The following is a 576,716-nucleotide window of genomic DNA, read 5'->3' as shown; positions in this document are numbered from 1 at the left end:
TTCGTAAGAATCCCCTGTTATGAGCCAGTCGTCGAGGTAAGGGTATACCGGGATGGAAAACCTGCGCAGGTGGGCCGCTGCCACTGCCAGTACTTTCGTGAATACCCCTGGTGCAGATGCTATCCCGAAGGGTAGTACTCTGAACTGGTAGTGTTTGTTCTCTATCTTGAACCAGAGGTATTTTCTGTGCGCTGGCAACATTAAAATATGAAAGTATGCATCTTTCATGTCTAGTGTCGTCATGGAATCCCCTTGTGATAACAGTGGGATTACTTCCTGCAAGGTCACCATACGAAACTTTTGGGGTTTGACAAACTTGTTCGCTGGGCGCAGATCTAATACAGGGCGCATGGTTAAGTCCTTTTTGGGTACAAGGAAGTACACTGAATAAATACCTTCTGTTACCTGAGATAGGGCGACAGCCTCTATAGCTTCTTTTTTCAGTAGCTCTTCTACTTCTTGAAGAAGAATGGTGAGGTGTTCCGGTGTCATGCGTCGGTTCCGTGGGGGTCTGTACTTCGGGGAACCGTTGAATTCGATGCAGTATCCGTGGGCTATGGTGGATAATACCCAGCGGTCTGACGATATTCCCTCCCATGCTGAAAGGAACGATGTTAGCCGGCCCCCGACCGGTGATGCATGGGAGGGGACCCGAATCTTCGGGTCATTTGTTGTTATTGGGCGTGGAACCTTTGGGGCTGGAGCCGCGACCTCTTCCTCTGCCACGGCGTTGGCCTCTTTGACTGAACTGGGTGTTGTTACCCTGGTTAGAGGGCCAGTTGGTAGCAGAGTAAAATTGCTGTTGGTTTTGCTGCTGGCGTTGGCCACGAAAGGAGCGTCTATTGCCATAGCGCGTCTGTTAGGGGGCCTAGAAATTTGGTGAAGAGTCTGGATGGTATCTGTCATGATCTCTGCTTCCAAAAGGTCAGGGTTTTCCCAACTCCCTTGGAAGCAGATCCATAACCCAGGTTCCGAGTGCCAACCAGTCCCAATTGGGACCTTTTGGACCCAGTCCTGGCGCCAGTGGCACCAGGCTCATAAATATGCCCAGTCCCAGCGCTGGAAGCGCCGGGCTCATAATGCTTGGGTGGACTTACCTGCAGCAGACCATGCTGCTTACTTGCCTGCCAGTTGAGCCTCTGATCCTCTTCTGTTTGGAACTACTTTTCCTGTTGGGTGGGGCTGGAGCCACTCCCTAGATTCAGAACACTGGAACTCTTCTGGAAGGCAGGAACTCTTTTCTTACCAGGAACTCTTTTCTTACTTAGGCGTGGCTGTGGAAGGAGACACCTAAGCACTACAGGAGGCTATTTAAACCACACCCGGTGGATGAATCTTGCTTTGCGTTATTCTGCATCCTCTGCAGCAGAACGCTCATCGTGTCTTCTGCATCTGATCCTGGGCCTAAGGAAAAAGGCTTACCATCCTGAATCCAGTCTTCAGCAACACCTATAAAGACAATAAAGAACAGGTTAGCATTACGGTCTTCAGTGACAGCGCTCCTTTTACCTGATCCATCGGCTGTCATCAACGCCTCGCACTGCATTCCGGCATCTGAAAGACAAAAGCTTACCAATTCTGCGCACGCTCCGGAGGCCTTCGGCGCTGCATCCCACATCTGAAAGATAAAACAAGGTGCGTTTAAAGACTTTGGGGAACTTAAATACTCACGAGCCATTACTCCTTTCACATCTAACCCAGTGGGTATTCCGGCACCCTGCAGCCACTCCGAACTTATACCTGCAAAGGAAAAAGACAGTTAGAGCGCGCCGTGAAGCAGGCAGCAAGCGCTTACTTACGTGCTTCAAGGCGCTTCTATTCATCACACGGGCTCCATCTTCGCCATCGCCGGAACCCTGCAAAAAAAGATACAACATTACTAAAGACTTTTAAAGACATTTGAATTACTCGAAACTTACCGTGCGTGAAGAAAACGACGGACAGCAGTCCTCTGAAGTCAAGAGGCCTGCTTCCCTTATCCAGTGAGGAAACTGGTTTCAGCACCCTGCTCCGAAGCAGATGGAGAGCACGGCGTTCACTTACCTAAGGTGAGCGCGTTAACCTTTGGGATCCTACAGGAGAAGAGAAAGGGAAGAAGAGAGAGACATTCAATAACCCAGTTCATTAATCCCATATTTTCTATCTGCAGACACCTTACCCTTCAAGTCAGACATACAGTGCACAGGGGTCCAGCCCAAAGAGCCAGCCGTGTGTTACACATCACCTTAGAAGATACGGTATACGCCCAGTCAAGACCGGCGCCTCTACGGGAATCAGGTGAGCGTTACAGAACGCAAAGCCTACCACAAAACTCCTGTCCAGGCGCTATGGAAACCTCGGATACCGACCAGCTAGCCCAGTTGCTTGGGGAACTAAGGGCAGAAGTGCATGCAGCCCGTCAGGAAACCAACGCTCTAAAAAGGGAACTGATTATTTCCAAGGAGCGAACAGATGATCTCGCTAGGCAATTGCTACAGTCACAAGCCGGACAGACCCTGCTACCCGCATCAGGGGCAAATCTTCCTTCAACATCCTCTATGAATCCAGTGCAGATCAACCTACCTGGGAATGTACCTCTGGCTCCGCCCGAACGATTTTCTGGTGACCCAAAGAGGTTTGCGGTATTTATCAATCAGTGCCGGTTGCACTTCTTATGCCGGCCAGCAGCCTTTCCAACTGATCAAGCTAAAGTAGCTTTTGTACTTTCGTACCTTAGTGGCAATGCGGCAGACTGGTCGATCCCTCTAGTTAATCAAGATGATCCGGTTCTCCATGATTTTCAAGCCTTTCAGCTTAGTATGGAAAAACTGTTCGCAAGACATGCACAGGGGCAGGCCTTGGACAATGAGCTTCTTTCGTTGCGACAGGGTAATCAAGACCTTTTGGCTTATATTGCATCTTTCAATAGACTAATAGTGGAAACTCAATGGCCTGAGGACAAAAGGATTACGCTGTTTTATAGAGGTCTACGTGGAGAGCTCAAAGAATTTTTAGCCCAAGTAGTGAATCCCCCACAAGACTGTTCGGATTATATAGACTTGGTCGTTCAAATAGATCACAGACTGCAGAACAGGAAGGCCGATCGTTCCAAGTTTGATGCTCGAGTATTTTCCAAACCGCCAACTCCTTCCAAAGGAGTAGACTCCGGGGAACCCATGCAAATAGGGGGTCTGAAAGGTCCTCTAACACAAAGGGAGCGGGAAAGGAGAAAACAGTTGCAATTATGCCTATATTGCGGAAACTCAGGGCACTTTCTTCGAGACTGTCCGGTGAAACCTGCCAAGAAGGCAGTAGGAGCTGCGGTTACCACAGTTACAAACTCTGAGCAGGGAAACGACCTCGCCCGACAAGAATAGAGGTCCTCTTGCCGAGCGTGAAAACCAGTTCCGTGACCTCGCATTTCGTGATACCTATGGTCCTCATTAGCCCTGATAATCCGGATCGATTACATGCAATTGAAGCTTACGTCGACAGCGGTGCCATCGGCAATTATGTGGATCATGAAATGGTTTTGAGGATGAATCTAACTCTTTGTCCCAAGGCTGTAAAGGACGTCATTACTACGGTGGATGGTACGGAGATAGCCTCCGGGCCAGTAACGCATACCACTCAAGAGGTGACGCTAGTAAGTCAAGATGGACACCATGAGAAGATCGTGTTCGATGTGATCAAGGCCCCTCAGTTCCAGATTATTCTAGGAATACCTTGGTTAGAGAAACACAATCCTCTGATCGATTGGCGAGCAAGAACGGTCCAGTTTCCAGAATGTGTCTCTACTTGTCACCCTCCACCTGGTGTTGCACTGGCAGCAATTTCTTCAGAGACTCCCCAGTTACCTCCCGAATACCTAGAATACCAAGATGTTTTCCGGAAGGAGCAGGCTAACTCTCTACCTCCTCATAGGTCTTATGACTGCCAGATAGACCTGATACCTGGATCTACTCCTCCTTGTAGTAGAATTTATGCCCTCACCGAGCCTGAGAACCTTCACCTTCGACAATACCTGGATCAATACCTGGCAAATGGGTTTATTCGTCCTTCCAAGTCCCCTGCCTCTTCAGCTTTGTTCTTCGTTCCAAAAAAGGAAGGAGACCTTAGAACTTGTATCGATTATCGCTCCCTGAACCAGATCACCGTTAAGAATAGATATCCGTTACCTTTGATCCCTGAACTCCTGGACCAAGTCAGAAAAGCATGCATATATACAAAGCTGGATCTTAGAGGAGCTTACCACTTGGTACGAGTAAAAGAGGGCGATGAATGGAAGACGGCCTTCCGCACCAAGTATGGGCTATTTGAATATCAGGTCATGCCCTTCGGACTTTGCAATGCCCCGGCCGCCTTTCAATATTTTATGAACGATGTCCTCAGAGAGCTCATAGATGTGTGTGTTGTTGTTTACATCGACGACATTCTCGTTTATTCTTCATCGGAATCTGAACATCGGAAACACGTGAAAATGGTCCTCGAAAGATTGCGTCAACACAAACTTTTCGCTAAGTTGGAAAAATATGTTTTCAACGTGACTGAAGTTGAATTCTTGGGATTCATATTATCACCTGGCGGAGTGCGTATGGATTCAAAGAAGGTCGATGCAGTTCTCAAATGGCCATCACCATCCTCCGTAAAAGGTGTGCAAAGCATGTTAGGCTTCGCTAACTTTTACCGCAGGTTTATCCCCGAGTTCTCTCGAATAGTCCAGCCCATCATTGCCTTGTTAAAGAAAAACAAACGTTTTGAATGGTCTACCGAGGCGGAACAAGCTTTCCAGGATTTGAAGACTAAATTTATCTCTGCACCAATCTTAAAACACCCTCGCCCTGAACTCCCCTACATCGTGGAAACTGATGCTTCAAGCCTTGCCATGGGGGCAGTTCTATCACAAAAGGACCCGGTAACCAATCAGTTGCATCCCGTGGCATTTTGGTCCCGCAAATTCTCGCCTCCTGAAGTCAATTACACGATTACTGACAAGGAACTTCTGGCTATCAAGTCTGCCTTTAAGGCTTGGCGGCATTATCTGCTGGGGGCCCGCCACACCGTTACTGTGATTACGGATCACCGAAACCTGCAATATTTGAAAACTGCAAAAGCCCAATCCTCTAGACAACTCCGTTGGGCATTATTCTTTGCCGAGTTTGACTTCATAATTACCTATCGACCTGGTACAAAGAACGGTAAAGCCGATGCCCTTTCTCGGATGGGAGTGGAAGAACACTTGATCAACCCTAAACCTGTACCAATCATTCCCGAACAAAGAATTCTGGGTGTAATCGACACAGAATCCATAGAGGAAGTTAAGGATAAAGCCAGGCAACTTGTAACTCCAGCAGACATACAGAATTGGCATCTGCAGGGAAAGGACTTTGCAGTAAAGGACAACTTATTGTATTTCCAAGAACGATTATACCTACCCAGCACAGATTTACAGAAAAAAGTAATCTCTTGTTATCACGACTCATTAATGGAAGGTCATCCCGGTATAGCCAAGACCTCAGAAAAGATCAAGCGCTACTTCTGGTGGCCGTCTTGGAAAAAAGATATCAGAGACTTTATAATGTCCTGTGGAGTATGCGCCCAAAACAAGAGTCAAAAGGAAAGACCAGCAGGCCTCTTACGCCCTATTGACATCCCACCTCGCCCTTGGCACACGCTTTCTATGGACTTCATCACCGATCTACCTCCATGCTCCGGATACAATACGATTCTAGTAATCGTGGACTTATTCTCCAAGATGGCGCATTTCATTCCGCTCAAAGGCTTGCCAACAGCAGCAACTCTGGCCCGAGAATTTCTCGAAAACATCGTCCGACTGCACGGTTTTCCTTCGGTTCTAATTTCGGATCGAGGTAGTCAATTTATTTCTCATTTTTGGCGAAGTTGCTGTCGGTCGGCTCAAATTGATGTAAGACTATCGACCAGTCACCACCCTCAGACCGACGGACAAACCGAGAGGACCAATCAAACTCTGGAACAGTATTTACGCTGCATGCTGCAACAAACTGAAAAAACTTGGAAAGATATCCTTTGGATAGCCGAGTATGCCTACAATAACTCTGTCCATTCGGGAACTGGGAAAACCCCGTTTTTTCTTTTGTACGGCAGTCACCCTCGAACCTCGGAGTTGGATCCCCTCCAAGATCTTGAAACACCAGCAGTAGACTACCTGCATTCTACAATCACCCAAGCCTTTAAGGAAGCTGTTTCTCACCTTCAAAGGGCTAAAGAACAATACAAGAAAGGAGCAGATCAACATCGGAAGGAAGCCCCTCACTATCAAGTAGGGGATCAAGTCTGGTTATCCACCAAATATCTATCTCTAAAAGGGCCACGCACATTCAACCCAAGATACCTTGGTCCCTATTCCATCACTACCATAGTAAACCCAGTAGCGGTCAAGTTGGACTTGCCCCCGCACATGAAGATACATCCGGTCTTCCACGTCTCTCTATTAAAACCCGTGCAACCTCAAACCCGACTAACCAAATCTCCAAAACCTATCCTAGTTGATGGAGAACTCGAGTTTGAAGTCAAAAGCATTCTGGACTCCAAGATCTCCAAATCTAAACTATTCTACCTAATTGACTGGAAAGGCTACGGCCCCCAAGAGAGATCCTGGGAACCTGCTGAATATGTCCACGCTCCTCGCCTAATCAAAAGATTTCACCGAACATTTCCTGACAAGCCAAAACCCCCGGAGAAGCCCGGTTTGGGAGGGGCCTTGAGGGGGGGTACTGTCATGATCTCTGCTTCCAAAAGGTCAGGGTTTTCCCAACTCCCTTGGAAGCAGATCCATAACCCAGGTTCCGAGTGCCAACCAGTCCCAATTGGGACCTTTTGGACCCAGTCCTGGCGCCAGTGGCACCAGGCTCATAAATATGCCCAGTCCCAGCGCTGGAAGCGCCGGGCTCATAATGCTTGGGTGGACTTACCTGCAGCAGACCATGCTGCTTACTTGCCTGCCAGTTGAGCCTCTGATCCTCTTCTGTTTGGAACTACTTTTCCTGTTGGGTGGGGCTGGAGCCACTCCCTAGATTCAGAACACTGGAACTCTTCTGGAAGGCAGGAACTCTTTTCTTACCAGGAACTCTTTTCTTACTTAGGCGTGGCTGTGGAAGGAGACACCTAAGCACTACAGGAGGCTATTTAAACCACACCCGGTGGATGAATCTTGCTTTGCGTTATTCTGCATCCTCTGCAGCAGAACGCTCATCGTGTCTTCTGCATCTGATCCTGGGCCTAAGGAAAAAGGCTTACCATCCTGAATCCAGTCTTCAGCAACACCTATAAAGACAATAAAGAAAAGGTTAGCATTACGGTCTTCAGTGACAGCGCTCCTTTTACCTGATCCATCGGCTGTCATCAACGCCTCGCACTGCATTCCGGCATCTGAAAGACAAAAGCTTACCAATTCTGCGCACGCTCCGGAGGCCTTCGGCGCTGCATCCCACATCTGAAAGATAAAACAAGGTGCGTTTAAAGACTTTGGGGAACTTAAATACTCACGAGCCATTACTCCTTTCACATCTAACCCAGTGGGTATTCCGGCACCCTGCAGCCACTCCGAACTTATACCTGCAAAGGAAAAAGACAGTTAGAGCGCGCCGTGAAGCAGGCAGCAAGCGCTTACTTACGTGCTTCAAGGCGCTTCTATTCATCACACGGGCTCCATCTTCGCCATCGCTGGAACCCTGCAAAAAAAGATACAACATTACTAAAGACTTTTAAAGACATTTGAATTACTCGAAACTTACCGTGCGTGAAGAAAACGACGGACAGCAGTCCTCTGAAGTCAAGAGGCCTGCTTCCCTTATCCAGTGAGGAAACTGGTTTCAGCACCCTGCTCCGAAGCAGATGTAGAGCACGGCGTTCACTTACCTAAGGTGAGCGCGTTAACCTTTGGGATCCTACAGGAAAAGAGAAAGGGAAGAAGAGAGAGACATTCAATAACCCAGTTCATTAATCTCATATTTTCTATCTGCAGACACCTTACCCTTCAAGTCAGACATACAGTGCACAGGGGTCCAGCCCAAAGAGCCAGCCGTGTGTTACACATCACCTTAGAAGATACGGTATACGCCCAGTCAAGACCGGCGCCTCTACGGGAATCAGGTGAGCGTTACAGTATCAAACTCTTTCTTCGCATGTTCTAGGGCCTCATCAACTGCTTTCCCAAACAGATGTGTTTGTTCTATGGGCTTATTTATCAGGGAAGCCTGGGTTTCCGACTTAAATCCCGAATTGCGCAGCCAGACATGGCGTTTGAGAAGTATTCCCTGAACCAGGGAACGGCCAGCCGTCTCTGCGGCATCTAAGGAGTTCTTTACGATGCCCTGGTTTACAAGAGTTCCCTCTGAGATGGTAGCTAACAGGCGTGAACGCAGGGGTTCTGGGGCGTCCTCCGCTTCGCTGCGCAGCTTGCCCCACTGTGCATCTGCCTAGCTAGCTAGTAGGGAATTGTTATTTGCAATCCTAGTTGAAAAGGCACGTCGTGATTCTCTTCCCAAGTGCATAGAGCTTTTTGCCCTCTTTGTCAGGTGGTGCCTCACTAGTGGATAGTGGTACCCCTGCTCTTTTCCTTGTATTAGTAACGACGAGGGAGTCCGGAATAGAATGGCCTCTGATGTACAAAGGGTCAGAGGACGAAGGGCTGAAGAGCTTTTCTATCCGAGGGTTGACCCCTCTGACTAAGGCAGGATTGGAAAGGGAAGGAGTAATTCTTCTCTTTATAGAAGCCAGGAGCGGAATAGACTGACTAACAGGGGCTTTTTCTTTAATAACTTTCTCTACAAAGTCTATGTCAGGAAGAGTCTCCCCTGTGTCTATTTCAAAATGCGCTGCTGCCTTGCGCAATAGTGCATTAAGTGAAGGTTGGTCATCTATGGGAGAGGTGTTTCCAATATGTGTCTCCTTGGGAGGAGAAGGGTGAAAGACATCAGGGTCTGAGTGCACTGATGGGGATTGCCAAGGCTGCCCTGATGGGGATTGCCAGGGCTGCGAGGTAGCTGTATCTTCTTCGAAAGCTCCTGCACTAGTGTAAGGATCTTCTTCAAACCCCTCTTCCTCATGTTCTTCCTCTCCACCCAAACACTCCTCATCTTCCTGGAGGTATTGCTCCTCTTCAGTGAGGTCATATACGTCTGTAGAAGGGGGAAACAGCCTAGGAATCTTGACCCTAGGGTCATCCTGGGGCCATTCTCTTGGTCTTTTGGGTGTGGGTGGGTTTTGGTTTCCCAAAAACCTTTCCATTTTCTCCATACAAGAATGGAGTCTTTCAAGGGTCTCATGGGGGACCCCTGAATAGTCTAGAGGGGGGAAATCAGTGTTTTCACCTTCAAAACGCTTAGAACGCTCCCACAACGTCGAAGTAAGGTTTCCGTCGCCCTCTGAAAAGCCCTCCGGTAGTTCTGAAGTGCCCTTAGATGAAGGGGGCAGTTCCTGGCTACTCTTGTGCTTTTTCGGCGTTTCCATAGCTTTTTGTGCGGTATTCGACGTTTGTTTGGTCGTCCGCTTACGTTTGTCTTCGGAAACAATTCTCGCCAGGCTCTCGACAACGAGGTTGTCAGTAGAGGACTCTGGTGTCGACGTTGCCTGCGTTACGCGTTGTTCCTCGACGGCCGCTCTATGGAGCGTTACGTTGGGTGATTTTGGGGTAGCGCCTGTGTTTGATGAAAGCCCAATCACTGGTCGCGACTGCGTTTGCGGGTGGGGCTTGAGACCCTTACGGTCTGAGGTAGACGCCGGAGTGCCCTGCGTCCCCTTCGGCGCTGATGGATCCTTCGTCTTCGACGAAGAAGAGCCGTGGGTTGTGTGCTTAGGCCTATGGGGTCTGTGTGCGTCCTTGTCGCCGGGGTGTTCATCCCCATAAGCAGGGCGTGAGCCGAGCCCGTCGGGGCCGGGGACGGACGTCGAGGAGCGCTCCTTCTGGGGGTTAATGACTTCTGTAACGGACGTCGAGTTATCACCCTCATAGTCACTTTCTGTAACAGCGGCGGCGGGTGAGGAAACTGACTTCGACATAGCGTAGTCCGCCCACCTCTTAACTTTGCGTTCTTTAAGAGTTCTTGGTTTCAAGAGCTTACAGGCCGCGCAGCTGTCCTCCTTATGATCGAGGGGCAAGCAACGATTACAGAGCGTGTGTTTGTCCTTCCAAGTGTATTTGCCCCTACAGCGTGGGCAAAACTTAAAAGGTGTCCTCTCCATAGCTGAGGCAATAATAACTGGTGATAACAACCCCAAGGGAAAGATAGGGGAGAAAGAAAGACATTCTCAAAGAGAAGATAAAAGTTCGAACCCCCACTCTCCCTACTGTATGTTGGCTGGCGAGGCCAGGCCACGTGTTCGGCAGCGCCGAAGGATCTCCTCCGTCTCTTCCCCTCCGTCGAAAACTTGCTCGGCGGAGAAAAGCTTCACAGCTAACGTCGAGGGGAGGGATCTTTAACAATATAATAAGTATAATTAAGGACCGAGGTCTGTAGTAAGTATTTGCAATATCTCTCTAGGAGCTCCGCGTAAGGCGACCAGAAGCTGGGCGGAAAAAAACAATCTGAGGGACCTCGACGCGTGAGGGATTATGGGTACAACGCACGTCACTATAGGGATAGTGTTACAGACACGCCTTGTCGACGTCCCCTTTTCGACTACGAAAAACAAAATGCAATACTCCGCAGCGACCACTGGATGTCGGACCTATGCACAGCATGTGATTCTAAGCAGATTAACAAACATCAGAAACTATTTTTTTATAAGGATAGTCCTTAAAGTTAAACTTTCGTTCTTACCAAAAGTAGTCTCGGACTTCCATTTGTCACGAAAAATAGTACTAACAACTTTTTATCCTCCTCCTCTTCTGGGCAAGGAAGAGGAGAGATTACATAGATTAGATCCCAAAATGGCTCTTAGTTTTTACATCTCAAGGATGGCTAAATTGAGACAGGATGACCAACTATTTGTGGGTTATACTAGTCATAAATTAGGATTATCTGTAACAAAACAGACCATTTCCCGCTGGATCATATTAGCCATAGGTGAATGCTGCAGATTAGCGGGAAAAGAACCACCAGATGGGCTTTGTGCCCATTCTACAAGGGGAATGGCTACTTCTGCGGCTCTAAAGAGGGGAGTACCGGCAGCGGATATTTTTGCAGCTGCAACCTGGAAAACAATGCATACCTTTGTTAAACATTGTTGTTTGGATACTGCCTCCTCTAATGAGGGTTTATTTGCCAAGGCAGTTCTGCATTCTGTCCACGAAAACTGAAATTAGTACTCCCGCCTCCAAAATTGCTACTGCTATGGGAGCCTATCACAAGATGAGGAATACGTGGGAGGACACAATCCATTTGAAGAACAAGTTACTTACCAACTGTAACGTTCTTTCGACTGGATGTTCCTCCCACCTATTCCTCATCGACCCTCCCATCCTACCCCACAGTAGAGTTTACGTTTTCTTACACTTTCCTCTCACGAAGAATGTATCGGTCATGGGGCACGCCTGGGTGTTCCTCCTATATGTTTCATCAAAAAAACAGAACTGAAGCAACGGGCGCGGCTCGAGCTTTTTATACCATTGGTGACGTCGACAGAGTACGGAGTCTGTCGAGGGACAATCAACGTCACAACCTCGAGCACAGCGCCCTCTGCCGAGAACATTTTTTTCCGAAGCAGCGAAGCTGGAGATAACAAATTATCACAAGATGAGGAATACGTGGGAGGAACATCCAGTCGAAAGAACGTTACAGTTGGTAAGTAACTTTTCTTCTGTGCGATGAATTACATTACAAATTTTAGAGTCTACACCTTTAACAAACATCTCAACACCAAGGTCAAACGAGCAGTTCAAATACCAAAGCCTGCAGCAACCATCCCCACAACATCGCTCACCACAGATATAGATACTGTAAGTGACACAGAATTAGAAGAAGGCTCACCTTCATCAAGAGATGAACAACCTGCAGATATAATACCTTCGTCTGAAACATCTACTGTGACACATGTGAAATCATCTTTTTTAGAAGAATTTATACAACAGAAACAAATGAGAAACTACTCCAGACTCTATATACACAAAGGAAATACTACAACAACACATCAAAGTCTAAAAGGGGCAGTAGGGTCAAAGGATCAAAAACCAAGCACATCAGGAGTACACACCATATCAAAGAATCCACTACCTCAACACAAGACCTGGTAATCAACCTCACCAACATAGACCTTTCGCCTTGTCACACCTTACAATGGCATTAAATAAAGGACTCCAATTTTGTCCAACCAATCGATATGACTATTTCTCCACCACTGTTGATCTATTTTAATTCTGCCGAAAACTCAAACTTAAAAAATTCTTTGTACAAGCAGATGTACTGAAACATCCAACTGCCCATAGTATACCATCAGCCCTATTAGTGAACATGTTGAACAGACAGTAAACCTACTAAACATACCCGATCCCGATGACTAATATACCTTGGAATCTTTTGTGTCAGAACAAGAAATAAATATTGGACTCTCAGCTACAACATCTCTCAAACCAAAATTTCAACCAACACTTGCACCGGACAATGTGATAGACACTGTTTCAAAGTCACCCAGAAGGATCTAAGACAAACCTATTTACAAGGCACAAAACACAAGATTCGCCGCAATCTAACACTGCCTCAAACTAAAGCACTAAAGGAACTACAGGAGAACCCTGACATTATAGTCAGGATTGTTGATAAAGGAGGCATCATCATATTACTAGAAACTGAGCACTATACAAAGATGGCAATGAAACACCTTGAGGATGAAAAATGCTATGAAAAACTAACCATTAACCCACTCCCACAACTTCAAGAAGATTGGAAACTAATAAGCCAAAATTGACGAGACCAGGATCTACTTACAGACGAAGAATACCTATACATGAGTACACCGTTCCCAATCATCTCCACAGTGTATTTCGTGCCAAAAATTCATAAAACATTCACAAACCTACTCTGAACCCGGCCCATCATCAATAGCATTGGATCTTCCACAGAACACATATCAGAATACATTGACCAACATTTACAACCACTAGCAGCTTCACTATCATCCTACATCAGAGACACTAAACACATCATCCGACGGTTTGAAACTATACACTGGGAATCTAACTACTATCTTGTCACAATGGATGTTTCGGCACTATATACAAGCATTCTCCACAACAAAGGTTTACATACTACAGACTATTTTCTGAAGACCAGCTCCATTTCCTATTATGAACAGAGCAACATGATCTTGGAGATGTTACATTTTACTTTGAATAACAATATATTTGTTTTCAATAAACAACTGTACAAACAGACCCAAGGTACCGCCATGGGTGCCAAGTTCGCCCCATCGTATGCTAACTTATACATGGAGCATTACGAACTTGAGCACGCATTGCGGCACCCATCATTCACCACTCACAACAATGTTATTATTTGGGCACGGTACATCGATGATACCATCATGATTTGGAACAGCAGCAAACCACTACTCAACTACTTTACCTATCTAAATGATAACACCTACAACTTGAAATTAACCATTCAATGCAGCCAAACATCTATCAACTTTCTAGATATCAACCTCTTCATCCAAGAAAATATGATCCATACCACCTTATACATCAAGCCCACTGCAGTAACCAGTATTCTTCATGCGACTAGCAATCATCCTACACACATCATCAACAATATTCAATTTGTAGAAATGCAAAGAATGAAACGCAACTGTACCACACAAGAGGATTTTGAGAAACACATATCTCAAACGATGAACAATTTAAAAAAACGAGGATACAGTCAGCCCACATAAACACGTTATCATAAAACACACAGCAGAACCAGAGAACAACTCTTACAAGATAAAAGACCCCAAAAAGCAAGTGTAAATCAACAGATAATATGGTTCATCACCATGTATAGTACAAACAATGGCATCATCAAAAAAATCCCATCGAAAAATGGTGACATTTTTAAAGTGGACCAGGATTTACATCAAATTCTGGATGACCATCCAACCATCACCTTCCGTAAAACTAAAAGCCTCAGAGATACTGAGTCTGTCACATTTTCAACACAAAAAACCAGAACCAACCCCACCAGAATCAATGTGGCTGAAATAACCACTACAAAGAAACTACACATGTGGCCAATGCCAGGTATGTAAATATTCAGATAATGCCAAGAAAACAATCTGGATGCCTAATGGAACAAAGAAAGACATAAAGCAACTAATCAACTGCAATAGCACTCATGTAATTTATGGGATCAAATGTGCATGCAATTTAATCTACATTGGCAGCACAATTAGACAACTAAAAAAGAGGATTGGAGAACACATCAGAGCCATCATCAAATCTTGACACAAGATCACTATTAGCAGTCTACTTCCAAACAAACCACAAATCAAAAACATCTCAATGAACTCAGATTGTTTGGACTTGAAAAAATATACCCACCACCCAGAGGTGTAAATATGCAACAAAATCTATGAAAACGGGAGGCAAAGTGGATTTGTACTATAGAAACATGCCACTCTTGCCTAAATTTTGATCAAGAACTATTTCATTTTCTATAACAGAGCTCTTTACTTACGTTACTATATTTTTTTCTGACTGTATATCTCAATCTCTCTTAACCATCAAATTGCATCAAATGTTAACTACCTACAATGTATGTTGTTCTCTATATTGATTAAAGTTCAGCTTCTTATCTGATCATTGTATTATGCTCAACATCAAATGTTATATGCAGGCTAACTTGAACCAAGACACACCATTGGTTTTGGGGCCAACACACTTCATTAGATACATAAATCTGAAGAGTCAAACTTCACACCGCAAGCACAAATATGTTAACAAAAATAATAATATATATATACTGTTTCAAAATGGCACTCACCGCGCACACGATGACATTGCGCAGGTGCGCACAATGACGTCATCGCGCTACATAAATAACAGCCATTTTTAAGCCTAGAGCAATGGCAACCGCACCATTCGGGAATGCTTGCAGGGCTACACCTTGAATACCTACAGGTAAGCACGTTAATGGGGTATATTGTGAGCTACTGGTAGCTCGCCTGAGGCTTCCCAGTAGCTCTTTGATCAAACCCCAAAATGAGCACTGTGTGTTTATTGGGGTGTCTGAAGTCCCCTGGACTTTTTCCCCTGCCACCTCCCACTCCTCTTCCTGTAAAGTAAACCATCAAAAGCTGTGTGCACAGTAAGAGGAGGGGCTGTAACTGGGCTTGAAGGGCTTGGGTAGCGTCCCAACATGGGGTTAACTATCAATAACAAAAGTAAATGGGAAATGTGTGATGTGGCCATTGTCACCAAGAGGTGCAAATGATGGCGGGTTAGAAAGGGCCTGGGTGCATAAATCTGCATGCTGTGTAAAATGGGCTGTGTTCATACAGTATTCCTTTTATATATGAAGAGCAAATTAACTGCCCAAAAACATCTTGGTCGAAATTCGAATACTCATAGATATCACCACCCTAGTAGCTCGCGCCTATTGGCCATTAACTACAAGTAGCTCTTGCCAACGAAAAGGTTGGAGACCCCTGATCTATATAATGAAACCAGGCTACTCTTTGACTAAGGTATATTCATTATGAAGCAAACTTTACTATTATTTTGACACCATTATATGGTTAATTGCAGGACAAACAAATAAATGTACCTATACATCAACAGGATCTATAACTCTGCAACAAACACCATTCTCTGTGGTCTAAGCAAGCTAAATGTGTAAGTACATTTCTAATCAATTTGATAATTACTTTCTCTACTGTTATAAGCAGTGTGGCCCCACACGGTAGTTTTGTCTTGGTTTATAGGTTCATCACTAATGGTTTGAACAAAGGAATTAATATACAAACAAATGAACAATGAACTTTTGCATAATGTGATAAAGAGATAGAGGGACACTGCATTATTTCTTTCACTGCACCTCCTGAAGAACAGCCTGAAAGCAAGGCGGGGAAACACGTGTCGAGGTCCAGACACTTAGACTATTGGAACTTCAAAAGGTTCAACAGTGAATACAACTGAACTTTATTTTTTCTTGTTTTCTTTTTGACTCAACCACTTATTTCTAACTATTAAAGGTTCAAATTGAGCTTACAACTATATGCATTAGGGTCCTTTTATGGTAAAAGCGCAACTCAGGACTTGTAAATCCCCTTCAGTCATTCAAAGTCCTGACCAGTCTCAAGACAAGGTCCCAGTTAGCAGTTTACCTTTAAGTTCATACACATCTTAACTGGAAAGCGCCAGTGCTGTTCAGGACTGGTTTTCTTTTTTGATTCATAATGGCCCATAGACTGCATAATGTGTATCTCTGGTCTGGCACTAAAGTTTAAATAGTTATTAAAGTGACCGAAATCTGAGTGATTGGGTGAGTGTCACTGACTCACCAGCAGAGTATAATGTCTCAAGGTGCTCTTTTCCCCGCATATAATGTCCTGGGCTCACTCTTCTAATGGACTCTTTTACTCTTATCAGAGCACAGGAAACCCAAGGTTTTGGGTCCTTGAGAATTGGCTTTAGTGTTCCAGATTGCAGCATGTTATTTGCAGGCTCAGATTACAGGGGCTCAGATGTCTCTTTTGTGCTTTCCTGACACATCGGGATCTGATTCTGTATCTCAGAAATCACTGTGTTATTCTTGACTCTTATCTCCCAACAGTTCACAGGTTCAAAGTACTCTTGCTGGTTTCACATATTCCTAGGGATATGACTCGATGTCTCATAATGATGTGTCTTACTCTTGTGCTCTCTCACTGGATTCAGAGTGCTATGGCTCAAGGCTACTTTTTTATTGCTTTCTTCTGGTTGTTGGTCTCTTTCTCCAGGCATGCAAAATTCCTTTGCTTCTGTGGTACCGTTTACTCTCTTTCACTCTTGACGTCCCCTTGCCTCTGATTCTCCTGTGTGGACCACTCATTGGTGTCCAGTTGGCCAGCTCCTCTTGACATACAGGCACTTGCGCAGAGATGGGCTTTCTTGCTCTGCCAATTGTGGGTGCATTTCACCTACTTTGGCGGTCCTGGGCTTGTGAATGCTTTTACCTCCACTCTCGGGAACACCTGTTTTAGTCTTGCCTTTAAGCTCAGACTCACCCACTCCTGCTTTGGGCTCTGAAGCTCCTGCTGCAGTTGAAGCAGCCTCTGATCCTTCACTGCCAAGTGGTGTCTCTTCCAGCTTCTCAGCTGCTCACGGAGGACAGGGGTTCGCCATGGCTCCCATTCATAGTTCTATGTCCCGTCCCCTTTCCTCCATATTTGTGGCAATTCTGTCCTTTGTAGTACATATTTATCAATTTTCCACACTTAACATAACATAATCCTAAATGGTCACAGAAAAGACAGAAAGAAAAAAAAATAAAAGAAAAACTTTGCAATCCATGTCCATTAATCAGTATTATGAAACTACATAACTATTTTAAATTCGTAAATCATCAGTATTTAAGAACTCATTTATACAACTGCACTCCAATGACTCATCAGAGGACCGATCACTTGTATTTTGCTAATAGTCTGTCCAGATAGTCTACAGTGGCACATGTCAACATTTTGTTGTGACCAGCTAAAAATAACGGCCACCAATCGACCATGTTGTTGTTAATGGGGGCAAACTTTCCCAAGGCAGCGGTTCGTTCAGAGTTTAAGGCTAAACAGCTCGCCACTAGATGTTTCAGTGTTTCCACATAATTTCCACAAAATCGGCATACATTGTTAGTGTATCTTTTCATGTTTTTGCCAAAGTATCCAATTCGTCGGCAACAAGTCCAGCCATAGGCAAAGGAACTGATCACAATGGTATCTCGACAGAAACTGTTGCAAATATTTTGGTAGTAAATTTACCGGGTGAATGTCACTGGTTGATGTGATGACAGATTTTAGGTTTAAATGTCCATCTAATGTCGTGCTCCAATCGTTCTGAGTTACCTTTTTTTTACTGCACAGGGATTTGTGTGTAGTAATTCCACAGAGGCTCCTACGTGTGCTAACATTTTCAAGATTTTTGACACCCACTCTTTTAGAATCCCGTTCTATGGAGTAGTCAGGCTTTCTTTTAGAATTGTATATGGAGCGACTTGATCATTTTCGGACATCTTCCGGTATAAGGCAAAGGATTTCCATAATACTGTCGCATTGAGGAATTCTAGGCTCAGCTCGTATCTTAACGCCAGACTCGAGACATTCGAGGGAAGGCACAACACCTTCTTCCAAAATGTACCTTCAAGCAGGTTCCAAATCTTTCAGTCGATGTTAAGGCCAGCTTTGCTGCCCAAAGTGACCGTTGGTACGACCTTCTGACGATAAAATTGGATCACTGGCAAGAGTGTAAATTTGCCATATTCACGGTGCAGTTTAGAACCTTGTAGAGCAAGAGTTTTTATTTTTTCTTTCAAGTCATTGATCAAATCCCATTCTCTTATTGATTTATTAAATAAGATCCCCAGATATCGGATGGTTTCAGTTCTTAGAACTTGCTTTTTAGCAACAACCCAGTTGAAGTTCTTCCCTCGTGACCCTTGCTTGGTCACAAAACCAATCATTTTGGACTTCTCAGCGTTAATTTCAATACTGTTGTCTTTCACGTAAGAGTCCATACTGGATAAAAGTCGTTGCAGGCCGATTTGTGTAGAATCCAAAAGCACAATGTCGTCTGCGTATGTTACCCAGCTAACAGGATAATTGTTAACTTTCGGAGGGAAAGTTTACATAGTGCGTCAGGTAAATCTGCGATATAAAGCTTGAAGATTAAGGCAGCCAAGGGGCATCCTTGCTTGAGGCCTCGTTCTATTATGATCTTTTCTGAGGGTTCACCCTCAGTGTTCAGGTGGACTTTCATAGAGGCGTTGGTGTGCAATTGAATTAACATCTGAAGCAAGTCAGGAGGGCATTTCCATTTTTGTAGTTTGGCCCACAAAATTGATCAGTTGACCCAATCAACGGCCTGATGGAGATCCACAAACGCCAAAAACAAAGGTCTTTTGCTTTTCAGGGCTACCAATTTCAGCAAATTCAACAGTGTGAGGTTAAGTTCTACACACACACCGCTCGTAAACCCTGTTTGCCGATTATCAAAGTTGTGTGCGTCACTAGCCCATTTCGATAACCTTTTCTGTACTAGCGACGCAAAAATCTTCCCAATCACATCTAGGAGGGCAATCGGACGGTAGTTGGCCGGGTCTGCACGGTCACCCTTCTTATAGATTGGTACAACTACTGCCGATTGCCATGAAGTGGGGATGTCTCTTGATCTTGCTCTGTTTGAAAACAGGTGTTCAATGAACGATGCCCATTCGGTTTTGTGTTTTTTTAAAGTCAGGTTCGTCCACCCGTCAGGGCCGAGGGCCCCTGAATTTTTCAGTTTCATTATACAATCCTCGATTTCTGCACAGTTGTGTCGCAAAACCCAAGGAACAGTGGAATTTAGGTATTGCAATGAGTCGTGAGTTGAGTTTGTTTTAAATACCATTGAGAAATGATCTATCGAAACTTTCTCGCTGACCCCAATTATCGTGTTGGCTGTTTGTGATCTGGAACCCGCATTTATTATCGCCCATGTTTCACGGCTTTTGCGGGTGCAAAGTAAGCGGAGTAAATTCTCAGCTTGCTCCTGTTCTCGTCCATTTTTAAACATTAACAACCAATTTCTGTATTTTTGTTGCAGCTTCCTCTTTTCTTTTGCAAATTTAGCGTTTGGACATGATTTTCTCAACAATTTAATGTTGCTCTCAAGCTTTTTCTTTTTGTCATTTATTGCTTTGATATATATAGATATTTATGTACATACTTGTCGGCTTTAAGCCCACTTGTCAGTTGTTTATATTGAACCAAAAGCGGCGTGTATTCAACATTCTCCTCATTGATCATGGGATCTTCCGTAAGATCTTAGTAAGTCTTGCGATCTCCGCCGGTCTAATTCTTATGTTATTAAGACCTGAGTTTATCAAAAAGTGACTTAGCGTAGCGTTCGGCTCTCTGAGGTACATTTGTGGTCCAGTGCATGTTAGCAGCGTTATGATCGCTGTGTTGCATTTTAAGAATTTCCAGTCTCTGAATCTTAGCAATCAGATCGCGAAAGACCCAAATGTAATCCAGGGTTTTGTATGAACTATTTCTATGCCAGGTTGGATGAGCAGGTATGTCACCATGTGTCTGACTATTTAGCATGAAACAGTTCCTACTAGCTAATTCTTTGGACCATTTTCTGCCGCTACTTGCTATTGATTTGTGGTCTAGATCTTGAATAATACCACTTGAGTCAACCCATGAGTTGTTGTGATCACCACATACCATGATGGAAAGGTTTGAGTGAGATATTATGAATTCATCAATTAATAGAGTCACCGAGGAAATAAAGGCCTTTGAGGATATTTTCGCCGGATTCCAATATACGTTCACTAACAATAGGAATGTTCCTGACTTTGGAGTCTCCTTTGTTATGTCAATTGTAGTGCCTTGAACAAACGCATTTGGATGATGGGAGTTTATGATGGACCCTCCTGGAATATCTATGATCAAGGTTATGAGTCCAGAGAAGGGACGACCAGTTACATTTTTCAGAGCTGGTGGGAATGTTATCAAAAATCCCTTGCAGATTAGAATGTCTCTCATCCAGGTTTCTTGAAGGCAGATTATGGTATGTTCATTTTTCTTTAACTCAGTCTCTTGAAATAGATGGATAAATCCTCTAGTGTTCCATGTTATCAAGGATCCTTCCTTTTTTTGATCTTCGTAAGAGAGCTAATTACGGATCATTTGGTTTTGTCTGTTTCTTTCCATGGAATAATGACTTTTACTGTCCAAAAAGGATCTCCTTGATTTCTCTTCTATATTAGATCTCCCGAAGTGCTCTTTTAAGACTTGTCTACATGATTCATTGGCTCTATGAGGACTTGATTGCTGCGATTTCTCTCTCAGCGAGGTCGCATGGGTCTTAGACTCAGAGCCTTTGTAGTCAAACAAGTCATAGCCAAATGTTAATAGCTCTTGCATTGCATTTCTTAGGGTGTTTGCCATTAATTGAGAATGCACATGTATAGCAACTCAGTCAGATTGTTGCTCCGATAGATTTAACGATATTGATGTCATTAGACTGGATGGTTCTGAGACTTGGGACACAGCTTAACAATTTCATAATATTTCGCCGATTCAAATTTATTTCCTCATTGTCATGTATTATACACTCTAGTTGTAATTTCTTCCTGTTGCCTAAAAAATAATTTTTCTGACTTACCATCACTGCATTCCCGAAGCCAGACTTTTTTGCCTGTGAAGTGGTATACCGCGGGTTCAAATTTTGCATGGTTATTTTATTTCGCTTTAAGCTTGATTTTTGTACGATTTTAATTGCCACCAGAGTCAGCCTCAAGTTTTCGTTTTGCAATTCTTGTCAGCCAGCTTTAGAGCACTTCTTGATTGCATCAAAAAATATTGTCCTTTTTTGATTTTTAAACGGACCAGCGTATGTGGATTTAGCCTCGCCTTCCTGAGCCCTGCCCAGCGCATCGCCCTTCAGTCATTTTACCCGGGATCGGGCGCAATTAGCATCGTAGTTTTTTTTGTCTTCCCTGCTTTTGTCCTTCAAATTTGTCTTCCTGTGGTCATATTCTTTTCCTCTGCCTATGCCGGAGCATAACGATTTTGGGCATCATAATGCAGCGGACGAACCTCACATCTTTTGCCTTGAGTGTCTGGGCCCAGACCATTGTTAGGATGCTTGCATCTACTGTGACTCTCACTCAGTCCAGACACTCGAAAGAAGGCTTGTCAGGTGGGAAAGGGTCTTCCACAGCTTTCCTCCGCTACACCTACGAAATTTCTTTGAAGAAAAGAGAAGTACCTTTCTTTTCAGGGCACCACGTTTTGGGTGACTCTTTCCCGGGATCATCCAGTTCTGGGAGGAGGCATACGGGCTCCAGCGTCACCAGCGTTCCCCCTGAGGTAGCCAAAGTAGGGTCTTAACTAGATGCCGGACTTTCCTCCAAGGTTCCTCCTCTGGGGGCTAAAAGTACAGGGGTCTCTCCCGAGGTTCCCCCTCAGGGGGCTAAATGTACCAGGGTCTCTCCCGAGTTTCCCCCTCTAGGGGCTAAAAGTACAGTGGTCTCTCCCGAGGTTATGCCTCTGGGACCGAAAAGTACTGGGATCGCTCCCGAGGTTCCCCCTCTGGCAACTAAAAGTACCAGGGTCTCGCCCGAGGTTCCCCTGAAAGGGACTAAAAGAAGCACCAGCAAAGCTGAGGATCTCTGTTCCAGGGCTAATAAGACCGGATTAAGTTCTGAGGTTCTCCTTACAGCGGCTAAACATACTACTGCGAGTGCATAGCGGACAAGCGTCCAATGTCCTTAATTACCTGCTCTGCCGAGGATCGCTCAAGGAGGGCTAAAAGAAACACTTGTGTATAGGCGCGTTACAAATGCCATATCATATAATATATCAATTCAAAGCTCTTAAAATAGCCAAATCCACGATGGCCTGTGACAGACCTGAAGAGGTGTGGACCAAAAATGACTACCCCCCTCCTTTTGATTGACAGATGAACATGTTATTTAGGGCTCTTGTTACCCCTGTCAAATATTGCAAGTATGAGAAAGCTTAGAGGCACGCATACCCAGGACACCCTAGTAGATTCCTACTGCTATTAGTTTAGGTGACATTAGTTGATCTTATATAGGCCACAAAGCACAGAGAGAAGACATTCCTGAGGAAGAACAGACAGTATGTTTATGGGTCGAAACATGTGTTGGCTAACCATTAAAACACAAGTGGATTAACAGCTCAAGAGACTTGGATGATTTTGCTCAAATGTGTTAACTAAAGGATACTTAACTTATTCGGGTGTAGCGCTTTGATTAGATAACACTAGATATGCTGTGTTTAGATATGTCCCACATTCAATAGAGACTAGAAAAACATATAATAACTAATGTATCAGCAAAATGTAATGCTGAAAAACATGCAGAATAAGGTCATGACATTGCAGACAGATTTTGTCAGAATGTCATGTATAAATAGAATTAAATAGGAAGAAAAAACCACAATCCCAGCAGAATGTTGCAAGAGTTTTTTTTATAAATGGACTTGGCAGCAAGGTCAGAAATACATAAGGACAAAGTTACCAATGGAAAAACAACAGCAGACCTTGGGCCTCCTTATAAGGCTGGCGCTCCTGGAATGAAAGGGGCCGGTTCGGGACCGGCCCCCTTCATTACGGGAGCACTGATTACAAGCTTCCATTCGCGGGACCCGGATCAGATGCCTGGTAAAACCAGACGTCTTTTCCGGGTCCCGCGAGGGGAAGAGGGAGGTAACAACGGGACACCCATAATGTGGCTGTTGTTACCTCCCTCCCCATTCCCATTGAGCCCTATGGGGCTAGTAGCTAGTAGCTCCATGGCTGCCGCCAAACTCGTAATTAGGCCCCTTATGTCCTCGGCAGAGTCTTGCTTCAGCCTGCATCATCCCAACGCTGCTTCTAACTAGCTCTTAATTGATTGCAACACGAGTTCCATGATTCATTTGAAATGGAGAAAAACAAGCTTTTTCTAAACAGCAGAGGAGGAGGTAATTGGGAGTGAGTAATAGTGAGGTATTCCAGGTAGCATTTGTGTCCAATGAGAAAGGGCAACACATTTCACTCATAGAAGCCTGACTTATTATTGTTTGTATTGTATTGTTTATTTATCTATAGAGCGCACCGGGCCGTTCGGCAACTGGGCGCTAGTGAGAAGGCTTAGGTTACAGTTACATAAATATCTTACAATTTCTTATGTTACAGTTACATGTTACTGTTACATGATTAACTTATCTAACATGTCTTAAATTACGGTTATCTTATATTTCTTATATTACAGTTGCAGACATATTGTCATGCACAACAGATCAGCTACACGACTACGCACCACCCTGCTTAATACCCCGACACACACTGCTTGACTCCCCGGGTCACAGTCCACCTCCCAAGCTATCCCTTCACCTGTGGTGTGGGGGGAGTCGTCATCGCCGGTGGTTTTGGGCCGTGCGCAGGGGCCGGCCCAGTTTGTTGCCTCGTTTCCATTGGCAACTCCCATGGAGACTACGGTCGGGCTGGAGCACCCGATCGCGGTTACTTCCTGGTTCAGCGTCGGCTTCACGATCACGTGCCCAGGGTTCCGCTCACGTGATTGGGAGCCGGCGCACGTAAAAGCCGGGACGTTCGAATCGCTCACCGCTTCACAGCTGTCTCACGACTCTGTTCGGCGTTTCAGGATTCACGTTGTTTTGCTGCATCGGATCAGGACTCAGGCTTACGAACCACGGATTGGCTTCCTTACTCCACGGACACTGTCACTCAGAACTCTGCACGGATATTGGTACTTTGGACTCTTTTTGCTAACACTCAATGGAATTCTTACGGATTTCCCCTTTCTGGCTCTTGACTTTTTGGACCCCTCGACCATTGACTCTACGTGATCAGTCCAAGCTCCCTTCGGCTACACCGGAAGGTTCTACAGGTTTCAGCCGGTACCGCCCATCTGGTACACGGCTGCCCGGATCTTTGACGCTCCCTCGCACCAGAACCCCAGGCACTATAGCACCATCCTGCTATACTTAGGTAAGAGAGTTTGCACACTTCTTCATATCAAAGTACTGTGTTTGCCTGTGCTAACCCTAACTTCCTTTTAACGGCCTCTGGGGTCCTCAGCGTCATCAGATCCGGCGAACCATCAAACCTCCTGTGGCCTCAAAGCTCGCACAGGGAGTTGCTCTACTTTCTCCCTGTGGGTGATTTGTGGACAGAGGCCCATTACTCTCCACTACGCGGCAAGTCTCGACAGACTGTGAAGCCGTTGCATTGTGATGAGTATGGAGCCTGCAGCTGAGGACAACGTGGCTGCCTTGGTACAGGCACTCACAGTGCTAAGGGCGGATATGGGTGCCACCACTGCTGCGATACACCAGAGGCTAGACTTGATCCAAAGCACACAACACCCTCTGCCCGCTGATGTTTAGTTCGGGGAGGCCGCTGCCACTGCACAACCCTCAGCGGTCCAGCCTATTGTCCCCCCTATTGTTCCCCAACCTCCTATTGCCTCTACAGCATCAAAGTTGCCAGTACTCATGCCCACGCCCTTTCCCTTGGCCGCCCCAGAGAGGTTCCACGGAGACCCTAGAAAGTTCTGCACCTTTATAAATCAATGCAAATTACACTTCCTCTGTAGACCTCAGGCTTTTCCCGACGCCACCACAAAAGCGGCGTTCACTTTGTCTCATCTGGCCGACACCGCCGCAGCGTGGGCCAATCCTTTGTTGGAAAACGACAACCCTGTCCTATATGACTTTGAGCTGCTGATCACAGAAATGTCTCGTGTATTCGACACACGTCACAAGGCCCAATCCCGGGACCTTGAGCTGTTAGACCTGACTCAAGGAAAGGGATCCCTCATAGAATACATTGCTCGATTTAATCAGCTAGCTGCTGAGACGTCCTGGCCTGAACCCAAAAGGGCAGTTGTCTTCTATAGAGGGCTCAACAATACCATGAAAGACGCTATGGCTGTAGTCCCTTCCATACCCACAACCCACACCGATTTAGTGGACCTCGCGTTACAGATCGACGCAAGGTGTTCCGAACGCCAGTTCGAAACAGGAGTCCTCAATACCACTTTGCCCTCCTCTTCCTCTGATACAGGCGTTGAGCCCATGCAAATAGGAGGCGTTCGAAGTCCCATCACACAACTAGAGAGGGACCGCAGAAGAAACGACACGCTTGTTTCTATTGTGGCCTGAATGGCCATTTTGTAAAGTCATGTCCCAGACGCCCTAAGCTCAAGAATCCAGGTTTTCGGAATGCTCGACCCTAGACCCGGGGGCCGGCTCGAGCAGTCCTTCCATTCCCCCGGACAGGTACCCCACCTTTGGCAGGATTAGGCCAGTGCTGGTACAGGCCATGTTAAAACCAACACTCAACATTGTTCATGCTGTCTCGATTTACATAGACTCAGGCACCACAGGCAACTACATTGACATAAAACTGGCCGGGTCCTTAAATCTACCCCTGATTACCAAGCAACATCCGGAGCCGGTACAGGCGGTGGATGGCACAGCACTAATTTCAGGCCCTATCCGGCAACAGACTGCCCCGGTCACCCTAACTATACAGAACATGCATCAGGAAGTTATCTCTTTTGACCTGATTACCATGCCACAATTCGGGATCATACTGGGTCTCCCATGGTTGCATCAACATAACCCTTTGATTGACTGGAAGTCTGGGCAGGTTCATTTCGAATCAGAAACGTGTCAGAACTATTGTCTCACCGCACCTGACGACACTGAGTCACCCACACGAGCCCTAGGGGCCGTAGCGCAACTCACACTGCACGAGGACATTCCTATGTCCCTGGAGCCTCACATGGTGGGGGCCCTTGCTACTGGTTTCCCTATGGAATACAGGGATTTTCATGAGGTCTTTGATAAGGGTTCCTCAGAGGTGCTCCCGCCACATCGTTCCTACGATTGCCCCATTGATCTGCTCCCTGACTCCGTGATTCCCTCAGGCCGCATCTACTCCTTTTCTCCCTCGGAAGAACAAGCATTAAAGGAATACATTCAAGTAGCTCTGAAGATAGGCCACATACGTCCCTCCACCTCACCGGCGGCCAGCCCTATTTTCTTTGTCCCCAAAAAGGAGGGCAATCTGCGCCCTTGTGTGGACTACCGCCGACTAAATTCCATCACCATCAAGAACCGATATCCGATTCCCCTGATTACCCCATTGCTGGACAGGTTGAGTCACACTACCGTTTTCACAAAACTCGATCTCCGTGGGGCCTATAACCTGGTCAGAATCCGCTCCGGAGACGAGTGGAAGACAGCCTTCTGTACTCGCTACGGATTGTTTGAATACGTGGTCATGCCCTTCGGACGTTGTAACGCCCCTGCTACCTTCCAACGTTTCATGAATGAGGTCTTTCACGACTTATTGGATGTTTGTGTAGCAGTATACCTTGATGATATCTTGATATATTCACAGAGCATGAAGGATCACGTATCACACGTCCGTGAGGTACTGTCACGTCTCCGTCAGCACTCCCTCTACGCCAAGCCCGAAAAATGTCAGTTCCACACTGAAAGCGTGGAATTCCTGGGATTCCATATTACCACTGGGGTTTGGCAATGAACCAGTCCAAGGTCCGTGCGGTTTTGGACTGGCCAAAGCCCAGTAACATCAAGTCCTTACAATCATTCCTTGGGTTCTCGAACTTCTACCGGCGCTTCATCCAGGATTTCTCATCTCTGGTAGCCCCCCTTACTGCCCTAACCAGCCCCAAGTTGCCTTTTGTCTGGTTGGGGGAACACCAAGCGGCTTTTGATGCCCTGAAGTCGGCGTTTACTATGGCTCCTGTCCTGAAACATCCTGACCCGGAACTCCCGTTCATTGTGGAGGCTGATGCCTCCTCCTTCGCCCTTGGTGCAGTTTTGTCCCAACGCTGCCCTTGCTCGGGTCAGCTACATCCGGTGGCGTTCCATTCCCGGAAGTTTTCTGCTACTGAGTCACACTACACTGTCACGGAGAAGGAGCTGTTGGCCATCAAGGATGCCTTCCAGGTCTGGCGGCATCACCTATTGGGGGCAAGGCACGCTGTCACGGTGTTCACGGACCACCGTAACCTCCAGGACTTGGCCTCACTAAAGTGTGTCAACAGTGGGCAAGTGCGGTGGCATTTATTATTCGCGGCCTTTGACTTCCAGATCAAACATCGATCCGGTCTGTCCCATGGGAAAGCGGACGCCTTGTCTCGCTCTCTGGGTGGGGTATCCTTGCCTATTTTCCCTGAAAATCTATTAGACCAACATGTCATTTGTCTTTGCACCCCTCCTCTGCCTTTGTTGGATTCCATTCGCAATTGGGTTTCACTACATCCTGATCAGGTTACTGAGTGGAACCCGGTGTTTCATGATGGGCTACCATATATCCAGAACAGATTGTGGTTACCGACAACCGACGCTCGCAATCTCGCTCTGGAATGGTCCCACGATAGCGCCATCAATGGTCATCCCGGACAAAAACGCACGTTGGACCTCCTCAGGCATTGGTGCTGGTGGCCCTCCATGAAACACGATGTAGAGGGATATGTTAACACTTGTGCGATATGCGCCCAGTGTAAGCACCGCAGAGGGCGTCCGGTGGGGCTCCTGCTTCCTTTGCCTATACCTCCCAGGCCCTGGCACACGGTATCCATGGATTTCGTAACAGACCTACCCCGAACCAAGGGATTCAACACCATTTGGGTGGTGGTCGACTCCTTTTCCAAAATGGCTCGTTTCATTCCCTGTTCTGGCATCCCTTCAGCCCTGGCTTTGGCCGATCTTTTCTTTAGGTCGATCTTTTGCCTCTTTGGGCTACCCACAGTTATCGTCTCAGATAGGGGACCCCAGTTCACTTCTCGGTTCTGGCGGGCACTCACAGTTCTCCTGGGTATCGATTCCCGTTTTTCTTCTGCATACCATCCGGAGACGGACGGCTAGACTGAGAGGGTGAACCAAGCTATGGAGCAGTATTTGCGTTGCCTTGTTTTGCAACACCAGCGATCCTGGCTGGGTGTGCTACACCTCGCAGAGTTTTCTTACAACAACGCCATGCATTCCTCCACTGGCTCTTCTCCCTTTTATGTTTTGTATGGTCAACACCCTCGCACCTTGCCTGTCCCAGACCTCGCCCCTTCTGATAATCCTGCTGCTGTTGCCTGTGCTCGTGACTTGTTGACTGTTCAGGCCCAAACCCTTACTCACCTTCGGGAGGCCCAGGAGTCTAGGAAGGCTGCAGCGGACCGGAGGAGGGCTGCGGCACCTTCCTATGTTGTGGGGGACAGGGTTTGGCTCTCTTCTCGGCATCTCAGGCTTCCTGGTTGTCGCAAGTTACTTCCCCGATTTGTGGGCCCCTATAGGATTTCTGCTGTGATCAACCCTGTGGCCTATCGCCTCTCAGTCCCTACCTCCTGGCGCATACACCCTGTATTCCACACATCCTTGTTGAAACCATGTCCTGCCCCTACCCGTCTCCGGTCTACGCCTGGCCCCGTTTCGGTGGGTGGCTCAGTGGAGTACGAGGTCTCGGGTATACTGGGATCTCGTGTGGTTCGGGGTGGTCTCCATATCTTGTGGACTGGGCAGGTATTGGCCCTGAGGAGCGGTGTTGGGTCCCCGCGATTGATGTCCATGCCCCGAGGCTTGTTTCACGTTTTCACCGGGATCACCCTACCTGCCCATGTGGTCGTGGGCCATTGAGGGGGGGCTCTGTCATGCACAACAGATCAGCTACACGACTACGCACCACCCTGCTTAAAACCCCGACACACACTGCTAGACTCCCCGGGTCACAGTCCACCTCCCAAGCTATCCCTTCACCTGTGGTGTGGGGGAGTCGTCATCGCCGGTGGTTTCGGGCCGTGCGCAGGGGCCGGCCCATTTTGTTGCCTCGTTTCCATTGGCATCTCCCATGGAGACTACGGTCGGGCTGGAGCACCCGATCGCGGTTACTTCCTGGTTCCGCGTCGGCTTCACGATCACATGCTCAGGGTTCTGCTCACGTGATTGGGAGCCGGCGCAAGTAAAAGCCGGGAAGTTCGAATCGCTCACCGCTTCACAGCTGTCTCACGACTCTGTTCGGCGTTTCAGGATTCATGCTGTTTTGCTGCATCGGATCAGGACTCAGGCTTACGAACCACGGATTGGCTTTCTTACTCCACGGACACTGTCACTTGGAACTCTGCACGGATATTGGTACTTTGGACTCTTTTTGCTAACGCTCGACGGATTGCTTTCGGATTTCCCCTTTCTGGCTCTTGACTTCTTGGACCCCTCGAACATTGACTCTACGTGATCAGTCCAAGCTCCGTTCGGCTACACCGGAAGGGCTACAGGTTTCAGCCCTGTACCACCCATCTGGTACACAGCTGCCCCGATCTTTGACGCTTCCTCGCACCAGAACCCCAGGCACTATAGCACCATCCTGCTATACTTAGGTAAAAGAGTTTGCACACTTCTTCATATCAAAGTACTGTGTTTGCCTGTGCTAACCCTAACTTCCTTTTAACAGCCTCTGGGGTCCTCGGCGTGATCAGATCCGGCGAACCATCAAACCACCTGTGGCCTCAAAGCTCCCACAGGGAGTTGCTCTACTTTCTCCCTGTGGGTGATTTGTGGACAGAGGCCCATTACTCTCCACTACGCGGCAGGTCTCGACACATATCTTACAAATTACATACAGGGTGTTTAGTATATATATATACAGTTAAGGTGAGAAAGATAGGAGGGGTCGTTCGTAGGAGAAGTGTCAACGGTCATTAGTTTGTAGTCAGAGTTTGACATTCGTTTTGAACAAGTGAAAGGAAGGAATGGCGCTAAGTGGGTCCGGAATGTAATTCCACAAATTTGCTGCCAATACTTGGAAGCTAGAACCTCCTGTTCTTTTCAGATTGAAATTAGGGACTCTGATGCTGTTGGCTTGTGCTTTCCTAATGGGACGTTCAGATGTGTGCCTAGTAAATTTCTCAGTGAGGTATGCTGGTGCTTTGTTATTAAGACAGTTGTGTGTAATGTTAAGGGTTTTGAATTTGATACGGTCATTGATGGACAGCCAGTTCACAGTTCTTCTGTGGTCCGAGATATGTTGATCTTTGGGGATGCCTAGTGCTGTTCTGAGGGCATTGTTTTGCAAGGTTTGGAGTTTGTGGGTGTTGTGTTTGCTAGTACTTAAGTAGAGTATGTTACAATAATCTAATTTAGATAGGATAATGGCTCATGCTATGGTAATGCAATTGTCCGTAGATAGAAATGGCTTGCAGGCATGAATTAACTTGCAGGTGTAACCAGTTGCTGAGGCTGTGGCATTCACCTGCTTGTTAAGGTTAAGCGTTGAATCTAGGTAGAAGCCTAGCGTTTTGACTTCCTTGGCTACATTAATTCTAATGCCGTTAATGTCAAATGATTTATACAGATGGGAGAGTTTGTTCAGTTTGCTAGTGGAACCAATGATTAAGATCTCAGTTTTGTCGTCGTTGAGACATAAGCCGTGTGTGGCCATCCAGGTTTGGATGATTTGGTAGATTTTGTTTACGATGATGGTGTCTTTGTCGTAGTCTCCTTGGATTGAGATGGGGATCTGGTTGTCGTCAGCATAGTTGGTATACAAGACACCCAGTTTATCCAGGATATCGAAGAGGGGTTTTGTAAAAATATTATACAAAGTAGGGGAGACGCATGAGCCCTGGGGAACCCCGCAGGTGATGGGGACTGGGTCAGCAGCAGAGATAGATGAGAAGACTCTTATAGTTCTGTTGTCCAGGAAAGAGTTTATCCATGCTGTGGCCTTAGCGGAAAAGTTGGCAGCCGATTTGAGGTGGTTGCAAAGTACTTTATGATCTACCAAGTCGAATGCGGCTGATAGATCTAAGAGTAGGAGAATAGATGTGGTTCCTTTGTCTTTTCGCTCATCTAGTTGATTTTTAAGATCAAGGAGGGCTGTCTCGGTTCCATGTCTCGGTCTAAATCCAGATTGTCTGGTGCCTAGTAGGTTATTGATCTCCAGATAAGATTGTATCTGGAGATAGGCAGCTTTATCTAAGATTTTGAGGAGAAAAGGGACTGTCATTATAGGTCTGCAATTCGTTGGGGTATTGGGGTCGAGGTTAGTTTTTTTTAGAAGGGGTAGTATCCATGCATTTTTGAGGTTGGTAGGCACAGTGCAGGATTTAAAAGAGGAATTGATAAAAGAGGTAATGAAGGGGGCTAGTTCTTAGCAGCTTCTTTGCTAATGGGGGCTGGACAGGTGTCGCCCAGACAGCGATAGGGTTTGAGAGATGTGACGTTGTTTTTTGCTTCAGCAATGGAGATAGCTCTAAAATTGAATTTGTTGTGAGGTTTAATTTGGTTGACGGATAGTTCCTGTAGGATGGCTTCTTGGGTAGAGAGCGCTATATTATGGAGTGAGGATTTTTTGGCAGATATTTTGTTTTGTAGCCGGGTGATTTTATTGCATAAGGCGTTTTGGATGTTGGTACACCAAATTTTATCTTTGGTGCAGGAGTCAATAGGTGTGATGGGTGATTCTAATTCTCTTAGGATGGTGAAGATTTCCCTGGTGTTGGAGTTCGCTTTCTTAATTCTATCATTGAAGGTCTCTTTTTTAGCCTGTATGATTTGTTTCTTGTAATTGTTGGTCAGGATGGTGAGGAGATTTTTATTATGAAGGTTTTTTTTTTTCCAGTGGGCTTCTGCTTGTCGTTCTTTTCTACGCAAGGATTTTAGGTTTGGGGTAAACCAGGTGTTTAGATGGGCAAGAGGTTTGGATTTACTTAGTTTTAGTGGGGCAATGACATCTATAGCTTTGTTGATAGTATTGTTGTACAAGTCGACCAATTCATTCGGGTTAGTGGTAGGATTGGTGTGGTTGATGATAGGTTGAATCAGAGGGAGGAGATTAGTTATTGTTATTTTTTTTTGCAGCGTGTTAGGGTTGGAGGTGCCAAAGGTTTAACTATTTTTAGTTGGGGTAGGTCAGAGATGGTCAGCAGGATCAGATGGGGATCAGTCCAGACGCCTGGTTCAATAGCCGTTATGGTGGCAGTACAATTAATGTCTGTCACCCAATCCAGAATACGACCTTTGACATGTGTGGAATGATTATTCCGGATGGTAAGGCCTGCTTCTAGTATTTGTTTGTTAGGATTGTGGCATTAAAGTCTTTAGGGTAATTATATCCTAAATTGAAATCCCTGAGTAGGATAATTTGTGTCCCTGGTTTAGTATTGGTATTAAGAAGGGCAGTTATGTCTGCTTCAAAGGAATTTAGAGGGCCAGGAGGTCTTTATATCAGGTGCACCGTAATAGTACGTGATGCAGAGATACCTAGTTTGAGGGAGAGTAGTTCTGCTGAGGGCATATGCATATGCAGTCGAATGATCTACTTCTTTGATGGTGAGGTGAACTCTACAGATGAAGGCTATGCCACCTCCTTTAGAGGTTTCTCTATCGTTTCTGAAAATGGTGAAGTTAGGGGGAATGGGGAGCATTAGGGCTGGGCCAGCTGCTTTGTGCAGCCATGTTTCTGTCACTGCTAGGAAGTCGAGCCTTTTGCTAGTAATGAGGTCTGCAATTTCAAAGGCGTGGGCTATTAAGGATCTGGCGTTCATGAGGTCTTCCTTAAGGTGATGTGATCCTTTTGAGGTAGCACTAATGTGATCAGTGTTAGGCATAGTTTCAGGTGATTTGGTGCAAGGTTTCTGGCTGTAACTAGGTTTCCTTTTGGAAGAGTTGTGCAGTACATGTGTGTGTTCTGTCTTGGAAAAGCCTAGAACAGGGTGAGTTCGTAGTGGCTTAGGTGTTCTGGATCCTAGTCTGAGGTTACAGAGGGTGATGGGGCAAGTCTGACTTAGATAGGTTAAGGAGGTAGGCTCTGGTAACCGTAGGGACCAGGGTTGGGTATATGGCTTATCTACCTGATCCCCAGCTATTGGGAATCTATCGTGGGTGACTTCCATAGTAGATAGGGCAGTGAGTGTAGTGAAGATAATTAAGAGGCGGGTGGACAGGTTGGGTATGGGTGATGTCATATCAAGGTTTATATAGGATGGAACCTATGAGTGGAAAGCATGGATTCCGGGACGTGGACTAATTTGAGAGGGTAGCACACAATATGGCCAGACTGGTATAGTATGGCACACCAATCAGTATATGACCAACATAAGGTGAGCATAGGGCCAGGCTAGAGCATTGAAGCACATCAGTTAACGTGGGGCTAGGCTATAGGGCATAGGCTGGAGCAATGAAACAATTCAATTAGCATAGGGCCAGGCTAAAGCAGTGAAACACATCAATTAGCATAGGGCCAGGTTAGAGCAATGAAACACATCGATTAGTATAGGGCTGTTAGGGCGAACTATCTGTTTAGGCTGAATTTCCTAACCTAGTGAGTCCCCCAGCAGCTTTGCTGGATTTCTGGAGTTTGTTTTTTTCTCCTGCCAAGAGTGAGACTTTTTTTCTCCCACTCTTGGACATGATTTGTGGTGTTCCTTTGACTTTTAATGTGTTTTATGGGCTATGGGGTCCTTTACTCCATAGGGTCTCATGTGTTTTTACTATGTGTGTTACACAGCACCCTCAGTGCAGTGACACAGGGGTGTCATAGTGACACCCCACCATAGACTCCATACCCTGGGACTGACTACTGTCTCCCAGGGCATGTAAAGTCACCATTGGCTTTACTAGTCCCAAATTATGAACAGAAACCAGTACAAACCATCATATTGTGGACGTACTGGACGAGGCAATTCGATTGCCCCGGGGTCTGTTAGTCGAGGGGGCACGTCTCCGTGCCCCCTGATCGAGTTTTGGCTGGTGGCAGTGGATACTACTTTTTATATTCGACCGCGAATATATCTCTATGGGATTTTCCCATTGTTCAAAGCTACCAACTTTAATTATTTAATTCTTATAGCCTCGAACATATCGCCGGTTTATTTATTTAATATTAATTCGCCGGTTGGTATTTTTTGCCAGAACTCGATTCTAAAATAGCGTTTCTGTTCTCTTCTGTGACTCCAACCCAAGTCGAGCCCTTTGTTCCACTTTTTGGCTGGCTTCTCCACAGAAGCCTCCAAAAGTGGTGCCACTCTGTCTGGGTACCACAGGGGGTGTGGGAGGGGGTTTAGGCACCCTGGACTGAGTTACCTTGGTAACTCAAGTCGCACTCTTGAGCATTCCGGCCGGCTCACCACTTAGCATGTTTGATTGACAGCTAGGCTGAGTGAATGGGGGTGTGCTGCATAAAAGCAGGTCTTTTGGGACTGGAACTTCAGAAGTCGCCAAATGGACCTGAGAATCCGACAAGGGAGAAGTTAAGCTGACCTGCTACGACGACACCACCGGTGGAGCCCTGCGGAACCGACTCACCACTTCCCGACGACAGAGAAGATCTCCCGGCTGGAGAGTCTTCTTCCCCTGACTGGTGGGCACAACCAGTTTACCTTCTTTTTCTCGCATCCCAGGACGTCTTGTGGTCGAATTGCCCGTGCCAAGCACCCCGGCAACCGGATAGCCACTTACCACTGGACCGCAAATAAAAGGACTGCTCCTTTTAACTGAGATCTCCGCGGCTGGTTTCTTCCCTGGCAGTGCAACAGACTCCTGTCTTCCTCCCCGACGAGATCCTCTCTTCCCCTGGACGAAGCACCGACCTGCATCCGCTGCCAGAAATAACTGCCCCCGCTGGAGCATTCTCACCACTTTAAGGTACTGTGTCCGCCAGGCCTCCCTTTCTAAAGATTGCTACAAGGTAATAATAATCCCTTAACCTTCTGGACTGGGCTGGCCGCCTTGACCATCTAACTGGTCCCTTTCTTTTGGTCCAACTCTTTCTGAACTGATTTCGAGACTTTTGGGCACTTTGAACCGTGTGACCTTGGACACATTTCGACCGGAGCCTCTTAAAGTGGGTCCGGCCTAGTTAACTTTGACTTTACGGTTTTAACCTGCCTTCTTCTCCTACTGTGTTCTTCTGAAAGTCTTGGGATCTGCTTCTATCTTTGCTCTGCCTTTCTCCCCCTTGTAAACCGATTGATTAGAGTGCCATCTTCGTTAAGCGCTCACCGCTGTCTGAAAATAAGTGTTGCTTTACTTAAGACTTGTCTAACTAATCGTTGAAGGGAGTGTATATCTTTTAGTGACCGTGTTTTTGAACTGCTTAATATTAGTGCCTGTGTGTTTTATTAGATGTGGTTTTAAATAAATACTTATATCTATTTTACACCAAGCTCTGGTCAGTGTTTGCTTGTTCTACTGTGTTCTTTTGACCTATTGTGAATACTCTGTATGCTGCCTAACTCTTCTTGAGGGAAGTCTGACTGCTCAGCCACAGCTACCAAGTGAATCTGTGTGGCACAGACTGCTACCAAGTAGGTTTACTGCCAAACACCTGTAGTCTTAAATCTTTTGCAGTGGTCCCAGAGGGAACTGCACAGGTTTCTGCCTAACAAGGGCCAGGCTATAACAATGAAACACATCAATTGGCAAGGGGATAGGCTAGAGTGCATAGGCTAGAGCAATGAAACACATCAATTAGCATAGGGCCAGACTAGAGCAGTGAAACACATCAATTAGCATAGGGCCAGGCTAGAGCAGTGAAACACATCAATTAGCATGGGGCCAGGCTAGAGGGCAAAGGCTGGAGCAACAAAACACTTCAATTGGCGTAGGGCCAGGCTAGAGCAGTGAAACACATCAATTAGCATAGGGCCAGGCTGGAGCAATGAAACACATCAATTAGCATAGGGCCAGGCTATAGCAATGAAACACATCAATTAGCATAGGGCCAGGCTAGAGCCATGAAACACATCAATTAGCATAGGGCCAGGCTAGAGCCATGAAACACATCAGTTAGCATAGGGCCAGGCTAGAGCAGTGAAACGCTTCAATTAGCATGGGGCTAGGCTAGAGGGCATAGGCTGGAGCAATGAAACACATCAATTGGCGTAGGGCCAGGCTAGAGCGGTGGGGCCCAGTCAACATGGGGGCACTTTTGGGCAGTAACGGGTTACGCTTGGTGCACAGTAACAATTGTAGTCGTAAGGAAATGGGAATGATGGCTACAGAGATTTACTGAGAAGCCAGATAGTTCAATAGCAGTAGGCTTCAATAGCAATAGGGCAACAACAGTTCAGAATAGGCTGGTTCAATAGCAGTGGGGCAACAACAGTTCAAAATAGGCTGGTTCAATAATGGTGGTGTAACACGAGTTCAAGTAGGCTAGTTCAATTGCAGTTAGACAGTGGTACAGATCATAGGTAGGCTGCTTGCACATTTGCAGGTAGAATCAGACCAGTATGCTAGTCACGCTATAGCGAGGATACAGTTAAAGAGGAGTCTGATTTTGCACCAGTGGGGTGATTGCACAATGGTGGTGGCCTGGTATCAGTGATAAAAGTGGTAGTGGGCACAGAGTACTGGATTGGAGGGGTGGACTGGAGGTAAAAGGTTTAGAGCGACTGGTGGTTTATAGGTATACACGTCGCACTGTAGGGCAAGGGTAATGTGTTCAAGCAGAGTCAGGTGGCGTTGCAGCGGATGGGAGCGGTTCAGTTGAGATGAAGACACATGCGAGTGGGACGCTCTTCTGTGCAGCCGTTTAGTGGGTAGTGTTTATATAAAGCCTGGATGCCAATATTATAATGTAGTACTGTTGTACTTATATCTATGCTCCAAACTGGCTCCGGACAGGCACACGACAGGCGCCTTTGTGCACCGCCTTCGTGCGATGAGCCGGCCACGCCTCCCAGCATTCTGGATTGGTGCAGAAGAGGAAGCAGGAACCAATCTGGTGTCGGGGCCGGGATGTGGGCACAGATTAGGTGCGGAGGGCCTTAGGCAGCTGTAGGGGTGGCAATCTTTGAGTATGTGGATCCTCGTGGTCCTCAATGGCGGCAGGTGCCTGTGTTAGAGTAATCGGGAAAAGTCAGCCTATTCTAAGGCTGTTGTAGTAGGCTGATGGATTGCATGAAAATAATGGCGAGCGCTGCTAGAATAAGAAGCTTAGCATCGCGTAATTTCTGAGGTGCTCTAGTTTCGCCTTGGAAAGTGCCCAGGCCCTATGGGCTTACCGGGAGGCACTGCGCTCCTCCGGCTGGAGCGGGTACTCCTCTGGCAGTATTGGGAAGGTCTCCAGCTCATCTGGGGCTTGTGATGTTGTGGCTGGGCACACAACAGGCGCATTTGTGCATTGCCTTCGTGCGATGAGCCGGCTATGCCTCCCGGCTTTCTGGATTGGTGCAGAAGAGGAAGCAGGCACCAGTCTGGTGTCGGGGCGGGATGCGGGCACAGATTAGGTGCGGAGGGCCTTAGGCAGCTGTAGGGGCGGCCATCTTTGAGTATGTGGATCCTCATGGTCCTCAATGGGTGCGTTTGTTAGAGTAATCAGGAAAAATCAGCCTATTCTAAGGCTGTTGTAGTACGCAGATTGGTTGCATGAAAATAATGGCGAGCGCTGCTGGAATAAGAAGGTTAGCATCATGTAATTTCTTAGGTGCTCTAGTTTCGCCTTGGAAAGTGCCCAGGCCCTATGGGCTTACCTAGAGGCACTGCGCTCCTCCGGCTGGAGTGGATACTGCTCCGACAGTATTGGGAAGGTCTCCAGCTCATCTGGGGCTTGTGATATTATATTGTAAGACTCATATCTGAACAGAATCGGAGTGTCAGTATTGGTTTTCTATAAAAATATGCTGGCGATGGAAACACATTGAGTCTTTCCTTGCTAACTGAAACATCTTGTTGCAGGAGAAAAGCTCCCCCGACAGCCGTGGGGAAGGACAAATAAAAGTTTCTGTTTCTGGAACTGTGTATTTTTTTTTCAAAGGATGGCTAGCTGCATTGGGTTATGTCTGAGAAGTGACCCCAATACAGATCTGTGATGCATGTCACCACAGAGTGTCTCAAAATGGCCCCTTAACCAGTGTCGAAGGTGTCAGCCATTTTGTTGGCCCCTTTGGGGTCGGCCATTTTGTCAAAGCCCTCAGCGGTGTCAGGTATGGATGCCAGGCCCAAATCTTTGCTGTCTGCGTCCTTGGGCATTGAGGGGGGAATCCTTTCAATCCACCATTGTAATGGAATTTGAGAATGCCCCTTCCACCATCGTTATAGCATCCTCCGACATCGGCTGTGATGCGCTATGTGGACCCATGAATGGGGAAACTCTCTTGGTAACTGGTCTCAACAGACTCGTGGAGGCACAGTCAGCTTTTTATCCGGTCCCTGCTCCACAGCCGAGACTGTCTTCAGAGGCGGTGTTTTTCAGTCGTTTCCAAAACCTGATACACTCTGACCCTATAAAGGCATACTTTAAGAACCGCATATGGGATTTTTCCCCCAGACCACCAGAGCCTCCTGCACCAAGGAAGGTGCCTCCTATTCTACCTCAGGTCAGTGGAAATGCCTCCTTCCCCCACCCTCCTCCAACGGAGTGGCCTTCGGTGCCAATGGAGCCTGAGCCAGTGCTCACCGTTCCACACTCTGCACCGCTTGTTGATGATTCCGCCAAAAGGGAGGCACTGAATGTTCACAAAGACGAAGAGGATCCGCCAGGAGGATAGCTCAGGGGCAACACGCTCACCTTGGAAGCAAGACGACACAGAGCAACACAGGTTCGATCCCCATCTCTGCGCTTGGAACCCTCTGGGTATTAAGTACGTTATAAATAACCAAATACAATTACAATTAGGGCATTTCATGACAGGGTGCTGGATCTTGTGACGTTATTGGACATCCCAACTCCTGATCCACTGGTGCTGCTGGCGGGATTTCTAGCAGGGACATTGAAGACTCAGTGGGGTTTGGCATTTTTTGTTCAAAGGGACATTTTGGCAGAGGCCTGCAGGGTGTGGGAAAAACCACTTAAGGGCCGTCACATAAACAAAAGGATTGAAGAGGGATGGATGAATCCTGCCCCTGCTCCCCCTCCCATAAGATACATTGCACGGAAGAAGAACTGGACATACCGCCATCGCCCATGCTATTTCAGACTGATCCCTAGTGCTCCTATGATAGACAAGTAGGTTGAGAGGTACCCACTCAGCCAACCCTACAGCCCAGGAGCAGTGCAAACACTGCTCCAGAGTGGATGAGGAGCCTCAGGGTGCAACTAAGGAGACTTCAATTGACAGTATCAATTAAATCACCAAGAAGCCACGTTTGACGTTGCTAGAGACACCACGACATAGCAGCGTTAAACAGGAAGCACACGTGCCATCCGCACATCGGGACACAAAACATGCACCCGAATACATGAAGAACACATGCGGAACAGTTCTATAAGTTAGAAGACAGATACAAACACATTGGCCCTCATTACGACCTCCGCGGTAGCCATGCCGCTATTGGCGGCATGGCTGCCGCCGAAATCGCGTACAGGTCCAGGTCCTCAGAATGAGGAATTACCGGGCCATTCCGAGTTCAGAAGGCCCAGTAATTCCTCCCTCCAAGGACCCGGACCCGGTCCTTCCCCATTCCCATTTCAGCCCTCATAGGGCTGAATGGGAATGGGAGAGGGAGCAAACAACGGGCCATTACGAGTTGGCCTGTTGTTTGCTCCCTCTTCCCCTCGTGGGACCCAGTAAGCACGCCTGATTTGACCAGGCGTTACTTCCTGGGTCCCGCGAGGGGACCTCGTAATGAGGCGGTACGGGGTAAACGGCGCCGGCACCTTTTGCGGCGCCGTTAAACCCGTACCGCCAGGGTCGTAATGAGGCCCATACTGTCTTTAATTTATCATTTTGTCATTAGCTTAAGCACAGCAACGCAGAAACCACAAGAAGCAAGAGATCCTGAGCAAAGCTTGCAGATGCTTACATGCAAATAACCTTATGGAGCTGCAGGAGCACCTCTGGGACCTGACAGAACCATGTATAACTAGCTGTCCGGTCATTTGGTCGACAGACAATTGGTCGAATTTTTTATTTTTTATTTTAATATATATTTTTCAGGTTTTCGTTTAGAAAAAAAGGGTCTTTAACCAAAAAAAACACAAAATACAAAAAAAAAAAATCAACCATGTGTCTTTCGACCAAATTGCGTCGACCATTTGTCCTGTCGACCTTTTTTTTCGACCAAATGACCTGTAACCGTATAACTAACCTATGGAGACTATAGAATAACACAAACACGTAGAAGCCATTCCATGGCTTAGGAAAATCACAGTAGGCCACAAGCACCTCAGTAAGAGCTAAAATAAGCTGAGTTAAGATTGAACAGGAGAGCAACCATGTGGGAGAGGGCCATCTACCAAGGCCACCAGATACAAGTGACATTCCATTTCCTGGACTACAGTAACATCAGCTGCAGTAAATGCGAATAATTCTCCATAAACTAGAGTAATTCAGAGCTCCAGAAGGCCAAAACACGGTCTCCCAGCACGTGGCTCGGCAAACTTGGATTTTGAATCGAAAGTGGCGCTGGGAAAGAGGTGCAATCTCACGCCGATAGACAGAAGCTTGCAGCAAAGTCATTACAGCAAGAGACAAGTGTTGCATGATGTGAACGGGCACTCTCATAGACTAGGGTGGCACAAACACGTTGCAATGCGCACACCAAGTTGTACATATTAACGTGAAAAGGTACACCTCGAGCTAAGAATCATTTCAGAACTCAGGCCTGGGGACGTCAGCTTTAGCCAACGTCAGTTCAGTATCATAGTGGTGGGTAGCAACGGGCGAACACCAATGGCAAGACCCTTACACTGCAACATTGTTTAGTGATAGCAATATTGGGAAAGGCCAGGCCTGACACCTGACATTGGAGAGCCAGTAAACTAACATGTATAGGGTCCACTATATGGGGACTATCACGCAACACCCAATCCCAGATGGCGATAGGTTTTCTGGAGAGGAGCCCAGGTTGTGACGTCATTGTGAAACAATGCAGCAACAAAACTGGACTGCCAGCCAGGAATCGTTGAGATGTCCCAGAATTTTCTTTGATCCTTGTACTGATCCCTGTTGGATTTGGCTGTAATAAACCGCAGTTTGAACTTGCTGTCTGGTTGAGTCTACATTCCTTTTGTGAGGGAAGTTGTTGGGCCTTCGGTGAGTTCGCAAACTCCTAGTAGCCCTCAAACCTACCTGGGAGTTTGTCACAACAAGTTGATAGTGCAGCGGATGGTTCACTGCGCCAGCCCAACACTAAGCCGACACCTTCAGTGAGACACAGAATGTAAGTATTGATCAAGACTGATAGCAATATTGGGTTTGAGGGAAGGTGTTGAATATGGGAAGTACTGTGTAGTATTACCAAGCATTGTCTGAGTATCGTATAGTATTTTAGTAGGGACTGGAGCGGAGGTAGAAGTACCCATTTCTATGTTTAGGTCACATTCAGTCCTTGAGGGCTTGGATGATGACAGTTTATAAATAAAATATTCCTTTGGGTTGGGCATTTTAGCTCTGGTCCTAGATGATGGTATTCCTGTGAGGGTTAGCAAGGGAGCTAGTTTAGATTGCGGAAGGTGAATTGACTAGTTAAGTCTCCTGGAGAGAGCCGTTTCACACGTTTGGCGAAGCAACGGGTGCAGTTTGATCACAAAAGAATATTAGTATACTATGCCTGTAGAGCAGGAAGACAGCTGTGGGTATTTTGTGTGGGGTTGGGAATAACGGGCTATTTGCGGTGTACGCAATATGCAATTTACCTATATTGGGCCTCATTACGACCCTGGCGCACCCGTAATGAAGGGTGCCGTTACGGGTCCTGCACCGTTCATTACGGGATGCCTTATTACGAGGTCCAAGGACGTGCCTGTTAGTAGCTCCATCCCCATTGAGCCCTATGGGGGCTCAAATGGGAATGGGGATTGGTTTTGTGAATGAGGAATTACCGGGTCCTCCAAGGTTGGAATGACCCGGTAATTCCTCATTCACAGAACCCAGAGCTGGAACCCCGTATGGAGGCAACCATACCCTTATTAAGGGCACGGCTGCCTCCATACTCGTAATGAGGCCCATTGGCCCTCATTACGAGTCGGGCGGTATGGGGTTAACAGCACCGGTAAAGGTGCCGGTGCCGTCAACCCCGTACCGCCCGATTACGAGTTCCCCTCGCGGGACCTGTTCTGCACGTCTGGTTTTACCAGACGTGCAGAGCGGGTCCCGCGAGGGAGCAAACAACGGGCCATCTCGTAATGGCCCGTTGTTTGCTCCCTCTCCCATTCCCATTCAGCCCTATGGGGGCTGAAATGGGAATGGGGAAGGACCGTGTCCGGGTCCTTGGAGGGAGGAATTACCGGGCCTTCCGAACTCGGAATGGCCAGGTAAGTCCTCATTCCGAGGACCCGGACACGGACGCTATTTCGGCGGCAGCCATGCCGCCAATAGCGGCATGGCTACCGCCGAACTCGTAATGAGGCCCATTGTGTTGATAGCTTGGTGATGTCACCCTTAGTTTTGCATATAGGACACACCGGGTCATTACGAGTTTGGTGGTAGCCATGGTGCTAATAGCCCCATGGCTGTCTCCAAACCTGGCTCCACAACCGGGTTCCTTCAATGAGGAAAACCGGATCATTCCAACATTGGAGGACCCAGTAATTCCTCCTTGAAGGAACCATTCCCCATTCCCATTTGAGCCCCCATAGGGCTCAATGGGAATGGGGAGGGAGGTAATAACGGACACATTACAAATGGCCCGTTATTACCTCCCTCTTCCCCTCGCGGGACCCGGAAAAGATGTCTGGTTTTACCAGACGTCTGGTCCGGGTCCCGCAAAGGGAACCTTGTAATTAGCGCTCACGTAATGAAGGGTGCCGGTCCTGTAATGGCACCCTTCATTACGTGAGCGCCGGGGTCGTAATGAGGCCCCTAGTGTTGGGAACTTGGGATTGGCAAATGAGGTAAACCAGTAGTGGTGCGCAGAAGGCGAATGTGTAGGATTGTGGTGGTGTGCCTGAGGAGGCAGCAATTGTGGAGCAAGGTGCACAGCCAGAGAGGCTCGTAGAAATTGGAACATATTGACCCTCATTAGGAGGTTGGAGGTAACCATGCCGCTTTTAGCGGCATGTTGCCTTCTTACCGCATACCGGGCCCGGGTTCCTCAAATGAGGACTTACCGGGTCATCCCAACCTTGGCGGTCCCGGTAATTCCTCATCCGAGGAACCCGGACCCGGTCCATCCCCATTCCCATTCGAGCCCCCATAGGGCTCAATGGGAATGGGGATGGAGTTAACAACGGGACCGTTGTTAGCTCCCTGGTCTCCTCGCGGGACCCGGTATGGACGCCTGGTTTTACCAGACGCCCATTGCGGATCCCGCGAGGAGACCTCGTGATAGGGCGGAGTGGGTTTACCGGCACCATTACTGGTGCCGGTAAACCATTTCCGCCAACCTTGTAATGAGGGCCATTATCATTGCATTGTGACTTTTTATCCCTGAACAGCGGTTTATTGAAAGCCTCGACTTGAGGTCAGGTCAAGGAGGCAGTGTATCAAGGCAACAGTGGGGGGGTTACCACCTTCAGCATTTGTGTAAGTATCTTCCAGCCGATAAAGAGATGATCTGCAAGTATAGTATAGAATGGTCCAAAAGTACCAAAGGTACATTAACTAAACCATGGCTAACCCTTGTGGTAGTTTCTCCAAAGACGTGCAGCAATCGCTATTGACACACATACAGGGTGCTTACAAGGGTAAGAAATTGACCAAACACATGGCTATATTCGAGCTATGGCGCTTGTTTCATGAGGGAGAGGGTGAAACGGGCGAGGCATCAATGGATGCTAAGCCAGCAAGAGGTGAAAGAGGAAGGGGTTAATCCCTCCGCAGCTCCCCCTGCCCCTCCAAGCGTAGTATCTGACGACACAGATGATGAACAGGGGATGTACCCAATGAGGGAACTAAGGGTAGCAGATGGATATTCAAATCTGACATACACACCACCACCATACACTAAAGAGGACAAGCCAAAGGGCATGGGACAGCCAATTAGTGATGCAGGGGTGAACAGCATAGCACAGCAGCACACAAAAGGGTAGATTGAGGGCGTAAGCAAAGACGGATGGATAGCAACACAGCTATTCCTACAAATTCAAGGAAAGACAACTGGGGAGGCAGAAGGGGCAACCGCAGCAATAGAAAGTCTGAAAAGGGACTGTGACACATCTGACTGGGCAGAGCTAATGGAAGAGGAGGAAAGAAGGGAAAAGTACAGGGAAGTGAGGTTAGAACGTATGGACAGAGAGAGGAGAAGATAGGAAAAACTGGAATGGGAAGACAGGGAGCGAAGGAGGGAGGAGGAAATAGTACATTTGGAAAGGGAGCATTAAGAAAGAATAGAGAGGGATCTGAAGGAAAGGAAGAGAGTGGAAAAGGAAACGAGGGAGAAAAAGGAGAGAGAGCTAGAGAAGGAAGAGAGGAGGTGGGAGATAGCAGAACAAGAAAAACGCAAGTTAGGAGAGAGGGAACAGAGGACATTGCAGTTGGATAGACTGGCGAGAGAGCGAGCAATAAGAGCGTTATTAGAAGCAGTGGACTGGGAGAGAAAGACGAGTAGAACCAGATAGTACACATTCACGAGGCAAGAGCAAGGCAGAGGAGCAGGCCTAGGGGCCTTTGCAGGAGGAAACAAATATGATCTAGTAGACATTGATCTCAGTATGAAACCTAACACAGACTTGACATGGAGGAGATTAAGTTTTGCAATTGACTTTTGTAGCAACATGGACACAGGATCTGAGAATGACGACAGACACAGTGGAGATGAGAGGGGGGAGCAAAGCAGACCGCAATCCACTGGGACAGACCAGTGGACATAGAGGGAGTGTAGGTCCTACGGACAAGGGGAAGGAGGGGCCGATGCAGAAGAGCAAGCACAGCAAGTAAACGACAGGTACACCACACATAACACATATGTCAACAGACTTAGGGATCTCTCAGGACGTAGGAGGGAGGAGACAGCGCCGCATGTTCAAGGGGACGATTGTCTAGAGCTTATGATGAAAGGAAACGAGACCCAAACCAGAACCAGCAGAGATATGCTTAAACATTGAGGACGAGAGAGGTCCTCAATAAATTAGAAAGTATCGAAGGACACCGGAAGAGAGGGCAGCATATTCACAGATGATTTTGTTAGAGAGAGGAGGGACGAGACCTCAGTATGTGCCTGACATAAAGGGGCTATTAGTTTCAATACTGGGTGACGCAGCTGATGACATATGGAAGAGGGCGGGGTTCCCAGGGGTGATGACGTGGAACACACGCATGATGGGCCGCCATTTGCAAATTGCAGAGCAGCAGTATGTCAGGCATTGCGAACACAATACCCAGACATGTCAGACATCAGGGCGATTACGTCACGCAAGATGAGGGAAGACGAAGATGCTGTTCAGTACATTCACGAGATTCAGGAGTTTGGCAACTCGGAACGCGAGAGCCTTGGGACACAATGATAGCTATATTCTATCATATTTTAGTGCAGGGATTACCAGAGCCAGTACAAAAGAGTTTGAAAAAATTAGTGGGGATGGAAGCGAAAGGATGGCCAGAAATGCAGCTCACAATAGTACCCATTGTAGATTATGGCAGGAGAAGGTTAATCAAAAAGTGAAAGGGAGAAAGGCAGATGTGGCCAAGCTAGTCCAGAAGAAGCTATCCAAGTATGCAATGGAAGGGGTGGGGCGGCCCACAGCGGGGACTCCGAGACAGGGGAGGGTTTACAAATGGGCGTGGCTTCAGGCCACAGGCACCTCACAATCAAGGGGCATTTCCAGGGGTATTTTGGGATATGGGCAGCAAATGCAACAGAGCACAGAGGACTTTTGGGGAGGTTTCCAAGGACAGGGGAAGGAACCACCACAGTGCTGGATCTGCAGGCAGCTAGGACACATTTCAAGAGCTTGCCGATTTAGACGGGCACAACAGAATTTGGGGGATCAGGGGCAGCAGAATTATCAAGGGGGCAGGAAGATTATTACACTCAGGGACAACAGAACAACGGACAGATGCAAGGCACATACCAGCAGATGCCACGAGCGGAAATTCAAGCACCAGCACCATAATAGATAGAGATTCAGGTATCACAAATGGCAGCACCACTACCACAGTATTTGCAAGCACCACATATCAGGGGTAACACACAGCAGCTGGCACAAATACAGGATGACAACACACCTGTAAACATGGACACAGTGGCAACAGGTTTTTAGACATCTGGGAGGGGTTACCATGGTGGGGAACAACCCCTTTACATGGAATGGGTTATCAATGTTTCCTCAATAGGACAGCCCACCGTTGAACTTGATGTGTCCCATCCAGTCAATCACACCCAACCCTGCTGAGGAAACTTGCATAGGGGTAGTGCTAGGTGACAAAACTATTTCCTTTCTTGTTGACACTTGACTAGGTCATGCATTAGGGAAGAGACATTTGCGTTGTCCGGCGATGCCATGAACACTCAAGGATTGTCTGGGCCTCGAGAAGTGGTTCCTTTTACTGATAACATCTTACTATCTGTAGGAAATCATGACTTATCACGACCTTTACTTTACTCTCGACAAACACCTGTAAACATAATGGGACATGACATCATGAGCAGACTAAACATGGCCATTTCATTCACAGACAAGGGCATAGTGTTCTCAACACCAGGCATACACATGTTGAATGTAAAACAGATTGTGGAGGCATATTGTAGACACACAATACAGAGAGGGGTGCCAGTGGACCCCGAGATGTTTCAAAATGGGACAAACATCGCCATTGCATGGATGCCAAGCATTGCAAGAAAGGTATGGTGAGTACCAAACAAGTATCTGTTCAGGCCAGAGACACCATTGGGAACAATAGTATCCATAGATATAGAGGCAGTGTTGGCAAGAGAGGAGTGTATTTCGGTTGGGTGTTATTGTATGTAAATATGTGCTCTGTAAAGCGCTTTGGATTAAGGCGCTATATAAATAACACATCAGTACCAGTATCAGTGCATGCAACAGATGACTCTGGGATGGCATGGAAAGCAATTATTGCAGTTGCAGAAGGGTGCAGGCTAACAACAGTGACAGATGATGAACATTTTGGAGAAGAAAGACTGGAATTGGAGATGATGTTTAAAATGAGTGTGACATTTTGGTTACTTTTTATTTTTAATAAAATTGTATGGTTTGATAAACAAACCTCTCATCTTTCCTTTGCGTCATATCATAGTTCTATATGTGCTTTAAATGAAACTAAGTGAATGTTTCCGGAAAAGAAAGTTATTATTCTGCAGACATGCAGACGAGTTTCAGTTCTTTCCTTACTTCCTTTTCTTTCAAGTTTCGGAGGTTTCCATGATGTTGTTCCAGAATTTCACAATTGTTTAAATCATTTTTTTAATATAATTTCCCAAGAGGAGTTGTGCCCACCTGTCTGCAGGGGACAGCTGTGTTTGGTATTTGAGAAACATTTCTCTGTATTGATTTCTTTTTTCAGTCAATGCCGAGCATACCATGAAGATATGATGCAGGTTTTCTATTGTGTCCTTGTGATTACAGAAGCGGCAGAATCTTTGATCGGGCGGTATCATTTTTCTTGCTGACAGGATTTCACGTGTCGACAGAATGTTTAGCCGTAGTCTCATGAAGGTTTCAAGTATATCCAGAGATGGGAATAATTTTAGATAAGTCAGTAGCTTGTTCAGGGCTCTCTTGTCACATCAGCAGGGGAGATCAATTTGATATTGGGCTTTTATATAATTTGTAGCGATCCAATCGTTAAACACATTTTTCTTTTTTGCTTTTTGCGGGCGGTTCAATAGCGTGTCCATCGATATGTCCGCTGCTTCTCTTTTGGCGTCTACACATTTTTTCCATATAGCCAGTGGTTGTTCACTGCTATTGCTGTTTCTGAACCGGTGGATGTCAAGTGCTGGAACATTTAGCTCGCTAATTACTTTATGGTAAAGATCAAGTTTTTTCCATGTTATAGTTGAGGCCAGAGATTGAAGGGCGAGTTCAAAACAGATGTGTGGCATCGGGAACAAAGGTGGTAGGGCTAAAGCTTTTCTCCAAAAAATGCCCTCTAGTTGTTGCCAAATCGTGTCTTCCATATTGATCATAGTCTCGCTGCCATAGGTACAACTTTCTGTCTATAGAAACTTATCAGCGGAGTCAGTGAAAATGTTCTGAATTTTTGGTTACAGATTGATTACAGAGAGGCGCCACAGAGAATGGCGATGGCGCTGGATGCGCCACCCACATTCTGGGAGGAGGACATGGCCAAGGTGCCCGACAGCTCATGGACCACAAGTCCTTATGACGTGGAGTGCATAAAGAGCATAGGGGAGTAAAGATCAAATTGAAACAAGAAGCAATCTTGCCAAGAGTAAAACAGCATCCCCCTAACCAAGGAGGCAGATTAGGGCATTTATGAGACAATCAACGCCCTCATTGAGAGAAGCATTCTGATACCATCAGAATCTCCATGCAATACGTCAGGGTTCATGGTGTTTCATTCAGGACTTAAGACCTCTTAACCACATTGTAGAAGCAGAGAATCCAGTAGCAGAAAATCCAGCGACAATTTTGTGTGGCCTTCCAGCGGAAGCCACCTGTTTCACTGTAATTAATTTAAAGAATGCATTCTTTTCTTTGCCACTACACCCAGGCTCACAAGATCTAACCAGCTTTATGTACCGAAACCAGAAGTGGAAACATACTTGTTTGCCACAGGGGTACTGCGAGTCACCATCTATCTTTAACAGAGTGATCCAGATGGAACTAGGCAACATAGAGACACAAAGCACAGTTTTACAGTATGTTGATGACATTTTAAATTGCAGTAAGACAGAAGACGAGTGCAGAAGGGACTCTGTGCACATGCTGACAGTGTTAGCTGACAAAGGGTACAAGGTAGACAAAGCCAAACTACAGTACTGTCAGAAAGAAGGAAGTGCTTTACATTGGACACATGATATCTAAGGACAGCTGGCCCATTGCCCCAAAGAGAGCAGAGACAATAACCCCACCCCACCGCGGCCCAAAACAGTGAGGGAAATGCAGCAGTTCTTGGGGTTGTGCAATTATTGCAGAGCATGGGTTTTGGACTACAGCACATACACAAGGCCACTATTGAATGCATTAAGAAGCCCAGGGGGGAACAAAGACACTGATATGGACCACAGAGATGACTGACGCTTTTGAGGAACTGAAACAAGCAATAAGCACATCTCCAGTGTTAGGGACCCCAGACAACAAATAGGACCTATTCCTGTTTTCACACACTGACGATGTAGTGATGAAAGTAGTACTGACTCAGAAAACAAGCATGGGCCATAAGCCAATTGCTTACTTCAGTGAACAGCTCAACCCAGTGATGAGAGGACATTAACCGTGCGTACAGTCATTGGCAGCTGCAGCCTTTGCAGTGGAAAGGTCATCAGCAATTACAATGGGGTGCACCATCACTCTTTATGTGGAGCACGCCATTTTTGTGATACTGCATAAGCCAAAGAGCACACTGACCACACAAAGAGCATCAGGGTAGTAAGTGATACTATCATATGTAGGACTGAAGATAGTAAAATGCAAGACAGTAAATCCAGCATTATTCTTGGCAGACGTTCTCCAACCAGGAGATTATGCACATGACTGCAGAAAGAACAGAGAGATGTTTAGTGAGACACGTAAGGTGGAGGAAGACGTACTTGAGGGGGGAGATGTGCTGTACATTGATGGTTCATAAACTATTCATCAAACTGACGGGATCAGAAGGACTGGAACAGTAAGGACGGGACAAGTGAGGTGGTTGTGAGCACACGATTATCATCCCATTACTCAGCACAAGCAGCAGAACTATTGGCTCTCATATTAGCACTAGAACACAGCGTAGAAAAGCATATGACAATTTACTCTGACATCGCTTATGTCGCATCAACAGAACATTCAGCACCAGCACAATGGCTGAGGAGGGGCTTCAGGAGCGCAGATGAGGCCCCAGAGCAGCATGCACTCTTGTTAGGCAAATTGATTGAAGTAATTGCATAGCCAAAGGAGGTGGCACTGGTAAAATGCCAGGCCCACACAAAGGGGAAGATCCTATCTCAAAATGGAACAAAGCAGCAGGCTATGGGGCAAAGAGCACAGCGTATTTTGGAAAATTGTGGGAATTGGAAGAGAGACCAAAGGCCCAAGGAGGGGTGAGGAACATGGTGATGAGAGAAGTGTGCAATGCACTACCAAAAACACAGATTATGGAATTGCAGGTAGCTGCACCACAGGAGGAGAAGCAGCTATGGGTAAAGAGAGGATGCTCAAAGTCTCCAACAGACACCCTATGGTGACAGAACAACACAGGGAAAGTGGTTGTGCCACTAGCATTATTGAAAACAGCATTAGCACAATTGCATTATTAAACACACACAGGGAAGGAGGTCATTTCTACACGCATTGGAGAAAAGTGTTTTTACCCAAATTTGAATGAACATGTAGCTGATTTTGTTAGCAACTGCTTGACCTGCCTACAATTTACAGCAGGCCATACGTTGAGGGTTGTGAGAGGAGCATACCAAGACCTGTAGGCACATTTCAAATGGATTGTGTCCTCCCAAGTATTCCTCATCTTTGACACTTGTTGTCAATCTTCAGCTGCTTCGGAAAAAAGATTCAGCAGAGGGTGCTGTGCGTCGATGGTGTCGAGTCGATGCCCTCCAAGGCCTCAATCAGGGATGATGTCATCAAAGGTATATATAGCATGCGCAGCACCCGTTGGCCTCAGTTCCGTTTTTCTGCAACAGCGATAGCTTTAAGGAAATTTGTCATGCCTCACATCTTGTGACGTCTTCGTTAAAATCATCAACTACTATGTCTTCATCATCGACACTGACGACTCCGAAGTCTGGTTTTAAAAATTGTCAGTATTGCGCACTGTATCTGATTGTGGTGGCCTCAGAGCAGACTATGACACCTCCGACTGCTCGTAGTGCCAGTCCATGACTGGAAAGGACTTGAGGGAATGGAAGGGGAAGCTGAAGGTAGGCAAAACCCCTAAGAAATCCCCTACCCAATCTGTGAAACCTTCGACTGATGAGTCGAGAGCCGACTCTCCTTGGAGGGAGAAGGCCAAGGGGTCCAGGTCAACAAGTGGCTCACACCACTCTTCTATGTCCTCGAAGAAGTCGAAGAGAAGGCACCATAGGTCGACTTCGTCATCAGACACTTCCCCCAAAAAGTTGGAGGCCTGACCAAGAAATCCAATCCGGCTGAGTGGGAAGCCTTCAGGGCTGAGATGATTGAGATTTTTGACAAACAAAAACCTAGCCATGCTCCTAGCGAGCCTTCGAAAGAAGCCGGAAAGGAAAGGTCTTGTCTGGAATCTTGCACGCAATCAAGCCCGGGAAGAAGTCCTGATCCACATTGTGAGCCTTCTAGACATTGATCCAATTTTTTATCTTAGGATCATTTGAGACATAAAGATAAGTCAAGGTCGTCGACTCCATCGACACCTTTGACGCCAGCGGCACCTTCGACTCCCGCCAAACCCTCGACGCTGACGTTGACATCAACGCTGAAGACTTCGATGCCAGCTGCGCCACATTTACCAGCTGTGCCGTCGATGCTGAGAGCCCCTCCTAAATCAATGGCGCCGATAAAGAAAACCTCGACGACCACTATGGCATCGGAGCCAATTATGCTAAAAATAACAATTTCAGACAAAACCTATGCTCCACTGCGTAAGAAATACCTTTTTAAGTCACTTTCTCAAATGTTTGAAGAAGAGGAGCGGTCTAATGAGGAAGCCCCATTTGGCCTACAATATGGTACGCCCAATGTACCAGAAAGTTTCATTTCGGAAGTCCAGGATGAACGACCTTTATGAAAATGTGCAAACTGTAAGTCGGGTACATACCTCACCTGAACATGAGTTTGGGAAACCTGAGGCTGGGGAGCATGCAGATGTATCCTACAGGCAGCTCAAGTCAAAGGTGGTGAATTACATGGGATGGAGTAGGCCTCTATTACCATATGAGCAGGACGACCTTACTGATATACTTGACAAAGGTCCACACTCTGATCCCATTTTACCCTTCAATATAGCCTTGCAGAAAAAGGTGGCAAAGGTAGTCAGGAACTGGGAGACTCCGGAGACCAATCCGGCAGTTGACAAAAACTTAACTAAAAAGTACCACGCTTCCGGTAGTGACCCTGACTGCTTGTCAAAACACCCTACTCCGGAGACCCTGGTGGTGCAGGCATCTACTGCACATCAAAACAAGCGGCGTACCACCCCTCCTGATAGGGACGACAAACTCGTAGATGGATGGGCAAAGAAGGTATCCGCTGCAAGGAGCATGGCATTAAAATCTGTCAACTTCACTTGTGCCCTAGCAAAGTTTACGTTCACTCTATGGGACTGCATTTCCATGGCAGCAGAGCACATTCCCGAAGGGGATGAAACAGATGGCTTCTTAGCTATTATTAGAGATGGCAAAGAGGCTATGTGTGCGTCTCTTCAATCAGATTTGGATTCTGCGGATAGTGTCAGCAGAACCATGGCTACCAGCACCGTTATGGCCGGATTTGCGGGTTTTGCACCTGATGTGGAATCGAGACTTCTCATCATGCCTTTTGACGGGTCTCACCTTTTTGGCAACAAGGCTGACTTGAGAAGTTGCAGACCTCAAAGGCGGCAGCCAAATCTTTAGGCAACCTCAGCCTTTTCGTCCTAGTGGGAATCCTTAGAGGGGTAGATCTTTTTGCTTCTACTCCTCAGTTGGAAGGCTGAGAGGAATGGCCAGTCAAAGGGGCAAGAAAAGATGTCCTCATGGTGTACAAGGTAGAGGTGCAAAGCCAGCTCAAGCAGCAGCCTCCTTACCATCGGCCACTGCATCAGCTGCCTCAAAACCACTCTGGGGTCTTGAGTCACAGTTCTCCAGTGGGGGCAGACTGTCTCAGCATCTAGAAGAATGGTGAGACATTACTTTGGATGCTTGGGCTCTGGAAACAGTAGACACGGTTACTGCCTTCCTTTCATAAGGAGACCTCAGAACAATCCAACGGGGAACCACACTTTGAGGATTCTGGATCCGCTCCTTGTGCAGTAAATTTTAACCCTGCTAGAAAATGGTGCTATAGAACCAGTGCCTGTAGCGGAGAGAAGCAAGGGATGGTACTCCCCTTATTTTTTGATACCCAAGAAGTACTGAGGTCTGAGACCCATCTTGGAATTACGATACTTGAACAAGTTCCTCAGGAAGGACAACTTCAAGATGGTCACGCTGTCTTAGATCCTTCAGGTCCTCATACTCCAGGATTGGTTGGTGCCATTTGCCCTTCAGGATGCTTATGTTCATGTGGCAATCCATCTCAAGCACAGAAAATACCTGAGGTTCGCAGTTGGCGGTTCTCATTATCAATATAGAGTTCTTCCATTCGGGTTGACCTCCGCCCCAATGGTTTTCACCAAACTGATGGTGGTGGTGGTAGCAAGTCTCAGGAGAGGGGGGATTTACGTCTACCCCTACCTGGACAATTGGCTGATCAGGGTGTGTCCTCCCGAACAAGCCCGGGATTATCTCAACGTCACCTGCCACTCTCTTCACAGACTGGGCTGCTCCCTCAATTACAGTGACACCTTCTCAAAAGCTCCAGGACATCGGAGCTGTACTAGATACATCCTTGGGAAAGAGCTTGCCACCCGAGGTGAGGGCTCAAAACATTCTGCAGATGGTCACCAAATTTCAAAGTGCCCAGTGTCTCCAAGCCTTCGATTTTATGAGGTTGCTTGGCCTCAAGGCATCCTGCATTTTTCTGGTCCCAGAGGGCCGTCAGAGAATGAGGTCCCTTCAATGAGCTCCCAGCTCTCAGGAAAGATGTCGTACCTACTGCAGATTCCAACCAGGGTCTCACAGGATCTTCTGTGGTGGGCCTGCAAGGAAACTATTCTGAAGGGAGACCCCATTCGCAATCATGGCCAGAGATAACAGTAGTGACGGACGCCCCACTCACGGGGTGGGGACCCCATGCCAATGATCTGACAGTCAGAGGTTGCTGGTCTCCATCTGAGTCCAAACTACATATCAATCTTTTGGAACTGAGGGCAATCAGACTAGCGCTGAAGTCCTTCCTGCCCTCTGTGCGGGGAACAAATGTCCTGATATTGACGGACAACACAGTGGCCATGAACTACCTCAACAAGAGAGGAGGTGTAGGGTCACTACCACTGTACAGAAAGGCAATGCAGCTATGGTACTGGGCATTTCAAGAAGGAATCTATCAGCAGTTCACCCAGCCGGAGATGAGAACACGACGGCGGACGCTCTGAGCAGGCAGAGCACAGTCTCCCACGAGTAGGAACTAGCTCAGGAAGTCCTTCAAGAGATCTTCACCCTTTGGGGAACCCCTCAAGTAGATCTGTTTGTGCGAATGGTATTGCTCCAGGGAATTTCCCCCCAGAGGAGCTCTAGGAGACGCGTTCATAGTGGACAGGGAGTTTCCACTCAGTCCCCGTCATTCCTCATGTTATCAGGAGGTTGAGAAGGTTCGGACAACACATGAACCTAATTGCCCCGGATTGGGCCAGGAGGACGTTGACCCGGACCTTCTGGACATGTTCATCTGTCCTCAGATGCGTCTTTCACAGAGAAAGGACCTTCTCTCGTGAGAGGAGGGTCAGGTTTTCCATCCAGAGGTCAAGACACTCAACCTTCACGCTTGGTTTCTGAAAGTTTGAGATATAAGGATTGAGGCCTCCCGGATGACGTAATGGAGGTTTGCTTTCGGCCAGAAGGCCAGAAACAAAGTTTTTGTACTGTGCCGTTGGAATACATTCTGCAACTGGTGCAAGGAAATGAATGCAGATTCTTTTCTATGTAAAACACCAGATATTTTATCCAGATGTTTTATCCTTTCTTCTATCTTTAGCTAACCTAGGGCTCCAGATTTGTGCCATCAAAGGCTTCTTGGCAGCGCTGTCCATCCTTAAGTGCTCGTCAGAGGAATGGTCTTATTTCAAAATTCCACTGGTGACAACATTTGTAAAGGGGCTCACTAATGTGTTCCTCCATCTCCTTTTGAGGTTCAAGTCTGGGACCTTAATCTGGTTCAAAGATGTCTAATAATTGCACCCTTTGAACCTCACTCATGTCCTTTAAGTTTGTTAACCTTTAAAACCTTTCTATTGGTAGATCTTACTTTAGCCTGTAGATTGAGCGAGTTGCAGGCAATTTTGTTCAAGCCACCCTTTACTATCTTCCACAAGGATAGGATTGTTTTAAGGGTCAAACCTTCATTTTTGCCCAAAATCATTTCGGATTTTCATATAGGTCAGTTATTATTCTACCTTCTTTCTATCCTCCACCTCATCCTGGCAAGGAGGAGGAAAGACTGCATAAGTTAGACCCCCGGAGAGCTTTAAACATTTATATATCACAAATGTCTAAGATTACGTATTGATGGCCAACTTTTCATTGGCTATACAGGACGTAAGCTGGGTCAGGCTGTTACTAAACAGACATTAACCAGGTGAATAATTCTGGCAATCTCAGAATGTTACAGACTAGCAGGAAACAAGCCTCCTGAAGGTTTAAGGGCCATTTCCACCAGGGGCATGGCTACCTCTACAGCCCTTCAAAAGGGTGTTCCAATTAAGAACATTTGTGAAGCAACAACATGGTCTTCCTTCCACAAATTCACTAAGCATTATTGCCTAGAATCTTCCCTGGGTCAAATTGGTGCTTTTGGCAAGGAAGTCCTGCACTCCATCCATGAAAATACATGATTCAAATTCTACTCCCTCCTCCAAACTAAATACTGCTGTGGGAGTCTGTCAAAGATGAGGAATACGTGGGAGGACACAATCCATTCCAAGCATACGTTAAGTAACCCTGGTAATGTTGTAAAGGGGGTTTCTGTACTCCTGCCCTCTATATTGCAGAGTAGAAGCACAGAGCAGCCCAGCCAAGATTCTCTATGCGATAGCTATTGTCAAGGAATCAAGGCTTAAGCTCTCAGGAGGTGATGCAGGCTGGTTATTAAGTACAGTGTAGTCCTGAGCCCCCACAAAGGAATGTCCACACACTATGTTAGGTTATAACAAAGTTCTTTATATAAATAAGGGTCGATACATATATATACACAATCAATTACACACTTTGCACACTGGCAATTCTACTATGGTAAATATATACAGTGTCTATGTGGTACCAATCTTATCTATCGGCTCCTTTAAAATGCACCAACTGCTGACAGTTGAAAGGACATACGAATCAAATAGTAAAGTGAATGAACAATAGGCGACGGGAGGAAGACCAGCTAAGTTAAGCAATGGCAGAATACTGGTCTCGTTACCTGGACACAGTTCTGTGTGAAGATCCCCCACCTGGGCAACCTGTCAATAAAGCGCATCAACAAGCCCAGTCCATATATGTTTAAAATAGTTTTGGTTCCTTCTAAAAAGGTTCTACTACCTCAATGAACCTGGTTTAGCAGGGGTCTTCGATGAGTCGTCGATAGGCCCTTCTTGAGTGAACTCCCTTTAAGGGAGGAGACACGGGTCACCGAGATTTCTTCGAAGAAAGGTGAATACTGTAGTCGCGGGAGCAGCTTCGACCTTCGCGGTGCTCGTCAACGATCGGTGGCGGACGTCCTGTGAAGATGAGGCGTGCGGTGCACCTCGATGGCAAGAGTCTGTTGCCGCAAAGCATATTAATGAAGAAAGTAAGCCGAGCAAGGGCGTCTGGTCGTCGTTGCTGGCGTCGATGATTGGGACTCAACCACTCAACTCGAGCCAGGCTCAGGCAGAAAACCATTCAGAAGGGCATTCATGCAGACAGGCAGCCAATCAGGCTCACAGTGCATTCAGGCCATTAACTTCCACCCAGACACCCATAACAAGGAATGTGGCTTGGGGCTAGCACCCAGACTTTCAGCACACCACAATGCATTCATGTCAGTTTCGGGCAGGGCTGTCTCATTCTTTGTGCCACACACACAGATACCAGACACCCATTACATGAAATTTATATTGGGCACATATTCCATTCACCCAGGTTTCACCCCAAGGGTGTACCCACAACATACAGTCACTGGGAAGGCTCCAGCCAGTCTGACCTGTGATAAAGCGGCCAAAACACAGTTCCTATTACACCACTGGGAATCAATAAACACACAATGATAATAATGTTCTTTATTGTCTCTGTCATGACCACTTACGCTGCTAGATCCTTGCAGCTTGATGAGATGATAAAGTTGCCCGCCTGATAATCACAAAGAAATACATATATGGACCATATATGTACCATATATGGAGTTTCCACCCAACAGCGAGTCAGGGGAAGGGACAGAGTCAGGGCTTCCCAGGACTTTTGGAAAGCAAGGTAACAGGCAGTAGAAAGCAAGAGGCCATAGGGGCCATCTTGTTTCCTATCAGGAATCAACTGATTCCAATGGCAGTGCCTGGGAATCCAGAAATGGAGGATACTCGGAGCACCTGTCAAATTCAGCATGGAGCTGCCACCAGCCCAGCCCAAAAACATACACTAGGGATACAGGGTACTGCCCCCCACCCCTGGGTGCCATAAGGGTACCCCGAGGGTCTGTTCACCACAACCAAAAGGATGAAGATCTGTACTGCAAGGAGTCCCATATGGACTCCTGTGCAGCAAACAATACAGAACACACATGATAAGGGAGTACAGGACAAGGACATGGAGGCCCTGTCCCTCCAATGCATTTCCAGCATCATAAACGTTCTTTCAACTGGATGTTCCTCACACATATTCCTCATCGGCCTCCCATCCTACCCCTCAGTAGAATTTTCTGTGCTATTACAGCTTCCGTTTCATCAAGACTGAGTACGTCCACTGTTTGCGGGTATCTCTGCTGTTAAAGGGGAAATAACAGAAATGAGGCCAATAGGCGCTGTTCATGCTATATATGCCTTCAATACCATCATCCTGGATGGAGGCCTTCGAGGGACATCGACTCAACGCCATCAACGGACAGTGCCCTTTGCCAAAAATAAATTCCAAAGCAGCTGAAGCTGGACAACAAGTATCAAAGATGAGGAATATGTGGGAGGAACATCTAGTCGAAATAATGTTACCAGTGGTCAGTAACTTGTTCTTCTACACCTCCACATTGACTATGTGGACATGATCCAGGTTTGTCAAGGATACCGCTACAATATAGTGGTTGTCTGCCCATTCTGAAGGTGGACAGAGGCTGTGCCCTGTTCACATGCTGATGCCCTCAGGGCAGCACATTTATGGTCAGGGAAGTTTTCCCAAGATGGGGAATGTGTGAGGTCCTGTGGTCTGACAATGGCCCTCACTTGGGCAATGAACTGTTCAGCTCATCACAAACCTGCTAGGCATCAAACACAAATTCGCCTGTGCATACCACCCAAGCAAATGGGGTGTGTGTGAACGCATGAATGGAGTCATGAAGGAGTGGATTGCCAAAACTCAGCAAAGCACCAAGAAAAACGGGCTTCACTAATTGCCTTTGATACTATATGAATTGCGCAATAAGCGACGTTCCGACCACCATTTAACACCCCATGAGGTAGTGACAGGATGGCGCATGCATCTTCCCCTGCCTCCTCCGACAAGAGCATTGAAGGATTGTGAGAATAGTGCAGACGTGTTAGTTCCAGAAACGTATGCATATATCACTTCCCTGGTTTCTAGCGCTTCCTTTACCTCTCGCCAGATACAGCGGATCCGGGGCAGAAATAAAGACAACGAAGAGACAGACCTTGATGACTGAGAAGCAAACAATGGACCAAAACACTCAGTAAAGGTGGGGGACGTTGTCATCCTCAAAACCTTTTTGTGGCATGGGAACCTGCCAAGATTTTCCGGCCCTTAAGTGGTTGAGGCCATAACAGACAGAGCAGTGTGGCTTACTGGGAAAATGGTCTGCAATTATGTTCAAGACATCAAGTCCTACAAAGCAGTGGTCTCACCTGGCAACAAAGCTACAGTAATCAACAGGGCCTTGATGAACTACAAATGCATGCAGATCTCACTGAGCTAAGGAGAGAAGGCCATCCTATGGTCTGACGATCTCAAGCAGATGAAGTAGCAACTGAAATACCTGTGCACATTGACAACTGAAACACTGTCTGCTTGTTATTTTTCCTTCCGCATATGCAGGTCCATGCAAATGATGTCAGAATTGTATAGAGGGTTGTCCTGATGTTACCTCCCACTGATCACCCAGAAGCCTTAGTTTGCACACTATATAAGAAGAACAAGGAGGTTGAGAGCCCGATCACCTGCAGTATATTTCCTTGTATTTGTAGAATATTTGGCCCAAGCATACCCACAACTTGAACACAGTGCATACCTCATTCTGCCCACATTAAGAGATCCCTCAGTAAGAAAGGTTTGGGATGAGGTCCTTGCTTTTGCCATAAGTAAATACTTAGTTTGCAGAGCTTAAGAGTACTGCCAAGTACTAACAAACTGACGCCTTTCTTTGTGATTATCAGGCGGGCAACTTTATCATCTCATCAAGCTGCAAGGATCTAGCAGCGTAAGTGGTCATGACAGAGACAATAAAGAACATTATTATCATTGTGTGTTTATTGATTCCCAGTGGTGTAATAGGAACTGTGTTTTGGCCGCTTTATACGGCTGAGTGCTACCGTTGTACCCTCTACTAAAATTCCCCTGACCCAGGCAGGTGGAACTACCATGTCAGGTGGAAGAGAAGACACTGCTGATAAGGTAAGGATAGGTAAGTGCAGTGTTAACACAGACATGAAGGGAGTTAACATGTATCTCACAGACACAGCACAGATATCCAATAACATGAGGTACAAACACATGACCAAAGTAGGTAAGGAAACCCCCAGGGAGAGCTGTTATGTCTGCTCTTTAATACCCTACGCAATGGGTGCTTCTAGAACATTCATCGCAACTGAAATACCCAAAGCAAGAGCACAGTGCCTGATGTATCTCACGATGGTACAGATGTGAGGAAGATTTCAAGGGAAGACAGCAAAACTGAGATGGATATCCAAAGTGACCTTCCCATATGAAGATAATTACATAAAGGCATAAGACATGAACAATTATTGGCAGCTAGATGAAGGATTGCAGTACAGTACTCACAGACCTGAGAAGGGAAAGACAAAGACTCACACTGAAGGAGTTGCCATGTCCTTAGACAAGAGTAAAGGAGACAGAAGGAGAACCTGGAAACAGCACAGATATTGATTTATGGACAAGTGTACACTAATTATGGATAGGAAGATGGAGTGGTGGGAATTAAGGCACTGAACCTAGCAGAGCCAGCAGTGAACAAGGTGCAAGAAGAAAATGACAAGTGCCTGAAGCAATGGAACAGAAGCGCAAAGTTGCTGACCTGGGTGGATTATGAAGCTGGACCGATGCCAATAATTCCCCTGAAGACATCAGCTAGGTGCTACTAGAACAATGGTGATGTGGAAGTTGGTGAAAATGTAGGATGCAAGACAATTGAAAATATTGCAGCAATGAGAGCAGGAATGGCAGTGCTGATGGATCACTAGTGGGCATGTGGATCAAAAGCGTTTGAGAAACTGCTGCTTGAGTGGGGAGGGGTATGCTCCCTGGTACACATCAACATGCCTTCATTGGTGGTACCCAAGAAGGATGTGAAGCTCGATGAGTTCCCGACGATGGACAAGAACAGACATAGGAAGAGGTCGATCGAGGTAGCACTGCCTGCCCAGATAGAGAAGACAGAGTAGTAAAGAGGATTAAGCAGAATAAAGAGAGGGGGGAATTACTTTTCAGAGGCATCAGAAGCGGCACTGGATGAGGTCCCAGTAGAAACCAGGCTATTTAGCAGATCATTAATAACAGGAATGCAGGCTTACACAAATGCCAAATGGTTACATATTACTCATTGGGAGTTGATGTTAATGATTAACTCTACAGTGAATGGGTTCAACGCCATAAAAGAAGAGCTCAAGCAATAAGGTTGGTGGTGCTCCAGAATAGTTATGTTCTGGATCTCCTCACAGCGATGGAAGGAGGAATTTGCACAAAGATACAGAGTTCATGTTGCACATTCATACCAGCTAACGATGAAGACAATGGAACTCTCTCAGATACAGTTGCACAGTTGGCACAGATGCGGGGAAAATGGAGTATGAAGCACGAGGAACAGGGAAGGACCAAAGCTGTCTAGCGTATATCTGGTCATGGATGCCATCATGGCTGGCAGACAGATTGAGGGTAATAGCCGGAGCGATCGTGCTGGGAGCAGCATCACTATGTGGGGTGAAGGTATGATTGGAAGGTGCAAGAAAACAGCAGAAGAAGTCATTGAATGCAGATACTGATGAATGTACACATAGAATAACTAAGATATGGCAGCCCTGGGCAAAAGGCTGGACATATTGATATTTGGTTGACAAGTCGACCAGAGGGGGGACTGAAGAGGGATGGACGAATACTGCCCCTGCTCCCATAAAATACATGGCCCGGAAGAAGTACCGGAAATACCGCAATGGCCCCTACTATTTCGGACTGATCCCTAGTGCTCCTATGATAGACAAGTACGTCAAGAGGTACCCGCTCAGCCAACCCTACAGCCCAGGAGCAGTGCAAATGTTACCCAGAGTGGACGAGCAGCCTCTGGGTGCAACTAAGGGGACTTCAATTGACAGTATTGATTAAATTACCAAGAAACCACATTTGCCGTCACTCGAAACACCACAACATAGCAGTGCTAGACAGGACGCACATGTGCCATCCACACATCGGAACACAAAACACGCACTCAAATACATGAAGAACATATGCAGAACAGTTCCATAAGTTAGAGGACAGATATACATACTGTCCTTGCTTTATTATTTTGTCATTAGCTTAACCCCACCAACGCAGAAATCTCAAGAAGCAAGAGATCCTGACCAAAGCTCGCAGATGCTTACATGCAAATAACTTTATGGAGCTGCAGGAGCACCTATGGGACCTGACAGAACCATGTATAACTAACCTATGGAGACTATAGAATATCACAAGCACATAGAAGCCATTCCATGGCTTAGGAAAATCACAGTAGGCCACAAGCGCCTCAGTAAGAGCTGAGCTAAGCTGAATTCAGATTGAACAGGAGAGCAACCATGTGGGAGAGGGCCAGCTGCCAAGACCACCAGATGCAAGTGACATGTCATTCTCTGAACGACAGTAACACCAGCTGCAGTAAATGCGAATAATTCCTCATAAATCAGAGTAATTCAGAGCTCCAGAAATGCAAAATACGGTCTCACACCACCTGACTTGGCAGGCTTGGATGATGAATCGAAACTGGTGCTTGGAAAGAGGAGCAATCTCACGCCGACAGACAGAAGCTTACAACAAAGTCATTACAGCAAGAGACAAGTGTTGCATGATGTGAACAGGCACTCTCGTAGACTATTGAAAAGGTACACCTCAAGCTGAAATTTTGGATCCCAGGCCTGGGGACGTCAGCTCTAGCCAACCACAGTTCAGTATCCAAGGAGTGGGTAGCAACGGACGAGCACCAATGGCAACACCCTCACACTGCAACATAGTTTAGTGATGGCAATATTGGGATGCGCCAGGCCTGACACCTGACATAGGAGAGCCAGTAAACTAACATGTATAGGGTCCACTATAGGGGGATTATCACTCAACACCCAATCGCAGATGGCAATAGGTTTTCTGGCGAGGAGCCCAGGTTGTGATGTCATTGTGACACAATGCAGTAACAAAACTGGCCTGCGAGCCAGGAATCGTTGAGATGTCCCAGAATTTTCTTCAATCCTTGTACTGGTCCCTGTTGGTTTTGGCTGTAATAAACCAGAGTTTGAACTTGCTGTCTGGCTGGGTCTACGTTCCTTTTGGGGGAAGGTGTTGGGCCTTCCGTGAGTTTACAAACTCCTAGTAGCCTTCGAACCTCATTGGGAGTTTGTCCCAACATGATAGATGTTCGGTACAAACTGCAGGCATGTGAAGAAATTCCCCTGGCTACATGCCCTTTCCGTCTTCGAATGTCATTGCTGCAGCATCCCTCCAGTGCAAGTATTCATCATCCTCCTCTCTGACTCCCAGGTGTTGTCTAAGGAGGATAAGGTTTTGGAAGGGTTAGGGAAGAAACTCTTTGCTAAGGCGGCACTTCAGCTTCATCATGCAAATACGGCAGTGGCACTTGCTGCAGCTAATCTAAAATTATGGAGAGAGCTTTTGGAATTCAAGCAGTTCATTCCCCATGACAGACATGAAGATTTAAAGAATGGCTTGTCCAACGCCAGAGTCTTGGCTCAGGATCTGATAGATGCCTCCGCGCACCATGTAGATACTTCCGCGCATGGCCTTGTGATCAGCGTTGATATCACCTGCCAGGCATGGCTACGCACAACCAAGTTCTCAAAGGAAGTCCAGGAGAAGGTTCTAGATCTCTTTCACAGTTCCACGGATGTTGATTTGGCAAAAATCTAAGCTATCACTTTAACGACCAAACCGCTGTCAGTCCTATCTAAACCTTCAGCTGCAAAGTCTTCTTACTCCAAAAGTCTGATTTCTGCTCCAGATCCTTTTCAGGGGATCCAGGACTGCAAAACTCGTCAGCCAGACCGTTCACTGAGCGGACCTCAGCAAAAACAGCAGAGGTAGGCAGGCTGTTTTTTCTCCCAATCTTACGCTTCCAATGCTGTATCCAGTTCCTTCTCATCTGATAAAAATACCAAAGGATGGTTTGGAATGGTCCAATGCAACTCCGGTGGAGGGACACATCTCCTTTCACCTGGAGACTTAGCGGACCATGAAGAAACACCTGTGAGTTCTGTTAGTTGCCCTTTTGGGTTTTACCTTCCCCTTCCGGTAATTCTTTCATCCCGTCCTCCTCTACATCAGACAGGGTCGCCCTCTCTCCATGCCGAGGTTCAGAAGCTCCTGGACATGAGGGCGATAGAACTAGTTATTCCGGTGGAATAGGGCGTGGGTTTCTATTCCCGCATCTTTACAGTGCAGTAGTCCAACTAGGCTGGCCTGCGCACTATTTGGAACCTGTTCAGTTTTAGTCTTCACATTACCCAAGGAGGATTCAAAATGATCAGGCCCATGCAAATACGCTCCTCCCTTTTAGGGACGATTGGCTCTGCATGGTAGATATTCAAGATGGTTACCTGCATGTAGCAATATGGCCCCAAAACCACAAATACCTCTGATTTTTGGTAAGGGGCGAGCCTGTTCAATACTGAGTCCTCCCCTTTGGGTTGAGCTCAACGCAGAGAGTGTTTACAAAGATGATGGCTGTGATAGCAGCGTTCCTCAGGATTCAAGGGGTCCATGTCTATCCATATTTGGACGACTAGCTTCTCAGGAGTCACTGTCTGTGTACAGCATCGGTACACATGCAGTTACTACTCCAGCTGCTGTTCAAGCTGGGACTGTCAGTGAACTGTAGAAAATCATCAATGATGGTCTCGCAGGATCTGATTTTCTTGAGTTTTTGATGGAACACATTCAGTGCCAAAAATGTTCAGACCCGTGACAGGATGAGGCATTTAATGCATACATGCTCCCTTTTCCTCAATTCCACCCACAGGTTGGTGTGGTGGTTTGAGAGGCTTCTAGGACTAATGGCCTCCTGCATCTTAGTCCTCCCTCTGGCGAGGTTGAAAATGAGACACACATAATTAATACTCAGACAAAGCTGGTCCCAGGCAAGGGATCCACACTCTCAATTAATTTCAGTGTCTCTGGAAATTACAGCCAACCTCCGCTGGAGGTCGGACTTTACCAATGTTTCATTGAGGATGCCATTCTTGGATCTGTCTCTTAAGGTTACGTTAAAAGATTCTTCCCTGCTCAGCTGGGGCGCAATGTTGGGCCACTTGTATGTTTTCGACCTATGGTCTGCCCTAGGACAGGGATCACTATATCAACTACTTCGAGCTTCTGGCCTTCTTTCTTGCCTTCAATGCTGTTCAGCCTAGTTTCTCCAACAAGGTTGTTTGGTTTCGAATGGACAACTCCGTAGCGATGTTCTACGTGAACAAGCAGGGTGGGACCAAGGGCCTCATCATGAGTAGGATGGTATCCCGGCAGTAAATCTGCTGCAATACCGCTAAATGCTATTTCCGTTACTGCGCCGGAGCCCGAGTTGTGGTGATGCCGTTATTCCCCATTTCTTGAGAGTCCATAGGACTCTATGGGGGTTTTTGGCGCTATTACCTCTAGCAGTAATAGCACTGGTGGTCATAGCGCCGAAAGCAGCTGAAAACAGGCAGAAGAGCTGGAGGTAAATCTCCAGCTTTCCGCCCAAACCCAGGATCGAATGGAGCGGAAATGCAGCAGTAATAGCACTACCACTGCCTTTTTACCACTCCACCCAACCCCTGATGAGGCCCCAAATCTCTGCTTCTAGTAGACCTAGCCATTCAGATTTGGGAATGGGCAGTGCAGAATTTTTCTGCAGGCGGTTCATATCCAGGGGCAAGAGAACATAATGGCCAACTCTCCTAGTTGCCAGTTTGTAGCAAACCACGAGTTGGAATTAAACATTCTGTCCCAGATCCTTTCTGAGTGGGGGAACTTCAAGCTCAGTAGGAGCAACTGGTTGCATTTCTGTCACTGATGTCTAGATGAACAGGTTGATCCTTGTCAGACCTCAATGGATTGCATTATTTCTTTCATATCTGACCTTGCATCCACAGGCAGTCATATATGTTCATGTAGAACATATTTGTCTGCTATCAGTGTTCGTGACTCATGTTCGTTCACCCTCACTTCAGTGGCCTTCTGTACTGGTTTCCTCCTGTCAAGCTGCCTCAAGCTAAGTGGGACCTCAATGTGGTGCTCAAAGTGCTTTGTCATAAACCTTTTGAACCCATGGCGACAGTGGAGTTGAAACTGCTCACCTGGAAGGTGGCCTTTCTGGTTGCCATTGCTTCCATAAGGACAACGTAGTGCTCTGCATAGACTCTTCTTTTCTACCAAAGATTGCTTCAGACTTTCATATTGATCAGTCTTTTTCTTTACCAGTGTTTTTTCCAGATATGGCATCAGACGCTAAATGGGTCCTTCACAAACTTGTGTCAGGGGGAAATTCTCCCGGGGTCGGCAGAGCCGTCCGCGGACCTCCGGGCAGGGAGGCCCCAACTCCTCCTGTGTATCCCAAAAATGAGTATGAGGCACACGCAAGAAGCAAGGTGGTTTTGCTGTTTATTGAACAAACGGCAGGGATGGGTCAAGGAACGTACGCGTCCGTCCTGACACTCTCACTTCACCATGGGCTTGCAGGCCCTTTTTACCTTAGTATGACGCGCTACTTGCGTCACCTGGGAAAGTTAGCAAAAAACCTATCGCCACTCTGGATTGGCTCTTCGAGTGGTAGGGTTAGTATAGCATACGTATAGAGAGATTTGTTAGTGGTCGAGGGTTAGTCAGGTGGTATACTTGGGTTGTCCCTTCAAATTGATACATGAAAATTGTTATATGAAGGCCCCTGAGGATTGGTCAATGTTAGTGGCGTCAGTGATAAGAGCCCCATGTTCTGATTGGTCCACACACGAGCCCCCCAGTCTGGGACCATCGCTGTTCCCCTCGCGGTGCACCTGTCATTTGCAACAATGTTTCACTATTGATATGTGTAGACAATGTAAGATTTATTCATATGCTGGAAGGCCGGTTACTCCCACCGCTGCAGATGTCCTTTGAGACGCTTACTTGTATCTGCCTGAGCCTTTGAAGCGGGGAATCCAGGCGTCTCTCTCCTCCCGGGCCTGGCACTCTGTCAGGTTCGGCTTGGTCACGTGAGGTGGGACCGTGGTTGAGGCATAATTCTGCACAATTAATATTGCATTTTCCACTGTGCGCCTCGCTTAATTGCAGGGGTGACCTTGGTGTCGACTTGTGGCATGCGAGTTAGCAACATCGTCCCCTTGACTGTCTGCTTCCGTCGGGCTCATTCTGCGGGCTCAGCAACTGTACTCTTGCTCATTCAATGTTCATGGAAAACTCTTGCTTGAGGCTTACTCGGGCCTGGTGTATAAGTGGAGCCGTTTGGTACACAGGCGCTTTAGGTCATGGTGCCATATTGCTTTGTCCCCAGTATCGTGTCTTCATTAGACTTTTCGTTGTTGCACATGGGTTTAGGAGAAGCGTAAGCAAGCTTTTAGATGAGTTCATTGTGCGTCTTGTGTTTCTGCATTTTGAGAAGCCTAAGTGAAAAATAATAAAGGTGCGTGTCTGTGGGTGTGTCCGTCACCTACGTCATAGCACTGAATATGTTCTTCGTGCGGATTGGTGTGGGAGTGTCCAGTGTGTATGTTGCACGGGTATTCTGTCCGTTGGCTGAGTCGTCATGGCATCTCTAACGATGTGGTGAGTTAGTGCTGGATGATTCAGTCGAGTCCCTCCATGCCGCAGGCGTCGGCGAGGGTATGGCAGGCTGGCGGGCACACAGGTGGGCACATCCGTATGTTCTTGTACCAGGGTACTTGGTCATCTGGTATATGGGCAAACTCCTCTCGTGGTGGGTGTCTGGGCCGTGATCCTCTAGGCCAAGGGTGGGAGATGATTGTTGGGAGCCGTTTCTTCCATTCTCCCACTTCAGTCCCCCATCTGGTCGACTTGTCGACCACAAACATATCCTTTTCTCTATCTCCTCTTACTCTCCATATTTTTGTTATTCCTCCCAAATGTCCATAGTGGTTAACATGGTCTTCAAATGACCAATACATATATACGCAAGTTCCTCCAGGTGTGCAGTATACCCACTTCCCTACGTAGCTCCTTGGGTTTCTTGGGTTTTCAACCTTCACAGATGGTGGGTCCAGATGGTTGGTGATGATCTGGTTGCGCAACTTTTCTCTCTCCTTTATTATTATGCCTGTGTGTGGGCCATCATCTGCTGGCATCAAGGGGTGCATACCAACCATTTCGATCATTTCGTCAGTGGTGCGTGCCTTTCGGGCCTTCCAAAATCTTGTCAAGATCAGTGCAGCTCCAGCCAGGATAATGCACCCAACTATAATCTTCAGTCCGTCTGACAGCCAGGATGGCATCCATGACCATAATATTGAAAACCAGCTCTCATCCTTATTTGCACCTTTACTTTCATCCATCATTTTGGAGTGCATCTGGGCCAATTGTGATACTGCTTCCGTTAGTGTGCCATTGTCAGCGTCGTTAGCAGGAATGAATGTGCAGCATGATCGTCCTATCTTTGCGCAAACTCCTCCTTCCATTGCTGTGAGGAGGTCCAGTACATATCTATTCTGTAGTGCTACTGTCATGATCTCTGCTTCCAAAAGGTCAGGGTTTTCCCAACTCCCTTGGAAGCAGATCCATAACCCAGGTTCCGAGTGCCAACCAGTCCCAATTGGGACCTTTTGGACCCAGTCCTGGCGCCAGTGGCACCAGGCTCATAAATATGCCCAGTCCCAGCGCTGGAAGCGCCGGGCTCATAATGCTTGGGTGGACTCACCTGCAGCAGACCATGCTGCTTACTTGCCTGCCAGTTGAGCCTCTGATCCTCTTCTGTTTGGAACTACTTTTCCTGTTGGGTGGGGCTGGAGCCACTCCCTAGATTCAGAACACTGGAACTCTTCTGGAAGGCAGGAACTCTTTTCTTACCAGGAACTCTTTTCTTACTTAGGCGTGGCTGTGTAAGGAGGGACCTAAGCACTACAGGAGGCTATTTAAACCACACCCGGTGGATGAATCTTGCTTTGCGTTATTCTGCATCCTCTGCAGCAGAACGCTCATCGTGTCTTCTGCATCTGATCCTGGGCCTAAGGGAAAAGGCTTACCATCCTGAATCCAGTCTTCAGCAACACCTATAAAGACAAGAAAGAACAGGTTAGCATTCCGGCATCTGAAAGGCAAAGGCTTACCATCCTGAATCCAGTCTTCAGCAACACCTATAAAGACAAGAAAGAACAGGTTAGCATTCCGGCATCCGAAAGGCAAAGGCTTACCTACCCTTCGTGCGCTCCGGAGGTCTTCACACTGCATTCCGGCATCTGAAAGACAAAACAAGGTGCGTTTAAAGACATTGGGGAACTTTAATACTCAGGTGCCATTACTCCTTTCCACATCTAACCCAGTGGGTATCCCGGCACCCTGCAGCCGCTCCGAACTTGTACCTGCAAAATAAAAAGACAGTTAGAGCGCATCGTGAAGCTGGCAACAAGCGCTTACTCACGTGCTTCCAGGCGCTTCTATTCATCACACGGGCTCCATCTTCAACTCACTTCAGCCCGTCATCCGCCATCGCCGGAACCCTGCAAAACAAGAGACATCATTATTAAAGACTTTAAAGACATTTGAGTTACTCGAAACTTACAGTTCGTGCAGTAAACGACGGACAGCAGTCTTCTGAAGTCAAGAGGCCTGCGCTACCTATCCAGTGAAGAAACTGGTTACAGCACCCTGCCCCGAGGCAGATGGAGAGCTCGGCATTCACTTACCTAAGGTGAGAGCGTTAACCTGTGGGGGTCTACAGGAGAGGAGAAGAGGAAAGAGATAGGGACACCCCAATAACCCCAGTTCATTAACCCCGTATTTTCTATCTGCAGACATCTTACTCTGCACGTCAGGCATACAGGGCACAGAGGTCCAGCCCAAAGAGCCAACCGGGTGCTGCACATCACCTTTGAAGATACGGTAGTTGCCCAGTCAAGACCGGCGCCTCTGCGAGAATCAGGTGAGCGTTACAGCTACCATCCTTACTGCTCGCAGCTCTTCCTTTATTGCGTTGAATCCATTTACTGTAGAATTAATCGTCATCATTAGTTCCCACCTGGTTATCTGGAGCCATTTTGCATTTGCGTAAGCCTGTAGTCCCGGATGTATTATTGAGGAGAAGAACATTGCTGCTCTGCTGAATAGTCTGTGTTCTGGAGGGATTGAAGAGAGTGCTGTTTCCGATCGTCCCCATAGATAATTTCCTGTCAGGGGTTCTCCTTGTCTCTTTTTCCTGTTCAGGACAGTATTGTTGCTGCTGTCTTTATTTTCTGGCTCCTTTTGAGTGTGTGCAGATCTTTTCTTCCTCTTGTTTCCTTCATCCATCTTGGGAAAACTTGCCACATTCACATGTTTTTGGGGCACCACTAGTGATGGTACATTGACGTGTACCATTGAGCATATACCATTCCACAGAGGGGGCAGTGTGTGGTATGCCTTGTTTCCGCAGGCCCAGTAATGGTCCATTATCACTGCTGTTCCTGCTCCCCCCTCAGGTAACTCCGTCACACTTGCACAGTTGGTGTTGTATCCCACATCCACTTCTCCTTTATGCTGGTAGCATACCTTAGGTGCAGTCAGTGGCAGTATTGTTATTGGGTCTTCATCCTCCTCTAACCACGTTAGCATGGGTACATATTTGACCCAAGTCGTCCAACATCTTTCGTTGTGTTCAGCAATGCTCTTAGTATCTTCTCTCGTTATCATATTGCTGCCAGCCACACCTGTGTCCCATTTGTCACCCAGGTACACCTTCCCTGTTATTATTATCAGCGGCCTTTCCCAACATCCTTGTTTACCAGGGACTTCAGTAGCATACCAATCACATGGCAGGCACTGTAGTGTTACTTTCTTTGTTTCTCCTTTTTCAGGGCCGCTGGTTATATATCTGAACGCTTCAGTATACAAACTGGCCTTGTGGTAACTCAAATAAACCTTGAGGAAGTTGTTTTCGTACGGGTATGTGTCTCGTGTTTTCCATACCAGGTGCACCGTGTTCCCTTGGAACCTCCCTTTCGTTTGGAACAGTGCCATGTATATTATACATCGTGCTGTTTTCTCATCAATTTCTGTGGCAACGAAAGTTCGGGAAGCGCTCATGGCGTATGGGATCAATGAGCAGACGTAGCAGCTGTCTTCTGTTGTCTGTTTACCTATTTGGGTCATGTGCTGGTACCACATGTTGTTCGAGACGTGTGCTGAATCTTGTATGTAGTTGTCAATACCTTTACGGTCTGAGTATGTGCTGCGTTTAACTCTATCTCCTTTGTGTGAGATTTTGCTGGTACCACCTGACGTAACACCTGTTGCAGCCGGGGGTGGGGGCATGTTAGATTTGGGAACAGCCAAAATATTGATAGCACAGCTGTTCTGCCATACAGAGGCAGCCAAGAACCCGGTGATTATCAATATCCCTATCATTTTTATTACAGATGCTAATCTCACCGGCATTTTGCTCTTACCTTGCTGCAGTCCGGCAGCTAATTCTTGCGATGTTAAAGTTGCCCGCCTGAAAATTCTCAATATGCTCGTTATTAGTGTTAGTTGTTGTTTTCAAGCCCTCCCTATCAGATAGTCGTTCAATGCCCAGGCGAAGAGCTGTTCCCACGCCAATCTAAGTGATCTATCTCTTAGGACAGGCAAGTAAGGGTGGAGGTGGGGCATTGATTGTTCTATGGCCAAGAGGAATGCCGTGTAGTAGACACGTACCCTCCTTCTTTTTAGGTACTTTGGCCTTTTTATGTGATAGACAAATTGGTGTGATAATTCTTCAGGGTAGTTATCGTCTGAGGGTAGCATCTACTCCTGGGCAGTGAGCCTTGTTAGTTATTTATATTCTTGACAGTACAATAATACACGGTACCTGCATGTGCGAGAGAAAAAGAAGAGAACATTCAAGTGTATACATGTGTATATGTGCAAGACAATGTCCTTCAAATGTCCTTCAGTTGGGTTATTCAGGCAGGGGGGTTTAGGGCTCAACTGGCGGGGGTTACTTTACTCTTTGATCGTGTGACCATGGGGTGGGCTGTGTGGGTATTGTCCTTCTCTATGCCGGTAGTTGTCTCTGGGGGATCACGGGGGTGGTGGTGGGGGTCGTTAGCTGTGGAAGAAGTCTCTTCCTCCGTGGGAGACGCTGTTGCTGTTTTTCCAACGGCCCTATCGGTGACGCTAGGGTGGGTCTGGAGTTTGCAGATCTTTATGTCGTGTAGATGATTCCAGGCGCGTTTGTCCTGTAGCTTTACTGCTCTTGTTGATACTTCCTCTACCAGGTGGGGGCCAGTGAAACGTGGGCTGTTCCACTTTCTACAATCATATACCTATTTCCTTGACATACGTTGATCATATCAACATAGTCAATATGGATGTGTAGGAAGGGTCCCTCTGGCCGGGGTATAGTACCTTTTATCACCTTCAGAGTGTGACCAGCCGTGAACTGTTGGCATGTGAGACAATTGCTTATGAAGTTTGTCACATGGGAGTTTAACTCGGGGCAGAACCAGTCTTCCCTAATTCGTGCTGCAATGACTTCCTTGCCTCTGTGAGCTGGGTGGTGTAATTGGCTCAGGGCGGTGTTCAATAGTGCCAATGGCATTACCATCTTCCCAGTGTTACCCTGGCGCCATAATGCGTCAGTTGGTGACATTGTACATCCTCTTTTTACCCATATCTCTTTTTCTGCCATTGGTGCCGCTGCTTGTAATTCCATTATCTGTGTGGCTGGGAGATGGGTGTACCTTTCTCTTATCAACATCTCTTTAGCTATCCCCCTCCCTCTCCCTCTCTCTGACTCTGGGGGTTCCAAATCTCACCAAAATATGCAGCATATTTTGCATGTGCGTCTGCTGCTGCATTTCCTTTTGAGACATGATCTTCTCCATTAGTATGTGCGGTGCATTTGACCAAAGCTAACTCTTGGGGGTCATTTATTACTTCAAGTAGTTCAGCCAACAGGAGAGCATGTTGCACTGGAGTGCCGTCAGCTCCCCTGAACCCTCTTCTTCTCCATTTGGACAAACCTGAGTGAACTGTAGATGTGACATATGCACTGTCAGAATAAATGGTCACTCGTTTATTAAAGCTTTCCTTCAACGCCAAGATCAGTGCAACCAATTCGGCTGCTTGAGCGGAGTAATGAATTGTACACATTTCATCGCCACACACACCGGTACTTCCGTCATTTTCACCACTGCTGCCCCAGTTCTCCTTATCCCATCACTTTTGTCAATTGTTGATGACCCATCAATAAATAAGAGCTCACCTTCCTCTAGTGCGTTCTCTTCAACCTTTCTAGTACATGAGTACATATCAGTAGTCTGCGTACAGTCGTGTGCATAGTCACCCTCCTCAATTACTTCTGCTATGAACCTTGCAGGGTTAACCGTGCTGCATCTAACAATGGATAGTTCTGGTCTGGATAAGATGATCTCATAGCCTGACGCCCTTTGCGTGGTTAGTGTCAATTTAGGCTTGTTTAATATTGCAAACAGTGCATGTTCCACAAACAGAGTGGTTGGGCATCCCATTGTGATTGCTGATGCTTTTTCCACTGCAAAGGCAGCTGCAGCGAGACCTTGTTCGCAGGGGAAATGTCCTAACATCACAGGATCTAGGTGGGCGCTGTAAAATGCTACTGGTTTGTAGCCCATACTTGTTTTTTGAGCCAGCACTGCTTTCATTACGGCTGAGTCGCAATGTGAAAATATGAAAAATTGTCGTTCATAGTCTGGGGTGGCTAGTACCGGGGCAGTTGATATTGCTTCCTTCAGTTCATTAAAAGCCTCTCACATTTCCATTGTCCACCCCAACTTTTTCTCCCCTCTGTTAGCCTCTTTTAATCTCTCAAGTAGGGGTCCTATGTACGAGCCGTAGTCAAATACCCATGCTCTACACTAGTTGCATAGTCCCAGGAACTGTCGTAGTTCCCTTACTGTTTGTGGCAGGGGTATTTTTGAAATGGCTTGTGCCCTTTGTGGTGCAATCTTTCTTCCGTGTTGGGATATGAGCTGACCAATATAAAGTACCTGTTCCTGACAGTACTGTAATTTTTACTTGTCTACCTTGTAACCTTTCTCTGCCAGTATCGTCAGCATTTTCACTGAGTCTTCTCTGCATCTTCTCTCACTGGTGCTGCAAATTATTATGTCATCAACATATTGTAACACTGTACTTTCCACTTCAATGTTACCCAAGTCCATCTGTATTACTCTGTTGAATATTGAGGGTGACTCGCAGTAACCTTGTGGCATTCTGGTGTGTTTCCACTTTGTGTTTCTGTAAGTGAAGCTTGTCAGATCTTGTGAATCTGGGTGTAGGGGTATTGAGAAAAAGGCATTTTTGAGATCTATCACTGTGAATCGTGATGCTTCTGCTGGAATGCCGCACAAGATTGTGGCCGGGTTCGCTGCTATTGGGTATTCTGCTTCCACTATGTTGTTCAAGGGCCTGAGGTCCTGTATGAAGCGCCAAGACCCCCCCTTTAGCCTTGCGCACTGGGTATACAGCAGTGTTGCATGGTGATTCTGATGGGACCAATATGCCATTGTTTATGAGGGCCGTTATTGTTTCATATATGCCCTCATCTGCCTCTTTTGATAGTGGGTATTGTTTCACTCTGGGTAGTATTGCACCCTTTTTCAATTTTATCCTCACTCCCCCAATGCTTTTTATGCATCCCACGTCATAGGGACTGGTGGTCCATAATGATGTAGGTACCTTTGCCATATCCTCCTCAAAAAATTGAACTGGGGTGGACGTGGGTGCCTCAAGTGCCATTGCCATTTTCTGTGCCACTTGTTTGTAAGTTACTCTTAGCCAAATTTCCACACTCATCATAAACACCATTTCACCTTCTTCCTTTCCTTCTGAGAAGAGCTCCTCATCTGACACCTGGGTGAGCCTACATCCTTCTGCTAGTGCTATCACTGCCCTCCAAGCCCTTCCTTCACTGTCTTGGGCATGTACTGCGATGTAATCAGCAGTTGCCATTATGCTCTCTATGTCCACCGGGATCACCTTTCCTTCTGGTTCATTCGTTGGCGTTTCAGGTCTAAACAAGTATGCTGCTGGCCTCCTCCAAACCTTTCCTTCAATCCCTGGCATCCATGCAAATGCCATGTCTGTCCCGTACTGGAACAGTTCACCATCCACTGGCTCAGCCCTAGCCACTGTCTGTCCACAGTATGCTTGCATGATTTGTCATGCAGTGAGCATGTTAATTCCTGGGGTGGAGCATATTATGCCGTCCTCCGTAAAGGAGATCGTCATATTCAATCTGCTCATGATGTCTCTCCCCAGTATATTCACTGGTGAGGCCCTAGAGTACAAGAGTGGAACTGACATGTCATAATCCCCTATAGATAAGGGAATGTTATCAGTAAAGGGAACCAATCCCCTGGCCCCAGAGAATCCTTGTGTGTTCATGGCTTCACCTGACATCTTAAATTTACCTTGCCTTATGCAGGACCGGGTCGCCCCAGTGTCAACAAGGAATGATAATTTTTTGTCACCTATCGTCACCTCTATGCATGGTTCCTCCGCACTGTTAGGTGTTACTGACAGGATGGGACACACCAAGGCCGTCTGTGGGCTGTCCTATTGGGGGTATAAAGATTGACCACTTCCAGTGTAAGGGTTGTGTCCCAAGACCGTCACCCTACCCAGTTGTGTTTGCTGTAGCTGTGTATTGGTAGAAGATATGATGTTGTCTTGGATTTGTGCGGGTTGTTGTACCTGCTGTGTTTGGGGCTGTTGTGTTAACGCCACCTGTGGTTGCGGTGGCGAATATGCCTGTGGCTGTGGCTGTTGTGGCAGTTGATATACCTGTGGCTGTGGTTGAGTTACTAGGTGTTGTTGTTCATTTCCCATTTGCAAAGGCTGCTGTTGTTGGATGCCCTGCTGCTCCTGTGTGTGCCCTTGTTGCCCCTGTTCATTCCAGGATGGTGTTCCTGGTCTTACTCTACATGTGCGTGACATGTGCCCTACTAATCCACAGATCCAGCACACTGGTGGTTCCCTGCTCTGCCATGGAAAATTACCTGTGTTGTCCTGATATACTGGTTGCCCGGTGGGGTAGTAGTGTCTAAGTCCTCCCACCTGCTGTTGTGTGTTGTATCCGTATCCTCTACCTCTCATCATTCCTCCCCGCCCCCTGTTGTAATTATAATACCCAGCTCCTGGTGTTGTGGACCCACCTCCCATGTTGGTTGTGTATGGTGGGAGTGGTGGCTGCTGTTGTGTTATAGTCTGTGATGATTGAATTTGAGAGGGATCCTGTGCAGCCACTACTTGTGTGGGGCTTTGAGTCATTGTTGCAGGTGTGGTTATTAATGCACCTTCCATCGTATATTTATTAAGTTTTTTCTGCACTAATTTGGCCTCTTCCGTTTTTCTATCCTCTTCCTTTTGTCTCATCTTTTCTTGCCATGTTCTACAATGGTGTACTATTGTGAGTTGTATTTCTGGCCATGCTTTTGCTTCCATCCCCACTACCTTCTTCAGTTGTTTCTGAACTACGTCTGGGAGCCCTTGCACTAGTATATGATAAAATATTGCTGGTGTCTTGTCCCACGGCTCTCTAGTTTCCATGCGCCATTTCTCTTGAATTTCCTGGATATAATCAACAGGATCTTCGTTGTCACGCATCTTGCGCGAGGTAATTGCCCCTATGTCTGATGTGTCTGGGTACTGTACCCTTAGTGCCTGCCATAATGCATGTCTACAGTTCGCGAATGGTGCCCCATCGTGTGACGTGTTTGTTATTGTTACCCCAGGGAAGCCCGCTCTCTTCCAGATCTCATCCGCTGCATCCCCTAATATTGATATTAGAAGGCCCTTGACATCCCCCACTGCCAACTTTTGTCCTGCGGTGTGCTTCTCCATTTCATATATCTATTTACCCGCACCTCCACTTAGTGATGGGAGCCTGCACTTTATATTTTCCTTGTCTGCATGCTTCCAGGGGATGTATTGTGGTCTAACCCCTCCCCTCTCCAGAAGGTACATATTTGACCCAAGTCGTCCAACATCTTTCGTTGTGTTCAGCAATGCTCTTAGTATCTTCTCTCGTTATCATATTGCTGCCAGCCACACCTGTGTCCCATTTGTCACCCAGGTACACCTTCCCTGTTATTATTATCAGCGGCCTTTCCCAACATCCTTGTTTACCAGGGACTTCAGTAGCATACCAATCACATGGCAGGCACTGTAGTGTTACTTTCTTTGTTTCTCCTTTTTCAGGGCCGCTGGTTATATATCTGAACGCTTCAGTATACAAACTGGCCTTGTGGTAACTCAAATAAACCTTGAGGAAGTTGTTTTCGTACGGGTATGTGTCTCGTGTTTTCCATACCAGGTGCACCGTGTTCCCTTGGAACCTCCCTTTCGTTTGGAACAGTGCCATGTATATTATACATCGTGCTGTTTTCTCATCAATTTCTGTGGCAACGAAAGTTCGGGAAGCGCTCATGGCGTATGGGATCAATGAGCAGACGTAGCAGCTGTCTTCTGTTGTCTGTTTACCTATTTGGGTCATGTGCTGGTACCACATGTTGTTCGAGACGTGTGCTGAATCTTGTATGTAGTTGTCAATACCTTTACGGTCTGAGTATGTGCTGCGTTTAACTCTATCTCCTTTGTGTGAGATTTTGCTGGTACCACCTGACGTAACACCTGTTGCAGCCGGGGGTGGGGGCATGTTAGATTTGGGAACAGCCAAAATATTGATAGCACAGCTGTTCTGCCATACAGAGGCAGCCAAGAACCCGGTGATTATCAATATCCCTATCATTTTTATTACAGATGCTAATCTCACCGGCATTTTGCTCTTACCTTGCTGCAGTCCGGCAGCTAATTCTTGCGATGTTAAAGTTGCCCGCCTGAAAATTCTCAATATGCTCGTTATTAGTGTTAGTTGTTGTTTTCAAGCCCTCCCTATCAGATAGTCGTTCAATGCCCAGGCGAAGAGCTGTTCCCACGCCAATCTAAGTGATCTATCTCTTAGGACAGGCAAGTAAGGGTGGAGGTGGGGCATTGATTGTTCTATGGCCAAGAGGAATGCCGTGTAGTAGACACGTACCCTCCTTCTTTTTAGGTACTTTGGCCTTTTTATGTGATAGACAAATTGGTGTGATAATTCTTCAGGGTAGTTATCGTCTGAGGGTAGCATCTACTCCTGGGCAGTGAGCCTTGTTAGTTATTTATATTCTTGACAGTACAATAATACACGGTACCTGCATGTGCGAGAGAAAAAGAAGAGAACATTCAAGTGTATACATGTGTATATGTGCAAGACAATGTCCTTCAAATGTCCTTCAGTTGGGTTATTCAGGCAGGGGGGTTTAGGGCTCAACTGGCGGGGGTTACTTTACTCTTTGATCGTGTGACCATGGGGTGGGCTGTGTGGGTATTGTCCTTCTCTATGCCGGTAGTTGTCTCTGGGGGATCACGGGGGTGGTGGTGGGGGTCGTTAGCTGTGGAAGAAGTCTCTTCCTCCGTGGGAGACGCTGTTGCTGTTTTTCCAACGGCCCTATCGGTGACGCTAGGGTGGGTCTGGAGTTTGCAGATCTTTATGTCGTGTAGATGATTCCAGGCGCGTTTGTCCTGTAGCTTTACTGCTCTTGTTGATACTTCCTCTACCAGGTGGGGGCCAGTGAAACGTGGGCTGTTCCACTTTCTACAATCATATACCTATTTCCTTGACATACGTTGATCATATCAACATAGTCAATATGGATGTGTAGGAAGGGTCCCTCTGGCCGGGGTATAGTACCTTTTATCACCTTCAGAGTGTGACCAGCCGTGAACTGTTGGCATGTGAGACAATTGCTTATGAAGTTTGTCACATGGGAGTTTAACTCGGGGCAGAACCAGTCTTCCCTAATTCGTGCTGCAATGACTTCCTTGCCTCTGTGAGCTGGGTGGTGTAATTGGCTCAGGGCGGTGTTCAATAGTGCCAATGGCATTATCATCTTCCCAGTGTTACCCTGGCGCCATAATGCGTCAGTTGGTGACATTGTACATCCTCTTTTTACCCATATCTCTTTTTCTGCCATTGGTGCCGCTGCTTGTAATTCCATTATCTGTGTGGCTGGGAGATGGGTGTACCTTTCTCTTATCAACATCTCTTTAGCTATCCCCCTCCCTCTCCCTCTCTCTGACTCTGGGGGTTCCAAATCTCACCAAAATATGCAGCATATTTTGCATGTGCGTCTGCTGCTGCATTTCCTTTTGAGACATGATCTTCTCCATTAGTATGTGCGGTGCATTTGACCAAAGCTAACTCTTGGGGGTCATTTATTACTTCAAGTAGTTCAGCCAACAGGAGAGCATGTTGCACTGGAGTGCCGTCAGCTCCCCTGAACCCTCTTCTTCTCCATTTGGACAAACCTGAGTGAACTGTAGATGTGACATATGCACTGTCAGAATAAATGGTCACTCGTTTATTAAAGCTTTCCTTCAACGCCAAGATCAGTGCAACCAATTCGGCTGCTTGAGCGGAGTAATGAATTGTACACATTTCATCGCCACACACACCGGTACTTCCGTCATTTTCACCACTGCTGCCCCAGTTCTCCTTATCCCATCACTTTTGTCAATTGTTGATGACCCATCAATAAATAAGAGCTCACCTTCCTCTAGTGCGTTCTCTTCAACCTTTCTAGTACATGAGTACATATCAGTAGTCTGCGTACAGTCGTGTGCATAGTCACCCTCCTCAATTACTTCTGCTATGAACCTTGCAGGGTTAACCGTGCTGCATCTAACAATGGATAGTTCTGGTCTGGATAAGATGATCTCATAGCCTGACGCCCTTTGCGTGGTTAGTGTCAATTTAGGCTTGTTTAATATTGCAAACAGTGCATGTTCCACAAACAGAGTGGTTGGGCATCCCATTGTGATTGCTGATGCTTTTTCCACTGCAAAGGCAGCTGCAGCGAGACCTTGTTCGCAGGGGAAATGTCCTAACATCACAGGATCTAGGTGGGCGCTGTAAAATGCTACTGGTTTGTAGCCCATACTTGTTTTTTGAGCCAGCACTGCTTTCATTACGGCTGAGTCGCAATGTGAAAATATGAAAAATTGTCGTTCATAGTCTGGGGTGGCTAGTACCGGGGCAGTTGATATTGCTTCCTTCAGTTCATTAAAAGCCTCTCACATTTCCATTGTCCACCCCAACTTTTTCTCCCCTCTGTTAGCCTCTTTTAATCTCTCAAGTAGGGGTCCTATGTACGAGCCGTAGTCAAATACCCATGCTCTACACTAGTTGCATAGTCCCAGGAACTGTCGTAGTTCCCTTACTGTTTGTGGCAGGGGTATTTTTGAAATGGCTTGTGCCCTTTGTGGTGCAATCTTTCTTCCGTGTTGGGATATGAGCTGACCAATATAAAGTACCTGTTCCTGACAGTACTGTAATTTTTACTTGTCTACCTTGTAACCTTTCTCTGCCAGTATCGTCAGCATTTTCACTGAGTCTTCTCTGCATCTTCTCTCACTGGTGCTGCAAATTATTATGTCATCAACATATTGTAACACTGTACTTTCCACTTCAATGTTACCCAAGTCCATCTGTATTACTCTGTTGAATATTGAGGGTGACTCGCAGTAACCTTGTGGCATTCTGGTGTGTTTCCACTTTGTGTTTCTGTAAGTGAAGCTTGTCAGATCTTGTGAATCTGGGTGTAGGGGTATTGAGAAAAAGGCATTTTTGAGATCTATCACTGTGAATCGTGATGCTTCTGCTGGAATGCCGCCAAGATTGTGGCCGGGTTCGCTGCTATTGGGTATTCTGCTTCCACTATGTTGTTCAAGGGCCTGAGGTCCTGTATGAAGCGCCAAGACCCCCCCTTTAGCCTTGCGCACTGGGTATACAGCAGTGTTGCATGGTGATTCTGATGGGAACAATATGCCATTGTTTATGAGGGCCGTTATTGTTTCATATATGCCCTCATCTGCCTCTTTTGATAGTGGGTATTGTTTCACTCTGGGTAGTATTGCACCCTTTTTCAATTTTATCCTCACTCCCCCAATGCTTTTTATGCATCCCACGTCATAGGGACTGGTGGTCCATAATGATGTAGGTACCTTTGCCATATCCTCCTCAAAAAATTGAACTGGGGTGGACGTGGGTGCCTCAAGTGCCATTGCCATTTTCTGTGCCACTTGTTTGTAAGTTACTCTTAGCCAAATTTCCACACTCATCATAAACACCATTTCACCTTCTTCCTTTCCTTCTGAGAAGAGCTCCTCATCTGACACCTGGGTGAGCCTACATCCTTCTGCTAGTGCTATCACTGCCCTCCAAGCCCTTCCTTCACTGTCTTGGGCATGTACTGCGATGTAATCAGCAGTTGCCATTATGCTCTCTATGTCCACCGGGATCACCTTTCCTTCTGGTTCATTCGTTGGCGTTTCAGGTCTAAACAAGTATGCTGCTGGCCTCCTCCAAACCTTTCCTTCAATCCCTGGCATCCATGCAAATGCCATGTCTGTCCCGTACTGGAACAGTTCACCATCCACTGGCTCAGCCCTAGCCACTGTCTGTCCACAGTATGCTTGCATGATTTGTCATGCAGTGAGCATGTTAATTCCTGGGGTGGAGCATATTATGCCGTCCTCCGTAAAGGAGATCGTCATATTCAATCTGCTCATGATGTCTCTCCCCAGTATATTCACTGGTGAGGCCCTAGAGTACAAGAGTGGAACTGACATGTCATAATCCCCTATAGATAAGGGAATGTTATCAGTAAAGGGAACCAATCCCCTGGCCCCAGAGAATCCTTGTGTGTTCATGGCTTCACCTGACATCTTAAATTTACCTTGCCTTATGCAGGACCGGGTCGCCCCAGTGTCAACAAGAAATGATAATTTTTTGTCACCTATCGTCACCTCTATGCATGGTTCCTCCGCACTGTTAGGTGTTACTGACAGGATGGGACACACCAAGGCCGTCTGTGGGCTGTCCTATTGGGGGTATAAAGATTGACCACTTCCAGTGTAAGGGTTGTGTCCCAAGACCGTCACCCTACCCAGTTGTGTTTGCTGTAGCTGTGTATTGGTAGAAGATATGATGTTGTCTTGGATTTGTGCGGGTTGTTGTACCTGCTGTGTTTGGGGCTGTTGTGTTAACGCCACCTGTGGTTGCGGTGGCGAATATGCCTGTGGCTGTTGTGGCAGTTGATATACCTGTGGCTGTGGTTGAGTTACTAGGTGTTGTTGTTCATTTCCCATTTGCAAAGGCTGCTGTTGTTGGATGCCCTGCTGCTCCTGTGTGTGCCCTTGTTGCCCCTGTTCATTCCAGGATGGTGTTCCTGGTCTTACTCTACATGTGCGTGACATGTGCCCTACTAATCCACAGATCCAGCACACTGGTGGTTCCCTGCTCTGCCATGGAAAATTACCTGTGTTGTCCTGATATACTGGTTGCCCGGTGGGGTAGTAGTTTCTAAGTCCTCCCACCTGCTGTTGTGTGTTGTATCCGTATCCTCTACCTCTCATCATTCCTCCCCGCCCCCTGTTGTAATTATAATACCCAGCTCCTGGTGTTGTGGACCCACCTCCCATGTTGGTTGTGTATGGTGGGAGTGGTGGCTGCTGTTGTGTTATAGTCTGTGATGATTGAATTTGAGAGGGATCCTGTGCAGCCACTACTTGTGTGGGGCTTTGAGTCATTGTTGCAGGTGTGGTTATTAATGCACCTTCCATCGTATATTTATTAAGTTTTTTCTGCACTAATTTGGCCTCTTCCGTTTTTCTATCCTCTTCCTTTTGTCTCATCTTTTCTTGCCATGTTCTACAATGGTGTACTATTGTGAGTTGTATTTCTGGCGATGCTTTTGCTTCCATCCCCACTACCTTCTTCAGTTGTTTCTGAACTACGTCTGGGAGCCCTTGCACTAGTATATGATAAAATATTGCTGGTGTCTTGTCCCACGGCTCTCTAGTTTCCATGCGCCATTTCTCTTGAATTTCCTGGATATAATCAACAGGATCTTCGTTGTCACGCATCTTGCGCGAGGTAATTGCCCCTATGTCTGATGTGTCTGGGTACTGTACCCTTAGTGCCTGCCATAATGCATGTCTACAGTTCGCGAATGGTGCCCCATCGTGTGACGTGTTTGTTATTGTTACCCCAGGGAAGCCCGCTCTCTTCCAGATCTCATCCGCTGCATCCCCTAATATTGATATTAGAAGGCCCTTGACATCCCCCACTGCCAACTTTTGTCCTGCGGTGTGCTTCTCCATTTCATATATCTATTTACCCGCACCTCCACTTAGTGATGGGAGCCTGCACTTTATATTTTCCTTGTCTGCATGCTTCCAGGGGATGTATTGTGGTCTAACCCCTCCCCTCTCCAGAAGTGGCATTAAGTTGTGTCCTTGTTGGCCCTTTGGGTCCCACACAATCGAATCCGTACACCCCTCCTCTTCCTCTCTCTCGTCTACATCGTCAATTGGCTCCATATGGCATGTAGCTTGTTCACCTCCCTCTCGTCCTTTTCTTATATCTTTCCCTCTATCTAATATGGGCGTGTGTAGTTGTTCTCTCTGCCTACGCCCAGGGAGGTCCCTAAGCTTCCCTGCATAGGGGGTCAGGTCACGTGGGAAGGGCGCTAGGTTAGATGGGGCTGCCGCACGTAATGAGCGCGGGGTAGTGGAGCATGTTGGGCGGGAGGGTGACGATGTTACTGCACGTGTCTGTTTTACTACTAACCCTTGCTCATCCTCCTCACTTCCCTCCACTTCTTCCTTTCTCCTGCATACCCAAGGTGATTCTCTGTTTGTCCTAGTGATGTATAGTTTATCTAAACTTTCCCTTCCACTATCTCCCCCTTCCCTCTCAATCCCTTCTTCTTCCTCACTACAAAAGCCCTCCATTAATGGCAACCCCCACTCTGTCCTTTTCCCCTTTATTGTTACTGTTTGTAAGTCAATTAGGTCTATTCCTTAATTGCTTTCTTTGCCAGCTGTTGCCCTTTGTTGTGATGTTGTTGCTACTTCTGTGTCTCTGTATATGTACTTACTTAATTCACTCCCCCTCTCCTTTCTTCTCTCTCTCCTTCACATTTTATCACTGTTCCTCTATCAATTTCTGCTCTTTCCTTTATATATTCCTCCAATGATTTAATATTCATCTTTTCCATTATTCTTTCTTCTTCTTTCTTTCTTTCCCATCTCGCCCTTTCCTTCTCTAATATGCCCTCTATCATCCTTCTTTCTTCGTATTTCCTTGTCGTTTCTGATAGTAATTTTCTTCTACATGTTTCCAATTTCTCTTCTTCCTCTTCTTCTTCCCTCTTCTTGTCACGTAGTGCTGCTCTAGATACCCTTTCTGCTGCTGCCTTCACCCTTTCTGCTTCTCTCCTTTTCTCCTCATTCCGTTCCCTTATTTTGTCCAGCTCATCCTTGCTTTCCTTCTTTTTTTGTGCTCTCTCTCTTTCCTCCCTATCGAGCTGCTTGATCAGTATATTCTGCTCATCTCTTAGTTCTGCTAGTCGTTCCTCCAACATCTCTTCCTTCCGCCTTAACAGCTTTTCCCCCTTTATTTTCCCCTCTTCCCCTGTCCCGTTGCTCCTTCTGGTGTCATCCTCCTCCGTTTTCCTCACTACCTCCTCCTCTTCTTCCGTTAATGAACCTCGTAATTTCAATAATACCTGCGCAGCTACCCACTCATCCTGTCCTATTCCAGCGATCCGTTCCTCACCTGCTCCTCCTGCCGGTATTTTCGTGCAGGCTGATCCCGTCGTGCTACTCTGTTCCCTTCCTGTGTAGTTACCTGCGGCTGTATACGGTGGCGGGCTGTATGGCGGGTTCGAGTACCCCTCAGCCGCCCTCAATTGAACCATGTCTCGTAGTTCTGTTAGAGGATATAATCCCCCTCCCTCCGTTTTCACCACCTTTGCTAGGGGTATATCTTCTGTCTGTTCCGTTTTTATTTCCTTTCCACTTATGTTGTTACTCTTCTCTCCTCCCTCTCCTCCATTCTCCGTGTTCTGTGTGCTTTCACTCTCCTTTTCCCCATTCACTCCCTCCTCCTTAATCTTCTCTTCCTCCGTTGTGCCACCCATAACAAACATTCCGTTTGGTCCTGGTCGGGACCCTTGGAACATTCTCCATAAATTAAACACCTCCACATGGTGTGTCAACTTCTTCCCCTTGTACGTGTTGTGCAGATGGGTCAATAGTGAATGTTGGATATACGGATCGAAACTACCGTTAGGTGGCCATGGTGTCGTCATTTTGTTGTCCGTCCCCTGTGTCCATTCAATGCTATACTTGATCAGATTCTCCCTGTGGGGCGATAATGTTTTACATATGTGTTGTAATGGGGTAGTGAGAGTGTTCCCCCACCCCCCCGATCCTGTCCCGTATGACATGGTAGTTCTCTTATTCGTGGTCCCTCCCCTATTTGGTAGTCGTTACCTTACTGGCAGTTTATAATGTACAGCCTCTTACCTGGCCCCGTAAATTTTTGGGGACTTGTGATAATCCGACAATGTAAAATATAGCATTCACGTTTATATGTTCTTTTCTTTCTTTCCCACCTTTACGGCCCCCTGCGGCCGAGGCGCACGTAGCCCCCTGCGGCTGCGTGCCCCTTATTACGTTCCTATACTGCCGCCCCACTCGCGCCTCCTCCCTCCTTTATACTTGCTGTGGCCGGCGTTCTCCGTGCGCAGCCACGCCCCTTTTTCCGCCTTCCCCCCTGGCCAATTCAGTACCGTTTACCTCCGTTTCCACTCCCCTCCACTTTCAAAAAATAAATGTGCCTTCTATTCGAGATATCCTATGAAAAGCCCTACTGGTGACGTCACCGATTTTTTCAAACTACTGGCAAATTCTTCAAAAGTTCAAAATATATATTTGCAATCCACCCCCGTTAACCCCACAGCTGTCTTCCTGTCACGACTGGAACAAGGTAATCAACAATATAATCGGAGTGCGCATGCTGCGTCACCTCGCGTGTGATACGCCCCTCGACAGGAGGGCTTAACCAGCCAATTATCTTCTGTATTGGGCAACCAGCTGGCTACCGCCTACAGGAAAACGTCATCTACCTATCGAGTTTCTTGCTCGATCAATAGGGATCCTCATCTACTCATTGATCAATAATCACCAAATCGTAGGAAACCGCGCACGCACACACACCCTTACACGTGGTCGCGACCTATGCCAATCAGTGTCTCCGAGCGGCTGCACGTGATGTTTTCGTGCTCCGCCCCCTTCTCTCCCGTAATGTAGCGGACTGCTCTCGCACTTGTCCGGCTACCATTCATCCATTGCCAACACTAATTTGTTAAACCTTCGCCGCGCACCTGTGTAACACCTCCCGCTTCCCGCATTCAATTCCTCCCCCCTCCCTCACAATTTCACATTGCTTGTTGTGCGTGGCATACTCACCAAGTGCTCTTGATGCGGGGCCGCTCGACTGCGTGCACCCCTCCAAGCGGCTCGCCACCTCCCCTCGTCTGGACCACGTCTGGACACTCGCCAACCGCGGGCGGGATACTTCTCAACCGGCTCCCGAGGGCCAATATCCGGATTGCGCTGTCCGGTCTTCTCGCAGTTCCGCAATGGTCCTGTAGTCCTCAAAAGGGGGCAGCGGCAGAGGGGGCCGCGCCGCCGGGCCTCCTCGCAACGGGGGCACTCGGAAAAATAAAAATAAAAGCAGACCTCAAACAGATCTCAGCAGTGCCTCCAACTTGTCGGGGGGAAATTCTCCCGGGGTCGGCAGAGCCGTCCGCGGACCTCCGGGCAGGGAGGCCCCAACTCCTCCCGTGTATCCCAAAAATGAGTATGAGGCACACGCAAGAAGCAAGGTGGTTCTGCTGTTTATTGAACAAACGGCAGGGATGGGTCAAGGAACGTACGCGTCCGTCCTGACACTCTCACTTCACCATGGGCTCGCAGGCCCTTTTTACCTTAGTATGACGCGCTACTTGCGTCACCTGGGAAAGTTAGCAAAAAACCTATCGCCACTCTGGATTGGCTCTTCGAGTGGTAGGGTTAGTATAGCATACGTATAGAGAGCTTTGTTAGTGGTCGAGGGTTAGTCAGGTGGTATACTTGGGTTGTCCCTTCAAATTGATACATGAAAAGTGTTACATGAAGGCCCCTGAGGATTGGTCAATGTTAGTGGCGTCAGTGATAAGAGCCCCATGTTCTGATTGGTACACACACGAGCCCCCCAGTCTGGGACCATCGCTGTTCCCAGCTCGCGGTGCACCTGTCATTTGCAACAATGTTTCACTATTGATATGTGTAGACAATGTAAGATTTATTCATATGCTGGAAGGCCGGTTACTCCCACCGCTGCAGATGTCCTTTGAGACGCTTACTTGTATCTGCCTGAGCCTTCAAAGCGGGGAATCCAGGCGTCTCTCTCCTCCCGGGCCTGGCACTCTGTCAGGTTCGGCTTGGTCACGTGAGGTGGGACCGTGGTTGAGGCATAATTCTGCACAATTAATATTGCATTTTCCACTGTGCGCCTCGCTTAATTGCAGGGGTGACCTTGGTGTCGACTTGTGGCATGCGAGTTAGCAACATCGTGCCCTTGACTGTCTGCTTCCGTCGGGCTCATTCTGCGGGCTCAGCAACTGTACTCTTGTTCATTCAATGTTCATGGAAAACTCTTGCTTGAGGCCTACTCGGGCCTGGTGTATAAGTGGAGCCGTTTGGTACACAGGCGCTTTAGGTCATGGTGCCATATTGCTTTGTCCCCAGTATCGTGTCTTCATTAGACTTTTCGTTGTTGCACATGGGTTTAGGAGAAGCGTAAGCAAGCTTTTAGATGAGTTCATTGTGCGTCTTGCGTTTCTGCATTTTGAGAAGCCTAAGTGAAAAATAATAAAGATGCGCGTCTGTGGGTGTGTCCGTCACCTACGTCATGGAACTGAATATGTTCTTCGTGCAGATTGGTGTGGGAGTGTCCAGTGTGTATGTTGCACGGGTATTCTGTCCGTTGGCTGAGTCGTCATGGCCTCTCTAACGATGTGGTGAGTTAGTGCTGGATGATTCAGTCGAGTCCCTCCATGCCGCAGGCGTCGGCGAGGGTATGGCAGGCTGGCGGGCACACGGGTGGGCACATCCGTATGTTCTTGTACCAGGGTACTTGGCCATCTGGTATATGGGCAAACTCCTCTCGTGGTGGGTGTCTGGGCCGTGATCCTCTAGGCCAAGGGTGGGAGATGATTGTTGGGAGCCGTTTCTTCCATTCTCCCACTTCACTTGATGTTAGGAAGGCTCTCAACTTCTATCTGGAAAGAACTAAAGATTTCTGAACCGCATCCGTTTGTAACTTTCGGAAATCTGAAAGTTACACAAGCCTCTAAGCCTCCATTTGCCGCTGTATAACCTCCTGCATTTTGGACTCTTACACAATTCAGGGGACAGCAGTTCCCCGAGGGAACCCAAACACACCTGGTGCAGTGCAAAACTGCTGCAATAGCTTTTCAAAACACGTTCCTTGGGAAACCATTGCTTAGGCAGCCACTTTCATCTCTCCCTCACTGTTCTGTAAACAATGTTGCCTCGGCCTTCGTTCACAAACGGATGCTCAGTTCGGTCAGGCTGTTCTTAGAAACCTCTTTAAGTAAGGGAGTTTTTCCATCCACACAGTTTTATACATTAGTGCTTGTGAATCCCCCACAAGTATGAAAGAAAGGGGGCGGGATGTAGGCGTAAAACAAAGTTACTCACTGTAGTGACTCACATACTCCTAATCCATAGACTCCTTTCCTCCATACTCCTGCCTGCCATCCCCTCTAAAATGTTCCCTCATATTGCTAACATGTCTACTGACCTCGGCGGCAGAAAAGGACAGAAGCACAATGCGCTGGGTTGGGCTCAGGAAGGCGGGGCTAAAGCCACATGCGATGGCCCACGTAAATATTAAAAAAAGACAATATGTTTTGATGCTATAAAATGTATTATGGCCCGACCCGAAGGACAGAATACCCACGAGTATGGAGAAAAGGGGACTTTGGAGGAGGGGTACGTTAGTCACTACGGTGAGTAGCTTTATTTTTCCAGTTCTGCAGGATTCCATCGCTCTTGCTCTCACTTTTTTTTTTTACAAACTTTTTTTATTAGAAATGAGCCAATGATACAAATCCACAACATACATTGTCACTCATGCAGGTCCTTGTTTCAGATACCAACTTTGTTGCACATGTGCTCATCATTTTAACTTTTATATAACTCCCTCCCAACCCTCCCCCCATTTAACATATCAACACATGGGTGAGATAGAACACATTCTGCTGGTAAACCTCTGTTCTTATCAAGCTGATCCCACCCGTCCCGAACCACATTTGCTGTCAAAGAATAGAGACCTTACGAAGTACATTTGGCTTGAAAAACACCTTCTCCCTGTGTACCATGCACTCGTGAAAGGTTGCTCTCACTTTTATTCTCTCTCTCTCTCGCTCTCTCTCCCTCTCTCGCCTCTAAATGTACGCTCAGCATATGCCTCTGACTGTATCAGTTGCTCCTTGTGCAACAAGTACATGCTGGGCTCTGGAAGCCGACCCTATTAGATTTTACACTAGGTTGACTTCTCTCTTGCACTTCGTTTCTAGCTTCTGCTGCCCATCATCGCCACCTTGTCACAAGCTCATTCCTATGACTCTCTTAGGTGTGCCTCTTGACGTTTTATGGACTACCATATTCACTTCCTCACTCCTGATCTTCCACCGTTCCTCCAATGTAAAGTCTTCCTACTACCTAACACTATCCATCTATTCCTTGTATACACTTCTCTCTATTTCCTCCTCCTTCAAATCCTCTAATTCTCCTATTCACTTCCTTCTACCACCTTCTTTTTCTTCTGGATGCTTGTTCCCTCCTCCACCTCTTTCAACAACTCCTCTACCAACTCCTTAGCTCTTTCCTCTATATCCTTGCATTTTCTACCCACTTCTTCCCACAGCTAGTTCCAGCTCTCTGGCTATTTCTGCTCTCCACCCTCTGGCTCTTTCTTCCACCCACACCCCTTGCACATTTTCTTCCCAGCCCCACCGGGTCCAATTCCCACGGCCCGCTGCGTCCAATTCCCACGGGCCGCTGCCTCACTCTCCTCCCATCCCTCTGCGCTCTTCTTTCCTTAGCCCCCAGGGTCCTCCTTTCCCCAGCTCCAGGGTCTGGGCCTCATTCCAAGTGAGGTGGTAATTCTTTTGGAATCCTGTTATTCTGTTGCCTATTATTTGATTGTGCTGTTGCATGCGTGGCATCTCATGGTTGCATTTTAAATGTATGATGCATTCATATATTTTTTTTTTTAAATAATGGAGCAGCTGAAAAGGTTCCAACTGGTTGCAGTGAGTGTTCATACTGACAGCTGGGAGTCAGGCTAGAAGGTTGTGGTGTGCTAAAAAAAACAGTATATCGAAATGCATGCATGCGCCTTTTTAGGTAGAAGTACGACACGTATTGCACATGCATCACATATCATGTACAAACACTGTAGGTTAATGACATTTTATTTTGGTGTGTTGTCCTTAAAGGTCAGACTCTCTGCGATGCTTGTGGTCTTGTGCAGAAGGGATGTGACCTAGCAGTTCGGACTGAACTGCCCCTTTTGGGGTGGGACCAAGCCTGATTTGCATATAGTCTTTCCCCTTTTGTAATGGCTTGGCAGGGGAAGAACGATGGGCTGGAGGGTTGCCCAGAGCAATGTCAGAGGTTAGGATTAATTCTACACCTAGATACTGCCAGGAATGGCCCACCACTGCCAGTGAAGAGAGGGCTCAGGTGGATTACTGGCTCGACTCCCCCAAATTCAAGGATTAGCGATATTAGTTTCCAAGGGCTATAATGGCATGTAAAATGTGTGCTTGCCCAATATTTCATAGAAGAATATGAACAAAGATGCCTGACATTTCTACGTCCCTTTTCTATTTCTATGGCAACCATCGGGAAGGAAGCGCGGATAGAGATGGGCAAGAACGAACAAGTCAGATGGGGTAGGGTTTTGGGATTCCGTGCAGGTGGGGCGGGAGAGGGGGTGAGGGTTGAAGTAGGGGGAAGACAGATGGTGGCAGGAACGAAGGGAGACGATGAACCTGGGCTCTGAACAATAAGTGGAAGACGCCCATGGGAGACTTAAGGCGTCTGACAGAAGGTAATTTATAGATTCCGTCTTCCCTCCCCTCCCCTCCCCCGTTTGCTAGTATACATTTTCCTTTCCATAGAATATAAGAGTTATTATTGGAAGCACATCCAGGCATGGTGAGGCTGGGAAAGCGGGCGACAGTACGCCCGTACTCACTCCTGTAAGCATGACTGCACCTGAGCTCCATATATCCTAATGAGAAAGGGGACCACACATGCATGCCATGCTTCAGTGTTCTACCCTTAAATGTTGAATGATAACAAACTTCACTGCTCTGCCACACATCGATTACGCGTTCCCTTCAGCTCTACCGTAAATCCCATGCATTGCATGCATTCCACCCATCACTGTTTTACCCCAGTAAACAAATGCATTCAACCAATCTGGTATACTCTGCATGCAGTCCACCCGCCACCACTGTTCACAGTATTCATTGCATGCAGTCCACCTGCCCCCACTGTTCACAGTATTCACTGCATTCAGTCCACCCGCCACCACTGTTCACTGTATTCACTGCATGCAGTCCACCCGCCACCACTGTTCACAGTATTCATTGCATGCAGTCCACCTGGCCCCATTGTTCACCGTATCCATAGCATGCAGTCCACCTGGCCCCACTGTTCACAGTATTCACTGCATGCAGTCCACCCGCCACCACTGTTCACAGTATTCATTGCATGCAGTCCACCTGGCCCCATTGTTCACCGTATCCATAGCATGCAGTCCACCTGGCCCCACTGTTCACAGTATTCATTGCATGCAGTCCACCTTCTTCCACTGTTCACCATATTCATTACATGCATGCCATCCCACACTGATGCATGCAGCATTAAGCTGATGCATTACACTGCTGTGCCCCATATGCATTCTGTGTGTCCCGTCCTTTCCAGCTGCACTGTAGTTTAATAGCATGCATTCCTTCTATCACTCCCTGTGCACCACATTTAATACATGCATTCCACAATTCACAGTGGTGCACCATATCCATTGCCTGCATTCCAAACCTCAGGACACTGCACAACTTTCATTCTGTCTGCAGTGTGCCCCCCCATCCATTGCTTTAATGTCACTTATCACTGATTGATTGTCTTTTCCGTTGCATGCATAACATCTAGCGGTCCTGCACACATCGAGTCATGGTGATGCTCGGAAAGTGGCAGACGGTATGCCTGTACTCACTCCTGTAAGCACGACTGCACCTGAGCCCCATATATCCTAAGGAGAAAGGGGACCACACATGCATGCCATGCTTCAGTGTTCTACCCTTATTTGTTGAATGATGACAAACTTCACTGCTGTGCCCCACGTCGATTACATGTTCCATTGAGCTCTACCGTAAATCCCATGCATTGCATGCATTCCACCCATCACTGTTTTACCCCAGTAAACAAATGCATTCAACCAATCTGGTATACTCTGCATGTAGTCCACCAGCCCCCACTGTTCACAGTATTCATTGCATGCAGTCCACCTGCCCGCGATGTTCACTGTATTCACTGCATACAGTCCACCTGTCGCCACTGTTCACAGTATTCATTGCATGCAGTCACCCTGCCCCCACTGTTCAACGTATTCACTGCATGCAGTCCACCTGCCCCCACTGTTCACAGTATTCACTGCATGCAGTCCACCTGCCCCCACTGTTCACAGTATTCATTGCACGCAGTCCACCTGCCCCCACTGTTCACAGTATTCATTGCATGCAGTCCACCTGGCCCCCGCTGTTCACCGTATTCATTGCATGCAGTCCACCTGCACCCACTGTTCACAGTATTCATTGCATCATTGCATGCAGTCCACCTGCGCCCACTGTTCACAGTATTCATTGCACGCAGTCCACCTGCCCCCACTGTTCACAGTATTCATTGCATGCAGTCCACCTGGCCCCCACTGTTCACCGTATTCATTGCATGCAGTCCACCTGCACCCGCTGTCGAAAGTATTCATTGCATGCAGTCCACCTGCCCCCACTGTTCACAGTATTCATTGCATGCAGTTCATCTTCTCCCACTGTTCACCATATTCATTGCATGCATGCCATCCCACACTGATGAATGCAGCATTAATCTGATGCATTACACTGCTGTGGCCCATATGCATTCTGTGTGTCCCGTCCTTTCCATCTGCACTGTAGTTTCATAGTATGCATTCCTTCTATCACTCCTGTGCACCACATTTAATACATGCATTCCATACTTCACAGTGGAGCACCATATCCATCGCCTGCATTCCACACCTCAGGGCACTGCTGCACAACTTTCATTCTGTCTGCCCTGTGCCCCCCATCCATTGATTTAATGTCACTTATCACTGAGTGACTGTCTATTTGTTGCATGCATAACAATTAGCGCTCCTACACACATGCATTTAATACATTCCATGCTTCATTGCTATGCACCACTCACATCAAATATAATCAATTACTTTAATAATGCGTATTACTCTACTAATACATACAATATCTCCATTAACAAACCGTGTTGAATGCTGTGTTCCATGTGATTTGGCTCTCGTTGATGGACAGCTGCTCTTCTGCAGGCCCGAGTGGATTAAAGTGTCCAACAGGAACTGCTCTTTGGGTCAACTCTCCAGAATACTCCCAGTTAAGAATGTCGAACCCGGTCATGGAGTCGCCGTTCGCGTCAAAGTACACCTCCTCACCAGCAGTGTTTGTGAAATGGATCTTCTTCAGATAATAAAGAAGCTAGGAAAGGGATGACAGTATGGTTCATTAACAAAAGGGAGACATGTCAGAGCCCTAAATATAAACACATGCCAGAGCCCCAAATATAAACACATGCCAGAGCCCTAAATATAAACCCATGCCAGAGCCCTAAACATAAACACATGCCAGAGCCCTAAGTATAAACCCATGCCAGAGCCCTAAATATAAACCCATGCCAGAGCCCTAAATATAAACCCATGCCAGAGCCCTTAAATATAAACCCATGCCAGAGCCCTTAAATATAAACCCATGCCAGAGCCTTAAATATAAACACAAGCCAGAGCCCTAAATATAAACCCATGCCAGAGCCCTAAACATAAACACATGCCAGAGCCCTAAACATAAACACATGCCAGAGCCCTAAATATAAACTCATGCCAGAGCTCTAAATATAAACACATGCCAGAGCCCTAAACATAAACACATGCCAGAGCCCTAAATATAAACCCATGCCAGAGCCCTAAATATAAACACATGCCAAGCCCTAAATATAAACCCATGCCAGAGCTCTAAATATAAACACATGCCAGCGCCCTAAATATAAACCCACGCCAGAGCCCTAAACATAAACACATGCCAGAGCCCCTAAATATAAACCCATGCTGGAGCCCTAAATATAAACACATGCCAGAGCCCTAAATATAAACTCATGCCAGAGCTCTAAATATAAACACATGCCCGAGCCCTAAATATAAACCCACGCCAGAGCCCTAAACATAAACACATGCCAGAGCCCTAAATATAAACCCATGCCAGAGCTCTAAATATAAACACATGCCAGAGCCCTATATATAAACACATGCCAGGGCCCTAAATATAAACCCATGCCAGAGCCCTAAATATAAACACACGCCAGAGCCCTAAACATAAACACATGCCAGAGCCCTAAATATAAACTCATGCCAGAGCTCTAAATATAAACACATGCCAGAGCCCTAAATATAAACCCACGCCAGAGCCCTAAATATAAACCCATGCCAGAGCCCTAAATATAAACATGCCAGAGCCCTAAATATAAACACATGCCAGAGCCCTAAAAATAAACACATGCCAGAGCCCTAAATATAAACCCATGCCAGAGCCCTACATATAAACACACGCCAAAGCTCTAAATATAAACACATGCCAGAGCCCTAACCATAAACACATGCCAGAGCCCTAAATATAAACTCATGCCAGAGCTCTAAATATAAACACATGCCAGAGCCCTAAACATAAACACATGCCAGAGCACTAAATATAAACTCAGGCCAGAGCCCTTCATGCCAGAGCCCTAAATATAAACATATGCCAGAGCCCTAAATATAAACACATGCCAGAGCCCTAAATATAAACACAATCCAGAGCACTAAATATAAACCCATGCCAGAGCCCTAAATATAAACTCATGCCAGAGCCTCCTTCATGCCAGAGCCCTACATATAAACACATGCCAGAGCCCTAAATATAAACCCATGCCAGAGCCCCAATATAAACTCATGCCAGAGCCCTTCATGCCAGAGCCCTAAATATAAACACATGCCAGAGACCTAAATATAAACACATGACAGAGCCCTAAATATAAACACATGCCAGAGCCCTAAATATAAACTCATGCCAGAGCCCTAAATATAAACACATGCCAGAGCCCTAAATATAAACCCATGCCAGAGCCCTAAATATAAACTCATGCCGGAGCCCTTCATGCCAGAGCCCTAAATATAAACACATGCCAGAGCCCTAAATATAAACCCATGCCAGGGCCCCAAATATAAACTCATGCCAGAGCCCTAAATATAAGCACATGCCAGAGCCCTAAATATAAACACATGCAAATATAAACACATGCCAGAGCCCTAAATATAAACTCATGCCAGAGCCCTAAATATAAACACATGCCAGAGCCCTAAATATAAACACATGCCAGAGCCCTAAATATAACCCCATGCCAGAGTCCTAAATATAAACACATGCCAGAGCCCTAAATATAAACTCATGCCAGAGCCCTAAATATAAACCCAGGCCAGAGCCCTAAATATAAACACATGCCAGAGCACTAAATATAAACACAAGCCAGAGCCCTAAATATAAACCCATGCCAGAGCCCTAAACATAAACACATGCCAGAGCCCTAAATATAAACTCATGCCAGAGCCCTAAATATAAACCCATGCCAGAGCCCTAAATATAATCACATGCCAGAGCCCTAAATATAAACTCATGCCAGAGCCCTAAATATAAACACATGCCAGAGCCCTAAATATAAACCCATGCCAGAGCCCTAAACATAAACACATGCCAGTGCCCTAAATATAAACACATGGAAAGCGGAAGAGATAGTGGGCCACACCCGTTCAGCGCTAAGGGCAAAAAGGGGCGGTAACAGAATTACTGCCACTTTTACTGTTTTGCCAACTTAAAGGGAACTGAAAATGGGGGGGAATTCAACAGTACTCATTTTGCCAGAGGAATTAGCTCAGGAGAATTATCTACTGTATAAATGGAGACCTCCAAAGAGCAGCAGACCCTTATTCTGGGTAAGGAGAAATGCCTTTAAACAACTCATACGTGGGTCACAAGGTATAAGGCTAGAAATGACTGGGAGGCAGGTCCACCTGTGTAATGCCAGTAAACTCACTCCCTGCCACAGCCCAGTGCATAAAGGATCTACCCTTTGACACTACACATAAGAAGTCCTACAGCAACTAAAAATGTCCTGCGTGACAATGTCAGGGCATGCCAGAATTGCATAATCCCATCCGTATAAAGAATGAGTTGCAGGTACAACAATGCATAAGGAAACTATACCTCAAGGGGCCAAAGCAAGATGACAGTGCAACACTGACAGGCAGCTATGCCATGAAGGTTGTATCCCATGGAGGTCATTTCCTAAGAGTATGATCGCTATCACAACATGTACACGATTACCAGAAAGCATATCGTGGAATGTGCCCAGTACTGAAGATACATGGATTACATCTCCGTTAGACATCCCTCATTCCAGGAGGCATAACATAATTGAGGGAAACAGAGAGCAATGGAGGAAAAGTCAGTGTTGTCCACATTCATCAGCTGAAATGTAGACCATTGTGCCATGAGTACTGGGTAGAGGTATTGATTGTTAAGCAGGCAGCAGCCATCCCCTTTGCCTTTTCAGGCTACTCCAGCTATCTCCTGGTACAGTGGCTGATGACATCTCTTTGGCACGCACTGATGGAACAGGATGTAGAATATAATGAGGAACACATTATAATCCGCTCCGTTTTGAGCGTATCTTTTGGCCTACTGAAGGGCGGGCTCATCAAACAAAGGGTGCCCTACAGTACAGCCTTTCCGAGGCATTTTTCGCATTGGACTTTAAATTCGGTGCACCGCAACACCAGATGTTTTAGATCTTCTGTTTCAATTGCACAGAACCTGCATTTCGAATTGTCCATAGGAATCTTCCTGCGATGAATTAAGATTTCCTTGGTTTCGTAGATGTTCAAATGAAATTTCAGGTATAGCCTTCTTAGGCGTTTACAGGGTGACAATGTTAAATAGGACGGAAGCGTATTGCGTCTTTTCGCTTCTGGAGGAGTATTCTTCATAGCTTTTTGTGATGACCTTTTGTCATTGATTTCAATCCAGTCCCAGTCGAGCAGTTTCCTCTTAACCAGGTCTGGATTCCAATGGCACAAATTTATACAGAGTGAGTCACCTATACACTTCCTCCAGGAAGGCAAATTTGACTTAGATAATATAACAAACCTACTTAAGGCATTAGAAAAGAAAGGTACACGTGTACACCAATGGCAATGGTACAGATATATAGACTGGTATACCAAAGCTACTAAGAGTTGGACGCAGCCACTAAAAAGACATCCAAGAAAAGCTCCAGGAGCAAGTTAAATCCCTGAAAACATAGTACTCAAACCTGCAAGTACCTGCCCACAAAGCTGGATACAAACATTTATATCCCATAATCCAAGGAGAGCCCCTGCTAAAGGAAACTCCCAAAGATATTCTGGACAGTCATAACCCTGCCATCTTAAATGTTGCACCCGACCACCAACTGGCTAGCCCAGACTCTACCCAACAACCAACCTATAATCGTTCCACCCCAATAAACCCTATGATCATCCCGTTCACCCCTGCGATATGTGCCCAGATAGCCAGCCTTTTTAACTCGCCTTCCTCATCTATGTCACCAACGTTTGAAGGGTTCCCAAATGTGACAACCAATACAAGTACTGGTGCATTCCCACTCAGACAGCCCCCTGGAGGAGGAGCAACCTTATTTGCTTTACATGCCCCCTGGAGTGCAACTGATGTGTTCAATACTGTTCAGAGATTCCCAAAGATACAAGAAGATCCCGTTAAGTTCCAAGAGGAGCTTCAGGTAATCAACGTGTGTTGATTTAAATCAATTATTGTGAGCAGTGATGCCCACAGACACGCTTACCCGTTTGAAAGTGCAGGCTAACTGGCCAACTGAAGAACCGGTCACCTCCAGGGACCTGAACATATGTACTGACAGACTGGTACAAACTATTCTTGAAATCTATCCCAAATTAATGTATGTAAACAGGCCAAGGGTGAAAATCCTGCAGAATGTCTTGTGCGTCTCAAACAATGTTTTGAACAATATTCTGGGATTGTTGGTGCAGCCATTATTGCACCTGTAGCTGTTGTGGCTCAGTTGGTTATGGATTAGCAACCTAAGATATCGGATAGAATTAAAGCAGTGCTAATAGGGTGGGAAGGAAAGGGTTTGGTAGAGGTTTTGCTAGCTGCACAGCACTTCCATGAAAAGGTCGAAAGACAGAAAGAAACTACTGAAGCCAGATTTATGGAGTTGCAGATACAGAGTGTACAACCTTCCTAGGGAAGGGGAGGGTTCTGCCCCAAACCAGGGGGCAAAGCCAAGGACAGGTAAGAGGGAGAGGAGCACCCCAATTACATGAACCAGGGCAAACTGCTGAGAGGTATTCTATGAACACATACAGTAATCCGTGTAATTACTGCAGAGAGGTTGGAGAATGGAAAGCCGTCTGCCCACATCAACCTCAGTATGATGGTAGAGGCAGTCAATCAACCACGTCAAACGGAATGACTATGGACCTCATCATGAGTTGGGCGGTATCCAGACTGAGATACTGCCCAACTTTATTTGTGTAACCGGCCAGCAGTCCAGCGGTATTACCGCTGGATCACGGGTTAGGCGCTAAACGTTATTCTCCATTCCCCATTGGGTCAAAAGGACCCAATGGGGAATTTTTGGCACAATTACTGCCAGCGGTACTAACGTGCAGTAATTGCGCCAAAAAATCTGCATTTTTCCAGCGTGTTTACCCCCATCTTTGAGCTGGGGGAAAATACGTCATACTCTTGATTGGACGGACTGTTAAATGTAGTGATAACCCTGTTAGCACCACATTTAAGGGCTACCGCCCAACTTGTGATTTGGCCCTATGTCCCAGCCAACACCACTTCAGACCAATGGTTAGGATTGCCAAGGGGTCCCCGAACTTGTTGCACAACTCGTGCCGATTGATTCTACTGCCTCGTACATTGATTGCGTTATTGCTGGTCAAAAGATGTAATGTCTGGTTGACAGGGGAGTGTCACGCTCCACACTAAAAGCCTCTGAGTTTTCATGAATGATGCATTGCGATGATGTAGTTAACACTGTCGGTATATGGGATACTCCACTACCTCATCCTGTGTCTGCCCCACTCATGGCCACGATAGGTACAAATTCTGACCAACATGCATTCTTGCTGAGTTCCTGTTCTCCTGTGAATTGGTTTGGATTAGACTTATTGTGTAAGCTAAGATACTCCATTTATTGTTCCTCCGATGGTGTGTGCCATGACATCCCAGCTCACAGAGAGCATGAGGTATTGGCAGTGTTACAGGAAATTACCCATTCAAACCCTGGAGACCAGGCTGACATCCCTGTTCATGACAGGGACTGTTGGACCAAGACCCGACCAAGTTATGGTCAACCCATTGTAAAGAAAATAGCAACCCAAAAACCGAACAGTAAAAATAATCCAGAAGGCCAAATAGTCACTGCACCGCTTTGCAAGGGAAAGAAGGGTTTATTACAGGCAAAGCGTCTCAGATGGTCCATAGAACCGAACTGACACAGAGCTCATCACCGCTCCAAGAAGTTACAGGTTATATAGAGGTACATTGCAGGATTTGAAGAAGCAAGTTACAATGTCATCCCGCCACCCTCATTGGCTACCACCTATAGAATATACTAATGTCCCCTAAACACGTGGTCCCCTACATCATTACCATTGAATCCAGGCATGGGATTGGTGGTTCAAACATATTGACCCATTAATAAATCGAGACTGCCACGTGATGTGCAACCCTCCATTCCAGACACGATCAAAGTAAACTGGCGAGGCCAACTAGGCTTTTAATTAGACAATGTCATTATACCAGACACCATGGAGCACCCAAGCTGCCTCCCCGACCTTGTACTTAACTTACTGGCATCACCTCTACTCCTCCTATCCCAAATCACAGGATGTTTCAGACACGGTTTATCCATTATCTCTTTCGAATCCTAGGTGCCCAGTAATGACATGACTGGAACACCACTCTTGAGTCTGAGTTTCAGGGATTTATTTGTTTCATTTGTGTGCCCATTTGTAATTCATATGGGTTGAACACTCATTGGGGAAGACAGTAGGGATCTAAATCTTTGTTTAGCCTCTTGGTATCACAAAACCTTATGCCCTACTCTCATGACTTTGCCCTTCAATTTCAATGGGCGCATCCCTATAGCTTGCATTCCATTCCCACCACGTTCAGGCCCTGCAGCTGGATACAATTGGCCGTTATGTGCACACTGCAGGTACCTCTGACCTCGGTTTTTCTCCTGGGGAACAGGAAATGGGATTTGTTTTTGGAGCTGAACTACACAGAGCCGCAGCTCCACATCAGGGCCTGTGTTCTATTCTGCCATTCATTCTATTCTTAACACACAGACTTCGCTCTTACCATAGTACCTGTCTGACTCCATATTCTACCTCTTTCAGTTCTTCCCGCACACCTCACTTTGGACCATAACTTTGTATAACTAAACACAGGGCCTATAATGCTGCCCTAACTGTAACCTCTGCAACTGCAACAGTAAAACATTTGTTGCTCGTTCTGTGTTACTATATGTGGGTACCATGCAAATGGCACTGGTTACATGGTCAATGCAGAGCCAGTCAAAATTACTCTAAATCCTGCCAAACCAGTGCCATGTGTACCCCAGTACCCTATTCTCAGATAGGCTAAAGAAGGCATCCATCGATAGAGTCCCTTCTCCAACAAGGTGTTATTGTACCAACTTGTAGTCCTTGTAATTTGCCCACAAAGAAACCAGGTAAGGAGGTTTATTGTTTTATACAGGACCTACGTGCAGTTATTGCAGTCGTGCTACCTGCTTTTTCCGTTGTACCTCATATGGCTACCATCCTGTAATGCACTCCCTACACAGCCAAGTACTTCACTGTTGTAGATCTGTGTTCAGCATTTTTCTCCATACCTATACATCCTGACAGCCATTATCTGTTCGCATTTACCCAAAAATCCATGTGTAAAAATGCATTCATTCAGGTTAGCCTTAAGCTCCCCCATTTTGTTTCATGCACTCACTCCATCTTGCAAAATCTCCTATTTGGAGCTGCAAGGAATCGTTGCGCAAGAGTGCTGAGTTTGCTGTTGCAAAGAAATGAGCTCATTGTTATTATAGCTTTGGATCTGGCACAGGCCAGACCAAGCGAGAACAAATATTTTCATCTGCAGCTCTTAATTGCGTGGGTCTCAAAAATGCACATACAAATAATAAGGATAGTGTATGACATAGGTGATGTTCTGTTTTTACCAGGAAAGGGTTATCCTAAACAAACTATAAAAGCATGCCGCTGGACAGTACAGTAACTCTTGGTTATGAAAACAAAAGATGATGTTGGTAGGAATGGTTTCCTTTCAGTGAGAACAGTGTGTTGTCTTGTAAAATCAGAAAGTTAGAATGGACAAGCATGAAAATCACTGATGGTATGTATGTATGTATGTTTTCACAGAAAACCCTATACGTAGCACGTATCTATCTATGACATGGCATTTCACAGCAGAGGTCATGTAAACTGAAGTGCATAAAACAATGTGATTTTCTTTCTGAAAATTTCTCACTTTGAATGGATTGTGTCCTCATCTTAGATATTCGTATCTTCCAGCTTTGCTGCTTCGGAAAAATATTTTCCACCAGAGGGCGCTCTGCTCAAGGTCGTGGCGTCAATGTCCCTCGAGGGCTGCCATAGAGCGTCAACGACATCCACAGTATCCACATCCACGTGCCCGTTGGCTTCAGTTCCGTTTTTCCAACAGCTATGCTTTGTGTCACAAAAACCACGCTTCAGTTTTCTGTGACATCTCTTCCTTGTCGAATCTTTCGACACCCAAAACTGGCTTTAAGAAATGTCAGAAGTGCAGGAAGAAGATGTTGATCACCGACCCCCATCGAAATTGCCTCTGGTGTTTGGGCCCTGACCATCGGGTTGACGAGTGCGGTTCCTGTCAAGCTATGACCAACAAGGCTCTTAAGGAATGTAGAGGTAAACTGGCAGTGGGGGAGGAATCCTCAAAGTCTTCTTCGAGAAAGAAAAAAGAATCGAGAGAATCAAATGAAAAATCCCGGCATAGGTCGAGGAAATCGAGAATTCGTTCGAGGAAATCTTCCTCTTCTTTGTCTAAAAAAATTGAAGAAAAGACAACACCAATCTTCTTCATCCTCTTCCTCTTCGGCTGACGCAAGGGTCATCCCATACCCTTCAAAACAGGATTCCCCCCAAAAAATGGGAGGTCTTTAGGGCTTTGATGATGAACATTTTCGAGAACGCGGCCCAGCTCCCCTCGAAAAAAGCACATAGAGACCATGCCTCATCTCACTCCAAAAGTGACAGGGGGAGGTCAAAGACCAAACGTGAGAAATACGACAAGTTGTCGAGGGTGTCATCGGAAGAAATTTGCTCGACACTTCAGAAAGAAATATCAGACCTACCGGTGCATAAAACGGAGGTGACGACTAACAAGATGGCACTGGGAATCTCCACTCCATCGAAGTCGATGTCGAACGATACTTCGACACATCTATCGAAATTGCTCTTGAAGCCGACTTCGAAGATGCCGTCAACACCTTCCTCGACTGTATCGAAGGCTCCTTCGATGTTGTCGAAGCCAGTGACGATGACATTGACGCCTTCGATGCCATTGTTGAGGCCAACTTTAAATATGGCTCCAAAACTTTTGTCGAAGCCGAGGTTGATGCCTATTGAGTCACCCAAAAAGATATACCAACCACAACCTAGACAAGAGTTTTTCAGGTCTATGTCATCCATTTATGAGGAGCATTCCCCTGAAGAGGACATAACTCCGGCTAGAGTGAAATATAGGACTAGAGCACGGATGGCATTTAGGGGTCGCCAGAGGTCGCTGTTGTGTGCACATGGGGGAAGGGGGTCAGCAGCTCAGAGTGTGGCCTCTACAAAGGCATTCTGCCACGTGCCTGCTTCATTCCCAGGGTTTGCTGTGGAGTCTCGGACCTCTCCTCCTTTCTCTGCAGACATGTTCCCGGCGGCAGGTGTAGCCCTCTCCCCTCTGCTCATTCTCAGTGTCCTGTGTGGATTGGTGCTGGCTGCTGATCATGTGCCTGTGCTGCTTTGGTTCACTCACAGGTAGGTGAAGAAAGAACATCAAAACAGCTTATAGTTTCACAAGGGTGCCATTTTTTTAATGAACGTTGTGCCACTGAAATCTTATGGCAAATGTTTTGCAAAAGGTTGCAATGCACACAACAGGACTTTTCTATCCGTGCTGTTTATAAATGATAGTTTAAGAAGCCTAGTTGTTCACCATTGTTTAAAGATAACCGCCATTGCTGGTTTGTTATGCAGTTGTCCCATATATCCTTTGCAGTTGTCCCATATCTCTGTCGATGGCAAGTAGTTTGCATACAAAACACCTTTTTACGACAGACACTTCCTGTCAGTTCATTATGATGGGTAAACTTAGGGATTAAATCACTTCTGTTAACAGTTTGCCTGCTAACGTCCCCCCACTGACCTGTACCACCAGACACCACCCATTCCGCGCTAAGGTTCTTATAACGTCAAAGTGCATACATTGGATATGTTTAGGGAAAGTGCTAGACATTGCACCCAAACTCGTGCACACACCTTCAAGTTACCTCACATCAGGTAGCATATTTGACGAATACCTGCACATGGGTTAATAGGCCGTACAGTTATGCCTTATTGCATTCATTAGTGTGCAGCTCTCATGCCGCCTCATAACTGCTCAGCGTTTAGGAGATTTTAGAAGGTGGAGGTGGGGGGCAGCGTCTGTGATGAGTAGTTCTCTAGAGGAGTGGTAGTGCATTAGCAGAGTTGCGAAAAAGACATAGGAGCTGGAGTGAGCACTGCACATTTGCCAACTTTAATACACAGCTATGAACCCTCCAAATGGTATGTATTTTGCCAACCTCAGATGCCTGAAAAGTAGATCCATGCCGGCTTGACATGCGGCCAACTTTGAACCAAACCTGCCGACGAACTGGCCTGTTGTTAAATCTCAGTTACCAGTTTAATGGTATTCGCTACAGAGTGTAATTTGTTTTCTGACTTTGAGAACATTCAAACATGTAATTGCTCATTTTACTATAGCCGGTAAGATAGCTATAGCCAGTAAGATAGCTCAGTGGGTTGATTTCTGGCTGCTGCAATATGTATGTGAAGTGCAGGTTGCAGGTTTGACGCCCGACAAGGCCAACTCAGCCTTTCATCCTTCTGAAGTTGATAAATGAGTACTAACACAGGTTGGGTGATATTGTATGTATGTTTGTTCTATTATAAAGCGCTTAAGCGCAAGTGATATATAATAAAACATCATTATCATTTGGCCTTGGATGTCTGCTTGCATTTACAGTAATTTGGTAATATGGGCCTATACACACTGATATTAATGATACATATGGTGATCCTTTCTTGTATGAAATGTATATCACATTACAGTGATATCGTAACCATATTTTTTGTAGTGTACTTAGGAACAATGCTATGTGATGCTACTTTCTCTTTTGTCAAGGGGTGAAATGTTGTGTTCCATCACTTCCTGTGATGTCACTTTGGGGTGGGGTCAAATGGCATCCCTTCATGTGGTGCCATCAGAGGTCAGGTGCTGTGTGATGTCACTTCCGCTACGCCTGGCATTTTGGTGAAATGACGTCCCTGGACTAGAGATGTCCCTGAAGAATTAATAGACCCTACATCTAAGATGGCTGACCTGTATAAATGCCTACAAACAGCCAATGGCTTGGATACTTCTCCTGAAATAGATTTTGATACACCCGACCCTGCAGACCATGAAGACTCGGGGTACAGAAATTTGACAAATAGAGTCATTCAGTTTATGGGATGGAACACTAATTCCCCTAATTTTGATCAAGACAACATGACGGACATCCTTAATGAAGGCTCTCAAAAGGACCCTGTCTACCCCTTTTATAAAGCATTACAGAAAAGGGTCATCCCACTACTCAAAAAACCTACTCTTGACCCAGCCAACCCATCTAACTACCGGCCCATAACAACCATACCTTTCTTATTAAAAATACTGGACAGAGCAGCCTACCTGCAAATACAGGCCTACCTAGAATCGAACAATCTTCTTGGACTAAGGCAATCCGGCTTCCGACCCAGACACGGCACGGAAACTGCATTAATAGATCTCACTACCCAGATCCAAATCCTAAAAGACAATGGCAAACTTGCACTCCTCTTACTGCTTGACCTGTCAGCAGCTTTTGATTTGGTCAACCACCAAACACTGCGTCACCACCTGAAAACTGCAGCACACTTTTCAGACGCAGCCACTGCCTGGACCAGCTCCTTCTTGGCGAACAGAACCATGAGGGTCTTCTCTCCCACTGATTCTGCTGAACCCTCACCAGTACCTTGTGGAGTCCCGCAAGGCTCTTGTGTGTCCCTGACGCTTTATAATGTATTCACAAAGCCCCTCTTTGATATCCTTGACTATCTGGGTGTCACGTATACCAATTATGCGGACGACACCCAGATACTCATTCCTATCTCGGGTAACTATGAAACAGACAGCAAAACTCTCAATGAAATATACTCAGTAATACAAGCATGGATGGCACATCATGGACTTTGTCTCAACGATGAGAAAACTGAGCCGATTATCCTTGGTACCCACGCCAAACTAAAAAATCAAAACTCTGCTTTCAAATCCTTCTCCATAGATGGTAATCTCATCCCCGTCTCAAACAACACTAAAACACTTGGTATCTGCATTGATGCCACCTTATCCTTTTCCAAACAAACTAATGCAATAGCATCATCAGCCGCCTACACTTGCAAATTGATCACTGCATGTAGGCCGTTCATCTCTTCGCCCAATTGCATTACTCTTGCTAGAGCATTAGTCCTATCTAAGATAGACTATTGTAATGCCCTTTACTTAGGCACTAGCCACAAAAATATCAACAAACTCCAAGTAATTCAAAATAATGCCATTAGGGCTGCCCTCAATATCCCTAAAAAGTCGCATATCTCTGAGACTAGACGCAATCTACACTGGCTCCCAGTAGAGCACAGAATATCCCTCAAAACTTTGGCCCTCACACACAAAGCCAGGGCTAACCTTGCACCAGCCTACCTCACCAACCAACTCACACCTCATACAGCATCAAGACCTCTTAGAGCAGCCAAGCTAACACTATGTCCATACCGAGATTCAAACTACATAACTCGGGTGGAATCAGCTTCCCCGTACAAGCCTCGAAACTATGGAACACACTCCCTGCGCACCTTAGGTCTGAGCCCTCATTTAACCTATTCAAACGCAACACGAAGCGTTGGCTTCACAACATGGACACTATGACACCATGACTGTCTAACCTTCCAGATCCCAGAACGACCCTCTGTCGACGGTACATTTTGTAATTAAGGTATTTATTTTAGACTATGTATGTATGTATCTGTAATGCTAAGTACCCACCTGTAACCGCAGCGTAACCTTTTTTTGCACTCAAATGTAACTGTAACCAGATCTATCTTACGTGCCCGTATGCCCCCGGGCCTGGCTGCGCTTTATAAATAAAATAAATACAAATAAAAGTGGCATGGCTACCCCATACCGGGTACTGGGTCCGGGTTCTTGGAATGGGGAAATACCGGGCCATTCCGACCTTGGAAGACCCGGTATTTTCCCATTCAAGGAACCCGAACCCGGTACATCCCCAATCCCATTTGATCCCCCATAGGGCTCAATGGGAATGGGGAGGATGCTAACAACGGGCCCGTTAATGACGGGCCTGTTGTTAGCATCCTGTTCTGCCCACTAAGGATGCTTTTACCAGGCGTCCTTAGCGGGACCCGCTAGCAGACCTCATAATGAGGCGGTAGGGGGTTAACGGTGCCGGCAGCTCTACCGGCGCCGTTAACCCCCTACCGCCTGGGTCGTAATGAGGCCCATAGTCCCTGTGCCATATATTTCTATAATGTTATTGTTTTCCACCACACTTCAGAGGCTAACGATTGTAGCCTCAGCTCATATTTTATGGCGGCCATAGGCAGGGAGTTTGGTAATTTCAGGATCCTCCGCCAAGAATAGCCCACAAGTGATACCCAGATATTCCATGATAGATTTATCATTGCCTCTGTACCATAGGTCAATATCTGGGTCACTTTCTGGCAGTAGAATGTAATGATGGGGATCATTCTGATGGGGATTTTTTTGTAGAATAACTCCCTGTATTAACTTCTTTACCTTCTCCCATAGTGACATTTATTGGCCTTTGGCATCCATTTTTATTAATCACTACACCTAGATAAGTAATTGCATCAATGACCTCCAGGTCCTGATCCTCCACTCTCCATACAAGCTTAGCCTTTTGTTTCCTATATGTAGATGTCATGACCATGACTTTTGATTTCTTGACATTGATCCTCATATAATTTTCTTTAAGATATTTAATAAACAACTCATTCCTTCTCTGAAGACCAATGGGAGTTTGGTCTAGAAAGACTAGGGGCCTCATTACGAGTTTGGCGGTAGCCATGGAGCTATTAGCTCCATGGCTGCCGCCACACCGGCTTGTTTACCGGGTTCCTGCAATGAGGAATAACCGGGTTATTCCAACATTGGAGGACCCAGTCATTCCTCCTTGCAGGAACTATTCCCCATTCCCATTTGAGCCCCCATAGGGCTCAATGGGAATGGGGATGGAGGTAACAACGGGCACATTATGAGTGCCCCTTGTGTTACCTCCTTCTTCCCCTCGCAGGTCCCGGAAAGCACGCGTGGTTTTACCAGGCGTGCAATTCGGGTCCCGCGATGGGAAGCTTGGAATCAGCCCTGTCGGAATGAAGGGGGCCGGTCCCTTACCGGACCCCTTCATTCTGACACCGCACGGGCCGTAATGAGGCCCTAGGTTATCAGCATACAATATCCATGGAACCTCGATTCCAAAGGCACGGATGTCTTCTTGTGAATCACCGACATATATAGGCTAAAAAGCAGAGGTGCCAGAGTACAACCTTGCTTTAGTACGCAAAATGTTTTGATTTTCCTCGACAAATGTCCCTTCCCAGATAGTGTTACTTGGATCGAGGTATTAGTGTATAGGGCCTTAATGGCCTCTATCAGGTCCCGCAGCCAGTTCCATTTAGCCAATTTTGATCAAAGGCATTCTCTATTTACTCCATCAAAGGCCTGCTTGAGGTCCATGAATGCCATATACACGGAGCAGTGGGAGGCCAGTGCCCTCTGCTTTAGGATGTTAATCATAAGGAGGTTTAAGGAGGTCCCTGTTCCCTTGACAAACCCTGTTTGTATGGGGTCAAGTATGTTCTCCTTTATTGCCCCAGGCATTTAGATCTCGCAGCATAACCGATGTGAACAGTTTCCCCAAGGAATCAAGGAGAGCGACTGGGCAATAGTTCTTTGGCTCGCTCCGATCGCCCTTCTTGAAAATCCGGAACACAATGGCTTCATGTCACGTTGTTGGTATTTGTTTGATCCGCATAATTTGTCTAAACATAGAGGTCACCATTCCCCCCACATTTCAGTATTCGCCTTCAGAATATGGTTGGAGAGGCCATCAGGTCCAGCAGCCCTAGACGAGCTGAGTTTATTTATCATTAATCTGACCTCTTTCTTGTCCAAATAGTAATTCTAGCTATTTCCCTCCTTCCCGAAACCTGAATACATTTTGTCCTGGCTTCCAGCAAACAATGAGATGAAGTGCAAAATCCATTTCTCTTCAGTTACCTGGCCCATCATTCATGTGGGCTGCTCTAAAGTTCCCCTCATTGTGCAGGAGTTCCCACATATTTCTTGTGTTATGTCCACAGATTGGTTTTAACATTATTTCTGCATCGTTTGCATTCTTACTGCCCTAGTAGCCCTTACCCAATTACGATATTTCTGCTTGCGGGCACAAATCTTCTCCCCCATATCTGGGCCCCCCTCTCTACCTGCCCTTCTGACATCTGCTCTTACCTCTTTCCTTGCATTTACTAGTGAGTATTCAAGCATGTATGGGCTGTAGAAAAGTGTTTCTTTCTTTACTCCCCACTTCTCTAAACTCTCTGAGGATCCATAAGTATTCCACATTATTTTGATGCTCTATTATGGAATATTCATATTGCCTAAAAATACGTTATTTGATCCTCAGCCTATTTTCCCCCAAGTTAGTTCGACTGGAGGCATCATGTTGGGGGTAATAACGGGTTCGAGATCACCCAGGATAATGGCTAAGGGATCATGATCACTTGATGACTGCGTCATTATTTCAAACCTTTCCACTCTTTCAATTAAATTTTGAGAAACAAAACAGTAGTCCAGACAGGATCTCTGGAGACCTCGCCCCCATGTACACGCTCCTGGTCTATAACCTTCAGTTTGAGCATTTAGCATGGACAATTCTTGGGCTGAGGTTTCTTACACCCAGCTGCGGGCTCTTTCGTCAATCATTTCTTTTCTTTAGAGGCCAGCCTTCTTAGTCTAAAATACAGATATTCAGATCACCACATATAATAACCTTGGGATCTTCCCATTCTATCGAAACTTCATCAACTTTGCTCATTATCAACTTAATAAATGTTTCCTTTCGACTCATATTCACCTTCCAATATACATTTATCAGTAGATAGTTAGTTACCAAGGGGTGCATACCCCTACTCAATTTTAAGATTTGTATTTATGGGTTGGGGCTTTCCTGACTGATGACTACTAGACCCTTTCTACATTTATCAGCATCAACCGGCCCGAAAAGGGTCTCCCCAATATACCTTTACAGGCTAGATTAAAATGGATATGAAGGAGGGAGGGGCCAGCTGTCTTCCCTGGGGGCGTGTTCTTGCACCGAATGGGCTTTTCATTTGCATAGTAATTTTTTTGTTTCACTTTCACTTCTTCCCAATAGATGCTGATGGTGTGACAAAAGGGGATCCCTGTATCCTCCACTGCGCCAGCAACACGCTTGCAGAACGTGGCTCTGATATTAAATGAGCTGAGTGATGAGACCTCGGAAACAATCAGTGGGGAGGAGCCAGCTGAAAGGCAGAAAGCCGGTAGTCACCAGCCCTCAGCGAGTTGTACGCGGGTCTGTCCTATTGCGGTCAATACTCGTAGAGTGGGTGGTGATGGAATTCCACTCAGACCCCCAATTGGGGAAGGACAGGGTTTAATTGTCAGAAAGTGCCTCACGTGGCCCTACCTCGCAGTACTCCCCCTCACCTGTGGTCCACCGCTTTCAAGGTGCTGTAGATTATATTGGCAATCCTCACTCCCTCGGGACACTGCGTTACTGGAAGCATGCAGGCAAATTTACCAGGACTCTGCTAATAATTAGGCACAGCCCAAAGCCAGCCCCCCCAGCAGCTCGCACAGACTGCAGGGACTGCTTCACTCCAATACTCCGCACTGCTTCGCACTGCTCCGGTCCACGAGTAGCAGTGGGTTTTGGGAACAAGGGTCCACCTCTAATATTGACAGCAAGTGTAGAAAGACTCCACAGCCAGCACAGCACACTCGATCAGGGTGACTGCAGGGACTGCTACTATCCGCTACTCCACGCCGCTGCGCGTAGCAGGGGGATTTGGGCACAGGGGTCCACCTCCAATATTTACAGCAAGTATAGAAAGCCTCCACAGCCAGCACAGCACAGCTTGATCAGTGTGACTGCAGGCACTGCTACTCTCCCCAATTGTTTTTAATAGTGTTTGGCATCTCCAGACCAGACATGTAGCACATTTGCAATGGCCTAATTTTGGGTAATTTGAACTAGCAAGGATACAGCATTTGGAGTCCGTTTTATTCCATAAAAAGGCCAGGCCATCTGCTTTTGATGGGATTAGGGATTGGCGCAAAGAGGCAACCAAGTGCATCAAATGTAGACAGAAGCAAGCTTGAAAACATATGATCTAAACAGAAAAGGTTTTAGTGCATGACAAAAAGCAACAGGAAGACTGTGAAAGGGCGCAGATAGATCAATATAGCTAGACATATGCAAAATATACCCATCCAAAGAGCTGCACACAGCTGATAACTTAATGGCTGCACTATTGAGTGAAAGACGAGAATGTCCGACTGAACCACCTTCCTATGTACCAGCGGTGCCTCGACCAGTGCCACATGTACCTGACGCTGACTCTTGGTCTGCTGTACCTCCCACACCGGTGCTCCTTAGGGCTCTGCAACTTGGCTCTCCTACCGCTTCCGAATCCAATACCCCTCTATTGCAATATTCACACCCACTTAGTGATCAGAGAGCAGGGCTTTGTAGTGCACTGACAGAGAATAAAAAGTCAAGGTTAGAAGTACCAGCAGAAGACTATATACTGGAAGGGACTGAATTAGGTGTCTCACATATGTTGACTGACTACCATACCCCTGAACGAAAATATTTGTTAGAACACATGGGAAAAATACAAGAATGGTACAAACTCACTAATACTGCAGTAACCAGAGAATTGCAACATTTAAACTATTCACCATGCACCATCAATAAATACACTAGAAGACGCACATCAGCACCTATCTGAGCTGTTCTCATATAAGGAGGAACTACATGAACTACAGATAGCAAATCTAGATGATTTAGGAATAGCTTGTCCTTTAATAAACAACGCATTCATTCAGAAAAGCACTCTCCCCAAACACTGTGAAGATAATGCAGAGAAATGCATCATCTTTAGAGACGCTCTTAGATGGATTTCTAATACATCCGTTTCCCCTATGGAGATCCATGACACATTTAAGAAATACTCCCCATCCATTCAGAAACAGGTATTACAAATAATGGCTAAATACCTACAAGAAGAATACATTAAATGGAAATTGTGTTGTACAGCAGATGTGATGAAAATATATACGCGCCCCTTCACAGATGACACTGCACTCACTTCCCTGTCTCTAGACTTAGCATTACTGCTCAACAATAGGATTGAAAAGGCCACCGCTCAGATGCTCATGAGAGAGGTGCCTTCAACACTTGTCCCACAAATAGATCAGCCAGCTAATGGTGACGTGCCCGCTAGAACAGTTGCCTCACACTATATTGGACAATTTGTATATGATCTGTTTTCCAGACAAGATGTTAACACAATTAAGCTATCCATCCCAGACATAAATAAGGAAGAATCCCCCCAAGTTCTATAAGGAAGTACAGTCTGTCTTGGCTTCTTCAGTTTTTACCTTAAAATATATTGGGCCTCATATCGACGTTAGCTGTAGCTGTGCCGGTAATTACCGGCACGGCTGCCGCCAGAGTCGTTTTTTTACTTGTACCCGGCAATGGGGATGTACCAGGGTACTCCAGCCCCGGTGGACCCGGTACATCCCCATTGCCGGGTGCCGAAAATAATTACTCCCCATTCCCATTGAGCCCCATAGGGGCCATCAATTGGTGCCTGTCTTTTCCCCGTAGGGCTCAATGGGAATGGGGAGGTCCGCTGCACCGGTACCATTCGTGAATGGTGCTGGTGCATCCGACATGCTCTGTTTGTGGGTGCAGGTACGGCGGAAAGGCACCCACGAGCAGAACATGTAGTTTGCAGGTCCGGTAGTAACGGTGCCGGTAACTTACCGGCGCCGTTACTACCGGACCAGCAAACATGAAATGAGGCCCATAGCTTTATTTCCCGTCATTTTACCTTCCGATTTATGGAAGCAGATCAGGAACATAGATGATAACGGGGCATTGAGGGGAACATGGCCAGGACTCATGGCTGCCAACATACCAAGAAAAGCAGGTGAGAAACCACCAGAGAAAATATTAGCATTAACCAACACCATTCTTGCTAAACTTAAGAGTTTAGTACCAGCGAAAAGGATTATATGGGACAAATGAACAGCCTGCATGCAAGGGAAATCTGAGGGGGCAACAGAGTATTTCAATAGATTTGAGCAGGTATTTGCTGAAAACACGGACAAGATTTGGGCACTGAATCGGGAAAGAGATTGTTGATTGACAAGTTTGTACAGGCTCTCTTGCCCGAAATTCAGTCTCAAATCATTGCTTCAGAGAGGGCTTGGCAAACAAAGACACCTTCCGAAATACTGCTGGTGGCTCAGTGTTATGAGAACAGAGTTAACACTGAGAAGGAAAGAATAGAAAAGAAAAAAGTAGATCTGAAAACTAGGGTGTCGTTACAGCAGGTAGCTAGGGGACTGTGAGGATATGCCCCAAATAGGGGACATGTTATGCCACACACTGGGATGGTGGATGAGAACAGTGCGCCTACTGTAAGCAGAAAGGCCACTGGAGGGAGCAATACCCAATACTCCAACAGAAGGGAAACAATCTGTATGCGAGAGGAGGAAGAGGACGTAGTACTGGCGTACAGGGACTGAATAGAAGCCAGTTTTCCTAGCCAAAACAGTTCAGCAATAATACAGCAAATACAGACACGCAACACACGGCTAAGCCCACCAACATTTTCGATAACACTCCCTCACAGAATTATGTTTCTGAGGACTACACATCAGACAACATATTCTTTGGCTAGGATAGTCCAAAACAGGTGCTGGTACCTGCCCATATCCCTGTCAATCAGAAAGGACCATACGTTACAATGAAAGTTGGGTATAGGCCACACATATTTCTAGTTGATACTGGGGCACGGAAGTGCTCCATTGATCACCTCCCGTTTCCAGATATTCCTCTGTTAGGGCAACAACATTTTTCTGTACGGTTCGCTGGCACACCTGTAATAAGTCCAGTCTCCAAACCGGTACCTATTTCTCTGCCACCATTCACTGATGCATGTCCTTTTCTATTGACAACTAACTGTGGTGAAAACTTGTTAGGTTTGAATTTATTGAATAAATGACTTGCTGTTATTTACTGCTCAACCGATGGTGTATATTTGACTATTTCAATGCAGCACACTTCTACATCTCAGTTGTTAGCACTCCTACTACCCAGTGAATCACAAAGTATACCCACTCATTTATAGGCCCTTAGCAATAATGACTTGGGAATGCTCGATGTTGAACCAGTACGCATCCAGTTAACTCAAAATGTCACATTACAGCGCATACCACAATACAAGGTTTTAGTGGACGGAGAAGCTACACTGAAATTAATAATTCAGATCTTGCACATCTAGGTGTCATTGAGTGGATTACGGGTGGCACTTGTAACAGTCCCATGCTTCCTGTGTACAAGAAGGGTGACAACGCACTGCCTTACTGTTTTGTAATTGAAATAGTCTCTGGTGTGGTAGCAGCCAGGGACTGAGGCTGCTCATTCTCCCTGTGGCTTTCCTCGCTTGTTGGTGAGTTTTGTCGCCAATTCGGTTTGGGGGGGGTTGGTGTTAGGTGTCTCTCTTTCCCTCTGCTTTGTCGCCAATTTTGTTCCGAGGGGTGTGGGGGGTTAGGTGTCTCTCTTGTCCCTCTGCTTTGTCATCAAATCGGTTTCAGGGCAGGGGATAGGGAGTTAGGTGTCTCTCTTGTCCCTCTGCAGTCTCTCGTCACTACAAGTGTTGTTTTTCCAAGCATTGCATGTCCCACCGGGGATGCAGGCTATGGTACTGCATGTCAGAATGCACGTAGGTGATGCTCCAGCACCTGCCCGCATATTCAGAGGCCCAGGTGCGGTAAAATGCGGGTTTAGGTACCATGAAGCTCTAACTGCTTCTGGGTTCCTGATTCAAGCTGTGCAGGAGCCATGGGCCATGGTGTAACCTGAGTTAGTCTGAGGCTGAGTTCAGACCATGTCAGGGATGCAGGTAAGAGAACAAATGTATGTATGCATGTGTGTATGTGTTTATGCGTGTATGCGTTTATGCAAGGGTTAGCGTCTTTAAGTTTGCATGTGTTGTGAAGGAGAGAGAGCGTATGTTGTTTCAGTGCACGTGTGATTGAGAGAGTCTATGCTGTAAAGGTACATTTTTAAATATAGAGAGTGTTTGCTACATGGGTGTAAGGGTGAAGGAGATCTTGTATGAATGCTGTAAGGATGGGCGTGTGAGGGTATGCTGTACGAATTTCTGGGCTAGAGTGTGTGCCGGATGGTGGCCTCTGGTTGGTGGGGAATCATTTGTGCAGCAGCCAATCTGGCTGTATTTCATTGCTGCATCGTGATCTTTTTTACTGCCATCAAGAGTAAAGCCAATAAGAGTGCAGCCATCTAGGCATGTTTTCTTACTGCGGCAGGGCATGTTTTACTGGCATCCGGTCCACGGTCTTCAACAGATGAGGATGAACAGGATCACCCTCGCCCTACCATCTCACAAGAAAGTTAAGTTAAAACAACACAGGTTCCAGAAAGTACTCACAGGATGTAAAACTCTTTGTGGAAGACCCTCCATGTATCAATAGGTTTAGTACTTACATGATGCTTTTTAAATCAAATGTTTGTCTTGTTCCATGATTTGAAGATACATATTCTGGGGTTTACTTTTATGGTAGATTTTTAATCTTAAAGGCTCTTTCGCTGTCGAAGTGATAATTGTATGCACATTGTTGTTTAATTGAGTTTCAAAACCTTGCAACTGGTGTGTTTACTGCCACACGTGTGCTTACTGAAACCTAACCGCTAGTGTAAGTATACTCTTCCAGCAAGCCTTCCCAGAATATTAATCCTCCTCAGGATACCAGATGTCGTTCTGCCAGAATACCCAGTCTCCCGCTCTTTATATATCATGTACTGTTACTAACACATGTCAGAGGCTGCTGCAATGCAGATGTGGCATCACGTGTCTCTGCTCCTACCCCATATTAACTCCTCTCTTCTCTCTGGTTTTTCCTTCTCTTCCCCCGCCCTCCCACACTACACAGCCTGCATACGTTCCCCTTTGTGCTCTTAGTACATACCTCTGAGGGCTTCATGTCTTGATAATGCACTTCTCCGGCTGTGGCAGTATTTCCATACGTTGATGTAATGGCATCGTGTAAAGCGTGTGCCAGGGCATAGACTGCGTTGTAAAGGTTGTACCCGCTGGAGGGCCCTCTAAGATTGGATTGAAAATAAATAACATCATTCAGACTCTCTGTCCCAGCACAGTCATCCGGCCGATCCCTTGTCATCACGTTACAATCGAAAGTATATTGCCAAAGGGCTGGCAGAAAGGGGTCATCTGGATACGTTTCCAGGTTCAGCACTGACAAGAATTCCCTGAATCCTGGAATGTGTGCTTTGTGGTTCACAAAAGCCAGGCTGCCCTGGAGAGGAAATGTGGGAAGCTCGTACAATTTCTTCAGCTCAAGTTCTCCTGTGAGGATCCACACCTTGCCTGGGATCAGGTTTCCATCTTGGTTTAACATCCTACTGAGGTCTACATGGTCCTCAGCGCTGCCATAAAAAACAATCACATTGGCTGTGCTCTTCCTTACAGCATCCTGTACAATCCACATCTTTGTAAACAAATGGGTCCACGAGGGCATTGTGAGGATGAACTCGACACACCCTCCACTTCTCCCAATCTCATCTTTTAGGCTCCTAATGATATTTTCACTGTTTCCCTCCTGAAAGGCAATTATCCCAACCCAGGTCCATCCAAAGTGCTTCAGTAAGCTCCCGATGGCCACCTGGAGGTAGGCTTCCCTCGTCACAGTGCGGTACACGGAAGGAAACTGGGCTTTATCACTGAGCAGGTCATCTTGTGACCCAGCACTGATCTGTGGGCAAAAGAAGAGGGTATTATAAAGAGCTAGGGCAATAATCATGGTTTACTGTTAGTATTCATTGTGAGGTCCATGCATTATCACAACATGCAACATGAAGATCATAACACAAAGTGACGCAGCACCATCCAATCAGATGCTTGGACCCTTCTTTTACCCAATGGCACAGTCCTGGTGGGGCTAAAGTTCACAGTTGTCGCCCTTTTGCTGAATAAGTCTATGTTGAACCTAGCTGGCCCATCTAAACTTCGTCCAATTTCAAACGTGCCATACATTGAAAAACTATTTGAAGATAATGTTACTAAGTTCGTATTGCATATGATAGTTTGAGAATGTTAAGTTGTTTAGTATGTGTTTTATTTTTGTTATGTTTATTGTTTATTAACCTATACTTTGGCAATGATTACATGGACTTTTTTATAATTAGCGGAACTTGAATTAAACGAAGGGGGTAACCATTTATCCTGGAATAACAGTTTTGAATAGTATGTTTGTTGCTGACAATCTTTTTGTTATGCTAGAAAAGGTTGTGTATAATGCCCTAATAGGAAAAGTTTACGACCAAATGTTAAAGCCCAGAAGAAGACCAGTGGTCGTTCATAAGCATGCCTACATGTTATGTTTATTGTTTATTAACCTATACTTTGGCAATGATTACATGGACTTTTTTATAATTAGCGGAACTTGAATTAAACGAAGGGGGTAACCATTTATCCTGGAATAACAGTTTTGAATAGTATGTTTGTTGCTGACAATCTTTTTGTTATGCTAGAAAAGGTTGTGTATAATGCCCTAATAGGAAAAGTTTACGACCAAATGTTAAAGCCCAGAAGAAGACCAGTGGTCGTTCATAAGCATGCCTACAACTCTGAATTACCAAAAAAAAAATGGAATTGCGAGGATTTAAGGGTGATACTTAATAACGTTTACCAGAATTGTGTACATGGACATAAGTACAAGTTGCTGATTAAAGACTCACATAGAATGCTTCAATTACTACCAAGTAAAGACTCGAGGGATTTTCGGCATCTAATAAATGACACCACTAAACCCCTTTCCCACACACAAGTAAACCCGAAGCTCGATCTGATCACGTGAGGAGAGGTGGAGTAGAAAATGAGGCGGCAACAATAAAACAGTTCTACGCCAGCATCCGAAGTGTCAGGTTCTTTTGTGTGTCGTGCCCTTTTTTATGGTGTCTGGCCTAACGCCAGACATTATTGGTGAGGAAGGGATCCAGCGATGGCTGAACCAACACCCGAGCATGCTGCTCGCATGCCAGATTGGCTCCCATGCCTGCAGCTGAAGCAGCTGTGTGCTGTGGCGGGCGGTGAGTGGACAGCTGCGCTGCTCGCTGACCCCAGGAACGCTCCTGTGAGGATGTTGTAACCCGGAGCTAAACACAGGCAGCTGGAAGCCGGCTCCCTACGTGACTGGGGAAAGATGTGGAAGGAGGCGCAACAACACCGTCAAGGAGAACGTGTAGCCCGGGCCTCCTGAATTTGCCGGCGACCGTCAGCTGTGAAGAACGCAGGGTAAGGAGACCGCGGCATAGGTGCGAGTCGAGTTGGCAGCCCCTGCAGAAGGTGCCCAGCAACTACAGTTTCAGTGAGGCCATTGCGCATGAGGAAGCAGACTGTACATTTAAACGTGAAGCAAACCACAGGCAGCATATTGAATCAATGAGAACCTGAAGATACTTAGACTGCGCTCCGCACTGCGTGGTCGGTACCCAAGGTTACGCATCCAGGAGTGCCAAATAGCAGATTGGAACCAGCAATTATTACACATCCAGGAAGTAGCCCCCACAAAATCTAACATTATAGAACATAATGGGGGACCAGGATCAAGGGCTGGCGGCCCCGGGACCAGTACCAGGGGGACTGGCACAACAGATTGCACAGCAAGTAGGGAACACCTTTCCCATTCCGATGCTCCTCCCATTTGACATGACGGACATGACCAACCTGGGGCCCAGGTTGTCTATGTGGATCAGGGAGTTTGACGTGTATTTGGATGCCCTAAACCCTAAAGATGACAAGCAAAGTAAAGGGTTTCTCAGGCTTACAGCGGGCCCTAAAGTGAGAGACATTATTTTTGAGCTGCCAGAGGACGTCTACTACACTTAGTGCTCAAGCATATTTTGATTGAACATTTTGGCATACACAAGAATGTCGACTATGAGTGACATCTTCCACACCACCATGCAAATCAAAGGGGAAACTATGGACAAGTTTATGACAAGGTTGAGATCCAAAGTCAGGAACTGCGACTTCCACCACCACTGCAGTGAAGAGACAGTAAGATCACAGATCATCGCTGGTTGCATCTCTCTGATGTTCAAGAAAAAAGTTACTGCGGAAGACGCACCCTGGCCGAAATCCTACTGCTAGCAAGGACCACCACTGTGCTCGAGCACCAGGTGTCAACCCTAAGTGAGCTACATATATCACCTATGACGACAGTGAAGGATGAGTCAGGCTGCTGCATCAAAAGAAGACAAAAAGGACACACACAAAAGAACCTGACACTCAGAGTGCTGGCGTAGAAGCCTCCTCAATTCTACTCCACCTCTCCTCACGTGACCAGTTTGCACTTCCCCTGGTCATCACATGAGATCTGTCTCACAACACTACAATCCCTGAAGCCAAATGAACTGAACATTATTGAAACGTATATGACGGGAGCAGAAATGTATTTAAGGTAACTGCTCCTGTGGAGGGTCCTTGGGTGCTTGACCCAGACTATGAAATCATATATTCTTTGATTACCTGCAGTAAAAATTCCAGGGCACCGGGGCCCGACACTTTGTCCAATCTGGTCATGAAAGGGAATATTGACCTTTGGGTAAATATTTTGTTGGTAATTTTCTGTGTGGTCCTTGTGACCAAGAAAGTACTGGTCTCTTGATCAAACTCTATAATAGACCCAATTTACAAAAAGAGCCCTCATGCATATCTATCAAACTATTGGCCTATAGCTGTGCTAGATGTCTTTTCGAAAATGTTTGCATCCTTGTTATCACGAGGCTTACTAGCGTTGGCTAAGTCGGTTAAGAAACTGGATATTTATGAGACGGGCTTCATGGAGGGCACGGGTACAACCACTAATGGTTTTATTTTGGCCGTGCTGAAAGAGGAAACCATGGAGAAGTCCAAACCTGTTTACTTTGCTTTTATCGACTTCTCCATGGCTTTCGATAGTTTTGAAAAGCTTTGGTCCGAATTACAGGCTTGGGGATGCCTAAGTGATTTATTGCACATGAGTATTGCTTTGCACACCAGTACTTTCATAAGAGTGAGGTTAAATAGACCAGGTTTATGTAAGGAATTATTATTTACTTAGTCTGTTATAATGTTATCTGTATTATGTCTTACACACATGTTCTCTTGTTACCTTATGTGTCTGTGTTCCATCTGCACGAGCTCCTGCATCTATTGAGTTTGTGAAGATGGAACGCAGGGCGAGAGTCAGTTGGTGAGAGCAGCGCTGGCGGGCCTGCATTAATAAACTTAAGCTTGTTACCTTACACTTGAATAAGTGTATCCTTCTGTTTTACAGTTTACTTTCTAACCCTGTTAGAAAGTCTAACTATCAGCTGCACATACTCAGAGGTATACTTCCTTTTCTCACTTTCCCCCAGAAGCTCACTGTCTCCAGAGCTTTGGTTTTCTCTAGGCTGGACAATTGCAACAGTGTCTTTCTAAATCTTCCTGCCTCTACTCTTTGACCTTTACAACTTATCCAGAACAGGACTGCAAGACTGGTCCTTGGCCTCAAGCCTAGGGATCGTATTGCTCCAACTCTGAAATCTCTTCACTGGCTCCCCTTGGCTGCAAGGATCATGTTCAAGACCCTCTGCATCGTCCATAAGGCTTTCTGGGGCCTGGGACCGCTCTACCTCCAACTTTATCTTCCAAAACCTCTTCCTTCTTGAGCTCTCCGCTCATCCACCTCCAACTCTGAGGGCTAGACACTTCACCAAGCAGAGAGTTGGCAGATCTATCTCCTCAGCTGGGGCCTCCATCTGGAACAGCCTCCCTGCCTCTCTCAAACTTAAGCAGAACCACCTCCGGTTCCAGAAGTATCTCAAGACCTTCCTTTTTGCTTCTGCTTTCTCTCTTCCTCTACCTGGCTGATGCACCTAACTGCTCCGTGCACTGGTCTCGTGGTCACCCTCGAAAGTCAGGCCCAGGCTCCTGCATGCCCATTTTCCCTAGCACTTCCTCCGGGCTCAGCAGCACTTAAGTGTCTGTATCTGCAGCCCTACAGTCCCTTCTCTCTGTACTTATGAGCCACCCGCTGGCTGCACTTGTGAGTTAATTGACTCTCCCTTCCCCTCATCCTTGGAACTTCACCCCTTCCCTCTTTCCCACACTTGCGCAATCTGAATGACACAAGGCCTAGTAAGATCGTTATTTTGTTCTCCATTTGTTTCCCCCTCCTTGTCTTGTCGCGCCTAGAAACACTTGTGTACAGGCGCGTTATAAATCCCACATCGTATCATATTAAAACTAGGCGCAGCCTTAAACAAGGCTGTGTTTTAGCCCCACTTCTTTGTAGTTTTTTATCTCCGATATTTCAAGGGTTTTTGAAGGAATTTGTTGTTTTCCTCCCCGTTTGACAGACAAACCTATGAACTACCTCCTTTACGCAGATGATATGGTTTTGCTAGATTTTACGCTTATCAGTCTGCAACGTCAGCTCACAAGTTTGGAAGGATATACTACAGCCAATTACCTAAACATTAATGTAAGTAAGACGAGTCTTCAGTTGCGACCAGGATAGAAACTCTGATACACTAATTTTAAGTGGGTTTTGGGCAGTATCATAGTGGAGCGTGTTGCTAATTTTAAATACTTGAGTTTTTACGTATATGAAGCTCTTAATCACAATGAATTTTATTCGTATCACAGGTAAATAATCACAGCTTTAAATTCGCAGGCGGCCCAACTTTACCAGAAATATGGTGAATTTTCTTTGATCCCGGTTTTAGAATGTTATACTAAGGTTTTCCCAGTGGTCACCAATAGTGCAGAGATAATCTTGCTGCTTTTGTCAACTAACTGGTCCAAACATGAAGGCTGCTTCTGCCGAAATGTTTTGAAATTACCTATGGGGTGACGGCAGCAGTCATCAAGTATGAGTTGGCCCAAACCTCAATAGAAATTTGTATGTATTTGGCAAACCCTGATATGTTATCAAAATAATTTCAGCGTACAAGAGCACTATATGGTGGGAATTTAAGATGCGAATGGACAGTAAAACCTGTTTGCCACTTAATAAATGGATCGCCTGCTGTAATGTACTAAAGGCAGATTATGATGTTAGCATCAAGTTGATTTATTTCCCTCATAAAGCCAAAGAAAACTCTGGGAAAAGGACTGGATATTCTCAATTCATTCATAATTCGTAAACATCACTTATATGTGGGAACTTTGCTAGATGTTAGATCATTGGGTGAAACTCCCTGTAATCTGATCCAGTTCACGAGTGGCATGTGGAGGGCCCACCGCCTATGTCTAAGACTAAATTTGTTACCAACCAGGGAAATTATGGCTGTTAGCGACACATCAGAGCGGGAAAAAAGAATCTGTCAAGCGGAGGGGAATACTGGGGCCCTATTCTCATCCAGGTGTTAAGTACCGAAAATGACATTAAAAGGCTTAACGACCTCTTCGGTACTAAAGACCTACTCTGAAAGTGGCGCATTCCTCTGAAGTCGGAAGGAATGCGCCACTTTCGGAATACATGTAGCGGTTGCTGGGATGGGTTGGAAACCAACCTAGCAACCACCACATTTGTAAACTGGCTTTTTGTAAGCTTTTTGTAAGCCTATTCTTGTGGCACTCTGCCAGTTTAATATGTGCGCTAAAACTAGCGCACATATACAGTACCCTTTCGAATGGATTGTGTCCTCCCACGTATTGCTCATCTTAGATATATTCGCCAGTTTGCTGCTTGTTTTTGGAAATTTTTTCACCAGAGGGCGCTGTGCTCGAGGCCACGTAGCTTGGTCCCGTTGGATTCAGTTCCATTTTTCCAAGCTTCTGCTTCGTGTTTTGAAACGGCGTGTCAGTTATCTCATTTAAAATGTCTTCATCCTCAATTCCGAAAACACCCAAGACTGGTTTTAAAAAGTGTCTGAAGTGCGGAAGAAAGATGTCCATTACGGTTCCTCACCGCAACTGCCTTTGGTGCTTTAGTCCTGACCATCGGGTCGACAAGTGCGGGTCGTTTCAGGCGATGTCGAACAAGGCTCTTACGGAACGCCAAGGTAAGCTAGCGGTGGGAGAGGAGTCTTTCAAGACAGCAAAAACACTAAAAGACTCGGGAGAGTCGAGTAGAAAATCTCGTCACAAGTCGAGGCGGTCGAGTTCGAAGAGTCGCTCGAGGAAGTCTTCTTCCTCATAATCTAAAAAATCAAAAAAGCGATGTCACAGATCTTCGTCCTCTTCTTCCCCCTCTTTGGCCCCGACCCCCTCAAAAAAGTTGCGTGAAGAGCATGCCCCTGTCCACTCCAAAAGTGACAGAGGGAAATCTAAAACAGCACACGCTAAATCCGACAAGAAGTCGAGGGCGTCCTCGGAGGATGATTCTCCAGCACCTCATGAAACAAAACAGAAACCATCGGTGCACAAATCGAGGTTGACAGAGGACAAATGGCGTCCTCATCGTCAAAGTCAGGTATCGACTAGACGTGTCCTTCGATGACTTTGTCGAAGCCAAAGATGGCGTTGATGCCTTCGGCCTCGGTGTCGAAGCCTTGCTCGAAGACCTTGGAGTTTCCTTCGAGCATATCGAAGCCATCGTCGATTCCATCGATGCCTTCGCCACCTTTGTCGGGGAAATCTTTTATACCGATACCCAAGGCGACATGTATGGCTAGATCTAGGTCTATGCCGCCACCTTTACCAGAAAACATTTTCCATCCTCAGCCCAGGCAGGAATTTCTTTAATCCATGTCTGCTATTTTTGAAGAACAAACCTCTGATGAGGAAATTACACGAGTTGGTGTTAGATTTGGGACAAGAGAAGTCCCTGAGGAACTAGTAAATCCTAGTTAAAAAATGGCAGACCTTTATGACTGCCTAAGATCGGCCAGTGGCCTAGATACCTCACCTGAGATAGAATTTGAAAGGCCTGACCCCACTGACCACGCAGAGCCGGGGTATAGGAACCTCATGGGAAGAGTGATAGATTTTATTGGGTGGAAGTCAGTGTTTCCAAGGTATGACCAGGACGACATGACTGATATTATTGATGAAGGACCTCAGAAAGACCCAATCCTTCCTTTCCACAAAGCTCTTCAAAAGAGAGTTATGACAAGTTGGGAGACCCCTGAGTCTTTACCAGCTGTAAATAAGACATTTGTGGGAAAGTACAGACCTTCTCCTTTGGATGTAGAGTATCTGTCTAAAAACCCTTCACCTGAAAGCTTGGCGATTCAGGCTGTGACTGCAAATAGGCAATCCTCTTATCCCTCCATGCCCCCTGTCATGGACGACAAAAAGATTGACGCCTGGGCGAGGAAAGTTTTCACTTCGGGTAGTATGGCCCTTAAATCTACTAATGTGACTTGTACATTAGCTAGATTTACTTACACCCTGTGGGACTGCTTAAATGTAGTGGCTGATCACATCCCGGAGGGTGAGCAACGGGATGGTTTCCTGGCGATAGTAAGGGATGGAAAGGAGGCTATGGAGGAGTGCCTCAAGTCAGGTATGGACACGGCAGAGAGTATATGCTGGTCCATGGCATCTAGCGCAGTCTTGCGTAGATTCACATTGCTAAGGAAATCTGGCTTTGCATCTGATGTACAGTCCAGATTAATATGCCTTTTGATGGCTTGAGGTTGTTTGTCAGAAAGGCGGACGAGAACTTGGAGAAGCTGCAGACCTTCGTTATAAGGCAACCTCAGCAACACTCTTATGCAGGCTCATCTTCCTGGAAGAGTCACCCTTTTTGCTTCTATTCCTCTTTTGGAAAAGGGAGGGGGCAGGCCAGTCAGAGGCCAACAGAGGAAACCCTTTCGTGGTGGAAAAGGGAGAGGCGCTAGATCAGCCACAGCAGCGGCTACTACCTCCTCAGCCACTGCTGCAGCTGCTACAAAGCCACTTTGAGGTCTTAACCCACAAAACTCCAGTGGGACGCAGAATCGCTCGGTATCTGGACAAATGGCGGGGCATTATGTTAGATGCCTGGGCACTAGATATAGTGACCCATGGTTACTGTCTTCCTTTTCATCAAAGACCTCAAGATCATCCACTGGGAGCCAACTCTGTAAAAATTCCAGGCCCGCTTCTTGTGCAGGAGATTTTAACCCTGCTAGAGAAAGGTGCAATAGAACATGTTCCTGTAGCAGAGATGAGCAAGGGCTGGTACTCCCCCTATTTTCTCAGCCCCAAAAAAGACGGAGAATTGAGACCCATCTTGGATTTGAGAAATTTGAACAAATTCCTCAGGAAGGACAAGTTCAAGATGGTGACCCTTTCTCAGATCCTTCAGGTTCTTCAGCTTCAGGACTGGCTGGTTTCATTGTACCTTCAGGATGCTTACTTTCATGTGCCAATCCATCTCAAACACAGAAAGTACCTGAGATTTGCAATTGGCAGATCTCACTATCAGTTTCGAGTTCTGACATTTGGGCTGACCTCCGCCCGAGTGTCTTCCCCAAGCTAATGGCGGTAGTGGCAGCAAATCTCAGGAGGGAGGGGATTTACATCTACCCTTACCTGGATAACTGACTTATCAGGGCAGGTTCACCCGAACGAGCCCAGAAACATCTAGCCATGACCTGTCATTTCTTACAGTCTAGGCTTCTCCCTCCATTAAACGAAGTCGCAAATGAATCCGAGCCAAAGACTCCAATTCATCGGAGCTGTCCTGGACACTGCCTCAGGGAAAGCCTTGCCTCCCGAGGCGAGCGCTCACCACATTCTGCAGATGGTAGCAAAGTTTCAAAACACCCAACATCTACTGGCGTTCGACTTCCTAAGTTTGCTAGGCCTCATGGCATCCTGCATTTTTCTGGTGCCAGAGGCTCGACTGAGAATGAGACCCCTGCAATGGGCCCTCAGGACTCAATGGTCCCAGTTTTCAGGGGAGATGTCAGATCTTCTACAAGTCCCGTCCAAGGTGGCTCAAGATCTCCTATGGTGGGCTCACAAGGAAAATATCCTCAGAGGGAAACCTTTTTGGCAACCATGGCCGGAGATAACTGTAGTGACGGACGCCTCACTCAGAGGTTGGGGAGCCCACACCAATCATCTGACAATCAGTGGTCGTTGGTCTCCATCGGAGTCCAAACTACACATCAACCTTTTGGAGCTGAGAGCAATCAGACTAGCAGCTCTGGTTCTAGGAAATACAAGAAGGAATCTCTCTATTGGCAGTTCATCTGGCCGGAGAGCTGAACACGGCGGCGGACACTCTGAGCAGGCAGAGCACAATCTCCCACGAGTGAGAGCTAGCTCAGGAAGTTCTTCAAGAGATCTTCGTCCTTTGTGGAACCCCTCAAGTAGAACTGTTAGTGACCGGGGCAAACCGGAAGTGCGAACTGTATTCCTCAGGGGAATTTCCCCCAAGAGGAGCTCTAGGGGACGCGTTAGTAGTGGACTGGGAATTTCCACTCCTTTAGGCGTTTCCTCCAGTCCCCATGATTCCTAATGTAATCAGGAGGTTGAGAAAGTTCAGGAGAACCATGATCCTAATTGCCCAGGATTGGGCCAGGAGGACGTGGTACCCAGACCTTCTGGACATGTCCATCTGCCCTCCAATATGTCTTCCACAAAGAGAGGATCTTCTCTCGCAAGAGGAAGGTTGGGTTCTCCATCCAGAGGTCAAGACACTCAACCTTCACACTTGGCTTCTGATAGGTTGAGATATAAGGATTGGGACCGCCCGGATGACGTTATGGAGATTTTGCTTTCGGCCAGAAGGCCAGCAACAAAATCCTTATACCGGTGTCGTTGGAAGAAATTCAGTAACTGGTGCAGGGATAAGAATGTGGATCCTTTTCAATGTACCACTCCCATGGTGCTTTCCTTTCTATTACATTTGGCCACCTCGGGGCTCCAAGTTGGAACTATTAAAGGATATTTGGCAGAGCTATTGATCTTCAAGCGCTCCTCAGAAGAGGTTTCATATTTTAAAATGCCCTTAGTTATCCAATTTCCTAAAGGGTTAACAAATGTGTTCCCTCCTACACCTTTTCAAGTTCCCATTTGGGATTTAAATTTAGTTTTAAAGTTTCTTATGTGTGCCCCTTTTGAGCCTTTACATTCTTGCCCTGTAAGGCTTCTAACTTTTAAAACTGTTTTATTAGTGACTTTAACTTCAGCCCGCAGGGTGAGTGAGTTGCAGGCGCTCTCTTGTAAGCCCCCTCACACTATTTCCCACACGGATAAAGTTATTTTGAAGGTCAAGCCTGTTTTCCTACCTAAAATAGTTTCAGATTTCCATCTGTCACAGAAGATTATTTTACCTTCCTTTTATCCTCCTCCGCACGGTAGTAAAGAGGAGGAAAGGTTCCACAGACTAGACCCTAAAAGGGCTCTCAGCTTGTACATCTCTAGACTTGAAAGATTTAGACAAACTGATCAGTTATTTGTCGGTTACACTGGACACAAATTGGGCCTTGGTGTGTCCAAACAAACCTTATCCAGATGGATAATTCTAGCAATATCTGAATGTTACAAGTTGGCTGGGAAAGAGCCTCCAGATGGTTTAAGGGCTCATTCAACCAGGGGCATAGCAACTTCCACAGCTCTCCAGATGGGTGTCCCATTGCAGCACATTTGTGCTGCGGCCACTTGGTAATCCATGCACACCTTTGTAAAACATTATTGTTTAGACTCCACTTATTACCAAGGAGGCCTTTTTGCAAAAGCCGTCCTTCATTCAGTAATAATTAAAAACTGTGGTACTCCCTCCTCAAAATTACTACTGCTGTGGGAGTCTATCTAAGATGAGGAATACGTGGGAGGACACAATCCGTTCAAATAACAAGTTACTTACCAACTGTAACGTTCTTTTGACTGGATGTTCCTCCCACGTATTCCTCATCGACCTTCCCAACCTACCCCAAGGTACAGTTTTTACGCTTTTTGCACTTTTACTTCCTTAAGAGCATGACATCTATCGATACCTGATACAACTAATGCGACCTTCAACATCGGAAAAACAGAACTGAATCCAACGGGCGCGGCTCGAGCCCTTTATACGACGGATGACATTGACGCTTGTCGGCGGCCTTCGAGGGACCAAGCTACGCGGCCTCGAGCACAGCACCCTCTGGCGAAAAAATTTCCGAAAAGAATCAGCAAGCTGCCGAATATATCTAAGATGAGGAATACGTGGGAGGAACATCCAGTCGAAAGAACGCTACAGTTGGTAAGTAACTTGTTCTTTGGTGCCGTTAAACTGGAGGAGTGCCACAGGAAGCCTTGTTTGGTGTAAATGAAAGTGTTCATATACATTTGTGTGTTGTATATGGACACGTTCATGTACACCAAAGCAAGCAGCTTCAATGTTGCATCCTACAATGTTGAAGCTGCTTGCTTTGGTGTAAATGAAAGTGTTCATATACACCACAAGGGTGTATATGAACACTTTCCTATACACTAAAGTAAGCAGCTTCAACATCCCTCAGTGTCGAAGCTGCTCACTTTGGTGTATAGGAACATGTTCATCTGTGTTCTCAGCAGCATTTTTGTAAAATAACAAATATGTTGTTTTTTTACAAAAATGCTGCTGAGATTGGATTGCGTCCGTTAGAACTAAAAGCAGGCGCAATCCTCATAGATCAGTCGTGCTCTACAAGGGCGCCTAGGCCCACTTGAGAACAGTAGTGGAGCCTGGGTGTCCTCTTTTGGCGCAGTGTATCATGCTGTTTAGCACCCTCACTGCGCCAAGTTGAGAATACGGCCCCGAGTCACTGTTCCATTTGTTATCAGAATGTCAGGCTTTAACTGAACAGATAATCTTTTATTTTAAGCACTTTTTAGAGTATTTTAGAACACTTTTGAGCAGTATTGTGTGGCATGAAATCATGATTTCTACTGATAACAATGGTTGGAGTTGGGCAGCACTTCATTTTTCTTAATGAGATTTTACCCTTTTGAACAACTTTGCTTTCTTTCAACAAAAACATGCATTTGTTTACCACTCTGCTTATTCTGATCACATATTGCACATAATTTTCTCTGTTGTGCCGTTTTTAATTTTTTCTTTTTTTTTTCCTGACTCTACGTTGTAATTTAAATGGGAATGTTCTAAACTATTCTCTGTTGAAATTTGTTAAAGGTTTCTTTTTAACCAACAACAATAAAAAAATATATTATTTTTACATGTAAAGTATGGTGTGAAATTTGTATTTAAATATATATTTTTTAATGTATTGATAAAGTTTGTTGTTACCTTAATGTTATTTCAAATGTTTTTAGACTTCACATTTTTGTTGGTTTAACCTTACATCTTTTGTAAAAAATATTTCAAATCATTTCAACTTATTTTATAGTTACGTGATTGTTTTTGTTTTGTAGTGGTATGGAGTGTTTATGTTTCCAGGTTCATGGTTGAATGTGTAGTGGTATACAATGAGTGTTGGTACCTTTTTATTTTTTAAAAAAACCTCTTTATTGTTTTACAACCAATAACCAACACAACAGCAAACAAAACATAATCATCATCTCTTGTCTTGGCGCGATTCCGTGGCATGTCGCCCTGTTTGGTAACCGTCCAACCTGTCCAACGCAGTCCAGTCTATATTCCCTTTACTTCTCTGTGTCAGCGAGGGTATCTCGCTCTTTTGCGGGTGTCTGTTTAAGCTTCCTCCGCACCTCCAGGTCCCTCAGTACCGCTTCCTTCTCCTTGTTCAAACAAGTCCTATATCAGGGTGTTCCATGCAAGTATTTTATGCCCACTCTCCCCCTTCTCCCCTCTGCACCGCTCTCTTCCAGACTACTACTTCCGCCACTGACCATTTCTTGAGATCCGCCCACCAAGAGCTTATGCTCGGTCCCGAGCTAGAGTTCCATGCCATTGCTATGCGTCTTTTTGCAAAGATGCACACTAAATCTTTCATTTCGGCCAGGTGTGTTCTGTGTCTGTCTCCCCTAGGGAAAATACCCAGTAGGTATGGCTCTGGAGACCATGCTCGCACGTGAAGTCCGCCCTCCTCCAGCCTTTTTCTGATCCCCTCCCAAAATATCTTTATCACTGAGCAGGTCCAGAACATGTGCAGTATGTCCCCTTCCCTCACGGCGCATCGCGGGCAGCCTCGGGGCCCCCCAACCTTCAAGACGGTCATCCTCTTGGGTGTGAGGTACACTCTATGCGTGAGGTATAGCTGTGCCTGCCTGCATCTTGCATTCCTGTACACCTTCTTTGGGTATTGTAAGACTCTAGTACATTCCGGGTCACTAAAAGGCCTCTGGAGCGCCTTCTCCCAGCCGTCTCTTATTTGCAGCTCCTGTTCATTGTTAGATTTCAACAATTGCTCGTACAGTCTAGAGACCGTGTGTCCCCGTTCCGTTACATCGTACCAAGCGTCTAGCGCCCCTTCCGAGTCCTCTTCTTCCAGCATCTTCTCTTTATTGTCTGGAACATGCAGTTGTGTAGAATGAACTGTGCACTGTGTATGTCGTGCTCCTCCATCATGTTTCGGAATTCCGCCCACTGACCTTCCTTTCTCAGATCTCCTATTTGACCTACGCCCTTGGCTTCCCACTGGGATCGATATATTGCAAGGGTCTTTGTGTCCACGCCCATGAACCCTTCGAGGGGGATCGGTGCCGAGCAGGGGTTCCGCTCTTCCTGGAGTTTCCATGCTTTGTTCCATAGGGTCAGGCCCAGTTTGACCATGTTGGGTAGGGTCCTGGTCAGGGGCTTGTCGATCCATAACAACTCCTTCAGGTAGTATTGCTTCAGCGCTAGCTGGATGAGCAGTGAATCTATCGATGTTTCATCCCCCAGCCATCTTACCACAAACTCCAGTTGCCCTGCCAGGTAGTATTGTTCGAAGTCTGATACCCCCTGCTTCATAGTCTCTTTGTAAGGTGTTTAAAGCAATCCTGTACCTCCTCCCCCCACAGGAAATCATGTGCCATTGTGTTCAATTGTGTGAAAAAAGCCTTAGGTATAGCCTGTGGGATGTTTGTGAAGTAGTATAGCATGCACGGCAATACCGTCATCTTCAGCAGGGCTTCTCTCCCCATCATCCCCAATGGAAGTGTCTTCCAGAAGGTCATTGTCTTCTGTGTCTTTTCGAGGGCCCCCAGTGTGTTGGATTTGTGTGCGTCCTTGGTATCGTGATGTACCTCTATCCCTAAGTATCAGTAGGATTTGGGTGCCCATATAAGTTCCAGATCTGGCAATTGACTCAAGAGGACACACCATAGGTCAGCTAGGGGGAAAAGGGAGGACTTCTCTTTATTGATCGCTATAAAATCGAGACTATAGTAAATGCGTCTATTTCTTCCAGTAAGCATGGTAGGGATTCCTGCGCTTTCCCAACAAAAAGGAGCATATCATCTGCATATAGCGATATTTGGTGTATGATCTCATCTATATCTCTCCGGTTTCCCCCGTATTCTGCCCTCAGGAAGACCGCCAGCGGCTCATCGGCCAATATATACAACATTGGTGACAGCGGACATCCCTGCCTTGTGCCTCTATAGATCCTCCATGCACCGAGATATGTCTCCCGGTTTTAACTCTCGCTCTGAGGTTTTTATAAAGCAACTCCACCCAGCGGAGGAATCCCTCCCCCATCCCAAAATGGGCTAGGACTTTCACCATCCATTCCCAATTGTCGGAGTGGAAGGCTTTGACGGCGTCTAATGACGCTATTGCGCATTCACGCCGTCTACTGTTCATCTGGTCTACCACATGGTGGAGACTTCGCAGATTCCACGTCGTGTTTCTCCATGGGATATATCCCGTATGGCCGGTGTGGATCAAGGTGGGTATCACCCTTTTAAGTCGGTTGGCTAGTGCCGCGGTACGAATTTTAGAGTCCTGGTTAATGAGGTAGATTGGTCTATAGGATGCAGACTCTAGAGGTGACTTCCCTGGTTTAAGGATGGGTACAATTACCGATTCCAACATGCTGTCTGGCAAATGTCCCTTGGCATACACCTCTTGATATGTCTCCAACAGTCTCAGTGCTAAGGTGTTCTTATATTCCTTAAAGAACTCGCCACAGAGTCCGTCGGGTTCCAGGGCTTTGCCCGATGGGAGCTCTGATATCACATACTCGATTTCCTCCACTATGAGGGGAGCCTCCAGTATCTGAACCTGCTCTTCCGCTAGCCGTGGTAGTCTAATCTGGGCCAGGGTATCGTCTATATCGCCCATTTCCACTGCGGGGTTGGGAGCATACAAATTCCCATAGAATTGTGAGAATATATATCGTTGATACCCTCTTGGGTCCTGACCTCCTCTCCTGCTTCATTGCGTTTATAGGGTCTATCCTGCCTTCCTGCTTAGTGAGCCAGGCCAGAAGCTGGCTGGGTTTGTCCCCCTGCGCATGCAGTCTCTGTATGTACCTCCCATAATCCAATCTCCCGAGTCTCTCCAAGATTGCAACGCATCTCATTCTCAACTCTGTGAGTTCTCCAGGTTCCTCCCCTGCCATACCCACCTGCTGTTCAGCTAGTTCTATCTCCCTTTCTACCTCTCCCAGATCCGCCAAGGCGCTTCCTCTTAGTCCCCCCGTTTTCCCTATCGCTGCTCCCTGTATCACCACTTTGAAGGCATTCCAGACTGTGCCGGTACTCTCTACACTTTCCACGTTTTGCTCGAAAAAGTCTACTACTGCATCATGCATGTGTTCCTGGAACTCACCCTCCTTCTGTGTCTCCCCCCTCAGCCGCCAAGTTGGTATTGGGGCCTTCCTATAAGTATATGCCCATGTCACTTGCAATGGTGCGTGATCTGATAGTATCCTTGCCTTAATCTGTGTCCCTGTGAATTCCCTCAGAGATTCACTGCCCGTGAATAAGTAATCCATGCAGGTGTATGTCACATGGGGGGGCGCTATAGTGTGTGTACCCTCTCCCTTGTCCATGTACCTTTCTCCAGACGTCAGCCAGATGGAGTAGATTCAGGATTGTTTGCAGGGCCTTTGTTGGTGGTGCTGGTTTCCTGTACTTGTCCGATTTGTCCAGGAGAGGTTCCAGGGTGCAGTTAAAACCTCCTGCCCAGATGAATGTCGTCGCCCTGTATTGAGCTAGTTTGGGTGCAATTTTCTTGGAGAACTCTGTTGCATCATGATTTGGAGCATATGTATTTTCAAAACATATTTCTTTGTTTTACATCATTCCATGTGACAACACAAATTTGCCTTCCGGATCTCTGTCCTGCTCAATCAACTGAAATGCGACCCCCTGGTCTACCCATATCAGGACACCCCCTAGCATAATTAGGGTATGTCGCACTGTACATTTGGCCTCCCCACTCTTCGCCACTTTGGTCTGTTGCTCAGGCATTAGCTTAGTCTCTTGTAACATTGCTATTTTGACCTTCATCCTGTTCAGCCAGGCGTATATTGGGAGCCTCTTGACGTAAGCATTGAGACCTGTGACATTCCAGGTTGCAATGTTCACCTCATCCAGACGCATTTTATTGGTATGCTCTGTTTATGTGCCCCTTTCGTGTCCTTCTGCAGGCCTGCCTGCCTAGTGCTCCTCTTCCTGGCCCCTGTCCATGCCGTCCCACTTTCCCTTGGGCATCGGTTCTGCTTCTCCACATTGATCATTGATGTCCTTCTGTGCCTTTCTCTCCATGGACCATCAGCCTGGACAGTTTCCTCGGGCTTGCTCCATTTTGTCCATATCAGTTCCTCCCTCACAAGGCTGTGCCTTATCCTGATTTGTATGCTGCTCGGGCTCTGCTGCTTCTTCTGCTCCACCACCACTGTGTGGCCAGCCTGTGGCAGCGTGATGCTTCAAAACTGACATCCTAACTAACAAAGTCTTGGGGTTGCATGTCCTGTCATCACCTGCGGTGATGCTGAAACTCGTTGCTCCTTTAGTTATATTCCATCTGGCTTGCGCAATTTCTATCGCGTTGGAACCATCTTTCCCTCGGTAAGCTCATTCCTGCTGTCCCCTGGGTTGGTTCTCTTCATTATTAGCGTTTCTGGGTCGTCCTTGCTGGATGCCCTGTTGGTCCATCCAGGCTTGGCCGTCTTCTGTCATCTCAAAGAAGTACAATCTGCCTTCTCGTATCACCTTCAACTTTGCTGGATACAGCAGCATGTAGCGTATACCCACTGCTTTGAGCCGTTCCTTGGTAGGGCCATAGCATGCACTTTGTCTCTGGACCAGGATTGTATAGTCCGGGTAGATCGTTATTCTGGAGGTGTTCCTAGTTATCACCCTCCCACCCCCTTCTCTGGAGGAGGTGAATATTGTATCTCGATCTTTGAAGTTCATGATTCTTGTGATCATTGATCTTGGGGGCTCCCGGTTGGGGCTTCCTGGTCGGGGCCCTGTGAGCTCTCTGTACCGCAAAGCCCTGGGATAGTGCCTCTGCCCTGATCTCCTGCATCAGAAGATTTGTGACATAATTTGTGGGATCCTGACCCTCTATCCTCTCTGGAAGTCCAACAATTCAGATATTATTCCTTCGGGCCCTCCCTTCCGTGTCCTCTGCCCTCTGTTCCAGGATCTTTACCAGTTAGATCTCATCTGACATTTGGGTCTGGGTGGTCGCAACGTCGGTGGTGTTTTGTTGCACCTGTTGTTCCGCCGTACCCACTTGGTCTGCCAGTGTCCGTACGTCTTTTCGGAGGAGACTCACATCCACCATTACTGTATCCATCTTGTTCTTCAGGGACGTCTTTAAAGCAGCTATGGCAGTGTCCAACTTGTTTTCTAGAGATGCCTTCAAGGCCACTATGGCTTCCAGGATTGGGCTCTCACTCTCTCCCTTCTGGGCCTATACTTAAAAAACTATTGCCAATCCTAATGATATAGGTAACAAAATGTGTGCCAAGAAACAATAAATCAGCATGACTGGATAGTTGACTCCCCTTCCCCACGTTTTCAACACGGGACAAGGCAGCACACATGAGCGTAGAACACACTTTAGTTCTTCTGAGCACAAGGAAGCAGTTTCAATCCAAATGGGAGCTTTCTGCGCAAAAGTCTCTTGTTCAATCAAGGATCGCTTCTCATTCACAAATCAAAAGTACAAAGAAAAATACTCAAAAGTTCCTTTCTTCAGAGTTCACTTTCAATCACTTTCAGAAGCTTACTTTCAATTACTTTTAGCAAAGGTCCTTTCTTCAAGCGTTCACGTTCAATTACTTTTACTTTGAGCCTACCTCAGTCAGTCTGACTACTTTCAGGTACACATTTCTCAACGGGTCTTGCTCAATTAGGCTCAGACCCTCCTGTTAATTCAACATCACAATAGACCTCCCTCAGTCGGGCTCGGGCCACTGTATGTTTTCACTTTAAGATTCACTAAAATTGAAAACTTGCGACTATGTGAAGGATTTGTCTTAGACCCTCGCAGGACCACTTTGATTCTCTTTATAATAGAACTATATTTGCATCTCAAAATTCCTCTTGGAAAGATACATTTAGTCGGAGACCTTCAATTGGGCACATGCGCAGTGCCAAACCACTCTACAATCTTGTATCTTTCGTTTATCCTCTCAAATTGTCAGCTTTCTGTTTTACACTCAAGTCTTGCATCAAACACTTCAACACACATTTTCTTCTGACACATATTTGCCATCTGCAACCTTCGTTCAAACACAGTCTGGTCTCGCACAGTTTCCTTCAACTAACCGGCTGGGTGAAATGCTAAACTTGCAGCCTTTATCTTGGAGCCAAGGACGATGCCACGGCGGCTGCGGTTCCTCCCAGACTTGGGCAGTCAGGTAGGAGGGCCCTTGGTATCACGGACACACAATACAGGATTCTCTGGTCTCACTTCCCAGCCTTACACGTGCTGCTTCTCACTTTGCAGAAGCACAACGATCACTCATCGAAAAGCTCAAGGGCATCTCCCTCCTTGTTCTCTCTTCTTGACTTTGCATCGGTCTTGCTCGATTCAGCTGTGGCTTGATATGAGTTGCTCGTTTGTGTGCTCTGCCTCTTTCAAAGTGTGCTCTCATGCTCTGCCGTTTATCCGTTTAGGGAAGGTTAAGGGGAATCAGGTGCAAGTCAGGCAATTGCCTGATCATGATACTGGGACATATCTGAGGAAATACTGGAGTCTGTCATTTCCCGTCAGGTGTCCCAAACCCACTCCCCAAGGACCCCTTACCCAGGTAATCCTCACGCACCAGTTCAACCCCAGGGTCGGGATCCAACAGTGATGGCTGTGCCATGGCCACCTGCATGACAGATCCCTGAGGACTAGTAGGTGAGACACCCTCTGGTTTCTCACATACCCATCACCTATCCGATGTGACCGATACTGCATCACAGAGGAACCAAGAAAGGATGTCTACATTCCCCTGTTCCTTCCATTTCCGATGTTCCACAGTGAAGCAGTAGCGCTGAAGGTCTAAGAAACATTGCATGACTCTTGAGCTGGATTCCTTTCTCTGGCTTATCCAGGCTAAAGGAGAATGGTTGGTCGCAACTTTAAACTACCTACCTAATGGGTAATATTGTAAATGGATAATGGCACACTTGATGCAAAGGGCCTCCAACTCTCTTACCAAGTAGTTCTTCTCCCTGGGGAAGAGTTTTCTGCTGCGAACAAGATGCAGTATTCCAAGCCATTATCTATTTGTGACAATACTGCTCCTAACCCAGTTAGGGAGACAACAGTTTGCAGAATAAACTCTTTTGAGAAGTCAGCGACTCTTAGTATAGGTGTTTGGCACAGGGTCTGCTTTAGATTATTATAGTTGACATTGTCTTCTTCAGTCCAGTGAATCTTTTGAGGCTCTGCATTTTTGAGTTTATCCGTTAGTCTACCGGTCTTATCTGAAAACCTAGGGATAAACCTACAGTAATACCTGATGAGTCCTAGAAAGCCACTGAGGTCTCTCTTGGTCTTAGGTGTGGGAGCGTCTAGGACGGCCTTCACTTTCTCATGCTGAGGTTGCACACTACGGTTTCCCACAAAGAATCATAGGTATTTCACAGCCGATTGAGCCAATCAACACTTCTTCGGGTTGGCGGTTAGCCCAGCTTGTTGGAGCATTTTCATGATGGTGTACAGATAGGATGAATGGTCTTCTCAGGTTTCGCTTTAGACAACGATGTTGGCAATGTATGCACCGCAAAAGTGTGAGTGCGGTTGGAGTAAGTTATCCATAAGCCTTTGGAAAGTTGCTGGGGCCCCATGTAATCCAAAAGGGAGGACTTTAAATTGGAATAATCCAATAGGGGTTGAGAAGGCTGTTTTCTCTTTGTCGGGCCCATATGATGGGATTTGCTAATAGCCTCTAAGTAGCACTGTTTGCTGGCAACGGACTCAGACCCTGTGCGAGGACACCGTGACTTCACCTCATCGTTTTCTTTTCTTGGACTTTACCTGGATTCAAAGGGTGGCCCCGCCCCTTACTTCCCAGAAGCCCATATTAGCAGAGCGGCGTGCGCATCAGTGCGTGCGCATCAAGTGCGTGCTCTAAGTAGCGCTGTTTGCTGGCAACGGACTCAGACCCTGTGCGAGGACGCTGTGACTTCACCTCATTGTTTTCTTTTCTTGGACCTTATCTGGATTCAAAGGGTATTCCTATATTCTACCATCACAAAGACTCTTAAGATGTACCCTTAAACTACAAACAGCATTTATATCTGCTATATGTATCTATATTTACTTCTTTTTAGGTGGCCCCGCCTCTTACTTCCCAGAAGCCCATATTAGCAGAGCGGCGCACGCATCAGCGTGCGTGCATCAAGTACGCGCTCTAAGTAGCACTGTTTGCTGGCTTGGTGGCCGTGTCCGGCAGAAGGCAAACCGATTAAAATGACTTACCCATCCTCGCACGCTTTATCGGCCCTACTTGGGGGATGTTAATGGGAGACCTGGTAATCAGCCTTTTAAGGTATTAACCAATCCTTTTTTTTTTTTCTTGCTGACACTGCCTTCATTTTTGGTTGCTATTTACAGGCTGCAATTTGACGACATACATTTTGCAGAATTAGTAACCAATAATTAACCATCTGGTAAAACCAATAAACGCCTGTTATCTAAGGGCCCTTCACATAAAAGATATGGCAAGCGGCTTGCGTATTGGGTGGTGCAATGAGACCACAACAGTCCCACTATTATCGACTAGCATCGACTTGCTGATCTGTCACGGGAGAACATCCTACATTGAACCCGCAGCATTGGAGAAACTCAAGCCGAGCACTTCTAATGCAATTACGGACCACATGAGGCTTACGTCACGTCGCCATAATTCATGTTAGTGATCCGACTAGAACCTCTATCTCTGTCCTATCGGAATCTCACTCATGTGGAAATGCTAACAGCCCTGAAGCTCGGAGAGTGATCGAAGACTTTCGCAGCTGCTCTGAATCTCCAGCTGATGACATACGACATAAAGAATACCATGACAGCACGATGAAGAAAATGCTGGCTCTGGACGATCAAGTGAGCTGCTCCATAGGATTGCTAACGCCTCTGGTATTTGGCTCCATGAAAAATAAAATGCCATTATCATAGCAATCATATAAATGAAAAACTTCCACCACTGCATTTAACGTTCTCCCCTGAATTGGCGAATGTGCATATTAAGGCTTCCCAGACGGAATTCTTTGGGGGATCTAGCCCAATGGATGACAATGAACAGCATTCTCCCGGAACGCTGCCGGTGATCATTTGATCATTAAAATACTGGATCTCCTTGATAAAGGGCACGATTTGACTCCCCTGGAACTAAAGGAAATTAAAGCGACGCTCCAGTACATATGTTCCAAGATGGATCGAATGGAAGGATTCATCATGGCAGCCGATACCCTAAGAAATCTTATGGAGGCCTCCTTGCTGAATCAGAAGTCATCAATTACTCCGGACCATCAGGATAAAAACATACAATGCAGACTAGAGACACTTCAACCACATAACTCCGCTCCAGTATCCATCTCACCCACATCTAAGTACTGCAATTGCAAAAAGGAATTGAAAGAACTCAAAGCATCAGTAGAGGAGATCAATACTACAATCGCTTACCAACTCTCGAAATTAGCTCAGCCAAATGATTGTACTGATAGTCCTTCAGCTTTACTGAAAGTATTGGAACAGCTGAAGCAAGAGGAAAAGGAAAAATAAGTTTCACCAAACGTAGACAATTCCTTTTTTATGTCACAGTGCGCTAACAAATTGCATCTAAGAGCCGTAAAAAGATATGCAAAAAGATGCAAAGATGCGCTGCGAAAAGGAATTAAGAACAAGGCTGACTTTAATAAACTGCAAGAACGGACCTTAGGTGCACCGAATGGAGAATTAACAATAGAAATGATGGATGAAGATCACATAAAGCTACAACAATTAACAAAGGAAAGCCAGGAGGCTTTAATATCGACTCCAAAGACCAAATCAAATGAATCACTAACAAAAAAAATAAAAATGAATAAAAATAAAGACTTGGAAATAACCAACTATCCTAATCGAAAGAATAATCCTTCCTCCAAAATGTCTCAAGCAGCCATGGAAATACAAAAAACATTTCCATAAAAACAAGATACCCGATATCCAAGGAACTTTCCTACCGAATAGACAGAAAATGAGTATAGATAACTATTTTCCTATATGTGGCAGAAGCTGTACCAACAGAACAGTAACAGACAACACTCCCACCGAGGAAAGCCTCCTGCCAAAGTCGCCCACACCAAAACCATACAGTGAAGCATGTCTCTATAATTCAAAGGGCAAAAATGGGAATCAAAAAGGGTTGGAGTCGCTTGACCAAAGAAATTCAATTGTAGTGAACGGAGGAGGAAAAACAAGAAACTTAGCCAATGCTCGTTCTCTGCTATACAATGAGAAGGAGATGGCAAAATTGAAAAATACCACCACACCTTCTGTTAGGAAAGATTTTATAATTGTAGGTAAGTTTCCTTCCATGTGGCAACCCCCAAACTTTTTGCTGTTGTTTTACACTCTGACCTAGACTTTGCCAGAGAAGCGCGTCCTTCCGCCGCTCTCCTCTGGGCTTTCGCTAAATTCTTACGGGGAACTGACATGCCCTTAACACAGTCAGTACCGGGAGACTTCGTTTCCCTTAGTCCTTTCCTCATGTTGCAGCTTTTGAGCAACATGAAACAAGAGTGTACCGTAACTTACATTACCGCGCTCTTGGGTCTCTAGTCATTCCAATGGCCCTAGAAACTCTCGCTGGACTTATCTTGAAATGTGCAAGTGTGTCACGGACGGGACTGGTGGCAGCTATCGTTTCTTTGTGTTTGGAACCCCTTTTTGCCATGTTAACCGCACTTCCCGCGTTTGGCCCAAATGGGTGGCCTTGCCTCCAAAATGGCCATGCCCTGAGGTTCTTTGTCCTGTCCGCTGACCGTCTTGCCCCTTCACCTTCCCCCAGGTTGAGCCGACCCGGGGCAGTCCTTATGCTTTCCCGCGAAACACAATGCTTTTGCGGGCTTCTGCAGCCCTTGTGTGTGCCTCCAGGATGTGGGCTGGGATTTCTGTTCCCAATACACATCCTGGGTGCCAGAGAGTCTAGAGTATGTTGAATGCCTGGGACCACCGTGGTCCGTGATAGGACCACATATGGTGTGAGTGTTTTGTGAGCTGATCTCCTATTGGGTCCTCTCCATTTTGGCGGGAAGGGAACTCTGGATAAGAGGAGGCTGGAAACACCACTACCATGTCGATCTCCTGAGCTCTCACGAACGAAGGATAAGGAGCCAAGTATCCTGCAACTAAGAAGCTGAGTCGAGGAATCGCTGGTGACCCGCTGAAGGTTTGGCACCCTGCACTGCTGTCGTCCTGTGAGATCCCTCTGCCTCTGATCGAATGAGAAGGCCTGTACTGGCACTTCGACCCTTTAGAATAGTGGGAACAACTATTCATGGCATCTTCACCAAAGCCTGTACCTAAGCCTTCGGAAGCGTCCCTGGGCCATCCAGTGGACTGACCATCCTACACAGGAACCTTGCTCTGTCACCGCCGTCTGGCTTACTGCTAATCCCATTTCCTCGGCACTCTCACACGATTTGTAGACTTGGCATTCCCAGGTCTGGAGTGAGACGTGTGCTTTGGGACCGGAATACCTGCGGTTGCCGAGTTGCCCTGCTGTGGTAACAAACCTGTGCATGTTCGCTGCATTTGGGACACCCTCGACCCTGACTCCTGCTGTCGCGGAATCTACACGGCATCGAGACATCCTGCTGATCGCATCTGAACCTGCCAGTACCGAAACAGAACCAGAGAAGCTGGGTCTGCCTGCATCGGGGACCAGTGAGTAGTCAATACCCTAACCGGTCACTCTCCTGCAGGAGCCTGTGGCTCTCCACCGCTGTCGTAAACAGCAACCCTTTTCTGCACTCGCGCCCTGTTCTGCCCACAAGTGGAGGCCGCGCTTGAGTAGCGGGGAACTGTTCATCATCGTTTTGTTCACCTCTCTGAACTGCCTGATCTCCCTGAAAAGACTCTCCTTTGCCCATTGGCACCCGCGTGTGCAGGTACTTTTGAGCACAAGGCTCCACTCTTCGTAGGGCTCGGACTTCCTTCTAGTTAGGTGGCCTCTGATGTCGAACTGGGTCTAACGATTACTTGCACTGCCTGTTTTCCTCCCCATCTAGGTGGTCTTCATATTTCGTGCTTCTAACTCTTTAGACCCGTTGGTCTTGTATATATATTGTATTGATTGTGATGTGTTAGTTTACTTGAGTTTTATCGTGATTCTTTACTATGGTCGATGTTACAAAGGCCTTGTAATAAATGTGTCTATATTTTTTATATAACACCTGTCTGGAGTAATTTGTAAGCGTCCTTGCTTTGTGTGCTCATTGCAGGCTTTCAGTCACCCTCACCCCTCTTGAGACTTAGTCTTGACTGCCGCCATCGCTACCCTGATTGGTATGGCTTGTTCCAAGAAACTTGGCTGGCCTTCTGAACCTCTGCCCCTCCAGGACGGAGTTCAGAAATCCATCTTAACACCTTCTCAATCAGTCGCTGAAATTAAGCGTACATCAACACATGGTCCAGCCTTGAGTAAGTCCATTCCAGAAGTGCAAACTTCGCAAGCCCTACCTGACAATAACTGGGTATTAATACATGGGCCAGCACTGAGTAAATCCATACCAGCAGTCCAAACTAAAATGGATTCTATGACCAATCATCAAGAAACTTTGGAAATATTGAGGAAAGCACTATACGATGGATCATTTAATGGGAAAATGATGTCAAAGGTTTTTCCATCTAGCCTGGCCACCACGGAAGGCATTGACTCTACGAAAACATTACTAACGGAAGGACCTGTAGTGGACTCAGACTCAGCAAATGACGAACAAGTCGAAACCAAAAAAGCATTCATCATCGGCCTTGAAGGTAACCACACATCTTTGGGGGACAACCGCATCAATCGATCATTCCTACTTGGGCTACTCACGCGAATACCGCAACTAAGGATGCTCAAATCGGAGGACATTCTAAGAGTTTCATTAGCAATAAAAAATAAACACAGGGCCATATGTTATCTCAGCTCTGAAGCTGTAATGACATTTTTATGGTTTAGCAGAAATGCAATAAAAGACGAAGATTTTACCCTAAGCACGTTTGAAACTGAGGTCGATGCAAAAGAATTTATCACATATGCAATCCCTTGGATTGAAGAGACCAGAGTCACTCAAGGATACCTCCAGAATCAACAGGGTGGTGTTGATCGTGCAATCCAGGAACTATTAAACATAGCAGCAAATACGAATGGTATACCCTGGCTCGAACCAATGTTGAACTCAATATTCAAAGGGAAAGACATGCCGACCAAACCATAGCCACTCAATGGCGACAAGCTAAGAGTTCTTTCATGGAATTCATGCAGATACCTTAATCTAATGAAATGGCATGCAACGTTATCAAACCTTGATCAACCAACCATTATATTGCTGCAAGAATCGATGAAAAAGGACAAATTCACTTTGCCCGGATACACCACGCATTGCTCTCCTGCCAATAGAACAACCAAGGTCGCGCATCTGGAGGCCTTGCAATTGCTGTGGACAATTCTTTAAAGTTCAATTCAAAGATCATATGGGAATCCGGGGGTCTTTTGGGGATACTGTTGAATACAAATATACCCAAGCATCCCCTGGTAATTATAATTACTTTATACTGGAACCCGGCAACCACGACAATTGAAGCTATATTAGATGAGGTAGACAATTGCCTTGAAACTACAACAAAAGAATACCAAGCTGCAGAATTAATATTGGGTGGGGACCTTAACTCCGATTGCAGGAAGCTCTCCGGGGTGGAAGGAAGAAAACCGAATGTATTGTCTAGGAGCAGAGGAAAAAAATGGAGAGCATTCCTTAGTGACTGGGATATGGATATGGTCGAGACTGTACGTACCAATACCAGGAGCACATGGATAAGAGGGCCAAAAAGTTCGACAATTGATTTCATATTCATAACACATAACACATAATCTCTCAACAATAACAACACCGTTAATAATTAACGAAATAGTATACGGTGACCATGCTCAAATTCTCATCAATTTGAAACTGAGATGTCTGTCGCTGGAAACCGATCCTTCCGTTGCATTGGCAGAATTAGATCGACCTCTACTATCTGTCAGGTGGAGCCAGAGCCTATGCAATCACTTTGTCAAACATATAGCATGGCAAATTGAAAAGCTACATCAGGAAAAAGGAAAATGAATAACAGACATGGCGAACTCTCAATCGGAAACAATAAAAGCTGCCTTAGCACATTTTAGTAAAAATCAATTAGATAAGCAACATTTACACCCATATGATCCCACTTGCAAAGCATTGAAGTGGAAAAAAAACAATGCCTTGAGGCAACTGAGAAATATCACGACAACTTTATAAAACCAACAGATATCGCGTAACCAGATTCTGAGTGCATACAAACAGGATCTTAAACATGAACAGATATTAAGGTGCAACGAGGAAATTTGCGCATTAATAAGAGCCATAACGGATTAGGACACGCGCACGATATGATGCACAATCAAAAGCAATAGCAAACAAACTCCACTAGCCATGCCAAACTGTATATCAGAATTGAATTACTGTGAAATTTCAACTCCCGCACAAATTCATAAATGTCCCACGAATAATACTTGATTATAATGAGATCTGTCTCCTGGATTGGTCGAAAGACGACATTAAGTGGGCCATTTCTAAACTTACCTAATCTATAGCAGCAGGCCCGGACGGTTTCCCACCATGCTTGTACAAAGCAGACCCAGACCTGTGGGCCGCACTGCTAAAAACGAAATTTCAAACCATTATTAATTCGGGAACTAGCCTGCTCTCTTGGCTAACTTCAAACATTGTACCAATATTTAAAAAAGGAGATCCTGCTCTACCACAGAACTATCGCCCAATCTCCTTGATAGACACGGAGGCGAAGATCTTTGCGATCCTGCTGCTATATGATCTCGAAAAGCACATTGAAAATAACGCTTTATACTTAAAATACCAAACTGGCTTCCGAAAAGGAATGAGCACCACACTAAACGCCACAGTCATGGCGAATGTGATTGCGGGAGCCAAAAAGAAAACCTCGAACCCTGTCTGATTGATATGACATCAGCATTTGATAATGTTGTGCGGAACCTGCTTTGTAAGAAATTGTCTGATATTGGAATAACAAAGGTGCTCCTATATTGGTTTATAAAATTACACTCTAACACCTCCTATAAAATAAAAATAACAGCAGAAGGAAGAATTACCAAGCAAATTAGTAGATTTGTGGGCCTAAAACAAGGATGCAACCTTGCAGCGACCTTTTTTAATCTATACCTCTCAGACCTTGATAGGAAATGGCATGAGGAAAACTTATTTTCCGTGAAGGTCGGTGCTATCCAATTAAAATGGATCGCATTCGCTGACGATATTATAATCTTCGATCCAACGCCAGCAAGACTTCAACAAAAACTACAGCTATTTGAAGAATTTGCTATGGATCACAATCTAGTTCCCAATCCTACAAAAACAGCCATAATGAAATTCGGTCCCAAGCAAATAAAAGGAAGATATGAGTGGAAGATTTTGGATACCACGATACCCTGCATTACAAGTACAATCTATCTGGGATATAATCATCGGAACAAAACTCAATCAAGGCATGGTCCAACCTAATAAGAGTAGACAACTTCTATCGCAATTGAAAATGATACATGCAAAATATTTCAAATTTTGACTAATTCCACTCATCGATTTTTAACACTCAAAATCGAAAGCGTAATACTCTATGCATTGGACATATGTCTATGTGAAATGAGTACAATCCTAGATCAATTACAGGGCACTCTGTTGAAGTCCGCTATGCACCTTCCAATGTCTTTGCCTAATGCTATACTACGCCACAAATTAGGTCTAGTGGCTCTATCTGGTCGATGGAAATGGAGACTAGTCACAAATTACGCAAAAATACACTTTCCTCAAAAGAACTCCTTGTATGTGGATATGAAAAAAAAAACTAGAACTGACCAATTCTGTTTCAATTGCTCATTATCATTCCAGAATCCGGGCAATATTGAATGAGTTACACATCACGGTTGATGTGTACTATCGTCCAGGCTACGCAAAGAAAAAGTTATTTGAAATGGATTGGTGTTTTACTATAGAACAAATGGGCAAATATAAAATGTACAAGGAATATAATGCATACATTAAGAAACGTATTCCTCGATATGACTACATTAATCTAGTTCCTTATAAACGGACGAGAGAAGCATTTTTACGCTATAAATTCAACTTATATTACACAAAAGAAAAAACTGAAAATTGGAAGGAAAAAGGGAATAAAAGCATTAGCACTAATTGTCGTTTTCCCTCATGCACCGAACCTAATGAAACTATGAAACACTTGATTTTATACTGTCCTCACTTTAAGACCATTAGAGCAAAATTACTAATGCAATTTGCATATATACAATATGAAGATTGTTCAAAATTTGTGTGGGCAAGAATGATGCAAGGATCCCACAAACCATTAATATATGCATTGGTAAATTTGTGTAAATTTATAGAGAAAGCACTTACAATCTATATTAATGATTAAAACCGTGTTGATGCAAAGATATTTTAAGTCGTGTGGTTTAGGATACTTTGTGATCCTTTTATAAGTCACCTCGAGGGACAAGAAAGAAATATCTGGTACCTAGGTCAAATGCAAGAAGTTATTGTTGGGGGCGGCGCTGTTGCGCCGAAGCAAGATGGCTGCCTAGCATAACGCTCTGGACTGGCAGAGCAGCTTATCCTGTTTCTTTTCCCCTTAACGCTGCCTACAACCCTGCAGTGCTGCCTGCGATCCTTCAGGAGCCTTCCTCCCGCATTCATACAAAGTTTGGATTCCGAATGCGTCCTGGGGACCGGACTACACCTCTCTTCCTTGCCTGCGGCTGCGGCTTCCCGCTCTCCCCGCCCCGCGGCTCCTGTGACGGCGGCTCGCCCATCCACCTGAGGGCGCAGCGCTGCAGGCCGCTGTGGGGGAGGGGTGCTGAGCCCGTGAGGCACACCGGACCGCCGCGGCTGACGGGGCTGCCCCTCGTGCACCTCATCATCCCTCTGAAGGCATCCTGGGCCCATTGGCCCCTCCACCCCAAGCCGCGGCCCCCTCTGCACCGGCGGCGTTTGTGGACACCTGTGCCCCGGCGCCGTGTCCTGCTGTGCCCTGACTACACGCCTCCCACTTCACCTCCCTCCCCCCTGCCGCTCCTCCACACGAACGACAGCACCGGAGTGCAGCAAGGTAGGGGGCGTGTGGGGGGAGTGTGTGCCCGGCTCCTGCGGCCCCTATCTCCCGCCCGCGGGCCGGCAGCCCACCACCTCTTTCCCCCGTTGTGGCAGCGGCTTCTCTGCTGCTCCGGGGTGCGCGGGCTGGCACCACTACCAGGTTATACACCGGTGCTGCCCCACCCCCGCCCAGGGCCCTCGGGCCGCCTGTCTGGCCCCTGTCTACCCACATGGCACCATTGTTCCCCCTGGATGCCGGCTGGGGGTCCCGAACATTGACAACTACTGGACCCTAATGCTAATCTAAGTGTCCCACTGCAGGATACCCTGCCTCTGCCCTCATTCCTGTGCTGCTGGGGCTTGGCGCTCCTCACTTTCTGGACTGCACTAATGCGTGCATGGGCTCAATTGCGGGACCGTACCTGCCACAGTTACATTCACCGCCTGGTTGCGCTTCCCGGTGTGCTCAGTCCCACACAGGCAGCCCACCAGTGCCCCCCTGTTGGACACCTTTTTCTAGCTACTTCAGCGGCGCTGGCTTGCCACCTCCCTATGGCGCTACAGTTGCATTAACCTATTCACCACTTGAGCTACCATCTGTGGACCCACTCGCTACCCCACACCTGAACTGACTGTGTGCCTACCCCGTGCCCTATGATCTAGGGAGGGGGACCTATGTTGATATCTGGAGTGCCTTCTCATAGCCCCCCCACCGAGGTTGAGTGCTTCACCTTGAGCTCTGCTCTGCTGCTTCACCAACCACCCCTTTGCCAGCAACCCGTGCTTCGTCTTCCTGCACCACATTACCGGTTCAACATTCTGGGGTCACCACCATGCCGGGGCTCCCCCCCTACGCCTGTGGACTTGCCGCCTGACTCTGTTCCTTGGTGGAGCCCCCCTGGCACTGCCTCCAGCGTCTTTACCCGCTGGTCTCGCCTTCTCTCCCCCCCCCGAACGCTCGGTGGGGTGGTGATTTGGGGCCTGCCTGCTACAACCAAATAGGGCCCCGGGCGCCGGACGCCTCCTGTCGTCATGACCAAGGGTGCTGGTGCTAGCAAGAAGCAAAGCTCACTAAATATGTTTGCCAAGACGCCCTTGACCCTCCTGAGGACTCACCAGCCGCCACAGTATCCTCTACCCCCGATGACTCGCAGAAAATGCTCGAGTATATGCGCGAGGGCTTCACTACGCTACACACTAAATTGGACGATATGAACGGGACCATTTCGTCCATAAAGGCCCATATTGAAAGAACAGATAGTAGAGTTGCTGAGATCGAAACAAGGGTTGGCACTGCGGAGGATGAACTAGGTTCCTTGCGTGCCGCTGTGACCACCTTAACCAGCCGGGTCTCGTTGGTCAAAAAGAAAAATGACGACCTTGAATCCCGCGAGGACAATATCAGGGAGCCCATGGAGGAGTACGTGGAGCACACCCTTCTAACACTCCTAGATAACCCCAAGCTTTCGGCACAATTTACAGTGGAAAGAGCTCACCGTTCCTTGACCGCGAAGCCCAGGCCGGGTGCCCCGCCCCGTCCCATCATAGCCAGAATCCTAAATTTCCGGGACCGTGATGCCCTGCTCCGGGCGGCCAGGGCCAAGGGGGAGCTACATCTAGGAGGGGCAAGAATACACTTGTACCCGGATTACTCTGTGGCTGTGCAACAAGAGCGTAAGACCTTTCTTGCAGTGAAAACGAGACTCTGAGAATTAGGAGTCAAGTACTCCATGCTCTTCCCTGCTAAACTGAGGATTGAACACTCTAACCGTACATACTTTTTCACCATCCCAGAAGAGGCTTCGTAATTTATAGACAAACACATTCCTGACTGATCTGTACAGTTCGTTATATGTTTCATGTGTATCTATGGTTGCTCCGCACCTGAGCCACGTGTGGGAAAGCCACGGCGCTCCCCCCCACGGTGGCCACCTTCTCACAGTAGTTTATTCTGTTGTTAAAGTTGAAATGTTGCTCCATTGCTCCTCTGCGTATGAAAAACGCATTGATACAGTGTGTTGAAAACATATTCTTGTTTGTTCTGTTGTGGTCCAAGAAACCATTTTGATGTCTGTTTCTCCCTGGAATTGTGCTTTTATGTATACCACTCACACAGTTCCAATATATAAAATAATTGTGTCTGAGAGATTTTTTTCTCTACGGTATAACCTCTGAGTATTGTCTCATTGAAGAAACGGCAGAGTTTACACAAAAAATGGTGGGATTTCGCGTGTATGAGCAATAGTGTTCTTGAACCTATTCACTTGTGTGCTTTGTTCTTCAGTTAACCCTCCTGGGTAGAATAGGTTCCATACCAGGAGCCCAATTGTTTGAATCTAACTAGTACAGCACGTGGCTGTGGGCTTTTGACAGACCACCACTCTGGTCAATAACTTTGTTCAATACATTTTTCTTTTTGTCCTATTTCATCTATGGATAACGTGAATGTAGTCTCCTATACGGATGACTATTTTAAACAACTCCTAGGGGCCTCTTCCACACTACGTAACGAGGACGGTGTGCTCACAAGAGGTCTGATAGAAGATCAATTAGAAATCCTTAACCAAAAGAAAAAAAGGATAATCCGAACAGAACTACATGGCAAGTTCATGCTAGAATACCTGAGAGCTGGGATAATCCCTGAAGGCCTCCAGGTACGCAACATCCCCAGGGTTTTCACAGACAACCCAAAGTTCACGAAGAACTTCAGTGGGGTGGGGAACAAATGTAGCTGGGACTGGCTGATTCTGGTCATAGACATCGCCAAAGAGGAATGTGACAAACAGGGTGCAGAATTGCTAGACCTAGAGAAAAAGTTCCTTGACGATAAATCTATCCAGGATGCAAAGGATAAATTAGACAAACTTGAACTAGAAATCATCAAGTTTAAAAATCTAACGCTTGATAGGAAGGTCGATAAATTCAACAAGGATCTGGCTAATTATTCAGAGGAAAAAACCTATCCTTTTCTCAGGCCGACATACTACACCGATCTGCAAGCGAGTCAAAACTACAGCAGAAGGAACAAATCAGTACATTTTGCTGGAACCTCCTCTAGTGGAAGTGGAAGTACTTCAAGCCTCCCTGGCGCAACAGGACAACAGCTACCACAACCTTTTTTCCCAGGGGTGGACAAAGAGGACGACCCAGGAGACGCCCAACTCAGCCAGGACAGCGCATGAGAACGTGCCAATGGTATCAGAACCGAGGACAGAATCAGGGATACCAGTCTTCATCTTATCCAACCGGACCATGACAACACCAGAGTTACGTCTCCTTGGCAAGGGTTTATCCTTCGTCCCTGCCCAAAGGGCACGACCTTTTGAAATTGAATTAGAGCTACGAAAATTCTTTAGGAATATTCGTTTGAAGCATTTTTTTGAAATCCATTTACCCTCTCTTAGAGAGGCCGCACTACCTTCACGCACCAACGCAGAGAATACCACCGGGCTGAAAGAACAGTTCAAATTCTACCCTCCACCGGGCTCTACACCGGGTGAGATAATCACTTTTGAAAAGATTGTCATCAAGACAGTAATGGCCGGATTCAAAAAAGAAAACTTCTACCAGGACAATCTCGATAGAGAAGAAAGGAGTGCTATGAGAAGCCTGGAAACGGACAGATCTATAACCATCAAGCCCGCAGACAAAGGGGGCGGCATAGTCGTCTGGGACACTTCTGACTACAACACAGTGTGCCTACGTTTATTGAGCGACCGAGAAGAGTACATACCTTTGGAACATAATCCCACGAAGGATCTCCAAGATGAAATCAGAAGCCTTACGCAACACGCTCTCACCCAAGGTTGGATTTGTGAAGATGAAAAGATGTTCCTGAACAAAACCAATCCACGCATTCTGGCTTTCTACATTCTTCCCAAGATGCATAAAGACTCAAAAAAACCACCTGGAAGACCGATTGTTTCAGCTTGTGAATCCCTCCTTGAACCCTTGTCCCTTTACACAGATTTTTTTCTGAAACCCTTTGTCATAAAAATGCCTTCCTATCTCAAAGACACCACCAGTACAATCAATCTGCTTGATGATCTTTTCCTTACCACGATAGCCTGCTTGTCACAATGGACGTTGAGGCGTTATATACATCTATACCCCAACAAGAAGGCCTCAAAGCAATACGTGATTTTTTGAATTCCAGAACAGACCAAGATTCCACCCCAACTGATTTCACCCTTGAGTGTATGAGATTGGCTATGTCAGAAAATGTCTTTCTGTTCCAGAACCAGATCTAGAAGCAAGTAAAGGGTGTGAGCATGGGCGCAACCTTCACCCCAGACATTGCCAATTTATATATGTCTAAATACGAAGAGAATTATGTTTTCACACCAGAGAACCCTTTCCTATGTAACATCGCTCTATGGAAAAGGTATATTGACGATGTAATCATTGTCTGGAAGGGAACACTTTTGGAACTACAAGATTTTCATACGTGGATCAATTTGAGAAACACCCACATTAAGTTCACGATACATTGGGACCACCATCAAATAGATTTCCTTGATCTCCATATCTACAAGACGGGAGACCGACTAAAAACTGAGCTTTTTCGAAAACCAACAGACCGCAACACCCTATTGCATTTCACAAGTTATCACCCGGTGGGCCTCAAGTACAATCTACCATATGGACAGTTTTTGCGCATTCGTAGAAACTGTTCCGACCTGGAGAAGTTCCATCTCCATGCGGCAGGATTGACCCAACGACTTGCTGAAAGAGGCTACCCAAGAAAAGCTGTTAGTCAGGCCAAGAAAAGAGCAAGATACACTCCGAGAGAGATCTGTCTGGGTAACAAACCAAAGAAAGATTTGGGAAGACTCGTGTGCATTACCACTTTTGGGCCCGAGTGTCCTAATCCAGAAAACCATCAAGAAGAACTGGCACTTGGTAACCCATCCCGGAACTTTGTAAAATGTGCCTTGTTTCGCTTTAAAAAAAACAGGAATCTTAGAGATGCTCTTGTTCACACTTACATAGAGCCACCCTCGCAACCACAGCATACACTCTGGGACCTACCCCTGATTTCTGGACACCATAAATGCGGCCATTGCGTGGCCTGCCCACTGACTCCGCAAAAGAAATCCTTTGAACATGACAAAGTACAATGGACAATGAATGATTTCACCAACTGTAATACCAAGGGTGTCATATACATAATACAATGCCCATGCAACCTCCTGTATGTAGTCAAGACCATTCGTGCAATTAAAATGCGGATCTCAGAGCACCGTTCCTGCATCAGAAATAAGGTAGCAGACAAGCCCTTAGTCGATCATTTCACTGCTAAGAACCACAGGGACACGGATTTAAGGTGGTTTGTCCTCCAAAAAGTTAAACCAGCCAGGAAGGGGGGGGGGGATTTGAATAAAACACTCACCCAGTTAGAACAGCGGTGGGTACACAGACTGAACACCGTACATGCTGGTTTAAATGTTTCAGTAGAATGGAAATCCTTTCTGTAACCACTGATTCATGTGTTGTTGGTTTTTTTCCCCAGTGCAATGTTGTTTCTATTTGTTTCAGAGCATTAATTCACCCTGCTCCATCTGTGTGAATAACTGTCTGAATTGGCCTAACATATGGTTTTCTCTCACTATATGATATATGCACTGCACCAACAAGTATAGCCTGGTGTTTGTTGTGTGTTTTTTGAGGACCATATGAAGCATGCATTCATTTTTCTATGCATTTGTAAGCACTTCTTATTTCAGCATACTATGTATACTATGTGTACATGACATGCACCACTGCCGCAATGCATTGACCCCATTCCACCTGTTCTTGAATTTATTTGTGGTCGATGGTTGCCATGGCAACCTTTAGATTGAAAATAGCCCCTTAATTGCTTTTTCATTTGTTTTAGTGAAATTATACTAATCTGGATCAAGTGCTATACACCAATTCCTGGGGCACTTGATCCTAGCCTGACTCTAAGATGGCTGCCATATAAAACAGCCTCTCTGTCCTGGCAACAGCTTTACTAACACTTTGCTGCCGGCTCTCCCCAGTGACTCAGCAGCTTGAGGAGACGCTGCCCGCTGTCTTTTTCCTGCAGACTACCAGTTCTGCCTGATACACGATCCAAGGTAATTCTACTTCTACGGTCCCCAGCTTAGACTAAAACGAGGATCCTGTAGTTCTGGACTCTCATTGTTACTTTATATTTATCTTTTAGCCATGCACCCAACGGCAGATTGTTGTTTTTTGAGAGAGCGCTCCTTGACCTTCTTACCTGGATTTTGCCGGTGAGAGGTAAGACTCATTTACATTCAACAAAGCATGTACTTTTATAAATATTATGTACATGACACTGGAGGGTTTTTCAACTCCCCACCAATAGTACTTGTTCTGTTTTGTATAACAGCATTACCTAGAGACCAGCCATGCGGCTAGCAGATCTCTTATACAGTGCCTGTGAATTTACCCCATAGGTAAGCTGTGTGTTTTCTAATCACATTGATTACACAATACCTCTGATTTATTATTTTTAAATTATTTTGCTCATACACCCGTCTGATTGTGGTCTCCCTCCCCTGCAGCACAGACGTCATTTCACACAGAACCCATCCTGATGATGGCCATATGAATGATGAGGTTCATCTAGCTCAACTCCAAATGGCCAAAACACCTGGTGTAGACGCACTATTTCCCTGAAACTACAGCACATATATTGCCGTCCACACATGCAAATTTCTCTTTTGTGTCCTTGCAAATGTTTTATGTTGTTTTAAGAACCTTGCTTTGTAACTTTACACCATTGAATTGTGCATTTTTGACAAACCTCACACAGATTGGGTTTGTTATACACACACTGTCTTTATTTTTGCCTGAAAAACGCCTTGATACAGTGTGTTGAAAACATATTCTTGTTTGTTCTGTTGTGGTCCAAGAAACCATTTTGATGTCTGTTTCTCCCTGGAATTGTGCTTTTATGTATACCACTCACACAGTTCCAATATATAAAATAATTGTGTCTGAGAGATTTTTTTCTCTACGATATAACATCTATGAGTATTGTCTCATTGAAGAAACGCAGAGTTTACACAAATAATTGTGGGATTTTGCGTGTATGAACAATAGTGTTCTTGAACCTATCCACTTGTGTGCTTTGTTCCTCTGCGTAGGTGACTCCCACGCCACGCTGTTGCATTTTGTGCGGTGCTATCCGCTCCTTGTTGGGCCCTCCCACTTGGTGCCACCCGGCACTGCAGCCCAACCACTTCTGTGATTCTTTTGGTGCCGTGTCCGAGCGCATGGCCCCACCCCATTCTCCTGTGGGCCCTTGCTTATAGATCTGGTCCGGATGTAACCTGCACCCACTCTAAATGCTCCGCTTTAACCTACTACGTAGCATAAATCTCCTTACGCTTTTCCCAGTCCGGCCGCCATCGCCCGGCTGTTAACAGACCCCCAGGCGTTGATGCCTAAAAGTTTATGGTTGTTCTGGTTTTATTCGGGTTTCGTCCCTCTGATTGGGGGAGGGATGTGGGCGGGGGGTTGGAAGGGAACGTTATGGTTTAAAAATGTCTTGACAGCCTCCGGAGGCCCCGCAGGCACCGCGCCCAATCAATTCATATATGCAGTCAGCCGACCGCATACACCTAAGGTACACACCTTTCATGTCCCTGGAATCCATCTTTGCTTATTCCACCACCACTCCTACGAATATGGCTGATACTTCTCTTACCTTTATGAGCTGGAATGTCAGGGGATTAGGCAATTATAAGAAGATGCGGCAGATTCAGCTCCACGCTGAACGCCACGGAGTAAAGATCCTATGTTTACAGGAAACCCACGCTCGCTCAGAGCAATGTGAACGATTCGCCAAGCAATGGGGCCCCCAGAGCTATTACACTAATTATTCCACTCAGAGTCGAGGCACCCTCACCTCAATACATAGAAGTTTGAAGTTCACCTGTCAGCAATCCCACATAGATCCACTTGGAAGATTTGTACTCATAACTGGTACATTACAACATCAGGAGATAGTTATTCTGAACATATATGGTCCTAACGTCGACGACCCTGACTTTTACTTTCACCTAGCCACTCTACTTGAGCGCTACCCCCTGATTCCTATTTTATGGGGCGGGGACTTCAATACGATATTAGATGTCACCTTGGATAGGTCCGGTTCTTGCCCTCGCCAACTGTCTAGGGCAGCCTATTCTATCTTGACTTCGCTCCCCCGCTTGGCACTGGTGGATGCTTGGCGCCTGATGCATCCTGATGACCGTACATACTCCTTTTACTCCTCAGTGCATGATTCCCACTCTAGAATAGATAGATGGCTTGTCGCAGACTTACTGGTTAGATGCGTAACTCACTTGGCCATTCTCCCCAGGACACTGTCGGACCACTCACCGGTACTAATCTCCTTAAACTGGGGATCGAACGCCAACAAAACAAGACAGTGGAGGATGAGTCCTCACGCGCTTCTTGACCAGGTTTTTGCCTCCGAGCTTGAATCCTCCATCGAGGAATATTTCGAGATTAACATAAACTCTGTCTCCACACACGCTGTGCTCTGGGAAGCCTTTAAGGCACACACGAGAGGAGTCGCCATCTCTAAGAGCAGTGGCATCCTTAAGGGCATCCGTGCTGACATCGCCACCAGCGAATCAGCCCTATCTGTTTATGAATCCCAATACGCTGTAGATCACTCCCCGGCTACTTTAGCGATGCTGGGTTCTGAGCTGGACAGGTTCCGTGGCCTTGCCGAGCGCGAGGTTAATTTCCTGGACTCCCCTCGTTCGGCAAGGAAATACGGCGAGGGTGAGCGCCCCGGCAGAATGTTAGCTAGGCTGCTACGTTGCGAATTCGGTGCCCCCAACATACCGTCCATTACTAGACCAGATGGCACACTCGCCACCTCCCCCCAAGACATTAACTCTGAGTTTCTCGCGTTTTACACTTCCCTGTACTCGGAGGTTGACACTTCCCAGATGTCTGAAATCAACTCCTTCTTAGAGAACCTCCCTTTATCAGTCCTATCAGCCGACACTAGTGCCTCCCTCGAGAGGCCCTTTACCCTAGAGGAAATTGTGGAGGCCATCGAGTCACTGGCATCGGGGAAGGCTCCCGGCCCTGATGGGCTCCCGATGGATTTCTACAAACTATACAAGGCCCAACTAGCGCCGCACCTACTGACCCTATGGGAAGAATCGTGCGACATGGGCATACTTTCACCGTCTCTCCAGGAGGCATTGATTACGGTGCTCCTCAAACCTGGTAAAGTCCCCACGCAGTGTAGCTGTTACCGACCCCTCTCGCTGATTAATAGCGATATTAAAATATTTTCCAAACTACTTGCCAATCGCTTAGGCCCGTACATGTCCCACATTGTTCATCCAGACCAGGCTGGCTGTTAGGCGGAAACCTGTGCAGTTCCCTCTGGGACCACTGCAAAAGATTTAGGACTACAGGTGTTGCGATGAACCCACTTGGTAGCAGTCTGTACCACACAGATTCAATTGGTAGCTGTGGCTGAGCAGTCAGACTTCTCTCAAGAAAAGTTGGTCAGTATAGGGAGTATACAAGATAGGGCAATTCTTCACAGCAAAACAAGTAAGCACGCAACAAGGCTTAGTATAAAGATAGTAAGTTATTTATTTATAACAGAACGTCTACGAAAAATACTAAGGCAAATCACGGCAAACAAATCAAAATGCAATTACTCTGCGGAATGGAATAAAGCTCGATCTCCTGACACACAATATCGACAACTCTAGGTTTTTACGGCACCACTTATTTGCAGACAGAGGTGTATACCCCAACCTAGATGACACTCGAATATACTCGTGTAAAAGGGAGAAAAGAGATAGGCAGATAATGAAGTCAACACGATTCGTACTGAAGCGGGAAAAATGCAAGGCAGGAATGCAATAATCACAATAGATCGTAAAAGTTCAGCGGCCAGGCCCACTCGGTGAGAGGCAAGGCACGATGTCCTGGAAAGTCTCTAGTGAAGACACGCTCAAGTCTTTGTAGCACAATGTTAGCGACAGGTGGAACCAGTTCAGAACAAAGAGTGAATAAAGCTTGGAGGCAACCCAACGGAACGGAGAGGAATCAGATACCTCACTCGAACCGATCGAAAAGGGAAGCCAGGCGGTTACGGTACCTTGTTGTGGAGGGCAGCTCCGGCGGGGGCAGTTGTTCCTGGTGGTGGATGCACGATGGTCTTGGCCAAGAGTAGAGATGATCTCGTCGTCGAAGGAAAGATGTCCGGTGCACCACCAGGGAAGAAACCAGCCGCGGAGTGCTCCGTCACAAGGCACCACCTTTCGGTCGCGGTACAGGGGTAGTGGCTATCCGGTTGCCGGGTGCTCTGCACGGGCAATTCGACCACTGCGTCCTGGGCGAACAAAAAGCACAAAGAAGAAGAAGACTGGTTGTTCCCACCAGCCAGGGGAAGAGACTCTCCGGCAGGGAGATCTCCTCTGTCGTCGGGAGATTGTGAGACGATTCCGCAGGGCTCCACCGGAGGTGTCGTCGTGCAGGTCGGCTCAGCGTTACCCTCGTCGGATTCTTTAGGTCCTGTGGTGACTTCTGAAGATCCAGTCCCAAAAGCCCTGCTTTTATGCAGACGCCCACCATTCATTCAGCCTAGCTGTCAATCAACACACGCTAAGTGGTGAGCGGGAAGGCTCACCACCTGGGCCAATCACTCCAGAGTGCGACCTGAGTTGGCAAGGCAACTCGGTCCAGGGTGTCTAAACCCCCTCCCACACCCCTGAGGTAACCCAGACAGAATGGCACCACTTTGGAGGGTCTCTGTCCAGAGGCCCGCCAAAAGTGGAACAAAGGGCTCAACCTTTGGTTTAGGAGTCACAGAGACGAACACAGACGCCATTTTACAAACCGAGTTTTGGCAGAAAATACCACTCGATAAACTTATTTAAGATAGGTAGATCGGTGGTACGTTGGAGATTAACAAGAAAAGTATCAATCTTCAACAATGGGATAAATCCCATAGGGTTATGCTCGGGGTCGAACATAACAAGTAGTTTCCACTGCCACCAGCCAAAACTCGACGAGGGGGGACGGGACAGTGCCCCCTCGAGTAACAGATCCAGGAGTAATCGAATTACTCCTACCAGTACGTCCACAATAAGATGGTTGGTACTAGTTCTGTTAGCAAATTTAGGTCTAGTAAAGCCAATGGTGACTTTACATGCTCGGGGAGACAGTAGTCAGTCCCCGAGTATGGAGTCTATGGTGGGGGGACCTGCTAGGGTGCCCCCGTGTCACGACACGTAGGGTGCAGTGTGACACACATAGAAAAACATATGAGACCCTATGGAGTAAAAGACCCCATAGCCCATCGAACACATTGACATTCAAAGGAATTACACACATACATGTCCAAGAGTGAGAGAAAAAGGGTCACACTCTTGGCAGGATGGGAAAAAACAAACTCCAGAAATCCAGCAAAGCTGCTGGGGGACTCACTAGGTTAGGAAATTCAGCCTAAACAGAGAATTCTCCCTAACACTCGCCCCCCCCAGACTAAGGGACAGGAGGATTTAATCCACTCCTGGATGAATCTCATACCTCTAGTCGATGACATACATCCTAGAGAGACCATCAGCATTTTGGTGGTGACACCCTGACCTGTGCTCAATGGTGAAATCAAACCCTTGCAGGCAGATCGACCATCTCAGTAGTTTTGGGTTTTCCCCTTTCATTTACATTAACCATCTCAAGGGTTGGTGGTCAGTCTGAATAACAAAAGTAGAACCATACAAGTACGGCCTAAACTTCTTCAGAGCCCACACGATAGCAAAGCACTCTCTTTCGATTGTTGCCCACCTTGTTTCAGGATCCTTCAGCTTGCGGCTGATGTAGCAAACGGGGTGCTCCCTACCTTTCCCATCCAGTTGACTGAGTACGGCACCTATCCCTATATTGGAAGCGTCTGTCTGCACAATGAAGTGTTGGCGGTAATCAGGAGCTCTGAGTACTGGGGCTTGGCAAAGAGACTTTTTCAGGTTTTCAAAAGCCTGATTGGACTCCTCGTTCCATTTAACCTTTTTAGGGAATTTGGGCGAGGAGATGACATTCAGTGGAGAAGCTATGGTCCCATAGTTCTCTATGAAATTCCTGTAATACCCGGTGAGGCCTAGGAAGGCTCTCACCTGAGTCTGAGTAGTCGGTGTTGTCCAATTTTGCACAGCTTCAATCTTACTGAGCAAAGCCCTTATCTCTCCACCGCCTACCTCATGTCCAAGGTAGACTACCTTACTCTGTCCAATTTGGCATTTACTCGCCTTTATGGTCAGATTGGCTCGTCCTAGAGCCTGCAAAACATCTCTCAGGTGGGTTACATGTTCTTCCCAGGAATTGCTGAACACTGCTATGTCATCCAAGTATGCCATGCAGAAGTCCTCCATCCCATTTAGAACCTGGTTTACCATCCGTTGAAACGTAGCAGGTGCATTTTTTAGTCCGAAAGGCATTACCGTAAACTGGTATAAACCAACGGGGGTAGAAAATGCAGTTTTCTCCTTGGCATGGTTGGTCAGTGCTATTTGCCAATAGCCTGACGTCAAGTCAAATGTGCTGAGGAACTTGGCGGCGCCAAGCTTATCCACCAACTCATCTGTCCTTGGCAAAGGGTGGGCATCAGTCGTGGTGACTGCGTTAAGAGCTCGGTAATCCACGCAGAATCTAAGTTCTTTAGACCCGGCCTTTGGTACTAACACAACTGGGCTAGACCATGGACTAGTAGAGGGCTCTATTACCCCGAGATCAAGCATCTTGCTGACCTCACCTTTGATGTGGGTTCTTACGTTTTCTGACTTGCGGTATCCTCTGCTTTTGACAGGCAGACAGTCACCAGTGAGTATCTCGTGCTGGCCCCAAGGGGTCAAGCCTGGTGAGAGCGAGAACAGAGAGGCAAACTGATTCAACATAGACTTGCACTCTTCTTGTTGCTCGGGTGTCAGATTGGAGGAGAGATTTACTCCTTCAATTTTTTCATCCAAAGGTAAGCCTCTGAGGAGATCCGGAAGAGCTTCACTCTCTTCTTCTTCCTCGGATGATGCTAGAAGCAACGCTCCTACATCAGGTCGTGAGACATACGCTTTGAGTCGGTTGGTGTGAAAGACTGTCGGAGCCTCCTTGGGGTTGCCCAAGTCCACCAGATAGTTAACCTCACCGAGCTTACCCACTACTCGGTAGGGTCCCATCCATTTATCTTGCAAGGCCCTCTGCCTTGTGGGGATCATAACAAGAACGAGCTGGTCTTGAGCGAACTCAACCATGTTAGCCTTTTGATCGTGCCAGTGCTTGACCAATGCTTGTCCAGCTTTCAAGTTATCGCTTGCTTCTGTCATCAGGTGTGACATTCTCCTCCGGAGACCTATCACGTAGTCAGTCACTCTGACTGGCTTGGGGGAAGGAGCACTCTCCAACCCCTCCTTAATCAGGGCCAGGGGACCTCTGACGGGATGACCATAGAGCAGTTCGAAGGGAGAGTAACCTACTCCCTCCTGAGGGACTTCTCTATAAGCAAAAAGAAGGCATGGCAATAGAAGGTCCCACTTACGCTTAAGGGGTTCTTCTAGAGCACCTATCATGCTCTTCATGGTTCGGTTGAACTGTTCTACCAACCCATTGGTTTGTGGGTGGTAAGCCGTTGAGAACTTGTAAGTTACTCCGCAGGTTTTCCACATGGCTTTCATGTAGTGGGACATAAAATTTGACCCCCTGTCAGAGATTACTTCCTTAGGAAATCCGACCCTAGTAAAAATACCAAGGAGGGCCTTAGCCACAGCCGGAGCTGTAACAGTCCTCATAGGAATTGCCTCAGGATACCTAGTAGCATGGTCTACTACAACAAGTATAAACCTGTTGCCTGAGGAGGTTCGAGGATCAAGGGGACCAACGATATCAATCCCTACTCTCTCAAATGGGACTCCCACAACGGGAAGAGGCACTAACGGTGCCACATTCTTGGACCCAACCTTACCAGAGATCTGGCAGGTATGGCAGCTTCTGCAGTGTTTTTCTACTTCGGCCCCCATCTTTGGCCAATAGAAGTAGAGTGAGAGCCTTTCCTTAGTCTTCTTGAAACTCAAGTGACCAGCCAAAGGAATCTCGTGGGCTAACTGCAAGAACTGTGGTCTGTTTGCTTGGGGTACTACAAGGCGTTTGTAGTCTCCAGGTGCAGACTCGGTCGGTTCACTATAGAAGAGGCCATCTTCCCAGTGCAACCTATGTTTCCCAGGCTCTTGCCCTTCAGCCTGAGCTTCTGCCTGATGGCGAAGACCTTCCAGAGTTGGACATTCTCTCTGTCCCTTACTGAAGTCTGCCCTGCTGGGTCCACCTTCTGCCAGTAACGACTGCAGCTCAGGATGGTCAACAGGATCCAGATCTCCAATGAGTTCTTGGCCTTCTATTAGCTCTTCCTCAGAGTCTAATTCCACCACACAGGGTTGTACCTCCCTCTCAGCCTCAGCTGGAGGTGGAGTTACGGGTGTGACGTTGGACAACCGCGGGGAAGTCCGTGTCGGCTGCATTGGAATGCGGGCTGCTGGTTTCGGTTTAGAAGTCTTAGGTTTCCCTTTTGCTTCTGTGTTCTTAGAGACAGCGGCCGCCATTTCCAATGGAGCAGGAGTGATCTCTTTCTTCATCATCTCCTCGATAGTTCCGCGCATGGTCCTCTCTCTTGCAGGTCTGGTTAGCTCCTGTAACCTTTTACTAGGAGGTCTGGGAGTATGCGATACAACTCCGAGAGTCTTCAAATCGTTACCCAACAGTACGCGTCCTGGTACCTCACTCTGTATGCTGACAGGTATCTTTACAGTCATGTCATTACACTGGATGAGAACTGGTAATTGGGGAAGCATCTGCACAGGCCCTCCAGCTAACTTGGTGAGGCGTTTGGGTGCCTTAGCAACATCCTCAGCCTGAAAAAACGATTTATCCACCACAGTTATGCTGGCCCCAGTGTCCCTAATGGCAGGCGTCTCCTGACCATTCACCTGGACACTGTCTTTATAATACTCTTTAGTATTATCGGGGATAGAATTATAGACATCTAAATTCTGTTGTTCCCACAACCCCAGAGATACTAAAGAAACGCTGGCTGAGACTCCAATGGGTTCGTCAGCTAGCAGTAGAAAGTTTCCACTTGCCATTTGGACTTCCTCCTCTGGAGCGAAGGCTAAGGAGACAAGTTGGACCCCTGAAGGTTTACCCTTACATCTGGGATCTCCTTTCACATGATCAGTCGAGCCGCAAACAAAGCTTTTTCCGAATGCTTTCTGGAATGGTGGCTTGTTCTGACCTCCTTCCGGTTTGGCACCAGAAGTTACACTATTCTGCTGTGGTTTTCCCGGTGGCTTACCCTTCTGGTTTTGTTTGGGGCCCTCTTTGGAATGTGAGTTATTCGAATTCTCCTTTGAGTCTTTTTTAGGCTGTTTTCCCTCGTCCTTCTTCTGAGTTGCCCCAGAATCCTTGTGAGTAGTCCTGTTGGCAACCCACAAGTCAGCAGCCTTAGCTAGAGCCCTGGAATCTAATTCCTTCGAATCAGCCAAGTGCTGTCTGAGCTCAGGAGAACAGGCATCATAAATCGACTCCAACATAAAAAGATTTCGCATACCCTCGTAAGTGTTAACTTTGTAACCCTTAATCCATCCCTCTAAGTTTTTCAACCCTTCACTCACCCAGGTAGCCCAAGGGGTACCATCATGCTTTTTGAGGGTTCTAAACCTCTTAAGATACTGGGAAGGGGTCTTCCCGAATCTAGCGATCAAAGCTAGTTTCACACTTTCATAATCCGTCTTATCCACCTCCCCCAACTCCATTACCACATCAGTCGCAACAGGAGGAAGCCTAGAGAACAACCAGGGAAGCAGCGCGTTCCCGGTGATGTCCTGGAGCCCATGATTGTATTCAAACAGTTTCAACCAATCCAACACATCCAATCTCGGTTCGTACATACCCACTAATTCCTTCGGCATCCGGGGTCTTTTGGGACTGGAGCTCCTAGAGGAACCAGAGGAGAGAGAAGCATTTTCCATAGACAACTTTTTCATTTCTAACTCATGATTAAGTTCTATTTCTCTGAGTCTCAACTCAGCCTGTTTCTGCTCAGCCTGGGCATTCGCATTCATCCGTCTGAACTCGAGTTCTTGGTTTCGTTCGGATTGAGCCAAAAACCGTTTATATTCTAATTCGAGCTTCATTTTTTCAAGTTCAAAATAAGCAGGGTTACTTGTGGGACCTGGTATGGGCCCCGTAGGCACAGTTGGTAAGGCAGATAGAGGAGCGGAGGAGACATTTTCGTTAGCCTCGCCGTCCTCGTCAGCCTCTTCATCGCTATCATCAGAATTACGATTCAGATCAACACAATCACTGTTATCTACAGTTGCTGGAGAGTTTGGTTCCTCTGAACCAGTACCCAGACTTTGGTTCGCCAGCAATCTCTCTATCAATTCTAACTTCTTGCCTTTTACAGGAAGATTCTCTTGTCTACAGAGAGCTCGCAGACTCTCAGAATTTTTATCCAACAAAGACTCTTGGCTGTAAATTTCTATCGTAGACATGTTTTTTGAAAGTTGCTTTCGTAAAGTTTTGTGGTTAGTTGTCCTACAGCGTCGAAAAGCACTCTAAACTGTATACTCGATACTAATCCCACCGCTGTACACCAGTGTTAGGCGGAAACCTGTGCAGTTCCCTCTGGGACCACTGCAAAAGACTTAGGACTACAGGTGTTGCGATGAACCCACTTGGTAGCAGTCTGTACCACACAGATTCAATTGGTAGCTGTGGCTGAGCAGTCAGACTTCTCTCAAGAAAAGTTGGTCAGTATAGGGAGTATACAAGATAGGGCAATTCTTCACAGCAAAACAAGTAAGCACGCAACAAGGCTTAGTATAAAGATAGTAAGTTATTTATTTATAACAGAACGTCTACGAAAAATACTAAGGCAAATCACGGCAAACAAATCAAAATGCAATTACTCTGCGGAATGGAATAAAGCTCGATCTCCTGACACACAATATCGACAACTCTAGGTTTTTACGGCACCACTTATTTGCAGACAGAGGTGTATACCCCAACCTAGATGACACTCGAATATACTCGTGTAAAAGGGAGAAAAGAGATAGGCAGATAATGAAGTCAACACGATTCGTACTGAAGCGGGAAAAATGCAAGGCAGGAATGCAATAATCACATTAGATCGTAAAAGTTCAGCGGCCAGGCCCACTCGGTGAGAGGCAAGGCACGATGTCCTGGAAAGTCTCTAGTGAAGACACGCTCAAGTCTTTGTAGCACAATGTTAGCGACAGGTGGAACCAGTTCAGAACAAAGAGTGAATAAAGCTTGGAGGCAACCCAACGGAACGGAGAGGAATCAGATACCTCACTCGAACCGATCGAAAAGGGAAGCCAGGCGGTTACGGTACCTTGTTGTGGAGGGCAGCTCCGGCGGGGGCAGTTGTTCCTGGTGGTGGATGCACGATGGTCTTGGCCAAGAGTAGAGATGATCTCGTCGTCGAAGGAAAGATGTCCGGTGCACCACCAGGGAAGAAACCAGCCGCGGAGTGCTCCGTCACAAGGCACCACCTTTCGGTCGCGGTACAGGGGTAGTGGCTATCCGGTTGCCGGGTGCTCTGCACGGGCAATTCGACCACTGCGTCCTGGGCGAACAAAAAGCACAAAGAAGAAGAAGACTGGTTGTTCCCACCAGCCAGGGGAAGAGACTCTCCGGCAGGGAGATCTCCTCTGTCGTCGGGAGATTGTGAGACGATTCCGCAGGGCTCCACCGGAGGTGTCGTCGTGCAGGTCGGCTCAGCGTTACCCTCGTCGGATTCTTTAGGTCCTGTGGCGACTTCTGAAGATCCAGTCCCAAAAGCCCTGCTTTTATGCAGACGCCCACCATTCATTCAGCCTAGCTGTCAATCAACACACGCTAAGTGGTGAGCGGGAAGGCTCACCACCTGGGCCAATCACTCCAGAGTGCGACCTGAGTTGGCAAGGCAACTCGGTCCAGGGTGTCTAAACCCCCTCCCACACCCCTGAGGTAACCCAGACAGAATGGCACCACTTTGGAGGGTCTCTGTCCAGAGGCCCGCCAAAAGTGGAACAAAGGGCTCAACCTTTGGTTTAGGAGTCACAGAGACGAACACAGACGCCATTTTACAAACCGAGTTTTGGCAGAAAATACCACTCGATAAACTTATTTAAGATAGGTAGATCGGTGGTACGTTGGAGATTAACAAGAAAAGTATCAATCTTCAACAATGGGATAAATCCCATAGGGTTATGCTCGGGGTCGAACATAACAAGTAGTTTCCACTGCCACCAGCCAAAACTCGACGAGGGGGGACGGGACAGTGCCCCCTCGAGTAACAGATCCAGGAGTAATCGAATTACTCCTACCAGTACGTCCACAATAAGATGGTTGGTACTAGTTCTGTTAGCAAATTTAGGTCTAGTAAAGCCAATGGTGACTTTACATGCTCGGGGAGACAGTAGTCAGTCCCCGAGTATGGAGTCTATGGTGGGGGGACCTGCTAGGGTGCCCCTGTGTCACGACACGTAGGGTGCAGTGTGACACACATAGAAAAACATATGAGACCCTATGGAGTAAAAGACCCCACAGCCCATCGAACACATTGACATTCAAAGGAATTACACACATACATGTCCAAGAGTGAGAGAAAAAGGGTCACACTCTTGGCAGGATGGGAAAAAACAAACTCCAGAAATCCAGCAAAGCTGCTGGGGGACTCACTAGGTTAGGAAATTCAGCCTAAACAGAGAATTCTCCCTAACACTGGCTTCGTCCCTGGCAGGTCCACCTCCCTAAATTTACGAAGACTCTTCAATGTAATCAGCAGAATCGACCCGGCCACACAGGCAGTGGCAGCCACATTAGACATGCAAAAGGCATTTGATTCAGTTTCTTGGAAATACCTGTGGTGTGTTCTCGAGAAATGCAAATTCGGCCCCAACTTCCGCGCCTGGATAAAGTTCCTTTACACCGCCCCGTCGGCCAACGTCCACACGGAAGACAGGTGCTCCGCCCCCTTTCAGATATTTAGAGGTACACGCCAGGGATGCCCCTTCTCCCCACTCATTTTTGCCCTAGCCATGGAGCCCTTTGCTGACATGATTCGGCAGTCACACTCGCACAGAGGGTTACGCACATCTGGCCAGACTGACATAGTCTCCCTTTATGCTGACGATACCCTGCTGTTTGTTCGATCCCCTGAAATTAATCTTTTACCTATACTGACAGACGTACCTCGATTTGGAGACATACCCGGTTTGACGATCCGGTCAATTGCTCCAAGTCTACATTATTCCCACTCACAGATTCGACACGACCCCCTCCCAATCTTCATGGGTTCAACTGGGCTTCCTCTAGCTTCACCTACCTGGGGGTGGTGGTCTCCCGGCACACATCACAGCTACGTGACGACAATTATCATGCTTATCTAACTAACCTGGAGGCTAAAACCTCCAGCTGGACTAAGCTTCCCCTCTCACTAGCAGGCAGAATAGTCATACTTAAAATGATTGTATTACCTCAATTACTGTATCGATTTACCAATCTGCCTCTGTGGCCTGGGAATACCTTTTTCCAAACACTGCGCACCATATGTAACACCTTCCTCTGGCATTCTGGGGCCTTCCGGCTCAAATTGACTACACTAACTGTTCCTAAGGCGTTGGGCGGTTTTAGCGCACCCGATTTTATCAGATACTGGGTGGTAGCCCAATCACAGTTCCCTGCATTATGGTTCAACACCATTGACGCCCCCCCTCATGTCCGCCTTGAGAAGCTAGCTGTTTGTGACCGAGTGATCGGATCCCTGGTCCTCCAGCCAATCCCCCCTGCCTTAAATTCTGCGAATCCGGTGGCTTGTACATCCCTGGCGTTGACCAAATTCTGGTTCATGGTCGACACACCTTGCCCGTTCCATGGGAATCTGCCACTGTGGAACTTCCTTCCCGATGTTCGACATATCCCACTTTCGGTGGTCACTCGCTGGGCCGCTGCCGGCTTCCTGACCTTACGCGATGCCTTTGAACAGTGAAAACTTTATAGAATGGTCTGACCTTCCCCCTTCACTCAGGCGCCGACCCTCGGTGTGGCTACAGTACTCTTCACTCCGAGCACATCTCAAGTCCAGATACTCAGACTTCCCCGCCTTACCCACTGATGAACCTATAGTTGAGGAGCTTTGCTCCTATCTCTCCTTCAGAGGTAAGGTGTTGAGGCTCTATTCATTATTGCAGACTAGATCGGCGCCCCACTTCACCGAGCTGAGACGCAGATGGGAGGAGGGCCTTGGTGCTGAGATCACCGACGAGAGGTGGGCTCGGATGTGCGCCCGTACCCACGAGGTCTCCTACAACACTAACTTTAAACTCATTCAGTTTAAAATTTTACACAGGTATCATCATACACCCATGAGACTCCACCGCATGTTTCACGCCAACCCCCCCCACTTGTCCTAGGTGCGGCGCAGATCAAGCCTCCTATATACACCTGTTGTGGCTATGTCCCCGTCTGTCCCAATTTTGGCTAGACATTTGCTCTACATTGTCTGACATTCTGGAACACCCAATCACCCCCACCCCACTGCACTGCTTATTCCATGATCTCCCGCAGTTACCCCGTGATGCAAAGAAACTGGCAGGCCTCTGCATGCTACTGGCAGTTCACTGTATATTACTCTGTTGGCTCCGCCCTAGAGAGCCTACCTATACTCAATGGCTCAGATCGGTCACATGGGCTCACGATACTGAGCAGTCCTGGAGTGCTATGCAGCATTCCCACTCCAGGCCGAGGGACATATGGCCGAGATTCTGAGACTATATTTCTGCCATGACCTCACCGTCTACTTCTCCTTCTACCTCCCCAGGTGGTTCCCCTTAAATAGTGTCCTGTTATGGTGTATGTATTAATACTTTGTATATTGCTTTTATCAATATGCTACATTTACGCAATTTGTATTGTTTATCACTCGTATTGTTTGCATTTAGCGCTGGTGCCATGTGGCTCCCTCTGGTTTTTGTTGTGCTGTCAAGTCAATAAAAAAGAGTTTAAAAAAAAAATAAGTTGTTGTTGGATTTTATTGGACCATAATGAAATGTAATGAAATTTATTAGTTTTATTAAGTTTTAACTGATTTGTAATCTAGATAAAGAATATTATGATGTATGATGCAAATATATATGTATTTTTGATACATTTTGTAAAGTTTCTACTTTTTGTAACTGAACCAATAACAAATAAAGAAGAAAAAAAAAGAAGTATACCGCACTACCCAGTTTATCTATCAGGTCGTCGATTTGTGACATGGGATAGGCGTCACACTTGGAGATGGCTTTCACCTGTCTCAAATCAATGCAAAACTGCCAAGATTGGTCAGGTTTTGTTACTAGATCGATCAGGAAGGACCAAGGGCTAGAAGAGGGTTCGATAATATTAGATTTCAAATTGGCTTTGAATTCTTCAATCACTATCTTTCTCTGGACCTCTGGGAGTCCGTTATGGCTTTAGATGGACTGCCTTTCTCTTTGGGGTTTTGATATAATGATATATGCCATGTTCTCTACCAGGTTTCTCGCAGAATACATCCAGGAAAGAATTAACAAGGTCAGTTACATTTTCCTGTTTCTCCTTCGATAGCTATTGGCGGATAAGGTATATATTATCAATTTCTTCTGGCACTAAACAAGATGGTGTTGGGATGGAAATGAGTCTATCCCTGCCGCCTAGGCGCTTTAGAGTGAAGCAAATCCCATAGGCAGTCGCACGATGTGCTAGGGGGGGAGGGTCATGCTAAAGAGACACGGCACAGACACAATATCACATAAACTTCCCTTTGTCCCTTAACTGTTGCAATTAGTTAGTATCTCTCAGAGGAAAGCGCCCTGTCAGGCCATGAGATGGCACAAGGCTCCTCATGATGCCCATTTATCACAACCAGGCCAACAGCAGACGTCTAACCCCCCACCCAACCCACCAGAAGAAATGGTACCCCCCACTGAACCAGTCCAAGAACCCCTGCATTCCACGATAGCGAGTGGCCCCAGCCCACCAGCGATAAAACTCATGACCTTAAAAGATTGCCTTGGGTGCGAAGGGGTGCAATATGGACAGAGCACAGAATGTGTGCGTCAGCAGGATTGTATTCCTTCCCTCCCCAGATGCCAATACCGGAGTCTCCCAGGTGCATGCCATAATGATGTAGTAGTAGCATTAGCTCACAATAGTAGCCTTGGAACAGCAACATGTGAAGGGCCTGACCTTCAGTCCCTGGAGAGATGATACCAGCTGACCCACATGGAGACAGACAGACGGCGGGGACAGGAACCAATCATAGCCTGGAATCCCCTATGGAGCAGGACCCTGTATATGGTCTCACCAATCAGATTCAAAATCCTATGAAAGCGAAAGAATTCCTTAAAAGAATGGACTGGACTAGAACTATTGATAGGATGAGAAGTGCAAAACTTTCCTCCTACTTCACACTACTAGATATACCCAGAACCATTCTGCCTTCTTATTTGAACAAATCAACAGATTCACAAAATGGAATGGAATTCTTAAGATTCAGATTACATCTGTTATCTACTCGAGAAATTCTCCATGCCAGAGATAAAGAGAAATATCCCTCAGATATCTGTGATAAGTGTGATCAAAAGACAAGTCAGTCAATTGAGCACCTTCTCTCGAACTGTACAGGAACATGGAGCCAGAGAGTGCACAGATTACAGTGATTTGTTCATGATGTTCGATCATTGGACTCAAAGATCTTTTGGTTAACCTTTTGAAAGAACTGGACTTAACTGGAAGTACATTGAAGAAATAGTGAAAAGTAGAAAAGTAATAGATAAACATCTTTTCTCTTGTTACGATTATCCATGAGTTCCTGTACTCTGAGTCGCTCTTGTGGGCTCCTTTTTTCTTTTTTTCTTTCTCCTTGAATGTACGTTACTTGATTCTCTCTTTTTGGATGAAATATATTTTACTAAGATTTTAGATAGTGTGAATTGGTATGGAGTGATAAAATTGCGGCAAAAATGTCGCCTATACAAAAAAAATTGCAGCAAAAATGCTGTGGTTTGACCCGGTAAATGTGTACCCCATTACACCATTTAAGGGGAGCATGGGTTGCGGGGGTGTCCCCCGCTCCTTTTAAATGGTATAATGGGTCCGGGGATTGCAAGGGTGTCCCACGCATCGTTTACACTAATTGTGGCGGCAAAACCACAACATTTTTGCTGCAATATTTTGTAACCACAGCAATTTCTGCCGTGCTTTTAACACATGGAACCGTGTGAATTTAGTTTTAGTATTTTGTTCTTATTGTGATGATGAATTATTTGAATATTTTATGTTGAATGGATTCTTCTTATTACAATGCTTGTTTTATGAATTCTTCCATGTAATGTATTAAAAGTCAAGTTTTTTGTGTGGCTAAAACACAATAAAAAAAACAAATAAAAAAGCTGTGTAAGTTTAGACCCTACGGATGACGTCCTTAGTCACGCTGTGGACTCTTGTAATGTACGTTCATGGTTATTCAGTCAGAACGTTCTCGAGTCATCTTTACCTTTTGTACAATTAAACCTTGTTATCCTTGCAAGCAATCTCTTGGCCTTTTTTCCCTACAGGGTTGTATTTTTTCTGGAGAGAGCACAAAGGGACTTGGCTTCAGTTGGTGACCCCAACGTGATACCTGCACCCCGTACCTGAGGAGGTGCCCAGGCAACCTCGCTGGAAGGAATGTGCCCACCTACAGCGACCAGCCCCAAAGTGGCCCTGCAGGAGCCGTCTTTGCAGAATCCTGCCTGCTCTTTGGAGAGAGAGGTACAGGCCTGTGTTGGAACCTCGTGAACAGAGGAGTTTGGGTTAGCACTCGAGTATAGCCTGCAAGGGTTAACAAAGTGGGATTGGATGTATGGAACAGTGTGAATAGTGTGAACACGCAGTGACTGAAATTGGGAGTGTGGCATACCTGTGGAGTGTGTTGATTTTTTGTTAAGTTTTTAAGGATATTAAGGAAAAGGAAAACTAAGGGAGGTAACCTCCCCGAGCAAGGGAGGAAGGTGGCGCCACAACTATTGTTTAAACAATAAATGACCCTCGAGTCTGGTGCGCACTACAAATATTAAAAAATATTAAACATAGGAGCTCTATATAATTAGAGAGCTCGGGAATAGTAGTGGCTGTTGTTTTATGGAAGGTAATGGTGAGAGCATAAAGGAAAAAACAAATCCCTGCACTGATCTAATTCTGAGTTCTATAGTGCCTCCTGCTGCCAAGTTGAAGGTTCCTGCGTGACACTGCTCCCAGAGTCCCGGATGGTGAGGTAAAGGAAGAGGGAGGGAGCCTTGTCTGTATTGGTGCTGGATGCCAATAGTTTTCACTAGATACGTTGGTGCATTTAGCACTGGCAAATTATAGGTCAAAAACAGGGTTCTATGTCTAAAGGTAATTTAATTGGCATACATTTGCCACAGTCTTAAGAGCACCTGAGATGCCATTCACATGGAGAAAGGCAACACGTGTTTCGGACAATGGGTTTTTATCAAGGCTGTGGTGTTGTGGCAAGGTAAGAGTAACATTTGGTGATGTGGTAAGTGGCGAGTGGCCGTGAGTATTGATATGTATGATGTGTGAAGGAGTACATTGCCAGGTCACATGTTGACATAAATTCGTCATATGTACAGGATGGTGATGCAAGGTGAATGTGGTGTGACAGATAAATGTACAAGTTCAAGGATTATACATAGTAGTTGAATTATATTTGGCCCCGTTGGGTACATATTATAGTAGAGAGAGGTTGCAGCAAGGAGCGAGAAGAAAAGAGAAAAATAGTGTTAGCCGGAATAGAGCTAGATGACGGGAATAATTTTTAATGGGTGTGGTGGCTCTTACCAGAGAGGTATTGTAGATTGATATTCCTTGGTTAAGGGAGAGGAGAAAATGAAAAGTGGATGTAACGGGTCATGAGGCAGTCGTAATAAAGCTGGGTTGTGGGGCTGGCTAGCAGCCAAAGGATGGAAGATGCATCATGTGGAGTGCTATTAGGATGCTGTGGCGCTAGGTTGCAAGTGCATGTCACAGAAGTCAGGAGATGTGGTGTTCCCGGTTGGACATTGTTGGTGTCGTGGTGGAGATTATGGGGACGTGGAGTAGAGACCTGGATTTAGGGTTAAAGTATGGATGGACTGCGAGGTACAGGTTGCCACATGGAATTGCTAGTTGATATGACGCGTGACAGGAAATCATACTCGAAAAATGCACTCCGTGTGAAATCATGGTACAGTACCAAAGAGCCCAGAGCCCCTCCCCCCTCCCCCATGGCTGTTGTCACGCTACCCCCGTTCGGCCAAGCAGATTTAAAACAGGGCACCACACAGTTATGGACAACCAACCTACACTATGTAGGGATGCTGAAAGAAGTGACCTCAGTAAGAATCACACCAAAGAACAGAGCATGGCTGTTGTCACTCTACCCCCGGTCAGCCAAGCAGACTTAAAACGGGTCACCACACAGTTATGGACAACCAACCTACACTATGTAGGGATGCTGAAAGAAGTGACCTCAGTAAGAATCACACCAAAGAACAGAGCAGTGTTACCCCAGGTGAAATAAGAGACTCAATACATACCTTACTACACCAACGGATCATAATGCCCTCCACCTAACCATGCAATACGGCCATATACCCCATCAAAAAAGCAACAGGGTAATTGGAGGATGATCAAGGATCTCCGCCCCTCAATGACATAGTGCAGAAAGAATTTCCACTTGTTCCAAACCCTGCATCCATTTTGTGCAGTATCCCCAAGGAAGCGACCCTTTAGACGGTAGTCGATTTAAAAAATGCCTACTTAAACAGGCAGAAGCGCTATGAACATACTTGTTTTCCCCAAGGGTACTGCTAGAGTCCCAGCATATTCAACAGGATACTGCATGAAGACCTAGGCAACATTCAGGTACCCAGCACAGTAATTCAGTATGTAGACGATGTATGGGTGTGCAGCGACAGTGAACAGAACTGTTGCATAGACTCTGTTGCCCTATTGCAACTGTTAGCCGGTAAAGGGTTTAAGGTCGACAAGGCCAAGCTCCAGTACTGCCAGCGTGAAGTACTCTATCTAGGACAGCTCATTTATGTGGATGGCAAAATAATTATTCATGACAGGGCAGCAACAGTGCGTGCCACGTCCAGACCAGTTACAGTAAAAGACATGCAGAAATTCTTGGGGTTATGTAACTATTGGTGGGCTTGGATTCTGGATTATGCAGCATACACAAGGTCGCTCTTAACGGGCCTCAATGATGCACAAAAAGAAAGCAGTAAAACAGAGTGGACAGCAACTATGATGCAGCTGCCTTTGCTATCGAAATGAGCTTCACAATTGTAATGGGGTGCTCGGGTAACGTTGTACGTAGAACACTCAGTATTCGCGATCTTAGAACGATCGAAGTCCACTCTCACCACCCAACAGGCATCAGCGTTTGAGATTATCCTCTGAAGCCCACATAGCCATGTTGTAAAATGTAAAACAGTGAACACTGCCACATTCCTAATGTAACCGTGCACGGCCGAAGACTTACAGCAACATGACTGTGCCGCTTATGAGGGCGAGGAGGATGAAATCCCCAAAGTCAGAGACAGCCCTTTGGAGGAGGGTGAGGTACTTTTTGTTGATGGTTCAGTGACAATCGATGAGGACACATGGCAGATGCATGCTGAGGCAGCAGTGGTGCGCTTAGAAGCGGGGGATAATGAGACACTAGTAATGAAAAGGTTACACATGCATTACTCAGCACAGGTTGCAGAACACATAGCACCCACTGAAGCGCTTTGGGCTTCAAAGGGGTGCCATGCCACCATTTACTCAGACTCTGTCTACGTCACCAGAACGGTGCATGCATGTCTTTCATGCTGGAAAAGGGCAGAGATGTATCTTTTTGTCATAAGCCTGTTTTTGCTGGGGCTTGTGCATTCTCCATATGTGTTTGAACCAAGGTTATTGCTAAGGTCATATGCTCCCGCAATCAGTTGGCTGTCTGAGACAAGGGTATTGTTGTTTCTTCTCTTTCCTCCCAGGTCTCTCTGAGCATATCTAGGATATCTCGGGGTTCCCTACCGTTCCCTACCGTAGAGTAATTCAAATGGAGAGAACCCGGTGGATGCTTGGGGGGGTCTTTCTCACTCCGAGTAGGGCCTAGGGTATCATGCTGTCCCAATCCTTCCCATCCACTAGTTTCTTCAGTATTGTCTTAAGGGTTTGATTGAATATCTCCATTAATTCATCTGTTTGGAGGTGGTAAACTGAGGTTTGTAGAGTTGTGATATGTTATAACTCCTTTTGTCTCTCCCATCAACTTACTCATGAAGTTCATCCCCTGGTCTGTTAGGATCTCCTTGGGAAAACCTACTCATGAAAAAAAGGAACCAGATGTTTCAGAATTTGTTGAGTAGTGCTATTTCTCAGGGGGAAAGCTTTGGGGTATCGGGTAGCATAGTCCACAATTTCTAAGATGTATTTGTTCCCCAGTTTCGAGGTCTCCAAGGGTCCTAAAATGTCCATTCCTATTAGAGAAAAGGGGATTTCTATTATAGGCAGTGCGTTCAGTGGGGCTGATAGGGGAATATGTGAACTGGTTTTCAGACATATATCGCATGTTTGGACAAAGTTATTTATGTCTGCATGTATACCTGCCCAATAGGATTTCCTGATAATGTGGGCCTGAGTTTTAGCCTGTCCCAGGTGACCTCCTGTCAAATGGGAGTGTGCAATCTCTAGCACAATTTTCTTATGGGATTTGGGTATTACCAGTTGTGTTCTAACTATTCCTTCCCCAGTGGTGTCCGTCCAATATAGTAAACCTTGTTTAAAAAAAGGAACGGCTTCCTTTCTCCAGCCTTTCATCTTCAGATATGGCTTGTAAGAAGGCTTCAGCAAGTATGGGATTTATTTCACTGGGCGAAAGCCAAGTCTGGATGGGGGGTTGTTTCGTCATCTCTAGTGGGACGGATGTCCGCTTCATTTGCCTCTCCAAAGCCCTTTTCACCTCTCTGTTTCTTTCACTTCCTTTACTTCCTTAATGCATGGAAAGAGAGACTTTAAAAGTATGACCTGGGGTTCTTGTCCCCATGGTTCTGTATCAGCACTTTAATATCGCCTCTAAAATCTGGATCTATGACTCCTTCCAAAATGTCTAGACCATATTTCCAGGCCAAGCCAGATTCCGAGGCCAGCATGATGTAACAGCCAGAGGGATGTATCAATGTTAGGTCTGTGGGAATTAACTCTCTCTTCCCAGGAGGGACAGTAGCTCCCCTACTACTACATATGTCAAAACCAATCGACTCCATGGTGGCAACTGAGGCATCGAAATCGTGATGGCTAAGCTTTTGAAATTTCAGGGTTCCCCAATTAGCATCAATTGAGTTACATCCCACTCTGACACCATATGCGAGGAAGGCACAGTATCAAACAGTGAAGACTGACACAAGTGCTCACAGTTCAAGGGTGGTTATTGAACTTCAATGGGTTGGAAAACGCCTATTTAAACCCAAATCTAAGGATGGGAGCAAGCTACAGCCATCAAATAACGCAGTCCTAGTGGCATTTTTATCAAAATTAAAGGGCTTATACTAAAAGAAATCTATTGCCAATCCTTACCACTAAACAACAAACAGTCTGGGAAATAATATAGGTAAAAAAGGTGTGTAAAGAAACAATAAATCAGGATGACTGAATAGTTGGCTCCTCTTCCCCATGTTTTCAGCACGGGTCAAGGAGTCACACTTGAGCATGGAACACATGTTAGTTCTTCTGAGCACAAGGAAGAAGTTCCAATTCAAATAGCAGCTTTCTGCGATAAAAGTCTCTTGTTCAATCAAGGATCGCTTCTAATTTACAAATCAAAAGTTCAAAGAAAAATTCTCCAAAGTTCCTTTCTTCAGAGTTCACTTTCAGAATCTTACTTTAAATTACTTTGAGCAAAGTTCCTTTCTTCAAGAGTTCACTTTCAATTACTTTCACTTTGGGTCTCCCTCAGTCAGGCTAAGACTCCTTTCAGGTACACGTTTCTCAACTGGTCTTCCTCATTTAGGCTCAGACCCTCATGTTAATTCAAAGTCCTCAGCTGGGCTCGGGCCTCTGTATGATTTCACTTTAAGGTTTGACTGTTCACTAAAATTGAAGACTTTCAACTATGCTAAGGATTTGTCTTAGACCCTTGCAAGACCACTTTGATTTTCTTTATCATAGAACTATATTCCCATCTCAAAATTCCTCTTAGAAAGATGCCTTCCTGGGTGCCGCTCTTTTGGACTAAGCCTCTTTTTTATGACTGCTCTGTTCCTGATGCCCTGGTTACCTGATTTGCTTCCCGGACTGCCTTGTTTTCTGACTGCTCTTCCATCTGAGCTCTTTTATACTTAGTCAGTCATCCACTATTGTCTTGTCCCTTTCTGTCTCGTCTGCTTGCACTCCTTGTGTCCTCACCTAGGGTCTCCCCCCACCTTTCCCATCCACCCCTCTTCCTCTCTCCTCTTCCCCCACCTACTCTATGGTGCTCTCTGTTTCTCCTTTCTTTTCAAACTGCTTCTCTATCGACTGTGCTGCTCTCCTAAGTCTGGTAGGAAGAAGTTCAAAAAGGATATCCTGGTCTCCAACCCAGGCCTCCCTATCGTTGACACCTATACCAGTGCTTCCTCCAGACAGACCCTCACTGACATCCTCTTTGTTCCCTCACCAGACCTATGGACTCTTCATATGATCTCTCTGCTCTCTCCATTCTCTTCTTCTCCCATTAATGGTGGCACCCAGTGGGAGGCCCTCCTGGCCCACTTTCACTCCTCTAGGGTCATCATTAAAGTTTACCTGAATGGCACCTTTTTGGTTCAGGGCCCTCAGGCCAACCTTCTCTTCTTTGATACACCTCCCGCGCCTCATCAGTTTCCTTTCTTCTCCTGCAGTCCCTTCTCTCCCTTCTTCGGCTTCCTTGCCTCCCCCATCTGCCTCCTCCTTGACTACCTTTCCCTCTCCTCCTTCCTCTTCTGCCCCCTCTCGTGCTCCTCCTACATCTCCACAGGGCGTACCTCTGATGTGTACCCTACCCCAGAAGTCTTTCAAGGTTGGCAACCTTCTCATATTGAAGAGTGGTGAGTGTGCACAGCAATTATTTCAATTAGATTATTTGCATTTACTGCAACCCCAATAAAAAATGGTGCCTCTGTGAAATGCACACCAAAATAATGAAAAAAGGACCTTGGCTGTAAAGCCAGCGGTGTGGGCTGTACCCCCAAGTAGCCTCCAAATTTGACTGACCTGAATTTAGGGAGTTTAAGAGCGATCGCAATGGATGAACAAAGAGTCCTCACATTAGGCTTAGTGGTAAGACTTATTTCCAGCTCCTATTAGACACTAGATGACACTAGTAAGTATGCCTCAGATGCATTCTTTATTATGCAGTGCCGAGTGGCAATATTGACAGCGTAGCTGGGCATACTATCTCGGTGGGCGACGGAGAGGTTTGCATAGAATGCATGCCACAAGCATAAAGGGAGCAGGTCAGTGGAGACATTATAAACATACAAATGCGACTATAGGCAACGTTATATAGGTTACTCACCATATGCTCTGAATCTAATGGTATTCCTTTCTACTCCTCTTCTCCTTCGATGGAACTTTTTTGTCACCCTACAATACGTATTAATTTATTATGCTTCAATGTTTCACAATTTTTCACTAATTATTTATGTGAAATGGGTGATTGTATAACGAATGGCACCATCATGATGTATCTGTTCAACTTGCTTTGCTGACATGACAATATGAACTGATATACAAATTCAAATTGCGAACTCTGAAACACTGTGTTGGATATCATGACACATGATTTTCTATAATCTTTCGAATGGACTCCTAATTGTGTATTTTTGATTCTTTTTCCTTTGTGCATGCCATTATAATAATTTAGCGTCTCATGATAAGGATTTAACAGGCCCTAATGAAGGACGGCTATGTCTGAAATGCATTGGCCTTTGTTTATGCATCTACATAATTGATGATAATGATTACTTACTTATGAATCTAATTGAAGAATAAATTATAATTTGGTGTGAAGAAACACATCTTTCAAGAAAGGAGAAGCCAACTTTGGCTACTGGGGGTACAGCCCACACCGCTGGCTTTATAGCCAAGGTACTTTTTGTTCAACTATCTTCTCCATATTGCCACTCTCAACTCTCGCTCAGCTGTCAAACACTCCTCTGACATCTGCCGCCTCCTGGAAGAACATGATCTCAATGTCCTCAGTCTCACCGAGACATGTTTCAAGGCCAGCTCTGTCAAGAGCTTTGACACTCTCCTCCCTGATGGCTACAAAAGCCTCTCCGCACCCAGATCCAACCGTTCTGGAGGGGGTGTAGCCTTGATCTTTCCGTAGTGGATCCCTGCCTCATTCCTATGCAGGCCTACTCCTCTTTTGAATGCCTTGTCTGCAGGCTTTCTCTCTCCTGGCAACTCTCTTAACATGGCTACTATCTATCGGCCACCTGGTCAGATCACCTCCTCCCTCTCCTTCCTGGCCTCAATCACTCAAGTCCTCCTTCTTGGAGAGTTTAACATCCACCTGGATGCTTCCTGTTCCTCCTCTGGACTCTTTCCCGACCTCTGCATCTCTCTCTCGTTCTATTCTCACCTCTGCCCCGACTCACTCTACAGGGCACACTCTGGATGTTCTGATCTCCTCAGACCAACCCCTCTCTATCCCCCATCACCACTCCTCTCTCCTGGAGTGATCAATTTCTCCTTTCCTCCCATCTCTCCCTCTCTAGACCTCAGGCCAAGCCAACTCCAGCACTGCCACCTACCTTCTCGGTCATCCGACCCATGAAGCCTGTGTCAGTTGAGGCTTTGCCGCCACTTTCTCCCCCTCCCCCTCCTCCACCTCTGGCTGACTCACATCCTGACACAGCCCTTTCCATGCTCCACTCTTCTATCTCTGATACTCTTGATGTTCTTGCCCCTGTTATTAGGATCCGCTTGAAACCCAAAGCTAAGTGCAACTCCTGATATGACACTGACCTTGTCACCCTTGAACGCAAGTGCAGGGTGGCTGAGAGGAAATGGCTAGCTTCTTGTGCATCCTCTGACAAACTTGCCTGCCGCCTGCTCCAAAGTCAATATCGAGCCCATATACAAGCCTGCATCTTTGCGGCATATAACAACTTGGCCAAACTCTTTAAAATCTGCGTGGAAATGGCCAATCCTGCTGCAGTCTATACATCCCTGGCTTCTCATTTCATTTCTAAAACCCAGGCCATCCTGTCCACCCTCTCCTCCTCCTCCCCCTATTCTCTCCTCTACCTCTGGCCCCCATGTGGCAACCTCTCCTCCCTCTTTCTCTTCCTTTCCTCTGTTCTCCCCTGATAAGATTTCTAGACAAGTCTGATCTATGAAAGTCTTGTCAAAACAGGTTCTTCCAAAACTATCAAGGACCACATTGACACCCTTTGCTCCTGCCCTGCCTGACTTCTGCAACCACTCCTTCACCACTGGAGCCTTCCCTTCCCCCCTGAAGCACTCTCTTGTGCACCTTCTTCTCACGAAATCGCAGCCGACCCTTACTGCCCGGCTAACTATCGCCCCATCTCCATCACTCCTTTCCTGGGCAAACTCCTGAAAAAGCTGGCTATCTCCCAGCTTAATCTTCCCACTGAATCTGTTGGTTGTCTCTATCACCATCAGTCTGGCTTCAGAGCAGCCAGAAGCATGGAAACTGCTCTACTGAACATCTGTGAAGACCTGCTATCTAACCTTGATTCTAATCTTCCCTCTGATCCTCATCTTACTCAATCTCTCTTCTGCCTTTGTCACGGTCAACCATGCCATCCTGCTCAATCATCTCTGTGATAAACTAGGTATCACCGATCAGGCCCTGGCTTGGCTGCCCCCATTCCTCTCTGATCGACCCTCCCAAGTCCAACTTAGGCCCTTCCTTTCCTCTATCTCACTCTCTACGTGTGGTGTTCCCCGGGGGTCTAACCTCTCTCCCTGGCTGTTCAACCAATACCTGGCACCTCTCTCCCACCGCATTGCCGCTCTCTGCTCCACCAACTGTGCTATGCGGATGACACTCGTTTTCAGGCTCCCCTCTGGCACCTCTTCTCCTTCTCTCATCTCTGACTGTCTGTCTTCTATCCAGGAGTGGTGTGCTGCCAGCGATCTCTTTCTTAATGCCAGTAAGACCAGGATTCTCCTCATCGACACACCTGAACCCTCCTTTCACTCTCTGGCCGGGCTTCCCTTGGCCCTCTTCCTGCTTCCACCTGTGAGGCTAAGGACCTTGGGGTCATCTTTGACTCCACACTCTCCTTTTCTCCTCTGTGTCTAGAGCTCTGGCTCTCTCTAGGCTGGACTACCACAACAGCCTCTTTCTAAATCTGCTTGCTTCTACACTCCGCCCTCTACAACTCATCCAGAACAGGACTGCAAGACTTATCCTTGGCCTCAAGCCCAGGGATCATATCTCTCGAGCAGTGAAATCTCTGCATTGGCTCCCAGTGGCTGCAAGGATTTAGTTCAAGACCCTCTGCACTGTCCATAAGGCCTTCTGGGGCATGGGTCCTCAATACCTCCAACTCTATCTTCGTAAATACCTTCCTACTCGAGCTCTTCGCTCCTCCACCTCCAACTCCCTCAGGGTCAGTTGATTCTAAAAGCAACGAGTTGGTGGTAGATCTCTTTCTTCTGCTGGGGCCTCCCTCTGGAACAGCCTCCCTGCCTCTCTGAAACTTGAGGAGAACCATCTCCAGTTCCCGAAGCACCTCAGGACCTTCCTCTTTGCTTCTGCCTTCTCTCTTCCTCTACCCTGCTGATTTCATGTCTGATACTGCACTGGTCACCTGGCTACCCTCTGATTTCGGGCCCATATCCCTGCCTGCCCAGTTTCACACTGCACTGCCCCCGGCAACCCTTGCACTTGGGTCTGTATCTGTAACCCTACAGTCCCCCTACCTGCACTTTTGGACACCTGCTGTCTGCACTTGCCCTTGCATCTGCCACCTGCTGGCCACACTTGTTATTGTTTTGATCCCATGTACAGAACGGCACCCTTCCCTTTCCCCTGGCACTTTTCCCTCCCCACCTCCCTTGCACTTGCGCGATCTCAATGTCACTTGACCTAGTAAGATCGTTGTCTGTGTCCTCCCTCTGCGCCCCCTTTCTTGCCTCATCACGCCTTGAAACACTGGTGTATAGGCGCGTTACAAATGCCATATCATATCATAACACAGTCCGCTCTTGCACAGTTTCCTTCAACTCACTGGCTGTGTGAAACGCTTGGCTTGCGGCTTTGATCTTGGAGCTGCTCATTCATGTGCTATGCCCCGTTCAAAGTGTGCTCTCGTGCTCTGCCTTTTATCCATGTGGGGAAGGTTAAGGGAAATCAGATGCAAGCCATTTCTGGCAAGTGCCTGACTGCCTGACCATGATACTGGGACATTTCTGAGGAAATACTGGCGTCTGTCTTTCCCCAGAGTGTACACTCGGTGTAAAGGTGTTTGTGTAGGAAAGTGGGGGTTGCAGTTCCCAGATATCCGACCTGGTAAGGTCTACCCCAGAGGTTAACACCCCTCTTCTTTAGGTGCCTTGTCTCTGAGCTCTGAGTAGATCTCTTTACTTTGTGTTCCTCTATAGCGTTATTGACTCTACTAATCAGGGATCTATCATCGAGAGTAGTTTTACCTGCGATGTTGACCTGTGATAGTTTTATGCTAGAAGTGCGGCAGGGGGATGATTTTTAGACCCCTCCCACCTTCCCAAGGCTTTTCTCTAGTATAAAGGTGTGTTTTTTTGCAGAGCTCTGCACTGGCACCATTATTACTTGTTCTGTCATCAGCATTGTCTGGGGACTCTCTTGCTAGGATTGAGAGATTGTCCTTAATTTTGGCTAAATCCACGAATTGGTCAATGAGTGGCTTGGTGTCTTGGTGGTATAGTCGTCCATTCTTGGGCTCATAGGGACCACAGTGGCATGTGTTTCCTCTTTGCACCCAATCTCACCGGAAGTTGGGACAGATGTGAGATATGTTAATGGTAACATTAGTTGCTAATACTTGAAATCTATGTGACGTGTGAATATTGATCAAGATATTATGTTCCTCGCTATTGGTACTTCGGATGTTGCTGTTCGGTTTCACATTGGTTTCACCCTGAACTTCGATTTTGGGTACTTCAAAGGGTTGTAGTTCATCATCTAATCTCACTAGTGGAATGGAAGGAAACTTTTTCTGGTAGACCAAATCTGATGGAATATCATAAACTTGCAGGATAAGCTTTGCTATCCACATCACTATGTAGGTTAATTGATTTAACCACTTGCCCACTTTGGTTTGATGTGCTTAAATCAATTAGTAATTATTAATTGTATTATTTGGATCTGTATTTTAATGCTTATGTCGGAATGCAGTGTTTTAAATTAGGTATCTTTGATATCCTATTATTAATATGAAATGTTAACTTATATTCCTTGTTTTTCTTTTGGTTTACTATCGTACTGTATTGGATCGTGTTGTGTTAAAGTTTAAAAAAAATATATTCAAAATTAAAAAAAAAGAAAATTAGTAGCAAATCACTGGTTCTGTCAGCTATACAATTAGGGTGTTCGTAATAACCTTTAAAGATGATGAGGATGGTGAAATTGAAAACAATGCTAGTGGCAGTAATGTGCTCAAAAGAACTTCAATGTCATTTGCTTCCTCTATCGGTTTACTGATTACTCCTGATTTGTTTTGGGGTTGTGTTGCAGGTAACAATGAGGTTGCTTTTCTCTTCTCCATAACGGCTATGAGAGTTACAATGTTAAACCTTACAAAATGATACTTCGTATGGATTATGTCCTGCCACATAGCCCTCATCGTATGATAAATATGTCTCCAGCTTTGCGGCTTTGGAATTTTTCTTTTTACAGAGGGCGCTATGCAGTGTCGTCGAGTCGATGTCCCTCGAGGGCCTCCGTTCGATGGTCAGCGTCATCATCTGTATAAATAGTGCATGGAGCGCCTGTTGGCTTCAGTTCTGTTTTTCTCAGCTAACGCTTCTAGTGAATTATGGCATGCTTCAGGATAAGACTTTCGTTAAGAAAATGTCTTCTTCGACTCCTTCGACGCCCAAGTCGGGTTTCAAAAAGTGCCAGGACTGCGGGTCGAAAATGTCAATCACCGCCCCCACTGCGTGTGTCTGTGGTGTCTGGGCTCCGGGCACAGTGTCACCGAATGTGGATCCTATCAGGCGATGAACAAGAATGCTCTCGGGCAGCATAGAGGTAAACTGACGGTGGGGAGATTAGTGTCGAAGTCACCTTCGAAGATGACGAAAAAGTTTGATGAGTTGAGGGATTCTTCCCAACTCAAAAAATCAAAAAGGTCCTGATCGAGGAGTCATTCACTCCACTCTTCGTCTTCTTTCGCTAAGAAGCCCAAGAAGAGACGCCACAGGTCACCTTAGACCACCAGCGATTTCTCATCAGAAGTAATCCAATTCCCCTTCTAAGTGGGACGGATTCCGTAGTGAGATGATGCGAATATTCGAGAATGCAGCCTCAATCCCCTCAAATGAGAAGCAAAAGAGCCATGCCCCATTTGATCCGCATTAAAACGAGAAGGGGAAGTCGAAGACTAAATCTTCGAAGCCCAACTTAAAGCTGGCATCACATCGAGAACATTCTCTATTGATGAAAAATCGTTGAGAGCTTCGACAGGTCGAGAACCGAGTCCAGTGTGGGTCCGTGGAAGAAGCACAAGCTGTCGAAAATTTCGACCTCTTCACCGAACCCATCAGTGTCAGAGCCATTGACACCGAAATTGAGGTCCACACCGACTAAAACAGCACCAGTTCCAAAGCCGTCTTCGATGCCTTCGACAACTACTTCAACATTGTCGAAGCCGTTGTCAGTGCAAGACAAGGTTTTCTAGCCTTTGCCTAAGAAGACTATTTTAAGTCTCTTTCAGCCATTTATAAGGAAGACCAACCCTTTGATGACAATACATCATCTTTTGGTCTACAGTTTGGCACCCCCAATGTGCCAGAGGATCTTATGTCTGACGAATCCAGGCTAAGAGATTTGTATGATAATCTCCAGTCAGCTAGCGGCTTGGAAACCTCGCCAGAGCTAGAGTTTGGCAGACCTGACCCATGCTGACTCATCGTACGGAAAACTGATGGGGAAGGGTATTGAATTTATGGGATGGAGTAGGCCTACTCCATAGTTTGAGCAAGATGATATCACTGACATCTTAGACCAGGGTCCGCAGAAAGACCCAATTTTACATTTCCACATGGCACTAGAGAAAAAGTCTCCGCTAATTGGGAGACCCCGGAAACTGCAGCTGCAGTAAATAAAAACTTTGCAAGGAAGTACAGACCTTCCAGCAGTGACCTGGAATATCTTAACAAGCACCCCACACATGAAAGCTTGGTGGTTCAGGCGGCTAGGTCTACCACGCAGTCACCTGACTCATCCATCCCTCCTGACAGGAATTACAAGAGTGGATGCCTGGATGCGAAAAGCTTTCACTGCGAGTAGTATGGCTTTGAAATCCACTAATTTCACTTGCACATTATCTAGATGTACGTTTACCCTGTGGGATTGTGCTGCTATGGCGGCAGATCACATCCCGGAAAGTGAAGAAAGAGACAGATTCCTGGCGATCATGAAGGATGGTAAGGAGGCAATGAGTGAATGTCTTCAGTCAGGTTTGGATACTGCAGACAGCATCAGCAGATCCATGGCTGCTAGCACAGTTTTACGCATATTTGTGTGCTTGAGGAAGTCAGGGTTTGCACCAGATGTGCAGGCAATACTATTCAACATGCTCTTTTACGGCTCAACGTTGTTTGGTAGCAAGGTGGATGAGAGTTTAGAGAAGCTGCATACCTCAAAGGTGGTGGCTAAATCCCTTAGCACCACCATTAGACAACCTCAACAGCCCTATTCAGGCTCATCTTCTTGGAGAGGTAAGTCCTTTCAATTCTACTCCTCTATTGGTAGAGGAAGAGGACGAGCCGGTCAAAGGGGTCAGCCGGTCAAAGGGATCAGAGAAGATTCCCTTGTGGTGGACGAGGGAGAGGTGCTAAGTCAGTCCAAGCAGTGGCAACTTTACCCTCAGTCACTGCTTCAGCCACCTCTAAACCACTCTGAGGCCTTGACGCATAAGACGGTGGTGGCAGGCTTTCTCAGTATCTGAACAAGTGGCGGGGCATTACTTCAGCTGCTTGGGCATTGCAAACTGTGAGCCAAGGTTACTGCCTTCCTTTTCAAAAAAGGCCTCAGGATCATCCACCGGGATACAACTCTGTCAAAATTCCAGGTCCGCTCCTTGTGCAGAAAATGTTGACCCTGCTAGAGAATGGTGCAATAGAACATGTACCTGTAGCGGAGAGAGACAAGGTTGTTTTTCCCTAAATTTTCAAATCCCCAAAAAGGATGGAGGATTGAGACCCATCTTGGACTTAAGAAACTTGAACTAGTTCCTCATGAGGGACAAATTCAAGATGGTCACCCTTTCTCAGATCCTTCAGGCTGATCCAAGACTGGTTTATATCATTGGACCTTCGGGATGCTTACATTTATGTGCGAATCCATCTCAAGCACAGAAAGTATCTGAGGTTCGCGGTTGGCGGTTCTCATTATCAGTTTCGAGCCCTGCCATTTGGGCTGACCTCACACCGAGGGTTTTCAACAAGTTGATGGTGGTGGTGGCAGCAAGTCTCAGGAGAGGGGGGATTCATGTCTGCACCTACCTGGACGATTGGCTGATCAGGGCTCGTTCACCCGAACAAGCCCTGGAACATCTCAGTGTAACCTGCCACTCTCTTTACAAACTGGCCTTCTCCATCAATTACAAGAAGTCCCACTTGATACCATCCGATAGACTCCAATTTATTGGAGCAGTCCTGGATACTTCCTCGGGATATGCCTCGCCACCCGAAGTGAGATGTCAACACGTTCTGCAGATGGTTACCAAATTCCAGAATGCCCTGCATCTTTCTGCCTTCGATTTTCTGAGGTTGCTCGGTCTCATGGGATCCTGCATTTTCCTGGTGCCCGAGGTCCGCGTGAGAATGAGATCCCTGCAATGGGCTCTCAGGACTCAGTGCTCCCAGTTCTCAGGCAAGATGTTGGACCACCTACAAGTCTGGGCAGAGTTGCTCAGGACCTTCTGTGGTGGGCTTGCAAAGACAACATTCTCAAGGGAGAATCATTTTGGCAACCATGGCCAGAGATAACGGTAGTGATGGACACCTCACTCAAGAGGTGGGGAGCCCACACCAACAATCTGTCAATCAGCAGTCGTTGGTCTCCATCGGAGTCCAAATTACATATTAACCTTTTGGAGCTGAGGGCGATTAGACTTGCGCGAAAGCCTTTCTGCCATCTGTACGGGGAAATAATGTCCTGATAATGACAGACAACATGGTGGCCATGTACGACCTCAACAAGAGATGAGGTGTAGGGTAACTACCACTGTGCAAAGAGGCAATGCTGCTCTGGTTCTGGGCATTGCAAGAAGGAATCTCTGTCAGCAGTTCACCTAACCGGAGAGCAGAACATGGCGGCAGACGCTCTGAGCAGGCAGAAAACAGTCTCCAACGAGTGGGAACTGGCTCAGGAAGTCCTTCAAGAGATCTTCACCCATTGGGGAACCCCTCAAGTGGATATGTTCGCAGCCAGTGTCAACCAGAAATGCGAACAGTACTGCTCCAGGGAATTTCCCCCAAGAGGAGCTCTAGGAGACACGTTTGTGGTGGACTGGCATTTTCCACCCCTATATGCGTTTCCTCCAGTCCCTGTCATTCCTCATGTGATCAGGAGGTTGAGAAAGTTTGGGAAATCCATGTTCCTAATTGCTCTGGATTGGGCCAGGAGAACGTGGTACCCAGACCCCCTGGACATGTCCATCTGCCCTCCAATACGTCTTCCACAAAGAGAGGATCTTCTCTCGCAAGAGGAAGGTCGGGTTCTCCATCAAGGGGTCAAGACACTCAGCCTTCACGCATGGTTTCTGAAAGGTTGAGATACAAGGATTGGAACCTCACGCTTGACGTAATGGAGATTTTGATTTCGAACAGAAGGGCAGCAACTAAATCTCTGTACTGTTTTCTTTGGAACAAGTTCAGCAACTGGTGCTGGGATAAGAATGTGGATCCGTTTATATGTGAGACACCTATGGTACTTTCCTTTCTGTTACATTTAGCAAATCTGGGGCTCCAGAATGGAACCATTAAGGTTTACCTAGCAGAGTTTTCCATTTTTAATCACTCCTCCACTAATCCAGGAGGATTCATATTTTAAGATCCCTCTGATAATTCAATTCTTGAAAGGGCTTACTAATGTATACCACCTAGTTCCATTCAAGGTACCTTTATGGGACCTCAATCTTGTGTTAAGGTTTTTGACTTGTATTTCCTTTGAGCCTTTACACTCATGCCCATTCTGGCTCTTGACATTAAAAACCGTTTTGCTTATCGCAATAACATGAGGCCGCAGGGTAAGCGAGTTGCAGGCTCTGTCTCGCAAACCTCCTCATGCGGTTTTCCATAAATGCAAAGTTACTCTCAGTGTACAACCTTCTTTTTTACCGAAGGTAGTCTCTGACTTCCACTTGTCACAGAAAATTACCTTGCCGACATTCTACCCACCTCCTCATCACGCTCATTCAGGAAAGGAGGAGGAGAGGCTACATAGACTCTGGACCTAAAAAGGGCTCTCAGTTTTTATATATCCAGAATGGCTAAAATTCGCCACGATGACCAACTTTTTATTGGCTATACTGGTCCCAAATTGGGCCTTGTGGTTACTAAACAAACAATATCCAGATGGATCATCCTGGCTATTTGTGAATGCTACAGGTTTGTGGGCAAGGAAGGCCTAAGGGATCATTCCACAAGGGGTATGGCAACCTCTGCTGCTCTTCAGAGGTGTCCCCGTCAAAGATATTTGTGCAGCGGCCACTTGGTCATCTATCCATACATTGGTAAAACACTACTGTCTGGATTGATCTTTCAGTCAGGGAGGACTTGTTGCAAAAGCCGTCCTCCATGCGGTCCATGATTAGAGCTAAATTTAATTGGTACTCCCACTACCAAATGATTACTGCTTTGGGAGTCTATCATACGATGAGGACTACATGGGAGGACACAATCCATTTAAAGAACAAGATACTTCCCCCTGGTAACATGCTTTCGATTGGATGTTAACCCCCCACGTATTCTTCATCGCCCATCCCAGCCTACCCCGCCGTACAATTTACGCATTATTACACTCTACACTTTTGGTGAGCCTACGTTCTTGGGTACACCTGGTAATTCCTCTTCAGAAGTGGGAAAAACCAATCTGAAGCTCACGGGCGCTGCATGCGCTATTTATATTGATGATGACTTTGACTCGACGACACTGCATACAGTGCCCCCTGTTGAAAAGTTTTTTCCGAAGCAGCAAAACTGGAGAGATATTTATCATAGGATGAGGAAAATATGGGAGGAACATCCAATTGAAAGAACTTTACCAGGGGTAAGTAACTTGTTCTATAGGGTTAATAGTGAGGGGGGTGGGGCCTCAGACAACACACAGAGTTGGATGCAGTGCCCAACAACAGTGGCGCCCTTCAACTACAGCAGGCTTGATATCCAATGTAACTTTATTCTGCTCATGCATTATCCAGTTTATGACGTATGAAAGCTTTCATTAAAGTCAAATATAACTTTGATGTGTGTTTTCAATATGCACAAGTGGCGTATGACTTTTACAATCCAAACTTGCAATGTACATCTCCTAAAAAATGGACATTAAAGTCAGCCATGACTTTTATGTGAGTTTTATGAGATTTAAATTGCATAATGCTAGAACTGAAAAACTCATACGCCTATTTGTACAGTTCGTTCATACACACTGATTACATCTCCTTAAAACTGCAACATGCAGTGTATGTTTCTGAGTACACCTTTTAGTGAAGGCAGTGGCTATCCCCCGCTCACAAAACTGTCACTGGACGCTTTTGTTTTTGTTAACTATCGAATACTAAAGGAAATCTTTTTGCCAGGCCTTCATTTGTGTTATAATCATCATTTGACAAAAATAGTATAGGAATCGTCTCTCGAGGGTGTATATTAATCTGGAGGGCTGCTTGTTCTTCCCAACCTACTACTGATGATCAATTTCCTGACACATACAACTTACAGTATGTTTCCCTACCATCAAACCTTAGATGGACCCACTTATAGCCAATGATGTTGATGGGGCTCTTGCCATACCCTGTGGCCCTGACTTTGGTTGTCTTCAATTCTTTATAACACCCATTCAACTCTTTGACAAATTTCATGGGATCTACTATTGTGTACGGCAAGCCCGTGTCCACCATCACTTGCATAGGTATCTTATTTACATATATATTTGCATACCCATGGACCTCTCCTTTCTCCTGGAGCGATTATTTATTTATTAATATTTGTATATCTTCTTGTTCTTCTCTGGAGCTTAAAACAGATAACAAGCTGCTTGAACCCCCAATTTCTTCCAAAGCTCTAATGTTTGCATTGACGGTACAGTTGTTTTCTTCATATGTTCTACTCATTGAACCTATTCTCCTCTTCCTCCGCCACTCTGCAGACATTTACAAAGTGCCTAATGTTCCCACACCTGAAACATTCAGCCACATGTGCTGGGCATTCTCTGTCACTATTTAGATGTCTGCTCCGACCAAATTTGTGGCATCTCCCTTGCATCCTGTTAAATGTCTCTCTTTCTCTCCTGGGTTTCTCAGGTGGTCTCATTTTGGAAGTGACCATTGACATCTTCCTTATCAATGCTACTATAGCTTCTTCTCCATCCTCATCCTTTTCCACTTGTACACATTTGATTTCTAAAGTGTCTTGCTTGTTCTGTACTGCTCTCATGCACCTGTCTCCTAATTCCATTGTCCTGCGAATTTCTACTGCCTGGTCCAGTGTGGGGTCTTTGACTTCCATCGTCTTTGTTGAATATGAGGGTCAGCAGTGTGAAGCACTAATTTATCCCTTAGATATTTTTCCACCACACCTGTGAACCTGCACGAGGCCATTAACACTCTTAAAACTGCGATGTAGTTATCGACTGATTCTCCTTTCGGGAGAAGAAATGATACCTCTCAAGTACACATTCGTTTTGTTCCCAAAATGTCTGGAGTTTGTGGAGAGCAGTTTTGTAACTTCTGTTGCTACTAGTGCTAGTTCAGTCCCTGACTCCTTATCAATATTGCTTTGAGCAGGTAGAGTGCGGAAAATCTTGAGTGGCTCAGCCCCTTTACAGTTTAACAGAGTGGCTTCTTTTAAGTCATCACTGCATTTTTTCCCCTCCAATTGCTCTCAGATACACTTGGAATGTGTCTACCCATTGCTCCCAGGGAGTGGTGAGGCTACCAGGATTTGCCAGGAATGGACAAGAAGCAGGAGTGTTTTGCATAGCTCTGTCCACTGTTGACTGTGCCTTGTTCACTGTGCACTTTGGTATGTCTGCCCACTGTTGACTGTGCCTTGTTCACTGTACGCTTTGGTAATTTCTTTTTTTATATTAACTGTATTATAAACTTTGGAGGTGAGGCTAGTTTATTGTTTATACACCAGTCAGTCTGCTATTGTTTGATGAGTTTGAGGCTTGGTTACTCAATTGTTGTCTAGTAAATAAACAGTGTAGGCAAGCGTTTTTATCCCTGTGTTGATCCTTGCAGCAGCATCTTTGTGACACTCTGAAACTTATCACTGCATCCTTATTGTGTTGCCATGGTGTCGCCTGGCAACAGTATTCAAAAGCAAAATGGCCGGCACATTTAGGATGTTTTTTAAGGTCCTTTTCTTTAACATTTCCGGAGTGAGCGTTATGCACGTGCAAGACTTGCAGCTAAAAAATGCTCAGTGCTGCACTGTGGGTTTCTTACATTTAATTCATTTATGATCCTTGTTGCTGCCCACCATTTTCCTGTCCCTCACGTGTACCTGGCTTTGTGGAGCGCGTATCTAAGTAGTTGGCTCAGCCCGTTGTCATCACCTTTCGTAGAGTGGGGGTCATTACGCCCCAGGCGTTAACCATGGCGCTATCAGCGCCATTGTTGACGCAGGTATTTTAACGATTGCGCCATGGTGGATGGCGGAATTACCGCCCCATTCCAAGGTTGGCGGGGCGGTAATTCCCCATTCACCATTGGCCCTTCCCCGTTCCCATTTTTGCCCCCATAGGGCTCAATGGGAATGGGGAAGGCGGTAATTACGGTACCACAAATTGCGGTACCGTAATTACCTCCAAGGTCCCTTTGCAGGTCCAATCCTTAACGGCTGGTAAAAACCAGGCGTTAAGGTAGGGACCCGCGAAGGGACCTCGTAATTAGGCGGTAAGGGGTTAACGGCGCTGCAACCTTTTACAGCGCCGTTCACCCCTTACCGCCTGGGTCGTAATGAGGCCAGTCTAGTGTTTGGCACCTTTTGCGAAACAGGTGTCAGTTCGCCCTCTTCTGGAGGCTCTAGTTCCTCGTCGCCAATTGTTGTGGAGTGAGCTATATAACAGGACTCCGAGATTGGCATAGAACTCTATTTATTCAAAGAGCCCCTAGGTGGGTACGCTGCCCATGAGGACAAACTTCTACAGCCTCCGACATCGCTCTCGAACCCACATTGATCGAGAACGGCATCGGAAATATACATCATAACAGTTATGAGGTGCATTCTCTAGACACTTTCATTATGGTGTACTTTCTGCGGTTCTTCTTGCCTCCACCCCGTCTGCTACACCAGTGGTGCGGGCTGCCGCTTGGACTTCCCCTCCAAGTGGAGTGGGGAAGCACGGTAAGGAATGGCTTTTATTATTTTGTGAGCGGAATGTGTGCTCTGCTTAGCTTCTGGTTTTTCACCGCCATTACCACTGCCACATCTAAGTTTGACTTTTACTTCGCAAAATAGGTCTGCCGGTGTAGCACTTCTCACAGGAGAATTCGTAGCCATGCAGAGAGCACAAAATGCTACATCCTCTGATGGGAGACAAGTGTAGTTGTGGCCGTTAGGAGGAGACAGAGGAAAGCAGTTTTGACGACTAACACAGTGAGTGTATGTTTAAATCGTTAAAGTGAAATATCACTGCACCCTAAATGCTTAAGGAGCTGAGGCAATCCAGATTTTAACCCGGCTTTGGTGGAGGAAAACATGGCTACATCTATAATAGAAAATGTATGCCTTCCTTTTGAGCAATTAGCACCAGTCCCAGTATCTCCTGTTCCATGAGCCTCCTCTTCTATTGCTAATGTCTACCAATAAAAAAAACAAAAAACAATTAGACTTTTTCACCGGAGTAGCAGCGTAAGTGACCGGTTTTAAGGCCGAAACTGCAGAGAGCTGTCATCTAGTGTGATTGAAAGTTTGGCTCCCAGACATGAGCAGAAACCCACCTCTCACGATGCTTTGCCAGAAACTCTAGAGCTGTTTAATTCTCATGAAGATGTTCAGGAAAATGAGTTGGAGGATTCTTCTGCAATTTCTAGTACTCCTGCCAACCGGTGTCTGAACCGAGTAATACTATGCTTGCTGCTTTACATTTTGTTCTGAACTCATTAACCCAAGTTTTTTTAGTTCTTAGAGATAATGTTATAACTCAAAGTATTCAACTTAGAGAAATTCAGAGTAATCTGTCTCTCATAGTGTCTCAAAAAGATGAAGTTAACACTTGATTTACGCAACTTAGTGATATTAAGAATGATTTGGTGTTGGTGGGACCATACAGGGAAGAAGTCAAACCTGTTCTACACTGCTCATGGACATACAGAGCAGTTTGGCTCTTATGGTGTCACAAAGTATTCCATCTGTCCAGGCACCTGGTGATACAATATGTTCTCTGATTAGAATTAACTCAGTCCTCTACCTGCCTCACACCAACCTCTGAGATACTGCATCAACCTGGTTATTGTGATTGACTGACCCTCTCCGAGATTTCCTGCCCAATTCACACAATTGGGATCTATAATATCTTCTGAGGGTGATGTGGTCCCAATACCCAGTACCAAAGTTTTTATTTTGGAACCAAATGCCTGTTTGGAAGTTGAGCCAATCCCAATCCCTCTGATTAACGCTGGGTCCAGTTTGGGGGTTGCACCAGGCCCCCACCACTAGTTCCGATCCAGTTAAACAGCATAATACATATGGGGAAAGCAGCGTAGGAAAGGAAATATCAAAGGGGCTGCTTGCCAATCTAAAAAAAAGGAAAATCAAAAACTGTGTAAAAAGAATAAATGCTCTTCTCTAAAACAATTGTGTATATGCGCGTTATAAATGTCATACTCCTACGTCCCGTCCCCTTTCCTCCATACTTATGGGACATCTCTCCGTCCTGTGGGACGGGACCGGAGCACTTTGTGACAAGCATCCAAAATGTTTCCAAAAATGTGTCCTTTCTCTCTTTCTTGTGTGGGGCCCAGCACACGGCAGTAACGCCACCCACCTTGGCTCCGCCCAGCGCCTCACCCATCAGTCCATTTCTCCGCTCGTTCGGGACTGGACGCACTTGCATCCTCGGAAGATTTTCTTCCCTTTTTTCCTCTCTGGCTCTCGCTAGCGATCGTGTACTAGTCTGTCTATGTCGTTCAAACTAGACTTTCCAGATTGTTCATCGTGTCACCAGCGTTTCGCGAGGGTGGATCCCCATCCTCTTTGTTTAAAGTGCTTGGGTTCGGATCACCGTTGGGCCTCCTGTTTTTACTGCGACTCCCTTTCAGTCCGGGCACTTCAACGTCGGTTGGAGCGGTGGGAGGAGGTGTTCCGACAAACTCCTCCTTCACATTTTCAGGCGTTCATCGACGAGAAGAAGAAACGCCTGCTAAGTTCTTAACTTTTCAGAGCACCCCAGTCGGGGGATACCTTTCCGGGTTCCTCTCGGGCCGGGAGGGGCGTTGATCGCTCTGCCACCGGGGTTCGCCCTAAGGTGCCCGTTGGGCCTAATAATTGTACCAGAGTTTTCTCCGAGGGTCTCCGTAAGGGGCCTGTGGATACCGGAGTACGCTCCGAGGCTCCTCCTGTGGGGGCTGTTTGTAGACCCAGTTCTACTAAGTCGTGGGGTACCGGAGCTCGCTCTGAGGCCTCTCTGTCTGCTTCCCTCAAAAATAAGACCGGGATGCGCCCCGAGGCCTTGGGTGGGCTTGCTGTTACCGAACGGATGTTCGAGGCCCGCGCAGATAAGGCTGTTACCGGGCCTGGGTCCGAGGTCCCTCATTTAGAGGCTAAAGCTACCAACAGTTCTGAGAGGCATGACAAGGCCTAGTCGGTGAAAGCTGTTTCTCACCGTTCCCACTCTTGCGGTGACACCAGACCTGTTGAGGGGGCAAAGAAGCAAAGTTCTTCTTTTACCGGCAGTGCTGAGGTCCTTCCTTCGAAGGCTAATTTGGCAGTTGGTATGTCACAAAAACATTCCAGGCCTCACAGTACCGGTTCGGCCGAGGTTCCTTATGTTAAGTCCCCTGATCCATCGACGGGGACCCCTGCCACACTTCCTCACGTGCCGCAGTTCCCCTCCGATGAGGACAAAATGGCGCCTGTTCCCGCCACGACCGTGGCGGCCATTTTAGATGCTACACCTACAACTACACCATCGGCCTCAGGTGTAGGGCTTGGTCCCTTGGGTGAACATAGAGTCCCTTGTGCGCATCCTTATCGGCCAGTTTGCGATTGGAACGCTTGGATGCCTCTTCAGCACAATGTTTTGTTGCCTGCGGGGTCGGCACCTTTGATTTATGTGGATACGTCAGCGGAGGGGCCTGTGTGGCACCCTTGCCCGTTAGGTCCCTGGATTTGTCACCTTGTGAGAGGTCTCCTTATGTTCCGAGGCAGTCCCCGGAGGAGGCTTTTTTCGGTACATTTCAAACATTAATGCGTACCGACCCAATGAGGGAATATTTCAAAGGCCTTTTCAGGGAGATATGTCCACCTGCGCCTCCGGCTCCACCCGTTCCTCCGGTGGTTCCGCTGGCGCCTCCCTTGCCTACGTGCCTCCCCGACTCTTCCGCCTTTGCCTCCATTGTCCCCGGTGGACAAGGCAGTGCTTGACCCGGCTCAGCAGGATCCTGACCTGTCGGAAGGTGTCCAAGGCGATCAGGACAACGAGGACCTTCCCCGCTCTATCAGAGCTTTTCATGACCGGGTACTGGACATGATGAGTTTCTTAGATGTTCCGGTGCCCGAGGCACCCGCTCCGCAGGAGGGCGTACTTTCTGGGGCGTTCACCCTGTCTCCCTTGGAGCGTACCGGCCTGTTCTTGCAGAAGGACGTTCTGGCTGAGGTCGGCAGAGTCTGGGAAAAGCCACACTCTGGACTTTTCGTCAATAAGAAAATTGACGTGAGATACAGGCTGCATTCTTCGGAAGAGGTGGCCCTGTCGTCTTGCCCGCCCACCTCCTCCACAGTGGTGGCTGCGGCCACTTTGCAGTCCAGGCCTGCAGCATCCTCTTTCACGACGGCTACTCAGGTTCTGGGAAAGGAGGACAAGCTCCTCGACTCCCTCGGGAGGAAAATCTTCGCCAACTCGGCCTTGCAGCTCAGGCAGGCCAACGCTGAATTGATATTAGCGGGAGCTAACATGCGGATGTGGAAAGGTCTGTCAGAGTTTGAGGAGTTTATCCCGATCGAGAAGCTGGAAGACTTTAAGGGATGCCTATCCGACGCCAGGGTCTTGGCCCAGGATCTCCTGGAGGCTGCGGATCATCACGTAGACACCTCAGCTCGGGGCCTTATGCTGGGGGTTGATACCTCACGGCAGGCGTAGTTGCATGCAACTAAATTCTCAAAAGAAGTGCAGGACAAAGTGTTGGACCTTCCGTTCGATAGGAAGGGGCTCTTTTACTCTACAACAGATGTAGAGCTCACCAAGACGAAGGATTGCACTCAGTCTGTCCTGGTTAAGGCTCCTTTCAAAACCCAGAGACCGTTGTCACAAAGTCGATCTTCCTCTGACTTTAGGGGCTTCCTCGACTGCAAATTTCACAGAGTGGATACCCCTGCGGGGAATAACTGCCATAGGCAACACCGGACACAGTTTTTCTCCCGCTCCTCAGCCTCCTCCTCAGGTTCAGGTGGCACCGCCACCAATAAACCTACTAAATGAGGGTTTTCCGAGGGCGCACGAGACCCCGGTGGGAGGACGCAGACAGATGGGTCTTGTCAGTCGCTCGAGCGGGCTTCCGCTTACCCCTACCCTCTACCCCACGGCTCAACCCTCCTTTTCAGCGGTCGGGCTCGCCCTCCCTCAAAGCCAAAGTTCAGAAACTTCTGGACCTCAGAGCTGTGAAACCCGTTCCCCTTGGGGAGCGAGGGGAGGGCTTCTACTCCCGGCTGTTTACGGTGCCCAAACCTAACCAGGCTGACCTGCGCACCATCCTAGACCTTTCCCAGCTCAATCTTTTCCTACCCCAAGAGAAATGCAAGATGATCACGCCCAGCCAGATACGGTCCTCCTTGCAGATGGAAGATTGGCTCAGCGTCGTGGCTCTTCAGGATGCGTACATGCATATCCTGATTTGGAACCCACACAGGAGATATCTCCACTTCTCTTTGGGAGAGGAGCACTTCCAGTTTCGAGTGCTTCCTTTGGCCTCAGCTCGGCGCCGCGTGTCTTCACGAAGATGATGTCGGTGATTGCGGCCTATCTTCGTCTCCAGGGTATCCATGTGTATCCATATTTGGATGGCTGGCTCTTACGCAGCCCTTGTCCGCTGGCAGCAGGGGGCAATCTCCAGTCTCTCCTTCAGCTCCTGTTCCATCTTGGGCTGTCAGTGAACTGGCAGAAATCTTCCATGATGGTCTTGCAGGACCCGATTTTCCTGGGTTTTCGCTGGAACACGATCGACTGCAGAGTGTACCTGACCGGGGGCAGAATGGCAGATCTGTTAGCCACGTGTCAGATGTTTGTGCAGTCGGAGAGCATGTCGGCCTGGTGGTTCCAGAGGCTTCTGGGCCTCATGGCCTTGTGTGTGCTGGCTCTTCCTCTTGCTCGTCTCAAGATGAGACGGGCCCAGATGGCTCTTCAGAGTTCCTGGCGTCAGGCTGTGGACCCGGATTCCAAGCTGATAATGATTCCGGATTCCATGAGAGGGGACCTGGATTGGTGGTCATCTCTCAGCAACATGTCAGTGGTTGTGGGGTTTCAGGACCCAGCCCCCATGGTGACAATCACGACGGACTCCTCCCTTCTGGGGTGGGGTGCGACGTTAGATCTTCTTCAGGTCTCGGACCTTTGGTCGCCTCTGGACAAGCTCCTGCACATAAATCATTTGGAGCTTCTGGCGATCTTCCTAGCGCTCAGGGCGTTCAGACCACTCATTGCCAACAAGGTGGTCCGCATATGCACGGACAATGTGGTATCAATGTATTACATCAACAAGCAAGGGGGACACCGGACCTCTTCGCTACGTCAGTAAACAAGAAGCTTCCTCAGTATGCCTCCAGAGGGGGGCTGGGAGCCTCCTCTCTGGGGGATGCTCTCGAGATTCCATGGCACAACATGAGAGCTTACGCCTTCCCGCCTCTGCCTCTAGTTCATCGAGCAATTTGGAAGCTGAAGAACTCGGTGAACTGTTCCCTTCTACTCATAGCCCCGTGGTGTCCAGCCAGGTTTTGGTTCTCAGAACTTCAACACCTGTCGGTGTATCCGCCGATCAGGTTACCAGTCACCACCGATCTTCTTCATCAAGGGGAACAGCAGATGTGGCACCCCTCCCCGCAATCGCTCAGCTTGACGGCATGGTGCCTGAGTTCAAGTCTTTAGAGCATCTTAACTTGTCTACGGATAACATGCGTATTATCCAGGCAGCCAGGAAACCCTCGACCAAATCCCAATACAGGAGTAAATGGCTCAGGTTCTGTCATTGGTGTTTGGAAAAGCCGTTGGATCCAAGGGTGGCTACGATTGACACAGTGCTGTCCTTCGTGCTGTCCTTCATGTCCTTCGTGTCCTCCCTAGCAGAGTCGGGCGTTCACGTTCTGTCATGCAGAACTTACCTTTCGGCGGTTTCCGCTTATCTTTCTACAGACCAATATTCTTATTCTCTGAGTAATCCAGTGGTTAAGAGGCATTTTGCAGGCTTGACATGCCTCTACCCTCCGGTTCGTAGTGCGCACCCGCCGTGGGACCTAAATGTAGTCCTGATGGCGCTGTGCCATAAACCTTTTGAACCCATGGCCACGGTTGACCTCAAGTACCTATCCTGGAAAGTGTCCTTTCTGGTCGCCGTTATGTCAGCAAGGAGAGTGATTGAGCTCCAGGCCTTGTCAGTGGAGCATCCTTTCTTGGTCTTTCACAAGGACAAGGTAGTTCTATGGACAAACCCGGCCTTTCTACCGAAGGTAGTAACTGAATTCCATCTGAATCAGTCGATCTCCCTACCGGTCTTTTTTCTGAACCCTGCCTCAGAGGCTGAAAGGGTTCTGCACTGTCTTGATGTCAGAAGGGCTCTTAAGTTCTACCTTGACAGGACTTCCGAGCTTAGGAGTTCTTCTCAACTTTTTGTGACCTTCGGTAACCCTCAGGGTAAGCAGGCGTCTAAGGCAACTATTTCTCGGTGGATCGCCGCCTGCATCACAGAGTCTTTCACCGTCCAAGGGCTGAAACCTCATAAGGGTATTCATGCACACCTGGTGCGGTGCAAGGCAGCCGAGGTTGCTTTTCAGAAGTATGTCCCCTGGGAGTCCATCGCTAGGGCAGCTACTTGGGCCTCCCCATCTGCTTTTTGTAAGCATTATTGTCTTGACATGAGCTCAAGAGTTGCTGCTCAGTTTGGTCAGGCTGTGCTGAAGAACGTGTTTCAGTAAGGGGTAATTTCATCCACCCGTAGTTCCTGTAAGGAGTGCTTGGGAATCTCCCATAAGTATGGAGGAAAGGCGACGGGACGTAGGAGTATAACCAGGTTACTCACCGTAGTGACCATCTTACTCCTAGTCCGTAGTCCCCTTTCCTCCATACGCCCGCCCGCCGTCCCCTCTAATAAGGTTCCTCTGTTATTGCTAATAGGTCTTTGACCTGGCGATAGAAAAGGACTGATGGGAGATGCGCGGGGCAGAGCCAAGGTGGGCGGGGTTACGGCCGTGTGCCGGGCCCCACGCAAGAAAAAGAGGAAGGACACATTTTTGGAAACATTTTGGATGCTTTTTACAAAGTGCTCCGGTCCCCTCCCACAGGACGGAGAGATGTCCCATAAGTATGGAGGAAAGGGGACTATGGACTAGGAGTGAGGTGGTCACTATGGTGAGTAACCTGGTTATATCATCCTATTATATCAATATTTCCTGCACCTGACGGAAGACGGGTTTGAACATTTTAATTCTGGTTCTTCCCAGGGTAATAGAAAATCTGATATTGCCCCATCTTTAAGACTGCCATTCGAGCTAAGCGTAAAGATTTGGAAACTGGACAAGTGATGCTCACAAGAATTGGGGAATGATTCAATCGGTATCCCAGACTCTGAGATGGTTAGTGTTTCACGCTTCCTAGACATACCCTGCATGTGGGAGGGCTCAATTCAAACTGGGAAAGGAAACCCTTAATGGCTCCAGCTGGTTTGCCAAGAGCCTCTCAGATGGGCCCTGGATGCAGGAGTGAGAGTGGCCGGTACATTAGAATTTGTGACAATGCATCCTGGGAAAGGGTTCCAATAAAGGCTCTGTCCGGCTTGTTACATGCTTCAACGGAGCCAGTGTGGGTGCTCCCTCAGTAGGAACCTCACTTGTGAGGACATAGATATAGGGGCACAAAAGGCAAATTCTATTGTGAAAGATAGGTTGATTCTGGCTGGATCGAAAAATTACAGCCTATCCGGAAGTAGAATGTTTACAGGTGCAATTAGAGGTTCCATATACTGCTGTACCAGTCACTCAAATTATTGTACTACACAGGCAAGCATCCCAGGAGGATCTCCTACTGATCTTATCTGGAGACAGGTCATCACAGGTAAAATAGTGATACCCCAAGAGTTGGTAATGCTTGCTTTTGAGCAACTGCATCACCCATCGCACATGTATAAGCAGCATATGGCCACAGACATTCAGAAGGATTGGTTTATTCCGAACCTGCAGGAATTATTGAATGTGTTTGTAGCTAATTGTACTACATGTTACATGTATAACACGGGGCAAACATTGAGGACACTGGGCCTCATTACAACTCAGGCGTTAAGGGTTAACGCCACCGTTAACCCTTAACGCCTGATTCTGATTTTAACGCCTGCTTTTAGCAGGCGTTAAAATCCATGGCGCTAATCCGCCATGGTGCTAATTACGCCGCCGTAATTTACGGCGGCGTAATTAGCACCTTCCCCACTCCCATTATGCCCTATGGGGCAAAAATGGGAATGGGGAAGGGAAAATGGGAAATGGGGATTTACCGCCCCACTCACCTTGGAATGGGGCGGTAAATCCGCCATCCACCATGGTGTAAACAGAGTTTACACCATGGTGGTAAAGTTGGTGCACTTAGCACCAAGGTTGTAATGAGGCCCACTGTGTGGCATGTTACCCCGCCCAAGTGGACCATTTCAGCTCCATATAGACTGCTGATATGGGGGGGAAGATAGAAAACCTACAGATACCTCATTGTTATTGTCTGCCCATTCTGTTGGTGGGTTGAGGCAGGGCCATATGCACATCCAGATGCTAAATCAGCTGCCACATTTCTAGTTTGAGAAGTGTTCCTCCACGAGGGAGTGAACGCAGTTCTTAAATCTGATAATGGCACGCACTTCTTCAACTAGCTATTCAGAGATGGCTGCATCCTAAAGCCAACTGGATTGTTGAATGAATGAACGCTCTTTTGAAGGGGATGCTGTCCAAATTGTGTTTGACCCTCAAAAGGAACTGGCTCCACTGCTTGACCATGGCCTTGTTCAGTTTGACAACACAACCCTGCAAAGATCATCACCTCTCGCCTCACTAAATTGTTAGGGGGAGGAGAATGCACATGCCACTTTCACCTACACGTAGTGCATCTGATACGTCTGCGAGTATTTTGGGGGAGGAGTTCACAGGGTATTTGCATCAGTTAACCAGATGAATAAAAGTTCTCTCTCAACAGGTTCAGAGGACGGCACGGCACCCAACAACGTAAGATTACCTCCTCTGCCTGGAGTCACCATCTACACTAGGAACTTCCTCAGGCTTTGGAGTCAGCAAAGATTTTACGGAACCTCTACCGTTGTATATGCAACACCATTCGCTGTCAAGGTAAAGGAATTGCAGTATTGGGTTCACCTTTCTGATGTCCGGATGGCACCTCACACAGCTCCCCCTTTGCCAGGTAAACAACAACTTCCAGAATAAAGATATAACTGTTTAAAGGAATAGTGCGCTCATAAATATTATTGTCCCGAGGGTTCGGGCATGTGTTTTTAAGCATACGTTGATCGATCGTACAAACATTTCCTATGCACCTTACTGCAGTTTTCCACTTTTGTACACATGCGAAATCAGGCAGCAGGGCGCGGCCATTTGGTCATAATCTGACCCGTTAGCGCATCGCCCAAGCAGGACTGAACTGGCGGCACTAAATCATATCCCCCGCCCCTGAGGCTGAGATCACTAGACGCATACCGCCGATTTCACAACCCCAAAGCACCTCTCGTGTCAACATTCTCTGCGCTTCAGCTAATGACGTGTTTCCATGGAAATGGCAGGACGCCTCTCTCCTCAATAAGTATAAACAGACCACTTCTCATCAGACAACATCAGATTTGCTTTCACTGTCTTTTTTTGAGTAATCTGTGCCTCGTTTCTGTGCTCTGGTCAGCTACCTTTGTTGCTTTTAGCCCGTGCGAACAGATACCAGTACCATTACTATCAATTGTTTTTGTTTCCCCCATAATGGCAACAATACAGCCCTACCAGTATGAGCCAGAGTATTCCAAGGCAGAATTACTCGAAAGAGAAAGATGTGGAAACAATGGTGCTTCGGACGACAGTTGGGAGGACGATTCAACAGATCAAGAGCATGAGCCTAGTCGCAGGGACGGCATCTCCACCTGGTGGACCTGCAATCGGTGCATGCTAATGCCAACCGAGGAGGAGAACTGCTGCTGCCGAGAAAACTCTGGATACTTGTCCTACATATCGGAAGGCGAGGCACGGCCGCAATGCGTTACCGAGCTGCCAGACTTCAGGGCAGCCTGCCTCACATAGACCGTGTTGAGGATTATGATGGTCCTTATGCATGAACTTTGAGCAATAGTTCGCACTCGGAATCCAAGTAACTAGTAAGTGTACTTTAGTTGTGATGTCACTTAGGCCACCACTATTTCATGGTTGTCTCCTATATTGTCTTAACTTTGATATATCAATGCCAAACTAATGTAGTCTTGCAATTCTATAGTAATAGTCGTATAATAGTCGGTCAATATTGTACAGTGTCTAGGTAGCATTTGTACTGGCAACAATGCCATTGGATACAAGAATTGTCATTGGCAACTAAGGTTTAATACACTTATCTTGTTCATTTAAAAACAGTTTGTATCTTTCTCTTTCACAGGTGGTACAGGCTGGTGGCCTAACTTTCGTTTAGATGGTGGCTTCATGGGAGGCTTGGACACCGCATTCAATGAGTAATACCCGCATGTGTCGTTGACAGCAGTCAGTACAGGGGATTTTCCCTCACTGTGCTGCAACTGGAACTTAACTTTACAATGTGTAGTAGTTTTGTGCCATCAAAATAAGAAACAAAATAAAACACAACTTATGTTTTATCAATGGTTGTTTCAGTTTTTCAGTGAATCAAGTGTGTCTCCATTTAGCAGTGTTCCGGGCCTTGCCTGCACGCCTCTGGCCCATTCAAAGGTATCTTCCGGACAGGGGCCATTGTACACATTGCCTCCCCAGACCCAGTGTCTCCAGGCAGGCTCCCCTGAAGCAGGCCGCTCCCTACAATCCACATAAGTGTGTCTCCATTCAGCAGTGTTCCGGGCCTTGCCTGCACGCCTCAGGCCCATCCATCGCCCTCCATTATCAAAGGCAGTTTGCACCAGTGGATGGGTCCTCCCAATGTAGGCTGGCAGGCGTGGGAATGGCCAAGGTGCCAAACACCATGTACATTTCAAAGGAATCTTCCTCACAGGGGCCATTGTACACATGGCCTCCCCAGATTCCGTGTCTCCAGGCATGCTCCCCTGAAGCAGGCCGCACCCCTACAATCCAGATAAGACCACGACATATACACATCATTCATTCACATACACACCCTCTTTTCTAATTCTTTATAAACCACTTGATATTTATCATGAGAACATCTTTGAGCACTGCAAGTCAAGTCGTGAACGTGCTACCTGAGAACTTCTGTGACCATTGCGAGGCAGCTCCTCGTCGTGCTACCTGTGAACATCTCCCTGTTCTCCTGCCACTAACTACCCTGCTTGCAGAATCTAACTGTTTGTTGGTCAAGGTAAGGGCAGGTCACCTAATCATATCTCCTTGATCTCTACATGTCTATCTATTTCGAACGAACGTACTCAGTAGTGTTATGTTCATTCATCTCATTGCCATTGGCTTGAGTTTAATTTATGTTATCGATATATATCAACTGTCATCAGTGTCAATTGGGATCGAATTGCATCCTTCCCGGACCGTGTCTATAAGCTTGTTTCCTTTTGATGCACGATAGTACATTTAATGGACGAGTAACATGTTCTGATTTTCATCACATCAATGAATTTTTTATGAACGTTATCCTATAATACAGCCGGCCACGCTTCAATGGTTTTGATGCGGTGACCAAACCATAGCTTGCATAGAAGAATGTATGGTATAATTCCTTCTTTGTCACGTTTTTATGCAAAGTCATTTTCGAATAATTTTGATTTTTTTTTGCAGAATTTCCAACAATGCCTGCATGTACGATTTTCTAAGACCCATGACAAATCTGAAGGCACTACAATGCATGTATTCCTGAAGAATATAGATCGAATAAGACAATGGGTCAGATATTGCGGATTTGCGCCGGCAGAGCTTGAAAGTAGAGTCAAAGAAGTCTTGCGGGACATGGGGGGGTGATCGATTCCGCATCTGCAGCCTGCACTTTACCCCGAATATGTACAACCAATCCATGTACACAAAGAAGAATTGACTCAGAACGACTCGTAAATTGCTCCCAAATGCAGTTCTGACTCTATTCGTTCACAGACCGCCTCAGGTGAGTCACGGTTCCGGATTTAGCTTTAGCCCTAAGGGGAGTGAATAAGGTAACTAAATGTACGGATTGGTGTTTTAGGTGTAAATACATATTTACACAATTGTATTGCTTTTTAAATATATACCATTTTGCTAAACATCTGTACTTGGTTTTAGGAGCATCATAGAAAACGATTTATGGGCACAGATAACTATGCTATAGTGCCCTTTGAAATAAGCATAATGTTTTCTTAATATGTCTCCTTACATGCCAATTTTTAAGATTAGCATTTCTAAATCAAATCAAATTTTCCCTTTACAACTCCATGACTATGCACTGAATATGAAGGAGCAAGATTCAGCATTCATGTCTTGCCTGGAGTCAACAACAACTATGAGCGCATATCAGGTAGTCTTACTTAGTTATTCAGTTCCGGAATTGTTTTATGTATGGAATTTGAGATAATATGATCATATTTACGTTTCGTGTCACTCGTTTACACAATGTTTCATTCGTGGTTTGTTATTGATATATACCAATGTCTGTGTCACATTGTGTGTGTTCAATTTCAATGTTTTCGTCCATACTAAAACAAGTACTGTGTTACAGGGAGATGCTGAAGCTTCGACTACAATTCCATCATCCCTCGTAGTTGATCCAGTGCCAGATGTATGCTTACTGACAGTTCCCTCGAATGAGATAATCTGATCATATTTACATAGTGTCGTTTGTTTACACAATGTTTAATTTGTGGATTTTTTATAGATATGTACCATTGTCTGTGTCACATTGTGTGTGTTAAATTTCAAATGTTTTCATCCTTACCAAAACAAGTACTGTGTTACAGGTAGATGCTGAAGCTTCAACAACAATTACATCATCCCTCGTAGTTGATCCAGAGCCAAAGGTATGCGTACTGACAGTTCCCCCGAATGAAAGAAAGTCGGTCCTAGATCTGATACTATTAGACAGTGACAATATTAGAAACAAGCAGTTTTTGCAAATTGCTTGAGTGCAACATTTCGAACAGTGTGCTTCGCACAGTCAACTTTGATCGAGTAAACTAGCCATCAATCAGGTAAAATTCGAAATGTATGTTTTGACTAAATGACGTACACGATGTACGAGTTTATCTGTGTAAGCCATGTGTGCGAAGGAATAATTTGATTTCTAATACAAATGACTTATTTTTAATGGGTACTCTTTTCTAGAGATGTAGAAGAGGAGGCACGTGGATCCGGGTCGGTGGACCAACTTGCTGGTGCAGTTGTTACAGTGAAGAAGAAGGTTTCACAGAAAAGCAAGAAAGATACGGTAAGTTACAATTCATTTCACTTACAAACAGTGTTTTGTGCTGGTGCCTTCAAAACATTTTTAAATCTAAGTTGTCCAATACTGTATGTTGGATTTACATTGAACATGTTTTTCTAACCAGTCTTCTAGTTGCCCGATGGTGTTCGAACTATGCCGACACAGACAGCGTCAGAAATTAGAGATGCTGCTTGCCAAACTGATTTCACCATGGAGCAACTATTATTTGAGGTGCAGCGTGTTCAAATCAATAAGCAGACTCAAGATGCTTTTGCCCAATGGCCAGCAAATGAATTTAATGTGACCGGCGAAGCCAGCAAAGTGTTTTTGGACCATTGCTACAATGCGACTGCTCCACCAGATGAAGATGAAACTGAATGTATTGAAGATGCTTTTGAATTAGTCGCAGGCCACTTGACACATGCAACACCCGCCAAAAAAGGACCACCCAAAAATCTATCGACATTGATGATTTCTTCGATTCATGTTCAAGTAACAGATGCTGAAATGACAGAGACTGAAGCATCACTACAATTGACTGAGGAACCAGACAAAGATCTCGACTACAGTATGTCCAGTTTGGCTGATATGTCAACCACAGTTTAGTCAGAAACAACATTAATGCAGGATGACAGTCTAATAAAGGAGGCCAAATACATAGTATCCGACAGCAGAGTGATGGAGATTATAATGATTCTGAAATGTGTGCATTCAGTGAGAGGGAAAATATGTGGGAAGCCATTGGTGAATGTGACTCGTCTATCATAAGGCAGTAACCTCAAAATTCATGCCACCTGTAAAATGTTCCATGAAAAATGTTCATGGTCCGATCAATCGATGCTGGGGAAACTGCAAGCTGGCAATCTACTGTGTGCAGCAGCTTTACTTTTCAGTGGCTCTAGTTTCATTAAGTTGTCCAGTTTCTGTCAATTTGTGGGACTCCATTTCATTTCTAAAACGCAGTACTACAAATATCAGCGTCAATATCTATTCCCTGCCATTAGCGAAGCTTGGAAAATTTAACAATTGTCTATTCAAAGTACATTCTCCTAAAAACTGTTCAGGCTAGCTGGCAATGGACAGTGTAACAGCCCTGGATTTTCAGCAAAGTACTGCACATACCACTTTCAGGACATGGAAACAAATTGTGAGTTCGGTGGTCGTGCAGGTGTCCAAATGTAAATCCTCAGTGGCCATGGAGAAACTTGGTTTTATAAAATCACTGGAAGATCTACAATCGAGGGGAATGTAAATCAACCTCATAGCCCCGGACAGACACGCTTCAATAGCCAAGACACAGAGAGCAGTTTTGAAATATTCATCATCAATTTGATGTATGGCATGTTGCCAAATCCATCAATAAAAAAATCTCAGCTGCAGGGGAAAAAAAAGGTTCTGAAAGTATTTCACAGTGGTCCCAGTCTTTCAGTAACCATCTTTGGTGGAGCTACAAATCTTGTGATGGGTCTGTGGAAAGTCTGCTAGAAAAATGGCAGTCACTAATGCACCAATTGTTCCAACGTTCACATTTAGACAGAAAACCAACATTTCCACCAATGTGAACATGGCCCTTTGTCGCCGGAGCAGGAACGGAAGAAGTGGTTGATTCCATCTTCACCTCCACACAAAGCCCTTGAGAAGATTGTGTTTGATAAAACTCTATCAAGAGATCTGAAGGGACTCACAGAATTCTGTCACACAGGAGATTTGGAGGTGTTCCACAATATGTGCCTAAAGTACAGGCCAAAGAGATTGCATTTCGGCATAGAAGGGATGAAATATAGGACATTACTAGTGGTATTAGTGCATAACGAGAATGTAGGCTGTGAACAATCGAGGACTGCAGGAAACTTTGGGATGCTTCACTACACTATGGCCTTTACGAAAAGAAGCAAAAAATGGGTGGTCAAGCCAGTATATGAGGAAATGGAATTCGATTTTGTGAAAGATCTTATTATTAATGTCTTGGAGATGCATAATCACGGAATTGGGCGTGATTTTGTTACGAGTACACATACATTGCCACAAAACATTGCCAACGTGCCCTGTCCACCTAAAGCAGAGCTTGTGGATCAGTTCACCTCCCGGTTCAAATGATTACGATCTGTTTTTTTGTTCAACAATGTTTTTATGAAGTGTCCAAATAAAGCATCCAATTTGTCTTTTGAAATCTATCCTCTTTGACAATTTTTTTTCCAACTAGTACAATTTTTATGAATACCATACAATGTAATGCTGTGCTTTCACAGTTCACAGTTTCGGGGAGCTACTGTGGGACCTTCACTGATCGTGCGAGGGCCAGATGGATAACGGTGTGAAAGAAACGTTGGGGTTCGGCAGTTGCCTTACCATACAGTTGCCCAAATAGCTGAATAACTACTCATCTCACAAAAGGGATGAGACCTAGGCTACATAAGATACTCGGCACGCAAGAACTACTGACTGTGAACAAAACAGCGCATCAAAGTGTGTTGTTTTTGGGAAATGGAAGCACTCTGACCAATTTATTCATGGGGGCATGTGTTGGGGTCGTTGCTAATGTAAGGAAGGGGTGGGTCGGTTGAGACCCCGGCCAACATACATTATATGCGAAAGTGGCATCCTGATCTTGCACTCGTGGGGGGCACCTCCTTTGTCGATCTGCTGCCATGGGGAAGGGGACCCTGACATAAGCAGAGGTCAGGCTATTGTTAGACACACTTTGACTCCATTTTGTGTACCCTCGACTCCAATTTTGGGCTATGGCGCATTCTGTCATTGTGAAGTTTCACCTACCCCTCAGCAGCGCCACGATCAGCGAGCAATGACAGCCCCCACATTTTTCCTCCTGTGCCTGTGCTTCACAATTCCAGTTCTCATGGGTGCGGTGAGACAAGATGTTGCAAACTAAGAATGTATCTTCATTCTGAGTGAAGGTCACCAGCTTTGAATTTTTGCTTGCTGAGGAAGCCCAAGCATTGCACACAGTATAATGTTCAATTGTTTTTCGACCTTGAGAGAAAGGGACCATTCTGAAAGTAATTGAATTAAAGGAGGGGTGTAATAACGTAACATATGATAAGGTTCACATTCCTAAACTGGACTAAGGAACATGTAAGTTCAGTTTATGAAAAATCATTGATCCGAACGGAGTCTGCGTTACAGTCTGCGTTACGCCAAGAGAATGGAAGTGGCGAATATAATATAAGTTTGAGTTTCAATGATTTTATACCCGAACGAATCAACTTATCATTAGCTGGCCGTTATTGCTGGGTTAAATTGTACTTGTTTGATCTGTGAGGCATATTGCAATGAAACGCAAGTACAACCTTTGTGTGTACTGGTCTTTCTACCGGGCACATGGGCAGTCCAGCATCGAGATGCATGTAGACCACCACTCGGATCCCCCAGGTTCAACACTAATATTCCATTAAAATGCCATCTATGTGCTCCTCGAATTGTAGCGTCAGCTTCTGCATCCTGTTTCGAGCTGAACATACTCCATAGCACTAACCTCCGAATCAAATTGTGGAGTACTTTCCACGATGTTTTCTCTGTGTTCACATTGTTTCACATCTGTGCTAATCGTTCATTTTAACACAATGCTGAATGAATGGGTAAAATTATCAATTGTAATAAAGATCGGCTACTGAGATACATTTCTGTTATGTTTTCCAAATAGGTACATCCTGCCATTCTGTGATTGTCATTGATTCCAGATACCAACTGATGGCTTTTTCAACCGGCAGCTGCAGATACATGTCAATAGCTGGATATCATTGACTCTTTTTTGGGACGATCGACAAGGGCCGATATTCCCTAACACGGTACCAGCGATTAGGAGCAACATAACATCGTTTACGATGGTCTAGCGCCAAGTTGATTCACAAGCCTTGCGATTCACTGTGCAATCAAAGCACTTCTTTTACTCAAAAGGAACACCTTGTGTACCCAAAAGGAACACTGCGTGACTCACGATAAACATTTGTGGACTGAGAAAAAAGAACAAAATTACCCATTTCATTGAATATGGCGATCGCCGGATGTTTTCGGAGCGTTTATTGTGAAATAAAAGTACTTTATAAATTGTACAGTCTTGCTATTTCATTTTAAAGTACAGTTTTATGTTCCGAATTGTGACGCGCTGTGTTGTGAGACGATTTGTTTGTTTTCCGGGTTCTGCGTCACGGCACGTAGGTGATGACTGGGCACCTTTGGCTACGCTGCCCAGTAACATCATGGAGAAAGGCGCAGAATATCATTAGGTTTGGTAATGTCAGACTCAGGGGCGGAGGTTATGATTTAGTGCCGCCAGGGCAGTCCTGCTTGGGTGATGCAGCAACAGATCATATTATCACAAAATGGTTGCGCCCTACAGCCTGATTTTGCATGTGACAAAAGTGGAAAACTATGGTAAGGTGCATAGGAAATGTTTGTACGATCGATCAACTTAGGCTTAAAAACACATGCCCGAAACCTCGGGACAATAATATTTCTGAGCGCACTGACAGCAATTGATGTTTTAAAAGCAAGCATTTCAAGTAGAGAATGTATCCTTCATTCAGGAATGTGTTCATTCAATTGTATAACACATTAGTTCTAGTGTTAAGAAGCATGCCAAATACTGTGATTGCTGTATGGTTGTCTCCTTCTTCTCGTTCTCTGCAGGTTTCACACCACAAGCATTGTGTAATAGTGTCAATATTGTACATATTTTTAGGGTTTGTTATTGGGTATTTTGGATATACCATGGGTCAGTTTATATGGTGGAGACATATAAGGGGGTGGAGGGTAGGGGTTGTAGGGATTGTGCACAAAATGATATTTTTCAGAATGATGTTGTCCATATTAAAAGAACTAGAAGAATAAACAACATTACTTGGTTCAGAAAACAACACATTAGGCGGGGTTCTTAAGAAAATGGGGACTATGACCAATACAAAGGATGGTGTTTGATACAGTGGCTGACGTGCACTATCCAGAATTCAGTAATCTATGGTACAGTCACATGCACTTAGCGTGGAAGGATTGGTCAAATGGGAGCTGTTCTGTTTGCTCCCTCATCTTGCATGCATCTGGAGTGCCCACGCTGTTAATACCCTAAGAAATGTCACCTCTGGTAGCCCAGTGTTTAGTCCATTTGGCATTGTGTCAAGTATGAAACATGTTCCAAGGGCACGAAGTACAGGTTGTACTGATGGACATAGATGATGGAGAATGTGCAATGGAAGGAAAGGACCTACGGTGCAAGTTCCACCTATTGCTAAAGATGGAAGGATTGCTGTTCGTGGCCAACAAATAGGAGGCAGCAGGTGTACGCTGTGCAGCAGGGGGTATGGCAGTGGTGGGTTGGGAGTGGTACTCTCTACTTTTATTTCTTAAGTTTTACTGTTCCTATACTTTTATATTAAAAAGAAATCATTCTGGAATGGTTTCGTTTTAAAATAAAAGTGTAGGAAGAAGTTGAAACTTGCAGTTCAGTGCACTGCAGTGAACATTCCCTTAAACAGCAGGTGTGTTTGTTTGGGGGTTTGGATTGCACGTGGGAGGGGGCATGGTGATGGAGTTTGTGGAGAGTGGGGGAGGCCAGCAGAGTAAATAGTTCCACTACTTCTTATTGTACACTACGACCACTGGGGTTTAGCAGGATTTGATGAAGAAGTAATATTGAATGTGAACAAGAACTGTGTTGCCATATGGGGAACATATATGTGAAAGTTAACATGGATCGAAGAAACTCCAGTGAGGGTACAGACACCCAGGGCTTTAAGTGGGCCGGGGCCTGCCGGGCCCGGGCCCCGGCAGTCTCCAAAAAGTGAGACTGAGCCGGGGCCCTGCCGGGGCCCCCCGATGCCTCCAAGCCACGGCGGGTGCATCTCCCGCCACAGACGCGCGACGGGAGATGAGCCCGCCGGTCGGCGCCGGTCGCCCATCAAGAAGTCAGGCGCCGGCGCCGCACAGCAGAGTCAGGCAACACTGCAGACAAAGCTGTGACTGACAGACTTGCCAGCCAGTCACAGCTTGAGCGACGCTGTGACTGGCTGACACTTCTGCCAGTCACAGCTGCCTGGAATGTCGTTGGAAATGGCGCACTTTCACTCCTCTTGAGCCTCGGTGACGTGACTTCCTCAGGCTCACTCACGAGGAGTGAAAGTGCGCCATTAGATGTGTTTAGGAGTGGTGGACAGTGGACCGTCCGTCGGTTGCCTTACCTGCTTGCTTCTTCTTGGCACTGTAAGTCTGCCACTGGCTGCCTGATTTAATGTTCCTTGCTGTTGCAGTTTCAGCTGGTCAAGGCGAACTTCGCACTTCAATGTGTACGTGTTCGCCTTGGACAGCTGAAACTGCAACAGACAATTCTGTTACGTACGTTTAAAAATAAACGTTATTTATTTTTCAAATCAATGATGTTCCCCTTTACATGTTTTACTTTTCTGTTCCCTCGCATGCACTTTCTGCATTTTCTTTAGTTTCTTTCCCCTTTTCAAACATTTGGAATGCGGAAAAGAAACTAAAGAAAATACATGGGAGGGAACAGCCTGTGTTCCCATCATAGTTTCTTCATTTACTATACCTCCTGCCAGGGCCTTCACGAAGGGGGGGTGGGGGGTGGGGGGGAAAACTGCCCCAGGCCTCGTGCCTTTTAAAAAAAAAAAGTTAAACACAGCAACATGGATACATGATATATGATGTAGGATTTATTTTATTTATGTCGCGCTCATGCACAGGTGTTTCAGAGCGTGACCAGGCAAAGGGAAGGGGAACAAACAGGGAAGAAAACAAAAACAAACGATCTTACTAGGCCCAGTGACATTGAGAACGCCAAGTGCATGGGGAAGGGAAACATGGGGACAGTACATGGGAGGGGGGAGAAAGTGGAAAGTGCAGAGCATAGGAGAGAAACAAGATAAATAATAAGTTAATGAATAAATGGTTGGGGAGCGGGGCGGACAATACTTTGGCACATGCCCTGTTGTTCACACTAAAACATACACGTGAATGTGGTGTGCGAGCGGAGTGGGAAACATATTCCATCCTGAGTGCATCCCTTATTCATAAAATGATGTTGCATGGGATACCCTACATCTGCGGCTCCTACTGGATATGGTCTGACCTGGTGGAGGCCAGGCCCAGCAGAAAGCACGATTCAGAAACGGGTCTTTTCATACCCCGGCTTGCATGGCCATGCCTAGAGCAGAAATGATCATGGCAATCATGAGCCTTACCCTTCGTTTTTGCCTTTCAACGCCTGTAATATATTGTTTGCACTGAGTGTCAAAAATGCAAGTTGTTGCACCTCATTTATGCTACACGTACGCGCTTAACATAGAAATCTAGACAGGCACAGTGGGATTCATTAAACTTACACTGGTGCAAGTGCAGTTATGCGCTACGGCAAAATCCGCCCCAGTACAATAAAAGTGTTCTTTTAATGCATTGTGGCCCCCAGGGCCATATTTGTCCTATTGATAATAAGGCATGGCGTTTTCCCTGGGCAATTAATTGCCCTGATGCGAAAAGGCATTGAAAGTATGAATGTTAGCCCTAGTGCCAATACCATAACTTGCAACGTTGCACCTTTCTGTACCAAGACTTATGCAGGGCCTTCACTGGGGCTTGAAATTAGTGCTTTGAAATGCTTGCCTTATAAGTTGCCTTTTGACACTGGTTCCTCCACATCAACCACTTGCTGACAAAGGATGATTTAAAGATTTTCAGTGGGCATTGTGTTTCAGCTCCCTGCTGGCTGGCCGTCTTGTGATAATCAGCAGCTATTAACTCCTAGCTGTATTTCTTTGTCTGCATTATAATGTATGTACCGAACGGGTGCCTCAGACTGTTTTCCGCTCTAAGTAATCATCTTCAGCCATGCCTAGGTAAAGAAAACATAAGTGTTATCAGGTGGCTAGACTGGCCTGCATTGAATATTGGGCAGTCTAGCCAGTAATAACACTTATGGTGCACAGCTAGTCTGGATATACATTCCGTGGCATGTTTCTTTTTTTTTTAGTGGCTGTGAGTCCTTATATGGTAATACTGGCCCAGATGCCTTTGGGTTTGGCGCGCTTTACATATGCTGAATAAATAAATAAAATAGATTGATTGCAGTCTCCATGGACATTCTTCAGTTCAAAAATTAATCAGCCACCACTGAACATCATCTACCTGTCACTGTGTATGATGTGTGTTTTAATGTGCACAAAGGGGCAGGGCAGTCCTCCCTAAAACTGGCGTCACACCACCCGCCGTCATGCCATCCTATATGTATTTATGCATAAAAATGTTAGTCTGGAGTGAACTTGTCTTCAGTAGAGAAACATAACTTAGCTGTAGTTGATTTGCTGTCATAATAAAGAACCATATTTGGGATCCTCCACACACACCAGGGGAGAGTTATCGCATCTCCTGTTTGCGGCGGCGGCGCCGCCGCTGGTGGCCCAGTACAAAAAATCATTAGGCGGCCTCACCAAACATTTTGCCCCGGCCTCGCCACACTTTGTGACAGCCCTGCCTCCTGCTCTTGTCTTCATGATTACACACAGCTGCTTTCTTTCCAAGGAGAGAGTCTTCCCTCTTGGCGAATCTCAGCTCTTGGAATTCTCGGCTTTTCCCTGGTGTCGTCATTTTCTTTGTCAAGTGTTTTTCCATTAGGGCTCTGCTTCTGTCTCTCCATGGACCTTCTTATGCAGATTTCTTTACGTCCCGTCTCTCGTCGCCATTTGTAGGGTTCTTACTTCTAATGTATTTAAATAAACTTCTTACAAATTCAGATTTGTGTTCACTTGTGATGTATTGGTTATACAGAGCTCAGCATTGCATTCTCATATTATGGCACATTTAACCAACCGCTTCGAACGGTCTCCACGGCCAGAATGTTCAGGCATATATGGTTCTATCCTAGGGTGTGCTCCTTCATTACATGGCATGTGAGGTCAGCACCTGGCGGCAGCGCCTGGTGTCCCACCTCACTACATAATGCCCCTGTGCCATTGAAGACAATTCCAAGTGCTTCCCCTTCATAGTATCTGCAAAGTTGTGGAGCTCCCTCTTTGCTTTGAATCCTTATTTGTGTATGCTTGCTCCACAAATCAACCATGTATTGGGAAGTGAGAAGTAAACTCACTGAAAGTGAGTGTGTTTGTTTGTTTGTTTCCTCATTTATAAGGCGCACCAAACCCTCGGGTAACTGGGCGCAAAGGTTACAAGGTTACTTTAAGCTTCATGTTACAGACATTGCATGATATATACACAAGGTACAAAATTGGGAGTACAAAGAGTCCAAAACAGATGATACAGTATGGGAGACTATATTGCAAGCATCAAGGTAGATAAAAGGTCAACAGGATAGTCGAGAACAAAGTGAGAACTATAGGTTATAGTGTAAAATTGTGTGGAAAGTGTAAGAACTAAAAGTATATGATTAACTGCAGAGAGGTCCAAGGGAAAACAGTAAAGGGTTAGGCAGCCGACAGTAGCCATGGCCTTTTACCACACTACTCTCTACGCTACATCTGTCTCTTGGATGCTGCAGTGTGCGCCCCCTGGCTACAGGGTGCGTTCCGGTGCTTTGCATCATCACATCGATACCCAGAAGTAAGATGCGAGGTTGGGGACACTACATACCTCTGTGAACTGAACTCACACTCTTGTGTTGTAAGATATCACATCCCATCCTATAGGAAGGGTCTCATTATTGGAATAGGAAGGATTGAGATTTCACATCTCAGGCTATGGGAAGGGTCTCATGTTTGGAATGGGAAGGAGTTTGATATCACATCTCATGTTACAGGATGGATCTCAGGTTAGGAATGGCAAGGTGTCGGATATCACATCTTATGCTACAGGAAGGATTTGAATCCATTTATTAGTGGTTGTTAGGTTTATTTACCACCCAAATTAGAATACTGCCTTTGTCACTGCAATAAGATGTAGTAATTTATATATAAACTAGGTTCAGAGCAGTAAACCACATTTTCTTTTTTTACAGATAGGAAGCCGAGAGTTTCGGCCGTGCACAGGTTAGAAACAGATCTGCTAGTGATACACCCAAGATTTTGAGCGGCCATTAACAATGTCTGCGGTACTTCCCAAGCGCAAGTCTGTGCAGACTTCATTGTTTGACTACTTGCCATCAGCGAAAAGATGTAAGGTGGAGGAGGCTGCCACCATTCTGAGTGGGGATGAGGAAGCTAGCCCAGTCAATTCGAGAAGTGAGGCACCAGAAATATGCCAGGATTCTTGCGCTAAGGAGGCCAGTAGCTCCAGTGCATCTCCCGCTACACTGCAGCCTGTGCCAGAAGAGCCTCTTCTAACCCCTGATTGCTGGAGCGTGCAGCAATGGTGCTATTTTAAGGGGGAATATGAATGGATTTTTCTGGCTTCAGGCCACATTGGATGCTCTGTGTGTAGGGACGTGAAAGCAACAGGTGGCTTATCCGTGCACTCCTGTGGGCAAGGTTTGCGCATAAGCATGGAATGGGCCGATGGAAAGGTGGGTCCTTCAGGTTTTGGCAAACATGCTAGGCAGAAGCAGCTCCGAAAGAAGATTATGGAGCACAAGTCAAGTGGTGCTCATAAGGCATCACAAGACATTCTAACAGCGCGAAAAAATAACCACTTGACAGAAGTCATGCAGCAAAGCAGTGGCAAACATTTGGAAAGCACATGCAGAGTGTTTCACACTGTTTTCTACTTGACCAAAAAGAATCGGCCATTCACAGATCACCCTGATTTGGTGGACCTCCAGGAGGTGAATGGTGTTGAAATGGGTCGTGTGTTGCGCAGTAATGTTACTGCAACAGAGATAGTGAGACATATTGCATCAGAAATGCAAAAGAAGTTAGTGTGTTATATCAGAGAACACAAGCCAAAGATTTCTGTGTTTGTGGACGAGAGCACCACTGTCAGCAACAAATCAACTTTGATTATTTATCTGCGGGGTCTTTTCGGGGCTCATTGTAAACCAGTCACCATTTTCTTTGGTCTAGTGGAGCTCCAAGAGACAAATGCCTTGGCCATAAAGGAAGCTCTGCTGGGGTATTTTGAGAATGTTGGCATCACAAAGACCCTGTTGCATGAGATCTGGATTGCTATTTGTTTGGATGGTGCAGCTGTAATGTTTGGTAGCAAAGGGGGGGTGATAACATTATTGCGAGCGGAATTCCCAAATCTTGTGTTATCATGGCATTGTCTAGCTCACCGCCTTGAACTGGCCGTTGGAGACACTATTGATGATGTTGGTGGGGCCAATCATTTTAAAATGTTCATGGACTCTTTATATGCCACATACAGCATGTCACCAAAAAACACAAGACAGCTACAAATGGCTGCCAGTGATCTGGATTTGCAGCTGCAGAAGATAGGGAAGATGCTGGACACACGATGGGTTGCATCAAGTTATAGGACGGTTCAAGCTGTTTGGAACTGCTTCCCTGCTTTGTGTAAGCATTTCGGAGAAGCTGCTAAGGATCTCTCAAGACCCACAAGGGACAGAAGCAAATATGACGGTCTGCTTAAGAAGCTTACCTCCAACTCTTTTGTGAAAGATTTAGGGCTTATGTGCGATGCCCTTCAAGAACTGAAAGACTTGTCTCTGGCTCTTCAGAGCCGGGATATCACAATTGTGGATGCACACAGACTCTTGGTGGGGCAAGTACGGAGATTCTTTGCGATGAAAGAATCTCCGGGGGAGTTTGCTTCTACTGCTCAGAGTGCAGTTGATTGTGGACACTTCAAGGGCGTTCATATTTCCCAGGGAAGGGCAAACTCTGTGTCTCTGAATGAAAGGCAATTTTATCAAAGCCTTTCAGTTAACCTTGCCAAAAGGTGTGCTCCAGACTTGGATAAAGAACTTGTAGCCAGTTTCAGTGTCTTGGATGCAAAGAATTTACCGAATGATGAAGACATTGTACTTTATGGTGAAAATGAGATTCAGAGACTGTGTACGAAATTTCAACTCCCAATCAGAGACACCATCCATGCCTTCAGGGATTTTAAGGACTTTGGTGGCAAAAGGTGCCCTGAAGCATTTAGGGCTTTGGTTGCTTGCATGGAAACGTTGCCCGCAAGTAATGCAGATTGCGAAAGGGGCTTCAGCGCCATGAATTTAATTGCTTCGCCAAGCCGAGCATCCCTCCATGTGGCCACTATTTCCTCATGTTTATGGCTGAAACTTAATGGCCCTCCAGTAAAAGCATTTAAGCCATTGTCCTTTGTCAAAAGCTGGCTGGCAAAAGGGAGACGAACAGCTAAGGAAACACACTGCGAGCAAGCTCATGCAAAGAAGGACTCCCTTGAAGATTATTATGTGGGGTTCTGGGAAATCGTCAATTAATTGTTTACACATTTGAATGCACCTGTTAATGTACTTCAACACCTATCCTTTTGTCAACGGCCCAGTTAAGGGTCCAATACATAATCACCTTGAGCTTTGATTTGTTATACTTTAAGCCACGTAGCAAGCAGTCTGCTACACAATATGTACTTAGTAATTTAGGCCCGACCAGTTGGGAAATTGTCAATTGTCTACACATTTGAATGCACCTGTTAATGTACCTCAACACTTATCCTTTTGTCAACGGCCCAGTTAAGGGTCCAATAAATAATCACCTTGAGCTTTGATTTGTTATACTTTAAGGCTTAAGCCATGTAGCAAGCAGTCTTCTACACAATATGTACTTCGTAATGTAGGCCCGACCAGTTTTACCATGTTGCATTTAGGCCCCGCCCACCAATTGGGCCACGCCCATCATGTCTTAGGCCACACCCCCAAATGAGGCCCCCCCCTCAGTTTCTTACCCCACTTAAAGCACTGCAGACACCTCACTCTCAGGCAGCTCCCTTCCAACTGGCATTCACAGAACACTACAGGAAAAGGCTCACTCAGCATTCCACGTCCCAGAATTCCACAGCTCACATGCTCACAGCAACAGACACGAGGGGAAAAGCACGTAACATAATCCTTCACTGCAATCACGTTGGCTTCAGAGCAGGCGCCGGTACTACTCTAGCAGGATGTGTACTCGATTCAGTTCAAAAGCAGGCCTGGGATAAATCAACACTGACTATGTTTGTAGCTACAAAAGACGAGTCCCTCGCGTTTGATAGGGTCGATCGAGGGATATCATGGTATATGTTAAAATGTTGGGGCCTTCCATACAATTTATTAAATATTTGAATCCATCTGCATCACGATTCTGCATTAAATGTTCACCTTCATTTGGATGGTGACTTTTTCAAGGCAAATTTGTACTTTTTGTTGTCTCTGTCAAGGATATATCCTAGCCCCGTTTTTATTTAATATTTATTTAGCTGATTTGGGGCGTGAACTTGAAGGAGTTGTGGATTTCATATGGAGATGGCATTATTTTAATGGATTGTACATATATAGGACTCCAAGGATTATTGACTGCCTTACAGGACTATGCTAACAAACATGATTTGTTAATTAACACTAATAAAACATAAATATTGTCGTTTTCAGCAGGAAGGAAGACAAACCGTAATTGGTAAACTGGGGGCTCTAGGGCATCATAGCTGAAACTGGTGCCTGTTGTTGTTGGTACGCAGCGTCGGATTAGGGTGCACTGTGGGAAGAGGGGTTGTGGAGGGTTGCCGAACCTGAGGCATCCTGGGATAGAGCTTGAGAAGGGGAATGTGGGGAGCAGGAATAGGCATGAAGAATCGAGTCGATGCAAGGTGGGTGAGGTATAGGTTACAGGAAGGGGGTACAGGCCAACAAGATGTCAGGTTTTACTTCACCCACACTTTACCTCAGATGACCAGGTGTGCAGGACGCCTGGGAACACTCAAAAAGAGGGCCTAAATGGCAGTTATCTGGTGGTGCTGGTACTAATAGAGGTGTGTGTGGCAGGCCTGGTTTGGCAATGGCTGCTTCCCTCAAATGGCTTTTGAAATTGAGTGTTTCACGGTTGCAGGAGTCCTTGTAGAGAAAGGAAGATCACTCCAGGCTGCAGAAGGTCTCAAAAGAGAGAATGCATTCAATATTGCCTCCACACTCTGCATGGTAATGATAATTAAATGATTAAGAAGAAAGACTAATACGATTTCAAAACTTCTACTTGAAATCGTGTGAACATTATTTGACAAACCAATCAGTTGGTAGAATCCATTTCTGCAGCATCATAGACCACGGTACCGGCTCATGCTTGTTGCATTCTGCGCCAATTACTGTTATCGTACAGTCCAGGAATTCCTAAAGGGCATTCTCAGAGTGTGGCTGAGGCTACATCGTATGCCACAGGACAGCCAGGGTTTGCTTCACACCCGTGGATCGGTTATAGACATTATTTGGGATGGACACACAGTTCTTGGATTGCGGCTCCTCAATACTACGAGATTACGCTCACCTGTGGGAACCTGTAAATACGCAGGATCTGGGCCATTTCTACTGACAGTGTGGACGGGAAATCATCGATGATCGCGATCACAGACTTGCGATGTCCATTTTTAAAATTCATAGCTGATCCCACTCCTCCAGAGAGTATCCCAAAGGCTCCGCGTGTTGATGATATTCCACGCTGGCAGGAGTCATACACATGAAATCCTAGGGACACATTAGGTAGCAGTGTAGGGTTCTGGTTGATCTCATCCACAGCGTAAACATATGCCAAGAAGTTAATATATGATTGGAGGTGATATCTGAAAAAAGAGTTCAAGAAACCGAGGCAATTGGAGAATTAGTGTTGGGCTGCAAACAACAAATAGAATCGAGCTTTATGGATGCACAAGTTGTGAGTGAGTATACACAAGGATAATACTGCTTGGTAAAGCACTTTCCAGTATTACAGTGTGCATGTGTGTGTTCATGGACCTCAGTCAGAAACAACATCATTTCACAGTCCCTGTGCTTTTGTGTGGCACGACTCTGTACACACCTTACATGCACTAAACATTAAATGCAGTAGAAGTGGGTAACCCCCCCTCTAAGATGCCCTGTGAAGTTTTGTGGGACACGGTTAGGGGTGCGATCAAGCCCCCCTCTACCCAGTGGCGTAACACAAAATGTGGGGGCCCCCCTTCGAGCCATGCTGAGGGGGCCCCCCATCTCAGCAACAAATCACGGTCGTGCCACACTCTGGGCCGGCCTAGATTATCACGCTTGCACAATACGCATGAACCTGCTGCTGAAGGGTATGCCGCACGCTGTACTAGGAGAAAGATATAAATATGTGTTTTAATGCAATATAAGCACACTTTCTAAGAATAATTGGCCAAAAAGCCAAAGTGTTTGCAATTGTTTTGTAGGGTAGCACCAATCCAATATGTGCAAGTCACCAACGGTGCACAGGAACATTAATGCTTTGCTATTAAAAATGCCATGCCACATTGAAAACACGTCCCACTGGCTGCACAATGTAGACCAGTGTAGACGCGTTATGAAATTACAGTAAAGCATGCCAGGCCACATTTATACAGACCTAGACTGGATGCACAAAAATGGCAGTCGAAGCAATAACACTCATCAAGAAGAGAGCACACATTGAAGCCCGGGTCTCTGCTGCCTCGAACAACATGGCCAAACTATTTAAAATCTTCATGGTACTGGTCAATCCTGTTGCGGACTCCACCTCTCTGGTTCCCTCCCAGGCCCTCTGTATGGCTCTGGCCTCTCACTTCTCAGCTAAAACTCAGGACATCCTGTCCACTATCTCCTCTTCCTCTCCCTCTTCCTCTCTCGGCCCCCCTTTGGCCATCTCTACCTCTCCTCCTCCTTTCTCCTCTTTCTCTCTGACAACACCTGACAAGGTTTCTAGACAAGTCCGATCCATGAAAGTGTCGTACAAACAGGTGCTCCCCTGCTCCTCCAGAACCATCAAGGGCCATAATGACACCCTCGCTGCACCATGGCCAATTTCTGTAATCACTCTTTCACCAGCATTCCCTTGTGCACCCACTCCTCAAGAAGCAGTCTGCCGATCCTACCAGTCTGGCAAACTATCGCCCAATCTCCATCACACCTTTCCTGGGAAAACTCTTGGAAAAAGGCTGGCCATCTCACAGCTTACTCTCCACGTTGAATCTGTTGGTTGTCTCCATGACCATAAGTCTAGCTCCAGAGCTGCCAGAGGCACGGAAACATCTCTCCTGAATACCTGTGATGATCTGCTCTCTAACCTTGATTCCAGCATTCCTTCTGTCCTAATCCTCTGTGATCTTTCCTTGACTTTCGACACAGTCAACCATGCCATCCTGATCAATCGACTACGTAAGAACCTGGGCATCACGGATCAGGGTCTGGAGTGGCTGACCTCCTTCGTCTTGGACTGCCCCTCCCAGGTCCAGCTTGGTCCCTTTTTTTCCATCACCTCTCTCTCTCTTCCTGTGGCATTCCCTAGGGCTCTATCCTCTCACCCTGGTTTTTCAACCTCTAGTTGTCCCCTTTGGCGCACCTGATCTCTACCTTTTCCTCTAACTTTCAGTGTATGCGAATGGCACTCAGCTTTCCTTCAGGCTCCTATCATCTCTTGCTCATTCCTGACTGTCTATCCGTGATTCAGGATTGGTGGACCTCCAATGATATCGACATTAGTGCCATTAAGATGGAGATCCTTCTCATTGGTACCCCTGCCCCTGCTTTCCCTCTCTCACTCTGGCCACCCACCTTGGGCCCTCTTCCTTCGCCTTCCTGCGACGCAAAAAACCTTTTGCGTCATCTTCGACTCTACTCTCTCTTTCTCTCCTCGCATCACGGACGTCGCCAAGAGGTCCCACTACCTACCAGCTGCTCCTCCTCAAAGGGACTCTTCCCTTTCTCACTTTCCCCCAGAAGCTCACTGTCTACAGAGCCCTGTTTCTCTCTAGGCTGGAATACTGCAACAGCCTCTTTCTCAAGCTGCCTTCCTCTACTCTCCGCCCTCTCCAACTTATCCAGAACAGGACAGCGAGACTTGTCCTTGGCCACAAGCCCAGGGATCATATCTCTACAGCCCTGAAATCTCTCCACTGGCTCTCGGTGGTTGCAAGAATAAAGTTCAAGGCCCTTTGCATTGTCCACAAGGCTTTCTGGGGTCGGGCCCACACTACAACCAACGCTCTCTTCTAAAATGCCTTTTTTCTCTAGCCCTTCCACCGGCTGCCTCCAACTCTCTAAGGGCTAGATGCTTCTTCAGGCAGAGAGTGGGGGTGGTAGATCTCTCTCCTCTACATATGCCTCCCTCTGGAATGGCCTCCCTGCCCCTCTAAAACTTTAGCGGACCACCTGATGTCCGGAAGCAGCTCAAAACGTTCCTCTTCTCCTTTGCCTTTGCTCTCTCCCTCCCCTGCTGACCTACCTGACCTACCTGTCTGCTGTACCGACTGGTTGCTTGGCTACCCTCAGAGTTTCACTGAGTCCAGGCTCTTTCTTGATCAGTCACTCTTGCACTGCCGATGGCCTACCATGCACTTAGGGACTGTAACTGTAACCTTACAGTCCCTTGTTCTCCTTGCACTACCCAGAGCTGCACTGTCCTGGCTGCACTTGCTCAGAGCATTACAGCCCTGTTTTCCTTGCCCTTCTTCCTTGCCCTCCCCCCTCCCTTTCCCCTTGCATTTCTCATTCTCGCACTTGCACGATTTGAATGACAAGGCCTAGTAAGATCATTTGTCTTGTCACTCCCTCTATCTTCACTCCATTGCTTGTCGCGCCAAGAATCACTTGTGTACAGGCGCGTTATAATAGACTTCTATCATATTATTTTATCACAGATGCTCAAAAAATATACAGTGCTGCAGTAAGACATGGCTAGACTGGCAGCACCCAAATGCCAATCTAGCCAGGTAATTACACTTAGCAGGACTGCTTTATCAGAAATGCATAGTTAAAAAAAGTCATACCAAATTGAGGAATAACTAGACTGGCTGCACCAAAATGGCCCTCTAGCCACTAATACCACATATCATGCCTGCTTAGCCTGGACATGGACAACCATTGTGATTTATTGCATAATCCCACCTCCCACACATGCCCTCTCCCTCCCATGCCCTACCCCAACCTCCAAAATCAGCTCCTGGGCCCAGAATTACCTTAACGTCCCTCCTCCTTGTCCTCGAACTTACGTTTGAGGCTCCTGGCCTCATAGGTAAGTACTGGCATGAGAAAGAGTGGGATTAAGAGTAATGAAGATACAGGTAGCTAAGTCAGGCATTACCTCCATGTACCTCTACCTCATCCCAGGGCTTGTGTATGAGGCAAGTACAAGTACTGCCTCATGCACAATTACAGGTACAAGGAAGAATAGGGCTAGGAGTAATGACGATTACCAATAAGTAATTAAGGCATTAAACACAAGTAGGGTCTTAACAAAATTCAGTTGACTGGGCTGCAGCACTCGCCCCCAGTAATTTTGGGCTATGTTGACTCAACCTGGCTGACCTTCAGAGCAGTTGTCGGACAGAACAGGACATCGATGTTAAACGGCACCTGGGTTAACAAGGGCCAAGCAGTTACTAACGTAAAGCATTTCACTGTTAGTACCTGCATTCAAATGCCAAATCTTTTAGGCAATTGAAATTGTGATGTGTGTTTAGCACTTTCATGGCAGGGAAGTGATTGGAAGTGTAGAACGGGGACAGGAGACCGTTCATTCTCACAACAGTTCATAAGTGGGTGCTTTCACACTTAAAGGAGAGAGTTAACTGCGTGTAACATTGAAGCTGCACTAGAATAGTCTCATTAAAATTAGTAAAGAAGTTAGATGCACCCACACAAAAAAGTTTGCCTCCCCCACCACCTGTGAAGTTAGCGCCTCCCCCAACATTTCAAGCATCAGCCCCCTGAAATGTAGGTTTTGTAGCTCCCCTCAGCACAAGCACAAACACCATTCACCATATACACGCATGCACACCAGCCATCCTTACATTTAAGTGTGCACTCTTTCACCGTACACGCACACACCCAGTCACCCATACATTTGTGTGCACCCTTTCACCATACACTCACAGACACACGTCATGGGGTTGAGGGGAGCCCTATTACTTCAAAAAGAAATTGGGCCTCAGTATAAGTTTGCCGGTCCGGTAACAACGGTACCGGTAAGCTTGCCGGTACTGTTGTTACCAGACCGGCAAACTATGAGTTCTGCTCACGGGTGCCTTCCCGTCCGCCAGGTCTGACCTGGCGGGCGTACCGGCACCCGTGAGCAGAGCATGTCGGGTGCACCGGCACCATTATGAATGGTGCCGGTGCATCCGATCTCCTCATTCCCATTGAGCCCTATGGGGATCAAATGGGAATGGGGAGCATTTTTTTCCGCCGCCCGCAAATGGGCAATTACCAGGTCCAGCGGGCCGTAATGACCTGGTAATTGCCCATTCGTGGATGCTGGAAAAAAGCGCAAGTTTGGCGGCAGCCTGGCGGTTTTACCGGCAAGGCTACAGCCAAACTTGCAATAAGGCTGATTGTTTCTTTTTGAAGTCACTCTGACTTCATAAAGACATTATTTCTGTTACAGAAATAATCTCTTTATGAAGTGATTTAAAAAAGAAATAAAAAAAATATATATTTTGAAAAAAATATTTCTTTTCAAGTGGGGCCCCCTCCCAGGACATGTGATAGCGGGGGCCCTGCACCGCAGGGGTTGCGGGGACCCCTTTTACGCCAGTGCCTCTACCCCACAACGCTCACCATGCTCTCCCCCATGCCAAGCAATTCCCAGGCACCCCTAGAAAGGGGCGCACCCTATTCCTACCTCTTTATTGACGGCGCCATAGCCCCAGCATAGCAAGGGGGCATGTTATAGTTCCCAGTGAGGCCTGGCTGTCTGACACAGGACCTTCATGTTGTACCCCTGGAAGACCTGGAACTTTTCTGTGTGAATTTCTGCAATAGTTCTAAAGGTTGGTGGGCTACAAACCACCCAAAAATAAGTGTATAGACATAGGGTACCAATTGGTTAATGAGGAAGGTCCTTGGGGTGGCCTGGATGTAAGAGGTAACGGGAGGGGAAACCCTAGGAACTGTAAGTATCCAGTGCATCAGCATGATGGTACTCGGACATATAGTACATTGGGACAACCAAGAAGTGATTATGCTAAGAGGGTAGACGGGGGAAGTTGCTATTCAGCTGAAGGCTTGGAAACCCTCTCCTCCGGTAACCACTACTTGAACTAGCGTGCTGAGGGAGGAGGAACATGATGAATGACTCGTGAATTGGGTCTGCAAGTCCCGATCTGTCTAAACAGTGGTAACGTTCTGTCAATTGTTCTCTGAGATATTTTCTTTGTCAGCTTTGTCTACAGCGGATATTGGCAAAGTAGAGTTCCTGGCCAGATGGAGAATTGACCATTCTCTTGCATTTTAGACCTAGATTGGTGAGAGATCTGGTCTATTCAGAGCATCGACACCTAAATAAGATGAGATTTTCTATTGACTGCTGTGTTGGGACAGAAGAGCCTGTTATGACTCCTGGATGTGCAGGGGAATGAGTAATGAACTCGGAGGGCACGTGGAGTATCTTAGAGGGGCCTGATGAAACCAGCCAGGGAATACAAATTATCTTGTGAAATTCTTGAGGTCGCTAACATTTGGTTTCTAATGGGGAGGTTTCTGACTTGCTTAGGGAGTCTAGCTGTTTGCTTCTTCAAGAAACCTGGCAAACTAGTCCTTTAGTATTAGATTGTTTTCAAGTTCTTTATCAGCCTGGTAGATCTAATAAGGGGCGGAGGTCTTCGGGTGGTTGGTGATGGCAGTCAGATCAGGTCAGGGTCCAAATTAACCAGGTTACTCACCGTAGTGACCACCTTACTCCTAGTCCATAGTCCCCTTTCCTCCATACTTATGGGACATCTCTCCGTCCTGTGGGACGGGACCGGAGCACTTTGTAAAAAGCATCCAAAAAATGTTTTCAAAAATGTGTCCTTCCTCTCTGTCTTGCGCGGGTCCAGCACGCGGCCGTAACCCTGCCAACCTTGGCTCTGCCCCGCGCATCGCCCATCAGTCCTTTTCTATCGCCAGGTCAGAGAACTATTAGCAATAACAGAGGAACCTTATTAGAGGGGACGGCGGTCAGGCGTATGCAAGAAAGGGGACTATGGACTAGGAGTAAGGTGGTCACTACGGTGAGTAACCTGGTTATACTCCTACATCCCGTCCCGTTTCCTCCATACTTATGGGAGATTCCCAAGCACTCCTAACAGGAACTACGGGTGGATGGAAATACCCCTTACTGAAAAAGGTTCTTCAGCACAGCCTGACCAAACTGAGCATCAGCTCTTGAGCTCATGTCAAGACAATAATGCTTACAAAAAGCAGATGGGGAGGCCCAAGTAGCTGCCCTAGCGATGGACTCCCAGGGGACATATTTCTGAAAAGCAACCGCAGATGCCTTGCCCCGCACCAGGTGTGCATGAATACCCTTAGGAGGTTTCAGCCCTTGGACGGTGAAAGACTCCATAATGCAGGCGGCGATCCACTGAGAAATAGTCGCCTTAGACGCCTGCTTACCCTGAGGGTTAGCAAAAGTCACAAATAGTTGAGAAGAACTCCTAAGCTCTGAAGTCCTGTCAAGATAGAACTTAAGAGCCCTTCTGACATTGAGACAATGCAGAACCCTTTCTGCTTCTGAGGTAGGGTTCGGAAAAAAGACCGGCAGGGAGATCGACTGATTCAGATGGAATTCAGTTACCACCTTTGGCAAGAAAGCAGGATTCGTCCGTAGGACAACCTTATCTTTGTGAAAGACCAAGAACGGATGCTCCACGGACAAGGCCTAGAGCTCACTCACCCGCCTTGCTGACGTAACGGCGACCAGAAAGGACACTTTCCAGAATAGGTACTTGAGGTCCACCGTAGCCATGGGTTCAAAAGGCTTATGGCACAATGCCATCAGGACTACATTTAGATCCCACGGCGGGTGCAGACTACGAACTGAAGGGTAGAGGCGTGTCAAGCCTGCAAAATGCCTCTTAACCACTGGATTACACAGAGAGTAAGAACATTGGTCCGTAGAAAGATCAGCGAAGACCGCTGAAAGGTAAATTCTGCATGACAGAACGTGAACACCCGACTCTGCTAGGAAGAATACGAAGGACAGCACTGTGTCAATCGTAGCCTCCCTTGGGTCCAACGGCTTTCCCAAACACCAATGACAGAACCGTAGCCATTTACTTCTGTATTGGGATCTAGTCGAGGGTTTCCTGCCTGCCTGTATAATACGCATGTTATCCACAGACAAGTTAAGATGTTCTAAAGACTTGAACTCAGGCACCATGCCGCCAAGCTGAGCGATTGTGGGGAGGGGTGCCACATCTGCTGTTCCCCCTGATGAAGAAGATTGGGGGTCACTGGTAACCTGATCAGCAGATACACCGACAGGTGTTGTAGTTCTGAGAACCAAAACCTGGCCGGCCACCACGGGCCTATGAGTAGAAGCGAACAGTTCACCTAGTTTTCAAATTGCTCGATGGACTAGAGGCAGAGGCGGGAAGGTGTAATCTCTCATGTTGTGCCATGGAATTCCAAGAGCATCCCCCAGAGAAGAGGCTCCCAGCCCCCCTTTGGAGGCATACTGAGGAAGCTTCTTGTTTACCGCCATAGCGAAGAGGTGCACCTCCGGCGTGCCCCAATGCAAGAATATCCATGAGAGGACCTCCACCTTCAACTCCCACTCGTAGCTGACCACTGTCCGCCGGCTGAGGGCATCCGCTGTGACATTCAGCTGGCCCGGGATGTTCACTGCAAGCAGCCAAACACCATGAAGCACGGCCCACTCCCAAATCTGAATGGACAGGTCCATGAGGGGGGGAGACTTCTTTCCCCCTTGCTTGTTGATGTAATACATCAACACCACATTGTCCGTGCGCACACGGACCACCTTGTTGGCAATGATTGGTCTGAATGCCCTGAGCGCTAGGAAGATCGCCAGAAGCTCTAAGTGATTTATGTGGAGGAGCTTGTCCTGAGGGGACCAGAGATCCAAGACCTGAAGAAGATCTAACGTTGCACCCTACCCCAGGAGGGAGGAGTCTGTCGTGATCGTCACCGTAGGGGTTGGGTCCTGAAACGCCGCACCCACCGACAGGTTGCTGAGAGATAACCACCATTCCAGGTCCACTCTCATGGAAGCCGGAATCATTATCAGCTTTGAATCCGGGTCCACAGCCTGACGCCAAGAACTCCGAAGAGCCATCTGGGTCCATCTCATCTTGAGACGAGCAAGAGGGAGAGCTAACGCGCATGAGGCCATGAGGCCCAGAAGCCTCTGGAACCACCAGGCCAACATGCTCTCCGACTGCGCAAACATCTGACACGTGGCTAACAGATCCCCCATCCTATCCCCGGTCAGGTACACTCTGCAGTCGATCGTGTTCCAGCGCAAACCCAGGAAAATCAAGTCCTGCGAGACCGTCATGGAAGATTTCCGCCAGTTCACCGACAGCCCAAGATGGAACAGGAGCTGAAGGAGAGACTGAAGATTGCCCACTGCTTTCAACGGACAAGGGCTGCGTAAGAGCCAGTCGTCCAAATACGGATACACATGGATACCCTGCCGGTGCCGAGCTGAGGCCAAAAGGAAGCACTCGAAACTGGAAGTGCTCCTCTCCCAAAGAGAAACAGAGATACCTCCTGTGTGGATTCCAAATCAGAATATGCATGTACGCATCCTGAAGATCCACCACGCTGAGCCAATCGCCCATCTGCAAGGAGGACCGTATCTGGCTGGGCGTGATCATCTTGAATTTCTCTTGGGGTAGGAAAAGATTGAACTGGGAAAGGTCTAGGATGGTGCGCAGGCCAGCCTGGTTGGGTTTGGGCACCGTAAACAGCCAGGAGTAGAAGCCCTCCCCTCGTTCTCCGAGGGGAACGGGTTGCACAGCTCTGAGGTCCAGAAGTTTCTGAACCTCGGCTTTGAGGGAGGGTGAGCCCGACAGCTGAAAAGGATGGTTGAAGGGGGGGATAGGGGGTAGGGGTCAGCGGAAGCCCGCCTGAGCGACTGACAAGACCCACCTGTCTTCGGTGATGGTCTGCCACGCCTCCCAATGAGATGCAATGCGTCCTCCCACCGGGGTCTCATGCGATGGCAGAGAACCCTCATTTAGTAGGTTTTTCGGTGGTGTTGCCACCTGAACCTGAGGAGGAGCGGGAAAAAAACTGAGTCCGTTGTTGCCTACGGCGATTATTCCCCAAAGGGGTATCCACTCTGCGAGATTTCCAGTCGAGGAAGCCCCTAAAGCCAGAGGAGGGTCGGCTTAGGGACAAAGTTCTCTGTGTCTTGAATAGGGTCTTAACAAGGACCGACAAGGACTTAGCTGTCTGAGAGCTATCCTTCGTCTTGGTGAGCTCTACATCTGAATGGAATGGTGAGCTTTACCATTGAACGGAAGGTCCAGCACCTTGTCCTGCACTTTTTTTTTTTTTTTTTTTTTTTTATTTGTTTTTGGTTCAATTACATGAAAGTAAAAACCTTTACAAAATATAAAGCGCTTTAAAAACATAAAATTTACAGTTTGCATTCACATTTCAGAGAAAGAAATAAAAAAGAAAAAAGAAAAGAAAAAAAAATGTTCATCTAATTACAATACAAAGATAAAAAGAAGTCTTGTCCAATTGAGAACGCGGAACTAATTAAAATTAAGCATTTCTTTTTCTATATGCTTGCAGAAACTAACCAGGTCGAAGATGACCGGTTTATGAAGACCCTGCATCATACGAGCCCAAAGAAATTCCAAGCACTCCTCAAAATCAATATTCACAAATTTCATTAAACGATTCGTTCTGATTATTTTAAAATGAGGGCATTCAAGAATCAAATGCTTCATAGTTTCCATTGGCTCATTGCATGATGGGAAGCGACATTGAGTTAATTTGCTCTCCTCTTCCTGTTTCCAATTTGCAGTTCTTTCCCTAGTATGGAATAAGTTCATTCTATAACGTATATAAATATTCCTAGTATGATTACAAGGGAATAAAACAATATGATCATATCTTGGTGTACGTCGCTTGACAAAATTCCCGTATTCCTTGTACAGTTTGTAAATCGAAATATTTTCTACAGTCATCCTCCAATCATTTTCAAAGAGCCTGTTTTTTGCATAAGCAGGACGCTGGCATACCTCGTCAATAGATATGTTTAAAGAATTCAATAATTGGTGCATTTTACAATGGTATTGCAGAAAGGAAGCCGAGGAGGATGAATCCAACATATCCTTCAGATCTTCATATAATGAGTTCTTTGGGGGAAGATTGATTTTTGCATAGTTGGATAATTGATGCCATTTCCAGCGTCCAGATAATGCGACTAGACCCAATTTGTGACAAATTATAGCATTTGGTACAGACATAGGTAGGCGCATTACAGTTTTAATAATGGATCCCTGTGTGGAATCTAGGAATGCACTCAGGTCACAAAGACACATATCCAGGGAATACAAGATGACACTTTCTATTTTCAAAGTCAGGAAGTCGATCAGAGGTGTTAACGAGAATTTACAATATTTAGCATATATAATCTTAAATTGTGATATAAGAGGTCTGGTCTTATTTCTAATAGTCTCTACCCATACCTTGATCGAGTTTTGAGACGACAACTTGTATCCAAGATAAGTTGCACTGATGATGTGTGGTATTTGAGTCTCCATAATGTCCATTTGCAACGTTTGGTATTAGTTGTATTACCAAAAGTCATAATAGCCGTTTTTGCTGGATTAGGCGTTAAGTTATGCGCCATTGCAAACTCCTCAAAAAGAAGAAGCTTCGTTTGTAGTCCAGCCGGAGTGGGGTCAAAGATAATAATATCGTCAGCAAAAGCAACCCATTGTAGGCGAAGAGTCCCAATTTTAACAGAAAATAGGTTCTTCAATTTCCATACTACATCAAGGTCTGAAAGGTATAAATTAAAGAATGTTGCCGCAAGGTTGCATCCTTGTTTCAGACTGAGAAATGTAGGAATTGGTTGAGTTGTTCTGCCATCATCTGCAATTTTAATTTTATACGAGGTGTTTATATGCAGTTTAATGAACCAATGGATCAGAACCCTGGGAATCCCCATGTTCATCATTTTTGTCCATAAAAGATTTCTAACTACATTATCAAACGCTGCTGACATATCTATCATGGTTAAGTAGACAGGATAGGAATTCTTTCCTCTAGTACCTGCTATCATTGGCGTTTAAGGTAGTACTCATGCCTTTCCTGAACCCTGTTTGATATTTCGAGCAGAGATTATTTTTAGCTATAAAGTTTTCAAGATCATACAGGAGAAGAATTGCAAACAATTTCGCATCTGTGTCAATTAATGAAATTGGCCGATAGTTGTTAGGCAGAGTCGGATCACCCTTTTTAAATATTGGAACAATATTTGCTGATACCCAAGAAGAAGGGACCGAACCTGAGTTAATAATAGAGTCGAATTTAGTTTTCAGGATCGCTGCCCAAAAATCAGGATTTGTTTTATAGAGGCATGGTGGAAGGCCATCTGGGCCTGCTGCTTTCGAGTAAGATAATCTTGAGATCGCCCATTTCAGGTCCTCAAATGACCATTCTAAACGGGTAATCTTACTATAACATAATGTTACACCTGGAGTTGACTCAAATTTAGTTGGAATCTGAAATTTGGCTGTTATGAAATCCCGCCACATTTGATCCGATATACAGTTAGACGTACCCAGCACAAACTTTTTATCAACACTTTTAATTGTGCGCCAGATTAATCGGGTATCATGAGATAAAATGGATTGTATAATATCGCAATTGTCTCGATTATATTTCAGAATGTGAAAGTGCCTAAGATTGGCCTTATATGTCTTAAGAATTAATAAGCGCTTACTCCTAGTTGCAATTACATCCAACCGCATTGACTTAAGGTGTCTGAGTGCCTTATTTTTCTCCCTTTTTAGGCACTTACAGTTGAAGTCAAAGGGATGGGGATGATTTTTCGTGATATATTTCTTACTAAAAGATATAAGTGTATTATTTATCAGTTCAGATAGGTGATTTGTCAATTGCGTATCCATTTTCCAATTTAAGTAGTCGAGTGAGCGTATTTTAAAAGCAACTTGACTAACAAATTGCTGACATAGCCAATGACTCCATCTAATAGAGAGATTAGGACGATCAGTCTCTACCAGTGCTAACGCTGGTTCCACAGCCAACAACTTACATTTTAATTTCAAGGTGCATGAAATGCGTACATGGTCGCTAGATGAGATGTTACTGATGTGAAGGGGTGATGCAAAAAATAAAAGAGTTCGAGAAACAAATATAAAATCAATCATTGATGATTTAGTACCCCGGGACCAAGTACAATATGGTGTAGAGTCTTTGCTCAGAACCATTTCCATATCCCAGTCTTTTAATAGATCTCTAAATTTGGCACCCCTGCCAATTGATAAGTTAGATGTTTTAAGTAACCCCATAACGCTTGTCTCTCGAACATCACAATTAAAATCACCACCAATAATTATTTCTAAAGATTGATATTGGTTAGATATAGTCTCCAAGCAATCATCTAGTTCATCTAACATTGCGTCAATTGAAATGTCAGCAGGGTTCCAATAAAGGGATAATATTAAAATTTCAGAGCATTTAGGCAATTTAGTCTCTAACAATACACCAAGTAAGCTTGTCGATTCCCATATCCTTTTTGATTGAATATTAACAGAATTATTTATTGAAATTGAGAGGCCTCCACGTGGGCGCCCTTGAAGAGATCTTTTTGCAGGCATACAATATGAGGTGAATCCCGGAAGTAAGAAGGAGCACGTTTTCATTGTCCTGCACTTCTTTTGAGAACTTAGTGGCATGCAGCCACACCTGCCGTGAGGTATCAACACCCCAGCATAAGGTCCCGAGCCAAGGTGTCTACGTGATGAGCCGCAGCCTCCAGGAGATCCTGGGCCAAGACCCTGGCGTCAGATAAACCCCCCTTAAAATCCTCCAACTTCTCGACCGGGATGAACTCCTCAAACTCCGACAGACCTTTCCACATCCACATATTAGCCCCCGCTAACACCAGTTCGGCATTGGCCTGCCTGAGCTGCAAGGCCGAGTTGGCGAAGATTTTCCTCCCGAGGGAGTCGAGGAGCTTGTCCTCCTTTCCCAGAACCTGAGTAGCTGTCGTGGAAGAGGATGCTGCAGGCCTGGACTGCAAAGTGGCCGCAGCCACCACTGTGGAGGAGGGGGGCGGACAAGACGACCCGGCCACCTCTTCCGAAGAATGCAGCCTGTATCTCGCGTCAATTTTCTTATTGACGAAAAGTCCAGAGTGTGGCTTTTCCCAGACTCTGCATACCTCAGCCAGAACGTCCTTCTGCAAGAACAGGCCGGTACCCTCCAAGGGAGACAGGGTGAACGCCCCAGAAAGTACGCCCTCCTGTGGAGCGGGTGCCTCGGGCACTGGAACATCTAAGAAGCTCATCATGTCCAGTACCCGGTCATGAAAAGCTCTGATAGAGCCGGGGAGGTCTTCATTGTCCTGATAGCCTTGCGCGTCATCCGACAGGTCATGATCCTGCTGAGCCATGTCAGGCGCTGCCTTGTCCACTGGGAACAAAGGAGGCAAAGGCGGAAGAATCGGGGAAGGCACTGTTTCGGAACCTGAGGAGGCCTCTCATGAGGTGGACAAATCCAGGGACATAACGGGGATGGGTGCCACACTTTCCCCTCCACCGACATATCCACATAAATCAAAGGTGCCGACCCCGCAGGCAACGAAACATTGTGCGGAAGAGGCATCCGAACGTTCCAATCGTAAACTGGCTGATAAGGATGCACACAAGGGACTTTATGTTCACCCAAGGAACCAAGCCCTACACCTGAGGCCGATGGCGTAGTTGTAGGGGTAGCAGCCAAAATGGCCGCCGCGGTCGTGGCGGGAACGAGCACCATTTTGTCTGAGGGGAGCTGCGGCATGTGAGGAAGTGAGGCAGAGGTCCCCGTCGATGGATCAGCGGTATTATCTTTAGCCTTAACATAACGAACCTCGGCAGAGCCGGTACTATGAGGCCTGGAATGTTACTGTGACATACCAACCGTCAAATTAGCCTTCCCAGGAAGGACCTTGGCACTGTTGTTAAAAGAAGAACTTTCCTTCTTTGCCCCTCAACAGATCTCGTGTCGCCGCAAGAGCGGGAACGGCGAGAAACCGTCTTCAACGGTAAGGCCTTGTCAGGCCTCTCAGAAATGTTGGTAACTTTAGCCTCTGAAAGAGGGACCTCGGACCTATGTCCGGTAACAGCCTTATCTGCGTGGGCCTTGAAAATCCGTTCGGTGACAGCAGGCCCCACCAAGGCCTCGGGGCGCCTCCCGGTCTTATTTTTGAGGGAAGCCGACAAAGAGGCCTCAGAGTGAGCTCTGGTATCCCACGACTCAGTAGAAATAGGTCTACAAACAGCCCCCACAGGAGGGGCCTCGGAGCATGCTCCGGTATCCACAGGCCCCTTACGAAGACCCTCAGAGAAAACTTCAATCAAAAAGGATATGGGAATCGACAAGCTTACTTGGTGTATTGTTAGAGACTAAATTGCCTAAATGCTCTGAAATTTTAATATTATCCCTTTATTGGAACCCTGCTGACATTTCAATTGACGCAATGTTAGATGAACTAGATGATTGCTTGGAGACTATATCTAACCAATATCAATCTTTAGAAATAATTATTGGTGGTGATTTTAATTGTGATGTTCGAGAGACAAGCGTTATGGGGTTACTTAAAACATCTAACTTATCAATTGGCAGGGGTGCCAAATTTAGAGATCTATTAAAAGACTGGGATATGGAAATGGTTCTGAGCAAAGACTCTACACCATATTGTACTTGGTCCCGGGGTACTAAATCATCAATGATTGATTTTATATTTGTTTCTCGAACTCTTTTATTTTTTGCATCACCCCTTCACATCAGTAACATCTCATCTAGCGACCATGCACGCATTTCATGCACCTTGAAATTAAAATGTAAGTTGTTGGCTGTGGAACCAGCGTTAGCACTGGTAGAGACTGATCGTCCTAATCTCTCTATTAGATGGAGTCATTGGCTATGTCAGCAATTTGTTAGTCAAGTTGCTTTTAAAATACGCTCACTCGACTACTTAAATTGGAAAATGGATACGCAATTGACAAATCACCTATCTGAACTGATAAATAATACACTGATATCTTTTAGTAAGAAATATATCATGAAAAATCATCCCCATCCCTTTGACTTCAACTGTAAGTGCCTAAAAAGGGAGAAAAATAAGGCACTCAGACACCTTAAGTCAATGCGGTTGGATGTAATTGCAACTAGGAGTAAGCGCTTATTAATTCTTAAGACATATAAGGCCAATCTTAGGCACTTTCACATTCTGAAATATGATCGAGACAATTGCGATATTATACAATCCATTTTATCTCATGATACCCGATTAATCTGGCGCACAATTAAAAGTGTTGATAAAAAGTTTGTGCTGGGTACGTCTAACTGTATATCGGATCAAATGTGGCGGGATTTCATAACAGCCAAATTTCAGATTCCAACTAAATTTGAGTCAACTCCAGGTGTAACATTATGTTATAGTAAGATTACCCGTTTAGAATGGTCATTTGAGGACCTGAAATGGGCGATCTCAAGATTATCTTACTCGAAAGCAGCAGGCCCAGATGGCCTTCCACCATGCCTCTATAAAACAAATCCTGATTTTTGGGCAGCGATCCTGAAAACTAAATTCGACTCTATTATTAACTCAGGTTCGGTCCCTTCTTCTTGGGTATCAGCAAATATTGTTCCAATATTTAAAAAGGGTGATCCGACTCTGCCTAACAACTATCGGCCAATTTCATTAATTGACACAGATGCGAAATTGTTTGCAATTCTTCTCCTGTATGATCTTGAAAACTTTATAGCTAAAAATAATCTCTGCTCGAAATATCAAACAGGGTTCAGGAAAGGCATGAGTACTACCTTAAACGCCAATGATATCAGGTACTAGAGGAAAGAATTCCTATCCTGTCTACTTAACCATGATAGATATGTCAGCAGCGTTTGATAATGTAGTTAGAAATCTTTTATGGACAAAAATGATGAACATGGGGATTCCCAGGGTTCTGATCCATTGGTTCATTAAACTGCATATGAACACCTCGTATAAAATTAAAATTGCAGATGATGGCAGAACAACTCAACCAATTCCTACATTTCTCAGTCTGAAACAAGGATGCAACCTTGCGGCAACATTCTTTAATTTATACCTTTCAGACCTTGATGTAGTATGGAAATTGAAGAACCTATTTTCTGTTAAAATTGGGACTCTTCGCCTACAATGGGTTGCTTTTGCTGACGATATTATTATCTTTGACCCCACTCCGGCTGGACTACAAACGAAGCTTCTTCTTTTTGAGGAGTTTGCAATGGCGCATAACTTAACGCCTAATCCAGCAAAAACGGCTATTATGACTTTTGGTAATACAACTAATACCAAACGTTGCAAATGGACATTATGGAGACTCAAATACCACACATCATCAGTGCAACTTATCTTGGATACAAGTTGTCGTCTCAAAACTCGATCAAGGTATGGGTAGAGACTATTAGAAATAAGACCAGACCTCTTATATCACAATTTAAGATTATATATGCTAAATATTGTAAATTCTCGTTAACACCTCTGATCGACTTCCTGACTTTGAAAATAGAAAGTGTCATCTTGTATTCCCTGGATATGTGTCTTTGTGACCTGAGTGCATTCCTAGATTCCACACAGGGATCCATTATTAAAACTGTAATGCGCCTACCTATGTCTGTACCAAATGCTATAATTAATCACAAATTGGGTCTAGTCGCATTATCTGGACGCTGGAAATGGCATCAATTATCCAACTATGCAAAAATCAATCTTCCCCCAAAGAACTCATTATATGAAGATCTGAAGGATATGTTGGATTCATCCTCCTCGGCTTCCTTTCTGCAATACCATTGTAAAATGCACCAATTATTGAATTCTTTAAACATATCTATTGACGAGGTATGCCAGCGTCCTGCTTATGCAAAAAACAGGCTCTTTGAAAATGATTGGAGGATGACTGTAGAAAATATTTCGATTTACAAACTGTACAAGGAATACGGGAATTTTGTCAAGCGACGTACACCAAGATATGATCATATTGTTTTATTCCCTTGTAATCATACTAGGAATATTTATATACGTTATAGGATGAACTTATTCCATACTAGGGAAAGAACTGCAAATTGGAAACAGGAAGAGGAGAGCAAATTAACTCAATGTCGCTTCCCATCATGCAATGAGCCAATGGAAACTATGAAGCATTTGATTCTTGAATGCCCTCATTTTAAAATAATCAGAACGAATCGTTTAATGAAATTTGTGAATATTGATTTTGAGGAGTGCTTGGAATTTCTTTGGGCTCGTATGATGCAGGGTCTTCATAAACCGGTCATCTTCGAGCTGGTTAGTTTCTGCAAGCATATAGAAAAAGAAATGCTTAATTTTAATTAGTTCCGCGTTCTCAATTGGACAAGACTTCTTTTTATCTTTGTATTGTAATTAGATGAACATTTTTTTTTTCTTTTCTTTTTTCTTTTTTCTTTCTTTCTCTGAAATGTGAATGCAAACTGTAAATTTTATGTTTTTAAAGCGCTTTATATTTTGTAAAGGTTTTTACTTTCATGTAATTGAACCAAAAACAAATAAACAAAAAAAAAAAAAAAAAAAGACAAGGTGCTGGACCTTCCGTTCAATGGTAAAGCTCACCATTCCGTTCAGATGTAGAGCTCACCAAGACGAAGTATAGCTCTCAGACAGCTAAGTCCTTGTCGGTCGTTGTTAAGACCCTATTCAAGACACAGAGAACTTTGTCCCTAAGCCGACCCTCCTCTGGCTTTAGGGGCTTCCTCGACTGGAAATCTCGCAGAGTGGATACCCCTTTGGGGAATAATCGCCGTAGGCAACAACGGACTCAGTTTTTTTCCCACTCCTCCTCAGGTTCAGGTGGCAACACCACCGAAAAACCTACTAAATGAGGGTTCTCTGCCATCGCATGAGACCCCGGTGGGAGGACGCATTGCATCTCATTGGGAGGCGTGGCAGACCATCACCGAAGACAGGTGGGTCTTGTCAGTCGCTCAGGCGGGCTTCCGCTGACCCCTACCCCCTAGCCCCCCCTTCAACCATCCTTTTCAGCTGTCGGGCTCACCCTCCCTCAAAGCCGAGGTTCAGAAACTTCTGGACCTCAGAGCTGTGGAACCCGTTCCCCTCGGAGAACGAGGGGAGGGCTTCTACTCCTGGCTGTTTACGGTGCCCAAACCCAACCAGGCTGGCCTGCGCACCATCCTAGACCTTTCCCAGTTCAATCTTTTCCTACCCCAAGAGAAATTCAAGATGATCACGCCCAGCCAGATACGGTCCTCCTTGCAGATGGGCGATTGGCTCAGCGTGGTGGATCTTCAGGATGCGTACATGCATATTCTGATTTGGAATCCACACAGGAGGTATCTCTGTTTCTCTTTGGGAGAGGAGCACTTCCAGTTTCGAGTGCTTCCTTTTGGCCTCAGCTCGGCACCGGCAGGGTATCCATGTGTATCCGTATTTGGACGACTGGCTCTTACGCAGCCCTTGTCCGTTGAAAGCAGTGGGCAATCTTCAGTCTCTCCTTCAGCTCCTGTTCCATCTTGGGCTGTCGGTGAACTGGCGGAAATCTTCCATGACGGTCTCGCAGGACTTGATTTTCCTGGGTTTGCGCTGGAACACGATCGACTGCAGAGTGTACCTGACCGGGGATAGGATGGGGGATCTGTTAGCCACGTGTCAGATGTTTGCGCAGTCGGAGAGCATGTTGGCCTGGTGGTTCCAGAGGCTACTGGGCCTCATGGCCTCATGCGCATTAGCTCTCCCTCTTGCTCGTCTCAAGATGAGACGGACCCAGATGGCTCTTCGGAGTTCTTGGCGAAAGGCTGTGGACCCGGATTCAAAGCTGATAATGATTCCGGCTTCCATGAGAGTGGACCTGGAATGGTGGTTATCTCTCAGCAACCTGTCGGTGGGTGCGGCGTTTTCAGGACCCAGCCCCTACGGTGACGATCACGACAGACTCCTCCCTCCTGGGGTGGGGTGCAACGTTAGATCTTCTTCAGGTCTTGGATCTCTGGTCCCCTCAGGACAAGCTCCTCCACATAAATCACTTAGAGCTTCCGGCGATCTTCCTAGCGCTCAGGGCGTTCAGACCAATCATTGCCAACAAGGTGGTCCGTGTGCGCACGGACAATGTGGTGTTGATGTATTACATCAACAAGCAAGGGGGAAAGAAGTCTCCCCCCCTCATGGACCTGTCCATTCAGATTTGGGAGTGGGCCGTGCTTCATGGTGTTTGGCTGCTTGCAGTGCACATCCCGGGCCAGCTGAATGTCACAGCGGATGCCTTTTTGTGTTCGGCAAATAATAAAAACTCGGCTCAAGTGTGGTCATTACTTAACGTGTCCAATCAACCCCAAGCTAGCCTCCAATTGTGTGGGGTGTCTGAAATACAATGGGCCTCCTTACACGGACGGCGGTAAGGGTTAACGGTCACCGTTAATGGTAACGGTGACCGTTAACCCTTACCGCCGTACTACGAGGTCCCTTTGCGGGTTGGGGAATTTAACGCCTGCTTTTTGCAGGCGTTAAAACCCAACCCGCAAAGGGACCTTGGTGCTAATTACGGCACCGCAAATTTGCGGTACCGTAATTAGCACCTTCCCCATTCCCATTATGCCCTATGGGGCAAAAATGGGAATGGGGAAGGGCAATGGTAGAAGGGGGAATTACCGCCCCACCAACCTTGGAGTAGGGCGGTAATTCCCCTTTCCGCCAGGCGGTGCCGGTAATTTACCGGCATGGACCAAGGTGCTAATAGCACCTTGGTCCACCGCCTACCGTGAGGCCCAATGTCTTGAACATTTTTTGCGACTATATGCGGATGCTAAATATGCTGAATTTATCTACATTAAATCGGCCTCAGCTCACTGGAGCTTAGAAGGTTCGTCAGATTTCATTAAAAAATCATCCTCCTCGCGTGCAGCGGGCCCAATGGTTTAAACAATTACATGTTTAAACAGAATCCATCTAGATGGGCCTCCATACTGAATAATGTATTTCACCAAATGATTCTTTCAAAAACCATACCAACATCATGGCAGTCCTCCTTACTGGTACCAATTTTCAAGAAAGGTGATAGGGGTTCTCCGGCAAGTTATCACCCCATTGCATTGCTTGATGCTCCGGGGAAGATTTTTGCACGACTGGTTTTGAGAGATTTCTCATGGTGGACACAGAGTTGTTATCAACAAGATCCCTGTTAAACCGGGTTTGTTGCACGCTTAGGAACCACAGTCAATTTATTGACTCTCAATGCTTTAAAAGCGCAGGCTCAATCGACAAAACAACCCTTGTACTTTGCCTTTGTTGATCTACACTCAGCCTTTGATTCAGTCTCTAGGATCAAACTGATGGAAAAGTTACAGTCGGCAAATTGTCCAGAGACCCTGTGTGATATCATCCACGCCTTACATTCGTCAACTACCATAATGGTTCGATTGGCCATACTTGGCCTCTTATCATCGGCGATATCAACTTTTAGAGGAATGAAACAGGGATGCATCCTGGCATCCGCCATCGTTAATTTTTACATTCACGATGTGGGACAGGCCTTTCATCACGTTGTCTCTGATTCGCCAAGAATGAATGGTACAAGCATTAAAGCATTGTGGTATGCAGACGACCTGGTGTTGGTCTCCAAAACCCGGGTAGGTCTGCAGAAACCTTTGTCTGCCTTAAATGCTTATTTGGACGCCAATGAGTTGATAATCAGCCTCAATAAGACACAAGTAGTCATCTATGTACCGAGGCCCTCTAGGAGAACCCAATTTGAATGGAGTATTAATGAAAAGACAGTGGATGTGGTCCCTACGTACCTCTATTTAGGAATTCTATTTGATGGCATGCCTTCACTTAATTCGCATTCCAGGACTTTGGAGGACAAGATCATTACTACCATCTCCCAGACAATGATAATACTGCATACATTTGGCAAATTTACTATTAGGCCTGCCATTGTTTATTGGCGACAAAAAGTACTACCTACCATATGGTATGGCCTTGACACCAAAAGTATTGTACACCCTACAGTCCTACATAAATTAGAGGCTAAATTTTGGAGAGGCGTGTTACATCTCCCTCAATGTGTACCTGGGCCTTGGCTACGGCATGAACTGGGTCTGACGTCCTTGAATGCTGAATATTATTGGAGGCTTTGTGCCCTGTTTCGTAAATGCTTGACCTATATTAGAACTGACAACATATTAGCAACACTATCTGCTTACACTTGATGGGGTGACAAACCGTAGTTTAGTGTGGGCGCTGGTTGGATCCATATATCCAATGTTGGCAGTTAATTGGATTCTTTGTCGTTTACAAATAGTGCAGTCTTTAGGTTGGGAGACATGGTGTTTTATTGGTATATGTTACCAAAACCAGTCAGTGTGGCATTGTGCGTTAGAAGTGAAACAGAAAAGCCGACGCACGTTTCAACCGAAGTCTTTCTCAAGGCTGAGAGTAGTGAAGGGAGTGATGGGAAGATGTGAGGGTTTAGAAATCCAGTGCCGTGACATAATATGAGAATTGCCATATCATTGTATCGATATTGCGCATTATTACATCATAATAAACACAATTGTTCATGAGAGCAGTCAAGGTCACAAAGTAGCATGGAACAAGAAACATTGATTGTGAAGTGCGTGGGGCATGGTGATTTGAGGTGATTACATCACAATCCGTAATACATATGTTATTTAGTATTGCAATGAGAAATTTGGTCAGCATTATAATTTGGAGATTAATTGGAGAAAAACACAGTACCAAGGAGGGAAAAGAAAGGGGAGACAAATGTTTAGGAGAAATATTAGAGCCACTGTCAGTTAAGAGGGCTGGTTGATGAGTTCACGAAAAATATAAGGAGAACATTGGGTGATGGATCTTACCAGGGATGTTATGTAGGATGGCTCGTATTGGAGCTGTTGAATGGTGACATGCGTTAGGATGTCAGGAGGGTGGCTGATTAGCCTGATCTGTAGGAGAATGTAATAGGAATATATGAGGTCCTAGTTAATGTCCAGTTTTTTGCATCCTAATGGTAGGTGAAAATTAGCAGTAAATTAGAATGCCCGGGGATCGAGGCTGGGGGGTTTGGGGAGTCTGCACTTAATGCCGTGTATTCGTCCCTTACAAGATACCGCCCCTTACGAGATCAGTGGAGTGATCAAGTTGGTTGCTCAGAGTGGCAGTGCCTTAAGGTGGTGGTATTTATGGTGAGACATTGGGTGTATTAAAAGGAGGGCCAGTTAGTTAGGATTCAACTGTGAGGCCCCGGAGCAGGGTGAATCACTGCTTTGTGAAGCGCAGTGAATTTCATTTTAGGAGCTGCGGGGCTGGCGGCATATGGATAATGCCTGCACGTTTCTATGTAGCGCGTCCTGGGTAATGGTGGTGCCCTGCCCGGTGGTTTGTGTTCCTGGTGCCAGGGGCCCAGAGTGCAAGCTAGGGCAGGTCATGGCATTTAGTGCGTGGTTGCTGGGCGTGAAGGCTAGGTGCCTTCGGATTGCGCCACCCTGTCTGTAAAATAGCCATAAACAGCACGATCGCAGTAGTGCGAGGGGGCACGGTACGTGGCCCCGTGAAGATCAAGTGTGGAGCTGGCTAGGGGGAGAGTCTGGTGGGGGGTGATGAGATTGTGTGAGGTGGGGGAGCCCCTACTCAGACTTTTAAACGCTAAAGGTTGCAGTGGTAAAAACCTAATTATGGGTTCCAAAATCATGGTGGAATTATTGATTGAACATGCGGACAGGGCCCATAAAAGACTTGTGTCTGAAATTGACCAACTCAAATTAGGAAAAAAATTATAGAATCATGTATGAGATATTAAAAACACATCAGGATGAGGTGAAAATCAGAAAATGTAGAAAATTCGCAAGAGACGAGAGGGACTACCACGATAACAGAGTTTTTACCTTCCAAGCCAAATTTGATAACATCCAAGGAACAAGCTACAAAGAAAGCACCCCAAACAGCTCGCCGGCCACATCTGAGATTGACAGTGAACCAGAAGTAGAAGCAGACCAAGAACCTGACCAAGCAATGGAGGAACCAGACACCAATATAGATACACCAGCACCTAGACTATCAAGACAACATGAAACCAGCAGAAGCATAGGCTATCATTTCTTGGACGAGATACAACGCTATAAGAAAGGAACACGCGCCCCCCCACAAAAACAGGTGCGTTTTTTAGACCCCACTCGGGGCAACATACCACCGAGACTAGAACTAAGAGGGGTAAGCGAGCGGGGACCAAGAAACATACAAGAAGAACACGAAAGTGCTATCAGACTGACAAGATCAAAAACTCTATCTCAACAGGGCACACAGAGACCCCGCACCTAGTAACTAATCTCTAGAGTCATACTTTATCTGAAAGTGACATAAACATGCTGAATAAAGGTCTCTCATTTGCACCAGCCAACCATACCAACTATGTGAACGCCCAGATTGACCTATTTAAATATACTAGAAAACTCAAACTGAAGAAATTCTTTGCAAAAAAAATTAATTGGTGATCCACAAGGACTGAACATGTGCCCATAAGTGAAACCAACATGGAACACTTGGAGAGTACTCATCTTCTAGCGACATTAGAACACTTTCCCAACACTGATGTGCAGACCATACAACAGACATTGTCAGACCTGGACATTGAGGAGAGTAATTTGAATATACCTGAACTCAAGCCTAAATCAAAATTCACTCCGAATTTACAAGGTGACAACGCCATTAGATCTTTAGCCAAGCTGTCACGAGGGATCTTCAAATTTTGGAAGATCAAATGAGAACTAAACGCCTGAGTCATGCAGACGATTTCACAAAACAATAGAGACAAGCGCTCAAGGAACTACAAGATAATCATCAAATTGTAATCAAGGAAGTGGACAAAGGAGGCAATGTGGTCGTTATGGACAGAACAGACTACATACTAATGGCACTAACCCACTTGTCGACCCCTGGATGCTATGACACTCTGAAGAAAAACCCAACCAGCGAATCCACATCATCAGCTAACAACCTTTTGACCAAATGGCCCAAACATGGACTCCTTATTGATGACAAACAAAAATATCTACAACCCAAACATCCGAGGATGCCTACAATCTATTTCCTCCCAAAGGTACACAAGAACTTCTCCAAAATACCAGAGGGACGTCTCATCCTGAGTGGAATAGGATGGGTAACGGAACCACTAAACCACTACATTAACAACATACTAGCACCAGAGGTGCCGAAAATACCAACGTACCTACGTGATACCATGCACACTCTACTAGTGTTACAGGATGTCACATGGAGAAAGGAATTTGTCTTGGTAACACTGGACGTCAAAGCCCTATACACGTCCATCAACCACGGACTCGCACTAAGAGCGATTGATTTCGCCTTTGCGAAAGCATCGGCATCCTTTTGTTCTCACTTGAAACTCACAAAGGAGTTCTTAGAATTTTCCCTCACGAATACCGTACTTCTATTCAACAAACAGTACTACAGACAAACGAAGGGCATAGCGATGGGGGCCACATACGCTCCGTCACTGGCTAACCTTTTCATGCACCATTACGAACAAGTCCATGCTTTTGCCAATGAGGATTTCAACCAACTCATACACAAGTGGTTCCGCTTTATTGATGATATCTTGATGATCTGGTCTGGAACAATGCAACAACTGAACTGGTTCAAAGAATATCTAAATGACAACAATTTTGGTATTGAACTCTCTGGAACTGAGAGTAGCACTTCGATTGACTTCCTGGACATCACCATCATGCCGCTAGGTACCAAGCTCAAGACAGCTACTTTCAGGAAACCCACTGAAGTCAACTCAGTACTGCATGCAACAAGCTGTCACAAGAAATTAATAATCAATAATATCCCCAAAGGTGAGCAAAAAGGAACTGCAGCTCACTACCGGACTACAAAAAGGAATGCTCAACCTTAACCAGAGGGTTCTCGGAGAGAGGGTACACAGAACATGCCATCCTAGCAGCACAAACCCTGGCAAACAAAAGAGAACGTACAACACTACTAACTCCTATAGAACATGACGAGCAGCTGCCCAAAGAGGACAACCAAATCCGATACATCACCCAATACTGCAGTGACAGCCATTGAGTACAAAAAATATTAAAAAGACATTGGCACATCCTTCAAATTGATGAGGATATTAGGAAATGGATACCAGACAACCCCTGTCTGACCTACACAAAGGCAAGAACACTCAAAACTATCCTAAACCCATCTTTCTTGGCACCGACGACCAAAACAACAGACAACTGGCTCACGAGCAACAAGCCTGTGGGCTTTTTCAAATGCGGAATGTGCTCCATGTGTAAATGTGCTTTGAAAGACTCTCAACTTTGGTGATGGTCACTTTCACAACATCAAGCAATACATCAATTGCAAATCAAAATATGTCGTTTATGCGATTATTTGTGTCTGTGAACGGAAATATATTGGGAGTACTACAAGAGAGCTCAGAATCAGAATAAGGGACCATCTAAGCACCCTGCAAGCACAAGACCCGAAATACCCTTTGGCGATTCACTGGCAAGAACAACACCAGTGGGACAACAAAGATGACATCACCTTCGTGGGACTCGAAACAATATCAGCAGACGCAAGAGGAGGGGATAGAGAACTCCATCTACGGCAGAAAGAAGCTCGCCTGATATGCAAATACAGAGGAACATTTGATTGAAATGTGTGATGCTGAGTTTTAAACGGATTAGCGGAGTGCAAAATAAAACAAGATGTAAAATAAGCAGCCATTCCAGGATGCTGAAAGTGAGCGGCCATGGGAGCTGGTTGAAGACACATCAGTGCTCCACATTTTGTCTTTTTTATATTCTTCAATGCAAAATCAAACAGTGTGCTTTAATTGTAGGCCATTTGTGTACCTAAAACACGGAGGAGCACTGGCTGAGCGATTCAACACTATCTCACATGGCTTAACCCTTGCTTCATCTGTGCTGCCAATGCTCTGGTTAAGATATGCAAGGTGGCTTGCAGGGATCCTATCGGTGGAAAGCCACATAGCACGTCGGCCAATATAACAAACGTCGATAATGGCGACTTCATAAACACATTTGCCAAGTGGCAAGATGGGAGTTTTGCAGAAAGGTTGCCATGTTTGACTTATTCTATTGAAAGGTCAGGACATTTCAGCTGGGAAGAAGCAATGGATTCGCAACCGTGCCATGCACAGGTTTTCGGGTTAAATCTGCAACTTGCCCGAAGGTTCCTTTGGGACTTTTCTTTGGTGGTTCAGCGCTGGAAATATGTGCGCCTAGTCAGGCACACCCTGAACTAGAGCGTAAAGGCTTTCATTATATTCCACGGATCTGGGCAAGTCTGCTAAAGCAGTACTTTTGTTGCTTAATATATTTTCCATACAACACGCCCAACCCATGGCCCAAACGAGAGCATTAAAAGAGCAGCATGCATGCTAGAATCGTTACAAGTGCATATTTAAATGTAGACTTTAGTCATGCAAGCATGCATGTTGTGGCTTGCAAAATATAATGTCTTATGTGGAAGGAGAGCATTTGCAGTAAACATGCAGCAATAAATTCAATAAATGCTGAGAAAACTGAGGGAGTGTTAATTTACTATGTACGTCGGGTCTCTGACTCCACTCTGACTGACCTAATGGTCGCTGGTTTGACTCCCAAGAACTCCATTCAGCCTTTCATCTTTCTGGGATTGATAAAATGAGTACCATTGAGTGGGGCAACACATTCTGCTTCTTCGTCTATACCACCAATATAATCCCATAGGGGTGAATATGCACTCTAAAAAGTCTCGCTCAAAGTAAAGATGCAGCCTTTTTAAGGTTTTCTATGGAAAGCCACAGTGATCTGTCCTGCCGATGAAGGTTTACAAGCTCGAATATTAATATTGACAGATGAGGAAGGAAAAGACGTTCCAGATCGTTGTGTTAAAAATGAAAGTTCCTTTTTTTCCTCTTTCCAGAATGACTCTCCATCCAGAAGCAGGGGGAACCCTATGCGCCATTCCCTGGACAGAGGACTAGATGTTCCTCCTGCTTCCCGTCGCCCTATGCGCCACTCCCTGGACTGGGGACTGAATGTTCCTCCTGCTTCCCGTCGCCCTATGCGCCATTCCCTAGACTGAGGACTTGATGTTCCTCCTGCTTCCCGTCGCCCTATGCGCCATTCCCTAGACTGAGGACTGGATGTTCCTCCTGCTTCCCGTCGCCCTATGCGCCATTCCCTGGACAGAGGACTAGATGTTCCTCCTGCTTCCCGTCGCCCTATGCGCCACTCCCTGGACTGGGGACTGAATGTTCCTCCTGCTTCCCGTCGCCCTATGCGCCATTCCCTGGAGAGAGGACTAGATGTTCCTCCTGCTTCCCGTCGCCCTATGCGCCACTCCCTGGACTGAGAACTGAATGTTCCTCCTGCTTCCCGTCTCCCTTTGCGCCATTCCCTAGACTGAGGACTGAATGTTCCTACTTCTGCTTCCCGTCACCCTATGCGCCATTCCCTGGACTGAGGACTGGATGGCCCTAGTGCCTGCCTAGTCAGTATTATTGCGGCAGCCGTGCATATTGGCCCGCCGCCGCAATAATAATGTAAATTGCGAACTTGCGCCCCTCGACCCCCTGTGACTGTCCTCCTGCCCCCACCCGCCCTCCCCACTTTCACCGCAGTCACGGTGATGCGTGCGCGGCAGCCCAACGCAGGCCAGGATGGCCCGAGTTGGCAGCAGGCCGCGAGGTGGCCTTGCTTGCCAATGCGTGCCTGACCCCACTTCCTAGGCTAGTGTGGTGCCTAGTTCAGTTGCGGCGGCTGCCGTGGATATGGTGGCCGGGTGGCCCGGCAGGCCCGCCGCCGCAATAATAAGGTAAGCACTGGGGGACGGATCAAGTAAGAGCTTTGTTGCTCGACCCCCTGACTGGCTGCCCCTGCACCCCCCCTTTGACCGCGGCGAGGACCTCCTCCTCCTACTACTGCCATCTATTTTCGATCCCATCTACAATGACCTGACAACGAACTGTACCCCACTTGCTCAAGTAACCACATCACCCACTGCCAGCCGATCCCATCTCTAATGCTCCTTGTACCACTGCCTAGCCCAACCAGACATCAACAGAGCCCCCCTCCCCAACTAGCAAACTAAACAATCTACCATAATCTGTGGGAACCAAACTCTGTTGGAGTCACAAAATGTGTTTGGTGAACAGGTGTAAATGTTATCCCTGAATATGTGGATCAACCAACGGAGGTTTGGGGGGTTTAAATTACCCCTGAGAAAATGTGAAACATATTGGGTTTAAATTGTACATTTTCAGCACACCTGCTGTAAAAATGTGGGTTAAAACATCATGATCCTTGATTCCTTGCCTACATTATTATTGCGGTGGCCGCTGTGGATAACATATTCACGTCGGGCCACTGGCCCGCCGCATTAATAATGTAAGTTAAACTGCTTTAAATCAAAACTGGCCGTAGTTGCGAACATGTTCTCATTGGCCACTCAGGCCTTTGAGCAATTTGCAATCAGGTCCCAGTAAGCGCAGATCTGGGATTCAAACCTCTGTTGCTTTGCGTGGTCTAGCTTCAAAGACCAGCGCTTTGCCCGTGTGCTTTGCCCCTGTGCGTGTTATAAATCACAAAGTATGAAACAAACAGTAATCATTTGTTTAGGGTAATTCCCTAACTCACTCTAGTTTTCTCAATTGACAGCATTACGATGTGTAAAGCTTTTAGGTATATTTATAAAGCATTAGTAGCACCCTGGGAGGTGCCTGCTGTTCAGCATAAGTGTGTGATCCCGGGCAAATAATGTAATCTCACCTGACTTCCACTGCAAAGGGTCACTCTCCCCCCTTCTTCCCCTCTGCATTGTTGAAGGCAAGTCAAGCATATGTCTGAGGGAGCTGTGAAGGTCAGTAAAATATTGTGCAGTGTAACGTCCGGTCTAGTTAAGTCCAACCTTTGCCCTGTTAGTAAAATGTCTCACTTGCAAAACCTACAGATTTGGCCCACTGTGTCCTATTAGGCTTTCTTTTTCCTACCATCACGTTTGGTGCATACAGTTCAGGGGGAAATGGTCATGCCTTTTGTGTGAACCCAAATATCCCAATTCTGCCTCCAGCAGTTGAATTTCCTATTGAGCATACGAGGTATCACGCCAGCGGTTTGCAATTCAATTGACTTAGTGCCTTTGTCCCCCTTTAGGTCTGCAGTGAGCGACTTCATCAGAGGTTCGTTCATCGTGGTGGCAGTCAGAATCTGAGAGTCGCAGGCTGATGTGTGGTGCATTGCACCCTCGTCCCTGAAGACAAGGTAAGAAAGACGTACGTTACCAAGCATAAGTTGCGTGTAATTGTTTTACTGACTCAAGGAAAGTGGGTGTTTTTTAAAAATGGAGACGGGCATGGGTACTACACTACAGAGCGCCATTTCAAAAGTCGCAAAATTGTATGGTTCAGTGTGGTGTGTTGGGGGATAAAAGGGGGCAACTGGCACTTTGCAGCCATTTACAAACCACACACATGGTATTTGTTGTTAGATTTCTTTTTGCAATGTTCTCTTCAGCCAGGACAAGTCAAACGTGTGTACATTTGTATTTATTAGCCTGGCTCTAATGGAAAGCGCATTCCATGTGTACACTGTGCACCATTATATGTGTTTGTTCTTATACATTTGCTGTTCACCAGTCCTTGATTCAGTCTGAAGCACTTAAGAGGTCTGTGTCCTGTCCTGACCCCTGGCCTGATCATTGTGTGTAGTGAAACTTGGAAGGAATCCCATGATATTGATTATCCCTACTTCTCATTTCCTTCCCTAGAATGTCTGGAGCCAGGAAGAAAATGTCTTCATACTTTTCAAAACCTGGTAAAAAATGCAGCACAGATGAGCCTATAAGCAAGCGAAGTAAACAGGAATCTGGTTCTAAGTCAGATAGTGTTTGTGAAGAACCAGACAAAACACTAGATGACACCACCAGCACTACTACTGTCAACATCCAGACAGCAAGCATTGCAATCGGAGTGGGACTGGGTGGCACTGGTATCGCTGATGAAGATCGTGAACTACCGAATGACAGTGACACGGAAATGTCAAGTACTAGCACAGAATCTGATCAATTATCACTTCTGCAACGTTCAGCTCCCTTAACGAAAGGCAGACTCCCTAAAGGCTGGAAGCTGGACCAGAAAAAATATTTTCAAAGCAAGTACCCATGGTTGATTGTTAGAGGACAGATTCTTGGATGCACCATTTGCCGTCAATCAATAGCTTGGGTGCAGAGAAAACTCATGGGAGGAAATTGTCTAAAGAATGGACTGAGTGTACTTTTAGCTCATATGGTACCAACACACACAAGCAACAAAGATCCTTACGAAAGAAGATTACCGAACATTTTTCAACAAAGGCACGCGTCACAGCATCAAAAATATTAGAGCAGGCAAAAAAAGATACATTGCTTAAAGTAACTTCTAGAGCCAGGCAGGGAAAATAGCAACAACTGCCAGAATATTCCAAACGGCTTATAAAGAAGCTAAGCGGAACAGGCCAGCCTATGGTTTTGAATCTGAGATAGACTGCCAGCAATTGAATGGGCTAGATATGGGACGTATTTTACATTCCAATGTGGCTTGCTCAAGTATACAGCAACACATTTCATCGGAAATTAAACGAAAGACATTTGCCAAAATAGTTGCCTCTTCTCCTAAGGTGAGCCTTTTGCTGGATGAGGCAACTGCCTTAAATAAAAAAAAGTGCTTTAATTGTGTACCTACGTACTCAGCTACAGGATATGGAGTCTCCAGCTAATATTTTTGTTGACCTTATCGAGCTCACTGATGTGTCTGCTGAAGGTATAGTGAACAGTTTGCTGTCTTCGCTCCAAAAGGACCCAATTAAAATTAGTGAGGACTTTCTCACCAAATGTCTGGTGTCAGTCGCTTGTGATGGAGCATCAGTAATATTTGGTCGCAATAGCGGGGTTGTGAAAAGGTTCCAAGAAAGAATTTCTCCCAATATTGTAGCCTGGCACTGCTCAGCACACCGCTTAGAACTTGCAGTCAATGATGTCATGAAAGACATTGGAGCTACAAATAATTTCAAAGCATTGCTAGACAAACTGTATTCTCTTTTCAGCACATCTGTGAAAAATCTTTTGCAGCTAAAAGAATGTGCAGATGTTCTTGACATTCAGCTTTGTAAAACAGGAAGAGTGTTAGATACGCGCTAGGTTGCCTCAAGCTACAGAACAGTAGAGGCTGTCTGTAATGCTTATCCTGCTCTTTACAAACACTTTATATTGGCATATAGTGATGGCTCTCGTGATGGCACAACACGAAACATGTACACTGGACTATGTAGGCGCCTTTCGTCTGTGCAGTTTGTTGGTAATCTTGGCGTTATGTTTGATGCACTTCAGGAGTTATCAGAATTGTCTCTTGACTTACAAAAGCGTGATTACACGATCATTGATGCACATCGTGCTATTTGCCGACAAATATCAGTGTTTGAGGCAATGGTAGAAAGGCGAGGAAAACACTCTTCCCAGTGCCAGAAGGCCATAGAAGAAAATAGTTTCCAAGGAGTGGCCCTGCATGAAGGAAAGGAGTGCGACAAAAAAATTGAACATGGACAGTTTTTTCGCAGTCTTGCAGAAAATGTACAGTCGTTTTTTGTCTACAGGAGGTTCTGCTGCTGCTGACAACAAAGTTGCATACCAGAAACTAATAAGCGAACTCAATGTTTTGTACAAGCTGTACTGGCCAGATGAGTTAACACCTACGTATGGAGAACGTGAGATAGAGTCTCTGTGTGAAAGGTTGACATTGGTGACACTCGTGAAACCATTTGGGCTTACAGGGAACATAGGGAGACGGGTGGAAAAGAAGCTAATAGACACTACAAGGAACTTTTGACAGCTGTGAACACTATTGCCATCTCCACTGCTGAGTGTGAACGAGGGTTTTCACAAATGAATCTTGTCTGCACATCAACAAGAGTATCCCTGCATACTGTAGGGGAGGAAGGGTCTAAAAAGACCCTCCTTGCCTACATCCCTCCCCAGGTGAGAGCCATGGCTCATTGGGCGCTCCTCCATACCACCAGGGCACAGGCATTGGGGGGCTCGCCTGCTGAAGACATTGCCCACACGTTGAAGTCAGAAAGCCCTCAGTAACGAATTTCGTCTAGCAAAGATGGTGCGAGTTCCGCGCACTGCAGCGCGGCCCCCACCCTTGAGAAGTTTCAACTATCCCGGGTGCTGCAACACTGGCAGATCCACTGAGAGCCCGTTCCCACGAGCAAGGCGGACATGAGGTAGCGCAAGATACTTACACTGTAGCATTTTACCCTCCACAGCATGCCATTGCTCCCAGCTTACCCCGGCCTGAAGGCCTAAGTGGTGAGAAAGAACTGCAAAATGATCATCAGGTGGCTGAAAGCCCCCAAAATATTAATGACAAAACCATCTACAAAACATGTATGCTTCCCCATAACCCCTCCGCTATCACGAGACCCTGCCAACTGCATAACCATGGTAAAATACACTCCCCCATGGTCCTGAACGATACAAGGACCCACACCTTTTTAGTGGGATGTAAATAATAGAAAGAAATAGTCAAGAGCCGCTTGCTAGGTGTGTCACTCAAAAACCGACACTCCATGACCCTGTGCTATAACCGTATTAATGCTGCTAGAGTACAAGAGAGAATGAATGTAACAGTACAAAGGGCTCGTGCGAGAATGTATGTATCATGTGTGCATGCTTAAGCCCCATGTGTGCCACTACCGTCACGCACAGTGGCGAGTAATCTCCCATGTACTCCACCAACCTCAGGACTACCTCACTAATTATAATTGCATATACATATCGCCAAATGCTGTAGTTGTTTAAACGTAGCGTATGAATAAATTGCCCAGGCTGGGCGCCTTCAAAACACATGTAGTGAAAATAGAATGGATGTTAATAAATGATTTCAATAAATGTTACAGAACGTTGTTAATAAAATGTTTAGACATTTGTAGATTTCTCGCCTGAAAGGTAGGCAACACACGAGGAAAATGCCTCTGAGACTACGTGCAAGGTCATTCCCCCTCCCACGGTACGAAGGCTGCCCAGCACGAAAGCAGAAGCCTGCGCCGCACTTCTCCACCTCCCCCGACCAGACTGGAGCCGCTTCAAAGATTTGTAGCCCCCTCTGTATCCCCCAAGGCCACTAGCCGCCACCTGCGTTATTTACAACACGGCATTAAACCTCTGCTTGAATACACAGACCCACCAGCGGCCCCTCGTAAACCCCACAGTCCACCGGACCACCTTAAGACTTATGGCTCAGGGTGACCAAGACATCTAACACTATGGTAACATTCATTGGCCCATTCATAATAACTTCTAACAAGACAGGAAGACATATACTGCCCATCCCATGCCCCTAGACTTGGCCCCTTGACCTATTATACAGGTCAACAGGACTCAGGTAACCATGCCCTGACAAACGACCACCAGACCACTGACAAGGTGCATTCCTCCTGTGTTGCGTTAACCTGTAGAATAACCTATTGAAAGATTTACTAAAGAGAATGATACTACAATGCTTGAATGACTGCGGTGTGCATGGCCCAGGGCAAACAGGTCAAGGAAGGCATTCATCTCTGCTACAGGCCGCAGTGCCACAACAACACCGTCCGGATGAACTCAAGCCAACCCGCCAGGCCCAGCCCATCCCACGAGGCTGACCAGTGACGTCATCCAGCCAAGATCAACCACACCGCAGCAGCACCTATAGTTAGCCGACGGCACCCAATCCCCTTGAGTTTGTGCCCCCTATAGTATGTAGGTTTTTGATGACGTTTTTTGTAAATATATACGCCTGTCTTTGCTATTGTCAGGCAGAGCGCTCTCGGAGTTTGCAGAGTTCTTTGCATGCCCTATTTGATTGATAAACTCCCACTTAAGCTCACCCACACTCTGTCTTGGCATTATTCCCAATTTGGGAGTGTCCATTATTTTCTCTCATTGCGGGGAGGATCGTGCTGGCTGGGGACGCTTGCTTTCAGTGGTGACCCCGATAGCGTGATTTCTTTTTTGTATTTTTTCTCCTAACCCAATCATTATCGTCCCCTTTTGGCACGAGAATCTCCGGTCGAAAAGGGATACGCACGGTGCGCCGGCTCCGGGAGGCTGCCCGCCAACGGCGACCGGTACACTAAGAAGTGCGCACTCAACAGAGAGAGGGTACGGGATCCCGGTTTAAAAATCCCCTTTGAGTACCGCTCGCCGGAGCCGGGGCTGACTGTTGAGCGGACGGTAACACTGCCTGGACGGACCCAGTTTCGGAGACTATCGGTTCAAGACGGGTACGTGAGTACTGAGTGCGAGTGACCATAAAGGGAGTGGGAGAGGTGATTTAGAAAAGGGGGACGAGGACGGGTAGAAAGAGGGGGATACGAAGGTCTACTAAGGACCATTTTAAACTTTCTTTGCTCTTTTTCTTTTGCATATGGCCATTAGGATCAAGAGGTGAATAAGAGATAGAAGTGACGGGAACCTAGCTCCGCGAGGGGGTAGAAGGCGGCGCCGCATAGTGCTATCTTGACTAGTACTGGGAATATATGAAGAAGTGAATAATAAGATAAAAGTGTCTGGCAAAGGGGGACACGGAGAATATATTAGTGACTGCTATTTTTTCTATCCTTTTTTTTTCCTTTAGGGGTGGGGGAGGACAATAACAAGCGAAGAGTAATACAGACAATAGAGATAAAATAAGAGACAGAGAGGTCCACTGCAGAAGTAGAGATTAAACTAGATGAATATATGTATATGTGTATGAATACAACTGAATAAGACGGATAGGGACAGCCGGCCAGGGAGGACAGGGAGGGCACAGTGAAGTGTGAAGAGAGTGTTACGAAGAGGTGTGTGCACGCCGTGCGCGTAAGGAGATGTTTTGGTGTTGTGAGTGTGTAAGGTGATCATACATGTGTACTAATTTAATGGTTGTAATACTTGTAACGGGTTGAAGCTCCACGAAGATATAAATGATAAAAGGAATGAGTGTGTACCCCTTTAAATTTTGACGTAGTAGTGTCGAGATCACTGATTGGTTTGCTTTTGTATGGGCCCCCACCGAGATCATAATAGAGTATATGTGCAGCTATTGTTGTAGCAAAGACGAAACACATATTGGTGACACGCTCGCATTATGATTTTGAAACACCCACAGGCACCCCCATACCAGAAGGGTACAAAGCATGGGGGCAGAGACACCCTTATCGCATATTTGCAAAAACCTGCCGGGGTATGCGGAGCGGATTAAGAAATACCATGATCAATGGGTCACAGAGTTAAAGGGAGAGGGGTTGCCCCAGATCTGGCCAGAGGGGGGATCATTTGACAAAAGCGTCCTGGATATGGTAGTGACGTGCATTTGTATCAAGTACAAGGGGAAACAATTGCATAATAGGAGAGAAATACTAGACCTTTGGAGGTTATTCGAAGAGATACCACCACCCAAAGCCCCAGCAGTGAACCCTGACCTACCATCCACCACTGACAATCCACTAATGATACCAAGAGACAGTAAGGTACCTCCAATTGAAGAACCACAAGTAGAGGTGATAAGTTTGTACCCGATATTAAACAAACCCGTGCCCGCACAAGGGTACAGCGATCCCACTTATGTGCCTCCCCCGACAGCGACTACACCCCAACGACCAACGGCACCCCCTCCGTATGAAAACACGAGAGAACGAGCGCAAACAAGTGCACATAGAGTGGATATAGAGAAATTGGCAGACGATTTAGAATCAAGGCTCTCAATAGCAAAGGATGAGCTTTCAAGAATAAAAGACATATGCGAACGCACAGCGCTTACTCCAGCAAGATCAGGAGGCACATCCAGAGCGCTGAGTGAGAGCAGAACAATTGAAGATGGTTGGAAGAAAGGTGAAATACTGTTTAGAATTGAGGAAGAGCCAACACGAATAATAGAAGTGGGAACACTAGAAGGGAGTGCTAGTGATGTAGAACGGCCCACAGGGATCAGAGAAGAACTACTATGCGATATCAGAGGTGAGATGGAGGAGAGTGACAGGTTGAGTATGGCGATAGGAGGGGAAGGTGAGGAGTTGGATGGTGCAGGCTCGCTGGGAACACTGGATGATGAATGGACGGGATGGTTAAGAAATAGGGTGGGGAAGATGGCGTCATTGGGGTCTGCAGCGGCCAAATTGGGGGCAGACACGACCACAAAAGGAAAGTTACAACTCCCACTGATACATAGAGGAGGGGGAGACCAAATTATATCCCATGGGCGCAGATGGACAAGGCAAATTTGTTAAAGCTACTACCCCCGTTATCGGGAGGGGCAAGTAAGTGGATATATGCCTTTGAGAAACACACTGCTGGGGTGCCCCTAGCAATTGGGGATGTGAAGAGTTTGCTCGTGTCAGCGGTGGGAGACCAGGCTGACAGAGTGTGGGTAAAAGCTGGTTTTCCAGGCGTAACAGTGGATTGTGACCGCCATGATGGGGCGTCATTTAATACAGTACGTGCAAGGGTGTGGGATGCTCTGCGGGAAACGTTCCCAGATACTCCAGATTTACAATCAGTAATGCAATGTACCATGAATGACGGGGAGGATGCTATGGATTACATTTTTAGGGTTCAAGAGATGTGGAGAGCGGAAACGGGCACGCCCTGGTATCAATCGACATCATTATTTTACTTCATTATCAAAAGAGGGCTCCCAAAAGAGGTGCAGAAGGCGCTCGATAAGATAGCAGGCATTGAGGCAAAGGGGTGGCCAGAAATCCAGAGCATAATTGTGCACCATTGTAAGAGAATAAAAGAGAGGGAGAAGGAGGTGGCACAGAAAAGATTGGCAGACGAGGCAAAGCTAATACAGACAAAGTTGGTGAAGGTCGCAGCTGCAGTAGCTGCGCTCCCACACGACAGGGAGGGGGATGAAGAGGAGGAGGGGCAGATTGCAATACAAGGAAGGATGGCAGCTAATTGGGCTGGAACAGGGCAGCGACAGTGGAACGAGCAGGAGCAGAGCGGAGGTCCGATGTGGCAAGAGTGGGCCCCACGAGGGGGAAGAGGTGGGTACAGGGGTCGAAGGGGTGGACAAGGGTACGGGGGTATGGGAGGAAATGGGTGGCAAGGTCCCAGAGGTCCACAAGGGAGTTGCTGGAATTGCGGGAAGTGGGGACATTACTCTAGGGAGTGCAGAAACAGACCAAACAATGGGTTCCAAGAAGCAGAACATTATGGTCATCCCCACCCAGGGAACCCATATGGTCTCCCAATGGGACAACACCAACAACAGGGGAACATGGGTCAAGGGCGCAATGAGCAACTGCAGGGGCATCAGTATAGAACACAGAACCACCCACAAAACAATGACACTATGCAGTACACGCCAGGTAACCCCTTCGCAACAACGGCAAATGGAGCCCCCGCCCCCGCACCCTACAGTGGTGTGTCAGTGGTTTCAGGGAGCGTCTTCAATCAAGGGGGGGCAATGAGACACCCCGCATAGGACAGCCCACAGAGAACACTTGCGTGTCCAGTCCTGTCTACCACCTACGATGCATCAGAGGAACCATTGGTAGGAGCGCAGATAGGAGACAAGCAATTTATATTCATGGTGGATTCGGGAGCGGAGAAATCATGCATTAAAGAGGGCCGGTTCCCGTTATCTAACCGGAAGTTAGAGACGCAGGGGTTCTCTGGGGCTGTAGTTGAAGTTCCTTACACAGAAGCATTGGACGTAACAGTGGGGGGCAAAACAGTGAGAGCGCCCTTACTGTATTATGAACACTCTCCAATAAATTTACTGGGGAGGGACCTCCTGAGCAAACTCAATATGACAATATCATTTACAGGGAGTGGTATAGTGTGCTCAACACCCGGAATATGCCCACTACGCGTGATGGCGGTAATACAGGCCCATACACTTACGCAGGAGATAAGAGGGTTACCCGAAAATGAAGAAATGTTTATTGAAGGCATAAAAACATTGGCCCTTATAATTCCAGAGCTAAGGAGAATGGACTGGAGGATCCCAGCGGAATTCCTCTTCCGCCCCATAGTGTGCCCCGACATAGCTCCAGGATCAATAGTATCATTGGACTTGCACGCAGTACAGGTATCAGCCAAAAGAATATCTGTAATTGGAATTGACATGGAAGGATGCGAGTGGCGTACAGTACTGTGTACAAATGCCAATATCCCACTACGAGAAATATCAGATGAGGAACTCTTTTCAGATGTAGAGGGGGAGGGTGAAATAGTGATGGAACTAGCAATGCCTTGCGACATCATGATCACAGCCAGGGAAGTCCCCGTTCAACTAATGGCAGTGGTGGGAGCACCACAGTCATTTTTCGATGATGACATGAGACTTGTACCAAATAACTTATGGACGAACGGCCGCCATGATGTAGGGCTATTACATGGAGTTCAACCTGTGATAATAAAATTGAAACAGGGAGCAGTTTTACCTCACGTAAAACAATATCCGTTGTCCCGCGAGGCTGAAGAAGGGATAAAAGAGACAATAAATGCGCTACTAGCACAAGGAATAATAGTGCCTTCAAACTCCCCATGTAACACATGTATTTACCCAATCAAAAAAGCAAAGGGAGGTTCATGGAGAATGATACAAGATTTACACCCCCTCAATGATGTAATTCAGAAAGAGTTCCCTTTGGTCCCGAACCCTGCATCAATATTATGCAGCATCCCAAAAACAGCATCACACTTCACGGTCGTTGATTTGAAAAATGCATTCTTCTCAATACCCTTGGCCGAAGAAAGTAGATATTTGACAGCATTTACACTTGGGGGAAAGAGATACGAACATTGCAGGTTACCACAAGGGTATTGTGAGAGCCCGAGCATATTCAACAGGATACTACATGAAGACTTGGGAAACTTATCTGTTGAGAGCACAATAATTCAGTACGTAGACGATTTACTCGTCTGTGCACAGGACGAGGAGGTATGCAGAAGAGACTCAATAACACTCCTGGCTCTACTGGCCAATAAGGGGTACAAAGTGGACAAGGGAAAGTTGCAATACTGTCTGACAGAAGTCCTATACTTAGGGCAGTTAATATCGAAAGACGGAAAAATAATAATACCAGACAGGGCAGAAGCAATAAGAGCAGTAGGAGAACCCACCACAGTGAAGGACATGCAACAATTTCTGGGAATGTGTAACTACTGCCGAGCATGGATATTGGACTATGCGGCATACACAAGGCCCTTATTACAGGCGCTTAAGGAAGCCCAACAGGAGAACAGAAAAATAGAATGGACTGAAGAAATGAGCACATCATTCAAATCATTGAAAGAGTTAATATCAAGCGCTCCAGTACTGGCAAATCCAGATTATGGACGCAAATTTTACTTGTTCTCACACTGCAAAGGAACACTGATGACAGCTGTACTGACACAGAAAACGTCACTTGGTCATAAGCCCCTGGCTTACTATAGTGGCACTTTGGATGCTGTGATGCAAGGACATTTCGCGTGCGAGCAATCGCTCGCTGCAGCCGCGTTCGCAATTGAGAAAAGTGCCACGATAGTAATGGGATGTCCGGTAACATTGTTTGTGGAACACTCACTATTTGCAATACTTGAGAGGTCAAAGAGTACACTGACAACACAGCGAGCAACAGCATATGAAATAATACTGTCCAGCGCCAATATCCATGTCGTTAGATGCAAGACAGTGAACCCAGCCACATTCATCACAGAAGCATGCACCATAGAGGACATGCAGGACCACGACTGTGCAACTTATACAGGTGAAAAAGGGGAGGACCCGGTAGTTTGTGAGAATGCCCTGAACGAGGGGGAGGTGTATTTTGTAGACGGGTCAGCATCAATTGACATGGACACAGGAGAGAAACATGTGGGTATGGCAGTGGTGAGATTAGAAGACGGTGAGTATGAGACATTAGTACAATACCGCCTCCCATCACATTACTCCGCACAAGCAGCAGAACTGATTGCACTTATAGAAGCACTACATGCAGCCAAGGGTTGTGCAGTAACAATATACACAGACTCAGCTTACATGACGACAACAGTACACGGAGGCCTGGCAAGATGGGGGCAGAGGGGGTTTCGGCGAGCAGATGGAACACCAGTTCAGCATGCAGAGTTGCTGAGAGAGTTAATTGAGGCGCTAAAAGACCCCACAGCGGTAGCAATTGTGAAGTGCCAAGCACATACATCCAATACAGATATCGTGTCTTTGGGAAACGCGGCAGCAGACGCCGCCGCCAAGGAAGCTTCTTACTTTCAGAAAAATGAGGCAGGCGAGTACATGTTACAACATAACACAAGTGAAGATCTCCCAGTAGGGTATAATATGATGCCTGTACAACAAATAATAGATTTACAAGAGGGAGCTAGTGCAGAAGAAAAATCAATATGGACAAAGAGAGGATGCAGCAAGTCGGCAACAGATTTACTATGGCGGCAAGATAACTCAGGAAAAGTGGTAATGCCAGTACAATTGTTGGAAATTGCGTTTCAACAGCTACACTTCCCTGCACACAATACAAAGCAGCATATTGCAGCAGAAATACAGGAAGAATGGTTCGTGCCCTGTCTCCAGGAGCACATATCACGACTAGCATTAGAATGCACAACATGTCAGATATACAACTCAGGAATGACACTACGTACGCTCAGAGGAACATTTCCAAAACCCATTGGCCCATTCAGAGAGCTCCACATTGATTATGCGGATATGGGAGAAAGGTGTAATGGGGCACGGTATATGATTGTGGTTGTATGCCCATTCTCAAGGTGGGTAGAGGCAGGCCCATGTGCGCGTCCTGATGCGAAAAGCGCTGCAAAGTTCTTGGTTAGGGAAGTGTTCCCGCGCTGGGGAATTTGCGACGTGATTCGCTCAGAGAACGGCACTCACTTTGTCAATGAACTATTCAAGGAAGTGACTACATTATTGGGAATAAAACATAAATTATGTTCGATTTATCATCCCCAAAGTAATGGCGTAGTGGAAAAGATGAACGGACAATTAAAAGGCAGGTTATCAAAACTATGCTTCTCACTAAAAAAGAACTGGATCTACTGCTTACCCCTTGCACTGTTTGAACTGAGAAATCAGCCAAGCAAAGACCACCATTTGTCACCGCACGAGATCGTGACTGGGAGGCGAATGCACACAGCACATTCCCCTCTGCGCGAACGTTCAGATGCACACAGGAGCGCCACAATATTGGGTGAGGAGTTTACAGATTACTTAAAGAAATTAACAAAGGCAGCGCGCGTAATTGCAAAGCAGCTTGCCCCGCCCTTCACGAGTGAGGAGGGAAACACTACAGAGCCCGTCACACAGCCTGACAAACAGCTACAGCTGATGCCAGGCGAATTTATATATGTCAGGAGTTTTGTACGCAGGTGGAATGCACCACGGTTCCATGGTCCCTACGAAGTAGTGTTCTGCACGCCCACGGCGGTAAAGGTTAAGGGCCTCAAGTACTGGGTGCATTTGACGGATGTACGAAGGGCATATAGCACTGTGCAGGCAGAAGCAGAGGAGGAGGCACAGACAACAGCAAACAATGAAACTGAGCAGAATGCATGAATGTTTTGTTTTCGCTTTTTTGTTTTTCACGTGTGAAGGTGCACACGTACATGTGTATATAATGAATAATGTAATGATTTTATTGAATGTCTACACCCTTGTCTGTGCATCCCACCCCTGTCACCCGACCCGCTTCCACACCCCGTCAAAGTTACTTTTGGCACTGATGGTGCCACGGAAATGTTTACATGCATGCACTTAATGCACTTTTATATCTCAAACAGGAGCTACCATGGCATCTAACGGGCAGCCTGCAACGGATAGATTTACTAGAATTAGACAATTGCTAACTGAGAGATGTAGATATTCGTATGAGTGCGGATTATCAGTGTGCATTATATTGTTTTTTACATTAATGTTTGGCCTGGTAACATATTGGTTCATAGCGTTCATCTCTATTGAGATGAACGAGGGGGGAGGGAGTAACAACACTCTTACTCTTGGGACTAATTCAACTGCAAGTATCAATACTAAAGAAGGTGATTTTTTGGTATGGGATGGAACAAAACTTGTATGGGGTTACTACACCACACCATCCACTGCTGTGATGTCAAAAACAAAAGGTTCACAAGACGAAATGCAAAATGATACAATGTCCCTACCAGAAGTGTCTAATTACAATGCTCGCAGCTTGAATGACCGAAACTTATCTGCTATATCATGGTTGTATAGCGCCCCCACTAGCCAACCCGCCCCCATAGAAAAAAATGATCTGCCATTTATTGAAAAAGATGGGAAGGAGAGAATGATAACAGCACACTATAAATTATATGAGGATTGGGCAAAGGGGGGTGGGAATAAGGAAGGGGGGCCTATTTTGTCACTTGCTCAAAAAGCCAGGAAACACATAAGGAGCAAGAATAGCAGACGGAGGAGGGAGGCAAGCAGGAGGAGGTATGATGAGTACTATGGGTTGGGACTAGATACGATGGAAGACCCCCGACACCCCCACCAAACAAATAAGTGGTATGCAGACATGAGTGCAACAGCCAAACAAACTACAAACGAGAGCTGCTATGTCTGCTCCCTCATCCCCCATGCTTCAGGCACACCCAAAGTGTTGTTACCCAAAGAATTGCCTATTGTGGATGCCCAATGTCTCCTTCATCTCACACTGTGCAGAATTAAGAACACCTTCCAGGCACACGAAGTCACTTTCAGGATGATGCAGAATGAGAAAACCTGTTACCCAAAGGCAGCTGGAGTGGTATGCCTTAAAGAACCATTTTTTGTCATACAAGGGACACTTTTTTCTGACAACAAGTGGAAGGATGAAGAAGTAATGTGTAAAGCTGAAGCACTGAGAGGTGTGGCACGGGAGAAATTACAATGGATAGAAGAGACGTGCACACCAGTATGGAGTGAACACATTTCCAAGTTGACATGGGTAACAGCCATTGAAAAGCCCTTTAAGTTGCAGAGTGAGATAAACTATGAACTGTGTTTTAAGGGAGAGGGGAAAACGCCTATGGGAACCAACAAGAACTGCAACAAAACCCTCGCCATCCCAGATATGAGAAAAGGGACGGCAGCACTGATGGACACATACTGGGTTTGCGGTAACCAGGCCTACCTGCACCTTCCTCAGTCGTGGAGTGGCAGCTGCTCAATGGCCACACTATATTCAGCCCTAATGGTCATCCCAGAAAGCCACATTGACGGAAACAAGCGAGCACAAGGAAGCGTCCAACAGAGTGCAGCCCAACCTACTGCAGAGACACATATATATGTCCTGTCTTCGGGGGACAAGAAGGAGGTACTGTCGAGAACCAGGCGAGCATCAAACTACATCTCAAAGGCATCATCAGAATTGTTGGCACAGATCCCAGACAGGTATCGGCTATTCAGCTCCGCAGAAACATTCTTTGCCTCACTCATCTCAAGTGTCCAAGCAAGAGCAAATGCAAAATGGCTCCAGATAACGCGCTGGGAGCTGATCCAGCTGGCAAATGACACTGAAGAGGGGTTCAATGTAATAAAAGTGGAACTAAGAGCTCTACGGCTGATGAACATGCAAAATAGGTATGTCCTGGACCTATTGACGGCAATGGATGGAGGTGTTTGCCGAAAAATAGGAAGTGCCTGCTGCACTTTCGTACCTTCTGAAGACGCAGAAAACGGCTCCCTGGCCCATGTGATCGAAGCAGTACATAACCTAGGTGAGAGAATGATGATGGAAGGTGGAGCAGAAGACAGCACCTGGTTCGACAACATTTTTTCCTGGGTCCCCTCATGGCTTGGAATGACTGTGAAATTTCTGGTGCCAGCTGTGGTGCTCCTCCTCGTCATTTTTTGCCTGTGCCAGGTGGGTCTTCGCTGTTGTGCTAGTGCGGTCCCTAACGGGGCAATGATGATGGTGACAATGGGCAACTCCAGTGGTACAATAAGAGCAACACAAGAAGCACATGTGCAGACAGGAACAGATAACACTCCCAGATACCAGCTAGTGCCTATGTATCATGATAAGGATATAGTAGACAAATTATGGCACACCACCATCAAAGAACCCCGTATACTGGAATGGTACGAGGAAGTGTGGGTAGATTTGGCAGGAGACGGTGGATGTATTTATTTGACTTGTACTCCAGATGAGTATGCTAGGAGAGGTGAGAGCTTGGGGGGGGTATTCAGAGCATGGATGCCTATAAAAGGAACACCAGCATGGGAGGAGGCAGAATTGGACAAAGCAGAATGTAGGAGGATAGAGGCTTTGAAGGATTCGTTACTTAAGTAACGAAAGGGGGGAAATGTAGGGGAGGAAGGGTCTAAAAAGACCCTCCTTGCCTACATCCCTCCCCAGGTGAGAGCCATGGCTCATTGGGCGCTCCTCCATACCGCCAGGGCTGAGGCAGTGGGGGGCTCGCCTACTGAAGACATTGCCCACACGTTGAAGTCAGAAAGGCCTCAGAAACGAATTTCGTCTAGCAAAGATGGTGCGAGTTCCGCGCACTGCAGCGCGGCCCCCACCCTTGAGAAGTTTCAACTATCCCGGGTGCTGCAACACTCTGGCAGATCCGCTGAGAGCCCGTTCCCACGAGCAAGGCGGACATGAGGTAGCGCAAGATACTTACACTGTAGCATTTTACCCTCCACAGCATGCCATTGCTCCCAGCTTACCCCGGCCTGAAGGCCTAAGTGGTGAGAAAGAACTGCAAAATGATCATCAGGTGGCTGAAAGCCCCCAAAATATTAATGACAAAAACATCTACAAAACATGTATGCTTCCCCATAACCCCTACGCTATCACGAGACCCTGCCAACTGCATAACCATGGTAAAATACACTCCCCCATGGTCCTGAACGATACAAGGACCCACACCTTTTTAGTGGGATGTAAATAATAGAAAGAAATAGTCAAGAGCCGCTTGCTAGGTGTGTCACTCAAAAACCGACACTCCATGACCCTGTGCTATAACCGTATTAATGCTGCTAGAGTACAAGAGAGAATGAATGTAACAGTACAAAGGGCTCGTGCGAGAATGTATGTATCATGTGTGCATGCTTAAGCCCCATGTGTGCCACTACCGTCACGCACAGTGGCGAGTAATCTCCCATGTACTCCACCAACCTCAGGACTACCTCACTAATTATAATTGCATATACATATCGCCAAATGCTGTAGTTGTTTAAACGTAGCGTATGAATAAATTGCCCAGGCTGGGCGCCTTCAAAACACATGTAGTGAAAATAGAATGGATGTTAATAAATGATTTCAATAAGTGTTACAGAACGTTGTTAATAAAATGTTTGGACATTTGTAGATTTCTCGCCTGAAAGGTAGGCAACACACGAGGAAAATGCCTCTGAGACTACGTGCAAGGTCATTCCCCCTCCCACGGTACGAAGGCTGCCCAGCACGAAAGCAGAAGCCTGCGCCGCACTTCTCCACCTCCCCCGACCAGACTGGAGCCGCTTCAAAGATTTGTAGCCCCCTCTGTATCCCCCAAGGCCACTAGCCGCCACCTGCGTTATTTACAACACGGCATTAAACCTCTGCTTGAATACACAGACCCACCAGCGGCCCCTCGTAAACCCCACAGTCCACCGGACCACCTTAAGACTTATGGCTCAGGGTGACCAAGACATCTAACACTATGGTAACATTCATTGGCCCATTCATAATAACTTCTAACAAGACAGGAAGACATATACTGCCCATCCCATGCCCCTAGACTTGGCCCCTTGACCTATTATACAGGCCAACAGGACTCAGGTAACCATGCCCTGACAAACGACCACCAGACCACTGACAAGGTGCATTCCTCCTGTGTTGCGTTAACCTGTAGAATAACCTATTGAAAGATTTACTAAAGAGAATGATACTACAATGCTTGAATGACTGCGGTGTGAATGGCCCAGGGCAAACAGGTCAAGGAAGGCATTCATCTCTGCTACAGGCTGCAGTGCCACAACAACACTTTCCGGATGAACTCAAGCCAACCCGCCAGGCCCAGCCCATCCCACGAGGCTGACCAGTGACGTCATCCAGCCAAGACCAACCACACCGCAGCAGCACCTATAGTTAGCCGACGGCACCCAATCCCCTTGAGTTTGTGCCCCCTATAGTATGTAGGTTTTTGATGACGTTTTTTGTAAATATATACGCCTGTCTTTGCTATTGTCAGGCAGAGCGCTCTCGGAGTTTGCAGAGTTCTTTGCATGCCCTATTTGATTGATAAACTCCCACTTAAGCTCACCCGCACTCTGTTTTGGGGACGCTTGCTTTCAATACTGACACCATTTCATCCTTATTATTTATTAATCTCGTTGGCCCACCATTGGAGAAGTTCAACCCCATCCCCTATGTCAATTCATGGATTGCAAAAGGACGAAGAGCTGCTATTGCACTTGTAATTATTTAATATATTATTTATTTGTACTTTATTTAGTAACTGCTATTTGCATTTGTTTGTTTTGTTCATCTATTGCAATTTGCACCTTACTGTAGCAGCTTAGCCGTGGTGATCCCAACCAGCTTTTGGCAAAGTTGTAATAGAATCTGGAGTTACCATGACATTTTGTGAAATGTTATACAGAATATTTTGCCATGTTAGGCTAAATACTGTGGCTGGCAGAATGTTAATTACTCCAAACACAACATTTAAATAGCATCTGCCAGTCTATTTAATTGATATAGATTCAATGCCTTCTCTACCTCCTTTTCGAAGTTTAAAATGAAAGCTAAACATGGCACCTTGTACTTTCTTGTTTGGTTCTGTTCTATATATCCAATGTGTTTATTTATTCTTAGTGTGTTTATTTATTATTTATTCAGTGTGAGCTTAAATAAAAAAGTGTTTTTGAGCATAATGTCCCAGATTTGTAATTACTGCAACATCTGTTAACTTTCATTCAATCAAACCTAATGTTTTAAATATAGTCTATTATTTTTCCTAGTGTATGCCAAACAGAAAGATACTCTCACTGTGAGTCTCACTAGAGACCCCAGCTACACTCAGAGCCATTTGGGAAACAGGGCGGTGGTGGGAGGAGGTGGGCAGTGGGGGTCATTCTACAAAATTGACAAATAAGGTAACATCCACAGGTTTGCAACAATTTTCAAATGCATTATCACTTCGAGGACAGCAAATATGGTCCAGATGTCTAACGAGTGTGGTCTAGAACTTAGAAGTGTGTTCAAATACACTCTTTTGCCTCTGGTGTTGCCGGAATGCTGGAACCACTACACCTACCATAACAAGTAAGTGTTTTCCAACTTTAAAGCATTATACTTTCTCAACCCATGTGTGGCCTTCCCCATCCATCCCACTACTAGCCTGTGCCAGCAGTTTCTGCAGCGCCAAACATGTGAAATGGAGCAGCAGCAGAGTGATGGGCTGCTGGTTGGCCGATCTAGGTAGGTCTAGCACTGAACTGGTGCGGGGCGCGTGTCTGCACTGCGGGGCGGCGCGACCCCACTGCGGGGCGGCGTCGCGCCCGGCATTATGGGGCCAATATTTTTTCGGCACTGGCACTTATTTCTTTTTACAAATTAAGCTCTGCTTATTATCACACAACTAGCCTGGCTACTGTTCCACAAACGGTCAGAAACTAAGGAACACTAATCAGGTGTGCTTACATAATTGAAGGGGCATGTCTAACTAAAATAAACACGCATGAACTTTTTGCACACTTTACCCATGCTTAACTCAATGGACCCACCGGGGGCTCACATGCCGTGCCCAAACAACCAACCCGGCAAGTACGAACCGCTAACCAGGAATCTCCTGCATGCAGCCCAATCTGCACAAACACGACTCTAACATGTCCTGCCCATCCTTCCCCGACCATTAGACAGGATTGGCCAATCGCTGGACCACACCAACTAACCAATCACATGGAGGCACGGTCCTCTAAACAGGAAGTGATCGGACCAACCAGTCCGTGACTCACATTCCAGCAAGACTGCAGCTGGAGCAGTTCGCCGATCCCGGCCGAGGTAGATCTCTAACCACTGCAACCTTTAGCGTTTAAAAGTCTGAGCAGGGGCTCCCCCCACCTCACGCAATCTCATCACCCCCCACCAGACTCTCCCCCTAGCCGGCTCCACACTTGATCTTCACAGGGCCACGTACCCTGCCCCCTCGCACTACCGTGATCATGCTGTTTATGGCTATTTTACAGACAGGGTGGCTCAATCCGAACGCACCTTGCCTCCACGCCCAGCAACCTCGCACTAACTGCCATGACCTGCTCTAGCTTGCACTCTGGGCCCCTGGCACCAGGAACACAAACCACTGGGCAGGGCACCACCATTACCCAGGATGCGCTACATAGAAACTTGCAGGCATTATCCATATGCTGCCAGCCCTGCAGCTCTTAAAATTAAATTCACTGCTTCACACGGCGGTGATTCACCCTGCTGCGGGGCCTCACAGTCGAATCCTAACTAACTGGTCCTCCTGTTAATCCACCCAATGTCTCACCATAAATACCACCACCTTAAGAAACTGCCACTCTGACCAAACAACTTGATCACTCCACTGATCTCTTAAGGGGTGGTATCTTGTAAGGGACGAATACACGGCATTAAGTGCAGACCCCCAAACCTCCCAGCCTCGATCCACGGGCATTCTAATTTACTGCTAATTTTCACCTACCATTAAGATGCAAACAACTGGACATTAACCAGGACCTCATATATTCCTATTACATTCTCCTACAGATCAGGCTAATCAGCCACCCTTCTGACATCCTAACACATGTCACCATTCAACAGCTCCAATACGAGCCATCCTACATAACATCCCTGGTAAGATCCATCACCCAATGTTCTCCTTATATTTTTCGTGAACTCATCAACCAGCCCTCTTAACTGACAGTGGCTCTAATATTTCTTCTAAACATTTGTCTCCCCCTTTCTTTTCCCTCCTTGGTACTGTGTTTTTCTCCAATTAATCTCCAAATTATAATGCTGACCAAATTTCTCATTGCAATACTAAATAACATATGTATTACGGATTGTAATGTAATCACCTCAAATCACCATGCACCACGCACTTCACAATCAATGTTTCTTGTTCCATGTTACTTTGTGACCTTGACTGCTCTCATGAACAATTGTGTTTATTATGATGTAATAATGAGCAATATCGATACAATAATATGGCAATTCTCACATTATGTCACGGCACTGGATTTCTAAACCCTCACATCTTCCCATCACTCTGTTCACTACTCTCAGCCTTGAGAAAGACTTTGGTTGAAACGCGCGTCGGCTTTTCTGTTTAACTTCTAACACACAATGCCACACTGACTGGTTTTGGTAACATATACCAATAAAAAACCATGTCTACCAACCTAAAGACTGGACTATTTCTAAACGACAAAGAATCCAATTAACTGCCAACATTGGATATACAGATCCAACCAGCGCCCACACTCAACTACGGTTTGTCACCCCTTCAAGCATCAACCACTCAGGAACCTTGGAGTTGGTTCCTTTGACAAACCATGTATTAGGCAGCAGGCCAAAGTCTGAACACATAACACAAGGTGCGCAGGGGACCTTCAATCCCGAACCTACAACTCCACAATTCTTTTGAAACTATCTGCTTACATGTTGTCGTCGGAGCATGCATTTGTTAAAGCATGGGTTTCATATATTTACAGAATCTTGGCCAGAGCAGACATTAGTTTGGAAACTCTTATTGTAAATCCAACTCGAGCAAAGGTTAAAGTTTTCAGATTGGACTGGATTGATACGAGATCTGAGTGCCTCTTGTATAAAGACTTTCAAGTATTAGCCTTTGAGCATAAAAAACTCAAAATACTTGCACCGTACTTTAATCAAGCTCCTACCCTACAATTGAGAACAACTATCTTACGTTTGCGGTTCAACTTATTTCCTACTAGTGATGAACTGTCTAGAAGAAGGTTGCTGGCTCCAAAGGAGAATTACTGTAGCTTCTGTCAGGATGTTGCTCATAAAGAAACCCTTAAACACATCATAACTGAATGTCCGGCTTTAATCAATCATCAAGAAGCAGATATTTCGAGAAGCATCAGCCTTACTTCAGTGCCATACATCCTGAATCCCAATGGTCAGTAATATTATCCACTAATTCTATAAGTATTCGTATTGCTACCCATCATTTTTTATTGGCCTTGAATTTGGAATCGAGTTCATTGTCTTTAGTGGACTAAGAATGTAAGGACTTCAAGTCAGTGTGGATTAGTCCCCTGAGTGCCTAGGAAATGACTTCATCGGGATGTTTTTGTGTTTTACTCATGTACAGTTTGTGTAGAGACAATGTTTGGTGCACCGTTCAGTCTGTAAATTAAGAAATTCATACCATCTTTCAATAAGTGCAAATGTTTTGTGATTATGATTGACATTTAATTTGGAAGTGTATAGATGTTTCTCTTATTTTTAGTTAAGTCTTAAGTTAGGGCAAATCGGTCTTATGTTTTGTTTTATTACGGTGTCAGGCAATTATTGTCTCTTTTATTCTATTTTTACTTGATGTAAATTGTTGTATATAATGTGTAAATGAATTTGTGTAATATTGAAAAAGTTGAATTTTTCAGCTATATTCAATAAAGAAAAAAAACATGATCAGTGTGAATATGAGTTTTCGTAGGGAATGCGTAATCTGCAACTTTGAAAAGGAGGTCCTCACAAACACCTGTTCTAACACAACCTGTTGAATTGGATAGGGATAGCATTGTACACAGAGAACATATGGCCTTGAGGACGACCATAATGGTCGAAACACTTGTCGGCTGAATACCTTATTTGAAGACTAATAAAACAAAACATTTGTTTCAAAGTGATCGGAAGACTCAATGGATTGATTAACTAATAGACAACTTTTTGAGAAGAGCGCAGATATACCATACCCAATTATTTTATACTCGTAACTTTATTTCTAGGCCCATACGGGTGGTCTATGGTTTGGTATACGCAGCCTCCAACTGTCATTCTTTCATAAGGGCCTGAGCGCATTCTGATTAGGATCATACCTGTATACAATTTCAATTCACGTACTGTAGAAATTGGTCATGCAATTCTGGCGGGCAATTTAGATTCCAGTTGTAGTTTCCCTGATTTTGAGGGTGACTACTGGAATTCATCTGCGGATTTGGTTCCTCCCGATTTTTATCTCAGATGGGAAGAAAGTGGTGTGTAGCTATGGCCTCAATGGGGCTGCTTTTGCTCAATGGTGCTTGGAAGCAAAATTAATTGCTGCAGTCAACCAGGCATCGAGGGAGGAATTGTTGCACTAATTTTGAGATCCTGGAAAATTCTTGGAGTGTTCGTAGCATATTGAGGGCAGTGTTTTCAGTAAATCCTGGGACTCAAATGAGTGGTGGCCCAACTGATTTGAGAGTGAATATTGCCGGAAATTCTATCTGGTGGTCTCCACAAAATATTGGAATGTCTAATTCAGGGCTGGATTGGTTTATGGAGAAAACCAGTCTAGAGTGGAAAATGAACTCTCTTAATGTGGGGAATTTTAATAGTTTTATGGAGAGATTGATATATGAAAGAGTAATTAATGCCAATATTGGAAAAGGTTTTGGTAGGAAAAAGCATGTCCATAGGTTTATGAGCAAATGTGAAAAACGAAATATGAGGCAAGCGATTAGAAAGATCCAGAATACTGATGATTCATTACAACAGAAGGGTGTAAGGATTAATAAAGTGAAACAGAAGTATAAGAACTACTGTAAAAGCAGGAGGATATCATTAATGCAAAGGGATGCAGAGGCTATGCTCTACGTTCTTATAAAAAAGACGCTCAGGCATTCTGTTTTTTTGTGAATGCTTGAGAGGAGCGTAATGTTTTCTCTCAATTGAATGCCGTCTCGGAGCCGGTGTGGGTGATGTTCTTTGAATCTCTTTACTCTACAGGACTAGATTTCCCTGAGATGCCTAGAGGTTATGGTGACAGTATTCAGGACATTTATAGCCTACTGGGTTTGGATGTGGAAGAGGTGGTAACGGCTACTAAGGCCTGTAAAAACTCCAGAGCAGCTGGTTCTAATGGACTGACAAACAATACACTCAAGACAGACCATTTGAGCTGGGCAAATGCATTAAATGTGTTATTCCACCAGAATCACGGCAAACTGCCCTTGTTCTACAAAAATGTAACAGGGGCGCAAATACTGAACCTGAAAATGATCAACCAATTTCACTGATTGATGCTGATTGTAAGATTTTAGTGTCCCTGATTTTGCAGCATTTGGAAGATTGGGCTGCCTTGACCCCGAGACTAAATAAATTACAAACTACGTTCAGGTGTGGCCATTCAACCAACCGAAATGGTTCAGTGATCCGTTCTATCCAGGTCCATACATGGCCAGACCCATCACGTATATTCTATGTTGCATCGATTGATTTATCTTCGGCGTTTGATAGAGGCGATCGCAATAGACTGGATAAAATTAAATGAATGGGAGCTTCCGAATGGTCTGTTGAGAATTCTTATATGATTGCATGGTAACTCGGGAATTAAGGTCCGATTGAATAGGGAGGGTGACATATCAAAAACGCCCTGCCTATTCAATTTATATTTGTCCAATATTAATAATTATTTATTTATCCCCTGCTCCACTTGTCGCCAAAATTGGGTGAGCGTAAACTGTGCTGGCTAGCTTACGCCGATGACTTCCTGCTTTTCGAGAACACAAGAATTGGGCTGCAGTGATTGTTACAAGCATTTTCTGGTTATGCGAGGAAGAATTCGCTCGTTATTAACCCTGAAAAAAACAAAAGTACTTGAGGTATCGAAGTGCAGAAGTAGGAGGATTTTGACATGGCCATTTCAGAATGTCATATTAAAGCTGAGTAAAACTATGATCTACTTGGGATATCATATAACAGCACATCCAGCTTTGGGGCATATGAACGATGTATTGTTTCAGAAGGATTCTGCCCGAATGAAACAAATGATCAAAATTGACCGCAAATATGGCAGGTTTTTGATTAAAGCTGTGGTGACTTTTTTTGAAGGAAAAGTTGCACCTAAATTGATGTATGGCCTGGAACCTTCTATGAAATTGGAATTTGGTTAGACTCATTGGAAGGATTGATATGTCGACGAATATTAAATGTGCCTGATGTAGTTCCCTGAGCGGCTATAAGATTTGAGCTAGGACTCTTGTCACTTAGGGGGTGAGTACAATGGCGTGTGCTGGTCCTATATGCTAAACTTAATTCACCCCCACCAAATTCATTTTATGAGGATGTTGGGAAACATCTGAGCATAGTATTTAGTGGTTTGGGGAGTCCAGAATGTGTTGGGCAATTAAAAAAGCATTGTGAGATTCTCTTGAGTGATCTGAACTTGGGCCTGGAGGCCTTGATGGAAAACCCAGATAAGGTAAAGGTCCTAATAGACACTATGGTTCAATTTTAATGAGATTTTGTTGGAATGTACTCTTGACTAAAGAAGTACTGCTCAGAAGAGGATGAATTGAGGCTTCAGATACTGTGTGTCAATTTTGTTTGGATAGAAAGTTATTTGAAGACCTAAAGCATTTAGTGATGCCGTGCCCTGTGTTAGAAGCTCAGAGGAAGGTCCATCTGGGCAAATTGTTGAATATAGCCTGGTGCAAGGAAGAGAACTTTTGGCACAAGTGCTTAAGGGCATCCTGTGGTTCGGACGGCCCATCTGTGGCCTATTTCATTAAAAGCCTTTACCTAAATATAGATCTTGTTCTTGGAACTTGATTTGCCTCTCTCATTTATGAGTTGTTTTTTTTCCCTCTTACTTTTCTCGTTTATGGAATTTTCAAATCTTGGATGCTTTGTAAGCATGAATTTAATTGTACGTTTTATATTTTGTACGTTGTTAATGCTTATTTGAAAATGTTTTTTTAATTTTGTAAAGGTGTGTAATAAACCATATGCAAATTAAAACAAATAATACAAAATAAATATGATGGTTTGAGCTTTGCCCAAACTGATCCGCCCAACCTCCAGCTGCAGAATATGTTTCACATACTAGACAAAAGACTGCTTGTGCTTTCTATAACGGAAATGACGGCTTAACATTTGGCTTTGATCATATGTTAAGTACATTTCAGTGGTTGGTACACACATTGTGTGTTGTGGTGTAGGGTGTTGTAGTGCACCGTAGTAGAGTGCACTGCTTACGAAATACATTTATAGACATTTTAGCTTCAAACAGAATATCCAACTGCAGTTTACATGTTTATTTTCAGTATTTCACTGGTTTTGTAAAGCACTTTGTGAAAAGGCCCATCTGCTTCAGTGTGTTCTGTGATGCGGGATACAGTGAGGGACAGACATAGGGAAAGAATTTAATGTTGGTTTGTCTGGAGAGTATTGGGTGGTGGGCAATTCATCTCGTACCTTTGTGCAAATCCTGATATGCCCAATAAAGAGATAATGTGCCGAAAAGGAGGGAGATGCATTACTGCCCATCAAGGCAATGCCCAATGCAGAGATCTGCTGATGCGCCAGGAAGAAGGGAGATGCATTATTGATCATCATGGCAATTCCCAATGCAGAGATATGCAGATGTGCCTTGAAGGAGGGAGATACATTATTGCTTATCAAGGCACCATGACAAATTTTGCCCACCCCCTCACTGACAGATGATCGTACATCACTCCCTCGTCCCTCTGGACCCCTCTCCCCCTGCTCAGACTTTCAATCTAGGGAGACCACAACTGGTAAGACCAACCAATCGTGTTGGACCTAGAAAAACAACATCGAAGAGGAACTCCATCCGAGTTTAAGGTATGTATACCTTGCACCACATCTGTGGACACAGGCCGCAGGCACGGCCACCCATCCATGCACTCTAGCAACTATGGCTGCGTACTTCTGGTCCCGCAGCTTGCATAGCCATCCACACTGAAATGCCCGATGTACCTCAACACCTCTACCATTAGTATACAGCGGAAACCTGCTAAGAATTTCAGTCTAGATGGACATACATCAAATCTCTGGCACTAGCACTCTATCCTAAACCACTAGCACCTGCCCACGTGCCCGACCTCGGGCTGCTTAATGGAGCTTAGCCAGCCCACCCAAGTCCTAACCTGGCAAAATGCACAGACGCATCTTTATATTAACTCTTAGAATCTCCCACACATGGACTACTGTCACAGATGGCGTTCCAACCACAAAGTGCATTGAGGCCATACAAATGCGGAAAGGGCGCTATATAAATGTTGACTACAATACAATACCCAATTAGGAGATATGCTGATGTGCCTGGAAAGAGGGAGATGCATTATTGCTCATCAGGGCTATAACTAATAAAGATATATGATATCCCTGGATGGAGGCAGAGCAATATTGCTCATCAAGGCAATACCCAATGCAGAGATATGCTGATGTGCCTGGAAAGAGGGATATGCATTATTGCTCATCAATGCAATGCCCAATGCAGAGATATGCTGATGCGCCGGGAAGGAGGGTGATGCATTATTGCTCATCAAGGCAATACCCAATGCAGAGATATGCTAATTTACCGGGAAGGAGTGAGATGCATTATTGCTCATCAATGCAATGCCCAAAGCAGAGATATGCTGAATGCGCCCGGAAGGAGGGAGATGCATTATTGCTCATCAAGGCAATACCCAATGCAGAGATATGCTAATTTACCGGGAAGGAGTGCGATGCATTATTGCTCATCAATGGAATGCCCAAAGCAGAGATATGCTGATGTGCCGGGAAGAAGGGAGATGTATTATTGCTCATCAATGCAATACCCAATGCACAGATATGCTGATGCACCAGGATTGAGGGAGATACATTATTACAATGGAAGTCAATGTCAAGTCTATGTTTTGATTATTATTATGAAGCCCGCTGTGGAGTAAAGGGCGCGGCTGTTTTCTGCTGTGCGGCTGGAGAACTGACTCTGCTGTCTCTGCCTGCTTACCTGACCTGGGAAGTTCTGCGCCGCTCCGATTCACGTTAGTCTGATGGTTGGAGCCGTCAGCAGTTGAAGCAAGCGAGGTACCCAGAACTGCTTCCTGACTCGTCACGTGACTGGAGTCACATGACCCACTCTTGCCACTCCCCCAGGAAATCCTCATAAAAACTGCAAGCCGCGGCCCTTGTGGCGTGAAGCCCACTGTGGAGTAAAGGGCGCGGCTGTGTTCTGCTGTGCAGCTGGAGAACTGACTCTGCTGTCTCTGCCTGCTTACCTGACCTGGGAAGTTCTGCGCCGCTCCGATTCGTGTTAGTCTGACGGCTGGAGCCGTCAGCAGTTGAAGCGAGCGAGGTACCCAGAACTGCTTCCTGACTCGTCACGTGACTGGAGTCACATGACCCACTCTTGCCACTCCCCCAGGAAATCCTCATAAAAACTGCAAGCAGCGGCCCTTGTGGCGTGAAGCCCGCTGTGGAGTAAAGGGCGCGGCTGTTTTCTGCTGTGCGGCTGGAGAACTGACTCTGCTGTCTCTGCCTGCTTACCTGACCTGGGAAGTTCTGCGCCGTCCGATTCGCGTTAGTCTGACGGCTGGAGCCGTCAGCAGTTGAAGCGAGCGAGGCACCCAGAACTGCTTCCTGACTCGTCACGTGAATGGAGTCACATGACCCACTCTTGCCACTCCCCCAGGAAATCCTCATAAAACTACAAGCCGCGGCCCTTGTGGCGTGAAGCCCTCTGTGGAGTAAAGGGCGCAGCTGTTTTCTGCTGTGCGGCTGGAGAACTGACTCTGCTGTCTCTGCCTGCTTACCTGACCTGGGAAGTTCTGCGCCGCTCCGATTCGCATTAGTCTGACGGCTGGAGCCGCCAGCAGTTCAAGCGAGCGAGGTACCCAGAACTGCTTCCTGACTGGTCACGTGACTGGAGTTACATGGCCCACTCTTGCTACTCCCCCAGGAATTCTCATAAAAACTGCAAGCCGCGGCCCTTGTGGCATGAAGCCCGCTGTGGAGTAAAGGGTGCGGCTGTTTTCTGCTCTTTGCGGCTGGGTGTGGCGGTAAGTGCACTAACAGCAACTCTCTTACACGACTCAGTCGACCATTATTGTACTCTGTTGTGTGCGTGATCAACTACTAAATGGAACTCACTAAACCACGCACCCGCCTTCAAGGCAAATTAGAAGAAACGGTTACTTTGGCAAACAAAAGCCTGATTCAAACTCTGATAAAAGGAAAGGAAATACTGACATTAAACTCAAATCCGCAAGTAGATGTGATGACGGATACACACCGGCCCGAAGAACAGGCCCGAAATCCATTAGCAATTTCGCAAACTCCTGTACGCACATTGTCGTCAATACAGATAATACAGGCCCTTGAGTCTGATTCCCTTTTACCGCCAGTTCAATCAAATTATACACTCCCTCCTCACGCTCTTCCAACCTCTAACTTAAAATTGCCTTTACCTGTAAGTTCTACTGAACTTATACAAACAGAAACGGAAACGACTATCCAAGACAAGGCTGATAGATCAACACCTAAGACCCACCATGATCCTACATCTTTGCTCTTTATAAAACAATCATGCCGTACCATAGCACATCCTCATCAACCAGCTGAATCAGTTTGTAACCTCATTTTAGAGGATCCTTGCTACACACCAACCCTTAGGGAATGAGCAAAAACAGCCAAACAACAATGGCAATCGACTTATTTACCAATTGATACGTTCAATAGCGAGAAATCCAAACCACTTTCAGTTCGCATCGCGCGTCTTTCGCTCGATATAACCGAGATTGATGCGATTATGGATTCACAAGAGAAAAGAGAAGAAGTTTTTGGAGAAATATTGAATCATACTCCAATTCCAAAAGTTAATACTTCAAAACCAATTGCAAAGAAAAGACCTCAGGTACCCACAAGAAATTCCTTAAAGTCCACCCAAGAACTAATGGAGAACGATTCCTTTTCTTCACATAAGATCTCTGAAGTATCCAACGATGCCCAGGAGTGACCGGAAAGACTTCCAACCACGATGTTAGATCTTCAAAACTCGCTAGTAGCTGTACTATCTGTAGCTATGATCCCTTTCCTAAAATTGCAAGAAGCAATGGTGGACTCGACTAAAGACCAAGCTACTCTACTAGCCATGATCATGACAAAGCAAACTCACCTAGAAATCTTTATTGGAACCATTCAGGAACGACTAAATTATGAGGCAGAGGCATCGAGATCGTGGCAAAGCCATCTGGCTGAAGTTGCGAGAATCGATCGTGCTGACAAACAAAACTTGATGGAGACTGTATCTTCTATTACTAAAAAAATGCTGGACGAAAAAATCAAAAAGCAGTCGCAGGTGTTGCCCTAATCTATCTGGACAACAAAACAAACCCAAACTGTAACTAGTCCTGTCCAAACAGATGTCCTCAAAATAGATCAGTGGACCCAATCTGAAATACAACCATTCAACAGTGGTACTTTAGAAACTATTCAAACAATGCCTATCTCTAATGCTGAACCGGCAATATGCACCCCGTTTGATATCTTTGATCTGACAAAACGAGGCCTAGTGGGAAAAGAACCTCACCCCAAATCAAATACAAAAAGAACCCAAAACAAACCCAGACAGGCTCACGGGCATTCTTAAGGAAAATGCAATCCGTGCAAAAATCTTTGCAAGAGAACAACCAATAATGCACTAAACACAACGGCAAAACCCACAAACCCGGTAGCTGCTGTCACCACTACTCCAACTGATATTAGAGTGAACACGCCAAGTAAACGTGAAGACCAGCCACAGTCTGAACCATTAGATGCATTGTTGGCGGTAATCAATCAAGACACCTCTATTAAAGTGACCTCACTATCCCCAGACAGTGAGAGTGGTACTGAGGAGGATACAAATCATAAGGACTCAAATCAGGAGAACTCCATCTCCTTGGATCCACAATACGATGCATTTCTTGTCCTCGATGAATGTAAAGAATCATCTCTCGATCACTCAGATATGAGCTCCTCCACTCGGGACTCAACGAACATTTCTTTGGAATACTCAGAGGTGTCAAACGACGAATCATGGCCTCATGCAGAAAAGAAAAGGAAAACAAGCTATAATGTGACCTTAGCCCCCCAACCGGATCCACCATTAGTCAGACCAACTTTTCTTAACCCGACAAAAAGATCTTACGCTTTCAGAATATCTCCAGCCCCCATTTCGACAAATATCGATGAGCCTGTAACACTAAATAGAGCTAATGTTCTACGACTACAAGCTATCCCACAATTAGCTGACATCAACTCTCGAGACATTGATGTGATTCTCTTCCCTAACAAAGAACGAATGGAAGCAGTACAGATTGATTTTTATTGCGAAGAACTAATTTACCGCGTATTGTCCACTAAGCAGCAATTGGAAATTCTAGGGTTTGAAGCTGAAGAAATGATTGTGTCGAGTTTAATAGCTCGGAATAAATGTAGCAATAAACTCACGAGGATCGATTCTTATTACTACAACAAAACGAATACACATAAAGAGGCACAAAATGCACAGATAAATCGTAACGACTTGCGCTTTATGTCAAGACATAATGGTGGTGAAAACTCTTTGACATACACAATTGAGGCTGTGAAGAAACGAGGGATATGGCGTGACCAAGATTGGAATTCTGACACCAATTCAAGATCCAATATGAGGCATGAACAACGGCCCCAGAACAAGAAAACCTACCTATAACAACCAACAGGAACTCCAACCCAGGTGAGATAAGTCTCTCTATGCTCCTGGAATACTAGAGGCCATAAACACCTTCTCACTGAAGGCTCAATTGAGCTTACTGAAATTGATATAATATGCCTACAGGAAACTTGGTTAATAGAAGAGGTAATCTGTGAAGGTTTTATAACCTTAATAAATCCTGCAATTACTTCTAATAAATCTAAAGATTTAGATCAGCGCACAAAAAACATCTATGTTACCATCTTCAATATATATTGGAACCCGACTGCGATGAACGACAACAAGTTCCTAGATTCCATATATGACGAAATTGATAATATTGCCTCCTCTAATCATGGAGCAGAATTTATAATTACAGGGGATTTCAACATCCATTTATTCGATAAAGAAGGTCAAAAATTGGAGTCAAACGCATTATCAGCCAGAGCCAAAAAATGGGTTAAAGAACTATCCATCCGTAAAATCTCATTAATTGTATCCACTGTGAACAACAAAGGAGTGCCTCTGCCGACATGGTCACGAGAAAATACAACATCTATCATCGACTACAGCTTTACATTGGAAGGGATAAGAAACCTAATCACGTCTACTGCTAATGTTCCTCAGTCCACCAGTGATCACCACCAAATAGGAATCACATGGAACACAGCAAGAACAAAATACCCACGAATAACCTTGCCAGCTCTGGAGATTAATAATGGTCTTAATAAACTCTGTATCAAAACCCATCAAATACCTGGCATATTAACAACATTTAAAGAGTCCCTGCTCCAGGATCAAACAAAACTGAACTACAGTTGGATTCTCGAGAAATATTATCAACCAAGGTACAAGAAAAACAAATTTAAAAAATTCACATAGACATCAATTTAACTCAGAAATCGCATGAAGAAAAAATCTCTTCAAAAACAAATTAGGCTGCTAAAAAAAAAGAAAAAACCTGATTTTGAAACTGAAATTAAAAAAGAAAAACAAAAATATTCAAATGCAATTAAAGCAATCAAGGCCCAAATGCAACAGAATGATGCCGAAGCAATCCTAGCTGCACTCAAACAGAAAAATACAAGGCAATTATGGTCGTTGCTGAACGATTCCTCCAAAGCAACTACCATGATCCAAGAAGTAGAAGCTCAGGAATGGACTAAGCACTTTACAACACTCTATAACCCCAATCCTAATGACACATTAACTGACTCAATACAACATGAGAGTTCTTGGAATCTCAATTGGGACGTAGAAGATGTAAGAAATACCATCATGGCTCTGAACCCCTCTCGAGCTCCGGGACCCGATGGATTATCAAATGCTGTGCTCAAAGCAAGTCCAAACGAATGGGCAGCCTTCTTCATTCTTCTTCTTCAACTCATCGAAAAAACGAAACAAATCCCTCGTAGTTGGACATTGGCTGTTTTGATCCCTATCTTCAAAGCTGGCGATCGCAAAAGCCCTTCAAACTACAGACCCATAGCCCTGCTGGATCCCTTGGGGAAATTATTTGCGGGATATCTTGTAAAAAAACTCAACACCTGGGCTGAGGTGAATGCGAAGCAAGAAAAAAGGCAAACTGGTTTCGTCAAGAAAATCGGAACAAACGTCAATCTCCTGTTATTGAACTTGATCAAACACGAGGCAATAACCAAGAAGCATCAAGTATATGCCATCTTTATAGATTTAAAGATGGCTTTTGATTCAGTGAACAGACCAAAGCTTTGGTCAAAGCTTACTGCCTGGGGATGTCCAGCTTCTATTTTGAATCCGATCAAGCAGCTCTACTCAAATACTTCTGTCAGAGTCTGGCTAACCAACGACGGAATGGTAACCCCTCCCATTCACACTTCTAATGGTTTGAAACAAGGATGTCCATTGGCAGCCTGCCTTTATAATCTGTACACCAGTGAATTTAGCGAAAAAATCCAAAATTCAGCGGCAAATCCTCCAAAAATTAACGAGTGTATCCAGACACTAATATATGCCGATGATATTATTATTTTGGACAAAACTGTATCGGGTCTACAAAAATCTCTTGATAAAGCTCAAAAATTCATGCTTGAAAATGACCTGGTTATTAACAGCAATAAAACTAAGACAATGAAACTCGCCTCGCGAAAAAACAATAAATCCCAACCTAATCAAAAAATATATTTAGAAAGAAACAAAATCGCTACAACCACTGAATGAAATATTTGGATGCAATGATTAATTCTTTCGCAAACGAACAAGAGTGGAAAAATCATATCGAGAGAAAAACCAGATCCCTGGCCAGACAAGGCTGTTTCTTTCTTAGAAAATACGGAACATACTCTATAAAACCTACAATAGCCTTATATAAACAAAAAGTAATTCCGATCCTGACGTATGCAACCGAGTCTCTGATCAACCAAGAAACTATACACTGGCCCAAGTATGAAGCATTGTTTTGGAGGAAAACTCTATCTCTCCCAAAGTCTTTCCCGATGGCAAGAATCCGTTATGAACCAGCTATTCAATCCATCAAATCAATAGTTTTGTGGAAACAAATGGACCTCCTCAGGAAAATAATTTCCAAAGACAAGATTCCATCACTGGAAATCCTGAGAGAAAACAATCACCACTACACATTACAGCACTGACCAAATGGGCTTCTGATATCAAAATGAAAATGCAAGCGGAAGATATCTCTGAAGAAATGTTGATCAACAGACCACAATACGCAATGCGTAAAATACAGACCAATGATTGGATCCAAACCATAGCTGATCAAAATAAATACAAAAGATATTTAAAATGTCAAACAAGAGGTCTTCATGAATTGCCTGCTTATTTAAATCTCTTCCCGGATTGTAACATTTGTGATCTGTTTCTCCGTTTCAGGTTTAACATTTTACCAACTCGAGAATATCATTCGATGATGGACAAGTCAAATAAAATAATTCCTGATTGCCGCTTTTGTAAGGACACTAACTGCAAGGAAACTCTATTCCATTTGATTATGATCTGCCCGGCACTGAAGGATCAAAGATCTTTGCACAGAGATTATTTCGGGATATCGCATAAGCAATTAACAACTCAAGAAAGATGGGACAATTTGCTAAGAGGTCAAGATAAACGCCTAATTCTGACAATAATTAAATTTTGGTTGGAAATCACTAAGGAAAATTCGAAATTAATGAATGAATAGCAAATATTGATTGTTACTGATGCTCTCTTTCTATTTTTAGTAGTGTAATACAGAAATGAAAAGTTTGTAAAACCAAACAAAACATTTTAATTAAAAAAAAAATTATTATTGTTATTAGGGCATTTATGGACCACGGATCTAGCTTCAGGAAGCAACGGAGCACTTTAAGTCTTCAGTGTATTGGAGGGACATCCATAACTTTTAAATCTGTGCATGGAGGTTCTCTGCCGAATTCTGTTTATTTGGCCTTGCAGATAATTTGCAGATTGAGGGTGACAGATCTCATGTTTGCAGGGAAAGCTGAAAGCCCTTGAAGGAATAAAATGGGTGATACCATGTATGGCCTGGTGCAGGTGGAGAGTACCATTATACAGTATGTTGATGACATCCTGATTTGCAGTAGGACAGAATCACAGTGACGAAATGACTCAGTGTACGTATTGACAGTATTAGCTGACAAGGGATACAAGGTGGACAAGGCCAAAGGAACAAGTTACTTACCTGTAACTGTTGTTCTCCAGCGTGGGTCTGGCATGGATTCACATGCTCATGAATATTCCCTGTCGTCTGGCTGGGAATCCTTGGTAAAGAAAAAATCAGTATCAGTTTCGTTTCTGATCTGTCTTTCTTAGTAGTAACCAATCACTGGTCTCTGGGTCATACTGCCCCCAGCCAATGACTGCTCTCTCCCTAAGCCCCTCCCCTGGCAGCCATCCTCAGATTTGGCAGCACGTAAAGTGGCAGTATGACCAAGTGAAGAGCCGCAGAGGGGAAGGAGGGAGAGTTTGCATGTGAATCCATGCCAGACCCATGCTGGAGAACAACAGTTACAGGTAAGTAACTTGTTCCTTCTCCAGCATGGGGTCTGGCATGGATTCACATGCTCATGAATATAAGAATACATAGCAGTACACACATGCATAACCAACAGGAGGTGGCAAAAGGCTCAACATTAAGCATTACATAAACTCAACATTAAGCAACTCTTAACCTCCTCACCAGGCCCACCTTCAGGCGAACAGGTTGCACAGCACTGCTTGGCCGACTCTGGACTCCTCCCTGGAATCCCGGTCGACACAGTAGAATCTCGTGAAGGTGTGCGTCGACCTCCACGTAGCAGCCCTGCAGATGTCCAGCAGGGGCACACCAAACAAGAACGCCGTAGTAGCAGCGATCGCTCTGGTCGAATGGGATCTCGGACGGCCGGGCAACGGTCGTTTGGCCAACCGATGACAGTGCATGATGCAGCCGGAGAGCCATCTGGAAATGGAAGTCTTCGAGAGAGCCTTCCCTTGGTTCACAGGTCCAAAGTTCACAAACAGCTGTGATGTCTTCCGAAAACTCTTCGTTCAGTCCACGTAGAACTGAAGTGCTCTAGCTACATCCAGCGAGTGCAAAGTCCTCTCGGCCGGCGACGAAGGCGATGGAAAGAAAACTGGCAACACCAAGGACTCGTTAAGATGGATGTCCGACGGCACCTTGGGCATGAAAGAGGGGTGCGTCCTCAGCACCACCCTTGTATCGTGAAAAGTCAAGTATGTAGGCTTGCAGGATAGGGCCTGAATATATCCCACGCGTTGTGCGGAGGTGATGGCCACAAGGAACGCTGTCTTCCACGACAGGAACTTCAACAGAGCCGAATGCAAAGGCTCGAATGGTGACCCCATGAGCCTGGTCAGCACCACGTTGAGCTCCCATGCCGGGGCTGGAGCCTTCACCGGCGGGAACGATCAGAACAGTCCCTTCATAAATTCCTTCACCAGTCGATGAGACCACAAGGACGGCCGTCCTGCAGTTCTGGTGTATCGGGAGATCGCTGCCAGATGTATCTTGATGGAAGTGTGAGCTAGTCCAGCTTTGGCCAGCGACAGTAGGTATGGTAGCACTTGAGGTGCCGTAATCTGTAGAGGGTTGATCTTCTGTGCACGGCATCAGACAAAGAACCTCTTCCACTTATGTCCGTAGCACTTGAGAGTTGAGGACGCCCTGGCCTTTGCAAGAACCTCTCTGCAGTCAACCGGGGTATCGTACCCTCCAAACTCTAGTGCTGCAGGAGCCAGGCTTGCAAGTTCAGCGACTCCGGGTCATGATGAATAATGGCACCTCCCTCTCTGGAGAGAAGATCCACGTCTGTCGACAGCTTGACTGGTGGGGACGCTGAGAGGACCAGAAGGTCCAGGAACCAGATCTGTCTCAGCCACGCCGGTGCAACAAGGATCATCCTGCACTGGGACCTCTTGAGCTGGTTGATGAGTGGAAGCAGCAGCGGCAATGGAGGAAACGCATACAGGAACAGGCCATCCCAGGGGAACGAGAAAGCATCGCCCATGCTCCTCGGCTGGGGAAACCTGCTGGCGAACCTCTGGCACTTGGAGTTTGTCGCTGTTGCGAACAGGTCGATCTGGGGTTTGCCCCATCGTTGGAAGAGCCGATCCACTTGATCCTGGTATAGTTCCCACTCGTGGCACGAGCGCAGCTCCCTGCTGAGTGAGTCGGCGATGGTGTTTTTTATTCCTGCCAGATGGAAGGGAACCAGAAACATCCCCTGGGCGACAGCCCAGTGCCACAGATCCTGGGCCTCCTTGGATAGGGCTGAGGATCTGGTGCCTCCCTGCTTCCGGATGTAGAACATTGTGGTGGTGTTGTCGGTGAAGATCCTCATGACCTTGCACTTGAGGGACGGGAGGAACGACCTGAGCGCCCAGAACACGGCGCGGAGCTCCAAGATGTTGATGTGGAGAGACCTCTCCTCCGGGAGCCAAAGGCTTCTTGCGTGGAGATCTCCGGTGTGCGCACCCCATCCCTCCAGGGAGGCGTCCGTCGTCACCGTCTCCTGATGTGCCGGGGTCTGGAAGTCTGTGCCCACCGTGAGGGGTGCATGGGTGCCCCACCACTGAATCGCCCGACGGAAAACCTCGTTGAGCGGGATCTTATCTTTGAAGCTGCCCGCCGCTTGCATCCAGCGGGCGTCGAGGAACTCCTGTAGAGGACGCATCCATAGCCTGCACAGGCGCACTAGATAGATGCATGAGGACATCATTCCGAGGAGGGACTTGATGGATCTCACCCTGGCCACGTCCGTGGCTAGCAGGCGCTGCACCTTGCCTAAAATGGCCTTCGTCCTTTCCTCCGACGGAGACGCCAATCGTTCCACTGTATCGAGCTTCGCTCCCAGAAACAGTGCCACCTGCGACGGAACCAAATGGGATTTCGGGTAGTTGATGGAGAAACCCAGCTCCGTGAGTAAGCGGGCACTCTTCGCCGTGTGCTCGATGGTGAGTTCTCTTGTCCTTGCACGGATGAGCCAGTCATCCAGGTAGGGTTAAACGTGGATCCCCTACAGGCACAGCCGTGCCGTCACTGGTGCTAGGCTCTTGGTGAACACCGTGGGTGCCGACTTCAATCCGAATGGCAGAGCTCTGAATTGGTAGTGGCGTCCTTGGAATACGAATCTGAGGAACTTTCGGTGTCCTTTTAGGATGGGGATGTGGAAGTAAGTATCCTCCAAGTCCAACGACGATAGGAAGTCGCCCTCCTCCAGCTGTCCCAGCACGTGCTGGAGAGTGACCATCCGGAACTTCTGTGCCTTGATGTATTTGTTCAACCGCCTGTCTTCTTTCTGACGAGGAAGTATCTTGAGTATACTCCGGAGCCCCGGAGCCTCTTGGGGACGAGCTCGATGGCCCCTTTCTTGAGCATCGCCTTTACCTCCAACAGCAGTTGAGGGACGTGATTTTCCTTCCTGGCCACGGGAGGAATGCAGGGACACTTCTTTAGGAATTCGAGAGTGTTCCCGTGGGCCAGGGCATCCAGCACCCAACGGTCAGAGGAGATGGACTCCCACACGCTGACGAACTTCGCCAGCTGGCCTCCCACCGGGGTGCTGCGGTGGGGGCCCGACGCTACGGCCGGTTCAATCTTGCTTGGAGGCGGCCTTGCCACCTTGGACTCCTTGGCAACGACGCTGAGATCCTCCTTGCTTGCCGCGACCTCTGTAAGCCTCCTGGGACGAGGAGCGGGCCGCCTGACGGTACGTAGAGGAGCCACCGCCTGATCCCTTGGAGGCCCCCTGTCTGCCTCTGGCGCTCCGAAAGGGCCGTCATTGCTGAAGGACTCCCAGGGCTCGGGCTGTCTCAGTGTCGGCCTTGATGGCCTGCAGCGACTCATCCACTGTTTTCCTAAACAGGTTGTTGCCGTCGAGTTGCATGTCCAAAACCTTGGTCTGCACGTCCTGACGGAAGTCTGTCGCCTTGAGCCAGCCACGTCGTCGAAGGCAAACACTGTTGCCTAACTGGCGAAACCCGGTGTCGGCAGTGTCCGTTGCCACCATTATGGCGTGGTCGGCCTCCACCTCACTTTCCTGCAGAATCTCCAGGGCCTCTGCCCTCTTGTCGTCTGGTAGGAAGTCCAGTAGGGGAGGTATCTTGTACCATAGCTCCCTGTCGTAACGGGCCACAATCGCTAAGGCGTTGGCCGCCTTAATTGTCGTCACCGCCGATGAGATGACCCGTCGCCCCATGGCGTCCAATTTCTTACCCTCGCCAACAGGTGTGGAAGTAGAGGTTGAGGCTGTCGCCCCTGCCGCCTTCTTCTTGGCCGCCGCTGAGACGACCGAATCTGGCATAGGTTGAGCCCTGAGGTACAAGAGGGCGGCGTCGGGGATCTGGGACTTCTTCTCGTACATGTCCCTCTTGGCAGGCATCGTGGACGGGTACTTCAGGATCGCAAGTCCCTCGTCCCAGATATCGTCGAGTAACAGGACCGTCTTTCTCTTGGCCTCTCGCCGTTGATAGAGGAAACCCTCCTTCTTCTGTTCCTCGGGGCAGAGCTGGAAGAGCTCGAACGCCCTGGCGATCATGGCGTGAAAGGAGCCAATTTCGTCGGGCAGGGAGGCCCGAGGGAGTGGTGATGGAAGGTTCGTCCCATCGTCACCACCGTCGTCATCCGTCCCCGTCGTCGTATCCATCGCTGTGTCATCCCTGGGGTCCGGTGAGGGGGATGAGGGCTCCACGGGTCGTGAGGGCATGAAGGGCGGGGGATGAACTCTCCTCTGCTTGTTCGGTGGCCTTCCCGATGGGCCCGGTTCAGCATCGTCTGCCGGGGTTCGTGGCAATCTCGTCCTTATCTCTGTGCGTAAGGTTTGGATTGCCATCAAAATGTCCGCTGAGTTGTCCTGAGGCTCGGCCAATGGCTGGACGGGAGGGATGGCTGCTCCTCCACTGGGGCCTCATCGGCGCCACCGTCGCTTTCCTCAACCACCTCTTCGGGATCCCTCCAGTGGGATCGTACCTGAATTTGTGTCCGTAATGGCCACCGCCCCCCCTCTTTTTCCACCAGGGTCTTCACCGGGGTCTTGTCGATGGGCTGGAAAGAGGAGTCCCTCTGCGGTGGCAGGGAAACTCTGGGCCCCGAGATCGCCTCCACTGGTGCAGCCTCCCCAGGCTTCCTCAGGGCCGCCGCGACTTCCTCGATAGAGACCTTAGCTGGGTGAATCAAGGCCTTCGCCACCTTGGGCGCGCTTGAGGCCTTCACCTTGGGGGGAGGGTCACCGCCTCGCTCCCCCTCGGCCGAATCCTTCGAGATCGACCGGGGCCTCTCCAGAGGCTTACCCGGGTTCTCGGATTTCCTCTTCCCGAACCAGAGCGTTGGCTCGTGGTTGATGGTGCAAGGAAGGCGCGCCAATCTTGGCAGCCGAAGAGCCCGGCCGTTCGGCGCTCCTGGTGCCCGCGGACTCACGGTGCTTAGCCTTTTGTTGGGCCCCCGTCGCCAGGGCGCCCTCACAGGACTTAGAAGACCGCTCTGACCTTTTCTTCTTCTCACCTGCTGGGCCCTTCTCCAGCCAGCTGGAGAGGCAGGAATGACGATCTCTCATGGTCCGCTCCGATAGGTTCGTGCAGAACGCACAGTCCTTCTCCGCGTGCGTCTTGTCCTCATGAAGGCAGTAGAGACATCTCGAATGCTCGTCCTCCTTGAAAACATTCTGTAACCCACATCCAAGGCAGTTCCTGAACAGCTTGGATCCGGGCGTCGAGCTTCCCTTGTCCTGGGCCATGTCCATGGTAGGCCTCAGATCTTCTGGAATCCTCCAAGAAGCGTAACTCGATGAAAACTTCACCCTTGAGGGGTGTAGAAAATTCCAAAATGGGTACCCGTTGATCGGAAATAGAACGGTGGAGCTTGAGGATCGATTTAACCGAAAAATGAGAAAATCGCAGTAAAAGCTCGAGAGCTATAGCACGAGGACTCCCAACACTTGAAAGTGCAGTAAAAATCTGAGGATGGCTGCCAGGAGAGGGGTTTAGGGAGAGGGCAGTCATTGGCTGGGGGCAGTATGACCCAGAGACCAGTGATTGGTTACTACTAAGAAAGACAGATCAGAAACTAAACTGATACTGATTTTTTCTTTACTGAGGATTCCCAGCCTGACGACGGGGAATATTCATGAGCATGTGAATCCGTACAAGTCCCCATACCAGAGAATTGCAATATTGCCAGGAAGAAGTGTTGCACATCGGACAGCTAGTGTCCAAAGACGGGTGGAAAGTGACGCCAGAGAGAGCAGAGGCGATCCACAGACGCTAAAGCCAAAGACGGTGAGGGAAATGCAGCAGTTTTTGGGTCTCTGCAATTACTGTAAAGCATTAGTATTTGACTATAGCTCATACACAAGGCCGTTATTAAGAGGACTGAAGGAAGCACAGAAGACAAATGGCAAGTTAGCATGGACACATGAAATGACAGTCATTTGAGGAGTTGAAAGAGGCGATGGGCACAGCTCCAGAGTTAGGGATACCAGACTAAAAGGACAGATTCTTCTCGCACTCCAAAGGTGTAGTGATGACAGCAGTACTGACACAAAAGACTACCTTGGGATACAAGACTCTAGCATACTATAGCGGGAAGCTAGACCCAGTGATGAAAGGGCATTACTCATGCGAGCAAACATTGGCTGCTGCTGCGTTCATGGTAGAGAAGTCGTCAAGTATTATGATGGGTTGGAACACGCCCTCTCGGCAATCCAAAAAGCACACTGACAACTCAGAGAGCTAAAGGATGCAAAGTGATCATTTCAAATCCAGCAATTAAAATAGTAAGGTGCCAAACTGTAAATCCAACATTTGTAGCAAAACCAATAGAAGGAGATGACTGTGCGTGACTGTACAACATACATGCAACAGTATGACGGACTCCCCAAGGTGAGCAAGTAGCCTCTTCAGGGGGGAGAAGTTGTCTATATTGATAGGTAATCAACATTGACCAGACAACAGGGGAAAGACACACAGGGATGACAGTAGTGACAGTAAAGAAGAAGTAGTGACAAGCGCGAGGTTACCTTCACACTTTTGGCACAAGTGGCCGAATTGGTAGCTTTAATAGCAGCTCTAGAAGCGCATAAGGATCAGGACATAACTGTGCATGTATGTGACATCTACAGTACACTCTGGGCTGTCATGCTGGCTGAGGAGGGGCTTTTGACGCACTCAGGGCACACCAGTGCAGCACATGCCATTATTGGGTAGGCTGATAGACGCACTCCAACTTCCAGCAACAATAGCAGTCATGAAGTGCCAAGCACACGCAAGGAGGGGAAACCCAGTCTCCCAAGGCAACAAATTAGCAGATACAAAACCAAACCCACAACACATTTGTTAGCCCTAACTGAGTTTGATGTTTCATCCAACACTTGCATTCAGGTGCACAACATGGTCCTAAAGGAAGGGTATAACGCACTACCAGTGACTCAGACTATGGAACTTCAGGAAAGGGCACCACCAGAAGAAAAGCAATGGTGGGTTCTCACCAATGGAGGGTGCGCGATATCTCCAACATATGCTTTGTGGAGGCAAGAGAGCACAGGCAAGTTAGTGTTGCCAGTAACACTGTTACAAGTAGCACTGTCTCAGTTACATCATCCTACTCACATGGGTAAGGAAGTGATTGCCGCACACATAATGAAAGACTAGTTTTGTCCCAAGCTGGCAGAACATATTACTGCCTTTACAGAGCGGTGCATTACTGTCATGATCTCTGCTTCCAAAAGGTCAGGGTTTTCCCAACTCCCTTGGAAGCAGATCCATAACCCAGGTTCTGAGTGCCAACCAGTCCCAATTGGGACCTTTTGGACCCAGTCCTGGCGCCAGTGGCACCAAGCTCATAAATATGCCCAGTACCAGCGCTGGAAGCGCCGGGCTCATAATGCTTGGGTGGACTTACCCTCAGCAGACCATGCTGCTTACTTGCTTGCCAGTTGAGCCTCTGATCCTCTTCTGTTTGGAACTACTTTTCCTGTTGGGTGGGGCAGGAGCCACTCCCTAGGTTCAGAACACTGGAACTCTTCTGGAAAGCAGGAACTCTTTTCTTACTTAGGCGTGGCTGTGGAAGGAGATACCTAAGCACTACAGGAGGCTATTTAAACCACACCCGATGGATGAATCTTGCTTTGCGTTATTCTGCATCCTCTGCAGCAGAACGCTCATCGTGTCTGCTGCATCTGATCCTGGGCCTAAGGAAAAAGGCTTACCATCCTGAATCCAGTCTTCAGCAACACCTATAAAGACAAGAAAGAACAGGTTAGCATTACGGTCTTCAGTGACAGCGCTTCACTTACCTGACCCATCGGCTGTCAACAACGTCTCGCGCTGCATTCCGGCATCTGAAAGACAAAGGCTTACCTACTCTTCGTGCGCTCCGGAGGTCTTCGCACTGCATTCCGGCATCTGAAAGACAAAAGCTTACCAACTCTTCGCACGCTCCGGAGGCCTTCGGCGCTGCATCCCGCATCTGAAAGACAAAACAAGGTGCGTTTAAAGACATTGGGGAACTTTAATACTCACGTGCCATTACTCCTTTCCACATCTAACCCAGTGGGTATTCCGGCACCCTGCAGCCGCTCCGAACTTGTACCTGCAAAAGAAAAAGACAGTTAGAGTGCATCGTGAAGCAGGCAACAAGCGCTTACTTACGTGCTTCCAGGCGCTTCTATTCATCACACGGGCTCCATCTTCAACTCACTTCAGCCCGTCATCCGCCACCGCCGGAACCCTGCAAAACAAGATACAGCATTACTAAAGACTTTTAAAGACATTAGAATTACTCGAAACTTACCGTTCGTGAAGTAAACGACGGACAGCAGTCCTCTGAAGTCAAGAGGCCTGCTCCCCTTACCCAGTGAAGAAACTGGTTACAGCACCGTGCCCCGAAGCAGATGGAGAGCACGGCGTTCACTTACCTAAGGTGAGCGCGTTAACCTTTGGGGTTCTACAGGAGAAGAGAAAGGGAAGAAGAGAGAGACATTCAATAACCCAGTTCATTAATCCCATATTTTCTATCTGCAGACACCTTACCCTTCGAGTCAGACATACAGTGCACAGGGGTCCAGCCCAAAGAGCCAGCCGTGTGTTACACATCACCTTTGAAGATACGGTATACGCCCAGTCAAGACCGGCGCCTCTACGGGAACCAGGTGAGCGTTACAGAACGCAAAGCCTACCGCAAAACTCCCGTCCAGGCGCTATGGAAACCTCGGATACCGACCAGCTAGCCCAGTTACTTGGGGAACTAAGGGCAGAAGTGCATGCAGCCCGTCAGGAAACGAACGCTCTAAGAAGGGAACTGATTATTTCCAAGGAGCGAACAGATGATCTTGCTAGACAATTGCTACAGTCACAAGCCGGACAGACCCCGTTACCCGCATCTGGGGGAAATCTTCCTTCTACATCCTCTATGAATCCAGGGCAGATCAACCTACCTGGGAATGTACCTCTGGCTCCGCCCGAACGATTTTCTGGTGACCCAAAGAGGTTTGCAGTATTTATCAATCAGTGCCGGTTGCATTTCTTATGCCGGCCAGCAGCATTTCCAACTGATCAAGCTAAAGTAGCTTTCGTGCTTTCGTACCTTAGTGGTAATGCGGCAGACTGGTCGATCCCTCTAGTAAATCAAGATGATCCGGTCCTCCATGATTTTCAAGCTTTTCAGCTCAGTATGGAAAAACTTTTCGCAAGACATTCACAGGGGCAGGCCTTGGACAATGAGCTTCTTTTGTTGCGACAAGGTAATCAAGACCTTTTGGCTTATATTGCATCTTTCAACAGACTGATAGTGGAAACTCAATGGCCTGAGGACAAAAGGATTACGCTGTTTTATAGAGGTCTACGTGGAGAGCTCAAAGATGTGTTAGCCCAAGTAGTGAATCCCCCACAAGATTTTTCGGACTATATAGACTTAGTCGTTCAAATAGATCACAGACTGCAGAACAGGAAGGCCGATCGTTCCAAGTTTGATGCTCGAGTATTTTCCAAACCGCCAACTCCTTCCAAAGGAGTAGACTCCGGGGAACCCATGCAAATAGGGGGCCTGAAAGGTCCTCTAACACAAAAGGAGCGGGAAAGGAGAAAACAGTTGCAATTATGCCTCTATTGCAGAAACTCAGGGCACTTTCTACGAGACTGTCCGGTGAAACCTGCCAAGAAGGCAGTAGGAGCTGCAGTTACCAAAGTTACAAACTCTGAGCAGGGAAACGACCTCGCCCGACAAGAATAGAGGTCCTCTTGCCGAGCGTGAAAACCAGTTCCGTGACCTCGCATTTCGTGATACCTATGGTCCTCATTAGCCCTGATAATCCGGATCGATTACATGCAATTGAAGCTTACGTCGACAGCGGTGCCATCGGCAATTATGTGGATCATGAAATGGTTTTGAGGATGAATCTAACTCTTTGTCCCAAGGCTGTAAAGGACGTCATTACTACGGTGGATGGGACGGAGATAGCCTCCGGACCAGTAATGCATACCACTCAAGAAGTGACGCTCGTAAGTCAAGATGGACACCATGAGAAGATCGTGTTCGATGTGATCAAGGCCCCTCAGTTTCAGATTATTCTAGGAATACCTTGGTTAGAGAAACACAATCCTCTGATCGATTGGCGAGCAAGAACGGTCCAGATTCCAGAATGTGTCTCTACTTGTCACCCTCCACCTGTGCTGCACTGGCAGCAATTTCTTCAGAGACTCCCCAGTTACCTCCCGAATACCTAGAATACCAAGATGTTTTCCGGAAGAATCAGGCTAACTCTCTACCTCCTCATAGGTCTTATGACTGCCAGATAGACCTGATACCTGGATCTACTCCTCCTTGTAGTAGAATTTATGCCCTCACCGAGCCTGAGAACCTTCACCTTTGACAATACCTGGATCAATACCTGGCAAATGGCCGGCGACGAAGGCGATAGAAAGAAAACTGGCAACACCAAGGACTCGTTAAGATGGATGTCCGACGGCACCTTGGGCATGAAAGAGGGGTGCGTCCTCAGCACCACCCTTGTATCGTGAAAAGTCAAGTATGTAGGCTTGCAGGATAGGGCCTGAATATATCCCACGCGTCGTGCGGAGGTGATGGCCACAAGGAACGCTGTCTTCCACGACAGGAACTTCAACAGAGCCGAATGCAAAGGCTCGAATGGTGACCCCATGAGCCTGGTCAGCACCACGTTGAGCTCCCATGCCGGGGCTGGAGCCTTCACCGGCGGGAACGATCAGAACAGTCCCTTCATAAATTCCTTCACCAGTCGATGAGACCACAAGGACGGCCGTCCTGCAGTTCTGGTGTATCGGGAGATCGCTGCCAGATGTATCTTGATGGAAGTGTGAACTAGTCCAGCTTTGGCCAGCGACAGTAGGTATGGTAGCACTTGAGGTGCCGTAATCTGTAGAGGGTTGATCTTCTGTGCACGGCATCAGACAAAGAACCTCTTCCACTTATGTCCGTAGCACTTGAGAGTTGAGGACGCCCTGGCCTTTGCAAGAACCTCTCTGCAGTCAACCGGGGTATCGTACCCTCCAAACTCTAGTGCTGCAGGAGCCAGGCTTGCAAGTTCAGCGACTCCGGGTCATGATGAATAATGGCACCTCCCTCTCTGGAGAGAAGATCCACGTCTGTCGACAGCTTGACTGGTGGGGACGCTGAGAGGACCAGAAGGTCCAGGAACCAGATCTGTCTCAGCCACGCCGGTGCAACAAGGATCATCCTGCACTGGGACCTCTTGAGCTGGTTGATGAGTGGAAGCAGCAGCGGCAATGGAGGAAACGCATACAGGAACAGGCCATCCCAGGGGAACGAGAAAGCATCGCCCATGCTCCTCGGCTGGGGAAACCTGCTGGCGAACCTCTGGCACTTGGAGTTCGTCGCTGTTGCGAACAGGTCGATCTGGGGTTTGCCCCATCGTTGGAAGAGCCGATCCACTTGATCCTGGTATAGTTCCCACTCGTGGCACGAGCGCAGCTCCCTGCTGAGTGAGTCGGCGATGGTGTTTTTTATTCCTGCCAGATGGAAGGGAACCAGAAACATCCCCTGGGCGACAGCCCAGTGCCACAGATCCTGGGCCTCCTTGGATAGGGCTGCGGATCTGGTGCCTCCCTGCTTCCGGATGTAGAACATTGTGGTGGTGTTGTCGGTGAAGATCCTCATGACCTTGCACTTGAGGGACGGGAGGAACGACCTGAGCGCCCAGAACACGGCGCGGAGCTCCAAGATGTTGATGTGGAGAGACCTCTCCTCCGGGAGCCAAAGGCTTCTTGCGTGGAGATCTCCGGTGTGCGCACCCCATCCCTCCAGGGAGGCGTCCGTCGTCACCGTCTCCTGATGTGCCGGGGTCTGGAAGTCTGTGCCCACCGTGAGGGGTGCATGGGTGCCCCACCACTGAATCGCCCGACGGAAAACCTCATTGAGCGGGATCTTATCTTTGAAGCTGCCCGCCGCTTGCATCCAGCGGGCGTCGAGGAACTCCTGTAGAGGACGCATCCATAGCCTGCACAGGCGCACTAGATAGATGCATGAGGACATCATTCCGAGGAGGGACTTGATGGATCTCACCCTGGCCACGTCCGTGGCTAGCAGGCGCTGCACCTTGCCTAAAATGGCCTTCGTCCTTTCCTCCGACGGAGACGCCAATCGTTCCACTGTATCGAGCTTCGCTCCCAGAAACAGTGCCACCTGCGACGGAACCAAATGGGATTTCGGGTAGTTGATGGAGAAACCCAGCTCCGTGAGTAAGCGGGCACTCTTCGCCGTGTGCTCGATGGTGAGTTCTCTTGTCCTTGCACGGATGAGCCAGTCATCCAGGTAGGGTTAAACGTGGATCCCCTACAGGCACAGCCGTGCCGTCACTGGTGCTAGGCACTTGGTGAACACCGTGGGTGCCGACTTCAATCCGAATGGCAGAGCTCTGAATTGGTAGTGGCGTCCTTGGAATACGAATCTGAGGAACTTTCGGTGTCCTTTTAGGATGGGGATGTGGAAGTAAGTATCCTCCAAGTCCAACGACGATAGGAAGTCGCCCTCCTCCAGCTGTCCCAGCACGTGCTGGAGAGTGACCATCCGGAACTTCTGTGCCTTGATGTATTTGTTCAACCGCCTGTCTTCTTTCTGACGAGGAAGTATCTTGAGTATACTCCGGAGCCCCGGAGCCTCTTGGGGACGAGCTCGATGGCCCCTTTCTTGAGCATCGCCTTTACCTCCAACAGCAGTTGAGGGACGTGATTTTCCTTCCTGGCCACGGGAGGAATGCAGGGACACTTCTTTAGGAATTCGAGAGTGTTCCCGTGGGCCAGGGCATCCAGCACCCAACGGTCAGAGGAGATGGACTCCCACACGCTGACGAACTTCGCCAGCTGGCCTCCCACCGGGGTGCTGCGGTGGGGGCCCGACGCTACGGCCGGTTCAATCTTGCTTGGAGGCGGCCTTGCCACCTTGGACTCCTTGGCAACGACGCTGAGATCCTCCTTGCTTGCCGCGACCTCTGTAAGCCTCCTGGGACGAGGAGCGGGCCGCCTGACGGTACGTAGAGGAGCCACCGCCTGATCCCTTGGAGGCCCCCTGTCTGCCTCTGGCGCTCCGAAAGGGCCGTCATTGCTGAAGGACTCCCAGGGCTCGGGCTGTCTCAGTGTCGGCCTTGATGGCCTGCAGCGACTCATCCACTGTTTTCCTAAACAGGTTGTTGCCGTTGAGTGGCATGTCCAAAACCTTGGTCTGCACGTCCTGACGGAAGTCTGTCGCCTTGAGCCAGCCACGTCGTCGAAGGCAAACACTGTTGCCTAACTGGCGAAACCCGGTGTCGGCAGTGTCCGTTGCCACCATTATGGCGTGGTCGGCCTCCACCTCACTTTCCTGCAGAATCTCCAGGGCCTCTGCCCTCTTGTCGTCTGGTAGGAAGTCCAGTAGGGGAGGTATCTTGTACCATAGCTCCCTGTCGTAACGGGCCACAATCGCTAAGGCGTTGGCCGCCTTAATTGTCGTCACCGCCGATGAGATGACCCGTCGCCCCATGGCGTCCAATTTCTTACCCTCGCCATCAGGTGTGGAAGTAGAGGTTGAGGCTGTCGCCCCTGCCGCCTTCTTCTTGGCCGCCGCTGAGACGACCGAATCTGGCATAGGTTGAGCCCTGAGGTACAAGAGGGCGGCGTCGGGGATCTGGGACTTCTTCTCGTACATGTCCCTCTTGGCAGGCATCGTGGACGGGTACTTCAGGATCGCAAGTCCCTCGTCCCAGATATCGTCGAGTAACAGGACCGTCTTTCTCTTGGCCTCTCGCCGTTGATAGAGGAAACCCTCCTTCTTCTGTTCCTCGGGGCAGAGCTGGAAGAGCTCGAACGCCCTGGCGATCATGGCGTGAAAGGAGCCAATTTCGTCGGGCAGGGAGGCCCGAGGGAGTGGTGATGGAAGGTTCGTCCCATCGTCACCACCGTCGTCATCCGTCCCCGTCGTCGTATCCATCGCTGTGTCATCCCTGGGGTCCGGTGAGGGGGATGAGGGCTCCACGGGTCGTGAGGGCATGAAGGGCGGGGGGATGAACTCTCCTCTGCTTGTTCGGTGGCCTTCCCGATGGGCCCGGTTCAGCATCGTCTGCCGGGGTTCGTGGCAATCTCGTCCTTATCTCTGTGCATAAGGTTTGGATTGCCATCAAAATGTCCGCTGCGTTGTCCTGAGGCTCGGCCAATGGCTGGACGGGAGGGATGGCTGCTCCTCCACTGGGGCCTCGTCGGCGCCACCGTCGCTTTCCTCAACCACCTCTTCGGGATCCCTCCAGTGGGATCGTACCTGAATTTGTGTCCGTAATGGCCACCACCCCCCCTCTTTTTCCACCAGGGTCTTCACCGGGGTCTTGTCGATGGGCTGGAAAGAGGAGTCCCTCCGCGGAGGCAGGGAAACTCTGGGCCCCGAGATCGCCTCCACTGGTGCAGCCTCCCCAGGCTTCCTCAGGGCCGCCGCGACTTCCTCGATAGAGACCTTAGCTGGGTGAATCAAGGCCTTCGCCACCTTGGGCGCGCTTGAGGCCTTCACCTTGGGGGGAGGGTCACCGCCTCGCTCCCCCTCGGCCGAATCCTTCGAGATCGACCGGGGCCTCTCCAGAGGCTTACCCGGGTTCTCGGATTTCCTCTTCCCGAACCAGAGCGTTGGCTCGTGGTTGATGGTGCAAGGAAGGCGCGCCAATCTTGGCAGCCGAAGAGCCCGGCCGTTCGGCGCTCCTGGTGCCCGCGGACTCACGGTGCTTAGCCTTTTGTTGGGCCCCCGTCGCCAGGGCGCCCTCACAGGACTTAGAAGACCGCTCTGACCTTTTCTTCTTCTCACCTGCTGGGCCCTTCTCCAGCCAGCTGGAGAGGCAGGAATGACGATCTCTCATGGTCCGCTCCGATAGGTTCGTGCAGAACGCACAGTCCTTCTCCGCGTGCGTCTTGTCCTCATGAAGGCAGTAGAGACATCTCGAATGCTCGTCCTCCTTGAAAACATTCTGTAACCCACATCCAAGGCAGTTCCTGAACAGCTTGGATCCGGGCGTCGAGCTTCCCTTGTCCTGGGCCATGTCCATGGTAGGCCTCAGATCTTCTGGAATCCTCCAAGAAGCGTAACTCGATGAAAACTTCACCCTTGAGGGGTGTAGAAAATTCCAAAATGGGTACCCGTTGATCGGAAATAGAACGGTGGAGCTTGAGGATCGATTTAACCGAAAAATGAGAAAATCGCAGTAAAAGCTCGAGAGCTATAGCACGAGGACTCCCAACACTTGAAAGTGCAGTAAAAATCTGAGGATGGCTGCCAGGAGAGGGGTTTAGGGAGAGGGCAGTCATTGGCTGGGGGCAGTATGACCCAGAGACCAGTGATTGGTTACTACTAAGAAAGACAGATCAGAAACTAAACTGATACTGATTTTTTCTTTACTGAGGATTCCCAGCCTGACGACGGGGAATATTCATGAGCATGTGAATCCGTACAAGTCCCCATACTAGAGAATTGCAATATTGCCAGGAAGAAGTGTTGCACATCGGACAGCTAGTGTCCAAAGACGGGTGGAAAGTGACGCCAGAGAGAGCAGAGGCGATCCACAGACGCTAAAGCCAAAGACGGTGAGGGAAATGCAGCAGTTTTTGGGTCTCTGCAATTACTGTAAAGCATTAGTATTTGACTATAGCTCATACACAAGGCCGTTATTAAGAGGACTGAAGGAAGCACAGAAGACAAATGGCAAGTTAGCATGGACACATGAAATGACAGTCATTTGAGGAGTTGAAAGAGGCGATGGGCACAGCTCCAGAGTTAGGGATACCAGACTAAAAGGACAGATTCTTCTCGCACTCCAAAGGTGTAGTGATGACAGCAGTACTGACACAAAAGACTACCTTGGGATACAAGACTCTAGCATACTATAGCGGGAAGCTAGACCCAGTGATGAAAGGGCATTACTCATGCGAGCAAACATTGGCTGCTGCCGCGTTCATGGTAGAGAAGTCGTCAAGTATTATGATGGGTTGGAACACGCCCTCTCGGCAATCCAAAAAGCACACTGACAACTCAGAGAGCTAAAGGATGCAAAGTGATCATTTCAAATCCAGCAATTAAAATAGTAAGGTGCCAAACTGTAAATCCAACATTTGTAGCAAAACCAATAGAAGGAGATGACTGTGCGTGACTGTACAACATACATGCAACAGTATGACGGACTCCCCAAGGTGAGCAAGTAGCCTCTTCAGGGGGGAGAAGTTGTCTATATTGATAGGTAATCAACATTGACCAGACAACAGGGGAAAGACACACAGGGATGACAGTAGTGACAGTAAAGAAGAAGTAGTGACAAGCGCGAGGTTACCTTCACACTTTTGGCACAAGTGGCCGAATTGGTAGCTTTACTAGCAGCTCTAGAAGCGCATAAGGATCAGGACATAACTGTGCATGTATGTGACATCTACAGTACACTCTGGGCTGTCATGCTGGCTGAGGAGGGGCTTTTGACGCACTCAGGGCACACCAGTGCAGCACATGCCATTATTGGGTAGGCTGATAGACGCACTCCAACTTCCAGCAACAATAGCAGTCATGAAGTGCCAAGCACACGCAAGGAGGGGAAACCCAGTCTCCCAAGGCAACAAATTAGCAGATACAAAACCAAACCCACAACACATTTGTTAGCCCTAACTGAGTTTGATGTTTCATCCAACACTTGCATTCAGGTGCACAACATGGTCCTAAAGGAAGGGTATAACGCACTACCAGTGACTCAGACTATGGAACTTCAGGAAAGGGCACCACCAGAAGAAAAGCAATGGTGGGTTCTCACCAATGGAGGGTGCGCGATATCTCCAACATATGCTTTGTGGAGGCAAGAGAGCACAGGCAAGTTAGTGTTGCCAGTAACACTGTTACAAGTAGCACTGTCTCAGTTACATCATCCTACTCACATGGGTAAGGAAGTGATTGCCGCACACATAATGAAAGACTAGTTTTGTCCCAAGCTGGCAGAACATATTACTGCCTTTACAGAGCGGTGCATTACTGTCATGATCTCTGCTTCCAAAAGGTCAGGGTTTTCCCAACTCCCTTGGAAGCAGATCCATAACCCAGGTTCTGAGTGCCAACCAGTCCCAATTGGGACCTTTTGGACCCAGTCCTGGCGCCAGTGGCACCAAGCTCATAAATATGCCCAGTACCAGCGCTGGAAGCGCCGGGCTCATAATGCTTGGGTGGACTTACCCTCAGCAGACCATGCTGCTTACTTGCTTGCCAGTTGAGCCTCTGATCCTCTTCTGTTTGGAACTACTTTTCCTGTTGGGTGGGGCAGGAGCCACTCCCTAGGTTCAGAACACTGGAACTCTTCTGGAAAGCAGGAACTCTTTTCTTACTTAGGCGTGGCTGTGGAAGGAGATACCTAAGCACTACAGGAGGCTATTTAAACCACACCCGATGGATGAATCTTGCTTTGCGTTATTCTGCATCCTCTGCAGCAGAACGCTCATCGTGTCTGCTGCATCTGATCCTGGGCCTAAGGAAAAAGGCTTACCATCCTGAATCCAGTCTTCAGCAACACCTATAAAGACAAGAAAGAACAGGTTAGCATTACGGTCTTCAGTGACAGCGCTTCACTCGGCTGTCAACAACGTCTCGCGCTGCATTCCGGCATCTGAAAGACAAAGGCTTACCTACTCTTCGTGCGCTCCGGAGGTCTTCGCACTGCATTCCGGCATCTGAAAGACAAAAGCTTACCAACTCTTCGCACGCTCCGGAGGCCTTCGGCGCTGCATCCCGCATCTGAAAGACAAAACAAGGTGCGTTTAAAGACATTGGGGAACTTTAATACTCACGTGCCATTACTCCTTTCCACATCTAACCCAGTGGGTATTCCGGCACCCTGCAGCCACTCCGAACTTGTACCTGCAAAAGAAAAAGACAGTTAGAGCGCATCGTGAAGCAGGCAACAAGCGCTTACTTACGTGCTTCCAGGCGCTTCTATTCATCACACGGGCTCCATCTTCAACTCACTTCAGCCCGTCATCCGCCACCGCCGGAACCCTGCAAAACAAGATACAGCATTACTAAAGACTTTTAAAGACATTAGAATTACTCGAAACTTACCGTTCGTGAAGTAAACGACGGACAGCAGTCCTCTGAAGTCAAGAGGCCTGCTCCCCTTACCCAGTGAAGAAACTGGTTACAGCACCCTGCCCCGAAGCAGATGGAGAGCACGGCGTTCACTTACCTAAGGTGAGCGCGTTAACCTTTGGGGTTCTACAGGAGAAGAGAAAGGGAAGAAGAGAGAGACATTCAATAACCCAGTTCATTAATCCCATATTTTCTATCTGCAGACACCTTACCCTTCGAGTCAGACATACAGTGCACAGGGGTCCAGCCCAAAGAGCCAGCCGTGTGTTACACATCACCTTTGAAGATACGGTATACGCCCAGTCAAGACCGGCGCCTCTACGGGAACCAGGTGAGCGTTACAGAACGCAAAGCCTACCGCAAAACTCCCGTCCAGGCGCTATGGAAACCTCGGATACCGACCAGCTAGCCCAGTTACTTGGGGAACTAAGGGCAGAAGTGCATGCAGCCCGTCGGGAAACGAACGCTCTAAGAAGGGAACTGATTATTTCCAAGGAGCGAACAGATGATCTTGCTAGACAATTGCTACAGTCACAAGCCGGACAGACCCCGTTACCCGCATCTGGGGGAAATCTTCCTTCTACATCCTCTATGAATCCAGGGCAGATCAACCTACCTGGGAATGTACCTCTGGCTCCGCCCGAACGATTTTCTGGTGACCCAAAGAGGTTTGCAGTATTTATCAATCAGTGCCGGTTGCATTTCTTATGCCGGCCAGCAGCATTTCCAACTGATCAAGGTAAAGTAGCTTTCGTGCTTTCGTACCTTAGTGGTAATGCGGCAGACTGGTCGATCCCTCTAGTAAATCAAGATGATCCGGTCCTCCATGATTTTCAAGCTTTTCAGCTCAGTATGGAAAAACTTTTCGCAAGACATTCACAGGGGCAGGCCTTGGACAATGAGCTTCTTTCGTTGCGACAAGGTAATCAAGACCTTTTGGCTTATATTGCATCTTTCAACAGACTGATAGTGGAAACTCAATGGCCTGAGGACAAAAGGATTACGCTGTTTTATAGAGGTCTACGTGGAGAGCTCAAAGATGTGTTAGCCCAAGTAGTGAATCCCCCACAAGATTTTTCAGACTATATAGACTTAGTCGTTCAAATAGATCACAGACTGCAGAACAGGAAGGCCGATCGTTCCAAGTTTGATGCTCGAGTATTTTCCAAACCGCCAACTCCTTCCAAAGGAGTAGACTCCGGGGAACCCATGCAAATAGGGGGCCTGAAAGGTCCTCTAACACAAAAGGAGCGGGAAAGGAGAAAACAGTTGCAATTATGCCTCTATTGCAGAAACTCAGGGCACTTTCTACGAGACTGTCCGGTGAAACCTGCCAAGAAGGCAGTAGGAGCTGCAGTTACCAAAGTTACAAACTCTGAGCAGGGAAACGACCTCGCCCGACAAGAATAGAGGTCCTCTTGCCGAGCGTGAAAACCAGTTCCGTGACCTCGCATTTCGTGATACCTATGGTCCTCATTAGCCCTGATAATCCGGATCGATTACATGCAATTGAAGCTTACGTCGACAGCGGTGCCATCGGCAATTATGTGGATCATGAAATGGTTTTGAGGATGAATCTAACTCTTTGTCCCAAGGCTGTAAAGGACGTCATTACTACGGTGGATGGGACGGAGATAGCCTCCGGACCAGTAATGCATACCACTCAAGAAGTGACGCTCGTAAGTCAAGATGGACACCATGAGAAGATCGTGTTCGATGTGATCAAGGCCCCTCAGTTTCAGATTATTCTAGGAATACCTTGGTTAGAGAAACACAATCCTCTGATCGATTGGCGAGCAAGAACGGTCCAGATTCCAGAATGTGTCTCTACTTGTCACCCTCCACCTGGTGCTGCACTGGCAGCAATTTCTTCAGAGACTCCCCAGTTACCTCCCGAATACCTAGAATACCAAGATGTTTTCCGGAAGGATCAGGCTAACTCTCTACCTCCTCATAGGTCTTATGACTGCCAGATAGACCTGATACCTGGATCTACTCCTCCTTGTAGTAGAATTTATGCCCTCACCGAGCCTGAGAACCTTCACCTTTGACAATACCTGGATCAATACCTGGCAAATGGGTTTATCCGTCCTTCCAAGTCCCCTGCTTCTTCAGCTTTGTTCTTCGTTCCAAAAAAGGAAGGAGACCTTAGAACTTGTATAGATTATCGCTCCCTGAACCAGATCACCGTCAAGAATAGATATCCGTTACCTTTGATCCCTGAACTCCTGGACCAGGTCAGAAAAGCATGCATATATACAAAGTTGGATCTTAGAGGAGCCTACCACTTGGTTCGAATAAAAGAGGACGATGAATGGAAGACGGCCTTCCGCACCAAATATGGGCTATTTGAATATCAGGTCATGCCCTTCGGACTTTGCAATGCCCCGGCCGCCTTTCAATATTTTATGAACGATGTTCTCAGAGAGCTCATAGATGTGTGTGTTGTTGTTTACATTGACGACATCCTCGTTTATTCTTCATCGGAATCTGAACATCGGAAACACGTGAAAATGGTCCTCGAAAGATTGCGTCAACACAAACTTTTCGCTAAGTTGGAAAAAATGTGTTTTCAACGTGACTGAAGTTGAATTCTTGGGATTCATATTATCACCTAGCGGAGTGCGTATGGATTCAAAGAAGGTCGATGCAGTTCTCAAATGGCCATCACCATCCTCCGTAAAAGGTGTGCAAAGCATGATAGGCTTCGCTAACTTTTACCGCAGGTTTATCCCCGAATTTTCTCGAATAGTCCAGCCCATCACTGCCTTGTTAAAGAAAAACAAACATTTTGAATGGTCTACCGAGGCAGAACAAGCTTTCCAGGATTTGAAGACTAAATGTATCTCTGCACCAATCTTAAAACACCCTCGCCCCGAACTCCCCTACATCGTGGAAACTGATGCTTCAAGCCTTGCCATGGGGGCAGTTCTATCACAAAAAGACCCGGTAACCAATCAGTTGCATCCCGTGGCATTTTGGTCCCGCAAATTCTCGCCTCCTGAAATCAATTACACGATTACTGACAAGGAACTTCTGGCTATCAAGTCTGCTTTTAAGGCTTGGCGGCATTATCTGCTGGGGGCCCGACACACCGTTACTGTGATTACGGATCACCGAAACCTGCAATATTTGAAAAGTGCAAAAGCCCAATCCTCTAGACAACTCCGTTGGGCATTATTCTTTGCCGAGTTTGACTTCATAATTACCTATCGACCTGGTACAAAAAATGGTAAAACCGATGCCCTTTCTCGGATTGGAGTGGAAGAACACTTGGTCAACCCTAAACCTGTACCAATCATTCCCGAACAAAGAATTCTGGGTGTAATCGCCACACAATCCATAGAGGAAGTTAAGGATAAAGCCAGGCAACTTGTAACTCCAGCAGACATACAGAATTGGCATTTGCAGGGAAAGGACTTTGCAGTAAAGGACAACTTGTTGTATTTCCAAGAACTATTATACCTGCCCAGCACAGATTTACAGAAAAAAGTAATCTCTTGTTATCACGTTTCTTTAATGGAAGGACATCCCGGTATGGCCAAGACCTCAGAAAAGATCAATCGCTACTTCTGGTGGCCGTTTTGGAAAAAAGATATCAGAGACTTTATAATGTCCTGTGGAGTATGCGCCCAAAACAAGAGTCAAAAGGAAAGACCAGCAGGCCTCTTACGCCCTATAGACATCCCACCTCGCCCTTGGCATACGCTTTCTATGGACTTCATCACCGATCTACCTCCATGCTCCGGATACAATACGATTCTAGTAATCGTGGACTTATTCTCCAAGATGGCGCATTCCATTCCGCTCAAAGGCTTGCCAACAGCAGCAACTCTGGCCCGAGAATTTCTTGAAAGCATCGTCCGACTGCACGGTTTTCCTTCGATTCTAATATCGGATCGAGGTAGTCAATTTATTTCTCATTTTTGGCGAAGTTGCTGTCGGTCGGCTCAAATTGATGTGAGACTATCGACCAGTCACCACCCTCAGACCGACGGACAAACCGAGAGGACCAATCAAACTCTGGAACAGTATTTACGCTGCATGCTGCAACAAACTGAAAAAACTTGGAAAGACATCCTTTGGATAGCCGAATATGCCTACAATAACTCTGTCCATTCGGGAACTGGGAAAACCCCGTTTTTTCTTTTATACGGCAGTCACCCTCGAACCTCGGAGTTGGATCCCCTCCAAGATCTTGAAACACCAGCAGTAGACTACCTGCATTCTACAATCACCCAAGCCTTTAAGGAAGCTGTTTCTCACCTTCAAAGGGCTAAAGAACAATACAAGAAAGGAGCAGATCAACATCGGAAGGAAGCCCCTCAATATCAAGTAGGGGATCAAGTCTGGTTATCCACCAAATATCTACCTCTAAAAGGGCCACGTACATTCAACCCAAGATACCTTGGTCCCTATTCCATCACTACCATAGTAAACCCAGTAGCGGTCAAGTTGGACTTGCCCCCGCACATGAAGATACATCCGGTCTTCCACGTCTCTCTATTAAAACCCGTGCAACCTCAAACCCGACTAACTAAATCTCCAAAACCTATCCTAGTCGATGGAGAACTCGAGTTTGAAGTCAAAAGCATTCTGGAATCCAAGATCTCCAAATCTAAACTATTTTACCTAATTGACTGGAAAGGCTACGGCCCCCAAGAGAGATCCTGGGAACCTGCTGAAAATGTCCACGCTCCTCGCCTAATCAAAAGATTTCACCGAACATTTCCTGACAAGCCAAAACCCCCAGAGAAGCCCGGTTTGGGAGGGGCCTTGAGGGGGGGTACTGTCATGATCTCTGCTTCCAAAAGGTCAGGGTTTTCCCAACTCCCTTGGAAGCAGATCCATAACCCAGGTTCCGAGTGCCAACCAGTCCCAATTGGGACCTTTTGGACCCAGTCCTGGCGCCAGTGGCACCAGGCTCATAAATATGCCCAGTCCCAGCGCTGGAAGCGCCGGGCTCATAATGCTTGGGTGGACTTACCCTCAGCAGACCATGCTGCTTACTTGCCTGCCAGTTGAGCCTCTGATCCTCTTCTGTTTGGAACTACTTTTCCTGTTGGGTGGGGCAGGAGCCACTCCCTAGGTTCAGAAAACTGGAACTCTTCTGGAAAGCAGGAACTCTTTTCTTACTTAGGCGTGGCTGTGGAAGGAGACACCTAAGCACTACAGGAGGCTATTTAAACCACACCCGATGGATGAATCTTGCTTTGCGTTATTCTGCATCCTCTGCAGCAGAACGCTCATCGTGTCTTCTGCATCTGATCCTGGGCCTAAGGAAAAAGGCTTACCATCCTGAATCCAGTCTTCAGCAACACCTATAAAGACAAGAAAGAACAGGTTAGCATTACGGTCTTCAGTGACAGCGCTTCACTTACCTGACCCATCGGCTGTCACCAACGCCTCGCGCTGCATTCCGGCATCTGAAAGACAAAGGCTTACCTACTCTTCGTGCACTCCGGAGGTCTTCGCACTGCATTCCGGCATCTGAAAGACAAAAGCTTACCAACTCTTCGCACGCTCCGGAGGCCTTCGGCGCTGCATCCCGCATCTGAAAGACAAAACAAGGTGCGTTTAAAGACATTGGGGAACTTTAATACTCACGTGCCATTACTCCTTTCCACATCTAACCCAGTGGGTATTCCGGCACCCTGCAGCCGCTCCGAACTTGTACCTGCAAAAGAAAAAGACAGTTAGAGCGCATCGTGAAGCAGGCAACAAGCGCTTACTTACGTGCTTCCAGGCGCTTCTATTCATCACACGGGCTCCATCTTCAACTCACTTCAGCCCGTCATCCGCCATCGCCGGAACCCTGCAAAACAAGAGACAGCATTACTAAAGACTTTTAAAGACATTAGAATTACTCGAAACTTACCGTTCGTGAAGTAAACGACAGACAGCAGTCCTCTGAAGTCAAGAGGCCTGCTCCCCTTACCCAGTGAAGAAACTGGTTACAGCACCCTGCCCCGAAGCAGATGGAGAGCACGGCGTTCACTTACCTAAGGTGAGCGCGTTAACCTTTGGGGTTCTACAGGAGAAGAGAAAGGGAAGAAGAGAGAGACATTCAATAACCCAGTTCATTAATCCCATATTTTCTATCTGCAGACACCTTACCCTTCGAGTCAGACATACAGTGCACAGGGGTCCAGCCCAAAGAGCCAGCCGTGTGTTACACATCACCTTTGAAGATACGGTATACGCCCAGTCAAGACCGGCGCCTCTACGGGAACCAGGTGAGCGTTACAATTACCTGTATGAAGTTTATCTCAGGTCATACATTGTGTGCAGTGCGAGGAGCCATTCCACACCGCACTGGCCCATTCTAGCATCTCCACATAGATTATATTGATATGATCTGGGTGTGCCAAGCTTCCAACTGCATGATAGTAGTAGTGTGCCCGTTTTTCTGGTGGTTCGAGGCTGGCCCTTAGGTCTGTCAAATTCCTTATGATATGATATGATAGTTTATTTATATAGCGCCTATACACAATGTGTTTCAAAGCGCTTTAAGGCAAGGGAGGGAACAAGGGAAAATACAATGACATTCTTACAGGCCATGAACAGTAAGGATGTGAAATTAACTATCGTACTAGGCCTGATGACATTTCAGATAGTGCTGGGGGTTTGGGGGGGGGTGGGGAGGAAACAAACAGTAAAGGGAGGAGGGAGGAGACAGATGAGGTTGCTATCATACTAGGTCCAGGGACAATTCTGATAGAGCAAGTGCATAGAAGAAAGTAAGGGGAGGAGATAGGAAAAAGGAGAAGGGAAAGGAGGAGAGAACAGAGAGTTAGCAGTCACAAGAGGGGAGAAGCAAGAGGGGAGAGTGAATACAATTGCAGAAGTCAGTAGTAACACATAATGTTGCAAGCCAGGATACAAGCTGAAGATGGGAAAAGCATGATTCAGGGTCACCATGAGTACAAGATGCAAAGGAGGTCCAGCATGAGAGTTGAGAAAGGGTGACACACCGTGAATGAATGAAGTCCATAAAAGTAAAATCCTGTATTGGCCACAAGACGGTGATGGTGAAACCAGAATTTATCAGGACAGACTCCTGCAGAAGTAGGCTTGAGGGGGTTGCGAGGGGAGCAGGGTAGAAGAATCAAGCAAAACAGACAACACCTGTGTGCGAGAATGGTGGGGGCACAAGGGAACATCACGGGGGGGTAGAGGGGGTGGGGATGGCTTGTGGGGACAGAGGGAGTGAACACATGTTGGTGCATCCTTTTCTTCGTCTGCTCTTCGCTTAGGATGCCCGGGCGAGAGACACCCTTGATCTAATAGTTAAGAGCAGGAAGGAAGAGGCAGGGCTAAGAAGGTGGGTGGTGCTTAGGCCAGATGACCCAGATCCACTTCCACCTGCTCGCCATCTGCAAAGGAAAAGAGGCTGGAGGGCTCCTTAAGTAGGGAAAAAGAGCGGCAAGCAGGAAGACACCAGGTGGGCGGGGCTTGCTAAGTGGTGAAAAAGCTGCAAGCAGTAAGGCACCAAGTGGGCGGGACTTTCTAAGTGAAGAAAAAGAGCGGCAGGCAGGAACGCACCAGGTGGGCGGGGCTTAGGCCATGTGACCTTGTTAGGGAGAATTCTCTGTTTAGGCTGAATTTCCCTACCTAGTGAGTCCCCCAGCAGCTTTGCTGGATTTCTGGGGTTTCTTTTTTTCTCCTGCCAAGAGTGAGACTCTTTTACCCTCACTCTTGGACATGTTGAACTGTGTTCTCTTGGTCAAACCTTGTGTTGAATGGGCTATGGGGTCTTTTACCCCATAGGGCCTCATGTATTTTTGTGATGTGGGTTACACAGCACCCTCTGTGCAGTGACCCAGGGGTGTCCTAGGGACTCCCCAACATAGACTCCATACCCTGGGACTGACTACTGTCTCCCAGGGCATGTAAAGTCACCAAAGACTTTGCTAGTCTTGAATCCTGAACAGAACCAGTACAAACCATCTTATTGTGGACGTACTGGCTGGGGCAATTCGATTGCCCCAGGGTCTGTTAGTCGAGGGGGCACGTCTCCGTCCCCCCTGATCGAGTTTTGGCTGGTGGCAGTGGAAACTACTTTTTATATTCGACTGCGAATATTTTCCTATGGGATTTCCCATTGTTTTAGGCTAACACATTTAATTATTTATTTACGGTAGCCTTAAACATACCGCCGGTTTATATATTTATTATTATAACGCCGGTTGGGATTTTTTGCCAAAACTTGATACTAAAATGGCGTTGGCGTTCGCCTCTGTAACTCTGACCCAAAGTGGAGCCCTTTGTTCCACTTTTGGCGGGCTTCTCCACAGAAGCCCTCCAAAGTGGTGCCACTCTGTCTGGGGTACTTAGGAGGGGTGGAGGGGGATTTAGGCACCCTGGACTGGGTTACCTTGGTAACTCAAGTCGCACTCTGTCCTGATTGGCCCAAGTGGTGAGCCGGCCGGCTCACCACTTAGCATGTTTGAGTGACAGCTAGGCTGGGTGAATGGGGGTTTGCTGCATAAAAGCAGGGCTTTGGGGACTGGAACTTCAGAAGTCGCCACAGGACCAAGAATCCGACGAGGGAAGAGCTGAGCCGACCTGCTTCGACGACACCAACCGGTGGAGCCCTGCTGAACCGTCTCACCACTTTTCCCAACGACCGAGGAGAACTCTTAACGGAGTGGCTCCTTCCCTTGACTGGTGGGGACAACCAGTTTTCACCTTCTTTCCGCTTCGTCGAGGTATCTCGTGGCCGCCTTGCCCGTGCCAAGCACCCCGGCAACCGGAATACCACACTTTTACCCCAAACCGCGAAAGTCGGTACAACCCTTTAACCGGAGGACTCCGCGGCTGGTTTCTTCCCGGGCAGTGCAACGACCTTCCTCTTCTGCTCTTCAGCGAGATTTTCTTCTCCCCTGACCGACGTCGAGCCTTGCTGTCACTGCCTGGAACAACTGCCACCGCTGGAGGATCCTTTCCGCTTAAGGTACCGTGTTCCGCCTGGCTTCCCTTGCCACCGACTGTACGGGGTAGATTTAGCCCCCGGCTTTCGAACCTGGGAGTGCCTGGGACACTTTGGCTAAACTTTCCAAGCCACTCTAAACTCTTTCTAACTCTTTGCAAGACTTTGAATCCCTAATAACAGTGTGATCTTGGGCACATTTTCGCTCCGGCTACTCTAAGAGTGGGCCCTGCCTAGTGACTTTTGCTCACCTGTGACTTTGTACTTCTTTGAGCCTATTGCAAGTGTTCTGGACCTTAGAGTGGTGTGTTTAACCTATTTTCTGTTTCTTTTTATCCCTTTCTTGAATCTACTAGAGTGTCATCTAACGTTAAGCACTCACCTCTGTTTGAATTATGTGGTGTTAACCTAGAGTTGTCTAGATAGGAGTAAGGGTTGAAACTGCTTTCATTATAACTGTGTTTGAAGTGGTTTTACTATATTTTGCTAGAGTTTTCAACTTATGTGTGTTTAATAAATAAATAACTATATACTTTTGGAACCAAGCTCTGGTCAGTGTTTGCTTGTACTATTGTGTTTGAGTACCTATTGTGTATACTTTACATACTGCCTAACTCTTCTTGAGGGAAGTCTGACTGCTCAGCCACAGCTACCAGGTAAATCTGGGTGGTACAGACTGCTACCAAGTGGGTTTACTGCTATACCTGTAGTTTTAAATCTTTTGCAGTGTTCCCCAAGGGAACTGCACAGGTTTCTGCCTAACAGACCTAGATCCACTCGCACCTGCTGCCCATCTGTAAAGGAAAAGAGGCTTGAGGGCTCCTTAAGTAGGGAAAAAGAGCAGCAAGCAGGAAGGCACCAGGTGGGCGGGGTTTGCTAAGTGGTGAAAAAGAGCGGCAAGCAGGAAGGCACCAGGTGGGTGGGGCTTTCTAAGTGGTGAAAAAGAGCAGCAGGCAGGAAGGCACCAGGGGGGCGGGGCTTAGGCCAGGTGACCTAGATCCACTTGCACCTGCTCCCCATCTGTAAAGGAAAAGAGGCTGGAGGGCTCCTTAAATAGGGAAAAAGAGCGGCAAGCAGGAAGGCACCAGGTGGGCGGGGTTTGCTAAGTGGTGAAAAAGAGAAGCAAGCAGGAAGGTACCAGGCGGGTGGGGCTTGCTAAGTGGTGAAAGAGCAGCAGGCAGGAAGGCACCAGGTGGGCAGGGCTTTCTAAGTGGTGAAAAAGAGCAGCAGGCAGGAAGGCACCAGGTGGGCGGGGCTTAGGCCAGGTGACCTAGATCCACTTGCACCTGCTCCCCATCTGTAAAGGAAAAGAGGCTGGAGCGCTCCTTAAGTAGTGAAAAAGAGCAGCAAGAAGGAAGGTACCAGGTGGGCGGGGCTTGCTACGTGGTGAAAGAGCGGCAGGCATGAAGGAACAAGGTGGGCGGGGCTTGCTAAATGGTGAAAGAGCGGCAAGCAGGAAGGCACCAGGTGGGCGGGGATTAGGCCAGGTGCCTAGATCCACTTGCACCTGCTCCCCATCTGTAAAGGAAAAGAGGCTGGCGGGCTCCTTAAGTAGTGAAAAAGAGCAGCAAGAAGGAAGGCAGCAGGTGGATGGGGCTTGCTAAGTGGTGAAAAAGAGTGGCAAGCAGGAAGGTACCAGGTGGGCGGGGCTTGCTACGTGGTGAAAGAGTGGCAGGCATGAAGGCACAAGGTGGGCGGGGCTTGCTAAATGGTGAAAGAGCAGCAGGCAGGAAGGCACCAGGAGGGCGGGGCTTAGGCCAGGTGACCTAGATCCACTTGCACCCGCTCCCAATCTGCAAACGAAAAAAGGATGGAGGGCTCCTTAAGTAGGGAAAAAGAGCGGCAAGCAGGAAGGCACCAGGTGGACGGGGCTTGCTAAGTGGTGAAAAAGAGTGGCAGGTAGGAAGGCACCAGGTGGGCGGGGCTTAGGCCAGGTGACCTAGATCCAGTTGCACCTGCTCCCCATCGACAAAGGAAAAGAGGCTGGAGGGCTCCTTAAGTAGGGAAAAAGAGCAGCAAGCAGGAAGGCACCAGGTGGACGGTGCTTGCTAAGTGGTGAAAAAGAGCGGCAAGCAGGAAGGCACCAGGTGGGCGGGGCTTGCTAAGTGGTGAAAAAGAGCAGCAGGCAGGAAGGCACCAGGTGGGTGGGGTTTAGGCCAGGTGACCTAGATCCACTTGCACCTGCTCCCCATCTGCAAAGGAAAAGAGGCTGGAGGGCTCCTTAAGTAGGGAAAAAGAGCGGCAAGCAGGAAGGCACCAAGTGGGCGGGGCTTGCTAAGTGGTGAAAGAGCAGCAGGCAGGAAGGCACAAGGTGGGCGGGGCTTGCTAAGTGGTGAAAAAGAGCAGCAAGCAGGAAGGCACCAAGTGGGCGGGGCTTGCTAAGTGGTGAAAGAGCAGCAGGCAGGAAGGCACCAGGTCGGCGGGGCTTTCTAAGTGGTGAAAAAGAGCAGCAGGCAGGAAGGCACAAGGTGGGCGGGGCGTAGGCCAGGTGACCTAGATCCACTTGCACCTGCTCCCCATCTGTAAAGGAAAAGAGGCTGGAGGGCTCCTTAAGTAGTGAAAAAGAGCAGCAAGAAGGAAGGCACCAGGTGGACGGGACTTGCTAAGTGGTGAAAAAGAGCGGCAAGCAGGAAGGTACTAGGTGGGTGGGTCTTGCTACGTGGTGAAAGAGCAGCAGGCATGAAGGCACAAGGTGGGCGGGGCTTGCTAAATAGTGAAAGAGCGGCAAGCAGGAAGGCACCAGGTGGGTGGGGCTTAGGCCAGGTGACCTAGATCCACTTGCACCTGCTCCCCATCTGTAAAGGAAAAGAGGCTGGAGGGCGCCTTGAGTAGTGAAAAAGAGCAGCAAGAAGGAAGGCACCAGGTGGACGGGGCTTGCTAAGTAGTGAAAAAGAGCGGCAAGCAGGAAGGTACCAGGTGGGTGGGGCTTGCTACATGGTGAAAGAACGGCAGGCATGAAGGCACAAGTTGGGCGGGGCTTGCTAAATGGTGAAAGAGCAGCAGGCAGGAAGGCATCAGGAGGGCGGGGCTTAGTCCAGGTGACCTAGATCCACTTGCACCTGCCCCCAATCTGCAAAGGAAAAGAGGATGGAGGGCTCCTTAAGTAGGGAAAAAGAGCGGCAAGCAGGAAGGCACCAGGTGGGCGGGGCTTGCTAAGTGGTGAAAAAGAGCAGCAAGCAGGAAGGCACCAGGTGGACGGGGCTTGCTAAGTGATGAAAAAGAGTGGCAGGCAGGAAGGCACCAGGTGGGCGGGGCTTAGGCCAGGTGACCTAGATCCACTTGCACCTGCTCCCCATCGGCAAAGGAAAAGAGGCTGGAGGGCTCCTTAAGTAGGAAAAAAGAGCAGCAAGCAGGAAGGCACCAGGTGGTCGGGGCTTGCTAAGTGGTGAAAAAGAGCGGCAAGCAGGAAGGCACCAGGTGGGCGGGGCTTGCGTGGTGAAAAAGAGCAGCAGCCAGGAAGGCACCAGGTGGGTGGGGTTTAGACCAGGTGACCTAGATCCACTTGCACCTGCTCCCCATCTGCAAAGGAAAAGAGGCTGGAGGGCTCCTTAAGTAGGGAAAAAGAGCGGTAAGCAGGAAGGCACCAGGTGGGCGGGGCTAGCTAAGGGGTGAAAAAGAGAGACAAGCAGAAAGGCACCAGGTGGGCAGCGCTTGCTAAGTGGTGAAAAAGAGCAGCAGGCAGGAAGGCACCAGGTGGGTGGGGATTAGGCCAGGTGACCTAGATCCACTTGCACCTGCTCCCCATCTGCAAAGGAAAAGAGGCTGGAGGGCTCCTTAAGTAGGGAAAAAGAGCGGCAAGCAGGAAGGCACCAGGTGGGCGCGGCTTGCTAAGGGGTGAAAAAGAGCGACAAGCAGGAAGGCACCAGGTGGGTGGGGCTTGCTAAGTGTTGAAAAGGAGCAGCAGGCAGGAAGGCACCAGGTGGGTGGGGTTTAGGCCAGGTGACCTAGATCCACTTGCACCTGCTCCCCATCTGTAAAGGAAAAGAGGTTGGCGGGCTCCTTAAGTAGGGAAAAAGAGAGGCAAGCAGGAAGGCACCAGGTGGGCGGGGCTTGCTAAGTGGTGAAAAAGAGCGGCAGGCAGGAAGACACCAGGTGGCCGGGGCTTAGGCCAGGTGACCTAGATCCACTTGCACCTGCTCCCCATCTGCAAAGGAAAAGAGGCTGGAGGGCTCCTTAAGTAGGGAAAAAGAGCAGCAAGCAGGAAGGCAGCAGGTGGGCAGGGCTTGCTAAGTGGTGAAAAAGAGTTGCAAGCAGCAAGGCACCAGGTGAGCGGGGTTTGCTAAGTGGTGAAAAAGAGCGGCAGGCAGGAAGGCACCAGGTGGGCTGGGCTTGCTAAGTGGTGAAAAAGAGCAGCAGCCAGGAAGGCACCAGGTGGGTGGGGTTTAGGCCAGGTGACCTAGATCCACTTGCACCTGCTCCGCATCTGCAAAGGAAAAGAGGCTGGAGTGCTCCTTAAGTATGGAAAAAGAGCGGCAAGCAGGAAGGCACCAGGTGGGCGGGGCTTGCTAAGGGGTGAAAAAGAGAGACACGCAGAAAGGCACCAGGTGGGCAGGGCTTGCTAAGTGCTGAAAAAGAGCAGCAGGCAGGAAGGCACCAGGTGGGTGGGGTTTAGGCCAGGTGACCTAGATCCACTTGCACCTGCTCCCCATCTGCAAAGGAAAAGAGGCTGGATGGCTCCTTAAGTAGGGAAAAAGAGCGGCAAGCAGGAAGGTACCAGGTGGGCGGGGCTTGCTAAGTGGTGAAAAAGAGCAGCAGGCAGGAAGGCACCAGGTGGGTGGGGTTTAGGCCAGGTGACCTAGATCCACTTGCACCTGCTCCCCATCTGTAAAGGAAAAGAGGTTGGAGGGCTCCTTAAGTAGGGAAAAAGAGTGGCAAGAAGGAAGGCACCAGGTGGGCGGGGCTTGCTAAGTGGTGAAAAAGAGAGGCAGGCAGGAAGGCACCAGGTGGCCGGGGCTTAGGCCAGGTGACCTAGATCCACTTGCACCTGCTCCCCATCTGCAAAGGAAAAGAGTCTGAAGGGCTCCTTAAGTAGGGAAAAAGAGCAGCAAGCAGGAAGGCACCAGGTGGGCAGGGCTTGCTAAGTGGTGAAAAAGAGTGGCAAGCAGGAAGGCACCAGGTGGGCGGAGCTTTTTAAGTGGTGAAAAAGAGCGGCAGGCAGGAAGGCACTAGGTGGGCGGGTCTTAGGCCAGGTGACCTAGATCCACTTGCACCTGCTCGCCATCTGCAAAGGAAAAGAGGCTGGAGGGCTCCTTAAGTAGGGAAAAAGAGCGGCAAGCAGGAAGGCACCAGGTGAGCGGGATTTGCTAAGTGGTGAAAAAGAGCAGCAAGCAGGAAGGCACCAGGTGGGCAGGGCTTGCTAAGTGGTGAAAAAGAGTTGCAAGCAGGAAGGCACCAGGTGGGCGGAGCTTGTTAAGTGGTGAAAAAGAGCGGCAGGCAGGAAGGCACCAGGTGGGCGGGTCTAGGCCAGGTGACCTAGATCCACTTGCACCTGCTCGCCATCTGCAAAGGAAAAGAGGCTGGAGGGCTCCTTAAGTAGGGAAAAAGAGCGGCAAGCAGGAAGGCACCAGGTGAGCGGGGTTTGCTAAGTGGTGAAAAAGAGTGGCAAGCAGGAAGGCACCAGGTGGGCGCAGCTTGCTAAGTGGTGAAAAAGAGCGGCAGGCAGGAAGGCACCAGGTGTGCTGGGCTTGCTAAGTGGTGAAAAAGAGCAGCAGCCAGGAAGGCACCAGGTGGGTGGGGTTTAGGCCAGGTGACCTAGATCCACTTGCACCTGCTCCCCATCTGCAAAAGAAAAGAGGCTGGAGGGCTCCTTAAGTAGGGAAAAAGAGCGGCAAGCAGGAAGGCACCAGGTGGGCGGGGCTTGCTAAGTGGTGAAAAAGAGTTGCAGGCATGAAGGCACAAGGTGGGCGGGGCTTGCTAAATGGTGAAAGAGCAGCAGGCAGGAAGGCACCAGGAGGGCGGGGCTTAGGCCAGGTGACCTAGATCCAGTTGCACCTGCTCCCCATCGGCAAAGGAAAAGAGGCTGGAGGGCTCCTTAAGTAGGGAAAAAGAGCAGCAAGCAGGAAGGCACCAGGTGGACGGTGCTTGCTAAGTGGTGAAAAAGAGCGGCAAGCAGGAAGGCACCAGGTGGGCGGGGCTTGCTAAGTGGTGAAAAAGAGCAGCAGGCAGGAAGGCACCAGGTGGGTGGGGTTTAGGCCAGGTGACCTAGATCCACTTGCACCTGCTCCCCATCTGCAAAGGAAAAGAGGCTGGAGGGCTCCTTAAGTAGGGAAAAAGAGCGGCAAGCAGGAAGGCACCAGGTGGGCGGGACTTGCTAAGTGGTGAAAAAGAGCGCAAGCAGGAAGGTACCAGGTGGGTGGGGCTTGCTAAGTGGTGAAAGAGCGGCAGGCAGGAAGGCACAAGGTGGGCGTGGCTTGCTAAGTGGTGAAAAAGAGCAGCAAGCAGGAAGGCACCAAGTGGGCGGGGCTTGCTAAGTGGTGAAAGAGCAGCAGGCAGGAAGGCACCAGGTGGGCGGGGCTTTCTAAGTGGTGAAAAAGAGCAGCAGGCAGGAAGGCACCAGGTGGGCGGGGCGTAGGCCAGGTGACCTAGATCCACTTGCACCTGCTCCCCATCTGTAAAGGAAAAGAGGCTGGAGGGCTCCTTAAGTAGTGAAAAAGAGCCGCAAGAAGGAAGGCACCAGGTGGACGGGACTTGCTAAGTGGTGAAAAAGAGCGGCAAGCAGGAAGGTACTAGGTGGGTGGGTCTTGCTACGTGGTGAAAGAGCGGCAGGCATGAAGGCACAAGGTGGGCGGGGCTTGCTAAATAGTGAAAGAGCGGCAAGCAGGAAGGCATCAGGTGGGCGGGGCTTAGGCCAGGTGACCTAGATCCACTTGCACCTGCTCCCCATCTGTAAAGGAAAAGAGGCTGGAGGGCTCCTTAAGTAGTGAAAAAGAGCAGCAAGAAGGAAGGCACCAGGTGGACGGGGCTTGCTAAGTAGTGAAAAAGAGCGGCAAGCAGGAAGGCACCAGGTGGGCGGGGCTTGCTAAGTGGTGAAAAAGAGCAGCAAGCAGGAAGGCACCAGGGGGACGGGGCTTGCTAAGTGATGAAAAAGAGTGGCAGGCAGGAAGGCACCAGGTGGGCGGGGCTTAGGCCAGGTGACCTACATCCACTTGCACCTGCTCCCCATCGGCAAAGGAAAAGAGGCTGGAGGGCTCCTTAAGTAGTGAAAAAGAGCCGCAAGAAGGAAGGCACCAGGTGGACGGGACTTGCTAAGTGGTGAAAAAGAGCGGCAAGCAGGAAGGTACTAGGTGGGTGGGTCTTGCTACGTGGTGAAAGAGCGGCAGGCATGAAGGCACAAGGTGGGCGGGGCTTGCTAAATAGTGAAAGAGCAGCAGGCAGGAAGGCACCAGGTGGGTGGGGTTTAGGCCAGGTGACCTAGATCCACTTGCACCTGCTCCCCATCTGTAAAGGAAAAGAGGCTGGAGGGCTCCTTAAGTAGTGAAAAAGAGCAGCAAGAAGGAAGGCACCAGGTGGACGGGGCTTGCTAAGTAGTGAAAAAGAGCGGCAAGCAGGAAGGCACCAGGTGGGCGGGGCTTGCTAAGTGGTGAAAAAGAGCAGCAAGCAGGAAGGCACCAGGGGGACGGGGCTTGCTAAGTGATGAAAAAGAGTGGCAGGCAGGAAGGCACCAGGTGGGCGGGGCTTAGGCCAGGTGACCTACATCCACTTGCACCTGCTCCCCATCGGCAAAGGAAAAGAGGCTGGAGGGCTCCTTAAGTAGGAAAAAAGAGCAGCAAGCAGGAAGGCACCAGGTGGTCGGGGCTTGCTAAGTGGTGAAAAAGAGCGGCAAGCAGGAAGGCACCAGGTGGGCGGGGCTTGCTAAGTGGTGAAAAAGAGCAGCAGCCAGGAAGGCACCAGGTGGGTGGGGTTTAGGCCAGGTAACCTAGATCCACTTGTACCTGCTCCCCATCTGCAAAGGAAAAGAGGCTGGAGGGCTCCTTAAGTAGGGAAAAAGAGCGGTAAGCAGGAAGGCACCAGGTGGGCGGGGCTTGCTAAGGGGTGAAAAAGAGAGACAAGCAGAAAGGCACCAGGTGGGCAGGGCTTGCTAAGTGGTGAAAAAGATCAGCAGGCAGGAAGGCTCCAGGTGGGTGGGGATTAGGCCAGGTGACCTAGATCCACTTGCACCTGCTCCCCATCTGCAAAGGAAAAGAGGCTGGAGGGCTCCTTAAGTAGGGAAAAAGAGCGGCAAGCAGGAAGGCACCAGGTGGGCGCGGCTTGCTAAGGGGTGAAAAAGAGCGACAAGCAGGAAGGCACCAGGTGGGTGGGGCTTGCTAAGTGTTGAAAAGGAGCAGCAGGCAGGAAGGCACCAGGTGGGTGGGGTTTAGGCCAGGTGACCTAGATCCATTTGCACCTGCTCCCCATCTGTAAAGGAAAAGAGGTTGGAGGGCTCCTTAAGTAGGGAAAAAGAGAGGCAAGCAGGAAGGCACCAGGTGGGCGGGGCTTGCTAAGTGGTGAAAAAGAGCGGCAGGCAGGAAGACACCAGGTGGCCGGGGCTTAGGCCAGGTGACCTAGATCCACTTGCACCTGCTCCCCATCTGCAAAGGAAAAGAGGCTGAAGGGCTCCTTAAGTAGGGAAAAAGAGCAGCAAGCAGGAAGGCACCAGGTGGGCAGGGCTTGCTAAGTGGTGAAAAAGAGTTGCAAGCAAGAAGGCACCAGGTGGGCGGAGCTTGTTAAGTGGTGAAAAAGAGCGGCAGGCAGGAAGGCACCAGGTGGGCGGGTCTTAGGCCAGGTGACCTATATCCACTTGCACCTGCTCGCCATCTGCAAAGGAAAAGAGGCTGGAGGGCTCCTTAAGTAGGGAAAAAGAGCGGCAAGCAGCAAGGCACCAGGTGGGCGCAGCTTGCTAAGTGGTGAAAAAGAGCGGCAGGCAGGAAGGCACCAGGTGGGCTGGGCTTGCTAAGTGGTGAAAAAGAGCAGCAGCCAGGAAGGCACCAGGTGGGTGGGGTTTAGGCCAGGTGACCTAGATCCACTTGCACCTGCTCCCCATCTGCAAAGGAAAAGAGGCTGGATGGCTCCTTAAGTAGGGAAAAAGAGCGGCAAGCAGGAAGGCACCAGGTGGGCGGGGCTTGCTAAGTGGTGAAAAAGAGCAGCAGCCAGGAAGGCACCAGGTGTGTGGGGTTTAGGACAGGTGACCTAGATCCACTTGCACCTGCTCGCCATCTGCAAAGGAAAAGAGGCTGGAGGGCTCCTTAAGTAGGGAAAAAGAGCGGCTAGCAGGAAGGCACCAGGTGGGCGGTGCTTGCTAAGGGGTGAAAAAGAGAGACAAGCAGAAAGGCACCAGGTGGGCAGGGCTTGCTAAGTGGTGAAAAAGAGCAGCAGGCAGGAAGGCACCAGGTGGGTGAGGTTTAGGCCAGGTGACCTAGATCCACTTGCACCTGCTCCCCATCTGCAAAGGAAAAGAGGCTGGATGGCTCCTTAAGTAGGGAAAAAGAGCGGCAAGCAGGAAGGCACCAGGTGAGCGGGATTTGCTAAGTGGTGAAAAAGAGTGGCAAGCAGGAAGGCACCAGGTGGGCACAGCTTGCTAAGTGGTGAAAAAGAGCAGCAAGCAGGAAGGCACCAGGTGGGCAGGGCTTGCTAAGTGGTGAAAAAGAGTTGCAAGCAGGAAGGCACCAGGTGGGTGGAGCTTGATAAGTGGTGAAAAAGAGCGGCAGGCAGGAAGGCACCAGGTGGGCGGGTCTAGGCCAGGTGACCTAGATCCACTTGCACCTGCTCGCCATCTGCAAAGGAAAAGAGGCTGGAGGGCTCCTTAAGTAGGGAAAAAGAGCGGCAAGCAGGAAGGCACCAGGTGAGCGGGGTTTGCTAAGTGGTGAAAAAGAGTGGCAAGCAGGAAGGCACCAGGTGGGCGCAGCTTGCTAAGTGGTGAAAAAGAGCGGCAGGCAGGAAGGCACCAGGTGGGCTGGGCTTGCTAAGTGGTGAAAAAGAGCAGCAGCCAGGAAGGCACCAGGTGGGTGGGGTTTAGGCCAGGTGACCTAGATCCACTTGCACCTGCTCCCCATCTGCAAAGGAAAAGAGGCTGGAGGGCTCCTTAAGTAGGGAAAAAGAGCGGCAAGCAGGAAGGCACCAGGTGGGCGGGGCTTGCTAAGGGGTGAAAAAGAGAGACAAGCAGAAAGGCACCAGGTGGGCAGGGCTTGCTAAGTGGTGAAAAAGAGCAGCAGGCAGGAAGGCACCAGGTGGGTGGGGTTTAGGCCAGGTGACCTAGATCCACTTGCACCTGCTCCCCATCTGCAAAGGAAAAGAGGCTGGATGGCTCCTTAAGTAGGGAAAAAGAGCGGCAAGCAGGAAGGCACCAGGTGGGCAGGGCTTGCTAAGTGGTGAAAAAGAGCAGCAGGCAGGAAGGCACCAGGTGTGTGGGGTTTAGGCCAGGTGACCTAGATCCACTTGCACCGGCTCCCCATCTGTAAAGGAAAAGAGGTTGGAGGGCTCCTTAAGTAGGGAAAAAGAGTGGCAAGAAGGAAGGCACCAGGTGGGTGGGGCTTGCTAAGTGGTGACAAAGAGCGGCAGGCAGGAAGGCACCAGGTGGCCGGGGCTTAGGCCAGGTGACTGTCATGATCACTGCTTCCAAGGAGCCAGGACCAGCCCAACGTCCTTGGAAGCAGGCCCCTAACCCTAATCCTAGGCACCAGCCGGTCCCCACTGGGACCTTTTGGACCTCGCCTGGCGCCGGTGGCACCAGGCTCATCAAAACCATCGGTCCCGGCACTGGAAGCACCGGGCTCATAATAGGTGTGAAGATGCTTGGGTGGACTTACCTGCAGCAGACCATGCTGCTTACTTACCAGCCACTTAGAAGCCCTCTGTGAACAGGAACTACTTTCTTACCTGGGTGGGGCAGCTCCACTCCCTGGATACAGCACTGGAACTCTTCTGGAAGCTGGAACTCTTTTCTTACCTAGGCGGGGCCGTGGAAGAAGACGCCTCATCACTCCAAGGCTATTTAAACCACACCCGATAGATGAAGCGTGCTTCGCGTTATTCTGCATCTGCAGCAGAACGCTCACCGAGTCTGCTCCGGCCTTTCTTCTTTCGATCCTGAACCTGCAAGAATTATACTTACCATCTCTGTATCCAGTCAACAGCAGCACCTGCAAGACAAGAAACAACAGGTTAGCAAGGCAATCTTTACACGCAGTGCTTACTCACCTGATCCATCGGCTGCGGCCATTTCTTCACGCCGCATCTCCACCTGCAAAGACAAAAGCATTGCCATATTTACCGGCACGCCGTGAATTCCGGATTTCTTCATTCTGCATCGCCGCCTGTGAAGACAAAAGCATTGTAATTACTTACTAGCATTCCGCGGACTCTGGCGCTGCAGTCCAACATCTGAAAGACAAAAGAAGCGACATTAGACAGGTATTTACTTACGCCCATCGCGCTCGTCGCAATAGAACGCCTGCGGATACTCCGGCGTCCCTTCAGCACGAACTAAGCTGCAAGGAAAAAGACAATTAGAGCGCTTGCCTTACTTACGAATCTCCAGGCGCTTCACTCCATCTTCCATCTCAAGAGTCCTGCAAGACAAAAGGGCTCTCCTAAAGACTCTAAAGACTAAAAGGTGTCCAGAAACTCACCGCTCGTGGAGATAACGACGGTAACCATCCTCTGAATTCAAGAGGCCTATGTTTCACCAGTGAAGGAACTGGCAACGGCACCCTGCACCTGACGCAGATGGAGAGTCCAGCATTCACCTATCTAAGGTGAGCAAGTTGACCTGGGGGCTCTCCGGAAAAGCTAGGAAGAGAGCGAGAGAGAGGGACATTCAACAACCCAGACCATTAACCCCCATATTCTTTCACCTGCAGAAACCTCACTCTTCGAGTTCGACACACAGTGCGAAGAGGTTCGACCCCAGAAGCCAATCGAGTCCTGCACATCACTTTTCGAGTCACAGACACCTTCCTGCCAAGACCCACGCCTCCGTGGGAATCAGGTGAGCGTTACAGAACGCGAAGCCCACCACAAAACTCCTACCCAGGCGCAATGGAAACCTCAGACACTGATCAATTAGCCCAGTTGCTCGGGGAATTAAGAGCAGAAGTACATGCAGCTCGTCAGGAAACAAACTCTCTAAGAAGAGAACTGATAATTTCCAAGGAGCGAACTGAGGACCTCGCTAGGCAGTTGTTACAAACGCAGGCAGGACAGACACCTTTGCCCGCTCCAGGAGGAAGTTATCCTTCTGCATCATCTTTAAATCCAGTGCAAATCAATCTGCCCGGTAATGTGCCCTTGGCTCCGCCCGAACGCTTTTCTGGTGATCCAAAGAAATTTGCAGTGTTCATCAACCAGTGTTGCCTACACTTCTTATGTCGACCAGCTGCATTCCCAACAGACCAGACCAAGGTGGCTTTCGTGCTTTCTTATCTTAGTGGCAGCGCCGCAGATTGGTCGATCCCTTTAGTCACCCAGGATGATCCGGTTTTGCATGATTTCCAGGCCTTCCAGTCCAGCATGGAGAAACTGTTCGCAAGACATGCACAAGGGCAGGCCTTGGACAATGAACTTCTTTCATTACGACAGGGTAATCAAGACCTCTTGACTTATATAGCCTCATTCAACAGACTTATAGTGGAAACTCAATGGCCCGAGGATAAGAGGATAACGCCTTTCTACAGAGGCCTGCGTGGAGAGCTCAAGGATGTGTTAGCTCAAGTTGTGAATCCTCCACAAGAATGCTCAGACTATATTGACTTAGTTGTCCAATTGGACCACAGACTACAGAACAGGAAGGCAGATCGTTCCAAATTTGATACCCGAGTGTTTTCTAAACCACAGACCTCTACTAGGGGAGCTGACACTGTGGAACCCATGCAAATTGGGGGCATGAAAGGACCTTTAACCCAGAAAGAGCGGGAAAGAAGAAGGCAGCTGCAATTATGCCTCTATTGCGGAATCTCAGGACACTTTCTTCGGGACTGTCCAGTGAAACCAGCTAAGAAGGCTGTAGGAGCCGCGGATACCTGTACCACAACTTCTGAGCAGGGAAACGACCTAGCCCGACAAGAGTAGAGGTCCTCTTGCCGAGCGTTAAGATATGTCCCGTGACCTCGCATTTCGTGGTACCCATGGTCCTCATTAGTCCTGAACGTCCGGATCGTTTGCATGCCATTGAAGCTTACATCGACAGCGGAGCAATCGGCAATTATGTGGACCGTGAAATGGTATCAAGGATGAATCTTCCCCTTGTCCCTAAGGCAGTAAAAGACGTCATCACTACGGTGGATGGCACGGAGATAGCCTCCGGACCAGTAACGCACGCCACCCAAGAAGTGACGCTAGTGAGTCAAGATGGACACCGGGAGAGAATCGTGTTCGATGTGATCAAGGCCCCTCAGTTCCAGATCATTCTGGGAATCCCTTGGTTAGAGAAGCACAATCCTCAGATCGATTGGCGAGCAAAGACGGTTCAGTTTCCAGAATGTTTTACCACTTATTATCCTTGGCCTGATGTTTCACTGGCGGCAATCTCTTCTGAGGAGGTTCCCAAATTACCTCCCGAATACCAGGAATTCCAAGACGTCTTTCGGAAGGATCAAGCTAACACCCTGCCTCCTCATAGGTCTTACGACTGTCAAATAGATCTGATACCCGGAACAACTCCTCCGTGCAGCAGGATTTATGCCCTCACCGAGCCAGAGAATCTTCACCTCAGACAATATCTGGACCAATACCTAGCTAACGGGTTTATCCGTCCTTCAAAATCTCCAGCTTCATCGGCTTTGTTCTTCGTTCAGAAAAAGGAAGGAGACCTTAGGACTTGCATAGATTACCGCGCCCTGAATCAAATCACTGTTAGAAACAGATACCCGTTACCTTTGATCCCTGAACTCCTGGACCAAGTCAAAGACGCATGTATGTATACAAAGTTGGATCTCAGAGGAGCCTACCACTTAGTACGGATAAAAGAGGGCGATGAATGGAAAACGGCCTTCTGCACCAAGTACGGGCTATTCGAATATCAAGTGATGCCCTTTGGACTTTGTAACGCTCCTGCCGCTTTCCAATATTTTATGAACGATGTCCTTAGAGAACTCATAGACGTGTGTGTTGTTGTCTACATTGAAGACATCCTCGTCTATTCATCATCTAAAGAGGAACATCAGAGACACATTAAAAAGGTTCTCGAGAGATTGCGTCAACATAATCTTTTTGCTAAGCTTGAAAAATGCGTTTTCAACGTAACTGAAGTCGAGTTCCTGGGATTCATATTGTCACCTAACGGAGTCCATATGGATTCAAAGAAAGTTGATGCAATCATCAAGTGGCCATCACCGACCTCTGTAAAAGGAGTTCAAAGCATGTTAGGCTTCGCTAACTTTTACCGCAGATTCATTCCTGAATTTTCTCGGATAGTCCAGCCCATCACCGCTCTGTTAAAAAAGAACAAACGTTTTGAGTGGTCTTCTGAAGCTGAACAAGCTTTTCAAGACTTAAAAGCTAAATTCATTTCTGCACCTGTTCTAAAACACCCTCGTCCAGAACTCCCCTACATCGTGGAAACGGATGCTTCTAGTCTTGCTATGGGGGCAGTTTTATCACAAAGAGATCCGGTCACACACCAATTACATCCTGTAGCCTTTTGGTCCCGCAAGTTTTCGGCTCCCGAGATCAACTATTCAATTACAGACAAGGAACTTTTAGCTATCAGATCGGCCTTTAAAGCCTGGCGGCATTATCTTCTAGGAGCCAGACACACAGTCACCGTAATGACTGATCACCGCAATTTACAATATTTAAAGACGGCCAAAGCTCAGTCTTCCAGACAGCTTCGCTGGGCTCTGTTTCTGGCTGAATTTGACTTTATAATTACTTATCGACCAGGCAGTAAGAACGGAAAAGCAGATGCCCTCTCCCGTATGGGAGTAGATGAACATTTGACCAATCCAGAACCAATACCCATAATCCCAGAACAAAGGATTTTGGGTTTGGTCAGACCTCAATCTTTTGAAGACATCAAGACCTTGGTTAAATCACTCCTAACTCCGGACGATTTGCAGGACTGGCAATTAAAGGGAAAAGAATTCTCAGTGGATCAAGACCTACCATATTTCCGAGGACGATTGCACTTGCCCTGTGAGAAAATACAAAAAAAAGGAATCTCCTGTTATCACGACTCTCTAATGGAGGGTCACCCTGGCATTACCAAAACCATGGAAAAGATTAAAAGACATTTCTGGTGGCCATCATGGAAAAAGGATATTCGAGACTTTGTAATCTCCTGCGGTGTGTCTGCCCAGAATAAAAGTCAGAAGGAGAAACCAGCCGGCCTATTACAGCCACTAGACATCCCTCCCTGTCCATGGCATACCCTGTCCATGGATTTCATCACGGACTTACCTCCATGCTCGGGGTATGCTACCATTTTAGTAGTCGTGGATCTATTCTCCAAGATGGCTCACTTCATTCCCCTGAAGGGTCTACCTTCAGCCTCAGTATTGGCCCGAGAATTCTTAGAAAACATCGTTCGGTTACACGGTTTTCCCTCGGTTTTAGTCTCCGATAGGGGAAGTCAATTCATCTCCCTCTTCTGGCGCAGTTGCTGTCGTCTAGCCCAAATTGATGTAAGACTTTCAACTAGTCACCATCCCCAAACTGACGGACAAACCGAGAGGACAAATCAGACTCTAGAGCAATATCTACGTTGCATGCTCCAACAAACTGAAAACCCCTGGAAGGATATTCTTTGGATCGCTGAATACGCTTACTATAATTCGACTCATTCTGGAACCGGGAAGACTCCCTTCTTCCTATTATACGGACACCATCCTAGAACCTCTAACCTGGATCCTCCCCAAGAATTCGAAGCACCTGCTGTGGATCACTTACACTCGGAGATCACCCTTGCTTTTAAGGAAGCCACTGCCCATCTGCAAAGAGCTAAAGCTCAATTCAAAAAAGGAGCTGATCGACACCGTAAAGAGGCTCCTCACTACGCTGTAGGAGATCAGGTCTGGTTATCCACTAAGCACCTGCCTCTAAAAGGACCCCGCACCTTCATCCCGAGATACCTTGGACCCTATCTCATATCTGCCATAATTAATCCGGTGGCTGTCAAATTAGAATTACCTACGCATATGAAAATACATCTAGTATTCCATGTCTCCTTATTAAAACCAGTACAACCAGAAACCCGATTGACTGAACTCCCAGAACCGGTTTTAGTAGATGGAGAACTTGAATTCGAAGTAAAGAACATCCTAGACTCCAAAATCTCCAAATCTAAGTTATTTTATCTGGTTGATTGGAAAGGATACGGCCCCCAGGAAAGGTCTTGGGAACCCTCAGAATATGTCCACGCACCTCGTCTGGTCAAAAAATTCCATCTGAATCACCCCGACAAGCCAAAACCCCCGGAGAAGACACGCTTAGGAGGGGCCTTGAGGGGGGTGCTGTCATGATCACTGCTTCCAAGGAGCCAGAACTAGCCCAACGTCCTTGGAAGCAGGCCCCTAACCCTAATCCTAGGCAATAGCCGGTCCCCACTGGGACCTTTTGGACCTCGTCCTGGCGCCGGTGGCACCAGGCTCATCAAAACCATCGGTCCCGGCACTGGAAGCGCCGGGCTCATAATAGGTGTGAAGATGCTTGGGTGGACTTACCTGCAGCAGACCATGCTGCTTACTTACCAGCCACTTAGAAGCCCTCTGTGAACAGGAACTACTTTCTTACCTGGGTGGGGCAGCTCCACTCCCTGGATACAGCACTGGAACTCTTCTGGAAGCTGGAACTCTTTTCTTACCTAGGCGGGGCCGTGGAAGAAGACGCCTCATCACTCCAAGGCTATTTAAACCACACCCGATAGATGAAGCGTGCTTCGCGTTATTCTGCATCTGCAGCAGAACGCTCACTGAGTCTGCTCCGGCCTTTCTTCTTTCGATCCTGAACCTGCAAGAATTATACTTACCATCTCTGTATCCAGTCAACAGCAGCACCTGCAAGACAAGAAACAACAGGTTAGCAAGGCAATCTTTACACGCAGTGCTTACTCACCTGATCCATCAGCTGCGGCCATTTCTTCACGCCGCATCTCCACCTGCAAAGACAAAAGCATTGCCATATTTACCGGCACGCCGTGAATTCCGGATTTCTTCATTCTGCATCGCTGCCTGTGAAGACAAAAGCATTGTAATTACTTACTAGCATTCCGCGGACTTCGGCGCTGCAGTCCAACATCTGAGAGACAAAAGAAGAGACATTAGACAGGTATTTACTTACGCCCATCGCGCTCGTCGCAATAGAATGCCTGCGGATACTCTGGCGTCCCTTCAGCATGAACTAAGCTGCAAGGATAAAGACAATTAGAGCGCTTGCCTTACTTACGAATCTCCAGGCGCTTCACTCCATCTTCCATCTCAAGAGTCCTGCAAGACAAAAGGGCTCTCCTAAAGACTCTAAAGACTAAAAGGTGTCCAGAAACTCACCGCTCGTGGAGATAACGACGGTAACCATCCTCTGAATTCAAGAGGCCTATGTTTCACCAGTGAAGGAACTGGCAACGGCACCCTGCACCTGACGCAGATGGAGAGTCCAGCATTCACCTATCTAAGGTGAGCAAGTTGACCTGGGGGCTCTACGGAAAAGCTAGGAAGAGAGCGAGAGAGAGGGACATTCAACAACCCAGACCATTAACCCCCATATTCTTTCACCTGCAGAAACCTCACTCTTCGAGTTCGACACACAGTGCGAAGAGGTTCGACCCCAGAAGCCAATCGAGTCCTGCACATCACTTTTCGAGTCACAGACACCTTCCTGCCAAGACCCACGCCTCCGTGGGAATCAGGTGAGCGTTACAGAACGCGAAGTCCACCACAAAACTCCTACCCAGGCGCAATGGAAACCTCAGACACTGATCAATTAGCCCAGTTGCTCGGGGAATTAAGAGCAGAAGTACATGCAGCTCGTCAGGAAACGAACTCTCTAAGAAGAGAACTGATAATTTCCAAGGAGCGAACTGAGGACCTCGCTAGGCAGTTGTTACAAACGCAGGCAGGACAGACACCTTTGCCCGCTCCAGGAGGAAGTTATCCTTCTGCATCATCTTTAAATCCAGTGCAAATCAATCTGCCCGGTAATGTGCCCTTGGCTCCGCCCGAACGCTTTTCTGGTGATCCAAAGAAATTTGCAGTGTTCATCAACCAGTGTCGCCTACACTTCTTATGTCGACCAGCTGCATTCCCAACAGACCAGACCAAGGTGGCTTTCGTGCTTTCTTATCTTAGTGGCAGCGCCGCAGATTGGTCGATCCCTTTAGTCACCCAGGATGATCCGGTTTTGCATGATTTCCAGGCCTTCCAGTCCAGCATGGAGAAACTGTTCGCAAGACATGCACAAGGGCAGGCCTTGGACAATGAACTTCTTTCATTACGACAGGGTAATCAAGACCTCTTGACTTATATAGCCTCATTCAACAGACTTATAGTGGAAACTCAATGGCCCGAGGATAAGAGGATAACGCCTTTCTACAGAGGCCTGCGTGGAGAGCTTAAGGATGTGTTAGCTCAAGTTGTGAATCCTCCACAAGAATGCTCAGACTATATTGACTTAGTTGTCCAATTGGACCACAGACTACAGAACAGGAAGGCAGATCGTTCCAAATTTGATACCCGAGTGTTTTCTAAACCACAGACCTCTACTAGGGGAGCTGACACTGTGGAACCCATGCAAATTGGGGGCATGAAAGGACCTTTAACCCAGAAAGAGCGGGAAAGAAGAAGGCAGCTGCAATTATGCCTCTATTGCGGAATCTCAGGACACTTTCTTCGGGACTGTCCAGTGAAACCAGCTAAGAAGGCTGTAGGAGCCGCGGATACATGTACCACAACTTCTGAGCAGGGAAACGACCTAGCCCGACAAGAGTAGAGGTCCTCTTGCCGAGCGTTAAGATATGTCCCGTGACCTCGCATTTCGTGGTACCCATGGTCCTCATTAGTCCTGAACGTCCGGATCGTTTGCATGCCATTGAAGCTTACATCGACAGCGGAGCAATCGGCAATTATGTGGACCGTGAAATGGTATCAAGGATGAATCTTCCCCTTGTCCCTAAGGCAGTAAAAGACGTCATCACTACGGTGGATGGCACGGAGATAGCCTCCGGACCAGTAACGCACGCCACCCAAGAAGTGACGCTAGTGAGTCAAGATGGACACCGGGAGAGAATCGTGTTCGATGTGATCAAGGCCCCTCAGTTCCAGATCATTCTGGGAATCCCTTGGTTAGAGAAGCACAATCCTCAGATCGATTGGCGAGCAAAGACGGTTCAGTTTCCAGAATGTTTTACCACTTGTTATCCTTGGCCTGATGTTTCACTGGCGGCAATCTCTTCTGAGGAGGTTCCCAAATTACCTCCCGAATACCAGGAATTCCAAGACGTCTTTCGGAAGGATCAAGCTAACACCCTGCCTCCTCATAGGTCTTACGACTGTCAAATAGATCTGATACCCGGAACAACTCCTCCGTGCAGCAGGATTTATGCCCTCACCGAGCCAGAGAATCTTCACCTCAGACAATATCTGGACCAATACCTAGCTAACAGGTTTATCCGTCCTTCAAAATCTCCAGCTTCATCGGCTTTGTTCTTCGTTCAGAAAAAGGAAGGAGACCTTAGGACTTGCATAGATTACCGCGGCCTGAATCAAATCACTGTTAGAAACAGATACCCGTTACCTTTGATCCCTGAACTCCTGGACCAAGTCAAAGACGCATGTATGTATACAAAGTTGGATCTCAGAGGAGCCTACCACTTAGTACGGATAAAAGAGGGCGATGAATGGAAAACGGCCTTCCGCACCAAGTACGGGCTATTCGAATATCAAGTGATGCCCTTTGGACTTTGTAACGCTCCTGCCGCTTTCCAATATTTTATGAACGATGTCCTTAGAGAACTCATAGACGTGTGTGTTGTTGTCTACATTGAAGACATCCTCGTCTATTCATCATCTAAAGAGGAACATCAGAGACACATTAAAAAGGTTCTCGAGAGAATGCGTCAACATAATCTTTTTGCTAAGCTTGAAAAATGCGTTTTCAACGTAACTGAAGTCGAGTTCCTGGGATTCATATTGTCACCTAACGGAGTCCATATGGATTCAAAGAAAGTTGATGCAATCATCAAGTGGCCATCACCGACCTCTGTAAAAGGAGTTCAAAGCATGTTAGGCTTCGCTAACTTTTACCGCAGATTCATTCCTGAATTTTCTCGGATAGTCCAGCCCATCACCGCTCTGTTAAAAAAGAACAAACGTTTTGAGTGGTCTTCTGAAGCTGAACAAGCTTTTCAAGACTTAAAAGCTAAATTCATTTCTGCACCTGTTCTAAAACACCCTCGTCCAGAACTCCCCTACATCGTGGAAACGGATGCTTCTAGTCTTGCTATGGGGGCAGTTTTATCACAAAGAGATCCGGTCACACACCAATTACATCCTGTAGCCTTTTGGTCCCGCAAGTTTTCGGCTCCCGAGATCAACTATTCAATTACAGACAAGGAACTTTTAGCTATCAGATCGGCCTTTAAAGCCTGGCGGCATTATCTTCTAGGAGCCAGACACACAGTCACCGTAATGACTGATCACCGCAATTTACAATATTTAAAGACGGCCAAAGCTCAGTCTTCCAGACAGCTTCGCTGGGCTCTGTTTCTGGCTGAATTTGACTTTATAATTACTTATCGACCAGGCAGTAAGAACGGAAAAGCAGATGCCCTCTCCCGTATGGGAGTAGATGAACATTTGACCAATCCAGAACCAATACCCATAATCCCAGAACAAAGGATTTTGGGTTTGGTCAGCGCTCAATCTTTTGAAGACATCAAGACCTTGGTTAAATCACTCCTAACTCCGGACGATTTGCAGGACTGGCAATTAAAGGGAAAAGAATTCTCAGTGGATCAAGACCTACCATATTTCCGAGGACGATTGCACTTGCCCTGTGAGAAAATACAAAAACAAGTAATCTCCTGTTATCACGACTCTCTAATGGAGGGTCACCCTGGCATTACCAAAACCATGGAAAAGATTAAAAGACATTTCTGGTGGCCATCATGGAAAAAGGATATTCGAGACTTTGTAATCTCCTGCGGTGTGTCTGCCCAGAATAAAAGTCAGAAGGAGAAACCAGCCGGCCTATTACAGCCACTAGACATCCCTCCCTGTCCATGGCATACCCTGTCCATGGATTTCATCACGGACTTACCTCCATGCTCGGGGTATGCTACCATTTTAGTAGTCGTGGATCTATTCTCCAAGATGGCTCACTTCATTCCCCTGAAGGGTCTACCTTCAGCCTCAGTATTGGCCCGAGAATTCTTAGAAAACATCGTTCGGTTACACGGTTTTCCCTCGGTTTTAGTCTCCGATAGGGGAAGTCAATTCATCTCCCACTTCTGGCGCAGTTGCTGTCGTCTAGCCCAAATTGATGTAAGACTTTCAACTAGTCACCATCCCCAAACTGACGGACAAACCGAGAGGACAAATCAGACTCTAGAGCAATATCTACGTTGCATGCTCCAACAAACTGAAAACCCCTGGAAGGATATTCTTTGGATCGCTGAATACGCTTACAATAATTCGACTCATTCTGGAACCGGGAAGACTCCCTTCTTCCTATTATACGGACACCATCCTAGAACCTCTAACCTGGATCCTCCCCAAGAATTCGAAGCACCTGCTGTGGATCACTTACACTCGGAGATCACCCTTGCTTTTAAGGAAGCCACTGCCCATCTGCAAAGAGCTAAAGCTCAATTCAAAAAAGGAGCTGATCGATGCCGTAAAGAGGCTCCTCACTACGCTGTAGGAGATCAGGTCTGGTTATCCACTAAGCACCTGCCTCTAAAAGGACCCCGCACCTTCATCCCGAGATACCTTGGACCCTATCTCATATCTGCCATAATTAATCCGGTGGCTGTCAAATTAGAATTACCTACGCATATGAAAATACATCTAGTATTCCATGTCTCCTTATTAAAACCAGTACAACCAGAAACCCGATTGACTGAACTCCCAGAACCGGTTTTAGTAGATGGAGAACTTGAATTCGAAGTAAAGAACATCCTAGACTCCAAAATCTCCAAATCTAAGTTATTTTATCTGGTTGATTGGAAAGGATACGGCCCCCAGGAAAGGTCTTGGGAACCCTCAGAATATGTCCACGCACCTCGTCTGGTCAAAAAATTCCATCTGAATCACCCCGACAAGCCAAAACCCCCAGAGAAGACACGCTTAGGAGGGGCCTTGAGGGGGGGTGCTGTCATGATCACTGCTTCCAAGGAGCCAGGACCAGCCCAACGTCCTTGGAAGCAGGCCCCTAACCCTAATCCTAGGCACCAGCCGGTCCCCACTGGGACCTTTTGTACCTCGTCCTGGCGCCGGTGGCACCAGGCTCATCAAAACCATCGGTCCCGGCACTGGAAGCGCCGGGCTCATAATAGGTGTGAAGATGCTTGGGTGGACTTACCTGCAGCAGACCATGCTGCTTACTTACCAGCCACTTAGAAGCCCTCTGTGAACAGGAACTACTTTCTTACCTGGGTGGGGCAGCTCCACTCCCTGGATACAGCACTGGAACTCTTCTGGAAGCTGGAACTCTTTTCTTACCTAGGCGGGGCCGTGGAAGAAGACGCCTCATCACTCCAAGGCTATTTAAACCACACCCGATAGATGAAGCGTGCTTCGCGTTATTCTGCATCTGCAGCAGAACGCTCACCGAGTCTGCTCCGGCCTTTCTTCTTTCGATCCTGAACCTGCAAGAATTATACTTACCATCTCTGTATCCAGTCAACAGCAGCACCTGCAAGACAAGAAACAACAGGTTAGCAAGGCAATCTTTACACGCAGTGCTTACTCACCTGATCCATCGGCTGCGGCCATTTCTTCACGCCGCATCTCCACCTGCAAAGACAAAAGCATTGCCATATTTACCGGCACGCCGTGAATTCTGGATTTCTTCATTCTGCATCGCCGCCTGTGAAGACAAAAGCATTGTAATTACTTACTAGCATTCCGCGGACTCCGGCGCTGCAGTCCAACATCTGAAAGACAAAAGAAGAGACATTAGACAGGTATTTACTTACGCCCATCGCGCTCGTCGCAATAGAATGCCTGCGGATACTCCGGCGTCCCTTCAGCATGAACTAAGCTGCAAGGATAAAGACAATTAGAGCGCTTGCCTTACTTACGAATCTCCAGGCGCTTCACTCCATCTTCCATCTCAAGAGTCCTGCAAGACAAAAGGGCTCTCCTAAAGACTCTAAAGACTAAAAGGTGTCCAGAAACTCACCGCTCGTGGAGATAACGACGGTAACCATCCTCTGAATTCAAGAGGCCTATGTTTCACCAGTGAAGGAACTGGCAACGGCACCCTGCACCTGACGCAGATGGAGAGTCCAGCATTCACCTATCTAAGGTGAGCAAGTTGACCTGGGGGCTCTACGGAAAAGCTAGGAAGAGAGAGAGAGGGACATTCAACAACCCAGACCATTAACCCCCATATTCTTTCACCTGCAGAAACCTCACTCTTCGAGTTCGACACACAGTAAGAAGAGGTTCGACCCCAGAAGCCAATCGAGTCCTGCACATCACTTTTCGAGTCACAGACACCTTCCTGCCAAGACCCGCGCCTCCGTGGGAATCAGGTGAGCGTTACAGTGACCTAGATCCACTTGCACCTGCTCCCCATCTGCAAAGGAAAAGAGGCTGAAGGGCTCCTTAAGTAGGGAAAAAGAGCGGCAAGCAGGAAGGCACCAGGTGAGCGGGGTTTGCTAAGTGGTGAAAAAGAGTGGCAAGCAGGAAGGCACCAGCTGGGCGCAGCTTGCTAAGTGGTGAAAAAGAGCGGCAGGCAGGAAGGCACCAGGTGGGCGGGGCTTGCTAAGTGGTGAAAAAGAGCAGCAGCCAGGAAGGCACCAGGTGGGTGGGCTTTAGGCCAGGTAACCTAGATCCACTTGCACCTGCTCCCCATCTGCAAAGGAAAAGAGGCTGGAGGGCTCCTTAAGTAGGGAAAAAGAGCGGCAAGCAGGAAGGCACCAGGTCGGCGGGGCTTGCTAAGGGGTGAAAAAGAGAGACAAGCAGAAAGGCACCAGGTGGGCAGGGCTTGCTAAGTGGTGAAAAAGAGCAGCAGGCAGGAAGGCACCAGGTGAGAGGGGTTTAGGCCAGGTGACCTAGATCCCTTTGCACCTGCTCCCCATCTGCAAAGGAAAAGAGGCTGGAGGGCTCCTTAAGTAGGGAAAAAGAGCGGCAAGCAGGAAGGCACCAGGTGGGCGGGGCTTGCTAAGGGGTGAAAAAGAGCGACAAGCAGGAAGGCACCAGGTGGGCGGGGCTTGCTAAGGGGTGAAAAAGAGCGACAAGCAGGAAGGCACCAGGTGGGCGGGACTTGCTAAGTGGTGAAAAAGAGCAGCAGGCAGGAAGGCACCAGGTGGGTGGGGTTTAGGCCAGGTGACCTAGATCCACTTGCACCTGCTCCCCATCTGTAAAGGAAAAGAGGTTGGAGGGCTCCTTAAGTAGGGAAAAAGAGTGGCAAGAAGGAAGGCACCAGGTGGGCGGAGCTTGTTAAGTGGTGAAAAAGAGCGGCAGGCAGGAAGGCACCAGGTGGGCGGAGCTTGTTAAGTGGTGAAAAAGAGCGGCAGGAAGGAAGGCACCAGGTGGGCGGGTCTTAGGCCAGGTGACCTAGATCCACTTGCACCTGCTCGCCATCTGCAAAGGAAAAGAGGCTGGAGGGCTCCTTAAGTAGGGAAAAAGAGCGGCAAGCAGGAAGGCCCCAGGTGAGCGGGGTTTGCTAAGTGGTGAAAAAGAGTGGCAAGCAGGAAGGCACCAGGTGGGCGCAGCTTGCTAAGTGGTGAAAAAGAGCGGCAGGCAGGAAGGCACCAGGTGGGCGGGGCTTAGGCCAGGTGACCTAGATCCACTTGCACCTGCTCGCCATCTGCAAAGGAAAAGAGGCTGGAGGGCTTCTTAAGTAGGGAAAAAGAGCGGCAAGCAGGAAGGCCCCAGGTGAGCGGGGTTTGCTAAGTGGTGAAAAAGAGTGGCAAGCAGGAAGGCACCAGGTGGGCGCAGCTTGCTAAGTGGTGAAAAAAAGCGGCAGGCAGGAAGGCACCAGGTGGGCGGGGCTTAGGCCAGGTGACCTAGATCCACTTGCACCTGCTCCCCATCTGCCTTGTCGGGGAAGTATTTCCACAGTGGGGTGTGTGTGAGGTCCTGCAGTCTGACAATGGTCCCCATCTGCAAAGGAAAAGAACCTCATTTTGTAAATGAAACCTTCGAGCATATCACAACCCTACTGGGGATACAATACAAGTTCTCATGTGCGTATCACCCACAAGCAAACAAGTTCATTGAGCGCCTCAACGGCCTGATCAAGGGGAAGACAGCCAGCAAATTACATTGAAAAAGAGGTGGCTATACTGCCTACCTCTAGCACTGTTTTCCCTTTGTAACCGGCCTGGGTCTGCCAACCATCTATCACCACATAAGGTGGTAACCCGATGACAAATGCGACTTCCCCTGACTTCTCCCAGTAGGGCTCTAAGTGATGCACATAATGTGTCTCTAATCTGTGGAAATGAAATGCAAACATGTGTGGCTTCTTTGATCGCTAGTGTGTCTTATTTCTCACCAACTACAGGTGCAGGAGGAGAGGCAGAAGACATGCGACGAAGATACCATAACAAATTCAATAGAGGAACGTTTAAAGAAATCCTTGGTTTACCCTGTGGACTCGGTGCTACTGAGGAATTTTTCAAGACCCTGATACAAACCACGGTTTTGAGGGGCCATATACTGCTGAGAAAACAACTGAGCATGCAGTGAAGCTACACACAAAGAAAGTTTTGAACCACGTGGGAGACATCAAACGCTGCAGAGGTGAGGCCTCTCCCCAGCTCACCAAAGAAACTCAGGCTCAAGGAGAAAACCAAGGCATAAAGCAAGAATTGCAGCCATGAATGACATGGTCCAGAGTGAGGGAACTACAAGGGGGTGCTCCCCTACTTCAGACTAGGCACACTTTTATTTTTCCACTTAAACAATTATCTTGAAAGTGTGACTTTCTTTCATTTCTCTTTTTGCAAAATGATTCATTGTGAAAGCATGGACTTTATGCACATTGCCCATTTCAGTAGCACTCATCGGGAAAGTAATGACTTTGTTGTCTATGGTTGTTTCCAGGTGAAATCCCTTTCAGGAGAGCTTTATCCGTTTTGTAGCTAGGCGGGAATACGCACAAATCTTCCCCCCTAGATTGTTCTACTAAGCCTTTATTCTGTATATATCACAAGCCTATCCACAGTTAACACACAGAAAGCCATCTATTATTTCCTTAATCATTGACATAAGAATACGTTGTACTTGGGAACGTTTATACTGTGCTGCCCTAGCTCAATATTTTAGACGTTGTGCTTGAAAGATAACATCTACTAACTTGCTAACAACGCTTTTTACTAGGCCAATTCCAGGACAAAGACACAGACGTGGAACACTGCATGACAAAATGGGCCCACTGATGAAAAAGGTGATAATAATGTTTTGTGCATTCTGCGGTTTCTACTTCCTTACCCTCCTTACAGTGCATTGGTTGTTGTTCACACATGAACAGACATTGGCCTCTACTAACGTAACCCCAAGTCATGTTATCATGGGAGCCATTTCTTGGCAGGTATAGAGCACTGCGAACACTGTAGGAAGAGTAAAAAGCAGTGTAGACGTAGATTTTAGCCAAGTAAACTCATGTATGACAAATTCTGCCTATATAGCGAACAACTGTTAGGCAGAATCCGGTGCAGTTCCCTTAGGGAGCACTACACTAGATTAGGAATACAGATGAGAGCAATAAATCCCCTTTGGTATCAGTCTGTACCACAAAGGTTTAGTTGGTAGCTGTGGCTGAGCAGTCAGACTTAACTCAAGAGGGAGATGAGCAGTATTCAGGGTTTACACAATAGGCCTACAATACTATGGCACAACAGTACTATGGCACAAGGAAACACTGAACAAAGCTTTGTATTAAAAAGTATATATATATTTATTTTATACACTTCTAGATAAACACATCTATCACAGTTCTTAAAGCAAGTTAAATAAGTCAGAGGAAAAATATACACACTCCCTAGTTAAATTGTAGACCAAGTGAACCAGAGTGAAAACTGAGCAAAACGGCACAGTGAAAACTACACACAAGGAAAGCTCTATCAATTTCTCACAAGGGAGGGAAAGTACAAGTTATATAGAAATAGCTTCTCACACACCCTAGCAACACTTCCCATAAGTTTGTGAACCAGTTTAAGCAAGACAGTGCATCAGTGTAGACAATACTTAAATGAAAACTGAGCAAAATGGCATTTCACAAGGTTTAGGAAGGGGAAGAAAAGGGTTGTTATAAGAAGTAGGTGCACCGACACAGTTCTAGTTGAGAATCAATCTAAAGAAGGCAGTTCTAACAAATATAGCCAGAGTCAGTAGGCCTGTGCCAGAGTCAGTGGTACAGGGCAAGGGCCCAAGAGCAAAATGTTCCCGTAGCTGCAGTCAAGTCTTTTGTTAAGCCAACCTATGGTCTCATCTGGACGAAATGCGGCCGTGACATGCCTAGTTGGGTAATATGTGGCGGAAGGACAAGTAAGCAGTGTCAGCGGTCCACGAAGTTCAATGCTCTGAAATGTGCAACTCCAGAGGAGGTGGAAACTGCCTGAAAGTTTGGAGGAGCATCAACTGGGGCGGCGCATTCGGAGCATTCGGAGCAAGAGGAGGCGGACAGAATAAGGGACTGTGTGATGAATCTGCATTGTTGGCTGAAAGGGACCGGCGGAAGGGTGACCCTGGCTGCAAGGCACCGTGCAAGGAAGGCTGGAGGAAAAAGGACAAGATCCAGAGATCTTCCCGATGATATCCTTTTTTTCTGGTATTCCAATGTGACGCAGTAACTTATCAAAAGGTTAAGGAGATGCAAGCACCTAGTGCACTATTGCTGGCTGGTTATGAAAAAAAAGAAAGGTTTAAGAGAAGCATGTAACATTGCATGCCAATGTGGAATGTTAATGGGCACATTTGGTGTGGCGTGTGTGGTGTATTTCCAAAGTTTAGATGGGTAAAGGTGCAGCTAGTACGTTGCTGAGGCAATGGCTTGAAATGTGTGTTGATGGTGTTGATGGCAGTAGGTGTGATTGTGATAGTAGGTGAGTGTGATAGCATTTAACCGCTCTTGGATTGCAATAGGTTTTTAGAATAACCGCTTGGAGGAATTTCAGGTTAGTGCTATTTTAGCTATGGACTTTTAGGCCTTAAGAATGTGGCACGGTCAAACGGATTAATACAAAATAAAAAAAGAGTGTCATCTGACATGTCTAAGTTGTTGGTTATACATTGTTCTAGACATAACTGTTTTTTTTAGGAATTGCAGCTATAGAAGTTGTTTTACAACCAATGAAAATCAAATGTAAGTGCCAAGATATGTAGAGCTTAATATTTAACATGGATGTAAAATCGTTAGATATTTAATATTTCCGTGTTTAGTACTGACATGGTAGATGATGAAGTGTGGTTGTATAGATAGGGGGGATGTGTGTCTTCTACTGAGTGAGAGTGGTTTTGAGTTGTTTTCCCAGCCAAAGTAGATAGGGGTGTGTGTGACTTCCGCTGAGTGAGAGTGGTTGCATCATAAGTGATGCCAACCACAGTAGATAGGGGGGATTTATGCCGCCCGCCTTGTGAGTGTGGTCGTAACAATTGTATGTGTCAGCCAGAGTAGATAGGGGGACACTCCACAAATGTAGTGGTTGTGCATTGTTGCACCAACCTGGGTAGATAAGGGTGTGTTTGCACTCTGCGAAAAAGTGCGTGTCGGTGGTAGGGTCCAATCCAGCCATAGTAGAAAGGGGGTGCGGTGCGTCTGACGCCATATAAGAGTTGCTGTTATATAATATCAGCAAGAGTAGAAAGGGGGGATGCCATCTGTATATCGGATTCAGAGTTGAATGGGGGGGCACCTGCCGTGTTACTTATACAGAGATGCGCCTCTCATTACATAAGACACACTGTGTGGTGTGTGTGTGTGTGTTGGTAGTGTGTGATTACCCGTGAGTATGTGACGAGTGTATGTGGTAGGTGAAGAAGGGAGATGTGTTATCATGTGCTTTGTATGTGATGATATCTGGAAAAAAGGGAGATGTGTTGTATTGTGCTTGGTGGTGGATGCAGAAGCATGTGATGTAAGATGGAATGTTATGGTGTGAGGGAGGGAAGGCTTGTGGTGAGGGTTCTAAGCCCTGCCTGGGCGATGGGAGCCAGTGTCTGTTCCTAGTATGCGTTCCTACTGAACTTCCCCAATGTAACCCGAGTATATATAATAAAGTATCTGGAACTTACCTGCGAACCTAAGGAAGTTATTTCAGGGAACAACCTTGTGGGACGTCTTCATGATCAGTTTATGCTGGAGTGCCATGATAGCAAAGTGAGAGAAGCCTCTCTGGAAGAAGTGCTTTGAGTTGCTAAAGAAGTCGAACATACAAATAAATGTGTAAAAGAGCTGTAAAAAGGTCTGAATTGAGAAAAGGGAAGCAGCCATCAAAAGCCATGTGGAAAGCAGAGAGAGCCATGCAGCGTTCTCATGGAGCCCGGAACATCAGAACTTCTCCATGTTCCAGGTGATGAGAGGGAGAAGAGCAGAGAGAAAGGAGTGGCAGTTACACTGCATCATTTCACTGGTGTCTATTACCCAATTGAGTGCTGATATACACACCGAGTATCCGTGCACCCCAAGCGTGTTTTGCAAGAAGACTGGCGGCTATAAATGAGCTCAAGGGAGCTATGCCATCCACAAGCTGTACTATGCATTGATTTGTGGTTTGCGAACAAATGCATTGTGCCAGGTAGGAACACTCTACCTAATATCATGGAAATGTTGGACACAATAGGAGAGGCTGAGGTTCTACAAGTTAGACTTAAAATCAGTGTGCCATTGAATCAAGCTACACCCCTTTTCACAAAATGTAACTGCAGAAGGATTATTCCAATGTGTGCGTATGACCTTTGGTTTAGTATAGGCAGCAGCTGTGTTCCAGCGGATCATGTATCAGCTTTTCCATAACGAACAAGGGATTATCTGTTGCCAAGATGATGTGCTAATATGTGATAGGAATTTAGAAGAACACAATAGCAGGCAGCTGAAAGCATTGACTGTTCTAAGGGCAGCAGGTATGACATTGAGCAAAGAAAAGTGCAAACGCCACAGGAAAAACAATGCAATATTTAGGACATTAAAATTCAAAATATGGTGTCAAACCCGGAATCGAACTCAATATTAATAGTTTTCCCAGTCCACAAAACAAAGAGCAGTTATCATTTTTTGAGATGGCTAAATACTACACCAAATTCATTCCTCGATTAGCGAATGCAACTTAAAATACGAGGAAATTAGTCAAGAAAGTTGAAAACCTTGTGTGGAATGCAGAATGTCAAAATGAGTTCCACAGAGTCAAGTGTGCATCGAATAAAGCACCAGCAATAAATAACTACAATCCCTCCAGAAAGAAGACCCACCTGAAATTCAGGAAGGCCCTCAAAACCTGGCTTTTCCCAATGTCCTCTTGAACCCCTCCCCCTCTCTAAACTACATTGCTGAACCCAACATCCCTATACACCAACTACAGCATAGATGCCGGCAGCGTCCGCAGCGGCTCGCCTTGACAAACCTTCACCCCCATGCATAACAGTACCCCAACCCAATAAATACCACAGGGAAGCCAGCAACATTGGCTGAGGCACACCGCAATAAACCTTACTCCTCATCCTATTACAGCACGGATAACAGAAGTGCTCGCACCGGCTGACCTTGACAAACTATTGCCCCATGCACAAAAACACTCCTACTTGATAAATACACCAGGGAAGACGGCAGAATTCACTGAGGCACACTGCAATAAACCTCTCTCGCCCATGCTGCTCATACTTTTGCTTCAGAGAGACCACGAACAATGAGACCATGCCGTACACAGTGGACAAAGAAAAAAGACTGCTGCAGCCGAACTACATTAAAGCATACTGTACGTATACCTTACACCACCTCTGTGTACACAGACCAAAAGCATGACCAAACATTCATGCACAAGAGAATGCAGCTCTGGCTATGTCATTCCGGTCTAGCATCGCACATAGCCGTCCACACTGAAACCCCTGACGTACCTCAACACCTCTGCCACTAGCATACAGCGACTACCAATGAAAGAAAACTCGGTATAGCTGGGCACTGTGGGCTACTTTGACCCACTCAGCAGTACTCACATCCATAACAACGCTGCATTTCAGCAGAAACAGCAAAATGGCTGCTCTGGCTCCTTTGAGCACCACTGCCTCACACCAAAACTGAGTATTGCAACTACAATAAGATGGCTGCACCATCTCGCCAAGCACATATTGGGCAGCATGGAACAAGGAGGCACACTGAAAAATCCTGCCAGCGTGTTGCTTGCATGTACAAAATAAGGGGAGTGAAAAAGCAGCGCTGCTTTGCTGCAAGCCCAAAATTGCCATTGAAAAAGGGAATATTTCACATTGGAAAGGATGCTACTCTGGTGCTATTTTCATCTGTTTTTCATCAAACTACTTTTATTAATAAGGCCTTGCCATGAGTTTTTGCTGTGTAAGATATATGAGAGATCTTATTCAACAGGCTTTATTCTGATTTATAACAAAAAAGAAATAAAATAAGGAATTATAAGGCAGTGGCTACAGGGGGGAATACCATCCAAACAGGTTTCTGCTTGGGGGATGCTAGCAACAGAAGGCCCCTCACAGTAGATCCGAGAACACACAAATGATAATTGTTACCTTGGCAGACTTGGGTCTGGGCTGGGCCCTCTTACAATGGAGATCTGGGACACGGATATGTGAAAAAGAAAATCACACCTCCCCACGACTTCTGCTGGGAGTTTCAGTGCCAACTCAAGAGCAGTCTTGGAAGCTATGCCCATATATGGGGAACAATACTGAACATTTGCCTCCAAAGACTACATTATTAATTCACTCTGAAGACTTTTATCTTTGCACCAGGACTTTGCAAAAATGTGAAAAGTTAGCAGGGTGAATGTAATTTTGTGGTTTATTTTTTAAGATGTTTTAGCCTTCACTGCCACCTTGGGAACAGAAATGGCAGAGAATTGGGGATTCCACGGAAAGTGTATATGATTCCAATGTAAGATTTAATACTGACATGCCTAATGATAATCCATACACACGTGTAAAGTTATAGGGCCTCATTACACGGACGGCAGTAAGGGATAACGGTCACTGTTAATGGTACCGGTGACGGTTAACCCTTACCGCCTTACTACGAGGTCCCTTTGCGGGTTGGAGACTTTAACACCTGCTTTTTGCAGGAATTAAAAACCAACCCGCAAAGGGACCAGGGTGCTAATTACGGTACCGCAATTTGCGGCACCGTAATTAGCGCCTTCCCCATTCCCATAGCGCCCTATGGGGCAAAAATGGGAATGGGGAAGGGCAATGGGGGAAGGGGGAATTACCGCCCCGCCAACCTTGGAATAGGGCGGTAATTCCCCTTTCCACCAAGGCGGTGCCGGTATTTTACCGGCATGAACCAAGGTGCTAAAAGCACCTTGGTCCTCCGCCTACCGTGTAATGAGGCCCATAGAATTTTAGGCCAAATATTTTACTTTAAAAATGACAAAAAATTGTAGAAGGGCAAAACAATGTCTTACGAATTATAGAGTGGGACTGGCATGTTCTGCAGGAAATATGTAACCTATTTATGCAATTTATTGAGATGCCCCAACTGTACAAATGTACCATTGATGGCAAAACTGGATGTTAGCTAAAGTAACTGTGGGAGGTTCTGGACATTGTAAAACTCACATCATGAATCTGACATCATACCCTTGCAATCCAACCAGTTGTGAGCAAGGCGTCAACCATTACACCTAACCAATCCAGTTGTTTAGAGGCGTGCTTAGCTAAGCCTTCCCAGCCATATAATTCGATAATGTCACCATGCTCTAAAATTCCTGCACGTGTGTTCCTGATTTTCCACATTCATCTTGCTAGATTCCAGATCCCCTGCAAAGGCCAAAGAATAGCTGATGCCAGATTCCACTGCAAGGCCAAAGCATTGCTGACCATCCCAGCAAGGCCTCCCTCCAGAGACCTCAGATCTAAAAATCCCAATAACCAAAGGGAAAGCTGTTGTGTTCTTTTGGGAAGCCTCCTGAAACCAGACCGGCTTTTGCCCACTAACCGTTTGCCCTGCTTACCTGCTCCATCCCACTGAGGCATTGCTGTGCTGTGACCAGACCTTTGCCCATCTGTCTTTTGCCAGGAGAGTCCGCCGTCCGGTGACCCGCGCCCTGGAGAACAGAACCCGGTTGACTGTGCCTAATACAAAATTAAAGAGCGGACTGTGAATATCCCCATCCCACCACACATAGTCTACACCATCTTGATTTTTGTCTTTGTTCCACTCCCTAAACAACCCTATCCATATCCTGATAACCCTGTCCCATCTATCAGTCTGAGTGTACTTGTGTTTAGTGAGAGGAGGAGCTCTACCTACTGTTATTGACACCATCATCATAGAACTCTTCGGCAACGTCTTTGTGCATCATCTCAGGATCATCTTACATGAACAAAAAAGCACAGGCGGGAAAACTACGATGGGACCCAGCAATTTTACAGCTATTTCTAAACACGAAAACATGGAGTCAAACCAATCATTAGTGTTAATCCCTGCTTCTTTCTCCATTGCGATCCTCAGTTTGTGAATGGCCCCTATCGCATGTATCAAAGACCCATTATCTGCATCATTTCGGGGGCCCTATGTGAAGCAGGAAAAGCCAATGTTCTTGCACATGCCCCCTTCCATAGCTGTGAGCAGCTCTAGAACGTATCTGTTCTTGAGGGACGTTAAGCCCGATTGCTGGTAACTCAATCTTTATTGAATTAAGACCCTGCTCCCTTTGGTTTGCAAGGTGAAGCATCTCCCACCTGGTGTTCTGCAGCCACTTGGTTTTTGCTGCAGTATGGAAACCGGGCACCAGGAGGGAGGTGAAAAAACTCTCAGTTTTAGTAAATAGTCTGTTTAGATCCAGGATCGCCTTTAGTTTATCACAGCAGTATTTGGACAGGTAATTTAGTCTTTGCTGACGAAGAAGTCTTAGTGAGCGAGAGGCACACTTGTCGAATGGGGGCTTAATTGGTTCTGGGGTGGCACATTTATAGCAGTCAAAAAGGCATCATGAACTACCAGAACTGCTGAGTGCAAGGTGGTCAGTGAACATATGCCCCTCCATGATGGTGAGAGGTGTAGGTACACGTATTGTCCACACACCCAGTACACATCCATCAAAGCTGCTGTGCCTTCGGTGAGGGATAAAGAGTGTCTTATTGCAACAAATATAGGCATAGTTCCATTGCCACTGAAGCAAAAGAAAAAGAAATACTCTGCTGGCTGCTGTTCTTTTTATGGTGTGTCACTTAACTCGATCCGTTGTCAATTTTGGCACGTCATTTCCCCATGTCCTGCCACAGTTCAGATTCACAAGAGTTACTACATCGTCCGAAAGCCCCAGTAAGCCCCCTCCTGCACGGCTCACTACTCCTGCCACCCATCTATTGTTGGAAAACAACGTTCCTCCCATGTTCAGCAATGGCCTTATTTTACAGTGTGCTTGTCCTTTTCTTGGCACATTTTTTATCATCTCTGTCCATTATTTCCGCTTGGACAGTGTGCCCTTGGAAAAGACTTGGTACTCTGAACAGGGCCGAGTGTACCAAACACTAGGCTATAAGAGGCAGCATTTCTTGAGGTATAAACAACATTGGCGTGCCCGTCGCTTGGGGTATCAAAGATCCTACATAGCACCTCTCGTTTGACTTCTTCCTCTCCACTTTTTGCATGTGATTATACCACATGTTGACTGATTCGGGGTGGTGCACATCGGACACAGTGTCAATGATTACCCCTTTATATTGGTTGTACTCTATCTCTGCCAGTTTCCCTCCTAGTTTGTGTTAACCCCGAAGATATATCTGTCACGGTTGAGTCACGCCTGTGGAAGTTCTGTTCCTGGAATACATGCAGCTTTACACATCTTTCAGAAAGGAAATCAGGACCTCCAAATCTATTACATCATCTGTTTACAGGAAACATAGCGTGGTAATAATCCTCTTTGCAATGGATACACAGTACATCTAAAGCCCACGATTAAAAGAAAGTTTGGACGGCCCTCTTCTGGGTTATTGACCCTCATCAAAGCTGCTGCCAATCTCTCAGTTATTGAAGTAAAAATCCCCAGTCCGTACATAAGGCCACGATACTAGAAGAGCTCCATAGCAACCATGTTTCGCAACACAGACTAGCTATCTGTAATCTCTACTGGAACCCCACTGCCATCAGTGATCTTGTATTTATGGATGTTCTTTTTTCATTAATTGATGAATTGCAAGGTCTTCACAAATACATAAACTTTATTATTTGTGGCGGCCTGTACCTTCATCTTTTCACTAAAACAGGATTGCGAATACCTGCATACAAACTCCTGCAAAAAAACAAAACCTGGCTGAAAGAAGTTCAGACAAGAGGCATGTTTTGTTTCTAATCAATGGTCAAATGCAAGATGATATGCCTCCGATGCCAACCTGACAGAAGGGACAGTCGCAGGCAGTTATTGATTATATCTTCGCTTCTCATGCAATATTAAATGATTTGGAGGTAATAAAAGTCATCCCTACAACTAGTGACCATCATATGCTCACCCCCACTTGGAAGGAACCTCAAAAGAGAAAAATGGGACCTCACCTACCGATGATGCAACTCAACAGTGGAAAGAATAGGTTACATATTACGGCTGAACGAGCCCAAGCTCTTTCTGAAACCTTTTCGAACACATCAAGATTGGGGTTTCAAAACTTGACTATGAATGGCTCCTGATTCCTTATTCAAAGATGGCCCTTATCTCATCAATCAGAGCTTCAAAACATGATCATTGGTATAACACAGAAGTTGTAGCTAGGAAAAAACACAAGCAATCACAATTAAAAGCTTTGAAACATCTCCCGATAGAGGATCGTTTGGGGACAGCAAAAAAGCTTAAACAATCCTACAGGAATTGGCTCGCAGCTCACGCCCTCTTTGCTGCCAAAAAGGACACAGAACCATGATGGGCACCCTTTCAAAACTAAATTCTCGAGATCTTTGGGACCTTTTGAATTGTCAGTCACAGCATGCCGACCTCCTTGTCTCAAATGTTTCGGAGCCAACCTGGGTTTCTTACTTCTCTACTCTGTACGCAAAGAACGCAGATTGGCAAGAACAGCCTGTAAACCAAACACCAATTAAAAGGGACATTAAATGGGACTGAGAGGAGCTCTTGAAACAAATTAAACAACTGAATATGTCTCGAGCCCCTGGCCCTGACAGGATTACAAACTCAATTCTCAAATCAGCCCCAGAAGCATGGACTGAGCTATGCCATCTCCTGTTCCAACAAATTATGATATGCAATCAGATCCCCAGCACATGGAAAACAGCAGTGCTAATTCCCATCTTTAAAAAAGGAGATAGGACGATTGCATCCAACTATCGGCCGATAGAACTGCTGGACCCTTAGGGTAAAGTCTTTGCTGCTATGCTTTTGCAACGTCTGCTAGGCTGGTCAATTAAATCAAACAGGAGAGATGCCTGTCAAACTGGCTTTGTGAAGGGTGCTGGCACAAACATAAACTTGCTGATTCTGAAATAATTGAAATTGGTGGCAATCAAATCTAAATCTAAAGTGTCTGCTGTTTGAGTGGACCTAAAACTAGCGTTCAACAGTGTCAATTGAGAAAAATTCTGGAAGAAGTTACAACTATGGAACTTCCCTCCGGATCTTGCAGGGATTAAAGTGCTGTATTCCAACAGATTGATAAAGGTTAGGCTGTCTGCCAATGGAGCAACCACTAATGAGATATACACATGGAATGGACTGAAGCAGGGCTGCCCCATGGCAATATATATATCTCAGATATTGCACACAGCCAGGTAAAAATAAGAGCATTCCCCCAATCTTGAATGGTCAACCGGTTCCTTGGATAATATATGCGGATGACCTCATCATGCTGGATAAGACAAAAGTGGGCTTGCAACAGAGGTAAATGAACTAGTTGCATATGTTGAAATCAAGGATTTGACTATTAATATAGGAAAATCACAATCTGTCTTGTAAACCAACATCGTCAAAAGGAGAACCACCTGGATAATGTTCCTCAATGCGCACAAACTGGAGCACGTTAATACAATAAAGTACCTAGGAGTCTGGTTGATCCCCAGGATAAATGAACATGGAGGGGAGCAACATTTGCAATCAAAAATGGAAGCATTAGCTAGACAAGGGGGGATTCCCCACAAAAAATATGGCAAATTCTCATTACGCCCTCTTATTGCGTTTTAGCGACAAAAGGCAATCCCTATTGTAATATATGGAGCAGAGACATTGCTAAATCTAACATGGCGAATTTGGGACCAGCTGGAAGCTATGCTTTGGAGGAAAGTACTTTCCCTTCCAAAAGCAGATCCAGTGCAAAGGATTAGACATGAATTGGCACTACAACCTTTTCATTCTCTCCTACTATGGAAAACATTGGACTTTTACAGAAAAACCATAAGTAAGGAGAACCTTCCACAGATTGACATACTGAGACCGCGCTGTCCATCTTACCAGAACTTGGTATTAAACAAATGGAAACTAACATGCGAGCAATGTATTCAAAACCTGGATTCTTCAATCGAAACCCTAATACAACGACCACAGGCGGTAAAACTAAAAATTCAACGCAACAATTGTATTGAAGCAAAAGAACAAAAAAGCTGCTTTAAATTGGACATTAAGAATGTGCATGATAACAGAGCCCTTAAACAACTGCCTGCATATCTACATTTCTTCCCATGTACGAAGACCTGCGGCTTCTTCCTTAGAATGCGGCTCAATCTGCTTCCAACAAGGGAAGAGCTACTACAATCTAGACAATTGGGGGAACATGCCAGTGGTTGTTGGTTCTGTTAAGATCAAGATCAACCAGAATCGTTACATCATCTAATAATGGTATGTGAAGCTTTATCAGCCACCAGAAAAAAGTATGCTGCCATGTTCCCGCCTGAAAAATCTTCGCTTTCTCCAGAGATTGATGGGAGATATTGATGAGTTGGAATTATGTCAATGTCACCAACATGGACTCTTTTTAGACGGCTCCTGTGACACAAGTAATTTGGCTTCTTAACATGATGATATAGTCCCAGACCCTGGAGCTGATTTGCTTTATTGGATATTCTTGGATATTCTGTAGGGATTTTGTTAGACAATTCCTCACAGAGACCTGTTCCTCTGGATACAGCTGCGGCACTGGTAAATTCATCTGTCGGCGATACTTCAACTATTTATTCTCTTCTTGGAGCAATCTGGTGAGACAGCATTTTAATACTTCTTGGTAACTCCCGCAAATACCCCTGAAACTCCTCCCCCAAGGCTACTGCTACCTTGTGAGCATCTGATGTGTGCGTGTAGCAGCGAGAGGCATGTGAATCCTTCTCCCCATCACAATCTTGTGTAGGGACAAGTGTGGTCTTTACTGGGCTGTATCCTCAGGCTAAACAAATCCAGAGCGAGACAGTGCAGCCAGTTCTCCCTAACGTTGCACATCATTTAGGCAGTTAACTCTTCAGTAGTCTGTTCATCTTGTCTGCAATCGTGTTGGCCTGAGGATGATATATTGAGCACAATTTGTGCTTTATCCCCAATACGGATGCTATTTCCTTGAACAGTGCTCCTGAATATCTGGAGCAATATGCTGTTTGGAAACATGCGCTGGGCAGTGCAGCTGCTCAAAAGCAACCATGAGCAACTCCTGTGGCATTACTACTTTACCTGTCTCCAGATCAAATCAGTAGGGTACTGTGAGCCCCCCTTTTGACCAAAGGTTCTTTCTCATCCTGGGGTGCCAAACCTTGTAACTGAATTATTTGCGTAAGTGGTGCTGCAGTGTATGGGATCTCTACCTGCAACAGGGTCTGTATTCTGGGTGCGGGGGTTGCATTTAACAACAGCTACTAGTGTTGGATGGGCCAAGGCATAAATCAATCTCTCTAACAAGGTTGCATGCTGTATGCGTGTGCCGTCTGACCTACAAAATCATCTCCTTTTCCATCTAGACAACACTGAATGTATGGTGGTGGTCACGTACGCGGAATCGGAATAAATGGTCACTAAGCAACCTTGGAGGCCTCTAATGCTTCAATTAATGCAATCAGTTTAATTGCCTGAGCCGAATAGTGTGTTGGTAATCTTTTTTTAACTACAACCTCATATTCCCCCATCTACAAGGCAAAGCATTGCTGCACCTGTGTGTCTCTGGTCAATCTCCTGATCAGTTGTCAATGACTCATCAATGAAAAGGACCTCCCCTTCCTCAAGTGCAACCTCCTTTGCTCATATTAAATCATCTTCGGGGGGGTTTCATAGGCAACGCAATCATGCACTTATTCACCTTTCTCAACATTGCAATAAACGTGGCAGGGTTCACTGTGCGGCATAGCACAATATGAATTGACTGATTTGACAAAATCACTTCATACGCAGAGTCCCTTTGTGTGGTCAAAGTGGATTTAGATCTCTCAAGGATTGTGAATACTGTGTGCTCTACATAGTGTAGAGAAGAAGCTAAGTAGCTCCACCTCAACCATCATCCACAGCACCTGTATGTTGGATGCTGGAGTGTGAAACATGTGCAGTACCAGTGAAAATACTGATACCTAGGAGAATCTGGGAGGCAAGGTTCCCATTAAGGAAACCATATTTGCATAAAAGACAATTCGATGGTCGTCTGAATGAAATTCTGGAAGAAACAGGACAGTTGAATGATGAAGAAGAATGGTGACATCATCACCATCACTGTCATATAGAGCAAAGCTGGCGTATAAGGGAGGAGATGCAGAGACTAGAGAATGTAGACAATTTTATAAGGCATCAAGAAAGTATCGAGATAAATGACATCTTGGGATCAAGATGAAGAAACCTATGGTGCAGACATAATGAAGAGATCAAGCTATTTCACACTTATATACATGCAAAGAAACGCAAGCAGAGGAAGTATTCTTGAGGCTAGCTAAATAGTGAAAAGAGTGTGGCATGCGCCAACATGAACATATGCATATACATATTGGAGTCAGTAAAGGATGGATGTTTCCACTGTTAGGCAGAATCACCTGCAGTACCCTTGGGGAACACTACATACAATTAAGACAAGTGTCAGTACAATAGTATCTTTGGTACAAGCCTGTACTACACAGTAATGTGGTAGCAGTGGCTGAGCAGCCAGACTTATCTCAAGAGTAAAGTGAGCAGTAGAACAAGTTATACAAAGGACCAACAAATACAGTGATTCAAACAAACACATACTCAAGTTTTCTTGGTAAAAGAATGTACATTTATTTACACAGTCATTTGGAAAACATTACACTAGCAAGAGCAGCTCAATATCATATACTAATATATTACAAATACGCAACCAATAAGTTACTGAACAAGATCAGCTCCCCTGAAGTGAAAGCAAAATGGCACTTCAGTTACTTAAAAAAAGGGGTAAGAAGACAAGGTTATAAGAAATGAAGCACAGATACTTTCATAGGCAGCGCAAAGGGTTTCAGTTATCTACAACCAGCAAATCAGTTCATAGGCCTGGGCCAAAGTCAATGGTTCAGAGTCTTTGCATAGGATAGCACAGTTCTGGTAGTAAACGGTTAAGTCTTTGCCACAGATCTTAGAAGAATTTGGTCAGACGAAAAGTTAGATGGTGGTTTAGGGAAGGACAAGCCTTCAAAGTCGGGAAAGTTTCACAAACTTTCACGGTTGCCGAAAAGATTTCCGGACCGCATTTGCACTGTACCTTTAAAGTGAAGAAGATCTGTAGCTGAGGCAGTTGTTCCTGGCAGTTCGAGCAGATCTCGCTGTTCCTGAACTTCAGTCGTGGAAACAAGAAGGAGGACATTGGGAGGTTCCTGCACTGCCCAGGGAAGAGGCCACAAGCTTGGCAAAATGTCAGTTTAAGGTGTGAGTGCCTTAAAGTCCACAAACTGGTATCCTTCCCACTGGCTATCTGGTTTTCCACAGCACTCTGCAGAAAATTCGACCAGGAGGGGACGGTGTCCAGGTGGCTTGCAAGTTGGTTGTTCCCACCAAACTCAAGGGAAGAAGTTAACCTTGAAGGGCTTCTCTGTCGATGGTGTTTCAGGCAATTTGGACCTGCAGCAGGGCTTCACCGGTCGACCAGGAGTTGCAGCAGTCGTCTTCCTTCAGCTCGTCTTCGGTTCTTTCGTTCCAGTGGTCGACTCTGGTTTCCAAATCCCAGAGACCTGCTTTTAAACAGTTTACTCCCATTCATTCCAGCCTAGCCGTCACTCACCCAGCAGGGTGGCTGTCGTTGCCGGACAACCAGCCGGCCAATCACGCAAGAGTGCATTCAGGTCTCCTAGGAGTATAAGCACAGGGTGTTTCGGGCACCTCCCTCACATCCTGTCCACTCCTGACACTCAGGCGCCAGAGGAGGGATTCAGCACTGAAGCCTGCCAAAAGGCCAACAAACAAAGAGAACAAACCTGGTTTGGCACGCAGAGACAAACACAAGAAGGACCTTTCCAAAAAGAAATGGCAAAATAAGTTGACCAGAGTCTGTTTTTCCAGATAGGTCTTGGGCGCCATATTGAAAAACATGGCTGACCCGATTTTTGGCTACTGTTGTTTACGGTCAGGAAAAATCATGGTAGTTTGATCTAAACCACTGCCACCAGCCATTTCAAGTAGGAAAGGGTAACATTTGATTGTTACATGAGTGTTTTGACTCAGGGGATGCTAGGCAACCCCTCCAGCACTCTATATGAAGATAGTGTGTGTGCTGGGTCTGTAAATTTAAAGAGACTAGTAAAGCCAATTTAACTTTACATGCTCTGGGAGACAGTAGTCAGTCCTAGAGAAGGTATTTAAACCTTGGGAAGTCTGAAAGACATCCCTGTGCCACTGCACAGAAGGTGCTGTGTGACACACAGAAAAAGATGATGCATATGGAGTTGTTTTAAAACACCATATCCAAAGAACACAAAAGTAAAACACATTGAAAATGAAAAGTTCAAAGTGCCAAAATATAGCAAAAGAGCTGGAGGGTTCTAGGGTAGAAGAAATTTAGCAGTTGGGTGAGAAATCTCCCTAACATCCACCACGTACAATAGCAGTGCTGAGCAAAAGAAGGAAGGCCGTTTTTCCTAGTTTCCAAGTGTGGCGCAGTTAGAAAACAAGTGAATTACAGGTGAAAACTCAGAAAGGTGAGGTTGGATGAGGCAAGAAGCCAAGGCCATATGAGACTGGGGTGAGCTGACATTGGATACAAAATCGTGTGAAAGAACAATGTCAGAGGTCTATTAAAGAATAGTGTTTTAATACACTGAAAGCTCAATTTCGTGGTCTTTAGTCACGTGGGGAGGAGAAGTTGGACGAGCATGATCGTCACACCTACGCACAATGTCAGAGCGTGCTTTCACTCCCCTGAATTCCCCGGAGCAAAGAACATGTTCAAGGCCGAGTTCAAAGACCTAATTGACAGTGGACAACTGAGGTGATGATGGATGGATATGCCAATTGGTGGGAAGCTATGGTTAAGACGAGCTCATCTGCAGCTGGCCGTTCACCCTGCGTACTGCCAACGTAGGTTGGGAGGGTACTGACGGAGATTGGAAAGTAACCAATGATAGAGAACTGCATGATCAAGGGTCCTATAGTTGTGTAGCCAATTAGACGTTGTATATTTAGTGATGTTCATAGTGACATATTTTAAGGGAAGGGCTTAGTTGCCCCACCTGATGTTAAGAAATGAATCATTTTCTTCCACTGCCCAAAACGAGTATGGATCATACACCTAATGATTCTTTTAGAACCTATCACATTCACCATTAGGTTTTTGTAGTTTGCCATATAGGATGACGTTAGTAATACGCAGGTTAAACATCACCTATGATGATTTTTTTAGTATAAGAATATAATTTGTTTTTAAATGCTTTGAGACGTCTTGAGAGAGATCATGATGAGGGATGTCTTTTGATATCCGTTGTACTCCGTTTTAGATAATTGATATTAAAACAGTGGGCCTCATTACAACTCAGGCGTTAAGGGTTAACGCCACCGTTAACCCTTAACGCCTGATTCTGATTTTAACGCCTGCTTTTAGCAGGCGTTAAAATCCATGGCGCTAACCCGCCATGGTGCTAATTACGCCGCCGTAATTTACGGCGGCGTAATTAGCGCCTTCCCCACTCCCATTATGCCCTATGGGGCAAAAATGGGAATGGGGAAGGGAAAATGGGAAATGGGGATTTACCGCCCCACTCACCTTGGAATGGGGCGGTAAATCCGCCATCCACCATGGTGTAAACGGAGTTTACACCATGGTGGTAAAGTTGGTGCACTTAGCACCAAGGTTATAATGAGGCCCAGTATCTTTTGCCAGCTATCTAAGTTGTTTCTATTATTGATGTTTGAGTAAACTCTGCATCCACCGTCCATCTCTAAGGTATTGCTAACCCATCTGAAAGGGCTGCAAGGTCCAGTTCAATATAATATCACTCAGTACCCCATAGTGATGTTTGAAGACTTTTCGGTGGCAAAGGCTTCAGCGGCCAGTGCCAGTTCATCACTGCATCACTGAGTCTAATATGCCACTGTAATATGATAGTGGTTTGTGTCCTAGAGATGTGTGCTGAGCCAATACACCAGTCATTACTTGTCCAATGGAAAGTGAGAACAAATAACATTCTTTCATGTAATCAGATGTTTCCAGTACTGGTGCCTTACTTAGGACATTTTTGAGTTTGCCTGTCCATGTGAGTGACCCTTTCCTTCTTTGTGCTTCTTTGAGTCCCTGCAGTAAAGGTTTTGTATAATTAGAATAGTCAAAAATCCATGCTCTACAATAGTTACACAAACTAAAAAACTACAGCGAGGGCCTCATTACGACCCTGGCGGTAAGGGGTTAACGCCAGCGTTAGCTGCGCCGACCCCTTACCGCCAATTACGAGTTCCCTTAGCGCCATGGCGCTTTTAACACCTGCTTTTAGCAGGTGTTAAAATCCATGGCGCTAAGGGACCATGGAGTTAATTACGCCACCGTAATTTACGGTGGCGTAATTAACACCTTCCCCACTCCCATTATGCCCTATGGGGCAAAAATGGGAATGGGGAAGGGTAAATGGGGATTGGGGACTTACCGCCCCGCCAAGGTCGGAATGGGGCGGTAAGTCCGCCAACCACCATGGCGTAAACGTAGTTTACGCCATGGTGGTAAAGTCACGGCCCAGGCGGTAACTTACCGCCTGGGTCGTAATGAGGCCCCATGTCTTTAACTGTAGTAGGCCGTGGTGTGTTCTGTGCGGCAGATGCTCTTTCGGGGTTCACTCTTTTCCCTGCAGATGATATTATCTTCCCAAATACACTAACTCTTTCTGACAGTATTGCATGCATACTTGTTAACTTTGTATTTTTTGTCCGCAAGCAGTGCCAGCAGTGTAATTGCATCTGCTCTACATAGGTCTTCTGTTGTTCTGCACACTAGAAGGTCATCTACATGTTGAATGACCGTACTCCATAAATGCATATTTCCCAGATCCATGTCTAGTACTCTGTTAAAAATGCTTGGGGACACACACGCCAAGGATGCCCCTTTTCCCCACTCATCTTTGCCATAGCCATAGAGCCCTTTGCTGATATGGTTCGGAAATCACACTCACACAGGGGATTGCGCACTGCCGGCCAGTCCGATATAGTTTCCCTCTATGCTGATGATGCCCTTCTTTACATCCGTTCCCCTGAAACCAACCTTGCCCCCATACTGGCTGATGTAGATCATTTTGGAGACATATCTGGTTTGAAAGTAAACTGCTCCAAGTCTACCTTATTCCCACTCACAGACTCAACGCAACCCCCCCCAAACCTACATGGGTTCAACTGGTCTCCGTCTGGTTTCACTTACCTGGGGGTGGTGGTCTCCCGACACACGGCGCAACTACGCGACGACAACTACCAGAGTTACCTTAGTAACCTGGCGACAACAACCTCTTACTGGACTAGGCTCCCCATCTCACTAGCAGGCAGAATTGGAATACTTAAAATGGGTGTATTACTCAATTGCTTTACTGATTTACCAATCTGCCTGTGTGTCCGGGTGATGCTTTTTTCCAAACACTGCGCTCCATAAGCAACACCTTCCTCTGGCACTCTGGTGTGGTCCGCCTCAAACTGCCATGCTGACCGCCCCCAAGATGCTGGGCGGATTCGATGCGCCAGATTTTGCCAGGTACTAGGTGGTGGCCCAATCTCAATTCGCTGCACATTGGTTCAACACCACCGACCCCCCCCACATGTTCGCCTGGAGAAGCTGACGGTCAGTGACCGCGTGATTGGATCCTTGATCCTCAAGCCGATCCCCCCTGACTCCAACTCGTCAGATCCTGTCGCTAGCACATCCTTGGCATTAACCAAACTTTGGGCAATGGTCGACACTCCTCACCCATTTCACGGGGATCTGCCATTATGGAACTGTCTCCCCGATATCCCACTCACTCCACGATCAGTGGTGTTTCACTGGGCGGACACCAGCTATCTGATGCTCTGCAATGCATTTGAACAAGGAAACTTTATCGAGTGGCCTGATCTCCCTCTTTTACTCAAACGCCGTCCCTCGGTGTGGCTGCAATACTCTTCACTCTGGGAGAGTCTCAAATCCAGGTATCCCGACTTCCCTGCCTTGCTCCCTGACGAGCCTATAGTTGCTGAGCTTTGTTCTTATCTCTCCTTTAGGGGTAAGGTGTCGAGACTTTATTCCTTATTGCAGACCAGAGCAGCCCCCCACTGCGCCCAGCTGAGGCGCAGGCGGGTGGAGGATCTCGGGGTTGAAATTACTGACGAGGGATGGTCTCGAATGTGTGCTCGAACCCATGATGTGTCCTATTACACCACATTTAAACTTATTCAGTTCAAGGTTCTGCACAGGTTCCACCATACACCAATGAGACTTCATCGCATATTCCACGGCACCTCTCCCACATGCCCCAGGTGTGGCGTAGATCAAGCTTCCTATATCCATATGCTATGGGACTGTCCTCGCTTAACCCAATTTTGGCTGGACATTTGCTCCACACTGTCGGACGTCCTGGAACACACTATTGCCCCCACCCCACTGCACTGCTTGTTTCATGACTTCCCTCAATTGCCCCGCAACTCTAAGAAATTACCAGGCCTCTGCATGCTGTTGGCAGTCCGTTGCATATTACTATGTTGGCTCTGCCCTAGTGCACCTACCTATACACAGTGGTTCAGATCAGTCACATGGGCTCACGATACTGAACAGTCCTGGAACGCAATGCAACACCCGCATTCCAGGCAGAGGGACATTTGACATAGATTCCGGCAATATATGACTGCCATGGCTTCACCATCAAATTCTTCACCCTCCTCTCCGGGGGGCTCCCCGTAGATGCATACTCCTTTGGTACAGCTGGTAGTACTTTGTGTACTGCCTGTTTTCCATGGTGTTTCAGTCTGCTCAACATGTATTGCCTGATATGTGCGTTGCTTATGTCTTAATGCTGGCGCCGTGTGGCTCCCTCTGTTTTCTGGTAAGCTGTCAATTCAAATAAAAAAAGTTTTAAAAAAAAAATGCTTGGGGACTCGCACTACCTCTGAGGAAATCTGTTGTGTTGTAAACTTTGCCCGCGATATGTAAAGACAGTGTGATATTGAGAATCTTTGGGCACGGAATGAAAAAGAACACATTTTTCAAATTAATGACAGTGAATTGTGTGGCCTCAATTGGCATATTACAAATTATCGTGGCAGGATTCTGTACAACTGTGAACTCAGCTTCAACAATGTTATTCAATTTACGTAGCTCCTGTATCATCCTCCAACTTGACCTTTTTGCTTTTTTGACCAGGTACATCGCTGTGTTACATGGATACTCCGAGAGCACTATAATGCCCTGCTGCCACAAGCCACAATTTTCTCATGTACGCCCTCATCAGCTTCCCTTGACAATGGATACTGTCACTCTCTAGGTAGCACTGCACCTTCCTTCAGCTTGATGCGTACTGCTCCTATGCTCTTCAAGAGCCCTACATCATGGTGGCTATCAGCCATAAAGTGCTTGTGACACATAACAGGTCCGCCTTTCGGTGTGCACAAATTAACTTTAGCAATAAGTATAGGACAAAGGACATTCCTATGCTGGATCATTATTTGACATGGGATACATACCTACGGTATCATTTCACTGTCATTATCAGCATCTTCAAACATCTTTCCATCCGACACCCTACTCAGTGGTTGAGCCGGGTCAATACACAAAACTGTGCACCACTCATCTCCCTCTTCATCAGCCTCTAGCAAAACTATCTTATAGTCTGCAATCAGCACCCCCTCCAGATCTAGCATGATAACAGTACCTAGAACATGATCTTGGGGCACGGCTGGCCTAAACAAAAATTCAGACGCACCCTCAATGGCGTGTTTCTGTTACCTGGCACTCACCTCAACAACACGGTTGCTCCATACATAAACATATCTGGGTGCAAAGGTATTCCTCTCATGGTGCCATTACTGTACAATGCTTGTGTAATCGCCAGGACCCTTGCATAACAAATTCCTAGTGTGGAGCACACCACGGCTTCTTCCAAAAATGAATTTATCATATTTAGCTTACTTAAGAGATCCCGGTCTAAAAAGTTCACCGGTGACGTGGTTCAGAACATTAATGGACCTTACACCTCTTGGTTACCTAACTCAACGTCTTCTGTAAATGGAACCGAATGTATTGCCCCAGAAAATCTTTGCATGTCCATTACTTTTTCTGATAAGGGTAAGCGCCCTTTTTTATGCATGATTTTGTTGCACCTGTGTCAACCATGAAAACAAATGCTTTGTTTCCTATCTCCACACCTACCAGGGGATCCTCTTCTGGGTCGGCAGCGACTGATAGGACTGGGCATGCCAGAGCTCTCTGTGGGCTGTCCTAATCTGGGTATGTGTTTGACCCTGGGAACACACAGGGTTCATCACCCACCGCACTTGCTCCTGTATACAGTGTCACTGTGCCGTGCGGCAAAGCTTATTGGTCCTATACTTGTAGTGCTGGCTGTTGTTGCTGTTGCTCCGCATAAAATAGTGTGCTATTGGGCACTGGAAGTTGCATCTGTGGTGGAACTGGCACCTGATATTGATATTCGGGCTGTTGGCCCTGCTAGGGGACCTGTACAGGCACTGCACCATATGGGTCACTTGGAGACAGCATTCCATAATGCCATGGATATGGGACCGGGGCCATCGGTCTGCTGGGATATGCATGGGAAACATGCTCATCCACTTGCCTACTTCTACACTCATGCGCAAAATGGCCTACTCTCCCACATGATCAATAAATTCCAGGTCCAACAAACCTCAGCCCCATCCCACCAAATCCTCCTCTGCCTCCTCGGAATCCCCTTCTACCTCTTTGGTAGTCTCCCTGAGACCCTCCCTGATAACCTCCCTGGTATTCTCTATTGTCTGGATGGCATTCATACCTTCCTGTCCACTCCGACACGATTCTGTTTTCCACCTGTACCATTCATGGTTCTATCTGCCCTAAAGGTGGGTCCAAAATCACTGCTCCTTCAATGTTCACCTTTGCTAATTTATTTTGTACTAACCGCGCTTCAAACTTCTGCTTATCATCAACCACTTCCTTCTCCTTCTCCTGCCTTCGCCTGCAATGATGTACTATAAATTGCCTGAATCTCTGCCCATCCCTTAGCCTCGATCCTATCCAAATCTGTCTGCACCTCCTTTGGTAATCCTTTCTTTAGCATGTGATAGAATATTGCAGTAGTCATAGCCCATGGTTCCCCTGTTTCAGCCCTCCACATCTCTTGAATCTGTAGTATATATTGTGTCAGGTCGTTGTCGTCTTTTATAGTCTGTGTCGTTATTGGTGTATCTGGGATATGCTGTTCTTAGGGCAGCCCACACTTTGGCCCGACAATCATTAAAATGCACCCCATCATCCTTTTCATCAGCCATTTGTACCCCTGGATACCCCGCCTCTCTTTTCCAAATATCATCCGCTTGGTCTCCTAATAATGCAGCAAACAAACTTTTCATGTTTCCTATTGCTAGTGTAATACCAGCGGCCTGTTTTTCAAGTGCATATATCCATTTACCTGCCCCTGCTGCGAGCGATGGCAGCACCTTCGTCAAATTGTTTCTATCCATGTGTGGCCAGGAAATGCACTGTGCTCTGCCGGGACCTTTATGTAACAATGGAAACTGTGTTCCTACTTGTTTAGCCAGTGATCTTTTCCCCACCCGCTTCCCCTCCACCACCACAATGCGGCCTAGTCACGCTCTCAGTCTTGGACCCCACAAAAGTTTGACTCTCTGTATCAACCTAGGCAGCATCTCATCTCCCTGATCCTCATCTGTGCCCCATTCCTCCTCTTCGTCTGCTCCTGCATCAACGTCTGATATGATAAAATCATAGTCCAAACTGCCTGCCCGTGGGAATCCCTCTCCGTACCTCTTATCGTTGTGTCGCTCGTCCTTCTTTTGAACATGCACAATCACGGTACTGTCAATCCTAAATAAAATATCAACCTCTCTCCATTCATCAGTACCTATTGGAACTCTTTGTCGGTCTTCCCAGTCTTGCTTTTATTGTGCAAGCTCTGCCTCTATCCTTTGCACCACTCTTTCTAAATCGTGTTGTGCCCTGTTCTCCGTTTCCATAACTAATGGGTTGCACATGGTATCTGCTGCTGAGGGTTGCAGGACATTTTCGTCGGTTGTGGGAGTCCTCTGTCATGGGGCTTCATGGGGCACATAATCAGGATTAGTATTACCTGCAGCTGCTTGCATAGTGTAACACCCCCATGAGGGTGGTGGGCTGTGGGGGTTGTCGGTTTATCACAGGACACACGGGCTACACTAGATGCGGGAGTGATGGAGGGTGCTTTTATTACACTTTTTTCCCATTTAGGGTCATGGAGGACATCGTCCAAATCCTCAACCATTCCCCAGAGCTCCAAAATACCCTTTCTATTCTTCAACCTCCTCCCCTTATATTTTGCAGCTAAATATGTGCACATGTGGCCCAGAATATCTTTATTATTTGTTCCTTTTTGGGGCCATGGCTTGTACATCCCTCCTCTCATATCAGTGACGCACTCCCTATGATATTTCATAATTTTCCCCCGGTACAGCGGGAGCGCTGTCCACATGTATTCGAGTTGGGTAAGGGGACTCATAGTTATGTCAAATCTGCACTTGTAATAATCTTTTATTTCTTAGACATTTATCAAGCAGCGCTGAACTAGCCGTCCCCTCCCGATGCTGCCTGCACTCCCCATCACCCCTCGCTGTTCTCTTCCCTTCACACCCCACACACTTATCACATCACACCTCTTCTTCACATAACTCAAACACCACCAATCCACAATATAACAACTCCAAAAACACCTTAAATCATAAATCAATAATAAATATATACACAATGGTTTAGACCCTTCCTCAGTCTCCTCTTCAAGACAAGGTAATTTACCCCTTATGCCACGTTATGCCGGCTGAAGGGATCCCAAGCCCACCATATATTGGGCCTACACAACAAAATCACATTTATTTACACAATGGTTTAGACTCTTCCTCTATCCCCTTGAATCAGGAAGAGGGAGTTTACTGCCTCACACCCCCTTTTGCAGAGTGGAGGGATCCCAGCTCCTACATATATTGGACCTCACCTCTATTTTATTTGCACAATACAAAATGAGGAAAGAATCTGATAACTTGTGCCAAACTCTTGTTGTGTCCAGTGAAAACACATACAAACTCTTATCACATGTGAATGCTTCACCAGTTGAAAGAAAGAAAAAATGTCCCTCGACACGTGTTTCTCCACCTAATAATAATTGTGGTTCATCAGGAGAGTTTTGGTCAATATTCTGACATTACTACTAAATGGAAATTATAATTATTTAAATCAGTGATGATGTTGTTGTTCACTAACCAAGATATAACATGCATTAGGTAAAGCTTTAGATTCTACTTCCTCACTATTTGTGAAGATAAGGTACTTACAGAATTGTGAATATTAAACACCCAGGATCATTTTGTTTGGCAACTAAATTCAAAGCACTTTCTTGATTTTTCAAATTGTATGTCCACAGACGTGTTTCTAGGAATAAATGTAAATTATGTTGCTTTTAGTTTTCTAAAAATGGTCTTTAGCACAGGTTTAATACTACTGCAACTAATATAGGCTGGTCATCTTAGAGTTGCTCTAAATATGTGATGTGGCTTACCTTAATAATTGTATTTATTTTCTCGTGGGTTTCCCGTGATTGGAGGTCCTTGAGGCATGATAACCCTTTTGGACACAAAATAGCTGCATCTTTATAGCAACATGATGACGCGATTACGCTCGTTATGCGTGATCGCGTCATCACGCTGCCGCCATCTTGGATTGGGATTAAATTTTTTCTTTTGTTTATGGGATTGTTTTCAATTGCGCTGATGTATTAATGTTAAGCTATTTTGAGTACTAAGTACAATCATCTATGTCTGTAGATTGTATAGAACTAAATTCGGACAGTGGAGCTAGAGTCTAGAACTGCCGCATGATAACTTCTAAATCTGATTTTTGCCTTTACAAATTGTGAGAGCCTTGTGTAATAATCTACCCATCATTGTGCATGTTACAGTATATAGTACAGTGGAAATAGTAACATCCTTAAAAAAATGATGGTAGGGGCTGGACTAGCTATTGTATCCTAATACACAATAAGATACAGGCTTTCTAACGCAGGGTATGCATCTCTGCATCTTCATTTAGTCCAGTATGTAAACATATCCATTATGCCTCTCTTGATCCCAAGATTTTCTCTTTGTTTCCTCCTCATGTCGGCATGCAGATTTTTTCGATGGCAAAAAATGTGATACCGTTCTTTGATTCTTCCTGATGTTCCTGTTGGAAGTGAAATCCCAGGGAAATCTTGTGTCTTTGTTTCTGATTGTTCTCAAGTGTTATAGTATTCTTATATTCTTATTTTAAGCAGTCTAATAGTACTGCCTATATATAAAATTGCCTACCAATGGTTTCTTGTTCCACATTTGTGGGAGACCTGTTTCTTGAATTTTGCTTAGAAAGTGTGAAGGACTAAGTAAATCTTTTACGTTTTTTGCTTTTCGAAAGGTAAGGCTGGCTGTGTTATCCAGATATGCTAAAATATATCCATCTAATTGTAGAATATGCCAATTCCTGTATAGGATTGATCTGATAGCCTTGGTATTTGAACTGTATGTTTTTATGAACCTTATTTTATCTGGGTTGGTCATAGAAATAGGCTTCGGTTTGTTAATGAGTAATTCTGCTCTTGTCCTGATTTGCATTTTTTGATAGGTCTTCTGGAGATGCTGACAGTTGTATCCTCTTAGTTTGAATTTGTTTATTGAGTCTTGTGCCTGTTTCTCAAATTCTTGTTTGTCTGTGCAGTTCCTCTTGATTCATAGTAATTCTTCATAAGGGATATTGAGAATCACATGGTCCGGATGGTTGCTTTTTGCATGGAGAATTGTGTTTCCTGCAGACGGTTTGACAAATAAAGTTGTATGTATTGTATCATTTTTGATATATAGTTCCAAATCCAGAAACTTTGAGGATGTACTTTCATTAAGAGTGAATTGTAAGTTACAATAATTTTTGTTGAGATAATCATGGTATTCTTTTAATTCTTTCAGATTTCCATTCCAGATTAGAAGGACATCATCTAAGTAACATCCCCAATAGACAATGCAGTTGTTAATAGTGAAAGCAGCATGTTGACAGACATATTCTATTTCAAAGTGGGTCATGTAGAGATTTGTGTATTGAGGTGCAAACATCGCCCCCATAGCCCCCATAGCCGTACCCTGTTTTTGTCTGTACAGTTCTCTGTTGAAGGTAAATATGTTGTTTTGAACGGTAAAGTCCAGCATTTCTAGTAGCATTTCATTTTGTAGATGGAAAGAGACCGATCTTGTTTTCAAAAAGTAGTTTGTGGTTTCAATGCCTTTTGTATGTATGATGCTTGTATAAAGTGAAGAAACGCCCAATGTTACTAATCTGTAGTTGTCCTCCCAAGTTACTGACTCCAACTGCTGGTTAACATGTTTGGTGTCTCTTATATAAGATGCAAGTCCTGATACCAGAGGTTGCAGGTGTTTGTTGATATAGTGCGAAATTGGTTCTGTTAGAGAACCAATACTGTTTGATTGGTCTACATGATGGAAAATTGTCAAAAGGTTTATGTATTTTTGGAATGAAGTAGAATGTTCCTAGTACCGGGAATGGGTTGTTCATATAGTCGTGTTCATCTTCTATGAGTAGATCTGTTTACAACCAGTGGGCGGTCATGATTTTCCAGTTATCCACTGGATTTGTAGTTAGTTTTTCATAACAGTTCTATTGACTTAGGTGTTTATTTGCAGTGCTGCCTTTCCTCTGTAATCAAGAAGATCCAATTTCCTCTCTCTTCTCGTTTCTGCACAATATATACTGTGACATCACCTTTCCACTCAGCCGTGAAGATCCCTCTGGCCACCTCTATATATATATACACACAGCATTTTACTATTGAACAGTTCATCTATGTTTACATAGCACGTAGCACTTTAATATGTATTGAGATATATCAATATATACGAATCATTCATAGTTTTACAACATGCATTTAGAAAAGTACACATTACTTTGCTGTATTATGCAGTACCTATTAATAAATTTACCCACTTGGGAAGACGAAGATCAACTAGGTCAGCATAAACGGAAACGCAGAACAATCACCTTGTTGCGGAATTTTCAAAATGTCAAGCACCTGAACGGATGATATATGAATTACTGACAGTTGTATCCTCTTAGTTTGAATTTGTTTATTGAGTCTTGTGCCTGTTTCTCAAATTCTTGTTTGTCTGTGCAGTTCCTCTTGATTCATAGTAATTCTTCATAAGGGATATTGAGAATCACATGGTCCGGATGGTTGCTTTTTGCATGGAGAATTGTGTTTCCTGCAGACGGTTTGACAAATAAAGTTGTATGTATTGTATCATTTTTGATATATAGTTCCAAATCCAGAAACTTTGAGGATGTACTTTCATTAAGAGTGAATTGTAAGTTACAATAATTTTTGTTGAGATAATCATGGTATTCTTTTAATTCTTTCAGATTTCCATTCCAGATTAGAAGGACATCATCTATGTAACATCCCCAATAGACAATGCAGTTGTTAATAGTGAAAGCAGCATGTTGACAGACATATTCTATTTCAAAGTGGGTCATGTAGAGATTTGTGTATTGAGGTGCAAACATCGCCCCCATAGCCCCCATAGCCGTACCCTGTTTTTTTCTGTACAGTTCTCTGTTGAAGGTAAATATGTTGTTTTGAACGGTAAAGTCCAGCATTTCTAGTAGCATTTCATTTTGTAGATGGAAAGAGACCGATCTTGTTTTCAAAAAGTAGTTTGTGGTTTCAATGCCTTTTGTATGTATGATGCTTGTATAAAGTGAAGAAACGCCCAATGTTACTAATCTGTAGTTGTCCTCCCAAGTTACTGACTCCAACTGCTGGTTAACATGTTTGGTGTCTCTTATATAAGATGCAAGTCCTGATACCAGAGGTTGCAGGTGTTTGTTGATATAGTGCGAAATTGGTTCTGTTAGAGAACCAATAATGTTTGATTGGTCTACATGATGGAAAATTGCCAAAAGGTTTATGTATTTTTGGAATGAAGTAGAATGTTCCTAGTACCGGGAATGGGTTGTTCATATAGTCGTGTTCATCTTCTATGAGTAGATCTGTTTACAACCAGTGGGCGGTCATGATTTTCCAGTTATCCACTGGATTTGTAGTTAGTTTTTCATAACAGTTCTATTGACTTAGGTGTTTATTTGCAGTGCTGCCTTTCCTCTGTAATCAAGAAGATCCAATTTCCTCTCTCTTCTCGTTTCTGCACAATATATACTGTGACATCACCTTTCCACTCAGCCGTGAAGATCCCTCTGGCCACCTCTATATATATATATACACACAGCATTTTACTATTGAACAGTTCATCTATGTTTACATAGCACGTAGCACTTTAATATGTATTGAGATATATCAATATATACGAATCATTCATAGTTTTACAACATGCATTTAGAAAAGTACACATTACTTTGCTGTATTATGCAGTACCTAGTAATAAATGTACCCACTTGGGAAGACGAAGATCAACTAGGTCAGCATAAACGGAAACGCAGAACAATCACCTTGTTGCGGAATTTTCAAAATGTCAAGCACCTGAACGGATGATATATGAATTACCAATAAAAATTACAAAATTAAATAATTAAATAATTTTAACCAATTATGAAATTGTTTTTTACATATCATCCTGTTCAAACCCATTTGGGATAATCAAATTCTGGGCTGATTCCATGCACAACTATAATAGTGATCTGTCAGTACTCCATACAAACACAGACATTAACAGAGAACAGAAGTAATGCTCACTATGTTCCAACATGGCTGCCTGTTTGTTTTTATGTTTGCTGTGTGCTTTTCAGTTAACTCACTTAAGTGCAAAACACTGAAGATGGACTTTTACATGATTGTCTATAATACTGCAGTCCTCTCTCCATGCTACATACCAGACGAAGCCCGAGCAGGGTGAAACGCGTCGTTCTCTTTTTTGTTTTAAACTGCTGCTGCCTTCGTTTGTCCATGTACTTTTTAACCAATAAAGGACGCTTTTGGCTGCACTAAGAAAACACTGATTGCGTGTGGATTTGTGAAGAGGATTGATGTTTTTCCTCATGAGCACAGCCTGAGTGCCGCTGCGCCCAGGATTGGATTCCAGTCCCTTTCTTTTCTTAAATATATATATATATATATATATATATATATATATATATATATATATATATATATATATATATATATATATAAAACCACTATATAATGCCACATGGTCTTTCACAAACCACACGCACGTTCACTATCACCTCACTCCACACATACACACTCTCCTCCTGTTTTCTCCCTCAAAGGTGCACTTACATCTATGCATTCTCCCGAGCACCTCTGATAAGGGGTCCGTCAATAGCCTGCACAATCTGGGAGCAGCACCCCACCCCAAGGAGCAGACAAGCCTTCTGTAACACGACACCTGCAAACCTCTTTAGATCGTGGATGGGAACTGGTTACTGCAGATGGGTGCCGCACCCCAGGATGCATGACTGGGACCCCCCCGACTTTACAGCGAGTCTTGGATCACGTCAGAGTCACCAATTTGTAAAGAAAATAGCAACCCAAATGATAGAAATAATCCGAAAGAGCAAACAATCACTGCGCCTCTTTGCAACGGAAAACAAGGTTTATTACAACCAAAAGGTCTCAGGCGGTCCCATAGAACTGAACTGACACAGAGTTCATCACGCCTCAAGAGGTTACATGCTATTTAACGCTAAACCGTGGAATTTGAATATGTAGGTTACAATGTTATCCCACCACCCTCATTGGCTACCACCTTTAGAACATGCTAATGTCCCCCTATAGTCCCTGGGCCGATTGGTCACATCTTATCTAAACCCATTCCCCTTAACACATGGTCTACTACATCATCACTATTGAGTCCATGTACGGGTTTGGTAGTTTACACTTATTGACACATAAATAAATTGAGACTGTCACATGATGTACACCCTTGCAATCCAGATGCGATCAAGGTAAACTGGCAAGGTCAACTGGCAAGACAGTAGGTCTTCTCATTTTACCAGATGCCATGGAGCACACAAGCTGTCTCCCCAATCTTGTACTAAATTGAATGGCATAACCTCTGTTCCTCCTATCCCAAATCAAGGAATGTTCCAGACATGGCTCCCCCTTATCTCCTTCAAACCCCAGGTGCCCAGTCACGACGTGACTGGGCACCACTATTTAGTCTGAATTTCAGGGATGTATTTGATTTAGTTGTGTGTCTACTTGTAATTTATATGAGATGACCGCTCATTGGAGAGGGCAGTAGTGCTCTAAATCTTCTCCTTACTGTAAGATTGGCATGGTGCAAAGAGGTAGGGACAGACACAAAGGATACAGTTGTAAAACCTTTATTTATCAAGATAAGGGGTTGGGATAGCTCCTATCTTGCCCTACGATATATGGGAGTAGTCCCAACCATAAATGAAAACCAATACAAGTTCTTAGTTTGTCTGTCAAAATGAAAAAGATGTCAGTGTCTAACCTAAGCTTGCGCTCACTTCTAGATAGATACTGTGTAGGGGTTTGGTCAACATAAAAAAGGATTTATCAAAGTAATATCAAGATAGCAATGCAGTAGCTCTGCAGCTTTCTTATCCACAGTTCTTTCAATGTTTCTGGAGTAATCCCACAACTCCCTTCCCCAAGCTTGACTCACTCAGGATCAACAAAGTTCCATAACCAAAGTTCCATAACCAAAGTTCCATAGATTTAAATAGTTCTCATAGCTTCCTTTTGGGCTTCTCCGGGCTTTCCTCTTTCCTAGACTCAGCAGCCCTCTTGATTTCACAGTTCGTACTTCACAAAGTGTATCACCATGCCTTCTGGTCTTAGTGCAGACTTTCCGTCAGTTTGTTCTGGTTTCTGTTTCAACAGGGGTTCCTTTCCCCAATAACTTCACAAGTAATTGCAGTTCACCAATCTTCCTGACAGTGACTTTTGAATGTGCACAGTCTACATCGTTCTACATCTTTCTATGCATGACCACTCCGATTTACCTTGGCTCATATAGGATCGTACCCCCGGCACTCAGTTTCTCAACTTCTATAATTCTTCACATCAGAGACTTTCAAATGCTCACTTTAACTGTATTTCGTGTGTGACCACTCCGATACTTTCACTCTCAAGGGATCGTACCCCAGGGACCCTATCAACCTTGTCTCACTTTTAGATACACTTCAGGCTTCACAGAGCTCTCCTCCGCTTCAGAGAAACACTTCTACTTTCATCTTTTCTCAACATGTAGACATACACGCTATTCATTTGTTACTTAGTTTAATTCTTTCTCACACCATATTCTCATTTCACAATGGACAATTCAAGCTTTCTCTTCAGTGCAGCTTTCATCCCTTGCATGTCCTTCAATTTATAAATCTATCTTTTGCACTTCACGTCTTTCACCAACCGTGTTCACCTTTGTACTCACCCATTGTGATCAGCGTAGCTCTCCGTGTCGAGGTCAGGGACTCCTCTCTCGCCTCTCTGATGTTCCAACACTCCTGGGCGGCCTCTCTGGTCCATGGAAGCGAAAGCCTTCAAGGACCCGGTTTTCAGAGAGCAGCTTTCCATGCCATCCCCTTCTGGCTCCCTGAAGACACGGCTCCCTTGCCAAACTCTCTCGGCCCTTTCGAACCCCTACCGCTCCATTCTGTGCCACCCTCCCTCGGGGTGCTCAGGCTTTCCCCACAGCCTCTTACTGAGGTCTCTGACTCTGGTTCCTTCTCCGGCTCCAAGTCGCTCTCTGTCTCTCATATGGCTGCTCCATTTATACACCTGAGGGGCATTAACGGTCTTCAGGTTCCTTTGAATGTAGTTTTTCTGTCGGGATAATATTGTGCTGGGAAAAATAAGGAGAGTTCAGCGAAAAACAGGGGTTTAGTTTGACAGTAGGCTGATGGGATGTTGGGTAAGGGGTTGTTCGGAAAGGGGGGCAGGCAGGTTGTCGGGTGACCTATTAAAGCTTTCTTGTTTCATCCCCTTTTTGCAATGATTGTGGGAAGGATAATGATATGAGAGCAGGATCTTTTCTTTCACCCTTTTTGTCTCAAATGGGAACCTTATACGATGATGTGATCATTCTTTACAGCAGTTTGGAATAGGTAAGGTAGGGGAGGACTTCTAGAGGACTGGTGTTTGAATATCCTATCACAGCCTCTGGGGAGGCCTGTCCTGATCCGGCGTATCCTCCCGAGAGCCCTCCTCACCTATGTCTTCCGATGAGCTTCCTCAAGAGTCTTCAGAGGTCCTTTGTCTAGATCTTTATCTTTCCTCTGACTTCCCCTTGGTCTTCTGCTTTTTGTCGTACAAATAGGGTGAGCTCCCCAGAGGCCACATTGACTGGGATAGAAACTCACACCAAAGGGAACTCCCGGGAGGCTGCCCAAAGCCAGGGAAAAAGCCTTCAGGCACCAAAAAACCCTGGTCGATCCGGTGATGGTAGTCCTTGTAGAACTCAGAATGCACAATCCAAAAGGAATAATGTCCCCACCAAAGAGATGAGCAATAAGACTATTGTCCTCAAAAATGGAATGTAATGAAGGTTCAGGTTCTGGTAAGAGAGTACCCGAATCGTACTGAAGATCAGAGGAGTGGAACTTTCAACAAGTAGAGTCCTCGGGAAGATGCTCCAGTGAGTAAAGAATATTATATTGCCGACCATAGGAGGTGGAACCCCTGAGAAAACAGAGAGGAGTGAGAAATAATACTGGTAGGCAGAATACAGGTAAGTGAGAAAGCAGGTAGTAGATCTGAGTGAATATAAAACGCAAGGGCGTATGACAGGTTAGGATAGAAGGCAAATGGTGTAGTAAGTTACCGCTGCCAAAGACAGGGCTAGAGCACCAGAAAGTATGAAAGAAGGAACCTGCCGGGAGGAATGGAGAAAGTGAGAGTAGCCGAAGGCAAAGCTCTGGTGGAAACAGAAAAGAACAGGTAAGGTAGTAAGCACACGGTACAGAGAAATATTCTGCTGCAAAAGACAGGAGGCTAAAACGCTGGAAAATACAGGAAGCAATAGAAAGAGTAAACGGGAGAGGGCCAAAGGCGGGGCTCCGGTTGAAACGAAAAGGGACAGGAAAGACAGAATGCAGGTGGCATAAACGAGAAAAGATGCAGTGCAAGGCAAAGGGCACGAACGCCAGGAAACAAGGAAGTAGCTACGCACTAGAGAACGGGAGCAAACAAGTGTGCAAGAGGGAAACTAATCTCCATTCGAGAGGAACTAAGTGACAGCAGCGAACCTCCTAGTGGACGGATACAACGCACTGTGTGGCAGGCACAGGACAGTGATATAGAGAATGGTAGCCATATTGAGTGAGGACTAGACCGCAACTCTGGCCGTGAACTGGTGTCAATGAGAGATCTTCCACTTATGCCAACAGGACCGTGGCATGCCAAGGCCTTCTTCCCTTCTGACAGTGCGGAATACCGCATCTCACCAGAGGGCCCCCTCCTCCCCAATGCACTCACCAAGGATCGTCTATCCAGGTGATCCTCCCTCGCTTGTCCGCCCCCAGGGTTGGGATACAAGAGAGATGGCCCTTCCCTGGCCACCTGGTACAAGGATCCCCAGGGACTGCACATGAGAGAACCCTCAGGTTTCTCACATTACCCATTTGCATCACAAAACCTTATGCCCTATGTCCATGAATGTGTCCTTCAAAGGGCGTATTACTACCAGCTCTCCCAACAGCTTACATTCCATTCTCACCATGTTCGGGCCCAGCAGCTGGATATAATTAGCATTTATCTGTGCACCGCGGGTGGCGTTGACCTCTGTTTCTCTCCTGGGGAACGGAAAAGGGGATTCATTTTTGAAGCTGAGCTACACAGAACTGCAGCTCCACATCAGGGCATGCGTTTGATTTTGTTTATGCTGTACTAGGCCTTAACATCCATAATGGCCAACATATCCACTTCCGCTCTTCCTGCATGTTAGGCAGAAACCTGTGCAGTTCCCTCTGGGACCACTGCAAAAGATTTAGGACTACAGGTGTTTGGCAATGAACCCACTTGGTAGCAGTCTGTACCACACAGATTCACTTGGTAGCTGTGGCTGAATAGTCAGACTTCTCTCAAGAAGAGTTAGACAGTATGTGGAGTATACAAGATAGGGCAATCTTCACAGTAGAACAAGCAAACACGGAACAAGGCTTCGGTGTAAAGATATAAAGGTATTTATTTATAACAACACATCTATAGAAAACACTCTGGCACTAATACGGCAAACAACTTCAATTACAATTATTATACGAAGAAAAATATCAAACCCCCTAACAATAGTTCGACAAGTCTAGGTTCACCGGCATCACTTATTTGCAGACAGAGGTGTATGCTTTAACCTAGATGGCACTCTAGTATTCGTTAGGACGGGAGAGAAAAATAAGGCAGGTTATGAAGTCAACTCGGTACCAATACTTTATGGACAAATGCAAGACAAGGAAGGCAGGGTCTACTGCAGATCACAAAGTTCAGAAGCCAGGCCCACTCGGAGAGAGGCAAGGCGATATGTCCCAAAAAAGTGTCTCAGTGGAAATGCGTTTCGAGTCTTTATAAATTGTTATGGAAGATTGGACCAGTTCAGAACAACACGTTAAAGAAAGCTTGGAGGCGACCCAATGGAAAGGCGAGGATTCAGACACCTCACTCTATCCGGCAGAAAGGGAAGCCAGGCGGGTACGGTGCCTTGTTTGTGGAGAGACAGCTCCGGCGGGGGCAGATGTTCCTGGTGGTGGATGCACGTAGGGTCTTTGCCAAGAGAAGAGATGATCTCGTCGTCGAAGAAAAGTGAAGTCCGGTGCACCACCAGGGAAGAGACAAGCCGCGGAGTGCTCCGTCACAAGGCACCACCTTTTGGTCGCGGTTCAGGGGTAGTGGCTATCCAGTTGCTGAGGTGATCTGCACGGGCAATTCGACCACTGCATCCTAGGCGAAGAAAAAGCAAAGGTGACTGGTTGTTCCCACCAGCCAGGGGAAGAGACTCTCCGGCAGGGAGATCTCCTCTGTCATCGGGAAGTGGTGAGTCGGTTCAGCAGGGCTCCACCGGAGGTGTCGTCGTTGCAGGTCGGCTCAGCTTTACCCTCGTCGGATTCTTAGGTCCTGTGGCGACTTCTGAAGATCCAGTCCCAAAAGCCCTGCTTTTATGCAGAAAACCCCCATTCATTCAGCCTAGCTGTCACTCAAAACACGCTAAGTGGTGAGCGGGGAGGCTCACCACTCGGGCCAATCACACCAGAGTGCGACCGGAGTTGGCAAGGCAACTCGGTCCAGGGTGCCTAAACCCCCTCCCAAACCCCTCTGGTAACCCAGACAGAATGGCACCACTTTGGAGGGCTTCTGTACAGAAGCCCGCCAAAAGTGGAACAAAGGGCTCAACCTTTGGTTTAGGAGTCACAGAGACGAACACAGACGCCATTTTACAAACCGAGTTCTGGCAGAAAATACCATGCAATAGACTTATTTAAGATAAGTAAACCGATGGTATGTTAGAGATCAACAGAAAAAAAGGTATTAATCTCCAACAATGGGAGGAATCCCATAGGGTTATATTCGGGGTCGAATATAACAAGTAGTTTCCACTGCCACCAGCCAAAACTCGACGAGGGGGGACGGGACTGTGCCCCCTCGAATAACAGACCCAGGAGTAATCGAATTACCCCTACTAGTACGTCCACAATAGGATGGTTTGTACTAGTTCTGTTAGTAATTTTATGTCTAGTAAAGCCAATGGTGACTTTACAAGCCCGGGGAGACAGTAGTCAGTCCCCGGGTATGGAGTCTATGATGGAGGTCCGCTAGGACGCCCCAGTGTTACGGCACGTAGGGTGCGGTGTAACACACATAGAAAATCATATGAGACCCTATGGAGTAAAAGACCCCATAGCCCATAGAACACATTGACATTCAAAGGAATTACACACATTCATGTCCAAGAGTGGGAGAAAAAGAGTCTCACTCTTGGCAGGATGGAAAAAACAAACTCCAGAATCCAGCAAAGCTGCTGGGGGACTCACTAGGTTAGGAAATTCAGCCTAAACAGAGAATTCTCCCTAACACTGCACACCTCACTTTGGATCATAACTTTGAAAACAACAACTAAGCAAAGGGCCTATAATATTACCCTACCTATAACCTCTGCAACCACAACAGTAGTACGTGTTGCTCATTGGTGTTGCTAAAGTGAGTATCTAATATGTGTCAGACTTAATTAAAAATAACACATGCACCTTCTGCTGTGCGTACCTCAGTCTGCTCCCACGATATACGTGCTAATATGTCTTTCTCAATCTGAACCTTTTTGTGTGTCAGGGACGCTGTACATGCATCCTAACACTATCCCTAGTTCTAAGAGGGAGTTTCCCTGCCTCAAAACTAAAACTAAAGGGTCCGTCAGAATGTCCCTCAAATCAAAACACCACCATCCTGTGTCAAAACCTACTTCTATCCCTCACACTACAATTAACAGATAATCTAACAGAAAGTTCCTTCTCCAGGAGAATTTCTCCCTTCTCCTGATGCTTAGAAAGTGCTCAAAAGAATGTTCTCTTGCAACAAAAATATCCCAGTGCAATTACTCACTTCTCCTGGCTTTGTGTTTTCACTAAGTCTTTACACAATTCCAAATCAGGGCAATGGCTCCCATCTCCTGGTGTAGTTTGACACAGTTTTCAATAAAACCAGGGGGAATTACTTCCTTGCCCTGGTGTCTCTACAACCCTCAGTACGGGACCAGGAGAATTCCTCTATTCTCATATTATTGCTTGACACAGACCACAACAAGGTCAGGCAGAATAATTTGCTTCCCCTGGCATCTTTAGCACACCTCCTAGTTCGGGACCAAAAGAATGACTCCCTCCTCCTAGTATTGCTTGGCACAGTTTACAACAAGGCCAGGGGGAATGACTCCCTTCTCTTGGTGTCTCAGAAGGTCTTTCTCACAACGCTCCGCTTGATGTACACTTTGCCACTCTGTTTTGTTGTTAGCAAAGTCCCAAATCCTTCTTTGTTGATCACTGGGCTCAGTGCCACCACTGTGACAATGAGGTTCTCCTTGCTTGCTCAGTTCCCTTTTGTTGGGATCTCAGACCCTTCTCTGGTGGTCAATGGGCTTATTACTGCCTCTGCAGCGAGGAAGTTATCCTTGAATGCTTTGCTTATGCTGGTTAGGGTCTCTGACCATTCTCTGGTGGTCAGTGGGCTTATAGTGACCACTTGATGAAGAAGTTCTCCTATGATGCTATGCTTTGTATGTCAGTGTTAGGGTCTCTGACCTATCTAGCTTCCACCCCCTTTTCCCCTCTGGATCTCTAGCACCTCCCGTTACCTTCAAAGGGATATTGGCTCACCACTGGGACTTCTTGCCACTGGGGTTCTTCTCTTCACCGCACTGATCTTCTGTCTTTGGGTTTCCACAGCACCGTGGCGGCTCCGCGCTCCGGTCTGCTCCTCAGCTCTTCACTTCTGCTTTGTGTTCGGGTCTGCATTAGCTGGACCTGCAGAGAACTTCTTCCTTGCCTTGGTGGCGTCCTCTCCGAATCTGATCTGCTCACAGTGCTGGTTCCTGTGCCTGTTGCCTCTCCCAGCTGGATTTGACAGCTTGGTTAGTCCACCGTCGATGTTGCCAGTCCCGCCCTTGTGATTCTAAAAGTCCTTTGTTCTTGTTGATAACTTCATCTTCATGCCTCCTCTGGGCCACCTCGTACCAATATTAGCACAGTCAATGACTTTCATGTCTCCTGTGCTATTCTTCATTTTAGTACTTTTGGCTTTAGATTTACCCCCTGTAATTACAGGAGTACATAGGTCTACTTTCAATAAAATTGTTCTGGACAGTAAGGAAGGCTAGGAAATGTTGGGGAGTGACAATATTCAATGGGATGCACCCCAGGTGATCGTTCTTATTCCAGAGGGGGAGTCCCTCCCCATGAGGACCGTCTTACTTGGATTACCTGGTACATATGTCCACTCTTACTAAATAGAAGAAGATTAACCATCTGGAACCACTTTCTTTATACTAATACTGGCTATCTTGCTATATCTTATAGGAGCCCGCCCCTTTTCCTGAGAACCACGTAAATATGGCCACGCACGGCGGAAATGCCAGGAGAAGAAGCTGGCTGACATCTGCATAGCCATGCAGCCGCGGTCACAGCACTTCCCGCTAAATCTCGTTTGGCGGTGTAACAGATATTTCCATTACGGTTTCCTGTTGCTCCAGTGCCTCTAATTTACTTTAATTTCCTACGCGATTCCCGTTCCTTGGTTTTTGAAATAAGAGCGCTGTATCTAATTGAACGGCCGCCACGAGACTCATCAACCGGAAGTAAGCTTTTGCATTTGAGACACTTACTATTAGTGATTAGCGGAGTCTGCTGCAGAGTCTTTTGGTTGCGGTTGCGAGAGGACTCTACAGCTTTTGCTCCTGAACCCTGTGAGGACCTGCTTCTTGTCCTTTTTTTGTTTCACCTGCTTCCACCTGCTTCCACCTGGTGCCTTTAAAATACCCAGAAGACCGCGGAGCGGCCGCGGAGTCTGCTGCAGAGTCTTTTGGTCTTTAGGCTCTGCAGGCGCCGCGGCGCCCCCCCAGAAAATCTGCCTACTGAGTCATTCAAAGACATTCAAAACCTCGCAGGTGACCTGCCTCTCACCGCTGACAGCTGCGCTGTCCCCTCGTGTGTCTGCATCGGCTGGCCTGGAGCTGAACGACTCCCCACTGACTCCCCTCTGACACCAGAGCCTGCCTGTGCCTGGCGTACTCGCGCCTCCACTCCACCTAACACCGAACAGGGTCCTCTGCTGCTTGTGCTTTTGCGGCCCCGCCCCTGCCACTCAACGTGCTGACTCCCGGCACCCTCAGCTGTACAGCAGCCCCCTTAACGCCCTATACCAGCCCGTCAGGACTCCGACGAAGAAAGAAACAGTACAACTGATCTCGGCTGAACGCCACGAACAGCAATCTGAAAGCAGCACCCGGCCCAGCAAACAGGCAAACGCGCGGCGCAGCAGATACTTGTCCTCCTACCCAATTTCGCAGTAAATACTGCCCTAAAAATGCTTTTATTCAAAACCCCCTCCTTTTGATTATATAAAAAAAAAAAAAAAAAAAAAAACCTCCACGCCTCACGCCCTAGACCCTGAACATTACAACACCAAAAGAACAGTTCAAACAGAACAGAAAGAATATACGTCAACGCCCCTGTCGACTAAGCGAAATCTACAACAGACAAACTGTAAATCGACCTACTGCAGAAAACCGTAAAGAACAAATATCCGCCTACGCCTACCGATCAGGAGACCGAAAAGGTTCGACCCTTGGAGCCTGATCTGATCCATACTGATTAACTGAAGGCTGCAACAGACTACCTCCAACTCTACCTACCGCAGAAAATCGTAAAGAGCAAACATTTCCCTACCTTCGCTGATCAGGAGACCGAAAGGGTTCGTCCCTTGGATCCTGAAAACTTAGCCCTAACCGCTCCAGAGGAACAAAACGATCACACAACCCCGTACCATTGACCGATCAGGAAACCGAAAGGGTTTCGCCCTTGGAACCTGAAAGCGCAACTTGATCATCTACAGAAAAGCGAAACGAAGATACACCTGCGCAGCCTCACTGATCAGGAGACCGAAAGGGTTCGGACCTTGGATCCTGAAAGCGCAACTTGATCCTCTACAGAAAAGCGGAACGAAGATACACCTGCGCAGCCTCGCTGATCAGGAGACCGAAAGGGTTCGACCCTTGGATCCTGACCGCACCAAATACCAAATCGTTTGAATTAGACAAAGACAACAGTAGCAAGCCGTAACCAGTGGGCCAGTATTCTAAGAAACCAAATAGGAACCTCCCAAAACCTAAGCTTTGCAAACTACAACCTGGAAACAATGACAATAATTCGCACCAATAAACAACACCCAACTCAACGTCCAAAAACAAGACAAACAGCCAAGACCGCGATCGCTAATACCACGGACCAAAATTCACTGCAGCTAACACTGGAGCAATCCTTCAAGAAAGTGACATTGTACAAAGAAATTCCAAAGTCCCTGACACAGAATTCACATTCTAAACAGAACTCAGAAGACTTCAGAGAAGAAAACTTAGAATCTGCTAATCCCATTGTGACATCCCCCCGACTATTAGTGGAATCACACAGTACAGTAGAAAATCAGCAACTTACCTCAACCGGGATGAATAGACCGGACATTAAACCTCAAGCTCAGAATCCAACCACAACAACTGGACAAACCACCATGTCCGTATCATCATTACCGGCTATTCAACTCGAACCTGAACAGCAACTGATCAATCCTTCAATTGCTCTGAACACAAACCACCAGCCCACAAAACAAGATCCTCCAAACAATATGACACAAGACACCCTGACAAATCTTATAACCAGTAACAAAGAACCCATGGAACTTACAACCACACAGTTGCAGACAACCACAAAACAGGATTTAACACCGGACAAACAAATCCGAAATCAGCAATCCATGGAATCGAAGAAACCACACGAAATAGACAGCAATCCTCAGGAAATTGCTAATAATCAAGAACCAAAACACACAGCTCACCATGTCAGCTTCAAGCCAACCTCAAACTGCCAACAAATTGAACGAACACAAGATCAAACTACAAAACCAGCAGTTCCAACACCAGAACAACAGAAGCAAAAAGAAAAAGCAAGATTAGCACGACTTGCGTGGCTTAAAACCCACAACTCCGTCAAATCCACGAGCCCAGTGGAACCAACAACATCAAAAACAAGAAACAAACTGGCAAAACTATCACTGGACATTACCGAAATTGAGTCAATCATGACTACTGCAGAAAAAAGAAAAGAAGTATTTGGAGACCTAACAGAAGCAAACCCAATGCAACTAACATCAACACCATGTATCCCCCATGGCAACCAAAACAAGCTGATGAAAAAAGAACGACAACCAGAATTGGATGAACGTAAAACTGCCCCACCACGATTCAACTATGACTCGGATGAATCTTACTATACCCCAGACCCAATAATCAAGAACCAAAAACCAAAAGACCCCCAACAGAAAAACGACAACCACGAACAAGCTGAAGAAGATACACACCCAAGAATCCCAACAACAATGCTAGATTTGCAAAACATGCTCATCGCAACACTCTCCCAGTCGATGATCCCCTTCTTGAAACTACATGAAGACATGAAAGATGCAATAAAAGATCAAGCGACCCTTCTAGCGCTAATTCATTCAAAACAGATACACATCGAACACTTTGTCTCGACAGTGGAATCAAGACTGACAATAGAAGCAGACGAGACACACCGGTGGCAACAAAGATTAGCCGAGATCGCAAGAGGAGACCGACAAGAGAAAACAAAACTTACAGGAGAACTAGTACAGATGCTCAAAGAACACCATCACCAGCAAGCAACCAGACCAAACGACCAACGGCTACAAAGCCCGCCGTTTCTAAAATCGCCACAATGTCCAATTCAGACACAACAACTACCTGAAACCACCTCGGACCTCGCCCAGCAAGTACCAAAAGAACCGAGTCAAAATATTATTAACAAAAAAACAGAAACAATCACCCCAAGCAACATAACAAAGAACCCAAATGAAAACTTTCAGATTTTCGAAAAAGAAAAAACAACAAATGAAATAAAACCCACCCAACAGAAAAATAACAAAAAACGACAAACGGGCTCTCGAGCGTTTCTAAGAAATGTAAACCAGAACACCCAAACTGCTCAACAATCAAAGAAGAAACTACCAGTTGCCAACACACAAAGCATTCAAGTTCATCTAGCCCAGACCAAACCCAAATTAGCGCAACCTATCCCGCCACAATCGCCGATTGATGAGGAACTGCTCAACATGACCACCCACGAAGAACAACCATCAGAAAACAATCCACAGTCTCCGCAACCAATAATCCAGACGAGTTACATAATAATCGATGAATATACCACAATCCTTGACCATCATTCGAAACAAAAACAAGACAATTCTACTGAACTCTCCCTAGAAGAAATCTCGATGATATCAATGGAAAACATCTCAACAACCACAACCAGAGACGAAGTTTACGACCCCATCTCGTCGATCTCGATAACAACAACACCACAAGACTCCAGTCAACACAGCCAGATCCAACCAACATTTGTTAATCCACTACGACAAAATGAAATATATGAAATCCACATTGAAAATGCAAATAAAAACCTGGAACCGGTAATCCTAAATAGAACAAATCTACTACGCCTTTTTGGCGTTATACCTCGCCTGAATAAACTCACAACAAAAGACCTTGATCTGATAACCTTTAAAGACGATCGAAACTTGGACAAGATCGTCATAGAGCTCTCGGACCCCAATAACCAAGAACTCATCATATCAACACGAAGACAATTGCACAAATTGGGCTTCTCATGCTGGGCCTCAACATCCACAAGAATACCAAGCAAACCAAAATATAATGCGACAGCAAGTTACGAAAGAAAAAACATCGACCAAAGGAAACAAAAACAGGCAACTGACGACAGAAACTCAAATCGTGCCTCAGAAGAAGTATACTCAAACAGAAATAACAAACCTAACAGAACAAGCTTTGAAACTCCTTCATCAGACATTGCATCTATAGAAGACTCAATAAGAAGCCAACGACCAGACAAAGATGCCCATGCAATTAGAAGAATCTATGACTTCGAAACCACCTTCTCAGAAACAGAATCTACAGAATACTCAATGAACTCAAACTCATAACAATTAACGAACAATGGATTTACGTGGTCACTGTGCTCGTGGAACACCAGAGGAAATCTCCATCTATTCACGGACACAGCCGCTGAACTAGAGCAATACCAATTCATATGCCTCCAAGAAACCTGGCTCAGCGATCCACCGGCATGTGATGGTTTTATTACACTTCTAAACCCAGCTATCGTACAAAAACAAGGAAGACCTGCTTCAGGCTTACTCACCCTAATCAAGATAAACCCTCACAGCACAGTAATACTCTCCGAAAACATAAACCCTTGGACTCAACTGACCACAATAATATGTACAAAAAACCAGCAAAAGCGAGAAGAGAAAAACAACTCAACAATCCTAATCCTAAATCTCTATTGGAACCCACTAGCAATATCAACAGATACGTTCCTAGATGGAGTTTTCATCTCAATCGATGAGGCCACAACTAAACATCTGTCATCGGAAATAATAATATGTGGCGATCTGAACATCAAACTATACGATAAGAACGGTGGCCTCTTAAAGCACTCAGATTTATCGGCAAACGCAAAGAGATGGATAAAAGAAACCACGATACGCAACCTACTCCTTCTAAGTCAAGGGAACACTTCAAAATCCTATACACCAACATGGAGCAGAGGTTCATCCCATGCAATCATCGATTATATATTTCTATCTGAAAAACTTCACCAATCAGTCACAAACGTGCCGACGATATCAACAGATAGGAGCGACCATAATCAATTTACCGCCCACTCTGAAGCGGCACTGGAAAAAATAGAGCCAGGGTTACCATCTCCTCTATTAGAACTAAACGGAACAACAACAAGACTGAGAATCCCACAAGCATCCTTAGCCTCATTACCGGAAAAATTCCTACAGGCAAGTCTGACAAATGCTCTAAAAATCGACTACGAATGGATCCTAATTCCGTTCCGACAAACCAGTAAAAATCGCCCGCAGAAAGACCATCGACATTCTTACAACCAAGAAATTGCCGAAAGGAAAAAAGCCTTAAACCGAACAATAAGACAGATAAAGAAAACTCCAGCTCTTGATATCCCAAACCAGATCAAAACTCTGAAAAACAACCATCGAAACTGGACTAAATCACAAAAAAGCCTCATTCAGCAAGCAGATGCAGAGAACATATTGAAAATTCACAAATCCCACAATACAAAAGAACTTTGGAACTTACTGAATGATAATCAACAAAAACAGCAGAAGCTTACAGCTAATGTAACCCAAGAAAAATGGATAACGCACTTTACTACCATCTATGCATCACGAGAAACAGATCAACAGAACACACAACCCACAACAGATCCAACATGGAAAGTACATGCAGAATTTGAAGATTTCATCCTCCTGATTAACAAACTCAACACTTCCAGAGCACCAGGCCCTGATGGACTATCCAATGCCATAATCAAAGAAGATCCTAACGCTTGGGCAAGCCTCCTGTGCCACATCACAAAACTGATCAATAAACTGCACAGAATACCAAACTCCTGGAGAACAGCAGTAATCGTACCAATCCACAAACAAGGCCCTAGAGAAGACCCCCAAAACTTCCGACCGATCGCTTTGCTCGATCCGCTAGGAAAACTATTTGCAGCAGTACTTCTAAACCAACTCACCGCGTGGGCCATAAAAAACAATAAATTCTCGACCAGACAAACAGGATTCACGGCCAATGTTGGAACAAACCTCAACCTGATATTACTACAAGTAATTAAACATGAAGCCATCAACTCCAACTCGACAATCTACGCAGCATTTATTGATCTAAAAATGGCTTTTGACGCAATCTCACGCGAAAAACTATGGTCGAAACTTAGAACATGGAACTGTCCACCTGATATCCTAGAACCGATTATCCTGCTGTATTCAAAAACCACGATAAAAGTCAGATTGTCGAGACAAGGAGCTACAACATCTGCCATACCAACAGAAAATGGACTCAAACAAGGCTGCCCTCTCGCAGCGACACTCTACAACTTGTTCACTGCCGATATTGAAGAACATCTAAAATCACATAAAACCAATCCCCCCAAAATCAACTCGATCCCAGTCCCAGTCATGGCATACGCTGATGACATTGTGTTATTAGACAAAACACCGACTGGGTTACAAACGACACTGGCAGACCTAAGCCATTACATGAAAAAAAACGAACTAACGATCAACACGGAAAAAACAAAGACAATGACCCTCACCAAACCACCAAAAAAAAGAACAAACCAATGTATCTTTACGATCGACAATGCAGAAATAGAAAATGTTACATCGTTCAAATACCTAGGGATCACAATAAACCAGTCAAAATCAGAAGAGCAGTGGATAGACAAAATCGAACAAACATCTCAAACTCTATCAAGACAAGGCTGCCTCCTTCACAGAAAATACGGCAAGTTCTCCTTCAAGCCAATTATCTCCTACTACAGACACAAGTACATTCCGATTCTGACCTACGGTACTGAAGCAATGATGAACGCTCAGAGAGTCAACTGGACAAAATATGAAGCGACGTTCTGGCGCAAAGTCCTTCGACTCCCGCAAACATTTCCAATGCCAAGAATACGCTACGAATTGGCAACTCAATCAATCGAATCAGTCGTACAATGGAAAAGACTAGATATTTTTCGGAAAATATTGACAGATGGGAAAACTCCAGCAATTCAAATACTGCGACATAAAGAAAACACCTTCAACACGACAATATTGAAAAAATGGAAAGATACAATGAGAAAAGAAATGGATAGTGAAAATATCACAGAAGAACTGCTTACACTTCGTCCACAACACGCAAAAACAAAACTGCTGCACAACGACTGGATAAAGACCATCAAACAAAAAAATACCTACAAACAGAATCTACAATGCACAAAAGACAATAGGAGAATCCACGAACCACCAGCCTACCTGCAAACCTTCCCAGACCAAACCATTCGAACAACATTTCTAAAAATACGCCTAAACATTCTTCCTACAAAAGCATACCTATTCACAAAAAGACAGATCAAGCACGAAGACAATTACTGCAGGTTCTGCAAAGACCAAAAAATTGAGGAAACCATATTCCACCTCGTTATGGAATGTAATGAACTCGCCTCACAACGCAAAGAATTCGGTGCATTCTTTCAACTCTCATCGACACAAATGTGTACGCAAGAAAGATGGACCGCTCTCCTCAGCGGCCACAACAACAAGTACACTTACACAATTGCCCTCTTCCTATCTTCTATACTCGAACTAAACAAACAAAAGTAAAAAAGCCAACCCAACTCAAGCAAATGATGAAAAAGTTTTCAAATAAACTACAGCATCAAAAAAAAAAAAAATTAGTGACTTTGAGCCGCATTTGCCTGGAAATGTTTAGTATCAACTTCATTTCAAATCTGTCGTGGTCTGTAACTTGATTTGAATCATCGTCCCCATTTCTCTGTATGTGCTGCAAACATACATATGAGCATCTGATCAATTGGAAGGGAAATATCCTAGAGGTACTCCACTCTGAATACAAACAGGGGATTAAACCTGTCTTGCACTCAAGCATGAATAAATGGGGGAAAGGGCATGTATGATGAGATTCTTTCTGCTCCTTTAGTTTGAACCCCGGTAAAAAAACAATGTTGTGGCTCTAGCAATGCCATTACCCCCATCACCACCCCTAATTATGAATAATACTATGTTGGGGGCGGAGGGAGGGGAGCTCTCACCACTTTTACTGGTGTCTGGACAAGAACCAGCTGCCACAGAGAAGATAAATATTGAGCCTCCGGCAGACAGGGTGCCCAGGGACATTACCTTAGATAGATCATTTAGAGACACTCCACTGATCTTTTCCGAAGGGGAAATCTTATTAATGGCACTCTCGCAGCACATAGTGGATCAGCTGAGGAGGGGCAGGGGGGGTACCTTCGGCTCAGGACCCTGGGTCCGCAGTCATGAATGAGGAGGGGATGGTGGGGGGAAATATTGGACAAAATATCTTGAACGAGGTGAGGGAAAACACATCATGTTTGAAATCTATTTTAGCAGTCTTGCTGCTAATTCAAAACTTGGGGGAGCAAGGTGCTGGTAGAGGTTTGATCATGAGTAGTACTCTAGGAAAGAGGGGACGTGTGATTGAGGAAGGTGAAGCTGCCCTAGAATCGCAACAGAAGTTGCCGGAAGATAGGCCTATGACTCTCCCTCCAGGGTCTGGGTCCTCTGAATCTATTACGGTGGCAGACGAGTTGTGAATGGGGCTCCTTCAAAGAAGGGTAGGAATGGGAAAAGGAAAAGGACATTTAACCCCCTGATAGAGAAGGGAATAAAAAAACCTTTGTGAAGATCTTGGCAAAATATGATCAATAAAGAAGTGGTAGCTTCGCAGGAATGTGACACCGAGGTGATCTTTGTTGATGATTCTGCTGAGTTGGGAGAAACAGGGATGAGGTCTGGGCTTGGCGCTGCATCAGACTCCCTCACCGAAGCTATGAACCACAAAAGAGAAAAAAAACTAGAAAAAAACATAATAATAATGAAGCAACTAAGACTTCAGGAAAGAATCAAGGAGTGGGTATTGACCAGCTATTCTCTAAAACCCCTAAGCAACAGCAGAACGCGAATACTCTGGGCAACATCATCTACCCCCTCGTTAATCAGTCTATTCAAGTGAACACAGTGCGTGATGGGACTCTGAGGAACTCCCCTATGGAAAGTGTTATGATCCCAGCCCGAGAGCAAGACCCTGAAGTGGTTATTGACCTCCATACAACTATCACTGTATTCAGGGGATCCAGGGGCCCGAGGGCTGTTTCCAACACCTTAGGTAAAACTTATGGGACTAAATACAGCACTCCCGTCTGTATTCAGAGAATTCAGGGGCCCCTGAGCCGCTTCCCACACCCTTCTAGAACTAAACACAGAGCACTCCTATCTGTATTCTGAGAATCCAGGGGCCCCAGGGCTGCTTCCAACACCTTAGGCCAAACCACTGGGACTAAATACAGCGCACCTATCTGTATTCCGAGAATTCAGGGGCCCTTAGACGGATTCCCACATATTCAACCAAACCACTGGGACTAAACACAGCACTCCTATCAGTATTCACAGACTTCAGAGGTCCAGGGCCACTTCCCAAATCCTAGACCATACCACTGGGATGAAAAACAGAACTATTACCTGTATTCAAAGAATTCAGCTGCTCCAGGACCGTTTTGCACACTGTATGCCAAAACACTGGGACTAAACAGAGCACTCCTATCTGTATTCAGAGACTTCGGGGGGCCCAGGACTGCTTCCCACACCTTACCCAAACCACTGAGATGAAAAGACCACTCCTACCTGAATTCAGAGAATTCAGGTGGCCCAAGGCTAGGATATGATATGATACGGCATTCATAACGCACCTATTCACAAGTGTGTCAAGACGTGACGAGGCAAGGGGGTGGAACAGAGGGAAGACAGACAACGATCTTACTAGGTCAGGTGTCATTCAGATTGCGCAAGTGCAGGGAAAAGGGGAAAAGGAAAGTGTGGGGGGAGGGGAAAGTGCAGTACATGGGATAATAAATAACAAGATAAATAAAAGAACGGCCAGCTGGTGGCAAGTGCAGGGTGATTGCAGACATAAGTGCTGGACGGGGGACTGTAGGTATACAGAAACAGTCGCCAGGTGCAGGGGTTGCCAGGGAAGCAGTACAGGCGTTCAACTGGCAGGACTTAGGCCCGAGATCAGAAGGCTGGCCAGGTAAACAGTGCGGTCTCGGTATCAGCCAGGACTTCAGCAGGGGAGAGGGGGAGAGAAAGCAGAGGCAAAGAGGAAGGTTTTAAGGTGCTTCCGGAACTGAAGATGGTTCTCCTCAAGTTTAAGGGAGGCAGGGAGGCTGTTCCAGAGGGAGGACCGAGCTGAAGAGAGAGATCTGCCACCAACTCATTGCTTGGAGAAGCGACTGACCCTGAGGGAATTGGAGGCGGATGAGCGAAGAGCTCGAGAGGAAGATATTTAGGAAGAGAGAGTTGAAGGTATTGAGGACCCAGGCCCCAGAAGGCCTTGTGGATGATACAGAGGGTTTTGAACTTAATCCTCGCAGCCACTGGGAGCCAGTGCAGATATTTCAGTCTTGGAGAGATACGATCCCTGGACTTGAGGGCAAGGACAAGTCTCGCAGTGCTGTTCTGGATGAGTTGCAGAGGGCGTAGAGTAGAAACAGGAAGATTTAGAAAGAGCCTGCTGCAATAGTACAGCCTAGAGAGAACCATAGCTCTGGAGACAGTGAGCTTCTGGGGGAAGGAGAGGAAGGGAAGAATACCTCTGAGGTATTCCGGGGCCCCAGGACTGCTTTTCACATCTTACTCCAAACCACTGGGACTAAACACAACACTCCTATCTGTATTCAGAGAATCCAGGGGCCCGAGGGCTGCTTCCAACACCTTAGGGAAAACCACTTGGACTAAATACAGTTTTTATTAATACAGTGTGTTTTAGTTTACCTAAAACTTTTCACACCAAGAACGCATGTTAAATACAAAAACTTATAAAATCCTATTTTACATTCAATCTTTCAAATGTATCTCTTCCAAATCATCCTAAAACATAATAGCAACATCTGTCAATGTAGTAAGCTTTCACTTTACATCGATAAGCACATTTTTTCCTTATATTTTCCAATTGACAACTAAAGTTTTTTTAATTTTTTTTTTTTAAAGTGGTTTCCATGGGCCTCAGTATGATACACCACTCTTTGTATAGTCTTATAATGCTAATACAATTTTGCACACAGTCCAGCCCCATAGCATAAATAGGATTTAACAAACAAATCAGCTCCATATGACTACATGCAATTACCACATTATTGTATAATCCGTCATCAAGAATAATTCTGAGGTTCCAGACCGCCCTGCACGCGTTGTAGTAATACAGCTTCAATTTAAAACAATAGTCTTTCCAGTGAGCACATAAAAGATTTGTTTGGATTGCTCATGCATTTTGCCCACAATAACTCTCTGGTAAATGCTGTGTTCGTAACATTACTTAGACCCAGACAGAGTTTTCTATTATTTTAAAAATATGGACAATAAATCACTAGATGTTTAATGGCTTCAGGCTGTGATCTTACAGAGCAAAATATGCACCCATCTGTTGTAGTGTGAGTCCAGTGCTTAATGCGTTCCAGCATATGCAGTAGGTCCATTCGAAAGCGCAAATATATAGCATGAATTTGTTTGTCTGGAAAACATTCAATATACATCAAGCTGGGAAGCCTTTTATGCGAGTATGCTGGAGATTCCTGGTCTAAATGATATGTACCAATTTCTTCATGCGCTTCAACCCAGTCAATCTGGTATAATTTCTTTTTGGCATATCCCGGTTTTAGAAGTATATCCTCTATAGTTATATGAATCTGTTGTAAAGCACTTTCCATTTTATTTCTGAACATTTCAACCGACTGAGGCTGTTAGTTCTGAAACATTTTCGCAAATTCTCAGTAAATTTTGTTCTGCTGGGTTTGTAGCATTTTAGCATAGGTATTTAGTTGACGCCACAAATATCGTGCAGATAAACTAGAAAGACCTCATTCCATTTGAATACAAGAATTTGGAACCGAATTTGCCAAGCCTGACATTTGTTTCCACATACGTGCTTGGATAGAATTTAAAATGTCATCAATAACGTGAAGACATAATTCTAAACCATATAGCACAATCGCTTCAATTTTCAGTAAATAAAACTGGATAGCTAGATTTAGTGAATATTTACAATATTTTCTGAACGCCATCTTTAATTGCAAAATCAGAGGTTGTGTTCTCAACACAACACAACTTCCTGCACCTTACTCCAAATCGCTGGGATTAAAAAGAGCACCCCTACCTGTATTCAGAGAATTGAGGGGCCACAGGACCGCTTCCCATACCTAACCCTAAACCACTGGGATGAAGTACAGCATTCCTATCAGTATTCAGCACCTTTGGGGGCTCCAGAACCACTTCCCACACCGTACCCGAAACCACTGGGACAAAACACAGCATTCCTATCAGTATTCAGCACCTTTGGGGGCTCCAGAACCACTTCCCACATTGCACCCGAAACCACTGGGACGAAGCACATCATTCCTATCAGTATTCAGCGCCTTTGGGGGCTCCAGAACTGCTTCCCAAACCATACCCAAAACCACTGGGATTAAACATAGCACCACTATCTGTATTTACGAGAATTCAGAGTCCCCAGGGACGCTTACCACACCTTGCCCCAAAAGAATGGGAATAAACAGATCATTCCTATGTGGATTCAGAGAATTCAGGGACCCATGGTCTGCATCCCACACCTGACACCAAATAACAGGAACTAAACGGATCACTCCTATCTGTATTCAGAGAATTCAGGGGCCACAGGACCGCTACCCACACCTAACCCCAAACCACTGGAACGAAGCACAGCACTCCTATCAGTATTCAGACATTTTGAGGACCCCAGACCTGCTTCCCAAACCATACTCCAAACCACTTGGATTAAAACACAGCACCCCTATCTGTACTTAGAGAATTCAGAGGCCCCAGGGCCACTTCCCACACTTTACACCAAACAACTGGGACTAAACAGAGCACTCCTATTTCATTTCAGAGAATCGAGGAGCCCCAGGGATGCTTCCAACACCTTACCCTCCCACATTTTACACCAAGCCACAGTAACTCAACTCAGCACTCCTATCTGTATACAGAGAATTGTGGCCCCACAGGGCCGCTTCTCACACCTTATACCGAACCACAGGAACTATGGACAGTCCTCCTATCTGTATTCAGAGAATTCAGGGCCCTGTGGGCCGCATCCCACACCCTACACCAAACCACTACGACTAAGCAGAGCAGAGAACTCTATCTTCATTCAGAGAAGTCTGGGGCCCCAGGGCAGCTTCTCATACCTTACCCCAAACCATTGGGAATAAACAGAGCACTTCTATCTCTATTCATAGAATTCAGGGGCCAAAGGGCCGCTTCACACACCTTAACCCAAACCAATGGGATTAAACACAGCACTCCTATCTGTATTCAAAGAATTCAAGAGACCCCAGGCCGGTTTCCACACCTTTCACCAAACCACTGGGACTAAACACAGCACTCCTATCTGTATTAAGTGAAGTGATGGGCCCCTGGGCCGTTTCCCACACCCTACACAAAAACCACTGGGACACCCATCTGTATTCAGAGAATTCAGGGGCCGCAGCACCTCTTCCCACACCTAACCCCAAACCATGAGGACTAAACAGAGCACTTCTATCTCTATTCATAGAATACAGGGGCCACGGGGCCGCTTCCCCAACCTTACAGCAAACCAATGGGATTAAACAGAGCAATCCTATCTGTAACAAGAGAATTCAGGGGCCCAAGGGCCGCTTCCCATGCCTTACACCAAAACACTGGGACAAAACACAGTACTCCTATCTGTATTCAGAGACTTCAGGGCCCCAGACCTGCTTCCCTCAATTTATCCCAAACCACTGGGATTAAACAGAGCACTCCTATCTATTCAGAGAAGTCGAGGCCCCAGGGCCGCTTTCCACGCCTTACACCAAGCCACTGGGAATAAGGACAACACTCCTATCTGTGTTCAGATCATTCAGGGCCCCATGGGCCGTTTTCCACACCCTACACCAAACCACTGGGACTAAACACAGCACTCCAATCTGTATTCAGAGAATTCAGAGGCCCCAGATCTGCTTCCCACAACTTACCCGAAACCACTTTGATTAAACAGAGCATTCCTATCTGAATTTAGAGAATTCAAGAGCGAAAGGGCCGCTTCCCACACCTTACACCAAACCACTGGGACTAAATAGATCACTCCTATCTCTATTCAGAGTATTCAGGGGCCGCCGGGCCGAGTCCCTCACCTTACCCCAAACAACTGGGACTAAACAGAGCATTCCTATCTGTATTCAGAGGATCCAGGTGCCCCATGGCTGCCTCCCACACCTTACCCCAAACCACTGGTATTAAAGACAGCACTCATATCTGTATTCAGAGAATCCAGGGCCCCCAAGGCTGAGATCCACACCGTATCCCCAAACAGCTGGGACTAAACACAGCACTTCTATCTGTATTCAGAGAATTCAGGGGCCGCTGGTTCGCTTCCCATAGTTTACCTAAACCACTGGGATTAAACAAATCACTCCTATCTTTATTCAGAGAGGTCAGGGGCCCCAGGACTGCTTCCCACACCTTACCCCAAACCACTGGGCGTATAGAGAACACTCCTACCTGTATTCAGAGAAGCCAGGGGCCCCAGGGGTGCTTCCCACACCTTACCCCAACCTACTAGGACTTAAACAGAGCACACCTATCTGTATTGAGATACTTCGAGGGCCCAAGCAAGGTTTCCCAACCTTACCCCAAACAACTGGGATTAAAAAAGCACTCCTACCTGTATTCAGAGAATCCAGGGGCCCCAGGGCTGCTTCCCACACCCTACACCAAACCACTGGGACTAAACAGAGCACTCCTACCTGTATTCAGAGAATTCGAGGCAACAGGACCGCTTCCCACACCCTACCCCAAACCACTGGGACGAAGCACAGCACTTCTATTAGTATTCAGAGACTTCGGGGTCCCAGAACTGCTTCCCACACCATACCCGAAACCACTGGGATTAAACACAGCACACCTATCAGTATTCAGAGAATTCAGGGACCACAGTGCCTCTTCCCACACCTAGCCCCAAACCACTGGGACTAAACAGAGCACTCCCATCTGTGTTCAGAGAAGTCAGGGGCCACAGGGCCGCTTCACCCACCTTACCCCAAACAGCTGGGACTAAACAGAGCACTCCCATCTGTGTTCATAGAATTCAGGGACCACAGTGCCTCTTCCCACACCTAGCCCCAAACCACTGGGACTAAACAGAGCGCTCCCATTTGTATTTAGAGAATCCAGGGGCCCCAGGGCTGCTTCCAGCACATTACCCTCCCACACCTTACACCAAACCACAGGGACTAAACTCAGCCCTCCTACCTCTATTCAGAGAATTCCGGGGCCCCAGGACCGCTTCCCACACCTTACACCAAACCACTGTGACTACGCACAACACTACTATCTGTATTCAGAGGATCCAGGGGCCCGAGGGCTGCTTCCAACACCTTAGGCCAAACCACCAATCTGGCTTCAGAGCTGCCAGAAGCATGGAAACTGCTCTCCTGAACATCCGTGAAGATCTGCTATCCAACCTTGACTCTAACAGTCCTTCTGTCCTCATCCTACTTGATCTCTCCTCTGCCTTCGACACGGTCCACCACACCACCCTGCTCAACCGTCTCTGTGACAACCTGGGTATCACTGATCAGGCACTGGCTGGTTGACCTCTTTCCTTTCTGATCGACCCTCCCAGGTACAACTTGGGTCCTTCCTTTCATCGATCTCCCTCTCTACCTGTAGTGTTCCCCAGGGTCTAACCTCTCGCCCTGGCTTTTCAACCAATACCTGGCAGCTCTCGCCTACTGCATTTCCATTTTCTGCTCAAACTTCCAGTGGTATGCTGATGACCCTCAACTCATTTTCAGGCTGCCCTCCGCCACCTCCTCTCCCTCCCTCATTTCTGATTGCCTAATTGCCATTCACAATTGGGGTACTGCCAACGATCTTTGTCTTAATGCCAATTAGACTGAGATCCTCCTCATCGGTACACTATCACCATCCTTTCCCCTCACACTCTGGCCCTCCTCCCTTGGCCCTCCTCCTACCCCCACATGAGAAGCCAAGAACCTTGGGTCATCTTTGACTCCACACTTTCCTTCTCCGCACACATTTCTGACATCTCTAAAAAGTCAAACTTCTTACTTCACCTCCTCTGAGGTACTCTGCCTTTCCTCTCCTTCCCCCAGAAGCTCACTGTCTCTCAAGCTCTTGTACTCTCCAGGTGAGACTACTGTAACAGCCTCTTTCTAAATCTACCTGCTTCCACTCTCCCCCCTCTACAACTAATCCAGAACAGGACTGCGAGACTTGTCCTTGGCCTCAAGCCCTGGGGCCGTATCTCTCCAGCTCTGAAATCCCTTCATTGGCTCCCACTGGATGCAAGGATTACATTTAAAACCCTCTGCATTGTCCACAAGGCTTTCTAGTGCCTGGGTCCAAAATACCTTCAACTATCCCTCTGCAAATACCTCCCCTCTCTAGCCCTTCACTCCTCTACCTCTAACTCCCTCAGGGTCAGTCGTTTTGCAAAGAAACAAGCTGGGGGCAGATCTCTGTCTTTGGCTTGGGCCTTCCTTTGGAACAGCCTACCGGGCACCTTGAAACTTGAGGAGAACCATCTCCGGTTCCGAAAGCACCTCAAGACCTTCCTCTTTGCTTCCGACTTTGTCCCTCTTCTCCCCTGCTGACCTGTTTCCTCTTTTGGCACTGTTCACCTGGACACCCTCTGTCTTTCGAGCCCAGGTGCCTGCTCACCCTGCCTCCCTCCTGCACTGCCTTCGGGCCTCCCATTGCAATGGGTTCTGTATCTGTACCCATATATTCCCACACTCTTCTTCTGCACTTATCAGATATACCCTATCTGACTAATCTTGCAATTGCCACTTGCTGGTTGCACTACCACCTTTTCAATGCCTGTATTTATTTATTTAACTTATTCTTTATTCTTTTCTCTCCTCTATTCTGCACTTTCCACTTCTCCCACTTCCATGCACTTTCCCCCTTTTTCCCTTCTCCATGCACTTGCGATTTGTTAATGTCACTGGGCCTAGTAAGATCGTTATTTTTATTTGTTGTTCTCCCTTGTTCCCCTCACTTGGCTTGGTCGTGCTCTGAAACACTTGTGTATGAGCGCGGTATAAATAAAATATCATATCATCAGTATTCAGACAATTCAGGGGGAACAGGGCCGATTCCCCCACCTTAACCCAAACCACTGGGACTAAACAGAGCACTCCTATCTGTATTCAGAGACTTCAGAGGCCCCACGACTGCTTCCCGCACCTTACCCCAAACCACTGGGACTAAACAGAACACTTATATCTGTATTCACTGAATCCAGGGGCCCCCAGGCTGCGTTCCACACCTTACCCCAAACCAAAGGGACTAAACACAGCAATTATATCTGCATTCAGAGAATTCAGGCTCCAAGGACTGCTTCCCAATACCTTATCCAAACCACTGGGACTAAAGACAGCACTCCTATCTGTATTCGGAAAATTCAGGGGCCCCGGGATCACTTCCCACACCTTCCAGCAAACCACTCGGACTAATCAGAGCACTCCTGTCTGTTTTCAGAGAATTCAGGGGCCCCAGAACTGCTTCCCAAACCATACCCCAAACCACTCGGATTAAAAGGAGCACTCCTACCTGAATTCACAGAATTCAGGTGATTCAGGGCTGCTTTCCACATCTTACCACAAACCACTGGGACTAAACACAACACTCTTTTTGTGGATTCAGAGAATTCAGGGGCCCCTGGACCGCTTCCCACAACTTTACACCAAATGAAATGGACTTAACAGAGCACTGCTATTGGGATTCAGAGACTTTAGGACCACAGGGTTTCTTCCCCCAGCTTACCCCAAACAGATGGGACTAAACAGAGCACTCCTATCTGTATTCAGAGAATTCAGGGGCCACAGGACCACTTCACACACCTAACCCCATACCACTGGGATGAAGAACAGCACTCCTATCAGTATTCTGAGACTTTGGGGGCCCCAGAACTGCTTCCCATACCTTACCTCAAACCACTGTGAAGAGAAATGACTATCCCCCCCACCTATTAAACTGAATGTAGTGGAAAAAGACCCCCTCCCCCTTAGACCAAGCGTAGATGACTTGGTGTGGTGACCTAGGCCTTCAAATATGCAGAAAAATAGAAATATAGTGCTTCTCAGCAAAAGCGCTTTAAAAACCGACTTATGTTTATAAAATCAAACTTTTTTAAATAATGAAAGGCTTTTTAAGTAGAACATGCTAAGTATATTGTACTAAAAAACTAGGTTTGAAATGGACCAGGTATCAATATATGAACAGAAATAGGGTAATCCACCATTTTGTGATATGATAGGTTATTTATAACGCGCTTAATACCCAGAGGTTTCTAAGCGCGGACCCGGGGATCAAACCTGTGTTGCTTCCAAGGTGGGCACATTGCCACTGAGCTATCCTCCCGAGACTGATAGATCAGGCCTTTTGTAATGTGGGCAGCCATCTAAAATGGATGCTGTGCATTTAAATGGTGAATATCTGTGAAACTGTGATTGAAATGAAAAATAATTACCTCTTGGTTCAGTAGCCAGAGACGAGAATTTCCAGACTCTTATCTCCAATCTTAGAAGATACAGAAGACGAGGTAACCAACCTGGCCACACAGCCGCTCTCTGTATGTGCCCAACAAGGGCCGTGCAGTTTCCAAAATTAGAGTCAAGTAGCAAATGTTCACTGTGTTAGCAGAATAAATCTCGTCCAAATAAATCACTAGTAAGGTCAAGAGTGATATGCGTTTATCAGAAAGAAAATTCCAAAATGGTCACTAATTTAATCTTAGTGAGGGCGCGGCTAACACATCCCATAATTGTTATAGACATAAAGTGCCAATGCATTTCGGAGCATGTCGCTCCTTCATCAGGGCAAGTCTAAATTACACAAACTGTTGAGTCTTGCACAAAAGTAACAGGTTTAAGAAAACATCGACATAATTATAAATGTGGTACAAAATATAACCATACGTGAAAAAAGTAAAAAAAAGTAGAAAATGACATACCAATGTTTGATGAGATTAAGGGTGTATAGAAAGGGTAGGCAGTAAGAAAAAGAGAAAATACCAAAATGAATATTGTGCAACTCAAAAGTGTAAAATGGTGAAAGATGGTGAAAAGCATGGAAAGTTACCTCAAGGGATCGAGGTAGCCCGTAGTGAAAATGTGCAGGGAGTTGTCAACAAATCCAAGTAAGATCGACGTTTCAATCTGTGGGTGCAACGGCATATATTAAAGTAGGCTGAAAATGAACCTGTCACTGAAATCGGTTCCATAGGTCTAGAAGCTCACCTGCACTCGTAAAGCTGCGAGTATACTGAAACTGGGACTGCGGTCAAGCGGAGGACGCCGTTCCGCATTGCCAGGAAACAGCGTTGCCAAGGTTACTCATGTTAATATAGACACGTGACTCAAACGTGTCTTGAAACCGGCGCAATGTCGATGAGGGGTTGCACACTATGCAATCGGGCAATCCGGGCCAAGATTAATAGAAAAAAAGAAATATCAGTGTAGCTGGAGATGATAGCAGAATTGTAGAAGGAAAAAACTGACAAAACCGAAGATAAGGAAAAGGCTAATAGACATAGAAAACATACTAAGAAATTAGAGAGAATCAGTGAATGAAATCAAAGATCTGGAAAGTAAATTCATAAACAAGCAATCCAATAATAATGAGCATATCAAGCACTCTGTGTCAAGATGACAGTGATATAGAAAGAAAAATCATAGAAGTGTAACCTGTGTATCTTAATCATTGCATAACCTAACAATACAAACAAGTGGATATAGCAGTGAGATATGTCATCTACATTCATTGTAAATACACTGGTCGCATGGGGTAGCACCAGAAGCCTTGGGTCTCAAACCTCAGTTCGGGAAAAGCGACAATGGTGTATGAGTATAAGCACCTAGATCTGTAATAATACAAATGTAATAACTGTTCAAATTTAGAAAAAATAATAAAAAAATAATGAAAATTATGTTCACATTTAGATCAAAAATTAAATAAAATAAAAGACATAAATGGCCTCCTCTGACAAAGTGGACATCTGTTGTCAAAAGAGTCCCGGTTCAAAGGTTCACTGATGATGGAAGGAGATCCTCCACTTAACACTCATGTATCAACATAACTTTCGAAACCAAGCATGGAAAGCAATAATTCAAATGTAGCAGTGATAGTTAATTTCTTCATTCAAGCCATTAGGATAAAGGCTCCCAAGTTTATCTATCCAAAAGGTTTCCCTTTGGTTGAGCCGCAGGCCCAAATCCTCATGAGGATTGGTTTTCTTCAATACTTCCAGGATGACAAATCTGACTTGAGTCAAGTTGTGGCTTTCATCACGCCAGTGGCGAGCCACAGCCGAGTTGGTGTTACAATTGCGTATACAAGAACGGTGTTCGTTCCAACGTACCTTTGCCGGTCTTTTGGATTGTCCAACATAGTACTTACCACAGGGACATTTTATACCATATATAATGTTCACACTATCACAGGTGCCAAATGTCTTCAAGAAAATCTTGTTGCCTGTTCTGGGATGGTATATCTTGTCTCCCTTGATCACCAGATTACAGTTGATGCAATGTAAGCACGGATATGTTCCTGTTTGTAAAGTGATGGATTCTTTCACCGGTGGCCTCGTATGGACCAGTTCATCTCGTAGGGTTTTGCTCCTTTGGTAAGCAAATACTGGAAGTTGTTCAAATAGATTCTGGACCCTTACATCATTCTTAAAGATGCTCCAATGTTTCTTAATTGAATTCTTTATTTTGTTGCTCTGGATAGAGAACTTGGAAACATATACTGGAGTTTTAAGTTCTCTCTTGGGTTTGGTGGTACTCTTCAATAAACTGTCGCGATCAAGGGAATTAACCCTCTGGACTGCCAAATCCAATTCTTCCTTTCTGTATCCACGTGCTTCAAATTTCTCTCTCATATTCAATTGCTGTACTAAGCAGTCTTCAGGATCACTCACGATCTTTTTAACTCTCAATAATTGACTGTAAGGTAAATTTTTAAGTAGACTGGGCTGATGAAAACTCAGGCGGTGAAGTAAGTTGTTACGATCTGTGGTTTTTCGTTACAATGTGGTAGAATAGTTGTCGTCTTTTCTCTCGATCTGAACATCGAGGAATGTGCTTTTGTCTCTGGACATCTCTTTGGTGAACTGAATGCGCTGGTCGATGATGTTAAGATATGCAAAAAAGTTATTGAAGGTCTCTTCAGTGCCTATCCATAATCCAAAAATATCGTCAATGAACCGCAACCACAGGTGTATATTTTGGTTCCATTCCTGGTTGTTTAACATATGGTCCATTTCAAATTTATGCATAAAGCAATTCGCATAAGATGGTGCCATAGTGGCACCCATTGATGTGCCAGACACTTGAAGGAAGAATTTGTCTTGAAATTGAAAATATGAATTTTCTGAAATTAATTGAAGGAGGGACAATATTAATTCCTTCTGTGCTCGAATCTCTGGTGCTTTTAACAACAGCCATTCAACAGATTCTATCCCAAGATCATGAGGTATGGACGTATATAGACTTTTCACATCAATGGTAAACATCAGATGATTGCAATCAAAAGTAACGGAGTGTAGTTGCTGTAGGAAGTGTGTGGTATCTCTAATGTACGTAGAAGTTTGTTGTATAAGAGGTTGTAGAAAAAAGTCAATATACACTCCCAATGGTTGATTAATGCTACCCATACCAGCAACAATAGGTCTCCACGGAGGTTTAGCAAGGTCTTTATGAATTTTTGGTAACGTGTAAAAGTTAGGAACCCTTGGGTATGGATTGTTGAGGAATTTGTGGGTATGTTCATTTATCCAGTCTAACTCCATGGCTTTATCCAACAACGTTTCAAGGTTCAATTTGATAGATAGAGTGGGGTCTTGGTCTAAAGGTGCATAGATTGTCCGGTCTCGTAGTTGTCTGATGCATTCATTGTTGTAATCTGTAGTGTTCATGATAACTAGGGCGCCTCCCTTATCAGCTGGACGTATAGTGATATCTTTATCACAATATAAGTCTCTGATGGTTCTCATTTCATGAGGTTTTATATTTCTGTGCGGTGGAGTTTTGTAACTGATCCGTTCAATATCCCGGGTAACAAGTTTTTGAAAAATGTCAATTGATGGAACCGAAATCGGTGGTATGAAACCACTTTTTGTTCTAAATTCTTGTAAATCGGGGGCATCCGAGGTGTTCTCATGTGATTCTAACTCCTCAAAGAATACTTTCAATTTAAGTTTTCTTATGAATTTGTACAATTCAATAAAAAGAGTGGTACTGTGAGTGGGTACAAAACTTAACCCCTTTTGGAGGGTATCCTCTTCAGTTTTATTCAGAATTCTATGAGATATGTTTATGACTAGGTTTTTCTCAACTGCAATCTTGTTTGTGGCTTGTTTTTGGGGTTTCCTCCTCCCCCTGCGGGTTCTTTTGGGCGAGCTCCTAAAAAAGGCGCAGTCGTGGATGTGCGTGTTGACGGGCTAGCCATTAGGTTTGGAACACTCGATGCTTGTTCTGTCGGGACCTCAGTCTCCCTCTGTGCGTCAGAATCCGAGCTTGATGTGTTGTCTGATGGATACCTGTTGAATTTCTTGGGTGCTATGGGACCATACTTCTCCATCCATGTGTAAACTTCTTCATTGATATAGTCATATGTGTCCCTTTTAAACTTTTTTACCTTCTTTTGTTCCAACTCTGTCTTATAATCTTCCAGTTTAGCATTGATGTCTGTCAGAATAATGTCATATTCTTCTTTTCCCAGTGAGCCTACCAGCTCTTTCTCAATGTCCTGAATTTCAGTATTAAGTGTAACCAAATTTTTCGATAGTTCCTGTATAGTTAATAAAATAAGGTCTAAGGAGCATTTATTTAAAATAGCTTCCCATTTCCGTACAAATTCTTTGCTTTCCTTGCAAAGTGTAGGGCGAAGTTGGATCCGTAGCCCTCTTGGTATACGTTGATTTTTAAAGTAGCGACCTAAAGTGATCGCATGTAATTTGCGGTTTATCTCCTTCCGTATCAAATATTCAAGTTGTTTAATGCATTTGGCCGGGTCCTTGGTTGTAGTGGTGTGTGTGCTGAAAGGAAGCGCCCCCAATACAGCACGATCCTCCCCGCAATGAGAGACAATAAAGGACTCTCCCGTAATGGGAATAAGGCCAAGACAGAGTGCGGGTGAGCGTAAGTGGGAGTTTATCAATCAGAATATGGCATGCAAAGAACTCTGCAACCTCTGAGAGCGCTCTGTCTGACAATAGCAAAGACAGGCGTATTTCTAATACAAAAAACGTCATCAGAACCTACACACTATAGGGGGCACAAGTTCATTGGGATTGGGTGGCGACGACTAACTATAGGTGTTGCTGCAGCGTGGTTGGTCTTGGCGGGAGGACGTCACTGGTCAGCCTTGTGGGTTGGGCTAGGCCTGGCAGGCCGGCTTGAGGTCATCCGGGCGGTGTTGGTATGCTGGGGCAGCCTGTGACAAAGATGAATACCTTCCCTGACTTGTTTGCCCTAGGCCATGCACATTGCAGTTACTTAAAAAACGACATTTAACTTCTACAGTAAATCTTTCAATAGGTTATCTTACGAATAAATACAACACATGAGGAATGCACCTTGTGAGGGGTCTGGTGGTCGTTTGTCGGGGTGAGATTTACCTGTGTCCTATTAACCGGTATTATAGGTCGAGGGGCTGGGCTCTGGGGCATGGGACGGGTGGTACATGCCTTTCTGTTGCGTTAGAAGTTGTTATAAATGGGCCGCTATGTCTTATCCCAGTGTTGGGGGTCGCACTTGTACGGGGCCATGAATCTTGGGGTGGTCTGGGGGGATTGTGGGATTTACGAGAGGGTGCTGGTAGATCTGTGGATTTTTATTACCGTGCTGTAAATAACGCAGGTGGCGGGCTGTGGCCTTGGATGCTGTAACGGGGCCTACAAATCTCTGAAGCGGCTCCAGCTTGGTTGGGGGAGGTGGGGGAGCGCGGCACAGGCCTTAGCTTTCTTGTCTGGCAGGCTTCGCAGGGTGGGTGGGAGAATGTCCTTGCACATATTCACAAAGGTATTTTCCTCGTGCGTTGCCGACTTTTAGGTGCAGAACTTTTATAACTTCTGCCTCGTTTTAACCTACTTGAATACACATATATTTCAACTTCATTAAACATTTCTTTGATACATTCAGTCTAAGTACCTTTTCATTGTAGAGCATTCTATCCACTACAGTGTTTGATTATTTATATACATTTGGCATTACGTGAGGTAGTACTAGGTTATGGAACACAGAGATTGATGCTCGCCACTGCGGGTGATTAAGAAGACCTATTAAGGGTTGATATTTCTACCTAAGACTAAGAATACTTGTACATATATATTATAAGTTTCATTGCATAATTGTGTACACCCTTCTCTGTGATATGGCAGCATTAGTTCAGTTATAGTGAGAGGTCACGGGGTGTGGGCGTCATATAAGCGTTACACTTTTATAGTTAATACACAGTTTGCAGGTTCTGTTTAAGAGAAGTAGTTCTTTAACACCAATACTTGAATTCTTTCCTGCTTTCTTCAGATAGCTATGCTACAGTTTTCCCCGTCGCCCCGGCCTTGCTGACCAGGTCACGCGGGGCGCAGTATTACATTGTGGACGGTGAAGTGTTACAGTGTTAACATTTCGTGTTAGCTCACACCCAACGTTCTCATGGGAACGCGCTCACAGCGGATCTGCCATGGTGCTGCGGCGGCAGGGATGCTTGAAAGCCCTCCAAAGGTGGGGGCCGCGTTACAGTGCGCTGAACTCACGCCATCTTTGCTAGACAAGATGGCTTCTAGGCCTACCTAAATTTTAATACATGCGGACAATGGATACGTGTGGGCAATGTCATCGGCGGGTGAACCCTCCTCCACCTGGGCCCGGGTGGCATGAGGGGGCGCCCACCGAGCCATGGTCCTCACCTGGGGAGAATGATGCAGGTGAGGGGGGCCTCCAAGGCCAGTCCTCCCCTACAGTGCCAATACTCGTTTCGCTAATTAGTTCTAGAATGGCTTCCACCTCCTCTGTAGAAAACCCTAGGGTTTCTGCGCATTTCGATGAAAGACCTTCGATGTCTTCAAAGGACATTATGTTTTTACAGAATTGCTGTATGTGATGTATATTGCAATCTCTGTAAATGTGTGCCTCCACTCACGTGTGTCTCAAAAAAGGAAGAACAAGAGCAGGAAGGAGGGTAAGTGGGCACCACTAATTTGAATACACTTTCAAATCGATGTCTCAAAAAAAAGTTCAGATTAAGGAGAATCTTTAAAAAAAAATTCAGGAGCTGGCTACGATGAGTTTGGAGACACCCTGACTCGTAGAACAAAAGATACAGAAGACCAGGTAACCAACCTGGCCACACAGCCGCTCTCTGTATGTGCCCAACAAGGGCCGTGCAGTTTCCAACTTCAACAGGTATCCATCAGACAACACATCAAGCTCGGATTCTGACGCACAGAGGGAGACTGAGGTCCCGACAGAACAAGCATCTAGTGTTCCAAACCTAATGGCTAGCCCTTCAACACGCACATCCACGACTGCGCCTTTTTTAGGAGCTCGCCCAAAAGAACCCGCAGGGGGAGGAGGAAACCCCAAAAACAAGCCACAAACAAGATTGCAGTTGAGAAAAACCTAGTCATAAACATATCTCATAGAATTCTGAATAAAACTGAAGAGGATACCCTACAAAAGGGGTTAAGTTTTGTACCCACTCACAGTACCACTCTTTTTAATACCAAGATTGAATTGTACAAATTCATAAGAAAACTTAAATTGAAAGTATTCTTTGAGGAGTTAGAACCACATGAGAACACCTCGGATGCCCCCGATTTACAAGAATTTAGAACAAAAAGTGGTTTCATACCACCGATTTCGGTTCCATCAATTGACATTTTTCAAAACCTGGTTACCCGGGATATTGAACGGATCAGTTACAAAACTCCACCACACAGAAATATAAAACCTCATGAAATGAGAACCATCAGAGACTTATATTGTGATAAAGATATCACTATACGTCCAGCTGATAAGGGAGGCGCCCTAGTTATCATGACCACTACAGATTACAACAATGAATGCATCAGACAACTACGAGACCGGACTATCTATGCACCTTTAGACCAAGACCCCACTCTATCTATCAAATTGAACCTTGAAACGTTGTTGGATAAAGCCATGGAGTTAGACTGGATAAATGAACATACCCACAAATTCCTCAACAATCCATACCCAAGGGTTCCTAACTTTTACACGTTACCAAAAATTCATAAAGACCTTGCTAAACCTCCGGGGAGACCTATTGTTGCTGGTATGGGTAGCATTAATCAACCATTGGGAGTGTATATTGACTTTTTTCTACAACCTCTTATACAACAAACTTCTACGTACATTAGAGATACCACACACTTCCTACAGCAACTACACTCCGTTACTTTTGATTGCAATCATCTGATGTTTACCATTGATGTGAAGAGTCTATATACGTCTATACCTCATGATCTTGGGATAGAATCTGTTGAATGGCTGTTGTTAAAAGCACCAGAGATTCGAGCACAGAAGGAATGTATATTGTCCCTCCTTCAATTAATTTCAGAAAATTCATATTTTCAATTTCAAGACAAATTCTTCCTTCAAGTGTCTGGCACATCAATGGGTGCCACTATGGCACCATCTTATGCGAATTGCTTTATGCATAAATTTGAAATGGACCATATATTAAACAACCAGGAATGGAACCAAAATATACACCTGTGGTTGCGGTTCATTGACGATATTTTTGGATTATGGATAGGCACTGAAGGGACCTTCAATAACTTTTTTGAATATCTTAACAACATTGACCAGCGCATTCAGTTCACCAAAGAGATGTCCAGAGACAAAATCACATTCCTCGATGTTCAGATCGAGAGAAAAGACTACAACTATTCTACCACATTGTACCGAAAAACCTCAGATCGTAACAACTTACTTCACCGCCTGAGTTTTCATCAGCCCAGTCTACTTAAAAATTTACCTTACAGTCAATTATTGAGAGTTAAAAAGAACGTGAGTGATCCTGAAGACTGCTTAGTACAGCAATTGAATATGAGAGAGAAATTTGAAGCACGTGGATACAGAAAGGAAGAATTGGATTTGGCAGTCCAGAGGGTTAATTCCCTTGATCGCGACAGTTTATTGAAGAGTACCACCAAACCCAAGAGAGAACTTAAAACTCCAGTATATGTTTCCAAGTTCTCTATCCAGAGCAACAAAATAAAGAATTCAATTAAGAAACATTGGAGCATCTTTAAGAATGATGTAAGGGTCCAGAATCTATTTGAACAACTTCCAGTATTTGCTTACCAAAAGAGCAAAAACCTACGAGATGAACTGGTCCATACGAGGCCACCGGTGAAAGAATCCATCACTTTACGAACAGGAACATATCCGTGCTTACATTGCATCAACTGTAATCTGGTGATCAAGGGAGACACGATATACCATCCCAGAACAGGCAACAAGATTTTCTTGAAGACATTTGGCACCTGTGATAGTGTGAACATTATATATGGTATAAAATGTCCCTGTGGTAAGTACTATGTTGGACAATCCAAAAGACCGGCAAAGGTACGTTGGAACGAACACCGTTCTTGTATACGCAATTGTAACACCAACTCGGCTGTGGCTCGCCACTGGCGTGATGAAAGCCACAACTTGACTCAAATCAGATTTGTCATCCTGGAAGTATTGAAGAAAACCAATCCTCATGAGGATTTGGGCCTGCGGCTCAACCAAAGGGAAACCTTTTGGATAGATAAACTTGGGAGCCTTTATCCTAATGGCTTGAATGAAGAAATTAACTATCACTGCTACATTTGAATTATTGCTTTCCATGCTTGGTTTCGAAAGTTATGTTGATACATGAGTGTTAAGTGAAGGATCTCCTTCCATTATCAGTGAACCTTTGAACCAGGACTCTTTTGACAACAGATGTCCACTTTGTCAGAGGAGGCCATTTATGTCTTTTATTTTATTTAATTTTTGATCTAAATGTGAACATAATTTTTATTATTTTTTTATTATTTTTTCTAAATTTGAACAGTTATTACATTTGTATTATTACAGATCTAGGTGCTTACACTCATACACCATTGTCGCTTTTCCCGAACTGAGGTTTGGGACCCAAGGTAGCGCCTTCTGGTGCTACCCCATGCGACCGGTGTATTTACAATGAATGTAGATGACATATCTCACTGTTATATCCACTTGGTTGTATTGTTAGGTTATGCAATGATTAAGATACACAGGTTACACTTCTATGATTTCTCTTTCTATATCACTGTCATCTTGACACAAAGTGCTTGATATGCTCATTATTATTGGATTGCTTGTTTACGAATTTACTTTCCAGATCATTGATTTCATTCACTGATTCTCTCTAATTTCTTAGTATGTTTTCTATGTCTATTAGCCTTTTCCTTATCTTCGGTTTTGTCCGTTTTTTCCTTCTACAATTCCGCTATCATCTCCAGCTACAATGATATTTCTTTTTTTCTATTAATCTTGGCCCGGATTGCCCGATTGCATAGTGTGCAACCCCTCATCGACATCGCGCCGGTTTCAAGACACGTTTGAGTCACGTGTCTATATTAGCATGAGTAACCTTGGCAACGCTGTGTCCTGGCAATGCGGAACGGCGTCCTCCGCTTGACCGCAGTCCCAGTTTCAGTATACTCGCAGCTTTACGAGTGCAGGTGAGCTTCTAGACCTATGGAACTGGTTTCAGTGACAGGTTCATTTTCAGCCTACTTTAATATATACCGTTGCACCCACAGATTGAAACGTCGATCTTACTTGGATTTGTTGACAACTCCCCGCACATTTTCACTACAGGCTACCTCGATCCCTCGAGGTAACTTTCCATGCTTTTCACCATCTTTCACCATTTTACACTTTTGAGTTGCACAATATTCATTTTGGTATTTTCTCTTTTTCTTACTGCCTACCCTTTCTATACACCCTGAATCTCATCAAATATTGGTATGTCATTTTCTACTTTTTTTACTTTTTTCACGTATGGTTATATTTTGTACCACATTTATAATTATGTCGATGTTTTCTTAAACCTGTTACTTTTGTGCAATACTCAACAGTTTGTGTAATTTAGACTTGCCCTGATGAAGGAGCGACATGCTCTGAAATGCATTGGCACTTTATGTCTATAACAATTATGGGATGTGTTAGCCGCATCCTCACTAAGATTAAATTAGTGACCATTTTGGAATTTTCTTTCTGATAAACGCATATCACTCTTGACCATACTAGTGATTTATTTGGACGAGATTTATTCTGCTAACACAGTGAACATTTGCTACTTGACTCTAATTTTGGAAACTGCACGGCCCTTGTTGGGCACATACAGAGAGCGTCTGTGTGGCCAGGTTGGTTACCTGGTCTTCTGTATCTTTTGTTCTACGAGTCAGGGTATCTCCAGACTCATCATAGCCAGCTCCTGAATTTTTTTTAAAGATTCTCCTTAATCTGAACTTTTTTTTGAGACATCGATTTGAAAGTGTATTCAAATTAGTGGTGCCCACTTACCCTCCTTCCTGCTCTTATCTCCAATCTTAAGAGTGTACTGTGTGGGAGCGGTGTAGCAGTCAAGGGAAGATAGTGAATGTTGCATTGGGCTGGTTTAATTAGCAGGGAGGGCACAGCTGATGTCAATATTTGGGCCTCTAGGACAGGAAACCATGTGGCTGGTGCCAAAATGATCTTGGAGTGGATGTCAGCAGCATCTGCAGTTGAAGGTCAGGTACAGCACACACAATTTTAATTAGTTGCAGATGTGGGTTTGACGTCAATGGAGAGTCTTTTTTTTTTTATAAAAGAGTGCATGTAGAGGACAAAGACAAAAGGAGGGGGTCAGGAGTGGCTAGAACCAGTTTAGACTAAGCTTAAGTGACAGATGGGTCAGTCGAGTGGCAGATAGATAAGCCAATCACAGAGCAGAAATAGGAACATCTCATTGATCATGCCATATGAGTTAACGAATCATGGATATGATGGGGTTGTCTTTATAACCAAACCATTGGCTCACCTCCATAGGACTGCATATAAGGGTGAGTGAATTCAGTGTTTTAGAGCAGAGTTCCAGAGATGTCTAAAGACGTATGATGTGTAACTGCCTGCTGGAGAAATAAAGCCTGATGTCTTCTTGAAACCTGCCTCCGTCTCCTGCTTGATCAAGAGTCTCCTTTTTTGCCCCAAGAGATGCCAAGGCCCAGCAGATGGGGGTTTTGGGACCCTCAATACAACTGGTATTAAACACAGCACCCCTATCTGTACTTCGAGAATTCAGAGGCCCCAGTGCGGCTTCCCACACTTTACACCAAACCACTGGGACTAAACAGAGCACTCCTTTCTCTATTCAGAGAATCCCGGAGCCCCAGGGCTGCTTGCAACACCTTACCCTCCCACACTTTACACCAAACCACATGGACTAAACTCAGCCCTCCTACCTGCATTCATAGATCTCAGGGGCCCAATGACTTCTTCTCACACCTTACACCAAACCACTGGGACTAAACACAGCTCGGCTATCTGTATTGAAAGTATACATGGGCTCCAAGACCGCTTCCCACACCTTACCCCATTCCCCTGGGCCTAATCACAGTACTCCTGTCCGTTTTCAGAGAATTCAGCGGCCCCAGGGCGCTTCCCACACCTTACCCCAATCCCCTGGGACTAATCACAGCACTCCTGTCTGTTTTCAGAGAATACATGGTCCTGTTGGCCATATGCTATACCTGACACCAAATGACAGGGACTTGACAAAGCAATCCTATCTGTATTCAGAGAATTCAGGGGCCACAGCGCCTCCTCCCACACCTAACCCCAAATCACTGGGACTAAAGAGAGCACTCCTATCAGTGTTCGAATAATTCAGGGGCCACAGGGTCATTTCCCCCACCTTAACCCAAACCACTGGGACTAAAGACACCACTCCTATCTGTATTCAGTGAATTCATGCCCCCTGGGCTGCTTTCCACACTTTACCCCAAAGCACTGGGACTAAACAGAGCACTCCTACCTGCATTCATAGAACTCAGGGGCCCAAGGACTGCTTCTCACACCTTACACCAAACCACTGGGATTAAACAGAGCACTCCTACCTGTATTCAAAGAATTTGAGGCCCCAGGGCCACTTTCCACACCTCACACCAACCCACTGGGACTAAACAGAGCACTCCTATCTCTATTTAGAGAATTCAGGACCGAAGGGCCGCTTCCCACAACTTACACCAAACCGCTGGGACTAAAGACAGCACTCTTATTTGTATTCAGAGAATTCACTGGCCCAGGGATCACTTCCCACACCTTCCACCAAACCACTCGGACTAATCACAGCACTCCTGTTCGTTTTCAGAGAATTCAGGGGCCCCAGGGCACTTCCCACACCTTCCACCAAACCACTGGGACTAAACACAGCACTTAGTTCTGTATTCAGAGGATCCAGGGGCCCAAGGGCTGCTTCCATCACCTTACGCCAAACTTCTGGGACTAAATACAGCACTCCTACATGTATTCAGATAATTTAGGGGCCCATGAGCCATTTCCCACATGCTGCACCAAACCACTGGGACTAAACAGAGCAATCCTATCTGTATTCGGAGACTTCGAGGGTCCGAGGAGTGCTTCCCACACCTTACCCCAAACAACTGGGATTACAAAGAGCACTCCTACCTGTATTCAGAGAAGCCAGGGACCACAGGACTGTTTCCCACACTGTACCCCAAACCACTAGGACTAAACAAAGCATTCCTATCTAGATTCAGGGAATACAGGGACCCGTTGGGCGCTTCTTCCACCGGACACCAAACGACAGGGACTTAACAGAGCAATCCGATCTCTATTCAGCGAATGATGGTGCCACAGGGCTGTTTCTCACACCTTATACCAAACCACTGGGACTACGCACAACACTCCTATCTGTATTCAGAGAATTCAGGGTACCAAGGACTGCTTCCCACACCTTACACCAAACCACTGGTACTACGCACAACATTCCTATCTGTATTCAGAGAATTATGGGGCCCCAGGACCGCTTCCCACACCTTACACCAAACCACTTTTACTACGCACAACATTCCGATCTGTATGCAGTGAATTCAGGGGCCACAGGGCCGCTTACCCCAAATATATGGGACTAAATAGAGCATTCCTATCTGTATTCAGAGAATCCAGGAGCCCCAATGCTGCATTCACTGGGATTATAAAGAACACTCCTACCTGTATTCAGAGAAGCCAGGGGCCCAAGGGGTGCTTCCCACACCTTAGCCCAACCCTCTAGGACTTAAACAGTGCACACCAATCTGTATTCAGAGACTTCGAGGGCTCAAGCACTGTTTCCCAACCTTACCCCAAACAACTGGGATTGAAAAAAGCACTCCTACCCATATTCAGAGAGTCCAGGGGCCGCATGACCGCTTCCCACACCTTACCCCAAACCAATGCGACAAAGCAGATTAATCGTATGTGGATTCAGAGGCCCCTGGTCTGCATCCCATACCTGATACCAAATGACAGGACCTTAACAGAGCACTCCTATTTGTAGTCAGATAATCCAGGGGCCACAGAACCGCTTCCCACACCTAACCCCAAACCACTAGCATGAAGCACAGCACTCCTATCTGTATTCAGAGAATTCTGGGGCCTGAGGACTGCTTCTCGCATCTTACACTAAACCACTGAGTCTAAACACAGCACTCATATCTGTATTCAGAGACTCCAGGGTCCCCATGGCTGCTTTCCACACCTTAGGCCAAACCACTGGGACTAAATACAGCACGCCTGTCTGTATTCAGATAATGCACGCCCCCCTGGACTGCTTCCTACACCCTACACCAAACCACTAAGACTAAACAGAGCACTCCTATCTTTATTCATAGAATTCAGGGGTCAAAGGGCTGCTTCCCACACCTTAACTGCTGGGATTAAACAGAGCACTCCCATCTGTATTCAAAGAATCCAGAAGTCCCAGGGCCGCTTCCCACACCTTAAACCCAACCAATGAGACGAAAGACAGCACTCTTAGCTGTATTTGGAGAATTCAGGGACCAAGGGACTGCTTCCCACACCTTCCCCAAAACCACTGAGACTAAAGACAGCACTCCTATTTGTATTCGGAGAATTCAGGGGCCCCAGAACCGCTTCCTAAACCATACCCCAAACCACTCGGATTAAAAGGAGCACTCCTACCTGAATTCACAGAATTCAGGTGACTCAGGGCTGCTTTCCACATCTTACCACAAACCACTGGGACTAAACACAACACTCTTTTGTGGATTCATAGAATTCAGGGGCCCCTGGACCGCTTCCCACAACTTTACACCAAATGAAAGGGACTTAACAGAGCACTGCTATCGGGATTCAGAGACTTTAGGACCACAGGGTTTCTTCCCCCAGCTTACCCCAAACAGATGGGACTAAACAGAGCACTCCTATATGTATTCAGAGAATTCAGGGGCCACAGGACCACTTCACACACCTAACCCCAAACCACTGGGATGAAGCACAGCACTCCTATCAGTATTCTGAGACTTTGGGGGCCCCAGAACTGCTTCCCACACCTTACCTCAAACCACTGTGAAGAGAAATGACTATCCCCCCCACCTTTTAAACTGAATGTAGTGGAAAAAGACCCCCTCCCCCTTAGACCAAGCGTAGATGACTTGGTGTGGTGACCTATGCCTTCAAATATGCAGAAACATAGAAATATAGTGCTTCTCAGCAAAAGCGCTTTAAAAACCGAGTTATGTTTATAAAATCAAACTTTTTTAAATAATGAAAGGCTTTTTAAGTAGAACATGCTAAGTATATTGTACTAAAAAACTAGGTTTGAAATGGACCAGGTATCAATATATGAACAGAAATAGGGTAATCCACCATTTTGTGATATGATAGGTTATTTATAACGCGCTTAATACCCAGAGGTTTCTAAGCGCGGACTCAGAGATCAAACCTGTGTTGCTTCCAATGTGGGCACATTGCCACTGAGCAATCCTCCCGAGACTGATAGATCAGGCCTTTTGTAATGTGGGCAGCCATCTAAAATGGATGCTGTGCATTTAAATGGTGAATATCTGTGAAACTGTGATTGAAATTAAAAATAATTACCTCTTGGTTCAGTAGCCAGAGACGAGAATTTCCAGACTCTTATCTCCAATCTTAACAGTGTACTGTGTGGGAGCGGTGTAGCAGTCAAGGGAAGATAGTGAATGTTGGATTGGGCTGGTTTAATTAGCAGGGAGGGCACATCTGATGCCAATATTTGGGCCTCTGGGACAGGAAACCATGTGGCTGGTGCCAAAATGATCTTGGAGTGGATGTCAGCAGCATCTGCAGTTGAAGGTCAGGTACAGCACACACAATTTTAATTAGTTGCAGATGTGGGATTGACGTCAATGGAGAGTCTTTTTTTTAATAAAAGAGTGCATGTAGAGGACAAAGACAAAAGGAGTGGGGCAGGAGTGGCTAGAACCAGTTTAGACTAAGCTTAAGTGACAGATGGGTCAGTCGAGTGGCAGATAGATAAGCCAATCACAGAGCAGAAATAGGAACAGCTCATTGATCATGCCATATGAGTTAACGAATCATGGATATGATGGGGTTGTCTTTATGACCAAACCATTGGCTCACCTCCATAGGACTGCATATAAGGGTGAGTGAATTCAGTGTTTTAGAGCAGAGTTCCAGAGATGTCTAAAGACGTATGATGTGTAACTGCCTGCTGGAGAAATAAAGCCTGATGTCTTCTTGAAACCTGCCTCAGTCTCCTGCTTGATCAAGAGTCTCCTTTTTTGCCCCAAGAGATGCCAAGGCCCAGCAGATGGGGGTTTTGGGACCCTCAATACAACTGGTATTAAACACAGCACGCCTATCTGTACTGCGAGAATTCAGAGGCCCCAGTGCGGCTTCCCACACTTTACACCAAACCACTGGGACTAAACAGAGCACTCCTTTCTCTATTCAGAGAATCCAGGAGCCCCAAGGCTGCTTGCAACACCTTACCCTCCCACACTTTACACCAAACCACATGGACTAAACTCAGCCCTCCTACCTGAATTCATAGATCTCAGGGGCCCAAGGACTTCTTCTCACACTTTACACCAAACCACTGGGACTAAACACTGCTCGGCTATCTGTATTGAAAGTATACATGGGCTCCAAGACCGCTTCCTACACCTTACCCCATTCCCCTGGGCCTAATCACAGTACTCCTGTCCGTTTTCAGAGAATTCAGCGGCCCCAGGGCGCTTCCCACACCTTACCCCAATCCCCTGGGACTAATCACAGCACTCCTGTCTGTTTTCAGAGAATACATTGTCCTGTTTGCCATATGCTATACCTGACACCAAATGACAGGGACTTGACAAAGCAATTCTATCTGTATTCAGAGAATTCAGGGGCCACAGCGCCTCCTCCCACACCTAACCCCAAATCACTGGGACTAAAGAGAGCACTCCTATCAGTGTTCCAATAATTCAGGAGCCACAGGGTCATTTCCCCCACCTTAACCCAAACCACTGGGACTAAAGACACCACTCCTATCTGTATTCAGTGAATTCATGCCCCCTGGGCTGCTTTCCACACTTTACCCCAAAGCACTGGGACTAAACAGAGCACTCCTACCTGCATTCATAGAACTCAGGGGCCCAAGGACTGCTTCTCACACCTTACACCAAACCACTGGGATTAAACAGAGCACTCCTATCTGTATTCAAAGAATGTGAGGCCCCAGGGCCGCTTTCCATGCCTCACACCAAACCACTGGGACTAAAGACAGCACTGCTATCTGTATTTAGAGAATTCAGGGACCCCTGGGCCGTTTCCCACACACTACTCCAAACCACTGGGACTAAACTCAGCCATCCTACCTGCATTCATAGAACTCAGGGGCCCAAGGACTGCTTCTCACACCTTACACCAAACCACTGGGATTAAACAGAGCACTCCTACCTGTATTCAAATGGCCTCATTACGACCCAGGCGTTAAGGGTTAACGCCGTCGTTAACCCTTAACGCCTATTCTGATTTTAACGGCTGCTTTTAGCAGCCGTTAAAATCCATGGCGCTAACCCGCCATGATGCCAATTACGCCACTGTAATTTACGGTGGCGTAATTAGCGCCTTCCCCACTCCCATTATGCCCTAAGGGGGAAAAATGGGAATGGGGAAGGGAAAATGGGAAATGGGGATTTACCGCCCCACTCACCTTGGAATGGGGCGGTAAATCTGCCATCCACCATGGTGTAAACGCAGTTTACACCATGGTGGTAAAGTTGGCGTACTTAGCGCCTGGGTCGTAATGACCCCCAAAGAATTTGAGGCCCCAGGGCCACTTTCCACACCTCACACCAAACCACTGGGACTAAAGACAGCACTCTTATTTGTATTCAGAGAATTCAGGGGCCCAGGGATCACTTCCTACACCTTCCACCAAACCACTCGGACTAATCACAGCACTCCTGTTCGTTTTCAAAGAATTCAGGGGCCCCAGGGCACGTCCCACACCTTCCACCAAACCACTGGGAATAAACACAGCACTTAGTTCTGTATTCAGAGGATCCAGGGGCCCAAGGGCTGCTTCCATCACCTTACGCCAAACTTCTGGGACTAAATACAGCACTCCTACATGTATTCAGATAATTTAGGGGCCAATGGGCCATTTCCCACATGCTGCACCAAACCACTGGGACTAAACAGAGCAATCCTATCTGTATTCGGAGACTTCGAGGGTCCGAGGAGTGCTTCCCACACCTTACCCCAAACAACTGGGATTACAAAGAGCACTCCTACCTGTATTCAGAGAAGCCAGGGACCACAGGACTGTTTCCCACACTGTTCCCCAAACCACTAGGACTAAACAAAGCATTCCTATCTAGATTCAGGGAATACAGGGGCCCGTTGGGCGCTTCTTCCACCGGACACCAAATGACAGGGACTTAACAGAGCAATCCGATCTCTATTCAGCGAATGATGGTGCCACAGGGCTGTTTCTCACACCTTATACCAAACCACTGGGACTACGCACAACACTCCTATCTGTATTCAGAGAATTCAGGGGACCAAGGACTGCTTCCCACACCTTACACCAAACCACTGGTACTACGCACAACATTCCTATCTGTATTCAGAGAATTATGGGGCCCCAGGACCGCTTCCCACACCTTACACCAAACCACTTTTACTACGCACAACATTCCGATCTGTATGCAGTGAATTCAGGGGCCACAGGGCCGCTTACCCCAAATATATGGGACTAAATAGAGCATTCCTATCTGTATTCAGAGAATCCAGGGGCCCCAATGCTGCATTCACTGGGATTATAAAGAACACTCCTACCTGTATTCAGAGAAGCCAGGGGCCCAAGGGGTGCTTCCCACACCTTAGCCCAACCCTCTAGGACTTAAACAGTGCACACCTATCTGTATTCAGAGACTTCGAGGGCTCAAGCACTGTTTCCCAACCTTACCCCAAACAACTGGGATTGAAAAAAGCACTCCTACCTGTATTCAGAGAATCCAGGGGCCCCAGGGCTGCTTCCCACACCCTACACCAAACCACTGGGACTAAACAGAGCCCTCCTACCAGTATTCAGAGAATTCGGGGCAACAGGACCGCTTCCCACACCCAACCCCAAACCACTGGGACGAAGCACAGCACTCCTATTAGTATTCAGAGACTTTGGGTCCCAGAACTGCGTCCCACACCGTACCCAAAACCACTGTGATTAAACACAGCACCCCTATCAGTATTGAGAGAATTCATGGAACACAGTGCCTCTTCCCCCACCTTGCCCCAAACAGCTGGGACCCAACAGAGAACTCCTATCTGTATTCAGAGACTTTGAGGGTCCCAGGACTGCTTCCCAACCATATCCCAAACAACTGGGATTACAAAATGCACTCCTACCCATATTCAGAGAGTCCAGGAGCCGCATGACCGCTTCCCACACCTTACCCCAAACCAATGCGACAAAGCAGATTAATCGTATGTGGATTCAGAGGCCCCTGGTCTGCATCCCATACCTGATACCAAATGACAGGACCTTAACAGAGCACTCCTATTTGTAGTCAGATAATCCAGAGGCTACAGGACCGCTTCCCACACCTAACCCCAAACCACTAGCATGAAGCACAGCACTCCTATCTGTATTCAGAGAATTCTGGGGCCTGAGGACTGCTTATCGCATCTTACACTAAACCACTGAGTCTAAACACAGCACTCATATCTGTATTCAGAGACTCCAGGGTCCCCATGGCTGCTTTCCACACCTTAGGCCAAACCACTGGGACTAAATACAGCACGCCTGTCTGTATTCAGATAATGCACGCCCCCCTGGACTGCTTCCTACACCCTACACCAAACCACTAAGACTAAACAGAGCACTCCTATCTTTATTCATAGAATTCAGGGGTCAAAGGGCTGCTTCCCACACCTTAACCGCTGGGATTAAACAGAGCACTCCCATCTGTATTCAAAGAATCCAGAAGTCCCAGGGCCGCTTCCCACACCTTACACCCAACCAATGAGACGAAAGACAGCACTCTTAGCTGTATTTGGAGAATTCAAGGACCAAGGGACTGCTTCCCACACCTTCCCCAAAACCACTGAGACTAAAGACAGCACTCCTATCTGTATTCGGAGACATCAGGGGCCCCAGAACCGCTTCCTAAACCATACCCCAAACCACTCGGATTAAAAGGAGCACTCCTACCTGAATTCACAGAATTCAGGTGACTCAGGGCTGCTTTCCACATCTTACCACAAACCACTCGGACTAAACACAACACTCTTTTGTGGATTCATAGAATTCAGGGGCCCCTGGACCGCTTCCCACAACTTTACACCAAATGAAAGGGACTTAACAGAGCACTGCTATCGGGATTCAGAGACTTTAGGACCACAGGGTTTCTTCCCCCAGCTTACCCCAAACAGATGGGACTAAACAGAGCACTCCTATCTGTATTCAGAGAATTCAGGGGCCACAGGACCACTTCACACACCTAACCCCAAACCACTGGGATGAAGCACAGCACTCCTATCAGTATTCTGAGACTTTGGGGGCCCCAGAACTCAAACCTCAAACCACTGTGAAGAGAAATGACTATCCCCCCCACCTTTTAAACTGAATGTAGTGGAAAAAGACCCCCTCCCCCTTAGACCAAGCGTAGAAGACTTGGTGTGGTGACCTATGCCTTCAAATATGCAGAAAAATAGAAATATAGTGCTTCTCAGCAAAAGCGCTTTAAAAACCGAGTTATGTTTATAAAACTTTTTTAAATAATGAAAGGCTTTTTAAGTAGAACATGCTAAGTATATTGTACTAAAAAACTAGGTTTGAAATGGACCAGGTATCAATATATGAACAGAAATAGGGTAATCCACCATTTTGTGATATGATAGGTTATTTATAACGCGCTTAATACCCAGAGGTTTCTAAGCGCGGACCCGGAGATCAAACCTGTGTTGCTTCCAATGTGGGCACATTGCCACTGAGAAATCCTCCCGAGACTGATAGATCAGGCCTTTTGTAATGTGGGCAGCCATCTAAATGGATGCCGTGCATTTAAATGGTGAATATCTGTGAAACTGTGATTGAAATTAAAAATAATTACCTCTTGGTTCAGTAGCCAGAGACGAGAATTTCCAGACTCTTATCTTCAATCTTAACAGTGTACTGTGTGGGAGCGGTGTAGCAGTCAAAGGAAGATAGTGAATGTTGGATTGGGCTGGTTTAATTAGCAGGGAGGGCACATCTGATGCCAATATTTGGGCCTCTGGGACAGGAAACCATGTGGCTGGTGCCAAAATGATCTTGGAGTGGATGTCAGCAGCATCTGCAGTTGAAGGTCAGGTACAGCATACACAATTTTAATTAGTTGCAGATGTGGGTTTGACGTCAATGGAGAGTCTTTTTCTTTTATAAAAGAGTGCATGTAGAGGACAAAGACAAAAGGAGGGGGTCAGGAGTGGCTAGAACCAGTTTAGACTAAGCTTAAGTGACAGATGGGTCAGTCGAGTGGCAGATAGATAAGCCAATCACAGAGCAGAAATAGGAACATCTCATTGATCATGCCATATGAGTTAACGAATCATGGATATGATGGGGTTGTCTTTATAACCAAACCATTGGCTCACCTCCATAGGACTGCATATAAGGGTGAGTGAATTCAGTGTTTTAGAGCAGAGTTCCAGAGATGTCTAAAGACGTATGATGTGTAACTGCCTGCTGGAGAAATAAAGCCTGATGTCTTCTTGAAACCTGCCTCAGTCTCCTGCTTGATCAAGAGTCTCCTTTTTTGCCCCAAGAGATGCCAAGGCCCAGCAGATGGGGGTTTTGGGACCCTCAATACAACTGGTATTAAACACAGCACCCCTATCTGTACTGCGAGAATTCAGAGGCCCCAGTGCGGCTTCCCACACTTTACACCAAACCACTGCGACTAAACAGAGCACTCCTTTCTCTATTCAGAGAATCCAGGAGCCCCAGGGCTGCTTGCAACACCTTACCCTCCCACACTTTACACCAAACCACATGGACTAAACTCAGCCCTCCTACCTGAATTCATAGATCTCAGGGGCCGAAGGACTTCTTCTCACACTTTAGACCAAACCACTTGGAATACACACAGCTCGGCTATCTGTATTGAAAGTATACATGGGCTCCAAGACCGCTTCCCACACCTTACCCCAATCCCCTGGGACTAATCACAGCACTCCTGTCTGTTTTCAGAGAATTCATGGTCCTGTTGGCCATATGCTATACCTGACACCAAATGACAGGGACTTGACAAAGCAATTCTATCTGTATTGAGAGAATTCAGGGGCCACAGCGCCTCCTCCCACACCTAACCCCAAATCACTGGGACTAAAGAGAGCACTCCTATCAGTGTTCCAATAATTCAGGGCCCACAGGGTCATTTCCCCCACCTTAACCCAAACCACTGGGACAAAGCAGAGCACTCCTATCTGTATTCAGTGAATTCATGCCCCCTGGGCTGCTTTCCACACTTTACCCCAAAGCACTGGGACTAAACAGAGCACTCCTACCTGCATTCATAGAACTCAGGGGCCCAAGAACTGCTTCTCACACCTTACACCAAACCACTGGGATTAAACAGAGCACTCCTATCTGTATTCAAAGAATGTGAGGCCCCAGGGCCGCTTTCCACGCCTCACACCAAACCACTGGGACTAAAGACAGCACTCCTATCTGTATTTAGAGAATTCAGGGACCCCTGGGCCGTTTCCCACACACTACTCCAAACCACTGGGACTAAACTCAGCCATCCTACCTGCATTCATAGAACTCAGGGGCCGAAGGACTGCTTCTCACACCTTACACCAAACCACTGGGATTAAACAGAGCACTCCTACCTGTATTGAAAGGGCCTCATTACGACCCAGGCGTTAAGGGTTAACGCCGTCGTTAACCCTTAACGCCTATTCTGATTTTAACGGCTTCTTTTAGCAGCCGTTAAAATCCATGGCGCTAACCCGCCATGATGCTAATTACGCCACCGTAATTTACGGTGGCGTAATTAGCGCCTTCCCCACTCCCATTATGCCCTATGGGGCAAAAATGGGAATGGGGAAGGGAAAATGGGAAATGGGGATTTACCGCCCCACTCACCTTGGAATGGGGCGGTAAATCCGCCATCCACCATGGTGTAAACATAGTTTACACCATGGTGGTAAAGTTGGCGTGCTTAGCGCCTGGGTCGTAATGACCCCCAAAGAATTTGAGGCCCCAGGGCCACTTTCCACACCTCACACCAAACCACTGGGACTAAAGACAGCACTCTTATTTGTATTCAGAGAATTCAGGGGCCTAGGGATCACTTCCCACACCTTCCACCAAACCACTCGGACTAATCACAGCACTCCTGTTCGTTTTCAGAGAATTCAGGGGCCCCAGGGCACGTCCCACACCTTCCACCAAACCACTGGGAATAAACACAGCACTTAGTTCTGTATTCAGAGGATCCAGGGGCCCAAGGGCTGCTTCCATCACCTTACGCCAAACTTCTGGGACTAAATACAGCACTCCTACATGTATTTAGATAATTTAGGGGCCAATGGGCCATTTCGCACATGCTGCACCAAACCACTGGGACTAAACAGAGCATTCCTATATGTATTTGGAGACTTCGAGGGTCCGAGGAGTGCTTCCCACACCTTACCCCAAACAACTGGGATTACAAAGAGCACTCCTACCTGTATTCAGAGAAGCCAGGGACCACAGGACTGTTTCCCACACTGTACCCCAAACCACTAGGACTAAACAAAGCATTCCTATCTAGATTCAGGGAATACAGGGGCCCGTTGGGCGCTTCTTCCACCAGACACCAAACGACAGGGACTTAACAGAGCAATCCGATCTGTATTCAGCGAATGATGGCGCCACAGGGCTGTTTCTCACACCTTATACCAAACCACTGGGACTACGCACAACACTCCTATCTGTATTCAGAGAATTCAGGGGACCAAGGACTGCTTCCCACTCCTTACACCAAACCACTGGTACTACGCACAACATTCCTATCTGTATTCAGAGAATTATGGGGCCCCAGGACCGCTTCCCACACCTTACACCAAACCACTTTTCCTATGCACAACATTCCGATCTGTATGCAGTGAATTCAGGGGCCACAGGGCCGCTTACCCCAAATATATGGGACTAAATAGAGCATTCCTATCTGTATTCAGAGAATCCAGGGGCCCCAATGCTGCATTCACTGGGATTATAAAGAACACTCCTACCTGTATTCAGAGAAGCCAGGGGCCCAAGGGGTGCTTCCCATACCTTAGCCCAACCCTCTAGGACTTAGACAGTGCACACCTATCTGTATTCAGAGACTTCGAGGGCTCAAGCACTGTTTCCCAACCTTACCCCCAAACAACTGGGATTGAAAAAATCACTCCTACCTGTATTCAGAGAATCCAGGGGCCCCAGGGCTGCTTCCCACACCCTACACCAAACCACTGGGACTAAACAGAGCCCTCCTACCAGTTTTCAGAGAATTCGGGGCAACAGGACCGCTTCCCACACCCAACGCCAAACCACTGGGACGAAGCACAGCACTCCTATTAGTATTCAGAGACTTTGGGTCCCAGAACTGCATCCCACACCGTACCCAAAACCACTGTGATTAAACACAGCACCCCTATCAGTATTCAGAGAATTCATGGAACACAGTGCCTCTTCCCACACCTAGCCCCAAACAACTGGGACGAAACAGAGCACTCCCATCTGTGTTCAGAGAAGTCAGGGGCCACAGGGCCGCTTCCCCCTCCTTACCCCAAACAGCTGGGACCCAACAGAGAACTCCTATCTGTATTCAGAGACTTTGAGGGTCCCAGGACTGCTTCCCAACCATATCCCAAACAACTGGGATTAAAAAATGCACTCCTACCCATATTCAGAGAGTCCAGGAGCCGCATGACCGCTTCCCACACCTTACCCCAAACCAATGCGACAAAGCAGATTAATCGTATGTGGATCCTGAGGCCCCTGGTCTGCATCCCATACCTGATACCAAATGACAGGACCTTAACAGAGCACTCCTATTTGTAGTCAGAGAATCCAGGGGCCACAGGACCGCTTCCCACACCTAACCCCAAACCACTAGCATGAAGCACAGCACTCCTATCTGTATTCAGAGAATTCTGGGGCCTGAGGACTGCTTCTCGCATCTTACACTAAACCACTGAGTCTAAACACAGCACTCATATCTGTATTCAGAGACTCCAGGGTCCCCATGGCTGCTTTCCACACCTTAGGCCAAACCACTGGGACTAAATACAGCACGCCTGTCTGTATTCAGATAATGCACGCCCCCCTGGACTGCTTCCTACACCCTACACCAAACCACTAAGACTAAACAGAGCACTCCTATCTTTATTCATAGAATTCAGGGGTCAAAGGGCTGCTTCCCACACCTTAACCGCTGGGATTAAACAGAGTACTCCTATCTGTATTCAAAGAATCCAGAAGTCCCAGGGCCACTTCCCACACCTTACACCCAACCAATGAGACGAAAGACAGCACTCCTAGCTGTATTTGGAGAATTCAGGGGCCAAGGGACCGCTTCCCACACCTTCCCCAAAACCACTGAGACTAAAGACAGCACTCCTATCTGTATTCGGAGAGTTCAGGGTTTCCAGGACCGCTTCCTACATCTAACCCAAACCACTGGGACTAAACACAACACTCCTATCTGTATTCAGAGTATTAAGGGGTGCAAGGGCTGCTTCCCACACCTTGCACCTAACCACTGGGACTAAACACATCACTCCTATCTGTATTCAGAGAATTCAGAAGCCCCATAGCTGCTTCCCACACCTTACACCAAACCAAAGGGACTAAACAGAGTACTCCAATCTGTATTTAACAAATTCAAGGGTCCCAGGGCCGTTTTCCCCTCCTTACCCCAAACCACTGGGACTAAACACATCACTCCTATCTGTATTCAGAGAATTCAGAAGCCCCAGAGCTGCTTCCACACCTTACACCAAACCACTGGGACTAAACAGAGTACTCCTATCTGTATTTAACGAATTCAAGGGTCACAGGGCTGTTTTCCCTCCATACCCCAAACCACAGGGACTAAACAGAGCACTCTGATCATTATTCAGAGACTTTGGGGAACCCAGGTCTTCTTTCCATAACATACTCCAAACCACTGGAATAAACAGAACACTTATCTGTATTCGGAGACTTCAGGGGCCCGAGGGCCCCTCCCCACACCTTACACCAAGCCACTGGGAGTAAACATAGCACTCCTATCTGTATTATGAGAATTCAGGGGCCCCAGGGCAACTTCCCCTGCCTTATACCAAACCAGCGCTTTGGAGTAAAGCGCTATATAAACACAATAAATACAAATACAAATACACTGGGAATAATCACAGCACTCCTACGTGTATTCGTAGGATTCTGGTGCTCAAAGAGAACATCTTATGGAAAAGATGGGAGCACACATGTTGCACAATATTCAGAAACCCTGTCACGAAACCCAACACCAACATTCAGCTCTTTTGTGAAAAGCCAAGACTCACAAACAGTGATGGTTTCCAGCTCTCAGCAGACAATCACAAGCAGGTCGCACCCTTGATCGTGAACCCCCAAACGCTTTTTGGTGACAGTGACTGGTCTCAGAATCAGCTGCTGTTAGCTGGACCAAGGAACCTTCGGTGATACATGGTGTTGGTACAAATGCAGGTTGGATATGAACTAACATCATGTGCTCATTCACACCAACGCAAATACTGTGTGTGCATTTACACACTGTGTGTGCTCACGTGCAATGCAATGGTACCCTGCCCCAACCCGGCAGCCACCCAGCCTTCCAATCCATCATATGGGTTTCTGCGGGCGTCTACTCAACGTGTACATGTATCTTCATCTGGGCACACTCCATGGTCAGAGAATGCGATATATTTCAATCATCGAAAGAGAGAAACAAAAGCAAACACAATCCTCTTGAAATCGCTCCTGTTTAAATGTGATCATATTAACTCGCATGCAGACGCCAGGAATGTTCTCTTTGCACAGAGATAGGGTCCATTTGAAAAGCCACCAAGGGAAGCGCAAGATGCTCAAACCTCAGAACCTACAGGAGAACTGCCAGAGATACCGGGAAGACCAATTCCATCTGATCATAAGAGTGATAGGTGGTGGAACAAGATGACCAACATTCTATTGATGATCAGCCTCCACGGAATAAAAGAACGACAGAGGAGGAGAGGCACAGGGTTCTTATCCAAAGACAAATGCAAGACCCTCCTGATTCACCCTTAACAATTAAGAAGCGAACCAATGTACCAACGACAATAGTAGAGGATGACGGTGTGGATGACTCTATAGAAGAAGCTATGAGTATGCGCCCACTAATGGAAGCAGGCCTACCAGTCCAACCGCACCTGAATAAACGTCTATGCGTACAACAGAAGAGAAAGACCAAACATATGCCATTGAAAATCAACTCACTTCTTTCACAATCAACAGTTAAGGCTGCTCTTTCCAAGTTTGTAGTGAAAGCTGGGTCTGGAGGAGAACAGAATATGGTGGTACGGCAGCCACCGATTGCATTTGTGGCAGCGGTGCATAGGGGCTAGTGACAATCCCCCAGAGTCTCTAACTACTACATTAGACCATGCAATGATGAGAATGGCTCCTAAAATCTTCCCGGCCATCCGTTCCAAATTGAGGAAACCAGACAAACAGAATGCTGCTGTGCCGACACAAGTGAAAGAGCACGATGGAATACAAGCTAAATCTTCAACATTGAACTCCCTGCATGGGGATACAAATGAATACACGGCTAGTCTGCAAGACAGGCGACCCCTTGGTCGATGAGGTGTACCTAATTCCCAAATTACTAGCCATCAAAACCTGCAGGAAAAAACACATTAACTGTGGAATTGGAAGGCGTGATCCCTGAAACGAGCATCTCAGTGCTTAATCAAACCAATATTTTGACTCTTCTTCAAGAAATTCCCACACTGGGAGGGATAACAACTGGCGATATAGCCAGAATATTTTTTCCTGACATATCTAGACTTGATCAAGTGGTGATACATCTAAAATCCAAAATGGTTTTGGGTACCTTGTTCAAAGAGCGAGACAATCTAAGACGTTTGGTTTACGACTTGATACCTCCAAATATCAACCATCGTAGCGATTGAGTCAATGAAACTTTTGACTTTTGACTTTAAAAAGGAAGGTACTGACCTCAGAGTAAACCAGAGATTGACCTGGCTTTTTTCTACACCTGCAAACTAGACTGATGAGGCAAAATACCAGGAGGATGGAAGATCTGACTCCCGAAGACAGGGAAACACAGAACCCTTCTTGGTTGTGTCATTTAAAAAACACACTTATTTACTTGCCCACATTGACTAGTGCTGCACCTAGAGATAACTGTGAAGACTGGCCGGCATCTCACCTAGATAGAAATGTGAATGCTTGCATGTGCCACTGTCAAGTTTCAAAATGGGAATAACAGCAATCACTCTAGATAGTCTGTAAAAACGGTCAACTTTTATTCAAACTGAACACAAACTTTTAACTGCAAGAAAGATTCTCTGTAGTTGTTTAGAAAACTAGCTTCTCTTCAATGCAGAAGTGATATTTCTTTAAATTATTCCAGAAGCTGTGCCAGAATCAGTCTCTCAATTTGTCACTTAGACAGAACTTTTCTTATCTACTAAATTTATCTTGAACGTTCTCCAGCCACTTTCAATCACATCTTAAAAGTCTTTGCATTCTTTCTTTTCTTGTTTTTATTTTCCTCACCTTTCACTTTGCACTCTATTTCTTATTATTAAAGTCTGACTTTCTCTTTATCCTTTCATTCGTCGCTTTTCCTAGCTGCAGTTCCACTGATGGCTCCTAGAGGTCCTCACAGCAGGCTTAACAGCAATTCTTGGTACCTGAAGTTCCACTGATGGCTCCTAGAGGTCCTCGCTACCCAGACCTTTCCGTTCTCTACATTCGGGAAGCGAGATCAGCTGTTTCAGCTACCCCAATCCCCATTCTCCGCTTCACTTCTCTCAGAGCTCCTGCAAACTCAGCTGTCAGTTATCAGCTGTTCATGGAGCTTCTCCTTTCACGGACCTCACACTTCAATCAATGTTTCTTCCTCTAACTAGTTTTAAAAACATATTTAACTGAAGATCATTTTCAGGGCTACTTTCTTATAAGTAAGACCCAAAATCGATAAAACTGTGATCGATCCACATAGAACCATCAACTTCACCACGAACTACAGCTCAAACAATTCAATCATTCGGAAAATCCTCAGTAAATACTGGAACATTCTCAAATCAGATTCTGACCTTATAACGATTTTGGAAGTCAAACCTACTATCACCTTCAAGAAAGCAAGTAATCTCAAAAAGATGCTTAGTCCGTCACATTTTGAGTTGAAACATCCTGATAAAAAATCTACCACACAAACCATGTGGCTTCAAAAACCCATCAAAGGCTATTATAAATGCGGTCAATGCTCCATGTGCCAATATGCAGAAAATGGTAAAACAACCGTCCTCAAACCAAATGGCACCAACTTCACCATACAACAGTTGATCAATTGTAACAGTCAATTTGTTATATATATCATCCAGTGCGTATGCAAAAAACTATACATTGGGAGCACGATCAGAAAACTCAAGACAAGAATCAGTGAACATATTAGGGCCATTACCAACAGAGACACAAGATCACCAATAGCTAATCATTTTACAGAATCACATCAACCCTCTCAGATCAGTCAAATAAAATTCTATGGAATTGTAAAATTGCAACCGGCCCCAAGAGGAGGGAATCTACAACTAAGACTTCGACAACAAGAAGCAAGATGGATTTGTTTGATGGACACCTGCCATACAGGTCTTAACACAGACCAGGAGATATGTCATTTTTTATAAACTATACAAGAGGCACTTACCTCTACATTATTACATAATTTTGCAACAAATATAAGATTTCAGGAACATTAGGATCCGATCGAGCAAACATGGCGCCCTCAAAAAAATGTAAACAACCATTAGACGCGTGCGCGTGACGTCATTACGTGATGTAACGTGCGTATTACGTCATCCCGCACGCGACTCACGTATGACGTCACTCCGCACGCAACACCGCGCGAAACTCATTCATAATATGTAGAGTCCACTGACCACAGCAGACAGCATCGAGAGAGTGAGAAAAAACACCTTTCATACGGTAAGCAAGGCTTTTTATAACCATTTACAATCTCCAATTCTTAGGAAATCAGGCATTCAGATTAACTACGTTGTTTTGAATAGCATTAAAGTTTTGACTTCGCACAAGCAAACTTAGATACCAAACCAAACCGTACTGTTCCAAGGTAACATATAAGTCCATTCACATTGTTGACTTCCATTTGTCTACTCTCAAGATACCATTGCCCATATGAATCAACTAACTTAAGACTTATCAACTATGACACAAGAATATTGAAATCAGTCGTACATGAGGACAATACTGAATTATTGAAGCAAAACAAACAAGGATGATTATGATAACTTTTTGGAAAGCACCTTTGACCTAGAGATACAAATATAAACCAGATGCTTTTCACTCTTTCAGACCAAACCGGATGGAATTAATAACATCACCTTAAATAAAGGAACCATCATGTATATGAACAAGATTTGACATTTAGCTGTAAGTATCTAATTCAACATTGACTGTATAACGTCATCACAAGATACTTTGCTCAAAATTGCCCATTCTTTTTCCCACTTTTTTCCTCTCAGATTTTTTCATTTGTCTATCTACCCTTAAATTCCTCCTGAAGAACCGCCATAACCATGTGGCGGAGAAACACGTGTTGAGGATAACACTGATCTACTGAAGTTAAACTAATAAGAATAACTAAGACAATGTTTTGAATAGCAATTCTACTTAGAAGAAATTACATAATTGTTGAAACCAACCAAACAAGAAGAACTTCAAATAATGTTTTGAAAAACGACTGGACCTTCATTAACCAACAAGGTAACCAGACAACTGTTATAGACAACCAAACAAGTAATACTTTGGAAAAGTAAATTTATCTGCAACACTAAACAAAACAACCATTGAGAGAAGTGAACAACTGAACCTAGTGAATTCAACTAGGGTTTCGCAATTTTCAAGCAACAACGTGGGACACAGCAACTTAGTGAACTCAACTAAAAACTTTGAATCAATTTAAATTTTGAATTCTTCTGTTTTTCCATCAACCTATATGCTATGTTCATGATGTAAAATGAATCTCTTTTTGTTCACAGTACAATTGAATTCTCAATAAAAATGACAATTGGAATTTAAAAACGAGCAAGTCTCTATATTAAAACATTTATTTTTGGAGAAGCGCTAGAGGAGGGCCCTTCTTCGTTTCTACTTTCTTATAAGCCCAGGCATAACTGCTCTCTCTTTACTCCTCTGTAACCTGGCAACCAGAACACACAGGAGACTAGGTTAGATAAAAGCACCTACAAAGTTAATCTCTTTTCCCATTCAACAGTTAAAATGTCCTTTATCATGTATATGTCCCGCCCTCGTTCACTCATTCCTTCATATTCAGAATAATGCTGTGAGGTGCTGTGAGGCCGGATGTTATCAGATAACATCCCCTGGTTTCATATACTTCAACCCCTCATGTGAATGACCCTTTCACAGACCCCCCCCACCTCCTGAGCCCTTACGTTCGGGTAGGGTATGAGTGCATGAAAAGAAGTCGGCCTGTTTTAGCAACCGACCTGGCCGATCTATAGTTTGAAAAGGGTAAAGTTGCAGAGAAAGAAACCATCTTAATATCCTTGGATTGGTATCCTTATTCCTTGATAGGCATACTAATGGTGCATGATCTGTCACCAGTGTGAAATTCCTCCCAAGGAGATAATATCTGAGCCCTTCTATAGCCCATTTGACGGCTAAGCATTCCTTTTCAATAATTGCATACCTTAATTCATGAGGGAGTAACTTCCTGCTGATAAACTTAGATGGACGTGATGGAATGCTCAACTTTAGCCAGCGTCGCACCTAGATAGAAATGTGAATGTTAGCATGCGCCACACTTAGATGGAATACTCCACTTTAGCCGCCCCGCACCCAGATAGAAATGTGAATGTTAGCATGTGCCACACTTAGATTGAATGCTTTGCTTTAGCCCGCGTCACACCTAGATAGGATTGTAAATGCTAGCATGCGCCACACTTAGATGGACTTAGATTGAATGCTCAACTTTAGCCCGCGTCGCACCTAGATAGAAATGTGAACGTAAGCGTGTGCCACATTTAGATGGAATACTTCACTTTAGCCGCCTCACCCCAAGATAGAAATGTGAATGTTAGCATGTGCCACACTTAGACTGAATGCTCAACTTTAGCCCGCGTCGCACCTAGATAGAAATGTGAATGTTAGCATGTGCCACACTTAGACTGAATGCTCTGCTCTAGCCCACGTCACAACTAGATAGGATTGTGAATGTTAGCACGAGCCACACACTTGGATGGACTTAGATGGAATGCTCAAATGTAGCCTGCGTCACACCGAGATAGTAATGTGAATGCTAGCATGCGCCACACTTAGATGGACTTAGATTGAATGCTCAACTTTAGCCTGCGTCGCACCTAGATAGAAATGTGAACTAGGCATGTGCCACATTTAGATGGAATACTTCACTTTAGCCGCTTCATACCCAGATAGAAATGTGAATGTTAGCATGTGCCACACTTGGACTGAATGCTCAACTTTAGCCCGCGTCGCACCTAGATAGAAATGTGAATGTTAGCATGCGCCACACTTAGATGGAATACTCCACTTTAGCCGCCCCGCACCCAGATAGAAATGTGAATGTTAGCATGTGCCACACTTAGACTGAATGCTCTGCTCTAGCCCACGTCACACCTAGATAGGATTGTGAATGTTAGCATGAGCCACACTTGGATGGACTTAGATGGAATGCTCAAATGTAGCCTGTGTCACACCTAGATAGTAATGTGAATGTTAGCATGAGCCACACTTAAATGGAATACTTAACTTAAGCCTGCGTAACACTTAGATAAGATACTGAAGATTAACAATTGCCACACTCAGATGGAATGGTGAATGATAGCTAGCACCACACCTAGTCTTAACTGTAAGGACAGCAATGCCAATTAACCAATCCACTAACAACTTCACCTCTCTGCATACACCTCTCAAACTGTAGCCAAACACAACCACAAACCTACAGCACAGCAACCCGCACAAACTTCTCTACACTGCAACAACAAGACAAACCACATATAGACTCGCACAACAGCACACAATGACTACCGACCGTAAAACACCCCAAGTGCAGCCAACGGACCCACCGGGCTAAGGCTGACAACAGCACATCACTGCTCGCTTGCACTTTTTCACCTTACTCCCACTTACTCATCCCCGCCCTTCCCTAGTTGTTCCTAATTTGCCAGTAAATCGCCTAAAATGGACACCGCAAATGTTAAGGAAATTAAGCCGTTCACTTACTGAGACAGTTTCCACAATGACTAAACAAGAACTGACAAATGACTTTTCTGTGGAGAACTTTGAGTGTTTTATAGCAAATGTAATTGATTCTAACACTCTAGGAAAGAATACTCAGAGGCCCCAATACGACTCTGCTCACATACCTACAATTATGAGGTTGTCAGCTGAAAGATGACCATATGAAACAAGGTACGTTGGCCACATACACGTCAGTCTACTCTGATAAAACAGCCAGGTCTACTTTCTTGCGATTTCCTTTGAATATGCTCTGCACAAGGGAAACACTGCTTAGATATGGGCAGCTTATGGAAGACTCTGTCTCTTGCAGACAATGTAAGGTAGAGACAGAAAGATAAACTGCAAAGCATATATTGCTAACTTGTGTAGCATTGAAGCCATTAAGGGAAAGAGTGTTTCATAGGAAAACATGCCTTAATGAACATGCTATCCTATCACTAGACCAAATGTGGAAATACTGTCTTACTGGGGGAACAACTAGAGCTGTAAATGCAGTCCTACCATTCTTTTGCTCATTCATTGCGGCATTGGAGGTTTAGTCGACATTCATTGTTTCTTTCACCTCATTGGGTTCAGGTGATTAATTGGTCCTTGTGATTCATTTATTTTCTCTTCTCCTTTATTTGCTTTTATCTGTTTTTTATGATTCGTTTTCTTTTTTTTTAAATATGAAACTGTAGACTGACTGTTTGAATTGTAGTATTGTTAAAGGTTGAATTCATTTTTAACCAATAAAACCAAAAAACACAAATAAACCAATGAATTCAAGGTGTACATAATTAATGCCAAGATGCAGATGCTGCTAATCACAGACATTCATTTAATGTTGGAAATAATGTGCCCCCAAAAACACCAATTCACAAAACAGCACAACTCTAGAAAAGTAGCCACATTTACACTTCTAATGACTCCATCAGAGCATCAGTGCAGAAAGGAGAGAGGAGTGTATTGCAAACAGTGCTGTGAGTGTGCAAATCACCCATCTCTGTATTATTCAGGGAAAGCCTGCAGTAAATATATTCATTGAATAAACTAATCAGACCAGGTGGAAACAAATAAATCACACCCCAAGTCTTATGTATAACCCTTCAGCCTCAGAGGCCGACACTTAATATATGACTGTGGATTGACCAAGAGTGGACTGATAGAGAAACACACCTGAGCCTTAGAAACACAGCATTTATCTCATTACCAGTAGCCACCGCCCGAGTCAGAGTATCAATGGGACAGAGCAGGGCCAATACACCTGATCACTAAATCAATGCCAATGCCCCCTCATCGGTCAGTGCACCGAGAAGCACGTTCACACTGTAAGAATAAAGACGCATATTTAGGTGAAGCTAAAAGCTCATGTGTTTTCCTATAACTGGATGAGCATGTGGCGCAACCCAAGGGAGGGGAAGGTAAGGGTCATCAGTGCCAATCCTTGCGTCACTTGTTGATCTGCGGGCAGCCGGTACTTAGCAAGAACGGCAGAGTCCGCATGGACACCATGAAATGACAATGATGAAAAGACTGAAATACTTGCAAGATTTCCCTGGAGATACCCTTGGGCAGGAGAAGCCTCCGAGGATGTGCGAGTGCCAGATGGAGCCACCTGGATGGCCTATCACAGGAGACTACAGTGAGGCCAGAGGCTTCTTCCAACCTCTGCCCCAGCTGCCGCATGTGACATGTGTACACACAGACCAATGGGAGGGCTACACTGTTAGCTTCATGAGCAGAAACCACTTTTCCAAAAGAGTTTCATGCATCTATGTCAGATGATTTTGTCAGCTAGTTGGGCAAGCAATGAAGTATCAGAATGTTGGGTTAATCAAAGCTTACCTGATCAGCAAGAACTGTATCTGATTCATTCCAAATTCTTTTGTTGAGGGACGACCCTGACGCATGGTAGACATAGAAAAGATACGTTGTCTTGGATGGTTTTCAAGAATCTGGAGCACTAACCAGATGCACCTAGCAGCTCAGGTTTGGCCCCAGAGGGAAGTTGGACATGATTATTCTTTTATTAAAAGTCATTCCGAGCCACGCTGGGCATAGTATGTCTTCTATGTTCAGTGATTGTTGTGCAGGTGAAGGAAAGACAGCATGCCTAGCTGCTCTGCAAGCCCTGAAAGAGAATAGAGGAATGTTTTACTGCAACATCTCTGCTATGCCTTTGAAACCTTTTCTGAATGAAGAGACCTCCATATTAGCCGGTAATGGGGCGATATGACCCCCACCCCCCGCCCCCCCATGGTGGGCTGACACTGCCGGCAACGGCCCAGATTCCAAGTTAAGGGCCCGAACGTAGTGAGAATCCATGAACCCGGAAGTCATTGTCATTACTGGCCTATTACTTGGGTTATAGCACCAGAGCACCCACGAAAAATAATTATGGGTGCTAGTTAAAACCATTTATAAAAAAAAAGCAAAACGAACTTACCTTCCGTTATGGGCCCGGCCTCGCCCTTTTGTTGACAGCAGTGCACAGGGGTCACGGGGTCACCTGACATGGTGCCCACGCGCCCCATAACACCTTCAATCCTGTCAGGCTGCTATGAGAGGGAGTCCCTTTTCAGTGTTGATTAGGATAATCTTGTTAAACCTGCATGTCTTATCAAAATAATAGTGGTTTTGCTTTTTTTTTAAACATTTGGTCGAGTTCTTAACAACTGCATGCGCTTTTTTGCAGGTGCTAAAGACATCATAGGGGGGTGGAATTAGATACTTTCCAACATTCGGTGACCAAAAAGATGTAGGAATTTTCAAGTTTCAAAAATAGTAATTCCCATAACAATGGCATCACAGGAAAATGCAAAACATAGATTGTTGGCACCATTGACGCATTCTAAAATACACAACCCATCAAACAGCACAGCATGGAAAGATGTTCAAATGTTAAAAATGTATAATTCTGAAGGGTAACTTAACACCAAATTCAATTACCTGACTTCACAGAAGGTAATCACACAGAGCTGGTAGGCAACGTTGGCCACTGCTCTGTAGCAGCAGCCCAGGCAGTACATATTCATAGCTCCCAACCTTTTTCGTCACCAAGGCGGGTGAAAACACACGATTTTCTTTTTGGCGGGTGAGAGGCCCATAGAAGTGAATGGGCGAATGAGGGACTTGGCGGGTGATTCATTTGCTTTCAAGGCGGGTGACACCCGCCAAAAGCGGGTGAGTTGAGAGCTATGCATATTTATTGCAAGTTGAACACTGAATGACATGGTGACCGATACTCCCCTCAGTCTGATAGGCAGATGCTGTGTGATGGTGTTACACTCTGCCACTTGCCTTCACTGGTGGTTCACCTAAGGGTTGTCCCATCAAGAGTGCAGGACAGATTCAAGTAGATGTCAGTTCAGTGAATTGGTTTGAGCCCAATCAAAGTATTCACCTACCAGCCCACTGTACAGACTAATTAATGTGTTGCATGCTTTGTCCTGCAGCCTGCCTTATAGTCACATAAATCACTTGCCACTGTAAAAAGCAGTAGGATCTGTCACTGAAATCTGTAGGCGGTAGGACTGCTTAAAAAGCAGTAGCCTACTGCCTAAATCTGTAGGGGTGGCAAGCATGGAATTAGCAAGTGAGGCTCAGGACGAGGTGCCCGCAGCACTTGGGAAGCCTAAAACGTAAGCTTATACCAGTGAAAACAGCCTGCCTTTCAAGCCTCCTGATTTGCTAGCACCCCTGCCCAGGGTGCTAATGTGACAAATCCTTTACTGGAATGAACAAAGGCGAATACAGCTTGTCATAATGGCTGTAAACCCTTTTGATAACTATCGCTAACCTTGGAAGTCTTTGTCTCAGATAAAAACTCCCTATTCTAGACAAATTGGCCCAAATGTGAATAAGAGTAATATAAGACCGCACTCTCAAAAACTCCTTACCCTTTTGGCTACCATAGTCTAATAACAAAATGTCCAAGGTTTGTCCAAACAGTAGCACAAACCTACTCTTAAAAGTCCATCTTTATGCTAATGCAATCAAAGAAAACCCTTACTTGGGAAAGGTTCCCATAGCTGGTACTCACAGTCTGGGCTCCACTCGAGACCTCTCTGCTTTGACCTTGGCTTCCCTTCCCCCAAGGCTTATAAAGGCTTCCATAGCTGGTACTCGGAGTCTGGTCTCAACTCGAGGACGCTCTGCTTCGACCTTGGTCTCCATTTCACGAGGTTGGGAAAGGCGCCTATTTCTGGTAGTCACAGTCTGCGCTCCACTCAAAGACACTCTGCTTCATCCTTGGTTTCCCTTTCCTGAGGTTGGGAAAGGCTCCCATAGATGGTACTCACAGTCTGGGCTCCACTCCAAACCTATCTGCTTCGACTTTGGCTTCCCTTTCCCGAGTATGGGCTCCACTCGAGGCCTCTCTGCTTCGACCTTGGCTTCCCTTTCCCCAAGGCTGGGAAAGGGTCCCATAGCTGGTACTCACAGCCTGGACTCCACTCCAAACCTATCTGCTTCGACTTTGGCTTCCCTTTCCCGAGTATGGTCTCCACTCAAGGCATCTCTGCTTCAACCTTGGCTTCCCTTTCGGACAAGGCTGGGAAAGGCTCCCATAGCTGGTACTCACAGTCTGGTCTCCACTCGAGGCTGCTCTGCTTTGACCTTGGCTTCCCTTTCCCGAGGTTGGGAAAGGCTCCCATAGCTGGTAGTCACAGTCTGGTCTTCACTCGAGGCCTCTCTGCTTCGACCATGGCTTCCCTTTCCCCGAGGCTGGGAAAGGGTCCCATAGCTGGTACTCACAGTCTGGTCGCCACTCGACACAGCTCTGCCTTGACCGTGGTCTCCCTTTACAAGGTGGGGAAAGGCTCCCATAGGTGGTAATGACAGTCTGGGCTCCACTTAGGCCTCTCTCCTTTGACCTTCCCTTTCCTGAGGTTGAGAAAGGCTCCCATACATGTAACTCACAGTCTGGGCTCCACTCAGGCCTCTCTGCTTTGACCTTGGTTGCCGTTTCCCAAGGTTGGGAAAGGCTCCCATAGCCGGTACTTACAGTATGGGCTCCACTCATGACTCTCTGCTTTGACCTTGGTTTCCCTTTCCCAAGGTTGGAAAAGACTCTCATAGATGGTACTCACAGTCTGGACTCCACTTGAAGGCCTCTCTGCTTTGACCATGGCTTACCTCTACTGATGTTGGGAAAGGCTCCAATAGTTGGCACTCACAGTTTGGTCTCCACTCGAGGATGCTCTGCTTCGATTTTGGTCTCCCTTTCCCAGGGTTGGGAAATGCTCCCATAGCTGCTACTCACAGCCTGGACCCCACTCAGGTCTCTCTGCGTAGAACGTGGCTTCCTTCTACCAAGGTTGGGAAAGGCTCCCATAGCTGGTACTCAAAGTCTGGTCTCCACTCGAGGCCTGTCTGCTTCGACCTTGGTCTCCTTTTCCCGAGCTTGCGAAAGACTCCCATATTTGGTACTCACAGTCTGTGCTCCATTCAGGCCTCTCTTCTTTGACCTTGGTTTCCCTTTCCCAAGGTTGGGAAAGGCTCCCATAGCTGGTACTCACCGTTTGGTCTCCACTCGAGTCCGCGCTGCTTGGACCTTGGCTTCCCTTTCCTGATGTTAGGAAAGGCTTCTATAGCTGGTACTTACAGTCTGGGCTCCACTTAGGCCTCTCTGCTTTGACCTTGGCTTCCCTTGCCGGAGGTTGGGAAAAGCTCCCATAGCTGATACTCACAGACGGGGCTCCACTCAGACCTCTCTGCCTCGACCTTGGCTTCCCATTCCTGGGGTTGGGAAAGGCTCCCATAGCTGATACTCACAGACTGGGCTCCACTTGAGGACCTCTCTGCTTTGACCTTGCCTTATCTCTACCGAGGTTGGAAAAAGGCTCCCATAGCTGTTACTCACAGCATGGGCTCAACTCAGGCCTCTTTGCTTCGACCGTGGCTTCCCTCTACTGAGGTTGGGAAAGGCTCCCATTTCCTGTACTCACAGTCTGGGCTCCAGTCGAGGCCTCTATGCTTCGACCTTGGTCTCCCTTTCCCGAGGTTGCGAAAGGCTCCCATAGTTGGTACTCACAGTTTGGTCTCCACTCAAGGAAGCTCTGCTTCGACCTTGGTCTCCCTTTCCCAGGGTTGGGAAAGGCTCCCATAGCGGCTACTCACAGCATGGGCTCCACTCAGGCCTCTTTGCTTCGACCGTGGCTTCCCTCTACTGAGGTTGGGAAAGGTTTCCATTGCTGGTACTCACCGTTTGGTCTCCACTCGAGTCCGCGCTGCTTTGACCTTGGCTTCCCTTTCCTGATGTTAGGAAAGGCTTCTATAGCTGGTACTTACAGTCTGGGCTCCACTTAGGCCTCTCTGTTTTGATCTTGGCTTCCCTTGCCCGAGGTTGGGAAAAGCTCCCATAGCTGGTACTCACAGACTGGGCTCCACTCAGACCTCTCTGCCTCGACCTTGGCTTCCCATTCCTGGGGTTGGGAAAGGCTCCCATAGCTGGTACTCACAGACTGGGCTCCACTTGAGGGCCTCTCTGCTTTGACCTTGCCTTATCTCTACCGAGGTTGGAAAAAGGCTCCCATAGTTGGTACTCACAGTTTGGTCTCCACTCAAGAAAGCTCTGCTTCGACCTTGGTCTCCCTTTCCCAGGGTTGGGAAAGGCTCCCATAGCGGCTACTCACAGCATGGGCTCCACTCAGGCCTCTTTGCTTCGACCGTGGCTTCCCTCTACTGAGGTTGGAAAAGGCTCCCATTGCTGGTACTCACAGTCTGGGCTCCAGTCGAGGCCTCTCTGCTTCGACCTTGGTCTCCCTTTCCCGAGGTTGGCAAAGGCTCCCATAGTTGGTAATCACAGTCTGGGCTCCACTCAGGCCTCTCTGTGTTGACCTTGATTTCCCTTTCCCAAGGTTGGGAAAGGCTCCCATAGCCGGTACTCACAGTTTGCTCTCCACTCCAGGCTGCGCTGCTTTGACCTTGGCTTCCCTTTCCTGAGGTTGGGAAAGGCTCCCATAGCTGGTACTCACTGTCTGGTCTCCACTCAAGGCCTCTCTGCTTCGACCTTGGCTTCCCTTTCCCTGAGGCTGGGAAAGGGTCCCATAGCTGGTACTCACAGTCTGGTCTTCACTTGACGCCGTTCTGCTTTGACCTTGGTCTCCCTTTATGAAGGTTGGGAAAGGCCCCCATAGCTGATATTCACAGTCTGGTCTCCCTTCGAGGACTCCCTGCTTCGACCATGGCTTCCCTTTACGTAAGTTGGGAAAGGGCTCCATAGCTGGTGCTCACAGTCTGGGCTCCACTCCAAACCTATCTGCTTTGACTTTGGCTTCCCTTTACTGAGTATGGTCTCCACTCGAGGCCTCTCTGCTTCGAGGTTGGCTTCCCTTTCCCTGAGGCTGGGAAAGAGTCGCATAGCTGGTACTCACAGTCTGGTCTCCACTCGAGGCCGCTCTGCTTTGACCTTGGTCTCCCTTTGCCAAGGTTGGGAAAGGCCCCCATAGCCGTTATTCACAGTCTGGTCTCCACTTGAGGTCTCCCTGCTTCGACCTTGGCTTCAATTTTCACAGGTTGGGAAAGGTCTCCAGCATGGGTTCCACTCAGGCCTCTTTGCTTTGACCGTGGCTCCCCTCTACTGAGGTTGGGAAAGGCTCCCATTGCTGGTACTCACAGTCTGGGCTCCAGTCGAGGCCTCTCTGCTTTGACCTTGTTCTCCCTTTCCTGAGGTTGGGAAAGGCCTGCATAGTTGGTACTCACAGTCTGGGCTGCACTTAGGCCTCTCTGCCTTCCCAAGGTTGGGAAAGGCTCCCATAGCTCGTACTCACAGTTTGGTCTCCACTCGTGGCCGCGCAGCTTTGACCTTGGCTTCCCTTTCCCGAAGTTGGGAAAGGCTCCCATAGCTGGTACTTACAGTCTGGGCTCCAGTTAGCTCTCTCTGCTTTGACCTTGGCTTCCCTTTTCCCGAAGTTGGGAAAGGCCTTCATAGCTGGTACTCACAGTCTGGGCTCCACTCAAGCCTCTCTGCTTTGACCTTGGTTTCCCTTTCCCGAGTTTGGGAATGGCTCCCATAGCTGTTACTCACAGTCTGGGCTCCACTCGGGACCTTCTGTTTTGACATTGGCTTCCTGTTCCCGAGGTTGGGAAATGCTCCCATAGCTGGTACTCACAGTGTGGGCTCCACTCAGGCATCTCTGCTTTGACCTTGGTTTCCCTTTCCCGAGGTTGGGAAATGCTCCCATAGCTGGTACTCACAGTCTGGGCTCCACTTAGGCCTCTGCGCTTTGACCTTGGCTTCCCTTGCCGAGGTTGAGAAAGGCTCCCATAGCTATTACTAACAGTCTGGGCTCCACTTAGGCCTCTCTGCTTTGACCTTGGCTTCCCGTTGCCGGGGTTGGGAAAGGCTCCCATAGCTGGTACTCACAGGCTGGGCTCCACTCGAAGGCTTCTCTGCTTTAACCTTGGCTTATCTCTACCAAGGTTTGGAAAGGCTCCCATAGCTGGTACTCACAGACTGGGCTCCACTCAGGCCTCTCTGCTATGACCTTGGTTTCCATTTCCCGAGTTTGGGAAAGGCTCCCATAGCTGGTACTCACAGTCTGGACCCCACTTTGACCTCTCTGCTTTTACCTTGGCTTCCCTTGCCCAAGGTTTAGAAAGGCTCCCATTGCTGTTACTCACAGTCTGGGCTCCACTCAGGACTCTCTGTTTTGACATTGGCTTCCTGTTCCCGAGGTTGGGAATGGCTCCCATAGCTGGTACTCACAGACTGGGCTCCACTCGGGCCTCGTTGGTTTGACCTTGGTTTCCCTTTCCCGAGGTTGGGAAATGCTCCCATAGCTGGTACTCACAGTCTGGGCTCCACTTAGGCCTCTCTGCCTTGACCTTGGCCTCCCTTGCTGAGGTTAAGAAAGGCTCCCATAGCTGTTATTAACAGTTTGGGCTCCACTCAGGCCTCTCTGCTTTGACCTTGGCTTCCCGTTGCCGGGGTTGGGAAAGGCCTTCATAGCTGGTACTCACAGTCTGGTCTCCACTCAAGCCTCTCTGCTTTGACCTTGGTTTCCCTTTCCTGAGTTTGGGAATGGCTCCCATAGCTGTTACTCACAGTCTGGGCTCCACTCGGGACTCTCTGTTTTGACATTGGCTTCCTGTTCCCGAGGTTGGGAAATGCTCCCATAGCTGGTACTCACAGTGTGGGCTCCACTCAGGCATCTCTGCTTTGACCTTGGTTTCCCTTTCCCGAGGTTGGGAAATGCTCCCATAGCTGGTACTCACAGTCTGGGCTCCACTTAGGCCTCTCCGCTTTGACCTTGGCTTCCCTTGCCGAGGTTGAGAAAGGCTCCCATAGCTATTACTAACAGTCTGGGCTCCACTTAGGCCTCTCTGCTTTGACCTTGGCTTCCCGTTGCCGGGATTGGGAAAGGCTCCCATAGCTGGTACTCACAGGCTGGGCTCCACTCGAAGGCTTCTCTGCTTTAACCTTGGCTTATCTCTACCAAGGTTTGGAAAGGCTCCCATAGCTGGTACTCACAGACTGGGCTCCACTCAGGCCTCTCTGCTATGACCTTGGTTTCCATGTCCCGAGTTTGGGAAAGGCTCCCATAGCTGGTACTCACAGTCTGGACCCCACTTTGACCTCTCTGCTTTGACCTTGGCTTCCCTTGCCCGAGGTTTAGAAAGGCTCCCATTGCTGTCACTCACAGTCTGGGCTCCACTCAGGACTCTCTGTTTTGACATTGGCTTCCTGTTCCCGAGGTTGGGAACGGCTCCCATAGCTGGTACTCACAGACTGGGCTCCACTCGGGCCTCGCTGGTTTGACCTTGGTTTCCCTTTGCCGAGGTTGGGAAATGCTCCCATAGCTGGTACTCACAGTCTGGGCTCCACTTAGGCCTCTCTGCCTTGACCTTGGCCTCCCTTGCCGAGGTTGAGAAAGGCTCCCATAGCTGTTACTAACAGTTTGGGCTCCACTCAGGCCTCTCTGCTTTGACCTTGTCTTCCCTTTCCCGAGGTTGGGAAAGGCTCCCATAGCTGGTAGTCACAGTCTGGTCTTCACTCGAGGCCTCTCTGCTTCGACCATGGCTTCCCTTTCCCCGAGGCTGGGAAAGGGTCCCATAGCTGGTACTCACAGTCTGGTCTCCACTCGACACAGCTCTGCCTTGACCGTGGTCTCCCTTTACAAGGTGGGGAAAGGCTCCCAGAGGTGGTAATGACAGTCTGGGCTCCACTTAGGCCTCTCTCCTTTGACCTTCCCTTTCCTGAGGTTGAGAAAGGCTCCCATACATGTAACTCACAGTCTGGGCTCCACTCAGGCCTCTCTGCTTTGACCTTGGTTGCCGTTTCCCAAGGTTGGGAAAGGCTCCCATAGCCGGTACTTACAGTATGGGCTCCACGCATGACTCTCTGCTTTGACCTTGGTTTCCCTTTCCCAAGGTTGGAAAAGACTCTCATAGATGGTACTCACAGTCTGGACTCCACTTGAAGGCCTCTCTGGTTTGACCATGGCTTACCTCTACTGATGTTGGGAAAGGCTCCAATAGTTGGCATTCACAGTTTGGTCTCCACTCGAGGACGCTCTGCTTCGATTTTGGTCTCCCTTTCCCAGGGTTGGGAAATGCTCCCATAGCTGCTACTCACAGCCTGGACCCCACTCAGGTCTCTCTGCTTAGAACGTGGCTTCCTTCTACCAAGGTTGGGAAAGGCTCCCAAAGCTGGTACTCAAAGTCTGGTCTCCACTCGAGGCCTGTCTGCTTCGACCTTGGTCTCCTTTTCCCGAGCTTGCGAAAGACTCCCATATTTGGTACTCACAGTCTGTGCTCCATTCAGGCCTCTCTTCTTTGACCTTGGTTTCCCTTTCCCAAGGTTGGGAAAGGCTCCCATAGCTGGTACTCACCGTTTGGTCTCGACTCGAGTCCGCGCTGCTTTGACCTTGGCTTCCCTTTCCTGATGTTAGGAAAGGCTTCTATAGCTGGTACTTACAGTCTGGGCTCCACTTAGGCCTCTCTGCTTTGACCTTGGCTTCCCTTGCCCGAGGTTGGGAAAAGCTCCCATAGCTGGTACTCACAGACTGGGCTCCACTCAGACCTCTCTGCCTCGACCTTGGCTTCCCATTCAAGGGGTTGGGAAAGGCTCCCATAGCTGTTACTCACAGCATGGGCTCAACTCAGGCCTCTTTGCTTCGACCGTGGCTTCCCTCTACTGAGGTTGGGAAAGGCTCCCATTTCCTGTACTCACAGTCTGGGCTCCAGTCGAGGCCTCTATGCTTCGACCTTGGTCTCCCTTTCCCGAGGTTGCGAAAGGCTCCCATAGTTGGTACTCACAGTTTGGTCTCCACTCAAGGAAGCTCTGCTTCGACCTTGGTCTCCCTTTCCCAGGGTTGGGAAAGACTCCCATAGCGGCTACTCACAGCATGGGCTCCACTCAGGCCTCTTTGCTTCGACCGTGGCTTCCCTCTACTGAGGTTGGGAAAGGCTCCCATTGCTGGTACTCACCGTTTGGTCTCCACTCGAGTCCGCGCTGCTTTGACCTTGGCTTCCCTTTCCTGATGTTAGGAAAGGCTTCTATAGCTGGTACTTACAGTCTGGGCTCCACTTAGGCCTCTCTGCTTTGACCTTGGCTTCCCTTGCCCGAGGTTGGGAAACGCTCCCATAGCTGGTACTCACAGACTGGGCTCCACTCAGACCTCTCTGCCTCGACCTTGGCTTCCCATTCCTGGGGTTGGGAAAGGCTCCCATAGCTGGTACTCACAGACTGGGCTCCACTTGAGGGCCTCTCTGCTTTGACCTTGCCTTATCTCTACCGAGTTTGGAAAAAGGCTCCCATAGCTGTTACTCACAGCATGGGCTCAACTCAGGCCTCTTTGCTTCGACCGTGGCTTCCCTCTACTGAGGTTGGGAAAGGCTCCCATTTCCTGTACTCACAGTCTGGGCTCCAGTCGAGGCCTCTATGCTTCGACCTTGGTCTCCCTTTCCCGAGGTTGCGAAAGGCTCCCATAGTTGGTACTCACAGTTTGGTCTCCACTCAAGGAAGCTCTGCTTCGACCTTGGTCTCCCTTTCCCAGGGTTGGGAAAGGCTCCCATAGCGGCTACTCACAGCATGGGCTCCACTCAGGCCTCTTTGCTTCGACCGTGGCTTCCCTCTACTGAGGTTGGGAAAGGCTCCCATTGCTGGTACTCACAGTCTGGGCTCCAGTCGAGGCCTCTCTGCTTCGACCTTGGTATCCCTTTCCCGAGGTTGGCAAAGGCTCCCATAGTTGGTAATCACAGTCTGGGCTCCACTCAGGCCTCTCTGCGTTGACCTTGATTTCCCTTTCCCAAGGTTGGGAAAGGCTCCCATAGCTGGTACTCACAGTTTGCTCTCCACTCCAGGCTGCGCTGCTTTGACCTTGGCTTCCCTTTCCTGAGGTTGGGAAAGGCTCCCATAGCTGGTACTCACTGTCTGGTCTCCACTCGAGGCCTCTCTGCTTCGACCTTGGCTTCCCTTTCCCCGAGGCTGGGAAAGGGTCCCATAGCTGGTACTCACAGTCTGGTCTTCACTCGACGCCGTTCTGCTTTGACCTTGGTCTCCCTTTATGAAGGTTGGGAAAGGCCCCCATAGCTGATATTCACAGTCTGGTCTCCGTTCGAGGACTCCCTGCTTCGACCATGGCTTCCCTTTACGTAAGTTGGGAAAGGGCTCCATAGCTGGTGCTCACAGTCTGGGCTCCACTCCAAACCTATCTGCTTTGACTTTGGCTTCCCTTTACTGAGTATGGTCTCCACTCGAGGCCTCTCTGCTTCGAGGTTGGCTTCCCTTTCCCTGAGGCTGGGAAAGAGTCGCATAGCTGGTACTCACAGTCTGGTCTCCACTCGAGGCCGCTCTGCTTCAACCTTGGTCTCCCTTTGCCAAGGTTGGGAAAGGCCCCCATAGCCGTTATTCACAGTCTGGTCTTCACTTGAGGTCTCCCTGCTTCGACCTTGGCTTCAATTTTCACAGGTTGGGAAAGGTCTCCAGCATGGGTTCCACTCAGGCCTCTTTGCTTCGACCGTGGCTCCCCTCTACTGAGGTTGGGAAATGCTCCCATTGCTGGTACTCACAGTCTGGGCTCCAGTCGAGGCCTCTCTGCTTTGACCTTGTTCTCCCTTTCCTGAGGTTGGGAAAGGCCTGCGTAGTTGGTACTCACAGTCTGGGCTGCACTTAGGCCTCTCTGCCTTCCCAAGGTTGGGAAAGGCTCCCATAGCTCGTACCCACAGTTTGGTCTCCACTCGTGGCCACGCAGCTTTGACCTTGGCTTCCCTTTCCCGAAGTTGGGAAAGGCTCCCATAGCTGGTACTTACAGTCTGGGCTCCAGTTAGCTCTCTCTGCTTTGACCTTGGCTTCCCTTTTCCCGAAGTTGGGAAAGGCCTTCATAGCTGGTACTCACAGTCTGGGCTCCACTCAAGCCTCTCTGCTTTGACCTTGGTTTCCCTTTCCCGAGTTTGGGAATGGCTCCCATAGCTGTTACTCACAGTCTGGGCTCCACTCGGGACTCTCTGTTTTGACCTTGGTTTCCCTTTCCCGAGGTTGGGAAATGCTCCCATAGCTGGTACTCACAGTCTGGGCTCCACTTAGGCCTCTCCGCTTTGACCTTGGCTTCCCTTGCCGAGGTTGAGAAAGGCTCCCATAGCTATTACTAACAGTCTGGGCTCCACTCAGGCCTCTCTGCTTTGACCTTGGCTTCCCGTTGCCGGGGTTGGGAAAGGCTCCCATAGCTGGTACTCACAGACTGGGCTCCACTCGAAGGCTTCTCTGCTTTAACCTTGGCTTATCTCTACCAAGGTTTGGAAAGGCTCCCATAGCTGGTACTCACAGACTGGGCTCCACTCAGGCCTCTCTGCTATGACCGTGGTTTCCATTTCCCGAGTTTGGGAAAGGCTCCCATAGCTGGTACTCACAGTCTGGACCCCACTTTGACCTCTCTGCTTTGACCTTGGCTTCCCTTGCCCGAGGTTTAGAAAGGCTCCCATTGCTGTTACTCACAGTCTGGGCTCCACTCAGGACTCTCTATTTTGACATTGGCTTCCTGTTCCCGAGGTTGGGAACGGCTCCCATAGCTGGTACTCACAGACTGGTCTCCACTCGGGCCTCGCTGGTTTGACCTTGGTTTCCCTTTCCCGAGGTTGGGAAATGCTCCCATAGCTGGTACTCACAGTCTGGGCTCCACTTAGGCCTCTCTGCCTTGACCTTGGCCTCCCTTGCCGAGGTTGAGAAAGGCTCCCATAGCTGTTATTAACAGTTTGGGCTCCACTCAGGCCTCTCTGCTTTGACCTTGGCTTCCCGTTGCCGGGGTTGGGAAAGGCCTTCATAGCTGGTACTCACAGTCTGGGCTCCACTCAAGCCTCTCTGCTTTGACCTTGGTTTCCCTTTCCCGAGTTTGGGAATGGCTCCCATAGCTGTTACTCACAGTCTGGGCTCCACTCGGGACTCTCTGTTTTGACATTGGCTTCCTGTTCCCGAGGTTGGGAAATGCTCCCATAGCTGGTACTCACAGTGTGGGCTCCACTCAGGCATCTCTGCTTTGACCTTGGTTTCCCTTTCCCGAGGTTGGGAAATGCTCCCATAGCTGGTACTCACAGTCTGGGCTCCACTTAGGCCTCTCCGCTTTGACCTTGGCTTCCCTTGCCGAGGTTGAGAAAGGCTCCCATAGCTATTACTAACAGTCTGGGCTCCACTTAGGCCTCTCTGCTTTGACCTTGGCTTCCCGTTGCCGGGGTTGGGAAAGGCTCCCATAGCTGGTACTCACAGGCTGGGCTCCACTCGAAGGTTTCTCTGCTTTAACCTTGGCTTATCTCTACCAAGGTTTGGAAAGGCTCCCATAGCTGGTACTCACAGACTGGGCTCCACTCAGGCCTCTCTGCTATGACCTTGGTTTCGATTTCCCGAGTTTGGGAAAGGCTCCCATAGCTGGTACTCACAGTCTGGACCCCACTTTGACCTCTCTGCTTTGACCTTGGCTTCCCTTGCCCGAGGTTTAGAAAGGCTCCCATTGCTGTTACTCACAGTCTGGGCTCCACTCAGGACTCTCTGTTTTGACATTGGCTTCCTGTTCCCGAGGTTGGGAACGGCTCCCATAGCTGGTACTCACAGACTGGGCTCCACTCGGGCCTCGCTGGTTTGACCTTGGTTTCCCTTTCCCGAGGTTGGGAAATGCTCCCATAGCTGGTACTCACAGTCTGGGCTCCACTTAGGCCTCTCTGCCTTGACCTTGGCCTCCCTTGCCGAGGTTGAGAAAGGCTCCCATAGCTGTTACTAACAGTTTGGGCTCCACTCAGGCCTCTCTGCTTTGACCTTGGCTTCCCGTTGCCGGGGTTGGGAAAGGCTCCCATAGCTGGTACTCACAGACTGGGCTCCACTCGAAGGCCTCTCTGCTTTGAACATGGCTTATCTCTACCGAGGTTAGGAAAGGCTCCCATAGTTGGTACTCACAGCATGGGCTCCACTCAGGCCTCTTTGCTTCGATCGTGGCTTCCCTCTACTGAGGTTGGGAAAGGCTCCCATAGTTGGTACTCACAGTGTGGGCTCCATTCAGGCCACTCTGCTTCGACCTTGGTCTCCCTTTCCCGAGGTTGGAAAGGATCCCATAGCTGGTACTCACAGTCTGGCTCCACTTGAAGGCCTCTCTGCTTCAACCTTGGCTTCCCTCTACGGAGGTTGGGAAAGGCTCCCATAGCCAGTGGTCGAAGTGAGCGGGAGCGGTCGGGAGCGGTGCTCCTCTACTTTTTTTAAATTACCTTTTACAGCTCCTATACTTTTATTTTAAAAAGATTTCGTTTTAAAATAAAAGTGTAGAAAGAAGTTGAAACCTTGAATTTCAGCACAGTGCACTGAACGTTCCCTTAAACAGCAGGTGCAAGTGTTTGGGAGGTGTATTGTGTGTGGGAGGGGTCGTGGCAATGGGGTTTGTGGGGAGTGGGTGCAGGCCACCAGGGAACATAGTTCCTCTACTACTTTTCGTACACTTCGACCACTGCCCATAGCTGGTACTCACAGTCTGGGCTCCACTTGCACCTCTCTCCTTTGACCTTGGCTTCCCTTTCCTGAGGTTGCGAAAGGCCTTCATAGCTGGTACTCACAGTCTGGGCTCCACTCAGGCATCTCTGCTTTGACCTTGGCTTCCCGTTCCCGAGGTTGGGAAAGGCTCCCATAGCTGGTACTCACAGACTGGGCTCCACTCGAAGGCCTCTCTGCTTCGACCTTGGCTTCCCTCTACTGAGGATGGGAAAGGCTATCATAGATGGTACTCACAGTCTGGGCTCCACTGGAGGACGCTCTACTTCAACCTTGTTCTGCCTTTCCACGGGTTGAGAAAGGTTCCCATAGCTGCTACTCACAGCCTGAGCTCCACTCAGGCCTCTTTGCTTCGACCGTGGCTTCCCTCTACTAAGGTTGGGAAAGGCTCCCATTGCTGGTACTCACAGTCTGGGCTCCAGTCGAGGCCTCTCTGCTTCGACCTTGGTATCCCTTTCCCGAGGTTGGCAAAGGCTCCCATAGATGGTAATCACAGTCTGGGCTCCACTCAGGCCTCTCTGCGTTGACCTTGATTTCCCTTTCCCAAGGTTGGGAAGGCTCCCATAGCTGGTACTCACAGTTTGCTCTCCGCTCCAGGCTGCGCTGCTTTGACCTTGGCTTCCCTTTCCTGAGGTTGGGAAAGGCTCCCATAGCTGGTACTCACTGTCTGGTCTCCACTCGAGGCCTCTCTGCTTCGACCTTGGCTTCCCTTTCCCCGAGGCTGGGAAAGGGTCCCATAGCTGGTACTCACAGTCTGGTCTTCACTCGACGCCGTTCTGCTTTGACCTTGGTCTCCCTTTATGAAGGTTGGGAAAGGCCCCCATAGCTGATATTCACAGTCTGGTCTCCCTTCGAGGACTCCCTGCTTCGACCATGGCTTCCCTTTACGTAAGTTGGGAAAGGGCTCCATAGCTGGTGCTCACAGTCTGGGCTCCACTCCAAACCTATCTGCTTTGACTTTGGCTTCCCTTTACTGAGTATGGTCTCCACTCGAGGCCTCTCTGCTTCGAGGTTGGCTTCCCTTTCCCTGAGGCTGGAAAAGAGTCGTATAGCTGGTACTCACAGTCTGGTCTCCACTCGAGGCCGCTCTGCTTCAAACTTGGTCTCCCTTTGCCAAGGTTGGGAAAGGCCCCCATAGCCGTTATTCACAGTCTGGTCTCCACTTGAGGTCTCCCTGCTTCGACCTTGGCTTCAATTTTCACAGGTTGGGAAAGGTCTCCAGCATGGGTTCCACTCAGGCCTCTTTGCTTCGACCGTGGCTCCCCTCTACTGAGGTTGGGAAAGGCTCCCATTGCTGGTACTCACAGTCTGGGCTCCAGTCGAGGCCTCTCTGCTTTGACCTTGTTCTCCCTTTCCTGAGGTTGGGAAAGGCCTGCATAGTTGGTACTCACAGTCTGGGCTGCACTTAGGCCTCTCTGCCTTCCCAAGGTTGGGAAAGGCTCCCATAGCTCGTACTCACAGTTTGGTCTCCACTCGTGGCCGCGCAGCTTTGACCTTGGCTTCCCTTTCCCGAAGTTGGGAAAGGCTCCCATAGCTGGTACTTACAGTCTGGGCTCCAGTTAGCTCTCTCTGCTTTGACCTTGGCTTCCCTTTCCCGAGTTTGGGAATGGCTCCCATAGCTGTTACTCACAGTCTGGGCTCCACTCGGGACTCTCTGTTGTGACATTGGCTTCCTGTTCCCGAGGTTGGGAAATGCTCCCATAGCTGGTACTCACAGTATGGGCTCCACTCAGGCATCTCTGCTTTGACCTTGGTTTCCCTTTCCCGAGGTTGGGAAATGCTCCCATAGCTGGTAGTCACAGTCTGGGCTCCACTTAGGCCTCTCCGCTTTGACCTTGGCTTCCCTTGCCGAGGTTGAGAAAGGCTCCCATAGCTATTACTAACAGTCTGGGCTCCACTCAGGCCTCTCTGCTTTGACCTTGGCTTCCCGTTGCCGGGGTTGGGAAAGGCTCCCATAGCTGGTACTCAGAGACTGGGCTCCACTCGAAGGCTTCTCTGCTTTAACCTTGGCTTATCTCTACCAAGGTTTGGAAAGGCTCCCATAGCTGGTACTCACAGACTGGGCTCCACTCAGGCCTCTCTGCTATGACCTTGGTTTCCATTTCCCGAGTTTGGGAAAGGCTCCCATAGCTGGTACTCAAAGTCTGGACCCCACTTTGACCTCTCTGCTTTGACCTTGGCTTCCCTTGCCCGAGGTTTAGAAAGGCTCCCATTGCTGTTACTCACAGTCTGGGCTCCACTCAGGACTCTCTGTTTTGACATTGGCTTTCTGTTCCCGAGGTTGGGAACGGCTCCCTTAGCTGGTACTCACAGACTGGGCTCCACTCGGGCCTCGCTGGTTTGACCTTGGTTTCCCTTTCCCGAGGTTGGGAAATGCTCCCATAGCTGGTACTCACAGTCTGGGCTCCACTTAGGCCTCTCTGCTTTGACCTTGGCTTCCCTTGCCGAGGTTGAGAAAGGCTCCCATAGCTGTTATTAACAGTTTGGGCTCCACTCAGGCCTCTCTGCTTTGACCTTGGCTTCCAGTTGCCGGGGTTGGGAAAGGCCTTCATAGCTGGTACTCACAGTCTGGGCTCCACTCAAGCCTCTCTGCTTTGACCTTGGTTTCCCTTTCCCGAGTTTGGGAATGGCTCCCATAGCTGTTACTCACAGTCTGGGCTCCACTCGGGACTCTCTGTTTTGACATTGGCCTACTGTTCCCGAGGTTGGGAAATGCTCCCATAGCTGGTACTCACAGTGTGGGCTCCACTCAGGCATCTCTGCTTTGACCTTGGTTTCCCTTTCCCGAGGTTGGGAAATGCTCCCATAGCTGGTACTCACAGTCTGGGCTCCACTTAGGCCTCTCCGCTTTGACCTTGGCTTCCCTTGCCGAGGTTGAGAAAGGCTCCCATAGCTATCACTAACAGTCTGGGCTCCACTTAGGCCTCTCTGCTTTGACCTTGGCTTCCCGTTGCCGGGGTTGGGAAAGACTCCCATAGCTGGTACTCACAGGCTGGGCTCCACTCGAAGGTTTCTCTGCTTTAACCTTGGCTTATCTCTACCAAGGTTTGGAAAGGCTCCCACAGCTGGTACTCACAGACTGGGCTCCACTCAGGCCTCTCTGCTATGACCTTGGTTTCGATTTCCCGAGTTTGGGAAAGGCTCCCATAGCTGGTACTCACAGTCTGGACCCCACTTTGACCTCTCTGCTTTGACCTTGGCTTCCCTTGCCCGAGGTTTAGAAAGGCTCCCATTGCTGTTACTCACAGTCTGGGCTCCACTCAGGACTCTCTGTTTTGACATTGGCTTCCTGTTCCCGAGGTTGGGAACGGCTCCCATAGCTGGTACTCACAGACTGGGCTCCACTCGGGCCTCGCTGGTTTGACCTTGGTTTCCCTTTCCCGAGGTTGGGAAATGCTCCCATAGCTGGTACTCATAGTCTGGGATCCACTTAGGCCTCTCTGCCTTGACCTTGGCCTCCCTTGCCGAGGTTGAGAAAGGCTCCCATAGCTGTTACTAACAGTTTGGGCTCCACTCAGGCCTCTCTGCTTTGACCTTGGCTTCCCGTTGCCGGGGTTGGGAAAGGCTCCCATAGCTGGTACTCACAGACTGGGCTCCACTCGAAGGCCTCCCTGCTTTGAACATGGCTTATCTCTACCGAGGTTAGGAAAGGCTCCCATAGTTGGTACTCACAGCATGGGCTCCACTCAGGCCTCTTTGCTTCGATCGTGGCTTCCCTCTACTGAGGTTGGGAAAGGCTCCCATAGTTGGTACTCACAGTGTGGGCTCCATTCAGGCCACTCTGCTTCGACCTTGGTCTCCCTTTCCCGAGGTTGGAAAGGATCCCATAGCTGGTACTCACAGTCTGGCTCCACTTGAAGGCCTCTCTGCTTCAACCTTGGCTTCCCTCTACGGAGGTTGGGAAAGGCTCCCATAGCCAGTGGTCGAAGTGAGCGGGAGCGGTCGGGAGCGGTGCTCCTCTACTTTTTTAAAATTACCTTTTACAGCTCCTATACTTTTATTTTAAAAAGATTTCGTTTTAAAATAAAAGTGTAGAAAGAAGTTGAAACCTTGAATTTCAGCACAGTGCACTGAACGTTCCCTTAAACAGCAGGTGCAAGTGTTTGGGGGGTGTATTGTGTGTGGGAGGGGTCGTGGCAATGGGGTTTGTGGGGAGTGGGTGCAGGCCACCAGGGAACATAGTTCCTCTACTACTTTTTGTACACTTCGACCACTGCCCATAGCTGGTACTCACAGTCTGGGCTCCACTTGCACCTCTCTCCTTTGACCTTGGCTTCCCTTTCCTGAGGTTGCGAAAGGCCTTCATAGCTGGTACTCACAGTCTGGGCTCCACTCAGGCATCTCTGCTTTGACCTTGGCTTCCCGTTCCCGAGGTTGGGAAAGGCTCCCATAGCTGGTACTCACAGACTGGGCTCCACTCGAAGGCCTCTCTGATTCGACCTTGGCTTCCCTCTACTGAGGATGGGAAAGGCTATCATAGATGGTACTCACAGTCTGGGCTCCACTGGAGGACGCTCTACTTCAACCTTGTTCTCCCTTTCCACGGGTTGAGAAAGGTTCCCATAGCTGCTACTCACAGCCTGGGCTCCACTCAGGTCTCTTTGCTTCGACTGTGGCTTCCCTCTACCGAGGTTGGGAAAGCCTCCCAGAGCTGGTACTCATGTGCTTGGACCATTGCTTCACTCTACCGAGGTTGGTTAAGGCTCACATAGTTGGTAATCACAGTCTGGCCTCCACTCGAGACCTCTCTGCTTGGACCTGGGCTTCCTTCTACCGAGGTTGGGAAAGGCTACCATAGATGGTACTCACAGTCTGGGCTCCACTTGAGGCCTCTCTCTCTGCTTTGACCTTTGCTTTTCTCTACCGAGGTTGGGAAAGGCTCCCATAGCTGGTACTCACAGTCTGGGCTCCACTCAGGCCGCTCTGCCTTGACCTTGGCTTCCCTTTCCCGAGGTTGGGAAGGCTCCCATAGCTAGTACTCACAGACTGAGCTCCACTCGAAGGCCTCTCTGCTTTGACCTTGGCTTGTCTCTACCGAGGTTGGGAAAGGGTCCCATAGCTGGTACTCACAGTTTGGTCTCCATTCGAGGACGCTCTGCTTCGACCTTGGTCTCCCTTTCCCAGGGTTGGGAAAGGCTCCTATAGCTGCTACTCACAGCATGGGTTCCACTCGGGCCTCTTTGCTTCGACCGTGGCTTCCCTCTACTGAGGTTCAGAAAGGTTCCCATAGCTGGTACGCACAGTCTGGGCTCCACTCAGGCCTCTCTGCTTCGACCTTGGATTCTCTTCCCCGAGGTTGGGAAAGGTTCCCATAGCTGTTACTCACAGTCTGGGCTCCACTCAGGCCTCTCTCCTTTGATCTCGGTTTCCCTTTCCCGAGGTTGGGAAAGGCTCCCATAGCTGGTACTCACAGTTTGGTCTCCACTCGAGGCCGCGCTGCTTCGACCTTGGCTTCCCTTTCTCGAGGTTGGAAAATGCTCCCATAACTTGTACTTACAGTCTGGGCTCCACTTAGGCCTCTCTGCTTTGACGTTGGCTTCCCTTTTCCCAAAGTTGGTAAAGGCCTTCATAGCTGGTACTCACAGTTTCGTCTACACTCAAGGCTTCTCTGCTTTGACCTTGGCTTCCCTTTCCCGTTCTAGTCCGTCAGATCCTGCTTCCTCCCAGGTGCAGATCCTGACACGAAATAGGAAATTCCCTCCTTAAAGGAAGTGGTCCTGGCATTGTGGTCACATTGTGGTCACTGCCGTCCCAAGAGGATAGCTCAGTGGCAACGTGCTCGCCTAGGATGCAAGACGACACGGAGCAACACAGGTTCGATCCCCGGGTCTGCAGCATAGAAACCTCTGGGTATTTAAGCGTGTTATAAATATGCAACTAAGACAACAACAACAAGAAATTCTGTAACAGCGCCTCAATGCCCCCGGGCTCTGTGAGAGCTTTAAAAATGCAAATAAATAAATTGCAAGGCAGCATCTTCAGGCACGCACGAGCGACAGGGTTTGGAGTACCACCTTGCCAGATCCTAAAGCTGCTGCTGCCTACTCACCCTCAGACCAACATTTCTGGTCCTCAAACAATCCCCCACCCTGCCAAGACCTCCCACACTCACATACCACCCTGTTAATCACACACTGGTACCATACCCTCATCCACAGTCCACGTTGGCCTTCTCACTGATGCCACATCCTGTCACGCCACCATGCAAGGTGCCCACGCTGCCAGACCCTCACACTGCCACCACCCCTTCACTTTGGCAAACTGAAATCCTGTTCCAAACCGTGTTCCGAAGCCCTCACACTGCTGCTGACATCCCCTACCCTAACAGGCCCTCATGTTGCTTCCACTGATCACTCTCCCAGACTCTCACACTGCTGCTACACCCTCAGACTGCCACAGCAACACCCAGGCAGTGTTGTGCCGTTGCACTGCTGTCACTACTCTGTCACTGTCACACGCCACATCGCCAGGCCATCGCAGTGGTGCCACCCTGTCTCCCTGTCTGACCTCTCATTAGTGTCACTTCCTCACACTCCTCAATCTGGCAGCCCTCAAACTGCTGCCAGCACGTCTCACTGTACTATTTGCCCCAAAGTAGAAGTAACGTGTACACTTGTTTTGCATTGCTATTTGTTGCACTTCTGAAACTGACTTTTTACGTTTTTACCCAGCTGAGAATGATCTTTTTCTTAGTTTGCGGACACTGTTCCAGCCCTCGTTTAACCGCCCTCTTTAACCACCCAACCTCTGTCTCTAACTTGCAGGCCCTCTGGCTGCCAGGTGCCACCCACCCCAGCATGGTAAAGTCTGGTGCTGTTAGTAGTAATAAAGTTGTAAATGAGCAAACAACTAGGCCTCCCTTTAACTTCTGCTCTACTTCTCGTAGCTATCAACCTGATCGTTAAAGCCCCTGACTACCTGACCCCCACCTACACAGCAAATGTTAAGGAGTGTGTGTCATCGCGTTCAGGAATACATTCTGACAATATGTAATTAAAGGTACATTCAACATTAATATCTAAATGACTCCAAATTCCAAAAGTGTGCTTGCCTCCCTCTTTATGAGCCAAGAACATTCTCAGCTTCTGATGGAAGGAACAGAATATTTTCTGTTCCTTCCATCAGCAATTCACACTGGATGACTGGCTGTTGTGAGGGCGGCCCAGCGGCCTGACTGAGTCTGAAGAGTCTGAGGCAGGCTGAGGTGTTACAAGTTCACACACTTCGCTCGCACAGGAGGGAGTGCGGCCTGGCCTGACTGGCACCAGGCAGTGAGGCAGCCACGCCACCGGCGTCGCCGGATGATGATGTCCATTTTGCCCAGGCCTGAGGTTGAGGCTGGGCTGAGAGTGGCCACATCACACGGCGGCAGCGGCCCTTCTACTATGCCTGTTGCATCATAAAAATCATCAAAGCAAGGTAACATGTGTTACCTTGATGAATGGATGTTGCTGCCACCATCCCAGATATCTGCCGCTGCTGGAGGGAGCAAGCTGCTCAGGCAACGGCCCGCAGCCGCAGGCAGCATAATGACATTTTCAAAACAAACACCTCAAATAAACGGGCCCAGGGGTGGCTTGCCGAAAAACCGGCCCCCAAGTCCTCAAGGGTCATTTGGCCAGTGACCAAACGGCCGATAGCCCAGTCCGACACTGTCTACCTTATATCCTTTGTCTGCGAGCAGTTTCAACAACGCGATGGAGTCCTCCATGCACTGCTGCTCGTTGGTACTACACACAAGCAAATTGTCGAATGTACTGAATGATTGTACTAGGCACATGTTTGTTTCCCAAATCTGCATAGAGTACTTGGGGACACACAGTACACCTGTGGGTGCCTAGTGTGCTGGAATAGCATCCCACGATAGGTAAATGCAGTGAGGTACTGGTAATCGGGATGTAACAGGATAAAAAAGAAGGCATTCTTTAGGTCGATGAAAGTAAATGTGGTTGCTGTAGTAGGTATATTGCAAGGAATCATGGCTTGGTTTGATACAACAGGAAACTCATCCTGAACTCTGCTGTTTAAGTGGCGTAAATCCTCAAACACCTCAAATAAACGTGCCCAGGGGTGGCTTGCCGAAAAACCGGCCCCCAAGTCCTCAAGGGTCATTTGGCCAGTGGCCAAACGGCCGATAGCCCAGTCCGACACTGTCTACCTTATATCCTTTGTCTGCGAGCAGTTTCAACAACGCGATGGAGTCCTCCATGCACTGCTGCTCATTGATACTACACACCAGCAAATTGTCAAATGTACTGAATGATTGTACTAGGCACATGTTTGTTTCCCAAATCTGCATAGAGTACTTGGGGACACACAGTACACCTGTGGGAGCCTAGTGTGCTGGAATAGCATCCCACGATAGGTAAATGCAGTGAGGTACTGGTAATCGGGATGTAACAGGATAGAAAAGAAGGCATTCTTTAGGTCGATGAAAGTAAATTTGGTTGCTGTAGTAGGTATATTACAAAGAATCATGGCTTGGTTTGATACAACAGGAAACTCATCCTGAACTCTGCTGTTTAAGTGGCGTAAATCCTGAATCATTCTTCAACTTGAGCCTGTCGCCTTCTTGATGGGTTATATAGCAGTGTTGCATGGGCAGTTTGATGGTACTATGATGCCCTATGGAGTAGTGTGGTAATAGTGTCATGTATTCCCTTATTTGCCTGTTTAGACAACAGGTAGTCTCTTCCTCTGAGCCACACTTCTTCAGGTTTGAGTGGAATGTGTATCGGTGTGACACTCTTCAATAACTCTACATCATGGAGATTACTTGTCCACAGGCCGTCTTGTACCTGTTCTAATTCACCTTGGGCCAACTGGGCAACACTCCCTGCTAGCAACATGGGGCATGGGACATTTCAATACTGGATCATTATTTCACATGTGACACATATTAGCAATATTATCTATCCATCACGGTCCGTGTTTTCAAATAACTGTTAGTCTGTGATCTCCCTTAAAGACTGGGTGTGGTCAATGCAGAGGACAAAGTGCCATTCTCCTCCCTCCGCATCTGACCCTATCAACACTATCTTATCTTTAGACACCTCAATCCCTTCCAAATTGAGTGTGATAATCATCCCTGCTACATGTTCTTGGAGCTGAGCTGACCTGAACAAGAATTCTGATGGTGTCCTTCATGGTGTCCTGGCATTTCCAAGAGGGACCAAGTATCTGAGACCAGGAGGCAGGCCCACTGGCTTCCCGTGAAAGAGCGGATCATATTTAAAGCTCTCGCCCTAACGCCTAAATGTGTCTATAACCTTGCACCTTTATACCTGTCTCAAAGAATTGTTAAGCCCATCTCAGCCAGACCCATCAGATCATCATACACTAACCGAATGTCCACCCCTAAAACCCAGAGAGTTCGCACAGGAGGCTCCAGCTTCCCTTACCTTGGCTGTGACCCATTGGAACACCCTACCGCCCTACACCAGAAGCATTGTCTCTCACATATCCTTTCCGAAGTGATAAAAATGTTGCTGTTTGTATAAAATACACTATGGGCGCCAATTGCTAAATAAGGCTCCCATTCTGGCTGCACGTTCTTACTATATGTAATGAAACCTCAACTGCCACTGTATTATACACTAACATGCAATCACTATGTAATCATCGTGCCATACTCTCCTGTTAGGCTACATGTTTTCTGTAACCCTGATCTAAGTCTTCCTTCCTAATCCACCATTGTATGTATCCAACAAAATTCCTCACTGTTGATACAAGCTCATTGTAACCTTGAGCCAAGCTTTCTTTTGTAACTAAGACACCTTCATGCAACAGCGCCTCGATGCCTTTGGGCTATTAGTGCGCTTTACAAATCCAAAAAATAAAATAAATAATTGACTACCCATGCCTGACACTGCATTAAGCAGCGCTGTGACCCCATGCATGAAAAAGTCTGGGTCCATTGGTAGTCCTCTGGTCACCCCCTCATTCCCCAATACATGTACAATAAGCATTTCCCTCACATAACATATACCTGGGGTAGAGCACACTACCCCCTCTGTAAATGAGATTGGCATGTTTAGTTTGCTTAGCACATCCCTCACCAACAAATGTACAGGGAACGCAGTTGAGAATAACATCAGGGCTCGCATCTCTCTGCCACCCACCTTGATGGGTAATTCGTTTATGAATGTTATCACATTTATTGCCCAAGAGAACCCTTGTGTGACCATTACCTTGCCCGACAAGGGGGAATGCCCCTTCCTGATACACAATTTAGTTGCACCTGTGTATACCATGAAAATAATTGGTTTGTTTCCTGTCTCCATGACCACCAATGGTTCCTCTTCTGGGTTGGCAGTGACTGACAGGACTGGGCATGATAAAGTTCCCTGTGGGCTGTCCTAGTCTAGATAAGTATTTGCCCCAGGAAAAATAAAGGGATTCCCCCTACCACTGTGGTCCCCTGATAATTCATTACAGTGCCATGGGGGACCACGTTATTGTTGCATGAGGTATTTGTTGTTGTGCTGTGTCTGTCACGTTAGCTGGTTCATTGCTCATTGCTGGGGCAGGCAGTTGTGGGAACTGCGGTGGAGGCACGGGAGAGGCCATGGGCAGCGGTGCACCATATGAAGAATTCAGGTGCATCATGGTGTATGACTGTGGGTATGGGCTGGGTGTGCCTTGTGCATATTGGGGCATCTGTGGGTTATACGCAGCCACGTGTCTGCTCCTACACTCCCGCGAGAAATTACATACTCTCCCAAATGTCCAACATTGCCCCAGATTTCCCCCTTTTGGGTCAATTCCCCCAAATCCTTGTCTGCCTGCCTGGGATCCCACAAATCCTCCCCTTCCCCTGTGGTACGCTCCTGATGGTTCTCCTTGGTACTGCTCTTGATACCATCCGTTCCAATCATAACTCCCTAACCCAGGCGTGGGCTGCTCTTACCTCTCCCAATATCACCCACTGTTCCGTATGCTCTTCGGGTGGCGCAGCTACTACCACTCCCTCCAAAGATAACTACGCTAGTTTCTTCTGCACTAGTTTCATTGCCTCAGTCTGTACTCTTTATGCCATTTACAATGATGTACAATTATGGAATGTATCCCCGCCCACCTTTTTGCCTCGATCTCCACTACCTTATAGAGCGTCTTCTGCACTTTTTAGGTTGGCCTTTCTTAACCGTAAAATTGAAAAATGCTATGGACTGGTCGCATGGTTCTCCTCTCTCTGACCTCGACATCTCTTGTACTGGGCCAGGTCCAACATCATCCCCCATGGTCCGTGCCATTATCGACTGGAGATCAGGCTTATTGGGGTACGTGCGCCACAGTTCTGCCCACACTTGGGCCCTGCAATCATTGAAGTGGGCCCCGCCTTGGCTGCCGTCTCCTATCCGTACTCCGGGATACCATGCTTTGGCCCAAATGTCGTCTGCCTGATCCCCCAGTACTGCGGCAAACAAGCTCTTCATGTCACCCACAGCCAGAGTAATACCTGCTGTTTACTTCTCGAAAGCATAAATCCATTTATCTGCATCCGCCGTGAGGGATAGCAATGCTTTTATCAAGTTGTTTCTGTCCATGTGAGGCCGAGGTCCATATTCTGTCCTCCCAGGACCCTTTTCTAGCAACATGAGTTGAACCCCTACCTGCTGTATCCCTTTCATTTGCATCCACTCATCACCTTTCACCACGGCCATGTGCCCATGGCACACTCTCAGCCAGGCCCCCCACAACTCTCCACCCACAGCGATATTATGGACAGCGTCTCCTCGTCCCCTAGCTCATCTACTCTGCCCCACTCCTCTTCATCCGCACCTGTGCCCATATCATTGTCGGACCGAAACTCGCCCATAATTTAAACTTCCAGCTCACGGCCTTCCCCCATGCTGCTCTTCAAAACCTTATCCTGTGCACATCCTTGATCGCTGGACTGTCAATTCAGAACAGAATATCCCCACTCTTCCCATCTTCCCTAATCAATCTCAATCTTGCTAACTCCTCTTCTGTTCTCCTTAGCGCCTTCTCTAACTTCTTCTGTGGCTTTCATTCGACTTCTCTACACACTTGAGCTTGAGTGGCTGTGGAAGCTATGGGGTTCGGAAGTTTCTCATACTGGGGATGGGGCAGTGGCACTGGCAGGCAGCGGCACATATGTGGGATTTGTGTATCCTGATGCTGCCCGTGTGGGGTAACACCCTGCTGGAGCTGTCTGCGCTGCTTGGGCTGTATTTGATGGGGCAAAATAATCCTTGGCACTTGGGGCTTTGAGCATGGTTGGGGCCGGGACACACAGTGCTGGTGGCCCATTTGGGGCAACTTCTAAATCCTCCACCATCTTCCATAATCCCAGCACCTCCTTTTTGTTTTTTAACTTCTTCCCCTTATATTTGGTTACTAAGACTGTGTACATGTGACCCAAAACCTCCCTATTGTTGGTTCCTTATTCTGGCCATGGTTTATACATTTCCCCCTTCTTCTGTACACATATACTCCAATGGGGTTGTCGACGGCATGATAATTACCCCTATTCTGGTCGAGGGGTGCCGTAATGCCCCCTTCTCCACCCCTTTCCTGTTCTCAATTCTTCACACCTCCCCTTATCATTCCTCATTTGGACACCCCATACCTTACTCCACTACAACCTGCATGCCCCCACTCAAATTATACCCACTTCTACTTCACCTTGCCTCAGAACATACATACAACCGGACCCCACCTCAGTCCAAGCCTCTACAGTAAAAACACCAATAAGACACAAAAACGACTCCTCATCCTAACACACCTCCTTTATATCGGAAGGAGGGGTCCCAGGCCCCCTCAATACATGGGGCCTCTAGCCTTATTCCTCTTTTTCTATTAAGTCATGCAGTGCTATCTTCTAACCGCAATCAGAGAGTATTCTGTTACTCCTTTTATCCACTCCGTATAATAAAAATCTAAAACTATATAGTAGCCACGTGGACTTGTCACTCTACAATCACCTCACTCTCAACACTGTATCACTGTCCCCAACACTCTCACACCCTACACCCTTATTTCTTCTCCTGCAAAAGGTTCACTCTTCAAAGCAAACATAGCATTATAAAGAGAGACATTGACAGAGAGAGTTTGTACACAGTGTTCATCCCCCACCCTCATTGGTTACCACCTATATACATGCTACCAGTCCCCTATAGTCCCACATCCTCTAATATGTGGTTTCCTACTCCGTCATCTTTGTCACTGCTACTTGATTGGCGAGGTACCTAGTATGTTACCTTCCCCATTGGCTGAGTCACGTGGTGTGCACCTGGTCGTTGACAAGAGCTCACTGTATACCTTTGAGGTCAAATTGGCCCTTTAGAATAAAGAAACGCTACTCTTGATCCCAGACACGCAGGCGCCCCCACCATTCCTCTCCGTCGTGGGACCAAATTTGTGGGCATCACCTCTTTCTCCTCCTATCCCAAATCATGAGCTGCTTCACCTCTTGCTCCTCCTTATCAGCTGCCCCCCCTCAGAGCTTCTCCAAGGCCTCTCGAGGATCACACTAATCCGTCCAATTCTGATGGATTTAGGTATTCTTTTTTTATGCGTGTCTGGCAGTTCAAACGGCATGTCCATTGTTCTTGGGGGCGCTAGTGCTCTAAATCTCGGATGGGCCTTTTGGCAGCCCGAGACCTCTACTCCGAGTCCCATGAGTTTTTCCTTGTTTCGGTCATTCACATTCCTTTCTGCTTTTGCAGGCACATTGCTCGATACAATTATATTTGTGAATGCCTCTGTGTTAGGTTTCACTGCTGGGGCTTGGGATGGGAAGGTGATTTAAAACTCATTACCACACTATTCTGCAACTTTTGACAGGGCCTGCAACATACTAGGACTTACTTCAAATATGGGAGTGCTTCAGTGTGTCTCGCATCGGGGCCCAGGGCCCACGTTTACAACCTTGTACACTATATCACAACTACTGTACTTCAGTGGCACTCGTGCCATCTACTTAGGCCTACATATATGCTCAAAACTGCTACAAAGTAAATACAATTGTCATGACCCCTTCACAGATTCCACCCCCCTTCAACCATGCACGTTCACTTTCTCATGCATTAATGTGCTTTTTGCAGTATAAAGGATTTGGGTGGGTATGGGAGCTGAACGTGGCATCCCAACAGTGTGAGAGAAGGATTTGGAGAGAGCAGAACCTACCGCCAAATGAAAGAAATCTGATGTGGATGCAGTAGACAGGGAGCTGTGGTAGGGAAGACTGATTCTGGCGTCCCAAATACACACCTTTCCTTTCATTAGTAGTGCAGTCAATGGAATGGTAGATATATAGTCCTATCAATATTTACTTAATTAGAAAACCATGAGTTATGTCACATGTCCTGGCACCAACCATTACAATACTGCAACCGCTGTTATTCTATCGAGGGCCAAACCACTAAGGACAATCCATAAACTGTAAATGTGACAGGGTACTGTTGGAATTTGCATTTGTTGATTTTGGTTAGAGATATCAGAGTGGGCCATATTGAGCAGTCTCTGTGGTGGACATTTATTTGGGCAGCAGTTGTGCCATGTACCTTTTGTAATGCAGCACCAGTACCCTTCTCATCTATGGCCTGCGTGGAGCATGGCGCAGAGCAAGTAGTCTCTGAGGTGGAATCTTTTTTTTTCTTGATAACATATTTTATTGTGTTTTCGTCTTACAATACAATAACATTTAACTCACAAACATATAACTTGCCATACTAGTGGTAGAGCTTATGAGGTATCACTGCATATTTATGCACCTATGTAGAAACACAAATGAGGGTAGAAACAAAGGAGACATTAAATATATCAACTATCAGTTGACGCTTTCTCATTTGATTCTTTCAGGTGGTGAGGGGTATTATTGACATAGTTATTATGCCCCGGGGCGGCGATAGTGTTGTTCATCGGGCTGTATTAGTTCAGTTTGTATGCGTTTGACAACGTTAGTTCCCACTTCCCCCAGATTTTGTCTGCTTTGCCCGGGCAAACTCTTGCTTGGTAAACACAACGTTCCATTAGGATAATTGCTTCTATGTCCGATATCCATTGATCATAGTGTGGAGTGATTTCTGAGCCCCATAGCTGCGCAATGTTTCTTTTAGCTATTCCTGTGGAAGTTGAAAGTAACAGCTTTTCAAAGCGGGAAAGGTTGTGTTCCGCATCAATACCCAGGAGAAGGAGTTTGGGGTCAGTTGGGATTGGGCAGCCTAAGACTCTGGAGAGTCTGTCGCAACATCCTCGCCAGAAGTGTTGTACTCGTGTGCATTGCCATAGGATGTGATAGAATGTCCCCTCCTCTCGCTTGCAACGTAAGCATGTTGGGTCAGATGTTTTGCCCCATTTGTATAGTGCCACTCGGGGGTAGTATATTTTGTGGAGTATTTTCAGCTGAATGAGCCTGATTCTAGCCGATATTGCCGAGTCTCTGGGATACATCAGGGCATCAATCCAATCTTCAGGTAGAATCGGGCCCACGTCCCCTTCCCATTTCAATTTCAGGCTCAACAGTTTGTTTGTGGCAAACGAGGAGATTGCGTTATACATGGTGGATGTGGTCTTGCCCTTCACACTGTCATCTTTCTATGGGCGTGCACTCTGGCATTTCCAGCAGGAGGGCTCTCTGTTCCGTGAGTGCATGATGTAGTTGATTATAGTGGAAACTTTCAGTGGCAGGAAGACCGTATGTAGTCGAGATCTCAGCAAACGGGGTTATTTGGTTATTTGCATATATTTGCTGGATGGTATGAATACCAGCTGCTGCCCAAGTTGGCCATTCAGGGAGATTGCCGAGACCCTCCAGGTGGGCGTTATTCCAGATAGGCTGGGCTGGGCTGAGTGTGTTGCCCCAACCTATGTGCTTATTAGCATCTCTCCATATTTGGGCTGTATGTGTTGTGATCGTGCCCCCGGGGTGGCGGTTCACACTGTTGTATAGACTTTCAATCGGGGTCATATCATGTCGGACAGCAATTTCAGCCTGTATGTGGGGAAGTTTCGGGTTCCCATGCAGAATGTCATTTATTGTCACCATTTGGGACGCCCAGTAGTAGACCTGAATGTTTGGGAGCCCAATTCCCCCTCCCAGACTGAGCGTTGGAGAGTTTTAAGCGCTATCCTCGGCTGTTTCCCTCCCCACAGGAGCTTACGTGTTGTTCTATCTATTATATGGAACTGTGTAGAGGGAATACTGAGTGGGGCGTTCTGAAGGATATAGAGGACCCGGGGCAGGGCCAGCATCTTGAAGAGTGTTGCTCTGCCTAGCAGTGTTAGCGGCCGAGATGCCCAATGTACTACGTCTTGCACGTATCTTTTGATCAGTGGATGTAGGTTTTGGGTTATATAGTTGCCTAGTTTATTCTCAATTAGGATGCCGAGGTATCGAAATTGTGTGGATTCTATGCGATATGGGGAGCCAAGTGGCGGAATGCAGTCTACCCCTTTCACCGGGAAGAGCACTGATTTAAACCAGTTCACCCTTAGTCCGCTAAAGACTCCATAGTCTATCAATATTTGAGTAACTATAGGGCAGGAGACCGCCGGATCTCCCAGGTACACTAGGAGGTCGTCGGCATACAAGGATACCCTGTCCTCCCAATCTGAGTTCCACCGGAAACCACTCCACGTGGTCGCACCCCCCAGGATGACTGCTAGCGGTTCTATTTTTAATGCAAACAGCATAAAAATAAAAGTGGGCAGCCTTGCCTGGTACCCTTTCCCAGTTGGAATTCTTGCGATGGCCAACCGTTCACCCTTACCTCTGCCAGTGGACTGTTATAGGGGAGCTGGACCCATTTTTATAAAGGAAGCACCAAATTGCATCTTCCTCATGATTGTCCATAGAGCCTTCCAGTAAACTGAATCGAAGGCCTTCTCGAAATCTATGGCCAGTAACGCTAGTGATTGTTGTAGTACAGGTGCGCGCTCTAGTGCCAGAGGGAGCCTGCGAATATTAATTCTCGTTGACCTTTGGGGCATGAAGCCGCATTGGTCCGGATGTACCAGTGTTGTAATGACCGTTTGGAATCTATTAGCTAGTATTTTAGCAAGAATTTTGGCTTTGCTATTGATTAGGGATATGGACCTATATGAGCTGCAGTCCTCAGGGGGTTTGCCTTCCTTGGGGATCACTGTTATGGTGGCCTTACGGAGGTCTGGAGGGAGCCTACCCTTTTTTAGGGAGTGTTCGAACATGTTGAGAAGCTGGGTGGTTCAGCTTTTTCCAGATGTCAATTGGGAACCCGTTGGGTCCTGGAGTCTTGCCTGTTTGTAGTTGGGAGATGGCCGCTGATATTTCAACCACTGTTATTTTGCTATCTAACATAGCGATTTGTTCCATGGTGAGCGTTGGGAGATCAGTGCTGTCGAGCATGGCGCAGGCTGGTGTGGCGGTTGGGGGCTTGTAGAGATCTTCGTAAAAGTCTGCAAATCGTTCTGCAATCTCTGCATCAGTGGAGTCTAGTTCTGCGTGTGCTGTCTTAATACATTTCACCTTCCGTTGCCCCTCTTCTCGTCTCTCCAGCCATGCAAGCATTTTCCCAGCTTTTTCTCCCGTTTCATAAAGGCGTGCCTTCATGGCATGATGTGCTTTTCTGGCGCAGTCCAGCGATAGATTGTGCAGTTTCTTATGTGCCAGCGTTAGAGCCCGGTTCGTCTCAGGGGTATCATTGGCAATGTGCTCTGCTTCCTTGCTCTCAACTTCTTTTTCGGCAGTTTTGATCAGTTCACATTGTGCCTTTCTCTTTGCTGACGTCCACGAAATGATTTCGCCTCTCAGGACTGATTTGTAGGCCTCCCACAGTATGCTGTGGTCATTTAGCGAATCTGAATTTAGCGCGAAGTAGTTGGAGGTGGCTGCCTCTATTTTGTCCTGTAGCTCTGGGAATCCCAGGTAATAGGAGTTCAGTCTCCATGTAGGTGGGGGACACGGCCTCTCTGTTTCTAATTCAAGTATTAAAGGGGAGTTATCCGAGATACCCCATGGGAGGAAGGATGCACTGCATATTTTGTGCACATTCTGATTTGGCAGAAAGAAGTAGTCTATTCTGACATAGAGGTGTGCACCCCAGAGTGGAAGGAATATTCCCGTACATCCTTGTGTATGTCTCGCCATGCATCTCGTAGCCCTAGTGCGGACGCGAAGGCCGCCAATTTGGTGGTGGCAGCAGGATTCCTGGCTCTCAAGTGTGAGCGATCTGAGACATTGTCCATGACTTCGTTGAGGTCCCCTCCCATCACCCGCGTGTCTGCTGCATTTTCTGCCAGGATCGGGGTAATGTCTGCTAGGAGAGCACTGAGTAGGGATGAGGGGGAGTATATTGCCATGATTGCCAGGGTTTGATTCCAGAGCATTGGCTGAATGTGTACAAAGTGGTCACCTTTATCTTGTGTGACGTGCGTGATCTCTATAGGAAGCCTTTTATGTATCAACATCAGCACTCCTGTCGCACCCATGGAGAAACCCGCATGCACTGCTGTGTGGTAATTGGACCTTTGGAAGAACTTGCATGAGGTTCCCGCCAGATCGGTTTCGGTAAGAAGAACTATGTCTGGGGAATGTCGGTTTAGGTGCTGTAGTACCAGCCTCCTTTTGATACTGGATCCTAGCCCATTGACATTCCACGTCATGAGCGTTAGGTGCCTTGTGGTTGGAGCCGCCTCAGGTGCCATCGGGTGTGTAGAGTGTAGACTCACGGATGTGTCTCCTAGGATGCATTTGCAGCGGGATTACAGCATAGTCCATGCTGATTGCGCTCTTAATACCTTTGTATGCTAAACATTGTGAACAAACGTTGTCTCCAACTCCCCCCTCCCCATACTCCACCCCCAACTGAAGCATCTGTCGACCCAACATGAACTTGTGAACAGTTGAACTTTACAGCACCGCTGTGTGGTGCTGGGGATTAAGTCTTGGTCCGGGGGGTGGGTGTTTGGTTGGCCACCGGCCTAAATGTGCTCTGTGGTTAGCTTGCTATAGGGAGCAAGAACTCCTTTGCATTCACTTCCTGGTGGCTCTGGCATTTTGCGCAAAGCTGCTCTTAGTTTATACGTCTCCCTGCTGCGGGTTGCTGCTGCAGTTCCTGTTCCGGTGGCCGCTTTGGGCGTGGACTGTTGCGTTCCCTTCTTCTTCTCCCCTCCGCGCTCCAATCACCCTCTATGTGACTCTCTGCCCAACTCCACGCTTCCTTAGGATCAGTGAAGTGCACAGTTGTGCCTTTGTGAAATATCTTGAGCTGGGCAGGGAAGATTAGCCCATATTTGACTCCCATTGATTGCAGACGTTTCTTGAGCGGGTCGAATGACTGGCGTGCTTTCTGTACCTCCCTGGTAAAGTCAGGGAAGAAGGCGATCCTTGATCCGTTAAATGTGACTGTCCCTTTCGATCTCGCCAGTTGGAGTACAGTGTCCCTGTCCCTGTAGTTCAGAAATCTGACGATGACTGTGCGCGGTGGAGCCCCTGGTGTGACCTTGCCGGTTGGAATACGGTGGGTCCGCTCAATAGAGAAGAACCTGGAGAAGGACGCCACGCCATAGGTGTTCGTCAGCCATTCTTCGAGAAACAGTTCCATGCAATCCCCTTCTGCTTTTTCAGGAAGGCTTATTATGCGGACATTGTTACGTCTGGATCTGCCTTCGCTGTCATCTACTCTTGCTTCCAGGATTTTAATGCGTGCCAGCATGCTCGACACTTGTCGATTTACTCCTCGCAAGCCGTCTTCAGTTTCTGAGATCCGTGTCTCCGCTTCTCCCGTACGGGAGGTCAGCTTTTGCAGGTCGTGTCGTAATAGGGACACGTCCGCGCCAATACTGTCCATCTTTTTCTCCATTGAGGTCCTGGAGCTGGCAATGGCGCTCATTATGTCTCTGAGGGAGATGTTTTCTTCCGTACGGTCTAGTTCAGACGGTGGCAACCTCTCTGGTGAGCGAGACACCGGTGTGGATGTATATTGCTCAATTCTACTTTGTGTAGACGTTTTCCTGGGCTTATCTTTCCCCATTTTGCTTATGAGGATTGGTGGCGCTTCAAGCTGGTGCCCAACCCCGAAGAGGAAAGTGTTGGCAGATAGGATGAGTCGCTGTTGCTGGGACACTGGTGATGGTTGCACTGACGCTTGGCGTGGTGTTAGCGGTAGTCTCTTGTATCTATGCCAGCTTTGTGTGCACCGTTCCCTTAGTGCCCCATAGCTGGACAGCCATCGGCCATGGTGCTCGATCTGATTAATGGTCCGGCGCAGTTGGGCACTAGTGTGTGTTATGGTTTTTGGCGGTCGCTGTATGCTGTGCACCGGGACCCTGTGGTTCCCTTCTGTGTCGCCAGGTTCACGGGTTGATTGGCTATTCGTGCAGACAGGATTTAGCATGGAGGACTCTGCCGGATTGCCTCAATCACACGTTATGCTCCAATGGGTGCTTCTCCCCGAGGGAGATGGCAGTCTCTGTTGATGCGATGTGGGTTTGTTGTGGGCTGTGTTAGTTAATTTGAAGCAGCTATCTGCAATAGCAAGTGCTGCCCCTTTGTGCGGCTCACGTGTCTGATAGCGGCATTGTAGTGTGGCCTTTTGAGTTACCTCCTGTTAATGCTAGCGGGCTGCTTGCCTTTGGCGCTGTGGCACCTTAATTTAGGCAGTTGGATAGTGGAGCGGTATCCTTCCCCAATCCCTGGCTCTAGTTGAAGATCTATCCACAGTAGGGGGGGGGGGGCAAGCGGCGTCCCGCTCTCCTAGCTCCAGCTCTTCCTATCCCACCACCCCCACCTCCTTACTGCCGCGTTTTATGTCTCGGAGTAGGGTCGCTGGAGCAGTAGCTCCCAGTGAGGGGGATTCAGTGCAGGCGCTCTACGCGATGTGGAGCGCCCGCTGTTTCACTGTAGGTCTTCCTTGTTTGATGACTCCAAGTGCGCAACACCGCAGAAGCCGTCACGGCTCTCTCCCCCTCTCGCTTGCAAAAGGATATGTCCAGCGGGAGAAGCACGCTCCCTCACAGCCCCCAGACAGCCTCTCCGGCCGCCGTGTGCCGACTCCGCACCAGGCTCTCACACACGGTTTCTCCCCCAAGGCGGGAGCGCCCTCCCAGCGCCGGTCCGCAGGGCCAGCACACACGGCGGGGGAGCGGGCAGAGCTCGCCCTCGGTTGCCGCACAGCTCCTCCGCAAGGATCAGTTCATTGGGTGCGAAGCTGCCGCCTCACGTTAAATCGCAGCCGCTGCGTTTGATGTTTGCTTCGTGTTCTGGGACTCGCTCCCTTCTGCCGTGCTTTCCGGCTACCATACACACTCACTCGGCAGCCATCTTAGCAGCAGCGTTCGTTTCGGGTTCTGTGCCTTTCACACGCCTGGGTCTCTGATTCTCACTCCGATTTTGCACTGTTTCAGAGCGATTCAGTGCAGCAGGATTTCACGTGCCGGTGAGATATCTTGGAGTTTCTCACAGACTCATTTCAAGGCAGGATCAGTACAGGATAGGGCCGGTGGCTCGGGAGCGATAAAACTCACGTCCTCATCGTTCGGCTGCTCTCTGAGGTGGAATCTTGTTGTTTGGGCAGCAGTTATGTCCTGGACCTGTTTGGAGGCATCACCAGTACCCTTATCATGTCTGGCCTGCGCGGAGAGCAGCGTGGAGTGAGGTAGAGTGAGCGGTCTCTGCGGTGGAATCTCGTTATTTGGGCGGCAGTTGTGTCACCAGCCTTATCATCTCCAGCCTGTGTGGAGCGTGGTGCAGAGTGAGTGGTCTCTGTGAGAAACCTGAAGGTGTCTCATCCACTAGTCCTCAGAGACCTGTCATCCTGCTGGCCATGCCACGGCCATCGCTTTTGGATCCAGTTCCTGGGGGTGGACCAGTGTGGCAGGATCACCTGGGGTCTTTGGGGAGTGGCATTGGGACATCGGACGGCGAGACGCGGTATCCCCTGTCCTGTAACACCTTTACCCCATCCTACCAGGTAGGAATCATAGGGTCTCAACCCCCGTCCCTTTTTCGACACAAACACCTTCTCACAGACAACTCACTGTGAGGGAAAACGGACCAACACCCGAGCCATATATCTGACATGTCCCACTACAATGGTCAAGCAGTGTCAGGCAATTACTGATGATTACACACTCCTGACTTCATTCACACTGTCCCACACTTATACAAGGCAGAGCACAAAAGCACAATCTGAGCAAGGCAAAGCACACAAGGAAGCAGCAGTTCCAAGATGGCAGTTTAATACAAGGCGGAAGATGGCAAGACCGAAGAGGATTGCAAAGAAGAAAATAACCTTGACCTTTTCACCGACAAACCCAATCTTTCATGAGCCTTCAAAAGTAGGAAATGTAAGACCTGGAATTAAAGCTAAAGGATCCTGTATTGTGTGTCGGAGGTACCCAGGACTCCCACGCATCGATAGTCAAGTCAAGGAGAAACGATTGCTGCCGTGTTACTGTCCTTGGCTTCTACAACAAAGCAACAACAGTGAAGTCAGCACAGCCGGTGAGTTGGGGAGACTGATACCAGACCGGTCTGTGTGGAAACCAAGGTTGCAAGCGGCAACATTGTATGAAGAAAATTATTAAGACAGCAGATGAGTGAATGAACTTTGAAGCTAAAATACGATACCATAGACATAGTGGTCCGGCATCACGTGGGTGCTCATTCGAAAGTCTCTATTGGGTATCCAACCGAAAGGGTGCAAACGTTAAAAGAAAGAGAATTGTTAAATCCAAGTTGTCCTGCAATGGGTCAATCCAAACTATGTGCACATTTGAAGGTCTTTGATACTTGATGTAAAATTGACATTGGTCCGAGCCCGGCTGAGGGAAAATTAATTGTGGTGAAGGGATCTGAGCCCAGCAGGAAGGATACGGGATGAACCATGAGTCACCCAAAATGGAAGAACCTACGAACATTGTGCGATAAAGTGAAAGGTGAAAGACAGGCTCGAGCCTGGAAGAGGGAAGCCTGTGCAGAACTTTCTGCTAATAGGATCTGAGCCCCGTTTAGGGGGATCCGGGATGAATAATGTATCACCCGATGTGAATACTTGTGAAAATCTAGAAGGGAAAAGAACTTGTTGTCTATTTGGCTGCATCAGGTCCTTGCAATGAAGAGACTTTTGAGAAGCAAGGAGACTTACGCTCAGGAGGCACTGATGCTGATGAGTGAATTGTAACCTCGTGCTAACAAAGCCAGAGACTGTGCTATGGTTGAGTGAACCGCCTTATCCCGTGCTTAAAACATGGGGAAGGGAGGTAACCACCTGAAAACCTGACATATCATTTTGAACACTTCTTTCTTTGTCATAACATTATTTCCCACACTATTTATATTAAGAGGTAAGGATTGGTAATATTTTATTTTTTTATAGGCCCTTTTATTTTGACAAGACAGCACTAGGATTGCTTCATTATTATTTGATGGTTGTAGCTTGCTCCCATCTGTATATTTAGGTTTACACAGGCATTTATCATACCTTTTCTCGAAGTTCAATAAAAACCCTTGAACTGTGGTCACCTGTGTCTGTCTTACTGCTGATGCAATGCCTTCCTTACATCTCTGAGGTGGAATCTCGTTGTTTGAGCGGCAGTTCGGTCGTGGACCTCTTTAGAGGCAGCACCAGTAACCTTATCATGTCTGGACTTGCGCGGAGCGCAGCGTGGAGTGAGGACGAGCGAGCGGTCTCTGCTGTGGGTTTCACTCACTCATTGTAGGCATCTATGGCTTGGCATGGCCTAATAACAACAGGAGCCAAGTAGTGGATCAACCATTGTTTATTTTCCTCACAACGTAACTAACTCCCACCCATTCCCCTCGTCCCTCCCCTTCCGCCCCCCTCACGCCCTGGTGTGCGCTTTCCCTTAAAGGGACCGCGTCCCTTTTTTCCATACCATCTCCCCCGTGCTTATCATAAAAGCGGGGCTCACATTTGTTCGATAAGTCTTGCAGGTCTCCGCACTGCTCTGTGGGGTCTGCCCTGCGATTCTCTGGTTTCGCCAGTTGCTTCAATTGGGGACTTGCCTTCTCTTCAGTCTCTAGGTCCTTGGTTGCATTCACAGGTTCTTCCATCTCCTCCAAGTATAGTCTTTTGAAGAATGATGCATTCCGTGTTATCTCACCGGGTTCTCCTATTGCCGTTATCATGGGTCCCTTTACGTCTCTTAGGTGGAATCTTGAGGTTTGGGCAGCAGTTGTGTCATGGACCTGTTTGGATGCAGCACCAGCATGCACGGAGCACAGATGAGTGAGCGGCCTCTAAGGGGGAATCTCGTTGTTTGGGCAGCAGATGTGTTAGAGCCTTGTTTGGAGGCAGCACCAGTGCCCTTATCATCTCTGGCTGGCATGAAGCAAGGCATAGCAGTAGGGGTAGGAGCCGAATATGGCATGTGTCATGTGCCAGTGAAACGTGCCACTGCATGTCACTACTAAAAGTGCCACGTGCCACTGGCAGGTGTCATTGTCACTACATGCCAAACAATGTCATAAAAGGAAAAACAACATTCGATCTATCTTCAAAATGGTTATGGAAATCCATTTCTGGGACTCGACATCCTTAACCACTGCTGCAGTACCTAGATGTCTGTTTCCTTAAACACACACTTCCTTCGTGCAATGTTATGTGCTTCGTACCACTGGCAGGTGTCACATGCCATGCCAAAACAATACCTCATATGTGCATGTCACTACATGCCAAACAATGTCATGAAAGAAAACGCAACCTTCTATCATTTCAAAATGGTTAAAAAAAACATTGTTGGGACTCGAACTGAAGAGCTCCGGAACTGGTGTTGATATCCTTAACCATTAAGCCATCACTTTGCTGCAGCAATGCAGCTGTCAGTTTCTTTAAAACCCACTTCATCTGTGCACTGTCAGGTGCTTCAATGTTAGTCTTTTTTCTGTTTTAAGTCAAATCCTCAATGTAAAGAACAGTTTCATACAAAATCTGTCACCGTGTAATGTTTAAAATGTCCAATTGTATTGTTTACATGTTTTCCAAAACAGTATGGTAACAACATTGAAGTGTGTGTTTGTGTGTGTAGATCAATTCATACTTTTTACACTTTGCTGTATGAAGTGTGATACATACAGTACTACATGTATAACTTATATTGCAGAGTATATGCAGGTTCATGAAAACGTTTTCATGTACAAAAGTTGCAAAATCTTCAGATTTAGGTTAAACAGCACTTACATATAATACATGGAGTCTTGCCCAATGAACGTTTTCAGAAGCACTGCAAGGTGATGTGATATCATTTTTCATTTGTATAGCGCCTTTTCTCATTGGTATGGTCTCAGAGTGCTATAGGTGAATGCCCTTGGGGAACTAAAGTCCATGGTATGAGAAATTTGTCAGATAATTGTAGAATAGTGTGTGTGCAATGTGGTGTGGTCTCCTTTACGGTGCGAAGCACGCATGGCAGTGCACGAGCAGGATCGAAGACCATACCCACTGTGTTTGTGTCTCTGTTCAGGGAGGAGAGGGCATTCGTGCGCGCAGGCCCGCTGTGCTCATCGGGACACCACATGAATTATGGTGAATACGAAGGAGGGTAGGAGCGGCCAAGTCTCTACTAGCTACCCATATCGAGCTAGCATGTAGATGGCTCCTGTAGGATCATCTGGATTGCATGCGCATGTAGTGTCCAGCTAGACTGAATTTTTGTTTTAGTGGATAGCTGCATTTTTATGGCAGAGGTGTTGTGCAATGTGTCTTAAGAGTGGTGTGTGGTGCAGATGTGTGTGGGTGGGTGGTCTTGCCATCATTTATTTTTTATGAGCATGGAGTTTGATACATACCCGTGTTCTCTGGCTTGTTTCCTGGTTTTGTAGAATTGACGTGTATTCTGTCCTGTTGTCTGCTGGAGTTTATTTTCTCTGGTCTCGGTACATTTTATTTGCAGGTTCATTGCTGCTCCGGCCTACCAGAGAGGTGCTTGAATAACCCAATGCGAGGCATGGGTTTGATGCCGGATCCAAGGTTTCAGTTGTGTTGGTAATGGAGTACTTAATGTTGGAGGTATTCTGGGCCTGTCTGGTGGAGGGCACATGACTTTGAAAGCAGCCTGTCGCCCAATAGGGAGCCAGTGGAGGACACGGTGGGAAGGTGTTATGTGCTCTCTGGAGCCAAGGTTTAGGAAGAGCCTAACTGTAGTGTTTGGGACCTTTTGGAGCTTTCTGAGTTGAAATGTGGGGAACCCAGGTAACAGGAATTGGAATAGTCAAGGCTGAAGAGGGCGAATCCCATGATCGCGGTGACTCTGTGAGGTTACGAGAGGTAAGACAAGATACGTCTGAGAATACGGAGGTGTAGATTGAAAGATTTGGGCACAGACAATGTGGTGAGAGAGTGTCAGATAAGTGTCCATGGTGCATCCCAGGTTCTTTACTGCACTGGATGTGGCACAAGGAGGACATAAGGACGATGGGCAAGGGGTGGGTTGGGGGAAGAGAGCCGTCTTCCCGCAGACCATGATTTCTGTTTTTCTTGGGTTGAGGAGGAGGTAGTTTCCGGGAGGTCTGTATGATCTGATATTTATTTGTATTTTATTTGTATCGCGCTCATACACAGGTGTTTCAGAGCTTGACGAGGAAAGGGAGGGAAAACAAGGGAGGACGAAACAACGATCTTACTAGGCCCAGTGACATTGAGAACGTGCAAGTGCAGGGGAGAGGGAAGGGGAAATGTGTGAGGGGTAGGGGAGCGAGTGGAAAATGTTGAACACGTGATAGAACAACATCTGGTAGTGCGGCCAGCAGGTGATAAGTGCAAGGCTAAGGTGTAGACAACAGGTGTCTGATAAGTGCTGGAAGGGGACTGTAGGGTTGCAGATACAGACCCAAGTGCAGGGGTTGCCAGGAGGCAGTGTGAGTGTGTGGTGGTGAGGGCAGGGATCTGGGCCCGAAATCAGAGGGTAACCAGGTGCCTGGTGCCAAAGCAGACAGAGTAGCAGGGGAGAGGAAGAACGAAGGCAGAAGCAAAGAGGAAGGTCTTGAGGTGCTTCAGGAACCAAAGATAGTTCTCCTCAAGTTTCAGAGAGAGAGAGGGAGCCTGTTCCAGAGGGAGGCCCCAGCCGTGGAAAGGTATCTACCCCCAACTCATTGATTGGAGAAGCGACTGACCGTAAGGGAGTTGGAGGTGATGGAGCGAAGAGCTGGAGTAGGAATGTATTTACAGAGGGAGAGTTCAAGGTATTGTGGACCCAGGCCCCAGAAAGCCTTGTGGACAATGCAAAGGGTCTTGCATTTTATCCTTGCAGCCACTGGGAGCCAATGAAGAGATTTCAGTGCTGGAGCGATACGATCCCAGGACTTGAGGCCAAGGACAAGTCTCACAGTCCTGTTCTGGATGAGCTGTAGAGGACGGAGAGTGGTTGAATGTAGATTTAGAAAGAGGCTGTTGCAATAGTCCAGCCTAGAGAGAACCAGAGCTCTGGAGACAGTGAGCTTCTGGGGGAAGGAGAGAAAATGAATAATGCCTCTGAGGAGGTGCAGTTGGTAGTTAGAATTTTTCGAGACATCAAAGATGTGAGGCGAAAAGAAAAACGTGGAGTCAAAGATGACCCGAGGTTCTTAGCCTCGCAAGTGGGAGCAGGGCGAGGGTGAAGGGAGGCCAGCCAGAGAGTGACAGTAAAAGAAGGTGCAGGTGTGCTGATTAGGAGGGTCTCTGTCTTACAGGCATTAAGGCAGAGGCTGTTGGTGGCGCACCACCCCTAGATTGCAGACAGACAGTCAGAGATGAGAGAGGGAGAAGAGGTGGCAGAAGGGAGCCTGACAAAAAGTTGGGTGTCATCCGCATAGCATTGAAAGTTTGAGCAGAGACCAGCATGCAGTGGGTGAGTGGTGCCAGGTATTGGTGGAAGAGCCAGGGAGATAGGTTAGATCCCTGAGGGACACCACCGGTAGAAAGTGAGATGGAGGAAATGAAGGACCTAAGTTGGACCTGGGAGGGTCGGTGGATGAGTAAGAATCTGTGGGTAAGAGATGGGTTGATGAGAAATTTCAGAAGGAGGGATTCACAGTCCACGTTGCAGGCTTGTTCCTCAGAGTGTGAGATGGAGAGGTGGAGGATGATGATCCGCCTGATCTGAAAGTTCTGTTATGGGCGAGTGTGTAGCCTGGAGGAAATGCCTTGTGTGCGATGGGTCGGAAGTCATCAGAGAACCAGGTTTCTGTGATGAAAGGGATGCCTGGACTTTCAGAGGAAATGGGTTTGTATATGTTGTGTCGCTTTTTGGTGACAGATCTGGTGTTAATGAAGATGCATGAGAGTAAGAAGCGGGGTGGATGTTGTTTGCCCCTGGAAAAGCAGGCTATGGAGTGCCTTTGGGGTGGTGGTGGAGGGCAGGGAAAGGATTCCCTGGTGGAACCCCCCGTGGGCAGTGCAGTGTGAATAAGGGAGAGTGTAGGGAGTGAAAGGAGTGGGAGAGAGAGTGGAAGTAGAAGGGGAGAGGTAGTTAGGGGAGGGTGAGCTGTCTCTGATAACAAGATGGAATGGGGAGGCTCTGAGTATTCTTTGAAGGTCAGACAGGAGGGCTTGTGATGTATGGTCCCGAGGGAGGAGGATTGGAGTGGGAGAGGGGGGTAAACGGAGAGTGCAAGAGGGGATTGCAGGTGTGGAGTCAGGAGGGTAGGGGCAGGGGAAGGTTCAGGGTGGTGAATGGGGTCACTGATGGTGGTTGTTGATGAAAGGGGTTTAGAAGAAAAGAAGTGTGTAAGGTCTTACATGAAGCTGGGTTGCTGATTTCCAGGGGATCGTCGAGAGGACTGAAGGTGGTTAGCGCTGAAGGAGTTGAAGGAAGTAGTGAAGATGGATTTCACTGGGTTGGGAGGGGTGGAGGAAGTCATAATGGTGTAGGTGAGGGGTGCATCCAGGGAACTAGGGCAGAGATAGGGAGAGGTGTGCAGAGTTGAGAGGGTTCGGGTGTTTCAAATTCTGTGTTTGAGGGGGTTCTTTGGTACCTGTGGTGTGTGTGTGTGCGAAGGTCAGTGGGGCGTCCCAGGAAGGGGTGTTGGTAAGGGAAGCATGAGCGGCACTAAGGGATGGAACACTGAGGAGTGAAGGGGTCGGGGAGGGTGGTAGTAAGGGTCTTAGAGGGCAGTGTGGGACCGTTAGGACTAAGGCTTTTGAGGGGGCAGAGGGAGGGGTCTGAGCGGGGCAGTTCTTCCCCAAGGGCTCGATGTGTGGAGGGTGCAGGGGGGAGGGGTCCGCAGAGCAGTTGGCCATATTGTTGGTGCGCCGAAGTGCCTCCGTGATCTGGGAGTTGGTTTTCATGGTGAATAGCATGTTGCGTCTGTTCTGGTGACTAGAAAGGCTAATGGGGGTGTGGGGGCTGGCCACTATCAGTGTACTCCATGGAGGCTAGATTAGGGAAGGAGGCAAAGCTTGAGGTGCTGCTGTAATCGAGTTTATGGCTACAGGGAGGTTCAATGCAATGGCTATTCTCAGAATACAACTAGATTTAACACAGTAGTGAACTCCGAAGGCCAGCTAGCTTGGGAGCCCTGGAGAAGTTCAAGTACAGCTAGAGTTAAACAGTGACTGCATTCAGAATGCAGCCAGGTCCAATGCAGCTCAGTGGCAATTAGGTTCAACACAGTGCTGCGCGAAATAAGCAGTTCAAGCACCGCTATAAATAAAGCAGTCTTAGGGAGAATTCTCAATATGTGCTACTTTCCCTTACCTTTTGAGACCCCCAGCCACTTTGCTGGATTTCTAGGATTTTATGTTTTTTACCTGGAAAGAGTGTGAACCTTTTTTCCCACTCTTTCATGTATTTTGATGTGTGTTTTACTTTTGTGTTCTTTGGTGATGGAGTTTTAAAACAACTCCATAGGCATCATCTTTTTCTGTGTGTCAAACACCTTTAGTGCAGTGGCACAGGGCTGTCTTTCAGACTTCCCAAGCTTTAAATACCTTCTCTGGGACTGACTACTGTCTCCCAGAACATTTTCTAGTCTATTTTAATGTATTGACCCAGCACACACTATGTTCTCATAGAGTGCTGGAGGGGTTGCCTCGCTTCCCCTGAGTCAAAACACTCATGTAACAGTCAAATGTTACACTTTCCACCTTTAATTGGCTGGTGGCAGTGGTTTAGATCAAACTACCATGATTTTTCCCGACCGCTAACAATGGTAGCTAAAAATCGGGTCAGCCATGTTTTTCAATATGGCTCCCAAGACCTATCTGTAAAAACAGACTCTGGTCATCTTTTTTCGCCATTTCTTATAGGAAAGGTCCTTCTTTTGTTTGTCTCTGCGCGCCAAACCAGGTTTGGTCCCTTTGTTCGTTGGCCTTTGGCGGGCTTCAGTCCTGAAGCCCTCCTCTGGCATCAGGGTGGCTGGGGTGGACAGGATGTGAAGGAGGTGCCCGAAACTCCCTGTGCTTAGTCTCCTGGGAGACCTGAATGCACTCTGGCGTGATTGGCCGGCTGGCTGTCCGGCAAGGACAGCCACCCTGCTGTGTGAGTGACAGCCAGGCTTGAATGAATGGGAAAAAACTGTTTAAAAGCAGGTCTCCGGGACTTGGAAAGCAGAGTCGACCACTGGAACGAAAGAACCGAAGAGGAGAGGAAGGAAGAGGACTGCTGCAACTCATGGACGACCGGTGAAGCCCTGCTGCAGGTCTGAATTGCCTGAAACTCTGACAACAGAGAAGCCCTTCAAGTTTAACTTCTTCCATTGAGTTTGGTGGGAACAACCAACTCGCAAGCCACCTGGACACTGTCCCCATCTGGTCGAGTTTCATCAGAGTGCTGTTGAAAACCGGATAGCCAGAGGGAAGGAAACCTAGCTTCCCCTGAGTCAAAACACTCATGTAACAGTAAAATGTTACCCTTTCCTACTTTAAATGGCTGGTGGCAGTGGTTTAGATCAAACTACCATGATTTTTCAGACCGCTAACAACGGTAGCTATAAATAGGGTCAGCCATGTTTTTCAATATGGCGCCCAAGACCTATCTGTAAAAACAGACTCTGGTCATCTTTTTCTGCCATTTGTTTTAGGAAAGGTCCTTCTTGTGTTTGTACCTGCGCGCCAAACTAGGTTTGGCCCCTTTGTTCGTTGGCCTTTGCCAGGCTGGAATGAATGGGGAAAACTGTTTAAAAGCAGGTCTCTGGGACTTGGAAAGCAGAGTCGACCACTGGAACGAAAGAACCGAAGAGGAGAGGAAGGAAGAGGACTGCTGAAACTCCCTGCTGCAGGTCTGAATTGCCTGAAACTCTGATGACAGAGAATCCCTTCAAGGTTAACTTCTTCCCTTGAGTTTGGTGGGAACAACCAACTCGCAAGCCACCTGGACACCGTCCCCATCTGGTCGAATTTTCATCAGAGTGCTGTTGAAAACCGGATAGCCAGAGGGAAGGAAACCAGCTTGTGAACTTTAAGGCACTCACACCTTAAACCGACGTCCTGCTACAGCTTTTGGCCTCTTCCCTGGGCAGTGCAGGAACCTTCCAACGTCCTCCTTCTTGTTCCCATGACTGAAGCTCAGGAACAGGGAGATCTGCTCGAACTGCCAGGAACAACTGCCTCAGCTACAGCTTTCTTCATTGACAAGGTACTGTGCAAACACGGTCCGGAAATATTTTCGGCCATCGAGAAAGTGCGTGAAACTTTCCTCAACTATGAAGGCTTGTCCTTCCCTTAACATTCGTCAAACTTTTCACCTAGCCAAATCCTTTAAAAATACGTGGCAAAGACTTAACCGTTATATACCAGAACTGTGCTATCCTATACATAAGACTCTGAACCACTGACTTTGGCCCAGGCCTATTGACAAGAATTGCTGGTTGTATTTAACTGAAACCCCTTGCCATGCCTATGAATGTATTTGGGCTGTCTATTCTTATAACCTTGTCTTTTCCCTCCTTTATTAAGTATCTGAAGTGCCATTTTGCTCCCCCTTTATTTTGGAGCTAAACTTGTTCATTTACTTACCGGTTGGATTTTTGTGGTGTATTAGTGTGTGGTATTGGGCTGCTTATACTAGTGTAATGTTTTCTAACTGACTGAGTAAATAAATGTATATTCTTTTACCAAGAAAACCTTGAATAAGTGTCTATTTGAATCACTGTATTTGTTGGTCCTTTGTGTAACTTGTTCTACTTGCTAACTTAAACTCTTGAGATAAGTCTGGCTGCTCAGCCATCGTTACCACTTTATTGTGTAGTACAGGCTTATACCAAATGTGAAATTGTGCTTACACTTGTAGTCCTAATTTCCTGTAGTGTTCCCCAAGGGTACTGCAGGTGCTTCTGCCTAATACTGGTGTACAACTGTGAGGATAAAGTATACTTGTTACATTTAAAGTGCTACTTTTACTTTTGTTCAAATAATCCTCCCAAGGCAAAGAAACACTAGTAAAGCAATTGTTTTTTCATGAATGATATGGAAAGCTACAGACAGGAGACCCTGGTGACTTTAACTGTTGATCAATTGAGAGATATGTGTAAAGCTAGGAATCTCACTGTAAAAGGCAAAAAGGTTGAATTGATAGAAAAGTTGTTAGAATACCAAAGTCTGAGGAGTGGGTCTGAAACCCCCACACCTGCAGCAAATGTGGAACATGTTGATGAGGATGATAGTATGTCAGCGCCCAGCTCTAATATTGTGGATGAGTTAGATGAGGCAGAAGAGTCTCAGAATGTAGGCCCTGTCTTATCTCTACCTGCTCATAGGCCTCAACCTTTGATCACAGGGACCCCATCAGGTCCAAACCTATGCCCTGAATTTGTCTCACTTGAAAAGATGAGATTGGAGTTAGAATTTAAAAGAATCCAAGCTCAAACTGAAACAAAGCAACAAGAGCTTAGACTCAGAGAAATGGAATTGAATCATGCACTTGAAATGAAAATGTTGTCTCTTGAAACTGGTTCTCTCACAGAGTCCTCTAGGTCTTCCAGTCCTAAGAGGCCTTGCATGCCCAAAGATGCAGTAAGTATGTATGAGGTTGAGCTTGATATTTTGGATTGGATGGCTGCTTTTGAATATAACCATGGGATTCAAGACATTACAGGGAATCCGTTGATTCCCTGGCTTTTTTCTAGGCTACCCCGTGTTGCAACCGATGTGGTTATGGAGTTGGGGGATATAGACAGAAAGGAGCATGAAACTGTGAAGCTAGCTTTGATAGCTAGATTTGGGAAGATCCTCTTAGGAGGTTTAGAACCCTCAAAAAGCATGATGGTACCCCTTGGGCTACCTGGGTGACTGAATATTTGAAAAACTTAGATGGATGGGTTAAGGGTTACAGAGTAAACACTTATGAAGGTATGAGAAATCTGTTTATGTTGGAATCTATTTATGATGCCTGCTCTCCTGAGCTGAGCACTTAGCGGACTCTAAGGAAATTGATTGAAAGAAGTTAGCAAGTGCTGCTGACTTGTGGTTTGCCAACAGGGCTACTCACAAGGATTCTGGGGAAACTCAGAGGAAGGATGAGGGAAAGCAGCACAAGAAAGATACCAAAGAGAATTATAATACTTCCACTCCAAAAGAGGGCCACAAACATAACAAGGGTAAGCCACAAGGAAACCAAATCAGGCTAGTGTGCCTTCTGGGGACAAACCAGAAGGAGGTCAGAACAAACCCCCATTCATAAAGACATTTGGTAAATGTTATGCTTGTGGGTCAACTGATCATGTGAAAGGGGATCCCAGATGTAAGGGTAAACCTTCAGGGGTCCACACTGTCTCCTTAGCCTTCTCCCCAGTGGATGAAGTACCAATGGCAAGTGGAAACTTTCACCTACTGACTGAGGAACCCATGAAAGTCTCAGCCAGTGTTTCTTTAGTATCCCTGGGTCTGTGGGAACAACAGAACGTAGATGTGTACAAGTCTATTCCAGACAATACTAAAGAGTATTATAAAGACAGTGTTCTTGTGAATGGTCAGGAGACCCCTGCCATCAGAGACACTGGGGCCAGCATAATTGTAGTTGATGAAACCTTTTTCAAGGAAGAGGATGTTGCTAAGGCACCCAAATTCCTAACTAAGCTTGCTGGAGGCCCTGTCCAAATGCCTCCACAGTTACCAGCTCTCATCCAGTGTAATGATATGACTGTCAAGATACCTGTAAGTGTGCAGAGTGAAGTACCTGGGCGAGTCCTGTTGGGGAATTACTTAAAAACTCTTGGAGTTGTATCAAGCACCCCCAGGCCTCCCAGCAAAAGGAAACAGGAGCAGACTAGGAAGGCCAGAGAGAGTACCTTAAGGGGCTCTCCAGAGGAGATTATAGAGTAAACTATAACTCCCAGTCCACAGGACTTACTGACTGCAATTTCAAAGAAGAAGGAGGAACAGGGGAAACCTAAAACCTCCAGGAAGAAAACAGCCAGCACTGCTGTGCTACCCACGAGGACATCCCCTAGGGGACTGTCCAAGATCACACCTGTGATCCATCCACCAGCTCAGACTGACTGTGTGGAACAACCTTGTGTAGTTGAATCAGCTGCTAAGGAATCAGAGCTGGAAGAGGACCTTGCTCCTGTTGGAGATTTGGATCCTGCAGATCACCTTGAGCTGCAGTCTTTACTGGCAGAAGGTGGACCCTGTAGGGCAGACTTCAGCATAGGTCAAAGAGAGTGTCCTACTCTTGAAGGTCTTCACCAACAGGCAGCTTCCCAGCTGGACGGGCAAGAGCCAGGGAAGCATAGGTTGTACTGGGAAGATGGCCTCTTCTACAGTGAACCGACTGAGTCTATCCCAGGGGACTAAAGAAGACTTGTAGTGCCTCTTGAAAGCAGACTCCAGTTCCTACAGTTAGCCCATGAGCTACCTTTGGCTGGTCACTTGAGTTTCAAAAAAGACCAAGGAAAGGCTCTCTTTGTACTTTTACTGTCTTAAATTAGGGGCTGATGTAGATAAGTACTGTAGGAGCTGTCACACTTGCCAAACCTCTGGCAAGAGTGGAGCCAAGAATGTGGCACCCTTGATTCCTCTCCAAGTGGTGGGAGCTCCTTTTGAGAGGGTAGGAATCAATATTGTTGGTCCCTTAGACCCTCTCACATCTTCAGGAAACAGGTTTATCCTGGTTGTAGTAGATCATGCTACTAGGTATCCTGAAGCTATACCTATGAGGACTGTTACAGCTCAGGCTGTTGCTAAGGCCCTACTTGGTATTCTTACCAGGGTAGGTTTTCCTAAGGAACTTTTCTCTGACAGGGGATCCAATTTTATGTCCCACTACATGCAGGCCATGTGGGAAAATTGTGGAGTAACGTGCAAGTTCTCAACTGCCTACAATCCTCAGACAAAAGTTCTCAACTGCCTAAAATCCACAGACAAATGGAATGGTAGAGAGGTTCAACCATACAATGAAGAGCATGATAGGTGATTTAGAGGAACCCCTTAGAAGAAAGTGGGATCTTCTATTGACATGCCTTCTCTTTTCATATAGAGAAGTCCCTTAGGAGGGAGTTGGATTTACTCCCTTTGAACTTCTTTATGGCCATCCAGTTAGAGAACCCTTGGCCCAAATTAAGGAGGGGTTGGAGAGTGATCCTTCCCCCAAGCCAGGGAGAGTCACTGACTATGTGATAGGTCTCCGAAGGAGAATGTCACACATGATGGCAGAAGCATTAGATAACTTAAAAGCAGGTCAGGCTCTGGTGAAGCATTGTCATGACCAGAAGTCCAATGTGGTTGAGTGTACTCAAGACCAGCTAGTTCTAGTTATGGTACTTACAAGGCAGAGGGCCTTACAGGACAAATGGATAGGACCCTTCAAGGTTGTGGGTAAACTTGGAGAGGTCAACTATCTGGTGGACTTAGGCAATCCTGAGGAGGCTCCCAGAGTCTTTCACACCAACTGTCTAAAAGCTTATGTCTCAAGACCAGAAGTGGGAGCTTTGCTTCTAGCTTCAGCTCAAGAGGAGGAGGAGAGTGAATCTCTACCTGACCTACTCAGAGGCCAGCCTTTAGATGAGAAAATAGAAGGAGTTAATCTCTCTTCTAATTTGACACCTGAATAACAGGAGGAGCGTGCAAGCTTCTGTTAAATCAGTTTGCCTCCCTGTTTTCACTATCACCAGGCTTGACCCCTTGGGGCCAGCATGATATTCAAACTGGTGACTGTTTACCTATCAAAAACAGAGGTTACAGGATGTCGGATCATGTAGGAAGCCACATAAAGGAGGAGGTCAACAAGATGCTTGATCTCGTGGTAATAGAGCCCTCTACCAGTCCATGGTCTAGTCCAGTTGTTCTAGTACCAAAGGCAGGATCCAAGGAGTTGAGATTCTGTGTGGACTATAGAGCTCTTTATGCAGTCACCAAGACTGATACCCACCCTTTACCCAGAACAGATGAACTGGTGGATAGACTTGGTTCAGGTAAGTACCTCAGTACATTTGACCTAACGTCAGGCTATTGGCAAATAGCACTGACAGACCATGCCAAGGAGAAAACTGCATTCTCCACCCCAGCCGGCCTCTACCAGTTTAAGGTAATGCCTTTTGAACTAAAGAATGCACGTGCTACATTCCAAAGGATAGTTAATCAAGTTCTGAATGGGATGGAGGACTTCTGCATGGCATACTTGGATGACATTGCAGTGTTCAGCCTTACTTAGAAAGAACATGTTGACCACTTAGGACATGTTTTTCAGGCACTTGAGCAGGCCCATCTGGCCATAAAGGCTAGTAAATGTCAAATTGATCAGAGTAAAGTGGTCTACCTTGGACATGAGGTAGGAGGAGGTGAAATCAGGCCATTGCCTAGCAAAGTACAATCTGTACAAAACTGGGCCACCCCTACTACTCAAACCCAAGTGAGAACCTTCCTAGGCCTCACTGGGTACTATAGGAACTTCATTGAGAACTATGGGTCCATAGCTTCTCCCTTGAATGTGATCTCCTCTCCCAAATTCGCTAAAAAGGTCAGGTAGAATGAGGAGGGCACTCAAGCCTTTGAAAGCCTAAAGAAAGCCCTTTGTCAAGCTCCAGTCCTAAGAGCTCCTGACTATAACCAAACCTTCATTGTGCAGAGAGATGCTTCAAATACAGGTATAGGTGCAGTCCTTAGTCAACTGGATGAGAAAGGTAGGGAGCACCCCATTTGCTTCATCAGCAGGAAGCTGAAGGAACCAGAAACAAGGTGGGCAACCACTGAGCGTGAGTGCTTTGCTATTGTGTGGTCACTGAAGAAGTTTGGACCATACTTGTATGGATCTACTTTTGTGATTCAGACTGACCACCAACCCTTGAGATGGTTAATGTAAATGGAAGGGAAAAACCCAAAACTACTGAGAGAGTAAATCAGCCTGCAAGGGTTTGATTTTACCATTGAACACAGGTCAGGGTGTCACCACCAAAATGCTGATGGTCGCTCCAGGATGTTTGACCGACTGGAGTAAGGAGATTCATCCAGGAGTGGATTAAATCCTCCTGTCCCTTATCTGGGGGGACGAGTGTTAGGGAGAATTCTCAATATGTGCTAATTTCCCTTACCTTTTGAGACAACCAGCCACTTTGCTGGATTTCTAGGATTTTATTTTTTTACCTGGAAAGAGTGTGAGCCTTTTTTCCCACTCTTTCAAGTATTTTGATGTGTGTTTTACTTTAGCGTTCTTTTGTTATGGAGTTTTAAAACAACTCCATAGGCATCGTCTTTTTCTGTGTGTCACACAGCACCTTTAGTGCTGTGGCACAGGGTTGTCTTTCAGACTTCCCAAGTTTTAAATACCTTCTCTGGGACTGACTACTGTCTCCCAGAGCATGTAAAGTTAAATTTACTTTACTGGTCCCTTTAAATGTACTGACCCAGCACACACTATCTTCCCATAGAGTGCTGGAGGGGTTGCCTAGCTTCCCCTGAGTCAAAACACTCATGTAACAGTAAAATGTTACCCTTTCCTACTTTAAATGGCTGGTGGCAGTGGTTTAGATCAAACTACCATGATTTTTCCCGACCGCTAACAACGGTAGCTAAAAATCGGGTCAGCCATGTTTTTCAATATGGCGCCCAAGACCTATCTGTAAAAACAGACTCTGGTCATATTTTTCTGCCATTTGTTTTAGGAAAGGTCCTTCTTGTGTTTGTCTTTGCGCGCCAAACCAGGTTTGGCCCCTTTGTCGTTGGCCTTTGCCAGGCTGGAATGAATGGGGGACAACTGTTTAAAATCAGGTCTCTGGGACTTGGAAAGCAGAGTCGACCACTGGAACGAAAGAACCGAAGAGGAGAGGAAGGAAGAGGACTGCTGAAACTCCCTGCTGCAGGTCTGAATTGCCTGAAACTCCGATGACAGAGAAGCCCTTCAAGGTTAACTTCTTCCCTTGAGTTTGGTGGGAACAACCAACTCGCAAGCCACCTGGACACCGTCCCCAACTGGTCGAATTTTCATCAGAGTGCTGTTGAAAACCGGATAGCCAGAGAGAAGGAAATCAGCTTGTGGACTTTAAGGCACTCACACCTTAAACCGACGTCTTGCTACGGATTTTAGCCTCATCCCTGGGCAGTGCAGGAACCTCCCCAAGTCCTTCTTCTTGTCCCCATGACTGAAGCTCAGGAACAGCGAGATCTGCCAGGAACAACTGCCTCACCTACAGTTTCCTTCGTTGACCATGTACTGTGCAAACGCAGTCCGGAAATATTTTCCACCATCGAGAAAGTGCGTGAAACTTTCCTCAACTATGAAGGCTTGTCCTTCCCTTAACATTCGTCAAACTTTTCGCTTAGCCAAATTCTTCTAATCTCCGTGCAAAGACTTAACCGTTACTTACCAGAACTGTGCTATACTATACAAAAGACTCTGAACCATTGACTTTGGCCCAGGCCTATTGAGAAGAATTGCTGGTTGTATTTAACTGAAACCCTTTACCCTGCCTATGAATGTATTTGGGCTGTCTATTCTTATAACCTTGTCTTTTTTCCCCTTTATTAAGTATCTGAAGTGCCATTTTGCTCCCACTTCATTTGGAGCTAAACTTGTTCAGTTACTTACCGGTTGGATTTTTGTGGTTTATTAGTGTGTGATATTGAGCTGCTTATGCTAGTGTAATGTTTTCTAACTGACTGAGTAAATAAATGTATATTGTTTTACCAAGAAACCTTGAGTAAGTGTATATTTGAATCACTGTATTAGTTGGTCCTTTGTCTAACTTGTTCTACTGCTGACTCAACTCTTGAGATAAGTCTGGCTGCTCAGCCACTGCTACCACATAACTGTGTAGTACAGGCTTGTACCAAAGGTGAAATTGTACTGACACTTGTAGTCTTAATTGCCTGTAGTGTTCCCCAAGGGTACTGTAGGTGATTCTGCCTAACAAGCAGAAACAGCTAGCTTCAGTGCAGAGGCTATACTCAAAGAGAACTAGAAATAACACAGTGGCAGATTCAAAGTGCAGCTGAATTCAATGCAGCCATGTTCAACACAGTGGTTTTACTAAAAAAAGCTGCTACTTTTTTATACAGTGGTAAGGGTGTAGAAGTAGACTCGGGACACAAAGGTGGCATGCTTCTTGGTATAGACCTATATTGGAAAGAAAATGAGCAAGAACTCTACCTGTCCCTATGACTAAGAAGGTTTTCCCTGCCTCAACCAAAACTAAGGATAATGTCAGAATGCCGGTCAAAAGTATAAAGTCGTTGTCCTGTGCGAACGCCGGCCCCACTCCAGGACCTGTGGCTGTTATCCTGTCCCTCACTTCCCCCTGCAATTTGATTACATAGGTTGCATTGCTGGGTTCTTCTCCGACGTGGCGATCCCACGCATCTGCAGACTAGCAACTCACCCTCAGGTAAGGCTACTTGGGCTCTGAACCACTTTAGAACGTTCTCCTCGCTCTGATTTGTTCTGTTTGTTCACTTTGCCTTCATTTGCATCTGAGGCATATTGTGATCACTGGGACCCTTGACCATCCAAGATGGCTGACACCCACATGAGCACTGGAGTGCTTTGTGCCCTCACTTGAGGGCCCGGGAGATTGGCTGTCTCTCTCTACAAGTAGCCAAGTGGAGTCGCCAGCAGGTAAACGTCGCTACCACCAAAGACCCACTCCTAAGGCCCCTGTATGCTATCTGGACAGCCTGGGGGCCCCAACGGCAGACCTGAATAGCCACCTGCTCCCACTATCCTCCATGGCTGCTGAATCTTTTCATGACATTCCTCCTATTGTGGGTTAATCGCTTCGCCGCCTCTCAACCATTTGGCTCTCCCTCCATCATTCCTTCTTCATTGCAGCTCCACCGGACTTTAATCCTAGCTCTGCCCAGTGACCACTGTGTTTTACCTGCCTGCTTAGAATATTAAACTTAGCTGTGCCCAGTGACCACTGTGTTTTACCTGCCTGCTTAGATTTTTAAACTTAGCTGTGCCCAGTGACCGCAGTGTTTTACTTGCATACCAAGTCCCCCTCCTCTACTTGCATACCCCCTCCGCTGATATGGTGCTCTCTGTCTCTCCTATCTCTCCATCTGTTTCTCTATCTTCCCCTTCTTACTAAGTCTGGTAGGAAGAAGTTCAAGAAGGATATCCTGGTCTCCAACCCAGGTTTACCTATTGCTGATAACTACACCAGCACTTCCACCAGACAGACTCTCACCGGCATCCTCTTTGTCGTTCCTTCACCTAAACTATGGACTCTTCATATGGTCTCTGAGCTCTCTCCTTTCTCCTCCTCTCTCATTAATGGTGGCACCTGCTGGGGGGCCCTCCTGGCTTCCTTTCACTCCTCTCAGGTCATTATTAATGTTTACTCCAATAGGACTGTCTTGGTCCAGGGTCCTCAGGCCAACCTCTTCCTCTTTGACAGACGCTTCCCATGCCTTATTAATTTCCTTTCTGCTCCCACTATGCCCTCTCTCCCTTCTGTTGTGTCCCTGCCTTCACCCTCCACCACATCTTCTGCGTCCTCTTTGTCTGCTACCTTGGCTACTCTGCCCACTACCCCCTCCTCCTCTGCCCCTCCTCGGGCTTTTCCTATACCTCCGCAGGGAGTAAATCTGATTTGCACCCCTCCCTGGAAGTCTTTCAAGGATGGCAACCTTCTCCACCTCGCCACTCTTAACTCCCACTCAGCTGTCAAACACTCCTCTGACATCTGCCGTCTCCTAGAAGAACATGACCTTGATATTCTTGGTCTCACCGAGACATGGTTCACAGCCGGCTCTGTTACCCCTTTTGACACTCTGCTCCCCGATGGCTAGAAGATCCTCTCTGTGCCCAGAGCCAACCGCAGCGGGTGAGTGTAGCTTGATCTTCCCTGAGTGGATTCCTACCTCTATTATTCCCACTCAGGTCTACGCCTCCTTTGAATGTCTGATCTGTAGACTTTCCCTCTCTCCCACACTCTCTCACTGGCTCCTATCTACCACCCACCTGGTCATATCATCTCCTTCTGCTCTGAGTGGGCGGACCTCTCCTCCTCCCTCCTGGCCTCAACCACTCAACTCCTCCTCCTTGGAGACCTCAATATCCACCTGGATGCTTCCTGTCCTTCCTTCCAAATCTTTTGTGACATCTGCGACTCCCTCTCTCTCTCTATTCTTCCCTCTGGCCCGACTCACTCTGCAGGGCACACTCTAGATGTTCTCATCTCCCTCGACCTTCCCCTCTCAAACCCTCTCACCCCTCCTGTCACTTGGAGTGATCACTTTCTCGTTTCCTCTCATCTCTCCCTTTCCACCCCGCAGGCCAAGCCAGCTCTGGCACTGCCACCTACCTTCTCAGTCATCCGACCCATGAAGCGTGTGTCAGTTGCGGCTTTCACTGCCACTTTCTCTCCCCCTTCCTCCCACTTTGGCTGACTCTCATCATGACACTGCCCTCTCCAAGCTCCACTCTGCTAACTCTGACAATCTCGATGTTCTAGCCCATTTCATGAGGATTCGCCTGAAGCCTAAAGTCAAGTGCAACTCTTGGTACGACTCCAACCTCGTCACCCTGAATAGCAAGTGTATGGGTGCAGAGAGAGGAAATGGCGGGCTTCATGTGCATCCTCTGACAAACTGGCCTGCCACCTACTCCAAAGACACTATCGGCTCTCTGTCCGCACTAAGAAGAGAGCCCACATCAAAGCCTGCATTTCTGCGGCATCTTAACAACTCTTTAAAATCTGCAAGGAACGGGCCAATCCGGCTGCATTCTCCACCTTGCCTGTCCCCTCTCAGGCCCTCTGCACTGCCCTGGCCTCTCATTTTAGGACATCTGGTCCACTCAGGACATTTTGTCCACTCTCTGTTCCTTGCCTCCTCTTCCTGCTTCTCTCTCCGCTACCTTTGCCCCTCCCCACAGCCACCTACGGCCCCCCTCTTTCTCTTCCTTTCCTCTTTTCTCCCCTGACAAGATTTCTGGACATAGCTGATATATGAAAGTCTCGTCAAAACAGGTTCTTCCCTGTTCTTCAAAAACCATCATGGTCCATATCAACACCCTCGCTCCTGCCCTGGCCAATTTCTGCTACCATTCCTTCGCAACTGGATCCTTCCCCTTCCTCTGAAGCACTATCTTGTGCACGCTCTTATCAAGAAACCCTTAGCCGACCCCCCGCTTCCGGCTAACTATCCTCCAATCTCTATCACCCCCTTCCTATGCAAACTCCTGGAAAAACTGGCCAGCACCCAGCTTAACCTCCACACTGACTCTGTTGGATGCCTTCATGACCATCAGTCAGGTTTCAGAGCTGCCAGGAGCATGGAAACTGCTCTCTTGAACATCCGTGAAGATCTGCTCTCCAACCTTGATTTTATTCTCCCCTCTGTCCTCATCCTATTTGATCTCTCCTCCGCCTTCGACACTGTCAACTATGGCATCCTGCTCAACCGCATTTGTGCTAACCTGGGTATCACCGACCAGGAACTGGCCTGGCTGACCTCTTTCTTCTCTGACAGACCCTCCCAGGTCCAACTTGGTTCCTTCCTTTCCTCTATCTCTATCTCTATCTCTCTCTCCACCTGTGGTGTTCAACAGGGGTCTAATCTCTCTCCCTGACACTCCAACCAATACCTGGCACCCCTTTGCCACCGCATAGCAGCTCTCTGTTCCAACTTTCAGAGCTACACGGATGACACTCTGCTCGGTTTCAGGCAACCCTTAGCCACCTCCTCTCCCTCCCTCATCTCTGACTGTCTGTCAGGAGTGGTGTGCCGCCAATTACCTCTGCCTTAATGCCAGTAAGACAGAGATCCTTCTCATTGGCACTCCTACACCTTCATGGCCGGCCTCCCTTGGCCCCCTTTCTGCTCCCACCTGTGAGGCTAAGAACCTCAGGGTTATCTTTGATTCCACCCTCTCCTTCTCTCCACACATCTCTGACGTCTCTAAGAAATCAAACGACCAACTGCTCCTCCACAGGGGTATTCTTCCTTTCCTCTCCTTTCCCCAGAAGCTCACTGTCTCTAGAGCACTGGTTCTCTCCAGACTGGACTACTGCAACACCCTCTTTCTAAATCTGCCTGCCTCCACTCTACGCCCTTTGCAACTCATCCAAAACAGGACTGCAAGACTTGTCCTTGGCCTTAAGCCCAGGGTGCGTATCTCTCCTGCCCTGAAATCTCTCCATTGGCTCCCAATGGCTGCAAGGATTAAATTCAAGACCCTCTGTATTGTCCACAAGGCTTTCTGGGGCCAGTGCCCACAGTACATCAAATGCTCTCTTCCAAAATACCTTCCTTCTCGAGTTCTTCGCTCACCTGAAGCTCCGGACGCAGCTCAAAACTTTCCTCTTCTGCTGTGCTTTTTCTCTCTCCCTCCCCTGCTGGCCTACCTTAACTACCTGTCTGCTGTACCGACTGGTTGCTTGGCTACCCTCATAGTCTCATTGGGTACCAGGCTCTTTCTTGATCAGTCACCTTTGCCCTGCCTCCAGGCCTACCATGCACTTAGGGGCAGTAACTGTCACCCTACAGTCCCTTGTCCTTCTTGCACTACCCAGAGCTGGCGCTGCCCTGGCTGCACTTACTCAGAGCATTGCTGCCCTGTTTTCCCCTCCCTTTCCCTTGCACTTCTCGTTCTCGCACTTGCACGATCTGAATGACACATGGCCTTGTAAGGTAATTTGTCTTGTCCTCCCTTTGTCTTCCCTCCCTTATCTTGTCACGCCTAGAAACACTTTGTACAACACTTTATAAATGAATTATCATATCAAATCTTATCATACTCAGAGATGCGGCTACATTCAGTACAGTGGCATCCCCAAAAAATCAGTTAAATGGAAACACTGCCTAAAAGTCCTGAGCAGTGGCTATACTAAAAAATTCAGCTAAATTCAACACATAGGCTATACTAAAAAATGTGGCTAAATTCAAAGCAGTGGGCATACTCAAAAAAATGCAGCTATATTCAACACAGTGGGCAAGGTGTTGCTAGGTCTGGAAAAGATCCTGGGCTACGCTAATGTTGGGATTGTCAGGACCCAGGGCTAGCTAGCCTTTTGGTTGTAGACCCTGAGATTCTACCCGGGGCTACAACCAAAAGACCCGGGGCTATAGCCTCCTAAACCCCCCCCCACCAGCAATGCCTCGGACAGTGGCTATAATCAAGATGCTGCTAAATTCAACACAGTGGCTATACTCAAAGATGTGGCTAAATTCAAAAACAGTGACTATACTCAAAAAATGAAGCTAAATTTGACACAATGGAAAAATCAGCAGGGGTTAAGGAAACTACTGTGGTAATACAATAGTTTTGGTAGATACAAGACAGGGGGCCTCATTACGAGAATGGAGGTAGCCATGGAGGTATTAGCTCCAGGGCTGCCTCCGTTCTGGGCTCCATTACCGGGTTCCTGCAATGGGGATTTACCGGGTTACTCTGACATAGGAGGACCCGGAAAGTCCTCCTTGCAGGAACCCATCCCCATTTGAGCCCCCATAGGGCTCAATGGGAATGGGGAGGGAGGTAATAACAGGAAGATTACATCTGGCCCGTTATTGCCTCCCTCTTCCCTTCGAGGGACCTGGAAAGCACGTCTGGTTTTACCAGGCATGCAATCCGGGTCCCGTGATGGGAAGCTTGCAATCGGCGCTCCCGGAATGAAGGGGGCCGGTCCCGTACTGGCCCCCTTCATTACGGGAGCGCCAACCTTATAATGAGGCCCAGTGTCAAGTGTTAGAAATGCTCCACTGGGACGGCCACCAGGGGGCGCAGAGATGTAGAAGTCTATGTGAAGACCTCCTTCCCAAAGGGCCTCTTCGTGGATTGAGCCCCCCCACAGCCCCCAGCAGAGGACACTGACCCCCCATGGGACATGTAAGTACCTGCTGCACCGCCGGGACAATCCCCGGATCGGAGGGTGCAGGGAAATGGATGAACTGCCTGAGAGAAGCCACAGCGGGAAACCTCGCTGCTGAATGCCGGAACTGGTCACCATGACTGCGACATGTTGCAGGACGGGCTGAAGCGGCCGGGGAGCCCCCAGAAGGTCAAACAGCCGCCCCCAATGGCATAAACATCAGCGGGGGTTGAATTGCTGCATTCCCCCGCCATGAGGAGGAGGAGCCCTGGATGGTGTAGGAGGACTCACAGGCTCTTTGAAATCGCGGAGCTCGGTCGAGTCCAGCGTGACTTGTAGTTTGGGTCGAGGGCCCCCTACATTGGACGCAGCAGCACACTCGCCGCCCCCCACACAGCGGAACATAAGAGGCACTGTGCTCCTAGAGCTGTCCCCCCCCACTGAGGACAGCTGTAGGAGACAGAGACATGTCTCCAGGAGCACCAGGTACGTGGCATTCGGGGTTGGAGGACAGCGGTACATCGCCCCTGGTGCCTGGAAAGTCGCTGCCCCCTCCACTTGGAGGGGGAAGACGGGTGCCCCAGCAGGCGAAGGATTGAGACAAGCGGGGCAGGGTAGCAGGAGAGGAAGCTGAGAAGGGGCCTACCAGGAGGAGCCGTCAGGCGGAGGGTGTGGACCTGCAAGGCCAGGGAGGGAGGTGTGGGCCCCCTGGGTCAGGCAGATGTGTGTGCCTGCCTCGCTCCAGCCATAGACAAGAAGAGGACCTGCAGCACACTGAACACCCTGTTCAGAGGAGCCCATAGGAGCAAAGGGAGGCACCTGTGATGCTTCGCACTAGGAACCACTAACAGGAGAGGGTGAATCTCCAGGACACTTAGGGTGTGAGGTGGGGTGTGGGCTCCTCAGGCCAATGCACTCGCAAGCCCTAACTCCCAGAGCAACACGATACCGGGCGCAGGGTCTGGCACTGAGGGAGGATGTGACAGTGATCGGGAGCCCTGGCAGAGCACCCAGGGCTCCGGACACATAGCACGGGCCGACACATTACTGAGCCCCCGGAAGGCAGAGGAGAACCACTCCCCCATTGGAGACATTCCTAAACCACTGCTCCAGCAAATACAAGCGCAGGGGGTTCATAACCATTGAGGTGACCTCACCAAGACGAGAAGTGTAGGACCGCACTTCACGTGACATAAGTGGTGACCAGCCACTGGGGTCGTCAGAAAGGAGGAGCAGTACTGGGTGCTTGTGGACTGAGGTGTGGGACGCCTGGGATGGTGCAAGAGAGTGTGTCCGCCTCCCCCACCGACCGTAGAGAAAAGGGGCCGCTGCAGAACCCCTCTCGGTTGCGCCTCTCGCAATAGTGGACGGGAGGTACGGAGGGACACCTTTCGGCCCGGGAGACGTGACAGGATAAGCCAGAGGTTGCAGAGGCCACCTTGCGGACCACAAGACACGGGAGAGGAAGGAGGTTCATGGATATAAGGCAGAAATTGGCACCCTTCGAGTATACCCCGCAAGCTCTTGAGAAGGGGACACCCAACCAGGGCCAAGGCACAGAGATGGGCGAGGACACCGTCGCCACCAAAAAGGATGTGGCCGTCCTCTTGGAAGACATGAGAAGCATGAGGGCAGACATTGGGGGACGAGTGGTCAAAATCACAAATAGAATTGACAATATGGAGGAAAAGCTGGTAGAGGTGGAGCATAACCAGTCCTCCCTCAACACGTTAGAGACCCAGATTGATGTGCGCATCGCTGAAGTAGAAAGAAGGAAAGAGGAACTCCTCCAAAAAGTAAATGACCTAGAGAATCATGAGCAACGCAACATCCTTCGCTTATTCAGGGTCCCTGAGGAGGAAGGTGAGATCGAGAGAGACCTGCGTAGTGCCCTCTTCGCCACCACCAAACTGATATTTGATAATTATGCAATTGACAAGGTCAAGATAGGTTGGATACACAGATCTGGGAGGGCGGCAAATGGCCCTAGATCAGTGCTGATCCACTTCCATAACTGCAATGATAGACTCCAAATCCTGGAGCGGGCAAGAAAGAAGGGCTGTGTGTTGTACGGTTCAGCAAAAGTGACAGTTTTTCAGGACCTGTCGTTCCTTACCCTCTCCAAAAGGCTCTGCGCACCTCTCACTAGGCGGCTAAACGAAAAGGGAAACAGGTACAGATGGGGGTTCCCTTTCTCCATAATGTTTGAAGTAGAGGGGTGCAAACACAGAATCTCTTCGGAGCCAGAGATCAGGAGGGTTATGAGTGAATTGATGGGGGAAGGAGAGGCCCCCCCACACATCAAGGGCGAGGAAGCCAGACGAAGGACGGTGGGAAACACCAAGGGTGAGGAGGAGGTGAATCAAGGGCTCGTGGAAGATCAGGAAACTGAAAAATCCCCTGACAGAGAGGAACGGAGGCAACATGTGATGGCAGGTCACCATTGGGTGGCGGAGCGTTCAACGATGAATGTCCTAAGGCGCCCTGACCATGGGGCCCGGGTAACTTTCTCTGTCCCCACTTACATGTGGGGGCATCATATGTTATGGTTTCCGCTCTTTGAGGGGGCAGTTAATCTCATGTTTTACTTGGAGAAGCGGGTTGGGGAGTGGGAAGGAACTTTCAGGGAGTAATTGACGTGAATTTGGGAAAGCAGGAGGGCTCAAGTATACGAGATATGGAAAGAAGGGGCGCTCCCCAGGAGGGGGTTCCCACAGGTGCTTTGGTTTTCACCTGGTGATGTCATCAGGACAGAGCCGAGTGCCGGAGGGGGTGGCAGGAGGGTTGGGGGTTATGGAAGGGGGCGGGGAGGGGGAACCTAACTAGTACTGGGTGTTGCAGAGGTTGAGGCATGTATGTGCAAGTTTCAGGCTGATACAACGAGGTCCAAGCGGAAGAGTGCAGGCCACCCTCGGACAGGAATAACATGCGCATATCGCTGGGAAATAGACCGAGAGATGATTGCCAACGGATTGGCACCCTGAATGTGAAAGGTTTGAATTCACCTACCAAACTATCTATGGTGGCAGAGGGATTCCAGAGGTCGGAGTTGGATGTTATGTTTCTCCAGGAAACCAAGTACTCCAAGAGGGAGGAAAGAAGGGTCCCCTGTAGGCATGTAGGATGAGAATTCTGGGGCTCCGGGCCTCTGAGAAAGGCGGGGTGGGCATTCTATTGCAGAAGGGTTTGAAGATGGAGGTCACCAAGGTTTGGTCAGACGTCAATGGGAGAGCCTAACTGGTCTCAGGGGATATAAGGAAGACACAGTTTACATTTGTGTTAGGCAGAATTATATGCAGTACCCTTTGGGATCACTACACACAATTAAGACTACAAGTGACAGTACAATTTCGCCTTTGGTACAAGCCTGTACTACACAGTTATAGTGGTAGCAGTAGCGTAGCAGCCAGACTTATCTCAAGAGTAAGTGAGCAGTACAAATAGTTACACAAAGGACAGCAATTACTATGATTCATGCAAACACTGACTCAAGGTTTCTAAGTAAAAGAATATATATTTATTTACTCAACAGTTGTATAACATTTCACTATTCTAAGCAAGTTAAAAATCACAATCATAAATATACCACACCCCTTCCCTTAAATTCCATACAAGTTAAGCTCACAAAATGAAGTGGGAAAGACAAAGTTATTAGAAATTAGGCAACACCAACAGGTAAGTACTCTGGGCAATTTGAACAAGAGAGACTACAGTGAGGAGATCAGATAGAAAAGGCTTAGGGACAAAGTCAATGGGTCAAAAGTCCTTTGCTCAAGATCACACAGTTCAGGGTAGTTCGCTGTAAAGTTCGTGGCACAGATTCCGGACGAGGTTGGTTGGTAGAAAAGTTAGTTCAAAGAGAAGAGAAGGACAAGCCCTTGGATTGGAGAAAGATTTCAAACACTTTCACCGCCGTTGAACGAAACGGACAACCGGATTTGCACAGTACCTTAAAACGGAGAGGGAGCTGTAGCTGAGGTGGACGTTCCTGGTGGTTCCTGCAGGCTCATGGTTCCTGAAGCGACTGTCGGACTGATAACAAGTAGGAAGACTGGAGGTTTCTGCGCCACCCAGGGAAGAAGCCAGCAGCAGAGCAAAACAACGAATAAAAGGTGTGCTCCTTAAAACCCAAGCAGGGTCTGACCTTGCTGGCTATCCGGCCCACTGTAGCTCTGTACAGCGAATTCGACCAGAGGAGGAGTCCTGGCTTAAAGTTTGGGCGAACTGGTTGGTCCCACCAGCTCAAGGGAAGAAGTTTCCTGGAGGATCTTCTCTGTCGTCGGATTCGGAGATTCAGACCTGCAGCAGTGCTTCACCGGGCGGTTCAGTCATGGCAGGGGTCCTCTTCTTCCAGTTCCTTGTTGGTTCTTTCGTTCCTGTTGCGACTCTGTCTTTCTAGTCCCAGAGACCTGCTTTTTATGCAGTTTTCCCCCAATCATACAGCCGGGCTGTCAATCACACAGCAGGGTGGCTGGCCTGGCAAGGCCAGTCCCCTTAGCCAATCAGACAAGAGTGCGACTTGGGTTACCAAGGGAACCCATGGCAGGGGTCTGAAGATCCCTCCCTCACATCCTGCTTACCTAGACTATCAAGCGCCTTAAGGAGGGCTTCTGTGCAGAAGCCCGCAAAACGACAGCAAACAAAGGAGTCATCCCTGGTTTGGCGCGCAGAGTAAAACACGAGAAAGACTTTAACAAAAAGAAATGGCGAATAAACCCAGCCAGAACCAAAATAAAATGTATTTGGTCAAGTGGGTTTATGTTCAAGGCTAATATAATAGCCTGGAACAATACCACGTTTATATAATATAATCGTGGTAGGAAAGTTAGGGTAGATACCACTGCCACCAGCCAAGTCTTAATGTTAAGGGAGAGGAACAATGCTCCAAGAGGTACAGACAAAAAGAGATAAGAGTTAACCCTTTCCAATACTCCATGTAAGATGGGGTGTACTGGGTCTGTGGTTTAAAGTGACTATATAAAGGTAATGGCAACTTTACCTGTTTCTGGGGGACAGTAGTCAGCCCCAGAAAAATTCAGTCGGGGGGAAGTCTCAAAGACAACCCTATGTCACTGCACTGAAGGTGCTGTGTAACACACACAAAATTGGTGCACATGGAGTAGGTGAGGCTCCAGTGACCAAGATCACACAAACAGTGAAAATACACACAGCAAAACACATGTAAGAGTGGGAAAAAGGCTCACACTCTTACCAGGTGAAAAAAATTAATACTAGAAATCCAGCAAAGCTGCTGGGGGAATCTTTAGGTAAGGGAAATCAGCCATTTATGAGAATTCTCCCTAACACTCGCCCCCCCCCAGACTAAGGGACAGGAGGATTTAATCCACTCCTGGATGATATCTACCTCTAGACGGTTATAAACATCATAGAGAGACAATCAGCATTTTGGTGGTGACATCCTGCTCTGTGCTAATTGGTAAAATCAAACCCTTGCAGGCAGATTGACCATCTCAGAAGTTTTGGGACCTGCCCTTTCATTTGCATTAACCATCTCAAGGGTTGGTGGTCAGTTTGAATCACAAAAGTAGATCCATACAAGTATGGTCTAAACTTCTTCAAACTCCACACAATGGCAAAACGTTCACGCTCTATGGTTGCCCACCTTGTTTCTGATTCCTTCAGTTTCCTACTGATGAAGCAAATAGGGTGCTCCCTACTTTTCTCATCCAGTTGACTAAGGACTGCACCTATACCTATATTGGAGGCATCTGTCTGCACAATGAAGGGTTGGTGATAATCAGGAGCTCTTAGGACTGGAGCTTGACAAAGGGCTTTCTTCAGGCTTTCAACGGCTTGAGTGCACTCCTCATTCCATCTAATCTTTTTAGGGAATTTTGGAGAGGAGATCACATTCAAAAGGGAAGCTATGGTCCCATAGTTCTCAATGAAATTCCTGTAGTACCCAGTGAGACCTAGGAAGGCTCTCACTTGGGTTTGAGTAGTAGTGGTGGCCCAGTCTTGTACAACTTGTACTTTGCTGGGCAATGGCCTTATCTCACCTCCTCATACCTCATGACCAAGGTAGACCACTTTACTGTGACCAATTTGAAATTTGCTTGCCTTTATGGTCGGATGGGCCTGCTCAAGAGCCTGCAAAACATATCCCAGGTGATCAATATGTTCTTTCCATGTAGGGCTGAATACTGCGATGTCATCCAAGTATGCCATGCAGAAGTCCTCCATCCCATTCAGAACTTGATTAACCATCCTTTGAAATGTAGCAGGTGCATTCTTTAGTCCAAAAGGCATCACCTTAAACTGGTAGAGGCCTGCTGGGGTGGAGAATGCAGTTTTATCCTTGCATGGTCTGCCAGGGCTATTTGCCAATAGCCTGAGATTAGATCAAATGTACTGAGGAACTTAGCTGAACCAACTCTATCCACCAGTTCATCTGTCCTAGGCAAAGGATGCCCATCATTCTAAGTGACTGCATTTAGAGCTCTATAGTCCACACAGAATCTCAACTCCTTAGATCCTGCCTTTGGTACTAGAACAACTGGACTAGACCATGGACTTGTAGAGGGCTCTATAACCCTGAGATCAAGCATCTTGTTGACCTCTCCTTTGATGTAGGATCTCACATGTTCTGACATTCTGTACCCCCTGCTTTTGACAGTTAAACAGTCACCAGTGAGAATATTATGCTGGCCCCAAGGGCCAAGTCTGGTGATAGTGAAAACAGGGAGGCAAACTGATTCAACAGAACTTTGCACTCCTCTTGTTGGTCAGAAGTTAGCTGAGACGAGAGATTAACTCCTTCTATCTGTTCATCTAAAGGTTGGCCTCTGAGGAGGTCAGGTAGAGGTTCACACTCCTCTTCCTCTTGAGCTGAAGCTAGAAGCAAAGCTCCTACATCTGGTGTCGAGACATAAGCCTTTAAACGGTTGGTGTGAAAGACTCTGGGAGCCTCCTTAAATCTGCCTAAATCCACCAAATAGGTTCGCCTCTCCACGTTTGCCCACAACCTTGAAGGGTCCTAGCCATTTGTCCTGCAAGGCCCTCTGCCTTGTTGGGACCATAACTAGTACAAGCTGGTCTTGAGTAAACTCACCCATGTAGGCCTCTGGTCATGCCAATGTTTCACCAGAGCCTGACCTGCTTTCAAGTTATCACTTGCTTCTGCCATCATGTGTGACATTCTCCTCCGGAGACCTATCACATAGTCAGTCACTCTAACTGGCTTGGGGGAAGGAGCACTCTCCAACCCCTCCTTGATCAGGGCCAATGGACCTCTGACTGGATGGCCATAGAGAAGTTCAAGGGGACTGTAACAAATTCCCTCCTGAGGGACTTCCCTATATGCAAAGAGAAGACATGGCAGTAGAAGGCCCCACTTACTTTTAAGGGGTTCCTCTAAAGCACCTATCATGCTCTTCATAGTACGATTAAACTTCTATACCAGTCCATTTGTCTGTGGATGGTAGGCTGTGGAGAACTTGTAAGTGACACCACAGTTTTTCCACATGTCTTGCATGTAGTGGGACATAAAATTGGATCCCCTGTCGGACATCACTTCCTTAGGAAACCCGACTCTGGTAAAAATACCAGGTAGAGACTTAGCCACAGCCTGAGCCGCAGCAGTTCTCATAGGTATGGCTTCTGGGTATCTTATAGCATGCTCTACTACAACCAGGATAAACCTGTTCCCTGAAGATGTGGGAGGGTCAAGGGGACCGACAATGTCAATGCCCACCCTCTGAAAAGGAACTCCCACCATTGGAGAGGCACCAAGGGGCCACATTCTTGGCCCCACTCTTGCCAGAGGTTTGGCAAGTGTTACAGCTCCTGCAGAATTTGTCCACCTCTGAACTCATCCTAGGCCAGTAGAAGTAGAGAGAGAGCCTTTCCTTGGTCTTCTTGAAATTCAAGTGACCAGCCAAAGGTATCTTGTGGGCTAACTGTAGGAACTGGAGTCTGTTATCAAGGGGCACTACAATTCTTTTGCAGTCCCCAGGGGTAGACTCAGTTTGTTCACTGTAGAAGAGGCCATCTTCCCAGCTTAACCTGTGCTTTCCAACTTCTTGCCCATCAAGTTGGTTAGCATCCTGTTGTCGAAGAGTTTCAAGAGTAGGACACTCTCTCTGTACTTTGCTAAAGTCTGCCCTGTTGGGTCCACCTTCTGCCAGTAAAGACTGCAGCTCAGCATGTACAACAGGGTCAAGATCTCAAACTAAGACAGTGTCTCCCTCCAGATCTGATTCTTCAGATGCTGGCTTAACCACACAAGGCTGCACCTAACACTCTGCCTCAGCAGGTTGAGTAGTCACAGGAGTGACTTTGGACAATCTTGGTGATGTCCTTGTTGGTAGCACAGGGGTGCTGTCTGACTTTTTCCTGGAGGTCTTGGGTTTACCCTTTGCCTCTGTTTGTCTAGAAATGGCAGTGAGCAACTCCTGTGGAGTGGGAGTGATATTTTCTTCCATCATCTCCTCTGGAGAGCCTCCCAAGGTTCTCCCCCATTGCATACTTTGTGAGCTTCTGTTTCCTTTTACTGGGAGGTCTGGGGATGCTTGACACAACTCCAAGAGTTTTAAGGTCATTACCCAACAGGACTCTCCCAGGCACTTCACTCTGCACACTAACAGGTATTTTGACAGTCATGTCATTACACTGGATGAGAGCTGGTAACTGGGGAAGCATTTGCACAGGCCCTCCAGCTGACTTGGTGAGAGGTTTGGGTGCCTTAGCAACATCCTCCACCTTGAAAAATGATTCATTCACCACAGTTATGCTGGCTGCAGTGTCTCTGATGGCAGGGTTTCCTGACCATTCACAAGAACACTATCTTTATAATGCCCTTTAGTATTATCTGGGATGGAATTATAGACATCTATATTCTGTTGTTCCTACAAGCCCAGGGACACTAAAGAAACACTGGCTGAGACTCTCATGGGTTCTTCAGCCAGTAGGTGAAAGGTTCCACTTGCCATAGGTACCTCTTCCTCTGGGGAGAAGGCTAAGGAGACACAGTGGGGACCTCTGAATGTTTACCCTTACATCTGGGATCACCTTTCACATGGTCAGTTGACCCACAAACATAACATTTCCCAAATGTTTTGATGAAGGGGGGTTTGTTCTGACCTCCATCTGGTTTGGGTCCAGATGGTGCACTAGCCTGTTTCGGTTTCCCTTGGGGTTTACCCTTCTGTTGCTGTTTCTCTTTGTTGTGTTTCTTTGGCTGTTTCCCCTCATCCTTTTTCTGAGTAGCCCCGGAATCCTTGTGAGTAGCCCTGTTGGCAACACACAAGTCAGCAGCCTTAGCTAGCTTCTTTGGATCTATCTCCTTAGAATCAGCCAGGTGCTGTCTGAGCTCAGGAGAGCAGACATCAAAAATAGACTCCAACATAACAAGATTTCTCATTCCTTCATAAGTGTTTACTCTGTAACCCTTAATCCAACCATCTAAGTTTTTCAAACACTCACATACCCAGGTAGCCCAAGGAGTACCACCATGCTTTTTGAGGGTCCTAACCTCTTAAGGCACTGGGAAGGGGTCTTCCCAAATCTAGCAATTAAAGCTAGCTTCACACACTCATAATCCATTCTATCCACCTCCCCCAACTCCATCACAACATCAGATGCAACAGTGGGTAGCCTAGAGAAGAGCCAGGGAAGCAATTGATTCCCAAGTGAGACCTTGAATACCATGGTTATTTTCAAACATTGCCAACCAATCTAAAATATCAAGCTTAACCTCATACATACCCACAATTTCTTTAGGCATATGGGGTCTCTTAGGACTGGAAGACCTAGAAGACTCTGGGAGAGAAGCATTTTCAAGAGACAATCTTTTCATTTCAAGGGGCCTCATTACGACCCTTGCGGAAATCAACAGACCTGACCGCCATAGCGTAAATAGCGTTTCCGCCATTGCACGATGGAGCAAAGTGCGGCTAATTCCGACCCATCGGGCACGAGCATTACGCCATGGCGGAATCCGAAAGGCTGCGATGGCGGAAATGACCCCAAAACGCCCCTTACCGCCGTCGTACGCCGCACTAGGTACAATTCCGCCACCCATCTTAGCGGTCACCGTAATGAGCGGGCACCGCAAATTACGGCCACCATAAATATACGGAAACGGAAGTAAAAGCATGTAGCCGGAACGGGAAACAGCACGGCGCACAACTATAAAATGAGAATCCCAACACAACCATTAAAAATCCGACCCTGACACACATCCCAACCCGTTAGCAACTCCAGTTAAAAATATAAATATGGGAAAAGTAGCTAGGAAAGCGTGTGATCGCAAGCGGCAGGTCCACTTCTCCCATGAGGAACTGACCGTGCTCACAGAGACCCTCCAGGAGAATGCCGCCGTCTTCTTCTCCAGTCAAATGACCAGGACGGCCCTTGCCAACAAGAAGACCATATGGGCCCTGGTGGCACAGCGCGTAAGTGCGGTGGGGACCGCACCCCGCACCCCACAGCAATGTCGAAAGCGATGGGACGACCTGCGGATACGCGTCCGGAGCATACTTTCTGCTAACAGAAACATTGCCACAGCTACCGGGGGAGGATCAGATTCGCCCATCAAGTTGACCCCCTGGGAGGAAATCTGTGCCTCCACCGTAGGAATGGAGAGCATAGAGGGAGTCGGAGGGATGGAGAAAGGAGTGCCGACATCCGGAGAATCAGGTAGGTTGGCCAAAAGAAACAATGCCAAATCCACAAAGTACGAACATGTGCAGTACCATGTGTGCCCATAGTGCAATACATACTTTGGCCTGATAGCGCCCTCTAAAACTCAGAATAAATAAACAAATTAATTAAGATCCTAAAAACACCCCCTACATGTGCAGCATGCACCCCCAACTGCAGGCTGCCAAATAAAAGCATCATCAATGCACACAAAAATGAGACCACCTCCAAGGCCCAGTCCCAAATCACCCTCATGTACCACCCCAATGCATGTGATACATTGCCATTCCAATATCCACAGACCCATAACTAACGCTCGCCCTCCTTTACTCCACCACAGGGTCCGATTCCAACGACGAGCTGCAGGACACCCCTACCAGCACACCTGCAAAGAGGGCCAAGACCAACGTCCAAAGACCCTCCACCTCAGGTGCACGGATCAAGACACGGCAGCAGCAGGAATCAAGTGGCAGCACACTGGAGGGGACTGCAACAGGCACCCCAGCAGCCAGCATGTCCACAACACCAGCACCACAGGTCCCCCCAAAGGATGTATCAGATGGCACTGCTTCTGGTGGTAGCAGCACCATAGGTGACACAGCTGTCATGCCAGCATGCTCCGACACAGAAAACAGTGCTGGCGACGTAGGACCCATCCATGACCTGTCCCAATCCCCCTGTATGTTCCATCCCCTACACCATGAGGAAACCACGCAGGGGCACCCACAAGACGACGACTGGCCAACCCCCACAAGCCCTGTGCCAAGGCAACATGTGTTGAGCAGCCCCTCTGTCACACCACTGCAAATGTCCATGGCCCAGCAGAGGCAACAGTCCCTCAACCAGCTGATCGAGCAACAGCAGCAAGTGGCCACGCTACTCAAGGATCATGCAAATGAATGTGGGGGTTCTAGGGCAGCCATGGAAACATCCACTGAGACACTTAGGGCACAAATGGAGCGAAGTACAGAGACACTCAGGGCACAAATAGAGCAAAGTAGTGAGAGCCTGAGGGGAGAAATGGAGAGAAGCACCGAGAGCCTGAGAGCACAAATGGAGAAAAGCACCGAGAGCCTGAGGGGGGAACTGCATGCGACGTCCAAAGACGTATGTGCTGAACTTTCCGCTGTGCGCCGTGTGCTCACTGAGCTCTCACAAACCCTCAGGGACATGCATGGACGCGAGCAGGCAGAGACATCATCCGTTGCAAGTTCCGTCCAGGGCAGCCCCCAACGTAAATCTGGCAGGAACCTGCGCTCCACGGGCAGGGGTGCCCCTGATACCCGGAGAGGGGGCTTGCAATAGCGTCTACCCACGGACAATATGCATATTTGGACACTGGTGTTCGGGGGAGAGGTAGGAGGGTGGAGGGGGTGTGTTGGGCAATTCTGGGTGGCGGGTCCATAGGGTGTATGAATCAATGCACATTAGCAATACAGTTCATCATTATCATCCAATGAGATGTGTGGACATTGATCTTTGCGTACGAGGCCTTCATAGGCGTACAGTCCACAATCTGCTTGTACTACACACACACACAGTGCCACAAGTCCCCTTTCCATGGAATAGGCACCATGCGTGGTTGCTAGAAGCATGCATCTATGATGGTCTGTCGGATTTCACGTGCATCCTGTGCCTCATGGACTCCTTGAGGTGCCGCCACATCCCCACCCTCATCATGACCATCTTCAGGTGCATGCAGTTCAGCGTCAGGGGGCATGGGCACATTCCTACGTACGCACATGTTGTGCAGCATGACACATGCCATGACCATCTTTGAAACCTTCTCATGGCTGTACATGAGTGCCCCGCCAGACCTGCTGAGGCAGCGGAAACGAGCCTTCAGTAGGCCGAATGCCTGTTCTATGACTACACGGGTACGTGAGTGGGCATGGTTGTACTCCTCCTCATGCTGGTTCTGTGGGTTCCGGATTGGTGTAAGGAGCCATCTCTTCAGTGGATACCCGGCATCACCTGTATGTGGCAAATAAAGGGTGTTAGTGGAATGAGAGTGCTATGTACGCCCCCCCCCCTTCCTGCAAGGTCATTGACGCATCAAATGGGCCACGATGTCATGCATGGAATGAGACTCACCGAGTAGCCAGGATCTGTGCCCTACGTGTCGCTCCATGTAGCGTGGTATTCTTGTGTTCCTCAGGACCATTGAATCATGGGTAGATCCTGGAAATCGGGCACAACAATGTGTAAAGATCCTGTTGGAGTCACACACCATTTGCACATTGATTGAATGATATTGTTTCCGGTTGCGGTACTGGACCTCCATGGCATGTGGGACAACCAATTCAACATGGGTGCAGTCGATGGCACCAATGCAACCCGGGATGCTGCCAAGTGCATGGAATCCCACTTTTGTGTTGGTAATCTCCTGGTCCGTGCGTGGTAGTGTGATGTGGTCGTCGGCGTGCTTCAGGAGGGCATCGAGCACTTGGAAGAGTGTCCGTGAGAACAGTGGCTGTGACATGCCATGCAACTGTCCGACTGTGTGCTGGTAGGTGCCTGTGGCCAGGAAGTGGAGTACAGACACCACCTTCAGTAGGGGTGGGATGGCGGTTGGGCTATCTATCATGCTGACAAGGTCAGCGTGTGTCATGTCCACAATGGCGATTATGGTGTCCCGGTCCAAACGGTAGAGGGTGTGGATCTGCTCAACACTGAGGTTGAACGGATTAGCTCGGAGGCGTGGGATTGCGGGCTGCCTGCGTGGTGGTAGTGGCAGTGCTTGTGGGCCTTGCTGACCCTGCCCTGCCCTCCTTCTCCTGCGTCTCCTCTGTGCGGCCGGTTGTTGTAGCTGTTGGTGTTCGTCGTCTTCTTGTAGTTGTAGTACTTGCAGTGCTATCTGGTCCCCCAGGGCCAACATCGCTAGTCCTGCCGGTAGCATTTTGGAGTGGGTGTGGTTGTGGGAGGGGTTTGGGTGTGCTATTTATGTGCTGTCAGGCTGTATGGGCTCCACCTGTGCTGATTGATTGAACCTGTGGCAGCTGCAATCCCTTTTGGGCGAGCACGTCCCGCACGAAACGCTGCATTTGGCCGCATGGCATCTTGCAATTGCAATCATGTATCAAATCCCGATGGCAGTGTAATGTACTTTGAATGAATATTATGCTATGCTCCCATTGTTACACATACTATATTTGCAGTCGCGAACAAACTTGTGAAGGGTCAGTGGTATGTAGGGCTCGATCGACGTCGGACCCTCATGCAGCACAGTAACAAACTTCACCGACGGGCGTGGCGTCCCATTCGTGATTGTAGCCAGTTAGCATTATCACACACAGCCGCACTACATAGATGTAATTATGAATGCAAGCGTTCACAGAAGCCTTTTCGACGTAATGTTGCAAATGAGGAATTCGAAGGACAGCGCTTTTGGTTTTGAAGTAGCGGCGAGGATACGCCCACAGGTCTGCCTGGAAATGTAACGTTCTATTGTAGAATGTCCTTGGGACAGGGCCCATAACGAGCAAGCAATGAATGATATGAATTGAATGGGATGCGCAATAGCGTAGTGGACGATAAGGCGGGACGTTCCAAAATCCATGTTGCTTCACAACACTACAGATCCGGCCAGGAGCACAGTGGTTTTTGCAGACTGCATTACGCACAGACGCAATGGAAGTTTCAAATATTATGTGAGTGAATCTTCATGCGTTTTCATGGCGGGATGAGGGGATGTTGAATGGATGCATGGACAGTTGATTTGATTTGAATCTGCCATGTACATGGGTTTTATGAATCGATCCCCTTCCCCTGCGCTATGTGATGCAAAGCTGCCATAGTGGGACCAACGTCTATCTGCCCTTGTTGGATCCTCCCTGTCTCGACGCGCCTTCATACACTTGTGTCTAAGCACGTTACTAATCCCATGCTATGGGTTCTGTCTTGACGGACGCATGCACAGTAACAGACGTTAGTAATGGTGTATTCACCTCGATTAATTTCGTTGTGATTCGCTACTGATTTAGGGGTGTATATATTCCTTTGGAGTGGGCTAGCATGCATATGGGTGTGGATTTGGTGTGTTGAATGAAGTGTGTGATGCATCAGAAGTCCTGAAGGCCATACGGTTAATTTGTGTTTCATTTGGGTGACAGGTATCTCCTGCCCTTTTGCAGATGCCATCTGTACGCCACTCCTCCAGATGGGTTTTACTCTCGACACCTGCAGCTTCGGGTAAATCAGTGGAGCACCATTACGTTCTTATGGGAAGATCGCCAATGGGCCACATGCCCGTACGCAGTACTGGTGGCTAGGTGCAACATTTCAGCCTTTCAGCTGGACTAGTGCCTACCTCATGGGACGGACCTGCGGTTCTAGGCGCTTCCATGTTGCCTTTTGGAACGTTAATGTAGGCCCTGTGTGCCATGAAGGAACAGGGCGTCACACAAGTGGAAGCTGGTCAATTATTGCGGATGCAGCCCTCGGTGATGATGGATGTTTTGGTGTTCATGTGCAAATTGCTGTATGGCCTTTGTTATTTGGATGTGCATTAAAATTGTATTCCGATATTTGCCGTGTTGCGTAATTCTTTGCAGGTGATGTAGCAATTTCCGATTTGTGGCGCTATGTATTGTGAGATGATCTGCATTGTGTTCCGGCTTCTGAGTTGAGTTGCGTGGTACTGTACTGGCCGCGTTTGCCTACGTAGCACAGTATGGTCACGGATAGGGGCTGCCATTGTGACTGTTTTCATGATGTGCTGCTCAGGGGCGGGGGATTAGCTTTTGCCCAACTGGTGCCTGTCAGCCAGGTCGATTGGTGGAATGATGGGATTATCAGTATATGGCTGGTCACAGGTGCCTGTGTTTGCGTGCGTTTGTTGGCGGGAGACTGGGGTCATGTCCATTGGAATAGCTTCTGTATTCGTGCCATCTGTGCCCTGCAGCTCCCATCGGCCCCTCTTGAGATGGCCTGGCTGCTCAGTCACTCTGCCAACTTGTGTGGTACATGCTTGTGCTGATGGTGGGTTTGTTTACTGGCAAGGGTACAGGGCTGGTGCAATCTCCCTCAGGGTACTGCTTTGGATGTTGCCTTACACTGGTGGCAAGCAATGGGGGACTACTGTTGTTTTGTGCTTGTAATCTTAATGTTCATTTTGCTGTACTTGAACCTTCACATGCCTGTGCTGCATCGGTACGGCAATGGTGACATGCCGAATATGGATGGCCACTCATGAGGCACTTGGAGCCCCTGCATGCATTTCTACGTTGGCATGCATGGGTGACTTGTAGATTTCACTGGTTGCATAGTGTGACTACATTGCGCCTGCCAGGAGTTGTGCAATGTGGCCAGGGAGTGGAGTACAGGCACTCAGTAGGGCCATTTACGGTTGGTTCACGATGCCGTATTTCTCACCATGGCGGAATGGTACTTTCCGCCATGCTTGATGGCGTTCAGTACATGTCCGCTAGGGTCAGAATTCGCGTACCGTTGCGCCATGGCGGTAATTCCGGTTTTGCAGGGCGCGCGTGCGCGTACTTGGTGCAGTTAGCGTTGCCGTTCACTGCGGTGTCGCTAATGGCATCGTACTTTACGGTGACGGGTCATAATCGCAACGAGCGGTATTCGATGGCGGTATTGCATTTCCGCCATCGTTTTTTCATTTCCGCAAGGGTCGTAATGAGGCCCAAGTTCATGATTCAACTCCATTTCTCTGAGTTTCAGTTCTTGATTTTTGTGTTCAGTTTGAGCATTTAACCGTTTGAATTAAAGTTCAAGCCTCATTTTCTCTAGAGCAATGAATTCAGGACTGAGTGTAGGACCTGTGGGGGTCCCAGTGGACAAGGGTTGAGGTTGCTGAGCAGGCAAGGGGGCAGAGAGGCCTACATTAGGAGACTCATCTACTTCTTCCAACTCATCATTAACATACATAGCATCATCCTCAATACTTTCCACATTTGCTAGAGAGTCACGCATTTCCGACTGTTAGGCAGAATCCTGTGCAGTGCCCCTAGGGACCACTACACACAATTAAGACTACAGGTGGCAATACAAGTTTTACCTTTGGTACAAGCCTGTACTACTATGTTAAAGTGGTAGCAGTAGCGGAGCAGCCAGGCTTATCTCAAGAATATATGAGCAGTAGAAGAGATTACACAAAGGGACACAATTACTGTGGCTCAAGCAAACACGGACTGAAGGTTTCAGGTAAAAAATATAAGTACATTTATTTTTAAACCATTTGTTATTAACACAACACTTCTATTAAATTTAAAACCACGCGTTAAATACACTACAACTGACCAATTCACTTTGTACGGTATAAATCAAGGTAAGTACCCTGTATTTGAGTGAACCGGTGTTACGAAACAATACACGTTACCGTGAATATGATCACGATCACTTTTTGACAGTTCGGTCTACTAAATAAACGCGTATCAGTGGCAAGAATTGCTACTGGGGCAAAAACACACTTAGCACCTGAGATACCCAGAGAGAGTTGGGGGCAAAAATCATAGGCAATATGTTAGATAGGCAAACAGAATCGAAGAACACTCATAGGTAGAAATACAAGAGTCAAGATGCCGGAGCCAGTGTCAATTGAAACCGGGTTCCTGTGTTGAGGATCACACGTCGGATAGTTCGCTATTCAAAGTTTCCAAAAGTACTTTAGATACTGTCAAATGTTTGGAAGCAAAAGTTATAAGAAGGAGGGAAAAATAAGGGCAAGCCTTATAAGCGAGAAATAGGGATTTCACCCAAAATTCCTCAAGCAGGACACAGTACCTTTTCAAAGAAGAAGCTGGCGCCACGGCAGTTGTTCCTGGTAGTTTCCTGTAGACCCACGATTCCTGGCTTCGGCACAAAGAAGGACGATGAAGGGGGTCTACACCACACAGGGATGAGGCCGGCAGCAGCGACAATGAATAAAAGGTGCGCTCCTTAAAAACAGGAGAGGCTCTTCAGGTGGCTATCCGGACCACTACAGCAGTGTGCAGCGATTTCGACCACGAAGGCGACCTCTGGCTGAAGAAGATGAGCTGGTTATCTCCACCAGGCTCAAGGGAAGAAGACTCCGGACTGGATCTCCTCTTAGTCGTTGAAGGGTAGATAGCTCAGGACTGCAGCAGGGCTTCCCCGGTATGGGATAGTTGCAGCAGTCAACCTCTCCTCCGCTTCTCTTCGGTTCCTTGGAGTTCCAGTGGCGACTCTCTGACTTCCAGCCCAAGAGACCTGCCTTTTATGCGAAAATCCCCCATTCACACAGCCTGGCTGCCAATCACACAGCATGGGGGTTGTCCAGCCAGACAACCACCTCAGCCAATCATGAACAAGTGCGACTTGGGTTTCCTAGGATACCCTGTGCAGGGGGTGACTAAACCCCTCCCTCACATTCAGCCCACCTAGACACCCAGGCGCCTTGAGGTGGCTTCTTGGCAGAAGACCACCAAAAGACAGTGAACAAAGAAGGCAAACCTGGTTTGCCGCGCAAAGTAAAACACAAGAAGGATTTTAACAAAAAGAAATGGCGAATAAACCGCACCAGAGCCAAAAGAAAAAGGATTTGGTCAAGCGGGGTTAAGTTCGAGGCTAACACAATAGCCTACAATATTACCACGGTTATATAAGATAACCGCTGTAGAAAATTAGGGTTGATACCACTGCCACCAGCCATGTCTAAATGGTAAAAGAGCAAAACAATGCTCTACGAGGTACAGATAAAAAGGGCTAAAACTTAACCCTTCCAGTACTCCATGGAAGATGGGTTGTACTGGATATGTGGTTAATTTGACTAAGTAAAGTTAATGGTAACTTTACCCTTTTCTGGGGGTAGTCAGCCTCAGAAATGGAGTCGGTGGGAAGTCTGACCGACAACCCTGTGTCACTGCACCAGAGGTGCTGTGTGACACACAAAAGATGGGGGCTACTGAAGTGGTGTACTCCAGAGACCACCATCATAAAAACAGGTATAAACACATAGCAAAACACAAGTAAGAGTGGTGAAAAGCTCACACTCTTACCAAGTGGAAAGAAATAACTCCAGAGGTCCAGCAAAGCTGCTGAGGGACTCACTAGGTAAGGGAAATTAGCCATGAAATGAGAATTCTCCCTAAAACTCGTCCTCCCCAGACTAAGGGACAGGAGGATTGAATCCACTCCTGGATGGTTCTCATACCTCTAGTCGGTTATAAACATCCTAGAGAGACCATCAGCATTTTGGTGGTGACTTCCTGCTCTGTGCTTAATGGAAAAATCAAATCCTTGCAGGCAGATTGACCATCTGAGTAACTTTGGGTTTTCCCCTTTCATTTGCATCAGCCATCTCAAGGGTTGGTGGTCAGTCTGAATGATGAAGGTAGATCCATACAAGTATGGTCTAAACCTCTTCAGTGACCACACAATAGCAAAACGTTCTCATTCTATTGTTGCCCACCTTGTCTAAGGATCCTTTAACATCCTGCTGATGAAACAAATAGGGTGTTCCCCACCTTTCTCGTCCAGTTGACTAAGGACTGCACCTATACCTCCATTGGAAGCATCAGTTTGCACAAAGAAGGTTTGGTGATAGTCAGGAGCTCTTAGGACTGGTGCTTGACAAAGGGCTTTCTTCAGACCTTCAAATGCTTGATTGCACTCCTCATTCCATTAGACCTTTTTGGGAAATATGGGAGAGGAGATGACATTCAAGGGAGAAGCTATGGTCCCATAGTTCTCTATGAAGTTCCTATAGTACCCAGTGAGGCCTAAGAAGGCTCCCACTTGGGTTTGAGTAGTTGGGGTGGCCCAGTTTTGTACAGCTTGTACTTTGCTAGGCAGTGGCCTTATTTCACCTCCTCCTACCTCATGTCCAAGGTAGACCACTGTACTCTGACCCATTTGACATTTGCTTGCCTTTATGGTTAGCTGTGCCTGTTCCAGAGCCTGCAATACATAGCCTAGGTGTTCAATATGTTCTTTCCATGTAGGGCTGAACACTGCAATGTCATCCAAGTATGCCATGCAGAATTCCTCCATCCCATTCAGAACTTGATTGACCATCCTCTGAAATGTAGCAGGTGCATTCCTTAATCCAAAAGGCATTACCTTGAATTGGTAGAGGCCAGCTGGGGTAGAAAATGCAGTTTTCTCCTTGGCATGGTCTGTCACGGCTATTTGCCAATAGCCTGACGCAGGGGAGTTGCTAGGTCTGGAAAAGACCCGGGGCTAAGCTGATGTTGGAACTGTTGAGACTGGGGGCTAGCTAGTTTTTTGGCTGTAGCTCCTGAGATTCTATCCAGGGCTACAACCAAAAGATCAGGGGCTATAGCCCCCTAACCCCCGCCCCCTAGCAACGCCCCTGGGCAACGTGCTGAGGTACTTGGCTGCACCAAGATTGTCCACCAGCTCATCTGTCCTAGGTAAAGGATGGGCATCAGTCGTTGTGACTGCATTCAGAGCTCTATAGTCCACGCAGAATCTCAACTCCTTGCATCCTGCCTTTGGTACAAGCACAACTGGCTAGACCATGGGCTAGTAGAGGGCTCTATAACCCTGAGATCAAGCATCTTGTTGACCTCATTCCTTATATGGATTCTTACATTGTCAGACATTCTGTAACCCCTGCTTTTGTCAGGCAAATGGTCACCAGTGAGTATATCATGCTGGCCCCAAGGGGTTAAGCCTGGTGAAAGTGAGAACAGGGAGGCAAACTGATTTAACAGTAACTTGCACTCATCCTGTTGGTCAGATGTGAGACTGGAAGAGAGATTAACTCCTTCCACTTGCTCATCTAAAGGTATGCCTTTGAGGAGGTCAGGCAGAGGTTCACTCTCCTCCTCCTCTTGAGCTGAAGCTAGAATCAAAGCTCCTATGTCAGGCCGAGAGACACATGCCTTGAAACGGTTGGTGTGAAAGACTCTGGGAGCCTCCTTAGGTTTGTCTAAGTCCACCAGATAGTTCACCTCTCCAAGTTTACCCACAACCTTGAAGGGTCCTATCGATTTGTCATGCAAGGCCCTCTGCCTTGTGGGGACCATAACAAGGACAAGCTGGTCTTGAGTAAACTCAACCATGTTAGCCTTCTGGTCATGCCAATGTTTGACCAGAGCTTGACCAGCCTTCAAGTTATCAGCACGCACTTTACACAAGGAGGCAGTACTCTACTTCAACCAGCAGCTCATTACAGCTTTGTGCCCGCGTTACAACAAGGTGGATTACTTCCACTCAGGTCGTGTAGAAGTCCTTTCCACGCGCTACAGCTCCAATGAGGCCCCTTCCGTTTCCCTTTACATCTGGGGGCAGTGCATTCATTAACACGGCCGGTCCGTTCGGCCACAGCCTACGCTGCGACGTCTCCATGACAACCGTGAGACGCTCTCCAATACGCATGCGTGGACTATGGCAGAACTAATCTCCCGCACATGCGCATAGATCCTGACATCCACACAGCCCCTTTTCTGACACTGCGGGAATTGCACAGTAGCAGCAGCCGCCATGTAGGAGAGCTCATGCCTCCCACGTTACCTTCAGGTAAGCGCGGCCCCACATCTATGGCCCCCCCATGTACCTGGCACCACCCTGGCACCCAGGACTGGGAGTTCTGCCACCAACTTTGTAAGTCACCATACGGCCCATCATAATAGATTTTCTCTGCCCTTTTCTCGTATGCAGTTCCAGAATCTGACACCATTTTTGAAGTCAGCCATTTCCACTGAACACAACACGGCGGCGGACACAGGGCCCATTCAGAACCCAACCAACAGGCATTTGTCTCCGGTTACCCAACCAGCCAAGATCTTCTAATTCGAGCCCACACAGCGGATCAGGTATGCCTCTCGCGCCGAGTACGGCGCCAGACATTCTCTAATGTTGCATCATACAATTTTGGGTTTGCTACATCACAGCCCTCTTACGAGTCCCCTCCTGTTTTTCTCTTCAAGCCTAGTGTGTCAACTATAGCCACGTCTTCCAGCAACTGGATGCCAGGTCCCAAGCCCTTTTACCTCTGGAAGACACACCTTACCTCTTTCTGTCCAGGTTAGTGACTGGGTTTCACAAGCTAACAGATAGTGTATGTTTTCTACACTTTCTAGCCCTCTGGTTTTTTTTATTTGTTTTTATTACATGCCAGTATTGTAGCCAGCTGGCACAACACCAAGGTGAACACAACACTAATAGAGCCCTCACTTTATTTCTCCATTCAGGGAGACCCTGTCCAGGCCCATGAAGAAGGCTTTCTTGCCGAAACGTCACGGGACACTTCAACTCATGGGCATGCCATCCTGGTCCCACACCATCATCTGATCTACATCTAGACGTAGACCAAAGACTAGGTTACTCCCAAGACCTAGCACACCTCGGAAGTAATAAGAAGGATGTACTAGTGAAGACTAATTTGAGCCTGCTTTTTAGATTTCACCGAGTATTGTTTTGAGACTATATGGGGATTGTCCCCTACAAAAAAACATTTAAAGCATTGAATGTAATGTACATAGAGGTCAACCCCGCAAGCATTTATTACTGATGTATTTTCTTGCTTTATTGTATGTGCATTGTCATGTGAATGTGCATCTATGAGTAGTTTAAATCTATTTGTGTTCTACTCTTGTTTCATTTCTTACTTTGCAAATATGTCTGCAAAAGAATAGGCAGAAGTTGCCAAGAAACTTTTTAGAAAAATACTATACAGCATCAAACCCGCACTTACTTGACTTTGGCTAAATAAATAAGCTAAACATTCACTCTACATTGTTCTTTGCTCCCTTTTCAATTGATCCAAAATACACAGCTCCATTGATACAAAGCATGTCTAATGTCAAAATCTTTGCAGAAAATGTTTATGCAAAGTATTACAATTCTTTTTTTTTAACAATTTCTTTATAAACATTTCAAATAACAATCCAACGCTCCCGCCCCCCCCTCCCGCCCTCCCGTAACTGCCTGAAGGTACAGCAATGGAAAGAGGTTGACAAGCAGCAGATTAAAGAACGTGGCAGCAATACAGTTGGAATTGCAGGTCTCCAAGTGCACGGAGAACCCCCCGACCACTCGATTTCTCAGCAGAACCTCCGACTTGGTGTGCCTCCCCACTCTCTTAGGTTCTCCCGCTCTCCCCCCGGCGCAGTCAGGACCACCACCCCCATGAAGGGCGCTATGCCAGCGGTCTATGGCGAGGAAAGTCCAGCAGGTACTGCCGTTGATTGTCGAAGAAGATATGAAGTATAAGTGTCCCACATCTTGCGGTCCCTTCCCCGCTGAGGTTGCATCGCACCCCACCTAGTGTCCATATCATAACAGTACAAAACATCTTTTTCCCACTGGACCACCTTAGGACTGTTCTCCCCGCCCCATTCCATAGCCACTCTACGCTTTGCCAGTATCAGGAGAAGGCCCACTAGCTTCCTGGTTCCAGCAGGTAGCAGCTTGGTATACCCCAGTAGGGCCATCACAGGATCCAGGTCAACCTGTCTCCCCACTATGCCCTCGAGCATACCAAAGATATGAGTCCAGTACCGCTGTAGCCTTTCACATTCCCATGCCACATGTAAAAACCCTGCAGAGGACGACCCACACCTGACACAGGCATCAGACCGCTGGGGAAAATATTTTTTCAGTTGAACAGGAGAGTAAAAGTACTGATGCAAAAACTTAAAGTGAAACAGTTTAAACCTAGTGCAGACCGCCCCCTTTCTAGTCATTTCACAGCAGTAGCTCCATACGGCCCCCGGTATCTCCCTGCCCAGCTCCCGCTCCCACCGCTCCTGTGATGTGGTCACAGCCCTCAGCTCACCCTGGATGGCCGCCGCATACAATTCAGATATCACCCGGCGTCCCACCTCCCCTCGTATCAGCTTATCCAACATATCAGTTATGCAAGGTTGCGCAGGGAACCACAGAAATAGTTGCTTCAATACCACCCGTAACCTAAAATATAGAAAGATGTCCAGTGCAGAGAGCACCCCCCTCTCTTTCAGCTGATCAAGAGTTATAAACCTGCCGCCCGGAAACAGGTCCCCAAATTTGTGTACTCCCAGCCTCTTCATCAAAGTAACATACCTAGTCTCACTAGTCAGTGTTAGGGAGAATTCTCTGTTTAGGCTGAATTTCCTAACCTAGTGAGTCCCCCAGCAGCTTTGCTGGATTTCTGGAGTTTGTTTTTTCCATCCTGCCAAGAGTGTGACCCTTTTTCTCTCACTCTTGGACATGTATGTGTGTAATTCCTTTGAATGTCAATGTGTTCGATGGGCTATGGGGTCTTTTACTCCATAGGGTCTCATATGTTTTTCTATGTGTGTCACACTGCACCCTACGTGTCGTGACACGGGAGCACCCTAGCAGGTACCCCCACCATAGACTCCATACCCGGGGACTGACTACTGTCTCCCCGGGCATGTAAAGTCACCATTGGCTTTACTAGACCTAAATTTGCTAACAGAACTAGTACCAACCATCTTATTGTGGACGTGCTGGTAGGGGTAATTCGATTACTCCTGGATCTGTTACTCGAGGGGGCACTGTCCCGTCCCCCCTCGTCAAGTTTTGGCTGGTGGCAGTGGAAACTACTTGTTATGTTCGACCCCGATCATAACCCTATGGGATTCGTCCCATTGTTGGAGATTGATACTGTTTCTCGTTAATCTCCGACGTACCACCGATCTACTTATCTTAAATAAGTTTATCGAGTGGTATTTTCTGCCAGAACTCGGTTTGTAAAATGGCGTCTGTGTTCGTCTCTGTGACTCCTAAACCAAAGGTTGAGCCCTTTGTTCCACTTTTGGCGGGCCTCTGGACAGAGACCCTCCAAAGTGGTGCCATTCTGTCTGGGTTACCTCAGGGGTGTGGGAGGGGGTTTAGACACCCTGGACCGAGTTGCCTTGCCAACTCAGGTCGCACTCTGGAGTGATTGGCCCAGGTGGTGAGCCTTCCCGCTCACCACTTAGCATGTGTTGATTGACAGCTAGGCTGAATGAATGGGGGGCGTCTGCATAAAAGCAGGGCTTTTGGGACTGGATCTTCAGAAGTCGCCACAGGACCTAAAGAATCCGACGAGGGTAACGCTGAGCCGACCTGCACGACGACACCTCCGGTGGAGCTCTGCGGAATCGTCTCACAATCTCCCGACGACAGAGGAGATCTCCCTGCCGGAGAGTCTCTTCCCCTGGCTGGTGGGAACAACCAGTCTTCTTCTTCTTTGTGCTTTTTGTTCGCCCAGGACGCAGTGGTCGAATTGCCCGTGCACAGCACCCGGCAACCGGATAGCCACTACCCCTGTACCGCGACCGAAAGGTGGCGCCTTGTGACGGAGCACTCCGCGGCTGGTTTCTTCCCTGGTGGTGCACCGGACATCTTTCCTTCGACGACAAGATCATCTCTACTCTTGGCCAAGACCTATCGTGCATCCACCACCAGGAACAACTGCCCCCGTCGGAGCTGCCCTCCACAACAAGGTACCGTAACCGCCTGGCTTCCCTTTTCGATCGGTTCGAGTGAGGTATCTGATTCCTCTCCGTTCCGTTGGGTTGCCTCCAAGCTTTATTCACTCTTTGTTCTGAACTGGTTCCACCTGTCGCTAACATTGTGCTACAAAGACTTGAGCGTGTCTTCACTGGAGACTTTCCAGGACATCGTGCCTTGCCTCTCACCGAGTGGGCCTGGCCACTGAACTTTTACGATCTATTGTGATTATTGCATTCCTGCCTTGCATTTTTCCCGCTTCAGTACGAACCGTGTTGACTTCATTACCTGCCTATCTCTTTTCTCCCTTGCTCACAAAAATATTCGAGTGTCATCTAGGTTGGGGTATACACCTCTGTCTGCAAATAAGTGGTGCCGTAATAACCTAGAGTTGTCGATATTGTGTTTCAGGAGATCGAGCTTTATTCCATTTCGCAGAGTAATTGCATTTTGATTTGTTTGCCGTGATTTGCCTTAGTATTTTTCGTAGACGTTCTGTTATAAATAAATAACTTACTATCTTTATACTAAGCCTTGTTGCGTGCTTACTTGTTGTGCTGTGAAGGATTGCCCTATCTTGTATATTCCCTATACTGACCAACTTTTCTTGAGAGAAGTCTGACTGCTCAGCCACAGCTACCAATTGAATCTGTGTGGTACAGACTGCTACCAAGTGGGTTCATCGCAACACCTGTAGTCCTAAATCTTTTGCAGTGGTCCCAGAGGGAACTGCACAGGTTTCCGCCTAACACTGGTGTACAGCGGTGGGATTAGTATCGAATATACAGTTTAGAGTGCTTTTCGACGCTGTAGGACAACTAACCACAAAACTTTACGAAAGCAACTTTCAAAAAACATGTCTACGATGGAAATTTACAGCCAAGAGTCTTTGTCGGATAAAAATGCTGAGAGTCTGCGAGCTCTCTGTAGACAAGAGAATCTTCCTGTAAAAGGCAAGAAGTTAGAATTGATAGAGAGATTGCTGGCGAACCAAAGTCTGGGTACTGGTTCAGAGGAACCAAACTCTCCAGCAACTGTAGATAACAGTGATGGTGTTGATCTGAATCGTAATTCTGATGATAGCGATGAAGAGGCTGACGAGGACGGCGAGGGATATCTCTCCCGCTCCTCTATCTGCCTTACCAACTGTGCCTACGGGGCCCATACCAGGTCCCACAAGTAACCCTGCTTATTTTGAACTTGAAAAAATGAAGCTCGAATTAGAATATAAACGGTTCTTGGCTCAATCTGAACGAAACCAAGAACTCGAGTTCAGACGGATGAATGCCCAGGCTGAGCAGAAACAAGCTGAGTTGAGACTCAGAGAAATAGAGCTTAATCATGAGTTAGAAATGAAAAAGTTGTCTATGGAAAATGCTTCTCTCTCCTCTGGTTCCTCTAGGAGCTCCAGTCCCAAAAGACCCCGGATGCCGAAGGAATTAGTGGGTATGTACGAACCGAGATTGGATGTGTTGGATTGGTTGAAACTGTTTGAATACAATCATGGGCTCCAGGACATCACCGGGAACGCGCTGCTTCCCTGGTTGTTCTCTAGGCTTCCTCCTGTTGCGACTGATGTGGTAATGGAGTTGGGGGAGGTGGATAAGACGGATTACGAAAGAGTGAAACTAGCTTTGATAGCTAGATTCGGGAAGACCCCTTCCCAGTATCTTAAGAGGTTTAGAACCCTCAAAAAGCATGATGGTACCCCTTGGGCTACCTGGGTGAGTGAAGGGTTGAAAAACTTAGAGGGATGGATTAAGGGTTACAAAGTTAACACTTACGAGGGTATGCGAAATCTTTTTATGTTGGAGTCGATTTATGATGCCTGTTCTCCTGAGCTCAGACAGCACTTGGCTGATTCGAAGGAATTAGATTCCAGGGCTCTAGCTAAGGCTGCTGACTTGTGGGTTGCCAACAGGGCTACTCACAAGGACTCTGGGGCAACTCAGAAAAAGGACGAGGGAAAACAGCCTAAAAAAGACTCAAAGGAGAATTCGAATAACTCACATTCCAAAGAGGGCCCCAAACAAAACCAGAAGGGTAAGCCACCGGGAAAACCACAGCAGAATAGTGTAACTTCTGGTGCCAAACCGGAAGGAGGTCAGAACAAGCCACCATTCCAGAAAGTATTCGGAAAATGCTTTGTTTGCGGCTCGACTGATCATGTGAAAGGAGATCCCAGATGTAAGGGTAAACCTTCAGGGGTCCAACTTGTCTCCTTAGCCTTCGCTCCAGAGGAGGAAGTCCAAATGGCAAGTGGAAACTTTCTACTGCTAGCTGACGAACCCATTGGAGTCTCAGCCAGCGTTTCTTTAGTATCTCTGGGGTTGTGGGAACAACAGAATTTAGATGTCTATAATTCTATCCCCGATAATACTAAAGAGTATTATAAGGACAGTGTCCAGGTGAATGGTCAGGAGACGCCTGCCATTAGGGACACTGGGGCCAGCATAACTGTGGTGGATAAATCATTTTTTCAGGCTGAGGATGTTGCTAAGGCACCCAAACGCCTCACCAAGTTAGCTGGAGGGCCTGTGCAGATGCTTCCCCAATTACCAGTTCTCATCCAGTGTAACGACATGACTGTAAAGATACCTGTCAGCATACAGAGTGAGGTACCCGGACGCGTACTGTTGGGTAACGAATTGAAGACTCTCGGAGTCGTATCGCATACTCCCAGACCTCCGAGTAAAAGGTTACAGGAGCTAACCAGACCTGCAAGAGAGAGGACCATGCGCGGAACTCTCGAGGAGATGATGAAGAAAGAGATCACTCCTGCTCCATTGGAAATGGCGGCCGCTGTCTCTAAGAACACAGAAGCAAAAGGGAAACCTAAGACTTCTAAACCGAAACCAGCAGCCGCATTCCAATGCAGCCGACACGGACTTCCCCGCGGTTGTCCAACGTCACACCCGTAACTCCACCTCCAGCTGAGGCTGAGAGGGAGGTACAACCCTGTGTGGTGGAATTAGACTCTGAGGAAGAGCTAATAGAAGGCCAAGAACTCATTGGCGATCTGGATCCTGTTGACCATCCTGAGCTGCAGTCGTTACTGGCAGAAGGTGGACCCAGCAGGGCAGACTTCAGTAAGGGAAAGAGAGAATGTCCAACTCTGGAAGGTCTTCGCCATCAGGCAGAAGCTCAGGCTGAAGGGCAAGAGCCTGGGAAACATAGGTTGTACTGGGAAGATGGCCTCTTCTATAGTGAACCGACCGAGTCTGCACCTGGAGACTACAAACGCCTTGTAGTACCCCAAGCAAACAGACCACAGTTCTTGCAGTTAGCCCACGAGATTCCTTTGGCTGGTCACTTGAGTTTCAAGAAGACTAAGGAAAGGCTCTCACTCTACTTCTATTGGCCAAAAATGGGGGCCGAAGTAGAAAAACACTGCAGAAGCTGCCATACCTGCCAGATCTCTGGTAAGGTTGGGTCCAAGAATGTGGCACCGTTAGTGCCTCTTCCCGTTGTGGGAGTCCCATTTGAGAGGGTAGGGATTGATATCGTTGGTCCCCTTGATCCTCCAACCTCCTCAGGCAACAGGTTTATACTTGTTGTAGTAGATGGTAGAACGGTTCAACCGAACCATGAAGAGCATGATAGGTGCTCTAGAAGAACCCCTTAAGCGTAAGTGGGACCTTCTATTGCCATGCCTTCTTTTTGCTTATAGAGAAGTCCCTCAGGAGGGAGTTGGTTACTCTCCCTTCAAACTGCTCTATGGTCATCCCGTCAGAGGTCCATTGGCCCTGATTAAGGAGGGGTTGGAGAGTGCTCCTTCCCCCAAGCCAGTCAGAGTGACTGACTATGTGATAGGTCTCCGGAGGAGAATGTCGCACCTGATGACAGAAGCAAGCGATAACTTGAAAGCTGGACAAGCATTGGTCAAGCACTGGCATGATCAAAAGGCTAACATGGTTGAGTTCGCTCAAGACCAGCTCGTTCTTGTTATGATCCCCACAAGGCAGAGGGCCTTGCAAGATAAATGGATGGGACCCTACCGAGTAGTGGGTAAGCTCGGTGAGGTCAACTATCTGGTGGACTTGGGCAACCCCAAGGAGGCTCCGACAGTCTTTCACACCAACCGACTCAAAGCGTATGTCTCACGACCTGATGTAGGAGCGTTGCTTCTAGCATCATCCGAGGAAGAAGAAGAGAGTGAAGCTCTTCCAGATCTCCTCAGAGGCTTACCTTTAGACGAAAAAATTGAAGGAGTAAATCTCTCCTCCAATCTGACACCCGAGCAACAAGAAGAGTGCAAGTCTATGTTAAATCAGTTTGCCTCTCTGTTCTCGCTCTCACCAGGCTTGACCCCTTGGGGCCAGCACGAGATACTCACTGGTGACTGTCTGCCTGTCAAAAGCAGAGGATACCGCATGTCAGAAAACGTAAGAACCCACATCAAAGGTGAGGTCAGCATGATGCTTGATCTCGGGGTAATAGAGCCCTCTACTAGTCCATGGTCTAGCCCAGTTGTGTTAGTACCAAAGGCCGGGTCTAAAGAACTTAGATTCTGCGTGGATTACCGAGCTCTTAACGCAGTCACCACGACTGATGCCCACCCTTTGCCAAGGACAGATGAGTTGGTGGATAAGCTTGGCGCCGCCAAGTTCCTCAGCACATTTGACTTGACGTCAGGCTATTGGCAAATAGCCCTGACCAACCATGCCAAGGAGAAAACTGCATTTTCTACCCCGTTGGTTTATACCAGTTTACGGTAATGCCTTTCGGACTAAAAAATGCACCTGCTACGTTTCAACGGATGGTAAACCAAGTTCTGAATGGGATGGAGGACTTCTGCATGGCATACTTGGATGACATAGCAGTGTTCAGCAATTCCTGGGAAGAACATGTAACCCACCTGAGAGATGTTTTGCAGGCTCTAGGATGAGCCAATCTGACCATAAAGGCGAGTAAATGCCAAATTGGACAGAGTAAGGTAGTCTACCTTGGACATGAGGTAGGCGGTGGAGAGATAAGGCCTTTGCTCAGTAAGATTGAAGCTGTGCAAAATTGGACAACACCGACTACTCAGACTCAGGTGAGAGCCTTCCTAGGCCTCACCGGGTATTACAGGAATTTCATAGAGAACTATGGGACCATAGCTTCTCCACTGAATGTCATCTCCTCGCCCAAATTCCCTAAAAAGGTTAAATGGAACGAGGAGTGCAATCAGGCTTTTGAAAACCTGAAAAAGGCTCTTTGCCAAGCCCCAGTACTCAGAGCTCCTGATTACCGGCAACACTTCATTGTGCAGACAGACGCTTCCAATGTAGGGATAGGTGCCGTATTCAGTCAACTGGATGGGAAAGGTAGGGAGCACCCCGTTTGCTACATCAGCCGCAAGCTGAAGGATCCTGAAACAAGGTGGGCAACAATCGAAAGAGAGTGCTTTGCTATCGTGTGGGCTCTGAAGAAGTTTAGGCCGTACTTGTATGGTTCTACTTTTGTTATTCAGACTGACCACCAACCCTTGAGATGGTTAATGCAAATGAAAGGGGAAAACCCAAAACTACTGAGATGGTCGATCTGCCTGCAAGGGTTTGATTTCACCATTGAGCACAGGTCAGGGTGTCACCACCAAAATGCTGATGGTCTCTCTAGGATGTATGTCATCGACTAGAGGTATGAGATTCATCCAGGAGTGGATTAAATCCTCCTGTCCCTTAGTCTGGGGGGGGCGAGTGTTAGGGAGAATTCTCTGTTTAGGCTGAATTTCCTAACCTAGTGAGTCCCCCAGCAGCTTTGCTGGATTTCTGGAGTTTGTTTTTTCCATCCTGGCAAGAGTGTGACCCTTTTTCTCTCACTCTTGGACATGTATGTGTGTAATTCCTTTGAATGTCAATGTGTTCGATGGGCTATGGGGTCTTTTACTCCATAGGGTCTCATATGTTTTTCTATGTGTGTCACACTGCACCCTACGTGTCGTGACACGGGAGCACCCTAGCAAGTACCCCCACCATAGACTCCATACCCGGGGACTGACTACTGTCTCCCCGGGCATGTAAAGTCACCATTGGCTTTACTAGACCTAAATTTGCTAACAGAACTAGTACCAACCATCTTATTGTGGACGTGCTGGTAGGGGTAATTCGATTACTCCTGGATCTGTTACTCGAGGGGGTACTGTCCCGTCCCCCCTCGTCGAGTTTTGGCTGGTGGCAGTGGAAACTACTTGTTATGTTCGACCCCGATCATAACCCTATGGGATTCGTCCCATTGTTGGAGATTGATACTGTTTCTCGTTAATCTCCGACGTACCACCGATCTACTTATCTTAAATAAGTTTATCGAGTGGTATTTTCTGCCAGAACTCGGTTTGTAAAATGGCGTCTGTGTTCGTCTCTGTGACTCCTAAACCAAAGGTTGAGCCCTTTGTTCCACTTTTGGCGGGCCTCTGGACAGAGACCCTCCAAAGTGGTGCCATTCTGTCTGGGTTACCTCAGGGGTGTGGGAGGGGGTTTAGACAACCTGGACCGAGTTGCCTTGCCAACTCAGGTCGCACTCTGGAGTGATTGGCCCAGGTGGTGAGCCTTCCCGCTCACCACTTAGCATGTGTTGATTGACAGCTAGGCTGAATGAATGGGGGGCGTCTGCATAAAAGCAGGGCTTTTGGGACTGGATCTTCAGAAGTCGCCACAGGACCTAAAGAATCCGACGAGGGTAACGCTGAGCCGACCTGCACGACGACACCTCTGGTGGAGCCCTGCGGAATCGTCTCACAATCTCCCGACGACAGAGGAGATCTCCCTGCCGGAGAGTCTCTTCCCCTGGCTGGTGGGAACAACCAGTCTTCTTCTTCTTTGTGCTTTTTGTTCGCCCAGGACGCAGTGGTCGAATTGCCCGTGCACAGCACCCGGCAACCGGATAGCCACTACCCCTGTACCGCGACCGAAAGGTGGCGCCTTGTGACGGAGCACTCCGCGGCTGGTTTCTTCCCTGGTGGTGCACCGGACATCTTTCCTTCGACGACGAGATCATCTCTACTCTTGGCCAAGACCTATCGTGCATCCACCACCAGGAACAACTGCCCCCGTCGGAGCTGCCCTCCACAACAAGGTACCGTAACCGCCTGGCTTCCCTTTTCGATCGGTTCGAGTGAGGTATCTGATTCCTCTCCGTTCCGTTGGGTTGCCTCCAAGCTTTATTCACTCTTTGTTCTGAACTGGTTCCACCTGTCGCTAACATTGTGCTACAAAGACTTGAGCGTGTCTTCACTGGAGACTTTCCAGGACATCGTGCCTTGCCTCTCACCGAGTGGGCCTGGCCGCTGAACTTTTACGATCTATTGTGATTATTGCATTCCTGCCTTGCATTTTTCCCGCTTCAGTACGAACCGTGTTGACTTCATTACCTGCCTATCTCTTTTCTCCCTTGCTCACAAAAATATTCGAGTGTCATCTAGGTTGGGGTATACACCTCTGTCTGCAAATAAGTGGTGCCGTAATAACCTAGGGTTGTCGATATTGTGTTTCAGGAGATCGAGCTTTATTCCATTTCGCAGAGTAATTGCATTTTGATTTGTTTGCCGTGATTTGCCTTAGTATTTTTCGTAGACGTTCTGTTATAAATAAATAACTTACTATCTTTATACTAAGCCTTGTTGCGTGCTTACTTGTTGTGCTGTGAAGGATTGCCCTATCTTGTATATTCCCTATACTGACCAACTTTTCTTGAGAGAAGTCTGACTGCTCAGCCACAGCTACCAATTGAATCTGTGTGGTACAGACTGCTACCAAGTGGGTTCATCGCAACACCTGTAGTCCTAAATCTTTTGCAGTGGTCCCAGAGGGAACTGCACAGGTTTCCGCCTAACAGTCAGGGGGATACCCGGGATAAATATGACCGGTAGCTCCGGAGAGTATATTACCTCCCCCTTTGTTTTCCGCTCCAGGCAGGACCAGGACCTGCACGTCAGACCGACCATGTCCCGGGGTGTGCCCGGCCGGCTTGGTGCCAAAAGGATAACGGCCCGCTCTTCATAGTTCTGTTAAACATCTCTACCAACCCATTGGTTTGGGGATGGTAGGTAGTTGAGAACTTGTAGGTTACTCCACAGGTTTTCCACATGGCTTGCATGTAGTTGTCACAACCCTCAGCCCTGATCCCCACTGGCAAGCCTGTTGGGCAGGTGGAATCAGGACTGGGGTCTCAAATAAGGCCTGCCATCCACCTCTCAGGCCCTCCTGGGGCCAGTCCTGGTGCCTTTGGCGCCAGGCTCATGCATTGTGAAAGACATCAGCTCAGGGAACTACTTTATTCAGGCTCTCAGCCAACATGGAGGCATCCACATAGCTTGATTCCTAAGAACCAAGCTATGCGGTATAGTGTTTTGGGTGTGGTGGTCTAGGGACTACTTTACCCGGACTACTTTGTAGAGGCTATTTAAACCACACCCGAACAAGATAACACGCTTTGTGTTACTTTGCAGCTAGCAACGTGACGCTCACCGTGTCCAGCTTACTCACAAGCCCCGAACATCAGGACCTGCAGAAAGACAAAAGACATTGTTAGCATCAGCATCTTACCTGCAATCTCCATCCTTCACTGCTCGCAGCTCCTGGGAAGCTCCGTTGGATCTGCGCGTCGCCCGATCCCAAGGACCTGAAAAGGAAGAAAAAACATAATTAAAGGCAGTATTAGTGTAACGCTCACCTGATTCCCACGGAGGCACTGGTCCCGGCTGAACTGTTATAGTCTCTTCAATTGAGAAGCGTAGAGCTCGGATGACTCTCTGGACTGGGCTTCCTCTTATTGACCGTCTGGCTTGCAGGGTAAGGTTTCTGCAGGCGGAAGAAAAAAGGGTTAATGACCGTTTGGCTGGACTTCCTCCTCACTAATCGCCAACTCTCCGAAAGTCCAATGTCCTGGTGAGCTCTCACCTTAGGCGTATAAATGCTGGGCTCTCCATCCTGCGACTTATGCAGGGGTGCGTGGGTTCCAGTTACGTCACTGGAGGTCCTCAAAGTCTTTTGTGGCCTTAGATGTGGCACAGGTGCTGAGATGCCAAAAGGTGATGCCGCCGTTACTGCACGAGCGGATGCCAGTAGGTATAAAGAGTTTATAGTCTTGAAGAGATGGGCACCTTTAATGAAGTCTTTGCATTGTCTTTTTCAGGTGCCTGGATGCTGAGGGCGTGGTCACTGAGAGCGCGACATGTGCGGTTGTACGTAGGTATGGGAATTTCAATGACACCTCAATAATGTCCTTTTCCTATTTGCAGGTGTCAGGACCTTGCGGGCGTTTTCCCAGTTGCGGATGCACGTGGGTAAACACGTAAGTGTTAGGCTTTCTTGCAGTCTTTAATGGCACTTAAATAATGTCTTTTCTTGTTTTCAGGTGCCGGGCTGCTGCGGTTGAAGAGATCGTAATACGCGCACAAAAGCAGGTAAGAAAAGTAAATGCGGCCGCCTTCACCCGATTCCTACTTAACAATGTTCTTTGTCTTTACAGGTGCCGTTAGGCTGCTGAAGAGAAGGCCGCGAAGAATCCGTGAAAGCACAGATGGATCAGGTAAGCAAGCGCGGCTGCGAACGTGTTGCAACTTGCTAACCTTATGTTTCTTTTGCTTGCAGGTTCTGCCGGTGTCTGGATTCCTGGATGGTAAGTATAGTTCTCGTGTCTTTCTTCCACAGGTTGCTGAGCTGAAGCTGGAGATGTCACTGGAATGCTGGAGCTGACTCGGTGAGCGTCCTGCTGCAGATGCAGAATAACGCAAAGCACGTTTTCCCAATCGGGTGTGGTTTAAATAGTGTTGGAGTGATTGGATGTCTTCTTCCTCAGCCTTGCCCAGGTAAAAGATTTCCTGTGTTGCAGAGCTAAGGAGTGGCACCACCCCCACCCAGGTAAGAAAGTAGTCCCAGTTCAGGGAATAGTTCCTCCCAGCAGAAGGCTGGGGACTTCATCCTGCCAGCATTTGCAAAGGTGAGTATGCAGCATGGTCTGCTACAGGTAGGTCCACCCAAGCACCTTTGCAAGAATTATGAGCCCGGCGCCCCTGGCGCCGGGACTGAGGTTCCTTATGAGCCTGGCACCAGAGGCGCCAGGACATGGTCCAAAGGGCCCCAATAGGGGTTTGCTGGAGCCGGGGACGAGGGTCGTGAGCCTGCTTCCGGGGATGCTGGGCTTGACTTGGCTTCTCGGGAGCAGTGCTCATGACAATTAGAGACATTTCAACCACAAATTGCTAAAAGACTTACCTGGCTGATCGCCTTTCGGCCGACTTCGCTTCGGAAATCCACACGGGCTGGGAATACACTGTGACCTATGAAAAAAGGGAGAAAACATAGGTCAGCGAAGACAAGACATTGCAGCGTTGCGCAAATCGCTTACTTACCGCATCATAGCGCTTATCGAGCGCAATCATTTACCGGCGAGGCCAGCTTCGCCAGTTCACCACGCAGACGCTCCGCACATCTAAGGGAGACAAAAAGAGACATTAACAAACAGAGAAAAGGCATGCAAGAATAACAACACAATAAACAGCAATAAGACCTACCTTAAAGACATTACTTGGGCCACTGTCAGTGAAGTAACTGGACCGTGCACGCCCACGAAAGACAACGTGCCCCTGCCCAGAAAGTAGGATGGAGAGCTCGCCAACCTCTAAAACAAGGTGAGAAGAGGGCCCAGAGGGGCCTTAAGTGGGGGGGAAACTGCCTTGGTCAGCCAGTCCCAAACACAGTCCTCCTGTATTTCCAGGCGGAACTTCCACTGAGACCCACACCAGGGAATCACCAAGTAGGATACCAGCGACCAACTGGCTGGGTGGCGTCCCCGTGGATACCAGGTGAGCGTAACAGTAGTTGGACATAAAATGTTATCCCCTGTTGGATATCACCTCCTTAGGAAAACCTACTCTGGTAAAAAAATACCAAGTAGGGCCTTAGCCACAGCTGGAGCTGTAACAGTCCTCATAGGTATAGTTTCAGGAAATCGAGTGGCATGATCCACTACAACCAGGATAAACCTGTTGCCTGGAGATGTGGGAGGATCAAGAGGACCAACAATGTCAATCCTGACTCTCTCAAAAGGAATTCCCACCACTGGTAGAGGCACTAAGGGTGCCAAATTCTTGGATCCACACTTGCCAGAGGTTTGTCAAGTGTGGCAGCTTCTGCAGAATTTGTCTACTTCTGAACCCATCTTTGGCCAGTAGAAGTAAAGAGAGAGCCTTTCCTTGGTCTTCTTAAAACTTAAGTGACCAGCCAGAGGTACCTCGTGGGCTAACTGCAGAAACTGGAGTCGGTTCACTAGAGGTACTACAAGTCTTTTGTAGTCTCCAGGGGTTGACTCGGTTGGTTCACTGTAGAAGAGGCCATCCTCCCAGTGCAACCTATACTTCCCAGGCTCAGTGTCATTGAGCTGAGAAGTGGCCTGTTGGCGAAGACCTTCCAAGGTAGGAGATTTTCTTTGTCCCTTACTGAAATATTCCCTGTTGGGTCCACCTTCTGCCAGTAAAGACTGCAGCTCAGGATGGTCAACAGGGTCCAGATCTCCTACCAAGGCAAGATCCTCTTCTAGATCTGATTCCTCAGTATCTAGTTTGATGAGCAGGTTTGAACCTCACACTCAGCCCCAGATGGTGTGGGAGTCACAGATGTGACTTTGGACAGTCTTGGAGATGTCCTTCTGGGCACAGGAGTGCTTGCTGGTTTCTTGCTGGCAGACTTGAGTTTCCCCTTTGTCTTTTCTTGTCCTGCAATGGCAGTAAGTCCTGTGGACTTGGGGTGATAGCTTCCTCTATCATGTCCCCAGGAGAGCCTCTCAAGGTTCTCTCCCTTGCAGACCATGTGAGCTCCTGCTTCCTTCTTCTGGGGAGCCTGGGGATACTAGACACAACTCCAAGAGTTTTAAGGTCATTACCCAGCAGACCCTCCCATGTACGTTATTTTGCACACTTACAGGTATCCTGACAGTCATGTCATTACACTGGACAAGAGCTGGTAACTGGGGAACCATTTGCACAGGGCCTCCAGCTAACTTGGTTAAGTGTTTGGGTGCCTTAGCAACATCCTCCACTTTGAAAAAACATTCATCAACCACAGTTATGCTGGCTCCAGTGTCTCGGATGGCAGGGGTCTCCTGTTTATTCACAAGAAAACTATCTTTGTAATACTCTTTAGTATTATCTGGGATTGAGTTATAGACATCTAAGTTCTGTTGTTCCCAAAGACCCAAGGACACTAAAGAAACACTAGCTGAGACTCTCATGGGCTCATCAGCTAGTAGCTGAAAGTTTCCACTTGTCATAGGTACTTCATCCACTTGGGAGAAAGCTAAGGAGACAGTGGTGACCCCTGAAGGTTTACCCTTACATCTAGGATCTCCTTTCACATGGTCAGGGGGTTTACTCTGACCTTCATCTGGTTTGGGACCAGTACCAGATGGTACACTAGCCTGATTCTGTTTCCCTTGTGGTTTACCCTGGTTATGTTTGGAGCCCTCTTTTGGATTGGAATTATTGGAATTCTCTTTGTTGTCTTTCTGTGGCTGCTTTCCCTCATCCTTCTTCTGAGTTGCGCCAGAATCCTTGTAAGTAGCCCTGTTCACACACCACAAGTCAGCAGCTTTAGCTAGTTTCTTAGCATCTATCTCCTTTGTATCAGCCAAGTGCTGTCTAAGCTCAGGGGAACAGACATCAAAAATAGACTCCAACATTACAAGATTCCTCAAACCTTCATAAGTGTTCACTTTGTAACCCTTAACCCAACCATCTAAGTTTTTCAAACATTCACACACCCAGGTAGCCCAAGGGGTACCATCATGCTTTTTGAGGGTTCTAACCCACTTAAGTTACTGGGAAGGGGTCTTCCCAAATCTAGCTATTAATGCTAGCTTCACACACTCATAATCCTGTTTATCCTCCTCCCCCAACTCCATTACAGCATCACTTGCAACAGGGGGAAGCCTAGAGAAAAGCCAGGGAATCAGCTGATTCCCTGAGATACCTTGAATCCCAGGATTGTACTCAAACATTGCTAACCAATCCAAAACATCAAGTTAAGTCTCATACATACCAATCATTTCCTTTGGTATACGGGTCACTTAGGGCTGGCAGACCTAGAAGACTCTGGGAGAGAAGCATTTTCTACAGACAACTTTTTCATCTCTAGTTCATGATTTAGCTCCATTTCTCTGAGGCTTAACTCTTGATGTTTCATGGCAGTTTGTGCATCAATACGTTTCACTTCCAATTCAAGTCTCATTTTCTCAAGTGCAATAAATTCAGGAGTAAGTGTAGGACCTGTGGGGGTCCCAGTGGACAGAGGTTGTGCTTTCTGAGCAGGCAAAGGAGTGGTAGGGTTACCTAACAAGGACTCATCTACTTCTTCCAAATCAGTACTCTCAGAATCAGAAACATCAGTATCCACATTTGCTGGAGGGGTAGGCCCTTCTGACCCACTCTCCAGACTTTGCTTTCCTTTTGCAATCAATTCAGATTTATTTCCTTTACCAGAGAGACTCCTCTCTCTACACATGGTTCTCAAAACCTCAGCAGTGTAGTTCAAGAGACGCTCTTCAGTGTAGCTTTCCATATTTGACATGATTTCTCAGTAAAATAGAATTAGTGGTGTCAGCCTTGTGGTTAGTTGAACACAAGCAATAGCAGCACTCTAAGTGTAATCACTCTACTTCCAAATCCTCGCCGCTGTACACCAGTGTTAGGCAGAATCCTTTGCAGTTTCTTTAGGGACCACTACACACAATTAAGACTACAGGTGGCAATACAAGTTTTACCTTTGGTACAAGCCTGTACTACTATGTTAAAGTGGTAGCAGTAGCCAGGCTTATCTCAAGAGTATATGAGCAGTAGCAGAGATTACACAAAGGGACCACAATTACTGTGACTCAAGCGAACACTGACTCAAGGTTTCAGGTAAAAAATATAAGTACATTTATTTTTAAACCATTTGTTATTAACACAACACTTCTATTTAATTTAAAACCACACGTTAAATACACTACAACTGACCAATTCACTTTGTACGGTATAAATCAAGGTAAGTACCCTGTGTTTAAATGAACCAGTGTTATGAACAAAACACGCTACCGCAGATACGGTTGCGATCACTTTTTGACAGTTCGGTCTACTCAATAAACGCGTATCCGTGACATGAAATGCTACCGGGGCAAAAACACACTTAGCACCTGAGATACCCAGAGGGAGTTGGAGGCAAAAATCACAGGCAATATTTAGGTTAGGCAGACAGTATCGAGAAACACTCAGAAATAGGAATTCAAAAGTCAAAGGGTCTTAGCCAGGTTTAAGTGACAACGGAGACCTGTTGCCGAAGATCACACCGTTAGACAGTTCACAATTCAGCGTAGCCCAAAAGTACTTGAATATTGTCAATGTTCGGTGTTAGCCAGAAACCTGTGCAGTTCCCTCTGGGACCACTGCAAAAGATTTAGGACTACAGGTGTTTGGCAGTAAACCCACTTGGTAGCAGTCTGTACCACACAGATTCACTTGGTAGCTGTGGCTGAGCAGTCAGACTTCCCTCAAGGAGAGTTAGGCAGTATACAGAGTATTCACAATAGGTCAAGAGAACACAGTAGAACAAGTAAACACTGACCAGGGCTTGGTGTAAAAGAGATATAATTATTTATTTAAAACCACATCTAGAAAAACACACAGGCACTAATACTAAGCAATTCAAAAACACGGTCACTAAAAGATATACACTCCCTTAAAAGAATATTAGATAAGTCTTAAGTAAAGCCCCACTTATTTTCAGACAGCAGTGAGCGCTTAACGTAGATGGCACTCTAATAGTTTGTTTTAACAAGGGAGAGAAGAGCAGAGAACAAGTTGAAACAGATCCCAACACTTTTATCAGAACATAACAAAAGGGAAAGGCAAAGTAAAACCGTGAAGTTAGAGTTCAAGCGGCCGGATCCACTTTCAGAGGATCCAAACGAAATGTGTCCAAGGTCACACGGTTGCAGTGCACAATAGTCTTGTAAGGGTTCAAAAAGGAGTTGGACCAAAGAAAGGGACCAGTTAGAGGGTCAAGGCGGCCAGCCCAGTCCAGAAGGTTAAGGGGTTATTATTACCTTGTAGCAATCTTTAGAAAGGGAGGCCTGGCAGACACGGTACCTTAAAGTGGTGAGAACGCTCCAGCGGGGCAGTTGTTCCTGGCAGCGGGTGCAAGTCAGTGCTTCGTCCAGGAGAAGAGGGGATCTCGTCGTGGAGGAAGACAGGAGTCCGTTGCACTGCCAGGGAAGAAACCAGCCGCAGAGTTTCTCAGGCACAAGGAGCGGTCCGGTGATTCGCGGTTCAGTGGTGAGTGGCTATCCGGCCGCCGGGGTGCTTGGCACGGGCAGTTCGACCACAAACCGGGCTGGGGTGCAAAGAAAGGAAGGTAAACTGGTTGTGCCCACCAGTCAGGGGAAGAAGCCTCTCCAGCCGGGAGATCTTCTCTGTCGTCGGGAATTGGTGAGTTGGTTCTGGAGGGCTCCACCAGTGGTGTTGTCATGGTAGGTCGGCTCAGCTTCTCCCTCGTCGGATTCTCAGGTCCTGTGGCGACTTCTGAAGTTCCAGTCCCCAAAGCCCTGCTTTTATGCAGAAAACCCCCATTCACTCAGCCTAGCTGTCACTCAAACATGCTAAGTGGTGAGCCGGCCGGCTCACCACTTGGGTCAATCACACAAGAGTGCGACTTGAGTTACCAAGGTAACTCAGTGAAGGGTGCCTAAACCCCCTCCCACACCCCCTGTGGTACCCAGACAGAGTGGCACCACTTTTGGAGGCTTCTGTGGAGAAGCCCGCCAAAAAGTGGAACAAAGGGCTCGACTTGGGTTGGAGTCACAGAAGAGAACACAAACGCCATTTTAGAATCGAGTCTTGGCAAAAAATACCAACCAGCGAATTAATATGAATTAAATAAACCGGCGGTATGTTTGAGGCTATGAGAATTAAATAATTAAAGTTGGTAGCCTCGAACAATGGGAAAATCCCATAGGAAAATATTTGCGATCGAATATAAAAAGTAGTTTCCACTGCCACCAGCCAAAACTCGATCAGGGGGGACGGAGACGTGCCCCCTCGACTAACAGACCCCGGGCCAATCGAATTGCCCTGACCAGTACGTCCACAATATGATGGTGTGTACTGGTTTCTGTTAATAATTTGGGACTAGTAAAGCCAATGGTGACTTTACATGCCCTGGGAGACAGTAGTCAGTCCCAGGGTATGGAGTCTATGGTGGGGTGTCACTATGACACCCCTGTGTTACTGCACGGAGGGTGCTGTGTAACACACATAGGAAAAACACATGAGACCCTATGGAGTAAAGGACCCCATAGCCCATAAAACACATTACTAGTCAAGGAATACCATAAATCATGTCCAAGAGTGGGAGAAAAAGAGTCTCACTCTTGGCAGGAGGAAACAAAACAACTCCAGAAATCCAGCAAAGCTGCTGGGGGACTCACTAGGTTAGGAAATTCAGCCTAAAGAGATAATTCTCCCTAACATTCGGAAGCAAAAGTTATAAGAAGGAGGGAAGACAAGGACGAGCCTCGAAGATGAAGAAAAGGGATTCACCCAGTTTCCTCGAGTAGAACACAGTACCTTATTCTCACGATGCAGCTGGAGCCCTGGCAGTTGTTCCTGTTGGTTTCCCGCAGACCCATAATTCCTGGAGCTTCGTTGTGAAGGAGGACGTCTGAAGGGGGTCTGCACCACACAGGGATGAAGCCGGCAGCAGCGACAACGAATAAAAGATGCGCTCCTTAAAAACAGGAGAGGCTCAGCAGGTGGCTATCCGGACCACTACAGCAGTGTGCAGTAATTTCGACCACGGGGGAGATCTCTGGCTGAAGACGATGAGCTGGTTATCCCCACCAGGCTCAAGGGAAGAAGTCTCCGGACTGGATCTCCTCTTAGTCGTCGAAGGGTAGATAGCTCAGGACTGCAGCAGGGCATCATCGGGACGCGGTAGTTGCAGCAGCTGTCGTTCTCTCCGCTTCTCTTCGGTTCCTTGTAGTTCCAGAGGCGACTCTGACTTCTAGCCCAAGAGACCTGCCTTTTATGCGCAAAACCCCCATTCACACAGCCTGGCTATCAATCACGCAGCAGGGGGGTTGTCCAGCCGGGACAACCACCTCAGCCAATCATGGCAAAGTGCGACTTGGGTTTCCTAGGATACCCTGTGCAGGGGGTGACTACACCCCTCCCTCACATTCAGCCCACCTAGACACCCAGGCGCCTTGAGGAGGGCTTCTCTGCAGAAGCCCGCCAAAATGACGGTGAACAAAGAAGGCTAACCTAGTTTGTAAAACACAAGAAGGACTTTAACAAAAAGAAATGGCGAATAAATCCAACCGGAGCCAAAAGAAAGACGATTTGGTCAAGCGGGTTTATTTTCAAGGCTAATATAATAGCCAAGAACAGTACCACGTTTATTTAATATAATCGCGGTAGAAAATTTAGGGTAGATACCACTGCCACCAGCCAAGTCTAAATGTTAAAAGAGCGAAACAATGCTCAGGGAGGTACAGACAGAAAAGGGGTACAGATTAGCCCTTTCCAGTACTCCATGTAAAATGTGGTAAAAATGACTATGTAAAGTAAATGGCAACTTTACCTTTCTCTGGGGGACAGTAGTCATCCCCAGTGAAATGGAGTCAGGGGGAAGTCTTAAAGACAACCCTGGGTTACTACACTGAGGGTGCGCTGTAACCCATACAAGAACAGGGGCACCTGGAGTGGTGTGCTCCAGTGCCCAAGATCACACAATGAGTAAAAACACATAGGCCAAAACACATGTAAGAGTGGAAAAAGATGTACACTCTTACCAGGTGCAAAAAATAAACTCCAGAAATCCAGCAAAGCTGTCTGGGAGACTCACTAGGTGAGGGAAATTAGCCCTAGAAGGAGAATTCTCCCTAACACAGCAGTACTCTATGTGTAATTACTTTACTTTTATCCTCACCGCTGTACACCAGTGTTAGGCACAATTATATGCAGTACCCTTTGGGAATACTACACACAATTAAGACTACAAGTGACAGTACAATTTCGCCTTTGGTGCAAGCCTGTACTACACAGTTATAGTGGTAGCAGTAGCGGAGCAGCCAGACTTATCTCAAGAGTAAGTGAGCAGTACAAATAGTTACACAAAGGACAGCAATTACTATGATTCAGGCAAATATTTACTCAAGGTTTTTTAAGTAAAAGAATATATATTTATTAACTCAACAGTTGTATAACATTTCACTATTCTAAGCAAGTTAAAAATCACCATCATAAATACACCACACCACTTCCCTTAAATTCCAGACAAGTTAAGGTCACAAATTGAAGTGGGAGCAAAATGGCACTCCAGCAATTTAAAAGGGAGGGAAAGACAAAGTTATTAGAAATTAGGCAACACCATCAGGTAAGTACTCTGGGCAATTTGAACAAGAGAGACTACAGTGAGGAGATCAGATAGAAAAGGCTTAGGGCCAAAGTCAATGGGTCAAAAGTCTTTTGCTCAAGATCACACAGTTCAGGGTAGTTCGCTGTAAAGTTTGTGGCACAGATTCCAGATGAGGTTGGTTGGTAGAAAGGTTAGTTCAAAGAGAAGAGAAGGACAAGCCCTTGGATTGGAGAAAGATTTCAAACACTTTCACCACGGTTGAACGAAACGGACAACCGGGTTTGCACAGTACCTTAAAACGGAGAGGGAGCTGTAGCTGCGGCGGACATTCCTGGTGGTTCCTGCAGGCTCATGGTTCCTGAAGCAACTGTCGGAGTGATCAGAAGTAGGAAGACTGGAGGGTCCTGTGCCACCGCGGGGAAGAAACCAGCAGCAGAGCAAAACAACGAATAAAAGGTGCGCTCCTTAAAACCCAAGCAGGGTCCGACCTTCCTGGCTATCGGCCCACTGTAGCTCTGTAGAGCGAATTCTAACAGAGGAGGGGTCCTGGCTTGAAGTTTGGGTGAACTGGTTGGTCCCACCAGCTCAAGGGAAGAAGTTTCCTGGAGGATCTTCTTTGTCGTCGGATTCAGAGATTCGGACCTGCAGCAGGGCTTCACCGGGCGGTTCAGTCGTGGTAAGGGGTCCTCTTCTTCCAATCCCTTGTTGGTTCTTTCGTTCCAGTTGCGACTGTGTCTTTCCAGTCCCAGAGACCTGCTTTTTATGCAGTTTTCCCCCATTCATACAGCCTGGCTGTCAATCACATGGCAGGGTAGCTGGCCTGGCAAGGCCAGTCACCTTAGCCAAACAGACAAGAGTGCGACTTTGGTTGCCAAGGGAACCCAGTGGCAGGGGTCCGAAGATCCCTCCCTCACATCCTGCCTACCTAGACTACCAGGCGCCTTAAGGAGGGCTTCTGTGCAGAAGCCCGTGAAAAGACAGCAAACAAAGGAGTCATCCCCGCTTTGGCACGCAGAGTAAAACACGAGAAAGATTTTAACAAAAACAAATGGTGAATAAACCCAGCCAGAACAAAAATAAAATGTATTTGGTCAAGCAGGTTTATGTTTGAGGCTAATATAATAGCCTGGAACAATACCACGTTTATATAATATAATCGCGGTAGGAAACTTAGGGTAGATACCACTGCCACCAGCCAAGTTTTAATGTTAAGGGAGCGAAACAAGGCTCCAAGAGGTACAGACAAAAAGGGATGAGAGTTAACCCTTTCCAATACTCCATGTAAAATGGGGTATACTGTGTTTGTGGTTTAAAGTGACTATATAAAGTTAATGGCAATTTTACCTGTTTCTGGGGGACAGTAGTCAGCCCCAGAAAAATGGAGTCAGGGGGAAGTCTCAAAGACAACCCTGTGTCACTGCACTGAAGGTGCTGTGTAACATACACACAAAGTGGTGCACATGGAGTAGGTGAGGCTCCAGTGCCCAAGATCACACAAACAGTGAAAATACACCAGCAAAACACATGTAAGAGTGGGGAAAAGGCTCACACTCTTACCAGGTGAAAAAAATAAATCCTAGAAATCCAGCAAAGCTGCTGGGGGACTCTTTAGGTAAGGGAAATCAGCAATTTATGAGAATTCTCCCTAACAATTTGCTACTGTGTACGCGCCCAACCAGGGTCAGTTACATTTCTTGAAGGACACAATGGCAAAAATCCTTGCAGAAAGCTACCATTAACTTGGTGAAGACCCGCGTGGCAGAGGTCAATCCGAATGGCAGGACTCGAAACTGATAGTGTGAGTCGCCAACTACGAACCTCAGGTATTTTCTGTGCTTGAGATGAATTGGCACATGAAAATAAGCATCCTGGCGGTCCAATGACACCAACCAATCCTGAAGTTGCAGGGCCTGAAGGATCTGAAAAAGAGTAACCATCTTGAACTCGTCTTTCCTGAGGAGCTTGTTCAAGCCTCTTAAGTCCAAGATGGGTCTCAGTCCTCTGTCCTTTTACGGGATCAAAAATTAAGGGGAGTACCATCCCTTGTTCCTCTCCACTACAGGTACTGGCTCTATAGCACCTTTCTCCAGCAAGGGTAGAACTTCCTGCTGTAGGAGCGGGTCTGAAAACTTCAAAGGGTGTCTCCCTGGTGGATTGCTTTGAGGTTGCGTTAGAAAAGGAAGGCAGTAAAGATGGGCTATTATTTCTAGAGCCCAACATCTGAAGTAATGGCTCGTCATTCATGCAGATGCTGTGCCAGCCTGCCTCCCACAGGTGTCTTGTGATGCAAGTCTTCAAAGTGGTTTGTGGCGGTTGCTGCGGCCGCTGATGGCAAAGAGGCTGCAGCTGGAGCTGACTTTACACGTTTTCTTCGTCCACCGCGAGTGGCCCTTTTCTGGCCCCTTTGACTGGCCATTCCTCTCGCCTTTTCATATGAGGAGTAGTAACGATAGGATCGTCTCCTCCAAGATTGTCCTGATGCACAAAAAGGCTGAGGTTGTCTAATAGCAGCTCCTAAAGACTTGGCAGCTGCTTTTGAGGTCTGCAACCTCTCAAGGCTCTCGTCAAAAAGGTGAGACCCGTAAAAGGGCATGTTAAGAAGACGGTTTTGCATGTCTGGTGCGAAACCCGACTTCCGTAACCAGGCAAATCTGCACATTACTATGCTAATGCCCATGGACCTGCTCACACTATCTGCAGTGTCCAATCCAGACTGAAGGGATTCCTGCATGGCCTCCTTTCCATCTTTAACAAGGCTTGGAATCCTTCCTCTTCATCCCCTTCTTGTATGTGCTCCGCCGCCATTGCAATGCACTCCCACAGAGTGTAAGAAAATTTTGCCAAGGCACATGTGGAGTTGGCTGATTTTAACGCCATACTCCCAGCTGAAAATACCTTGCGTGCCCAACCATCCACACGCTTGTGTTCCCTATCCGGAGGGACAGAAGGGTATGCCACCTTATTTGAAGCTGTGGCTGCCTGGACCACCAGACTCTCGGGAGTGGGGTGTTTAGACAGATAGCCGGGGTCGCTACTGGAAGGGTGGTATTTTTAAGTAAGAGATGTATTCACCGGCGGAATAGAGTCCGTAGTCTCCCAATTTCTGGCCACCCTATTTTGAAAGGATACATGGAAGGGTAAAATCGGATCTTCGGTGGAACCATGATCCAATATATCAGTCAGATCATCCTGGATGAATTGAGTTGGTGGCCTAGCCCATGCTAAATAATCGACCACCTTTGTCATTAGTTGATGGTATGAGGGACTGGCATGTTCCCCTGGTTCTGGCCTGCCAAAATCTGTTTCAGGTGAAGTATCAATGCCACTTGCATTATGTAAGGTTTCCACCAGGTCCCTCATCCTGCTTTCCTCAGAAATCAGGCATTCTGGCACATTTGGGGTGCCATATTCCAGTCCAAAAGGAACATTCTCCTCATCAGATCTCTCCTGTTCTTCAAATATTGAAGTTAAGGATTTGAAAAATTCTTTCCTTGAAAGAGGTTTAAAAATATTTTCTGGGAGAGGTGGGAGAGGTGTATCAGTGGAACCTGAAGGCATTACAGCCTTTGCAGCCTTCACTTTTGCTGTTATTTTTACAGCTTCGAGCTGCGTTGGCTGAACTGGAGCCTTTGGAATATTTGGTGCCGAGGGCTTCGGGGTCGACGTCGACAAAGGCGTTGATGGCGTCAACGAAATAGTCGTTGTCGACAGAGCTGGCTTCGAGGGCGTTGAGGCGCTCTTCGAAGACTTGCCCTTTGAGGTGTGTCGGGTTTCAGACGGCGTCTGTGACTTCGAACGGTCGACTCGCCTCGAGCTGTCTTTTTTGCTCGGCGTCCTGGAAGGTTCCCGATCCTTCCTCCTTCGATCACCCGGGCTCAAGGGCGTGCGAGTGTCGGAACGATAATGCTCCCGGCCAGCTTCCGAAGAAGTCGCGGACCGAGGCTTAGCTTTTTCAAACACCTCCATCATTTTTACCCTGAATGCTTCCCACTCTTCGGAGGAAGAATGTTTTGTGGGACATTTCATCCTTTTTGGGGATTCGTCCGAGGACAAGGTAGAAGGGGAATGGTGGAGTCTTTTCTTGGAGTTTTTCGTCGAAGACGAAGAGCAATGAGAATCGCTTCGGGACCTAGACCGATGCGTTTCGCGTCGAGGAGATTTCTCCTCACGGGACCTCGACTCGACACAAGAGGCTTTTCGGTCGGGTTTACGACCTACCTGCAGTTTTCCCTTCCTCTCTCGCAAGGCCTTCCCCGTCATCGCCTGACACTTTGTGCAGGCCTCCATGTCGTTGCCTTCCCTGAGACACCACAGACATTCTTTTATTTTTTTAAATTTTTTTTAATTTGGTTTTTTGCAAACCTTTAAAAAAATACAGATTTACAGATCTTTCAAGACAAACAACAACCCACATCTCTTAGAGTCTTAACACATGTGTTTGGTCACCGCACACATCAACAAGACCAGACCTCAAACCGTCTTGCCCATCTGATCAGCCAACGTAGCATGTAGACGCTCTTTTACCGCCTGAAGAAAGGAAACCAAAGCATACAACACAGGTCTATTAGACCTGTCAAACAGGGCTTTCCACCAATCGTCTGGTAGTTCTTCGTGACTATGCTGAAGATGCTGTTTCTTTCATATTCTAAACCGGGGCATGACATTGTCAGATGTTTGAGCGTTTCGTTCGAGGTGTTACAAAAGCGACACATAAGGTCTGAATCAGATGAATTGGACCAATAGCAGAGCCGTTCCTTGGTCGGCAGAACATTAAGCCTGAACTGCAAGTATAAGGATCGCATCCACAGGTCCGGGAAGCAAGACAAGTATGCCGGCACGCAGACATAGGCTCTCGCCTCTCCAGGAACTTCTTGCATAGACCTAGATGTTGCTCTTTGGTTACAGGTGTTAATCCAGTCATTTCTCCAGAGCTTCAATTTAGCAGCATCAGGGTTTTCGGGCAGCATTTGTGTCGTGATGTCATATGAGGTGAGAACCTCATGACATAGCTCATTCCATTGATATAGGATTGTGGGAGCTTTCTCGGTCTCTGGATTATGAAGTATTGCAATTTGAGTGGTCGGATTCGTTAGTTTTAGTTTCCTGAAAAGATTTAGGAGATTCCAGGCAACATTCGCTTGTATAGAGATGTACCCAAGCTCATATCTAATGCAGACCGTAGAAGTACCTTTGGGAAGGTGTAGAACTTTAGACCAGAAAATGTTTTCGAGCGAGTTCCACACTTCATTCCCGCAGCCGAAAGCATTTTCACCGGCGTAGATCAGTGAGGGAACCACCTTCTGTTGGTTTTAGGGAAAATTTTCCAAATTTTTTGTTAACTAGAGACGCTTGACATGCCAGTGGTCGGCATTTTCTCTTTACTGCTTCAACCCATGGTGCGTCGTTTCTACTTGCACTTATTTGCATTCCTAAGTAGCAGGTGTTTAGCAGACGCCCATTGGGTTCTTTGTCCAGATACCATTTACATTTCTGCCGGTTTGTTTTGGAGCCTTGCAGCTTTTCAAAGACGATGATTTTGCATTTCCCCCTGTTGATGTTCAAGCCGTTCTCTGTTAGATATGTTTCCAAGGCGATTAGTTTACGTTGTAGACCTATAGGTGTTGAGTCTAACAGAATGATGTCATCCACGTAGACTAGATAATCAACATGAGAACCATGGATTTTGGGTGGAAACGTGTGTAAACCATCGAAGGCGTCTTTGATGTCTGATATAAACAGGTTGAATATACTTGCTGCTAGAGGGCAGCCTTGTTTTATGCACCTAGAGGTGATAATGGGAGCTGATAAATTGCCCTTTTGGTCCAGTCGAACTCTGATTGAGGTGTTTGTGTGAAGTTCTCGGATGGCAGCCAACAGGCTAGATGGACAGTTCCATTTGGACATTTTTCCCCATAGTAGCTCTCTGTTTATACTATCAAACGCCTGGGATAAATCTACCGGCGCAAGATAGATCTTATCGTTTGATCGAAGGGCTTCCATCTTCAGTAGATTTAACAAAAGGTGATTAAAGCAGCAGCCCACACCCTTAACAAAACCTGTCTGTCTTGGATCTACCCGATGGCTATTTGTAGACCACTCCAGAAGTTTTTGTTGGAGAAGGGTGGCGTACACCTTTCCCAGCACATCAAGGAGTGCGATTGGTCTGTAGGTCTTAGGGTTTCTGCGATCTCCTTTTTTAAATATTGGAATAATCACCGCGGATTTCCATGAGATGGGGGTCTTACAGCACTCAATGATCCTGTTAAACAGCAAAACACAGAAGGCGGCCCATTCTTCTGGCTGGTGCTTGATCGTAAAGTTTGTTAGCCCGTCTGGGCCTGGTGCTCTGGAGTCGTGCACGTTTTTAATGACTCTCAGGATGTCCTCATATTCAAATGCGAGATCCCAGTGTGATAGGTTTGAGGGTTCATAATCGTAAGTGTGGTTACCCTTATGAAAGAGATCAGCATAAAAGGCTATCCACTCGGACTCAAGCACCAGGTTGGCCTGAAGGGCATGTTGTGGAGCAAGATTGTCATTTATAAGTCTTCAATAATCAGCTGAGTTAGAGCTCTCCATTTTTGACAGCATGAGCTCTGTGTCGTTTTGCAGCATGATGGCCTTGTGAGACTTGAGCCAGTTCTTATAGCCCTGTTTGCACTTCGTGCTTGAAAGCTGACATCTATCGGAGGTTGTTTCGGTGTTGTTCTCAGCTGCCAGCGTAGAAGACGTTTTCGTTGTTGCACCTCAAGATCGAATTTATGTTTAGGTGTGAATTGGGTATTTCTTAGTTTGTTCTTCCCTTCTTGATATTGCGTCAGAAGATGATCATACTCCAGGGATTCAGAGGACTGGAAGCCCGTCAAGATGTGACTCACCTCACTGGAGTCAAGATTTAATCGAATCCGGCCGGTTCCTGTTCTAACTGAGTAAGCCCATCGATCCTGTGAAGGTAGGACATTTGAAGCAAATTTAAGAACCACCATATCGTGGTCGCTGTGATGCATTTCTGTGACAGCAAAACTATTGGTTCTCATGGGGATCTTTCCAGATACGAGAATATAATCAAGTGTGGAACTTTGTTCCCCTCTTCTCCAGGTCGGAGCAGCCGGAATATCTCCCGGAGTTTGGCCATTTAGCATCGTCAGCTCACGTAGCTCCATTTCCAGGCACCACTGAGTTGTCAGTTGATGCTCCAGGTTGTTGAATCGCTTCTTGTGGCCAGGCAAATTTAAATGGCTAATACAGTCAATGTTAAGACCGCCATAGATGATCAGGTCATGTTGCAGGCCAGGTTCCATGAGGTCATCAAGCGCCAATGTAACCTCATCTATGAAGTATTTAGCATCGGTGGCCCCATGGTTCCAGTAGAGGTTAAGAATACAAAGATTTGAAGCCACGCCATCGGCTGTCCCTCCTATACCAACCTTTACCACTTGGATAAAAGGGGAGATATTGTCAGAACTCAATATTCGGAGACCTGAGTCGATCTTTACTGTCACCAGGAGACCAGCCATAGGTCTACCCTTGGTCTGTTTAATTGCAGGGTTATGGGCGATTTCAAACCCCTCCAAAATTGGTCTTTCACACAGCCACGTCTCCTGTAGGCAAACAAGATCCAAATCAGCAGTCCAAGCAGTGTTAAACAAGTGGCTGAAACCCCTGGTGCTCCAGGATCCTAATGTGTAATTTTTACATTGAATAGGGGCCTGGCGTTAACATGACTGTTCATTGTTTAGAGTTTCAGCAACCCAGGACCAGTCGTTTCCATTCGCTGTTTGCGGCAAGCAATGCTCGATCGAATCTGCTTTGGAGGATGCTGAGTTCGCTCCTTGGATTGTTATCCTTATGCGTTTATTGCTAGTTGCCTCAAACGGTATCTTCCAGTTGTTAAGTGCAGGACATTGTGAATTTGCGAGGGAAGTTGGTTTGGCAAGTTCACTCGTCCTCGACATGTATGCTTGGTTGTTTTTGCTATCGTCTGCCATGTTATGCACTTCTTTCATTCCACTAGTTGAAACACGAGACGGGGCTAGGGAAATGTCAAAACCCAACGACAATAGCACCGGGCCAGCTTGAAGAAGTGTGTCAACTATGAGTTTGGACTGAACGTGTAAAATGACTGCGTCGTTTTTGGTGTCATTGAAGAATTCCACGATTTTTAAGTCTCCAGATTCAATTGCTCTAAGGCTTGGTACAAGATGGCATAGCCACAAAACGTTGTGACGATTCATAATTAGATCGCCTGCAGAGTCGATACATTCCAAGAGCACTTGATGGAGCAACGGTTCATTTTTTTTAGATTGATTAACCTTATTGGAGTCGTTTGGCGGATTCTTTCTGGTTGTTGGTCTTGTTGGTGGACTCCCGTTTGACGTTGGCTGCAGGGACATAGTCGGCTGAGGGTCTCTTGTGTATTTGTTTGAGGAGTCCAACATGGCAGACTCAAACAGCGGCAGCTTTCCACGACAGTCCAGCGGTATCTGAGCGCCGGGCTCTTCAAATTGACAGGCCGATTTGTTGGATAATGTTGATGTTCTGCAACGTTTTTCATCCAACGCCATGAACGTCTTCTTTTGGCAATCCGAGCCATCTGATGAGGCTGTTATAGGCTGACTGACTTTGCACAATGTTACAACTCTGTTTGACAGCTGAGGTGGTGCGTAAGAGTGAGGCTTAGTTGGACATAAGGATTTTGCAACAGGAACAACTTTGGTGTCTGGTTTTGGACAAGCTGGTGTCAGGGGAACAGAGTTGTTGTCGACAGACTCGGCCACTTTGGCGGGGCTGCCGTGCGAGGGGTTTGTTTCTTTTACCCCGCCCAGGTCTTCAGCCACTACATCATCATATACTGACATGTTCAGCAAGTCTTCAGGTATGTCACGTGAGTTGGTTTTTGAACCAGTCGATTGGTCTAGCTCGATAACAACCTCTTTAGTCTGGAGTTCTGACTCACCACTTGTTTCTTTCATAAAAGTTTTGTTGACAGTTACGTTGACTGTTTTTAGGTTTCTCAGGAATTTCCTAGAATCGTTGCCTCATTTCGTTTTTTTCAGGGGCATGTTTTTTGATTTTTTGGGCCCGTTGCCTCTACAATTTTTTGCTCTGGATCCAACTGTAGGAGCATTCTTAGAAGACTTAAAAATGTTAAATACTGCTGAGGCAGCACTGATCACCTCTTTATGTGCAGGTTCAATCTCCTCACCAACCAAATCTGGGCATTCAATCTGGTCCGAGGAGGAGGCCGTTTGGGGATCTAAAAGAGCCAGGTTTCCTGCTGCTTGGCTTACCAAGAGAATATCTTGGAAATGAATAGGCTTGCTTTTGGTTGAACCGGCAAAATTTGGAGGTTCGTCGGTTATTTGGGCTCCTGTTTGGCTGACAACGTTGGCAGACGCCAGGGTGGGCATTTCTTGAATGCGTGTAGAGGAGGCTTTTTCAGCTGTGACCGACAAAACATCGTTATTTCTGTATGCAAATGAAGTGGACGCCGAAGGCAGATCACAAGAGGCCTCAGGCACGCAACTAGAGGAACCAGGTACCAACTGGTGTAGGTCACAAGAAACCCTGTTTCCTCTAACACCCAGGGCACCATTGCGAGGGCAATTTACTGGCTTTTGTTGAAAAAGGTTAAGCGCTTGTTTCGCCATTTCTGCCAATAATTTTCTGTCCAAGTTGGCATTTTTGTTACAGTCCATTAACGACCCCATCGCCAGCTCAGCCTTGTTATTGGTATTTAGCACTGCGTCCATGTGGATCATGTGCGTGTTATCAAGAGCCACAATCTTTCGTTCATGCCGGAGACTACGGCAATCAGATCTTTTAGGCTTTCATTCAAGTGCTCATACATTTTGAGAAAGGGTGCCAACGACATAGTCGATGAGGACATGATGATAGTCTGAAGATCTTTCATATTTGGGATTTGGCGTGCGTTGGCGTTGGTCTCTGTTGTGTGACCCGCTTGGCGCTTTCTACCCAAAGGAAGGCGTCTGATCTTTGGAAAAGGGCGCTCCATTAAGGATGAGTCCGAGGATGAAGAGTCAGACGTAGATTCCAAACGTACGTCGTCGACTGAGAGTCCAGCCTCGTGCTGGTGTGAAACATTCAGTAAGCAGTTTTGCGGTTGAGTTGAGACCACCAAACCTGTTTTAGAGAGCTTCCTCTGTGAGCATTGAACGCTCGGTGATATACTCGAGTAAGCTCTTCTTCTTTTCACCAGGTTGACCATGATTTGCCAGCGCATGTGGGTTCGTGCTGGCGAGGGGTTCAAACACGTCCTCCAATGGTTCCGAAGCTCCCGTCAATGTGTCCTTTGTGGTTGAATTAGTAAGTCTGCCTTTGTTTATCCGTTTAAGGTCTGTTAGCAGCTTGTTGACAACGTCCTGAGAGTTTCTACGATTAGTGACACATTTGTCTTCCAATTTCTTTGATGTTTCCCATACTACTCTTGTGGATAAGGGACAATTAAAGGTCTCTACGCAAGGATCAAGGCCAGGCTCCACAGCGTCCCTGTGTGTGAAAGTAGCACTATAAGAGTCTGCAGCCTGAGACATGTTAACGGATGTCACAGGCGAGGGTAACAGTTTGTCATACGCACTATAGAATCTTGGGCGAGGCGACCCACAGCTTGTTTCCTCATGTGGTATAGTGCATATTGTGTCCAGCACACATGTGCTCGTGTTGGGGTGTTGGTCGTCAATAATTAAGCAAGTGGACACTGGCGTCGGATCGTTCGCAGGTCACAGTTCACCCCGGTCACTTGATGAAAAACGGTCAGGAGGCTTATTGGGCGCCGTAACCTTGTGCTGTGTTTATGGTACTTTTGCGGGCTTCATTTTGGGTAGTGTTCTTATTTGGCAAAGAGGCAGATGTAACCTCTTGGGTGGCACAGTTTTCAAACAAGGATGTTTGGACAGGCAGGACAAGAGCAGCATTTTCTGTAGTTCGCAGAACAGATGCAGATGAGTCTACCACAAGCTCATGACTCGAGCCCCCAGCCAAGTCCCCCCTCGGCACAATACAGTCAAGCATTACTGGGGCTAGTGTAGGTGGTGTAGGCACACAAGCACTTACTTCAATGTTGTTCATTGGAGTCCGTTTGGATGCCAGCTGCGTCAGTCATTCCACTTTCGGGACAGGACCACACTCGGCCAGGGCGGAGCAAGCTCACATGACTCCTCGTGGGCCGCCCACTGGGGAGGCTCAGGAGATTCCGCCGAGAGCCAGGAACATTCCGATTCAGGGCACGGTGAGTCCCACGCCCGCTTCCTTTGGGCGCGTGTCTTCATTGATATGAATTGTGAGGCAGAGGAGTCCAAAGAGGAGCCCGGGATTCCACTGACTCCTCAGACTCTGCCAGACCCTGCGCCTGCTCCGCGGGGAGAAACAGATTTCAAATAAATGAACAAACAGGGGATACCTCCACAGTCTCCCGTTCACTGGTCACGCCGTCAGCGCCAAACAGCCGCACAACAGCCGTCGCCCTCTACTCCTACCGGGCTCAACGCCGCGAGGGTGAAAGCGGATGCATTTTCAGTGCGCTTCCGGTCACGTGACTCCTCACGTGACCACCAACAAGGCTCCGCCCCCTCCTGGGAACGGAGCGACGAGCTGCGAGTGTTCAAAGCAGCTGGAGGTGAGGAGATTCGCCGTGCAGCTTCCAATGTACGAGTCTCAGGTAAGCAAAATCCTCTGCACAAGCAACCACAGACATTCCCGGTGCGGGTCCTTGATGGACATTTTCGAACCGCAGGATTTACACTTTTTGAATCCTGATCGCGGGGTCGCAGTCGGTGTCGACAACGGGGACATATCGAATATCTTCAGTATTTACTGTGTCACAGAACTACTCGAGGCGCGCCAAGTCTCCGAAGCAACACGTACTCTGGAAAAACGGAACTGAGGCCAATGTGCGCCGCACGTGCTACTTGTATACCCGATGACATCACCCTCGACAGAGGCCTTCAAGGGACCATCGACTCAACGACATTGACGCACGGCACCCTCTGCCGAGAAAAAAATTCTGAAGCAGCTAAAGCTGGAAGGAATACATCTAAGATGAGGAATACATTGGAGGACACAATCCATTCGAAGTGTGATTCTGGAAAAAGGTTGGCAAAACAATGCGCTCAGTAAGTGTCATTTCTGACAGTACCTTGGGAAGGAACTTAGGATGTGGCCTTAAGATGACACGGTCCTTCTGGAACAAAGTAAACAGAGGTTCAGACGACAAAGCTTGCAACTCACTGATCCTTCTGGCTGATGTGATGGCTATCAAAAAGGCTGTTTTCCAAGACAAGAACTTTGCGTCACATCTGTGTATGGGTTCGAAGGGAGGTTCCATGAGGGCTGTCAAGACGGTATTCAGGCTCCAGTTCTGAACTAGCTTGGGCGTAGGAGGATAAGTATGCATCAGTCCTTTCAGAAATATTTTAACCGCCGGCAAAGAGAACAAGGATTGCATCTCCGGAGTTGTTGTGTACACCGCTATGGCTGACAGATGGACCTTGATGGAGGACAATGAAAGTCCTGTATTAGCTAGGCACAATAAATAGGGTAGAACTTTGTCAACCGAAACGGTGAGAGGATCGAGGGCAGCTCTCTCGCACCACTTGGAAAATCGAGTCAATTTCCTGGTGCAGGTGACTCGTGTTGACAGGGCTCTCGCAGCCCTGATGATATCCCAACATTCTGATTGTAGCTTAAGATTCATCAGTTTACGCTGCTCAGGAACCATGCCTTGAGAGATAGGCACCTCGGGCCGTGGTGGAGGACCTTGCGGTTCTGTTGCATCAACAGATATTGATGCGCCTTGAGTCGAATCAGGGGCTGCCGGGAGAGATGCTTTAGAGTCGAGTACCAGACTTGACGTGCCCAATACAGCGCAATTAGGATCATTGAACAATTCTTCCTCAGCCTGCGCAGTACCCTCACAATGAGTGGAATGGGGGGAAGGCATAGAGGATCCTTCCTGTCCAAGCCACTGAGAACGCGTCTCCCAGTGATTGATACTCTGGATACCTCGAGGCAAACCTTCGGCACTTCTTGTTGTCCTTGGTGGCAAAGAGATCGATCTGTGGACGGCCCCATAAGGCAAAAATCTGCTGGATTTCCTTTTCGTCCAGCTCCCACTCATGCAACGACATGTATTCCCTACTTACCTTGTCCGCTAGGACATTGTCCACTCCCGGAAGATGCTCTGCTTTGATCTGCACCCCGTAGTGTAAGGCCCATGCCCATAGCTTTTGGGCTTCTTGCGACAGGATCTCTGACCTCGTGCCTCCCTGCTTGTTTGTGTAATATTATGGAGGTTGTGTTGTCTGTCTGGACTGTGAGTACCTGTCCAGCTACCACCGGCAGGAAAGCCTTCAGTGCCCACCTTATGGCCCTGAGCTCTAACACATTGATGTGGAGTGGGGACTCTCAGGCCGACCAAGTGCCTTTGGTTTGGAGGTCCGCAAGGTGAGCGCCCCAGCCTGATAATGACGTGTCCATCCTCAGCAGAAGGGTCGATATCGGTGCCTGAAACGACATCTCTTGTTGAAGATTCCGTGGAACATTCCACCATCGAAGAGCCTTGTGTAACGTCGATGGAATCTGGACGACGTCTTCCCAACATCTGAGAGTTTTTTTCCATTGGTGGTTCAGGGCCTCCTGAACCGGTTTCATGCGAAGCCTGCAATTTGGTATGAGGAATTTACACGAGGACATCATGCCCAGAAGGGCTCTGTACGAACGTACTGATGTTTCTCCAGGAAGCACGATGTTGAGCGTAGAATCGCTGCTACCCTTTCTGCCGATGGCCTCACCCTGGAAATGCTGGTATCGAACTCGGCACCCAGAAAAAGAGCTGTCCTGCTGGGAAGGGGGCAGGACTTCTTGTTGTTTATGGAGAAACCTAACCCTTTTAGGAGGTTGATCATCCTTAAAACTTCTGAGCGAGCCCTTGCAGCGGAACATGCTTTTATCAACCAGTCGTCCAAGTATGGGAAGACTTCCGTTCCTGTCCTCCTGAGCTTTGCAGCCACTGGTGCCAGGCATTTTGTGAAAACTCTCGGAGCTGATTTTAGCCCGAACGGAAGCACTCGGATCTGAAAATGAGGCTCTCCCACTGTGAACCTGAGGAACTGTCTGTGAACTGGATGAATCGGTATATGGAAGTAAGTGTCCTACAAGTCTAAAGTTGCCAAGAAGTCGTTCTTGTTTAACCAAGGTAGCACCCCTTGTAAAGCCACCATCTTGAATGTTATGCGTTTGATGTTGAGTGCCCTCAGGTCTAAGATGGGCCTCCATTGACCGTTTTCCTTCTGATGAGGAAGAAGCAGGAGTAAAAACCCTTTCCACTCTACCGCTTCCTTCTGGAGTAGTTTTTGCACTTCGGACATGACTTGCCGTAACATGTGCACCCTGCGCGAAGTTGGAGGGAGGGAAGGAGGTTGGTCTAGAAATTCTAAGGTGTGACCGTTTTGGATCACCTGTAACACGCATTTGTCCGATGTAATTGACTGCCAGCGCTGGAAGAACTGGCTTACCCTTCCCCCCATCGGTGTGTGGCATTGAGGGGAAAGTGTTTGATAGTCAGTTTTGCTTGCCTTGTGACTTCCCTTGGGCGGAGCCAGGCCTGCCTCTATGGGAGTATCTTTTGGATGGCTGATATTTATTGTCTTGGTACGTGCCGCCTTGTACTTTCTGCCAATACGAGGAGCGACCATATCTTCGGAATTTGGAAGACGAGCCTCTGAATGGACAAAAAGAACGATGATCCTTATTTTTGTCCTTCAAAGAACTGATGGCTCGGGCTGTGTCCGTGTCTGCTTTGATTCCCTTCAGATGGTCGCCTATCTTCTTTCCAAAGAGATCTTGTCCATCAAAGGGCATGTCTAGTATCTGCGCTTGAACTTCAGGCCTAAAATTAGTAGCCTTCATCCAGGCCTGTCTTCTAAGTACTGTGCCGTGCGCCATCTGTCTGAAGCCTGATTCGGCCACTTCAACCGCTGCGTCGATCATATGATCTGATGTTGCTTCACCATCAGCGATTATTGACCTCGCCTCCTCCTGGAGCTCTGGTGGTAGTTGCTTCGCCAATTTGGACATGCAGAGCCAAAGCTCGTGATTGAACCTTGCAGTCATGGCCAGCGCATTACCCGCTCTAATGGTAAGCGATGCAGAAGATGATACTTTCCTGCCCATCGCTTCAAACTTATGCCCGTCTTTGTCCGGTGGTGCCGACAAGGATGAGGCGGGATTGGCTAGTTTCTTTCTCATCGCCACTGTGATAACCGAGTCCGGTTTTGTATGACCCTTAAACAAAGAGGTGCAGATTCTGGAGCTTTATATTTCTTCTCTGGTTTGGACACCAGAGCCGGAGTAGATAAAGGCATAGATAGGATCTTGGATCAGGAGTCCCAGATGGTATCGAGGAGAGGGATGGTGGTCACCGTTCTCCTGTGCTCATAGAGCACCGATTTCCTTTCTTCCGAAGAAACTTGAATTTTAAACAATTCTGCAGCTTTGCCTATTATGGTGTGGAAAGAAACCAGATCATCCGACGGTGAGGCCTCGCCTGGTGAGTTTCTCCTTCTGGGTTTCTCAACTAAGTAGTCATCCCACTCACTGGTTGTGCCAGGCTCCTGTGTTATTTCTCCTTCTTCTGGATCAGAGAATTCTCTAAAAGGATGTTCCTGCCAATCTGATAACGAAATGGTGGACGGTACCATAGTTGGATCCGCATCCAGAGATCGAGGTCTATGTGATGATTGTGGTGATGGGACTCTTGTCGGTGAAGCACTGTGGCTGCTACTCCTAGGTCTTCGTGCAGGTTCTGGTGATCTCGTCCATTTTTTAGGTCTACTCCTGTGAGGAGATTTTCCTGACGTGCCTGGAATCAGAGATGAGTCTCTCCGAAAGGGATCCGATTCTATGGGATTAGTCAGAGCTTCTTTCTCCCTTTGCCGTCTGTAAAATTCCTCTACAGTCCTCTGTATGGATAACATAAGTATCGGGTCATGAGGATGTTCGGCCTCTTCCGTGGACGGTTGCCAAGGCGGACTGTGCTGTTTCGGGAAGGGGTCAGGCCTCTCTTCTACCACTTCTGTGCCTGAACATTTTTCTTGGAGAATTACATCTGAAAGTTCTGTCATCTCTCCCAAAGGTGAAACTTATAGTACCAGTGGCTCAGCCTCACTCAAGGAAATTGTCTTCAACGACAGGTGTATGCATGTAAGGCGCCTCGGACTCCAATTCCACCGTAGCTGCAGGAACTTGCGGTGTCGCTGAAGGTGTTGTGGGCGATGCTATCTTTGCTGACGAGCGTCCCGTGGACGGTGGTTCCGTAGACGGATGTGTTTTGGATCCCGTCGATGAATGTGATTTTCTCGTCGACGAGGGCTTCCCCGATGACTGAGATTTGAACCCTGTCGACGAATGCTTTGTTGACTAATGCTTCTTCGATGAATATGGTCTGTGCTCCGTGGACGAGTGCGTCGTAGACGAATGCCTTGTAGACGATTGGTGTTTTGCTCGTCGATGAGTGCTTCGTGGACGATAAGTCCGATAACGATGATCTTGCCGTCGACGAAGTCTTATGTGCGATCGTCATCGACGACGGTTCCGTCGATGGTATGGCCAATGAAAGGCCTTTACCTTTCCCTTCACTCGTGAGCGGCTTCCCCGTCGACAACTGCCCCCCCTGTTTTTCACAAACTCCTCCTTACCAGATTTTGCTGATGAATGTGACTTTTTCTGGCTTGATGAGTCCATCGGAGGCAGCAAGGGTATCAATTCCAGCTTCCTCTTACTTTTGGCCATGGGAGAGGAACTCCTTTCCACTGAAGAGGACCTTCTCTTTGAAGTTTGCCTCTCAGATGGAATGCTGGATTGGACAGGAGCTGTCCTGACAGACTCTTCGCCCGAAGATTGATCCCTGGCTTCCAGCTGTAAAAAGAGTCTTCTATGCCTTTCCTGAAGGGTTTTGGTGGAAAATGTCTTACAAATATCACATATCTGAATGTCATGTGGGTACAGACAATAAATGCAGTGTTCGTGGGGGTCTTCCATGTAAACCAATTTCTTGTTGCACCTCGTGCAGTCCCTGAACAGGGAAGGCTTCTTGACAGCCTGAGGTGCAGCCATTTCTGAAGAGGAAGTTCACATGACGATTTTGAGTCAAAACAACAAGATTTTTGTCTCAAGGTTTCACTGAGAACAAAGCCCCTAAGAAGGGGAACAAAATGGAATATATTTGGAAAAAAATATATTCCACACAAAAGTAGAAAAGATTTGAAAAGCTCAGAGAGCTTGAGGATTCCCTGTGTCTGTTAGACTGCGGTGAAAAATCTAAAGATGGCTGCCGGGGGCGGAGCTTAAGCCCTGCCACCTCATTGGTTGGGGTCATAAAGGACCAAAGTGAGGTGGAGGGGCTACACAATAGAATGGCTCATAGGCTACAATGGGCTATGCACATGCACTGCTGGTTGGCAGTGTATGTATATTAAAAAATGTCTTTTAATAATTATTTCCCACAGAGGATTGCCAGTCTGACGACAGGGAATATTCAAGCATCTGAATCTGTGAAAGATCCAATGCTGGAGAATACAGGAATACTTTAAGGTCAATGATGATGGAGAGGGAGACGTGAGGACTCTATGGGAGGCTGGGAAGGCCACATGGAGAGGGATCCTAATCCGGGAAGGGGCCTGTAAAAAGAGGGAAAGGGCGGTAGTTGTTGTAGAGACTGAGGGAGAAGATAAGATACCATACAAGAGGCGAGGGGCAAGAGGGAGCAATTGAGACTCTTGGAAGAAGGGAAAATCACACATAGCCTGCTCTTCCTGAAACAAAAGTTCTACGAAAAAGGAGATAAAGCAGACTCCCTATTGGCCACGTGACTGCGAGGTCAGCGCGCACATAGGTGGGTTGTGGAAATAGGAGGGAATTATGGGGCTGCAGGTCTAAGAGGGCAAGCAATTCCAGAAGCTTTCACTGCCTTCTATGAGAAGTTGTACGCATCAGAGGCCCCCTTGAGGCATAGGACATTGGCACCAATCTGAAGGCCACAGACCTACCCAAACTCTCTGAGGAGGAATCCTCAGCGCTGGAAGCCCCTATAACAGAGTCAGAAGTAAAAAAGACAGTGGCAAGGTTAACGGAGGGGAAGGCACCGGGTGAAGATGCTTCACCCCTGGGTTTTAGAACTCATTCCTCCCTGCCCTACTTCCTTTCTTGACAAAGCTGTTTAACAATATACTCGATACAGGCAGGGTGCCGGAATCCTTCTCCCACGCTTTCATCAAAGTGATCCCCAAGGAAGGTATAGACCATAGAAGCTGTGGTGCATATCAGCCAATCTCTCCCCTCAATACGGATGCCAAGTTGTCCACCAGGTTGGTAGCCATGCGTCTGGAAGCGGATATGCCGAGCCTGATTCACTCGGACCAGGTGGGGTTCATTTTGGGTCGACAGGGAGCAGACACAATGCGGAAGACATTACATCTCATACACACATCCCAGGACATGATGGGGGACCCGTCTCTTCTCTCAATAGATGCAGAGAAGGCCTTGAATCGAGATGAAACGCGTCGTCATTTAATTTGGACTCCATTTTTTCTCAATTTGAGCTTCATCTATTGATTCCATTTTGGTTCTATGCACTGTAAATAATCTGTCTCTTAACTATAATCCTTGTTGAAAATAATATAGCTTGGCTATAAATATATATTTTTTATCTCACACTTCTGTGTCTGACCATATTTGTTAGAAACAAAAATATGTACAATGTGTATAACTCAATTTGAACAACTGTATTGGATTAATCCAAACATTTGAAAGTGTGCAGTGGACGGGAGGGTTCCCAAGTTGAATCCTCTTTCTTTTTACTGTTGAATGTCGTTGCTGGATCTTAATGCTTGTGTTGGTTTGTGGATGGAGATTTCTCTCTGTGTGTAAAGAGCATTTTGAAGAAGATTAATTTTTTCATTGGCAGCCCAATGTAGTGTTCTGAATGCTTGTGTAATATGTTCTCTCTTAGTGAGTCTGGGGAGTAGTCTTGCTAATGCATTTTGTATTCGTTGTAGTTTTCTCATAAGGTATTCTGGCATTCCGAGATAGATGCTGTTGGCGTAGTCTATTCTTGACATGACGAGAGAGATGATGGCGAGGGTTCTATCTGGGAAGGTGAAGAAGGGGCGTATCCTCTTGATTGTGTGTGAGTGGAAGAAGCATTTATTAACTATTGTGTTGACTTGTGATTCCAGTCTAGTGTTAGTCTGTTGTCCATTAGTATTCTGTGATTGTTGACCACTTTGGATGGTTCTGGTGGGTTTACCTGTTCGGTAGGCCGGTGGAATGTCACGATTGTTTGGCGGGTCATTGGGTGTAATCATGATTTCTGTTTTGTCCGGATTGAGTTTATCACTGTTGGTGCTCATCCACGGGTTTAATTCATTGAGGCAGTTGGTAAGGGTTGGGGTTAGCTCCTTGCTGCCATTGATTTTGTAGATGATTTGAGTGTCATCTGCCTGGTTGTCACAGGTGGGCCATGTTTTTTGATGAGGTTAATCAGGGGAGTCATGAAGATGTTGAAGAGTAGTGGTGATAGTGATAAGCGCTGTTGGATTCCACATGTTGTTTTACGGTGTGCTGACTTGAGTGGTGCTAACCAAGTTGTTTCCGTTCAAGAAGGATTTTAACCAAAGGAGTGCTGTGCCGCGATTCCATTGCCTTTGAGTCGCAAATCACATATAAAGCCCAGTCCATTAGCCAATGAGGAGAGACTTTGTGAGTACCCTGGTGTCCACCTCATGATAGGGCTCAGAGCATGGTGTTCCCTCACATCATGAGAGAGGGCCGGCATTGGATCTTGATAGATACAGCCTGGGCACTCTGAATTGACAGGCAGCACCCGGCAAATGTGGTGATGCACGGTTTACCAAACCCTGCACCTACCTCCTCCATAATCACCTTTCTACTGTTCTATGTGAAAGTGTCGGCAGGAAAATGTAGTTATGTGAAAAACTAGTCAGAAGAAATTAGTTTTCAAAATGTAGTCATTTGATACAAGCAATATAAAGTGTGAAAATGTTGCTAGGGATAAGGTCGCCAAAAAACTGTAACCCTAATAATGGCTTTCCTTAACTGTCACACTTCAGCCCCACAAAGCATCTCATTTGCATATGATGTGATGCGAAACACCAAATAAATAAATAATAAATGAACAGTAACCCTAACTCCATCCTCATCACTAGCCTTCACCAAATTCCATAGCCCCTACCCTAAGGCATACGTTTCTTGTAATGCTAACCATAGCCTTCTCCCAACGCAAACTATTACACTTACCCTAACTCTTGCTCTACCCTAACCCCGGTCCCACCACAACAGTACCAGCCCTCACCACCTCGCTAGCCCTGTCTTTAACTCTAACCCAAACTCTTACTCTGTTTACCCTAGCCTTACCTTAACCCCTACCCTAGCACTCACCCTGACCATTACTCTACCCCACCAAATCCCAACAGCATCTGGCTTCAACAACCACCCTGAGCCTAACCCTTACCCTAATTCTAACCAGAATCTTTAACCGTAACACCTATAGTAGCCATGAACAAAGCAATAACAAGTCCTCCACACATTCCATTAACCCTAATGCATCCCCTAACAGCACTACAGTGTTGGCTACTTACCATCTGCATGCCTCACTCACCCCTATGTTGCCAAGTTAAACCACAACATTTTTCTTGGTCACTTCAATGACTTCTTTTTATTTGGCAACATTACTTGTATTGTCATTATCATTAGGGTATTTATTGAGCGAGTACCTAATGTGAACGTACAGAGTTATGACTCGGACGCAAGGATAGTGTACAGACGGATAAAGACTTGTATTAAGTAAATCAAAGCAGAGTTTGGGAGAAAAAGGCCTAACTTTCCCTAGCCTAGGAGGGGTTTCCCTGCCTCAACAAAACTAACTAATGTCTCTGTCAGAATAAAAGTTATCCATCCTGTGTCCAAAACCTAATCCTCACACTCTAAACTCCCCAGAAAGTACAGAAGGGGAAATAATATCTCCTGGCTGGCCGCCTACAGCCTTATAACTCGACATAAAAGTGCCAAAAGAAAGTTCCCACGAAAACCAGTGTTTCAAAGAAACCGTTCAACACAAATTTGTGTGTTCCACAATTACTCTTTCGTACAGTTCCAAGGGGGCAACGACCTCTTGGGTATTGGCTCTTCCTTTTACGTAGCTCTAGGCTAGTTTTACAGTCTTGGTTTCCTCTCCCGCAAGCTCTGTCTGAACCTATTGTTTGCATAGGTTCTTTCTGATTGACAGCCTTGTTATACTCTCCTTGTCTAATACACTTGGTTCACTAACCTGCCACTTGTATTTGTGTGTTTGTCTCACACTGTGCTGCCTTTTATTTCCCCGGTAGCTTGGGTTTATTTTTCTTATGTTGTCGGGGGGAGGGAGATGTGTTACCCAGCTCCTATGGGCTTGTTATTTTCATGTGGAGTTGCTTTCTACCCCCTTTCCTGAATGCCCAAGCCCGCTTTCGCCCCCCTTTTGGATGACTCCACAACAGGCCAATGCTTGATCAGGCTAATGCTTTTAACATTTTCTTAATTGATAAGATCAAAACAATCCAGGAAAGCATTAAACTTCAAAGAGAATGGTTTCCCCCAACCTTCCGGACCCAAGGACTTTGCAGAAAAGAAGAGGAAACTCTAAAATTCCACCGTTCTTTTTTAAGCCAGTTTCAGAAGAGAATATTCTTACTCTACAGTTCTCAAACCCACAAACGACACATTCTTTCCTCTTCCCGCATGTTGTGCGGCAAAGTGTCTGGTTTCATACCTAACCCCCCTTGTGACTAATTTTATAAATGCGTCATTTAATCAATGGACATTTGCAGCGGAACTGAAACTATCGGTAATTGTAATTGGTTATTTATAATACGCTTAATACCCAGAGGTTTCCAAGCACGTACCCGGGGATCGAACTAGTGTTGCTCCGCGTCGCCTTGCTTCCATGGCGAGCATGTTGCCCCTGAGCTTTCCTCCTGGCTATGATGTGATATGATAGGTTATTTATAACGCGCTTAATACCCAGAGGTTTCTAAGCGTGGACTCGTAGATCGAACCTGTGTTGCTCCGTGTTGTCTTGATTCCAAGGCAAGCACGTTGCCCCTGTGCTATCCTCCCCTTAGTTGAAAAAATCGAAACCTGGACCCAGATAACCTTCAGAACTACCGCCCTATTGAAGGTCTTGCTTAGTCTGGAAACATTTCAAAAAAGTGGTCACAATATAGTTTCAAGAATATATCGAAAGAGATGGCCTTTTAGATCCCCTTCAATCAGGGTTTTGGCTAAATGCGGTACCAAAATGATACCGCTGATAGCGGTTTGGGACGAGTTGTTGCAAGCGATAGATGAAGGTAAACTATCCCTTCTGGTAACGCTTGACCTATCCGCGGCTTTCGATACTGTGGACCATAATGTCCTATTGAAATGCCTTAAAATCACAGGAAATGTTTCAGGAGATGGTCTTGAATGGTTTGCCTCATTTTTGAATGGGCGAAGACAACGGATGCAGTTGGAGGGCTTCTTGTCGGAAACTCTCCCACAAACTTGTGGGGTCCCACAGAGCACAACATTTTCACCACTCCCGTTCAAGCTGTGTCTTCGCCCACTGATGAACATTCTGAGAAGACACAACATCAGTTTTCAATCTTAAGCTCGGTCAACGTTGTAGACCACACCCTCATCAGGGTGGGTAGGTGTTTGAAAGAAATTGAGGGCTTGGATGGCGTCTAACTGGCTACAACTAAACCCGAACAAGACCGAGGTGATCCTTTTCGGACCGAAACAACTATTGGAGGCAAACAGCAGCCCCCTCCTCCTTCATTTCTGGGTTCAGAAATGAAATATACGTCCAAAGTGAAAAACTTTGGATGCATTTGGCAAAGCGATATGGGCGGTGACGGGCAGGTTTCAGACAAAGTCCATGCAGCAATTTTTAAACTACGGCTGCTGCGACAGGTTCTTCCTTACGTGCCTGAGAAGGACCATTCCATATTGGAAGGAGCCCTAGTGAACTCAAAGCTGGACTATTGTAATGGCTTACTCGTTGGGGCTCCTGCCAAACATATCGGCTACAAAAGGCACAGAATGTGGCAGTTAGACTAGTCAATTTCTGGCCTTCGTCGTTCCCTTCATCGGTTAGCAGTGGAGGATCGCATTAAGTTTAAAATCGGCTGTCTAATATTTAAGTGTTTGAATGGCTTGGCACCGAGATATCTGGCGGACAAGTTAATACAGTATCAACCAATGCAGTCTTTAACATCAGGGGACAAGCACCTGCTTACTATCCCCATGAGAAGATGTGTTTTCAGGGGAGATTGTAGATTTTCGGTCTTTGGGCCCAGACTGTGGAACAGTCTCCAACTGGAACTAAGGAAAGTGGAATCTCTGTCAATATTCTGAGAAAAGTAAAAAACAAAACTTTTAAATAGACCTCTCAACAACTGTAAGCTACTGTCAATAAATGATTGGGGATGGTATTATCATATGATCATGTTATTGATCGTATGATAAACAACATGATCATCGGACCGGCATCGGGGTCTCTCCCTCCACCAACCTCCACGTGGCCCGGTCCCTCCTCTTCTATGCACGGAGCCCTGGCGGACGACGTGGGCTGGGTCCGTCTGGATCAGCACTAACTTGAGCCCCTCCACGGCCTTCTTCCGCTCCTTCTTCGGACCGGCTCTGTAGGCTCCGGGGCTGCGGTCGCCCCCGCCCACCACTGCACACCAGGTACCGGCGGCAACTCCCCAGTTCTCTACGCGCCCTATGCTGCCCCCGGAGCTCCTCTCCCTGATAGGAGGTCCGGGTGCAGCTGCCACGGATTCTGGCGCGGCTGCAGTCCCGGGTCTGGGCCTTCTGCTTTCTCACTCTAAGCCCCAGCGGACGGCGAGGGTCAGCGGTTCCGGGGCTGTGGTCGCCCCCACCCACCACTGCGGACCAGGTACCGGCGGCAACCCCCGGGTTCTCCTCGCGCCCTGTGCTGCCCCCGGCGCACCTCTCCCTGATCGGAGGTCCAAGAGCAGCTGCCACGAATTCTGGCGTGGCTGCAATTCTGGGTCTGGGCCCACTGCTCCCTCGCTCAGAGCCCCAGCGGACGACGAGGGTCTTCGGCTTCAGCCTGAGCTCCGGTTCGGCTTTCTCCCGCTTCATCAGGCCGGCCATGCGGGACCCCTCCCGCCTCGCTCTCTTCTAAGGCGGCAGTCATCCCCGCTCACCACTGCACACCTGACCCTCCATCTCTCCCTGCAACCACCAGAGCGCCACCACTGCACACCTGACGCCAGGGACTATCCCCTTGACCCTCCTTCCGCCCTCTGCAGCCATCGGCACACCTCTCTGAGTCACAGCCATCTACCTAGCCAGCACCTAATCCAACTTGTGATCTCTCCCGACCACCGAGCTCCTCTTCAGCACACGGGGTCCCGACCCCCCTCTTCCATACAAGGAGTCCTGGTGATTAACCAACATCGCCACTTTGTGAGCCTCTTCTGCACCAAATCTTCTGGCCAAACCTGTATCCATCAGCTGTGCTGGCTCCAGAGTCCGGATATCATCGAGGCAAATCTGTGTGTCCATTCTGTGGCTTCGGTGCACTCCGTCCATTCACCAGCCCCTCTCGCCCACTGTGCCAGAGTTGGATCTGCCTGGTATCTCCTCCTGCCGCCGCCCCTATTCCTGGGCTGAGACAAGGCAGCACTGTGCATCCCTTCCGCAGCTCTGAAGTTCTCCGTGGATCAGTCTTCGAATCCCCTGGGACCTCCCGCTGCATCTCCTCCTGAGTCCTCCACCTTCCTACCCCACTGTGATTCTGAGGCGCCTCCTTAACGGTCCCTTTCCACTGCACTGAGCTCTGGCGAAACTCCAACCGCACCTGGATTCAGCTACAGGTCCTCCTGAGTGGTGGAATGAACTGCGACTCGGTGTTGTGGTAACCTCCTTCATTCTGCTCTCATACCACCCACCACAGTCTGCTGGTCTTCCCCTATCATCACCTCGCATTCCTACTCCTATATATCTCTGGGCGTTGGCTGGACTTCTCTCTGCATCGGCCTTTTTTCCACCTTATAACCTGTTGGCTCACACTCTGGTACAGCGGCCCTAAACTGCTACTTCTCGCCGCAGTCAGCAGTTCTTCTACAACCACGCCCTTGAGTGCTTACTCCTTTTGACCAAATTGGGTCCTGCCGGTAAACTCTCAGCACTAGACCCGTGACCTCCTGCTACAATTCAGATCTTCCTCCCCATCTTCCTGCCTCAATCACCTGGTCTCCTCCAATCTCAGTCAAGCGATCTTGCACCTTCTGACTCCTTTAGCCCTTCCCGGCTGTCTCACACCACTGACTTGGGTCCACCTTTGTGCCATCTTCACTTGGACTCCCCAACTTGTTTACCCATTACCTACTCCCCCTGACCCTATGCGATCCGTCATTTCTTCCTTCCGCCTCTCCCCTTTCCCCCCTTGCCCTCTACTCCTCTCCCTTCTCCTCTCCTCGCTCCTCCTGATGCCTAGCCCCCTTCCACTATCCTCTCCCCCGCTCTCCTAGCCACCCTCCTTCTCTTTCTCACCGCCCTCACCTTCTCTATCCTCCCACTTCCAACCATGCTGCCCACATCAATACTGCCCTCTGGAACGCCAGATCCATCTGTAATAAAACCGTGGCGACACTTGATCTATTCTTTCGCCTTAACCTTCATTTCCTCTGCCTAACTGAAACCTGGATTCCCCCTCATAATACCTCTGTCCCAGCTTCCCTAACGACTTCTTCCTCCTCTTTCCTCCATACTCCACGCCCCTCTGGCCGCGGTGGAGGTGTCGCTCTCCTGTATAACCCCAAATACACCTCCTCCTCCTCATCCCCATCTCTTCCCTCCTTCCCTTCCTTTGAATTCCTCTACAAATCATTCTCCTCTCCCCACCCTATTTCCTTCCTGATCATCTATCGTCCCCCTGGCCCTCTCTCCTCCTTCTTCGAAGACCTAGATCACCTCCTCTCACTTATTTCTCCCTCCCCCTCCCCTCTAACTGTGCTTGGCGACTTTAACATCCATCTTCCTTCTCCCTCTCAATCTTCTCCCTTCCTCTCTATCCTTGATTCCTACCTCCTCTCCCCCCTTCCTTCTCCCCCTACTCACTCCTCTGGTTCCACTCTTGACCTCATCTTCAACTCCTCCTATCCCTCCTCCCCTGTCTCCTCTCTCCCTGTCTATCTCTCTGACCATGCATTACTCTCATTCTCCCTTTCTCCTCGCTCTTCTTCCACTATTAATAATCCCTCAGTTCCTATCTACTCACGTCGTGACCTGCGTGATTTCGACACTACCCTCTTCTCTGACACCTGCTCTTCGTCTCTTCCATCTCACCATGACTTTGCACTACTCTCTCCTGATGATGCTCTCTCTTCCCTCTAATCTTCCATCTCCACTGCCCTTGACCATCTCTATCCCCTTTCTCTCTTCCGCCCCACTCAGAAACCTCCTCAACCCTGGCTTACCTCCCATCTTCGTTCTATGCGGCGCCTTCTCAGGCGCCTTGAAAGACTTTGGCTCAAAACTCTCTCGCTCTCTAATCAAACTTCCTACTTCTCCTACCATGCACTTTACAACTCTTGCCTTGCTACGGCCAAATCCACCTACTACTCTAACCTTCTACAGTCTCAAGCCTCACAACCTCGTCGGATTTTTCAAACTCTTTCCCGCCTCCTCTCTCCTCCCTCTCCTGACCACTCATCTAATTCCACACTTTCTCCCTCTGACTTCGCCAACTACTTTCTCTCTAAAATCATCACACTCAGACAAAAAATTAACTCCCTCTCTGACTCCCTCTCTTCTCCTCCCCCCTCTCCTCCTTCTTCCAGCATGTCTGTTTTCTCATCTGTTTCCCCTTCCGATGTATCCTCCCTTCTATCCAAAGCCCACCCCACAGCCGCCCCCTCTGATCCTCTCCCTTCCGTTCTCATCCCAAAAATGTACCCTCTGCTTATCCCTTACCATACCACTTTCTTCAACTCCTGCCTCTCTTCTTCTATCTTTCCCTCTGCTTTCAAACATGCAACGATCATTCCTATTCTTAAGAAACCCTCTGCTGATCCACTGCTCACTGCCAGCTACAGACCTATCTCTCTTCTGTCTTTCCTTTCTAAACTCCTTGAACGCCTTGCCTACTCTCAGCTCTCTTCCTTTGTCTCGTCTTCCTCTCTCCTTCCTCCTTTCCAATCTGGCTTCCATCCCAAACATTCCACTGAAACTGCTCTCACCTCGATTCTCAACTCGCTCCTCTCTGCTCGCCATGCGAAGCAATCCTCCATACTTATTCTCCTTGATCTCTCTGCCACTTTTGACACTGTCGATCATCCTCTCCTGCTCCACACTCTCTCCTCCTTCGGGTTCAAAGGCCCTGTTCTAAAATGGCTCTCCTCTTACCTTTCCTCTCGTTCCTTTGTTGTTTCATGGGGAGGCCAGACCTCTCCTTCCTTCCCTCTGATTTACGGTGTTCCTCAAGGCTCTGTACTTGGCCCTTTCCTCTTTTCTCTCTATACCTCCCTCATTGCCCCTGTCATCTCCTCCTTTGGCATCTCCCATCATTTCTATGCGGATGACACCCAACTCTTTCTCTCTTTCTCCTCCTTCACACCTGACCTCCACCTTAAACTCTCCTCTTGTCTCACAGCCATCAAGAACTGGATGTCCTCACGCTTTCTCTCACCTAACACGGATAAAACTGAAGTCCTTTTCTTCCCCGCTAACTCTCTTCCCCCTCACTCTCCTCCCCGTTCATCCACTTTCCTCCTTCCAATCTCCCTATCTCCACTCATGCTTGCAACCTAGGTGTTCTTTTTGACTCTTCTCTCACCTTCTTGCAACACATTTCGCTCACCTACCGCTCCTGCAGATACCACCTTTACAACATTTGCAAAATCCGTCCCTCCATCACATTCCATGCTACCAAGCTCCTAATCTCCTCACTCATCTTTTCCCGCCTCTTCTACTGCTCCTCTATAATTTTTGGTCTTCCCTCATCTCAGCTTGCCCCTCTTAAATCCATATACCACTCTGCCATTCGAACTGTCTCCTTACCTCTCGCGACTCCATTTCCTCTTCGCTCTCTCGACTAGGCTGGCTACCTTTCCACCTACAACTAAAATTCCACTTTCTCTGCCTTGTTTTCAAATCCCTTCACGGTCTTGCCCCCCTTATCTCTCCTCCCTTCTCTCCTTCTACTCCCCCTCTCGCTCCCTTCGGTCTGCTGACCACTTCCTCCTCTCTGCATAGCTCTCAACCATTTGTGTTGCAAAGGCGGGTGAAAACACCCGATTTTAGTTTTGGCGGGTGAGAGGCCCATTGAAACTAATGGGCGTGCTTGAGGCTTGGCGGGTGAGTCAGTTGTTTACAAGGCGGAGACACCCGCCAAAAGCGTGTGAGTTGAGAGCTATGTCTCTGTACCTCCTTCCCCTTGCGCTTCCTCCCGGTTCCGCTCTTTCCAACTTCTTGCTCCTCTGCATTGGAACTCTCTCCCCCTCTCAATCCGCTCTTCCACTACCCACATCTCATTTCGCACTTCCCTTAAATCCTTCCTCCTCCATTCCCCACCTTGAAGCCCCCCCTGCCCTCCCTACTCCCCCCCGTCTTTCCCCTCTTCTAATCCCTCCCCTCCCTTTCCACCTTCCCCTTTTCTATTTTACACTCTCTCTCCCTTCATTCTACTCTCACTCAATCCTTCCCTGCCCCTCCCTTCACTCCCCTGTTCACACTCCACTTCTCCCCCTCTTAATAAATTGCTCTTTGCACTGTTTTGTTGTTGAATGATTCAAGTTGCCACTATGCTCACACTGTTATTTGTTGTTGTTATTACTCTGTATTTTGTTGTTCCATTGTACAGCGCCTTGGTGTAAAGCGCTTTATAAATAAATAAATAAATAAATAAATAAATAAATAAATCAATCAATTTCATCTGCGTCAGGATATGATTAGGTGTGTTGCGTGCACCATATAAATACCTCAATCAATCAATTAATCAACACAATTTGCCACCATGCCACTTATTCCTCTTTCAGCGTGTTTCCCCGAGATGTTGTTGCTCTCTCCTCCGCTCGTACCCGTCGACATAGGGGGAAGAACAAGGTTAGGGAACAGAGAAACAAGGGAGTGGTGATGTAACAACAAGTGAGGGAGGGTAATTGCCAGCAATGGATCTTCAAGTAACCAGGGGAGGAAAGAGTGGGGATCAGATCACCCACTCTCAGGTATGGTGGGGAGTGGACGGTGTATGGAGCTAGATGTTAGGGAAGAGCCATTCCTTAAATAGGAGGGTGTTGAGCTCCTTCCTGAACTGTAGAAGTGAGGTGGCAAATCGGATATTGATGGGGAGGAGGATCCAGAGGTTCAGGGCATATACAGAGAAGGCCTGTCTTCTGTTTTTGTCCTTCCTGCACCGGCGGAGTTCAAGTCTGCATATGTCCTTACCTCTGGTGGATCGTAGGACTCCGGAGATGCTGAGTTTATGGATACTGAACCAGCCACTTCCCAGTAACCACCCCAGGCAGATTGCCTCGTTTTTATTTGAACTGCCTTCAACCATCCAAAACACAGACCATACTTGCTTTTTAGAAGCTCCAGAGGCCGTCCCATCTGTTATAGGCCCTAAATTGCCAGATTTCTGTGCAGTGGTACAGTCCAATTTTCAAAAGTAAACTGTAGTGTTAGCATATGCACGTGTAGCCTTCGCCACAAGTGTATACCTGCCCATGACAACTACCTTAGGCCCGCATTCTGGGGCATGACTGCGGCGAGCCTGGGTAACAGAACAATAGTCCTTCGATTTCATACAAGCAATGTTTTAATGTTTCCCTGCGAATGATATTGGGACTCAAATTAATGTATACTCACATATTCGGATATATGACATGTCACCATACATGATGCACTCATCATGGGTGATGTGAAATTGTACATTTGGAAGCCAGCCTAGATGCCGTGTGAACAGTGATATTGGAATGTGAGCTGCGGGTGGATTATTGGGTTGCTTGCAGTTTGGTGGCAGAAAGTGTATGAGCACTTATAATTTCTGGCCTTCGTCGTTCCCTTCATCGGTTAGCAGTGGAGGATCGCATTAAGTTTAAAATCGGCTGTCTAATATTTAAGTGTTTGAACGGCTTGGCACCGGGATATCTGGCTGACAAGTCAATACAGTATCACACAATTCAGTCTTTAAGATTATAGGACAAGCACCTGCTTACTATCCCCATGACAAGGTGTGTGTTTCAGGGGAGATTGTTGATTTTCAGTCTTTGGGCCCAGACTGTGGAACAGTCTCCCACTGGAACTAAGGAAAGTGGAATCTCTGTCACTATTCTGAGAAAAGTTAAAAACAAATCTTTTAAATAGACCTCTTAACAACTGTAGGCTACTGTCAATACATGATTGGTGATGGTATTATCATATGATCATGTTATTTCATCTGCGCCAGGATATGATCAGGTTTGTTGCGTGCACCATATAAATTCCTCAATCAATTCCTCAAAAAATGAAGGGCACAGGGTTCTCAAGGTAGCACTCCTTAAAATGAAGTCTTCCCTCTCATGGATCCTGTGAGTGACATCACAGGATGTGAAACTTGAGTAAAATTGAAAATTAATATAATGATAAATAACTGAAATGGATTTCGGCCCGACCGGAAGCCGTGTTCAGTGAACATGCACTTTTGTTCTCTCTTGTTTGGTGGTAATAGCATCAATTTCCATTTCATTAGGAAGGTGAGTGCGATGAGGATGTCAAGTTCGATGTTGTTTTTTTCTGCTTCACCTACCGAGCACTGAGGAGACTATTCTTGCAATCCTGTCAAAGATATCTTGGCAACTGCTCATTGGCTGGTTCAAGGTTTTTGATTGATTGTGAATTCTTCTGTATTCTACCAAGAATTGTGTACACCCAAAGAATTGATAGTTGGTAATGTATCTCCCTACCAGTTGTCGTGATTGGATTTGTCTTTTGTCCCAAACTAATAAGGAAGCCTTTCTTTAAAGTTGTTGTCTTTGCATAGCCACACTAAGAATAATTCTCACTAATTTAAGTGAGGTATTATATATTTACAAATATTCAATTATTTATTTGGTGGCATTTAAAACGTTTAGAAATCGCAGGAACTAATTGGGGGTCATTCCGAGGTTGGAGGTAAGGGATTACCGATGGCGGTAATCCCTTACCTCCGTATTCCGAGTTCCCTTTGCTCCATGGAATACCGGCATGGTGAATTACAATATAAAATTGGAATTGGAATACGGTTCCAAGGTTGGATGGACCGGTAATTCCCCATTCACCATAGCCCTTCCCCATTTCTGCCCCCATAGGGCTCAATGGGAATAGGGAAGGAGGTAATTACGGCACTGTAAATTACGGTGCCGTAATTTACTCCAAGGTCACTTTGCGGGTCCCGTAATTTACTCCTGCTAAAAGCAGGAGGTAAAGAGGGACCCGCAAAGGGAACTCAGAATACGGAGGTAAGGGATTACTGCCATCGGTGCCCTTACAGGTGCCGGTAATCCCTTACCTCCAACCTCGGAATGACCCCCATTGGTTGTTGTTTTCCGTGTCTATATGTATATATTCAAATGTTTCTCCTTATTAGCTAATAGGTATATTTAGCAAAGTTGAGGATCCCTCTTTAGTCATAAGGTTTATGATTTAATTATAGTATGAGAAATTTTGAATGGGTGCAAGTGATTGTGGAATGGAAGGATAGCTCAGGGGCAACACATTGGGCCTCATTACGAGTCAGGCGGTAAGGGGTTTACGGCGGCGTAAACAGCGCCGACCCTTACCGCCTGATTCCGAGGTCCCTTAGCGCCATGGAGGACTTAACACCTGCTTTTAGCAGGTGTTAAAATCCATGGCGCTAAGGGACCTTGTTGTTAATTACGCCACCGTAATTTACGGTGGCGTAATTAACGCCTTCCCTACTCCCATTATGCCCTATGGGGCAAAAATGGGAATGGGGAAGGGTAAATGGGGATTGGGGACTTACCGCCCCGCCAACCTCGGAATGGGGCGGTAAGTCCGCCAACCACCATGGCGTAAACATAGTTTACGCCATGGTGGCAAAGGTACGACCCAGGCGGTAACTTACCTCCTGGGTCGTAATGAGGCCCATTGTCTTGGGAGCAAGAGAACCCAGCGCAACATAGGTTCGAATCCCGATCCCCGCTTAGAAACCACTGGCTGGTATTAAGCGTGTTATAAAAGAACAATTATAATTTGTGAGAATGTTTCTTTTTGATGAATGAGTTTGGGTATTTTAGAAACACATGCTATTTATTGTTTGAAAGTACTGATTTGTATGTATAAACACTAGAAGGTGTTATAGTTGTTGCATATACAGGGATATATGTTCTTTGGAATGGAGCCTGGATTAAGTAGGCTTGTTTGAAACAATTCAGTAGTTTCCCAGTAGGAGCTAATATTGGAAGGTGAAAGCATATCATTAGGGCATGTCAAGGGCAGAACAGAGCCATATCAAGCAGCCACTAGTTATGCCTGGTGCCTCATTGCCCACAGCCTGGCCTTTGGCCTTTGCCTCCTTCAATCCAGTGGCCTTGATAGGTCTGCAAACATGGGTGGACTGGCCTACAGGGAACTCTGGAGATTTCTCAGTAGGCCTCTGCACCCTGGGCTCCTTTTGCATTCTAATTCCACATTTTCTCATAGGAAAATGGTTGGATTTGCTGAAAATGTGTAATTTGGGGCCACTTTGAAAATTATTTCCAGGGCCTCTTTTGGTTCCCATTCCACTTCTGTCTGCAAACTAGTACTACTTGGTGTTTAAACATAACAGTCCCCATTCCCTGTACCAAACTCAGAACATGGCAGCCTCATTACCTGTCTGATGGGACACCTCACCCTCTGGGCACGGGATACAGCCGTAGCAGCAGACCTGTTTACCTGGTAACATTAGTTTCTGATATCCAGGCAGGCACGGCTCACTGCACCTGGACTGCGGCGGTGTCTGTCAGGTAAGAGAAGAAACAGTTAAATAAGCAGTATAAAATTGCACTTTATAAACATCATCAACATCTTTCTCATCACTTTGGAAAGGTATGGTAAGACAGTCCAATTTCTCAACTTGCCCTGATAGAATGTGTCACTGCCAGCACTGTTCCAGCTTCTTGAACATATGCACACATTACAATGTACTGAAAGTGGGCAATGATCATTCATGTGGGTCTTGCTGTTCAGAGTTGATGGAATGTTGCTGGTTTGGTTGATGATTGGTGGCAGTCAGGGTTGAATTGCATGTGTGCATGGTTGATGACAGGGGTGCGTAAGTCTGGGGCGAACCTCCAACCATTCGCGGCATGAACTGAATATGCGCCTCGGCATTCAGAGTTCCTGCCGGACTCACCAGCTGCCAATAATGGGGTCCAAACTCGTCCCATGGGTTCTAACAGATGGTGTCCGTTTGGCGGGCCTATCAAGCTCACTGAATCATCTGGCAAGATGCGGTATGCTCTCAGAGGCTCACAATGCCTGTAAAAGCACCATGTCACTCTAGCTAGCTTCCTGTTAGACTGGAGGAGCTGGTGCTTATAGGGCAAACCCAAAAGGTGTGCTCTAGGGGCATTTTGCTCAATTTTAGAGGAGTTCAGCGATCTTTCTTGACAGTGCAATAGATGCTTTTGTTCTCAATTCGCCCCCTTTTGTCTGTGTGTTTATTACACCCCATTTGTCATCCTTCCTTTTTACCAGTCCCCGCCATTTCCCCTGTTCCTTTTTTTCACTTTTTTATTCCAAAAGTTCAAAAAATAACAAGCAACTTTCCCTTTCATAGTCCTAATTCCATGTGTATTTCTGTTTGTCCTATTAAACCTTTTGTGACCTGTATTATTATTTGTTTTCCTTACCTAGACTTCAACCCCCCTCAAAATATAACAAAATAATAAACAGCTGTTCTTTTATTTGTTTGTGAAATCTAAAACGTTCCCATTTGTGTATGAACGGATTATCCTTCTTGCCTGAGTCACCTTCTTTGCCCCAGTCTGTCCTGCTTGAGTCACCTTCATTGCCCTAGTCTGTCACTTGTCTTTGTTGTTATTTCCTACTGGGAAGGAAGGAATTGACATCAGGAAGAGGGGCAAGGGTTTGGAGGAGGGTAGTTGGAGGATGAACAGGAGGTTGACTTCTCTTGGGATTGTGTTGTTAATTGTCAGGAGGTGCACTTGGAGTTTGTACCCACCATGAGATTTATTTGGGATTGGATCATGATGAGTGGAGGAGTTGGGAGTGACAGAGCCTTGGGACTGGCACAAGGAAGAGGGAGGGGCGATGGAGGAGGAGGCTTGTTTGACAACACGGAGGCTTTGGAACTTCCAGAAGAGGAGAAATCAGAGAGGACAGTGGAAGACTCAGTGCCAGAGGAGGCACTCCTTATGCCAGAGTTATTGATTATGACTGGGGACGACTCGCAGGCAATACTTGAGTTCATATGGGAGAGGGACATTGTAGTCCCAGGTTTATTGGACTGTTTGGGGGCATCATGGCCCGGTGGATTAACAGACAAATCAAAGTCAAGGTCCTCAGGTTCAAGAGTCTATATTTTTTACAACAAAAATGCTAAGAGATTAGGGAGACCAGGATTATGTCTGATAAAGTGATATGATATGGCATTTATAACGTGCCTATACACAAGTGTTTCAAGGCGCGACGAAGCAAGGGAGCATAACAGAAGGAAGACAGTGACAACGATCTTACTAGGCCAGGTGACATTGAGATCGCGCAAGTGCAGGGGAGATGGGGAAGGAGAAAAGTGTGAATGGGAAGTGGGAGGGGAAGTGCAGTACACAGGATAAACAGGAAATAAATAGTAACAATAATAGGAACAATAGATAAGAAGTGTGGCCAGATGGTGGCTGGTGTAAGGGTAAGTGCAGACATCAAGCGTCAAGTGCTGGTAGGGGGATGTAGGGATACAGAAGCAGCCCCAGAGTGCAACGTTTGCCAGGGGGGCAGTGCAGGGGTGCAACTGGCGGGGAGGGGACCTGGGCCCGAAAACAGAGGGTAGCCAGGTGACCAAGGCAGTTTCAGTTTCAGCCAGGAGTTCAGCAGGGGAGAGTGGGAGAGAAAGCAGAAGCAAAGAGGAAGGTTTTGAGTGCCCCAGCCGAAGAAAGAGATCTACCACCAACTCGTTGCTTGGAGAAGCGACTGACCCTGAGGGAGTTGGAGGCGGATGAGCGAAGAGCTCGAGAAGGAAGATATTTAGGAAGAGCGAGTTGGAGGTATTAAGGCCCCAAGCCCCAGAAGGTCTTGTGGACAATGCAGAGGGTTTTGAACTTAACCCTTGCTGCCACTGGGAGCCAGCACAGAGATTTCAATCCTGGAGAGATATGATCCCTGGGCTTGAGGCCAAGGACAAGTCTCGCAGTCCTTTTCTGGATGAGTTGCAGAGGGCGGAGAGTAGAGGCAGGCAGATTTAGAAAGAGTCTGTTGCAGTAGTCCCGCCTAGAGAGAACCAGAGCTCTGGAGACAGTGAGCTTCTGGGGGAAGGAGAGGAAAGGAAGAATACCTCTGAGGAGGTGCAGCTGGTAGTGTGACTTCTTAGAGATGTCAGAGATGTGAGGAGAGAAGGAGAGTGTGGAGTTGAAGATGACCGTGAGGTTTTTAGCCTCACAGGTGGGAGCAGGAAGAGGGCCAAGAGAGGCCAGCCAAAGAGAGACAGGAAAGGAGGGAGTGGGTGTGCCGATGAGGAGAATCTCAGCCTCACTGGTATTAAGGCAGAGATCGTTGGCCGCACACCACTCCTGGATAGCAGACAGATAGTCAGAGATGAGAGAAGGAGAAGAGGTGGCTGAAGGGAGCCTGAAAATGAGCTGAGTATCATCCGCAGAGCACTGAAAGTTGGGGCATAGAGCGGCAATGCAGTGGGCAAGAAGTGCCATGTATTGGTTGTACAGCCGGGGAGAGAGGTTGGACCCCTGGTTATCACCACAGGTAGAGATAGAGATAGAGGAGAGGAAGGACCCAAGTTGGACCTGGGAGGGTCGATCGAAGAGGGAAGAAGTCAGCCAAGCCAGGGGCTGATCGGTCATAGCCAGGTTATCCCAGTGATAAAGCAAAACAAAGAGGTGATGGCTGGTAGTTTAGAATTAACATTAAACCTCTGGTATTGCTCTGGGCATCCCTCCAGAACATCATTCTTCGCCTGCCAAGCCATGACAGAAAGGGGAAATACCATATGCAAATCATGCTTGGTCCCACCCCAAAGGGGCAGTCCATTCCGAACTGCTAGGCCACATCCCTTCTGCATGAGACCACAAGCATCCCCAGACATGTTTCAGCCTCATTGGGCATCAACAGTGAGGAGTAGCATAGATCTCTTGACCCAGCAGGAACGGGTCCCACGTTTGGGCATAACCATTGCACTCGGGTGATTATAGCACAACAAAAAAGGTGATGGCTGGAAGGTTTAGACTGCGGGCCTGATCAAAAGGTGGTTGGTATCTCGGCGATATTCCCGCCAGGATACCGCCTGAGCTAATAGCGCTACCGCCACCTGGTCTGGCGGAACGGTAATCCCCCATTCCCCATTGAGCCCATTTGGGAATTCCCCATTCCCCATTGGACCCAATGGGGAATTTTCAGCGCCATTACCGTCGGGGGTACTACCGCGCAGTAATAGCACAGAAAATCGGAAAATTCCCAGCAGATTTTCCCCCAGCTCAGAGCTGGGGGTAAATGCTGCCAAACCCGTGATTTGGCAGACCGTTAAATGCAGCGGTAATAGCGTTACCGCCGCCTTTAAGGGTTACTGCCAAACTCATGATGACCCCGTGAATCTTAACCTCTGCAATTGCTTTGGGCAGCCCTCCAGACAAGCCACAAATCATCTCTTACACTACAAACTTTTAATTGCCCTGACTTCGAGGGATATAAGTGTCAAATTGACCTCCCTTTAGTCTTTTGTCCTCATTAGAAATCCAAAGTTCAGAACAGCAACATTCATGATTTTATATTGCCCTTTTTATGGCCAAAAAACCAAATACACTACTTGCAGATTTTAACTTGGGCTATAATGACCCACTTGATCAGATTTATTCTTGCGCCTAAGTGATCTTGGGTTCACACATCATGTCACTTTTCCTTCACTTTTCCTACCCATATTAGGGGTTCCACGATCGACTGGATTTTAGACCATAACATGAGCATAACTGAGGTCAGAGATAAAACCATTGATTGGTCAGATCTTCTCTGTATCTCATTGAACGCATCCAGTAAAACTACCTCACCTGAACTACCCACGGTTCCACTTCCTATTAGCTATCAAAGGAAATCAGAAATGTGCTCCTGTCTAGACTTTAGTGAGCTAAGTAAAAGCGTAGCTGATATCAGTGGTCTTATGCACTTGGAGGACCTAGTCAAGAGCGTGTTCTCCTCGATTACAACAGTGTTCAACACTCTGGCTCAGCTGAAATCTATCCATACACATCGCCATGAACAAAATAGGGAGTGGATCACATCAGAGAGATCCGCTCACTAAATCAATGTTCCAGCTGCAGAGAGGGAATGGTATGACGATCTCACTTTTCTGCGTAATGTTGAGCTAAACAACTGCCGCCATATTTATGTGAAAGCCATTTTTGAAGCAAAGCAAACTTATTTTAACTCACAAATGGAGACAGCTGCTAGCTCCTTGAGAATGCTATTTTCGATAGTTTTGCAATTAAGCACTCCCGGTCGTGCCTACCCTGACCCGCCCCATCAAAAAACTGGTGTCTATTTACAAACATACTTTATTGACAAACTGACTGACATTAAAAATAAATCTCTATAGCAAAAAAGCCACCATAGCTTTCAACAGATCCCGAGATTACTGCATCCCTCATTTGGGGTATTCATTCAGAAAGGTTTGCATTGCAACCTGTCGCAATGAATGACCCTTGTGACATGGGTATAACTCTTACACGCACGTCTGTTCCTGGTGATCTTTGCCCGGCTGAGGTAATTAAACATTTTGAAAGCTTGACACCAATTTTGACTAGCATTGTCAATGTCTTCTTTTTAGAAGGTTCCATTCTTCTTTAAAAAGAAGTTGGAGTACGCTGGTGCTCAAAAAGTCCTCCTTAGATCCGTTCACTTGTTCATATTATCGACCTATTGCAAATAGTCTTTAGCTGCTTGAAATCCTGGAAGATCTGCTTACATTTAGCTGCGAGATTCTGTAGAGAAGTGTAGGTACCAGTCAGGTTTTTAGTAACGAAAAGGCCCCAATAGATATCAATGATATCCTTCTTCAACTAGTTGAGACCGACGGTGCAAGCTTCCTGATACTGCTAGATCTATCAGCAGCTTTTGATACTATTGATCACACCATTTTGCTGGATCGCCTCACTGCAGAGCTAGGCCTTCACCAAATAACTTGAAATTGGTTTTCCTCTTTTCTTACTGAAAGGCTCACCGCAGTTAAAATCAAAAGCTTTGAATCTTGTGCACCTCCTCAACTCTGCGGTGTGCCACAGGGTTCGTGTTTCTCGCCCCGCCTGTTCAATGTGTAATGTGTACATTTGGCCTCTGCGTGACCAACTATGTGGACGATACTCAGATTGCATTCAAAATACCCAAATCCTCTCAAAACACGGGTACTCGTAGTCAGACTGTTTTCAACAGTATCCAAGCATGAATAAATGAAAACTGTCTCAGTCTGAATCAATCCAAAACAGAATTACTACTGGCCTCCTCTGACCACTTAAGAGCCAAAATACAATCATACTATGGCCAGGTGTGTCATTCACAGGAGTCTTTCTTTAAAACCACTAAAGTTAAATCTCTCTGTGTCACATTCGACTCTAACATGTCCATGCTCCCCCAGGCCAATGCCGTGTTCAATGCCTCCTCTTATCACCTGTAGAGTTAAAAATAAAATGCACCCTTTTCGTTCAACTGGGAACCTCACTATTGCAGTCCGAGCCAATATTTGGGCCAAACTTGATTATTGTAATGCTGTATTCCTGTGTCCAAATAAGCAAGCCGTTTCACGGCTACAGACCCTTCTCAGTACAGCAGCCCGCATCATGACCAACACGCCTCGAAGGGCTCTAATGAATCCAGTATTGCTAGGATTGCATTGGCTCCCAGTCAAAGCTCAAATCAAATTCAAACCCATGACCCTGGTTCATAAAACCTTCTATGGAACAGTTCCCAAAGACATGGCTGATCTGATCCAAGGGAATTCCTCCTTGTGAAACCAGAGATCTCAAATCCAGTTTCTGCTCTCTGTACCATTTTTTAGATGTTCAAGAGCCTTAAAACACTCATTTCAGGCCTGCTTCCAGCTGGAACTCTTTTCCCATACAGCTAAGCAGCACAAGATCTTTGCAGGCTTTTAGAAAAAACCTACAGCTGTTTCTTTTCTAGTTCTCCCTTAGTTTTTCACAATCCTTCTTTTTGTTTCTGGCCTCCACCGATACTCCTTAAGCACTTAGATGCCCCATGGGTCGCTAGCACAGATATAAATACCTCCAAATCAAAATAATCAATATCCCTATACACAGGCCCTCACTTGCAACCCATCGCTCAAAGACATTCATCAATAACAAACTGATGTTGACCTCTTTGGACAGTGGTATTGTTATGTATAAAAGATGATGTTTGAGAACGAAACACTTTTTAGGCAATGCGCAGTGAGATTACATTATTTGCCAAGGATCACACACTTTGGTTAAGCAGCATGCTACAAGTCCCTTGTTTTATGGGCAGTCTATTGCTGAATGTTGTGATAGATTGCATGACCCCAGCACGGAAAAGGGGAAGGAATAACAGGCTGCAGGAATAACATATGCCCGGGTACTTTTGCCCCATAGCGAACATCAAAACCTGGCACCCATGAATATAAACACAGTAAGTGAACATATATCTTAAAGTAAAATATACAAATATAGTTCAGTTCACCTTCCCCTTAGAAGAAAGAGTGCAAGACAAAATAGCATTGGACTAAAAAAAAGTCATGAACACCAGAAAAATAACCTGAGAGAGGAAATGTTCTAATAAATATGCTGGCAAAGTATAAAAGGTGCTCACCTTTTTAACCCAGAAATCTGTCATGAAGTATTCCCTGGGAAACGAAAACCCAAAACGAAACAAGTGCTTGTGTTCGTGTGGGTAAGCGTCTGCACTGGGAACATGATAACCTGTATCAAATGCTGGTAGCCAAATACTTGAGCAAGCTTGCCAACCTAAAAAATAAACCGAAGGGTTGCGTCTGCCCTCTGAAAAAAATGGACTCTGGCAGCATGTGTCTTTTTACTTGTGCTCTGAAAGGCAGTCACAATCAGGGGAAAATAACTGCACCAGTGTCCAGGATTGCAAACTCTCTTGCCACATCGTGTGCAAATACTCATGACTTACTTTCCCTCTCATCATTTCCCCTCCTCATACCCATGTCTGGCTTTAAACAATAATCTGCTTAATAAAGATAACTTGAAAAGTGCACATACCATAGTGTCACTCAGGTATATAAATCCTTACAGAATTATGTTAGGCAAAAAGTGTACAATTGTGGCATTATTCCCCCATCCTTACTGGGAAACTACAAAAAACAAAATGCAATTCATCAAAAGGCAAAAGTGGTCTCTGAGCCTCTGGGTGCAGTACTTTCAAGGGCTGACAGTAACACAGTTACAAAAATTGCAGACTCTGTGTGTTGAAAATACACGAGACCCGGGGCTGTGGACTCTTTCCCACCTATGCAGACCCTGCGTAGCTTCAAAGCCAGGAAGGATCCTGCCCCCTCAGGCCATGTTGCTCGGTGTATTGTGCTAATTTATTAGGCAAGATAGCCTGAGGGGGCCGGCTGCTACCTTGCGTTGAAACTAAACAGGATCCGTCCTGGTTACTGCATGGATGGGATTCCCAGATGCCTTCACGCCCGACGTCACTGTAGCTGTAAAAATATCTATTATTTTGAAAAGCTTTTTTTTTTTTAGCTGCAGGTACAGAACGACAGATACCCTTGGTTATATGCAGTCATTTCATGTATGGACTACAGATAGCCATTGCTATCTGTAGTTTTATAGCTGTGAATATCAAAAATAAAGGTGAAAAAGTGTTTTCTTGCCCACCCAGGCCCTCACCAAGTGCCCCCCTCATCTGTGCCAGCTGCCGCCACTCCCCAGACGGCCTCCTCACCACCCCTGCCCTCTCCCATTCCCCCCACAACACTCTCTGTTTCTGTGACGCAGTTTGTTTTGAGATGTCAGCTATTCGCAGAGATAGCCGAGGTTACAGAAAAGATTTGTGTTGCAAACTCAGTCCCTAGACCCCCTATAACTCCAAACCTCCCCTTGGTTCCCTCTAGCCAACACCCCACACCTCTAGCCTGATGGCATTTGCATGTTTTTTGACCCGCAAATGGCTTTTCTCCAGTGTTTCATTTTTTGATATCTTTTGCTATAGCTGCAGCTATCGTCCGCATTGAGAGAAAAACAAGATGACGGCTGTTTCATTTCTAAAAACTCCTACTTTTGGCAATTTACCTGAAATATAGCTATCTATTTTGGAGTAAGGGGCACCACCTTCTCCATCAAATATTTAAAAAATGACTCTATGGAATACCCCAAACCACAAAAAATCCTGCAGTGAACGCTTCGTTGTTTTGGACTTGACCTAAATCCATCCAGCGGTTTAGGATGTGCGGTCTGATAAAAAAAGGACCATTTTTGTCTATGGAAAAATGAATGGGAAGTAAACTGCAACCTTTTTTTTCCTTTTCTTTTTCTTAATAATATTTTTATTTGTTTTACAAACCTTTACCAAACCTTGCAGTCAGGGGGGGGGGAGGGCATGGGTCTCTAATTGACTTCATAGTTTTGTACAGATCCATCTCACGAATCAAAAGTTATTAGCAATAGAATGTTTCAAGGTTCCTATGGGAGTCCAACGCACCTCTACGGCGACCATCGCCCTATAATATAAACTTTTGATCCAAAAGAAAACAACGAATCAATACCATAATTAAGCCAACAAAGTAATTTATTTTGCTTATTTGCAAGCTTTCGTGGAATGTCTCCACTTCCGCAGGCAGAGATGGAATGAAGCCTTTGAAAAACATTACAGCTTACATAGCCCCTCCTGCAGATACCCTCATTATCTGTGCCTGTCTGCACCTGCTTACATAGCCCCTCCTGCAGATACCCCGTTATCTGTGCCTGTCTGCACCTGCTTACACAGTCCCTCCTGCAGATACCCCGTTATCTGTGCCTGTCTGCACCTGCTTACATAGCCCTTCCTGCAGATACCCCGTTATCTGTGCCTGTCTGTACCTGCTTACATAGCCCCTCCTGCAGATACCCCATTATCTGTGCCTGTCTGCACCTGCTTACACAGTCCCTCCTGCAGATACCCCGTTATCTGTGCCTATCTGCACCTGCTTACATAGCCCTTCCTGCAGATACCCCGTTATCTGTGCCTGTCTGCACCTGCTTACATAGCCCCTCCTGCAGATACCCTGTTATCTGTGCCTGTCTGTACCTGATTTGTAGTTTTGCTCAGAGAGGCATTTATTGGATGTACAACTCCCCCACTCGTTGGGATCTTCAAGGTCTAAATGGCGCGCTGTGTTAAGTGGGCCAGGGGTCAGTGTAACGGAAGAGCAGGGAAAAAGAAAACAGCCCATCCTGTTAGAGGGCTCTCGGGAAGGCATAAGGGGATGGTCAAGTGTAAATCATTGTATGTGCAGCCCAGTTGGAACTCGGTATGTCAGGCCAGTCCCTTTACAAGAACAGTGGTAGCACAACCATCAACTTATCAGGCTTGTGCCCCTAGAAGTCTGAAAGAGGGGAGACACACCCAGATATGTGTTAGGCCTGTGACTTGTGCAGGACAATGTGGTAACGTTGGGTCAAATACCTTATAGGGATTGCGTAAATCATAATCAAGAGGAAAGGGTGTGGTTTGACTAGGGCGAGGGGCCTTGACAAGTCTCCGGGAAGCTTTTCAGCTGCAGCATTTTGAGGGCAGATGGGGCTGGGTGGAAGGAGTCTAGCAACAATTCATTGCATTAGAGAGAAAGGTGGGTGTTAGGCAGAAACCTGTGCAGTTCCCTTGGGGAACACTGCAAAAGATTTAAGACTACAGGTAGAGCAGTAAACCCCTTTGGTAGCAGTCCGTACCACCCAGATTTACCTGGTAGCTGTGGCTGAGCAGTCAGACTTCTCTCAAGAAGAGTTAGGCAGTATGTAAAGTATACACAATA

The 576,716-nt window shown here is 47.0% G+C and overlaps 1 long non-coding RNA gene across 1 annotated transcript; it reads right to left on the bottom strand.

Moving 5' to 3' along the window:
- Positions 1-93,810: 93,810 nt before the first annotated feature.
- On the bottom strand, positions 93,811-566,476 carry LOC138452532 (uncharacterized). The gene is made up of 3 exons (XR_011260205.1): positions 566,357-566,476; positions 430,747-431,032; positions 93,811-94,043 (listed from the first exon to the last, which is right to left on the bottom strand). It is a non-coding gene; the product is annotated as an uncharacterized lncRNA (long non-coding RNA).
- Between the last annotated feature and the right edge of the window lie 10,240 nt (positions 566,477-576,716).

Source organism: Ambystoma mexicanum, chromosome 4p (genome assembly GCF_040938575.1).
Source record: "Ambystoma mexicanum isolate Mex_15411 chromosome 4p, UKY_AmexF1_1, whole genome shotgun sequence".
NCBI classification, from domain to species: Eukaryota; Metazoa; Chordata; class Amphibia; order Caudata; family Ambystomatidae; genus Ambystoma; species Ambystoma mexicanum.
This window is presented reverse-complemented; position numbering and strand designations above follow the sequence as displayed.